Source organism: Felis catus, chromosome C1 (genome assembly GCF_018350175.1).
Source record: "Felis catus isolate Fca126 chromosome C1, F.catus_Fca126_mat1.0, whole genome shotgun sequence".
Lineage (NCBI taxonomy): Eukaryota > Metazoa > Chordata > Mammalia > Carnivora > Felidae > Felis > Felis catus.
This window is the reverse complement of record NC_058375.1, coordinates 167,264,229-167,784,382: the sequence shown is the minus strand read 5'-3', so window position 1 is coordinate 167,784,382 and position 520,154 is coordinate 167,264,229. Positions and strand designations below refer to the sequence as shown.

Sequence of the window (520,154 nt, the reverse complement as noted above, 5' to 3'; positions counted from 1 at the left end):
TAAGAATTTTAAAGGTTTCCATCATTGTAACTCTCACCAATTAATATGTGGCCATATTATTTATTACTTTTGGAATAAAATACTGCCTCTGAAATTTTAGATTTACCTGCATTTAACCCTACTTACCAAATAGACAACTTGTGCTTGTTCACTTTTAAAGTACATAAAATCCATTTTAGTCTGGTTTCAAGAGTAATGGGACCACCGTCTTTAATGTTTGACTTTCAGGCATTTTCTGATTCAAAATGTTTTCTATTTTGTTCAAAAACTGGAGTATAAGCAACAATAAAGTCCATGTAAATAAATAAATATTATCCTCTTCTCCTCCTATCCTGCCCCGCAAAAACAAAACAAAACAAAAAAAGTATTAATTGACTATGGCAGCCTGGAAAAATTCTTTTTAGCACTTTCTCCTCCTGTGGTGGTTAGAAGATGCTGAGTTGTCATTAGAAGGTACTGTCATGGACACCGTGCATTTTACAGAACTATGAAGCTCAGCAAATTGGATTTAAGGAACACATAGCGCTGTGAGCCCTAAAGGAAATAAATGAGGGTTTATTTTTGTAACTGAACCCTAAACTTGGGGGATGGTAAAAAGGAAAAAAAAAATGGACTAAAAATTTTAGCTTTTTTTCTTCACTTTAAGTTTAAAATTTCTAAATGTAAAAATAGGAAACCATTCTTTTAATTGAGTAGTAAGGACCTTGAAGAATTATTAAAGTAGATAATTTTTTAAACATAATATTTATTGGGCTTCTATTATGTGCCCAGCCCTGTTCTAGGAACTAGAAATAAAGCCATGAGGAAAACAAAGTCTCAGTTCTCACTGGGGTTCGGACTCTAGTTGGTAGGGAGAAGAGGTCATGATACTAGCGGATGGTTGGTAATTTTCCATAGGAAAGTCATAGATCTCTGATAGGGTGACTTTGCCCAGGTTGTTAAAGGAAGAAGGTAAGTGTAGATTGCTATGGGGAGGAACGTAAGCAAAAAGAACTGCTTGGGTATAGATGTTTCTTTATAACAAATATTGTCTGGAAATTTATGTTAACATTTCCTATTCAACTAGTTGGATTTTTTTTTTCCTCTTCACTATTTTATTTACTTTTTTTTTTTTTTAATGTTTATTTTTGAGGGGGAGAGTGCGCAAGCAAGGGAGGGACAGAGAGAGAGGGAGACAGGATCTCAGGGCAGGGCCCAATGCAGGGCTTGAACCCATGAACCACAAGATCATAACCTGAGCCAAAGTTGGTCACTTAACTGAGCCACCCAGGCACCCCTATTTTATTTACTTTTAACAAAAGCAGTGAACAGAATACCTAACTATCTTTAAGCAGATATATTTGAGTGTAACTGAGTCCCATCAGGGCACAGTGAATGGGAGTCAAGGGGACAGAACGGTACTGTTGTCTTCACAGTGCATTTCTACAGCATCAAATATGGTATGCTTACATGCAAACTCTGCCATTCACTCTTGTTCTTTTAATATGTGGACAAGAAACATGTTGACTATGTTTGCCATTTCTGACTTTTTACTTCTTAGGATTAGCGCTTTTTTTTTTTTTTTTTTTTTTTTTTTTTTTTAAGGATCGGCTCTGACCTATATATTTTGCATGCATTGCTCACTGTTTTTCTGTTTCTCAACTTGTTGCATCCAGGGTTTCTCTGTCGCTAGTATGTCCCTAACGACCTACGCCCATAGTCATCCCCTTTATGTTACTTCAGAATCCATACCATCTCTCAATCTCTTCTTCAAGCATCACACTTTGACCACTGCCCATCCCGCTCACCTGCTTTACTAGTGCTCTTCTAGGAATCTTTTCATTTCATCAAAACTTCAGATGTATTGACTTTGTGAAAATTTCTCATTGCCCTTCCAGTTTTTCACTTGCTTGTAGGAAAAGATTCAGGTTCATATTGAGTAACTTATTACCATTTCACTTGAAAACTGGCTAACTGCACGTTTCAGTCTCACTAGGCTTTTATCTGACCTATGCCACCTGCTGGCTGTTGACTTTTGTGCAGGTCCTTTGACCCTTGTGTCTCCATTTTCTCATATGTACAACAGTGTAATAGTGCCTCCCTTAAGTAATGAAGATCTCTGTGACATGAACAGGGCATAGACCTAAGTGCTCAGTGTTACTATCTTTATTGTTATTTTTGTCACTAATGCTGACATAGTACCACTAGACCAGGAATTGCCAACTCAACACAAACAAGACCAGTCAGATTGGGGAGTGGAGCCCCTTAAAGGCAGCAACGGTTACCCTGTTCCAGTTGTGCTTTTAAAAAAGAAGTCCAGGGACACCTGGGTGGCTCAGTCAGTTAAGCGTCTGACTTCGGCTCAGGTTGTGATCTCATGGTTTGTGAGTTCGAGCCCCATGTTGGGCTCTGTGCTAACAGCTCAGAGCCTGGAGCCTGCTTCGAATTCTGTGTCTCCCTCTCTCTCTATCCCTCCCTGACTAGTGCTCTGTCTCTCTCTGTCTTTCAAAAATAAATAAATGTAAAAAGAAAAAAAATCTTTTAAAAAGAAGTCCAGGGCGCCTGGGTGGCTCAGTTGGTTAAGCGTTGGACTTCGACTCAGGTCATGATCTCACAGTTGGTGAGTTCAAGCCCCCTGTCGGGCTCTGTGCTGATAGCTCAGCCTTGAGCCAGCTTTGGATTCTGTCTCCTTATCTCTCTGCCCCTCTCCCACTTGCACTGTTTCTGTCTCTGTCTCTGTCTCTCTCTCAAAAATAAACATTAAAAAAAATTTTTTAAGAAGTCCAAAGACTGACAAATCTGCCAGATTCTCAAGAGAATTAAAGAATTAAGATTTTTACATAGCTTCTGATTTTTAAATGTTGAAAATGATTTATTTTTAAGTTTAAAACAGCCCAAAGTTATTTTATTAAAACTCCACACATTATGATCCCTTTGGGTGAATTAGCTTTTGAGTAGCTAGTTTGTAACTCTAGAACCTCAAAAGCTATTATTTAATCTTGAAATGACACTATTTGTTACACCAACCTCATCACTCTTTTACTTTCTGCTCGTAATAGTGGGAGAAGTCTTCTGTCATCTTTCGTGAGAAAACTCATTTACTTTGCTAACCTCAGCAGTCCCATCTTGCTCTAAAACTTTAGCTGAGTTTTAGTTCTGCACTTCATTGGCCTACTCCTCATATTTCATGGATCCAAAATACAATTCATTTTTCCTCAGAGCCACATCTTTTCTCACTTAGCTGCAGTCAATTCCACAGATCTCCCATTTTTGAATTTTCAAAGCTGGTCCCCTCTCCCCAGATCACCAAATTCTATCAGTATTGCTTTTGGAAATCTTTGGCATATGTCACTGTCTTCCCACCCAGAATGCCACCACCACCATAGTTCTGGCCCTTTGTATGTTGTGGCCTGACTTAGTTTATTCATCATCCTACTGTGCTCCAAGTACTGTTCCGAGGAGATAGCAAAGAGCAAACAGGACCTGTTTTCAATTGAGCCTAAGTCCTTGCAGGGGAAAACAAAATAAAGTTTAAAAAGTAAAAACTCACACTTTGAAAAATGTTAGCTATTCAGAAAGGCCAAAAGAATAGTACAGTGACCACCTATGTGCTATCTACCTCAATTCTGAATTCAATAATCTAAAGTATTATTTCCATCCTGTCACTTCTTTGTACTTTGAAGTTCAATGACTCCTCTAGCCTGGAGGATAAATGTAAATTCCCAGCCTGTTACTCTGTCTGGTTTCCTTAAAGTTCAAGTTCAACCTGTCTTTCTTAATGTGTGTTCTAGAAGCTGCCATCCTTTGAGCACTACTTTGGGGCAGGCAGATTAGAATCCCTAAGTTTCACATCAACAACTGTAAGGTAAGAAGATATCCCAGTTTTACAGCTTGCACACTGGTGTCTACCCAGCTAAAGTGTGGCAAGGCCAGGACTCCACCCATCACTTTATCTCACATGACTGGTGAAAGATTTTTTTCTTAAGGCTACCCTACCACACAAACCCTCCAATAGCTGGGCTGCTTACTTACTGTCCTGAAAAGACACTGCTGTTTCTCTCATTTCTGAATTTTTGCCTCCTTCCTACCCTCCACCTGAAATTTATCCTTCTTCTATTCACCTACCCAAGATTGAACACACATCCACCTTGCTATTGATGTGAAAGTTGCTCTGATGTAGAACCCAACAATGGCTTTTCCTTCTATATCCTTTGATGCAATTCAAGGCACATGCAGTAAAGAGCGTGTGATTAGCACCTGTATATTGTACTGCGAGATCACTTTTATTTTTTATCTTACCCCCTTAGGTAGATAATACATTAATCAGCCATGAGTTTTGTGTTAAATATTGCCTTTCTGTCTGCACCTTGTATAGACCAGAGCTTCTTAACCTCACTAGTATTGACATTTGGGGTCACTTAATTATTGTGGGGGCTGTCCTGCACATTGTACAATGTTTACCAGTATCCCTGGCCTTAGCTGCTAGATGCCAGTAACACCAATCTCCCAGTCAATAACAATCAAAAATGTTTCCAGACACTGCCAAAATGCCCTCCAAGGTAATGTCGTCCCTAGCTGACCACCACAGCCATAGACCTAGCACTTAGGAACTACCCTTCAGTGGATCACAATAATAGTGCTTATTCTGGGAACATCACTGTGCCTAGTCATATGAAGCTGTGTCTTACTATTCTGTCCTCTACTTTTTGTAAGGGTAAGATTTGTTTTAAGTGAGTATTTAATACTCATTTAATGGAGTAATGGACAGCAATGTTCCACTTGTTTTTGTTTGAGCCAAATACCATATCATTTTAGGGAAGACATTCTTGTTGACATTTTAAGAGGGAGTTTTTTTTTGCAAATGGATGCATGATTCTTAGCCTGTTAATAAGATTGTCTCCTATAGGTTCTGGTTTCTCACTGTAACTGTTTTTTATAACCAATACATTTTAGGAATGGAAAATAACCAGCTGTGACCATTGCATTATTTTTAATCCTATAATAGAGAATTAGATTATCCAATAACCAAACACCTCAATTTTTGATCAAACACTTCAGTGACCATCAAATGGTTGCTAAAGTGAATTAACTAGTCATTTAATCAGTAATTTCATGCATCATAACACCTAAAAGATTGGGAAAATGGGATTTAATCTCCTACGAGTTAGAGTCCCTCCGGGAAAAGATCCTGAAACAAGTATCTGGTATGAATTAAGAGTCCTTATGAGTCCCATACTTTATATAACACCTTGTTTTGTTTAACCAGAGATTGTCCCTTCCCCGACAGTTTTTATGACGAATACATGTGAAGTCCCTTTGAAGGCTGTACTCAGTGTTTGCAATTTTTGTCTGAGGATCATTCCTTCTCTCTGATCAGATAATTCTGAGAACCTGCCAATAAAAGCACTCCTTTGCCTGGCCATACAGAGGACCCAATCCCCTGAGCAATGTAATGGTTTCAGGAATGAGCATGTGACCTGAGCTGATCTGCCCAGAATCCTTCCCCAGTAGTTCTGCAGTTTGGGGCGTGAAACACAGGGCCATGTCTAAAGGCACACAGAGCAAGAAGGCTGTTTATTGAAGCTGGAGCATCCATGGTCCTGGGGAAACAGCCAATCTGCAGTAGAAAGGAGCAGTGCATCTCAAAAGCAAGCAGCCCCCAGATGGAGGCGGAGACAATTCTGTTTGAGTCCCTAATTAATTGAAATGTGGCTGAAGCTAAACTCTCAGTTTTATGAGCCAATGAATCCTTTTTCTATTTAAGCTACTTGATCTGGATTTATACCACTTGCACTAGAAACATCTGTATTAATTCAGGGTGATTCCTGTTGATGAACAGGATGGAATCATTTGGACGGTAAAGGCAGCTATTCCCACCTCACCATATTTGTGCTTACCTACTTTTACTCGAAGAAAGATAGAAGGAAATAAATATATACCCAATAAAGATGTCCTGTGGAAAAAATACAACAAAGTGCCTTTGGGTGGCTCTTAGTACTTTATAGAAACATCTAAGTGAGCGATTTAAATTAGGTTAATTTTATTACTAGTGATTTTAAATGAGGTTAATTTTAAATGAGGTTAATTTTATTACTGATGAACTATTTTTGTCGATAACAGAACCTCACTTTTCCCATAGCACTCTTTGTGGGCTCTGAAATGTATTGTACAGATGTAACAATTCAATTCACAAACAAAAATTGGTTTCATATTACCAATGAAAAGGACTAACTGCAGCTATTTTGAGAGCTATAATACCTCCTTTAAGCCACAAAGATACTTTACCTTAACAACTAATGTATTCTCCTGATCACTTACAGTATGAAATACTGAACAGTAAGGACACTGCAAACACTTGGAATCCTCTTACATAATATAAAGGCAGTCTGAAAATCCCATTATATACAAATACCTGCAGACTCTTCCTTCAAATACAAAATGCGAAAGTAAATATTGCCACCATTCCTCAAGTTTTGAAAATAATTTTGTTTGTGTCCTTAACAGTATTTTTGTCTAAAAAGGGAGAAAAGGAAATTCTTATGGGTAGTTTTCCGAAGAGAGAAAAGAGAAGAGGATAAATTGTATTTGTGGCTCATGAAAGATCCCGCATTGCTCACCTTGGCTAGCAGCAAGTATTGGAGAAGTGGTAAGAGAGGTGAGAGGCGCCAGGGAGGAGCCGGGAGTTGCCGATAAAAAAGTCCTCTACTGTACATACTTCTCAGAGGTCAGAAGTTCAATTATACATTCCTTTGTAGCCCCAGGTTCAAATCTAAAAATCTCTTGCAGATGCTCAATGATTAACAAACAGGGAAACAGAATATTTTGGTTTATTTGCTAGGCAGAAAAATTTGATAAACTTTAGGATTCCTGCGATTTTGTGAAGTTTTAAATGAAGAATCAACTACTGTTAGCCCAATTGGAGTCCAAACATAACTATTTTAGAGTAGAGCAAGAGAAAGTAGGAGACAAGAACATATTAGCTTAAAACCTAGGACACCAAAATGAAGGTAAAATTTATGCATAACATCAAATTAAAGGAAAAATGCACAGAGGCAAAGGGAGTATAAATGAGTAAAAATTACTTTAGAAAATTGTTTGACAGCATCCGCTAAACTTGAACGTACATGCTTCCTGTCAGCCGGCAATTCCACTACTAGGCATTCAATAGTGCATAGTAGAACACTACCCATTAAATGAGGGGAGGTTGGTAAAAGGGTACAACCTTTCCATTATAAGATGAATGAGGGGAAGATCTAATATATAACATGGTGACTATAGTTGATAACACTGTATTCTATCATTGAAATTTGTAAAAAACAGAACATAAATGTTCTCACACAAAAAAGTGAGAAGTGAGGTGATAGATGGGAGAAAACTCACAATGTATATATACATCAAATCATCATTTTGTGTACTTTAAATATCTTACAATTTTATTTGTCAATTATACTTCAATTAAGCTGGAAAAAAAACACTGCATGTTGGGTACCTACTTACACAAACAGTAAGAACAGTGAACTTTTTAAATCTTTTTTCTTCCCAACAGAAATATATACATATGTGCACCAAAAGATGTGTAAAAGAATCTTCAGAATAGCATTATTCTTAATGCAAAAAATTGGAAACAACTCAAATGTCCAACAGCTGTAGAATGGATGATAAATTAGTAGTTTATTCATGCAATGGGATACTGTACAGAAATGAAAATAAAACCATAGGTATGTCCAATATCATAGATAAAACAAGAGAGCATATACTTTGGGATGTCTGGGAGGCTCAGGTGGTTAAATACCTACTCTTGATCTCAGCTCAGGTCTTGATCTCAGGGTCATGAGTTCAAGCCCCATGTTAAGCTCTGTGCTGAGCATAGAGCCTACTTTAAAAAAAAAAAAAGGCACATATACTGAACAAAATAAGTCAAATTCAAAGGAGCACATGTTGTATGTTCTGGACAGTATGAAGTAGGAAAGCAGGCAAAACAATCTAGTGAGGATAGTGGTTACTCTGGGGGAGGAGAGTGGAGTATGTTGAGAGAAAGGATAAATGGGACTATGGGGATGCTGGTATTGTTCTAATCCCAAACATAGGTGTTAGTTACACAATGTCTTTATTTTGTGCCAGTGCATTCACTGATAAATGCTTAGGATTTGCATACTTTCTTTTCAGTAGCAAAAGCAAGTTAAAAGAAGAAAGATACAGATGTGTAAAATCTCCTATAGTAAACTGTGCTTTTGACCTTTCCAATTCAAATGCAGTTGGAATTATTGCCTCATGTAAACGGTAACCAAAGGTGTGTGATGTGGGAGACTGCACCATGGCCATTTCTCTAATCCCTTTCCTGGTGCCACTTATCATTAAGAGGTATATTCTTATTACTGCACTGTTGAAACCAAATGAGATACCCAACACTGAAGCTGAGTTTTTAATCTGAATCCTAATTCAAATTTTGGCCTGCTCGCAATAGGAATCTATTTTTACACCTCTGTGAGAGGTTTGCATGTGGGTATATGACTTGCTTTGGCCAACAGATCATTAGCACACATGATGCACAGGGAAGCTTGAAGAGTCTTATGCATTGGGGCTTGTCCTCTCTGATGCTAGAAATCTTTCCTTTACCAAGTGCATGAGCCCATGCTAAGCTTGCTGGATCATGAGTGGCTGTGGCCATGCCATTAGCTGACACCGAGCCAATTGCCACATATAAAAAAAAGCACCCGCACCCCTCCAGACCAAACTGGCTGCCAAGCACCAAATGGGAGTGGGCCCATTAAGTCATTGGATTTAGAGTAGTTTGCTACACAACAAAAGCTAACTGATATGCACAGTAATGACCCCTGAACTTTTTGCACAGCAATTAATATAATACCTACCACATAAAACTAATATGCACTTAACAGATGTTCTTAATAATGATGGAGATTTCTTCTCATTCTTCCTTTCCCCCTGAATAGTTTCACAACATAAACGTAATTATTAAATATTTTCAATGTTTGTTACATTATTTTTATCACTGTTGAGTTTGTTTTGTTTTGTTTTCCTAAACCGGCTTCTTTGAAATCTTCAGGAATAACCTTCAGATATGTTAGTTACAGTTTTACTCCCACAAACCATGCTGATTAGTTAACTGTCTATTTGGAAAACAATAGTCAAAACTGTTCTTCAGCACTTCATGATTTTATTTTTTTTGAAGAAATATATTCCTGTCAGAGAAATTGAACAAGTTTACTGTGGAAGGTTGTGGAATCTACTTTGGAAGAAAGATTTCTCTCCTCTTTGGACACATCTAAAGGTAATATTTTGATCCCTACCGATCCAATGATTTCAGCTTCTGCCTCAAATGCAACATAAATTTGCATTGGCATGCACCTTTGCAATGTAGTAGGGCTGCCAGTAATTTTTATGATGTTCTTAACACTAAGAGACTTGGGATTGTGAATTTAGGAGAATAATTTAAGTTTTAGGAGAATGCTATGTAACCAATTAATTCTGTTGGCTGTACCATTATAGGCCATACCCCTATCTCTTGACCTCTGCCCTTCTGAAGTATATTGCCAATCAGAGATGCAGGATGAGGGAGACTCTGGTGAATGATTAACACAACTATGTGGCCACAATAGGAAGTGTTAAAAGAACTCATGGGAAAAAATGAACAATACATGTGAAAAAATGGGGAATATCAGAAAAAAATGGGGCATATATTATATGCAAACTATAAATAAGAGCCACACGGTAGTCCTAGAAATGAGAATTATGATGACCAAGATGAAAAGTTATTAATGGGCTTATATGCCCAGAGGACATACCATAGGAACAAACTAATGAACTTAAGGGTAAGTCAATAGAAATGATCTAAACTTAAACACAAAGAGAAAACTGAGAAAGAAAAAAGTAAAGTGGAACACATATCTGAGATAAGTGGGACAGTATAAAATGGTCAATAATACATGAAATTGGAGTTGTACAAAAAGGGCAGAGAGAAAATGGGGCCAAAAAATCCTAAACTGATGAAAATCATTAATCCGCATATCTGAGAAATTCAGCAAACCCTAAGGAGGATAAATGCAAAGTAAACTACAGGAAGGCACATCATAAGCAAACTGCTAAAAGACTTGAAAGCATCTAGAGAATAAAAAACATGGCATACAGGTGAGCAGCAATAAGAAAGTCGACTAACTCCTCATTAAAGAAAAATGGAGGCTGCAAGAGTATAGAACAATTTCAGGGGCTGAAAGAAAAAACTGCCATCTAATATGCTATATCTAGCAAAAACTGTCTTCAAAATGAAGGTGTAGTGAAGACATCGTACATGAAGAAAAGTGAGGAAAAGATTCTTCTTCATCAGATCTGCAATAAAAGGCATGCTAAGACAATTTCTTAAGACTGAAGGAAAAATATGCCAGATAGAAAAGTTACCAGATATAAAATTATATATTCGAATATATATATTCAAATTTTATTTTAGAAACTACTGATTCCTTAAATTAAAAAAAAACAATATATTGTGTGATTTACAGCATGTGTAAAGTTAGGCATATAAGAATAGCACAATGGGAGGGAAGAGAGGCAAGTCCACTGTTGTAAAGTGCTTACATTATTGGTGAAATAATAGATATTTGGGGGATACATACTATGAAAGTTAATGATGCATATTGTAACCCCCAGAGCAACCACTAAGAAACCACAAAGACTCAGCTAAAAAGTCAACAGAGAAGCTAAAATATAATATTAAAAAATATTTGATTCACCCAAAAGGTGATAAGGGAGAAACAGATAAAAAGAACAAACAGGACAAATAGAAAAAAGAATAAAAAAAAAAAAAAAAACACAAACATGATAGAATTAAACACAGATATATCAAATGCTTCAAAGAGTATTCCTAGGTAAGAGAGAGACATCTCATAATAATACAACAGAAGACAATATGTATACACCTAATAACAAAGCTCCTAAATGCTTGAAGTAATTAGTATGAAATAGACAAAGCTAGTGAGACAAAGCTAGTGAGAGATTTTAGCACCTCAGTAAGTGATAGAGCGAGCAGACAAAAAAAAAAAAAAAAAAAAACTAGTAAAGATATAGAAGACTGGAGAAATTCTATCCACTAACTTGATCTAATTGTCATTTGTAGAACACTATAGCCCAAAATAAGAGCATACAAGTTCTTCTCAATTGCACATAGAAAATTTATCAAGATAGTGCTTACATTGGACCATAAAACAAGTCTCAATAAGGTTGGAATCTTTGGAATATGTTTTCTGACCACAACAGTACTAAGTTAGAAATGAATAACATGAAGATATCTTTAAAAATCTCCAAATATTTGGAAAATAAACAACATATGTCTTTATTTTATTTTTTTTAAAGTTTGTTTATTTTTGAGAGGGAGAGAGAGACAGAGCATGGGGGTGGGGGGCGGGGGGAGGTGTGGCATAGAGAGAAAGAGGCACAGAATTTGAAGCAGGCTCCAGGCTATGAGCTGTCAGCATAGAGTTCAATGCAGGGCTCTAACCCACAAGCCGTGAGATCATGACCTGAGCAGAAGTTGGACGCTTAACTGTCTAAGCCACCCAGGTGCCCCTAAACACATAGTTATAAGTAACTCATGGACCAAAGAAGAAATCACAAGAGAAATTAAAAATATTTAGATGGAATAACAATTGAAAACCAACATTTCAAAATTTTTGGCATGCAGCTAAAAGCTGTGCTTAGAAGTAGGCTTATACTTCAAATATAAATTTCTATATTAGAATGTATATACTCATTATTGTTGAAGGTTATATTATGAGCTTTTATTATTTATTTGTTATCTATATTTTTGTTTTTATTTTTATAAGCTTCAATATATTAGAAAGATGCAGATGAAATGACCCTATGCTTCCAATTTAAGATGCTGGAAAAATTAGAGTAAGTTAAACTCAACATAAGTAAAAGAAACGATCTAATAAGATAGGAGTTGCAATCAGTGAAATAGAAAATTGACAAAAACAGAAAAGTGAACAATATAACAAAAATTGGTTTTTAAAAAAGATTAATAAAATTGATAAGTATAAAACAGGACTGATCAATAGAAGCTAAAGGGAGCCTGGGTGGCTCAGTGGCTTAAGCCTCCGACCCTTGATTTTGGCTTAGGTCACGATCTCACTGCCAGGCTCCTCATTGCTGGGCGTGGAGCCTGCTTAAGATTCTGTCTCCCTCTACCCCTCCCTGCTTGTGCTCTTGTGTGTACGTTCTCTCTCTCTCTCTCTCTCTCTCTCTCTCAAAAATAAATAAATAAATAAATAAATAAATAAATAAATAAATAAATAAATAAATAAGATAAAACACAAATAGCCAATATTAGGAATTTTAGAAGGCAGGGGACATCATTATAAATTCTGCAGATGTTATAGGGCAAAAAAGGATATTATAAACAATTTTATGCCAGGAAGTTAAACAATTTGGATGAAACAGAACAAATTCAAGGTAGACAGCAATTAGAAATTACAAAAACTAACAGGAGGATATACAGACAGCTTTGATAGGTTTATATCTGTCAAAGATCTAAAACCCTTCATGTGAAACACGAATATAAAACTTCCCACAGTTTCAGAAAATACACCAAGAGGAAATAGTGCCCAGTCTGTTTTATGAGGCCAGATTTCCCTGATATCAAGACCAGACAAGAATATTCAAGAAGAGATAATTACACCACACTATACACCCACTAAAATGACTAAAATGAAAACAACTAGCAATAACAATGTTGTCACGGAGTGAATCAATCAAATCTCTCAAACGTTCACGGTGGGAGTGTAAAATGGTACAACCACTTTGGAGAACACTTTGGCAGTTTGTTTTAAAAAACATATTTATTTACTCTATAATTCAGCAATTCCACACCTAAGTATTTAAAACAAATTAAAACATAGTGTTCACTAATGCCTTGTACAAAAACATTCATAGCAGTTTTATTTGTAATTGCTCAAGATTAGAATCAGCCCAGGTGGCCATCAACAGGAAAATGAATAAACAAATCAGGGGATACAGTAAGAAAAACATGAAACAATTTCTAAAACATGCTGCAGGAAAGAAGCCAGACACAGAAGAGTGAATTACTCCATGGTTCTTGAAAACTCAAATGCAATCACTGATAATAAAAATCAGGACACTGGTTGCATGGGATTATGAGTTGTCAGGGTACCAGGGCAAGTTCTGAGGTGATGGCAGTGGTCTTTATAGGTGCTGGGGTTACACACAGGTATATGTACTTGTTAAATTCGATTGAACTCTATGTATAATATATGTACATTTCACTGTCTATGATTATACCTCAATAAATGTGGCTGGAAACCAAAAGAATATTTAAGACAACTTAATTTAGGTCACTTAAAATAAAAATTGCAAGCTAAGCTATACTTTTCTAACGGGGAACAGTATTCACCCTTGAGCATATAACAATATAGCTTATTTTTTTTACGTTAGAAAAACTGAAGCAACTTCCAATGACATTTTAAGAAATTTTTTATCTCATTATTTCCCTTATATGATTTTCCAAACTGTAATTTTATAGTAAGTTGAATTCAGCACTTCAAAACAGTCTTTTTTTTCTTTTCTCTTTAGGATTTGATTATTCAGCTAGTTATTAAAAATGCTTTGAAGCTTAAGCAAATTCTTTGTCTAAAAACCTACCAGAGTCAGTGTGTCTCTTACTAATGCACCTCATTCTAACTCTTTCTTTCTGTAAACACATTATGTCAAAAATTAAATCAGTGTTATCTTTGCCATCGACTCTGTTTGAAACAAGTTTAAATCTCAGTAGTCTTATTATAATTTTACCGATCTCAGATCTCTAATTAATTTGTCACTAAATATAATTAAGAAACTGAAGTAATTCAGTTTAAGGATCTGCATAAGTTCCAAAGAGAAATTTACTCCAAAGAGTTCCTAATTCACTGGAAAACTTGATATTATGTTTTTACTCACCAGAGAAAAAAACAACCCAAAGGAGCTTTCCCTCTTCTGTATGCAGCATTTAAAATTTTATTTATCTGTAAATAAAAGACAAAGTCCTAGGTAATTGGATCACCTGAGTTTGCTATTTTATGCAAAGACATTTATCATGTTGGGAAACCACATGTTTCTTTTTTAAAAAGTGTGTTTATCATATATCTTTATTGTAAATTTAATACAGTTTCATAGAAAAATTTGCAAGTCCCAGAAAATATGGAAAAATAAAAATACCCATAGTCTCATGACTCAAATGCAGATACAATTAACACTATGGAGTATTTCCTCTCAGGCTACTTTGTAAATGTTAAATACAGACAACATAAAAAAGAGTATTTATTATACATTTTAAGAATAAAAATAAAGAGGAACACCTATATACCCACTGCCCATCTTTTTCGTTGTTTGGGTTTTTTTTTGTTTGTTTGTTTATTTGATTGTTGTTTGCCTCTGCTACTGCTGCCCACACACTGGCAGGCCAGGCCACTGCCTCCCCAGTACCCACACCACTGTCCCCGTGGCCAATCTTACAACATAGAATATATTACCAGTGTTTAAAGCCCTATATGCAAACAATCCAATGCTTCACTTGATCCCACAGGTAACTATTGTCCTAAGTGTAATCCTAGTCACCCCCCCATGCTTTTCTTTATGGATTTACCCCACAGGTGTCCCCCTAATCATTCTGTCACATCTCCTAACCCCTTCTACATATTTGCCGCTTCTTTGACACTTTTTGCTGCATCCTGGATACTTTCTTTAGATCTGCCTTCTGATTCTCCTAATGAATGATGCCTTCGGCTGTGTCTAACATTCTGTTTAAATTGTCCACTGTTTTTAATTTCCATTACTTGATTTTTTTTTATTTCTGGAAGTGTTATTTGTTTCCTTCGAGTCTATTTTTTTCTATTTTAATAACTCTCTGGTCTCATATTTGCAGTTCTCTCTTTTATTTGTTTATATTAAACTTGTTTCTAATTTGTGTGCAGCTTAAATATATTAAACTTTTGGAGGTCTGATTTTACTGTCTTGTTTCTTACCATCTTATTTTCTTGGGTGTTATTTTCATTTTTTAATGTGAGCTAATATTTTTCACTTGTGCTAATTTTTGAGGCTGAGTTATAAGCATGTTTCCACAGAAAGGATTTGCATTTGAATCAGCTAGAAGCCTGGGGATTCTACCAACTGGGACCATGTTTGAATTTTGGCTTAAAATATTGTGGGCCACATAAGTAGTGTGAGTTTCAGGTCCTAAAACTTTCATGACATTGAAATTTTCAGGAAAGATATTTTGCCCCCCCTCCCCAGCTAACATCAAGTTTGTTTCTTTGATGATTCCTTCTATGGAATAGGCTTTTTTTTACTTCTCTCTTCTACTGACTATGGAGTTCTTTAGGGTCCCAGTTTCATATGGTCTACAATTAGACCCTCTATCTTTCATAGATGCTAGGATTTGCTTCCTAAACTTTGTGTTCGGAAGTGTGTTGGTAAATGCTTAAAGACTGGCTCTCTTGGGAAAAAAAAATGTCCTGATCTGTACCACTTGCCAGTTTCTGTGTTGTAAATACTCACATGGCCAATTTCAAACTATTAGTTTGAGACATTGAACACGAAGTTGGGATGAAATATGCAAGGTCAGTGCTCCAGACCGGTGGTAGGCAACTCCACACTCCTCTGCTCACACTCCACATGGCTCAAAATGAAAGCTTGATTCACGAGTTTGCCATATCCCTCCGAGTGAAAGACAGTTGAGTTATTCCTTACCTCCTTGGATTTCCTCTTTGATTTTGTTCAAGGCTCTATCTCTACCAGCTTGGCAATATTTTTTAAAAGAGAGAATTTTATATGTTTGTTTTATTTATATTTTAGCCCAGAATTTCTTTTTAGTGAAAGGGCTCTTGAGGGCCCCTAGTCAGCCTTTTGGTCAAAAATAGAAGCTCTCTTTGTTTTCTTCGTCCTTTTTAAAAATGCAGCAGATTGTTTTTATTTTGTAATTATAAAGATATTACATGCTGATTATAGAAAATTTGAGAAATATTCAAACGTATAGAGAAGAATATTAACCGAAGCTCATAACCCGAAGCTAATTACCAATAACTTTTGGTGGGTTTGTTTCCATCTTTATATTAGGTATGTGCATGTGAGTATCTCTGTGTTTTACCTGATTTTCATCATGTTGCATCTACCATTTTGTAATCTGCTTTTTAATTTATTTATAATGTTGAATGAATTTTTCTCATGTCATCAAATATTCCTCTACAGCCTATTTTTATGTCTGCATGATGTTATCTCACATGAGTGAACCATAATGACTGATTGTTTATATTGTTTTTAAGTCATAACCATTACAAATACTGCTGAAATGAACATAAAAGGTGTGTTTCTGGTCAGTTCCCTGGGGCAATGAATTTTTTTCTTTCAGTTTGGAATTGAAACAATCTTCCTCCATGGTGTTAGACCATTTTTCTCTTGTTTCTGCCTTGCTCAGCTGTATCTCATTCTGCAGCAACTCACTTTTTCCTACTGTTTCTTAAATTCTTCATCATTAATAATCCTTTATAGATCTCTATTTTTCCTTTGTCAGCCAAACATATTAACCATTTAAAAAATGGTACCATGAAGGGATATATAGTTAAATGCAGTTTTTTAAAAGGCCAAAGGAAAATCTGCTAAGTCCTTTCTCCAGTTCTGTATTCACTGAAATCAATTTTGCTCCTAGATATTGATGACTCTATTAACTATTGATATGGCCAATTTGTAAACAATCAAAAGTATTGCTTCCCAGCAAATAAAGATATTGCCAGTCCATTGTGGCCATCTTTGGCAAAGCTATAGAGACAGCAGAGCAGAAACACTCAGTAAAGCCAGTATTTGCAACAGAAGTGAGTCATCAGTTTATGAGAAATTACAATGGAGGTCAGTCCTTGCTCAGTGAACACTTCTCATCTGTCCTGCTGCCCTGTGACTTGTTTTGATTGAATCTCTTTTGGGGTGAATCATCTATCAAGAAAGGACAAAGCAAGAGAAGGTGACGGAATGATTCCAGGTTGACCCCGGGGAAAGAATAAAATCTTTAATTTAATACAAGCTTGAGGTAGGAAGAATAGGTGATGTTTCCCTAGAGATTTGTGATCAAAAACAGAACATTTGAGATTGTTATTTTTAATAATGCAATAACAATGGACTATGGAATATCTCTGATGTTAAAGCCAATTCAAATCAAAAAGTCCAGTTGTAGAAATAAAATGAAAGTAACTTCACTTCTCTAATAGAAATGGTTGGCAATTTCCAATGAAATCAGAGGCTTTTTAAATATGAGACTTTTTCTAAAAGGATTATAGATAATATTTTTGACTGAATTCAATTTTCTCTTCTTCGGGTGAGTAGAAGACTCTCTTCTACTCTCCTCCTCCCCTACCCCAAAATATTAAATTACTAGTCAGTCATATCCTTGATAGTCAGTTCCAGGTACTCAGATATATAGTATGTAACTGTGATACATATTTTCTATTTGATGAATTCTTATTCACCCTTTACCCAGAAGCAAAAACAATTTTGTTACTATCACTTGCTCTAGCCAAGTCGTAATATAACAGTGTAGTAGATGATAAGAATATAGATTTTTTTAGATGATTTAAAATTGAATCCCAGACTGCCACTAGTTATCCTTGTGACCTTGGCCAAATTATTTGATATTTCTTCCATTTCTTCATTGTAAAATGGGCATGATGAAGCCTACTTCACAAAAAATAAATGAGGATTAAATAAGGATAATACATGTGAATTACATAGTACACTATTAGGATTATACTAAATGAGCTACATATCTTTTTTTTTAATGTTTACTATTTTGAGAGAGAGAGAGAGAGAGAGAGAGAGAGAGAGAGAGCACGAGTGGGGTAGGGGCAGAGAGAGAAGGAGACACAGAATCCGAAGCAGGCTCCAGGCTCTGAGCTCTCAGCCCAGAGCCTGATGTAAGGATCAAACTCAGTAACGGTGAGATCGTGATCTGAGCTGAAGTCGGATGCTTAACCAACTGAGCCACCCAGGTGCCCCAAATGTGATACATATCTGATTAACCATCAACATCTATTTTACATGGTCACACTCAATTCATCTAGTATTTATTGAGTACTTATATATGAGAAAGTTGGAAGAGTACATGGCACATATTTTTGTATGTATTTATTTTTGGGGGGGGGTCAGTCTCCTTGTTTATTTTATTTTTTTTTATATATGAAATTTATTGACAAATTGGTTTCCATACAACACCCAGTGCTCATCCCAAAAGGTGCCCTCCTCAATACCCATCACCCACCCTCTCCTCCCTCCCACCCCCCATCAACCCTCAGTTTGTATTTATTTTTAATAAAAGTATATATTTAAGGTATACAACATGAGGATTTAATGTATATAACATAGTGAAATGATTACTACAGTTAAGCTAGTTAACATATCTCCTCATATAACTACCTTTTGTGTGTGTGTGAGATGAGAGCACCTGAAATCTACTTAGAAAATTTCCATTATTGGGGCGCCTGGGTGGCTTGGTCGGTTAAGCGTCCGACTTCGGCTCAGGTCATGATCTCACGGTCCGTGGGTTCAAGCCCCGTGTCAGGCTCTGTGCTGACAGCTCAGAGCCTGGAGCCTGTTTCAGATTCTGTGTCTCCCTCTCTCTCTGCCCCTCCCCTGTTCATGCTCTGTCTCTCTCTGTCTCAAAAATAAATAAACGTTAAAAAAAAAATTTAAAAAAAAAAAGAAAATTTCCATTATTTAATACAATATTTTTAATTATAGTCATCATGCTGTACATTAGATCTCTAGATTTACTTATCCTATGTAACTGCAACTTTGTACCCTTGGACCAGCATTTCCCCATTTCCCCCACCTCCCTGCCCCTGGTAACTATTATCTTACTCTCTGCTTCTAAGTATTCAACGTTTTTAGATTCTAAATTTTTTAAAATATTTTCTTCAGGTGGGGAAGAGGCAGAAGGAGAGCATGAGCAGGAATCTCAAGCAGGATCCATCCAGCACAGACCAACAGGGCATTCAGTCTAACCATGAGATCATGACCTGAATGGAAATAAAGAGTCAGAGGCTTAACCAACTGAGTCACACAGGCACCCTGTAGATTCTACATATTAGTGAGTGTCTGGCTTATTTCAATTAGTATGATGTCTTCCAGTTCACTTCAAATGGCAAGATCTCTTCCTTTTTTTAAGGCTGAATGATATTCCATCATATAGATATGAAATGAGTCATATCTATATACGAAATATATGACATGTCATGTATATATGGATATGTGTGTATGTATATGTGAACTGTGTATGTATATATATCATAGTTTCTTCATCCATTCATCCATCAATGGACGCTTAATGTTTCCATATCTTGACTATGCTGCAATGAACATGGGAGTGCAGATATCACTTTAAGGCATTCATTTCAGTTCTTTGGGTATATACTCAGAGGGATTGTTGGATCATATGGCAGTTCTATTTTTAGCTTTTTGAGGAATCATCATACTGTTTTCCTTAATAGCTGTCCCCATTTACATTCCCACCAACAGTGAACAAAACTCTCTTTTCTCCCCATCCTTACCCATACTTTCTATCTTTTATTTTTTTGATAGTAGTATGACACATATTAGACATAAACCTACTGGCTTAATACCACTTGAAGGTTGTGATTATCAGGGTTTATTTGCTATTCCTTATTGAACGTTTTAATAAAATACCAAGGATTTTTCAGGCTAAATTATTAAATTTAAGTAAGTTTCAGAGTCAAAACACATCCATGAATCATTTTAATTCTTTGTAGGGTATACAAATTTTTTAAAACCTTCCATACCATAGTGTTAATTTTAAAATCGATTTATTTCCTAAAGCTCTGTTTCTATTAATAATTTTTACTTTATTCCATTCCCTTTAGATATAATTTCACTTTATATAATTTTGTCTCTTTCTTTCATAAAGTTATATTTATTGCTCTCATAATAACTAACATACAGCTGAAAACAAAACACAAAAGCAATCAACAGTGAAGTTATTAATATACCTTCAAGATAAACATGATTGAATTAGAAGCATTTATATCTGTGATGGATAATCCAGAGGCAAATATGTTGAATAATAAAACTTGCTTTGGTACTCTATTAAATTATTGAAAATCTGAATGGTAAATGTTAATATATTACAAAGCTTCATGTTCATTCTATTCCTTCCACTTTTGTGTATTTCTGTCCTTTGACAAAGTATTATCATCATTTCCATAACACTAAGTATACCAAATATCATAAAGAAGAAGTATTTTTAAGAGTAATTTCATCATCAGAACCTGGGCTGCTTTCTTTTAAAAAAATCAGTTGATTCCTGTTTTAAAAGTTTGGGTAATGTCAGCAATTACTCCCCAAATTAATCTCATAGTTTGAAAACTGAGAAGGAATTAATTAATCACAAGTTCCTAAGTGGTAGTTGAGTAGATGAAAGGAAATTCACCCAGGAGACATAAACCAAGGGGTTGAGATTGAGACCCAGCATGGATAAAGGAAAATGAAGAGAAGCCAGTCACGCACAGGGCTGGAGCTAAGAGCTTTGTATCCTTGAGGGTACAGGTGACTCTTCAGGACCGTGTGCAGAGGACACCATTACAAGCAGGATGCACGACTTTCTACGCAGGCAGAGTCCACACTGGCTACTGAGCAGAGAGCAGCCGGACATTGTAGGTGGTGCTCTGACAGGAATTAGCAGCGGAATGTACCGTTCACTGTGGCAGTTTTTTCTCAGGTAGCCTCGTCACTAATATTGACTTTTAGGCTCTGACTGTTCTCTGACTTAAGATGGGATAGTCACTCCCCTAAAAGGAAATCTTCGATTTTGGGGTAGGTGGAGGGGTCAGAGGGAGTCCTTTTCATCTAAGGAGCCTAGATTCCTATGGACTAGGTACAAATGAATTTCTTCAGCTCATTATCATCCTTCAGGAATTCTCTTTCTCTGAGGCAGGCCCTATCCAGTGAAGCTGTGTCCTTGAGTTTGGCATTGACAATTTTTTCTAAAATCCTGGCTCTAAGACACTCTTTGGTAATCCATTAGACACACAAGGAGAAACATTACTCTTTCAGGTCACTGGGACTACATTTATTGAATTTCTGTTTTAAGGTATTAAATGCTTAGTCAGTCAACCTTTATTGAGCACACATTGAGTATCCAGCACTATATTAGATGCTGTAGGCAGGCATAAAAGATATAATAGATGAGGTTCATGCCCCATTCTAATTTTGACATGGGAAAAATAAAGACAGAAGAGCCCTTGAAATAACAGATAAACATGTAAAAGCTAACATAGCACATTTTGTGTATGTACTAATCTATAACTGATAATGCACAGCATTCATTTAGCAAATATTTGTTGTATACATATGATGTGTAATACCTTAGGTTAGTGCTATGATGTTATAAACTGCCCTTAAATTACTCATGATCTAGAAATAGGTGTGACAAATAGACAAGTAATTATAATATGTGCAATGTGCCAAGTTAACTGGTACAAATATGAGATTGTTATAATAAAGAAAATTATTGTTAGAATAGGTGGTATTTATGTTGTGCCTTAAAATATGAGGAAGCTGTAATGGGAGAACATATACAGAAAGATTCCACACAGGAAATGCAGAAGACAAAGCATAGCCTATCTGTATTAGTCATCTAATGCTGTGTAACAAATTGTCCCTAAACTTACTTACTTAAAATTACAATAATAATTTTTTCTCTCTCATGGTGTCTGTGGGTGAGAATTTGGGATTGGCTTGGCTGGCTGGTTCTGGCTTGAGATCTATTAGGAGGTCATAGTCACATGCTGGCCAGGACTGCACTCATCTAAAGATCTGACTAGGGCTAGAGCATTGGTTTCCAAAGTGGCCATCTAATATGAGTGATAAGTTGATGCTAGCTATGGCCAGGGATCTCAATTCCTCTTCAAGGAAGCTCTTCATAGGCCATTTTAGTGTCCTCACAGTGTGTGGCTGGCTGATGAGCAATCCAAGAGATTGAGGTAGAAGCTATGACACCTTTTAAGTCCTCAGAAGCCATTTCTGCTATATTCTGGTCACACAAGCCTACACTGATTTAATATGGGAAGGGGCTTTATAAGAGGATAAAGATCAGGAGGTGAGGACATTGGAGGTCATCTCAGAGCTTGGATACAACATCATTCAAAGTGAAGGTGATTTAAAAATGATATATGGCATAATTGGTTTTTAAAATATCTGGAGACCTCTGTCAGAGGTTTCTCTGTCTACTCTCCCAACCAGAATGTGAAAATGGTGTGATGGAAGTAAAAATGGTGTAGTTTATCTCTGTTGTTTTCTCAGTGCCCAGAACATTCCTTGGTAAATAATAGATACTTTATACATGTTTCTTGAAGAAGTGAATTAATAAATATATGAATGAGTATGACCCAAGAGGTAAAAAATATCAAAACCACAGGGTGAAATCTTGATTCAGAAGAATGTGAGAAGCTACATAAATGGGCCAAGGTCTGCATGGAATCTAGAAAAGAAGACAAGGTGGATAGAAAGAATTGTAGGTGTTGTCTAGCATAAGCCAAGGCTTCATCTGGCAGGCATGATTATTTCAGTCACTCAAAAAGTCTGTGTTATGGGGTATAGGCAGACTTGCTGGGTGAAATAGTCCTCATAAGAATCAAGGAGTTTATCAAGACAGATCTCTGAATCACATGTGAATCACTCTGAATTAACCATCAAACAAGCCTTGCCTCTAAATGTTGTCACAGGGGTCATTGCACAGAGATGTTTACTGTAACAGATTGCTACTCTTCACCTAAAAATTCCTTTGGTGGAAATGGCAAAGAATTTGGAGTCAGTTATTTGTTGACTTATTTGTTCTTTGCAACCACAATAGACAATGGCCAAGCCAGTAGTACTGAAGTCCTAAGGAAACCCTGTGGCTCAACAAGAAGCAAAGGGGAGCACAGGCCTTAATATAGCTGCAATGCATCAAGAAATCCTAAATCTAGAACCTGGACATTAGGCCCGAGTGATGTAGGCTGCTAGACCCCAGCAGCCCACACCCAACCCATCCCCTTTTATAAGTATAAGTATAAGGCTGTGAGCATACATATGGGATCTTCTGACCTTCTGACCTGGTGGATTCCTCTCTCTGCATGGCCGCAAGACTCTAAATTGTCTTTCATTGCTAACAAAATTGATGAAATCTTCTCATACCAAAGGCTGACATTTGCTTTTGGCAGTATTGTTATCACTTTTTAAAAGAAGAAAGTCCAAACGCAATGCTGGGAGTGCACATATTGCAAGGAGAGTGCATGCCCAAACCTGGGGACAGATTCCCCAAATTTGGGGAATGCTTCCTGAAGAACAAAGGGGCCTGGGAGCCACTTATACCATTGTGTTCCCTTCATCTGGCACATCCTGGTGGCTGGTTCCACACTGAAATAAGGAGAAAGTAGCCCTCACAGGACCTGAGTCAGCACTTGCCCAGCCCTCAAACCTGGACCAGCCTTGGTCTGTTCTTGTTCTACCCCTGAGGACAGAACTAACTAAATTAAACCCCATCTATGTACAAACAGAACTATAAAGTTCCCAGAAACAAAGGCTATGTATCATCCTTCCCCCTGCCCCACCTTCCTTTTCATTTATTTGAAGAAAGTGGTAAGAGTTGTTCTTGATAACTCCATTAAAACAGGAGAGGTGAAATACTTTCCTTCTATGCATGAAATGCTATTGGGAAGCTGACAGGAATGGCATGTGACAGGTGACACCCCGCTTCCCACTCATGTTTCCCTCATGAGGTGTGCTAAGGAGCTATATCCTCTCTCAGATACAGCATAACTGAGCAGAGGCAAGGCCAGAGTGAACATGACTGCAGCTGTTATGCTGGGAAGAAATGGGTCCAGGTTAGAGTAAATATGCACAATAGCTAAAATGAAGATTCTAAATTTTCTTTCATTGTTAACAAAATTGATGAAATCTTTTCATACAAAAGGGTTGACATTTGCTTTTGGCAGTATTGTTATCACTTTTTAAAAGAAGAAAGTCCAAACACAGTGCCGGGAGTGCACATATTGCAAGGAGAGTGCATGCCCAAACCCGGGGACAAGGTCAGAACCAGCTTCCTCTGAAACTGAAGTGAACAGAATCAGCATCTATTCATGTACGCCCCCACCCGGCACCCACGCACCCTTGCTCAACTCTTCCCTGCAACCCACTCTGTGCTGGAAATAGATCGATAGACTGAGCTGTCAGACTTATGCAAGGCTTACAGGCTCCCAGACCTCTCTCAGCCTGATGTTCAGAGTGAGAGTCTACCCACGAGGTTAAGAGTTGAGATGTCACAGGGTTTCTCTGTATGCGAAGAACATCTGTGGAGTTGAGATGGTAACAAAACAAAGCAGACTTGAGACTGTGACAGGTTTTGGGCTCTCCATTTCCTGAGTCACCTGTCTGGTGCCTTCCCCTTCACCCTCCTGCAAGCTCAGTTTTGCCCCCTGGTTGGGACCAGTTTTGCCCTATACAGAGTGCTGAGAAGGAACTCTGATTTAGCATGACGTCCTTCTTTGACTTTGGTGACCCACCCTTGCAGTGACAATGTTCCTGCCACTGACTCTGAGCATCCCAGCTCCAGGCATGAGTCCCTGTGCTGGGTCTCCCAGAGTATCCTCTCTGGTCATTGCCAAGGTGGTCTCTTCCATAATTTGCCTGACCTGCCTTTGCTTCAGACCTTGGGCACTGTTTAATCCCTATTTCTCAATTATGTTGCCTATCAGCATTGCCCAAAAAGGGTTTGTGTGTGTGTGTTCATGTGTGTGTGTGCGTGCGTGCGTGTTTCTCCTAGTTTTATTAAGAAATTATTGATATACATCACTGTGTAAGTTTAAGGTATACAGCATGATGGGTTGATTTATATATGTTGTGAAATAATTACCACAACAGGTGTAGTTAACATCCATTTTTTGTTTTTTTATTTGTGTCAAAATATACATAACATAAAATTTAACATTTAACCACTTCCAAGTGTACAATTCAATGGCATTAAATACATGGTTGTATTTAACCATCACCACTACCTATCTCCAGAACTTTTTCATGTTCTAAAACTAAAATTTTATACCCATTAGAAGCTAACCCTTTTTTCCTTCCCTCTCTTCCTTAGTCCTTGGAAACCACCACTGTTTCTACAAATTTGATTATTGCAGGTGCCTCACGTAAGTAGAATCATACAATATTCATCCTTTTATATCTGGTATTATTTTACTTAGCATTGTGTCTTCAAGGTTCATCCGTGCTGTGGCATGTGTCACAATGTCCTTCCTCTTTGAAGCTGAATAATATTTTATTCTGTGTATATACCATATTTTGTTTATCCACTCATCCAATGATGGACATTAAGGTTGTTTCCACTTTTTGGCTATTGTGAATAATGATTCTATGAGCATGAGTACAGATATCTGTTTGAGTTCTTGCTTTCAGTTCTTTTGGGTATATACTTAGAAATGGGATCACTGGATAATATGGTAATTCTATGTTGTTTTGTTGCTTTAAGAAGTGGCATACTATTTTGCACCAGCAATTCACAAGGGTTCCAATTTTTCCACATCCTTGCCAACACTTGTTACTTTCTGGTTTTTGATAATAGTTATGCCAGTGGGTAGGAGGTGGTGCCTAGGGAGTTTAAAAGATTATCAGTGCCCATGGCTTAGTCCCAGAGTCTCTGATTTAATTATTTGTAGGTGAGGCCTTGTCAACAATATTTTGAAAACCTTCCAGGTGATATTAACACGCAGCCAGTGTTGGTAAACTCTAATATATTCCTGGCTTATGCTATCTGACTATCCTGTATTCCTAGGCTGCCTTCCTGGTCTCACACAAAGAGGCAAAAGCCTAGAAGGACTCGCCAAGTCCACACAGCAGTAACTAACAAGTTCTATCTGACTCCAACCTGTGTTCTCTCTGCCATTCCCCAAATTTGCTCTAAAGGGCTCTTTCCATAGGGTTGCAATGCAGTCTCCTAACACAGAGCACGCTTACACCTTGGATCTGTATTGTGATGTGTGTTATTTTCCTAGGACTGATAAAACAAATCATCATACACTGGATGGCTTCAAACAATAGAAATTTAGTCTTTCACATTTCCAGAGTTGAGATATCGGAAATCAAGGCATTTGCAGGGTTGGTCCCTAATTGGAGGCTCTGAGAATCCCTTCCATGCCTCTCTCGTTGCTTCTGATGGCAGATGCCAAGCAACCCTTGGTGTTCCTTGGCTTGTAGATGCACCATTCCAATCTCTGCCTCCATCTTCACATGGCCTTTCCCACTGTGTCTTTGTGTTTTGTCATTGTCTGTTTCTTATAAGGACACTAGTCATTTAATTTAGGGCCTACCCTGAATCTAAGATGACGTCATCTCGAGATCCTTAAATGTATTATATCTTCAAAGAACTTTTTTTTTCCAAATAAAATCACATTCACAAGTACCTAAGGATAGGACTTGGACGTTCTTGGCAGGAAACACATACAACCCACTGCAGGGAGTTTTCCATTGGTCTTCCAACCTGTAATCAGTTCCATTATGAGTGAAGAGTTCAGCATTTACCAAAGCTTGATTTGTTAGAAGCAAGCCTTCAAACGCACTTGCACTGGAATCAGAATACTAACCAGGCTGCATAAATCTTTGCCTCATCACAGGGAGGCTGTCTGACTTTCTCGCCCTCTTCTAAGGGGCTCTGGAGCAGAGTCTCGTCCCTAAGACAGTTTGAGACTCCCTTGGAGCCAGTGAGGTGGTGCCAAGACCCTAACTCAAGATGCCACAGAAATACCCAGACTAAAGCACATACCCTGCTTTTTCTCCCATCTTAAATGGATCTGCTATAGTACTGGATGTTGAGGCTGCTCCAAGATGGAAGTATCTGCACAAAAAGCTCCAATCATTGGAAGAAAACCCACTAATAGCATTTAATGACTCTCTGGTTGAGCCCTGAGCTGACCATGCTTCCACTTCCACAGTGTCCTCTCTCCCTGTCTCCTTGCTCAAACTCATCCCATGTAGTCTTTGGTATCCACTCGGCCTCCCAATGATTTCAAGTCTTCTTGGAAAGGAAACAACAACAAAATAAACCTTCTTGTGGAAAAGGCTAGGACTGCCTGCCCTGTGGAGAGATGGGAAGGCTCCGACCAGGCTATCTCCCTCCTCAGCTAATTTTACTGTCCTGTTTGGATGACAAAGGCCCATCCCTAATGGGCAGTCTCTCCAGACCCTGTATAATCTGTGGGCAGTTTAGGGGAAAGGAAATTGCATTTTGTCTCATAAATAACTCCACTGTGTGCCAGAATCAGACCAGCCCCACTTTTCCAACTGTGCAGGCATCTGGGATGTTGGGTGTAAAATCCTGAACTAAATTATTTTCAGTTTTAGAATATTTGATAAGTTATCTAAAGTGAGAGCATTTTTTTTTTCTCAGCTTTACAGAGAATTGCACGTGGTCCTCACTCTCATTTTTAAAAAAAATATTTGGAATGATTTTATTACAAACTATGACTCCTTTAGGAGTGAATACATCTGAGAAAACCAAATGCAGTGTCCCAGTGGATTTAGCCATTTGTAAAACCATCAGAGAATCTATAGGCAGAGGTGTTTTTTTTTTTTTCATTTTTTTTCCAACGTTTATTTATTTTTGGGACAGAGAGAGACAGAGCATGAACGGGGGAGGGGCAGAGAGAGAGGGAGACACAGAATCGGAAACAGGCTCCAGGCTCTGAGCCATCAGCCCAGAGCCTGACGCGGGGCTCGAACTCACGGACCGCGAGATCGTGACCTGGCTGAAGTCGGACACTTAACCGACTGCGCCACCCAGGCGCCCCATAGGCAGAGGTTTTAAGAAGTGAGAGAGGCAATTCACCAACTCTTCATGCATATTCTCCTGACTGCCAAGGACATTAAATTTGTTTTCACCTACTGAAACTTCAACACATTTTTATTATATAAACATAATAAGTGTTTAATGCTAACCTGCAGTCAATTTACCTATTATGGTGTAAACTTAGTCCTATGTTTTTTGCTCAAGAAAAATTTTGCCTTAGCATATCCATTGGTGATGTAATTTGTTGGTCTGTATCCTAATGTTTTTGTAAATTTACAACTTTTTATATGGAAATACTGAGCTGGTTATTTTTATATTTTAATTTCTCCTGTTAGTATGCTTAATTAATTATGTGGAAATACTGCAAGTTTAGGGACAGAATCATATTAATCTTTGCCTCCAAAGGCTTAGAGGAGTGCTTGGTTCACAGTAAGCGTCCCATAGCTGTTTATTGAAATGCATATATATGTGAAGTGGGCACATGCCTTATATACAACACAGAAGCTTAATCTCCCCCAACATGTCATTTTGTCCATGTTTAATAGTTCTACATGTGTTCTATGACAAGCCTTCTCAAATATTAATATATACAGAAATTAGTGTATACAACATCATATATAAAAGTTGTAGTGTGAAAGTAGCCAACTGATATATGTAAATATGTTCTATCTGATTAATAATTAAATACATGCAAACTAAAACTGAAAGATAACATCTATCAGTTTGACACAAATGTAAAAGTTTGATAACATTTTGATCATTTTGAGCTGATGGGAGCAATGCTACATATTGTTGCTGAGAAGTGAATAGGTGCATGAGTTCAGGAACGAAAATGTTCATTTTACTTAAGACAGCCATCTCAGTATTAGGAATCTAGCCTACAGAAAGAATTGCACAAGTCTGTAAACACACACATACAAAGGACTTCGTGAAAACAAATCATATGAAACGAGATCAGTGCCATCTCTTGAAGCAGGAATAAAGAAACGGATTCACACAATAGAATGTAACACAACCTTTATACAGAACAAGGTTGATATACATGGCCTAGAAAAATGACCAGGGTATTTTGTTACATGCGTTATGGACATATAGAAGAGAGAGAGAGAGAGAGAGAGAGAGAGAGAGAGAGAACAATTCTGTTTTTCATTAGGAAAAAAGTGAGTGCTTATATATGTGTAAGTGTGTGTATATAGGTATAAATAAGAAAAGTAGTGAAAGATTGGCCTAGTACAACTCCTTTCAAACTTTGTTTTATTAGAAATACTATATTTCCCACCTTTCAATTTCAATGTTAGGGTAATAGAAATAACTCAGAGCACACAGCTAATTAGATAGAGTGATTATTAGTAAATCATATGTTTTCTTATACTTTTAATATGGTTTTAGTCACTTATTCTTTAAATCATATTTATCACTGAGGAGATTCAGGGTATGGAAGTTATGCAGTCATTAAGAAAGGGAAGAAAACTGAATGTTTTAGGAGGAGCTGTACAGATTACGAAGAATGTGGAGAAAATTAGGGCTGAGATGGAGGGGCTGATAATAAATTACAATTCAAAGATGCATTCACTCATTCAGTCAGGAAGCAGTTTTTAAATTCAGTATCTAGTGTTCTTAGAACTGTTCTCCTGGGGCGTAGTGATGACCAGAGCTGGAAGAGTCTGGCTGCTAAGAGCTTTGGAAGAGATAGGTTCCTTTCATTCCTTCTGAGCACCTCCTACTCTTGACCTTGTGTGTGCTGGTGAGAATGGATAAGGCTGCTGCTCCTGGGAAAGTTGGTGGGGGTATCTGATGAGTGAATAAACTCATCATATGAGTTACGAAGAAAATAAAGCAGGGATAATGACAGGAGTGACTGTGGTTAACTGGATTTATGTGACTATTTTTGAAAGAATGATCAGAGAGGACTTTCCAGGAAGGGACGTTTGCCCTGAGATCTGAACATTGAAAAGGTGGTAGCCTTGAGAAGATTGGAGAGAATGATATTCTTGGCAGAAGAAAAACTGGAAAAAAAAAAAAAAGTCCTGAAATGGTTGTGCTCAGATGTTGTGGTCAGTGTGGTCCTCCAAACTCATATATTAAGCCCCTAACTTTCAGTTACTTTCAGTAACTGTATTTGGAGATCAAGCCCATAAGGAGGAAATTAAGTCATAGGGCCCTAATACACTAAGAATAGTGTCCTTATAAAAGCTTTCTCTCCCAGCTATGTGAGAACACAGTGAGAAGGTGGTCTTCTGTAAGCCAGGAAGAGAGCCCTCACCAGAAGTGAAATTGACCAGCACATTGATCTGGGATTTCCCAGCCTCCAGAACTATCAAAAAATAAATTTCTGTCATTTTGCTATTGCAGCCCAAGATGACTAAGACATCAGGTTTAGGGGATATTTAAGTTAGAGCTTATAAGACTTCCTGACAGATTGAAAGTGCAGAGAGGGAAAACAAGATCAAAGGTAAAATTGAGGCTTTTTGCCTGAGTGACCAAAGGAATGGAGATTCATTAAATATGATGGGAAGATGGAGTGGGTGGGGGAGTTCTTGAAGGGGAAGAGACAAAATCAGGAGTTTCATTGTACGCTCATTAATTTTAAGATCTCCACCTGCTAGACATTGTCATGGAGTCAGACATGTAAGTTGGGACCAAGTGGAGTGTCATCAGCATTTAGATTGGATTTAGAGCTCTGGAACTGGATGGGTCACCCTACCAGGATGTGTCAACAGGGAGCCTAGTGGCCATCCAACAGTTTGAGGAGCACTGAAGACAGAGAAACCAGTAAAAATAGAAGAAGCTTGTGACACAGGGAGAGCACCAGAAACCAAGACTGGTCAAGTGTTGCTAAAAGGTTGAGTGGGATGAAAGCAGAGATTGAAAGCGGGGTTTGGCAAGTAGAGATCGTAGGGCATCTGGATGACAGAGTCTCAGTAGAGTAGGGAAAGCCAAAGCCTAACTGAGGACAGTGACAATGGGAGGTGAAGTAGAAATTCACATGTGGAATTGCACTCCAATGGGAAGCAGAGGACTGAGTCTGTACATAAAAAAAGATGCAGGATCAAGAGATGATTTTTAAAAATATTTTTGTGATGGAAAATTTTAAATGTATAAAAAAGTAGATCCCATAGTAAAATAGACTTTGCATACATCAATAGCTTCAAGAATTAAGCAATCTTGTTCATCTGTACTGCTATATGCTTACCTAGTTCTGTATTATTTTTTTAATGTTTATTTATTTTTAAGAGAGAGAAATCGAACAAGTGGGAGAAGGGCATAGAGAGAGGGAGACACAGAATCTGAAGCAGGCTGCAGGCTCTGAGCTGTCAGCACAGAGCCCAATGAGGAGTTTGAACTCACCAACCAAGTGAGCCACCCAGGCCCTCCAGGTTCTGTATTATTTGAAGCAAATCCTGGATACTGTTTTATCTGTAATATTTGAGAGTATATCTCTAAGACAAGGACTCCTTGTGAAGAAATATAATCACAAGACCCATATGACACCTAAAAACAACTGACAATAATCCCTTAATATCCATAGTATTCAAAGTTCTAATTATCTCATAAATGTTGAAGTTTGAATTAGTTTCCAAAAAGGATCTACACATTGCAATTTCTTTTGGTTTGACATTGCTATGTCTTTTTGCATGTGTGTGTGTGTGTGTGTGTGTGTGTGTGTGTGTGTGTGTGTGTTTGTCTTGTTTTTTGTTTTGTTTGGTTTTGCTGTGTCTTTTACATCCCTTCTAGTCTAAATATTCTCTCTCCATCTTTTGTCCCCCTTGCAATTTTTTTTCAAAGAAACCAGTTTGTCTTGTAGAGTTTCCCGCAGTCTGACTATTCCTGATTGAACTTCTGTGATTTTGTTTAACATAGTTTTCTTCTTTTGTATTTCCCCCAAACTGATAGTTGGATCTAAAAGCTTGATTAGAATCAGGTTTAAATTTTTTGGCGAGATTAATTCAGACATGATGGTATGTTTATCCATCAAGGAGAACATGATGTCTGGTTGTCTCTCTTTTCAAGTTGTTAGTAGCCATTGATGCTCCTTCTCTAGTTACATTAATTCATTAGGGATTGCAAAATGGTGACATTCTAATTCTATCCTTGCTTCTTTATTTATCAGCTGGAATACTTCCTCATCAATTTTTAGTTACTGTTATGGTTTTTAGGAAAGACAGAATAAATGTTTGATTCTTTCTCTTTAACAGTTTTCAAAAATAATAAGTAAATTCTACAGTATCTTCAAAAAATGAATGCTTTTAAAAATAATATGAACTCATGGGTTTAAATATACTCAATGTGTTTCAATACATTATAGTTAGTATCCTTATTGATACTCAAATTGCCCCCATTTGTGTGCCGTAGGAGCCTCTTAGATTTGGCCTCAGAATATTTTTGACAAACCCTGATAGTTGTTTATAGATTCATTACTATCTGGTATCCTAGGCTCATCTAGTACAATTTCTATCTTATGTAGGAATCAGCTATCTCTTCAAAGAAAATAATTTTTATTTTAAGTGTGAGATATTAAAGCATATTTGTACATTAATAGAGATAATCCAGATGAGAGGAGATAACTACAAGAGCACAATCCTCAAGTAGGTAAGGGAGGATGGGATAGGTGGAAAAGTTGGCCTTAGATTGGAATGGAGACAGTTAATTCACTGAAGTGGTACACTCACCGAGCAAAGCAAAATGTTCTAGAAATACAGGAGGCATATGAGTAACCAAAAAATATAACTGTCTATATGATTCTGTGTTAAGTTGCTGCATTTCCCACTTACAAATTCTACACTTATGGGTATAAAACTCATCTAGTTAGTTCCTCAATCAGTGATATGTTGAACACTTTTGTTTTTCTATAAATAACTTCCCCAATCAAAAAATCTCAACATAGATGACTAGCAATACACTAAACTTTTGAGATTTTTCATGGATTGTTAAGAATTCTTTCAAACTCAAAATAAAAATACTTTCCAGATTTAAAAATTATTCATTTTAAATGATTTTTCTTTTAATTTCCAAGCTGGGTATTCATTTACTCCTGATATATTTGAAAAAGTGAAATATATTGATCTTTTGGTTTATTTGCTTTTCACCAGCTTGAATCATGACAGTAGGAGGGTCTCAATGTATGTCACAAAGTTCCCAACTAACGAATGTCTCTGACATACCGATGACTATCCCATCTTGTCTGACTTGGCTAAAGAAGTATCCCCACCCCCTTCCTTCATACTCATCGCTGCTGATAGATCCATCCCATTCTTCTCTTTGCAGAGGCTGTAACATCATTTCTTCCCCCCATTTCCTTCTCATGTTTGTTTCTACATTATTAATGCTTTCAAGGAATATCCAGATATGGAAAAAAAAAATGAACTCGCTTCTCTTGCCTTCAGGCCTAATATAGATGTGCTACATGAGATCGGCACTTTCTCTTCTCCCCACCAGAGTCCCTTGTCCCTTGGATTCTTGGACCCAGTTGGATGAAGCGCAATCTGGAAGAGACAGGTTGGGTATAAGACTTCTTGAATCCTGAAATACACCTTTAATGCCATTCAAGAAAGAGACTACAAAAAGATAACTTTAGATCAAGACTCTGAGGATGGAACTAGATAGGGAAGAAAAAGAGAAATGTAAGGAGTAGAAGAATAATGATAAACATTGATAAATGTTATAGTTTTGAAATATTGCCTAGAATCACCCAGCAAAGACTGAGAAAGGAAACTGTTCTCCATTATCTTCTTTCTTCCTGTGACATCAAGACTCCCTGGTCGCAGGATCCTAAAATTGATCTACTGATTTTTTTTAAATTTTTTAATGTTTATTTATTTTTGAGAAAGAGAGAGTATGAGAGGGGGAGGGACAGAGAGAGAGAGGGAGACACAGAATCTGAAGCAGGCTCCAGGCTCTGAGCTGTCAGCATAGAGCGCTATGAGGGGCTTGAAACCACAGATCATGAGATCATGACCTGAGCCGAAGTCTGACACTTAATCAACTGAGCCACGCAATCGCCCCAAAATTGATCTACTTATTAATGGTACTAATGTGCTACAGGTCACCAGCATTAGTTAAAAAGTATCATTTTGGGGAACTTGACTAAAATTATTTGGATGGAAAAATCTTCTTCCAATTTCTCAGTAACCAGTTTTCAAACTATCTTTGGAGCCCAACGTAATCATAAATTGCAAATACATACATGAACTGTTTATGCAAAGTTGAATTTTCAAAGTACAAATTAGAATCTAATCACTCAGCTTGCAGAAGTATTCACCCTAGGATTCTTTTACAACAGGAACTTCTTTAGTGTTTGTTTCCAGACCATTAACTACTTGATAGAGAATCTATGGGTGGGTTAAGCAGCCTAATATATAAAAGTTGGAAATTGTTAGGCAAAGATAGATGGAAAAAAATGAATCTTAAGTGTTATAGGGAGATAGGAAAATAGAATTAATTTATTGATTTATACATCTTACAAATAAATCTATTTGTGAACATGAGGTAGAGCCTTAATTGCTGTTTACCAGGCACATACTGTAATTTTGTTGGGGTTTGTTCCCAGGAGTGAGCAAATATTTTCTTCTTACAACATGAAATATTTACCAACATTTGCTTATTCCATTGTACAGATTTATCTGCATATTATATTACACATTTAACTGAAATGTTTACATATCTACATGCCACTTGTGAGAGGAAGTACAGTGTCACTGCCACATATATCCCAGAGAATTATTAAAATTTAATGAGCATCCGTTAGTAATAAATCCTAGAGTGGTAATTTAAAACAAGATGGTGAAGTAAGGCAGTTATCTAGGTAATTTGGGGAAACACAGAGTTGTGTTGGTTGGCCCTTCTAGATTTTTAAAAATATTCTTCTGGCATTTAATTTAATATTTATACCACTGAGTGACTTGAGTGGGGTAGAATTTTAGCAACCTGTCCAGAGAAAGCCTTTGTTCTAAGCTGGCAATTGAATCACACGTATTGAAGGAAACCTCTCTTATTTTACTTGACTCTCCAGCTAAAGTTTGAAAGTCAATAAACACCTCATAATGCTAATTCAATTCAAGTCAACAATAGTGAGTTCCAATCAACTGAGCTAGATGCTAGGGTTACTGAGTGTGTAGTCTCATGGAGTTTATGATCTAGTAAAGAACACTAAAATAATAACACATTTTCACTTAAGATATGACATGCTCTAAAAGCAATGTCTAAACAAAATTCCTTGGGTATAAAGCAAGCAGACTGATTGGTTTTGAAAAGTCTTTGTGGAAAGTGCATCTTTTAAGGCTGGCCTTCAAGGACAAGGAAGTTTTCAATAGGTCAAGATGGTGGAAGGTACTTTTCTGAAAGAAGAGTACAGAGGCAGGAAAACACAAGTCATCTTTAGAGAACTGTGAAATATCCTGTGGGGCTAAAACTTAGGCTGTGGGCATTTGCTGTGGTATTTGGAAATACAGTTCAAGACCAGAATTACAGATTCCGGTAAACTAAGACCAGAAGACTGCTTTTCTAATTGGCAATAAGTAGCTGGGAAAAGTTTTTGAGCATAGATTATTCTGCTTAGTGAAAGTGAGTTTGCAGGATTGAAAGGGGTAGGAGCTGGAGTGTTGGAGATCAAATAGAAAAATTGGCACTTACCTAATGGGGAATTAGTGTAGGAGCAACAGGAATGGAAAGAGGGGGTGGTTTCTAGGTTTTACTGGGGCAGAGTTGTGATAATCTAGTGACAGACTGGGTAGCATGGGAGTGGGAGTGATGCAGGAGCCCCTATGTTTATGGAGAGGAAGAGAAAGAGAAAAATAGGAAGAAGGCATAAGTTAGGAGAAAGGCTACCCAGGACTTCCAAAACCAAATAACGAGAGGATTACAAGAAGGAGGTCACTAAAAACAAATGATTTAGAGAAATATAGAAAAATGAGGACAAAAAGAAATACATAGATTTAACAAAGAGAAGGTAGCTATTCATTTTTTATAATGTGATGAGATCAGAAGCTAGATTGCAGTGGGTTGAGGAGTAAATGGAAAATGTTACCTTGGAGAAAACAAGAGTAGAGGATTATTTTTGAGAAGTGGTGGTGAAGTGTAAATGAGAGAGGACTGTAATTCTTTGAAGAATAATAAGGTTGGAAGAAGGTTTTATTAGGACAAGGAAAACTGATTCCAAAGAGACAACAAAGATGTGAGGTGGTAGTCTGTTACATTGATGACCCCCGGGGAACTGTGTCTCCCAATATTCATGTCCTTGTGTCTCCTTGAATCTGGGATGGCCAAGTGAACAATAGAATGTGATGTTCTTGGAAAGGCTTCCAAGTTAAGGCATTAAGAAGAGCCAACAGTGTCTGCTTTTGTACTCTGGAGAAGCCAGACACCATACAAGAGCTCTGAACCTGACACCATCCTGCTGTGGGGGAAACCCAAGCTATCCACATGGAAATGCCCCATGGAGTGAGAGATGTCCAACCAGCTAGCTCCCAGAAGCTTTAGGCATCCCAGCTGTGGCACCAGACATGAACGAAGAAACCAGGGTAGGCTGGAAGATGTTACTTGGACCACTGAAGAGCCCTGCTCTGCCCAAATTGCAGACTTGTGAGTGAATAAATGATTGCTGTTGTAAGCTGCTGAAGTTTTTGAAGGCTTGTTATGCAGCAACGGGTGCCTTGAACAGGTGATTAAAAAAGAAAGAAGCAATTTTAGGAAGGTTGGATGGATAGAATAAGGCTCCAAAGAAGATGAGGGCAGATAGAATCAAGTGGAAAAACTGCTCTTGGAAGTGAGGATGCTGCCTTTTTTGAGGTAGATGGGATTGAGAGAAATAGGGATAAAAATTAAAGTTAGTGATGAATGGGAAGGAAAGTAGACCAATTCAAGCTGGACAGTGAAGCACTGTGTTGAGAATGAGGATTGCATAAAGGAGCTGAAAGCTAAAGAGGGAGGAGAAATATGCTCAATTATACATGAAATAGGGGTTCATCCAGGAGGAGTAAGTAAAGGGCAGAGTGGCTGTAAGAACCCCGGTAAGTGTTGTGGCCATGAATTTGTAATGAAGCCAACAGCTCTATGAGTTTTTTGCACCCACCCTTACTGAGATTGGCTTCCTTCAGGGATCAAAACTTGCTGTGTAGATGGGTAAACAGTCATTCTATTTGGTTTAGGAGATTCGGACTCTAAGTATATAAACAAATGGGAAAAAATGTAACCCAACTTGAGTCTTCAAGTGTTTCCAAGTCTTTCTGAGACCTTTCCCACTTTTATAAAGGAATTCATGGACCTGCTGCTTGTCTATTTGTAATACTGGAAATGATTTCCATTAGCAATTGCTGAATCATATACCTGAGATTACAGACAATGCTATTTATACTAAAGAAATTGAGTGCACATCTATTTTAGCTTCCTGTCCTATTTTCATACTTCCATCCATTTGGATATTTGTCCCATATGTTGTCCTCAGCACTCTGTCTTAAACTGCTGTCTAGTTACAGCTCAAAAAAGCTGTTCCAAATGGGACTTTGTTTCAGTAGGGGGCTGTACTTCCTTTCAATCTATTACTTAACTGACAGATACTGTGAAGGTTAATTAGTCAATTTTTAAAAGCTCTCTGTGATGGCAAAAAGAAAAAGTTGGTTTTGTACCCTTGAATGGTATACAATGACTTGACTCTTTTCACAGGTCCTTATATGAAAGATAAACTACTGGAGGGGTTTGGAATATGAATACTTGTGGAAAGCCAAAGCTGAATGATCCAATGACTTTGCGACGCTAAAGGGAGTTTATGACAAACCCATGTTACAACTGAATAAAATCCAGTTGCTTCCACTGGCCCCTCACCTTGTCTTGACTTCTAGGGGCTCCCTGTTCCCTGACCTCTCACTTCTCTGAGCCTCAAATTCATGGTTAGTTTGATAGTTGGCTTTGAACTCCTGATCCTACTTATTTTTGTGCCAGGATCTATCTGTGTTGCTTCTCTCAGTTCTGGCTGCTCAGTCTGACTCACTGCAATCCCACTGCAATCAACGTGCCTGGTGTTTCACACTTTGACATACTTCCCACGAGGATGTGGCCCTACAATAAGGAAAGAATTTGCCCCAACACCCATTGACCCATACCATGCAATGCCTATTGTTGTGGCTGAATACAGAGGTTACCCAATGACATTCAGGTAATTCTAGCAGCTACTATTTAGGTTGATTCACCAGAAAGTTCCAACAGGCCCTTTAAAACATGATAAGATGGCATGGGCTGTTCCAGTTACATAATGTTCCAGTTACATTGGGTGGGAAGATCTAAGTTAGAATTAATTACTGGTTCTTTCAGTCATTAGCTGGGAACCAATTTAAGGCAGCTTTATGCTCATACCTATGTGCTGGAAGTTACATATTAAGACAAGCCTTGACTATCAAGTTAAATAAATATCAGGCTGAAGGAAATTAAGGGTATATATCATGGCATGTACCATGGACAAGTAAACTAAGCATTTTGACTGAAATAAAAACATACTTTTGCTATCCCAGTCAAACTACATGCTAAATAGATTGAGAAGAAGAAAATAGCATCGTACAAATCTATGGCTTGGAAACTGGATTGGCATCAACACAACTAAGGAAATCCAAGCCAGATTCGAGATGTGCTGAAAACCAAATTTCCTAAAGGCCTGGAAGACTTTGGCATGTAGTACTGAGCTGTTAAATTCTAGAGCGATTTCATTTGTGCCAGCTACTTACCATCACCAGCATCAAACTTGCATAACTACACTACTGTTTTACTGCTGAAAATGAACTTTTGTTGGCCTGAATATGTGCAGAGGGTAAATGGCAAGAAGAGATCTGATCCGCTATGGGGAAAGCTAAAGGGAAACATTCGTAGGAGAAGCCTCCAGCATAAAGAACTCCTCAAAGACATTCAGCAGAACGATTTCCGTGTACAAGATAGCCATTACCTGGCCTGAAACAACAGACTTAGCAGACTCACTTCATATGAGGCCCTCTGAAACAACAGTGAGGAACAAAGATCTCCCAAAGATCATAAAGTGAAGAGTGATGATCACAGGCAGCAACATGGGGATAGATAATTGCTGCTCTCTGGTATAAAAACACAACTTTCAATACAATGTTTGCAGTGGATGCTGTTGTGAACCACCCAGATGCCCCTTTCAAGGCTGAGGTGTTCTTTCTCTCAGCTGCCTGGTACTGGGGCTGCTGTCTGCTCACAGCCCATTTCCTAACCCCCTGCTGAAGAGAGCTGCCTTTCCCAAGATCATGCCCCTTCCTGGGACAGCCCACATCCTGGGGCTGTTGATCAGGGGATACAAAGGCCTGTCTCCCTTGTCTCTAAGAAACCCTAAGGGGCCATCCCAAGTAGATAGGTCCCCTGTAGGTGTGTGGGTGGCCTCTATTATATCTGCCTCAGGTTCCCTCTCACTCTGCCCTTTTATCCTGCTCCCCTCCTGCTCCAACAAGGATTGTTCCTGAACAGTCCCCTCAGTAAACCTTTTGCAGGCAAATCTCCATCTCAATCCCTTTCCCCAGGAAACCAACCTAAGACATACCCATCTGATCCTAACACCACATGGTGGAACAAACATGATCAACACATGCTTGTTCCCGCCTTCCTTTCTCCTACTCCTCTAAAGAGGAGTCAGGCTTTGCCTATTCCCTATCTTGGCCTCCGGCCTCCTCCAAGTAGCATCCTGCTTGGCAGAGTCTTGACAGAAGGATAAAGGTGGTGGGGGCAAGGGTTAGTGTTGGCAAAGAGGCGCAGGAGAAGCTGTGGCAAATAAAGAAACTGGGGTTGAATGGGGATTTTAAGAAATACCGTTATGCTCAACCCAACCCTTTCACGGCATTCAAGCAAAAGAAGCACAGAGCTTGGATTGTTGGGAAGTTAATTTTTGTGACTGGACTGCCATTCCACTCTGGGCTTGGGTGACAGTGGTCACAATTTTTAAGCTTTTCCTGTGAATATAGGCAATCTCATCTTTAGATGTCAGTGGCGATGCCAGCAGAACTGTATGTTTCAGGAGTGCTTTAAGATGGGGCATAGTTTTACTGTGTCTAATCCACACTCTTTGAATGCTATGAATTTAAGTCCACAAAAATAGAATTATAGGTTTCAGGGCTTTAAACAAAAATGTTTGTAACAATAGAAAAATAATTAAACTATTGTTTCAGCCTTTATCACAAGAGACATATGAACAACTAACTATTAACACATTCTTCTGAAACATCTACACATGTCAGTCATGTGCATGTGGGAGCTAAGGACAAAGGGCAGCACACCCTAATGGTATAACTGTCTGTCAGAATTTTATGTGCAGAAGACAGTCTGTGACAGGCCTTTTAGATTCTCTAAGTTACGATTTTTGTTCTAATTCCCAATATCACTGGCACACAAGTGGCATCTCTGAGGAGTCTGGCCAGGCTGGAGTACACGCAAGAGCACCTGTGGAAATGACAAGAAGGGGTCCCTCTCATGTTAGGCCTTCTCAGCCCGGGACTACATCCTAACTAGACTCTCTTGTTTGAGTTGCTTGTGAATCACGGCATCCTGAGTTACAGGATGGATTTTCTATTTTCTTTCTTTTTTCTATTGAGAATTGCCAGCAGTTTTTCTTAAGAGTAGAAAATTTCCAAGAACAAGCCTTAAGAATACAAACAAGTATTTTAATGATGCATTTAGGACAAGTTTTCCAAACACAATATTTTCTTCGGGGTATAGTTCCAATAGCTGGTAGTGATCATGAGCTGTTAGCAATCTAGGAATCAGAGGCAGTTATGTTCCAAATCTACCAAGATGCTCCAACCTGTCATCCTTAGACATGTACTTTCAAGGCCTAAGAGACAAGCTTTACTCTTGAGGATCTCTGTTCTTGAGTTCAGTTGTTAAATCCAGGGATAAAAGACTAATTGGGGAAACCCAAAACAAGAAGATTAAGCATCCTTCAGAGGAAAGGCTAGGGTGTGGTGGGTTGCCTATGTCCCTTCTGTGTCCAGCCCAACACAGAGAGCTGTTGGGCTGTCCTGAAGCCAGTGCCATTTCTGTCCTGTGCCAGTGCTCCTGGCAACCTTTGAAGGTGATCATCAGCAATCAATACCTATGAGCTTTGACTTTGTTTAATTTTATAATTTATTTTGTAATCTACATTAAAAAAATTAGGTCAGAACTATTGGCACATCTTTTTTTTATAATGTTATCTGATACATGATATGTGTTTATGTCCCAGAACAGAAATATATAGACATTTAGTACTTTGAATCTTACCTTCAAAAGAAAAACACTTTATACTAAAGTACAACATATATGATGAAAAAAAAAAGACATCTTAGTGGTGTGTAGCTCAATGAATTTTCATAAACAAAACACATCCAAATCAAGAAACAGAACATGACCAGCAGCCAGTAAGTAGTTCTCCCTGTGCTCCCTTCTAGTCCCTGACCCCTCCAAGGGTATTCACTGTCTTGACTTTTTACTATTTGCTTAGTTTTGTCTGTTTTTTGTTTTTTGTTTTTTGTATTGCATGTACTTGGATATAGAAAATATAGACAGTCCCTGACTTAGGATGATTCAACCTCAGATTTTTCATTTTTACGATGGTATATAAGGGATACATATTCAGTAGAACCCATACTCCCAATTGTGAATTTCCATCTTTTCCCTGGCTGGCAATATGCAGTGCGATACTCTCCCATGATGCTGGGCAGTGACAGCCACAGCTCCCAATCAGCCATGCGATCGTAACAGTAGATGACAGACACACAACTATTCTGGTTTTCGCTTTCAGCACAGTATTTGGTAGATTACATGAGATAGTCAGCACTTAATCCTAAAGGAGGCTTTGTGTTAGAGAACTTTTCCCTACTGTAATGGAAGTGTTCTGAATGAGTAGATTGGGTATATTAAATGCAACTTTGATTTATGGTATTTTTAATTCATAAGTCAAGGAAGGTCTATATGTACTTTATCTGACTTCTTTCAATTGCTATTATGTTGGTAAGAGTCATCCTTATTGTTGCAAGTAGTTGTATATCGTTTATTTTTTATTGCATAGGAGTCCTCTGTATGAATAGATCACAGTTTATTTATACCTTCTTCTACACTTATTTATAATTTCTTCTTCTAGAAACATTGCCCCTATGACCAGATGCAAAACCTAACTTTGAACGTTTTGTCTGAGTCTCTGAGGTCAAACAATGCCATCTGGAGGAAGAGGCTACCCTTTCCCACACTTTTAATTTCTTCAGTGTCAGAAAGCCATTCTGGTCCACTTTGATAGCTCAGAGCTGCACTGTTAATCCAGGATAGCTCCTAGCCAGATATGACTACTGAGCATCTAAAATGTGACTAGCATGAGTTAAGATGTGCTGCATGTATAAAATACATATTGGATTTCAAAGACTTGGCATGAAAAAAAAATCATATAAAACAATAGATTCAATTCAATTCAACAATTTATATCGATTACTTATTAAAATAATTATAATTTAGGCTGAATGAAATATATTATTAGAATTAATGTCACCAGTTTTTTTTCTAGAACATTTAAAACTGCACAGGTGACTTTCATTGTATTTTTATAGGATAGTGCTCACCAAGATCACTATCTCATTTATTCTTCTGCTGTAAGTCAGAATGTTAGACCAGATCATCTCCCAAGTTTTTGTTGTTGTTGTTCAAAAGTTTTTCTGAAGGTCCTGGTGCCCATTAAAACCAGTACATGGATGCCCAGATCCCAGAAGCATACAATTGCTCCTTCGGCAGTTTGAGGTCGGTCCAGGTGAGAATCAGTGCGTACCTGCCTCAGGACGTGAGCACTGCACGTGTCCTTCAGGTAGGCAACAGGCTTGGGGAATACATTAAGCCCTGATACCACTTTAATTAAAAATGTGACAAGAGATGTTGATTATGAAAGTCTAGGAGACTTCACATTTCCAGGCTTCGTAGAGAAACCACTTTTCGCTTCACTTAACACTGTTTATAGCTGCTGTTGGTTTATATGGAAAATGTGGCAGCGCAAGTTCTAACGATTTATATAGGGCAATATAATTTATATGAAGTCATTTTGGAGGCCAGATGAATAATAAAGTGTCAATTAATTTTAAGTTTTTGACTATGTGTTTAGGTTTTATCATCCCCAGGCCACATTTTAGATCAATTCCAAACATTCATATTAAGGGGGACCCACAAGTCTCAGAGTCATAAAGAAATGAAGAAGAGCCTAGGGAAATAGGAATATGATATGTAGGAAATTTTTTATCAAAATGGAGACAGGGTTCCAAACAACTATACTAAGTACCATATTATATGTGAGGTTTTATTCTGATTTGCTGCTTTGAACCTGAAAGAATTCAGGACTGTTACACATTTCATCGGGCAGATAGATTTTTAAATCTCTCAGCAAATCTGAGTTTTCGTATCTTCTTACCCATGTCCTCCTCTTTTTCTCCAGTGCTTTACTCCTTGTTGGAAAATACGCTTTCTTTAAAGGAAGTCATAACAGTTGTAAATTATTGAAAACCTCTGGAAATATGGCCTCTCGGTTGTGCATTATATTATATTCCTAATCCCCAGTTGTCCTAATCCCTTAATTAAAACAGGAGCAATTTAAATCATTGCAGTGATGTTTTTGTGATTCTATATTTTAATTTAATTTAAATGATGAATATTTGATGCTGTGTATTTGTCAGACAAATAGGAATAAGCACCCTGATTCCCCCTAAGACAGTTAACTACGATTGAAAGTTAGGGAAGCCTTGATTAAATGAATTAGGAAATTAGACACAACTTGTAAATGTGTCCAAGGGGCAAATTCAAGGACTTCATTCTAAATGCCTTTATGGGAAAAAGAAAAACCATGCTGATTTCAGAAAGGATTAAAAATTGAACAGACCTAGAGTTTTCATCAGGAAATGATCTGGTTTTAGAATCTCCATTATTTTTTAAGCTACTTTGGGGACTATTTTAGAAACAGCTCAGCTTCTGTGGAATGATCCTCTGAGTAAAGTCCTGACTGGAATCTGTTTTTCTATCATTGGATCCTCACATAAAAATCAGCCCATTAAAGCCCTTCTCACACAGTCTTGAGGAGGAATATAAAGCACTTCTTCAAAGCGGGAGCTGTAGGTGAAACATGGACGTCTAGGGGTGCTCCTCTGTGCCTGTTGCCTACAGAGCAGCCTGCCGCACTAGCAAGGTTGGCGCAAGGCCGCTGGAGACAGCAAGCAAAGGCGGCAGCCATTTGGCGGTCTTCTGCAGGCATGAAAATAACTGTCTACACAGAATGCAGAAATGTTAGAGCTGGAAAAGGACCTTGGAGATCATTGGATCCAACTCCCTCTCTTTACGAGGAGGCCGAGGTCCAAAGGGGAGGCGGCGCGTTCATTACTGGCAGAGCATGCTCTGTTTACAAAGTACATTAAGACAAAAGCAGGAAAATGTACACATACTCTCTCACACGTGCATGCGCTCTCTCTCGCTCTCTCCCTGTCTCTCACTCCTTCACATGCGCGTGCTCACGCGCCCCTGGCCTTCTGTCCTCAGTAAATTCTCCCAGGGTGATGTTCTTGTGAGGAAAGGAGGGAGCTCTTTCTCAATAACATTACATTTTCTTTTTCCACTTTTCTTGAAGTATGATTCACAAATAGAAACTGTATATATTTCAGGTGTACATTGGGGTGTTTTGAGATACATATACATTGTGCAGGGATTATTACTATCAAGCTAATTAACATACCCCTCACCTCACAAAGTTACTATTTTGGGCAGCGACACTGCTTACCATGTACTCTCTTCCAGAATTTCAAGTACACAATACACTATTATTAACTATAGTCACTGTGCTACCCATCAGGTCACCAGAACTTCATCTTATAACCAGGTTTGTACTCTTTGACCAACATCTCCCCATTTTCCCCAGCCCCCTAGTAACTACCCTTCGACTCGGTTTCTATGAGTTCAACTTTTTTAGATTCAACCTATAAGTGAGTTCATGCAGTATTTGTCCGTGTCCGGCTTATTTCACTTACTATGATATCCTCAGGTTCATCCACGTTGTCACAAATGGCATGATTTCCTTCTTTTTTTAATGGTGAATAATATTCTATTGTATATATTATATATTCTATAGTGTGCATATATGTATATATGTATGTAGGTATATATATACATACACATGCACACATGTATCACATTGCTGGTGAGGATGTAGAGAAAAGGGAGCCTTTATACACTGTGGGTGAGAATGTAAATGGAGGTTCCTCAAAAAATTGAAAATGGAGCTATCATATAATCCAGTAACACCATTTCTGGCATGTATGCAAATGAAGACATAGTTGCCACTCCTGTGTTCATTGCAGTACTATTCACAGTAGCTTGGCTATGGAAACAACCTAGATGGCTGTCGACAAAGGAGGGAGCTCTTTACATGGACTTGGACTGATCCTTTGAAAAGTCACTCGTGAGAAATACTTCAGAGGAAATTTTTCAGGTCCAGTGCTACAGTCTTCAAGGGCAAAAGACAGCTCATTTATCTTAAGCCCACAGTTGTCGATAATGTGTTGTATGCAAAGAAGAATGTGTAGTCTTTCTTATCAGTGTTGTCAACCCAGGTTTTCTTGGTTTACAACTTACCCACTGCCTCCTTCCAGATGGTCCATGTGTTTGCATTGTGTTGCCCTTCTCTTCATATGCATGCATACACACAGAAAATGAAAGAGTCACTTAGAGAGTAAAGTCATTAACTTCAAGCAGCCATAGAATACTCCAATTTTTACCAGCAGTGTGATAGGTTGTCTGATTCTGAAGTAACATACTCAGTAAAAAAATGCTCCACCTTATTTTGAGGTCTCCAAAGTCTCTGAATTTGGTTGAGGTCAGACCTCTGCCATATAGAGAGCTCTCTGCTGTACTTGTCTCCCACACATTCTGCTTCTCCCATCCCTCAAATCTCCATGCCCTCCTTCCCTTCAGCACAGGATACCTCTTCCTTGACACTATTGACTTGTAGGACCAGATTGGTCTTTGAGGGGAAGGAGAATGGGGCTGTCCTGTTCATTGTAGGATACTCGGCAGGATTTTTGGCCTCTCTACCCAGTAGATGCCAGTAGCACCCATTCTCTCAATCACGACAGTCAAAAATGTCTCCAGATGTTGCCCCTACTTGAGAACTACTGCTCTAGTATGATCATCCATGGGGAGGGGTTGACTGTATAATCCATAATGTCTGCACACCTTTTCCCAGTCCCTAGGGACAGTACCTGTGCTGCAGGGGTCTGCAGCAACTCCAGACTGTCTAGGTGTGCCTAGTAAGGAACTTGGTAAGTTCCCTTTCTGGTCTTTGTGGCTGCTGTGTTTTCCTGTATCATGCTAAGAAGCTCTAATAGAAAAATTGCCCTCATTAAGGACAAGAAGAATCTCAATAAGCTGGACACCATGGAAGGAACTGGATCACTGGCACCTTCCCTAAAGGACCTCCCCTCCCCCACTTCTGCCATTGACAGCACTTCTCAAGCAGGCTGAACCCAGGGTCCCTATCTGAAGTGAGGAAGAGTTCTTGTTGTCTAATTGCCTACTTTCTGATTCTCAGGGGGATGTCCAACCTCCCTGATGGTGATACAATTCCCTCTTAGAAGGCATGGGAGGGGAGGGGAGTGTGGTGGGCAACACATTTATAAAAATACTAAGTGACCCCCTCCTTCAATACCACGAATTGCAAATATGTCACATATCAATAGGTAAGGATTATGGGTATTGGTTTGTGAAAGAAGTGTTGATTTCAACCATCATAAACAAATTACCCTTTCCTTCCTAGCTAACTCCCTTGATAAGAACAACCAGTTCACAAACCCATGAGGCTAGAGAAGGTGTGTGGGAACAGGAAAAGAGTGGGAGAAGCATTTTGCACTTTATTAAAATTAGAGTATCAGCATTCCTTTTTGATAAGGAAAAAAACCCCAAAAAGCAATGCATATATTCATGTTTAAATGCTTCCTTCTTCTGGACTATCTCCCAGCAGTAAGACGTATCATTTTATAGGGGTTGTGTTTCTTTTTTTTTAACCTCAGTGTTTATACTCAGATTCATAGGGCTGTTGGTAGGTTGGCAGGTACACACATGAGGAAAATATCAGCAGGCAGAGTCTTTCTCTTCCTCTCTCCTTAATTTCCTCCTTTACATGATGGAACAGAGCTTGGTCTTGCTTAACAAAGATTTTCTAGAAGCTATTCCAGGTGAGTGCAGTGAAAAAAGTAGTAGCACAGAGGAACACCTACTAATATGAAGAGGGAAGAAAGGTTCTTTCTAAGACAGCTAAATCTGTTTGCATAACTCAGTACTTCTCCTGGGACCAGGGTTCCTAGCAGGCTCTCAGAGATGCCGCCGAAGGGACACAGAGCCAGGGCCCAGAGGGTACTTTTTGCTGCTGTTTGATGATGGCATCTCCAAAGGCAGGTCTGAACTGGATGAACCCTCTGCCTGATACTGAATTCTGTTGCTAGCTCCTTTCCCCAGCTTCAGCCTTGTGTCCATTCCAGTGTTGGGAGCAGGGTTAGATTTTGATTACTGAATTGTAAACTGTAGGGCATTTATAGTAAATGGAGATAGTAGAGCTGTAACTCTGAAGTTTCAGGAGCATATTTATATCTAATGAATCCAAATACAAATAATTTTTAGCTTTTTTGAAGAAGAAAGGACTTTTTTTTTCTAAGCAGATATTTGGAATACCAGTTCAATGGAGCCGTCCATGGATGGGCTTCATGGGGTTTGGAAATCCCTTGAAAATGAATGCTTATGCATTTTCCTGAGATGGATTCCATATCTTTCATCAGACTCTCTGGATCCGTAATTGATGAAAGGTTAAGAATCACTGTCTCAAAGGCAGTTACAAAAGTGCCCTTTTTTTGTCTTGTCTACAATTTTGACTTGTTTTTTTAGTATGTATGTGTGAGTGTGTATTTGGTTTTTAGTGTTTTTTTCTTAAGTTTATTTATATTTGAGAGACACAGAGAGTGCATGCACACACACAAGTGGGGGAGGAGCAGGGTCAGAGGGAGAGAGAGAATCCCAAGCAGGCTCCATGCTGTCAGCATGGAGCCCAATGCGGGGCTCACACCCATGACACATGAGATCATGATCTGAGCTGAAATCAAGAGCTGGATGCTTAACTGATTGAGCCACCCAAGCACCCTGGTTTTCAATTTTTTGAGACCAGATAGTTTCATTAGTGTTTCTCCATAAGATATTTTCCTAGAGAGTGAGCCAATTTGAGGTTGTAAGATCTCTGGAGATTAAATTCTTAGCTACAATTGGTTTAGGTCTTGTAGAAAGTTGTGTCATTGAAGTTCAATGGTGACTTTCTGTGACGATAATGTCAGATTGAGAAAGGACATCGAGGGGAAAAAAGGAGGGGAATATTAGGTAGTGAGGATGCACAATCACTTTTTTACCTTTAATTCAATATGCCTGAGGTAATTAAGTTCCTTCTTGTCTGTTAAGATACTGCTGACATTCATCTTCCCTTGAAGAAGTGTTTATGTCAAATCTTATTCCAAGGGCAAGGAGTGAGGATTGAAGGCTACAGTGATGACTCCAGACCTGGGAAACAGGGCTTTACCCTCCTGTACTGCTGCCCTTACAACATCACTACCTTCTTCTCCAACACCATGTCTTCTCATGAACTCCTGAAGCAGGGTTGGGAAGCTAGTTCATCTCCTTTTAGGTGAGTGTGATAGGGTCCCTGGGTGACTCTGTTGGTTAGGCTTCTATCCCTTGATTTGGGTGAGATCTAGTAGTGCTTTGGGCTCTACACTGGGTGTGGAACTGCTTAAGATTCTTTCTCTCCCTCCGTTCCTTCCCCACTCTCACAAGCTCGCTCTCTTTCTCTCTCAAAAATAAAGAAAGAAATGAAAATTAAAGAAAAAAAAAGGAGAGTGATTTCTCACCAACCCATTCCCTGATCTCACACCACAATAGCCTTCTTACTGTTTTTAGACACAGTAGGCACTTTTCTGCCACAGGGCCTTTTACATCTGCTATTCCGTTGCTCTAGAATGCTTTTCCCCAGATAGCATCACAATTCACTCTATTACATCCTTTGGATCATTATGCAGAAGTCACTGTCTCAGGTGGTTCTTCCCTAGTCACCCTTAATATATTGACCTCCCTCTATATGTCATACCCTTCTTCCCTGCTTTATTTTTTCACTTTAGTACACACCTCTATCTTCCCTATTCTTATATTTTGTTTATTCATGTGTTATCTAATGGAGTTTTGGCTCCCACAGATTGTAAGCTCCATGAAGGCAGGAATGGTTCTCTGTCCCATTCAGTACTAAAATTACAGCACATAGAACAGTGCCTGGTTAATTATAGAAACTCAGTAAATATTCTTTGAATGAATAACCTCAAGAGATTTTAGGATAAAGCTTGCTTATGAGAAAAAATACTATGTGACCTTTCAATCCAGTGATTTTATGATCAAGAAGCAAAGCTAAACAGGCAAACTGATTTAAGTGGCCCAATAGCTTCTATGTTGGCATCTATCAAAGTGTTTGTCATCCCCATTCCATAATCTATAAGTTGACTGTTCTCCTCACCAGGTTAAGTTCTGCAGGGGAATGAAATTTAACTCAGAAATGAAGTGCAGAGCATAGAGACATGTTCAATAAATGTGGAGAAAAATGAGACAGTGAAAGAAAATACAAACACACTAAGACCAGCCCTTGATAGCAATATATGTGTTTAATCACAGAATAAATAATCTCTTTGTGAACACGTGGAGCACATCCTGCTTTGTTTTGCTTTAACAAATCCCCTAGAGAGTCACTAGCAAGATAAAGAAGAAGGTATGATTTCTGAAGAAATCTCTGGAAACAAAATTAGGCAGGGTATGTAAGCCACCTTGGATCAGGCTTAGACTGAAGTGCCCAGGATGTAGAATGGAGGCAGGGGTTGTTATAGAAGTCAGGTGATTTGGTGGGTGTAGACCACCTTGGAGCAAAGTTCTAAATAATAGTCTTAAGAAAAATAGTGGGAGTGACTACAGGTTGGTTGTGTGACAGCTCCAGCCTTCTAGAGTGGCTTCAGCCTTTTAAATAGGGGTTTGGATACTCCATTTTTCTCATCCACAGAGCAGTCTTTCAATGCCACTGGAAACCACTGAGACCCAATAGAGTAGATTCACTCAAACCGATGTGTTCTGTGGCCTCAGCCATCTTCTAATTCAGCCTTATTATAACCAGGTTTCCAAAACTAATTTCATTAAACCAAAATTTCATGGAAATTTTATTATAAAAGTATATCCATGATTAGCACATTTACTCTTCCCTACTCTCTTCAGCATTATTATTTATTTATATCTTTGCAAACGGCATTTTCTGTAGAAAATATGAAGCTGTCTATCACTTTTCTTCTATACTGTTGTCACTTGTGTTTAAAAAGCTCACACCTTTTACCCTGCTATCTTGGGAAAGAAAATTTCCACCAAACAAAAAAAGCCCCTGATCAAGATTTCAAAATCAAAAGGTGGGTATATCAATCAAGAAGTTTCTCACCCAATACAGGAGGGTTTTCTTTTTTCCTTTCATAGTCTTCTTCTAAGCTCTTTTCATTAAATCACAATGCCAGGCAAAGTCAGGGGCATGCTGTGCCTGTCATTGTGGTTTATAGATCAAATGAAAGCCAGTATTAATCATCTTGCTTGATTCTGGAACCTATTAATTTTCCAAGAACAGTACCCCAATGACACGAGTCCTTCATTCTGTGATCTGATGCAGTGTCATTTGCTTTTCCTCCTCTCCGAGTAAACCTCAGAAAATGTTAGTTACATAAAACCATTTAAAAGTAAACCTTTATCTTTTCACTGGCCAAGTAGATGAAAGTTCCATTTAACAAATCTATACTTTGCCTCATTATCCTCGGGATTCTTTAAAATATAGTTAGATTCTGGGTCTAGGCCTATGAACTAGAGATAAACTTGAGTTTCTTTTCCCTTTATTATCAAGGACTTTATGGAGAATGGACAGCTCTCAGATCTGGTATCCTCAATTTTTTTGGTAATGAGTGTTTTTAAAATATTCCAAAGTCTTTGAAGTTTTGGGAAGAAGACAATGCTGAGGATAAAGTCCTCACAATATCAAAGTTCTTAGGAGAAACTCTGTATATAGTAGACCCTACATAAATATTGTTCAATGAATCAGTGGCGTCGAGGGCAGAACATCCTTTCCATCCTCACCTTTATCTCCAGTGAGAAGAGGATGGTAAAGGAGCTGGGGGATGCTACCAGGTAAGGCCACAACATGCCTTCACTGGAACCATTATTTAACTAGATCAAGATTGCGTCCTTTTATTAAAGCTTATTTCTGGGCAGCATGTTGTCAGTGTATTCTCTGGTAAAGCATGTGCACCTTGGATTTGACTCTAAATAATGTCATTAAATTAAATATTGAATGTCATAGCTTCAGAAAATATAAGTCAAACGTTCGTTCATTACGAGGGTAGTAAAGCTCTTAAGTTACAAAAAAGAATGAAGTCAGGACTGGACAAAGAGAGCAGAGGTTTTCAGCGAGGGTTTTTAACCTAAGGGCAATTCTTTATACATACAAGAACATATAAAGTCCAATTTATGGAAAGACGTTTCATTTATCTTCCAGAGTTATCTATGCAAAAAAAATGTATATATATATATATATATATATATATATATATATATATATATATATATATAGCTTTGGCTGTACTGCACCTGTATTGTCTTGTTGAGGTGACCAAGTAGTAGAAGAACAAAGTTAATCTCATATTGCACCTGGTTTTCATTTCAGCTTTTCTCTGCCTCTTCATTTACTGTTATGTTTAATGCCAGGTTCTGTTTTTAGCCTTGAGAGAGGGGAAGAGTGTAGAAAATACTTGTAACATCTGTAGCAATGGACAGAAGAATGGATAATAATAGGAAATGTCTACATACCATCTGGTATAAACACAGATGTGTGTTTTCTTTAAAAATAAAAATCCTGCACTCTAAAAGGGGAAGATTTACAACATTCTAGAGAAAGTCAAGAACCCATTCTTAAGTGGCTCTTAATTGACAAGATGCAATCCTCCCTGTTCATTGCCATTTTATTTATAGAACTCCACTGGTGGGCGCTGCTCATTTTCCCTACAAATTTTGTGTGCAGAGGTCATGGTGCTTTCCAGAATCAGTGGCAATACCGCACACATTCTTTATGTCAAGTGTTACATTTCTTTATCTCTTTATGTACCTGGAATGGTAAACCCAGAATGAGGATATTCTATGTTTCCTCTAAAACCTCACCATGGAGTTTAAAAGCTTAAAGAAAAAGGCGTAAGGTCAAATTGCTAAGGGAGATTCGGCATATTTTATAAAGTTATACAATTTTAATTCTTAACTACTTCATAAGAGAAGTCTATCTGCAAAACAAACCACTCATAGGGAAGATTGTCCTTTCTTCCCCTTTCTTTTTAGCATTTATACATTTAGTAACAATAACAAATTCACCAAACTTACTTAACTTAGTATTAAACTCACATTTTTATTAGGCAACCCACACTTCTCAAATTCAGAGGGGTCTATTATGTATCTTAGAAGAACAAAAGTTTCTGAGGCTATGTCCATTGAGAGATCACCAACAGGTTAAATTACTCCAGAAATAAAAGTGTAGATACCGTTGTAAATATTGGTATGTTGAGGTCATCCCAAGGGCAATCTGGAAGACTTCCATGGGCCGCTGTCTTTGAAAGTCATGGAAATGTCTGGTAAATATGGAAAGCAATAAGAATTATGAAATGCCTTCTGTATGAATGCTCATAAGTTTCACCCACCAAAGGAAAGAACAGGACCAGTCTTGTATGGATAGAATGTATGCTTAGGAAGATGTCTGTCCTTACCCTCTAAAATTTCTCTCAGTGCAATGAATCCATTTGGCCTGGAGAAAATAAATTTAATGTCATTTTAAAAGCCTGGTTTTCACTTCTACCTATGAAAAACAAATTACAAAATTAAAAAGCACATTCTAGTGATTCAGGTTTATTAGCCTATAGTTAAGAACCATATTCCCAGTGCTATTTACTTTTGGCACTCTGCTCACATGGGAGCACATGAAATCTAGTGGTACATCAAATTCTCATTGAAGTCAGGAGATATTTGACCATGGTAAAAATTGGGCCTCAGTCTCTAACCTTTTGGCCTACCATTTTTTGTTGTTTCTGTGTTCTCACTCTTTGATTCTTTTCTAGGTTGTTCGTCATTTGGCAGAGATACCTGCTAACTATGTGCTCATTTGATGTATTCAGTACCGACCTGTAAAACTGACCTTATCTTGGTTCTTGGATTGTCTTGTTTTGCTTTCACTGAAAAAAAAAAAAATACTAAAAAACAAATCAAAACAAAAACAAACACAACCAGTCTCCATAGATAGAATCCATTTATCTTGTTTTCTCAAAGATTTATCTTTCATTGTTTCAAGAACTTTCAACAAATAAGCATTAGAGGAAAAGTGCTGACAATTTCAACTTCATTAGTTCAAATGTTATTTTTTCAATGTCAAAACTTAAAAAGCTTATCTAGAAAAGAAATGATTCAAGGCGGTTGTTACAGAATAATTACAGATTTACTCTTAGAGGAAAGCATAATTGCCTATGTACTACATTAAGTGAATATAAACTCCTTCTACGTCATGTAGTTAAAATAAACCAGACACTTTCTGGAAATTACAGTATGAAATTCACTGATGTCTACCGTCTCGCCCTGGTGTCGCTCTGCTAGACTGGGAATGATGGAACAGGAAGGGGCAGCAGGGTCCCTACATTATTGCTGAGGAGAGTGGCTACAAGTTGAGTAAGCTGAACGTAGATTTGAAAGATGGGACAACTTCTAAATTGATGTCAGGGCTATAAATACCTGGGAAGCTGCCACCAGAATTTCCAGCCCTGCAAGTAGTTACAAGAAATGGGAAAGTTCTTTTAAACAAAGATTACTGCCTGGCTGCAAATCTGGGAAAGACAAGGCAACAAAGTATGAGCCTCTCAAAGAGTGGCTTGGGCCAGACCTTGAGGAGTCATCTCCATGTGTGTACCGGACAGAAAGGGTGCTCTTTCTTGCACTGACCTTTACAGCGGGCTGCACAGACCCTTCTGTTGCTCAGTTTACTATGGTTTGAAGCTTTCACACATGTTGGATGACTCTCCAAATACGGTTTACATAACAGCCCAGCTCATGTCTACACATGGAAAACCATATAAAATAACAAATAAAAGTTTACTAAGCTGACACCTATTTCCTATTTTTAGTATATGCCATGCATGCACTCTGTCTTGTACTTTATAAACTATTCTCTTCTATTTTATATAGATAGTAGATAAATCTATAAGAAATCTATCTAAAAATTTTTTTTAACAGAGAGAGAGCAGGGGAAGGGCAGAGAGAGAGGGGGAGAGAGGAACTGAAGCAGACTCTGCGCTGACAGCAGCAAGCCCGATGCAGGGGCTCGAACTCACAAACCATGAGATCATGGCCTAAGCCAAAGTCGTATGCTTAACCAACTGAGCCACCCAGGCACCCCAGAAATCTATCTATAAATTTTAGATAAAATTGAAGATCTATAATGTAGAGATGTATATCATGTATATACATGTGTACATGTATATCATGTATAGATAAATATAGATAACATATCTTTTCTATTTATATAAATGTGAATCATAACTTGCCAGTGGTCTGAGACCACAGTTTGAAAACAGTCAGTTATAGGGGCACCTGGGTGGCTCAGTCAGTTGAGCAACCGACTCTTGGTTTTGGCTCAGGTCATGATCTCATGTTGATGAGATCAAGCCCACTTTGGGCTCTGTGCTAACAGCACGGAGTATGCACACGGAGTATGCAACTGACTCTTGGTTTTGGCTCAGGTCATGATCTCATGTTGATGAGATCAAGCCCACTTTGGGCTCTGTGCTAACAGCACGGAGTATGCTTGGGATTCTCTCTCTGCCCCTCCCCACACATGCTCCTGCACATGCTCCCTCTCTCTCTCAAAATAAATCAATTAAAAAAAAAAAAAAAGAAGTATAGTAAATCCTTCCACAGTGGAGGAAGCTGTCAAGGAAGCTCCAGTGCTTCTCACCTGCCAAAGGGGAGTCTGCTGTTTTGCCTGGTTTCCCTCAACACCAGTGCACCCAGTTTGCACAGAGTTAATTTACGCTTATTACTCTAAGTGTTCTGATGTATTCTCTTTGGGTCATTTTGTATGTTCAGCTTGAATGAAAAGTAGAACAACAGGGGCCATGGCTGCTTGGCTCCTGTGTCTCCTTTCATAGCTCCTCCCAGGACCTAGCACAGCGCATCCGTGCTGCTGGACGGCGGATAGGTGCTGCTGACTGCTAACACAGTTACGTGACAATGGGAAAACAATATAGTTTGATGGGGTGCATGGAATTGTATATGCAGACATTTTTTCCTAACTGAAGCATTTTAGTCTGTAAAACTGGTTGAACTAAAGGTTCAAATTTAAAAGCATATAGTTTGTCCATGATGCTCTCTACCATTCAATCCTTCACCTGTTTATTCATTCATGCCTCAAATATGTATTGAGTGGCTACTATTTGCCAGAAGTTATTTTAGGTGCTGTGTATACACAGTTCATGCCCTCAAACAATGTGAGATATAAGGTAACAGGTTTTTCTCAAAACTGTGGTTTATTAAAAATTAATAATTGAATTGTCTAATTTTGATTTAGCTGGTACAGATTTCTTGTGTTTACTTTGCTTCCTCAAGGTCATTAATGATATAATCTAAAATAATACCTGATTAAAAAAAAAAACTTACCTTACCAAAAAATGTGCTTGGTAGCATCCCATTTGCTCCCTGCTCATGGCAACCTTTGGATCTCAAAATTGATCATAATCCTGTGTTCGTGAAAACTCTCATATTGGTCCATTCAAGGCCCATTCATCCAACTACTTACCTACCTACCTACCATATATAAACTGATTTATAGATGTCATATGTTCCCAAATATACCAATGTTGTAAAGTTGTTGTAATTAAAGCAGCACTTACAAGTGTCTGTGGTCAGGGTTATTACTTTTTTGTTGCCAGAGGAACAGAACAGAGACCTTGAAACAGACTTGTGCGACTTTTAGTACATGTCTGAGGGGATGTGGTAGATCACTGGGGAAAGGAAAGGCAATTGAATCAACTGAGCTAGGAACACATGTGGGTCGCCAGCATTGCCTAAAGACGGACTAAGAAATTAAGTGTCAGAAGCTAAACTTGAAAGCTTTTAGAAGAAAATATGGGTGAAAAGTCTTTCTGGCCTCAAAATGGAGAAGGATTTCTTAAGACACAGAAGTACTAATCACGAAGGAGATCACTGATAAACTTGACTAAAATTAAGAACTTCTGCTCATCAAGCCATCTTTTAAAAAAGATAGAAGACAAGCTAGAGACTGGGGGATGTGGCACACATAACTGACAAGGATCAGAACCCAAATGACGTGAAGCATTCCATAAATTAAAAATGATATGCATCCTGCTTTCCTTCTCTACTCGCAAACGTATCCTTGCTTCCTCTTGATTCTCCTATTCATCCAACACCAAATTAGATATGGTTTGAGTGAGTTGTTCATTACTATCTTTATGCCATTTCCTCACACTAGAATATGGCCACCACCCGCTGGACTGTTGACACCCCAAACATTTCTGTGGGTAAAATCCATTACTCCAAAGAACCTTCTTTGGAGGACTCCCACCCATCACTGCTTATTCCTTCAAAATTCACAGAGTCCATTCATATTTGAATACTATATTCACATATTTATTTTTGAATTCTGATTTTTTAGATATTGTATCCATCCTGTTACACTTTAACTTTCCCCCCAATTTAAGAACTCTTGCATTCCATTCTATTTTCAAGGTTCCTCTTCTGCCTGGCTTCTCCATAGACAGCTTAGCCTAGTGTTGTCCCTGTGATGGGGACCCCGCAAGTGGCTGACTGACTGCAACCATAAAGATTTTATTCAATTTAATCACGAGCACTTCAAAAAAGTAGAACAAAATTAAGGTGGATTTATCCAAGGAAATAAGAAGAAAAAGACAGCAGTTTGCACAAGTAAATGCCTGACAGAGATCTTAGGCCAGTTATAGAGACATATGGAAGAGATTTAAAAATATCCATTTACAAAGAAATTGTGAAGGAGGAGGAAAGCAATGTAAACAAGCCAAATTAAGGAAAAATTACATATTGGAGCAAGACAATAAGCGGCAAGTTCCAGAAAACATTTCAATGGCAGTAAAAAGTTCAAATAGGGTGGCAACAAATAAAAGTAAATGACTGAACCAATTAGGACTCTAAGCAAGAGATTTCTTAGAAGATAAAAAACCCAGATGTGTTTGTATCTCTTACTTTAGAAAAAGTAGGCAGAGAGCTACCTTCATCAGACAACAATTTTCCTGGGACAACAGATGTAGGCAGTTAAAAGAAAAAAAAAAGTTACCTGCAAGCAAATTAGATGAGGCAGAAATTCTAGATAGTCTATGTTCATGATTTGTGTAAGAAAAAAAGTGATAAAGCATTGATTTAGGCATTTTTAAGATGAGACCAGGATCATAAGGTCTCAGAAGGATGACAATATAACTAGGTAGGAATTAATCTATTGACTAAAGATTGTATAGGTTGAGCTATCAACAGTGACTTTAGTTTAGGCATTTAAGATGCTCCAATTTCTTTGATGACTCAAAAGTACTAGAATGAAGGAAGTTATTTGTAAATCGGAACTTCACTAAAACATTACCTTCTAGTAGTGAAATATACAAGGGGAATCCACCTGCTTTTCAGCCTAGGGCTGCTGGGTTATGTGAGCACCAAAAAATCCTCATTATAAAGCTGGTTCATGTGGAAGGTTCTTCTTTGACAGGAATCCTGAGTATAGGATTTCAGTACAGTGAGGCACCATCTTCCCCCCTGAGGTGCCCGTGGTCGGCACACATTTTGGGTTGAAACCTAGACATCAACAGTTTTGGGGCAGTAATTCCATGCCTAGTGCTGCATGAAATGCTGTCAGATTAGGTCAGAGAAAGACAAATGCTTTCTGACATTCTGCATTCTGTATGCATGCAGTGGATTAATATAGATGCATCCACTCAGTCTTTAGCCAGCCATGGAAGGCACCAGGGGTGAAATGAGAAGCATGGAGGCTCTGGAAACTGAAAATATGAGATCAAGTCCAGGCTCTGTTGCATGCTGGGTGACCTTGAGTAACTCACTCTTCCCGAACCTAATCTGATAAATGGGGGAAGGAGTTTGGGGTTGTGGGGGGTTATCTCCATCCCAGGGTTATTGTGACAATAGCTTTTGAGCATGCATGTGAGAAAACTTTTGTAATCATTAATGTCCTGTAAAATGAGAAAAGTCAAAGAGGATGAGAACTGAGAAGTCTTGACCTTTAGGATCTGATAGATCACTGATTTTATTGGAAGTGGAAATTTGACTGAGGAGATGATAGATCTGATTGAGGAAAGGGTGGGAAAGTGTAAACAGCGAGCAGAGACAGTTTTTTCTAAAAAGTTTGTGCATTTGCCTCCTTAAATAGATTAAGCTTTTAAGTCAGAGATTGTATTTTGTTTTTTATTTTTTTAATTTTTTTAATTTTTTTTTTTAATTTTTTTTTCAATGTTTTTATTTATTTTTGGGACAGAGAGAGACAGAGCATGAACAGGGGAGGGGCAGAGAGAGAGGGAGACACAGACTCGGAAACAGGCTCCAGGCTCCGAGCCATCAGCCCAGAGCCTGATGCGGGGCTCGAACTCATGGACCGCGAGATCGTGACCTGGCTGAAGTCGGACGCTTAACCGACTGCGCCACCCAGGCGCCCCATGTATTTTGTTTTTTAAAAGATATTTCAACGGGAACCTGGCTGGCTCAGTCGGTTAAACATCTGACTTTGGCTCAGGTCATAAGATCTCAAGGTACCCAAGTTGTGGCCCCACACTGGGCTTGCTGCTGTCAGCACAGAGACTGCTTTGATGATCCTCAGTCTCTCTCTCTGTCCCTCCCCCACTCACACATGCTTTCCCTTTCTCAAAAATACATAAACATTAAAAAATATATATATCTCAGGGCACCTGGGTGGCTCAGTCGGTTGAGCGTCTGACTGCGGCTCAGGTCATGATCTCACGGTCCGTGAGTTCGAGCCCCACGTCGGGCTCTGTGCTGACATCTCAGAGCTTGGAGCCTGCTTTAGATTCTGTGTCTCCCTCTCTCTCTGCTCTCTGCCCCTCCCCTGCTCATGCTGTGTCTCTCTCTGTCTCTCAAAAATAAATAAACGTTTAAAAATTTATTATTTTTTTAATGTTTATTTATTTTTGACAGAGAGAGAGAGACAGAGCATGAGCGGGGGAGGAGCAGAGAAAGAGACACACAGAATAAGATGCAGGCTCCAGGCTCTGAGCTGTCAGCACAGAGCCCCACGCGGGGCTCGAACTCACAGACCGTGAGATCATGACCTGAGCCGCAGTCGGATGCTCAACCAACTGAGCTACCCAGGCTCCCCACATTTAAAAAAATTTTAAGAAAATATCAAGTTCCACTACAGAGCTACATATCAGGTTATCATGTACGAATAGTCACTTAAAATTTTGGTTAAACAAGTGTTGATGATACAAGAAAGAATGAAAGAAGACAGTAGCTTTAGGTGAAGCAAAATCAAGGGAGAGTTTCCATTTTGTTTTGAAAATAGTAGACCCCTAAATGTAATTGTAACAGAGCAGACTGTGCAGGTATTATCTGAACTGGTGGAGCCATGCAAGAAGAAATAAGATCAAGAATAAAGAGGGCTGTACTGAAAGAACCATGAGAAATCGGCATCAGGTGTGCAGCTAGGTGGCATCATCTTGGGGATCCTAAAGGTAGAAAAATGCTAAGGTGTTCTTTGTGGTGAAGAAAAAAGTTGACAATGGTAAAGTCAGGTGGTGTTTACCTTCCAGGCATGCAGGAGATTGGTTTTTCCTGTTGGTTAAGAGGGCGGGTTTGGGGATTTGAGATGGTTGAATGTTGCCTAAGAAGTTAATATGAGATAAGAAATGGATAGTTGAAAGGGACCTGGTGTAGGGATATCAGGATATCAGGAGTGATGAAAAGGAAGACTGAGTGTGAATTACAGGTTAGGAATACTGAAGAGGGAGGGCTTAGTGGCTAGATATTTAGTCGTTATCATTGGAGTATACCTGGGGAAAGAAAGGTGTACTTGTGGCTTGCCAAACTTTCATCTCGAATGGCCCAACCTGACAGTTTATTTTTTTCTTTCAATAGAAGAGGATAAGCAGGATGCCTGTTACACAACTTAAGAATTGCTTAGAAGAGGGGGGCCTGGCTGGCTCAGTTGGCTAAGCACCCGACTCTCGGTTTCAGCTCAGGTCATGATCTCACCGTTTGTGGGTTTGAACCCCGTGTTGGGCTCTGCAGCTGGCAGGGTGGAGCCTGCTTGGGATTCTCTCTCTCTCTCCCTCTCTTTCTACCCCTCCCCCATTCATCCTGTCTCTGTGTCTCTCAAAATAAATAAATCAACTTAAAAAAAGAGAATTGCTTAGAAGAAATAAGCTTTTGAATTAGAAATGAGGAAAATTAATAGGCAAATTTGGAAGCACTATGAGGAAGAAATATTGAATAATTGAATCTGCCTAGAGATGGCAGGGTTGTCTTGAGAAGAGTAAACTCCTAGGAATAGGAAAATTCACGTGGGCCAGGGAATATGGTGACCAGTTGGGATTAAAACAAATGAAGTTTAATCTCATGATTCTTGGGGTGAGGTTGAGTGGCATCCCAAGGCTAACCTAGACAGACTATGCCTCTTCCTTCCTTGTCCAAATTGTGCTGAATATTTATTTTTTCATTAAGCAAAATAAATACATAGATTGCAACAAATAAACTCTAGGTTTCAAAAACTCTGATACTTCAGCAGATTGTTGAACTACCTTTTGAATTTGCTAAAACTGAGTGTATATTACTTCATCCTGTGCCCACTGATTTTTGGAAGGCATTTATCACTTTTATTACAACAGTTACTATGTGATTATATCATGCTTATAAAGTGTCTAGTTAACGTAAAATAGAATAATTTATTTTACCATTTTTCTGTTGTTGGGCACTTAGTTTGCTACCCATTTTTCTTCTTATTCAAGCTAAAACCTAATGAATATCTTTGTACCTATTGCTTTGCTTTGATGTGTTTGTATGTCTCCGGGATAATGTGGGCTTGCTGTGTTGAAGGGTATGTACACGAATAAGGTAACTTCCTGAGAGGTTATATCAATTTACAGTCCTATTAATAGTGCATGAGAGCATGCCCAATTGTTTAATAGTCTCATATAACAGATAAGTATGACCTTAGTATGATGAAGAAAATAAAAAGTAAACTCTGTCTTGAGGCTTTTAAATCAGGAACACTTAACATATGTGAAAGAAATAGATGGTATATACCAAAGAATACAATAATGAAGGTATATCCAAGTATATTTTATGTGACTTGTATAGTGTGCTTGAAATGTATCAATCAAAACTTTTGCAAATCAGTTTATATGGATGGGTTTTACATTTCCTTCCATCTGTGCATGCATTGATTTATTTTGCTTGTGATCACACTTTATCAGTTATTTTCTCCTTTCCTCTTTATGTTGCAACCAATCATTTTCCACGTTACTTACTACAAAGTCCTAACAAACATTAAAAATAACTACATAATATTCCTTTAACAAGATGTGTTTAACTATTCTCCTTTAATTGCCTTCAGTTTTCCTTATCATTAGTAAAGCAATGACACTTTCTTTTGGCCCATTTTTTCCCCTCTACATTTAACATTGTTTCCATAAGATATAGCCTTATATTGAAATTACTGAGTCAATAATCATTTTAAGAGTTTGGTAAATATGGCAAAATTTACCAGTAGGAAATTTTGCACCAATGAATAACAAGATCATTTCACCAGACCTTTGCTACAATGTTATATTTATGTAAGTTTTAAAAAGTCTGCTAATTTGATGGTATTGTATGCTGTTTTTTTTTTAATTTTTTTTAACGTTTATTTATTTTTGAGACAGAGAGAGACAGAGCATGAACGGGGGAGGGTCAGAGAGAGGGAGACACAGAATCCAAAACAGGCTCCAGGCTCTGAGCTGTCAGCACAGAGCCTGACGCGGGGCTTGAACCCACGGACCGCGAGATCATGACCTGAGCCAAAGTCAGACGCTTAACCGACTGAGACACCCAGGCGCCCCTTGCATGCTGTTTTAAATAAATGTTTTTGGGGGTGCCTGCATGGCTCAGTTGGTTAAGCATCTGCCTTCAGCTCAGGTCATGATCTCATGGTTCACGGGTTTGAGCCTCAAATTGGGCTCTGTGCTGACAGCAGCCCCTCTTCTGCTTGCTCCCTCTCTGAAAAATAAACATTTTAAATGAATGTTTTTAAATTTTTAGTGAGCATGAACTTTGCATATACTTGTCCTTTGTTTATACAAGATTGTCCTTTAGCCTAATTTCTCAACCTTGGCTACTGTTGGATAATACTTTGTTGTGGGAAGTGTCCTGTGTGTTGCAGATTGATTAGTAGTATCCCAGTTCTCTACATACTAGATGCCTGCAGCACCCCTAACTTGTAATAACCAAAAATGTCTCCAGATATTGCTAATTATCTGCCGGGGGATAAAATCAGACCTTCTGAAGAATCTTATTTTTATTTATTTATTTATTTATTTATTTATTTATTTATTTATTTATTTTTGGGACAGAGAGAGACAGAGCATGAATGGGGGAGGGGCAGAGAGAGAGGGAGACACAGAATCGGAAACAGGCTCCAGGCTCCGAGCCATCAGCCCAGAGCCTGACGCGGGGCTCAAACTCACGGACCGCGAGATCGTGACCTGGCTGAAGTCGGACGCTTAACCTGACTGCGCCACCCAGGCACCCCCTGAAGAATCTTGTTTTTAGCAAATAAATTTTCAATAATATAGTAAACTACTTATTTAGTCATTCTGTTTGGAAAGTTTAGATGCTGTTGGGGTGCCTGGGTGGCTCAGTCAGTTAAGCATCTGATTCCGGGTCAGGTCATGATCTCATGTTCATGAGTTCGAGCCCTGTATCAGGCTTTCTGCTGTCAGTGCAGAGCCCACTTTGGATCCTCTGTCCCCCTCTCTCTGTCCACCTCCCCCACCTCACACATGCGCTCTCTCTCTCTCTCTCTCTCTCTCTCGCTCAAAAAATAAACGCTAAAAAAAAGTTTAGATGTTTATATCTGAAGTAAGAAATATTCATCTGTTAAGTGTGAAATAACAGCAAGTGAGGACAGGCTAAAAAATGAAGCTTTTTGAAGTTTTTTTTCTTTTTAATGTTTACTTATTTGTATTTTTTTTTTTTTTTTTGAGAGAGAGGGTGCGAGCAAGGGAGGGGCAGAGAGAGAGGGGGTGGGGGACAGAGGATCCCAAGCAGGCTCTGGGCTGACAGCAGAGAGTCACATGCAGGGCTCGAACTCAAACCATGAGATCATGACCTGAACCAAAGTTGGACACTCAACCGACTGAGCCACCCAGGCACCCGCTTTTGAGGGTTTTTAAAAACTAACAGAGCCTATTGAGGTCAACTTGTAAAGTTTCGTGATAGTGCTAAAGCTGAACAGATAGGGAAACAGAGGGCAAGGAATTTAATTCAACTGCCCAAGTTCACTTTGCAAGTAGCTGGGACTAGAAATTCAAGTCTCTATGCCCAGGCTTTAGGTCTTTTCATAATCCAACACTATAGCTTAGGCTATTCTGCTCTCCATTATAACACAGCTGGGTCCATCTCCTTTAAAGGAACCTTTTTCAGAAAACCTGCCTAAGCTACAATAATTTTAACCTCTCCACTGGAATATGCCTCTATTAGCATGGAATTCTTCAGCTAATATTTGATGTCACTTGTACATAAGGGTTGATCCCAATAATTTGAAAATTCTTGGAGGGTAGTTAGGTCGAGGGCTCTGACCCTAGAGAGCACTCACAAAACAGTACTAACTAGGGCAGCTTCAACAGCATCTTGAATTATCTTATTAGGATTATGATGTCCACTTAAACTGGCCAAGAGGTGGTAGCCCCTTATAAAAAGGAGATGGGCTTTGGCCGGCAGTAAGGAAGGAAGTAGAAAATGTGGGCCAAAACTATTCTCAAATTGGGTACATGATTAGTAAGTTATCTTTAATAAGATTGAGAGATGGGAAAAGTACTGATAAATTGGAAAATGAGGGACCTGAGAGGCTAACTGAAAATGTTAAGTTACTACAGGGAAAACAACACGCAGTTAGTATTGGAGTAGAAATGGAAACAGCAACCATTGTTTGGTCTATATAAAACCATATCGTTTCTATGGAGTGTAGAACTCTGTGTTTTTCTCCACTGTATCCCCAGTGCCTAACGCAGACTTGTACATCAAACATATAATATTTGGTGAAGAAATGATTGGATGACTGTGTGAACCTCGCTTCCTGAAAATCACTCCCTTTGCTGCAACAGAGTCAGGGTCTGGCCTTACATGAGCTGCATTCAAGCTTGCGTTGAATGCCTACAACTGATTTGGTTCAGTCCAGGCACTGCAGGTGTTGGATGAATGTTAACAAAAAACAAGAACCAGCCTTAGGCTTTAAGAGTCAGAAAATCTTATTGGAAAGATAGGGTATGAGATAGCTACCATCCTAAGGAGTTGTTTAGAGAAGTTCAAAGGTTGTCCAAAACAGAAGGATTGCGAGAGGTCAAAGTCTACAACATATTTGGAATTTGTCAAGATCTGGGGTCTTCCTCTTCGCCCTCACAACTCCTTTCCTGTAACCCTGCCTTAAGGTGACCAAGTGGAGAATGGCTTCAGAAGCTACAGTAGTGGAGTTGCAGCAAGTGAAAAGCAGAAAATTAGGAACAATTTATTATGCGAACAGACACTAAGCTGCTCTTTGTAAGGTACTACATATTAGGTATTATAAGGGACTAAAGAACAAGTAGGATATGATTTCTACTCTCAGTGGAACTTATAGTCCCATCAGTACTTTTGATTAACCTCAAGAAGCAGCATAGAAGGAACTTTTTAAAGATGAGATGAACTTGAGTTGGAATTTTGGCTCTGTCAATTTGTGACTTTGGGCGTATCACAAACTTACTGACTCTCACTCTCCCCATCTGTAAAATGGTATTCATTATTTCTCCCTCATAGGATTCTATGACAATCACATGAGACAATGCACACACAGTATGTGGAACGCAGTGTTCCTTGATAAGGAATAGAGTGTTAGCTGTTGAGACACTGAACTTCTTAAAAATTATTCAACATGCAAAGTTCAACATCAGTAATTTATCTAAAAGTATGACATAGGTTAAAATGAAAAGTTTTCTTTAAAACTATAATTTTACATCAAAAGGTTCTAGTCATTTGGGAGCTTCCCCAGTTACCAGGCAGTTGTGAGTCAAGTGCGCAAGGGAGAGAACTGAAGAACTCAGCCTAAGGAATAAATCAGTGTTTGTGAAAGGAGTATTACCACATCTTTAGATTTACAAAAACCTGAAGGAAATCAAAATTGCAAATGCAGTTCAAAGAAGATTAATTTTTACATCTATCTCAGAGCAAAGAGCCAAACTCCCAAACTCACATAGGGGAGTATGTGCCATCTAATCAGGAAAGGATTTGGGGATATCGTGAAGTTGGTGGAACCTTCATTTTGGGGCCCAAGGCAGTGCTGGATTAAGTTTCAAAGGGACAGATACAGAAGAAGAGGCATGTTATTACTGCCAATCTGAAGTTAGGGTCGAGAAGGAATACTTTTACAATATTGATCACCTGTGGACACAAAAGATATTATTGCCTGGTGTGGGGGGTGGGGATATATTGTATACAAAGCACCAATTCTACTAAATCTCAAAAACATAAATTTTTATGAGGAAAGGGTTTCACCCTTGGTCACACTTGGGAAAAATACTTAAATAATTAACTTTAAAATATCAGGATAAAGCAATCATAATGTGTTTAATGCAAAAAGGAAGACATATTAGTTAGCAAGGAATTTAAATGCATGACCCTTCTCTGCTAAGAGTATTCAAATAAAATAGGAAGATAAAAGGAAACAACTCAATGTCTGGTTAAAAATATAATTGGAGGCCAAGAGGCCAATTCTTTTTCACAGAATATTGGTGATTCCCATAAAAACAATCCCCTAAGACAGGTAGAGAAAGAGACTAGCCCAGCTCCTAAAGTAGGCCTGAGATTTAGCAATGAGTTTTATACCTCCTCTCCCTCCAAATGCAGATACCCCAATTAGACTTAACAGATAATACAATTACATTTAAAATGAGATGAATATAAATCACAAATTGATAACTCAGAAATAACCTTATGATTTCCACTTAAAACAAACTTCTTAACACTTTTTTATATTTATTTATTTTTTTTAGATTTAAATGTCTAGGTCCAGTGGGAAATTTCTATATAAAACCAACTCATTAGATTCAAAATCTATATCTATTCCATTATTTTTTCATCAAACATGGAAAAATATAGTGAAAATCACCTATCAACAAAACCTCAATATTTGTGTTTCAGTTCATTGTTATCATCTTGAGTAGGCAGACATCCTTAAAATAATTATTATCAGTGAATTTGAACAAATACCAATTTTTCGCTGAATCCAACTTGGGGCTTCTAAGAACAAATTTCACTACAACATGGATGGACCTAGAAGGTATTATGCTAAATGAAATAAGCCAGAGAAAGACAAATACCATATGATTTCACTCATATGTGGAATCCAAAAAACAAATGAACAAACAAAAAAGGAGAAACAGATCCATAAGTACAGAAAACAAACTGATGGTTGCCAGAGGGGAGGGGATGGGGGGATTGGTAAATAGGTGAAGGGGAGTGGGTGGTACAGGCTTCCAGTTATGAAATGAATAAGTCACAGGAACAAAAAGTACAGCACAGAGAATATAGTCAATGGTGTTGTAATAGTGTTGTAGAGTGACAGATGGTAGCCACCATTATGATGAGCATAGCATAATGTATAGAGTTGTTCAATCACTATAGTGTACCTAAAACTAATGTAACATTGTTTGTCAACTATACTTCAATAGTAAAAGAAAAAAAAAAACAAGAATAGGGTGAGTGTATTTCTCACAAGTAAGGACACATAATGACATGATGAAATAGAATGAATTTAGAAAAAAGAACAAATGTCAACTAAAACACCTATCCCATTAATTTCTCATACTATGTGGAACATAGTATGTGAAAGAAAAGATTTTCTGGTATGTGTAGAATTCATGCATCCTTGTAAACAAATAAAATTTAGTAGCCTATTAAAACAAGGTTTACTATCTTATCTAGTTCTAAGTTGCTCTGAAAGTCCCAGATACAATTTGTTTTGTATTTCTAAGACACTTTAGACCTTATTGCCCAATGTGGAGATAAAACTCCTATTTATTTCCCAAGTAGTCGTTGACATAAATTACAATGAACATATATCAGATATTGTAGAGTTTGCAAAATATTTTCCTGTTTGCTTTGTCCTCAGGACCAATATTTTCCCATATTATAGATGAGGAAACTGAAGTTTAGAGTGAATGGAGATTATTATTCAATGCAGCTAGTGAGTAAATGCTACCTACGTCAGAGCTCAAGCCCTGCTTGTCCAACACTAGAACCAGTGCTTTCCGAATTATATCATACTGGAGCCATCTGAAAGTAGAGTTTATAAGGAAAGATTCATAGTGGAGATTATTAAAAAGCTAAACAGGAGTTACGAGATATTCCGAGGGGAAGTTTGCAGTGGCAGAAAAGCAAAATATGAGCAAGACATTCATCAGCCAATGGCACCCGCATTCCCATAGTTTCCAAAGTGTTTCGTATACCATTGTCTTTTGAGCATCACAGTAATCTATTGAAACAAGGCTGATATAACTGTCCTGTCTTACAGACGAAGAAACTGAGGTCTCCAGGCTTAAAAGTGACAGCTGAAATTGGAATTCAAGTTTTCTATCCTAGTCAGTTTTCTTCCACTGCAAGAATGGTTTGCAAAATGTGGCCCTCAGCCCCGAGACAGGTGTTGCTCATGGCGGCAAAGCAGTCTAAAATATCTATAGAGCCTTGTTTTATAACATCTTGTGGTAAAAAACTGTTACCCACTTCTTACTGAGTAAAACTAAATGATTTATGAAATCTTTTAAATTTGTTGATGTTGTTCTTATCACCAAGTTCTTAATCCAATGGATACTGTGACTATGTGGACATAGTTTTTCTTGCTGCTGTTTGTTTGTTTTTTGTAATCTCTACACCCAATATGGGGCCTGAACTCATGACCTAAAGATCAAGAGTCACATGCTCTACTGACTTAGCTAGCTAGGTGCCCTATATGTGGACATAGTTAAAGGGAGTTTGTCCGCCTAAGTTCATCAGTATTTCAGAACCAAAGCCCCATACACCTCATAAACACAAATTGTAGGAAAAAGGCTTAAATTAATCCCTTTCTGCTACATTCCTCCTCACTATTGAGGGACCTGTTGTGCTGCACAATCCTTCTGTGTTGCTGCTGTCCTGACAGTCCTCCCAGTGCTCCTCCCCTAGGCTAATAATTCTCTGAGTTGGTTTACACCATCCTTGCCAGGAATGAGTAATAAAGGTTCCAGAAAAATGATGGTCCAAGAGTTTGAGGATAGGAGGACCCCATATGTCAGATGCCACATTTGCAATCAGAAAATCTAGGGAAAAGCTATTGTTTCTATATATTTAAATTCTGTGTTTCTTAGTTTAATGTTTCCATGTTGAAGCATATTTAGAAGGGACACATTGCGATTGTTCAGTGCTCTGGCCTCCAGAGACTTTGATCCCGTCTTGGCTAAGGACATGCAGGCACAGTTCTTAGTTGTGTCATAGGTAAAAAATTGAGAGTTGTCTGCCTCTATTTTATGCTTCTTTCAGCTGTTGTTAGGAAATGTAGCCCTCAAATTAATCTCCACCATAAGTCTCTGCTATAGGTGATTAAAAATAGACAGGGAGGAGAGAAGGATATGGTTGCAGTTTGCAGGACATAAAAAATGCACATGCTGCTAAATTGTGCAAGCCACAGGGAACACTTCTCACAGGTGTTCCACCGGGCAGAGGTTACCTGCCTGCAAGTGCAATCCAAGGTACTGACTTCAGGCTTTAAGGGCCCCTCTCCCTTTCTCTGCGCCTTAGATACCTGGAGATACCAATACTTATCTGAGCTCAGAAGCAACCACACTGCTCCCAGTTCTGAAGTGCAGGGCACTGGGAGCTGGGTGTTTTTCTCAAGGAAGGCTTTTGCCTCTGGAATTTCCTGCCTGTCCCAGTCTGCCAGAACCCCACCTTACTGACCGTAAGGGACTCATGAAAGACTTGTTTTCAGTACAACTTTCACTGATGGGAGGAGACCTTAAGGCCATAATTTTGTGAAAGATAACTTAAGCAATTATCATAACTCGTGATATGTGGGTTATAATAATTAATGTTGGTGCTTACTTCCTGTACATAGCAATTTCAAATAGGGTACAGATTTAAGAATAAACACACCAGCGTCTGTCCTTAGTAATGAGTAAGTGAGAGTACATACCTGGATGTGAAGGTAATTAGAATTCTAAATCTATAAAAGCTATCTGTCAGATTAATGCTCCTTCTCACCCTGGTAGCTCAGGTGTGCTGGTGCCTCAGTAAACCCTAAATTCCAAGGTGGTTAACAAACACAACCTGCTCCTTTAGAAAGCTCTAGGATGGTGTGCGTGGTGTGTTTGTCAAATCTCAGACCCACCCTGGAGACCAGCATTGGCTTTGGCTGGACACTGAGATATTTACTCTGGACGATTATGCCCAGACATTAACAGCTGAGGGCTTAATTATTGATGGAGTTAGTGTCAATCATTTGAGAATATTATTTTAAAATCATTTGGTCAAAAATAATAAAAACAAAAATCTCTGCCGTGTAACACGGGTCTCTTGTCATTTATTACTCTTGAACTTCTCCACCCAAAGAAGTAATCTCAGAAAACTGCTCTTCTAAAATTATTTTTCCTTCCCCCTTAAATATTTTCTTTCCAAGCGCTCTCCCTTTCAGAACCCAGCACCTTGGCTGTCTGCACTGTTTTCAGCAGATGCCCCACATCGGGGTTACCAATGACACGTTTTAGTTTTGAAAACTTAAATAAACACGGAAAGAAACCCAGAGGAGCAGAAGCCCCCCCCCCCCCCCCCCCCAAGCCTTTCCGATCCGCGGCGAGGCTGCGATGCCTTCAGCGCTGCGGGCCTTCCCGGCTCCGCCAAAAAATGCCCAGGCTGCTCAGTGTGGTCTTCAAGCCGAGAGCCGGTCAAAGAGGAAAAACAAATAGTTGGCTTGACGACCTCCAAGAAGAGTTTCACTCTGGCTTGACTAATATTTGAAAGATCCGCCCCACCGCGCCGCTTGGCATCTCGGTGTTGGGACCTCGGCGGTTGCCAAGAATTTTTGCAGGGGCTGGAGCCCCGAGGCCGAGGACCGCGCGGAGCTCGGGTCGGGACGGAGGCTCCTCTCCCTCGCTGTGCGCGCACGCCTGGAAAGGCGGGATTTAAAGGCAGCGATGCTGCGGGAGACTCTGCAGTGGCCACGGGCCCCCGAACGGTCCCGCCTCATTCGCCCTAGTGTGTGTGCCTCGCGAGTCCCTGCCTGGTAAACCGTCCACCAGCTTCGGCGCGCGGCAGTGGTATCGGCGCGTCCAAACCCCCGGGGTCGTGGGCCGCGCCAGAGGGCCGGGCCCGAGCGCAGCCCCGGCCGGGCGCGCCCCGCGGGCTCCAGGCACACGCCCCTCACCTGGGCGAGGCAGGGCGCGCAGGCGCTCAGCGCCGGGGCCGCGGCCGGGAGCCTCAGCCCCGCGCCCGCCAGAGTTGGACAGTTCCGGGGCCGCGCCGGGCCGAGCTGTCGCCGGCGCCGCCGCCACCGCCCCGGCTGCAGCAGATAGCGGGAGAGCGTCTGCGCGGAGCTCCAGCGCAGCCCCGGCGGGACCGCCGCAGCCGCCGGAGCGCGAGCAACAGCTTCCCGGCCGGAGGAGCCACTGCCCCACGCGCCAGCGGCCCGCGCGCCGAGGTAAGCCTCGGGCGCCCAGCCCAGCCCGTTGCCCCTGGGACCCGCGGCGCCTTCCCGCCCCGGCCCGCGCGCCTCCTCTCGGCGAGCGGGCAGCGGGGCGCGCCGCCCGAGGGAATGGCCGGGAGCCTCCCCCCGCCCCCCCCGCCCCCCCTAGAGTTTGCACTTTGTCCGGCGGTCCCACTTGTAGAGGAGGATGCCTAACCGCCGCTTGCCCGGGCTGTGGCGTGAGGCTCCTGTGAGCCCCTGGAGTTAGGAGGAAGGCGTGGAAGCCAAAGGAATCAAGGAGTCCCCAGCGTGGGCTCCAGGGCTCGGATTCCCAAGGACGGAGGGGAGGATGGAGAAGGGTAGAGGACAAGGAGAGTGCCCCTCTGTGGTTAGCCGCAGTGCCTCCGTCACTTGGGCTTGGAAGTTTGGGGCTGGGCGTCTGTCTCTTCATTACAGGGAAATGGGTAGTTTGGGGAGATGTGGGAGGAAGATAGAAGTCCACACTTAGGGTTCTGAGAAAGTTCTGCAGCTGAAAGAAGGTGAAATGGGGGCGGTGAAGCAGAAAGAAGGTCTCCAAAGTTTGCACTTGCTGGGAGCCTGGGGTGGGGGCGGGGGCGCTGGGTGAAGGTGTCAATGCAAGATGGGAGGACACTGTGGGACTGCGGAAGGGACAAGGAGAAGGGGAGGGGGAGGACCATCTGCTTCGCCACTGTTATTTGCGGGGGCCCGTGGGGAAGAAGGGAGAGCTGGCAGGACGATGCTTCCCCCAAATGTTTCCCCAGGCTCTGGAGGACAAACAGTTTTTATGGTGAACCTGGATGGGGGAGTGTTGTAGTCCTTCAAGGAAAATAAATTGCCATCAAGCCCCGGCCCCCATAAGTACAAAATAAACACAGTTTTGGAATGCTCTCAAAAGTTCTTGGATTAGGAAACGTCATCTTCATTTTCATGTAGAGATGTGGTTTGCATTTCTCTTCGGGTTTGCTTTGCTCAGGATCATTACACCAAGGTACATGCAAACTTTGTTAAGATGTAGCAAAAGATGCTCAAATAGAAATAAAACATTTGTGTGATAGGGTCCAGCCTCAAGCTTGGAAACTGGCAGCTTCAGAACAATGCATAAGCTGTAGAAAATACATTTATCAAATTAAAAAGAAGGCTTTTCGTAAAGTCAATAAGCTACATCTTAGACAAAGTTAAAGGTTTTGGCTTGAAAGAGCCCCCTTAAATATTTCAGGACCCTATTTCACCGGTTTTCATATCATACTCCTTTCATCTTATTTTGATGCATATGTGCATTGAGTATGTGCTGCCTCTTCTCTGTAATAGATAAATGCCCTTAGAATGCAAATACTGCATTGCAAGTTCTGTTGTTACTTAAAGCTTTTGAGGTGGAAAAAAATGTTTATTTAGTCAAACTGTTGGTTGTAGTTCAGATTCTGTATTCCCATAAATCAAATATTTGTGGATTTATAATTTACACTGCTACTCATTTCCAAAAATGATTTGAGGAAGCTTGGAATGAAAACCACAAATCAAATAGCTATTCTTGTAGATCTCCTTGACCTCTCATGGATGCGTTTGTAGTAAAATGCTTTTGAGAAGGTGAATTCTCCTAACAAAGGAAAAATTACTGCTCTCCCTGGAATCATCCTAGTGAGATAAATGTTTTGCAGCATAATTCCATTCCTTATGTACTTCATTTGCATTATATTATTTTATGTTACATAAGTAATGATGTCTTTATAGAAGTTTAACGGCTAAGCAGCACCTATATTAAAGAAAACAATGGTGATATTTAATAGCATTTTACCAAATATACAGATTCACTGAGCAAAAAGAGAACAGTGAACTTAATGTATCCTTCTTGAACGGAGGCAGAAAGGGAACCAAGGGAGGTGTCTCCTCTGCAGTCAGATGAGAGAAGGAACTGTCATTAGTACTTGTCACCTAAACATGGCCAATTAGTGAGACCTGTCAGCAGTTAGAAGATAACTTTACCAAGCGTTAACTATCATTAAGGATTATCAAGGTATATCAGGTGTTCTCAGCATTCTTTCTCTCAGGCTAGTGACCTGGCTCAGAGAGAAAAAAAAAAAAAATCCTACAAAACAAACATAACTCTAAAAGGTAAAATGTCTACTCAGCATAATGCTTGTGTGGAGCTCCCACCATGGAAGAGATAAGAATCTTCAATTGCTAGACCACCTCCCCTTACTTTAGATTTTTTCTTCCAGCTGAGTTTGAAGATATCATTGCATGATTTTTTATAGCAATTTATATTAAAAAATACGAGCAATTAGCTTACTTCTCACAGGAGTAATGGTTTCATTTGTGAAAATCTTTGCTCATAGAAGTAAAGAGCAGAATTGGCTTTCTGCTGTTCCTGGAAGATCCTATGTCTTCCAAGATCTAAAGAACAATGAGTGTATTTGTCCCAATTTCCCACTGCGTTATACTTCTGTGTTTTTATTGTGACTCCCCCCACCCGCACTATTTCACTGTCTCTATTCTGCCATGTCCCCTAGTTCTGTCTCCTGTGTCTCAGTATCATCTTCTTATCCTACCTTTTCTTTTTCATTTTTTTTTATTCGGCAGTTCTGATCCTCTTTGCTTTATAGATGATCTCCTTTTTGCTTTTTTGCATGTTACCTTTTATTCTTGGTGTCCCTTTATTAGTGCTGGATTATTTTCCAAAAGTGGGATTCCTAAGTCTACTTTCCTTCCTAAATTTTGTATTGACAATTTGAATTAGCTGTGAGATGCCTCTATATTTCTCTCAAGTGCCTTAAACTAACAGGTCTAAACTCTAATCAACATCTTTCTTGTTACAGGAAAAGAAGTGACTGCCAATTTCTGTATTCCCCCCCGTCACCCAGGACCTTCCCAATATCTTTGCTTTCCAAATACAATTTCACAGATAAGTTCTAAGGACTCCATCTCCATATGATGTCTCATAATGCCTTCTTCTCCACCTTTTATTCCCACAGGGACTTTTGTTCAGACTCTTATCCCTTTCTAGAGACTACACTAATGTCTTCCTGACTAGTTTCCCATATCCAGTCTCTCTCATTCCCAACCCATTTTACACTTGGTTTGCAGAATAAGCTTCTTAAAGCAGAGCCAAGCTCAGACACTGGCTAATGAACTTTTCCCCAGTGGCCTACCAAATACCATATGAACCTCGTCTCTGACATTTTATAGACCCTTTGCAGTCCAGGCCAAAAGTAGCTCCACATTTTTACTTTGATCTCATAGATTCACTCTCTCATTCATTCATTTGTTCATTCACCATTTTATGGATATCTGAGTGTCTGCTGCATGCCAGGCACAGCTGTAGGTAGTACTTTTGGAAATACCTCTTGTATTAGCTTAATGATATGCTTTATGTGTTAATTTTCAATGATGGAATCCACTGTTAAAATATAATCTTATGTGGTTGAAATGGGGCCCCAGCAATCCCATTGACCTCCCATCCCTACCCTTAGTAGGGTCTGAGGCATCGTCAGACTCGTGAGTCTCCCTGAAACTATTGGAAACACTGCTCTAGGCAGAAGGCAGTGTTCCCTCAACACACAGCTGGCTTCTGAGTTCTCTGTCTGGGCTTAGGCTGTTCCCTCTGCCTGGAATAGGCCCTCCCACTTCCCCATTACCATTTCCAGCTGTCAGAAAGTCCATGGAGTTGCTCTGCACGTCTCTGAATTCCAGTTTCTGCTCCTCCAAACCCTGTAACAGTTTGCTTGGCCTCTTCTTGGAGCACAAGTCATTGTATTCCTCCTATATTTGTGCTTTCTGCATTGTCCCCTAAGGGCACCACACCAACTTTGCCTAACCTCAGGCCTTCCTTTCCTGAAATACCCAGCGGGGGGTTGGGGGCTGGCTTCTTGTGGGACATCAACAAGTAATTTAATTAGACTGAATTCTACCTAGTTCTCTAGTCCCAACTTCTGCCTGTAATAGCTCCTTGTTTTAACAACCCAGTGTGGCTCTTACAGTAGAACCAGGGCTCTCAAATTTGAATATGCATCTAAATCACAAGGAGATCTTATTAAAGTGCGGATTCTGGTTTAGCAGGTCTGACTTGGGGCCAGAGGTACTGCATTTCTAAGGGATTCCCAGCCGATGTTGAAACAGCTGATCCTTGAACTTGAGTAAGGTAGTAGATAACTTCACAGTTTGGGGAGTTTCCAGCAGCTCCTGCCTCTAGGTCTGGTGATTTTCCTACAATTAGTGCTTGCTTCCATGTTACTTTCTATGCTGAAAGTATTTGAGGCCTTGACATGCTTCCCAAGCCTGAGTGGAAGCTGTGGTGATGTCTTTGGAGTTTTTCTTCATTTTGCTGAGATAGTGTTGCAGCGGCTAGTTCTCCCTAATTTATTTTTCTCTGGCCAATGATATTTCTTTGTTATATATTCCTTCTTATTTTCTCATTATATTCAGATTGTGGTTGTTCTCCTTTCTCACTCTGCTATGATTCTTTTTCTTTCCTATGCTCTGTCTGGTTCTTAAAATTCTCTTCAGATGCCTTGGCTGACTCCCTGCCCCAACTGTTTTCCTATTGCTTCCAATTTTTTTTTTTTTTTTTTTTTTTTTCTGTGAAAGGAGCCCTGATAGAGGGTGCAGGAGGCTCCAGTTCTTATTCTGCCTTGACTGTGAGCATGAGATGTTGGACAAAACTGTTTCTTTCTGGTATCTTCACTTGCGGATAGAGGTCTACCTCAGCACTAGGATGCATGTGAGATCTTCACATGGGGCAGAGGAGCTGGTTGGGGGAGGAAACAAGGATCATCTGATGATTCTGGTGTTGGTGTGTGCCCTCATCTAATGTTTCTGTTCTAGATAAACAATTTGAACTTTTGTTTTTGTGCTACTCGGAGGAAGACTCATGTATCTTATGGAAAAAAAACCTATACCTTGGCATTCGCAAATCCAGTAGTTAACCCTGGATTAACACTAAAATCAATTCTGGAGCTTAAAAAGTAGTGATGTTTTTAGCTCATCTCAAGGGAATGATTTAATTTATCAGTATTTTTTTAAATCTCCCCAAGTTATTCTAATTCCCAGCATGGGTAGAGAGCTACAGTATCTGATCTGTAAAGGTGGTATGGAGTGATGATTAAGAACTCAGCATTGTGCTTAGCAAAACCCAGACTTTGCTACTCACCAGTTTTGAGCGCTTGGGAAGGTTACTTCACTTCTTGGGTCTTCAATTTCTTCATCTGTGAAATGGGTTGACTTGGTTATTGTGAGGCTACATGGGGCCTTCGGTAGAATCCTGTGCATATTGTGGTTGTTGAAGAAACAGTAGTGGTCGTTTGTCCTGATAATCATACCATTACAATATGTATCCACTGAATTACTTATGGGTCATTTCGTCTCAGATATAACATTCTTCTCACCCCTGTTTAGTTTCAAGATATTCAGCATAGTATAATCACTTTGAGAAGAAATTTATGAGCATATTTTTCAGAAGTCAGTGAAAGAAAACAGAAGGGGGCATATATATTAATAAAAAACAATCACCCTTTTATTTGTGATCCATTTGGTGCCACATCAACTCTATGATTTCATAAATAGCAGAGAAAGATTAAAACACATATAAACGGATACAAAAAGATGACCAGGCTTTCATACCTACTTCATGAAAAATGACTTTGTTCTTTAATAAAGACATTTCTATAATCAACAAATAGAAAGGGTTGAAATTCATGGGTCTAAGAGAGCATTTTGTTTTAGAAATAAACATAAATGTGTTAAGCATTTACATTTCTGAGTTTATAATGGGAAATTGAACTTAAAAATTAAAAAGCACACACAGAGAGATACCCTGTTCTGTGCAGGCTAAAGCTAATAAACTTTTTCTCCTCTTTTTGGCTGAGATTCTAGAATAGCCATTATGCTATAATGCTATCATATTGGCAGAGCAAAGATTGGATAAATGGATATAACCAATGTTAACTAAGGGCCTACATCCCTTGTTTTTCTGTATACATCCGGAAACAAGTGAAAGGATATTCAGTAATTACAGTGGGCCTGGCTTAGGTATTACTTAGGTCATTACTTAGGTACTACTTAGGTCAGTAATCAGGGGTTGTGATGCTGATGGCCTTTGAATGTAAAAGAACAGCAGATGGCCACTGTTACTCACCATTTTCTCTTAGGAGAAAATGTTTCATTTCTGCACTATTTACTTTTTGATCAGGAAAAGGATTTTTCATTTAAACTGATTAAACCTTTCTAAAGTTTATTTTCCATATTTTGATGTGTACTTTTTAAAATAACACAATTAAGAAGATATTATGACATATTAAAAAGAACTTTTGAGCTACACTAAGAAAAGGTTCATTGTGAGAAATGTTTAGCTAATTCTTTTTTTCAATCTTTGCTTTAATATGCTTGTGTTAAAATTGTGTAAAATTCTACAGAGAGCTGTGATTTTTAATGTGTATTGGTTAAAGTGGTCAGTCTGATGGTTAGTCTATTATGTACGGTTTTCAGAGTCTAAAGGCCTGGACTCTTGATCAACTTCTACTAGTTGCAAATCAAGATTCAGATTCTAATTACTCTCAGGCTTAGTAGATTGCTATTTCTGTAAAATATTAGTTAAGGATATAAAAATGACTACTATACAGTCTTTAGGGTTAAAAGGGATCCTTGTGCAATATGCTCATTGATAAATTGGTAAAATAAGACCAGAGAATCTAGAATATTTAAAATTTGAGCCTAAGGAAATTAGGGATTACAAGTAAGGATAGAAAAGCTCTACTGGTACTAACACTAAAATTTAAATTATATAAACCTTTTGATGTCTTTAGAGTTGATACCTTAGAGGTGAGAAAACCATACCTTACAGATTTAGGAAGAGAGGTATTACAATATATTTTACCTAAAATGTTTTTTACCTAAAATATATATTTTACCTAAAATACAATACTGAGAGTAAGAACACAAAGCAAAAAATACCATACTTTTGTATATAAAAAACACACTTGTATGTAAATATCGGCATTTTTATTTTACAGATATGAATATTTTTATTTTAATGAATTGGTCATTGCACAGGGTCTTACATAACATCTAGAAAGGCTGCTGGTTAAGTGTATCCATTACCTGCATATGTTACACAATTGAAGATGGAAAGTAGTATATAGTCTAATGGTTGAATTCAGGCTCTGGAGTCAGAGGTTGTGGATGCAAATTTCAAACTCTTCCCCTTATTAGCTATGTGAGTTTAACCAAGTCACTCAACTTCTCTGTGCCTTAGTTTCCTCAGTTTAAGAGACAATGAGAAGTTTTCATGGGATTGTTGTCAGAAAAAAATGAGCACACGTAATATACTTAGCAAAGTTCTTAGGACTTAGCCAAGTCCAGTACCCATAAAGGTAGCCATTAGTATGCATAATACAGTTAAATAATTAATATCAAATACCTCACAGATACTCTGACATCTTTGCCAAGAGAATTGTGCAACTCTAAGTTTTGCGCCTTCAGTTTGAAACTTACTTTGTATTTTTCAAATATATGTTACTTTCTTCTCTACCTTTCCTTGTTTACTTTAGGAGAACAATGAAATGAAATAATAGAGGTGTGGAACTGTAAGCACTACAAGGACTCTAGAAAATTTATAATCATGTGAAACACAGGCGGATTTTTAATAACAAAATATATAACTCAGGCTGTAGGATTTTTGAAAAGACCAAGTAGCTTAAGATATAGCTTCTGTGAATGTGCTTCGTGAACCTGGGACTCATGTCTAAGCCCGGAAAGTTTGGCAAGTGATCCAAATCAGAGAGTGATCCAGATAGAGGAGCCAGCTCATGTAACCAGGATCTGTGGCCAGGGTGGACTCATTCAAGGACAGACTCTTCTCAGGTATCTGATTATGGTTGCATAGTCACCTGGATCCTCCTGGGTTCACAGGCATTTATTTTAATACCTGCATTGGATTGTCTAAGTTGGAATTTAGACAACAAAATAATTAGCAATAAAGCCCCAAAACAAAACATAATTGGTAAACTATATTCAGGATTACCAAAGAAAGAGTTTAAGTCCATATGTACCTAATTACTACGTCTATGGTTCTTAATGGTCAGTCTCATACCCGTGGGAATAAGACTCAGAATGTGGAAGGTAAAATCTTCATCTTGTTCTGCTTTTGCATAGCCTTCCTCTTGTGTCTCATGCTTGCGGCCCTAGGCTGATCCTAAAAGTGTCTCTAGAACAGTGATTCTTGGACTTTAGTATATAAAAGAATCCCCAGAGAGCTTGCAAAAAAGTGCAGATTTCTGGAATTCACCCTCAAAGTTTCTGACTCACCAGGGCTTGAGGTAGGACTCAGTAATCTGAATATTTTATCAAAATATTTTGTAAGTATCCCAGTTGATTCACAGACCACACTTAGAAATTAGTACTAGTTCCCTAGATTAACACTAGTTCTCAACTCAGGATGCATATCAGAATTACTGTGGTTCTTAGTAAAAGTCCAGTTAAATAGGCCAAGCTCAGTTCCTCTATGATGTATTAACCGCAGGACACTGTTTCCTTAAGCTGCTCTGAGTCACTCATGTGGAGCCTGTCATGTGCAAATTCTAGAGAACAAGCCTGTATTCTATCATTGACTACCGAGTGGCCTTCAGCCACAGGTTTTCATATACCATGGTTCTCCATAGCAATGTGGACCACTGACCACCTGCCTCAGTGTCCCTGTGAGCTCACGTGTGATATTCAGATTCCAGGGCCCAAACCTAACTGTACAAAAAGAAAAAAAAAAGAAAAAGAAAAAAAGAAAGAGAGGAAGAAAGAAAGAAAGAAAGAAAGAAAGAAAGAAAGAAAGAAAGAAAGAGAAGAAAGAAAGAAAAAAGAAAAAGATGGTGGGATGTGAGGTCTTGGAGCCAGGATTTTTCCCGGTTCCCCAGATGATGGTTATGCCTTGATGAAGTTCTCTATTCAGTGTCCTATAGAGCTAGCCTCTGCCTACATGGCTCACAGCTTCAGACAACCCCAGTGCTTGTGGTGACCACACCAACTGCAGTGACCATAAGGCCAGTACAGAGACCACCATGACTACTGAATGTCAGCAGTGTTTCTTCCCTCTCACATCTCCAGGCATCTCCCATCTCTACATCCTGCGAACAGCCATTTCTCCTGTCCTTGTGGTTTTATAATGGGAAATACAGGCTCCTGTCTCTCTGGTCTCTTCCTGTCTTCTCTTTTCCACAGCTGCCAAGTAGAGACCCAAGTGACTGTGCCAAATGTACAGATGTGATGGCGCACATTCAAACTGCTGCTGCCCTGGCAGTGAGACCCCTTTAAGCCTTTTTAAATCCTTGAAGTCTTTCTTGCCTCCCTGTGTATAGCTTACATAAGCAGGGTTTAAATTTGTCGAGAATTTCACAGGTTTTAAGATCTGTTGTCTTCCTCTTAAAGTGCTTTGGAAAAAGGAACAGTGTAATGTGCTCTTGGCTGGCATGGAGGAAAGGCAACCTGATCTTTAGAAATATTTGAATTCTTGAAACCATATTTCTCAATTATCAAGAACTATAGCAAGAAAAATTACTGTGTATGTGTAACAGGTCTGTCTTCAGGGCATGTACTTCAGTAGACCCATTTAAAAATATAAATTAGAAAATGTTCTAGTGTTGCTATATGAAATAACAAACAAAAGTGACATTGAAAATGATTAAATATTATATTACAAACAACTCTGTCATTGATTATTTTAAAATCTGAGCAACAGTTTTCTGTCTTATTAAATACTCCTTTATCTATAAAACTTCATAGATTGATTGAGGGTGAGGTGTTATAAAAGTCAATAGTTTAACATTTCCTCATTGCAAGGTCATGTTTTGATGGAACCTTATGTGTAGCCTGATTCAGTCCTCCTAGATGTCAACCTCTTTCTTCAACAGTAAGGAAGGTTTACTGGTAACTAAAGGGAGCAGGGCTTGGTAAAGTTGGGTGATTGGCAAAAAGGTATACCTACCTGGAAAATGATACCACCCATCAAATTAAATGAGAGAGGGAATTAATGCATATAGGAGATAGGAAAGTCAGGCTTTATGGATCTTCTCAAGAGATAATTACTGGTGACATGGTAAATTTCTTTTTCTAACATTAGGAAAAACATTAGAAAGATGAGATCAGAACCATTCCTCAGGGCTAATAATGATGTGTGTTGGATGGGAGGGTTTTTAGTAGTATCTGGGACCTGTGCTTACTTAGGGAGATTGTACTACTCCAGAGACCTCTCGAACCAACCCACTTCCTTGTTGCTGTCAAGCTCTGTTATGACTGTAAGAAAGTGTGCACTGAGAGCATGATTTCAGCACTGGTTGAAGCCACTCTAAGCAGCCTAGCATCAAGAAAGACAAAGCAGAATTTTTGTAAGTCTCTCCACCCTCGCGCTGCCATTTCTTAACCTTCTTTAATGACAGGACAAGGCACATGCCTCACCATCGGGTGCAAGATAAAAGGGCTTTGAACTGACATGGAAGCTGCCTACAAACACTTGAAGGGGTGACATGTGGACAAAGAAGTAAATTCATTCCTCAAGTTCAAGCAGGTGCAGTTAGATTCAGTGGGTGGAATTGTAGGGAGGCAGATTTCAGTTCAATATGAGAGAGAACTTTCTAATGATACATATACTGTTGAGTAGTGCCCTGAAAGTTTCATACTTGCTCCAGGAGAAAGTAGGTGACAGATGAGAGGATCAGCCACCAGAAAAAACATACAAGGCATTCCAAGATTGAGTGGAAGCTCAGCTTGGCCTATCACTATAATCTATCCCCTTTTTGGCATTATTGATAAAATAATTTGAGGAGTGACTATAGGCAGGGGAGGGGGACATATAAGAAAAGAGGTACGTGAAGAGGTAGGTACTTCTAGACTCCTTAAAAGATGAAAGAATAATTACCTCACCTTTTCCCTCCTGCTTTTTAAGGACATTACACTTAGTGAGCACCTATAATGTGCCAGAGCATCATGTCATTTAACAGCCAAAAAGCACAACTCCCAATGTGTCCTCTCTTAGCCAGAGTTCTGCAGATGCTTTCCTGTATCTTCAGTGACTCACAAAAACTGTCCTATACACTCATCCTCCCCAAGCTAAACTCCTTGATAATCTTGTCATATCACTTCTTCTGTTTTCTTTGTGGTGTTTGTAGTATTAGATTATAATGATCAGGTTTGTATTGATTGTATTGATTTTTATTACTTGGCTGTAAGCTCTTTGAGAACAGACCCCTTTGACTGGTTCATCTAGTTAGTGTCTTTTCAAGCACCTGGCAAATAGTAAAAGCTCATGTTTGTTAAATGAATATTTGATTACTCCTTCCATTATACCTCTTCCTCAGAAGAAATACCTAGGATGACTTTTGTCCTCAAGGTAAGGAAATAAAAGGAAAAATACCAGAATATTCTTTCTCCTCCTGACCCTGCTTTTCCATTCCTAAACACATCCTAATTACCTCTTCCATTCATTCTATTTTAGGGGAAGAGGAAAAGCTAGTGAAAGAGAATGACGTAAGAAAAAAAAAATCCCCAAAATTAAAAAAGGGAAAACCACCTCTTGTGCAACCCAACCAGAGGTGTTACCTTTGGCAGCATTACTGGTAGGATGAGGAGGAAATCCTGCTCCTGCTATTAACTAGCCTTTGTGACCCCAAACTAATTCTGTGACCACCTCATTGTTTCTTCCCAGTAAAATGAGAAGTTTGTCAACACCATTTTCAGGGACTCATTCAGGTCTGAAATACTGCAGTTCCTAACATCTTTTCCTCTCCAAGGTTTCTTGAAGTCCTTTGCCACTGCCTAGTGTTTTCCTGGGTGACCAAGAATCTAGAACGGTGATGAGAAGCAGTGTCAGGAGGTGACATTGGTATGAAACAGTGTTCTTTTTGATTGGACACACTGGCTCGAGTCCCTGCTCTATGGCCTTGGGAAAATTGTAAACTTCTCTAAGGTCAAGATTCCTCTCCTGTAAAATGGCCAGGACATTCCATACCTCTAGCACTACAAGCATTCAATGAGGTAACGTGTATGAAATGCTAATCCTGCCCCAGAAACATAATGAGCACTTCGAAAATGATAATGGTTATTATTTGGAAATAGTCCCCTGTCTCTCTTTTTTCCCCCTCTTTTCTCCAACCCCTGAAAGACACCCACACACAAGTCCTGAAGAAGTTTTCTTGGCATAGTTATATTGTGCTCTTGCACATCATTTCTCCTCCATCGAGAATTAGGAGAGGATAGTCAAGGTCTTTTCCTGCCAAGGCATTCTGCTCTCACACGCACAATGGCCAAAAGAGCAACCCATTTCACAGTGACTGGGGATATATTTATTTTAACATTTACCTAGAAGACATGAATATTACTGAGGAGACACTGGAAGTGGGTGCGGGGTCGTCTGTCTTAATATCATATAATGTATCACACCTAGCCAAGATTCTTTTATTTGAGAAAGCTTTGACTGAGCAACAGTGACACAGCAGCTCCTCAATCTGACAGTAAATAGACACCTTATAAAAATTTATGAAGTTCAGGTTGTAAAGAACAAACTGCACATACCGAGTAGTAACATTTCTTATTAAAATAATTTCATCTTTAAGCCCGTGGTCTCCATATCGCCTATAATAGAAGCCCATGCTCTGGATAGATACCTCAACAGCCTGTAAACTTTTATATGGGCTTTTGAAAAGGGATGATAGTTTTACGAGATACGATTTTCTCATCTCACCAAATTAGATTATTTGAGAGTGTCCCTGGATGTAAAATTTCAATCCTGAGTAAATCTGTACCTCTGAGACTCTGTGCAGCCTGCTAGCTAGTGGAAATGGAGCATAATAAATCTGCCCTGAGCCCATTTCTCTCCACACAACGCCATAATTCATTCTTTGCTTGGTACCCATGACCACTTTCTCGCGGCTAATCAGTCTGCATCCCAGGCTGGTTCCTTTCATGTGCAGTGCCTCCTTCCAGGTCCAGATCTCGCCGCTCATCATGCCCTTTTGCTCACAGGCTTCTTTCTGGAGCTTGTGTGGTATCATGGACCCTCCATCCAAGCTGTTCCTCGTCATATGGCAAGCGGTTACTCTAGTTCTAGGGTGGCCTAGTTGTTGCAGTATACTTTTAAAAAGATGCTCTGTTTAAAATGGATTAAAATAGGTAACAGCATCTCTGAGGATCTGTAAACCCAGTAGGTATTTCAGCTATTCTTTCCTGAATCTCCTCTGTGGGGACAAAGGGGGAATGACCTGCTACAGAAGCTACATGTTTCTTTTTTCCCTGCTTCATTTATGAGGACTACTTCTTTTTTTGTTCCTACCATTTTTTCCTCTGCATCTGGTATAACATTGCTTTGGTCCGATGGCACCACTACCATCGACTGCCACAAAACCAAGAGTGGCTGCGGATGACTTTCAAGGAACTTGAGAAGAAAGAGTTTAGGAAAATGGCCTCCATTGTGGAGCAAAGGTAGACTGAACTGGGAACTAAACACATTGTTTTTGGTCCTATTTCTACCCTTAATTATTTTTGTGGTATCGCACACAGAGTCACCAGCTCTCACTTCTGTCATGTGTAAGGCAAGCAGGTAGCAATAGGTAAATTTTCGTTGAGAAAGTTATATAAACTATAAATTATCACCTGTTCCTCCCTACAATTTCATTCAATAACTTAGTGTCTTGAGACGGTTTTAATGGAACGCAGGACTTTGGAAGATTTTTCCAGAGGATTGTGCTGTTGTGCAGGGTATAGTCCAGGGGGCCACTCAGAAATAACTTTGTGCAGAAGGCCAGGTAATCAGCAGTGGCCTGGCCAGAGGGCAGGCACCTAGACCAGCAGTTTGAAGCAGAAGCAACAGCATCCAGTTTTTTGGTTTCAGGAGAAGAGTTATCTTTATGTCCTTCAATGATTTTAAACGTCTGTTAATTAAGCAGCTCTTTACAGTTTTTTCGTAATGCGTGCACCTAAATTCATTTATCCATTTTTCTCTTCAACTCTCTGAATTTGCTCAGAGCCTCTATTTCTTGTCTGGTAGTATAGGAAAGGAAACGGAAGCCCTGAGAAGCTGGCTAACATGCCCAGAGTGGCACAGTTCAGTGGCAGAGCAGGACTGGGCTCTCACCAAGGAGAGCGGACTCCTTAGTTGCTTAGGGTTCGTCCATGGACAGGCAGCATTGATGTCACTTGGAAGCTTGTTTAAAAATGCAGAATGTTAGGCTCCACCTCGGGCTTATGGAATCCAAATCTCCATTATAAACCTGTCCGTGTTTAGCACATTGAAGTCTGAGGACAGTAATTGGGTGGAGCCTCCTGCTTCCACCGAAAGTTCCTCTCTGCCCCCTGCTTCCAACACAGGGTCAAGCCCTCTGGGTTCACTGAGAGACCACTCTATAAAGGAAAACTATGCCCAAGGTGCCTTGGGGCAGCTTCCTAGATTTTATATGTGAAATAAAACAGAGTTTTTCCTCCCAAGCATTTTGAGGGGTTATATAGAATCACACAAATAGGTAAACAGGCTATGGAATGTGTGTCTCATTTAAAGGCTTTAACAGGTTAGCTCCTGAGCAAACTCCTTCCTAATAGCACTACCTCATATCAGCAAATTCTCACTTAAAAATATGTAAATGTAACAGGACAAGTGGGAAACATATCTCATTAGATGTCTGGGTGATTAGGATCACTTAAATTAAATCTGTACTTCTGGGTCTGAAATAACTTCAAGATCCTAAGGCTGTTGGATCCAACTAAGTTCCACATTTTGAAAATAGACATGCTAGGTTCTTTACAAGAATATGGTTTTAAAATGTAAGCATAAAAGTAACCAAATAACACCAAATTTGGGATATAATCCTGCACTGATTACTGTTTTGATAGCAAGTCATTAACTCCTCCAAGGTGACTTTCCACAACTAAAAGTCACTACCACGTGCAAATATGTCAGTGGGGAGAATATTGTCTAAGAGAATCTTTGAAATGTTCCCTTTGTCTTTCATCATCGTGCAAAAGAACCAGTTGGCTTTGAAAAAGTCCTGCCGGCCACAGGACACAACATGTCACATGTCACAACATGACAACTTTTGACAGTGCCAACAGAGTTGAATAGGACAGAGACGTGTGACTCATTTTGTTCCAAGATATCCAAGACCACCATAAACATACTTTGAATTCTAGGGCACCTGATACCACATTGTAAATATGGAACCATAGATCATTTAGTTCTTGCATTCCTTAGGATGTACCGGGGATCCCCCAAATAGGGAAACTCTTGCCAAGTTCCTAGTGTGGCCCATCTGAAATGGTCATTTGTGCACATGGTGCTTTGCACATGCAAGCCCAGAAAATAGAACAAGAGCTGCAAATCTTCACAAATATGATGTGAAAAATGCGCATGTGATCCATACAGTTCTTTTATATGAGAGGCAGATGTGACATGCCCTTTGTATGATGAGTTTATCTTTGATTCCTGTCCCCATCAATTTTAGTGACACTTGCTTTTACCTTTATAGGCAGAATGACATTTTTGTTCTGGCTGAAGTACCCTGGGTCGACTGCCTTCAATAACGGCAGCCCATCTATTGCTGAGATTTTACATCTCTTGAGGGTGGCATTATATTCTGCCTCATTATACAGAACTGGTTCTTTTATTTATTTATTTTTATCTCTTACCTGTCTTATATTCTATCGCCTTCTTCCATTCATTGCATTGTACCCAATCAGATCATTGACTCAACCAAAGAATTGAACTGGGATAAGGCTACATATTTGACTAAATGTATGGCATAAGTTGCTACCAGGACATACCATCTGTATAGAGAAAAATATTCTATAATAGACATCCTGGACTCTTTTTCTGAGACTCTTAAAACATTACCATCTTTAGGGGAGTTAGAGTAATTTCTGGGTTGAGAGAATCATTTGGATCTGAGATAATCAATTTTATGTGGTGTTGGAGTAGTGAGCCTTATGCTCTTGATGTTTGAAGGAAGGATTTCCCTGGTATATGGATACTGTACATGTCACCAAGACAAGGTTACAAAGAAAGGCAATGGAAAAAGTAAGTCCTCAGTATGGTTCTTCAAGTTGAGTAGTTTATCATATGTTAGAGAGTTGTGATTTTACTAAATGTTATTTGTATTTGGAATACCCTTTGTTATTAGATTTTTACTTATGTTCTGAGAGTGATACAGTTTGAGATAAATAGTGTTACTTTTTTTTAAGGGCACAACTAAACATCCTGTACATTTTTACATTACTGGAGGGTCATACTGATTCATTGTCTACCCTTCTTCTACCTCTTTGCCCTAATGATAAACTAAATGGTTTGATCTTTTTATTCAAAGCATTCCTTTAATTGAACAATTATATTTTCACCTTGGCTTCCTTCTTTCCTTTCCTTCCTTCCTTCCTATTCTTTAATTTCAAATTTTGTTTCATAGAAAGAACAACAATAACAATAGCAACCAGAGGCCACAGGCAACCTTACTGTGTGTGGTAGTGTTTTAAGCACTTAACATGTATTATATCCTTTAATAACAAGATAGACATTATCATCATCCCCATTTTACATATAATGAAACTGATGCCTAAGAAGTTGAGGAACGTTTCTAAGTAATAAGGCTAGTAACAGACAGAACATGATCTTGAACCCAGTTGTCACTGACTCTAGAACTCACCTTCATCACAAAAACCATACTGCAAGAGTAGAAAGGAAACTTAAACATCATCTAGTTCAAACTATTAACTTGACTAGGTCAAGAGAGGTTAAATGCCTTACCCTAGGACACACAACTAGCAAATGAAAGAGCCCATTTCCTTTGGTTCTATTTTTATGGAAGTTATGTGGGAATGTTTCATTCACTCTAAGTGGCCAGCTTGGATCGGCTATCATCTCTGGATCAATCTGCTGTAACAGGGAGTGTGAGCACACTGCACAGAATTGTTCAGAATGGCTGCTACCTCCCTTGACCCTCTTGCTGCAGGTTAAGAGGAATCTTCATGGCTGGGCAAGGAACAGCTGCAAAAGCTGTTCACTGTATGGGGTTGTTATCTCCCAGGCTGGAAGCTCAGTTCTAGCCAGACTCTCACAGAGCCGGGAAGCAAAGTTCCTGTTAAGGAATTTTCCATGTTATTAGGATTCCTCCTCCCCTCAAAGAAGACCAAATCCAGGGTGAAATCAGTCTGCCTTCGTTGTTCTTTGCTCAGTCTACTCTCCAGGCCCTGCCTCTCTTTTGAAGATAGATTGAATTTGACAGATGGAAAACCAGCAGCAGTCCTGAGACTGGCTGCCAAATGGGACAGAGGAGAAGGTGATCTGATGGGTTGTGGCATTGAACTGAAAGGGTATGAACATCAATGCATGAGTGAAGACAATGAATGGTGACCCTCTTGAGGAAATAACATTTTTCATCGCTGAATAAACCATGCTGAAGGTTTGGGAAAGGGAGAAGGCAGCTACTGGCAAGATACTGCTTTCTGTCGTATACCTATATTACAGATTAGCTTGCATAATGGTGCTTCAACATAAATGTGTGTCCTGACTGGACTTTTTTTAGTCATGTATTCTTCTGACCACAAAACTAAACTTATTCATGAAAAATATGAAGAAAGAAGTGGTGATTCATTGAAGATACCCATGCAGGTGGAGTCGTGATTCACTGCGATAGAGTTTGTTTCACTCTACATGGGCACTTCCTTTCCCTTTCCAAGCAGGCAGCCAGGCCTGTGTGCTCCCCTGGCCTCAGGGGAGAGTTGCCTTGCAGAGAAGAAAGCAGAAGTTGCCTATAATAGACTAGAGACTGGCTTTGGTATTCTTGAGGCCCCTGGAGGTGACAGTATTCCAGAAGGGAAGAGCAGCAGGGAACTTTGAGAAGGGTAAGCAGGGAAATATGAAAGGAGAGAGTTGATTTCCTAAAGCTGGTGTATTCAAGGTTAGTCTCCTTCTTTGGAGTAACCCAGTGCTGTGGCAGGACTTTGTGAGGGAATGTGATACATTTAGGGAAGCCATGCATTTTATCATAGGTGTCTCCAGCCTTGGCAAAAAATGCTACAGCACATAAAGCACGGCCCCCAGCACCAAAGGAGAGGCCTCCAGTTCATGAGTTTTCTTTAAAAAATGCAAATCTGAGCATGTTTCTCAGCAAAAGATCCCTTCCTTGACATCACATCTGTAGGAGATAGAGAAAGTTATTTCAAGCCGGTGAACTAGCATGTGCAAAATTATGAAGTTAACAGCACATGTGTTCTCTACCAGTGATTTTCTTCATCTGGATCCTAGAGTTGTGTTTATAAACAGCTGGAAGGATGGGCCAGGACTGCTCATGGGTGGGCTTGACTGCCATCTGGTGGAATCTCTGTGGGCCAATGATTTTCAAATGTTTTGAAGGAGCATATATCACTTTTTCAAATAAAATTTTACACAGAAACACCATAAACTCACATGCTATACCGTCTACCACATAGCTTTGAACACTTGAAGCATCTCTCTGTGACCATGACTGATCAGATACCCATTATCTGATCAAATTTGAGATGTAGAATGATGACTACAATGATGGTAGGAAGATACACAGAGAGTGAAGACAGAGAAGGTTAGACTGGATGCAAAGATACCAACATAGTGAGAAGAAATTTCTAAACACAAATTGGTAATGTAAAAATAACTTCATTTTTTCTAGAAATTTCAGTTTCTGTTGTGAGCCTCATTTGACTTGATGGTAAAAACTTAGTTATACAATTGAGGATTGTACTCTCCTTCTTTGACTTGGATCTCAGTCCACAGAGTGTTTATATACATGTAAAACCACCACTTATTCAAAGCTTAGTTATGTACAGTGCACATACTTTATAAATTTGAACTCATTTAATTACTATAGTACCACTTTAGGGTATATGCTATTATTATCTCCATCTTATAGATAAAGAAACAGGCCCAGAAAGTTGAGTGATTTGCCAAAGTCCAACAGCTCTTAATGACTAGAGCTGGGATTTGAACATAGGCAGCTCACTACCTGCTATGCTCCAGTGTTTCCATTCGTTCCCAGTGCAGCTATGATGTGTCCATGGGGAGTGTACCATTTTGTCCTTGAGAATGATCGGTCTTCTCTGGCATCCATAGCCCTGGATTTGTTTTTTCTCTGTCCCATCTGGTTTTAGCACATCATCCATGCAGGTTGCTTTAGAACCTCCAAAATGTTTTCATTCAACTATTCATAACCTATACTGTGCCAGGAGGAAATGATTGAAGCTGTCTAGGATTCTATCTACCTAGATTAGTGGGTTTTATTTAAAAAAATGTTTATTAATTTATTTTTGAGAGAGAGAGAGAGCACAAGCAGGAGAAGGGCAGAGAAAGAGAGAGAGAGGGAGACATAGAATCTGAAGCAGGCTCCAGGCTCTGAGCTGACAGCCACAAGCTCGATGCAGGCTGAAGTCATGAACTGTGAGATCATGACCTGAGCCACAGTCCAACACTCAACCGACTGAGCCACCCAGGTGCCCTGGTTAGTGGTTTTTTTCTGGGAATTCCCTGCTCCCCCGGGCACATTTGGCAATGTTTAGAAATTTTTTGGTTATCCCAACTGGGGAAGGGGATTAGGTAGATAGAGGCCAGGAATGCTGTTAAACATCCTCTAAAGCACAGGACAGCCCTACAACAAAGATTTTTTTGGGGGACCAAAATGTTAATATTACTGACATTGAGAAACTCCAATAGAGACATGAATATAGTACATTTCACCCATTTATTTACAAAGTCATAACTTATTCTCAGGGCTCCATCTTCCCAAGAAGGCACAGATTCCCTAGCTTCTTAGATACATCAAATCTTCTGGGATTTTTTTTTACCTTTCCTTCCATCTGAGCTCAGTGAAAGGCTGGTGAGTGGGCTGGGACCTGGGCCCCCCTTTTCAGGTATTCACGTAAGTCCAAAATCTCTGCAATTACCCTTTAGCTATTTCTCTTTCTCTCTCTTTTATTTAGTCTAAATGTAGGAAGCTTTGCTCTTCCTCATCATATTCTTCCAAGTCTGTTGCCCATGAGTTCCCCTAATGTTTGAAACTCAAACTACAAGAAATGATTACCTGTTTCCCCCCCCACTTTACACTATGCAATCTCTTTCCTGCGGATAATATATACAGAAAAGTCAGCAGACTGAATGAAGTTTTACTGAACTACAAGAAAAACGTTAGTTTGTCCATGTCAGCATTTTACAATCTATATTCTGAGGTGCACCACCGACCCTGGAGATGTCCTTGGGTTTTCTATGAAAAGGGAGAACTTCTGTATGTGGTTCCCCTCTCTAAGAATTCACAAGTCATATAAGCAAGCTATTTAAATTTGTTTATCTCAGGACTTCCCCACAGTATTTGACAAGAAAACATTTCCTTTTCATGGAATCCTCAAGAACAGTTTGTACATAATTTGAGGGATGCTAGTCTATATGATAAATGCGGCCTTTATCAAGGCATTAGCAGAGATAAGAGGAGCTTCTAGAGATGCTAAAAAGTTAGAGTCAATAGGACTTGAATGATTGGTTCTGGGAAGTCAAGAAGCAAGAGAAATCAATGCAAGGATATAGAAACTTCAAAATTAAAGGAACAAATTTTGTATCATTCCTTATATATCACAGTGTGTTAGGCACCAGAGATTTTTAAAATTATAAACCACAAAATGACCATACTGAATTTGTTTCTCCTGGATTATTGTAATGGATTTTTGAGTGGTCCCCCAGCTTTCGTTCATGTTCTCCTGTCATCTCAATGCCATAATGCCACTGGAGAAATCTTTCTAAACAAAGATGCAATCATAGCATTGCTTGGATTGAAGAACTTCTGTGATTCATTTTCACACATAGACAATCTAAACTCATTTGCATCATGTTTAGAGGACCTTGTCAAAATCTTCCTGAATACGGATTTAACCTGGTGTGGCAAGAAATGAGCAACTCTTTCTTACTCTGCAAGATCTTGCCTTGCACTGCCCGTGCCTATGTGCTTATTTTAAGGATCCTGGGGGACAAGCTGTGCTGGGGACCTTGCATCTGCTCTTATCCCATGTGAATGCCTTGATTCTGTATGTTTTGAAAATATAGCTATAATTTTATCTAATATATGTTTTTAAGTTTATTTATTTTTGAGAGGAAGGGAAAGCACAAGTTGAAAGCACCAGGAGATCATGACCTGAGCCAAAACCAAGAGTCAGACACCCAACCAGCTGAGCTACCCAGGCACCCCTTTAATCGAATCTTAGAAAGGAAGTATTGTGTGGTCTGTCTCTGCCTGTGGATATCTTCCATTTGTCCTCTGGCTCCACTCTAACCTTTGTCCACTCAATTCTCTGCTCTGGGAGGCTCACCTGTATGGACTGAATCTATAGAATCTCTTGCCCTCTGTGTCTTATAGTTGGGTTTGGTTAATGGAAAGTGTTGGCAGGAGATAGGAAGAAGGTAGGAGCATGAGATCAGAGTGTTTATTTCCTGGACCCTATCCTGGAAGGATACCACAGGCTGGCTGTGTCCTGTGCTAGTCATTGCCCCTCACCATATGGCCTCTTAAGGTTTTTTCTGCTCTCTAGATTCAGGTAACTCCTCTGGGGGTTGTAACCCCATCCCCACTCAGACCCCTGGTTCCTGCATATCCTTGTGGTTCCTGTACATCTGACTCTGCACTTGTAAATATAAACTCTCTTCAAATGTTCCCAGTTTGATTGTTGTATTTCTTTCTTATTGGGACCCTAACAGTGACCTGAAACACTTAGATTTTTTTAACATCTGTGAAAGATTTCAATGATAAAGAATTAAGCTAAACAGAGATACTTATCACAAAATGTCCATTTTTGTGTTTTCTTCATATCATTTCAAATGCTACCATAAATTTATCGAATATTACATTTAAAAGTAACTTTAGGGGTGCCTGGGTGGCTCAGTCAGTTGAGTGTCTGACTCTTGATTTTTGCTCAGGTCATTATCCTAGGGTTGTGTGATCAAGCCCTGCATTGGACTCTGTGCTGAGCATGGAGCCTGTTTAAGATCTCTCTCTCTCTTTCTCTTTCTCTCTCTCTCTCTCTCTCTCTCCCCCTCCCTCCCTCCTCCCTCCCTTCCTCTCCCCCCTCCTCTACTTGCATGCTCTTTCTGTCTCTCAAAAAAATAGGCAAGAAACTGTTTAAAAAAATAACTTTAGAATAAGGATAGTATTCATTTTCTGGTCAAGAAAGGCCATATTTTGTGTGATCCATTGACTGGAAAATTTTCTAGTTCATTGACTAATGAAAATTCATGGGAGAAAATTCATGGGAGTTGGTTTGGGTGGTGGGAAAGACTCCATCTGCGCACAGTTCTCTCTGGTAAGGTCCGTGTGGATAGGTGTGTTAGGAAATTAATGGGAGCAACAGACTCAGAAATCATTGGTTGGCTCAGTGGCTACAGTTTTTACAGCTGGTCTTTAATAGGTCTCAAAAGAATTTTCAAGTAGAAGTAAGAGGCTGTTGACCACAGCTAAGCAGTTCTCTTTTAGAGGCAGGTGTTAATCTTCTTCGGGAGAAGAATTCTCCAGAAAGAACGCAGGTAGGAATGCAAATTCTAGGTAGTTTTCCTCCTCCAGATGGTTTATATATCCTGGGTTCTTTGAATTAGGATAGAATATATAGCACTGAAACTGAAAGGACTTTCAAGTGGACCTTTGCTAGGAGCAGCAAAAAGTCTTTTCTTGTTGTTTTTTATAGTAATAACTCATATTTAGCTCTTACTCTATTATTCATATTATTTTTCTTTTAAGCAAAAAATATTTTAAATATAGTTTTATATAAATTAATTTCACCTTCCGTGATTCTGGCCATGAAAACAAACATCAAATTACTAATTCTTCTCTAAAGAGGAGTATATAGTGCTAAGATATGACAGACTAGAGATATCATGAAGCTTCCAGTATTCTTCTTTGCTATTTTTTGCTTGTAGATCCAGCCATATAGATATTTATATAGCTATCTATATATAGCTTTGCATCCCATAGAAGCATGTGCTTTCCTTTTCCTGAGGAAATCTTCTTTTTGGAAATGGCAATGCAGTAAGCATTTCCTTTGGCGTTGTAGAGGGGATGGAAGCCTATGTATTGCAGCAGTGATGTTGGGGTGATATGTAGGCAAGGATATTGGTCACACTTTCCATATGATCAGCAGTGAGGCATTTCATGTGTGTGAAGATTGTGGTATGAGGGGTAAAAAGACAAATCCGTTGTGTAGGCAGGGTTTATTGTGCAGGTTTTCTTGTTTTGTACATCCTGAAGTACCAGGGTTGTTGGGATCAGTTCGTTGGGATGTAAGATTAGGAAAGATCCAAGCAGTCTTTTGAATATGTTGTCCTCGAGCTGTGGTTTGTTGTTGTTATTGCATTTCCTATACTTGATCACAGAGAGAAGTGTGTATCATGTTATTTGGAAAGAGTATTTAAAAACAGGCACGGTCTTGGAACCTTGACCTGTTTAACTCACTAATACCCACCTTTTCCACGTCTGTATTCAAGGAGGGAAACATTTTTTTCTACCCTGGACTTGCACAGAAAATATTGGAGATTTGTATGTTTAAGGAATTGATAAATAGACTGTGAGTATATTTAACACGTAAAATTTTAGTTTCTTTTAGCTCTGATTCTGAAGTAATATTAAGGTTGATAAAAATCTGGTAATTCAAGAACTCTGAAAATGGACCTTATTTTTTAGGTTGTTAAATTATAGTAATGATAGAAAGTTAGTACCTTTCTTTAAAAACCATAACCTAGTATTTAATCTGACTGTGCTGTCTCAGTGTGTTAGGTCTCAAGCTCTATTTTATAACTATAAAGATCTTTAAAAGAAGGAATAGTCTTGATATTTATTAGAGTCTAAGTAAGATAGTTTCTTTCTAATGTGAAAGTTCTTCATCACGAGGAATGCAAATATGAAATGCATAAACTTGTATATCCTCAAAATACCTTTTAGATGAAGCAGTGTATTTGGAGGAGGGAAAACCACCGTGAGTCAGCTGTCTCTTCAGGTTCTGCTCCAGAACAGTTACTGACTTGTTTAGTGACCTTGACCATCTTGGTCTAACTCCATTTTCATTTTCCCTCTTGACAAATGGGATTTCTTTCTACTAACCTGCTTTCTCTGAACATATTTTGGAAGAAAAATGCTATGAAATACCAATTAACAGTATTTCCTATCTCAGGAGTGAACTTCAATATGAAATGAGAACACAATTCACTTGTATTTTCTTGACCTTGTAATCCTTAGCAAAAAAAAAAAAAAAATAAAATATGAGTATATTTTAATGAAGTACTCTAGGATAAATGACTCAAAGTTCATTACCATATAAAAGTTATATTCAACATAGATTCTTTTATATGTGAAAATGTGGCTTAGCAAGTTGGCAGCTTGAAAATCCTTGCTTTATTAGTTAACAAATGATTCTGCGTTTTATCACATTTATTGTCAATCTCGGGTTTTGGGTGCCTAGGAATTCAAAATTATATGCTCAGCTGACCCTTTAATTAGCTCTCATTCTGTCTTACATGATTTATGGCCTGGCGGCTCACATGTAAAAATGATATATGATTTAATGAAGTGGAAAGGCAGAATAGGTTTGCACCTCCAATTGTTTGATCCTGTGCTCTGGCTGGTAACTGGAGTGTTTCGGGCAAACAAAGCAGCAGTTCTATCCCTTCACTCATTAAGGGGTGGGGGGTGCTTGTGGGGAGGTCCAGTTTGCAATGATTTGTGATTGTTTGCAAATATACTTTTGTTTCATTAGAAAACCCAAGAGCATTGATTCAGGTCATCTTGAAATTGTCTTTTAAAAGAAATATGAGAGAGGCTATTGACTTGAATTCTCTTATTTTGCATTTTTATTTTATTGCTCTAAATGCAAATATCACAGGAGAAGCAATATAGCATTTAATCCATAGGGTTGGGGGGGGTTAGCACCTTGGGGTCCATTAAGTCCATAAGCATTTAAAGAGTACATTAGGCACTGATCAAGGCCCTGGGTTACAGGAGTGGCCAAGAGAGACAAGGCCCCTCAAGGGAGAACAATTGACAAACCGATAAATAAATGCATAAAGAAAACGTCTGACTTGTGCCTTGGGGTAAGTGCATGAAGAACAACTCTAAACAAGATGCTCTAAGAGTGTGTGGAAATAAGGGATTACTCTAGAGCTGCTGGTGTCAGGGAAGGGCACCCTGGCTAAGGCGGGGGGACCCCTGGCCAAGACCTACATAATGGGAAGCCTGCGGTGCACAAGGATCTGGAGGCAGAGCTTCCCAAGCAGAGGGCACCGAATATACTAGTCCAAGGTGAAAGGATTTTGATGCTTATGAGGAATAGAAAAAGGAAAGGAATGAGGAGTAACACATAAGTGCAGGACAGGTAGGCGTTGAGAACTGAGGTACACAGATAATTCAGGGCTTTGAAGACCACGGTAAAGAAGGGACAGTGTGTTCCAACAAGTGCCACATTCCAAAGACCTTTGCCGAGGTTCTTCTAGCTCCCAGGCACACCAGCACCCCACGGGCACTGTGGTGTACCTGTTTATATGCACCCCAGTAGGTTTAGACCCCACCTGAATAACACAGACTCTAGAATTCAGGGGCCAAAACACATATGAAAGTGTCCCATTACCTTGAGTGTCCTCACCCTTCCCCAACAATTTTTTATTTTGAAAAATAGTCAATACACAGGAAAGTTGCAAAAACTGTTCATGTGGAGTCACCAGTTGGTAATAATTTGCTACCTTTGCTTTGTCATTTGATGATTTTGCTAATGATATTAGCATCTACAGATGCATCATTTATAAAGTACATGATTAGGACAATTTGGGAAATTTCCATATAGGCTGTATAATAGATAAAAGTATTTCATTGTTAAATTTCCCAGACATGATCAGATAGATGGTGAAGTATTTAAGGAGGAAACGTCATGATGTCTGCAACTAACTTTGAAATGCTTTGGCAAAACAAAACCATCAAATGTCATAAGTGATTATATTTAGGTTAAATGTATTTGGCAAGATGCTCCATTGGTGATGTTGCATCCTTCATAGTACATAGTGTAGGTGTTATATCAGATGTTAATTTGTCCTAATGTTGATATTAAACTTCATCATTTGGTGAAGGTGTATCTGCTAGATTTCTCCCTTGTAAAGGTATCTTTTTCCCTTGGCAATCAATAAATAATCTACGGGGAGATGCCTGGAGACTCTGTGAATATCTTGTTTCCTAATAGACTTTCGCCTAATGATATTAGCATCTACAGATGCATCTTTCCAGAGTCAGTTATGCTGTGGTAGTTGTGAAAATGGTGACTTTCTATTTCTCTTGGTTTTTCTATACTCATTAGTTGGCTTGCTTTTGTAAAGAAAAACTTTCCTCCCCACTGCCCCTTTACAAAGTCAGTATGGACTCAAGGATTTTTTAAAAAATTCATTATGTTTTCATCCATTCCTTTAATTATACATTTTGATGCTATTATTGGCCCAAATTTGACTAGTGAGAGCCCTTTCAGGATGACAGTTTCAATTCAATTTTTGCGTGCTTTTTCTCCAAGATAGAAAGACGTTTCAGGCTTACTTTGTTATTTTCCCTTCTCTAGACTGGAAATCAGTGATTTCTCCAAAATTTCATGGTTTCTTTTAATGGATCATGATATTCAGAAAACAAGGTCTTCCAACTAGATGTATTTATTACTACTAAGGGGTCATTGCTTTCAGAATGAGGGTATCACTGCTTCTAGAACCATTTAGTAGATGCAGCTAGTAAATAAATACACACACACACACACACACACACACACACACACACACACACACACGAGTTCTTACTGACATCTGTAATTCTAATCCAACACCACAGCGTTCTTTTTTCTCCTTCCCCCTTTATGTATCAGAATCTCCCTTACTCCACAGAGAAAAACCTAGGTCTTGACAATATCAATATATTTATATTTACTCATTTGTAGCTAACAATAAGCCTTCCCCAAATTTTAGAATTGTTACACTCATACTAGTAACAGACAAATTAAATTCAGGATATTTCTGCCCTTCCTTTTATCCTTGAAATATATTTCACTGAGGATATAAAAGTCACATGCTATGTTCAAAAATTACCTGTATTTTTTTTTCTTCTGTATAGGTATGTTATCTATTTGATAAGCAATTAGGTTTGTTTCTGTTTGAAATTACTTCTAGTTTCCTCCATCCTTTCTTACTTAAATTTTTAGCTTATTAATATGTAAAACATTAGCATGGTTTAAAAGCCCAAACTGCATAAAAGGTATATTCATTACTTCCAAGTTTAAAAAATACTGTTAGTCATTTTTAACTTTAAGCTCTAATGAAATAGCAATGTGTGTACTAGCCATTGGTAAATAGGGAAACTTTATCAACATGGCTTAATGGGTATCAATACACTTGTAGAACTTTAAAGGACCGTGCAGATAATATTTCTTCTTGTTTTGATTCTAGCATTAATACTTTCCCCTCTTGATTTTTAACTTTGAGAATTTTATCCTGTTTTTTTAGCAGGATACTACATGCGTGCGTGCATGCATGTGTGTTTTCCATCGTGTGTTTTTACTGGTTTCTTTTCAAAAATTTTTTTAATGCTTTTTTATTTTTAAGAGGGAGACGGAGAGAGAGACAGAGTGTGAGTGTGGGAGGGGCAGAGAGAGAGAGGGAGGCCCAGAATCTGAAGCAGGCTCCAGGCTCTGAACTTCCAGCACAGAGCTTGAAGCGGGCTTGAACTCCCAAAATGCGAGATCATGACCTGAGCTGAAGTTGGACGCTCTACTTGCTGAGCCACCCAGGCGCCCCTCACTGGTTTTTTTTAAGTGTGCATCTTCTATAGAGAAGTGTTTCTTAAGGATATTACATGTTACTGTGAGGTCTAGAAATAGTTTCAGAGAAAAACAAAAGATCATTTTATTTATATAATTTTCCTTTGTATTCTCCTGAAATAGTCACAGTAAAGGCACATTTGGGGAAACAGAAGACTAAAAATTGAAAAATGTAGTCAAATATTTGTGTCTATATAAATTAAAATTGCACAAAGCATCTGATTGTTTGTAAAATACACACACACACACACACACACACACACACACACACACACACACAGAAGCTTCAATGTGTCCTGGCAGTATACCTAGAGAAATGTAAAATAATGGGTTGTGCAGACTTTAAAGAAGCCATAAAATGATTTTGAAAGATGTTTTATCTAATGTTGTGTCCTTTTGGACCTAAACCAGAGAAAATCAAAGTGAATAAAATATTTCTTATTGAAGATAACAGCACACTTCTCTTTGCATGGTGCATTTATTCATGCAACAAAAATTAATTGCAGTTATGTCTTGAATATTTTCTCTAAGTATTTCTTACTTTAATTCTTGGATGCTTTGATTATCAGTATGGAATTTTATATACATTACAAAATGTATAGTTGACAATCTAGGCTGATAATTTAAATAGCCTAAAGAGCACACATACCCTGTCATCTTGCAGATAACAATCATTCAGAAGTGGGTTGGTGGGTTGCTTGGTGTCTGGTTTTATTTTTCTGATTTGGTCTGCTAAGGTGGGGTGGGTAATAAAGGCAGGATGTCCTAGAATAGTGCTTTCCTTTCCTAAAAACTAATAAAATTTTTTTAAAGCTCACAAAACTTCCTTTTGCCCAAATTCCTTTTTTTGAGAGTTTTATGTATATTAACATTTTAAAAAATGCAAATATCAACCCTGGAAGGGTTAAGCCCCCATTCAGCCATTTATTTTGTAGTCTGATTCATTTTAATTTGTTTGCTTTCCTTCCAAATCCTAGAGGAGCTACACTAACAGTGCATTTTTTAAAAGAAGAGGTGAATATTTTGTAGCACATAGGAAACTTCAAGGAACATCGTGGGATGGATGCCTAGTGAAGCAGGGACACAAGGTGGTAGGTAGCTGAGGAGGGCATTGGTAGAAAGAGGGACGTTCCTTTGTAAATCTAGCACAAGGCCAGACTTTTCTTATTTTAAGTTTTGCATAGGGCTTTGGTTATCCAAAATCACCTGAGATCCCAAGTGGAACTCATCTTCCTAATACTAACACAGTTTAATTAATCTGACTGTTCAGCTATTCCAAGACCTGTCTGTGGAAAGAGGCTGTGCCACAGACCTTCAGCCCCACCAGTGATGTTATACTAAAGCAGTCTTGCCTCAATTCAAATGAAATTCTATACCCTGTCGTAATTTGTTCCTGCCTTATGACTGAGTTATTTTTCTCTGTCACAAGAATTAATAATCTATAAGGTACCAAATCCATGAATCAGAGAACTGGAAGATACTCAGAGATTTTCTCTGTCACTGTCTTTAAATCCAAGTTCCAAGAGACAGAGGTGGTTGGCACAGGACTGGCAAAGCTGAGATTACAACACTGGTCTTCTGACTCCTGGCCTAGGGCTTGGACCTGCAGCCCGTGTGCCTATTACTTGCTATAACCAAACTGACCTCTCATTTCTCCCTTGGAAGGAGCATTTGAGCAGACTTCTAGGCTATGAAAGCATTGGTATCTGCCTGCAAGGCAGTCTACTTCTAGAAAATAAGAGATTGAACTTTCAGTTCATGAAAGCATAGCCAAGTATTTGTAGGTCACAGATAGTTTTTTTTTTTTTAATACATAAATTAGGGGGTCCTGGGTGGCTCAGTTGGTTACGCCTCTGACTTCAGACTTCAGCTCAGGTCATGATCTCATGGTTCATGGGTTTAAGCCCCAGGTCAGACTGTGTGCTGATAGCTCAGAGCTTGGAGCCTGCTTTGGATTTCTGTGTCACTCTCCCTCTCCCCCCTCCCCCACTCGCAATCTGTCTGTCCCTCTCTCAAAAACAAATAATACACATGAAAAATATTTTTTGAATAAAAAATAGAAATACATAATTTAGATTATAAGCCCATTTTAACCTATTTTTTTCAAGTGACCTAATCTGATAAAGTTGGAATCCTTGGGAGATGTTCATGTAATTTTATTAGATTTTTACTTTGTAGTAAAATGCAATGTAGCACTATGGTTTAAGATGCATAGTGGGGTCAGTCTGTCCCTTACCATTCACTAGTTAAGTGAATGGGGGAAAAATCCTATTTTCTTATTTGAAAATCAAGGGTAACAATTTTTACCTCATAAATTCATGTGATGATTAAATTAGCAAATATATACAATCTGTAGCATAGTGCACTTTGTAAATGCATAGTAACTGTTATCCATCATTATTATTATCATTATTAGGATTACTAATACTGCCTAGAAAAGGAAGTCTGGATGGACCAGGCATCTTAAGTTTAGGATTCAAGTGCAATTTCTCTTGTTTTCCATTTCATGAGTACTATACTAGATTTTCAAAAATGTTAACTGCCTAAAAATAAAAATCAGTTTATTTAATTTTTTTAGTTGGTAGGCTTTAGTTTTCAGAGCAATTTTACGTTTATGGAAAATTTGGAGGAGAAAGTACAGAGTTCCCTATATTCCCTACTTCAGTTTCCCTATTGTTAGCATCTTGCATTGGTGTGGTACATTTTTTACAAGTGACGAGCCAGTATTGACACATTACTATTAACTAAATTCCATAGTTTACATTGGGGTTTGCTCTTTGTGTTGTACTGTTCTATGAGTTTTGCCAAATGCTTATTGTTATCTACCGTTACAGAATCTCACAGAATACTTTCACTGCCCTAAAAATCCCCTGTGTTCCCCTTAATCATCTCTCTTTCACTTCCCTTTCCTTCCCAACCACTGGAAACCACTGATCTTTTTTATTGTCTTCGTAGTTTTGCCTTTTCCAGAATGTCATATGGCTGGAATCATATAGTGTGTGGCCTTCTCAGATTGGCTTCTTTCACTTGGCAATATGCATTTAAGATCCCTCCCGCCTTCCCATGTCTTTCTGTGGCTTCATAACTCATTTCTTTTTATTGCTGAGTAATATTCCTTTGTCTGGATGTAACACCATTCCTTTATCCATTTACCTATTGAAGGATATCTTGGTTGCTTCCAAGTAGGGGAATTATGAATAAAGCTGTTGTAGGGTGGCCTGGCTGGCTCAGTTGATAGATCGTGTGACCCTTGTGGATTTGAGCCCCATGTTGAGTGTAGAGATTACTTAAGAATAAATCTAAAACCAAAAGCTGTTATAATCGTTTGTGTGCAGGTCTTGACAAAGGTTCTCAGCTCATTTGGGTAAATACCTAGGAGTGTGATTGCTGTCTCATATGGTAAGACTATGTTTAGCTCTGTAAGAAATTGCCTGTCTTCCAGTACCATTTTACATTCCTACCAGTAATAAATGAGTGTTCCTGTTGTTCCACATCCTCTGCATTTAATGATGTTAGTGTTTCAGCCATTATAATAGAATTGCAACCATTCTCACAGGTATGTACTAGTATCTCTTTGTGATTTTAATTTGCATTTTCTTGGTGACCTATGGTATTGAGCATCTTTTCATATGCTTGTCATCTGCCTATCTTCTCTGATGAGGTGTCCTTTCATATCTTTTGCCCTTTTTAAATTAGGTTGTTTCTTTTTTTTAGTGTTAGGTTTCGAGAGTTCTTTGTATTTTTTGGACACGTGCTTTATCAGATTTGTGTTTTGCAAATATTTTCTCCCAGCCTGTGGCTTTTCATTCTCTTAACATTGTCTTCACAGAGTAGAAGTTTTTAGTTTCAGTGAAGTTCCACTTATCAAATTTTCTTTTATGGATTATGCTTTTGGTGTTGCAACCAACAAGTTGCAAAAACTCGTTGCCCAATCCAAGGTCTCCAAGATTTTCTCCTATGTTATCTTCTAGAAGTTTTAGTTTTGTGTTTTACATTTATGTCTATAATCCATTTTGAGTTACTTTTTTTAAAAGGTGTAAGATTAGTGTCTAGATTTATTATTTTGCATGGACATTCAGTTATTCATTTAATTTTTCTCTGGTAATTGAATCGACATTCTTGAAGATACTTATGAGAAGATATTTCTTTTTTGTTTTTTTAAAATTGCATCTTGTTAAAATTTTTGAAACTGTTTTTATTGAGAGAGAGAGAGAGAGAGAGAGAGAGAGAGAGAGCGCACAAGGGTGGGGGACAGAGAGAGAGGGAGAGACAGAATCCAAGGCAGGCTGTAGGCTCTGAGCTGTCAGCACAGAGCCCAATGTGGCGCTCGAACCCAACAACCAAGAGATCATGACCTGAACTGAAGTCAGAGGCTTAACTGACTGAGCCACCCAGGCGCCCCTTTTTCTTTCTTTCTTTCTTTGCTTCTTTGTTTCTTTTTTTCTTCTTTCCTTTCCTTTCCTTTCCTTTCCTTTCCTTTCCTTTCCTTTCCTTTCCTTTCCTTTCCTTTCCTTTCCTTTCCTTTCCTTTCCTTTCCTTTCCTTTCCTTTCCTTTCCCTTCCTTTCCTTTCCTCCCTTCTCTCTTTCTCTCTTTCTCACTGTACTTACCTAACAAGCTTTAACATCTGCTGACATTATTGATCCTAGGAATAAAAACATGAGTTGATCTCTGGAAAGATTTCCAGGCATAGAGCCCAGGCAATCCATTAAACCCATATATTTCAAATCATCGAAGTCTTGTGAAATATTTTCAGAAATACACTTGCCAGTGATTTGGTTACATAGGCCTGTTTGAAAGAAAGGTTTTAAAGTTCTTGAAGTCATCTGTATTTTTCAAACTCTCAAACTTCATGGAAACCAGGAACGATTTCTTCTAGAAATGTTTCCTTTTAGATTCTCTTGGTACATTCTTTTTAGCAGTAATGTAGCCACTCACATTTCTTAATGTTGAAGCAAATTACTTGAAAGACAAAATTTAATAAAGGATTTATTCTTTTAAAAGTTTTACTTAATTAAGCTACAAAGCAGAAATGAGTTTATGTTGTACTTTAAATAAAGAGTTGCCTAGGGGTGCTTGGGTGACTCAGTCAGCTGAGCTCCTGACTTCGGCTCAGGTCATGATCTTGCAATTCACCAGTTCAAGCCCCGCAGCAAGCTCTGTGCTGACAGCTCAGAGCCTGGAGCCTGCTTGGGATTCTGTGTCTCCCTCTCTCTCTCTGTCTCTCCCCTGCTTGTTCTCTCTCTCTCTCTCTCTCTCTGTCTCTCTCTCTCCCTCAAATAAACATAAAAAAAAAGCTGCCCAAATAAAAGGCCATTATCCCTAAATGATACGTGATATGGTGGGCTCATGCTGAAAGAATCGATATACAATTTAGTAAATAATGTTTAAATTTGGTCTAGATGTTCTTTGTAGAATGTATTTTTATGTCTTATGTGGTTTCACACATATCTCTGTCTTATATTTGCTCCCTTTTGAAAGTATCAATGTTACAAACAATAAGTAAATAAGGCAAACCCAGCGGTTCCACAAGTGTGTATACCTATGTCCCCAAGGCACAGAATGTTCATAGCAGCATCATTTGTAATAGCCCCAACTGGAAAATACTCAAATATCAATTTGTAGTAGACTGTGGCCTCAGGGAAGCAGCATTTAATAGGTAGCAGTTAGTAATAGGAGGGTAGGAAATGTGGGAAGTTCTGGTTATAAGTAATGGGTTTAGGGTTAGTTTTTTAAAAAAGAATATTTAATATTATTTAAATGATACTATGAATTATTATTCCTCTTTTGCATGTCAAAATTATATATTGCAAATAAATTATTTATATTTACAAAAATATAAAACACTAATTTCCCACTGAGTTGTCATTCCTTAAAATGCTGTTATGAAATCAGCTATTAATTATTTGGAATAGTGGAAGAGAGATACTTCCTTAAACATCTTTAATGACTTACCATTGTCTACAGGATAGAATTTTAATTTTGGAGGGAAGCATGTAAGGACCGCTATGATCTAGACTCTCCTTGAGTCTCTTTTCACCCTTCCCTTCTGATATCTCCTTCAAACCTACAGGTTTTTCCTCTGGTTGTTCCTTGTGCCCTCCTTCTCCCCTACGCTCTCATCATATTTGTGCATTACTGACTCCTATATCCCTGGTACTTAACATGGTATCTGACATATGGTGGTCTGTAGTAAATTGAGGGCATGATGAAGAACTTATCATTCTCTTGTAGTGTACTATATCATTTTATCTCCTTAAATAATTATGTCTATCGGATTTTAACATCCTTAAAGTTAGGATGAGTTTCTAGTTTGCCTTCTGTCTACTGTCATACTTAGAACACGGTAGGGATTTAATAAGTGTTGGTTAGATAAAGGGTTTGAATGTTTTGAATTGATACATAAACCAGAAGTCAGCTAAATTTTTCTCTCATGTATGTCTAATAAAACTTTAGCTTCAAACTTATCTTTCTTATTACATTATTTATAGGTGCAAGAGCAGTTGCTATTTATTTTAAGCACGTATTTTGTGGGTAGGTGCTAGGCACTGAGACAAATCTAGGTAAGAATTTTATCCTGGACAATATATAAGGCAGATGAAAAAAAACCTGACCCATTCATTTTAGATACAGATCCATTGTGTGCATTGTGGAAAAATATTTTGCTACTGACCTCCTACTCCAAGGGAGTGTGCTAAATACCTTAAAGGCACTGCTCAGGAATATTTTTGCTTTTCAGCAGAGCTATCAATAGAGCTCTTTGCTTCATAGAGATGGATGGGGCTGGAGAAAGTGATGCCTGAGTATTTCAACAGGAATGAAATCAGTCATCAAAGTTAGAGCTGAAATGTGTTTTCATTGTGAAGGAGCAACCTCCATCTCAGAAGAAAACTCATGTGCACACCAAAGCCCTTGCTTTTTTGGTTGTTGTTTTATTTGTGTCTTTATAGAGTTGTATTAAGAAACCAACCACTAACATCTTTGTGGAAATACTCTTTTCCTTCCTGATGCACTAGAAAAATTTCTCCCTTATTCATTTTAAAATTGAACTCCATTCCTGTTTGACAATTTCAAACCCCAAACTGATAAGTATGAGGGCGGTAGGTACATTCTGGAATAGCTGTTTGCCATACTTCAGTTACTTCTTTATCTATTTATTCTCTTCTACTTTTAGACTCTCATTTTCAGGTCATGAGAAAATGGTTCACAGAGATGATGTAAAATTTAAAAAGGAGGATTTCCCCAAATTTAGTCTCACTGAAGCCTGCGGAGCTGAGGAAGGAGATGGCATCAGGATACTGACAGTGAATTCTAGAATCCTGAGAGGAAGAGGATGACAGTGAAAGAGAAGAGGGTTGGGGCTGAAAGATGGTGAAAGCCATGAGTTAACGGCCGGGGGGGGGGGGGGGGAGGGGGTGGGGGTGGGCAAGGAGGTGATGCCACATCCTTACTTTAACCCTTCATGTCCTTGAAAATGGTACTGAATCTCTGTTTAATGGCGAAGCAAGATTTGACAATAGCGTAATGAAATAGCAAAAGGCAGAAAGTCCAATCCAGAAAGGTTTGATGAGTCCTCTTGGGGAAACTTTGGCTTTAAAACATTATTTCGGCTTAACTGATAACGTATAGGGGCAGCTAACTAATCTGAGCTTTAAAATAAACTCTGAAGTGATTTAGAGAATGGGAAATTAGATGCTTTTTAAGCTTAGCTTTATTCTTTTAGAATTATGGGGTAGTTTATTTTGTTAATCTCTATAGAAGAAAAAGAACTAAAGAACTGTTTTTGTAATAACATATTTTAGGCTATCAAAACAGTGCTTTAACCACAGCTCAAAACCTCTGAATACTTACTTTTATACTAAATTTAGAGTGAGTGAATTTAAAATTTATTTTAATTTCTGTCACTTAAAAATTAAAAAAAAATGGAAATGAATAGATAGCCATCAGAGACTGGACTGGCTTTGCTTCTGTAAATGAGGGATTAGGATTTGTCTGTTCTATAAAGGACACCCCGCATTTAGATTAGACATAATCTGATTGTATTGCAATACAAAGGCCATTCAAGTCAGCTCAGTGTCCAGGGTCTGTAAACACCATATGACCACTGATTGGTCCAGGGAAGAGTATTAACAGAAAGATAATGATGAGTTTTAATCCATATCCCTAAAGCACAACAGCTGTGGCTTTAAATGAGTTTTCTTTCAGACTTTAGAGGCAATGCTGTATTTCTTACAACATGAAAAATTGAATTATCCTTTTTTCTCATTCAAAGAATATACCTGTTTAACATTATTTTTATTTGATTAGGTAGTTTCTTGTCTCAAAAATTTTTTAGAGAATAAAATAGATGTTTGGTATTTATTTAAAATTAGACTGATCATGTAATTTATTGTACAAAGCAGGACTCTCTTGAGGGTGAAAGTATTAATAGTTACTGGGGATAAAAGGCATAAACTAGGACTCTTCTGGATAAACCAGTATGTATGGCTACCCTATTTAAAAGCCCTATTTTAACTTTTATTTTTTTCCTCCAATAAAATTATAAAATCACAGTTAAAATATTGGAGAACTAAATATCCTTTCCAAGTGTGGTTCAAAATGTGTGGTGCCTTAGGAGTGAAAGAACAATAATTTAAAAAGCATAATATGGGTCTGTGGTCACAATGAGTTTTTTAAATGACAAATTTGTTTAAATCTGATTTCCAAATTTTATTTCCTTTGCAACTTCTGATTCCCAAATGTATCCACTTTGTATAGCAAGCATGTATTCAGCATTTATTCTCCATATGTTTGTGTTCTACTAATATTATTATTCATATTGCACGTGCTATATAGAAAATGTTATGATATTTTGGGACAATTGTAAGGGACATTGTAAGGAATAGAAAGTACAGAAGAATTAAAATATGATAAATGTCAAAGATTTAGTTTTGTAGTCACAATTTGCTGGATTGATTCTCAAGCATCCCTTCTCTTTTCCAAATACAGTGTCCCAAATGTCCTAACCGTGAAGTTTGGGTAACACTGACCTCTCCTGCAGCCCCAAAGGGCCCTGATTGGTGTAAGCAATCCATGTTTCCCATCCCCTCAGCCACAATGATTTTTTTAGTGATGGTCCCGTGGAACGGATGTGTACAACTAGACTGGATACTGGTGTTTTAATTCAGCTACTGGGGAAACAGACTATTACTTTCCTACTGAAAGTAATTGAAGCTGTATCTTTAGGAGATACTACAGATCATCTGAAGATCAACACACATCCTGGGGTGAATACAACATGTAAAGTCAGAGGGTTGCTATAAAGATAGTCTTGGTGGCATTGTTCAGCTGCTGGATCAAGCCAAATCCTGTCATTGGAGTTTTTGGTTGCATGAACCAATAACTTTTATTGCTCAAGCCTTTGTGTTACAGTTTCAGTTACTATAACCAAAGACTTCCTAACTAATACATGATTTACTAATAATTGCGAACCATTTGATTTGCAAATATTTGAGAACCAGTATTTGAGAAGAGGACTGGCATGCTCTTTCTATAATTGGTACAAGAAGGCCTTCAAGTCTGGGTGTTGGATTAGGGAAGTAGAGACGGGATGAACGGTAAAGATGTGAGAAAAACTATTCAAATCAGGATGCTTCTGCACAAAGAGAAACCATGGGAACAAAGAGAAAAGAGTGCTAAAGAAATTGTTTCAGACACACTTGATAGTGAACCAAATTTTGACAAAAAGCTAAGACGTTGTTAAAAAAGAATGCAGCTTTGTGGACTTGGGTGGCCTGGGAGGGAAGGGTGGATATAAAACAAACCTTGCCTAGTTGTAGCAAGCATCTTCGTCTCTTTATCCATAATTAAAATTCACTTGTTTGTGAGACTTACTTGCACTGCAGCTATGTAATTGACCATAGCACTTCTACTCAATATTTTATGGTAACTGAAGAATTTGATGTGTAGGGACAAGATCCAGGCAGAACAGTAGGTCTCACTATTGTTACCTCAACTACTTTATCTCCTGTATAGAATCAAGGTCGGCAAATTGCAATATTTCTTTGGCTAAGACTTCATGACCAGTCTAAAGTCATCTTTTGATTCATTATGAATTCTGAGCTCTTGAACACTAGAAATTTGTATTGTTTTTTTTTAAATATCCTTTCCTGGGGCACCTGGGTGGCTCAGTTGGTTAAGTGTCTGACTTCGGCTCAGGTCATGATCCCATGGTCCGTGAGTTCGAGCTCCACGTCGGACTCTGTGCTGACAGCTCAGAGCCTGGAGCCTACTTCGGATTCTGTCTCCCTCTCTCTCTGACCCTCCCCCGTTCATGCTTTGTCTGTCTCTATCTCAAAAATAAATTAAAAAATAAAAATTAAAAAAATCCTTTCCTGGGGCACCTGGGTGGCTCAGTCGGTTGAGCATCCGATTTCTGCTCAGGTCATGGTCTCGTGGTTTGTGGGTCCAAGCCCCGCGTTGGGCTCTGTGCTGATGGCTTGGAGACTGGAGCCTGCTTCGGATTCTGTGTCTTCTTCTCTCGCTGCCCCTCTCATGCCTATGTTCATGCTCTATCTCTCAGTGTGTTTCAATAAATAATAAACGCTGAAAAAGTAAAATAAAATATCCTTTTCAAATGGAGAGAACCCATCCATAGAGGAAATTTTCCTTACACAGGCTGAAACCTGCTTTTTTCCCTGACAACTCCCAAGTTTTATAATCACTAATAGAACTTTAATATCTTCATAGCCCCTTTTTCAGCAAATTTTTACAAAAGTCCAAGCCTGGTATCATGCCTTATATGTAATTGGTGGTTTATTCCCCACAAGCCTAGAGTTTCTGTTTTCATGTGTTCATTTGTGTGTGTTAGAAAATAATTTTTAGAATGGAAAGGTATTTGAATGACTTAATTTTTTAAGTCTTGATGATCTGGGGTCTTTGGTCTTCCACTTCCGGGGGAGATGTCTAGATTTACTCTGCCCTGTCTTTATGAGTAAATGGTATTCACATGCTAGCCTCAATTACAGATTAAAGTTCATATGTCTAGGGAAGTTAGATTCAGTGTATGGAGATAACATTCAGAACTCAAATGTCCTTTATGGCTTAGGAATGGCACCTTCCATGAAGGCAGGACTCAACCAAACCCTCTTGACAATTAAGGTTTATGTTTCTGCTGCTGCTGATAATTAGGATTATAGTGAGTTGGACAGATTATTAAAGTTTTCATCATTATTACCTTCATGCTATTTTGAGCTTTAAAGTACTTTACTAAAATAAAGTGGTTTTACATGTTAGTCTATTGCCTTTAGTTAGAAGCTAGTTTTGAGTAAACTGATGTACTAAGTTCCATTAGTTTAATAACTATAAACTATGGAATGGCCATACTTGGAAAGTGTATGCTTCATAGGAGTGACAAGAAATCCTCTTTGAAGAAGAGGCGTAAGAAACTTGGAGAAGAACAGAATCCTATTAACTTACTCGTTTCCACTGTCCTTCATACATCACGTGCTCAGTAGACTTTTTTTTTTTAACTTATTACCTCAGTAGAATATATAGTTTAGAAATCTATTGTGTAGATTTTCTTTCATGAATAATCAAGAATTTTAATTACTTAATAAGAATTCTATAGGCTTCTTTGGAGGTGACCACAATGTGTATGTTGCCGTTACTTTTTTTTTTTTTTTTTACAGGAAACCTTGTGTTATTCAGCAGAACATGGTGAATTTCAAGTATTTATCACTAATGAATTATCTCAGTTTTGTCTCCTAGATATGATAGAAGCACTACTTTTTTCCTGCAACCTGTTTTGTGACTCCAGTCAGATTAATAAATTATGAACTATACCATTTCATTACGGTAGTAAGAATTAAGAAAAGATGTTTTCCTTGGGGACTTCTGCTTGGACTATATCTTTAGTTACATTCTGTAAGAACTATAGTCAAGGCTGAACTGGGAATTCTAGTTTATCTGGCACATACCAAGAGGGGAGAACAGTGTCATTGAGTCTGGCTTGGGTAAAATATGTCTGAAAAAAATGGCTAGATAAGGAATGACATCTTAAAATGGCCTCTTATTTTGATCTCTGTCAGAGGTCTGAAGAATCGCATGTGAAACTATGACGTATTCTCATGAAAAGTAGAAATCATTTAATCAGAGTTTGTTTTTTTTCCATCTGTGGTTTTTAAGCTAAGGAGTAAAAAATGTAAGAATAACTGAACTCTGTGTTGGAGGCCTTACTGATTTTCTCAGCAGCTCCTTCCCTGTCCCCAAACTCCCTGAATTTTCCTTTTCTTCCTTTGTTGGAGGAAACCCAAAAGTCTAACAGGACATTTTAAATGATTAACATGAGCATTTCTGATATTAAGTGGTTTTAAAGAATTTAAATCATGAGGATCTTCTTAATTGCCCCCAAATGACTCAGTTTATGATTACTAGTTAAAACGTGGTGTAGCTGGGTGGAAAGAGGAGGAGGGGGTGCCAGCGAGAGAGAGAATGGGCTGTGCTCTGACAGTAGGGAGTGTGCCGCCACTTACCAGCTGCAGAGCCATGCAAGGACTTCCTGAAACGATTAACAGTCTTTCCTTCAATAAGTACGTTGGGTGTAAAAAGGGGAGAAAAAAGAGCTTTGTAGAAAACTTTTGCAAAAAGTTCCTTTGAAATCCTTTATTAGTTTTGATAGGACTGAAAAGGACAAATAGAAAATTTGGCAGTTGTTTCTAGGATTGAAATAGAAAAGGCACAGGGTGATACATTGGGATTTTCAGTAGCCGATGATATTTTCTTAAAGATACTTTTAATTTTAGAGAGAGTGTGCATGTGAGCAGGGGAGAGGGACAGAATGAAAGAGAGAGAGAATCTTAACCCTGGGATCATGACCTGAGCTGAAATTGAGAGTCAGATGCTCAACTGGCTGAGCCACCCAGGCACCTCTCAATAGCTAATAATATTATTAAGCTTTCACAGATCTCTTTTCGAGACTTAGAATATTTACAGGAAAAAGGAAACATTCTTCCCAGGTCAAAGATAACATAAAATACAACTGTAAACCTTTAAGAAAGTAATTAAAGAAGAAAATTGCATATCAAAGTTATGCCTTGCAGCCAAAAGCATATTTATAGATAAATTCATAACCCTAAGATAGCTTATTACTTAAAAATAAAACTTGAAAATAAATGAGTAGAACATTCAACTCTATATATTTGGGAGGAAAAAAAATCCTGAAACAGAATAACAATGAACTGAATTTAAGCAGTAAGGATAGATTAATAATAGGAACAAAACACAGAATTTAATGTTAGAAAATGGAAAAACAATAGAATTGATCAATCTAAGACCAGTTAAAATGAGTGAAATAAACATTTGGTAATTGGAATAAAAAAAGGGAGGGGCGCCTGGGTGGCTCAGTTGGTTAAGCATCTGACTTGGGCTCAGGTCATGATCTCACGGTTTGTGGGTTCGAGCCCTGCATCGGGCTCTGTGCTGATAGTTCAGAGCCTGGAGCCTGCTTCAGATTCTGTGTCTCCCTCTCTCTCTGCCCCCCCCCCCCCATGCTCTGTCTCTCTCTCTCTGTCTCAAAAATAAATAAACATTAAAAAAAATAAGAAAAAAAGGGAGACAAAAACACAAAGAAACACATTTAAGAATGAGAAAAAGACCGTGGCCACAGTCAGAAGAGATTAAAAATTATGCCGTGCCCTGTGTAACTTCATGCAGATGTATTTGAAAATCTTGATGAAATCTGCATGTTAATCCTCATTAGCAAAACTAAAGCCACTTGAAACTAGAAAAGAGATTTCTTCAGTAACTATTATATAAAAGGATCCAGCTTTTATTTATTTTTTTTAAAAAGCTCTTATAGCTCAGGAATACACATCAGTGGGATATTTTAATTGTTACATATAAACATACCTACACACACACACACACACACACACCCAGATACCCTCACACACGTTCACATATGTATACATATATACACACTCCTAGGGCATTTGGAAACTCTGGAAACATTTTCAATAGTATGGCACTTAATTATAAAAATACTCCCAGTACGTTTTTCTTTAACATCTAGACACCTTTTCAGGGGACGTACCTGAGGCAATCTAATTATTAATCTGTAAAAAGTACTATCCATATTCCACAGAGTGTCCAGAAAGTCTGTAAACTCAAGCAAAATGGTATATTAATAGAATGTCAGCACTTGTGGCTGCTGTTGACTGAAGTGTACCTATTCCCCATTTCTCAGGAAGAAGAGGCCAAAATTATTTTTTTAGAGTCTGAGCATCTCACATTTTACTCCTTTCTCTAAGGGTAAAACTAAAACTCTTTGGAGTTTTATTCGCTAGGGGAACATTAAATTGGGCTGCCCAAGAGGAAATGAGGTGTTGAAACTTGAAAGAGGCAGAAGGGTCCACATAAAATTATGGGTTATGAAACAGTAGAGTGGCAGGACCGCCCCCACCCCCCACTCCCAAAGAGGATCTTGGAGGTGGTAGGACCCATGAGAGATAGATGGATGAAATGGGAGAGGAGGAGGTAGGGTCACAAGTGAGACCACTGTGTTCTAGGCACAAAGATTCCAGGGTCTGCCACTGATGGAGAGGGAGAAGTGGGGCCACCTACCTTAAACCTGTCCTTGGGTTTTAGACACCAGCATCTCAGTGGTGACCACAACAGACCAAAAGCCATAGCTCGTCCTCTAGTTTGCTGAATTTCTTGGTGCTCTTGTAAGACCAGGGTAGGAAGGACTGTGAATAACAAATATTGTTAGTCAGAAGCTTTTATTTGATTTAGAAAAATAAAGAAAGGTGACATTAGATGGTGAAGCAAATTTTTATTTGTGTGTGTGTGTATATTTACAAATGTGCATATATTTATGTGCACATGTCTATGAGATGCTGTCAGAAAACACACTGAAATATTAGCCGAGTTCTAAAAAGAAGCCTGTCTTTGTTACTTTCTATCTGATGAAAAGGCTTTTAGAACTGGAACTTTGGGGAACAGCAGATCCCCTGGATGAGTTTGATGTTCTTCCAGGTTTACCTTGGGGTTTCTAAGAATCTGATGAGCGTTATTAAGGCCAGCATTGAAGATGAGAACATTTTTATCCTTTCCACTGACCTGTATGTGGTACATCTCCTCTCAGTCAGCTCTGGAGAGTAAAGCTGAGTGAACTGACCTGAAGTGTGTTATGGGAATCAAAATACAGTTATAATCTAGTATATTATAGCAGTGCTTCATGGTACTTAGTTTTAAAAGTTGAAGCATTTCTGGCAAAGGTGTATTTTATGTTTTATGTATAACACTAACATACTAGCAAATGATTTAATCATGACCATTCAGAAATTATTTGTTAAACCCTAATTTAAAATAAACTGATGTTTAACCAAGAGACATTAATCAATTGTAATACTGATTTAAAGAGTGTTTTATTGAAAGAAAAATTAGTTCATTATGTCAGGTTATTTTAAACTGAAAGAAAATAGCATTCTGCTAACTTATAAAGTGGTAATGTTGAAATTTTTTAACGTTTATTCATATTTGAGAGAGAGACATAGAGCATGAACAGGGAAAGGGGAAAGAGGGGAAACAGAGAATCTGAAGCAGGCTCCAGGCTCTGAACTGTCAGCCCAGAGCCCGACGCGGGGCTTGAACCCACGAACTGTGAGATCATGACCTGAACCGAAGTTGGTTGCTTAACTGACTGAGCCACCCAGGTGCTCCAAAAGTGGTAATCCTTAAATCAGCTGAATTCTACATGCCCTGTAGCTAAATCATGTTAGAATATTTTCACACCTAATTTCTATTGAGTTTAATTAAGACATTTTGAGGTAACTACTCTTATGTAGGAATGGCAAATTTTAGTGAAACTGTCTTTGCTTTCATAATTTTTAAGTAAACATTCCAATTACACCCAGTATGCAGGAAAATGAAAAGACTCTCTAGTTCTTCCTACTGGTTACATGAACACACACACACACATTCACAATCACACTCATTCAGTCTGCCACACACTTAACACAACCCTCTCCTTCATGCCCATAAACATCTCTTTGCTCAAGCACAAATACATACATGCACACACATCCTCTTGCTCTGGTGGACACACAGAGCATTTTACTCAGGTCAGAACATGTACACACACACACACACACACGCGCGCGTGCGAACCCATTTAGGCTAACATACTCACATAGGCCTGTTCAAATTCTCACACTCAAATGCATGTGCGTGCATACACACACACAAACACACACACACAGTAATGCTTACACATACTGTGTGTTAAACTCGCTTTTTCTCCTCACTGTTTTGTAGCTAACTTCTGACTTTTCTGTCTTTGGTTTATACATTTCTCTTGATCTTTGATTTAGAAGTGGGTGACTCTGATCAATTATTTCATATCATTACCTTTGGGATGAGATTGATGATTTTGATACTGGCTCATTTTTATTATTTGCATGTTGTTTAAGAGAGAGAACTTCATAAACTTATTTTGCTTTCATATGCCAAAGCGAGTGTTGAAGAGAAGATTATGTAAGTAGATGAGAAAATTGCCTTTCACACATATTTGTTGAGTCAACAGGGTCAGATGAGAAGTTGGCAAAGGATGTATCATGGAATAAAGAGAAACGACTCTATTTTGTCACATTGCAGATAGATGTTCTTTCTGTGTGACGTGCCATGTTTTATTGCTTTCTTTGATTATGATAATTTACTAATTAAGAAATAACATGTGACAGAATAGTAATAAAACTTAGTGTTTTGATAGAGGACTGAATAAAAAAGGTGGGCAATTGACTTGCCTTTTGAAATTGAGAGCTCTTTGTTTTTGAGTGTATAAGGACAGATATCATTGTTCTGCCTTCCACAGAGTGGGAAATGCCCACCATTCTCCACAGTAAAATCTTCATTTTTGCGTGTTAAAGATTGGAGGCACCATCTGGGACACATTGTATGTTCATGTTTCTTCAAGAGACTCTGGAAATCGTACTTTTGGGATTTGGAAATCCTCTCTGAGAAGGACTTCCTTTTTAGAGGCTGACAGAGATGGACTCCTGAGTAAATCTGGGGAAAGAGTTCTCCAAAAAGAAGGAGGAGCAAGTGCAAATGCCCTGAAGCCGAGAAAGCAGAAAGATGCTTGCATGTTGAATTAAAGGGAGAAACTTGGAGGACTCAAAGTCAGACACTGCGGGGCAGCAGACCATTTGGGCTTTAGGGTCTTCGTAAAGAACTTGGCTTTTACTCTGAGTGAAATGGGAGGTCATGGTAGAGCTATGAGCAGAGGGGTGATGTGATGGGACTTAGGCTTTTTATCGAATCCCTCTGGTTGCTGTGGGGAGAATAGACTGTGGGGAATGAGAGATGAGGGATATGGCCCCTTGGGGGACTAAGATGCTCCAGGCGAGAGATATTGTGGCTTGAACTAGAATGGAAGCGTAGAGAAGTGATCAGATCAGGTGTATTTAAAAAATAGAATAGATAGGATTTGCAGCTCTACTAGGAGAGGGCAAGAAGATGGGGGACCTGTTAGTGATGACTCCTAGGTGTTTAGCCTGAACAACTAGCTGAATGGAGTTTTCATTTAGTTAAATAGGTAAGTAATTTGGGGATGAGGAGTAGTCTGAGTTTTGCTTGTGGACAATTCAATAGACATTTAAGTAGAGTAGGCAGTTGTATATGAGTTTGAAGTTCAGGTGGAAGATTAAGGTGACCGGACTGTAGGGGCACCTGGGTGGGTTAGGTGATTGAGCGTCCAGCTGTTGATTTTGGCTCAGGTCATGATCTCATGGTTTGTGAGTTTGAGTGCCATGTCGGGCTCCTGGCTGACAGCACAGAGCCTGCTTGGGATTCTCTCTCTCCCTCTCTCTGCCCCTCCCTTGAGCATGTACACACTCCCCCACCCCCAAATAAATAAATAAACTTAAAAAAAAAAAGATGGCCAGACCATAGTGTGTGTGTGTGTGTGTGTGTGTGTGTGTGTGTGTGTGTGTATGTGTATAATATACCTGTAAGTTGTCATGTACAAAAGATATTTCAAGCCTGTATGGAATCACCTTGTGAATGAATGAGTATATTGAAGAGGCAGAAAGACTTAGGCTTGGCTCACTTTAACATTTATAGTCACATAAATGAAGGGGTGCCCACCAAGGAGTCTGTGGAAGGTTAACCAGTACAGTAGGAAAAGTGCCAAAGGAGCATAGTGTCCTAGAAGCAAATGAATATAATTTTTAAGAATGAGGAATTCCCAAGTGTCGTAGAATAATAAAGTAAAATTATAATAATAACATGAAAAGTGTGAATTGACTGCTGGATTTGCAAATATGGAGGGCTTTAGTGACCTGGTTAAAGGCTTAATGGTGTCAAATGAATAAAAAAAATCTGAATCAAGTGATTGATCAGGATATGGCAGGGATATGGTAATAAATTGTTCTTTGACAAACAAGATGGTAACTGCACTGTTTCCCAGAATTAAATGATTTCATGGTCTCAATATGTATTCAGGAAAACAGAAATACCAGGACAGTTCTTTTCACTATATTTAATTGGCTCCCTCTCCCATTCCCCTTTCATAAACCTTACTGTTCCTCTCAGATTCCCGATCACCCTCAGCCCATTTCAGTGTCAGCTTGTGAGCTTGTTTCTTGCTTGATTAGATAGTAAGAGGGAACATTTGCGAGCTCCATGAATGTTCTGTCTCCATTCTCTGCTTACAAATCTACCTGTATTTGCCCTTATTGAGTACTTCTTCCTTACAAGTATCAAAGGAAAAATATTCTTCCTAAACAAGTCTCTCCACCTGTTCTTTTGATGCCCCTTCCTCTCAGGATCCTTGTAGTCTCCCCATCCTCCTGTTAAGCCTTTATCCTGCCCCATTATTGCTTCTTACAGCTCATAAATATGTTTGTTCATAGTTTTCCCATCTTAAAAATACTGGCCATTCTTAAATTTATATTCCCATCTGGCTAGATAAAAACAATAGAGACATGTTGTGAAGTATTTTGGAAATAAGGAAATGAAGAAAATAACAATCACTCATAATCTCACTTCTCAGAGATGATCGTTACGTGTATTTACATTCAATTTTTTTCTACGTGCATTCTTACTCATTTGGATCCAACCATGTATAGACTTTCAAAACCTTTCTTTTTATTTGACTAACATTATATTGTAAGATTTTGCACATTCCATTAAACAGTTTTGGAACGGTTGTAAATAGTGTATTTAATGCTGTCATCATGCTACAATTTATCTACTTGTGATTTTATTGGACTTTTACCTAATTTCTATTTTTGATATAAATAAAACTAAGGTGAATATCTTTGTACATAAATCTTTTACTACATTTCAGATTATTTTCTAGGCTAAAGTCTAAAGGAAAATGCTGAATCAAAGGATATGCACTGTTTTATGACTCTTGTTAGATATTGCCAAATTGCTTTTAAAAATGATTCTGTCAATTTATATGCCTACTGGGAAGTAAAGGCATGCCTCTCTCCTCAGATTCTTTTGATGGCTTTTGAAAAATGATTATTTTATAAAACAGTGTTTGCTAATTGGGCAGTTTAGTGTTATCTCATTTTTTTTTTTAAAGTTTATTTATTTTGAGAGAGAGAGTAAGTGGGGGAGGGGCGGAGAGAGACAGGGAGAGAGAGACAGAGAGAGAGGGAGAGAGAGAGAGAGAGAGAGAGAGAGGATAGAGAGGATAGAGAGGATAGAGAGAATGAATCCCAAGCAGGCTCTGCACTTGTGCAGAGACTTGATGTGGGGCTCAAACTCACAAACCATGATCATGACCTGGACCTACGCCAAAGTCAGACACAACCGACTGAGCCACTCAGCCACCTCGTGTTATCTCATTTCTTAAACTAGTATTTGATTACTAGAGAAGTGAAAATCACTTTTTAATGTTTATGTTACTTATTTTTCTTATGAGTTTTCCCTATGTCGTTTGCCCATTTTCCATACCCTTCATTAGATTTTCAGTTTTTTGATGACTTGTATAATTTATCATAGTAATATTATATTTGTCTCTTATATTTGCTGCAATAATTTTTCTACTTTGTTGCCTTTTACTTTTATGCTTTTATTGATTTAAAGTTTAAGATAATAAAATGGCAGTTGATAATTAATTGATGGCAGAATGCTGACTTAAAACAGACCCAAGTAGATATAAGAATTTGGCATATGTTCATGGTATTTAATTCACTAGGGACAAATATCCACATTTTGAGGGAAACAGTGTTAGAATTCTTTCTCATACCTCATATCAAAATAAATTTCAAGCAGATTAAGGATTCAAATATTTAAAAAACAATCAAAACATAAGTGCATGAGAAAGTCTTTAAGTGGATAGTTGGTCTTACTAAACATGGTAACAAAGGTAGAGACCATTGGGGTACACATTGAAAAAAATGACTAATTTGAAACCTTTCATCCAGCAAAAATTAACAAGATCACATACAAATATGGCAAGCAGGGAAAGTGATTTATAACATATATGGAAACTATTAATTTTGTAAATATTATAGATCTCTTAGAAATGAAAAAAAATTTTCCAAGTAGGAACTTGATCAAAGAACATGAAGGGATAACTTAGAGAAGAAGAAATACCAATGACTAATAACTGTTTTAAAAATCCAACCTCACTAGTTTTCAAAGAAAGCAAAACAAATGCATAGACATAATATTTGGAAATATAGTACATGAACAACCCTACTGAGCTAGAGTCACCCTTTAACTTTTTAAACTATTAAAACTAGAAGAAAAAAAATAAAGACTTCCAAAATCAGGTTTTGAGGCCATGTAGTTGAAAGAGAAAAGTTTTTGCTTGTATTTGTTTTTAAATCCAAAATGTTCCTTTTAATGGAGTAAGATATATTGTGGCCATTGACGATGATGATGACCATGTACATCAGTATCTATTGACATAGAAAGATCTGCTTAATATAGAATTGAATGCTTTAAGTTACATAGCAACTGTGCTTCCAGTTATATAATAAAAAAGAAAAGCTCATATATATACATACCAGAAAATAAAGAAATTGCTCTAAAATGTAACAAAACTTTCCCTGGATGGTGAGGAAAATCAACAAACTTTCTTATTTTTTCATGCATTTTAGAATTTCCGAATGTCCCACATATTGTTTTTATAATGATAAAAATAAAGGTATTTACATTTTGAAAAAAATCTTTTTAAATTTAGTCATTTTTCTCTATACTTAAAGTCCTTTCTCCATTAAATAAGTAGGTACTTTTTTAAAAGTTTTTTTTTTTTTAATTCTTCCTGTTGGAACTTTATTTAATAGATGGTTTGAGGTAAGAATATAAATTCTCTTAAATAACCAATATTCCAAGTAGTGACCAAGTGTTGTAGTACAGTTTATTAGATACTTACTTATTGATTGCTGATGGTTTCCTTATCAAAGATCACTAACTTCCATTTCCTATTATCTGTTTAGCAAAAAATTCTCTTCCATTGGTTCACCTGTCTGTTGTGATATCATCTTACTCTATTAATTATTATTTTGTTACACTATGTCTTAGGACAAATTCCCTCATTTTTTTCAGAACATTCTTAAAAATCTGTTTTTCCAGATGAATTTTAGAATCAGAGGCTTAACATTGATCTCTCCATGGTTCTTAATCAATGTATACTGAATAAACATCACATTGTTTTTTCTTAAAAATCCAGGCCATGAACTATGAATGGACTATAAATACTGTAGCATTCTTGTGAGTTCTTCAAGATATGATAGATCAGATGATAAAGCTTGTGCTGTAAGTGGCTTTAGAATTAGGTTTTCCTTAATCTCTGTGACAAATTTTTATTTTTCCCCATATCTTCCTTTAGTTATACATCCAGATGATATGATATAACTATGCCTTTAAGATTTTTTTTTAATGTTTATTCATTTTTTGAGAGAGAGAGAGAGAATGAGTGGGGGGGGGGAAGGGCAAAGGGGGGGGGGAAGGGCAGAGAGAGAGGGAGACACAAAATCAGAAACAGGTTCCAGGCTCTGAGCTATCAGCATAGAGCCCATTGCGAGGCTCGAACTCACGAACCATGAGATTATGAGCTGGCTGAAGTTGTACGTTTAACCAATTGAACCACCCAGGTGCCCCATCTATGCTTTTTAATCAGCTTCCATTTATAGCAGTCTGGGATATCATATGATTACAATTTTAACATTCTAAGTAAGATAAGACTAGATGATTAAACTTGTGCTTTGTGTATTGGTTTCTCTTGGGCCTTTTATGTATATATTCTTATGTTGGCCACATTTCATATGATACAGACTGCCACTTTAGATGACTCTGGTTAAGTGTGATGTTACTATGTCCGCACATGAACAAAAAGACATACAATTTGAATAAACTACAAATGGAGTGGGGATACCTCAATGGCAAGAAATACAATGATAGGAAAGAGAGTTTTTCTGAAATCTTGGGTTCTCTTCCTGAGACAAAGTTTCTGTTATGTGTCTTCCCCATACCTGAGTCTTAGACTTTGTAACTGAATCAGTGCTTATCCTGGAATTTAGATGATGGGAATGCAGAGTAATGGGCCAGTGAACTCATAGACACAGAATGACTTGTTTTTCCACCCTTGAGCTTTTTTACTTTTTTTTTATTAAAAAAATTTTTTTAACATTTATTTTTGAGACAGAGAGACACAGGAGGGGCAGAGAGAGAAGGAGACACAGAATCCTAAGCAGGCTCCAGCCTCTAAGAGGTCAGCATAGAGCCTGACATGGGGCTTGAACCCACCGACCGTGAGATCATGACCTGAGCTGAAGTCAGGCGCTTAGCCGACTGAGCCACCCAGGCACCCCAGAGATTTTTTACCTTTTGATAATTCAAAGGCATTAATCATAACTTGATAATTATTAACCTGATTCAAAATCATCAACCCTGAATGTTTTCTGTATGAAAGCACAACTACCAAAGCTCAATAAAAAGGTGGTGAAAACATATTTTTCATATTTCGCCTGCTGTTATCTGTCCTGTGGCATATTTTGCCAGGTGAGGACAAGTATATGGCTGGTTTTTTCATAAATATTTTGTCACTAATTTTAGTATCCTGTTAATCACAATAGTGTTTTGGGATTCCTCTTACATTGTTGTTCTGTATAAAACCGTAATATTATTGCTGTAGTAGAAAACGTTTATTTTGTTAAATCTCTAAAGGGAGGCAGGACCCATCAAAGTTAAGGACCTAGACTCAGAGCAACAGATGCTCCTCTAAAGCAATGCATTTCTTAAAGAAGGACTTTGATGAAATATATGTAAATCACCTCTTTTGTTATTTATTTTTGAAACATTCTCTGTTATGCCATATTTTATTTGTTTTTATATTTTTATTATGAGATACTTTAAGTGTAGAGACAAGTATACAAACTAGCATAGCACCATGCACCTGTCACCCAGTTTTATTAAATGTCAACATGTTTGCCTTAGCTATGTTTTTTTTTTTTTTTTTTTTTTTTTTAGTTTTAAAGCCAGGACTACATTACAGATACAGTCCTTTGTGTCTTGCCGTATCCCTTTCTCTCTGTGGCAACCATGGAATTTACTGTTTATCATCTGCATTCATGACTATGTACTTTACTCTGTACTCATGTATCATTGAAAAATATGATATTTTTTCATGTTAACTTTATAGAAATGGGAGCCAACTGCATCATTTTTTAACTTATTTTTTTAATATGATGCAATCGTTGAGGATTTATCTTTTATGAAGCTAGCCATTCCAATTTATTCATATCAACTGCTGAATACCATTCCATCTTATGTCTGTTCCAAATTTATATGGTTTTTCACTTATGGACATTTTCATATTATAAAATATACATAGTGTTTACTATTATAAATATGGTTGAAATGAGCCTTTCTCTGCTAATCTCCTCGGCAAATCTTTTCTCTACTGTGTATGTGTAGAAATGAAACTGCCACAGCATAGAGAAGACACATTTTCCATTGAAGTAAATACTAGCAATTGCCCCTGAAAGGATTTGCACCAGCTTATAAGCCCTCTAAACATCATAGATTGCCATGCTCCACATCCTCATAGAGTTCATTGTTGTCACACTTTTAACTCTTTGTCATTCTGTATATCCTATGAAATGGTATGTAGCAAATTTGCATTTCCCTGATTACTAACAACACCGAACGTCTTTTCATATGTCATATGTTTAGAGACAATAATGACATGTGGCTCGGAGCCAGATATGATAATAATGTGTGGATGTTGGAGCCAGATAACTTGGGTTTGATTCCTGAGTCTTCTGGGTGACCTTGGGCTTGTCACCAATTAGTGGCTCATTGGCAAAATGGAGATAATAATCACACCTACCTCATGGGATTGCTCTTGAGTATGTGAGAATCTCCTAGAGCTGTGTCCAGCCTTTACTAAGATGATGATGTTGTCATCAGCAACATATCACCAAAACATGATAAGTGAGTTTCAAAAGATTCAACTACGTACCTTACATTTTTGAAAGGTTAATGGCTCTAATCTGGAAAGGTTGGGATGGAAAAATTCTGAAACTTGGAAGCCCTGGCCTTCTCATCCCCATCTCCCTGATTCGCCCACGTTCTTCTCTTCCTATTCAGAAGATAACACTAGCTCAGGGCCCACGCAGAGGATGAGGATCCAATTACCAAGTATGTAACATCTTTTTTTTTTTTTTAATTAAAGGGTATGTTATTGTGGAGTTTTATTGAATTATGCATTTCACTCACACAAGCTTGTTTATCATTTTGCCCATTTTGTATTGCATTATTTGTTATTTATTATTATTTAGTAGGAGTTTCATATATATTTTGGGCACTAATCCTGACAGAATTCTTTTTTGCAATCTTTGGCTTGTCCTTTAACTTTGTTACAGCATAAGTTTGCACAGAATTTTAAAAATTTAGTGTGGTCAAGTTTAACAACCATTTCCTTAATGGTTTGTCATTTTATATCTGACTTAAGATTCCCGCCCCACCCAAACCAAGCTATTAAAGACACTCTTCTATTTTTTTTCCTTCTAAATGTTACAAAATTTTTGTGATTTATAAGCAAAATTCTCTTTGGAATTTATTTTTGTTTCCAGCATAAGTTGTAGAGCTGGTTGTCAAGCACTATTTACTGTCTAGTTCCAGTGACCACTTTGTCTCTCCATGATCTAAAATGATACTATCATCATTACTGTGCCTTCCTGATAGTAGGAGGAGGGTGGGGGCAGGAAGAGGATAGGGGCAACAGCAGTATCTCGCAGGTCTCCCTGAATGTCAGGCACCATTCTATGTGCTTTACATATATTGACTCACTGGCTCCTGAACCATGCCCTATGCAGTAGGTACTGTCAGTGTCTCCATTTTATCAATAAGGAAACAGGCACAGACAGGTCAAGTACCTGGCTACACAAATGTGTAGAGATGATTCAAACTCAGACTATGAGACTGAATTTAAAACTCAGTTAGCATGGCTCCAGAGTCCACATTTAAAATCCCTCTATTACCCAGCCTCCAAAAAATCTTTCTGCCTAGCAAAACAAGTTCCCTCTTGTCATTGTTCTTCTTAAAAAATAAACTAGCAAAATAATCTTAGCTAACTTTGGCTACTTTCTGTGTTTCATTTGTTTTTATTTTCTCCCTCTGTTATCAGAAGGTGGTATATAAATATACTTCTAGATAGAAATTCTAATATTCAGTTTCTTGTTTTAGGATGATAAAGTCTTACCCCTTCTAGAACTTACTCCAAATCTTCTAAGGGTTAGATATTGCCAAAATGATAGACTGGGGTGACTTTTGAATTGTTCTCATTTGTTATACCTTTGTTCTTTGTAAATTTTGTAACTTTTCTTGGAACTTATTCTGAAAGTTTTTTGCCTTAAGTCCGTATTTACTAGTCTTGAGACTTTCAGTAGAGGAGACAGACCTAAAAAATAAATAATTACAGTACAATTTGTTAAATTACAGAATAGAATTATGAAAGCTTAGCCCAAGAAATGCCTACTCTGTCCAGGAGTTTCATGAGTGATGTCTTGGTATTGCTGTAATAAAACAACCAGAATTATACTGGCTTGAAATCATTTTATTATCATTTCAAGCCACTATACTATTATTTTATTATCTCTTATTTTCTCTGAGCTGACTAAGCTCAGCTGGATACTTGGTGATGCCTAAGGCTGCAGTTATCTAGGGCTTGACTGGGCTGGACCATTCAAGATGGCTCATTGACATGGTTGAGTGTTGGCACTGGCATCAGCTGGGAACTAAGCTAGGACTGTCAACCATTGTGCCTGGTTCCCCTGTATGTAATATCTCAATGTGGCATGGGCTTCTCATAGCATGGTGGCTATGTTCCAAGAGCAGGAAGTAAAGGTCTGGGTTTGAGAGTTCCAGAATGTACTTATACCACTTTCTGTGGTCCAAGCTAGTCCCAAGGTCAGCACAGATTCAATGGGGGGTGGGGGTGGGGGTGGGAGGGGGCCACTGAATTGCTCACCCTTAGTGTGAGGAGTTGCATAAGCATATAGGGCCAGAGGAATTGCTGGAGGCCCCCAACTAGACTATGAACCAGAGAGGGCATCACTCAAGAAAGGAAATTTATGCTGAACTTTGAAGGATGGGGAAACTTTTATTAGAGAAAATTCTGAGAAGAAGATTCAGAAAGAGGGCAATAATAGAAACATGAAAGAGCATAATATACTTGGGTAAAAGTTTTGTGTTAGGGAGTTATAAGGGATAAAATTGATAAGATGTGTGAGAAGTAATAGAAAAATCATAGCTAAAGTTCATCAAATGCTCACTGTGGCCAGTCATATTTTGAGGCTTTTTGAATGAATTATTTATTTTATCCTCATAACAACCCTATGAAGTAGGGACTACATTAGTAGTCTCAAGTTTCTAGACAAAGAAACAGGTGTAAATAGGTTAAATAGCTTGCACGTAGTCATACCTTGTAAACATCAGAGCTAAATTTGAACACAGGTAATGCCTTTAGAGACTACCTTGTCAACCAGTGCACCATCTATCTTCTACAGATTGTAAAAACATGTTATGTCATATTATATGCTGCCTCCCATAAATTGTATATCATGTTAAGGAAAGTGGGCTCTAAGTAAGAAACTGGAGTTACTGCACTGGTATTCAAGTTGCTGTATTTGTAACTAGATTTTTTAGGACCAGTTGAATTGAGTCCTTCAGATATTGAGAGTGACCATGTGGTTTCAGGAGGTCTAGGTCAAGCAAAGAGGTGTTCACTCATTGTAGGTATACCTTCTGGTAATACTAAAGGGAGTCTTGATACGAAAGTTCAGCCTAACAAAGGTGATGGTGACAAACTTGGGCATCAGATACCCTCTCTGGAATTCTTTAAAGGAATACACAGAGAGAAGGAATCCAGTGGTAACAGACAGAGACCGAATGACCATAAAACAGAGATGGCAATAAGCAGAATAGGGACAGGCAGACTCATGTTGGTAACCCAATTGCTAGATCTTCTTTGAATCCCGAATGACCTTCCATCTTGAATTCATTTGTCTCTTCTAGCCTGAGCTGAATGGTTCTTGGGTTTCTATGCGGTCTGTGGAAACACCTATATATATTTTTATTTCTAAATACAGCCTATAGCTAACCCCTATTATGTGCCATAACCTGAGTGTACCTCTGTTCTTATAGTCAGAAGAATGCAACTAACATAGATGTTTAGTTTTTATCAGATGCTCTGTTACTGGTTTATATTTTTAAATATAATAATTATCAAGTTAGCTAACATACAGTGTATACAGTGTGCTCTTGGCTTTGGGAGTAGATTCACATGATTCATCGCTTAACATACAACACCCAGTGCTCATCCCAACATGTAAGTGTCCTCCTCAATGCCCATAACCCGTTCCACCCCCCCCCCACCATGAACCCTCAGTTTGTTCTCTGTATTTAAGAGTCTCTTATGGTTTGCCTCCCTCTCTGTTTGAAACTGTTTTTTCCCCTTCCCTTCTCCAGTGGTCTTCTGTTGAATTTCTCAAATACCACATATGAGTGAAAACATATGGTGTCTGTCTTTCTCTGCCTGACTTATTTCACTTAGCATAATACCCTCCAGTTCCAGCCACATTGTTGGAAATGGCAAAATATCATTCTTTCTTGTTGCTAAGTAGTATTCCTTTTATATATAAACCACATCTTCTTTATCCATTTATCAGTTGATGGACATTTGGGATCTTTCCATAATTTGGCTACTGTTGGTAGTGCTGCTATAAACTTCGGGGTAAATGTGTCACTATGAATCAGCACTCCTGTATCCTTTGGATAAATTCCTAGTGGTGCTATTGCTGGGTTGTAGGGTAATTCTATTTTTAATTTTTTGAGGAACCTCCACACTGTTTTTCCAGAGTGGCTGCACCAGTTTGCATTCCCACCAACAGTGCAAGAAGGTTCCTGTTTCTCCACATCCTTGCCAACATCTGTTGTTTCCTGAATTGTTCATTTTAGCCATTCTGACAGGTGTGAGGTGGTATCTCAACATGGTTTTGATTTGTATTTCCTTGATGATGAGTGACGTTGAACATCTTTTCATGTGTCTTTTGGCGATCTGGATGTCTTCTTTGGAAAAGTGTCTCTTCATGTCTTCTTCCCATTTCATCACTGGATTATTTGGTTTTTGGGTGTTGAGTTTGGTGAGTTCTTTATGGATTTTGGATACTAACACTTTATCTGATATGTCATTTGCAAATATCTTCTCCCATTCTGTCAGTTGCCTTCTAGTTTTGTTGGTTGTTTCCATTGCATTGCAGAAGCTTTTAGTCTTGATGAGGTACCAATAGTTCATTTTTGCTTTTATTTCCCTTGCCTTTAGAGACATGTTGAGTAAAAAGTTACTGAAGCTGATGTCAAAGAGTTTGTTGCTTGTTTTCTCCTCTAGGGTTTTGATGGTTTCCTATCTCACATTTAGGTCTTTCATCCATTTTGAGTTTATTTTTGTGTATGGTGCAAGAAAGTGGTCCAGTTTCATTTGTCTGCATGTTGCTGTCCAGTTTTCCAAGCACCATTTGCTAAAGAGGCTTTTTTCCATTGGATACTCTTTCCTCCTTTGTCAAAGGTTGGTTGGCCATACATTTATGGGTCCAATTCTGGAATCTCTATTCTATTCCATTGGTCTATGTGTCTGTTTTTGTGCCAATATCATACTCTCATGATGATTACAACTTTGTAATGGAGGCTAAAGTCCAGGATTGTGATGCCTTCTTCAACATTACTTTGGCCATTCAGGTCTTTTGTGGTCCATACAAATTTGGGATTGTTTGTTCTAGCTCTGAGAAGAGCTAGAAGGTGCAATTTGGATTGGGATTGCATCAAACGTGTAGATTGCTTTGGGTAGTATTGACATTTTAACAACATTTGTTCTTCCCATCCATGAGCATGGAATGTTTTTCCATTTCTTTGTGTCTTCTTCAATGTATTTCTTAAGTTTTCTATAGTTTTCAGCATACAGATCTTTTACATCTTCGGTTAGGTATTTTTTGCAGATAGATATTGACATTGTTTACATTAGAACTATCCCTCTTTTACAGGATCTAGCCCAGGGCCTTGCACTTAGTAAATGCTAGAAAGTTGATATTTGCTGATCAATTTTTCTATCCATTGGGACTTTGAATATATATAGTGGTTAGGACCCAATGATGATAATATATAAAATATCATGTAGTTCATAAAGCTCATTTTATAAGATTTATGCTTCTACCTCTGAAATCTTCCATTTGTTAGGACAAAGCATTTTCTAAACATTATTTGAGTATAAAATAATTTCATATAAACAGCTGATGTTTACATTAAGATTTTTTTTTTAGATTTAGAGAGGTCTTTATTAAAATATCAGACACATACATGTGCTAGTAAAAATATTCTCTATCAGTTGCCATGGATGGAAAGAACAGACACCTTAAAACCACATTGATACTATGTTGATTATTTTTTCTATTTTTTGTTAAGATGAAACATAATTTTGGAAATGTTCATATTTACTAAATATGTATTACCTTAGCAGATATATTTCCTGTGTCACAAAGATTAATCTTCTGAATCATTCATGGTGTAAGTCTTGATTAATAACACGGACTCTGGAGCCAGATGCCCTGAATTTAAATTCAAGCTAAATCATGCATGACTTTAGGCAAGTTACTCAAAGTCTGTGAGCCTGTTTCTTCACATGTAATGTGTGGATGATGATAAACATCTCCCTTACAGGAGTATCCTAAAAATTGAATGAGTTAATACATGTACTGTATTTACAATAGTACCGATATCAATAGTCAGTACAAAGTAAGGTTTAGCAATTGTGTTGTTGGTATTATCATTTAGTATTGGTTTCTAAGGTTTAAAAGGCATTTTCATTTTAGCTCTATCTTACCAGTAGTTTTATCTTTCAGACCTTTTGGTTAGCAGTAAATGAAAGCAGAATAAAAACCTTCTAATAAGCAGCATAGTACTGTGAACCCTCAAACTGGCCTTTTTCCCTGGGGCCACTTACCTCACCTCCCAGAAACATTTCTCAGATTTGTAAGTTGTAAGCAGGGTTCTTTGAATCAATGTCATTCAGCTTCAAACTGGCTCTACCATTCCAAAGTATCAGAGGGTGACATGATGGCAAAATGCTTGCAGAAATACTTGAGGAATGATTTTGTGAGGTTTAATTTGTGCTAAAAATTCATCAACACATTTCCAGGAAGGCAAATCTTCCCAAGACATATGGAAACTCTTTAAGGTTGGTTTCATGATTCTGATTGAGACTGTTTTCATTTTATCATTAGGCACTTCAGAACAAGGAATGAAATGCAAAGTAAATTATTATCTGTCTGTTAAGGCATAGAAAGCAGAATGCCAATTTGAGAAGGGAAGGATTTTATGTAGTAAATTGAACTAGAGACATAACAGAAGGGGCTTGGGGAGAGGTAAAGTTAAGGAATGTAGAAACAAAATAGATGATTTAATATGATGAATTACATAAAGGATCATTCCCAACAGAATGCATAAGGAAGAGTGTGAAGAGAGCTGCATTATTTAAAGACTGGAATAAACAGTGCATATTTGGAGGGTCTCAGAGTATATAAAGAGATCTGCTTAGCATGGCAGCCAGCTGCTCACCTCTCATGATGGAAAAGAAGAAATGTGCTTAAGCTGAAGTGTAAGGGATTTGGGTTCGACTTTCTCAACAATAAAGATAGTTAAACATTGATCTGAATTGTGTTATCTCAACCTTGGTAATACTGAAAAATGGCTTAACTGCTAATCAGCCTGAGATGTTCCTGTGCAAAGACAGTTATGGATCCATGACCTCTTATTGACAACGATTTGCTTTGCTTTGTGTTTTGGTATTTCAGAGACATTTCTTACTTGAAAGTATAAAATTTTCTCTTGGACTCTTTCCCTAGCCACCTTTTTCCCTTTGTTCCCTTCCTATTCTATAATTTTATGTATCACACTTTTCATGTCTCAGTTCTTCTATAGTGCTGTGATTTTGTTGGGGATGCATTAGAAAAATTCCTTTCAAATAAATGATAAACCTACCACTTAAACATATTCTAGGAGTGGGATGTGTAATTGAGTCATTTTTTTTTTAATTCCACAAATTGTTATATGTTAGGCAGTGTGGTAAGCCCTGGAGATTCAAAGTTGAATAAGGCATAATTTTCTTTTGGAATTTACTGTGTAGTGGGTTAAAGATAGATACGACTGCAATTTATTTATTTTTATTTTTTAAAGTTTATTTATTTATTTTGAGAGAGAGAGAGGAGTGAGCAAGCAAGCAGGGGAGAGGCAGAGAGAGAGAGAGAGAGAGAGAGAGAGAGTCCCAAGCAGTCCCTGAACTGTCAGCAAGGAGCCCGCCTGATGTGGGGCTCAATCCCACAAACCGGGAGATCGTGACCAGAGCCAAAACTAAGGGTTAGACGCTTAACAAACTGAGCCACCCAGACACCCCCATAGGACTACAATTTAAATGCAAGAAGTGATAGAACAGAAATGAATCACAACATCATAGCACAGAGAAGGGGGTTAAGAACTTTGTCTTGGAAGGATATGTCTATGAACAAATATCTCCACAACTTACCTTGCAAGGAGCAGATTCCTAGGTGAGGGGAAGTTACTGGGGGGATCTCTCCCTGGGAAATGCTTTAGACCAACAGTGATCCACCTGGCTTAGATGGTTGCTCCTTGGGAAGGCCTCTGTTGGCAGCTGTTTCGTAGCAAAGCTCCATACCATGAGGGAGAAAACCCAAATTTTGGTAGACAAGTACCTGTGACTGCTATATCACTTCTGATGATATTTTGAGATCAAATTAGGTAATAAAGGCTTAAGTATCTAGCAAGAAATAGGCACTTAAGGAATGTGTATTTAAAAGAAAGGGAGGGTTTCTTATGTCAGTGGCATGGGAGAATATATAGGAGGCACATTTCTGGATTAAAACAGGTTTGGGAGATATAATAAGCAAATGTAATGTGTAGACTGAATTTGGGTCCTAATATGAACATACCAATTCTAAAATGACTATTTCAAAGCAGTTTGGAAATTTTTATTATGAACTGGGTAATAGATGAAATCAAGGAACAATTGGCAATTTTGTTGTGGTAGAAATTACATATTAGTTATGTAAGAAAATGACCATTCTTCTAGAGATGTGGGCTGAAGTGTGCCTGAAGTCCGAGATTTGCTTAACAGTCTTCTCAAAGTAATAAAGGGAAGATGATGTAAATGTGGCAAGTTCTTGATATTGTTAAATCTGGATGATGGATATGTGGAGGCTCAGTGACCTATTCTCAATGTTTTTGCATGTGTTTGATGCCCTCCCTCCCCCAGTGAGCTATTCATGACTGCATTGGTGGCTTAGACTTACAATGGTTGGCGCGTGCAGGGTTTAAGTGCAAAGAAGACAATAACATGCACCTGCAATGTTGAGCTAAAAAATGTACATATGGCATATTTTTTTAATTTTACATATGAATTTAGGTATAACCCTTCAATGTGCATTTCCCAAAGCTAATTTTGTTTTAAAAGCAGAGAACCACGCTCAGAGTTCATTGGCAAGTATGAATACTTTCGGTGAGGTATGCTTTGTGATTGACCAAAAGGTCAATATGATCGTAGTTGATTTTTAATGCAGTGTCATAAGTCTCTTAGTTATTCCTGTTGCTTTATCATTTGCTAAATCACATTCAAAAAGTTATGTAGTATAATATTCTTTCTTTAATGAGGTTTATGTCTAAAAAGTTTTAAGGGAAAAAATGATTAATGTTAGTATTTTATTTTCCCTCAACATAAAATATAGGTCCATTTCCTCTCCAACTTAGATTATATAAAAGCTTTGAAGATGAATTTTCAGAAATGAGTTTCTATCTGAAGATATGTTACTATATTGAATAATCAGAATTGGAATTAAAAGTCACTTGAGATTAACAGGTTGCTTTTTTTTTTTCCAAAATGTTTTATCTACTTTCAGAGTTTTAGCTCTTCGATGTCAGATTAAAATTCTGAAGCATGTTCGATTCACCTCAGAATTGAATGTCAAACCCAAAGACAGATATTTATAACTGAGTTCTGTTCAGGCAAAAAGTCAGTTTCCAGACTGCAGCTTGGATGATTCTAAAGCTCTCATTCACAGTCAAATGTTGCTATCATTTTAAACAAACAAGTTAAAGCTTTAGGATTGGCTTTTTATCAAACCAGCCGTTTTATTCCCTGTTTATTGTGCTTTAAATTTGCAGAGTGCTATGGGGTTTATATGTTGCATTCAAATAATTGTTTCTTTCTCATAGCAACATTCTGGTATTGGTAGTATTATCTGCACTTGACTGATGAGAAAATTGAAGTTCTAAGAGGTAAAATGTTTTACCTAAATTCATCCACCTAGTTAGCAGATCAGCTAAGATTTCTATTCAGTCCTTCTGACTCCAATGTTTTCCATTATAAAATTTCTACATATAAGAAATGGCAAAAAGAAAAAATAACTTGCATGCATTCTAGGGCTTTTTACAAATATTTCAAGATTTTAATCTATAGACTATTTGTTCTTACAAATGCCTAAAGGAGGAGAAGAGAATTAATATACCAATTTTCTCTAGGTATTCATGTAAAGGAGTGCAACACTGACTAACAGAAACAGCCACCTTTTGGGAGAAGTAATTTTATGAGTGTTCCCTTTTAATACTGACACGTCAAATGAGCTTTTTTAAAATTGAGGTATCACTGAAAAATTGACATATAACATATTAGTTTCAGGTTTTCAACATAATGACTCGATATTTGTATATAGTGTAAAATGATCATCACAATAAATCTGGTGTCCATCCATCACAATACATAGTGAATTTGTTTTGTGATTTAAGATTTGGTCTCTTAGAGATTTAAAATACGCAATGCAGTGTTATTAACTTCAGTAACCATGCTATATATTACATCCCTATGACCTATTTATTTTGTAACTGGAAGTTTGTACCTTTTGATGCTGGAAGGTAAGTCACATGGGCAAAGGGAGTCAAAAGGTATGCTTTTAAAACTAATCATTACTGAGTCTTTAAAGATGAGACAGGATGCCTATTTCATTATACTACTGCTGAATCTCACATGTGTGATAGTAATATTTGATAATCATTATATTATCTTAGCCAGCATAAGCAATTGTTCCAATATGATGACTGAGGAAAGTTATATGATGCAGGAACCACTGAGTGAAATAAAGAAGATGGATAAATGTATATACAGGATATTACCATTATTTTATGAGATGGAGATATATTTGGGGTACCTGGGTGGCTCAGTTGATTAAGCAGCTGACTCTTGATCTCAGCTCAGGTCTTGATCTCAGGGTCATGAGTTCAGGCCCCACATTGGGTTCCATGTTGGGCATGAGGCATAGTTAATAAAAGGGGAAAAAAAGGAGATGTATTTACTTATATTAAAAGTAGAATGGATAAACGATTAAATATAAGATATGAGTCTTATAGGGGAAGGTAGGGACAGGTAGATAAGCTAGAATTTCCTGAATATACCTTTTGTGTGTGTGTGTGTGTGTGTGTGTGTGTGTGTGTGTGTGTGGATATGATTTTGGAACAATGTGAATATCCAATGTAATAATTATAAAACAAAATTAAGTGTAAAAAGCAAACCCTAAAAGTCAAAAGCAAAGTGAAACAAGTAACCTGTGTAGCAAATTGGTGGCATAACCCACATAGAAAAGAACTTCTTAAAACTTAAAACCGCAGTAATTTGAGTATACAAACCTAGGGATATATACCCTGAGAACAAAAGAAATGCAAGGAGAATTTAAATTATTTACTCTCTAGTGTATTGTTGGGGGTAGTAATTATATTACAATCCTGAGACTAGTACTGTGAGATAAAACAGATGAGTTATTATGTTGGGGTCCTTGAAAAGTGGAATTTGGACATTGAAGGAAGAAGATGACGATGAAGATCAGTGAAGATGAGTGGGTTAATAGAAACCTTGTACTATTGACTTTGAATGACAATATCAGTAAGAACCTGTGATGCGTGGGTTTTTTTTTTTTTTTTTTTTTTTTTTTAGTATTTACTCCCTCTGTTCACTGAAAAGGCTTTGAAGCAATGATTAATTGCATAACAATGAGCAGCCCAAGCCACCAGACTGTGATACCTAAGTGTCATTTCTTCCTGAAAGGAACTAGGGCCCTTGGAGAAATAGTTGATTCTCCAACCTAAGTCTTGGACAGGAAATAAAAGATTAGGTGGAAAGCAAGAAAGCTATAAAGACTATTAGGTTTTCATCAAAAGGAGTTAGGAGTCAACTTGAATAAGCTCTTATTAAGCAAAAATAGAATAATTTAATCATCATTAGAATAATATCAATAATAGATTGGAACATACCAGATATGTTAAATACACCAGTTTATAATGATACTTTAAAAGAAAAGGCCCCTCAGTGGCTACCTGTGTAGAATGCTAGCAGACAAACTCAGTGTTTTGGAAACAAAGCAAAGAAATGCAGCAATTTTCCTGCCTTTTCAGGAAATCAGGAATTGATAATCAAGGCTTGATGAGAGAGTTTTCTTTTTGTGGGACTCTACTAGCTGATAAATGAAGAATGAATGATAGAACATTTCTACTTTGCAGCAATGGATTCAGGTAATGCCCACCGAGCAGCTGCCGATGTCACAAAAAGTGAGACAAGAAGCATCAGGTGCTTCTTAATGGAGGTCCACAGTATCACCTGTGAATTACTTGTGTCGAAGAGTCGAACTCTATTTGGTCAGGCCTCTACGTAGATGATTCCCAGTTTTCAGAGGAAAAGAAAACCAGGGGTACCTGGGTGGCTTAGTCAGTTGAGCATCTGACCCTTGGTTTCAGCTCAGATTATGATCACATAGTTTCATGAGTTCAAGTCCTGCTTCTGGCTCTGTGCTGGCAACGGGGAGGCTCCGTCAGAGTTTTTCTCCTTGTCTCTCTGCCCCTCCCTGCTCACACTGTCTCTGTCTCTCTACAAAACTAAATAAATACTTTGTAGCAACGTGGATGGAACTGGAGAGTGTGATGCTAAGTGAAATAAGCCATACAGAGAAAGACAGATACCATATGTTTTCACTCTTATGTGGATCCTGAGAAACTTAACAGAAACCCATGGGGGAGGGGAAGGAAAAAAAAAAAAGAGGTTAGAGTGGGAGAGAGCCAAAGCATAAGAGACTCTTAAAAACTGAGAACAAACTGAGGGTTGATGGGGGGTGGGTGATGGGTATTGAGGAGGGCACCTTTTGGGATGAGCACTGGGTGTTGTATGGAAACCAATTTGACAATAAACTTCATATGTTGAAAAAAACCCAAAAACTAAATAAATAAACTTAAAGAAAAGAAAACCAGAAGAATGCATTGAAAGACACAGAGATGCATGAGGACACCTCTAAAGCATAAACAACCTGGTTTTCTCAACAAATCCATTGCAAAAAGAAAAAAAAAAGAAAGGGGAATTATAGACTAAAATAGTCTTTTAAAAAAATGTTTGCTTATTTTGAGAGAGATGGAGAGCATGTGTTTGCAGGACAGGACAGAGAGAGAGGGACAGAGAGAATCCCAAGCAGACTCCATGCTTAGTGTGGAGCCTGGCATGGGGCTTGTTCCAATGACTGTGAGATTATGACCTGAGCTGATGTTAGGAGTCAATGCTCAAATGACTGAGCCACGCAGGCACCCCTAGACTAAAATAGTCTTGAAAGACATATCAACCAATTACAGCGTATGGATCTTATTCAGATCCTAATTCAATAAATTGTTAGGGAAAGGAAAACCATGCATACAACAGTGGAGGAAATTTGAACACTGACTAGATATGTGATGATATTAAGGAATTATTATTAACTCTAAAAGTGTGGTACCAGTATTGTGGTTATGTGGGAATTTTTTGGTCCTCATTTGTGAGAGACATACTGAAATATTTACAGATGAAATGATATTATTTCTGGGATTTGCTTAACTGATCTGAGGCGAAGGAGAAGTAGCAGTGAGTACAGCTGAGACACAAGATGGCAGGTATCAAACCCGGGACGAGCTATATACTATTCTATTTTGTTTATGCTTTAAATGTTTCATAACAAAAAAAGGAACTTTCACTTCAGATCAATCTCAGAGATCATATTATGGAGGAAAGTAGTCATTTATGTGAAACAATTACTATAGTAAGAAAGGCTTCAGGTTAGGTTTTTCACCCATTCCCCAAAGTACATTCCTAATGAGATGCAGTTAACATTTGTTACATATTAAGTTATGTGCCAGACAGTTGTTCTAGTCACTTTACAGGTGTTATCTTCAAATTTGCTAGAATTTTATAAAGAAATTCTACTGTCTTCACTTTTCAGATCATGCTGAGAGATTAAATATCTTAAAGCAAGACAGAGCTAGCAGAGGACAGAGGCAGGCATTCTATTTGGCTTTTATTGCTGGCATGCTCCCGTACTCTCTTCAGTCTGAACAGTTAACAGGAGCAGAGATTTTGAGTGACAGAGTCTGCTGGTATATATATACTTTTCCATTTTCTTGATCAGCATTCTTTGCCCAAATTCAAGCCTTTTGAGGGAGATTATAATTTGCATGTTGACTAAATAGAGACTCCAAAACTCGTCAGCCTGGTCCAAGGCAGTACTAGCCACTCTGAATCTTTAATGAGGCAAGCTGTTCCGCATCCCCACAAGATGGGGGGAGGGGAGCAGTTTTGTTATAATATTCTTCTTAATCAATTGTTCCAAGGAGGTTTTCCTGGGTGTAGTGTATTTGCATGGTGTGCTGCTGGTAGGAAGAGGAAGGATGGTGTCTTCTAAAGTGAGCCAGTCTCCTTATCATGCATATGTACAAAGGAGGGGAGAACTCACGACAGGCAAATAAGAATTGGTGCTTTCGGTACTAAGAAATGAAAACAACCCTTGGATGAACTCTGATGTTCTCCACCCCACACCCTCCCCCCCACACCCAGGAGGATAACATCCTCCTGTAAGATCCAGGGGAGCTTATAAAATCTTTTAGAACATTTGCTTAAGTAATCTTCAGGCAAGTAAATTAAAAACCTCAAGTCAGTAAAATCATTTGTAAATGACCCACTCCGTTTCTTGAAGCAATTATAATTTGTGATAACTGAAGCTTTATTGCTAAAGTAGCAGCCCAGGAGGTTGACTGCAATATGTGCTTCCAGACGTTTGATGACTGACTCTAAACACACAAAACTGTAGGGATTTGGGAAGGCTGATTGAACCAGTCATCTTTTATCTCCCACTTCACTGAAATGGAGGCAACTTGGACACTGTTTATGAAATTAATAATACATATAAAACATAATAAAACAGCCCTTTAAGGAAGGTTAAAAACATTAGAAATGCCAATTCCTAGTTAGCCAGTGATTATTAGATATTGGCTTCAAATTTCCCCAAGATTGGAATGAGTATGTGTTCTTCAAACTTAAAATTAGTTACTTCTCCCCTTTTCCATGGGTGGATTTTCCTATACCCCCAGCAAGAATAACTAATAACTTCATAGTTTCTATCTCATGGAGGAAAGAGAGAAATAAATCAGCATGGTCTATAGCAGTCCAGTTTTTAGTTTAAATCTAAAAATTATTATACCCAGACATGCTTCTTACTATGTAGTTGTTGAACAGCTTCCCAATATATGGAAGGTCATAGAGATTCTCAGTTAAACTAGGGATTACTTTATACTTCAAAATATGGTTACTTTTATCAAGAAGTTGATGTTACCTCTCTGATAAAATTTATAAAATTTGTGTGTCACTGATTAAACTCTGCCAAGCCAAGTCACTAACCACTGTTTTTTTTTAATTTTGAAATATTGTGTAATAACAACACAAATTAGCATTTTTAAAAAAAAAAGTTGACTGACTCAGAGAATATAAAAAATGTGAAAGAATGAAAATGGGGATTTTTCTTCTAGACCTTGCAATACATCTAGACTTTATATTATTTACACTTTATGATCTTGAGGGAGAAGCTGTAGCTATCTCTTTGTATGAAATTTATAGCCACACAATATAAGAATAATTTATATAAGATTTAACACATAGCGTAGTGTCACCATAGATGATGAAGATGGCACTGACACCCTGTGAAACTCACCACCACAGTTAACCACTTCCCCCACTTCCCTTTTGCCTTCAGGAGCTGATCTCACCTCCCACATGGTGAAATTGATGGAAACCAACTGGGGTGGGTTCCCTCTTTGCCTCCCACTTCCCCCAGCAGTTCTCTGGATCCATATCTTCCTTCTAAGGCTTTTTCTTCCCTCTGAAGCTTCCCTGGCCACTATATTCTACACCCTGCCCCTAAATCCTTCTTCTGGGATTCACTGACATTGGAGCCCCTCTCTTACATTGTTGCCTTTTTGTGTTGTATCTTCAAAGTATCTTCTCTCTAGAAAACATTTGCGATTGTCCTAAATATCCTCTTCCTTTGTTAGCCAGACTCTTTGGATGTAAGATTTATAACTATTCTCTTATTCCTTACTCTCTCATTTTCTTTAATGTTTATTTATTTTTGAGAGAAAGAGAGCGAGAAAGTGAGAGTAGGGGAGGGGTAGAGAGAAAGGGAAACATAGAATCTAATGCAGGCTCCAGGCTCTGAGCTGTCAGCACAGACCCCCATGTGGGGCTTGAACTCACAGACTGTGAGATATAACCCAGGCTCAAGTCAGACACTTAATCAACTGATCCACCCAGGCATCCCTCCCCCTTAGTCTCTCATTTTAAACCTCCCTCCACACATAGTCTCCCCATTACATGTCATTATGACCAAGTTCTGTTGGGGCTGATGACACCCCTGCGTGTATCTTCAACTCTCACTTCTCTCTCTGTTTTAGGTCCAGCTTCCTCCCCTTTACAATCGGATTCTGCCCAGAAGTGTTGCCATCTCATCCAAGATGACTCTTGAGGTCCTATTGATCCCTCATTCTGATTGCAGGTTCAGTGCAACTTGGCCTATATCAGGGACATTGGTTTTTATTTCCTCAATAAGATTTTAAATTTCTCAAGACCATATCTTACACTTCTTTCCCCTACCCCTACTCCCAACAAGATCTAGAGAAATTAATAATAATAATTTAATAATTATTGTTAAATATTAGAAGTCTGTACATGTATTTTGGGGGGAGAAAACTCACCTCAATGGTAAGTGAGTGATAGCATTTCAGACCTATTGCCTTACAAAATTGTAACTATTTTATTTTTATTCTCTTCCGTAAGTGCTCACTGACCTTTATCATGGAGCATTTTTCAGATGATAAGAGTTTCAGTATTTAAGTTTTAGGATATTCAGACACCTCCAGAAACTGAAAATCTGTTTACAAATCTAGCAATGACATAGATACATTATTAAGCCAAACAACACAGGATATATAAATAATACGTACACTATACACAGAAGAGTAAACAGAAGTGAAGATTGGGTTGACATCATGGTAAGGTGTCAAATATGGGATAATATGGAGTTAACCAGAGCAATTTCACCAGGGGAGTTGGATTTGAAGTAAGTTCTGGCTTAAAAATATAAAAATGTTAGACTGGCCCAGTAAGAACAGCTTGAGTTCAGGATTAGAGACAGAAGGCACAGAAAGGCAGAATGGGGATAAATCCAGCGATGTAGACTCAAACTAGAAAACGGGCTCAATCCAAGATTTTGTTCTTCCCTCATCAAATTATATTATTGTCATATCTATAAATGTATTATGTCATTTGCTCATATAATAGCTAACATTGACATAATGGTTACACTTCTCATTTTGAATTTTAAACTGCAAAATACAATCATTGCATGTGCAAAACATTACTTTCTTTCCACTTCCTGAATTGTTCTGCCTCACTTCTACTCCATTTCCGTTACCCTTTCCTTTCACCTGTGCACACCACTGACCTTTGTCCCAGCTGCCTGCCATGGCTCATTTAGATTCCTTTCTGTGATCTGGTGTCCCTGATACAAGGTACCACTCACCTAACAGATGCATCCCTTGCCTTTCTCATGCAGGTCATAGAGTACAGTGGAAAAGCCTGAATTTGGAGGTAGATCTGGGTTAAATTTTGATTTTTTCCCACTCGCTCAACGTGTTTGCAATTTTCTTATCATCTTGGACTTTTTCTTCTCATATGTAAAGAAAGGGGCATTAATTCTTACCTTGAAGGTTATTGAAGAGATTATGAGAAAATGTGTTTCAGATACATTCAGATACACCCAGTTTCTGCCAGAATGGGTGCCTCTCATCAGTGTTTCTCAGTGTGTGGTCCCTTGAACACCTGCATCAGAATCACTTAAAATGCAGATTCTCAGAGTTACCCTAGGCCTTATTTAATTCAAATTTATATGGGTCAGCCTGAGAATCTACATTTTAAGCAAATTTCCTGGATGAGTCTATGCACTTTGAGTTTGAAAATCCCTGTGATATGTATTTATCCTCCTCTTTTCTTCTTTTTCTTTCCCTCTTCTCATTCTCTCCCTCTCTCTGTCTCTTTTTCCCCCCTTGATCTCATTTAACAATACAGTGTGCTTGAAGTATGTCCCTTGTCAGGTTATTTTCACTTTTCAGAGTTTCATTTTTCTTTGATGTAAAAAGAAAATTGCCTACTTCTCCAGTCACTGCTTAGAATAAATTATTAAAATGGTATCAATCACTTAGAAAAGACACACACACAAATGGTAGCTGTAATAGAAATCATTAGAGTTATTGTAGGGGTTCCTGTTTATGCAGAACAAGATGCATTAACATTCGTGTGTGGCTTATAACAGAAGGTAATCCAGGGCTGGGACTAATGTGAAGTGAAGAAAGCACTTGCTTTGGGTACAGACTTAAGGCTTTAAAGGGATGCCCCAAATTTAGTAGTTAATATAAATAATATTTTATTTTAATATTTCAAAAAATATCAAAGTCAATTAAATCTACTCTGAACAAAATATCAAAATTTTAAATAAGGATAAGATCAATATTAAAATTTCTTTTTCATTTTGTGTCAGGTTCCACTATGGCCTACCATGGCACTGTTACTGCTCTAAAATATTGCATTAATTTATTCTTTATCTTAATTATTGAGATTTTTGGTGCCCCCTTAAATTACACATCTGTGGCAAATGCCTCACTTGCCTCACCATAGTCCTGGCTCTGGCATATTTCCATGCCTTGAATCATTTCAGTGTTTAATTAGCTAAGACAGAATGGTCCGTTTCCATTCCGTCCTTTTTTTTTTTCCCCCAGAATCGCCACTTAAGCTTTTAAGTGAATTTTTTTAAATACTGTGTTTTTAATATAGATGGGAAATACCCACATCTTGAGAATGTCAGTGTGGATGTCAGTAGTTCAGATGAGTCTCAGAAAGAGATATCATTTTGCAAATGACAGTGTCACCTTAAGATTACATTACATAGAAGAAACAGTCTATAAATCTAGTGTTTGAGGCCCATTTCTGATTGTTTTCAATAGGAACTGGAAAACCAGGAGTCAACAAAAAAGAAAAAAAATGTTCAAGTAGATCAGAATCAGCCTGGCAAGAGAAGTGATCATGGAAGGAGATTTTTGTATAATTAAATGTCAGTTTGCATTTTGAAATATTGCCTGCTGCCTCCCACTCAATCACCAAATGAGATGAGAGGGAATATTCTCTATGCAAACCCGGAACTGACAGCAGCACTTGTTGGGTTCTCCGTGAAGGGTGAACTATAGATCAGAAGGATCAGAGCAGATCATTTTCTCAAGGCAATAAAATTTTGCTGAGAAATGAAGTTAGACATTATAATTTCCCCCTGTAAGAAAAGCAAGTAAATAGCAGACAAAAAGGAAGCCGTATAAACTTCTGGAATTTTAGAGTGGGGAGGAATTTTAGAGGTTACCCAGTTTATTCTCCTCTCTTTTTAGAAGAAGAATTTGATGCACAGGTAGATGGGTGGTTTCTTAAGGTCCCTCAATTATTGAGTGACTGACAGAGGTGCCAGTCTCTTCCACCTGATGCTGGGAGCATTTGTTAGGTTGAGAAACAGGTGAGTGGTACCGTGGGAGTAATACTGGTATCCTGTGCTGTGTAGGCAAATGGCTTAGAAGTCTTTAGAGCTGATGTGGTGGGATTAGGAAGTGGAGATATATCCTTGGATAAATGCTCAGGACCAGCTGAACACATAAGTAGCATTTTAAGAAACGCTTTACTTCCTTCTTTTCCATTCTACCACTTACATAAATGCAAATCTACTGAATCAGTGTCTACAGAGGTACAGCTGGGACATAGGAATTGTGGTAAAAGCACGCTGGGTGTTTTTGATGTGTGTCCTCTGTTAAACACAGCTGCGTTAGAGGTTCATTACTTTCTGACAAAGAGGTCTGTATCAGTCAATAGGAACTTAATGTGAGATAATTCAGAGATAGGTTCAGAACGAAGCATAGGAGACCTACAAAAGCAATTTCTGAGAAAGGAAAAGGGGAATTCTTGCAAAGCAAATCTTGTCTCTTCAGTTTTGTCCAGTTCATGGAAGAATGGGACAAGCTTAGATCCAGAGTTAACAACCTTACACAGGGAATTTTCTTTCCTTCTCTCCTCATAACTGGACTAAGCTCTTGAATGCTCCTCTTGGAGCTACTCGAGAATCTTTTATGAGACTGTTGTCATGGGACATAATACCTCATTATTCATCCTCACAGAGTGATTTCAGAACAAAAATTGTTTTTTAATCTTTTTTTCTAATCTTAAATGTATAGAGTTGAGTTAATTTCTCTCCTCAAGTCCTAGCATGTTAACACTCATCGCTGGTTTGTGAGAGGCTCCTTTCTTGTGTTTATTTATTTCCCTTTATTCCCATTTCTTCCCCTCCACTCCCCAAATAGCCAAGCATTGTTGTGTGTTTGGCATGAGTACTTTTAAAATTACTCTAATATGCTATGAATGTGTTTACTATTTTAGTATACTTTACATTCCTCATCTGGGTCTTTGAGGCGAGAGGAGAGAAAAAGAAGGGAAGAGGTTGATAGATGCTTCAATGCTTGTTTTGAACGGACATTTGTGATAGAAAGGTGCTGTCTTTCAAAATGCTTAAAGTTCTATCTTAATTTTTCTTTGTGGTAGAATACCACATAAATTTTGGTTGTTGATGTAAACATAGTGTTCCAAGAATTCAAACCAACAAATCCAGTCTAGCCCAGGTAGTTGGAACCTATCATACATTGCCCCCTCTTGCCTGTCACTTTCACCACAATCCCTACTTACATAGGGATGGTTGATTGCCAGCTACCTATAATGCAAAAGCACCTTGTACCCACTTATGCATCTGAAAACATGAAATTGGTCTAAAGCCCAATAATGTCACCGGTAGATCAGGATTTGAGTGGCTGAACCCATTGCACACAGGCTGCTCTTTTCCTAAGTCTTTTCTGAGTGTAAATCAGAGTGATTTTAACAACTTCATAATTTTAAAATTAAGAATCTGAGAATAGTTGGAGGAATATACTTTATGAACATTTTATAGAATAAGTCTAGCAATTATGCTTAGCGGAAACAAATACATTTGGTTTTCCTTATTTTTCCAGTTTTCTCCTATAATAGAATTAAGTCAAAGTCAGTCATTTCTTTCAGGGGAAAGTAAGAAAATAAATACTTTAAATATCATTAAATGGAACATCAGAAGCAGCACAGATTTTTGGCAAAGAACAGTTTTCAGGATCAATTTTAAAACGGCAAAGACCATTTAAAAGAAAATCAATATGGAAAGAACAGGTAGTCAGAAGTGGCAATAAATTAAAAATTCAACAAAATCAACATACTTGTCATCAGACTCATAGTCTGCACATCTCTTTTCTGGGTCATCTTTGCCTGCCTTCTCTATTTCACATCAGTTCCAACTAACAGTGGGGTGATGACATAATGAACCTAGTGGTTTTTCTTTCATTTGGAACCTAGCAGGTTGGTATTACCCCCAGGAGCTTCAGGACACTGATTTTCAACAAGGCATTTTATCCTTTTCTCTCTGAGCAGTTTCTGATTTTGACTTACAATCAAAATCTGACAATATCAATTGTCCTGATATTCGAGTCCTCGTGGCCTGTTCTCATCATTGTCTTTTATATACCTGACCTTCTTCTCAGTAATTGGGTCATCTTCTGCCTGTGGTACCTTTGGGATTAATTTCTCCAACAGGGCTTGCAGGGTCATTGCCTGGCAGCCGTATCACACCCACTGAAGCTGTCAGTTTCGAATCTTGACCTGATGTTCTAAATTTTTAAGGGAGCCTTGGGAATTGCTATTTTCTTCTCATATTACTCTTAAGTACATTACACTTGCTGTGTGCTTTGACCCATGAGAATACAATCCCTTATCTAAAGCAGTCTTTGTTCCCTATTAGTGGCAGTACTTTGTAATAGGGCCTAACTACAAGGGTGAGATAAGAACCTGCCTAAGGGCCAGATAAAATTACCCATAGAAGGTACTGACTTTAAAACTACTGATGTCTCCATATTAACTGTTACCTAAGTGCACTGTTATGTGTGTGTCTACATTAGAGCATGGCATCTTCAATTATTCCAGCCTGAGTTTTAAAATATTATAACAGAAATAAAGAATGAAAATCACATTCTCAAAAGCTACACTTTCTGATGTGAAAAAGTAATCATCAGGGCTGGAATCCTTATAGGAAAGTTTATATTCTATTTTTGAATATCCACAGATGTTAAAATTCTGCATGTTCTGCACAACTAATATAACTTCTTTGACTTTTGAAAGAACAAATGATAAATGATACCTAAGCTTGGTTCCAGTGGATTAATTATAGTGCCATTCCTTTATCTGACAGTTGCTCAGGCTTCCACAGCAATTTGGCTTTCAGCTTTCAGAATGGTGATACAGATAAATCTCTAGTATCCTAATTTTGTAGGTGAAGTAAAGAGAGAAGTTGACTGGAGAAGCTGGATTGAGGTTATTTACTGCATGTGTGTTCTCCTCTAGAGTCTGAGCACAAGAAGGAAGCCTGAGCAGAACTGTCCTCCTGCCTCTGATAAGACTTTTTTTTTTTTATACTGGAATGGTCTCCAAGATATAGCCCGTTTTCTTTCAACAAGTTGCAGAGGCGGATGGTTCAGCACCATGGTCTTTAGGACTCTTGCCTTTTAACCTCATGCTAGCAGTTATAAGTGATTAATCTGCTACCTTTAATATATTTTTATTAAAGGGATATATACTTTCATATGTTTTTTGTTACTAATCTGTGCCCCTTCTTTTCAGCTTAAAGAAGTCCTTTTAACAATTCTTTTAAGGCCAGCTAAGTGGTGATGAACTCCTTTAGCTTTTGCTTATCTAGAAAACTCTTTTTCTCTCCTTCAGTTCTGAATAACTTTGCTGGACAGAGTATTCTTGATTAGATTTTTTTTTTTTTTTTTTCTTTCAGCACTTTGAATATATTGTGCTGCTCCCTTCTGGCCTGCAACGTTTCTGCTGAAAAATCTGCTTAGGGTCTTAATGGAGATTTTCTTGTGTGTAACAAGTTGGGTTTTTTCTTGCTACTTTTAAAATTCTCCTCTTGTCTTTAACTTTTGATATTTTAATTATAGTCTGTTTTGGTGTGGTTCTCTTTGGGTTCATCTTATTTGAAACTCTGTGGGCTTCCTGAATCTGGATATCTGCTTCTTTTCCCAGGTTAGGGAAATGTTAAGACATTCTTTCTTCAAATAAGTTTTCTGCTTCTTTCTCTCTCTTCTTCTTGTGGGACTCTTGTAATGCAAATGTTAGTCACCTTGATGATGTCCAAAAAGTCCCTTGACCTATTTTTACTTGTTTTTATTCTTTTTTTTCTTTTTGCTACTCTGATGAGTAAGTTCTTCTGCTCTTTGAGTTCACTGATCCTTTCTTCTGCTTCATCTAGTCTCCTATTGAAACCCTCTAGTATATTTTTCAGTTTAGTTATTGTATCCTTTAATTCCATTTTTTTCTGCTTGGAACTTTCTTATATTTTTTGTCCCTTTGTTGAAGTTCTCACTATGTTTATCTGTTCTTCTGAGTTCAGTGAGCATCTTTATGGCCATTACCTTGAACTCTTAGTCAGGCAAAATATTTATCTTCATTTCGTTATATTTTTTGAGGATTTTTTAATGTTTATTTATTTATTTTTGAGAGAGAACAGAGGAGGGGCAGAGAAGGAGAAAATCTCAAGCAGGCTCTGCACTGTCAGCACGGAGCCCTATGCAGGGCTTGAACCCACAAACCTTGAGATCATGACCTGAGCCGAAATCAAGAGTCAGACACTTAGTTGACTGAGATACCCAGGTGCCTCTCTGAGGTTTTTATCTTGTTCTTTAATTTGGAATATACTCCACTCTTTCTTTCTTTTGCTTGACTCTCAGTTTTGGTTTCTTTTTAAAAAAAATTTTTTTTAAATATTTATTTTTGAGAGAGAGATCGAGCAAGCAGGGGAGGGGCAGAGAGAGAGGAAGACAGAATCCGAAGAAGGCTTCAGGCTCTGAGCTGTCAGCACAGAGCCTGACGTGGGACTCGAACTCACAAACTGTGAGATCATGATCTGAGCTGAAGTTGGGCGGTTAACCAACTGAGCCACCCAGCTGCCCCTCAGTTTTGGTTTCTATGCATTAGCTAAAACAGCCACTTCTTCCTATATTGAAGGGCTGGCTTTGTGTAGATGAACTTTATTGTTCAACTCTGCCCTAGCTCTCAGTTGTCTCTCAAACTTCCATGATTATCCAAACAACCTATTTTTTTATTACTCCCAGTAGTTGAGGGTGTAGACCCCTATTAAAGGTGTCCACAGCACTGTTTCTCTTCTTTAGAACATTTGTTTCAGTTACATTTGATACATACCAGAGGGGGGAAAATTGACTTCTTGTTCATCAAATTTCAGGTAAATATAATCAATTTAAGAGCTCAGTAATTATTTTTTATATATTTGAGCTCTTATCAAAGTACGTATTGTCTAACTAGAATTCTGTGAGAACAATATGTGTATTTAAAAAGACTAGAAATAAACAAATTTGGTGAACTTTGAATGGTGGGAACATGGAGAATTTTCCTTCAATGATTTTTTTTCTCTTTGTATTTCCCAAAATTTCTAGAATAATCCATTACTTTTATAATGAGTAAAAAAAAAAACACAATAAATCTCAAAATGTATCTAGGTGGTATATAAAAAGACTATGACTAGAACAAAACTAGACTGTATAATATGGTCTCTGTAACTACAATTTTCCATGTAGCAAAAGTCAGAAAATGCCATTCTTGTTTGTAAACATTTTAAGATTACCTGAGAACTGAATGAACTGCGAGCATTACTTCCTTGAAGGGCTGATTGAGCTTCTGTGGGGCCATCTACTAAATTGCTCACATTTTCTTCCATGCCTAGAAGATGCAAAGGCCAGGAGAGCTTGTTTCTGCTTCACACAAAGACTTGGTTCTTGACCTGCTGCAGTGGTTCCAGGGTCTGATCAGGACAGTGTTCAAGGTGGCACTCCTGCCCTGGCAAGGCTGTGGGAAGAACAGGGTTGCAACATCTGCCCTTGCCCAGGTCTTCATGATTTGAAGTTTTCTCTGTCTTCAGAGACAGAGCCTTTACTTCACTCTCAGAAGATGAAAATAATTCCTAAATAGTATTTTCTTTTTTTTGTAGAAAGATTCATGTCCTAATGGAATTAAAGAAATAAAAACTAAATATAGTGCCTCAAGGTTATTTGTGTAAAATTAGGAAAGCTAGCACACCACAGAATTCTACAGAGATTAGAATTATAATCTGATTTCTATCTTAATATTATTAAACTGTTTACAAATATTTGTACCTCAAAATAAGCATATGTTTCCTCTGTATTTCTATAGCTAGTGCTAGATTTAGTTGTCAATCAATTTCTCTGTTTAACTGATTGAAAATTTTTAGTAATTGTTTTTTTTATCTAAAATTAACAGCTTTCATAATTAACATTGATTATGGCAACATTTTATTCTTGTAATAACAAACATACATTTTTTGAACCTGGACCACTTTCTTACACCATACACAAAGTCAAAATGGAAGAAAGACCTAAATGTAAGGGAGGAAGCCATCAAAATCCTCGAGGAGAAAGCAGGCAAAAACCTCTTTGACCTTGGCCGCGGCAGCTTCTCACACATCTCCAGAGGCAAGGGAAACAAAAGCAAAAATGAACTATTGGGACCTCATCAAAATAGAAACCTTCTGCACAGCGAAGGAAACAATCAGCAAAACTAAAAGGCAACTGACAGAATGGGAGAAGATATTTGCAAACGACGTATCAAGTAAAGAGTATCCAAAATCTATAAAGAACTGATCAAACTCAACACCCCAAAAAACAAATAATCCAGTGAAGAAATGGGCAAAAGACATGAATAGACACTTCTCCAGAGAAGACATCTAGATGGCCAAATGACACATGAAAAAATGCTCAACATCAATCACCATCAGGGAAATACAAATCAAAACCATGTTGAGATACCACCTCACACCTGTCAGAATGGCTAACATTAACAATTCAGGCAACAACAGATGTTAACGAGAATGTGGAGAAAGAGGATCTCTTTTGCACTGCTGGTGGGAATGCAAACTGGTGCAGCCACTCTGGAAAACAGTGTGCAGGTTCCTCAACAGTGTGCAGGTACCCTATGAGCCAGCAATTGCACTATCAGGTATTTATTCAAGGGATACAGGTATGCTGTTTTGAAGGGGCACATGCACCCCAATGTTTATAGCAGCACTATCACCAATAGCTGAAGTATGGATAGAGCCCAAATGTCCATTGATGGATGAATGGATAAAGAAGATGTGTGTGTGTGTGTGTGTGTGTGTGTGTGTGTGTGTGTGTGTGTATATATACATATACAGATTATAATTCTAATCTCTGTAGAATTCTGTGGTGTGCTAGCTTTCCTAATTTTACACAAATAACCTTGAGGCACTATATTTAGTTTTTATTTCTTTAATTCCATTAGGACATGAATCTTTCTACAAAAAAAAGAAAATACTATTTAGGAATTATTTTCCTAATATATACATATATATATGTATATATACACACACACACACATACACATCCAGACATACACACACACACACGCATATATATATATATATATATATGTATATATATACATATATACATATATATATATATATACATATACACACACACACACACACACACACACACACACACAGTGGAGTATTACTCGGCAATCAAAAAGAATGAAATCTTGCCATTTGCAACTACATGGATGGAACTAGAGAGTATTATGCTAAGTGAAATTAGAGAAATACAAATATGATATGACTTCACTCATATGAGGACTTTAAGATACAAAACAGATGAACATAAGGGAAGGGAAGCAAAAATAATATGAAAAACAGGGAGGGGTCAAAACATAAAAGACTCTTAAATATGAATAACAAACAGAGGGTTGCTGAAGGGGTTGTGGGAGGGGGGTGGGCTAAATGGGTAAGGCGCATTAAGGAATCTACTCCTGAAATCATTGTTGCACTATATGCTAACTAACTTGATATAAATTAAAAAATAAATTAAAATTAAAAAAACACATTTTTTTCTACTGGTAGAACCTCAATGTATTAAGCATATAAGTATATTTTCAATCCTAGTTTTAGCTGAAATGCACATAAATATTTGAAATTGATATTCTGACAGTAAGAACAAACTACATTTCCTGTTATCAATACTGACATTGTTATACTATATGTATATGTGGAAACTTGGACCATTCAGAAGATCAAAGGTACAAGAAAGACATTGATCTACATAGACATTCAACTGTTTGTCCTTCTTAAGGCCAAGACCAAATGAACTAGCAGATTTTGGCTGAAGCTGTACTTCACCTGAATTAATCATAGCAATTATTTTATTTTACCAATATGATGTATCTTCTAAGTGCTAACCATCTAATTGGTTTAGAATCTTATGATAATGGATTAGAATAGAATAACCTTGTTTTATTTACATTTAGGTAACTCAGATGCTCTAGTTTATTTACCTAATTCAAAATAGCTCAAATCTCTACCCTACTCAGTGCAAGAATTTCAATATTCTACCAACTTGCCCTTCTCATATACTTTTTTGAAACCCTAAGATATTCTAGACCAGTAGTTATTCAACATCTTAACTGGCTGCCTAGCTCTGGGCCACTGCATTTTTTTTTGTTGCTATTCATTAATATGCTAATATCCTTCAACCCTGTGCTGCAGTCTACCATGTATGGCTTTACCCCAGGTTGGCATTCCAGACTCTTGCAAAATTCCCACAGTAGTTAAAAGATCAGCTGTGATATTTGTATGATTTCATTAATAGCTTTGGGATTAAAAAAAAAAAAAAAAGAAACACAAGTGGAGAATCACACAGTTGTTATTAGATAGTTCCAGATGAGTTCATAGACCAAAGCTCTCCACAGGCATTCTCTATTTTACAGAGTCTTCTCTGCCCAGTATCAGGCCTACCTATCTGTTTCAGGGGTCAATTTATCTCCTAACAGAGAGAGTGTCTGGAACAAGTCTCTCATACTTGGATCACAGGTCCCTTGTTCCCCAAACCCAGAGACAGTCACAGGCTCATGCCTGTGTGTGTCTATAGTCTGTCCTCATCAATCTTTTGGTAAGAGTGACAATGGAAGAATGTCTTCCTTTTGTGATAATCGTATACCCATCCAGAGAGGTGTGGTTTTTCTTTAACTCCAAAGATAATTCAGAACAACATCAGTACTTTCCAAAGTTGAGTTTATTAATCTGGAATGACTCCAAACATGGGTCTTATACAGGATAGTCCAATTTGAGCTTCACCAATTCCGGTCATTTTTCTTTCTAAGGAAAGATGTGTTCACATCCTTCCTGTGGATTCCAATCTCCACTGATCTCTGGCAGGTATTTGCTTGAACAAGAAAATACATTCATCTCCTAGTATCTAACCAAAACTTTCGGGGACAATACAATTTAAATCCACTTACAGGAAAGAAATATTTTGCGAAAGAAAAGATAATTTGCAGAGATGCAGCCATGCCACAGAGAAGACAACCTTTTATATGATTATGAAAAGCAGATTAAGCTCTTTGGAGCCATATTATTTTCAGAGTCTCCATTATAGAACAGAGTCAATGCTTTACCTATACATCTTCACATAACCAAATGATTAAAAGATCTTCCAAGATGTTTTCTCCAAAACAAATGAGTGGTGTGTCCCCAAAACTGAATTCAAATCTTTTTCACAAGGGAAACAAACTGCAAAAAGCATTAAAATGTCAGTTTTTATTATTCTGTAATTAGTGTCAAAATCTCTTGGGATTCACATTAGACCAGAGCACCCTATTACAATCTATTTCACTAGCACTCAGCAAAGTGCCAGTAGGTGATCAGGAAAAAAAAAAAAATCTGAGACAGATGAACCGTCTAGTGACATCAAATACTAAGAAGTAATTTCAATCCAATGTAATAAAGCTAAAATGCTGTAGAAGTATGCTGAGTACTTTGGGGACTGTTAAACAAAGAATTCTCCATAGTCACTCTCACCAACAATGAGCAGCAGAATGATTGCTTCTTCTAGTTTATTTTAAGCTCTTTATTATATTCATTTATTTTATTCATTTCTTTAGGCACCATAGGAGCCAAAGATAGTGTGTTGTATATGGTCAGTGTCTAATAAATAATTGCCTAGTTGAATTGAACTAATTATAGCCTCCCATATGTGGATCCTATTATGAAATAAATACTGAAATATACCACAAAATGAACATACTCTACTGGCCTCTTAATTTTCCCAGATGCTCTGTATTTGGGGAAAGAGCGTTGTTTGTAGCCTGGTGCCCAAGGACTCAACTGTTTACCCTCTTTTGAAATAGGAGTTTAGGAGTCAGGACGAGACACTGGTAACATAGTGAACTGGTCAACAATCAGTGTCATAGTCCTAACTCTTCCCCATTTGTGTGTTTTTATCTTGTCTGACCTCCAAAGCTGAGAAGAATGATGTGAAAATGACCTTGCCTGTTGACTTTGTCACTGATGAGAATGCCAAGACTGGCCAAGCCACTGTGGCCTCTGGCATACCTGCTGGCTGGCTGGGCTTACATTGTTGTACCTGAGAGCAGCAAGAAGTATACTGAGACAGTTAGTTGCTGGGACTAAGCAGATTGTGTGGAATGGACCTGTGGGTGTATTTGAATGGGAAACTTTTGCCCAAGGAACTAAAGCCCTCATGGATGAGGTGGTGAAAGCCACTTCCAGGAGCCACATCACCATCAGAGGTGGTGGAGACACTGCTACTTGCTGTGTCAAATGGAACACAGAGGATAAAGTCAGCCATGTGAGCACTGGGAGAGGTGCCAGTTTAGAGCTCCTGGAAGGTAAACTCCTTCCTGGCATGAATGGTCTCAGCAGTGTTTAGTACTTTCCTGCCTTTTGATTACTGTGCACAGCCCCTAAGTCAACTTAGCACTTGTTGCATCTCTACTTGGCGTTAGCTAAAATCTTCCCCCATGGCAAGATTCAGCTAGTGGCCAAGAGATGCAGTGTCAGGAACCCTAAAACAGTTGCACAGCATCTAAGCTCCTTTTTACTGCACCCTGGATTTGCCTACATTCTTCAAGATCCCATTTGAATTTCTTAGTGACTAAACCATTGTGCACTTATTTATATGTTGGCTGTTAAAAGAAAATGAGCTGTGTTAGCTTCTCTTTTTGAAGTAGCTTATTCTGATTAGCTTTGCCATGGTTTACCACTCAGCATGGAAATAAGATGAAATTCTAATTGTAGGTAGGGAGACAAAATTGGTGATTTATTAAATAATAAAAGTACCCATTGAAACTTGGGAAAAAAAGAACCAAAATTGTTATTAGGCATCCTGGCTGTCCTTAGACCTCTGGCGAAACCCAAGATTGTTAAAAAGAGGACCAAGAAGTTCATCCAGCACCAGTCAGACCGATACATCAAAATTAAGTGAGGGGCGCCTGGGTGGCTCAGTTGGTTAAGCGGAGGACTTCAGCTCAGGCCATGATCTCATGGTCCGTGAGTTTGAGCCCCGTGTCGGGCTCTGTGCTGACAGCTCAGAGCCTGGAGCCTGTTTCAGATTCTGTATCTCCCTCTCTCTGACCCTCCCCCGTTCATGCTCTGTCTGTCTCTGTCTCAAAAATAAATAAACGCTAAAAAAAAAAAAACAAAACAAAATTAAGTGCAACTGGTGGAAACCCAGAGGCATTGACAATAGGGTGCACAGAAGATTCAAGGTCTAGATCTTGATGCCGACCATTGGTTACAGGAGCAACAAGAGAACAAAGCACATGCTTGCCTGGGGGCTGAAGATTACCCAGTGGCTTCCTCTATACCCAGCACTCCATTCTCTGTAAAAGTTGAGGAGGGAGCAGAGGTCATATCCATGTTGGCACAAATGTGCTCATGTTAGTATGTGACTTACTCCCCAGTAGAATTTGAACTCTTAATTTTGTTTTCAGTTAAGGGATGAAGGAGTTTTCCCTAAGTAATTGCAATTTTAGTTTGCAAATTAGTGGTTGTATTTTTTTCATTTTGGGCATGCATAGGTACTGCTGTTTTTAAAATCTCAAGGTGCAGACAGCTGTGTACTCAGCCCACTTATAAGCTGAAATTATTGGAAAACGACCTGTTATTGTGTTCACAACCCATGCTACACATCACACATGTACAGTCATTTATTCAGCATTCATTTATTCAGCAAATATTTATTAAGTGCCTACTTTGTACTAAACACAGTCTTAGATGCTGAGGATACAAAGACAAAGCACAGTCCTTATCCTCAAGGAACTTGAAATCTAGCAAGGAAGGAAAAGGTAAACTTTTCTGCAGCATTTATCACTCTGTTATAATTTCCTGTTTTCTCCTCTCTATTTCTTATTAGACTACAGGGTCCCTTCAGGCTGGCATCTGATCCACCCTGTTGACTGTTGTTTCCCTAGCATCAAGTGCTCTGCCTAGATAGTCAATAAACTTGAGTGATATTTACTATACAAATATAATAAAACTCTATAAGTAATTAAAATGCTAATATGAGAATTGGGTGCCAGGCTTGCTATACAAAAAAAAAAATGCTTCAGGAGAGTAGAAGAGACCCTTGCAAGAGGAGCATCATGAGGACTTCAAGAAAAATGAGGAGTGAGGAGAGGACCATCTTGGATTTGGCAATCAGGGAGTGTTTGAAGGGGCACATGCACCCCAATGTTTATAGCAACGCTATCAACAATAGCCAAAGTATGGAAAAAGCCCAAATGCCCATTGACTAGTGAATGGATAAAGATGTGTGTGTGTGTGTATGTGTGTGTGTGCGTACACACACACACATATACACACACACACATATTTGTGTATGTATATATATCATGGAATATTACTTAGTGATCAAAAAGAATGAAATCTTGCCATTTACAACAATGTGGATGGAACTAGAGTGTATTATGCAAAATGAGATAAGTCAGTCAGAGAAAGATAAATATATGATTTCATTCATATGTGGAATTTAAGGAACAAAACCTGTGAACATAGGCAAAGGGAAGGAAAAATAAAATAAAAACAGGAGGGAGGCAAACCATAAGACTCTTAAATACAGAGAACAAACTGAGGGTTGCTGGAGGGGAGGTGGCTGGGAGGATGAGCTAAATGGCTAATGGGCATTAAGGAGGGCACTTAATTGGGATGAGCACTGGGTGTTATATGTAAGTGATGAATCACTAAATTCTACCCCTGAAACCATTATTACACCATATGTTAACTAACTTGGATTTAACTTTAAAAAAAAGAAAGAAAATAAAAACTTTTTTCTTGTAGATATTGAGATGCACAGAGATTTCTAAGATAAAAGTGTTGTCTCAAGGGGCACCTGGGTGGCTCAGTTGGTTAAGTGTCCAACTTCAGCTCAGGTCATGATCTCACTGTTCGTGAGTTCGAGACCTGCATCAGGTTCTGTGCTGACAGCTCAGAGCCTGGAGCCTGCTTCTGATTCTGTGTCTCCCATTCTCTCGGCCCCTCCCCTGCTCACACTGTGTCTCTGTCTCTCTTAAAAATAAACAAACATTAAAAAAAAAGTGTCTCTTGCAATGGTCTCTTTCTAAAAAAAAAAAAAACAAATAACCCCAAAACTCCTGAAAAAAAGGAAGTGTTTATAGTGACTTTTCAAAGAGAATTACTAAATTTGGAAAAGGTTATGATCCAGATTGTTATAGGTTAAAGAATGAATGAGAAATGGATAAAACTGATTGACTTGAGTTGGAAAATGAGACAATAAATCCATGGGGTGGGGCAGGGCCTTACATACTTATGTAGAAGTGAGGAAATCTCTTCCCATGTTCTCTGTCTGGTGTGGCAGTTTTGTGTCAAAGAATGTATTTTCCACATGCATAATGGAGATATCTTACCTCTGAATTAGTTTCCTGATTTATCATAATTATTATAAAAAAATTCTATTTATTATAAAAAACAATTGGATAACTACACAGGAAAGTTGGGTATAAACTTTCCTGATGCATCACATCCTGGTCATTTAAAAGTCACTCCTTTAGATAGTCACTGACTATCCTATCAGCTTTTTTTTTTTTTTTTTAAGCAGCTTACTAACATTGCTTTTTTTTTTTTTTTTTTTCCAACGTTTATTTATTTTTGGGACAGAGAGAGACAGAGCATGAACGGGCGAGGGGCAGAGAGAGAGGGAGACAGAATCGGAAACAGGCTCCAGGCTCTGAGTCATCAGCCCAGAGCCCGACGCGGGGCTCGAACTCACGGACCGCGAGATCGTGACCTGGCTGAAGTCGGACGCTTAACGGACTGCGCCACCCAGGCGCCCCCATTGCTTTTTTTTTTTTTTAATGTTTGTTTATTTTTGAGACAGAGAGAGATTGAGCACGAGTGGATAAGGGGCAGATAGAGAGGGAGACATAGAATCTGAAGCAGCTCTAGGCTCTGAGCTGTCAGCACAGAGCCAAAAGCGGGACTCGAACCCATGAACCCTGAGATCATGACTTTAGCCCAAGTTGGAAGCTTAACCTACTTAGCCACTCAGGCACCCCTATCCTATCATATATTTTTCCCAAAAAGCAGCGACTCAAGGACCAAATATCTTATTCCTTGACCTGTTCCAAAATATCTTATTCTTTCATGGATGTTAAATGATTGGCCATCTAATCTGTTAAAATCATACAAAGAGAGCACAGAGTACCTGATCTAGTTCTGGCTTCTCTTACCTGCAGGTAAGTTTGCATGGCATTCCAAAGCAGAATGCTGCCTACTGCTCTACTTCAGAATGGATACCCCTGAAGATCCTTCTTCCCTATGCAAGTGAAACATGAAATTTAAGATAGTCTGATAAAAAAAAAAAAACAAACAAAAACCTTTAAAACATAAAATGAGATTTTTCATTCTTCTTCCACTTAAACTCACTTTTAGCTTCCCCCTAGCCAGAAAATTGACATTATAAATATCAGTGACACACATATTATAAGCCTAGAAATTATATCATCACAGGCCAAAAGTGTACATTGAGACTCTGCTATCTTGCCTCTCTATCATCTCTAGGTCTTTTTCTCAAGACCTCTGGAATGAAAGATATTCTGGTTGAAAGTGGCTCTTAAGAGGAGCTAAACATATTTTCCTCCTTGAGAGGAGGAAATTGTGAAGCCAGAGCCAGGGCTAATAAATTGGGACTTGGTGGACAGAATGTACCCTCTTCTCCCTAGAGTGGCCCATGAATGTGGTGTTGGAGGCTTATGGGATTATCTGTAAGTGAGAGTAACTCTGGGAGGAAGTAAAATAGGGATAAAGATTATGAAGGATGCTGGGATTCTGAAGGGTTTTACAGGAGAATTCTAATGTAGCTATTCATTTCATTTTAAAAGTTTCTTTTTAGTTAGAATATGTATATTTAAATAACTCTGAAGCATAATGTATTTCTAAGACAAATCGCAATCAGAAAATCACAGCTAAGCAGGATTTATCTTTTATAAGATAATACAAAGAAATCACTTTTTAGATTTCAAAACTAAAATGGAACATTTTGATGTATGTCCTTTTTCTGTGAAACATCATATGTTAATTAGCAAAATAGGCAAAGCCAGCCACCTCCAAGTTGAATTAAATTTTCAGATAAAAGTGTCATCGGTCCTCAGCTGAGTCAAGGATTTTGGTTGCTTGAATTGAAATATAGCACTTAGATTTCAGTGATTCAGTGGGTTGGTATCTGACCTATCCTTGCAAGGTTAGAAATGATGTTTGATTGTACTTATGTTTTACAATGGATTAGTTTTCCAGATAGGGCATAATATGTTAATGATGAGCTCATTTTAAAATTATTTATCTCTTTATCAATTAGTTCAGCTAATTCTTATAAATTTTAATATTTTGAGAGAACACAAAGTAGTATATTTGAACATAACTTTTATGTGGCACTGATATTTTCTAAAGTTTTATAAGAAAAATGGTTTTGTGAAACCATAATGCTTTGGATTTAGGGGATAAAAGCAAAAATATTGATGTATTTGCAGTTAAATCCTATTTTAATTATAACAATTATTTTCTGCAACTCACCTATGGAAATTGCTTAAACCTCATTTATGTATAATTTGAATAAATTTTATAATAAATTTTGTGAAATGGGGTTCCTTAAAATGGTGGCATCTGGATAAAATACTTATGGGACACACAGGTTTTACATATTGAAATTAGCAATTTTCTGACAACTCGTTGAAGGTTAGGACTTAGCCTATGGTATAATACATAATGGCACTTTGCAATAGGGTGTATGAGCATAAATAAGGTGTTCTTTTTGGCACACTGTATACATAGAATCAACCTCTATCTTTATGGTCATAGCCTGTGCTATAATTCATTTTCTGAATTTTAAACATTTAATAGGTAAATACTCCAAATACAGAATAGTCTGTAGCTCGTCGTTCCTTTTCATACAGCTCTAAGTCACCATGGATCAACAGAATAGCTTAGAGCCAATGTCATTCCACCATAGACAGAAGTCCCTCATAAACCACAATCCTTTCTTTATTTGAATTCTTCATTCCTCATAGCACAGTACTCTTCACCTCAGCCAATCTGAAGTGTGTGTGGGGTGGGGGGGTTAGGGGCAGTCTTGTGGGACTGAGCCCTTAACCTGTGTGATCTGATGCTCTCTCTGGGTATATAGTGTCAAAATTGAGTTACATTGAAGGACACCCAGCTGGTGTCACAGAGAATTGCTGGGCTTGGGGAAAAACTTCCATATATTTGGTGACCAGAAGTGTCAGAAGTGAGGTGTTCTGTTCAACTAGTAAAGTGACTTTCCTTAGGAAAAAGGAACTGGGAAAAATCCAAGGTTTTCTAATTAAGTATGAAAATGCTTGTAATAGTGGTCTTAAATAAAATGAAAAAATAACGTATGTTAAAGTGGGACTGAGCAAAATAAAAAGCCAAGGCCATCTTTATCACCCAAGGACCTTGAGGTACTGAAAAGTCTCCTTTAAAATCTTCATTTAAGTTATACTCTATCAGTATGCCCTTATCTAACTACACGAAGAAAAAAAATCAGTACTTTAAAATTATATCTTAGTCTACTCTACTCTTTTTCTAATTTTCAATTATTAGCTTACCATTTATTGTATTTATTTTATTTTTTATTTCAGATGTTCTGCATTTCAACCTCATCAAAAATTAAATTGATATTTATGGGCTAATCTGGAAACCTAAATACAATTTGTTTCACTACAACTGTAAGAAAGCATGTTCAAATTCCCATTGGCTGACTTATAAAGGGGCTTTTGGAACACAACCTAATGTAAGTTGCAGACATACTATGTTTTAATCTTTGTTATTCAGCTCCTCCCCTGGTTAGGGTATGTGACTGTTGGCAGGTGCGCATGTATTATATATACTTTTGTGTCTATACATACCCTTTTTCACAGTTCCGGGTTCATAATATTTATTCTTTCCTCCAAAAGGTATTTAAGTGCCTGTTATTTAAACAGTACAGTTCTAGGCCTAGGGGACATCAGAAATGAAGTTACTTCCCTCATAGATCAAATTGCACAACTATGTATGAAATGCATACATATGCTCTGAAGGGCGGTCACTATATGAGCTGAAAACCGGGTCTGATGGGTTGCCTGGAGATGGTATTCTTCCAGCTAAGATTAAGCGGTGGGCAGGAGTTAAAAGGGCAAAGGAATTGAGAGATGGAAGGAGGGTGGGTCAGGAATAAAGTAGGAAGCACTACAGACAGAAAAAAATGTCCAAAGACCATATTTGTTCAATCAGTTAGCTGTGATGACTTTTTCAAAGAGCATCCATTGAGCAGCTGGGAGACTTATAGCTGAAGCCATATCATGAAAATTAATTGTAATCATACTAGAAAATCAGAAAGCATATATTTTGCAAGCACTTGTACTTTTTTTAAATTTCAGGTATGAAGTACTCATTAAGCCCTAACAACTACCCTGAAGATGGTATTATGAATATGGCAACTTTTCTACGGGGCTTTGAAGAAAAGGGGTTAAAGAATGACAGGCCTGAGGACCAGTTGAGTAAAGAGAAAAAGAAAATTCTGTTCTCCTTCTGTGAGGTGTGCAACATCCAGCTGAACTCCGCAGCCCAGGCCCAGGTCCATTACAACGGTAAATCCCACCGCAAACGAGTCAAGCAGCTGAGTGATGGGCAGCCCCCACCACCAGCCCAGGGCTCTGGGCAGCTGCTGGCCAGCCCCAGCACCAACACCAGCGCAGGTAGGTGGAAAGGCCCAGGGGTTCCATGTGCTATTGGGAGAGATGCCGCTGTTCTAGAAAGTGAAGGATTTAGAACAAGACCTCTTTCACCATGAAACTACCACCACAATAACCTGTATTCTTTTCCCCACAGGTAATTCCAAGAGCTGTTTGTTACTTCTCAGTGAGTGTGTGTGTGTGTGTGTGTGTGTGTGTGTGTGTGTGTGTGTGTGTATAAAATTCATATATATTAGATACAAACATTACACACACTCACACACACTTTGTGTATTGGATTGTAGACTTGGTCCTTATTCCCATAGTGTGTGAACATTTCCTAATGTATTTTGAAATGTGTTTAAAATAGATCAGTGATGTCAGTTTTTTGTTCCCCTTCTCTGCAAAATTAGGCTTTCTTGGGTTTCCTTCATCTGCTTTCTGTAGGGTAGCGTACTACTTGATAGTACATAAAAAGCTACAGCTTTATTTATAACATCCCGTGGTGCAGAAAAGGAGCATTAATCTTGAGTGTGAGACATGTTATATTCTTTTAGGGAGCTGGCAGCAACATGCCAGTGGTGTTCTAACAATAGGAACAGGCATTGCCAAAACCAACAAGGCTTACCTCTGAGCTCTGGCCTACTGCAAGCACCTTCTTGCCTCACCTCTTACCTCTCACCCTGTCCTGTAGGTTGGGTAGAGGCAGAAGCTTAGGAATTTTCACATTTCCCGCATCTGTCCTGAATCTGAGAAACGTTCTTTCAAATCCTTTATCTTAGGCAGCCCTTCCTCTTCCACACTGCTGGTCATTGGGTATCTTCACTCGGACACAACTAAAGAAAATGTGAAATTTACTCTTATCCGTGGTGAAGATCTGCACAAAAACGGGGCCTCCTACCCAGGTTTATGAGGGAGGTCAAGATAAGCTTCCTCGTAAGTGGAAGAGCTCCACATTCCATTCCAGCAAACTGTTCGTTCACCCTGCAGTGTTGATGATGCAGAGCAGCCGTTGGGTGGGATTCACTTGGTGCTCTTACATGGTTTCTTACTTTGTGAAGTTATGCTGTGATCCGTATTCAGCTCCACTGAATGTTGTGTGTGTGCTATAAAGACATAATTTTTATGTTTAAAGCTGAACCTAACTACTTCTTTATACTTCTTGAATTTCATTAAATTATTTTCCCCAGTCAATACTTAGTGTGCGGTGAGAGAACTTAAAGGAACTTTGAGGATATGACACACACATTCATGATGATAGTGGAAAATTACTTTTCCATTTTGTCTTTATTTATTATGATGATAATATAAGTATTAGATGCATTAATATATCTGTATTCGCATATTGAAATAGAGTTGGTGTCAGGTTGAAAACCGATTTATTGTCTTATATCTGAGTCAGAGAGCAAATAGCCCTGAGTAAAGATTTGAATCCTGTCTGTTAGAACCCAAACATCTATGCCTAGATTGAGGTAACCTGTGACTTCTAATTAGTGATATTAGTAGCTAACATTAACTGATCATATTTTATGGGACATGTTTTGGTCCTTTATAGGAATTTTCTCCTTTAATCTTTTCATCAACCTTGAAGTAGTTACTACGATTATCCCCAATTTTCAGACTAGGAATGGAGAGGAAATAATTTGGCATGGAAATGGAAGATGGAGAGTTCCAATTGGAGAGTTCCAATTTAATTAATTAGCAGTGAAGCTGTTATTCTTTGTCACTACTTTGCTGCCATTTTCTGCCGTGCAGTAACACTCAGGTTAATGTCAGACCAATGTGTTTGGTCTATTTGTGGTCACAAATGGTTGCTATCATGTGGCATACTATCTCACTTTGATGGGTTTTGAAATTAGGCATGTAAAGCTCCAACTCATGAGTTTCTCCATGCTAATGAAATTAGCTGACATGAATAAATTTAGCTAAGACATACCCAGGATATTATGGATGTATTCTATTAGTAAAACATAGTTCATCATCTAATATAAGACAATATTAGTATATGGGAAGATGGGTAAGAAAATGAGTCAGCTTTTCAAGTTTTACATTAGATATAAAGGGCAATTTTCATATACTGATAATATAGTCAATTATCCATTGTCAGAAGATGGGTTTAGCATATGATGAAGACAAGTCAGTTAATGTCTGGAAGTGGTTAACATTAATCCTCCCATTTGAAAAAATAGTAGGTATAACAATATCTTTCTCTCTTTGAAACAGAAATTAAACATAGATGTGTGTACAAAGATTCTCATGGCACGATTTATAATTCCAAAATATTAGGTGTATCCTGAATGTCCAATAGAAGAAAGGTTACATACGTTATAGTACATTTATAAGATGAATGATAGAAACTATAGGCATTAAAAATTATATTTGGGAGGCACCTGGGTGGCTTGGTCAGTTAAGCATCTGATTTGATTTCAGTTCAGGTCATGATCTAACGGTTTGTGAGTTCGAGCCCCGTGTCGGGCTCCACATTAAGAATGTGGAGCCTTCTTGGGATTTTCTCTCTCCCTCTCTCTCTGCCCCTCCCCTGCTCTCACCCTCACTCTCAAAATAAATAAACATTAAGAAATTATATATATATATATATATATATATATATATATAATTTTTTAAAGAAATTATATTTCTGAAGAATACCTAATGACAAGAGAATCTGTCCACGATCTCATGCTAAGTGAAACAGCAGGCACTAAAGTGGACTGTGCCTTAGTGCTGTGTGTGTGCCTGTACACTTGTCTACTATTTAGAGTCTCAACTCACTGAGGAACAAGCCTGTCATGCTTTTATTTTTTCCAGTCACTTTCTTTAGTTTTGATCTATCAAACATCTGTTTCCTGCTGGATAGCAGTTCCCTTAACACTTTCTCAGCCCATAACTTCTCACTTTTGAATATTCAGAAGTATTCTGACTTGAATGATTCAGCTCTATTTATATAAAAAAAAAATCCATGTCAGAGTTGGATTAAGATTTGGCTAGATAGATCCTGGAGTTTAGAATGGAGCATGGGATACAGTTAGCCTCCAGCCTCCCATGCTTTGGCCTGCCCTTCTCCCTAGGTAGGGATAGATGGGTGGAGGTGGCCTTACCTAACAGCCTTGGCAAGGTTGCAGTGCTGTTCTTGGTAGGGGATTACTATTCTGTTTGTGTCTGTGGGTCACAAGTGCTCCTAATGGCCCCTCTGGATGAAGAACTCCCCCAAAGTATCCCTTAGGCATTGGGAATCCCTGAAATTTAGTTGCATCTCCTGGCTTACCCCCACATTGTAGCAAAAGACTCCATTACTCAATTGTGTGTGCTTTTTTCTCCCACATTGTGGCAGTCCTGGTGAGATTGTGTCCTCTCTTCTTATCTAGGTACTTATCAACTCTTAGGGCTTGAGGGAATGTGCAAAATACATCTGACAACTAACATTCCTCTTCAAAACCTGGAGCTCCTGGGGCACAGGCAGGTAGAAGTGGAGTGGGGTGTGGGGGACTCCACATTTTTCTTGCCTGCTCAGGTAGCACAGGGGAGACTTGGAAGTCCACTGACAAAGAAGACACATAATCAAGGAACAAAGAGTCACTCTCCCTTTTCGTCCATTGCTTGGCTTTGGGGAGTGTTGTGGGCTAAATTTTGTCCCTCTGGAAAAAAAAAAAAAGATATGTTGGAATCCTAATCATCAGCACTTCAGAATTTGTAAGATTGGGACTTTGCAAAGTAAATTAAAATGAAGTTTTTAGGGTTAGGTTGACCCTAATTCAATATGACTGATATCCTTGTAAAAAGGGGAAATTTGGACTTACAGATATACAAAAAGAAATGATGTAAAGAGACACAGGGAGAAGACAGCCGTCTACAAATCAAGGAGAGAGATCTGAAATTAGTCCTTCTCTCAAAGTTTCCGGAAAGAACCAACCCTGCCACACTTTAAACCTGGACTGCCTGAACTGTGAGATGATGTATCTCTATTGTTAGCCCACTCAGTTTGTGGTGCTTTTGTTACAGCAGCCCTAACAGACTGGTACACAGAGGAAAGTGGTAGCTCATCTTCCCCACAAAGGAGAAGGGATGTTATAGTAGAGGTAGCCTTCCCAAGATCTGTCTGTTTCAGAGGTAACTTTGCCTCCTGTCAGTCAGTCTCATTATAGTGTAGGGGTTGGCAGTGGGTGAGCATGGGGTCCACAGTGTGGTGGTTGAGACTTAAGCCATTTCTCTGGGTAAGAAGTGACTAACCCCTAACCACGGACAGTTCTTTCACTAAACTTAGAATTCAAACCATTAAATCTCAGATTCCGGAAGAATAGGAAGACTCTTAGAGTGCAGCTAAAACCATTTGTGTGTGTGTGTGTGTGTGTGTGTGTGTGTGTGTGTGTGTGTGTGAGAATGTACCAATGTAGTTTTTTTTCCTGAGCGAGGAAATCATTATGAGTAGTAGCAAGATCCCTTTCCCAACACTGTCGTTGGTCAAATATTGTAAGAACACTCTGGCTACATAAGGGAGAAACAGGTAATGCGAAGAGAGCTTAGATAACTTAGTCTTCATGGGAAGGATCCTTACTCCTTTCCCCATCTAGTCCCAAGGGGTGGGTGGAAATAACAGAAACCACAGATTAGTCTTGGATCCAGACAAAGTAGTCTGATGCCTCAGAGGGTCCAGAGAGACAGTAAGACAATGGTATTTCTGGCCCCTAGCAAGGGGCAAATAGAACTGAAGCATTCTTCTGATTTCCTATGGGCTTAGTGAGCACACAGGCTCCTGAGTGAACCTGGGAACTACAGAGGGGCATCTGAGAAGAGCAGGGATGCAGTTTTTCCTGCAGCCTGGATGAGACCCAGGAAGAGACAATGTTTAAATCTGAGGACAGGAAAAAATTATGTCCCAGGTCAAAGGCAGTCAGGCAGGAAGAATTCCTTCTTACTCAGGGAGGATCAGCCTTTTGTTCTATTCAGGCCTGCAACTGACTGGATGAGGCCTGCCCACATTAGGGAGAACAATCTGCTTTACTCAGTTTATATATTTAAATGTGAGACCAATCCAAAATTCACAGAAGCACCCAAAATAACATTTGACCAAATATCTGGACACCACATAGCCCAGTCAGGGTTTGACACATAAAATTAATCCTCACACTGTCATTTTCCTAAATTGTATAAATCGTATTTGATGATTAAAACAAAAATTATAACTCATCAAAAATCATACTCAAGACAATGATATTTAAAAGTAGGGAAATGTAAGGGACCCAAATGTAAGTAAGATATCTATATTTCATTTGAAGTATTTAAATGGTAATGCCAAGAGATTGTGATAAGTATGTATATTGTAATATCTACAACAACTATTCTGAAAGCTTTATAAAGATACACAATCAAAAAGAATATAAGTAAATCAAGATGGAGTACTACAAAAACTTTCAAGTAACTCCCAGAACAAGAAAAGATAAACATAGAAATGAGAACCAGAGGAAACAAATAATAAATGGGACACTGAATAACGTATTAACAATTACCTTACGTGTAAATGGTCCAAATATAATAAGCAAAAGACAGAGACTTTCAGAGAAGATTGAAAAAATTACCCAGTTATATGCTGCCAACAAGAAACTCACTGTATAATGATATAGGTAGGTGGAAAGTAAAAATATGGAAAAGAATATGTCATGCAAACAGTAATAAAAATTAAAAAGGCGTGAGTATCTATTAATTTATGGTAAGATAGACTTCAGAACAAGGAATGTTATTAGAGACAAAGAGAGACATTGTATTATGATAAAAGGTTCAGTCCACCAGGAAGACATGATGATTCTAAATGTTCATGTACCAGTTATGGCTGAAGACTACAGCAATTCTCTCTCTATAATAGAATTACTAGACCAAAAAATCATCAAGGATATAGAAAATCTGAACAATATCATAAGGCATCAGGATTTAACTAATTTATTTAGAACTCCACCCCTCAACAGTAGAACATGTATTTTTTTCAAGTGCCCATGGAACATTCACTGTGATACCATATTCAGGCCATAAGACAAACCTTAACACATTTAAAGGAATTATAGTCATACACAGTATGATTACAATATGTCTCTGACCATAATGAAATTAAACTAGAAATTGATAATAGAAAACCAACAGGAAAATAGCATATCTCTTAATCCATGAATCAAAGAGTAAAACTCAAAGGAAATAAAAAAATACATAGAGTAGATGAAAATGGAAAAATGACATATCAAATTATGTGGGAAGTAACTAAAACAGTGCTGAGAAGAAAATTTATACCATTAAATGCTTATATTTGAAATGAGAAAAGGTCTCCCAATAAATAAGTCTCTGCATTAAGAAGCTAGAAGAGAAAAAGTAAACCTAAAACAAGCAGAAGGAAGAAAATAACAGTGCAGAGATATCTGAAGTTGAAAACAGAAAAACAATAGAGAAAAATTAATGAAACAAAAAGCTGTTTCTTTGGGGGAAAAAAAATCAATGAAATTTATAAGCCCCTAGCAATACTGACAAAGATTAAAAAGAAAGAAGACACAAACAATATAGGTGATATTACGATAGAACTTGCATCAATTAAAAAAGTAATAAGAAAATACTACAAACTACATTCAGAAATTTGGTAACTTAGAAGAATGCATTATAAAGCTTCCCCCAAAAGAACTTTCTAGATCCACAGGATTTTACTAGAGAATTGTGCCATGCATTTAAAGAGCACCAATTTTGGGGCACCTGGATGGCTCAGTCGGTTAAGCCTGATTTTGGGTCAGGACATGATCTCATGGTTCATGAATTTGAGCCCCACATTAGGCACTGCTGACAGTGTGGAACCTGCTTGGAATTCTCTCTCCCCCCCCCCCCACCCTTCTGCTCATGCTCTCTCTTTCAAAATAAATAAAACTACAAAAAAAAGGTTTAAAGAACACCAATTTTATCATTTCTTCCAGGAAATAGAAGAGGAGGAAAGACTCTCCAACTAACTTTATGAGGTTATTATTACCCTGATACCAAAATCAGATGAAGACAATATATTAAAAAAAAAAAAAAGCTACAGACTAATCTCTCATGAACTTAGACTCAAATTCTCAATAAAATATAAACAAACCAAACCCAGTAATGTATGAAAAGAATTTTACACCATGACCAAGTTAGATTTAGTCCAGATTTGTAAGACTGGTTCAACAATTTGAGAATCAGTAGTATAAAACATCATATCAACAGCTAAAGAAGAAAAATCATATGATCATATCAATTGACAAAGTAAAAGAATTTGAGAAAACTCAACACTCATTTAAGATAAAAACTCTCAGCAAGTTAGGAATAGAGAGAAATTACCTCAGTTTAATAAAGAGCACTACAAAAAGCCAATAGCTAGCATCATACTTAATGGTGAAAGACTGAATGCTTTACCCTAACTAAGATCAAGAGCAAGATAAGGGTGAACAACCTAGAAGAACTGGATAAATCCCTAGAAACTTACAATCTTCCAAAATCAAATCCGGAAGAAATAAAGTATTTGAACAGGCAAATTACTGGCAGTGAAATTGAATCAGTAATCAAAAAGCTCCCAACAAGCAAAGGTCCAGGACCAGCTGGCTTCACAGGTGAATTCTACCAAACATTTAAAGAACAGTTAATATTTAATCTTCTCAAACTATTACAAAACATTGAAGAGGAAGGAAAACTTTCAAATTCGTCCTATGAGACATGCATTATCCTGATACCAAAACCAGATAAACACACTACAAAAAAAAGAGAGCTACGGCCAATATCTCTGATGAACATAGATGCAAAAATCCTCAACAAAATGTTAGCAAAATGAATCCAACAATATATATTTTAAAAAATCATTCACCATGACCAAGTGGGATTTATTCCTGGGTTGCAAGACTGGTTCAATATTTGCAAATGTAATCAATATGATACATCACATCAAAAAGAGAAAATATTAAAAAATTATGATTATTTCAGTAAATGCAGAAAAAGTATTTGACAATGTACAACATCCATTCATAATAAAAGCCTTCAATAAAATAGGGTTAGAGAGAACATACCTCAACACAATAAAGTCCATATATGAAAAACCCTCAGCTGATATCATACTCAATTGGGAAAAACTGAGAGCTTTCTTCCTAAGATCAGGAACAAGACAAGGATTTGCACTCTTACTACTTTTATTCAACATAGTACTGGAAATCTTAGCCACAGCAAACAAAAGAAAGGAATAAAAGGCATTCAAATAGGTAAGGAAGAAGTAAAATTTTCACTATTTGCACATAAGATGAGAAAACCCTGAAGACTTTACTCAGTTTATATATTTAAATGTATAAAAACTACTAGAGCTGATAGAACTGGTAAATGAATTCAGGAAGGTCACAGAATACAAAAATCAATGTACAGAAATCCCTTGTACTTCTATGCACTAATAATGAAACAACAGAAAGATTAAGAAACAATCCCATTTACTATTACACAAAAATAATAAAATACCTATAAATAAACTTAACCAAGAAGGTAAAAGGCTTATAGTCTGAAAACTGTATAATACTGATGAAAGAAATTCAAGATGACAGAAACAAATGGAAAGATATTCCATGCTCATGAATAGGAAGAACAAATATTGAAATGTCCATATTGCCCAAAGCAATGTATATATTTAATGTAATCCCTATCAAAATACAAACAGCATTTTTCACACAACTAGAACAAATAATAGTAAAATCTGTATGGAACCACAAAAGACCCTGAATAACCAAAACAATTTTGAGGAAGAAAAATGAAACTGGAGGCATCACAATTCCAGATTTCAAATTACATTACAAAGCTGTAGTAATCAAAACAGCATGGTATTGGCACAAAAATAGACACATGGATCAATGGAACAAGATAGAAAGCTCAGGAACAAACCCATGATTATATGTTGAATTAGTCTCCAACAGAAGAAGCAAGGATATACAATGGGAAAAAGAAAATAAGTATCTTTAACAAATGGTGTTGGGAAAATTGAACAACATGCAAAAGAATGAAACTGGACCACTTTCTTACATCACACACAAAAATAAACTCAAAATCAATTAAAGATGTAAATGGGAGACCTGAAACCATAAAAATACTAGAAGAGATTACAGGCAGTAGTGTCTCTGACATCATCCATAGCAACGTTTTTCTAGATATGTCTCCTAAGGCAAGGGAAATAAAAGCAAAAATAAACTATTGGGATTTCATCAAAATAAAAAGCTTCTGCACAGTGGAGAAAACGATCAACAAAACTGAAAGACAACCTACTGAATGGGAGAAGATATTTGCAAATGACATATCTGATAAAGGGTTAGAATCCAAAATATATAAAGAACTTACACAACTCAACACCCCAAAAAACAACCCAATTAAAAACTGCGCAGAAGACATGAACAGAAATTTCTCCAGAAAAAAACCTACAGATGGCCAACAGACACATGGAAAGATGTTCAACATCACTCATTATCATGGAAATGCAAATCAAAACTACAACGAGATATCACTACACACCTGTCAGAATGGCTAAAATAAAAAATACAAGAAACTACAAGTGTTGGTATGGGTATGGAGAAAAAGGAACCCTTTTAACTATTGTGGGGAAGGCAAACTGATGCAGCCACTGTGGAAAACAGTATGGAGATTCTTCAAAAAGTTAAAAGTATAACTACCCTATGATCCAGTAATCATTCTATTAGGTATTTACCCAAACAATACAAAAACACTAATTTGAAAGGATATATGCACCCCCATGTTTATTGCAACATTATTTACAATAGCCAAATTATGGAAACAGCCCAAGTGTCCATTGATAGATGAATGACTAAAGAAGATGTGGTAACATAGAATATTATTCAGCCAAAAAAGAATGAAATCTTGCCATTTGTAATAGCATGGATGGAGTTAGAGAGTATAATGCTAAGTAAAATGAGTCAGAGAATTACAAGTACAACGATTTCACGCAAATGTGGAATTTAAGAAACAAAACGAAGAAAAGAAGAGACAAACCAAGAAACAGATGAACAAACTGATGGTTACAGAGGGGAGGTGGGTAAAGGGATAGGTGAAATAGGTGTTGGGGATTAAAGAGTACACTTACCATGATGAGCACTGAGCAATGTATAGAATTGTTGAATTAGTATATTTTACACCTGAAATTAACATAGCACTGTATGTTAATTATACTGGAATTAAAATTTTGAAACTGACAAAATTAAAAAAGAGCAAGATAAGGGTGTCCATTCTCATCTCATTCAACACAGTACTGGAAATTCTAATCACCATAATAAGGCAAGCATAAATAAATAAAAGGTATACATATTGGAAAGGAAGACATAAGACTGTCTCACTTCAGATGACATTATGGTCTATATATATCAATCCTAAAGAGTCTATGAAAGAATTCCTAAAACTATTAAGTGAGTTTAGCAGGATTTCAGAATAGAGAATCAACATGCAAAAATCAATTTCATCTTTATATACTAAAAATAAACATATGGAAACTGAAATTTAAACACAATATCATAATCACATCTAGTAAAACAAAATACTTAGATTTACAGTTTAAAGATATAAAGGATCTATATGCTGAAAATTACAAAATGTTGAGAAAAGGTGTGAAGACCTAAGTAAATGGAGAAACATGCCATATTCATGGATTGGAAAACTCAGCATAGTTAAGATATTAGCTCCCTAAATTAACCCATACATTTTATGCAATTCCTATCGAAACCCCCGGCAAGGTTTTTTGTAAACATAGACAAGCTTATTCTAAAATTATATGGAAGAACTCAGGTTCTAGAATAGCTAAATCTTGACAAAGAATAATAGAGCAGGAAAAATCTATACCCAATATCAAGGCTTACTGTATGGCTAAAGTAATCAAGACAGTGTTATTTTAAAAGAGGTATAGGTATAGATCAACAGAAAGAGCAACAGAACCCAGAAATGGATCTATACACTTATGCTCAATTGATTTTTGACAGAGGTGCAAGAGCATTAGAATGGAGGAAAGATAGCTTTTTCAACAAATGTTGCTGGAGCAATTGGATATCCATAGATGAAAAAAAAAGAAAGAAATTTCACCTAAATTTATGCCATATACAAAAATTAAACCACAGTGTATCACAGATTTGCATATAAAACATAAAAATATAAAAATTCTAAAGGAAAAAATAGAAGAAAATATCTGGGACCTAAGGCTAGGCAAAAAGTTATGGCTTAGCACCAAGAACATAATCCGTAAGAGAAATATGGATCAACTGGACTTCATACAAAATTAAAAACTTGTGCTTGTTAACTGCCATGTGAAGAGGTTGAAAATATAAGCTACAGATGGTAAAGAATATTTGTAAGCCATATATTCAACATAGGACTAGTATCTAGAATATATAAAAAGTTCTCAAAATTCAACAGTAAAAAAAATCAATTATGAAATAGGCAAAAGATCAGAACAGAAATTTCACTGAAGAGCATATACAGATGAAAAGATGTTCAACCTCATTAGTCATTGGGGAAATGCAATGTGATATCACAATAAGATTTTAATATGTATCTATGAGAATGGCTAAAGCAAGAAATAGTGACAAGACCAATGTTGGCAAGGATGAGGAGAAAACGGATCACTCATATATTGCTAATGGAAGTGTAAAATGATATAGCCACTCTAGAAAATAGTTGGGAAGTTTCTTATAAAACGAAACATATATTTACCATTCAACCCAGCAATTGTACTCTTGGGAATTTATTCCAGGGAACTGAAATATATTCCCACAACAACCTGTATATGAATGTTTAGAGTAGCATTATTTGTAATAGTCATAAACTATAAACAACTCTATTAGTTTCCTGAGGCTTCTGCAACAAATGACCACAAATTTGGTCTAAGACAATAGAATATATTATTTCAAATTTCTGGGGTCTAAAAGTCTGAACTTGGCAGTGCTGCATTAACCTTCAGGGGCACTACAGAGAATCAATTGCCTATATCCTCCACCCTCTAGTGACTGCCTGGGCAATCCTGGGCTTGAGGCTACACCGCTCCAATCTCTGCCTCTGTTTTCACATCATTTTCTCCTCTGTGTATCTGTGTCCTCTCCTCTTTGGTCTATTTACAATCTCCATCTACTTCTCTCTCATAAGGACACTTACAGTTGGATTTAGGAACCACTGAATAATTCAAGATTTTCTCATCTCAAAATCCTTAACTTACATCTGCAAAGCTCCTTTTTTTTCAGATAAGGTAATGTTCGCAGGTTTCCAGGATTGGTGTGGATATCTTTTGAGGGTGAAATGTTAAACTGTAGTACACCCATACTTGGAATACTACTCTATAATAAAAAGGAATGAACTACTGATGTACACAACAACTTGGAAGAAACTCTAGGGAATTATGGAGTGTGAAAAAAGTCAATCCCATAAGGTTACATACTGTATGATTCCATTGTGAAACATTTTTGAAATGACCAAGTTTTAGGAATGGAGAACATATTAGTGGGGTTAGGGATGGGGACAGATTTCAGGAGGTAAGTGGGTGTGATTATGAAAGAGGGATTATGAGAGATCCTGTGGTGGTGGTGATGTGAACCTACACAGGTGATAAACATACTCACAAAGGAATACAAGTAAAACTGGGGAAATCTGAGTAAGATTGGTAGATGGTATCCTTGTTAAGACTGTGATACTTTTCTGTAGGTTTACAAAATGTTACCATCAGTGGAAGGTGGAATGAGTTCAAGGGAACCCCTTGTATTATTTCATACAACTGCATGTGAATCTTTAATCATCTCGATAAAATTTCAGTTAAAAACTCATAATAAAGGTGACTACTAAATTACCCAGTCTTCTAGTAGCATTATTAGAGATGATAATGAACACAAATGTCAGGGTTTTGCTTTTTAAATATTTTCAGGTTGTCCACAGAGATTAATAAAACACAATGTCTTTTTCATAAGTGTCCAGATAGGTATCTAAATAAATGAATGACAATATGATATGCTAAGAATGATTACAGATCTATTTAAGATGCATTGGCACAAAGAAAGGAATGGTTAACTTTCCAGAGGTCAGGGACGGCTTCCCAGAAGAGGTGGTATTTGTGGTGAATATTCAAAGATGAGTTTCAGGTTATTCAAGGAAAAACAACATTCCAAATAGAAATGATGGCAATGTAAATGCACATAGGAACAAGCTAGAAATAGTTTATTATTGGAATGAAGTGTGATTAGATGAAAAGGAGGGAAGATTCCCTCAGGCAAAGTGGAAAGTAGGTAGAACAGTCGAGTCTTCTTTGTCCCACGGGAGCATAGGAAAAACACAGCTGCCCAAACTCATAAAAAATTCAGGGACAACTGCTGGAATTCAGGGTTCTGCTTAGTTCTTCTATACCACTCTGGTTTACAACAACCAGGAGCCCCTCCCCACCCCCCCAATCTAGGCCAGTTACCTCAGCTTGGTGTTGTTTTGTTTCCCTAGGATACCACATGACTGTGCAGAGATTATTTTCCACAACCCATGAACAATTCCCTAAGTCCAGATAAAACTGACCACATTTCTTCTCTATGTAGATGGCTAGTGATGCTCACCTTGCCCTCTGCTGTCAAAGGCTGGGATCTATTCTTTATCATCAGTGCCTATAGCTGTGATATTTCCCCACCATTCCTATGCCATTTACCATTCTAATTCTCTGAGGGGGATTTGAACTTTAAAAATTGAAAGCAATTGATGTGTGAATAACTGATTATCTAATTCAGTGGTTCTCAAATTTTAGCATGCATCAGAATCACCTGAAAGGTGTGTTAGAATGCAGATTGCTGGGCTCCATCCCTAAAGTCTCTGATTCAGTAGGCCTGAGTAGAACCTGAGAACTTGCATTTGTAACAAATTCACAGCAGAAGCTCCTGGTATGAAATCACACTTTGAGAATACCATCTAACCCATTGAGGAGGATTTATACCCAGACAAGGAGTTTCTAAACTTAGATAAATCTATAATTGGAAATTAGGAAAGAGAAGGATGGCCTTATGTTCCTTGTCTTCTCCTGGGACACCCACTGACCCATGGAAATAGACAGTGTCTTAAAAATAGAGTGACTCGTCCCCCCAACCCTTTCAACCAAACCTTACCTCTAACCGGGAGCCTTATAAGCAACTCTGTACATTCTACAGTATCATAAACACAGTGAAGGTAGACCCAAAGGCTATGGTTAAGTGGGTGAATGAGGCTTTACCTTGTGCCACATATTGTGCTAAGGAGATTACCTTATTTAAATTCTCACAACAGATTTGTGAGGAACATGTTATTATTACATATAACGCAAATAAGGAAGGAAGAGGTTAGGTAGTAACCAGAAGAAGCAAGGCCGGGATTTGGAACAAGCTGGCCTATTTCTGTGGCCTGATTCCTTACCACGATGTTATTGCCTTCCATCTATGAATATAAGTTATGTTGGGCAGAACTTGCCTACTTTGTGCTTATAGGTTACTGCTCAGACAGTGTACCTGATGTGAAGTTGAATCAGAAAAGAGAAGCCGTAAGTTCTCTCTCTGAATGTACCAGCATTGCTGCCCAGTAGCTTTCCCCACATATCAGTTAGGGATACGTGATATTCTGATACCCACCCTATCCAATCAGATGTATGTAAATCACCAGACAGAGTAGTAAATGTTAACTTCACATTTTATTTTCCTTGTGTTTTCAAGGAACATTTATGCCTGTCATGGAGAATCAAATTGCTCCCAAGGATTATGGTGGGGAGAATTGATTGTATTCTGAGGTTTTTTGAAACCATATTTCCTCAGCATGGGAAGGGATTCTTTCTTAGGGTGTGACCTCTGATCCTGCAGTTGGCACTCATTTGGCACAAATAATATTTAAAACTATGAAAGGTCAGGCCCAGATTATGAAGGTTGTGCCAAACTATCTTAGGAGAGACACATTTATATGTGATTTGAGGTGCACTGGAGATAGGAATTATCATGGAAAGACTAAAATAATGTTAGTTTTCACAACCCAACACGATAAATATGACTCTCCTCATGTTATAGATAAGAAACTTAGAAAGATATGGAGGCCTTTCCAAAGGCCACACAAGGATTTAAAGTCTAAGATCTTTTTAGCACTCTGTATTACCTCTCATAACTTTTTGCAACAAATCCTTCACGAAGTAAAAATGAAAAGAATTCATGATTACTTTCTTGTTATCTAATGTTTGATTTTCTTGGTTGCTACTAACTGAACTGCCCACTTTCTTTCTCACCTTCAATTAATTCCAAACAAATTTCTTTTTTTTAAATTTTTTTTAAGGTTTATTTATTTTTGAGACAGAGAGAGACAGAACATGAATGGGGGAGGGTCAGAGAGAGAGGGAGACACAGAATCTAAAACAGGCTCCAGGCTCTAAGCTGTCAGCACAGAGCCCAACGCGGGGCTCGAACTCACAGACCACAAGATCATGACCTGAGCCAAAGTCGGACGCCTAACCAACTGAGCCACCCAGGCGCCCCCCAAACAAATTTCTAATCTCATTGAAGGTTAAGTTTTTAAGACTAAACAAGAGTTAGTCAAGCAAAGAGAGTAGAGAAACATTGATTCAAAGGCAGTAAAGGGAATGTTGAAAATCTTAAACCAAGAAACAGTTTGGCATATCCAAAAAGCTGAGATGTGGCTGAAACTGAGTGAGAAAATCAGAAGGAGACACAAGATTTGTGGCATAATAGAAGTCTTTAGATATTTTTTTAAACAATGCTTTATTTTAATCATGATTCTCTGGGGTCAAAGATTAGAACTGGTGGTCCTTGCCCCGGACTCACCAGAGGTCACTCATGCAGCTGCAGTCAACTGGGTTGGATGGTCTGTGATCACCTCACACACACGTGTGGTGCTGGCTGTATACTAGAGCTTTCTTGCCAGGAGACTCTCCTTTTCCAGTTACTTAGACTAGGCTTTGTTACTCTGAGTCACAGAACAGTATTGCAAATACAACAAGAGTAGAAGGTGCAACCACTGTGTTCTTTTGATCAGAGCTAGTCACAAGACCAGTCCAGCCTCAAGTGGTGGAAAAATAGATTCTGCCTCTTAAAGTGAGAAGTGGCATCTTTGATTTGGCTTTAGAAATTCTGTACTGAGTTTGAGTAGATTTTTTAAAAACAGTTTTTAATATTTATTTATTTTTGAGACAGGGAGAGGCAGAGCATGAGTAGGGGAGGGGCAGAGAGAGGGAGACACAGAATCTAAAGTAGGCTCCAGACTCTGAGCTGTCAGCACAGAGCCCAATGCGGGGCTCGAACCCACAAGCCGTGAGATCATGACCTGAGCAGAAGTTGGATGCCCAACCAACTGAGCCATCAAGGTGCCCCAAGTTTGAGTAGATTTTAACTTGAGGACACTTTGGGAGCAGGGAGAGGAAAAGTAAGAATGATATAACCAGGTGATTTTGCAGCAGGAAGTAGAAGTAATTATTTGGAGGTGGAAATGGAGAGCAAGATCAGAAAATGGGTTGTGGGTTGGAGTGTTGTATAATGTATCCTCTTCTTTGCTGCCATATTCTCTGCTTCTCTCTTTGGTGCCTCCAGGATCCTCGGTGATCCTCAGCTGTTTTTCCCCCTCCCTTCTAATCTCTTATTTGCATTCCTATTTTACATATAAGAATCAGCTTCTAGGGTCAAGACATTGTAATAGGTATTATAACTATTAAAATATGTGGGTGGATTTTTAAATTCCTAGGCCAAATTTCTTACGCTGCCTCTCCTATATATTTAAAATGAAAATTTATCCTCAAAAAGTGTTTTTCTCAGACAATTTTGAACTTTAGAAAGTAAACTTGAAATAGTAACACTGTAGAATCACCACAAGATGGTGCCACAAGTATATCGAAAGTAAGATATTTTCCTCATTCCTAACCCCACAATATTTTGCTGGAACTCATTAATGAATATGGAAAGCAAAGAAATACAAAGGGGTGAGCATTTATGCGAACATGCATGTGTGGGCAGGAGCATGCTCGTTTGACAGACTTTTTGAGCATCTTCTATGCATTAGGCAAAATCTATAGGGGAGATATCTCAGGGGTCTGTGTGCCTGCACGTGTGTGCACATGCACTCTCCAGACACCTGACAGAGGGTGGGAGGGAGAGAGAAAAGGTCACGTTCAGAGGAGATTTTTCTTCACTTTTCAGTAATAAAAATTACTGCTTAAATATCATATATTGTTCCCTGTCTGGAAAAAAAAGTTGTAGTTCATTTTAAGAGATATTAGATATGAACATTAATGTTTGATGACGCAAACCTAGGTTTATGTGGTAGATGCAGAGATAGAGTTGGAATTCATCAATATGATAATGTCCTACTTTTGCAGTAGAAACATGGTTTAAGATGCTTGCTTTTCATTTTTGATAAGTCAGTTTGGCATTTATCATTTAACTGAGAAATCTTCTGCAAAATATAGGTACTATGATGAAAGTATAACATATCATTGAGGGAGTATCAGTGAGTTCCTGTGAGTAAGTGCACTAGGTAAGAAACGCATTTCACTAAGGAAGCAGATGGGTTAAATTATTTATAATGCACTTATTTTCCTAGACCTCTTAATTGTAAGTCCATAAAAATCTTTTCATGGAACAATTATTATACAACCCAGTCAGTAGATAGAGTCCATATGACTTCCTATAATTTTTCATAGGAAAACCAGACTTAGAAGGGAAAGGATCTTGGTTGATGTATACCAAATTGAATTCTTAAGAAGAGGACATTTGCTGTCTTTAGCATATATTCCTATTGATAGGGCCCAGGAATTTTCTCTTACTTAGAATAATTTAGACCCAGTGGTGATACAGTAGAAGGAATATTAATATACTTTTTTGACTCTTTGTCTTGGCCGGAATTGATCATTATAAGTTTTCAAGTATTTTACAAAATCCTAGCTTAAATCTATTCTTCAAAACAGGAATAGAGTTAGTGCCACACATGGGTACTCTCCAGGTAAATTCAACTGAGATTTGGGCTTATTGAGGGTCCTTATAATGAGAGTAGAGCAATTCAGAAATAGGATGAAGTCTCAAGTTATAACTCCAGTCTCCCCAATACTTTGAGACAGAACCCCAGCCATTTTGGGTGGTGTCAGAATTCTAGAACATTTTAAGGTAGACCTCAAAAAGTCATTATAGAACAACTCTATATTCTGTGCACGTGGTTAAAAACTATAAACAAGGGGCCCATCATATAAATATAGAACTCTACGGAATTGACATATATAAGAGTTTGAAAGGAACTTTTTAAAATAAAGAATTAAAAGGAGTGGCTGGCCCTTTTAGTGAGGACAGATGATCTTTTGCTTTAAGAATTCTTTGGACTATGAACTTTTAAGAGTTATTTTATATCAAGTCTTGGCATTTAGATTTTAAAAACCAAATACCAACACTTTTCAGTGTGGAATTGAATCTTAGACAATGATGGCAAGTGTTTGGGTGGCTGAGTGATGAGAATTATCAAAGGCCAACTTAAAATCTGTTACCTGGGTATGTGTGTGTGTGTGTGTGTGTGTGTGTGTGTGTGTGTGTGTGTGTGTTACCTATTTTGAACTAATCTGTGGAGAAAGGCTTTTGATAGCTGGCTTAGCAGGAATTTAAAATTAGTAAGTTCAGTTTCACATGGTGAGTTGAATGTGTTGTCATCCTGACTGACCAGATTTCTTCACATGGTTGTTCTGCTTTCAGGCCCTTGACAACATCATAGCCAAGGAGGCTCTTGGACATTGTTCCAAATTAGACATGCCTGTGGAATGTGATAACTGACCATGGGGTTGGTGTTCATCTTTGCACTTATGTTTTTTCTGGAGCTGGTTCTTCGGCCAACTGTGAACAAGTTTGCTCTTCTCCTGTTTACCTGATGAGTTTGGAGGAGCTGGTGGGCTGGTTATTGTGGGGTTTTGTTTTGTTTTGTTTTGTTTTGTTTTGTTTTGTTTATGGCCTGAGTGCAGTGGCATTCATATCATGTTGACCCACTTCATTTCAAGAGTTTGCCCTCTAGTGAGCCTGTCTTGCAATCCAGAGACTCTTGGCCTGTAGACACCAGATGTTTATTCTTATGTGGACATGATGTAAAAGGTGTAAGGAGATACTGATTTTGATTCTGGGGAGTTACCCACTCTGGATAGTTACTTACTTTTAGAAGCTGCAATAACTCCAGCAAACCCCCAGGGCACTATTTTGGTTACTAAAGAAAGAATTCACTAAATTATGTTGTACTGTCAAAATGAATAAATAGTTTCCTTCTTCACATGGAAAATGACTTTGAATATGGTCATATTCTAGATACTAAGATTAGAGCCACACATTCTGTTATACTTTGTACAGTAAATAGGAAGACCAGTGTTCTCATAAACACCTCTGTGACTCCTTTCCACTGCAAGTCTGGGCCCCAAAAGCCACCCAAGAAATGCTCTTCTTTTTAGGCGGTATATGTATACTCTTTTTTGAAAATAAAAATTATATATATTTAAGGTGTACCACATGATTTGATACACATCTACATAGTGAAATGATTGCTGTAGTCAAGCTGATTAATATATCCATCTCCAAATATAATCACTTTGTGTGTGTGTGTGTGTGTGTGTTGAGAATAACTGAAATCTACACTCTTAGCAAAATTCCAGTACTCAATATAGTATTGGTAATTCTAGTCAGCATACTATACCTCAGCTCTCTAGACTTATTCATCCTATATAAGTGTAACTTGGTACTGTTTGACCACCATCTCTTAGAAGATGATGAATATTCTACAGGCCCAAAGTCTCAAGTCCAGGGTCAATGCTATCTTAAAGTTCTTTAATGTACATAATTTAAAAAATGATTTACTTGAGAAATATACTGATAGGACAACTCCAAGTAAATACAACATAATATTCATGTTTTGGGGGAGAGGAATATTCTTTTTAAAAATGGGTTTTAAAGTCAAACAGTTTGAATATTGAAAGTAAAGAATATTACTACATTTTTTTCTATAAGTGATTTTGAAGAACTCTTACACCAAATAGTATATAGCATATAACAATAAAATTAGGGACCTTTACTTCATGAAGTTTATTTTTTGTTTGTGACATTTTCATATGTGATGTTGAACATTATGGGTGTTTTGTTTCAGGGTACACTGACAAGAGAGTGAGATGTTTCATGCCTCATTCTGAAAATATATTCTTCTTTTTAAAATTTTCTTTTGAAAATTATAAAGTACATTGCTAAAACAAATATTTTTGTCAAGTGCCTTTCAGATTACTGGGTATAAAGTAGCTAATCAATGAACATTTGATATAATTATTATTATGTTTTTTTTCTTGACGCAGTAGTTCTGAATGGCTGCTTCTTACTTTCTGCTCCCATGCCCTACTTTTGTCATCTTGCATTACAGCCCCATCTCTGCTCTATTTTGTGTCTCAGTCTTAATAGCACCTTCTCTTGTATTTTTTGCCTGTCCTGTTAAGGCAATGCTAATCACCAAATCTCTTGCTCAAGCAAGAGAACACTTGTTTAGGTACCATTTTCTGGTCCATAACCCTATAATAGTTTAGGTAAACATTTTACAGGTCCACAGTCTCTTAACCTGCAATTCTTGCAATCCAAGAAGCCCTGAAAATGAGAAGATTTTATAATTAATACTGATGGCAAAACCTGACCTGAACTGATACGAGGTTAATTATAGACTTTATTTATCCCATCTAGTATGAATATGCACATGTTTTGCTGCAGAAATGTTGTGTCTGACTACAGAGTGTCGCCCCAGACCCCACTGGAAGCATTATATAATTCATGCTCTATGCAGAGTATTATCTTTCTAAAATCTGAAAGCACTTGAATTCTGAAATGCATCTGGCACTAGGGTTTTAGATTAGGGATTGAGGACTATAATCAAATATTATGGCTTCATTTTTTTATGAAAATTTACCTTATTACTAGGGAGCTGCATGCATGGTAATAATAAAAAGAATTTTAGGCACACAATCTCATGAACAATTTTCTAAGACTAGAAAAGTGCATGTGCCACACACACACACACACACACACACACACACACACACAGAAAACCCTGAGCAATTGATGAATCAGTGAATCATGAGGCACAAATGAATGGAATTCAGGAGTAACTGCAAAAGTAACTGCAAAAGGAGGAGTGCATGTTCCTGTGATGTAGGGGTGTGTGTAAACACACACACACACACAAACATGCTTGTATATATATGTATACATAAAAATGTGCTTGTATACATACACACACAAAAATGTACTTGTATATACACACAAACATACTCGTGTGTATGTCTACTCTGTGTATGTGTATAACTGTCTCCAAGGAAGGAGTTCTGACCAGTGGCCAGTAAACAGTAAAATATATATGTAGAAATATAAGGAGGACACCTATGGGGGTGCCATGTTTAAAGTTGCTCCAAAATGCTGTGATATGTAAATGTACATTAGGAATAGTGCTTATTTTTACACAGACATTTTGGGTCTAGTAGACAGTACTCAATGTGGTACCTAAGAGCTAGTAGTATTTCTAGAATTGACCCCAGTCCTTCACAGAAGGTCCTCAGGTCAGCATTGCCTTTATTGGACCCTGATTTGTTCTGTCATTAGAGTCTCAGTGAGAACCTAAAACCCATCTTTAAAAATCCGAATAGAACCTTGAATGTGTTCTTTGTCAATTCTACTTACGAGGAATTTCTTCCAGTTATCATTGTAATTTTTGGTAAATGTTTTATGTCCTTTTTGCTTTGCTCTTTGCACGTCTCAAAGCTCTATATTTTGTGATCTCAAATCACTATTGCTACTTTTTGGGGTATTCTACCTTGTACCTTTTTAAGAGTATGTCAGCTGGCTCTTGCATCTTCTATTTTAGTATTGAAAGAGAAAAGATGGTAAAAGGTATAGGTGTAAATTTGGGGGTGGATGGGGTGGATTTTATTTATTTAAAGAAATTTTTTTTAAATGTTTATTCTTGAGAGACAGAGAGAGACAGAGCACGAGCAGGGGAGGGACAGAGAGGGAGGCACAGAATCTGAAGCAGGCTCCAGGCTCTGAGCTGTCAGCACAGAGCCCAGTGCGGGACTTGAACTCATGAATCAGGAGATCATGATCTGAGCTGAAGTCGGACGCTTAACTGACTGAGCCACCCAGGCATCCCTGGGGTGGGGATTTTAATGAGCTATAGAGTTTTTAAAAAGTAATAAGCAGACAAAAAATATGGGGTTAAAAATACTCTTTTACTTTATTTTCTTGTTACACAGAGTACATTGAAATCTTTATTGTTTAAGAATTTGTCTTACAGTAAATTGGATAGTATTTTGCCCTGGTGTTAGCATATTCCTGCCCACTTTTACTATCATTATTGTTTTAATTTAGAAACAAGCAGTTAGGGGTTGAAGTATATTTAACTTGCTCTTTAGTGGACATCTATGTGAAATATATGGAAATATTTTTGTTATTGTTGTGATAGCCTCTACTGATTTTATTTGTCTCTAGAAAAGTCCCAGGAACCTACAGCTTTATTGATTTTTGCAGCTTTTACTATAAGTCCTTATAATATATACTACTGATTTCTTCTCTGCATCCTGCTCATTGTTGAAAAGCCAGAGCTATTTTTAACATTTATACAATTTCAGTAGATAATTCTTCATTCCACAAGGTTTGGTGCTAAATCTGTGGAGCCTTTCATAATCATATCCTTTTTGTGGTTTGCTTGAATTTGAGCACAGTGGCTGATTTCATGCATTGATAATGAAGGCTTAGGTTGCCTGTTTCTCGGCATAAATCCACCTCAGACTTGTAGGTTGACAGTGCTTCTGGCTGCAGCACGCGTGGAGATATAGAATTGAAATTGCTCTGCTTTCTTTACAAATGACTCAGAGTGTGCTTGTCCTTCCCTAAAATGTTGCCAGCGTGTAAAGGATTTTCAATGAGCAGTGCAATAAGCCAGCATCTGGGAAGGTTTGGAGCTGCGCTGATATAGCGTGGTACTGTCACACAGATAATCAGGGCTGGAGCCAAGTCTCGGTAGCATTGTGCATCACACTGGTCACATACTGGAAGTTTTGTTTATCCAACTTGGTTGCTCTCAAAGCTGGTGAAAGCCCAGCCAGGATGTGGAGTGGACTTCCTAGCAGAGGTGAGCATTTTTATTCTAAAAACTTGGATCTGGTATCTGGTGTGTCAGTAACAGATTCTTATGCTGTGTTGAATCCTGTGGAGTTATCAATTGTGTTTATCATGTCGTGCTGACAGATTTGAAGGGCGACACTGAGGAGCAAAATATATGATTCTTTAATTTCATTGGGAAGTAACTCCTTAAATGCACGGTGTGATAGCATTCTTTTCTTTCTGTGCTAGCTGTTTGCCGAGGACATCTTAACAGTAGGTGACTTCCTTTGCATTTTAAACATTCAGAACAAGTCAGTGATATTATGCAATTTTGCTGTCATTACTGAAAGTAGGTAATTAGCAGTGCTATGATGTGTTTCATATATATATATATATACACACACACACACACACACACACACACATATATGACTATGAACTAAATGTACTTTGTAGAATCTTTGATGTGAAAAATACATAGGAGGAAGCAAGTGATGTTTACAAGATAACTAAGAAAGTAAATGAAGTGGATTACATACTGGAGTTGATACCTTGTTAAGCTTGACATTAATAATTAAAAGTTATGACCTGTCACACACTGGACAACCTCCAGTAATTGATTTTTAGAGACAGTACACTGAATGAAAGAAGGAGAAAATTAGTAACATTTCTTCCTAAAGCATGTTTTAATTAGATGTGACATTTTAAATGTAGCAGATTTTATGACTTAAATGTAAATAAAGTGCTGACACTCAGCTGGAAAGTTAAATTACTAGATCACCTGCCCAGGAAGGTCAGTTGTGGCATTGGAAGTATAAAGTATTTGCAAGCCAACTAGATAGAGGCAAGCTCGAAGTTAGCCTCCGAGTATATGCAGTCCTATTGCTTAGGCTCTTCGAACTCCAATTCCTTCATGATGAGAAGCTGTTCTAAAGAAGAAAGGACTGAGAGTTATGATGTGTTCACAAAGCAGTATGCTTATTAAGTGTCTGTTTAGTGTGTTAAGTCTGCAGAGAAATCTATTTTTGTTTGATTGGAAGCTAACATGGCACATGAGGTATGTGTTTATATATGTGTGTATGTGTTTTTCCTGCTAAATTTATTTGAGGCAGCTGTTCTATAGCTTTCAACTCTGAAGTTATAGATAAGGGTGTATTCGTTTGACAGAAGATTCGAGAACCCCGTTTACTGCCAGTACATGTAAAGCTTGGCTAAGCAGACGCATCAGGAGCAAACCATTTGTGTTCGCCAATCTGTCTCAGCAAGTCCCAGGGCCACTATCTTGCTAGAAGCCACTGTGTGCTTTTGAAAGCATGAAATTAGTTTTATACTGAGCACATGGTTTCTCATTTAGCAGCTCTTTTTATGGTAATGGTCAATTTATGGTTCACTGCCAGGATTTCGGTGTTCTGTCAAAGCTGATAGTTTCTGCTAAGGTGTCTCTATGAGATAAATTTTTAAAAAGCAGAGGGAGGGAGGCACCTAATTAGACCCTCAAGAAGAGACTCTTACCTTCAACCTAGTCTGTTTTCTGAATGCATTGTCATTTCTCCAAAATTCTTTATGTTTTTAATCCAAAACCTACAGATTTGAAGTTATGAACATTTATCTCTTTGGACTTTACTTGGCGTGTGACATCAAAATAGCTATGTTCTCATATGTATAGTATTTATTCATCTTTTTGTAATACATTTGTAGAAAACCACTCTATCAGTACTGACCATTTTGTGCAGTTCATCATTAGACTTATCTGCTTGTTTGGTAATACATCCCAGAGCAATGCTGGAGAGAGGACAAGGCTTTTATATATTTTATAGTTGATATAAACTACCCATACATTACCCATACTTTATTATACATATGTGTGTTGTGAGAAGGGTTAGTTAAGGAATAAAGCTAAACAGCCCAAAGATGTATTAGCAATGCTGAAAATGTCTTGTTTCATACAACTGCCTCATCTTGAAAAGTAAAAGCTCTCAAATGCTAAAATTATATTAAAAATAGTTTTTATTTGTTTCCACAAAGTGATAATGGATGAAATGTACTTTAAATGTTGTAAGAATGATTTTCTTAGCCTTTTCTTTCTATCAGAAAATAACCCTTGTTGAAAGTTTTGCTAGTCATAGTGCATTTTGAAATAGAGGTGGTCAAAATTAATTACCAAGACATTTAATGAAGTATTTATTCTTGTGTTTTTTCTTTGTATGGTGGTAATTGATATATACAGGTGGATTACGGTACACATTGGAATGGTGCTATTATGCTTTTTTTTTTTTTCAAATGGCCTTGACAATGGAACTGAAAACACTTCTGAAATCTTGAATTTCATGATTTTTTTTCTTGTTAATCCTTGGATCTTTGCCTAGGTTATTAAGTGATTTCACATGATAAAGATCCAAGCTAAAATCGTATTTATTGAAACGTATGCATATAATATGTGCCATTATAATTAGGAGATTTTCTGATTTTCAGTGGAGCCTAATTTCAAACAACTTATTTTTCTTCTGTTCTTTTAGGAATGTCATGTCACAAGTCATCATCAGATTGTCAGGGTGGTTTTGTTTCAGGTTTTGACTACAAATAAATATCTCATATTTCTTGCTTCCCCAAAGCCCATGAGACAAATTGGGTTTTTGTGTTGAGAATTAGAAGATTAGAAGGGCATTGAGATTTTTCTCTTTGAAATTTCTGATGATTTAACATGTTTAGTAAATAAAACCTTTAAAGAAGTTTTAGAATGTCAGAATTCTCCTAGAATAGTAAAACTTGTCATATTACATAGATCATAGAAATTCACTAGAAGTGAGGGATAATTTAGCATATTTGCCTAAAATCTTAGCATCAATTTCTCTTTCACGGGAGTAGGATTTAGAAAGTTATCATGAGGATGTGAGATTCTTGTGAATCTCTGTGAAATTTACCTGTGTCTTTTCACTTTTATGTCAAGAGCTAGCAATCCTGGGTTCCCTTTAGCATTTAAAAATGATTAATTATGACACATAGCAAATACCAAAGTAGGTAGTAAACATACTTTAGTTGAGAAACATGACAAAATCAAAGTACTCTCCAAGTTCAGTGAGCTTTCCTATCGTACACAAGCAATTATTTGTTTGGACTATTTATATAGCTTGTATATAGTTTGTTTTGAGATTTGTTGCTGTGGTGATAAATTCTTTTTTAGTATAAGTATGTCCCAGGCAATATTTGGGACATACTTATACTAAAAATTATTCATTGTTTAGCTGAAATTCACATTTGACTGGGTGTCCTATATTTAACGTGGGAACCCTACCTACTTTCTAAATAAGAAGGTGAATCTCTAATTATTACCAATAAAATTAGGTCTGCCAAAGCCAAAATGGCAGCTTCATATTTTTATAAAAGCAGTTTCTACCTTGGAGTTTATTCCTAGAATCTCCTATGAAAAGAAAGTTTTCATTTGAGAAACTTAAAATGGTGTGTGTGTGTATATATATATATATATATATATATATATATATATATATATATATATATATATATAAAAGGATTGGTAGAGCAGAAATCATGAGGAAGGATATGAAAGCCTCCTATAGTTACAGAAATAAGACAATAAAGGAAGCATATTAAATAACAGTTGCCAGTAACATTTTAAATAAACAATTTCCAATTGTTATCCTTTATCAACTAGAACATTTTCAGGATTTTCCTCCTTTAACAAGTTTGAGATTCTTATAAATTAATTTTATTTTGTTGTAGTTAAGATGCATGATGAGGGGTCCCTCCTTCATGGTCTCCCTCTACTCCTCCGTCTGGACTTCACTCAAATGCTCATCGTCCTTTTGATTTTAGGACTCATGTTCTTGACTGCTACTTCCTAGGTTTCACAGAGACACAGAGTAACTTGCAAACTTGACTTAGAAGATCTATGGGATCCTTTAGTTATTAAGTGCACCATGGCTGAGTAAAAAAGAATAAAGATAATATTTATTGTGTACCCACTATGTGCCTCATACAATATTAAAATATTTATAGGCAGATTTTATTGAATGCTCATCACTTTTTAGTGTATTAATGTAATATTCATCGTACACATGTTAAGCCATGGCTGAGTAAAAAAGAATAGAGATAATATTTATTGTGTACCTACTATGTGCCTCATACAATATTAAAATATTTACAGGCAGATTTTACTGAATGCTAATCACTTTTTAGTGTATTAATGTAATATTCATTGTACACATGTTAAGCTATTTATCAAAAACCCTGTTCCTAGCCCAGAGTTACTCCAATTTTAACCTCACCAGAACAGAGCAAAACATTTCCATCCTGGCTCCAAATGTTACTTTTAAACATCTGGGCAACCTCCCCACAGGGAAATAAAGGAATAAAGGCTCATTTTTTTTTTTTTTTATCTCACCTAAGGCTGTATTTTAAAATCCTCTTTGCTCAGACTTTGCTTTACCTTTCTTGTCTCTTTTCACTTCCTAATATGTCCCTGCCTCCACTATTTTTATAAGTATCCCCAATGAGTGTGACTAGATGTCACCATATAATTTGATTCTCAAGATGAGAAAGAAATATATAGAAGTAAACTACATGTGCTATAACAGAATTTTGTCCTAGGCTACCTTGAAGTTGATTAGTAAATAATGTAGAGGAGATGTTTGGAATAATTTCATTAAGCTAACCTTTTTTGTACCCAGTCTAAAATGCCACCTCAGTTCTCTCTGTCAGTCATGTGACATGTCAAACCAGGAAACCAGTTTTGAGCCCAAATTGATCAGTTGAATGTGAGAGCAATTAACTCAAGTTTTGGAAATAGCCCAATAGAGAACTGTTCAGTAAACCATATCTTCTCTTAGTTAAATGGTACCCCCTCCCACACACAATGATCTAGTTCATTTCTCAATGTCTTTTGTTCTATAGGACAAATTCCAACTTCCTTCCAATTTTTTTCGTGTCTTTTTAACAATATATCACTATTTCAATCTGATTGTTTTGATCCCAAAAGATTTTTTTGCCTTCTCTCATCAATCTGTTTTCTGCTTTTGCCTAGTCATAAGTGTCACTATGTTATGCGTTACTTCTTCTAATTGTTCAGGATTGTATTGGCAGATTTTTCTGGAATTTAAACTATGATCTTTGGGAAAAGATTCTGATTCTTCTTTACCTTAAAGATCACTATTTTAGTCTCCATGTTAGCTCCAATGTCCCCCTGCTTATATCAGTCCTATTTGGCTGGATGGTCTGTTTGTTATGGCAAAATACCAATGTGAATACATAATTTAAATTTTAATACTAAGTATCATCGAAAAACTTTTTTTTAACTTGTCCTCAAATTCTTAGAAGAGGCACTGGTGAGTAAGTTAAAGTTGCTAGTAGTTTAAGGCATTCTGTTTCTTTTAATTTCCTATAAGATGAGATTGCTCAATAGCTATATTTTCTTGGCAAATGGCAATTGAATAATAACTAGCTGCCTCCCACAGGGAATGCCTGTTCTATCAGAGCAAGGAATCTTCTGTCTTCTGATTCCATCCAGGGAGTCTGCAACACCACCAGGCTATTTAGCCAAATATCTTTTTGTTGACATTTCAGATTGGTGTGCGAATTTCACTTGGATATCTATGGTAGTTCTGCTTCTATTTTTTGGCACTCTAATTCACTCTTTGGTAGTGTTGGTTTTTTAGAAGATGATGGAAGTAATGAATTTACATCTAGAAACCCTCTGTTTCTTCCAGCAAGTTAAGGTGGTATTTCTTTACTTGAGTTTTTTCTTGGCACACTGGAAAGGGGAGCTTGAAATTTGAAAATATTCAGGTGTAAGCAGATTCAGAAATTAATCTACAGGGACTTTTTTCTGGCATTTTCCTACATTTTATGTATTTTTATTATTGCACAATGGGTAATACAATACTCATGATAAGTTAGTTAACTCTTGATTAATTGAAGCTTTCAAATTTTGTATAATTTAAGTATACAACAACTTTTATGCAAATTGAGGGGAACAAGCAATGGATGTCAGTCTGTGTACAGAGTAGTTAGAAATTCTTTAATGGGTTGTGAATCATGCTTAATTGGGACAGGGAGAAAATAGGGATGGTTTAGAAATGATCTCTAACAAACTGAGGGTTGATGGGGGGTGGGAGGGAGGGGAGGGTGGGTGATGGGTATTGAGGAGGGCACCTTTTGGGATGAGCACTGGGTGTTGTATGGAAACCAATTTGACAATAAATTTCATATATTGAAAAAAAAAAGAAATGATCTCTAACACTTATTTCTTGCTTCAGCTGCAACTGATTTAACCAGTGTTGGATCTCTATCAGCACATTTTATCACTGTCCGTCTTTAATCAAGTGAATGCACTAAATAGTGCATTAAAGGGCTTCAGAATAACAGCAGTGATAACTAACACTTTCAAAGTAACTATATGCCAGACCCTTTACATACATAAACTCATTTAGTCTTTGTAACAGCCCTATCAGTAAGTACTGTTATACCTACTTTGCAAGTAGGAAAACTGAAATCCAGAGAGGCTAGTTAGGTTACCTGCCCAAAGTCATCCAGGTAACTCATCTGGGATTTGAATCCAGACAGTCAGGCTCCAGAATCCATGCTTTTAACCACTGTCCTAGACTAGCTTTCCTAGACTAGCTTTCTATAGGACATCTAACAAAATGTTTGTTGATATTATTTTGTGAATACAGTAGAAAGCTGTAGACTGAATGATAATGTAAGTTACCGGATTTGTAATTGGTTGAATGCCTACACCCACGTGTACCTCTTCAATATCAAGTTGAAGACTTGCAATGACTTGGACTCTGCAATGACTTGGTGGGAACACTGATGACTTAGCTATTATATTTGTAGATGATATGAAGTGGAGATCATAAATACATAGGAAAATACAATTAATATAAATCTCAATGCCTAGGCCACATCCCATACAAATAAATCAGAATCTCTAGGAGTGCTACACAGGAATAATATTTTTAAAATTCCCAAGGTGATTCCATGTGCAGCCCAAGTTTGAGCCACTGTTTTAGAAAGATGAACAAACTCCAACATGGTCAATTTCAACTACAATAAATGAAAGAGAGAGAGAGAAAAGTTGTAGGAGTATAGAACTATAAACTCTTATATGAGTCAAAAGCATGATATAATTGTCCCCTACAGTCTTGATATTATCTTAGGTGGGACTAGAAAAAATAGGATATCTGTAACAGTGAAGTTTCTTCAACTGGCCAGAGCATGCCTGGAGTTTGGGAGAGATGCAGAGAGCCGTAGGTGCTTTCATTTGGGAGTGACCGCCATGGCCAAGGTACACTGAGTACTTTGTCAAGCAGAAGAGATCATCAGAGGGTTTGTTATAACATTTGAGTTATAGTGGGCTTTTTCCTGCTGTTTGTTTGTATTTTTTTAATATTTATTTTTTGAAGTATAATTAACATACAGTGTTAGTTTCCGATGTACAATGTAATCATTCAATAATTCTAAACATGATTCAGTGTTCATCACCATAAGTACACTCTTTAATCCCCTTTATGTCACCCCCCCCCCCCACCAACCTCCCTTATAGTTTTTCAGTAAAGATTTCAGGTAAAATTAAGATCAGTGGATGGGCTAATCAATAGGAAAGATTTTCATGTGATGTAAAGAACTTCCTAATAGGGCTGTCTGAATATGAGGAGACTCCTTTTTTGAACATAGTACATGTCCCTGATTGGTGATACTGAAGCAAAAGGCAGAATGTGACTTAGACGTGTGATAGAGGAGAATAAGGATTGCATGGATGGTTAACGTAGATGATCTTCCAACTTCAGACTCTATAATTATAGGAGCATGTTAAATTAATAAGGTAATATATCAGTGAGGATTCATTCATTACATTAGTTCTGTGTCTAGGAGAAGCAGCAGAACAGTGCTATGGCGAGTTTCAAGCATTCAAAGGTTCAAAGCCCAGGTCCACCACAGTTTGGCTGTATGACCAGGCAACTTATTGTACTTTCCAAGTCTCGGTTTCCTCAGCTGTAAAACAAGAATAATAATTGATTCCTCTGCATGGATTTGCTACAAAGATTAAGTGAGAATAATGTATATAAATTTCTTTGCATGGCAAACTGAGGGAAAATGGGAGGAATATGATATAATCAGAAGTTACAGTAAAAGCTGTAAAGTTGCCAGTGATGATTTTATGGTTTGGCATGAGTTTAAGTACTCAGTAAATGTAGCCCATTATTATTTACAAACTATCTTTCTTCTGTTATAGCTGACTTCTGGTAAAAATTAGTGTCTGAGAGATAAAACTGAAAGCAGGTAAATTTGGTGGGGGATACAGCAGCATAGGGGACTCCAACAATGGGGCACAGGATGGGCAGCTTTGAGTAAGTGGAGGCCCCATAAAGAACTGGGCCTAGGTAGGGATGGGAGATTTTGAAAGGGGATTGATAATTAGATCCCTAATCACTGATACTCATCACCTATTTCCATCTTTTATTTCATTTGATCCTTACCACAACACTGGGAAGTAGATAAAGTAGTGTTTGCTCATTATACTAATAATAAATCAGCACCTGGGCAGTGACTTGCTGAAGAGCAGACCTGGAAGTCAAACCCAGACCTCTTGAACCTCCACTCCACAGCTTCCACACATCACACCAGCTTCTTCTGCCTACTTCTGTGGGCAGCCCAGCTCAAACATTAAGTAAGGAGGACTTACCAGTTGAGCATAAACAATGCAATGAGGTTTGGAAATGAAGGAAAGATGTGTAAGGGGAGTGTGATCAATGAATCAAATTTAGTTCAGGGATAAAATTTTAAAGCTTTCCTGTTGATTGGAAGACAGCTTATAAAGAAGGTTGGAATGATAATTAAAAGCTCAAGTAGTAACCTTACCAGTCAATGATGTTAACATTATTATCACATTTTATAGGATCTGAATACTTAAAGGGCTTTCTGTGTAATATAATTAACCATCCTTAACACATCTCATACTAAAGGGCAAGCTTCTTTAGTATGGTATAACAAATCCAACAGTTAATAAGAATCACCATATATTAAAAGTTTAATGGTTCACTGAGTTGGGGGAGGAGAAAGGGCAGAAGGCAAAAGTTTGTGCTTTAATTCTGTTAATCAAAAGAACTTCACGACATCTGCAAAACAATGGACAGGCTGTGATTTATTTTTTAGACAAAGTTGCAAGTGCCAGGAATAAATATCAAATAAAGTAGTTTTATAAATGACTGCATACTCTTGTTGCAATAAATATAGAGTATAAATATAGATGAGTCACTTAAGATGATTTTTCATTGGATCAGAATCTTTAATTTTGCTGTTGTTGTCATCATGCTTTTCACTGACCAAGGTATTAAATTTATTTTCCTTATCACATCTGAGTATGTTTATAAAATGTAAAAGTAAATTAGATTAGTAAGGTATATTTAAGGAACAAGCTCTTTACCCAAAGTTAACCGTTTTTATATCCAATACATATTCTATTATTGTACTTATCATGATATATATGAATTACTTTTTAAAATATCTTTCTCTTCTCCTAGACTGCTTGAGAATAGGAACTGTGTCCTAATTCTTTTAAATATGTGAGTCTCAATACAACACTAGGCACATAGTAAATGATATACTTAAAACACTGACTAATGGATAAGACTTGAATACAGGACTTGTGACTAATTGTGCAGAACTCAATAAATTATTTGATAGTGCTGCTCATAAAAATGTTTATTATTTAATTAAAAATACAGTGAGGCATGTTTCTTATCAGATGGGCAAGATCAAGTCTTATTTATGATAATACAGTGAGTTAACAAATGTATGGGCATCGGAGCACTCTAGTTCATTGTTGGACAGAGTGTATTTGCCATGAAATACATGAAATTCATTCATGTATTTGCCAAGGCAAGGTGACAGTAACTCTCAAAACTTAGAATATGCATAGCTTTTGACCCAGCAACTCTAGTATCCCAGATTTAGTCAGCATATATACTTACATATATATACAAAGGTACATAAGGCAATAAATTTTCTTGCATGTGTCTATAAAAAATATAGGATTTTATTGTAACATTATTTTTAGTAGAAAAATATAAAAAAAATATACCCAGCATAGGTGATGGTAATAATCATGGTTCATCCATGCAGTGTGATACTTTCTTAGCCTGTTTGGGCTGCTATGACAAAATACTACAGACTGGGTAGCTTATAAACAACAGAAATTTCTTTCTCATAGCTTTGGAAGCTGGAAGTCAAAGACCAGGGTTCCAGCATGGCCAGATAAGAGCCCTCTTCCAGGTTGCAGACTTTTTGTTGTATCTTCACATGGCAGGAGGGGCATGGGATCTCTGTAAGTTCTCTTTGATAAGAACATAAATCGCATTCATGGAGAATCTACCCTCATGACCTAAGCAACTCCCAAAGGCCCCACATTCTAATGCCATCACATTGGCCATTAGGATTTCAACATATTGGGGCGCCTGGGTGGCTCAGTCGGTTAAGTGTCCGACTTCGGCTCAGGTCATGATCTCACGGTCCGTGAGTTCGAGCCCCGCGTCGCACTCTGTGCTGACAGCTCAGAGCTTGGAGCCTGCTTCAGATTCTGTGTCTCCCTCTCTCTCTGACCCTCCCCTGTTCATGCTCTCTCTCTGTCTCAAAAATAAATAAACATTAAAAAAAAATTTTTTTTAAAAAAGGATTGCAACATATGAATTTCAACATTTGTAACAACTGATATGGGATAATGTACAAGATATAAGTAAAACAAGAAATATGCAGAAAAATATGTATTTCCATAAAAGATATGTTTGTGTATTTATATGTATATATACATATACATGTGGAGAGAGAGAAGGGATGGGGAAGGAGGAGAAAGAGAGAAAGAAGGGGTGAATCATTTCACAGGGGGCCTGGGGACTGAGTTCAAGGTAGAATTGCTTTTGACTTGATTCCTTTTTGTATTGTTTGAAGTAGACTTTTATTTAACTATTATACCCTTTTGTATTTTTGAATTTTTAACATAATTTTGAGAAGTTTACTTTTGAGGATAACAGATATTTTCATATAAACAAATTAAAGACTTAAGAGGCAGAGGGAAAATGGCAGGAATGTGATGTGATTAAAAGTTATCACAGTAAAAGCTTGTAGGGTTGCCAGGTGATGACTTCATGCCTCTAAACCACAGTTAATGGATGAGAAAAGCAGAAGCCATTTACCAGGTAATTGGATGATGATCCAGTTTATTGCCTTTTGTCCTCCCAAGTGTCTGCTCCCTAGAAGTTCAAGGTGAAAAGCTGATGTTTGGTCAACTCCTGAGCAGGTGTTGTATTGACCCTTTATGACCATTCCTGGTGTCCAGCCTTGGCCTACCTGATAGTGTGTGTTTCTCCTTCCAGAACTTGCTAGGAATACACCCCTCAAGTATTCATGATTGAATGCAATCACTTGAGTGTCTCTTGTATAAAATATTTTCACATGTCTTAGTCTTCAGTGTCCATGTAAAACACCAGGGCCTTAGGGGACTTCAGCTTTATGAAATGAAAACTTCCAATGCAGGTCACACTACCATATTGAAAGGAAAGGAAGAAAGACCAAAATTGTGTTAAAATAATAGTAAGGCATGCCTTAAATCCACAAACATGACAGCATTCAATGCTGCCCTGAGCTCACCCTTTTGTGCAGAGGGTTTGTTTTTTAATCTCATACATTTAGTTCTCTGAGAAATACATAACACTGGGTGATCTTACCTCTGGGATTGTAATACAAAGTCACGATTTGACAATGGACGTCTTATCATGAATTCCTTTGCTCCTAGGGGCTTAATGCTGAGTTTGAATGTTAATTTAACTCATTCTTTTTGTTTAATAAGCTCAAAATCCCAGCTGAGCTGAAGTGGGAGTGATTTTATATTATATAAAATGTTAGCTTGCAGAAATGTGGTATGAAGGACTCGGTTAATATTATGATCAGCTAACTATTGATTAGACATTTTCCTTCTGTCTTCTAATTGGTCTAAATTGGCTGTACTGCTGCTTTTTAAAAATATGCTCTCGCTTGCATTTTAAGATGATACTATTGGATTTTCACAGAGCTATATATATACATCCTTCTCTGTTATGATCAGACGCATAATTGCTGACATTTATGCATTGTCTACCCCAGATTAAGGTAGTTTGTGTTTGTGAATCCATACAGAGCCAATTAGACACAAAAGCCACAATATTAGTCTCATTAGCACTGTGCTCTAATTGGCTAAGCTAACTAGATACAATCACTGTTGACCTAATGCTAATATTCTATGAATCTCTATCTTTCTCTGCCTCATAAAAATGGTAGCAGGAATAGATCAGGGAAAGATGTTTTACAAACTTTCCATGTTAGATCATTTTACTTTCAAAGAAGTGTCCAAGAATCAGCACAGGTATTATAATACACAAACTACAAAGGCTGAACATTTGTACAAAAAGGAGATCTTAATCTGAATAAGTTTCTTTCCTTTGATAGGCATTATTTTTTTGTGTAAAGATGAGTGCAAAATGGTGGTCTGTTTGTGGTATGTCTGGAGGGTAGGGTGTCTATGAAGAACTCTCACAAAACGGTGTTTTGGCAAAGCAGATAAGCCAGTTGCAGAGGGCACCTGTATGCAAGTCTCTGGGAGCCTTCCCAGTCCCGGCTGCGCCTCGGAATCAGTTGGGGAACTTTTAAATAGTACTGATGCCCACACTCCACCCTGATCAATTAAATCCGAATTGCTGGCTTGTGTGTTTTTAAAAGCTCTTCAGTTCTAAAACCACCTTTGAGAATCTCTGGTTAAAGGGATTTGTGCTCTACTGTGCAGGTAATGGACAGTCTTTGAATGAAGCACCACAATGAGTTGATTGTGAAAGAGCTGTCCGAGTGAGATTATAGAGCACAGTGGCAAAGAGTTTGAGATTTGGCCACGACTTCAAACCCTGACCCTGACTTTTTACTATGAAGGAAAGTTCTCTAACCTCTCTAAACTCAGTTTTGCATCTGTGAAATGTACCTCATTGGGTAGGAGTGATGATCAAAGTTACACATGCTACAGAACATAGCACAGTACTTAGAAACATAATAATTGTGAACAATTAAAGAAGTACATGTTTCTACATGTGCAGTCTTGTTTACCTCTTTTGTGCAAAATGGGAATAGTATTAGCCAGATCTGAACATTACAGGGTGAAAGCCAATGTACGCATATTTCACTTGACAAAATAAAACACATTTCAGTCTGCTCAGTCTTTATTTCTAAAAACTTAATCCATTTTAACAAGTGATTTCCATGATAAAGTCTGCTTTACATTTTTGCAGTAAAAAGAAAAAGTCCCAGTAGACCAAGTTTATAACCTTTGGTGCCTTAGGACATGCTAGTCATTGTGAAAAACCAGTGGGTGGCAGAAATTCTTTCAGACTTAATTACACTTTTGATTTTATGCTTCTTCTCCTTTATCTTGTCACCATCCTGTCTCTTTCTCTTTGTGGCATAAGAATTTTTCTGTTACTTCGCATTAAACCTCGCATCTGTAAAGTCCATTCCTAATCATTCATTCATTCATTCATTCAGGTGTTTATTCAATACTACTTATTAAGCATAAATTTCATCCTAAATACTTCTTTTATCAGTACAAAAGCTGTACCCAATTTACAAATGAACTGTGTTATGATAATTGTTTTGTAAATTAATTTATGGTTTTGAAACATTTTATTATAGATTTAATATTTTAAATTAGGTCTATGCTTCCAAGCCAACTAAGCATAGTTGGGGGAAGAGGGGTGGAAATGTCAGAACAGTAATGCACAATTTCCATAGGAAGAAGCAAAATTCATACTAGTAATAGAAAGTAGTAAAGAAAAAGGAAAGGAAGTAGAATCTGAAAAGTCAAGATTATATATTGAAATGTTTCCATTATGGTGAAGTCAGCATTAACTTCTTTTCTAGCATTAAGTTTCATGGAAGAAAGTCTTCTTAGGGACTAGAAGAGTAAGGGAAGAGGCCATTTAAAATTTTTTATAGCTGATGGTTGTATAATTTATCATCAAAATGGGACCCTTTTAAGAGTTATTCATGATTAAGCCAGGAAGGCTTAAACTTGGGTTGCATCATACTGGGATGCGTGGTCCCTCTAATTAGGGGTATGGACAATGTTAGATTTTTCCCAATGCAGGTGTTAAATAGATCAAACAAGAATCCAGATATAGTTAGATTTAACGATTTAGAATTAACAATTAAAGCAATTCCAGCCTTGAAACACCATGGTATTCAATCTTTCACCTTCCTGATTGCTAATAGTTCCATGACCCTTGGAATATTTAGGAAATTGGAGAAGGCAAGCATTTCATGTAAACATGATGCAACATGAAAAATAAGAACGGAATTGAGTACAAAGCTGTACTACTTAATTAGACCTCTCTAACTTGAAAATGCAAGGCTTACCCTTTTGATTTTTACGCATTTTTACCCTTGTATTCTTGAAAATGCTGGGAGGTTTACAATGGTTTTCAAATTCTGTTGTCTAAGACCATTTTGTACCTTTTAGATTCTGTTCTCATGGAATCTCGGACAAGATTGGGTCCACCTCCAGCTGTCTCAAATTGAGTTTAATCACCAGGAAAGTTCTGTTGATTCTCAGTGATGTTTACTTGATTAATTCAGCTCTAGCCATGGTGCCTTCTTACCTATGTCTCTCAATGTGTCCTAGAAAATTAAATGTTTCCTTTTGGGATCTTCAGGAAACTTGAACTAAAAGGAAATTTGGTTTCCTCTTTTTTATTTGAATATAAAAGAATATTTTAATTAGTTTTCTTTAATCTAGTTTTTACTCTAGTGTAAATATTTTATATGAACTACATTTTCTTTAAAGTCATGTCTTAACTCCACTATGTTATTAGAATTTAACCTTTTCTCTTCCCAATACTCTAAAGTATAAACCACTTGATTCTTTTTAGAAGACAATACTTTGGGGGTTAGACTTAAGAGAAAGTTAGAAACTATTTGTGCTATCCTTGTTTAATTTTGAATAGTTCCCTGATTTAATCTTTTATCAAGAATTCATCTCTAAATAAATAAACTAAAAATAGGGGGAGTGTCTGGATGGCTCAGTTGGTTAATATCCGATTCTTGGTTTCAGCTCAGGTCATGATCTCACTGTTCGTGAGTTTGAGCCCCATGTTTGGCTCTGTGCTGACAGAGCAAAGCCTGCTTGGGATTCTCTCTCTGTCCCTCTCTCTCTGCCCCTCCCCTGCTCTTGCTCTCTCTCTCTCTCAAAATAAATAAATAAACTAAAACAAGAAAGAATTCATAAATGAGTTTTAAAAGTATAAATACATAAAATAACAATGACAATTTTTGAAGAGCATTTTCACACTGATTTCTATCACTCATGCATTAAACTAGATTTTTTTTTCTATCCCAGAGTCCTCCCAACTGAGAGTTTACAGATGTTGACGTTAGCAATTAAAGACTATAGTTAGCTAACCAACATTAAGAATTTCTGATGACATCAGTCCTTTGGAAAGAAAGTGCAACATATTGAGACCAGATAATAGTAGACTTAAAACTAGGGTTATTTTTAACTCTAGTTATACATACAATAATGCTGCTTTGTTTTGGGCCAATTTGTCTTAACTATGAGAAAGAGAAAAATTTCAAGACCCAAACTTCACAAATGTGGATCTTTCACCCTGATTGCTCTTTCCATATAAAAGAGGTCATGGTGTGGTGGGAAGAACACCAGATGATTTGGTTTTTTGAATTCACATCTTGAGGCTGCTCTCCCTGACTTTGAGACCTTGAGTAAGTCATATTAAGCCTCCGGGCTTCAAATTCCTTATCCCCCAAATGAGAGATTTGGACTACATTTTTAGTACTCTTTATGAACCGCTTAAGCTGAAAAATTCTAGGGATATTTTTCTTATGACTTCATTACATACCAGCTCTTTTAGCATTTGCATAGACTTTGAAGATGGACTGCATTTGTACTTTGAAAAAGGAGAAGAAAATTCACAATGTGTTTTGAGCTTCTCCAGAATTAGCTGCTCTAAGAACATGAAGAATTAAATGAGAGATTATTATTGAGATAAGTATGCTGCAGGAGCATAGTTGTATGCATTTTATTCAGGCAAATTTCTCATTTCTGAGTCAAACCTGACAAAAGGGTAGTTGCTCTCTGAAATTGAGGATGAACTGCTTTTGTTTTAAGATTCAAGGCATTTATTGTGATTGTGGTGCTCTTCAGAAATATCTTGAAGTGCCTATCTTGTTTGTTATCTTCAATATGCATGTATTTTACTACTAAATCCTTTTTATAGACTTTACAAAAATGCCCCAGTGATGTGATTAGTCACCCAATGAAAACCTACTGCCTCCAAGCTAGTCTAGGCATCTGCTCACAAGTAAGATTTCCCCAATGTTCAAAATAAATCTTTTCAGTTATTTTATGGTAGCTTTGATGTGCTCCATATGGCTTAAATATGTAGAATTTAGGTGTGACATGTTGTTTTTCCATGGTGGTTATTCAAAACAGTTTTTATTTGGACATGTTCATTTGTTACATTTTTAATCATTATAATTCCCAATTCATCCTTGTTTATATATAATTCTAAGTTTATAAAAATAAAAGCTTTATTTAAGAAGAAAGATTATATTATAGTCTGCTTAAATGATTATAAATATTTTGGGGTGCTGAACATTATTGCTTTTTCTCATAATTAATCCTTAAAAGGCCGGAAATAGTCATTTATTACTATAGCAATCATATACTTTTCAGATATAATTTTCCCAATTATATAAGACTTCTCCCAAGTGTTTCATTATAAGGTAATTCATGCTGTAGGATCCTCATATTGCTAAGCTAGCACAATTCCCTTTGAAAGTTCTGTGGACCAGAAAATAATTCAGTTGAATTTTATATTGTTTGTAGTGTTATTTTTTGGAAAAATAAAGCTGATGGATATTTTAAGTAGGATAATTTAAGTTAGAGGCCACTTTAATATATTTTGAATTTATAAAAATAATAAAATCATGGAAATTGAAGTGTTATCTGATAAATTATCTTTTTTTTTTTTTTTTTGCTTTACTCAAATAAAAGGCAGCTGTGATCTATTTTTAATGTTGAGTATTTGTTCGTTCATTTGAACTGATCACTTCAGTCCAGGTGTTTCATGAAACACCCACATGAAACTCTATTTGCTCCAAAGGATTAATATTTCAGTATGGAACGCCATGCTGATTTAAATGATAGCAGAGTACTTGGGTTGAAGTGATGTGGCTTCCGGTCTCTATTTTGCATTAAATGCCCCCATGTGCAGTCAGTATCCAATTGGGCTACTTATTCAACCTCTCTGTGGTTTAATTTCCTCATCCTTACAATAAGGAAAATTGTATCTGCTCTACAGAACTTACAACAATACTATGCCTATTGCATGACATGACATCTATGAAAGTTGTTTATAAAGCACAAGGGCAGTATCATTACTAATATTATTTCCTCTTCCCCCACCTCATCATTACAAATCACTTGTTACGGAAACAGAAGTACCCCGTATTTTTCTGTCTCCTTTGTTGCTAATATTGGACTTCAGCCTCATGAAGTAATGTAGAAAGTCTAGAATAGGAGCAGTAAAGAGTGACATAATAAGAATGCTTGTGCCACCACCACCACCACAATTTATTGAGGTGCCAACCACTGTGCTAAGTCCTTTATATATAAAATCACTTTCAACGTTTAAAACTCGCTGGGACCCCAAATAATGGTAACTAATTTATTAGGGCAATGAGTAGACAGATTTTAATGATGGGAAATACCCAGAATACCAAAGGTGACCTTCCACACTTTTCCTTTTTTAAGTTGCTATTTCATGTTTGTTGTAAGAAAATTTTAAAAAGCTGCTATGGAGAGAGGGTTTGAAATGATCACTATCCACAAAAATGCAAAAGTAGGAACTACAGTGTAACTCTAGGGAAATAAGCAAATGCTATGGCTATAAGATTTCCTTCTATACATCTCTTCCTGTAAGGTTGTTAGGTAGTGTGCTATTTGTCTAGATTATCCTACTTTCATTTTGTAAACATTTGTACATATATAAGGATTCTTACATTTGGAAGAATCTGGGATTCTTTGTCTGAAATATCTCATCAAATTGGAGCATAGTAATTGCTATCAAATATTTATTTTCTTAACCTTTCTCAAAAAATGTGCATAATAATTTCCTGTTAAAGTTCTGTGCTTCCAGTTGTTGGTTTTGCACCATTTCTTGTCAATTTCATACCCTATAGCAGTGTAAAACTCACAGAGCTAGAGAAATAGAGAACATTTTAACTACATACCAAAAATACATTGTATAAAAACCCAATGCCTTAATTTATTATATCCAGAGAACATGTCTAAAATAACCTAATGTACTTATAGCTCAAAAGAGAAAATATATATGCATATTTCATATATACATTTCATATATATATTTCATATATATTTCATATATATTTCACATATATTTCATATATATTTCATATATATACACACACATACATACATACACACACATTTACACACATGCAGACATTCATCCATAAGGTGGGTAATTTTAAGGTAATTGAAACTTGTTATTGACTATACAAAATATGTCAAAAAAACCAGTATGTCATTTATGACTAACCTTTTCACTGAAAATTGACAACGCTCCTAGGCTAATTTCACTTGACATTTCTAAATCCTTAGGTGTTTAGAAATTAGATTATTTGATTGAACAGTGTACACCAAACCTTTAATCACAGAAGCCTTTTCATCTACTGAAGTTTTAAAAAATATGTCTGTGTAGTTCTTGATCTAATGGGTGAAATTAAATATTCGTACTATGAATTTAATTAATGTTGCATAGTTTCCCACAGTACTGTTATTAATTCATTGTAATGCTCTTTTGTTTACATGTATTATGAAAATTCCCCCAAATCGTATGTCTATATCCTTACCAACAGTGGTGTAGATTTAGAATTCATTTTCAAAACACCTAGAAGTAATTCTTCTCTACAACTGTGTGTTAATTATTCTTTTGCTTTTCTTTATAGTTTACCACTAAATATGAATGTCTTTAAAATATTTAGTTTTTACCTATTGTTACATAATCTTCACTAACATAATATCTGAGATTCCTATTTTTTATACATAGCTGTAGTTTATTCAATGTTGCTTTATATTCTTTTATATCTCCAATTTATTTATACATTAAACTGATGATACACAGTTTGATTATCACCTTTCTTTCTTAATTTGATTTAGAAGTAGTATTGTTTTGTACATTCACATATGTACAGTTTTCTCTAGGTTATATACTTACCTTCTGTAGGGTCATATCCTTTCCAGAAAGTGGAATTTAGGTCATAAGATATATATATTTCAACTTGAAGTGGTAATTTTATGTTTTGCTCATACTGTAATCCCAGAGTAGTACCAAATGCATTGTAAATAGTCCATTAATATATACTGAATGAATGAACAAATGCCAAACTATTTTCCCAAGGTGAGGTGTCACTTCATACTCTGACCAATAGCAGATGAGCATTCCATTGTGTTACCTCCTTGGCAATGCTTGAGACTGTGTGACTTTTTAAAAATTTTGACAGTCTAGTGGTTGTGAATGCTATCTCACTGGGTATTTAATTTGCAATTCCTGATAACTAATGAGGTGGAGCATCTTTTCATGTTTATTGGCCATTTGTGTTTCCTCTTCTGTGAAATTCCTATTCATATTCAATTACCACTTTTGAGTCATTAGTTTTTTAAAAAAATTATTTATAGACATTTATATAGTATAAGTACTATACTAATCCTTTTCAGTTTCCTAGGTTGCAGGTATATTCTGAGTTTACAGCTTCAGTTTTCACTGGTTTCAGTGTCTCTTATTAAAGTTAATCCTTAACTTTAATATGATCAGTGTTTCTATGCTTTCATGCTTTCTGCTTTTTGTATTCTGTTTAAGACGTTTTTCCTTACTCCAAGGTCATACAGATCCTAAATATATTAATCTTCTACAAGAGCAATAGTTTAGCTTTAAATCTTACATCTACCTGGAATTGTTTTTACACACTGAATTTTATTCCGTTTTCTTTCTTCCATATAAATAGCCAAATAACTAACTCTTGTTCCAGAGTCATGTAGTGACGTATTTTCTTCTCCCCACTGTTTTTCAGTACCCACTGTGTTAAAACTGAAGTGTCTGTGTCTATCCAAATTTGTTTCTGGATTATCTATTTTGTTCCATTGGCTAATTTTTCTGTCATTATACCAAACCTGTTTTGCCCTAACACTGCAGACTTGCCAAAACTCTTTATAATTGGTTCTGCTAAACACTCCTTTTTTTTCCCCCCAGGAATTATATCTATCTCAGCCATTTGCTCTTCTGTACAAATGTTGAGTCTTATCCAACGGCATGGTCTACCATGTTTAATTTATCTCTTACTTGTAAGTCTTTATATAAAGTTTTAGGGGTGCCTGGTGGCTCAGTCAGTTAAGCATCTGACTTAGTTTCAGCTCAGGTCATGATCTCATGGTTCATGAGTTTAAGCCCCATGTGAGGCCCAGTGCTGATAGTGCAAACCCTGCTTGGGATTCTCTCTTATCTTCTGTCTTTGCCCTTCTCATCCTCAGGCTCTCTCTGTCAAAATAAATAAATAAACTTAAAAAAAAAAAAGTCTCTCTATATAAAGTTTTTTACTTTTATTTAAAAATGGCTGGGGGTGCCTGGGTGGCTCAGTGAATTGAGAGTCCGACTTCGACTCAGGTTGTGCTCTCGTGGTTCATGAGTTCAAGCCCCACATCCGGCATGCTGCTATCAATGTAGAGCCCTCTTCAGATCCTCTGTCCCTCTTGCTCTGTCCCTCCCCCACTTGTGGTCTCTCAAAAATAAATAAAACATTTTTAAAAAGGACTATATTAAAAATGGCTAAAACATTTGTTAGACACTTTTTATATAATATCATCTTACAAATAGTATCTGTTTGTTTTATCTTGTCTATTCTTTATATCTTGTACTTTTTTATTTTTTGTCTTATGCTGAGCAGAACTGGTAATTGAAACAAAGTGGTAATTTAAATAGAAATGGTCAGGGGTGCCTGGGTGGCGCAGTCGGTTAAGCGTCCGACTTCAGCCAGGTCACGATCTCGTGGTCCGTGAGTTCGAGCCCCGCGTCGGGCTCTGGGCTGATGGCTCAGAGCCTGGAGCCTGTTTCCGATGCTGTGTCTCCCTCTCTCTCTGCCCCTCCCCCGTTCATGCTCTGTCTCTCTCTGTCCCAAAAATAAATAAAAAACGTTGAAAAAAAAATTTAAAAAAAATAAATAGGAATGGTCAAAGTGTACATTCTTGTTTTTATTCCCTTTTAGTATAAATTTTAATAGTTTTTTTTAAGTTTTATTGAGGTAAAATCGACAAATAAAATTGCAATATATTTAAAGTACACAGTGTGATGACTTGATATACATATACATTGCGAAAGGATTTACATGGTTAAGTTAATTGATACATCAATCACCTCATGTTTATCTTTTTTTTGGGGGGGGGAGAACACTTAAGTTCTACTCTCTTAGAAAAATTCAGTTACAGGGGCGCCTGGGTGGCGCAGTCGGTTAAGCGTCCGACTTCAGCCAGGTCACGATCTCGCGGTTCGTGAGTTCGAGCCCCGCGTCAGGCTCTGGGCTGATGGCTCAGAGCCTGGAGCCTGTTTCCGATTCTGTGTTTCCCTCTCTCTCTGCCCCTCCCCCGTTCATGCTCTGTCTCTCTCTGTCCCCAAAAAAATAAATAAACGTTGAAAAAAAAAAATTAAAAAAAAAAAAAAAGAAAAATTCAGTTACACAATATAGTATTACCAACTATAGTCACCCTGTTGACATTAAATTGTTACTCATGGCTGAACGTTTGTATCCTTTTAGCAATCTGTCCTTATTTCCTCCTACATCAGCCCCTGCCAATCAACATTCTACTCTTGGTTTCTATGAGTTTGTCTTTTATTTATTTGTTTGTTTGTTTGTTTGTTTGTTTGTTTATTTATTTATTTATTTATTTATTTATTTATTTTTAGATTCCACGTATAAGTGATACCATGCAGTATTTATCTTTCTCTGTCCAGCTTTTTTTCCTTAGCATAATTCCCTAATGCCCATTAGGTTCATAGTGTTGTTACATATAGCAGGATTTCCTTCATTTATAAGGCTGGATAATATTCCACACACCTATATCTATATCTACCTCTAGATCTGCCTCTCATTTCTCTAGAAATGAGAGGCAGATCTAGAGGTAGATATAAGTGTCTCAAACCTTTGTGATGTCCAAGCCACTGTCTTTTTTCTTAGTATCTCCCAGTGGTTGAGGGCATGCCAAAACTTGTCGCTGCTTCAGAGGAGAACTGCAGTCAGCACAGAGATGCAGGCCTGTTCATTGTGGGTGTTTTCTCATTTGCCCTGTGTGTAGGAGTCACTCAGCTAGTTTCTGGATTTCCGTCAGAGGATATTGCTCCCTGTATAGCTGTACAGTCAGTGCATCCATGGAAGGGGGAAATTCAGGAGCCTCGCAGGTCACCATTTTGGTCCAGACACCCCATTTTCTGGTAGACATAAAGGGGCAGAAGAAAGCAAATGCTGTAGAAGTGTTTTTGCCTTTATTCCTGATCACACAGGGAATACTTTTAAATTTCATCAAGAAATAAGAGATTTTTTTATATAGATCCTAAAAATGATTATGAAATTTCCATTTTATTACTAGTATGCTAACATACTTTATTATAAATGATATTGTATCTTATTGAATGCTTTTTCTGTGTTTATTAAAATGATCATGACTTTACTTTTATTATATATGTGTATATATATATATAATTAATTAATTTTCTAATTAAATGAACTGTGACTTCTATGCAAATGTGCCTAGCTCATAATATTTAACTTTTAATCCACTGCTGAATTCAGTAAGCTAATACAGTTTATTTTTTTAATGTTTTTATTTCTTTTTGAGAGAGAGAGGGAGAGCACGTGAGCAGAGCAGTGGGGCAGAGAGGGAGAGGGACAGAGCTTGTAAGGTGAGCTCTGTGCTCACAGCAGAGAGCCCATTGTGGGACTCAAACTCACAACCCGTGATACCATGACCTGAGCCAAAGTCGGACACTTAACCGACTGAGCCCTCCAGGCGCCCCTAGTAAGCTAATACTTTTATGATTGTTTAACCTGTCTTCATGAGTGAGACTAGATTACATTTTTTCTTGTGTTATCCTCATATGCTTTTGCTTTAGGATATGCTAGTGTCGTGAGTTGAGGAATGTACACATCTTCCTCAACTTACAATGGGGTTACATCCTGATAAACCATGGTAAGTTGAAAATATCATGTCAAAAATGCATTTAATATGCCTAAGCTATTGAACATCACAGTTTAGCCTAGCCTGCCTTAAATGGATGAAGAAGACTTAAATTAGCCTACAGTTAGGCAAAATCCTCTAACACAAACCCTGTTTTAGTGTTGACTGTCTCATGTAATTGATTGCATACTAAACTGGAAGTGGAAATTGGAGTGGTTGGATGGGTACAGAATGGTTGTAAGTGTATCCGTTGTTTACCGTGACGATCACATGGCTGACTGGGAGCTGTGGCTCTCTGCCTGTGCCCAGCATCACAAGAGAGTATCATGCTACATATCATTAGCCCAGGAAGATATCAAAATTTGAACCCCAGTTCTACTGAATTCATACTGCTTTCACACCATCTTAAAGTTGAAAAGTTGTAAGTCGAACAATTGTCAAGGACAAACTGTATCTTCCTTCTTCTCTCTTTAGAAGAGTTTGTGTGATTGAATTTATCTGTTTTTAAATGATTGGCAGCACCACTCAATAGGTCAACTGGTAGAGCAGAGGACTTTAAATGACTGGCAAAACTTACTTTTAAAACAAGTCTTAAAGAAACCATTCAAGCTTTCTATTTCTTCTTTAGTCAATTTGGCTAAGGTATATTTTTCTAGGAATGTTCTGGTTTCATTTATGTTCCCCAAATTGTGGTATAAATTTATAATTATAGCCCTTAATAAGCAGTTTAAATCTTTGACACATCTCTAATTATGCTGTCCTTTTTTAGTACTATCATTAACATTTTGGTATTCCTTCATAATGTATTGAAACTTTTTTCATCACATACATTTTCATCTCTAGTAATTCTTTTTTGCCTCAAAGTCTATTTTTTTCTGATAATAATATAATTACTAGAGGAGTTTTTTTAGTATTTTCATCTGTCTCCTTTAAGAACCACATAGCTGAAATCCATGTTTTTATGTTTTATCTTTAATCTTTATTTTGAAGTGATCAGGACAGTTTAGTCCATTTATGTTTATAGCAATACCTGGTATGCTTGGGCTTCCCTTCTACCATCTTATAATGTGCTTTCTATTCCTTTTTTGTCTTCTCTCAATTTTTTTAATGCTTTTAGATGGCATGAGCTTTGCCTTCAGTTTTCTACATGTTTTATATTCTCACTTGCTCTTTAAGTGATTACTCCAGATATTTTTAATATGGTACTTAAAGTATAAAATTACTATCTTTACCATTATTCTGAAATATATAGTCGCTCTGAAATTTGTATCATATTTTTAACCAGTATTTTCAGGTTGTTTTCTTCATACAAATTAGGCATTACTGTTATTGTTTTAAATTGTCAGTGTGTTTTTAGAATAACCCTTTGGAGGAGTTGTCAAGTCTAAACCTGTCTTGCATGTGATGATGACCTTGGATTTACCCTCTGCCAACATCGTTTCCTTGGAAACATACTTAGTTAAGATAAATGTGGAATGTCAGCTATGTTCAATACTATTTATTATGGAGAACACTCCTTATTGGGATTAAGAAGATTGTTAGTTGACATATAAATCCAAGGGCCCATGTGATCACAAGCATATGAAAAATCTATCAGAGAAAACATAGCCTCAGCTTGCCTGGGTGGTTACCCCATAACTAAATGTATATCTTGTAGAGACTTGGAAAATATACTCACAGACAGTTACAAGATGTGATTTCCTTCATGGCTGCTTTATGTCTGAGTAGCCTGCATTCACTTGTGGGATCTCATTTCTTACAACTGAACTGAGCATAATATGCTCAGGAAGCAGTGCCTGGACCACCATAAGAGCTTCTGCTGAAGATGTATTTGATGCTATCATGCAGACGTGTTGTTTCTCCTATTGTATCTTTCTAAGTAAACCTGGTGGCAGTTAAACACCTTTTGTACGAAAGTCAGTCTGAACCCAAACCACTGCTGGTCACACAAAGTGAGCATTGCAGCCCTCAGTTTACCAATAGCTTAGTTCATCCTTCTTCTGGAAGCTTAGATGTCAGTAAGCTCGTATTTCATACTGTATTTTGTCTGCCATCATGGCCTCTAGGGAAAATACAATACAACATGCCACCTCAAAGAAAGGGTGTGAAATATTTATAATGGACGTATAATGAAAAGGGAGGTGGAAAGGCTGCCCTTTTCATTTGAGTACAGTGAGGCCTGGAAGAGACAGAAAAAGTTGAGGACTTGAGAGGTTCATGAACATAATTGTTGCCCCTTCTCCATTTTAGCTGACTCATGGAATGGTAGTGGTAGTATTCAACGTGTAAATGGGAAAGCCAAAACAGGAGGCATTTTTCCTTGATCCTGTTTGAAACTTGGGATCAGATTATACGTAGGGAGAGGCAGGGAGAGGAATCCACTAGAGTAAGTTGTCCACAGGCAGCATGTAGAAGCCCAAGTAAGTGGAAGTGGTGGCATGATGTGGTTAAAATCAAGAGATAAGCAGGAGTTCCTGGAAGCTCTTGGTAAGCTTGTTAGTGAGGAAGATCAGATCAGTTAAAAAAAGAAAAACAAGGTCCTTTTTTTTTTTTTTTTTTTAACACATTGAGTTGCAAAGTGTGAGTAAATCTGTAACCTTTTCACATCATTTCCCAGTTCTGTTACAGTGTATGATTGATTACCTTTAAAATGAAAACAGAGATTTGTAAAGAAACAATATACAGAAGCATTCATTTAAAAGCCAGGCATTCATGATCCTCAGTGTTTATTTTGATGACTTAGTGTGTAATGAAATGTAAAAGTACCTTTAAGTATAACTCAAAGTACAGATGTTAGAATCGTTCTATAATGGAAGAAATATACATTTATCTTTTGATTGTAAATTGAGGAAAACACTTTTAAGACCTGTTCAAAACAACGGAAGTTAAAAGGCTCATTATTTTAGAGTTAACATCCTGTGGATAAATAAAATTTGATGATAGATAAATGCATTCTATGTTAAATAACAATACCCTTTGTGTTAGTAAAGGCTGCTCTTTAGATGTGCTTACATTTCGTAATATATTCTATTTAAAATATTGCTAGAATAATGAAGTCTCATTAATTCAGCCTTTACTAATTAAGACATTGTGAATGTCACTGGTTCAGCATAGCATAAACATTAGGTTACCTATCAAGAAACCTATTTGCCAAGTAATTTAATAACAAAAATAAGTCTGCAGATGACAATATTAACCTGTGCAATGAAAAGGTGCTCTCAAGGATTTTGATACATTTATGCAAATAACAACAAGTGATGAATTAGACATTAAAAAAAACAGTAAACCTCTTTTTGGAAGCAGTATTTTAACTAGAAGTTCTGCATATTTGTGAAAGTTATGTGTATTATTTAATATAAACAAAGATTTGGTTGTGCTTGCTTCACTTGGACATTCCCTTAATCTGAATTCATCTTTACCATGGTTTTATATTGAGTACCTGGGGAAAATTTTAATTTTTTGTGTGATTTTTTCCCCATAAACATCATATGTTTTTACACATTAAATAACTCCAATCTCACGGTTAGCTTATTTCTTTTTTGGGTATGTGAACCATTTGAAAATTAATGGAAAATGTAGGTGACTTGAAGTAAATTGGTAAATGAGGTTTCATGAAAATACTTGCCCATATAAAAGACAACATAGTAACTGATTGTGTTTTACTATGTTCTTCTGGGTCAGGTTTCATAATCATAGAGGCCTAGTTCAGTTCATTTGGACAATAGCTATTGAACACCCATGATCTGGTACTGAGATCAGTACTGGGCCTACAGAGATGACACAGGCACCCTTGAGTCACTGACTATGGGGATGGGGGTGGGAGACACATATAGCTAGTGTCCACCTAATATGGAGAGCTAAGAGAAAAATCTATACCAGAGTCCATGACGACACAGATAAAGGACTTAGATGCATTTGATTTAATAAAATACTTAGATCGTAAGTATTTCCATGTTTGATTAGATTAGTTTCTAAAACATAATGTGAGACAACAAGTGACTAATGCCTAAGGTTTCTTGGAAAGTAACAGTGTGGTTAGAATTGGTTCTCACCCTCTAGTATAAATTTTCCTTAGATTATTTTCCTTTAAGGTTTATCATAAGGTTTTAGGCTACGTGAGCATTATTTGCTTTTTCTAATTACAAAAAGAACACAAACTTAATCTTAAAAAATGAAGAACACAGCATAGTAAACAAAAATCACCTGTAGTCCTGCTATCCTGATATAGCCATTGTCAACCTCTTGAAGCATATCATATACTTTTTCTGGTATTGGAGGGGTGGGGAACTCATCCCCTTTATCCTCATTTCTACTAGAGGACTTACTTTTTTTTACCTTATTGATTTACAAGAGTTCTTTATTCTATTAGACATATTTGAAATGTAATTTTCCAGCTTGTCATTTGTATTCTAATTTTATTTTTTTAATTTGTATTTTGGTATGTTAAATTTCTTAAGAACATATAAATCTTTTTTGACATATTGAATTCTATTTCTGGTATTATATTTCACCACTGCATGGCCACATGAATATTTACCCCTATATTGTTCTAGTCTTATTACTTTTTTATATTTGAGCTTTAAGTCTTATGGAACTTAATTTCACTTTGGGTATGAGTTTGATTTCTCTTTTTGTCCTTAAGCACCATTGTTTAAGTAATCTTTAGTTTTCTCATTGATCTTAAATGTTACCCTTATCATATAATTTTATAGGATTGATTATATTGGGGAGCTGCCAATTTTTCTTTGATCTTCTGTCTGCTAGCACACATTTTCAAATTATTATATTTAGTTTCACTTTTTTGGATTAGTTAATACAAATACCATATAAAATGCCTTGGAGTTGAAAATATTTGGATTTTAAGTCTACCAGATCTATTTTAGTCTACATTATCCTTTGTTTTGTCTTAAAAATTATTAACACATAGTTTAACACAATTATTGGTTTTTGTTTGTATGTTTAACTTTTCTTCCTCTCCTGTGTGCATGATATTTCATGTTGGTTGTGTTGCCAGATCTGAGAAATTCTCAAAATAGTGGAGATGTTTATTTATTTATTTATTATTAAAATTTACATTTTCTGTAATCACTACATAATGATTGAAGCAAAACACTCTAACGTAGCAAAGGAAAGACTATTACTCAAATCTGTTTGGGTTGTACATTCTAGAAATTCATCTCATGTAGTTGAAGAAAGAAGGGAAATTACTGTCTGTAACAACAGAAGGAGTTAGAATGCACAGCTGGCTCTAGAGGTTCAAATATTAGCTCCCATGTCACAGTAAGGCTTTTAAATGCTGGCTTTATTCTCAAACAAGGTCTTTCCATAAGGAAAAAGTCAGTCATTAGCAGACCCAGACTCTTTTTTTGTTTAACGTCCCCAGTAAAAAAGATGATTTCCCTCCCTAAACAGCCATATATCAATCCTAAGAAATTCTCATTAGACTTTCTTGGTTACATGACCTAACTGATAAGGACTGGGAATAGGCCAATCTGAGTAGCCAATCTGGATAAGATTGCCCTCTCTGTGGTAATAGACAGGTATCAATGACATATACAAAGATTTGACATGGAATGGAGAACTCCCCTAAGTGACCTGAAAACTCTCCAACAGAGATGGCAACATGTGTAGTCATAAGTAAGGTAGATTTACTATGAGTCCAGTGAAACCTTTGCTTCCGAGACTTTATGTGCATGGGCCCCTTCCAGAACTCTAGGGGAAGCCTTTCAATGTATTCACAAGATCATACATTTTGTGGATATTTTAATCATGTTCAGTAGAGAACACAGTCTTGTTCAGCTCCAACCTCCCCGCCACCACAAGGTCCTGTATGACATGCGGCATTGGAGTGGCCATGGCATGTTTGAAAAGCAGGCAAGGAGAAATTGAGTTGGGAATTCATTTGTTTCAGTTTAGGGAAATTTCTTTATGTGGTTTTTAGTCACTTCCTTGCATAACTAAATTGTTATTAGCTATCCTGGTAAAGCAGTGACTTCAAGAAATATATTGTCCACTGGGCCAAATCACTCTGTTGAACAATATTGCTTGATGATATCTTTTAGCAAGAAACTGTATGTAAAATGGAAGGGAAAGAAAGTTTTTAATAGACAAAGCCAGAAGCTAGTTGGTAGAAAAGTCTTTTGAAGTGCAAAATTTTAAGTGGAGGATTTGGTTCTCTATATGTGTGTATAAATATATACACACATGTATACACATTATTGAGTAATGCAGCATATGTGACTTTAAACATAAACAACTTTTATAAGCTATTAATAGTAAAAAAAACTAGTTTCAATCAATCATGCTAGACAAGGCATCTTTTTTTTATCTATAAAAAATATTTCATAATTGTTGCCACATGAAGGAGTAATCAATCTATAAATACAGTCAAAAAATGTAGTTTAAAAAGTATTAAAATGTGTGTCAGGCATTTAATTAGCACAAATATATTTTTCCTAGATATTGTAGTACTGATAGTATTTGTCAGCTTCTTAAATTGTTTTTTTATTATTGTTGCTATTGTTTCTTTTCCCAATCTAAATAAACATTTACTTTCATAGTTAATTTTGTATTTGTAATTTTAGATTCCTTTTCTTAAAGAGAATCTCCAACTTTCCATAAGCTTCTGTAGCCACAAAAGTTGGATCTGCTCCCAATCGTAGCTACAACACTCCACCATAGTGGGTGTGATTTGAAATGATAAGGACTTGAAATACACGATAGATATACAATGTCCCATGCTCTCCCCTTTACTCACCCTCATGATTATTTTTGTGAGCATAATGAGAGGTAGGAAATTATTTGGCAAAAGTTGAAGCAGACTTTTTCATATCACAGTAGACACAATTCCTTTCTTTTTTTTTTCAATATATGAAATTTATTGTCAAATTGGTTTCCATACAATACCCAGTGCTCATCCCAAAAGGTGCCCTCCTCAATACCCATCACCCACCCTCCCCTCCCTCCCACCCCCCATCAACCCTCAGTTTGTTCTCAGTTTTTAAGAGTCTCTTATGCTTTGGCTCTTTCCCACTCTAACCTCTTTGTTTTTTCCTTCCCCTCCCCCATGGGTTTCTGTTAAGTTTCTCAGGATCCACCTAAGAGTGAAAACATATGGTATCTGTCTTTCTCTGTATGGCTTATTTCACTTAGCATAACACTCTCCTGTTCCCTATGACCCAGCAATAGCACTGCTAGGAATTTACCGAAGGGATACAGGGGTGCTGATGCATAGGGGCACTTGTACCCCAATGTTTATAGCAGCACTCTCAACAATAGCCAAATTATGGAAAGAGCCTAAATGTCCATCAACTGATGAATGGATAAAGAAATTGTGGTTTATATACACAATGGAGCACTACGTGGCAATGAGAAAGAATGAAATATGGCCCTTTGTAGCAACGTGGATGGAACAGACACAATTCCTTTCAAATCTATGTCAGTTACGCCATTTCCCTATCCATTCTCTCTCTCTGTCTCATTCTCTTCACCACCCCCCCCCATTATATCTATTTACCTATGGTAGTAGAACTAGATAGAAATTATGAACTTAGGCAGAGGATAATATTTAAATAAAAATCTAAAGAAAATTGGTGGTTATTTCATCTGAAGTTTAAGCTTCAAACTTTGAAAAAATTCCTTTAACTCCATTCACTTCATGGAAGCTGAAAATGAAAACTTTCTTGCTTTGAGGAAATAGGTAAAAGGGCACCTGGAAATAATATGAACATTTCTACTTTTAGTCTATTTTGAATATTAATTTTGAGAGCCTAAAACTAACAAATCGCCCCAAAACTTGGTAGCTTAATGTGCAGCAGTCATTTAATTATATTTCAGAGTTTCTATGTGTCTGTAATTCAGGAAAAGCTTAGTCAGGCAGCTTGGACTCATGGGCTCGCATGTGGTTGCAGTTAGGCAGTAGATGGAGAGCTAGAACAACTGGAGACTGGCTGGGCATCTCTCTGTCCATCAGTGTAGTCTCAGGGGTTTCCTATGTGGTCTCTCCATGAGAGCTAATTTGGGCTTCCTGACTGTATGGTGGCCTTAGGGGAATCTCACTATTTACATGGTAGCTCAGGGGGTCAACTGTTATTATTTCAGCTTCTATCTCCCCTGCCTCACCTTTTATGACCTAGCCTTGGAAAGATATTCACTGTCACTTCCATCACATTTGGCTGGTTAAAAGAAAGTCACAAACTCACCCAGAATCAAAAGGTAGGAAATAGGCTCTACCTTTTGATGAAGAAATATGAAGCTTCTAGAAAAACATGTGGAAAAGGAGGTAAGAGACATCTTTGGAATATACAACTTGCTACACAATTTTTGAGTAAATTAGTAAATAGTCAATATTTTGATGTAGTGAACATAATCTAACTCAAGAATTTTTGTAATACTCTTGAAGTATTTTCTCAAGGAAATATGGAGACTATCTGGAGTAGCTGGTAATAGAACTTTGACATAAAATGGAAGAGGATCAGGAATACACATAGATTTACAAGCATATGTGATTTATTGAAGACAGATTTTTTTCATAAGTGAGATTTCAAGAATGGAAAAGTATGACCTACTCAATTGTTAAAAGCATCATCCAAGCCAAAATTATGGTTTCAGAATGCCTATATTCACACCTCCAACTTCTTTCTTGGTGTGTTAGCAAAAATAATGGCTGAGGTCTTCAAATGTAACCCCTAAAAAACAAGAAGATAAACATATTCACAAACACAACTCACTGAATGTAACAAAATCATGTGTCTGTTAGGGTTGATACGGTCTTAGGCAAAAATTTCACGGTGGTTTTTGTCATGCCTTGCATTGTGCTCTATAGCTATTATGGGCCATGGAGTTCAGTAATTGTAAAGAGCAAACAAAATACTGGCATGAATTATTTGAATGTACATACTACTGCAACTTTTTTAATTCTTTTTTTTATATTAAATATAATTTATTGTCAAATTGGTTTCCATACAACACCCAGTGCTCATCCCAACAGGTGCCCTCCTCAATGCTCATCACCCACTTTTCCCTCTCCCCTACCCCCCATCAGCCCTCAGTTTGTTCTCAGTATTTAAGAGTCTCTTATGGTTTGCCTCCCTCCCTCTCTGTAACTCACCCCCCCCGCCCCCCCGCTTCACCTTCTGCCTGGTCTTCTGTTAAGTTTCTCAGGATCCACATATGAGTGAAAACATATGGTATCTGTCTTTCTCTGCCTGACTTATTCCACTTAGCATAATACCCTCCAGTTCCATCCATGTTGCTTCAAATGGCCAGGTTTTATTCCTTCTCATTGCCAAGTAGTATTCCATTGTATATATAAACCACATCTTCTTTATCCATTCCTCAGTTGATGGACATTTAGGCTCTTTCCATAATTTGGTGATTGTTGAAAGTGCTGCTATAAACATTGGGGTACAAGTGCCCCTATGCATCAGCACTCCTGTATCCCTTCAGTAAATTCCTAGCAGTGCTATTGCTGGGTCATAGGGTAGATCTATTTTTAATTTTTTGAGGAACCTCCACACTGTTTTCCAGAGCAGCTGCACCAGTTTGCATTCCCACCAACAGTGCAAGAGTGTTCCCGTTTCTCCACATCCTCTCCAGCATCTATAGTCTCCTGATTTGTTCATTTTGGCCACTCTGACTGGCATGAGGTGATATCTCAGTGTGGTTTTGATTTGTATTTCCCTGATGAGGTATGACGTTGAGCATCTTTTCATGTGTCTGTTGGCCATCTGGATGTCTTCTTTAGAAAAGTGTCTATTCATGTCTTCTGCCCATTTTTTCACTGGATTATTTGTTTTTTGGGTGTGGAGTTTGGTGAGTTCTTTTGGATACTAGTCCTTTATCCAATATGTCATTTGCAAATATCTTTTCCCATTCCATCGGTTGCCTTTTAGTTTTGTTGATTGTTTCCTCTGCAGTGCAGAAGCTTTTTATCTTGATGAAGTCCCAATATTTCATTTTTGCTTTTAATTCCCTTACCTTTGGAGATGTGTCGATTAAGAAATTGCTGTGGCTGAGGTCAAAGAGGTTTTTTCCTGCTTTCTCCTCTAGGGTTTTGATGGTTTCCTGTCTCACATTCAGGTCCTTCATCCATTTTGAGTTTATTTTTGTGAATGGTGTAAGAAAGTGGTCTAGTTTAATTCTTCTGCATGTTGTTGTCCAGTTCTCCCAGCACCATTTGTTAAAGCGACTGTCTTTCTTCCTTTGGATGTTCTTTCCTACTTTGTCAAAGATTATTTGGCCGTACATTTGTGGGTCCAATTCTGGAGTCTCTATTCTCTTCCATTGGTCTATGTGTCTGTTTTTGTGCCAATGCCATACTGTTTTGGTGATTACAGCTTTGTAGTAGAGGCTAAAGTCTGGGATTGTGATGCCTCCTGCTTTAGTTTTCTTCTTCAATATTACTTTGGCTACTTGGGGCTTTTTGTGGTTCCATACAAATTGTAGGATTGCTTGTTCTAGCTTCGAGAAGAATGCTGGTGCAATTTGGATTGGGATTGCATTGAATGTGTAGATTGCTTTGGGTAATATTGACATTTTATCAATATTTATTCTTCCAATCCATGAGCATGGAATGTTTTTCCATTTCTTTGTATCTTCTTCAATTACCTTCATAAGCTTTCTATAGTTTTCAGCATAGAGATCTTTTACATCTTTGGTTAGGTTTCTTCCTAGGTATTTTATGATTCTTGATTCAATTGTGAATGGGATCAGTTTCTAAAATTCTTTTTTTTAACTTATTTATTTGTTTTTGTATTTTATTTGTTTTTTTGAGAGACAACACCAACAGGGGAGAGGCAGAGAGACAGGGGGACAGAGGATCCAAAAAGGGCTCTGTGCTGAAAGGCTGACAACAGTGAGCCCAATGCGAAGCTCCAACTCACAAGCCATGAGATCATGACCTGAGCCAAAGTCAGATGCTCAACAGACTGAGCCACTCAGGTGCCCCTTAATTCATTCATTCATTCATTCATTCATTCATTCATTCATTCATCTATTTACTTATTTACTCACTTACTCATTTATTTTAGTAACATCTACACCCAGCGTGGGGCTCAAATTCATGACCCTGAGATCAAGAGTTGCATGTTCTTCTGATTGAGCCAGCCAGGCACCCCACCACTCCAACATTTTTAGTGAAAGCAAGAATAAAGGCAAAACTTAATAGCAATTAACTCATTACCCATCATAAACCAAAAGAGGATTTTGTATATATCAACCTCACTTTAGTACTTTAGCTCACAGGAGGAAAATATTTTGTTCACGTGTTCTAGCTTTTATGATATGTAACTGTAATAAACTCTGAACTAAATCATGTTAGAAAGTTTTAGGCCCTGGGAATAACTTAGTGTATATTCTTAACTCAAGGATCCAGCTATAAATGTATTTTTGATGTCAGTGCTTTCTCAGTAAATCCCTCTGTCTAGAGCTACCTGCACTCTTCATGTAAACACTCTTCTAAATCTTATGATTGTGAAGAACTCTGTGTTTGTGGTTGTTTACTCTGTATATGACATTTTAGATTTAGATAACTAAAGAAGAAGTTGGGTAGAAATCAGAGGTGGGGTAGGGATTCCAGGATTATCAGTGGTTAGAAATGAGATATCAATTTGGAAGTTACCAACTACAATGTGGTATATGGCCAGTCTGGTAGAGGGAATCAATTGGTATACAAGAAGTATGGGGATTTGGTGTAAGGTTATTTGTCTTAATGGTTTGAATGTGTGTACATGTTAATTACGTCAGCAGTGACAACTGAGGATTTGGTTGTGCTTGGTTTGGGGCAGTGGGTATAAGTAGGAAAGTTGTAACAGATGTTGGATATGAAGAAAACTATCAGCATTAAACCATTTCTACATTCACAGAGCTCTCTTTTCTAAGAACAAGAAGCTTTAACATTTGCGGGGACCACAGGTGTTCTACAGTTTAGTTTTTGTAGGGGTGATACTCCTGACTGTTACCTTATCCCTTTCGCAGCAAAGATTTTGGCCCCAACAGCCTTTCCTTGTGTACCACAATACTTACTCTAAATCTCTACCTAACCTACCTCATTTGTTAAAAAGATATCTTTGCATGACTTAAAGTAGGCTTCTAGGTTCAAATCTCAGATCTACCATTTACTTACTGGATATCCTTCAGTAAGTCTTATAAAAGCTCTTTGCCTCAGTTTCCTTAGATGTAAAATGGGAATAACAATAATCCTTACTTTATGAGGTTGTCATGGAATTACCTGAGATAATGTTACTGATGTAACACAAGTAGACACATATGCTCAATGAATACTTTTTAAATTATTTTTTATGTTTATTTTTGAGAGAGCGAGAGCAGGAGAGGGGCAGAGAGAGAGAAGGAGACACAGAATCCAAAGCGGGCTCCAGGCTCTGAGCTGTCAGCACACAGCCTGATGCGGGGCTCAAACCCACCAACTGCAAGATCATAACCTGAGCTGAAGTTGGATGCTCAACCAACTGAGCCACCCAGGCACCCCACTCAATGAATATTAATTGCAGTCGTTATTGTTATTATTTTTATTTGAGCCCCTCAACTTCTCCCTGTGCCCTTTGACCCCTTCTCCTTTGCTTCGGATTTTCTAAATTCAGTCCTCTACAGGCTTGTTCGATTAGCCATGGCTCCCTGCAGGGCAGAGTAAACTAACTTGTCATTTTGCTTGACTTTCCATATTTAATGTGTTCATCACTCTGTAGAAATATGAATGATAAATTCTGACTTCATTTTCTGATGAAGTCTCATATGGAAATGTGGAATGTATTATTGGACATTGGAGAAAATGTGATACTTGTTACAAAGTGGCAAAGAACTTGCCTGGATCATGTTAGTGTTCTAATGTGTTGTGGAAGAGAACTTGTCAGTGATGAAATTGGATATTTAGCTTAGGAATTTCTAAGAAAAGTGCTGAGGAGTAACTTGATTACTACTGACTGCTTAAATTAAAATACAAGAAGAGATAAATAAATTGAAGATGGAACTGTTCAGCAAAAAGGAACCAGAACTTAAAGATTTGGGAAATCCTCAGCCTGTCCATAATGCAAAGAATGAGAAAATGTGTTTGGGAGAAGACACTAAGGGTGTGGCTCACTGATCATTTAATAAAGAGATTAGTGTGGATTTGAAAAATGGATATAATCAGTCATTTCAACAGACCCCAGGAATGAGATGTGATTATACTGGTAAAGACACTGCCAATTTGAACTAAAGGGGGCAGACAAAGCAGGATGAAAAGAAGGAAGGCTGTTTAACTTCTTAGATCCTGCAGAACCAGACCTTAGAGCTGTTTGGCTATGAATGTGCACTATTCTTCAAGAAAATGACCCAAAGTCAAGTCAGAGATCATCAGGGCTCCCTCCTCAGTTTAAAAGGGGAAGCATCACCTCAGTTACAACAGGCCACACAGGGGCCACCTGGCAGAGCCTCCAAGGACAAACAGTTCCTACCCACCAGATCTATAGGGAACCAGGAGTGGAGGAGTACATTTCCCACCCCAGTGGGTCCTGAAAGTGAGACTGCTGCCCCAGTAAATCTTCAAGGGGGAGCATCAAGCCAAAGAGAATTATTCTCAAGCCTTAAGATCTAAGGGTATTTACCTTGTTAGGTTTGGGATTTACCTGGGACCCATTACCCTTTCTTTCTTTTCCATTACTCCCTTTGGAATGGGAACGTCTATTCATGCCTATCCCATCATTATATTTTGGAAGCCTATAATTTGTCTGGTTTCACAGGTTTTTAGCTGGAAAGAAACTTTGTCATGGAGTGAATCATACTTCTAATCATACACATACCTGATTTAGATATTTAAGTGAGACTTCGGACTTTAGACTTTGGAATTGGTGCTGGAATTAGTAAAGTCTTTTGGGGCTGTTGGGATGGGAATGAATATGTTTTGCATGCAAGGACATGAGTTTGAGGAGGTCAGGGCAGAATGTTATGGACTAATTGTTTTCTTCCAAAATTCATATGTTGAAGCCCTAACCTCAGATGTGATAGAATTTGGAGGTGGGACCTTTGGGAAGTATTAAGTGTATTATAGCGTTGTTTTATTTCTGCAAACTGATGTTATCAGTATTTTATCTTTGAAGTGTATTCACACTTGATACATGTAACTGCAGTCACTATATTCTGTGCAGTATTCCACATGAGCATACAACAATTTACATATGTATTCTTTTGTTGATGAACATTTAGGTTATTCCCATTTTCCGTTTGTTCACAATTATAAGAAATGTGGCAATGTGAATTCTTATACATGTCTTCTTTTGCACATAATCAAGTTTTTCTCAGTCAGGACCATTATTGGGCATGAAATCAATTAAATAGGTCTTAGCCAGCATATGGAGTAAATGAAGTATTATAGAATAGATAATATTAGAATATATCACATATAATACTATTTCATGAATCTTTCATTAAATTATATCCCTAATATATCAATGCATCCACATATCAAGATCTTCTTTTTTTCCCCCTGAGAAATCTGAGCACATTAAAATGCTGGTGGAGATGAGCCATTAAAGATAAAAAAAAACAAACAGGTGCATGGGGTTGGGGGTGGGGAGAAGGAAGCAAACCTCTTCTAGTAAGATAGGTGAAAACGAAATAAAGGTTCAGATGATGGTACATTTGTAGGTAGGGGAGCAGAATGTTTAGGGAGTTTCCTTTTGAGATATTCTGTTTTCTCTATGAAGTAAAGTAAGTGATAATATGCTAGGGACTAAGGTGCTAATAGAGTAGCTTTCTTGAGGAAAATGGAAAAGTTTTGAAGTTGCTACTGGAAAGAATAGAAGAGAAACTGATTAAGGGAATGTAAAAGTTTACTACAAAGTGTTGAAGGTTAAGGATTGACCTTCAAGAGTAGGAACTATAGTACTATCAGTGGGAAAAAGAATGATTTTCTCCATCAGCATTTAGCAACCGAAGAGTCAAGAATATAGTTAGTTGGATCAACCTAAGATTTTAGTTTTTCTGGGCAAGATGACCAAAGATAGTGTACCAATGGAGATGTTAATGTCAATGAAGGAATGGTGGAATTGGGCACTAAAGGAGGATTAAGAACTAATCAATAGATAGGGAGAAAACGGAAAGAGAAAAGGAAGAGAATGAAGGTCTGTGTCAGAGGCCAGCAACCTACGACCTGAGGGCCAGGTCCCACTGCTTGCTTTTGTATATAAACCTTCACTGGAACACAGACTCACCCATTTACTCACTATTCATTACTGTTTGCCTTCTGTTGCTGCTTTTGTGCTGCAATGGCAGAGTTGAATAATCGTGAGAGTAGATCTGCAAAACTTAAAATATCTGCTATCTGGTCCTTTATACACAAACTTTGCTAAACCCTAGTCTATTCCACTTTCTTCATTTTTCTCACTGAAGTTGAAGAACAGACATAATGTCAAATGGAAGGGAGGATGGGAAGATGAGGTAAAAGAGGGGAGAGTGACACAGTTTCCAGGGGTTACCAAGCCCAGGGCAATATTGGGGGCGTGGATTAGGTGAGGTGAAGTTGGGTCTCTGACATTTGTCTCAAATAAAGGACTTGAGGCTATCAAATGGGTTGCCCATATGGATGTTGAAATCACATAGGATGATGACAGGTTTGGAGATGAGCAGAAAGATGGTGTGCCAACACCAAAGTCCTGGAAAACAAACAAGCCAATTTTTTCGTAAAGCTTTAGGTGTCAGAAACAAGGAAGGATAAAAGTAAGTATGGCCAGTTCATATGAACTTTCAAGAAAGAGTGGGAGGCCATGGTCTGAAGTTGGAATTGAGGAGCAAGGATGGCAACCCACTCCTAACCCTAAGAGAGTGAGCAGTGATCATTGAGAGTGTTCCCAGGGAGTGATGTCTTGAAGGGAGGAATTTGGGGGCAAGAGGTGGAGGAAGCTTTTAGGACAGTAATTGAGAATAGTAGGAGTTGCTTTTCTTCTTTTTTTTTTCTTTACTCCTTTTTTCCCCCCACTAGGGAATGAGAATTCTGGAATGAAAATAGAACAATAAAATGATTTTAGAGTGAGGTAAACTCTGCGGATTTAGGTCAGAGAAAGGGAACAGAGTAGTACAGCCATGGGAGTAAAGGGAGGAATAGCTGACAGGAGGCTCTCACCTTTGGAAGATGGGCAAGGCCTTAGTGGATACGAAATTTCCGGCTTCCTCAGAGTGCCTGTGGGCCCTGACATCTACTCACTCTCTAGTCATTGACTCTACCACATGGCTGTTTAAGTCAGAAACCTCAGTCATTTCCATTTTTACCTTCTGCATTTCTCTCCATTCCTCCTTCATATTCCTCCTGGATTTGCTGCTGTCCAGTCTAGTAGGTTCTCTCCTCCAGTCTAGTCCTACAGACTTGTTTCCCCCTCCAAAATGGGCAAAAAAAACTAGTTTTTTCTTATTATACAAGCCATATATGCTAGCTATAATGTTAATTCAGATGATACAAAAGGCATAATAAAGAATGTAAAGTTATCTCAAATCCAACAGCCTAGGCATTTCTTCTGTTAACATTTTGCTATATGTCTTCATAGACTTCCTTTTCACAGAGATGCATTTTTTTTCTTCATATTTTTATTTAAATTCTAGTTAACATTTAGTGCAGTGTTGTTTTCAGGAGTAGAAGTTAGTGATCCATCACTTTCATATAACACCCAGTGCTCATCCCAAGTGCCCTCCATAATGCCCATCACCCACTTAGCCTATTCCCCACCCACCTCCCTCCACCAGCCCTCAATTTGCTCACCATCATAAAAAGTGTTTGTTTCCCTCTCTTTATTCCCCCCCCCTTCCCATATGTTCATCTGTTTTGTTTCTTGAAGTCCACATATGGGTGAAGTCATATGGTATTTGTCTTTTTCTGACTGACTCATTTAGCTCAGCATAATACACTCTAGTTCCATTCATGTTGTCAATAGCAAGATTTCATTCCTTTTGATGGCTGAGTGATATTCTATTGTATATATATACCACATCTTTATCCATTCACAGAGGTACATTTTCTTAAAATTTAGTGGGACCATATTTCATGTGCTCTCTTAAAAAATATTATTTTCTAATAAAGTATCATGGAAATTTTTTTAAGTTTATTTTGAGAGAGAGAGATAGAGCATAACTGAGGGAGAGGTAGAGAGAGAGGGAAAGAGAAAGAGAATCCCAAGATTCACTGACAGTGTGAAGCCTGACTCGGGGCTCCATCTCACCAACCTTGAGATCACAAGCTGAGCCGGAATCAAGAGTCAGAAGCTTGACTGACTGAGCCACCCGGGCACCCACGTGGAAATTTTTCTATCAATAAATTCTTATCTAAATCATTTTTTAATCCTTAGCATTCTTTTATATGTATATACTGTGATTTTTTATCCAATTCCCATATTGTTGGATAGGGTTTATATTTATTTGTTACTACATACAACAGTATAATGAACATCCTTGTTGAATGACACTCATAAAACAAAAATCTGATCATTTCCTAATTTCACACTTGAAATTCTTCAGTGGCTCTCTAGTTGATGACCTTCAGGAGTAAATCTATTTGCTTAGCTTGACAAAAGAGGTCATTTGCAATCTGGTTTAGGCCTGTTTCCTCTCCATTCTGATTTCACAGTCAGCCGTGCCCTTGTCACTCTGGTCAGGGGCCCTACCTGGATACCCTCCAAATGCCTCCATCACAGTGTGTTAGCAATGTGTGTTGACCTGTTGATCTTCCTGGCTGTACTGTACACTCCTTGAAGGACGGTACTTGATCTTCTGGGAAGAGTTACATGTAGATACTTAGCACTTGTTTGCATGGAAGACTGAATGATTGCACACATTCTTGTGCATTTGCTCCCTTAGTTCTCGTTCCCCTTCACTATAGATGTTTTAATGGTTATTCTCTTTTCTTTGTCACGGCTTATGTTTTCTGTTGACCTCGAATTCATTCATTCATCTATTCATTTCAGTTCACAAAAGCTAAGTGAATACTATGTGCCAGTTACTGTTATAGGTGCTGAGAAGTACCTATTCACTTATTGTGAATGAGACCTCCTAGACCTTATATTCTAGTGAGGAGACAGATGATAAATAAGGTAAAGAAGTGACATGTATCCTCTATTAGAGAGTGATAAGTGCTAAGAAGACAAAATATGAAGTGGGGAAGGGGGTTTTGAAGGGCCTGTGTGTTGTCAGGGCTGGGGGTGTTGATATTTTAATCAGGATGGGAGGGAGAGCCTGTCTCTTTAAGAAAGGAGGGAGGTAGTCACACAGCATCTGGGGAAGAGCATTCTAGGCTGAGGAAGGAGCCTTTGCAAAGGCCCCAGGCTGGAACGTGCTGAACATGTTTGAGGAAGAGCAGGGAGGCCAGTGTTCCAGTTTCAGGAAGCACTAGAGGGAGACTGGGTGAGGTGAGAGTGGGGATAGCAAACCAGATGGCTGTGGCATGGTCAGAATTTTGGTACTTGCCCTGACTGAAAAGGGAAGCTACTGGAGGAAATGATGGTATACTATGACTTGTTTTAACAGGATCTTCCTGGCTACTCTGTTGAAAAGAAGCTCGAGGTGAACCGGTAGGTGGCTACTGTAATAATTCAGACAGAAATTATGATCCGTGCTGAGATGGTGGCAGTGGGAGAAGTAGTACATGACTGAATTGTGGATTTCTTCTGAAGGTGCTTTGCTCATGGACTAGATATGGAACATGAGAGAAAAGAGCAGAATCACAGATAACACCAACACACTAAATCTCTCAAAACATAGAAAAAATAAAAATTCTATTCTGTTTACCTAACAGTTGCTTAGTTTTGCCCTATTGGCCTTATTTCAGGCTCACACTTAACTCATCCTAGCTACATTTAATTAGAATCATCCCAGAGAGAATTCTCTATATTTGAACATTTTTGTGTTTGTTTACACAGTGTTACTATAAATTATGAAGATTCATTTGTGTATGTGTATGTGTGTGTGTGTAAAGGAGACAGGAATCAGTCTCTTTTAATATGCACATCACGTACAATACCCAAACTCAGTTTTAATATCTGTCATAAAATTTCTTGGACCATAGTGCTCTAGTAATAAAATTTCCCTGTGTTTTGCAAGTGCATTTGCTTAACACCTGGATCACTCTTCAGTAAATAAGTCCAGATGACTCTAAATGGATTAATAAATAAAGCAAGCCTGCCTTTTACTCACAAGTTTTCTAGCGAATACATTAATAGCTATAAATGAATAATAAAGTACTTAGGATAATCTAATTGTTTTCTATTTTGATTAAATTATTCAAAACAGTCATGTAGAGTTACAAATCTCAAAATATAGAACAATATTAATAGAGTTACACTAGCATGAATTTTAAAATAATTTGAGTATGATATATTTTAAAATTAATAAGAATGATTTTTATATGGGAAATGTCACTCTTTTTTAATGAAAATGTAAAAACTCTCTTGAAGCCACAGATTGGCCTCTTTGAGCATTGTTAGGTAACTGGAATTTGCTCCCTTTTGCTTACATTTATGAATCAAAAATTCATCTCTGGAAGGCTGACACTGAAAGTCAGTTTTTATTTCCATGGGATACTGTAATAATAATACATGGAAGAGCAAAAGACAACCATTTTCTAGGTGCGATGAAATGCTTACCTCATTTTTTCCAGGGGATTCTCCAATTTTGGCTTTAACGTTAAAAAGTCATTCAGGCAGGACTCGGACTCCCAACTGTGTAAATTAAGTGACTTTTTGAAGTTCAGCAGTGAATTGCTTATAAAAATGTATGCAAAAAAAAATTGTGGAGATACCAGTTACTGAATTGAAATTCCAAGGTGCCCAGCAAAGGCCATCCTGACATGGCAGCAATCTCAGGCATGACTAGCAAATGCCAGGGCTTTTGGCCAATCTGTACTGCTATTTAGCTTCTTAAAGTCTGTTTATGAACAGGTAAAACTGGAAAGTGAAAAGGAGTTACATGTGGACAAACAATATTCACATTTAAAACTAGTGATTAAGAGTGCAATCTGGCTGTTTGTAGTGAACCTGGGTAAAGGCTAGGTGACCTTGACTAAGTTTCTTAATCTCTCTTTCACTTTCTCTGCACAGTGTATTAAATAGGGATAATGATTGTTACTACCTGATAGGATTGCTGTGAGATTTAAATGAACAATTTAGTCTAAAACTCTTAGGACAGTTCCTAGCATTGTGTACACTCTCAATAATTGTTAGCTGTTCTTATTGTCTCGGTATATAATAGAACTCTTGAGTTTACATATAAATTACATTTTAAAAAGAGATGTGCCTGAGTGGCTCAGTTGATTGAGCATCTGACTTCAGCTCAGTTAATGATCTCCTGGTTTGAGTTTGAGCCCTGCCTCAAGCTCTGTGCTGACAGCTCAGAGCCTGGAGCCTGCTTCAGATTCTGTGTCTCCCTCTCTCTCTGCCCCTCCCCTGCTCACACTCGGTCTCTCTTTCAAAAATAAATGAACATTAAATCTTTAAAAAGAGAGAAAGAGAATGAGACTGCGTTAAGGTGAATAAAGAAAATAATTCTAGGGGAATCCTTACTCTGGCTATTCTTGGTGTACTGTTCTATTTTCATCAATGGATAATATTCCTGCCAGAAGCCAGGTGGGGAGGATTTCTGAACTGCATGTAAGATTTTCAGAGTGTATGAACCATAAGATCGGTCAATATTAATAACTATATTTGAAAGTTAAGGAGGTGCCCAGAATTACCAGCATTTTTAGTTGTGGTTTCTGCTTGCCCAGTCCCACATTCTTCAAATAGAATCCATTCAACATCCCACAAAAACATGAAAACTGATGGTCTTCCTTTGCTATCGTACTCTACAATCTAACATCATCACTGAGGGTTTCTAGGTTTTGAGAGCACAGATACGTCATCTGGAGCTCACATTGGAAAAGAGCAAAATTTGCACAGGGCAGGGAGTCCAAGGCACATGGCATATTGATGTGGTGGTTTGAATTTGAGAGTGAGGATGAAAAGGCTAGGGTGAGTGAATGTGGTACACTCAGGCATTGGAAAGTTTGGGTGGGAAGTGTTCCCTAGCCTGCCACCAACAGAATGTGGATTGGGTGGAACAAGTGTGGTCTGTAAGAATGTAGTCAGCGAAGACTGGTTTATCCCACAAGGCTTAATTTTAAAGTCATGAGCTCCAGAACTTGAAGAGTATATGCAGAGAAGAGTCATTTATGACAGACTTACATATGCTTCCTTCCAGCCAGGTCAGGTCATCTGAATCAGGTGCTTTTTGCAAGTTTCTTTGCTTATGATGGTAACTCTTTTTTGCAAGATCTGGCTTATTTTCTTACTGACATGTAAAAGGCATTCTTTCTCCTCATTTATTTTTTAAATTCATTTCAATGCTAGTTATAGATTTTTCCTGTTTATATGCCATATTATATATTCATCTGCTCACAAATATGTGCCATATTGTGCCCACAAAGGATATGGTATATCAAAGCATAGATGAATCCTTATAAATCCACAGTCATCCTTAGGGAAATTACACAAAACATTTTTCTGTTTGAGTAAATCAGGGTCATTATGTGGCTATCCAAACACAACAACATACTGTTTGATATCCATATCCTCTATATGTATTGAGTCTTTTGTTAAAAGCAGAAATTATTAAATCCTGTTTCAACTTATTATTCTGTAATATTTGCAGTATTCTGTTGATATCTTAATTACATAGCCCAAATCCAAAATATGTGACCATTCTATAATATCAATAAATATGCCTCCAATAGAATGTGTCACTAATGCACAGTCATTGTTTCTAAAGTGCAAAACAGTACATGGAACCCCTTAACTGAGGGTTTCTTCTTAAGACTATAATTCCAACTTACAAATGTATGTTTTTGAAAAGCATATTATTTAAAACTGTGTCCTCCATTGAGACAGAAGAGAGAGTTTAAGTGCTGAGTTTCAGTTTGGGAAGATGAAAAAGTTCTGGAGATGAATGGTAGTGATGGTTGTACAATAGTATGAATGTACTTAATGCTGCTGAACTGTACGGTTTTAAACAGTTAAAATGGTACATTTATGTATATCTTATCACAATAAAATTCTGTTTTAAAGTGCCTCCTCTAAACCTAAAGAGCTTTCTAGCATAATTATGGCATTACTTGGTAATTTTAGTTTCCTTGAAATAACTCGATTTTTTTCAATTTTTCAAAAAATTTTTAATGTTTTTATTTATTTTTGTGAGAGAGAGGGAGAGACAGAGCACGAGTCGGGGAGAGGCAGAGAGGGAGGCACAGAATCCGAAGAAGGCTCCAGGCTCTGAGCTGTCAGCACAGTGCCTGACACGGGGCTAGAATCCACGAACTGTGAGATCGTGACCTGAGCCGAAGTTGAACGCTTAACCGACTGAGCCACGCAGGTGTCCCAAAATAACTCTAAGTCAAATATGAATATGTAAGTAAGGAGCTCAATAACAAAAAATGTTGGTCAAACTCCAATTCACTAAAATATTTAAGTAAACTAGAAGAAAAGCACTAAAGCATCAGCTAGCAGGGATCAGAAGGATGATCTCTTGATTTTATTCCTATCTTGATGACCTTGTAGTTTAATATAATGGTTTTTAGCTTCGCTGAAAAGTTTAGAGATGACTTTTTATTGACTTTAGTCAAAGAAAGAGAAGATTATTCAATAAAGACCATAAACATTAAACTTCTGGTATTTGGAAGTTGTATTAGATTGAATTTCAGGTATTATGTGCAGAATAAAGTGCTTTTATTATGATCACTCCTCTTTCAACTCTATATATTTCCAGCTTAATGGCATAATAATAGTATGACTGGGATTTACCAGCCACAGTTATAAATATGTAACATTCATTTCTAGGTAATATATTACACTGTTCTTTTATGAAGAAGTAGTTGCCCTTGATGTAAAAATGGATATTTGATTTGAATAAATGATTCTGGAATTTATGTGATACTCCCAAGTTATTCTGTCCTCTCATATACTGAAACGCTTTTGTGGGATGTCAGAGTTGGATAAATAATAATTGCCTTCCAGAATCTTCAGTATATATGATGGTTATTTTTAGAACCCAGCTAAAAACCTTTGTGACATAAACTCTTTAATTTTTTCCATACCTATTGCCCTAGCCACGATTTATTGAAAGCTGTGTATCCTAATAGCAAACTGGGCTTCCTTCTTAAAATACTAACCGAAAACTCTCTTCATGTATATAAATGGTGATCCAGTTAGCAAGTTCTTCTTTTTTTTTTAATTTTTTTTTCAACGTTTATTTATTTTTTTGGGACAGAGAGAGACAGAGCATGAACGGGGGAGGGGCAGAGAGAGAGGGAGACACAGAATCGGAAACAGGCTCCAGGCTCTGAGCCATCAGCCCAGAGCCTGACGCAGGGCTCGAACTCCCGGACCGCAAGATCGTGACCTGGCTGAATTCGAACACTTAACCGACTATGCCACCCAGGCGCCCCAGCAAGTTCTTCTTAATGAAATCTGAATGATTTCATTTCTTACAGAGTTCAGCCATACAATTCAAAATTTACAAATATTGTTTCAATTTGCTGAAAAAGGAAAAGAGCACATAAGTTCTTGTGATTAGAATCATCTTAAAACCATAGCACTGGTAGGGATTTTACATTCTAATTTCCAACTGGACTGTAATGAAGCCAAAAGTCTTCACTCACAGTCCTGGCTAAATGGACACAGGTAGTGAGGTGAGTATGAATTTTGCCCCCAGAAAATCAGTTGTGCAAAAAAATGAAATGAAATAAAATAAAATAGCATATATGTTTATTTTCATAAACAAAATTAAATCTTACTTCAAGGTGGGGGAACATTTCATCTCAATTAATCAGGAATTCCCCCACCCTGAGAGCCATTTGAAAGTACTCAGTTCTTACACCAACTGGAACAGTAGGGGATGGGAATGCTGCTTTGGTCTGGTTCTCACAGGTCCTCGCTATGACCCTCCTGTCTGTGCCTATGCTAAGCTTCAACATTGCCCTTTGAATATTTCTGTCCACATTTTCTTCTTCACAGGGCTAGGATTAGGACCTCTAGATGGTCCCAACACTGAGAATATTACAATTCAAAATGAAATTTATGATATTGAGTTCCATTGGATTTCAGGTATTACATGCACAAGATGTATACTAAGATAAAAACAACTTCTTCCTATGGTTTTTTAAATGCAGCCTTCTTGAAAAGTTCATCACAGCCAAACTTATTTGGAAGGAGGGCCCTGATATAGTGAGTGCCCAAAGCACATGCTTCATCTACCTAGTAGATGGTCCACTGCTGCTGATTCAAGCTTATTGAAAAGTAGTCTAGAGGCCCCTGTATATGAGAATACTTCTAAATGAGTCAGCATTTTTTTCATCCAGCCTGAAAATTCTTTCCTAGCCACTTCATCAGGACATATTTTTTGACTTGTGTTTTCAAACAGTGTCAGTATAAGTGTAGAATTGATCAAACTTTCTCAACAGTCCTTGTCTGGAAAGTGAGTTGGTCAGACACCCAGATGAAATGAGAGGTGACAATGCATCAAAATTTTCTCAGGATAGTCCCAGTTTGTATTGTCCCACCATATTTTTTTCTTTTTTTCTCTTTTAATAGATTTAGTAAGATACAATTTATATACCATCATAATTCACCCATGTAAAGTGTTCAATACCATGGTTTTTAGTATATTCACAGGTTTATGCAACCATTACCACAATCAATCTTAGGAAATTTTTATAACCTCAAAAAAAACCCCACCCTACACCCTTTAGCTACCACCTCTGTTCCCCATATGTCTGTCCTCCCCATACCACCTCCAGCCTTAGGAAACACTAATCTATTTACTGCTTCTACATACTTCCCTACTCTGAACTTTAATATAAATGGAATCATACAGTAGTCTTTTGTGTTTGGCTTCTTTCACTTACCATGTTTTCCCGGTTCATGCATGTTGTACCCTGTATGAGCACTTCATTCCTTTTTATGACCAAATATTATTCCATTGTATAGGTCTATCACTTTTGTTTATCCATCCATATATTAATTGACATTTGAGTGCTTCCTTCTATTGGTTATTATGAATAATGCTGCTATAAACATTCATGGACATGTTTCTGTGTAGATCTATGTTTTCACTTCTCTCGGGTATATACCTAAGAGTGGAATTGCTGGGCCATATGGTAACTCTATATTTAATCACTGGAGGAACTGCCAGACTCCTGTCCAAAGTAGCTGCCCCACTTTACAAGTATACCAGCAATATGTGAGTGTTCCAATTCTCCATATCCTTGCCAACACTTAATGTTATTTGGCTTTTTCATTCTGGCCCTACTAGTGGGTGTGAAGATGTATCACTTGGTGGTTTGGATTTGCATTTCTCTGATGAGTAATGATGTCAACATTTTTTTCATGTGCTTGGTAACTATTTGTATATTTTCCTTGGAGAAATGTCTATTCACATCTTTTGCCCATTTTTAAATTGAGATTTTTGTCTTCTTTATTATTGAGTTGTAAGCATTCTTTATATGTTCTAGATACAGGTTCCTTATCAGATACATGATTTGTAAATATTTTCTCTCATTCTGTGGATTATTCTTTTATGTTGTTAATGGTATCTTTTGAAGCACAACTAAAATTTTTTTGATGAAGTCCTGTTTATCAATTTTTTTTCTTTTGTTGTTCATGCTTTTGGTCTCATAACTAAGAATCCTTCACCAAATCCGAGATCATGAAGATTTACCCCTATGTTTTCTTTTAGTAGTTTTTTGGTGTTAACTCTTACATTTAGGTCTTTGGTCCATTTGTGTTAATTTTTACATGTGATGTAAGCTGGCATTATTAATCTTGCCTCCTTTCACTCTCAAAATGCTGGATGATAAATGATATGGTCACTCTAGTTAGAGATGAAATAAATGAAATAGATTAAAGCTCCCTGACCTATGATAATTAACGACGTATAAAAGCAAGAATCATATGGCCCTAAGGAAATATAGAGGAGACAATTTCCAAAAAAAAAAAAAAAAAAAAAGATAGAATGAGTCAAAGGCTAAGAAGATTGAGCAAAGCTCACAGATGTCTCCTTTCAAAAGTCTACAACTGCTGGTCTTTAAAACCCTGAAGTCCAATTCCTTTTCGATTCCTAGAATATTTTATTCGATTCCTCCTTTTTAAAACAATGTGGCCCTATGCCATCATGGTCAGTAATGTGCCTATTAACTTTAAAATATCAACTCATGGGCAATTTTGTATTTTCTCTTAAAAATGTAAATACATATTTTACAAGTGAATTTCAAAACTTGCTGAAATTAGTAACTAATATTTGCACAGCTACTCTGGTGATGTAAATCTAGGGTTTAAAATAAAAAGTAATGCAGCTAAGTTGAGGGCTATTCCAAATTCTCCGTAGTCTGACAACAGACTTGTCATCTCTTTACCTGTCCTAAGGATACCAATTTAATTATCCTAATTGTTTAAATCATTTTAAATAAAGTACAGTAGTGAACGTTAGAATTGATAAAAGATCTATGAGTCAGTTATCAGTTCAACTTAAGTTATGAGTTGACAACACACAGAGTAAACTACTATGTAGAATTTAATAATAATAATGAATTTGGATCTTCAAGAAATATTTTCTCATTTATCTCTCTTAACAACAATTGGATATTTCTTAATCTGTGAATATAGTACTAAAATAGATAAACTTCTGGGACACCTGGGTGGCTTAGTCAGTTGAGTGTCCAGCTCTTGATTTTGGCTCAGGTCCTGATCTCGTCTTTGGTGGGATTAAGCCCCAAGTCAGGCTCTGTGCTGGCAGCAGGGAACCTGCTTGGGATTCTCTCTCTCTCTCTCTCTCTCTCTCTCTCTCTCTCTCTCTCTCTCTCTCTCTCTGCCCCTCCACTGCTCATGCACACACACTCTCTCTTTCTCTCAAAAGATAGGCATGTAAAAACATAAATAACATAAATAAATAAATCATCAGTCATCAGCGACTCAGTCAGTTAGGTGTCTGACTTCAGTTCTGGTCATTGTCTCACGGTTCATGAGTTCAAGCCCTCCATCAGGCTTCATGCTGTCACCACATCCTCTGTCTCCCTCCCCAGCCTGTGCTCTCTTTCTCTCAAAAATTAAACAAACATTAAAAAAATTTTAAAACATAAATAAAATAAAATAGGTAAACTATATTTGAGTGTAAATGAGTCCACTAATCATTGTGTTGATATTTTTAGCCTTCACCTATATTTGGACCACTGGATGCTTTGTTTGACTTTGCTCTTATAAGAAAAAAGACCATGTGTTTTTATTTTTGCCTCCACAAACTTGGGTTATTTGAGGATTCAGTATATAGAATTCTTTTCCTGCCTTTTGGCATCTTATTATCCAAAGATTAATATTCCAGTCAGACAAAAACTGGTTTCTTCATATTTGTTTGGTATTGTCCCTTGGGGCTGAAAGAGATGTAACAACCAAATATCTATTTACCAAGACAGGCAGTTATTGTTTTGTTGGTTCTGTCAATCTTTTTGTACCTGTGATTATTTCATAAAAAGTATTTTGAATGATGTTACATGCCTATCAATTTCAGAAACAGCTCTGTGGAGCAGAACACAAATGGAAAAAACTTAGCCAGTGGAACTCTGGATTGTTTTTGTTAGTTAACAAGCTCTGAGAACTTTGAAATTGTAAAGTGCTTTTAAATTAGTCGTGAATCATCTCTGTATCAGAAGTTATTCATTATTGTATTATTCTATCCATTTTCAAAATGAGTCCATTCATTTGGTCATATCAGACAACCAGTAGGGATGGAAAATCATAGTTCACATTTCCCTGTTGCTCATATACTTAGGGGACAGTGTTACAGATATCAGGACATGGCGGGGATATTCTTTCTCTTCCTCATGCAGTCATTCACTGTCCAAGCTAATGCAAATGAGTGACCTGTAAAAGGAGTATGCAGGGTAGGTGGGATGAGAGTCACTACAGAGGTGAGCCTCCCTTCCCTATGCCAGTTTGTGTCATCCTGTGGGGGTTCCTTGGCAGAAACAAGGTTAGAAACTATTGCTCTTGGAATAGTCCAATAAATATAGACCAAGTAGTACAGATCTCCTGAAAAATATGGAAAACTTGTGCCTGACTAGAGGTGTTCCAAGTCAATGCTTCTCAAACTTAAAAAGGCAAGTTCTGGTTCAGGACTCTCGGGCAGAGTCCAGTACTGCAGAACACTGTGTTTTCTGACAAGCTCACAGAGAATGGGATGCTTCTGGTGCAGGAACCACACTGAGTAACCAGGGCTGTGTGGTTCAGGCTTGCCGTGGGCCCCTCAGGGTACAGGAGTCAGAAGGTGAAAGAACATGGGTGAAGGCAGGTGCTTACTCCTGTGAACAGAAGGGGCAAGGAGGAAACTCCAGTGTGCACAGAGGGAGAGGCACTAAAGATGGAAGACTGATAAACACTGAATCCCTGGAAAATCTTCAAAGATGAGAGCAGACTTGTTTTAATTGAGAGAAGATCTGTTAGAAGGTTTCCAGTGCTCACAGAGGTAGATGAGAAAGATGATTTATGCAGTGGCATGAAAGACAAGTTCAGCAAAACTTTTTGAATGACATGTAGGAAAGAATTTAATGTATCAAATTGCAGTAATGTCATGTATGGAAAAGCACTTTGTGAAACAAAGCTCTACTCAAATATAGGACACTGGCATTAATACTAATAGCCTTAGTCAAGCCAGTAGGCACGGCACTGGGGGTCAGATCAAGGTTATCACCAAGGGTACTGAGGAAAGGAGATTGGAGAAGTGGGGCCAGAGAACGGACCACTGGCTTTCAGGTCATGAATGGAGGAGAGGGAGTGGATGAATGTGATGACATGATCTCTTGCTTAGGGAAGAACTGAAACCAGGGAGTTTAGTGAACCTTAAATTTCCCTTGGACCTGATCCTTCATTTTATGGATGAACAAACTGAGGTCCAGAAAAACTAAATTATGTGCACAAAGTCACTCAGCAAGTAGGGTACAGAGTAGTGTCTTCCTTTAGGACTGCCAGATTTAGCCTATAAGGAGACAGGATGCCCAATTAAATTTGAATTTCAGTTTAAAAATAATTTTTAGTATAAAAATGTCCAATGAATACCTCTAGTCAAGCAAAATATTTGTGACATACTAAAAAACTTATTTATTGTTGATCTGAAATTCACATCTACTGGACATCATATATTGTTTCTGGAAACACTAGATTCATTGGCAATCCAGTACTTTTTGGTAAATAGAGATATACGAAAGATGAAGAAGATACATTGACCTTGTATTTAGAATATAAGATCCATTAGGGCATACATTTCTATGTATTTATTATCTGGAGATTCTCCAGAATCTAGGTCTGTGACTAGCACTCAGTAAATATTTATTGTACGTGTGAATGAAGGCGTGGTAATGCTAAAAATATTGTGCCAAGTAGGATGCCTAACATACAAAAGAACAGAACTAAGATTTAGTATTTGTTCATAAACATATTCTATGTGTCTGATATTTTTTCAGCAGAACATTCTTGAGCAAACTTCTCAAGAATGTTCACTATGGAAAATAAAGTACAAAGAAAAGGTAAGACTTTGAAAATGAATTTTTGAGTCGTATTAGAGCTTGAAAATTCTGTATTGCTAGTTTACTTGAATTTTCAAGAGTGATTCTGAGGATTTTAACTGATTAATAATTCAGGATTGAAGTATGGCATGTAGCACAAATTGATGTGGTTTGGAATATATTTCTGAAAAAATAAACACTCCAGAGCTCATTTTTCATCAAAGGGAAATAGGACAGAGGAGCTGATTGCTGGAACCTGGCCACAGCTTCCCTGCAAGCAGGGTGGGTGCAGGTGGAGTTTATCAGTCCTCTTCATCTAGATCTAAATCGGTGCTGAGGGAACTGATTGCATTCATCCCTATTTAAGCACCTTTGATATGGCCACAATCTTGTTGGATTTCTTAAACTGACACTTGGGGTAGAAAAGGATTTGATGAAGCACAAGAATAACTGTCACTTGTTAAGGATTTACTGTGAGCAAGCATGCATCCAGCCGGAACCCATTTAACCTTGTAAGGAAGGTATTATGATCCCCATTTTTCAGATGAGAAAATTGAGGCATACAAAGATGAAGTAACTTAACACAATAAGTGGTAAAAATGGTTAAAAAAAAAAACAAAAAACAAAAAAACAAAAACCCTTTCCATTGGGCAACAATGCAAATCAGCTTATTCTAAGAATACCAGAATCCTGTAAAATATATTGCCTTATTTTACCAAAATAATCATCATGGAAAATAATTACAAGTAGATCATATTACCATGAATCAAGCTTTGGCTTTGCATGAAGTTAATAAACATCCTCTAACCAAAGTAAGTCATCAGTCCAGTGATTTAGTTCTAGTCTCATATTTTCTCTCACCCTCTGCCTTCATCAGGAGGGCGATGCACCACGTCTGCATTTTCTCATTGTGCAGTTATCATCGTGCTGGGGTCTATCTGTTGGTGTCTGGGCAGGCAGCAGATGGTACATTCAAGCAGGTAATTGAGGAGAGCTTAATGAAGGCGATATTTTCAAAAGTGTGGACAGGGTTAAGAGAACAAATGGGAGAGAGAGAAGAGCCAGGAACTAGCAACAGCTGGAATCAATTACTGTCCCTTGACCCTGAAACAATAAGAGAAGAGAGCCGTTGCCAGAAGCCAGAGACAGGTGCAGCACAGCAGAGGGACAACCAGCAGGCAAGGAGCTGCTATCTTCTAGGAAGGGTGCAGCCAGTTTGTTGCCACCAGAAAGAAGTAAATCCAAACAAAGTCTAGGGTGAAAATGACGTACACAAACGCCTGCCTTCCCTCTCTTCTTGTAGTCTAGTCTCTTACTGGTAGCCAACATGAACTAACTGAACTCAAATGGAAGCCAGAGGACAAGGGAACCACTGATCTAGTCCACAAAGGTCAGTCTCCCCAGGGCACAGAGCAGGGTGGAGAATGGGACCTATATGGCTCTGGAAGGGCAGATGGAAAATATCCATTGCATAGTGCTTTACTGCCATGGTTGCATAGCCTAATAAGCCTACTTTCCCTTCTCTTGCACTCTTCTTTTCCACATTCCTTTTGTCTTCCAAGTTCTCTCTCTGGCAGATGTCTCCTCTTTGCTCTGCATGGAGGGCTGCTAGTCTACTTCTTGAATTTAAGTGATGTTACCCTGGTGCTGGGCCCCATTTTTATGGGGCTCCTAGTGCTTCCCAACTCCATCTCCAGGTCCACTGAGGAACATATACTCTGGGGCAGATCTCCTTGGTCATCTGATTCTTTGGTTCTCTGATTTGACTAGGGAAGCCTCTCTTCCTTGTTACACCATTGGCAATCGGTCTCCAGATACTCCAGAGCGTTGAGTTCTAAAGGCATTTCCTTCAAATGGCTACCTTCCTAGGAAATTAAGTAGCCTCTGTCTTTACACAGTGCCTGATTTCCTATGGCATTTCTGCCTCCTGGAGCAGCCAAGTCCCTAGTATTTATTACCCAGTAGAAACCACAACTCATGTGGCACAGCCTGGAAGCACTGCAACTGAAAGAACATAGTCTAACAACAGGAGAGGGTTTTTTTCTTCTTCCTCTTCTTTTTTGTTTGTTTTTACTTATGTTCCTAGAATATTAAGAAAAAGATACATGAAACAGTATTCAGGAAATTCCCTTTCCCTTCCCTTCATCAGTTTTCTCACTCTCTTTCAGTTCCTTCAGCATCTTTTCTCTGGAGTCTCCCCGGCACCTCCCCCACCTCTAACCCACCTGTCTCCCTTCTTCCTCCTCTTTCCCCTTTCTTTCATTTCTAGACCACGGAAGTCCCAGAGAACTTGCCTGGCAACAGAACCTGACTCTGAGGTAGAGAAGGGAAAGAAACTGAGCTGGTAGAGGTGAGACCCTTCTTGGTAGATAGAAGATGAGAAAGGCTGGGTGCATTTCTGCCTGAATAATGTATCCTTGCCAGTGTGAGGATCATGATGGAGTGAGAACAGCAGCACTGAAAGGTATCAAAAGACTTTTAAACTTTAAACAACTTGATAGTTATGGCATATGAATTACAGTCTCATAACCAAAGTCATTTTCCATCTGTAATTATTACAGTGGCTGCCATTCATTGAGTGCTTGCCCCGTGCCAGGCGTTTTACCAAGGATTTTAATATATTTATCTCTAAAGTTCGAACCAGATCTATAACATATTGGTGCCAGCCTCCCTTTGCAAATGAAGAAATTGAAATGCAGAGCCATGATTTGAACAAATTGTGACTCTAAAGCACATCCCTTTTCATTAACAATAGCACTAGTACAGTAGTTCCCAACAGATGAACAAATACTGTCACCAGTCCTTGTGCTATCATGCATGCAGAATTTTTAATCTTCACATCAACCCAGTGAGGTAGTAGGGTTGTTAGCACCACTCTATGGATGAGAGTCAGAGACATGAAGGCACCCTGTTGGCCACACAGCTAGTACTCTTGAGATTCACACGTGAACCCAGGTCTGTTGGACTCCAGATGCGTTCTCTTAATGACTGACCTGTACTCCAAAGATGCCTGCTTTATAATATCATATACGAGGGATGGAGTGGTGTTATTAATATAGTAGCTTGTTAGTTATTAATTTCTAGGATAACTCTGTGTGGGTGGAGGCAGGTATTTCTAAGAGTTGAGAACCAACGTGACAGGACCTGCTGTGATATGGCTTGCAGCAGGTGCAGGTCAGCTGGTGAATGCTAATGGTGGGGCAACATACTCCATGCCAGCATTTTGAAATAGAGAAATTTGGGGTTCATGAGTGAGTCAAGACAATGACAAACAGCAACTGACCCTGTGAAACAGAAACCAAAGAATAGATTACAATACACAGGTCCCTCCACTTGATGTTTACTAGTTAGCCCATTTCTTGAACAGCAATCCAGTAATAATCATCATGTCTCAGGGGAGTCTCCCCTATAATTCAGGTCATTTCCTTCATGACTGGGTGTATGACTGTGATAGTTTTTTTTTAATATTATTTATTTATTTTTATCTAAATGTTTTTAAAGTCTAGTATAGTTAACATACAGTTTTATATTAGTTTCAGGTGTACAATATAGTGATTCCACAATTCTATATATTCTGTGCTCAAGATAAGTGTACTCTTTATTTTGTGTGTACATATATTTGTGCATATGTGTGTGTATGTGTGTGTGTGTACACACACTTCATCTTCTTTATTCATTTATTTCTTCATGGACACTTGGGATGCTTCCATAATTTGGCTATTGTAAATAATGCTGCAATAAATACAGCGGTGCAAATACCTTTTTGAATCAGTGTTTTCATATTATTTGGCTAAATACCCACTAGTTGACTGTGATAGTTGTATGGAAGACGAGTCCTGAAATTAGTCTATAAATTCTGAAATGAATAAAATATGGAGATGTATTGATAAAACAATACAAGTGTTGGTTTAACTAGTCAGTTGCCTCATGAGAGAATTAGAAAAAACAAAAAGTGGTTCTCAGAAGCCCACTCGTGAACTGTTACATAGACTTCAGGTAATTTTCTAAGGTGTATATTTTTAAATAAAATTTTAGTTCTATTAGATGAAAACCATCAACTTTTAGCAGATTAAGATAATTTTTAATGTTTAAATATAATATTTCTACGATGATTTCATGGAGTGTTTTAGGGGAAGGTAAGTTGAGGGGTCTGTGGTTTTGGGATCAAGGAAAGTTGTCATAAATCATACAGTTAAAATATTGACCTCTCTCCCAGCCTATCATTCACCTTCCTTACCTTCTGTTTCTCCTACTGTCAAATTTTACCCTGAAGAAGTTAAGACTCAGAGACACAAGTGTATAAAAGAGCACTTAATAAGACCCAAATCCTGAGGCCAATTTCTTCCCCCAGGCCAATTTCTAATGTAAATCCTTCCTTTTCCAGGTTTTGGTGTCTTTTTTTTTTTTTTTTAATTTCTATCTCATCTGAGGCATTGTGCCAAGCACTCAGAGTATACAGACCATGAAGTACTCCAGAAGCTCACAGGCAATTTTCTCTTGAAAAGTGGCTCCCAATTCAAACTGGTGCAGCTGCTGTGAACAGTATGGAGGTTCCTCAAAAAGTTAAAAACAGAACTACCCTACAATCCAGCAATCGCACTACTAGGCATTTACCCAGAGAATGCAGAAACACTAATTCAAAGGATTACATGCACCAGAGTGTTTACAGCAGCATTATCTACAATAGCCAAATTATGGAAAGAGCCAAAGTGTCCATCAACTGATGAACAGATAAAGAAGATATGGGAGATAGATAGACATAGATATAGATATAGATATAGATATAGATATAGATATAGATATAGATAGATTATATATATAGATATATGATGGAATATTTTCAGCCATAAAAAGAATGAAATATTGCCATTTGTGATGACATTGGTGGAGCTAGAGAGTATTATGCTAAGCAAAGTAAGTCAAAGACAAATATATGATTTCATTCATATGTGGAATTTAAGAAACAAAACAAATGAGCAAAGGGAAAAAAAGAGAGCTGCAATCCAAAAAACAGACTTTTAACCATAGAGAACAAACTGAGGGTTGCTGGAAGGGAGGTGGGCAGAGGGATGGGTGAAATAGGTGATGGGAATTGAGGAGTGAACTTGTCGTGATGAACACCAGGTGTTGTATGGAAGTGTTGAATCACTACGTCGTATACCTGAAACTAATACTACACTGTATGTCAACTGGAATTTAAATAAAAACTTAAAAGTGGTTCCAACACCATACCTCACTGACACTGTGGCTGCTGGTGAAAAATTCAGATCCTCCTCCTGGAGGAGGCTAGTGGAAACCAGGAGGAGATCCTCCTCCGGGAGGAGGCCTGTGGAAACCAAACCTCAGTACCTGGGCAGATACACAGAGGCCTGTCTTCCTAGAGCCATTGAGGGGAACCCCAACATGAACAGAACTGATGGTAACATGATGAGATGATAGGAGCAGTGGTGCAGAAAGGGAAGGGAATGTGAAGAAAGGCTGGCCTCGACTCCTTTCTGATTATTAGAAGGCTGCAAGGCACAGCCTCCTGCTGGCCTTTGATGCCAACTAAAGTAGAACATTATACATGCTGATTCTGTGTGTGGTTCATCCTAGTTATCTACTTTTGGTGTGGAATCTACTAACGGCTTCTGGGCTGGCTAAGTTGGTAGAGCATCTGACTCTTGATCCCATGGTTTGGAATCTACTAGACCTATTTCTTGCTAAATATAGTTTGCTATTGAAAAACATGTAATGTTTAGCATCAGAGGATGAAATTAAGTGTTAGCTCTATATAGGCTAAGCCTAGCACTTTAAATTGACTCATTTGTAGATAGTATAAAATGGTGCTGTCCATACAGTCAAGATGATTGCAGTTACTACGCTCGCATTATATAGTCCATGAATGCGTACTGACTTCCATTTCTCCTTTTACAAGATTATATAACTATTGCACTTTTAATTAGGAGGGTGATGATGCTGATACCAAGGAATTCAATGCAATGAACTTTTTATTATTAGAGATAAAAATTAATCCTCAATTCCTTTGGCCTTTTAATTGTTTAACTGTGGAATCAGTCAAATGTGGAGGCTGAAGAAGCACCGAGGGATAATGTAATTGCAACTCTTCAAACAATTGTATCTGTCTGGAGAATGAAGATTGATGATCTGGAAAATAGATCTCATTGTTTCAGTAGTAGAATTATGGGTTTTGCCAGTGGCTATTAAGAGAGATTCTCTGGGAAACTTTTTACCAAAAGAAAAAAAAAATGATACTTGTGAGATGAAGGAAATTTAATTCAGACACTTTTCATTAAGAAAGGCCAGAAACTCCAATTCCCAAGTTCATAGTTGACGAGAGGCCCCAGAGCAGTAATTATCCATTTTTCAAGTTTCCTGATAGAAAGTTCTTCAATTAGATATAGACAAGGGGAAAATTATGGTAAAAGGAAGGGTAGTTTGTCCTTTCTAAAGAGCACTAGGAAAATAGAGACTATATAACAATGTTAAGAGATAATTATATTAAATGAGTTAAGCACTTTGAATTATCTTAAAAGATGTTAAATTACTTTCGGTATTGCTATTTCACTTAAAGTGCATAAAATTTTAACTCTGAAAATAAACTTGCATTCAGTATTCATTTATGTTCCCTAAATTCTCAGAAAGGATGGGTTGCCTTGGGCATCCTTGGATATCCCTTGGGGAAATAGGTTATTCTGTGGATGAACTAGGTAGTGTTTTTTGTTCAAAGTGCCAGTGAATATTTGAAATGTTGATTCAGTATATTTGTCATGCTGTTAGAAAGATTGATTAGTTGTCTCACTTGTTGATTCTAATGTTACTTGACCAGCATCATTTGCATGGCCATTTGTGTTTTCTACCTTCCTTATTCATATATGAGGCAGAAATGGGTGTAAATGATTGACTTGATAGGAGGCTATGGGCTATCATGGATTAATATAAGTCAGAGGAAATGCCTCCCTCTTTGTTCAGCCACATAATGGTAGTTCATGAATATTTTATTTTACCATTTTAAAGTGGAGGAAGCTTAGAAGGTGAGTTGAAGTGACCTCAGTCCCTTTCATTTTATTTATAATGTAGTGTTTCTTGTTACTTGCTGCTAAGCAGAGAGTGAAGATGTAACTGTTTACCTCAACAGGGTAAATGGAAGCAGCTCTACAGCCATGGTCCACCACCAAGCTGAACTCTGAGTATGTATCTGTCCAGGAATTACTTCTAATCTGAGCACAGAGATGATACAGAACATATATTTAGAATGAAATAGTCCCTGGCCTTTTGCATGATTTTATTTTATTAATGGAGACTTCTACTAGCAGGCAGTGAATGTAGAAGGGAGGTTTTAGAAACCGAGAACCTGAGAAACACATTATATGTGCTTATTATTATTATTAGGTTGGAAGGGCTGTGTTTTAGAAATGTGAAAAAGTTCTTCTTTCTTATATCTATAACATTTTTTAAAGAAATACTACTTTATTTAAAAAATTTTTTTATTCGCAAACATTTCATTTATATCCCTAAAAGATGAGGGATTTTTAAAATACATAAACACAATACCATGATGCCTGAAAAAGTGAAGAATCTCCTTAACATGTTCCAATATGCAGTCAGTATTCAAATCTCCCATAAGCAAACTTGTACATTTTTTTTCAAATCAGGATCCCATCTATAACATTTCTTATTTTAAAGCTAAAAATAAGACAGTGTTGTATGAGAATAGCACGAAAGGATGATGAAGTTGGGGAAACAAGAGGATTGAAAACAGATAAAAACAAACAAACAAAACTTAGGCCTTGACACGGTTTGTTCAGGATGTTCAAGATAAAGTAGCCACATTTTAAAAAGAGATGAACATTACTGTTCTCTAATGGTAAAGTAGTAAATGTGGTTTCTTTGTAAACCATTTCAAAATTAAAGACATGAAAAGACAAGGAGAAATTAACCCCAACAGCTGCTCCCACCATGCTTCTCTACCAGTCACAGGTAGCCCAACTGGTGCCTCCCATATTAATTGTGTGTGTGGCTGTGGAGGACATTTTTGTAAAGCAAAAATGTGATGCTTTTATACCTACCATCCGGAAGGTACTTTTTGTCCCACTTAATTATTTGTCATTATTTGTTTGCACTGTAAGTCATTAAAAGACATTCAAGGGGTGTAGGTGGCTCAGTTAGTTGAGTGGTTGAGCGCCCGACTTCAGCTCAGGTCATGATCTCCCAGTTCGTGGGTTTGAACGCCACGTTAGGCTCTGTGGTGACACCTCAGAGCCTGGATCCTGCTTCAGATTCTGTGTCTCCCTCTCTCTGTCTCTCTCTCTGCCCCTCCCCTGCTTGCGCTCTGTCTTTCTGTCTCTCAAAAATAAATTAATGCTAAAAAAAATTTTTTTAAAGACAAAAAGAAAGAATGAGAGAGAAGGAAGCTGAGATTCTGTATACAGTCTGCTTTTCCACCAACAAGATGCTCCCCAGTGCAGTGGGGATGACTGCCCTTCCTGATTAGGATCTTTTAGCCTACAGTATAGGAGTATGAATTGTTTTAGCCTACAGCGTAGGAATATGATCTCAGCTATGAACTTCCGGGATCCAAAATATTGATTCTACCTCATTGGGCAGTGGAGTTAATAACAGTAATGATACAAAAAAATAAGTAATAGGATTGGGGACCTCTACCAAATTGGGGGAAGGGTAGTGTTTGCTTCTCGCGTTGAGGAGGAATAAAAATTCAGTGAAATTATCACAAACCCGAGGGTTAAGAAGGTTATATATCTGTGCCATATATCAGTCTAAAGTCTAGTGAATAGATCTGTTCACAGTTAAACCACAGTGAGAAAGCACAAAGCATTCAGGCTTTTAGGAAACTATTCTGAGATTTGGAATCAGAACATAAGGCATCAGAAGTAAGATATCAAAGAGCTCACTTTTTAAAATAAAAGGGGGTTACTTTGTAGTTACAACAAGAACAGTAGGAAATAGAAAGAAACCCAGAGAAGGACACATAGATCCAGCAAATCATGTCAGTTCTGCACATGGAGATGGGAGCCAGGGGGTATCATCAAGTAAAATGGGCAGGAATTCAAAAATTGTGTTCTGAACTTGCTTAAAGGGAGTAGGGTCACAAAAGGGGGAAGAGGGTGGGGAAATGGATACTGTAATAAGTAGAGTCAGGTCCTGCTGATGCAGGAAAAATGTGTCAGAAAGAACTGTTCTGCTGTCATTTATGTATTAAAAGTCACAGGAGCCTTGGCATAATGTCTTCCTTCGTTTGACTCTGTCACATGCATATGTATCCTTTCATAGCATCACAGGTGAAAGGTGACTAGTTGAGGACAGCATTTGAATATTACTGCTTTGTCTGGCCAGATACTGTCTTATAACAATTCATGTACAGTCCTATTTTAATGGCTCCAAAGTGAATATGAATATGCCATGGGTATTTAATATTTTTTTATTATTTGACATTTATACTACAGTAAGGTTTTTGCTAATATAAATTATGCTACATCAAATAACCTCGTAGGCAAGTCTTTGTGTGTCATTAGTTGTTTCCTTTGAGTAATTGCTGTAACTTGGGTACAGAGGCTTAGAAATTGCCCATTTCAGACTGTCGCTACTGCTCGCCGAACTTCCTTCCATAGAGTTTGTACCAGTGCACACAACCATCAACCGTGAAACATCAACCATTTCCCACATTCAAGGATGAGACTCCTAGCACATCATCATTTTATAAACCTCTGAATTGTGTTTTTCTAATAGTGCAGATGATGTCAATTAAGTCATAGGAACTCTTCTTCCTGGTACTCATTGCGATCAAAGGTGTGCAATTTTAAAATACCCTGGTGGAAGTTAAAGCAAAACACAGAATATAGTGATCCGGAGTGCCTGGGTGGCTCAGTTGGTTGAGCATCTGACTTCAGCTCAGGTCATGATCTCATGGTTCATGAATACGAGCCCCATGTCTGGCTCTGTGCTGACAGCTCAGAGCCTGGAGCCTCCTTCAGATTCTGTGTCTCCCTCTCTCTCTCTGCCCCTCCCTGACTCACGCTCTCTTTTTTTCTCTCTCTAAAAAATAAACATTAAATTTAAAAAAAAAGAATATAGTGATCAAAGAATATTTAAGCTATACAGAGTGATCATACTAATTATTTTATTAACCAGGTGTTCTAATCTATTTCTCTAACCACAGTCTAACATATTTCTATCTTTAATCCTTCTAATTGTATAAACACTCAAAAGGAAACTAATAATTCTTCCTTTCTCAAAAACTAGAAAAGTCAAGTAAAGAACGTAAGAATATAAGGTCCCTGAACAACTCAGTAATATTACTATAGTTTTAAAAGAGAATCCAGGGGTGTCTGTGTGGCTCAGTCAGTTAGGCGTCTGACTTCGGCTTAGGTCATGATTTCACAGCTCGTGAGTTCGAGCCCCGTGTCGGGTTCTGTGCTGACAGCTCAGAGCCTGAAGCCTGCTTCTCATTCTGTGTCTCCCTCTCTCTCTGCTCCTCCCCTGCTTGTGCTCTTTCTCTGTCTCTCAAAAATGAATAAATGTAAAAAAAAAATTTTTTTAAAGAGAATCCGAAACAGAATCCACATTTGAAATTTATTGCTATATTTAAGAAGGTATGACACACTGTTTGCACATATTACTTGATATGGAAAAAATATATTAAAAAGTAGAAAATGCTGTCCTCTGTTATTGATCTAAATAAATGCATTATTTTTTTAAGTTTATTTATTTATTGTAAGACAGAGAGACAGAATCTGAAACAGGCTCCCAGCTCTGAGCTGTTAGCACAGAGCCCAATGCGGGGTTCAAACCCACAAACTGAAATCATGACCTGAGCCAAAGTTGGATGCTTAACCAATGAGACACTGAGATGCCCTATAAGTTTTTTAAAATTTCATTTTCTACCTGTTTTATAGACATTGAATTGATATTATTGATTGACTTTTTATTTAGCATTCTTGTTAAATTGACTTTATATGTTTATTTATCTGAAATCCTTGAGGTTTTTATACACACACAAATCTCATCATCAGCTAATAATTACACAGCTTCATTTCTTTCTTCCCTTTCTTAAAATGTTTTTTCTTTTCCTTATTGCATTAGCTAGAAACTTCAATATGGTATCAATTAAAAGTATAAAGTACATTTTTGTCTCACTGTCAATCTCAGAGAGAATTTTTTCAATATTTAATCCTTATGATATCTGCTTTAGGAATTTTGTAAATAACCTTTCTCCCCACCTTTTTTGTGTTATAGAGGTATTTGACAAATAAAAATTATGTATATTTAAGGTATACAATCTAATGGTTTGATATACATACACATTGTGAAGTGAATGACCACAATCAATTTATTAACACATCCATCACTTCACATAGTTACCTTTTTTGTTGTGGTGGTGGTGGTGAGAACACAACAAATTTCAAGGATATAATGCACTATTATTAACTAGACTCACCATGTTGTATATTAGATTCCCAGAACATATTCATCTTGTAACTAAAAGTTTGTAGCCTTTGACCAATACCTTCCTATTTTCCCTATACCAAACCCTCTCAATCATCACTCTATCCTCTGCTTCTATGTGTTCACCCTTTTTAGATACATATAAATTAGGTTGTACTGTATTTGTCTTTCTCTGCCATATTTCACTAGCGTTAATGTTCTCCAGGTGCAACCATGTTGTCCCAGATGGTGGGATTTCCTTCTTTATATAGATGAATAATACCCATTACATATATATATATATGTGTGTGTGTGTGTGTATGTATATGTATATATACATATATGTGTATATGTATATATACATATATGTATATAATGTATATATCATATATATTAATATATAATACACTCCATTATATATATATATAAGATATATGTATGAGATATAGATATATGGATATATATGAGTAAAGAAAATGTGGTGTATATATATATATATGTATATACACACACACACACACACACACAAATACATACATACATACATTGGCAGACACTTAAGATTGTTTTGATAGCTTGGCTATTGTGAATAATGTGGCCATGCACATGAGAGTGCAGATGTCTCTTTGAGATACTGGTTTCATTTCCTTTGGATATATCCCCAGCAGTGGATATATGCTGAATCATATGATAAGTTTTATTTTTAGTATTTTGAGACCCCTCCATATTGTTTTCCATAATCGTTGTAACAATTTACATCTCCACCAACAGTGGTAAGAAAGTGTTCCCTTTTCTCACACCCTTGCCAACACTTTCATCTATTGTCTTTTAATAATAGCCATCCTAACAGGTGTGAGGGGATATTTCATTGTGGTTTTGATATGCATTTCCCTAATAATTAGTGATGAGGAGTTCCATTTCATCTACCTGTTGACTATTTGTATGTTTGCTTTGGAAAAATGTCTTCAGCTTCTTTCATTTTTAAATCAGGTGGTTTCTTTGAGTGAATTCTATGAATTCCTTATATATTTTGGAGAGTAACTGCTTATCAGATATGTCATTGGCAAATATTTTCTCCCATTCTCTAGGTTGCCTTTTCACTGTGTTGGTCATTTCCTTTGCTATGTAGGAGTTTTTTGTTTGATATGGTAACACTTGATCACTTTTGCTTTGGATGTCACCAACCAAGACCAATATCAAGGATCTCTTTCCCTATGTTTTCTTCTAGGAGTTTTACAGTTTCAAATCTTACATTTAAGTCTTTCATCCCTTTTGACTTGATTTTTGTATATGGTGTAAGAAAGATAAAGGATCCTATTTCATTCTTTTGCATGTGGGTTTCCGGTTTTCCCAATACCATTTATTGAAGAGATTACCCTTTTCCGGTTATGTAGTCTTGGCACTTTTGACATAGATTACTTGACTGTATATGTGTGTGTTTATTTCTCAGCTCTCTGTTCTGTTCCATTGGTCTATGTGTCTGTTTGTTTTTACAGGTACTATACTAGTTTGATTAAAGACAACGTTTTTCAAATTTAGGAAGTTTCATCTTATCAATACTTTACTAAGATGTTTTTGTCAATAATGGATGTTTTATTTTTTTTAAGTATTTTTTCCACACTTATTGAGATGGCTGCATGCTTTTTCTCCTTCTGTTATAGTGGTAAAAATTAGATTGATTTTAGAATCCTTAACCAACTTTGCATTCCTAGAATAAGCACCACTTTATTATCAAAAGTAAAAGGAATAGAGGCATCTGGGTGGCTCAGACAGTTGAGCGTCTGACTTCGGCTCAGGTTATGATCTCGCTGTCTGTGAGTTCGAGCCCCATGTTGAGCTCTGTGCTGACAGCTCAGAGCCTGGAGACTGCTTTGGATTCTGTGTCTCTCTCTCTGTTCCTCCCCTACTCATGCTCTGTCTCTCTCTCTCTGTCTCTCTCTCTCTCTCTCTCTCTCTCTCTGTCAAAAAAAAATAAACATTAAAAAAATTTTTAATTAAAACAAATGGAATAAATCTAAAATTGTCCCAAAGTGAAAAGCTTATTTTTAGAAAGGAATGGAAATGAGAATGAAAGTGGAGCCATTTCTTATCAGCCAGGATTAATTGTAGTCAAAATTTGCCTTAAACAAAATTAAGGCAAAATGGAGAAAAAATCAGGAATCAGGGTTAGACTTACAAGGTATCCAAAAGCATGAAAAAGAAACATACACAGTCAAAACTGTCAAGACTTAGAAGTTCAAAATCATTTGGTAAGCCATGATTGAGAAAGCCAGATACATAAGGGAATGTAGGAACAAGAAGTTACTTCTAATCTGGCAAACTCCATAAGAAGACTTGAGTTCTTTATTCTCTGTCAGTAACAGTGAGAAACTGTGTCCTGACTGGCCCTGGCTCATAGACATACCCTTGGATTGGTTTCTTGCTTTTCTTCAGACTCAAGAGACAGTGTCAGATAATCATTCTGAGCTTCTAGCAAAATTTTAAGCCTTCTTCAATTTCATTTCTTATTAGCAGTTGTTGCTGTTGTTAACAATGATTTTAACAAAGAAGAACAACAGAATGGTTTAAGGAGATTATTTTTTTTTAAGTTTTATTTATTTACTTTGAGAGAGAGCATGAGTAGGGGAGGGACAGAGAGAGAGGGAGTCCCAAGTAGGCTCTACACATTTTTTGTGGAGCTAGATGCTGGGCACGAACTCATGAACTGTGAGATCGTGACCTGAGCCGAAATCAAGAGTTGGATGCTTAAAAAACTGAGCCACCCAGGTGCGCCATGGAGATTCTTATCCTCTACACTCCTGAGGAGTTATTGTGTCAGCTTGAGACATCTCCTATCCCCAAAGATTTTCACTCAATAATGCATTCAAAAGTGCTATTCAAGGAATGTTTAATCAATAGGTGTTTAAAGTGATCCTATAACGTTCCAATAATGCCCACAGGTGTAAAAGTGTAAAAGTTTTTATTAAATATATCTGGAGGCAAAAGATGTTGCATGTGGCTTTTAAATTTATTGGACTGTCCTTTTTTTTTGTCTTTGTCTCTCTCTTCCCTTCTCATTTTCTGTCTCTCCCTTCTTTACTCTTTCCCTCATTTCTTTCCTTTACTTCCCTTTCTGTATATTAAATTACTAGCAGGTATATGAACATCTATAAACTCTAGTAAAGTATTAGGAATACAAGGAAGTAGAAAGAACATTTCCCAAACTTAAGGAATTCATCAGCTAGTTGTGTGGGCCTAGAGTAAATTCAAATTAATATATATTGATACACAATATTGTGAAAACTTAAAATTAGGTGGAAATGTATAGATCACAAGTCCTAGTTAAACGTAAAGAAAATTTTCTGTGGAAATTGGCAGCTGGAAGAGTTCCTAAAAAAACATGTGACTTGAAGTCTGTATGTAAATGAGAATCCCAGAGTAAGACAGAGGACACAGCTGATCAGAAATGTACAATGCAAAGACATTATATTCATTGGGATTAAAGCCATCTATAGTGACAGAAGAAAACAAAATAATGGTGACTTAAGAATTTATTTTAAATTCTTGTATTTCTTGTTCACTTAAACATATTTTGTTGACCCTCCATGTTTGGTGTGACATTCTAGTGTCAGGGAACCAGGCTTCTCTCTTTGGCTCTGACATCCACGGGCAGCTTGCCCTCCATGTCCTGTGCTGATGCTTGGGTTTGTCGTTATGTTTAAATTCCTGCCAACAGGAAGAAAGAAGCAAAGTGGCTTCCTCTCCCTTTAAGAAAATATCCAGAAGCTTCACTTGGACTGAATTTTGTCACCTGGCCAGGCCTAGCTGCAAAGAAAACTGGGAGATGTAGTCTTTGTTCTAGGTAGCTATGTACGTAGCTGAAGTTCTATTTATAGTCATAGGCACAGGAGCATAGGCATGAAGAGGGCAGTACACGTGTGAGGGGACAAAGTGACTGAAGCAGATACTTTCTGTATCTCATGTATCTAACACTGGACAAGAACCTGCCCATGAGTGTAGGAGAGTACAGTATATATATTCCTGTAAAAGAAAACACTAACATGAGTTAATTTGACTTTATGAAGCTGCTGATTTTTCTTTCCTTTTTTGTTCATGGCTTCTTGATAGGAAAAAAAAAAAACTATCCTTGCTCTAGGACATTACTTCTGAACTTTTTATAAGTTCGGTCTCCTGGGTTGTATCTGCTTAGATGATTGCAGAATGCAACAGTTGAGAGTACTTTCCTGGAAGGAATACATCTTGAACTAAAATTTCAGAAAATAAAGCAATTTTTTTTTAAAACTCAAACTGCATTTTAGGAGGTCCTATGAACGGAAGTGAAAACATGAATCTCATTGGGTTAGTCCATCTGGTTTTTGTTTGTTTGAATAGAAGAGAGGTTTAACAGATAAATTAAGGTACCAAGCACAGTCTTAATCTTTCCTCATTTTCAGTAATAGGCCTGGCTCAGACCTTCCCCATTTCAGCTTTTATCCAAGTCACATGTAGGCAATTAGTAGATTTTCTGTTCAAATAAAAATGTTTATTTGCTTTTCTAATTTACCATTGTGACACTGAAACTCTGATTGAAAGCATTTTAACTTTTATGGTAAACAGTAAAAAAGCCTCATAAAGCTCTCACAAAACTTCAGGAGTTAAGATATATTCCTTATGAATGCCTACATTGTGATATTTGTGTTGCCAATTATTTTATCTGGAATCATTCACTTAACTACATTTCCTGGTGTTTTTTTTGTTGGTTTTTTTTTTTTGTTGTTTTTTTTTTTTAGAGCACTTCGCGGAGGACATGTTTTTAATAGGCTATAATCATCACATGGGCAACAGGGATCTTGGCAAGTAGCTATTAACAGTATAGACAGAAACTTGGAGTGTGATAGTTTTAGACTTCCTGAGCTTCTTGATGCTATTTTAATGCACTAAGAGTATAAACTAAATTTAGATCCTGCTGACTGTTACCAGAGTGAAGTGCGTGCCTCTTTTGCAGACAATGCTAGATTTAGTCACCATGTATTTCTGTCAAGCTGGGAATGCAGTTTACAGCTCTCATCCTGTGTAAGCATATAGTAACTATACATATGCATTTAATAATTGCTCTGAATTGCACCTGTTTATTTCAATTTTGTTGTCCCTAAAGCAGTTACTGACCTTGTGTTTTTTTTTTTTTTATGGTCATTGTATTTTATCTTGATAAATCTGGCATTATACTTACAGTTAATTTCTAACAGGAAGTCTGTGTTACTCCCTAAGTATCTCTCTAGCCCACTATTTGTCAGCCTGGGTACTGTAGCATTTTGGGTCATACATTTCTTTATTATGCGGGACTATTGTACACATTGCAGGATGTTTGGCAGCATCCCTGGCCTCTATGCATTATTTGCCAAGAGCACATCCCTCTAGACCAGTTGTAACTACCAAAAATGTCTTCAGATATTCAAATGACCTCAGTGAAGCAAAATCACTCTCAACTGAAGACAACTACTCCAGTCTGTCCACTGTTCACCATCTCCTTCACTCCTGCCCCAGTCCACACTACTGTCATCTCTCAGCAAACCATTGTTAAGAATTTTCTGCTGGATCTTCTTGCATATGCCCCAGCTGCTCTCCAGTTCATTCTCCACATTGTGGCCAGAGTGCTTTCCAAAACCCAAATCTCATCATGTTACCCCCTTTTAAAACACCATCACTGCTTTCCAGTGACAGAACTCTTAAAAATAGCCTCCAACATTCATCCTAGTTGGACCTGGAGTACTCCTTGGCTTCATCTCAACCCAATTTCTTTTGCCAGTTCAGGCTTTTCTATGTGTCCTTCCTCCCCCGGCTCTCGCCTTGCTCTTCTCCTCTCTGCCCTTCTGGCCAACTTGCACTCACTCTTCAGTTCTGGCTCCATTCTAGCCTCAGGTTGCCAGGATATTCTTATCTGATGACTAAGGACCAAGTCAGATGGACGTGCTATAGTTAATTCTAGGCCAAATGGGCTAAAGTCAATCATCTAAAAGCCAGTTTACCAAAGGGCCAAATTATTAAACTTAGTCACCAAAATACAGATTTAACAAACCCTTGTTTTTCTTTTCATATTTATAGTTTCCCTACTATTAGTTTTGCATAAGTTGGGTTTAGATTGCTTAAGGGCTGTAAAGAATCAGTATTTGCAGATTTGCGGGTCGGCAGGCTCTCTCCCCATCCCTGTGAGCCCTGTCCTCCAGTTCAGGTTTCCCTGTCTGGGACTAGCAGCTTAGCCCACCTGATGTGCTGGCCTGTGTATCCATCTTTCCTCTAGTAGGCAGGTGTAGTGAGAATCAAATGAAACTTCCTAAAATGCAGTTATGATATCACATTGGAAGTAAAAATCTTAAAAATCTATGAAAGTATCCCATACAATCTACATTGCTTCAAAGTTTTCAAGTAAAGAAACAAAATTTGGTAAAATGTTAAAATTAATAAATTCAGTTATTTGTCATTGGGGATTTAAAAAAAATTTTTTTTACATTTATTTATTTTTGAGAGAGACAGAGCACAAGTGGGGGAGGGGCAGAGAGAGAGGGAGACACAGAATCCGAAGCAGGGCTTCGGCTCTGAGCTCCAGGCTCTGAGCTGTCAACACAGAGCCCAACGCAGGGCTTGAACTCATGAACTTCGAGATCATGACCTGAGCCGAAGTCAGCCACTTAACCAACTGAGCCACCCAGGTGCCCTGTCATTGGGGATTTTAATGAATAGTTCCTAAAATTTCTAAAAATTGGCAAAATTGTTAATAAATTCAAAAAGATTAAATAGCTATAGTATCAATTGAAGATTTCCCATAGGAAATTTGAGTTATATTTATAAGAATGTACCCACAATAAGACCAAAGTAGCTCATTGCCCCTTAACTTTTGACAAGTTAAATATTCTTTAAAAGTGTTTTAAGATCAATGTATTTGTTGACTATAGTCAAAAAGAATAATGTTATAGTTGCCCACTTGTAATTCTACATTTATTTGATGACCACTGCAATAATTATCTGTGCTCGTCTCTTAATCGTAGACTCCATGAGAGCAGGAACTGTGACCATTTTTGCTCATTAATTATTTACAGAGCATATCATAGTATCAGGCACAAAGCAGATGTCCATTTAAATGTTGTTGAATCAATAAATTACTTTAAAAATACATTATTAGCCTCCTAATATGTAATAATGACATTGCCAGTAGTTCTTAGCCTTGAGAAAGCTGTTCATAGTTTTGGACCTAATTCTATAAAAACATTAAAAATATATAACAGACTTTGATAAAGCATTTATTGAAACACTGTGCTTTTTCTAAGACTGAGATATTTTGGATAGTCTTTTGGTAGTTACACTAAACAAAATTTCATTTTTCAGATAGAAGTCTGTGTGGTTTTAAGTTGTATAAAAAGTTTGTGAATTTTCTTTACTATCATATTCAAATGAAATAGCATGGTTCTTTATCACATTTAAGTCATATGCCATAATGAGAGTGTTTTAAAATTAATATTATAAAATAATATCTTCAAATAAAAATAGAACATGAGTATTATCTCTGGATTATCATAGTTGGTTAAGCGTCCAACTCTTGATTTCAGCTCAGGTCACCATCTTACGGTTGTAAGATTGATCCCCATGTCAGGCTCCATGCTGAGTGTGGAGCCGGCTTGAGATTTTGTCTCTCCTTCTCTCTCTCTGCCCCTCCCCTGCTGGTGCTCTCTCCTTAAAAACAATTGAAAAAAAAAAAAAAAAAAGATTTCCAGTTGACTGTTGGCAGTGATGCTTATATGGTTAGGGTTGACCTTAATCTAAGGTTAGTCAGAGTGAACATTCCAGACTTTCCAAAGGGGATGGAGAAGAGAGAAGGCAAGAGAAAGATGTAGAAAGGATGAAGGCAGGAGTTGGGCTTGAGGGAAAATTGCCTTTTCAATTCTCTTCAGGATTTAGTCTGAAAATTTCCATTATTCCAAACACATCTTCCTAAATTCTCTCTATATTTGACCTCCATATAGAGCACAAATACCACTATTTGAATCATTTAATGACCATTATGTGATCCACAATCCACAATTTTTCAAATATTTCAGATACATTTTATATTTATAATTCTAAGAAATCCGTGAAGAGGTTTATACTGTTTTTTCTTTCTCTTGTTCAAGGTGGCTTATTTCTTTTTTATAAATTTTGTTGTTGTTGTTGTTTATTCATGTTTGAAAGACAGAGTCAGAGCACAAGCAGGGGTGGCGCGGAAAGAGAGAGGGGGACACAGAATCTGAAGCATGCTCCAGGCTCTGAGCTGTCATCACAGAGCCTGACACGGGGCTTGAACTCATGAACCGTGAGATCATGACCTGAGCCGTGGCCGGATGCTCAACCAACTGAGCCACCCAGGTGCCCCACGGTGGCTTATTTCTTTGTGTATTTTATAATTTCTGATTGTTAGCTCGTGTTTCACTAGCCTTTCTCTGAAAGAATTCTGCAAGACTTGTGTTGAGGAAGCACACTTCTAGAAAAAAGTATTTTAGGTTCTTCTTGGTGCTGAAGGAGGTAACCAGCCCTGGAACCATATCTGTTATTTTTCTTGTTTTGGGGGTTTTCTGGACCAAACATGTAGAGAATATCTAAATCCTGAGCCATGTAAGGATAGGACTATGGCTATAAATTCTAAGAAAACCATCCTGTCTCCCTAATTTATGGCCCAAACAGACATTTTTTCTTGCTGTCACCTTTGCTGGCGAGCAGGCTTTCTGAAGGTTTGCTCTTCAAAGGACTTGGCTTTGAGTTTTGGGTTTTTTGTTTTTTTTTTTTTTTAGTTTCGTTTTTGACTCTCCACCTTGCAGAGCAGAGCCTTGATTTCTGCTCCCATTCAGTAGTTAGAACCCAAAAAGCCAGGGTACCCATGCTGGCAAATGCCTTCAGGGCAACGATGGGAACAGTACCATCTTACAAAGTAGCTTTCCATTTTTGGCCTTTGAAAATTTTCCTTGGTGTTTTTCTAAATCTCTTATGCATCTAAAAGGATTCTTAAAATAATCTTATCCATTTTGCAAGGGGAGAGTTTATTTTAGAATATATGATCAATTCATTATATTGCTGGAAATAGAATGCAACAATGATTTTATATTTAAAGAGATATTTCTTTTAAAGAAAAGAAACCATTTGCCTTCCCTCCCTCCCTCCTTTCTTTTCTTCCTTCCCCCTTCCCTTACACCTATCTATATGAGATAATTGATCATTTAGATAAAATTGCAGAGCCACTCTTGGAAGGAAAAGGAAGTTTATAGTAATATAGCTTCCTTTATTATACAAACAATACAAGCTAATTGACAGGAAACACCAAAGCTATTTTTTCCTAAACTTCACATTTTTTAAATGATTTAGGAACTAATTAAATGAAATTAAATACAACCAACATTTTTCAATCACCTAGCACATACCTGGAACTGCGCTCTGTAGATACAAATAGGTTGAAATACAGTGACTTTAAGACTACCAGAAGCATAATAGAGGGGAGGAATAGATATCATAGAGACATGGGTGGCCCTTAAATTTAATAATTTTCACTTTAATACAAACTTGACTTGTACAATGCTTAGTACCTACCAGACTTTTCATGCAATGAGCAGGTTTTTTATAACAGTAGTCAAGGAAGATTTGAGCAATCACCTGAGGAAGCTGCTCATGTATATGCAAGTTTTGGTAAAGAGTGTTTAGTTCTTGGGCTGCCAGGGTGGCTTAGTTAGTTAAGCTTCCAACTTCAGCTCAGGTCATGATCTTGCAGTTTGTGAGTTCAAGCCCCGTGTTGGGCTCTGTGCTGACAGCTTGGAGCCTGGAGCCTCCTTCAGATTTTGTGTCTCCCTCTCTCTCTCTCTGCCCCTCCCCCACTCATACTCTGTCTCTCTCTCTCTTTCTCTCTCTCTCTCAAAAATAAACATTAAAAAAAAAAAAAGAAAGAGTGGTTAGTCCTTGAGGAATGAGGATGCCAGGAAACAGATACTATCACACTCCCTCAGGATGTACTTGCCTTTATTCGTCCTTCAAATGTTTGACCTTTGAGAATGTTTTCAGGAACTTATTAACTACATGTTTTTTAAATTATTTTTTAACGTTTATTTTTATTTTTGAGACAGAGAGAGACAGAGCATGAACGGGGGAGGGGCAGAGAGAGAGGAAGACACAGAATCTGAAACAGGCTCTAGGCTCTGAGCGGTCAGCACAGAGCCCGACTTGGGGCGCAAACTCATGGACCGTGAGATCATGACCTGAGCCGAAGTCGGATGCTTAACTGACTGAGCCACCCAGGCACCCCTAAATTATTTTTTTAAATGTTTTTTTAATGTTTATTTATTTTTGAGAGACAGAGAGAGACCGAGCATGAGTGGGGAGGAGTAGAGAAAGAGGGACACACAAAATCCGAAGCAGGCTCCAGGGTCTGAGCTGTCAGCACAGAGTCGAACATGGGGCTCGAACCCATGAGCCATAAGATCATGATCTGAGCTGAAGTCAGACGCTTAACCAACTGAGCCACCCAGGCACCCCACATATTAACTACATATTAAGAATAAGTTAAATATGTTCTTATAAAAAGCTTTTGAATTACCCAGGGTACAAGCCAATCAGAGAAAGTTAAGAGAAATTATATTTTCTAGTGGAACTTAAAAAGACATGGTGAACGTTTGTCATATCAGGTGGACGGGAGATCATGAGCAAAGTCAAAGATATGTTAAATCTCTTGAACTTGAAGTAACTAGCTTTAAGTAGCTATCTCAAATATACACAGTTTACATATTTTTTAAATATTTATTTTGAGAGAGAGAGTGGGTGAGGGGTAGAGAGAGAAGGAGAGAGAAGATTCCAAGCAGGCTCCATACTCAATGCAGAGCCAAGGTGGGGCTTGATCCCACGACCACAAGATCATGACCTGAGCCACTGTCAAGAGTCAGACAGATGCTTAACCAATTGAGCCACTTAAGTGCCCACAGTTTACATATTTGAAGTCACTTTCATATGATGGAGGTAGTTAGCATTCACTGAACTTTTGCAGTGTGTTGGATACTTTGTATATGCTTTACATATAATAACATTTAATTCTGTCAATAGTTCTTTGAGGTGGGTACTATTATCATCTCATTTTATAGATGGTCAAAAATTTAAGTAACTTTCTTAAAGTTATAGGGTTACAGGGGGACAAGGCAGGACTCAAATCCAGGTGTTCTGGCCTTAGAACCCACGCTCTTAACCTTTATGTTCTTTTGCTCACAGTGAAGGCTGATTTATCCTTTTTTTTCTTCCAAGTTTTTATTTAAATTCTAGTTAACATATAGTGTAAAATTGGTTTCAGGAGTAGAATTTAGTGATTCATCACGTACATATAACACCCAGTGCTCATCATAACAAGTGCCCTCCTTAATTCCCATCACCCATTTAGCCCATCCATTCTCCCTCCCTCCATCAACCCTCAGTTTATTCTTTATCGTTAAGAGTCTCTCATGGTTTGCTTCCCTCTTTTTTCCCCCTTCCCTTATGTTCATCTGTTTTGTTTCCTAAATTCCACATATGTGTGAAATCATATGGTATTTGTCTTTCTCTGACTGACTTATGTTGCTCAGCATAATACACTCTACCTCCAACCACGTCATTGCAAATGGCAAATTTTTTTCTTTTTGATGGCTGAGTAATATTCCACTGTATATTTACACCTCATCTTCTTTCTCCATTCATCAGTTGATGGTTTTTTGGGCTCTTTCCATAGTTTGGCTGTTGTTGGTAGTGCTGCTATAAACATCAGGGTGCATGTGCCCTGAAAGCTGATTTATCTTGAAGGACTGGATCAAAAGTTCTCATTCTTGAGATAGCTCAATGAATGAAAAAAGTTTGTTTTCTCCCCTCTAGATCCTATGTGCCATAAAAATTGGCTTGTTCTTATTCAATTGATTTGAATAAATATTCTTTTCTAAGAAAAATACATGACTGAATGGATGCCTTTTCAGTGGTGTATTGGACAGGTTTATAAGAGCTGATTACTAAATTTTCAGGAATTGTGTGAGCCAGTTATTAAATATAGTGTTAAAAATTACATAAATGTAAATTAAATGAATTATATTTAAAACAAAGGTATTAAATATTCAAAACCCATTACTTCCTAATTACTTAACCACATTTTACTATTATCTATGCTCTTGAGGTTTTTTCTCGATTGTATATATATGTGGAAATATAATGGTGTGCTGCTGAGTTCTACATTCAGGATGCTCATCACTTTGGTACCTTGAAATTAGAATCATATTTGTACTATGATTTGGTAAACACGACATATTAGGGTTTTATCCCCAAGGAGCTGGCTGTTCAACAGTTATCACAGCACCCCCTTCATTCCTTCTTTAAAACATTTTGCCTTGGGGCGCCTGGGTGGAGCAGTCGGTTAAGCTCCGACTTCAGCCAGGTCACGATCTCGTGGTCCGTGAGTTCGAGCCCCGCGTCAGGCTCTGGGCTGATGGCTCAGAGCCTGGAGCCTGTTTCCGATTCTGTGTCTCCCTCTCTCTCTGCCCCTCCCCCGTTCATGCTCTGTCTCTCTCTGTCCCAAAAATAAATAAATGTTGAAAACAAACAAACAAACAAAAACATTTTGCCTTGCTCTTTTCTGGCTGGAACCATGGAGGGTGCAGACGAGAAGGAAAAGAAGGTACTTCCTGTGCCAGAAACCCTTAAGAAAAAGTGAAAGAATTTCTCAGAGTTGAAGATCAAGCGTCTGAGAAAGAAGTTTGCCCAAAAGATGCTTTGAGGGGCAAGGAGCTAAACATTACCACAAGGAATACAGACAGGTGTTCAGAACTGAGATTCGAATGGCTAGGATGGCAAGAAAAGCTGGCAACTTCTGCAGACCTGCAGAACCCAAATTGGCATTTGTCATCAGGATCAGAGATATCAATGGTGTGAGCCCAAAGGTTCGAAAGGTGTTGCTGCTTTTTCGCCTTTCCAGATCTTCAGTCACACCTTTGTTAAGCTCAACAAGGCTTCAGTTGATATGTTAGGGATTATGGAACCATATGGAGCATGGCGTTACCCAAACCTGGAGTCAGTGAATGAACTGATCTATGAGCTCACCTTGTTGAGCTTAACAAAGGTGCCACTGAAGATCCGGCAAAGACAAAGAAGCAGCAGCACCTTTCGAACCTTTGGGCTCACACCATTGACATCTCTCTGATCCTGATGACAAATGCCAATTTGGGTTCTGCAGGTCTGCAGACGTTGCCAGCTTTTCTTGCCATCCTAGCCATTCGAATCTCAGTTTTGTGTATCTGAGTAGTTATTACTACTAAGGTCACTCTCTTGGTAGTTCTACCTGTCATCTCCATGCTTGGTAACATAGAGCCATTTATGTACTTGAAGGCCAGATCTTCATATTCTTTTTATTATACTTTTTGTCTTTCCTACTCTTTTCTAGCTTTAATCATATCAATATTTCTATTTTTAACTGTTTCCCAATTTTTTATTTTCCCTGAAGTTGGAAAACCCCAGAATAAAGTGCTTCAGATGGCTCATTACTGTAGCTGAATGATATCTGAATTGTCATTTTAATATATCTTTTGAGTAAAAGTATTTATATTGACTGAGACTGACATTTTCTTTACCTTATAAAGAATAAAGTTTTTTTCTGGTATATGAGGAGGCAACAATAATTTTTGTAGACTCTGTTCCTGGCAGTAGCAAAACAAATACAGAAGAAGGAGAAAAATCTGTGTTTGCTACAGGAACAGTATGCTAGACAAGTAGCAAAAAATATTTGGATCAAATATTTAAAAGCAAAACAAAGGAGAAAATGTTTTCTCACCCATTCAGTTTGAGGAGGATCAATGACTAATTAAATGAAGAATAAAGGAGAAAGCCTTCAGGAACTTTAGGAACAAAATTTATTGGGGAAAAAATAGCCAGAAAGCACTTATAGAGGAGAATATCAGAGCTCTGGTAAGCCAGAAGACTGCTACTTGTTATAATTTCTCTGAGTGCCTGTTTTCCAACACCTTCGATAGAGAACAGGAAAGAGATGAAGTAAGCAGGTAGTATGAGCATCACCAAAAACTATTTGAAAGTTGAAAGTTGGAAAAGATTAATACAGTAACCATTTAGTAACCATCCTATAATTTTATATTTATAAGGTTGTAAAAATTAACTTATTAAATGCCACTGTGTCATTAAATATTAATGATATAGTGTAATAACCAGTGACCAAAATTGACTTATTGGTAGAGTGGTCCTTCAGAGAAGTAAGAGGAATTGCGTACCATCATGTGTGACTGACTTTTGCTCAAACGAGGTATGGGTGCAAGAAAAGCCATTTCTCTTGGCCAGGATTCATATGGTTGCAAGTAAGACTCAATATAGCTTAAGAAAGAGGAAATTTGTAATGAGGATTCAACAGTGAATCTCAGGAAATCCAAAGCCAATAATCGAAGTTGGCCGGGGCTTGTGGAAATAGATGTCAGTGACCTGGAAAGCCACTGGGAACTGTTTTTGTTTTTGTTTTTGTTTTCTCTCAGAAGCGATCTCTACCTCTCACAGTCTCTTGCCTTCTCAGCACTTTATGATGTGTTCTTTCTAGTGACTTGTCCCTCTTCCCCATAAAGTATGGCTTGAACATGAGACCCTGTGAACCTGATCAGAATTTCACAGTCTCTAGTGTTTATGTTCCCAGTTTCTCATCTTCCCTATCCTAAAGGATTAATTGGCATGTTGTTTTGAACCAGGCCACTAGTCACATCTCTGATGATTAGCTGCCCTTAAATCAGTTATCTACACTTGGTCCTGGTCCCATCTGCTGTGGCTGGAATGAGATAGAGTCATACGGTACAGAGAGGGGTCACATTAGGCAAAAGAGGCTGGGGGCTGGCAAGCCCTGGAAACATACTGCGTATTCTGCCTTAATTACAAAATCCAGTTGCCTAAGGCTAAAAGTTGTAGTACATGTGCAGCACATTATTACTAAAGAATATTAGTGAATGTTAAAACCACACGTTAGAATTCTTCCTGATTTACTGCTGCAGTTGTAGACTGTTACAACATCACTTGATATTATATAGATCCTTCTCTAAATCATTCACTCAAATCATAATATGATGACTGCTGGATGTTAGTGGAGATACCTAAGATTAAATTGGGAAAGAAATAGCAAATCATTACTCTGAATCTCAGACTTTTTTCCCCTTCTGTGGGGCATAGAGATAAAAAAAAAATGAGATCTTTCCAATTGTACTATGCCATTATATCCCAAATATGTTACACTGAGATAACAAAAACAATACAGATCTTACTCAAGTTTCTCATTCAAGTACATGTAACATATAGATCTGGGGATTTTCTCTTCAATATGGACAAATGTGATCATTTTCAAGGAAATCATTATAGATGAATCTAGGCAGAAAAACACAACAACAAAAAAACACAGGCATTTTTATCAGATTTGGAGTGTCCTTATAAGTTGTATAGTTTAGCTCTTTTGGTGAGAGGAGTATGTGAGCAAAGAGCCTTATGATAGGAAACATTAGTCTAATGTAAGTTCCATGAAAACAGGGATTCCAGTTGTTTCAGCACTCAGAACAGTGCCTGGCATAGAATGGGACTTAACAAAAATTTAGAGAGTGAATACTGTTCCTATGATATTTCCCTCCAACTGGATGACAATAAGCAAGATAATTTGTCCCTCTGGATCTCAGTTTATTTGTTAATAAAATGAGATAATTTGGGAGTCATTTTTAAGTATTCAGGTTCAATAATTATATGACATGTATTCAAAGTTTAAAAACACTTATTTGTTGAGGCACCTGGGTGGTTCAGCCAGTTGAAACTGCAACTCTTGATTTTGGCTCAGGTCATGATCCCAGGGTTGTGGGATCTGCCACTGAGCATGGAGCCTACTTAAGATTCCCCCTCATCCTCTCACCCCTGCTTTCAACTCTTTCTCAAAAACAAAACTAAACAAAACCCCACAATACACCTATTAGTTAAATGTTTTCTTAAAACTGCATTTTAAACAAGTAAACTCATTTCCTGAGACAAAGACAATATCTTTTATCTTTCTTTTCCTTTCTAATATGATTTAGAGTTTATATATGTGAGTTATTTCAGAAAAGTATATTACTGATAAAAATATTTTTATAGTTAATTTAACCATACAGTTCAGATGCAGGGAAATTGTACCCATATGCTTCTAAAACTATATTTCAACAGTTTTGACTCTAGTGAATTTACCTTTTATATTTTTATTTTAAATGAGTTTTTAATGATTTTCAGTGTTGTTTTTAACGCCCACTGTGTGTAACAAGCTCTTGAATGAAAATGAAGCCTGTTGGTGATTTTTTTAATGGTTCTTTTTTTTATTATTTTTTTTTTATTTTTAAGATTTTTATGCCAGTGGAGAGCAAATCTTAAAATCCCTTTGGATTTCATCTGCCAGAGTTAGATACACCTAAACATTTTTGTTTGCAGAATATCATTGCACTTCAAAATTGTCTAACTTGTCCTGAGTTTTATAGTCTCGTCCATCTCCTTCCAAATATATGCCATAGGCAAACTAGATACAGCACATTCCTCCCAGCTGGCAATCGCTCTCGTGACATAAACAGTTGCAGAGCATTGTGCTGCCCTAAGCAAACTCTGCCTCAGAGGACAAACTGGATTTCCATTAAAATAAGCAAAGTAGAGTGGGTGTCATTTAGGTAGGTAGAGATTTTTTTTTTTAATGAATAGAACAAAAATGATAACATTTCCAATTTAACCCTATTGAAAATCTTGACACATCTGAACATCTATCTTAAGAAAACCTCCGTGGCATTATTGGAACATCTGCTCTCCAGTGTAGGAGGGGACCAGGTGCTCTCTCTGGTGGCATCATTGATGACATAACAATTCTTTTGATGTGTCCAGTTGTGCAGGGATCTGATGTGTCTGAACCATGTTAGTTATATGTCATGATGTTGTAATAGAAATATTCTGATGAGATGGGAATAGTTTTATCTGGGCCATGTTATAACACGTTTCTGGGAGCCATATCTATCCAGGCTACAAACTGTTTCCTTTATATAAGTTAAATACTTGGGTAAAAATGACAGTGCTACAATAATGGTTAAAAGGATTTAATGCCTTGAAGGAAATCATGCAGATAAGCCTATCTGTGGGCTAGATTCCTGCCCTCCCCTTCCTGCCAGTTCTCCAGGCTCATCTATATGGATGCAGACACTACAGGTGAAGAGATTGACTCACTGAGGAATTGTGGGAATTTATGGCTGAAGTTCCATATAAATAGTGTATTACCATTTTCCTCATTCTCTTTTACCTTGTTTATTTCACACCACTTCCTCTACATTTGCCCTGTGACAGGGATCAATGAGAGAGCCTCCTGCGTGTGTTTAGTCTGCATGCTTGCCCAGGTCTGTAACCTTACAGGTTGCATCAGAGGATCATTAGGACCCAAAGGAAACTGGAGAATTTAGCTTATTCTCAAAATATACCTACTATAAGATTTTTAAGTGAGATTACCTAAATTAGCTAGTTCTGCCTCCAGATTTTTATAAATTACATGAATTTTCTTTTAAAGAGCCAAATCTCTCCCACTGCAGTTTTTAAGATGGATTCTCTTTTCGGTTTAGTACCAAAAATAATGTAACAATACAGAAAAAAGAATAAACTAAAATTTTCTATAAACCTGCAGTGTTAACATATTTTGGAGGATTTTTTTTCTAAACATGTTTCTGTAGATGTGTACATATACAAATATTCATATAGATATAGAAATGCTTTTCTTACATATATGACCTTTATTGTATAACCAGCTCTATATAGTTCTCCCCAGTTGTTAGTGAACATTTTCCTATGTCACTAAATATATTTTATAATATTGGCATACCCATTCCTCTGCTATTGAGCATTTAGGATGTTTCTATATGTTTGCATTTAAACATAATGAGCATCTTCACTAATACAATTTTAATTCTTATTATCTCTCTTTTCTGGGTGCATTCTGGATTCTTAAACTCAGAACTCATATAATTCGTTAAATGTTTACTTTATTCAAATAAGTGGCAGCCTAGTTAAGAATAATGATCTCCCATCTACAGAGAGCTGTGTACTTGTAGATAATTTGGAAAGCTGATTAGGCTACAATTTTTTCCTCAGCATAATCTCACCAGAAATAATAGTAATTAATGCCTTCAGGTGGTCTTAAGTAAAAACTCAGCACTAGGTATTAAAAATGAATGTTGCTAAAAATTTGTACATATATTTTAGACACTATGAGAACTCTTGAATTAATACATAAGATGTGTTGGAACCTCATATTTAGCATGATAGGAAAATAATAGTATAATTCAAAGCAAAATGATTCCTCACAGACATTTTCATTTTCCCCTAAAGGAAGAAAAAAAAGGAAAAACTAAAAGTTTCCAATGAAGAAAAAAAAAAAAAAACAAGGATAAACGAAAGGGCCATTTGTTTTTTTTTTTAAATACGTGTGATTTATATTTTCAATTTCCCTTAAAATATGAAATATTTTGCGTTCTCTGGAAATCATTAGGAAAAAACTTGAATTCAACCTGCTGTCTCAATTCACTGGTTTCTGTAAGGAGGGAGCTTGAAAGGAGAACTGGATTGGAAGATTTGCGACCTTGGGCAGTACAGTAACTTTTATGAGAATTTCATGTAAATTACCTAAAAGAGTGCCGGACATATAACCTGCTTTCAATAAATGCTAGCTCCTTTTGCTCATGGTTGGGTTTTTTGTTTGTTTGTTTTGTTTTTTGCTCCTATTTTTAAATGATAATGCAGATTATTTCGAGAGAAAGATTTTTTTAAATAATTTCTTTCCTTGAATGAAAGTGATCAACTAAAACTGTGCTGGTAGGTGAATTATTGCCATTTTGCTATAAAGTTATAAACATATAGACAATTTGAGAGACAATAATATATCAAACAGAAATAAAAATTTAAAACCCCAAAGTTAAGCAATTCTCATGTCCCCAGGCGTGCCCTATTTCTTTATGTAGAGTTAATTAGTCAAAAATAATTAAAGCAATAACTTAAATTTGTATAACAATCCATGGTTTCAAATACTGTCATATTTAGTTGGTTTGATCCTCACACAGGCAACCTCACAGAAGTTCATGGAAGGTGAGTGATTGGCCCAAGACCAAACTAAATTAATACTAAAGACAAAAATAGATACGTTATTTCTGCTGTCAGTTCTATTAACCATTAAGTAAGGAGAGAAAATGAAAATCAACTAAAATGATAGATTATCTGTAAGCTAATGGAAGGAAAAAGTTAGCAAACTGTGTTCTTAAATGGTTTTTAGTGTTAAAAAACAAAAATTGAAAATAAATGAGCCATGTGTGTATCTTAGAAACTAGAAAAAGTGTATCAAAATTAATCAAAGGAAGTTAGGAAGTAGACATTAATAAATATAAAAGCAAGTAGGGAAAAAATCAACAGCTAGTGTTTTTGAGGGGGGAATCTACTAGAAAAGACAGATGCATGACCAACCTGATTAAGGAAAAATTAACGGAAATGCAAAATAAAAATCTGAGTTTAACTAACTTTCCCAAAATAGCTGTTCCTACTGCTTTTCAGACTTCTTAGAAGAACAGAGAATGGTGATCCACTCTCCAATCTTTTTATAAAGTTAGCATGTACTTAATAATATCACGCACCTGGTAAAGACACTGTATTCTTTTGCCAAGGCTGTTGTAACACAAACTGAGGTACTTTGAGGTACCTCACAATACTGAGGTATTGTCTCACAGTTTTGGAAGTTAGAATTCTGAATTCGAGGTGTTGGCAGGTGGGTTCCTTCTGAGGGCTGTGAGGGAAGGATCTGTTCCTGGCCTGTCTTTGGTGTGTAGATGTCTGTCTTCTCCCTGTGTCCCTCCACATCATTTCTCTGTATCTATCTGTATCCAGATTTCTCATTTTTATAAAGACACCAGTCAGTCATATGGGATTAGGGTCCATTCTGATGACCTCATTGTAACTCGTTTACCTCTGTAAAGACCCTACCTCCAAATGAGGTCATATTCTGAAATACTGGGGATTCATATCTTCAACATAAGAAGTTGTGGGGGGACATAATTAAAACCACCACAGATGTTCTTTGTCTTTGATTAGTTTGTCATTTGCTTTCATGAGGTTTTCTTAATAAAACTTTGAAGGAGGCCATACCCTTTTATGAAAGTTTTTAAACAAATTACATAACTTTAGAGCTGAAATGGACTGTAGACATATACTGTAACAATACCTTTATTATATTACAGAGTTAACAGGCTCAGCAATATTAGGTGACTTTCCAGTCAGTTACATCTTGGCTTTCTGGTATTACCTCTTGCAAATTCTTTATACCACTAGAGGGCTACATGGAGACTCCAGTCAGTACTGGCCCAGTGTTGGAGTCTGACTTGGGGATGTGGTGCTCCTCTATGTACTTGTTCTTCCTAGTATCTGCCTTCCTATCAAGCACTACTTGCTTTAGGCTGGGTCAGATGAGCATCTGCCATTGCCTCTGGCTTTTTCTCCTCTGCCTTTACCCAGGTCCATTGGAATATTTATGCAGTTTGGTGTTTGGGTTTGTAAAACTACCCATGGAGAGTTTTGTTCTTACATAGTTTTAATCACCTACGCAATGCCAAAGGTTTATTGTAATTGATTTGGAATCAAAGACTTTTTTTTTCAGAAATATATTATTACCGCTCACATTTAGGAGTCCTCCAGTGGTGCCATTTTTATTAAATTGCTGTGTACTTGAAGGTGAGATGGTTAGTCATCCGCCAACTAAAAATATTGATTCAATAGATCTCTGGTAGTCCCAGATACCTACATTTTTAGCAGAGAATCCTGGTGAATTTTTTTTAGGTAATTTTCACACCACACTTTGAACAATAAAAGAAAAACCTGCTCGAAATCAACACATTGGTAATTCATTTTTAAATAGCTACTACTAGGAATGATTGTTTTATTTTCCAATAATAACATTTTAACAAATCTAAGGATTTTTTATGTAAGTCACATCATTACTTTATGTATCACTAAGAAAGAAAAAAGTATCAATAAACTATAACACAGAGCCTTAAAGAGAGCTGCTCTGGACTTGTGAATTATTCACACCAGCAACTTGTCACTTTGAAATTTCTGTTCAGAGGCATCTGGCAATTTATTTTACCTTCAGTTGCATTACTAAGCCTGTGATAAGCAAAACTTTTACACGTACCACAAATTCTTCCCCTTGAGGTTACCTTTCTTACATCCTCTAATGCAGTAGAATGATACTTTCCAAGAAAGTCTGAAATTGCTATCATTCCTCCAATAATAAACATCTGCTTCACTAATAACAAATACAAATGTCACACCTGTTTATATGCCATTTTGTATGCAATCACTTGTATGTTTAAAGACAAATAAAACTGTGGCTCTCAAAGTGTAGGTTTAAAAAATAATTTTTAAATGATAGTTAAATTCAACACATGATAGCACTGAAAAATTCTATCACTCAACTGAAGAGACCTTATTAACAGCTCTGAACAAGTCCATGCACACTCTGAATTGACCATTACAGTTATAGGTGCTGCCTTGTGTATATTTATCATAAGATGTGATTAATTAGAGACACATCCTGACTCAGAGCTGTGAAAATGTGGTAGGCTGTGGGGGAGATCTCAGAATCCACGTAATATGGTAACACAACAATTTACAGTGGAAACTATCCTCATGTTAGATGCTAGGGTAACATAATGAGCTACAGCGGGGATTCTCCAAGTGTAGTCCTGGGACTAGCAGCATCAGCATCACCTGGGAATTTGTTGTAATTTCTCAGGTTCCACCCTAGAGATACTGAATCAGAAACTCTGGGAATTGGGCTCAGGAGTCTGTTCTAACAAGCCCTCCAGGGAACATGCTCAAGTGTGAGAACCACTAGGTTAGAATAAATGGGAAGTCAAAGGCAGTCAGGAAGGTCTTCTTCCACATTTATAAAGAAATATTTATTAATATAAACACACACACACACACACACACACACACCTACCTCTTATTGAAAGTTAGTTTACCCAATGTAAGAATTTATATGTGCAATCCTTTAGATGACTACATTCAAATTTGGTATATATTTGGTATACCAAAGGCCTACATTTTAAAATGGTCAATAAAAGGGGAAAAAAGGAAAAAAACAATCATTGGTATGTTTTATTAATTATTATCCTTATCCATCTCTCTCCCTTTGTTTGCTTTGCTCCAAACTCTCCTGTCTTCATGGTCCTTCCCCACTTTCCCTGTATCACCTAGATTCAGAAAAATCTGAAATACCAGTATAGTTCACAATTTTCTTTTTTACACTATTCTCAGTGTTCTCCTCTCTTCCTCTCCTTTTCCTGTTTGTATCTTTTTACATTAAAAATAATAGTAGCTAGGGCTATAGAAGTTGAATCCCCAAATTAAGGAATAGGGAAATATTGAAACATGAACAAAAACCCATAAAATTTCACTGTTCAAGTATTTAGATTTGAGGAAGGTATAGTTTAATTGCTGTTGTCTGTCATTACAATGTGTAAATGAAATATGTATTATAGGAACACATGGCTAGAATATGTAACACTGGGATGTGTCATTTAATTTTCTATTCTATTTTTATTTATTTTTTAATGTCAGGAATAGAATTTAGTGATTCATCACTTACATATAATACCCAGTGCTCATCCGAACAAGTGTCCTCCTTAATGCCCCTCACCTCTTTAGCCCTTCCCCACACCCAACACCCAGCCAGCAACCCTCAGTTTGTTTTCTGTATTTAAGGGTCTCTTATGGTTTGTCTCCCTCTCTGTTTTTATATTATGTTTGCTCTTCTTCCCTTATGTTCATCTGTTTTGTATCTTAAATTCCATATATGAGTGAAATCATATGATATTTGTTTTTCTCTGACTTATTTCACAAAGAATAATACACTCTAGTTCCATCCACATTATTGCAAATGGCAAGATTTCATTCTTTTTAGCTGCCCAGTAATATTCCATTGTAGATATAGATATAGACATAGATATAGGTATAGATATAGATATAGATATAGATATAGATATAGATATAGATATAGATACCATATCTTCTTTATCCATTCATCAGTCAATGGACATTTGGGCTCTTTCCATAGTTTTGCTATTGTTGACAGTGCTGCTATAAACATTGGGGTGCTTGTGCCCTTTCAAATCAGCACTCCTGTATCATTTGGATAAATACCTAGTAGGGCAATTGTTGGGTCATAGGGTAGTTCTATTTGTAATTTTTTGAAGAACCTCCATACTGTTCCAGAGTGGCTACACAAATTTGCATTCCCACCAACAGTGCAAAAGTGTTCCTCTTTTTCCACATCTTCACCAGCATCTATTGTAGCCTGAGTTGTTAATTGTATGCATTCTGACAGGTGTGAGGTTTTATCTCATTGTGGTTTTGATTTGTGTTTCCTTGATGATGAGTGATGTTGAGCATCTTTTCATGTGTCTATTAGCCATCTGATATCTTCTTTGGAAAAGTGTCTATTCATGTCCTTTGTCCATTTTTTCACTGGATTATTTGTTTTTTGGATATTGAGTTTGGTAAGTTTCTTTATAGATTTTAGATACTAACCCTTTATCTGATATGTTATTTGCAAATACCCATCCCATTCCACAGTTGCCTTTTAGTTTTGCTGATTGTTTCCTTCACTGTGCAGAAACATTTTATCTTGATGAGGTCCTAGTAGTTCATGTTTGCTTTTGTTTCCCTTGCCTCTGGAGACATGTCAAGTGAGAAGCTGCTGCAACCAAGATCAAAGAGGTTGTTGCCTGTTTTCTCCTCTAGGATTTTGATGACTTCTTATCTTGCATTTAGTCTTTCATCCATTTTGATTTGTGTGTGTGTGTGTGTGTGTGTGTGTGTGTGTGTGTGTGTGTAGTATAAGAAAGTCGTCCAGGTTTATTCTTCTGCATGTCAGTGTACAGTTTTCTGAACACCATTTGCTGAAGAGACTCTTTTCCAATGGATATTCATTCCTGCTTTGTCAAAGATTAGTTGGCCATACATTTATGGGTCTATTTCTGGGTTCTCTATTCTGTTCCACTGACCTATGTGTTTGTTTTATGCCAGTACCATACTGTATTGATGATTACAGCTTTGTAATACAGCTTGAAGTCTGGAATTGTTTTGCCTCAAGCTTTGGCTTCCTTTTTCAGGATTGCCTTGGCTATTCAGGGTCCTTTCTAGTTCCATACATATTACAGGACAGTTTGTTCTAGCTCTGTGAAGAATGTAGGTGTTATTTTGATAGGGATTGCATTGAATATGTAGATTGCTTTGAGTAGTATCAACATTTTAACAATATGGTTTCTTTCAATCCATGAGCATGGAATGTTTTTCCGTGTGTGTGTGTGTGTGTGTGTGTGTGTGTGTGTGTGTGTGTCTTCTTCAATTTCTTTCATAAGGTTTCTATAGTTTTCAGTGTATAGATTTTCCACCTGTTTGGTTAGGTTTATTCCCAGGTATTTTATGGTTTTTGGTGCAGTTGTAAATGGGATTGACTCCTTGATTTCTCTTTATGCTGCTTCATTATTGGTGTATAGAAAAGCAACCGATTTTTGTACATTGATTTATGTCCTGTGACTTTACTGAATTCATGGATCGGTTCTAGCAATTTTTAGTAGGGTATTTTAGGTTTTCCACATAGAGTATCATGTTGTCTGCAATGAGTGAAAGTTTGACTTCATCCTTGCCAATTTGGTGCCTTTTATTTCTTTGCATTGCCTGATTGGTGAGGCTAGGACTTCCAACACTATGTTGAATAACAGTGGTGAGAGTGGACATCCTTGTCTTGTTCCTAACCTTAGGAGGAAAGCTCTCAATTTTTCCTCATTGAGGATGATACTTAGTGGTGGGTCTTTCATATATGGCCTTTCTGATTTTGAGGTATTTTCTTACTTTCCTACTTTCTTGAGGATTTTTATCAAGAAATGATGCTGTATTTTGTCAAATGCTTTTTCTGCATCTATTGAGAGTATCATGTGGTTCTTATCCTTTCTTTTTTTAATGTGATGTCTCACATTGATTTGTGGATACTGAACCAGCCCTGCATCCCAGGAATAAATCCCACTTGATTGTGGTGAATAATTCTTTTGATGCATTGTTGGATCCAGTTTGCTAGTATCTTGTTGAGAATTTTTGCATCCATGTTCATTAGGGAAATCAGTCTGTAGTTTTCCTTTTTAGTGGGGTCCTTGTTTAGTTTTGGAATCAAGGTAATCCTGGCTGTGTAGAGTGAGTTTGGAACTTTTCCTTCTATTTCTACTTTTTGGAACAGCTTCAAAAATTTTTAATGTTTTTATTTATTTTTGAGACAGGGAGAGACAGAGCATGATCAGGGGAGGGACAGTTAGAGGGAGACACAGAATCTGAAGCAGGCTCCAGGCTCTGAGCTGTCAGCACAGAGCCTGACGCGGGGCTCGAACTCACAAACTGTGAGATCATGACCTGAGCTGAAGTCAGACGCTTAACCAACTAAGCCACCCAGGCACCCCAATTTTTTGGAACAGCTTCAAAAGAATAGGTATTAACTCTTCTTTAAATGTTTGGTTGAATATCCCTGGAAAACCATCCATCTCTGGGCTTTTGATTGTTGGGAGATTTTTGATTAGTGACTCAATTTCTTTACTGGTTATGGATCTGTTCAAATTTTCCCTTTTGCCCTGTTTCAGTTTTGGTAGTTCATATGTTTCTAGGAGTTTGTCCATTCCTTCTAGATTGCCCAATTTGTTGGCATATAATTGCTCATTTTATTCTTTTATTATTATTTGTATTCTTTTTTTAATTCTACTTTTTAATTTCCTCTTTAATTTCTTGGTTAACCCATTCATTCTTTAGTAGGATGTTCTTTAATATTCAAGCATTCATGGTCTTTCCAATTTTTTTTCCTTGTGGTTGATTTCAAGTTTCATAGTGTTGTGATCTGAAAATATACAAGGTATGATCTCGATCTTTTTGTACCTGTTGAGGGCTGATTTGTGACTTAGTATGTGATCTCTTCAGGAGACTGTTCCATGTGCACTCAAGAAGAATGTGTATTCTGCTGCTTTTGGATGAAATGTTCTGGACATATCTGTTAAGTCTATCTAGTCCAGTATGTCATTCAAAGCCATTGTTTCCTTGTTGATTTTCTGCTTAGATGATTTGTCCATTGCTGTAAATAGGGTGTTGAAGTCCCCTACTATAATGGTATTAATATCAATGAGTTTCTTTATGTTTGTGATTAATTGATTTATATATTTGGTGTTCCACCTTAGGGGCATAAATATTTATAATTATTAGGTCTTCTTGGTGGATAGACTACTTAAATATGATATAATGCCCTTCTTCATCTCTTGTTACACTTTATTTTGAAATCTCGTTTGTCTGATATAAGTATGACTACTTCAGCTTTCTTCTGATGACCATTAGCATGAGAAATGGTTCTTCTTCCCCTTACTTTCAATCTACAAGTGTCTTTAAGTCTAAAATGAGTCTCTTGCAAGCAGCATATAGATGGGTCTTGTTTTCTTATCCATTCTGATACCCTATGTCTTTTGATTGGAGCATTTAGTCTCTTGACATTTAAGTGAGTACTGAAAGATATTAACTTAATGCCATTGTATTGCCTGTTATATTGGTGTTTCTGGTGATATTCTCTGGTCCTTTCTAGTTTTTGTTGCTTTTCATCTTTTTTTGTTTCGTTTTGTCTTTTCTCCACTCAAATGATCCCCCTTAAAATTTCTTGCAGGGCAGGGCTGGTTTGTGGTCACAAACTCCTTTAGTTTTTGTTTGCCTGGGAAACTCTTTATCTCTATTTTGAATGACAGCCTTGCTGAATAAGGAATTCTTGGCTGCATATTTTTTTGATTTAGCATATTGAATATATCTTGCCACTCCTTTCTGGCCTGCTAAGTTTCTATGGATAGGTCTGCTGTGAACCTGATCTGTCTTCCCTTATATGTTAAGGACTTTTTCCCTTGCTGCTTTCATAATTCTTTCCCTGTCTGTGTATTTTGTGAATTTGACTATGATATGCCTTGGTGGTGGTTGGTTTTTGTTGAATCCAATGGGAGTTCTCTGTGCTTCTTCAATTTTGATGTCTGTGTCTTTGCCCAGATTAGGAAATTTTTCTGGTATAATTTGCTCACATAAACCTTCTGCCACTTTTTCTCTTTCATCTTCTGGAACTCCTATGATTCGGATGTTATTCCTTTTTAATAAGTCACTGAGTTCTCTAAGTCTTGAATCATGATCTTTTGTCTTTGTTTCCCTCTTTTTCTTCATTACTCTCCATAATTTTATCTTCTCGATCTTTGATTTGTTGCTCCTCATTGTCCATCCTTGCCATCGTGGTATTCATTTAAGATTTCATCTTGCTTATAGAATTTCTAATTTCATCCTGACTAGATTTTATTTCTTTTCTCTCTTCATTAAGGAATTCTATGCTGTTTTCAATCCCAGCTAGTATTCTTATTATTGTGGTTCTAAATTCTAGTTCAGACATTTTGCTTATGTCTGTATTGATTAAGTCCCTGGCTGTCATTTCTCTCTGTTCTTTCTTTTGGGATGAATTCCTTCATTTTGTCATTTTGGGGGAAGAAAAAAATAATAAAAATTAAAATTAAAAAAATAAAAAACAAAACAAAATATCAAAAGAAGCTAGATCCTAGGTGTGTTTTTGTCTGCTTGTTGAAAGAAGCCTGATAGAAGAGAAAAAATGAGGGGGTGGGAGAAAAAATAATAATAAGATAAAATAAATAAAATTTTCTGTATCTCAGAATGAGGAAGGAAATAAAAGAAAAAAGGGAATAGGAAAAAAGGAACAAATTAAACAAAAGCAGAAGCAAATAAAATGAACAAATAAATGAACTTGTAAACAGAATGAAACCCAAATGAAGTTATACGCAGTTTCCCCTAGAACTGAAACTGTGGAGCCCTCTATAGTCCATACACTAAGCAGGTGGAGTAACTTGTGCTGGTCTTCTAGGGGATGCTAGGGGATATGCTTGGAGAGTGCAGTTGGGCAGGGCTTGGTGTAATGGCTGTGTTCCCCACTAGGTGGCGCTGCTTAGCTTACTAGGGTGGATCAGTATGGTGTGCATGCACGCACAGGACAGGTGCAAGTGGCTTCACTCAGTTCCCTAGTCTCTGGCACAGGAGTTTCATGCTCTGACAGACCTGCGGTCAAACACCCCTACTTTGTCTCAGGATTCCATCCACTCCTTGTCTCTACCCTGTCCATGTCCAAGCTGTCCACCTGCCAGGCAGCACCTCCCTCCAGAGTTTTACCTCGAGTGGGATTGTGTTTTAAAGCCCCATGCGTCAGAGACCCCTGCAGCTTGGACCCACACCAACTCTCTGGGGGAGGGTCTCACTGAGCAACGGCCAGGTGCTGGCTTGCCCTAGAAAGCATTCATGTGATTGCACAGTGGCAGAGGTTCAGAGAATACGGTAAACCACAACAGACAGCCAGCACCAGGGTTTGCTGCACGCTGGCATCTTTGTCCCAATACCAGCAAACATGGCTGCTCTTCAGGGGTCCTCTGGGACCTTTTGCACTCCAATAAGGGGAACCACCAGGGACCCCTCAAACCCTGCTGCCTCCTCCTGGGAATTTGCCCTACTTCCTCACCAGAGCACCACCAGGCACTGAGCTCCAAAACTTCATACTCTACGTTCCACTGTTTATAGAATCCTGGTGGATTGAAACCCTCCCCTTTCTCCCTGTCAATGATGTTGGGGAACAGATTTCTTGTTCAGTCTACCCTGAAACTGTTTTCACTCTTTCTGTCTCTTTCTCTCCCACTACATTCAGGGAGAGTGCTTTTCTTGCATGATCCCAAGGTGTCACGCTCCTCCCCTTTCCCTTTCTCTGTTCTCTTTCCACAAAAACAACTCCCTACCCTCTGCAGCTTTTCTCTCCTTGAGTTCACCTCTCTGCATTGTGTACTTGCTGTGTGGTTCAAGTTATGCAGATTGTTGTGTTAATCCTCAGCTCAATTTCCTGGGTGTTCAAAATGGCTTGATACTGATCTAGCTGCATTTCAGGGACAAGACAAGCTCAGGGCTTCCATGTTCCTCCACCATCTTAACCACCTTTCACCAATACACACAGTTTTTATCTCATTTCTATTTTAGAAAACAGTCTTAAAAATCACATTCAACTTATTGGCTTTAGTGTTATCTGACATGCTGTGTATTCTTCTGTTGGGCTCAGATATAGATTTTTCTCTTTTTAAATTGTTAATGCACATCTAGTAGAAGAAGAAAAAGAAACAAGATATTCCTTTGTTAAATGTTCATTGCAATATTCTTATTGCTTTAAAACTGTAAGGTTTATTCTCTCAGGAGAAACTGATTTCAGAAATAATTATCTTTGTATTGGAATCAAACAAATAATCCATTGTGGAACTGAAATCACATTGGAGGCCCAAGCTCATAACACCAAGTAATAAGTATATTTGCATTCTATGATCCTTGATTAGTGATATAATTTTAATATTCAGTGCTTCTAAAAACATGCATATTATACAGAGGTTATTTTGTAACACAATTTCTTTTTAGTTTGTAGTGAAATGTATTTTAAATTCTTAGAGAAAAAAAAGAAGGGGAGAAAGAGGACAGTTACATTTTTTAAATATGATCTTATAAGCTTATTTGCATAAGTTTAAATTTTGTTTCTTTGTGAATTCAGTAGAAAATATTACTGGAATTTTAAAGACACAGCATAATCAATTCAGAATTTACATCTCCAACCCCAGTGAAGTAACCTACTTTTCCATAATTTTTTTTGGCTCTGTATGCTGAGGAGGCAACATCTACTGACAGTGACTGTATTGTTTGTTAGTTTCCACCGAGGTGCACAGTGAGTGAGTGGAGTCTGTCCGGTACTCCAGCAGGCATAGGATACAAGGAAGAGTTTGTGAAGGCTCACACTATCTGTAACAAAACGTGTGGCAGGTTAACGTACTTCTCAGCTCTTTATACCTTTGTTACACATAAATTACAGACAGACTGAATTGACTTCTGCTAAGAAACATGCTTCTCGGTAAGTAACATACCTTCCGAATGGTAGATTTGTTCTGAAGTGATAGAAAATATATATAGGGAGGTATACTTGGCTTTGGATGTAATTTTCCACATTTGTACAGATTTCATATAGTGCTGGGCAATGCCATGATTGGTATTATTTGTCCTACTAGGATTTTAGTTGATGAGGTATGGCACCTTAGAATGATCTTGGACATGTATGTATAAATTAAAGAGGGAGCATGACTAGCATAACTATACTTTTTTCCCTTCCATTAAGATGAGCACAACATTTGGGGGTTTAATTAGTAGTTGTTATAGACAACAGAGTCCATGTGATCTAAGTGTTAACATGACTTCTGGTTTAAAAATATGTTGCACTTCCATATGTTGTTAAAATGCTCTGATATGTCCTCTAGAAAGAGCTGGTTCTACATGATCATTTTATTGATATTTAACATATATGGGAATGCCTAGATTGTCAGTTTTAACATTAGTTTCAAGTAGGAGAACATTGAAAAAGTGAAGTGTTAAGCATATTTTTAGTAGTATTCGCAATTATATCTTAAGTGTTATAAAATATTTTTAAATATAGCATTTGCATACATTAGTCTTAATAGAAATCTGGCAAAACCTTTAACAGAGAATCTGACATAGGGAATCTTTCTCACTTTATAGAATATAATTAAATTAGAATTTCGTTGGAAGCTACATAAACATTTTTAAAATGCTTCATACATTAAAAATGCTTCATTTATTGTCAAGTTAATATTGTGAAACACTGGTTGAATTTTATGCCATGGATTATTTATTTTAAAAACATTTTCTTACTAGAACGTGTCAGTAAGTGTACAATGCATTATGGAATTTTCCAGTTAATAAGGGCTAAACAAACATTTGAAATTTCTAGGAAATTAAGTGAAAACATCTTTTATTGCGATGGTTATACTTTGACCAGTTGTACACATTACTTCACATGTGAGAACAATTTTAGCCTTTACTGGAGTTATTCATTATGTCACTATTTAGGGATGTTTGATACCCATTTGGAACATAGTAAATAGAACTAGGTTGGTAGTTTAAAAGATAAATTATATTTGTACTTCATTGTCAGGATGTTTGAATAATTTAAATATTAGTTAAGTCTCCACAGATTAAGCCTAAAATTGATGATGTATTTTAGACGTCAGTTTTTGCTATAATTTCAAGCCTATTTATTATTCTACTTAGTAACAGTATACTGTTATGAAGAAAATACTGGACTAGGAATGAGGTGACACATTTGGTTCCTGACTCCTCAACACTGCTCCTAACCTCCTCTATAAATCTATAAAATTATTTCATAGAGTTTTACTTTATTTTTGCTATTCCACTTCTGCCCTCTTAGTTTTTATTATCCTTTCATGTTGGTGGAACTATATACATGTATAAAAAGAATTGGATGTTTTAAAAAGAGCCTTAATTTAATTTAATTTAATTTTAATTCCAGTATAGTAACATACAGTGTTATATTAGTTTCATGTGTACAACATAGCTATTCAGCATTTCCATACATCACTCATCGCTCATCACAAGTACACTCCTTAATCTCCATCACCTATTTCACCCAACCCCCACCCACCTCTCCTCTGGTAACCATCAGTTTGTTTTCCATATTTAAGAATCTGTTTCTTGGTTTGTCGCTCTCTCTCTTTTTCCTTTGCTTATTTGTTTTGTTTCTTAAATTCCACAGATGAGTGAAATCATATGGTATTTGTCTTTCTCTGACTGACTTATTTTGCTTAGCATTATACTCTCTAGCTCCATCCACGTCACTGCACATGGCCAGATTTCATTCTTTTCTATGACTGAACAATATTCCATTGTAAATATATACCATACGTTCTTTATCCATTCGTCTATCGATGGGCACTTGGGCTGCTTCCATAATTTAGTTACTGTAAATAATGCAACATAAGGGTGCATGTATCCCTTTGAATTAGTGTTTTTGTATTTTTTGGATAAATACCCAGTCGTGCAATTACTAAATCATGGGGTAGTTCTATTTTTAACTTTTTGAGGAAACTTCACACTGTTTTCCACAGTGGCTGCACCAGTTTGCATTACCACCAACAGTACAAGAGAGTTCCTTTTTCTCTGCCTTTCTCACCAACATGTGTTATTCTTGTATTTTTTATTTTAGAAGGGCCATTCTTTTATATGGGGGCTCCCTTCATATTATAAGGTTCAATGCTATTGATGGGGAATGAGTGATGGAAATAATTTACTATAGTTGACCTGGCTTCTGGAAAGTGCACCTAGGCTTGTGTGAGTAGCCACCATTTTATTTAACATTTACCAAGGTCCTGATACATATTTTTCATAAGCTTCAAAGTCAGAAAATCCTTACCAATACACATCTTGAAGGTATTTTTTTTAATCCTTCAATTTAAATTATCTAAACAGTAGCTTCTTATATGCAAAATCTCAAAAGATGTTACACACCGTATCCATTACTTCTCCATTTACCCAAGATTTCTCCATCTGACTGGAAAGTAAAAGTTTACAGACTTGAGCCTTTTCTGTCATTTCACTGAGATAATTTCACTATGGCTGAGGTGGCAAAGCATGAGCTTCAGATGACAGGAGTTTGAATTCCTCTACTCTGCCTCTACTTCTGAAAGGTTTCAGGAAAATTGCCTTTGTAAACTCATTTCCTCTATACAAGTGGATACAACTGTTCATCTCATAGGATTGCTATAAGGATTGAGTAGGTGATATTTATAAATGTAAACTGTGGTACTTGAGCCTTTAAATTGGTGACCAGTAAATTGTAGACAATTACTGTTGTTTTATGAAATTATCAACTCTTGATTTCTATTAGAATTTACCCTTCATTCTAGGATTGCTGCAACTATATGGGTTTTATGAAGTTATTCACTCCAGTGTTCCAATAAGATGACTGAATTATTTTCCTGTGTGAATTTTGAGTCAACTAGAGCTAACTCTAAATTATAGTCATGAGCTATAATTACTTCAATGGTTAAGACCATTTTGGCCTCTGGGAGTGAAAAGTTGTATTTTATAGTGCATGTGAAAGAAGTATTTGTGAATTCAACTCTGTCTTCTATTCATACCTGGGTTAAAATGAGCCACGGTGTCGAGCTGTTTCTTTGGAACATTACATAAACTTACTTGTTCTTGGCCACATAGCAATTGGGAATATACAAACAGACCTGAAAGGAACCAAACAGCAAATCTTCACAGGCAGGAAACCCAGTATTTACACATTAATCAATAGGGTGATGGTCACTAAGGTGGCTTATGACTAAGATTTCTTGTTCATCATGAATGGGAGCTGGCATTTTCAAGTACTTACTTCATGTTAATGTGTTCAACGGGACTAGACTGAAGCACAATTGTGCCACAGGCATTCCGACCCAGAGCCTCTCTGTTCTCCTTCCTCTGCTCCAGTAGGGAGTGCTCTCACATTCTTCTCATTTCCCCCCATCAAACTGGTTTTTCCATCTTCTATTCACACTAAAATGTACATGGGTTTTGGTGCTTCACCAATATTTTCTATGTATTCATATTTTAACATACAGAAAAACTTTAAGCCAGAAGTCTAAGATCCTAACTCCGTGCAATTTGAAGTAATAGCCAGTGGGTTGGAAGGTTTTGGAGCAGCAAAGAAAAACAGATACATCTTTCAGATTATACATCCTCATTACCCTCCAAGGGGCAAAAATGCATTCTAGGGAAAAAAAAAATCTTAACTCTTCTTATGTATAAAGCACAGATCTACATATAGTCTGTATGCACAGATATACATATAGTATGTGGTATATCTGTGGTATTAAATTTTGGTGGGTAGGGTGATTAAGAAAAAAAGTGTCAAGAAGACCCCTTGGGGGTGGGGGAAGATGATGAAAAAAGTTGAGAAATGCTGCTGTAGATGAGAATTTTAAAGGACTCTTAAGCCTGTTGAGTAAGAATTCTACTGAATTTGTGCTGAATATTTTCAGTATGAAGTAACATACTTCCAACTTAATACTTACATTGAAAAACAGTATTTATGTTCTAATAAGTCAAATATGCTCACTTGTACCTTTTACTCTTTAATTATAAGAGTAAATAAAGGAGAAAGACTTAAGAATGAGAGGTACTTAAATTTGAATTCCACCTCCTCTCTTATTTGTTTTGTGACCCTTGGCAGATCACTTACCCTCTTTAGGCCTCATTGTTTTTGGCTTTAGTTTACCTGGGGATCATTGTGTCCACATTTCTATAACGTCAACATTGTGTATCGTAAGTATTAATCAAAATAATGTACATAAAACCTTCTACACCTTGCCTAGTACATTATAAGTGGATGCCAATTACTAGCTATAATTCTTTGTGTTGTACCTTTCTGTCAGTTACTTTCTTAAAATTATCATAGAAAAAAAGATTTAAATTTGGGAGATAAAAGTATTGTTACCCATAAAATACAGAAGTTTCTCTAGGAAATATGTTAATATTGTCCATAAAGAGAAAGATAAATTTCAGGTTTCCTTTAAGCCAGTAACTATACTTATTGACATAAATCAAAACCAGATGAAATCTACGGGGCATCTGGCTGGCTCAGTCAGAAGAGCATGCAACTTTTGATCTCTGGGTGAGCCCCACATTGGGTGTAGAGATTACCAAAAATGAATAAACTTAAGTTAAAAAGACAGATAAAATCTAAATTAAACTCTTTTTGGTCAGAGGCAGTCCTCTGCTAAATTAAACTTTTAACATATCTAGTTGCTAATGTAGCCTGTTAATGTAGAATGATTCATTTTTCTGGCAGTTTTGTTGAAATATGTTTTATTTAAATTCTATTCAGCTGTGAAGTCATTATTTTATTTCCCCTAGTACCATGAGAACTCAGTATCCTTTGGAATTGATGTCTGTTTATGACATCACTTTTGCCAGTAATGTCATCATTTCCTGTCTCTGTATAGATAATATTTGCTTTTAGGTATTCACCAACATGTATTGATTTGTAGGCTAGAAAAGTTAATTGAAAGGAAGTAGTGCGAATCAGCTGGTATTTCAAGTTTGAAAATTCAAGTGAAGTGGAGTGAAATTCGGTATCGATACAACTCTTGAGGATTCATGTGAAATTGGGTGAATTTTAGTATCAATACAACTTTGGGGAAGATTATATTTGGGTTTTTTTTGAAAGAAGTGCCCATAATTCTGTCTCTCCCCACCCCTTCACAAGTGATTGCTCTGCTTTTGTGATAAATATTAAAACTCTAAACTACTGAATATTCCCTGGTTATTGATTTTTTTTAATTTTGTAAGATTAAATACTCTACAGATGAAAATCCAATGGAGAAGGAAGAGTGCTTTCATTGTAAGGATTGTGATGTGGCAAAACAGAATAAATGAGCAACTCTGAAATGCATGACATCCCTCCTTGCCTTTTCAGCTTATCTTCTTTTTAGGTACTTTATCTTATCAACATTGCTTCCCTTTTTCTGATACAAGTCCTTTAATAACAAATAACCATGGAGTAGTGTTCTCCATCCCAGAGTTTGGCTTTGAGAGCAGAAAATAGGAGTTTGAGGAGCAGAATTAAGAGAATGCTATGGATAAACAACATGCTTATCCAGCAGAAATGGCCCACAAGTAGTGGAATTCAGAAAGCAACAAGGATCCAATTATTTAATACTCTTCCAAGCTCTCCAGGGAGCTGAGAGAGTAGAGTTTCACAAGGTAGACAGATGTCACATTTCAAAAGCATATTAGAAATCAAAGAACCTTATTTGAAATAAAATATATTGGCTCAGATTCTGTCTCTATATCCTTCAAAAATCATACTCCAAAAGGATTTGGGGGAGAATTTTTGACTTCATAAAGTCATTGGGCTGCAAAGTTGGATTAAGAATAAGAATACATATCTACTAAATGACACCCTGGAAGTTCTGGTGTATACTAGATATTCTCTCACCCATACAGAATCATCTCATGTCTACTTGCTGCCATTTCACTGGAAGAATCTGAAAGTTTTCAAGATATTAGGAGACAAATGTTTCAGCAGAAATGGTGAGATTTGTAAGATAGCCCCTTTCAGGACTAACCAGTGAAAGCTTTTCCCCAAATCTGGAAATCTAAAAGTGTCACCCCCTAGAGGTTAGAGTAACCTTCACAGACTTGGAACTACATGATGAGAACTAGCATGATGAGAAATTAATATGGTACTTTTCATCATCCCTATTTCACTTAAGACGGACAAAGTGACCTAACCAAAACATGTCATCTAGGAAAATTGGAATTAGAACCCAATTCACTACTTCTTTCTATTCATTCACTGTGCTTCTTTCTCTTTCAGGTAGGTAGACAAGAGACCTGGCCCAGGTGACAGGCCACTATATATGTGGCACACTTGTATATGTGTGTGCTGGAAGGTCATGCAATGCCCCGTACTCCATCCCTTAATTCTGTATGCATCTCTCAGTCACCAAATACAAGGTCTTCCTCTGTAGTATACTTGAAAATTTGTGGAGCCAGACCAATGACTTTTTTCTGTTAAAATTGTTTTTGCCTCCTCTCACCCATGTGCATTTCTCTGTTTCTTTCTACAGAAATATTTCAAAATAATTCAGAGAAGCATCGCCAATTATTTTTCATCCCTTTAGAAAGATTAAAGTGTCCTTGACTGATGTGGGCCAGTCACTAGCCAGTCTGTACTTGCTCACCAGCCTGGGTATTACTGAAACAAGAGCATGTTGCCGCTGCTGGTCACATATTATCCTTGGCTTTTCCTTCTTTACCACTTTCTTGAGGCTTGTAGGTCACTTTCCTGTGGATGGAAGAAATAGAGATGGATTGGTTTGATAAATGACCTGTGCCTGATATGTTGGTTTTAAGTCTCATACAAAGTGAGAAGGACCTGACTATTCTATGGTGGGTCAAACAGTTTGATTGAAAGCATAATCAGCTGGGTTTTTCAAAGAGAGTATAATGAGGGATGTTTGCGGTGGTATGGTAAGTGTGAAGGGAGTCACCGATAGATGTCATCGTTCCTACTGACCCACCACAAACTCTTTCATTCCTGAAGAAGAAAGGAGAGGGAGTTAATGGAGGTGTCTAAATTTGGCGAGAGCTGAAATTGGAGGCTGTAAAGGATAGTACTCAACAAAAGCTGTTATCATAGGCAAGATGTCACTGCCAAATGCAGACAAGGAGGAAGACTGAAAGGAATATTCCAACTTCTCCCTTCTTCCCATACAGAATGGGCAAAGAATCTGGGATGAGCAAGGATCTGGGAGCAAACAGAGAACAACCAGCACGCATGGTCTCCTGAACTTATTTCAAAACATCTTTCCCATCCAGGATTTAATTTGAACAATAACTGATGGAAGTGTTCCTTTAATGCATCATATTCCTCTGTTTTTTTTTTTTAATGTTCTAGACATTTTAAAATTTTAACTCAGAATTCTTAATGCAAATGTTAATTGTTGAACTATGTAGTGGTAATCCATAGAGTCTAGTGAGGGGTTGGGATCTGTTTGCTTCTAAAAGAAATGGTTCCAACTTGGGGTGCCTGGGTGTCTCAGTCAGTTAAGTGTCTGCCTCTTGATTTCAGCTCAGGTCATGACATGATCTCACTGTTCACGAGTTTGAGCCCTGTGTTGGGCTCTACATTGATAACACGGAGCCTGCTTGGGATTCTCTGCCTCTCTCTCTCTCTCTCTCTTTCTCTCAAAAATTAGTAAATAAAAATTTACTTAAAAAAAAAAGAATGGTTCCAACTTGCCATACTTCTGCATTTTTGACCATGCGTTTTTATGGTCTGCTGGTATTCTGTGACATTGACTGGCAGGTGTCGCAGCTGTACATGTCTGTAGCAACTCTAGCACCTAGTTCTGAATTCAACTATTTTCATTTCTCTGTTCATTTAGAAAAGGCATAACCATCACTATAGTCATTTGCCCAACACATTTTTATTGATCATCTATTCTGCGCAGTAAAGGCCCTGAGAAAATTGAGGTAAGCAAAGAGAAAATCCTCCTGCCCTTAAGGAGTTTATGTCTTAAGTTTTTTCTAAGCTAGACTTTGAGACCTCAAGGACTCTCTTAAGGATCTTTAATCTTCTGATGCTTTTCTGAGAGGTGGGGGTGGGGGTGGGCAGAGGCACATTTTCTGGACCTTAGCTGAATTCTGAACTGTCAAGATTACTAAATAAATATATGAGGTATTCATGTTACTCTATTTAGTATCATTGTTGTCAGTCACTCAAAAAATTGTTTCTGAGTATTTATTACATGCTTGTATGTGTAGTGATTGAGAAATTAATAAAATATGTTAGTGTTTGGGGTACTGTTCATCTAGTTGGGAAGCAGATATGCAAATTACAAAGGCTGAGTGTCAAGGTCTATGGGTCCAGCAAATGATTCCATTGTTAGGATGAGAGTGACTATGAGAGTTACAGTAATAACCATAGTGCCCAATTTCCTGGCTGCTCAGGCAAGCAGTTTAAAGCCTCACTGTTAGTAATGTGTTGCTTTTATTTAATAGAAGTTCCATAAGTACTTACTTGTAAAAGTAGTGTTTCCCAGAATCCTACTGGCAGACTGTTCAACTCTCTGAAACACACATGAAACAGTTCCAAGCTCAATGTTAATACTAGGGATAAACCACATGATTCTCAATTAGGGGATTCAGTAGAAATTATGGTTTTAAAGATCATTGAACATGTACCTTATACTAGTAGTATAGACCTGGACTCTGGAAAAATGCTCACTGAAACTATGAAAACTGAAACCACACAATCATGAAAAAGTTGTCCTAATAGTGGTAGGCATTATTTATGTATCTGAGCAGTTGCAACTACGGACTCTACTACTACCTATAAAGTCATAGCCGTTGTTATATATCCAAAGCTATGAGAAATGCTTGGTCTAAGCCAGAGTTGGGTAATCACCTGATATGCTGAAAGGAAGCTCAACAATCCTAGTTTTTTTCGAACTAAGACTAAAACTTTTCTCTGATAGTACATTTTTGGCATGCCCAATGAAGCTCTGTCTTTCTAAACAATAGGAAGAAACACTCCTATGGAATGTATTTTTTATTTCTTCCTGATTTTTTTTCCTTATTTTTTTCTTTTTTTTAAGTTTCATTAATTTATTTTATGAGAGAGAGAAAAAAAAAAGCATGAGTTGGGAAGAGGCAGAGAGAGAGAGAGAGAGAGAGAGAGAGAGAGAGAGAGAATCCCAAGCAGACTCCACACTGTCAGTGCAGAGCCTGACGTGGGGCTTGAACCCACGAACCATGAGATCATGACCTGAGCTGAAGTTGGACACTTAACTGACTGAGCCACCCAGGTGCTCCTCCCTTATTTTTTTTCTACGAAGAGGTGTCCCTGATAAAGAAAAGGGAAACTAATATTAGCCACTTTCCCTGAGGACAATAATCTTCTTTAAGTTTTCCACAATATCCACAGTGATTGGGTTCACACCTTAGCTGCTACTTTAACACCAATCCATACACGTGTTATGATGCTATAGGTTTACCACCAAGGACCTAGGAAGCCTTTACAGAGCAACATTGACATCCTTTACCAAGTTATACATCATATTTGGAGTTCTCACAAAAAACTTAGTCTCAGAGACTGTCTTATTGGAATTTTGCTCATTCATTCATTATAGTAAAAGAGATTGAGTGGCTTATGTACTGTATAATATAGTATGTCCATGAGGCTGGAAAAAATATAAACTTATTTTTATACTGTGTGTTAGCTATATTTTATAATATTTTGTTTGGTGTACTTTTCTTCAGCCTCCAGACACATTTTAGGTGAAGTACTTCTAAATGCAAAGCAATATGTCCAATTATTAATCTAAAAAAGTACAACACATATCTTATTTTACCCATGTTTCTAGACTTTTTGGACACTGTTAGTATATATGTTTAGTAACTGCATTTTTTTCCAGATTAACCACTAAATACATTGCTTTACATTTAGAAATTTTTTTTATCTGAAAACACATTCTGGAACATACTGTTTCAAAATATAATTTACATATTGTTTAAAAATAAGTTTATCCCTACAAATGCCAAATAATCATATTGTACACCTGAAACTAATATAATGTTACGTGTCAATTATATCTCAAAAAAAAATAGCTTACTCTATGTTAGTTACCTAACTTTACAGACAACGTGTTTAATTTGACCCTTTTTTTAAAAGTCACTTTAAAAAAAAAGTTTATTATTTTCTGAGAGAGAGAGAGAATGAGAGAGAGGGAAAGAGAGAATGAGAGAGAGAGAAAGAGAGAGAGAGAGAATCCCAAGCAGGTTCCACACTGTCAGCCCAGAGCCTGACATGGGGCTTGAACTCATAAACCCTGAGATCATGACCTGAGCCAAAATTGAGTCAGACGCTTGACCAACTAAGCCACCCAGGCGCCCCTTAATTTGACCTTTTTGTCAGATTTTCTTCAAATGGTAAAAAAAAAATCTTGGGAGAAAACATGCATCCTGAAGATATTAAAGTGAGAATTATTTAAGCAAGTCAATGTGTTTTTCCTATATTATGCAGTTAAATTAATGTATGTCTTTGTGTTTTCATCCTTGAGTAATGTCAGTGACAAAGGGGAATCAACAATTGGCATTATTTCCAAATGTTTGCCATTTTGATACTGATAACTATTATGCTGCTTTTTGCCTTAATCAATTTTTCCCTTGTATCAGGGTATGACTGTATCAATTGTCTAGTAGATTTAATGCCGCTTAGCTGTCTAATAAGACAGGGAAATGTTTAGCTATCAGTCAGCCAGGTCTTATGCTGTGACACATGGATTCAAAGAAAATTCATAATGTTAGGTAGATAACCACAAAAGACTTTTGTGTCTTGGTTTCTCACCTCCCTACCTTATTGATTTGCTTTTTTCTACTTCTGATAAAGACAGTGAATTATCCATTGTGTATGGAATAAATGTGAGTTACTGATATAGCCAAATGACTGAAAAAGGCAAAGTGCTGCTTTCAAAATGACAGTTCGTTATAGGATTCCTTTTTCAACAATAATCCCACAGCCTGTGCACCAAGCTCAAGCATGAAGGATATCATGTTACCCTTTCAGCACTTACCAATATATTTATTACTTGGGCTTTTATTTATCTTCAAGCATCCCTTATCTTGAATAACGTATGGCACCTTCTCTCACCAATGCTCATTTTTTGTGTTCATCCCTGAATATAGAAACCCTATTTATCAAGCAAAAGTTTTCCATAGACCAATGTTCTAAACATGGATATCACATGGGAATCACAATTTATTTCTCTCTTTCATACTTTAAACATCCTCCCTTCTTCAAAAACATATTACTTAACATACAATCTTTCCAAGTGAAATCTCTCACTCTGCTTTTGTGGTCTTCTAGAATCTTCAGAGAAGAACTTTGTTACATTGAGTATAGACAACATATTACAGACATGACAAGACTCACAGGTCTTCTATGCCTCAAAAAGAAAACAATGATGAAATCATATAGCTGTGAAATGGTTATGTATATGAATTACTGGCTCATGCATTTATTCAATAATATGTAATTATTGCCTCCTTCATACCAGGCTCTGTGCTAAGCACTGGGTCTCCAGGGATGATGTTTCTTTTCTTCTAGCCTGGAAAAGTGGAGAGGAAGGATACTTGTATTGGGAGATGCAAATAGATATCATGATTGGAATTATGTTTTAAAATTTTACTTTGTACTGATTTTATTTTATTAAGTTTAACTTAAAAATGTTTAAACTAAAATATAACATGGGAAAACTTAAGAATATAGAAAGATATGTAATTAAAAGTAAAATTTTTCTTTCCTCTCCCCCAAGTCCTTAATCCTCTTTCCTCCAAACAAACTTTGCTAACAGATTTTATGCTTTGTTGCAGAGTAAAACAAAACAAAAAACTAAAACAAAACACACATAGACACACAAACACACGTACATATATATGTTTGCAGGCACACAAATAGTAGCATATGGTATATTCTGTACTTTCATATTTTCACTTAGTATTTTATCTGGTGTATCTTGTTTATCTGGTATACCTTTCCATAGAAGGACTAAAATTTTTGATAAAATCAAATGTTAGGAAAGATGTAATATTATATCAAGAACATTTATTTTTCTGAGTGAGTTTCCTATTACCTAAGAATATCTTAGTATTTATTTTTTATAAACAAGTCAGTAAACTAGAATACAATCAATATAGTTGGGCAATTAACATAGATGAATTCCTACCTCTTCTCTTTGGACATCATTCAGGTTTTAACAGTTGTCTTAATAGTTAAGAGATCTATTTATAGTAAAGCAATCTGTTTCAAAATCTCTCATTTCATTTAGTTACTATGTCTGGTTAGTTTCCTGTAGTTGGAATAGTTTGCCAGTGGTTTCTCTCTCTCTCTGTTTTTTTTTTTTAATTTTCATGATCTTGACTCTTGAAAATTAATAGGCCAATTTGGATTTATTTCATGTTTCCTCCTGATTAACCTTAGGTTATAAATTGTGGACAGGAATTATATGAAATCGATGCTACATTCCTCTGATTGAATCCTGCAAGGTCTCAGGTGATTTTAATTTCTCTTATTAGTGATGATGTTCACTTTGATTACTTTATAAAGTTGGTGTTTTCCCAGCTTTTCAACCATAGAGTTACTCTTTTATTTCCCCTTACAACTAGTAAGCATTTTGTAGGGAGTTACTTTGAAACCATAAAAATATCCCGTTCCTCATTAGTTTCTCCACTAGTTTATTTCTATCTGCATAGATCATAGTTTTCCATTTTATACACTTTATTTTTTTCAATTTTTAAAAAAGTTTTATTTATTTATTTTAAGAGAGAGAGAGAGAGAGAGAGAGAGAGCAAGAGCAGGGGAGGGGCAGAGAGAGGGAGAGAGAGAATCCCAAGCAGGTTCCATGCTGTCAGTACAGACCCTGATGCAGAGCTCAAACCCACAAACCATGAGATCATGACCTGATCTGAACTTAAGAGTCAGACACTTAACAGACTGAGCTACACGTGCTCCTCCTATTTTGTTTATTGAGTTATAATGCTGTTAGCACTTGTTTGGCTTTTTTATGTAGGTAGTCCTTATGAGATTTATGTACATACTCTGTAGACGTAAACATCCTGTTCTGTTTTCCCCCATCCCTGGGATCTTCTCAGCCACATACCTACTCTTTTTTGTCTTTGGTATAGCTGCTATTGAAGGAAACCTTACTTCAATACCACAGCCATAAAGCAGGAGATTATGGCTTTCTGATCACCTCTTGATGATTTGGAGCTTAGTGATCTGTAAGTCTTAAGACTTAGCTGTATGGAAGAGCCTAAATGTCCATCAACTGATGAATGGATAAAGAAATTGTGGTTTATATACACAATGGAATACTACGTGGCAATGAGAAAGAATGAAATATGGCCTTTTGTAGCAACGTGGATGGAACTGGAGAGTGTGATGCTAAGTGAAATAAGCCATACAGAGAAAGACAGATACCATATGGTTTCACTCTTATGTGGAACCTAAGAAACTTAACAGAAACCCATGGGGGAAGGGAAGGAAAAAAAAAAAAAGAGGTTAGAGTGGGAGAGAGCCAAAACATAAGAGACTGTTAAAAACTGAGAACAAACTGAGGGTTGATGGGGGGTGGGAGGGAGGGGAGGGTGGGTGATGGGTATTGAGGAGGGCACCTTTTGGGATGAGCACTGGGTGTTGTATGGAAACCAATTTGACAATAAATTTCATATATTACAAAAAAAAAAAAAAAAGACTTAGCTGTATGGTATGCAGGTCAGGAGCCAGGGGGCTCTAGACAGGTCTGAGTAGCTCCAGGCTAGAAGCTTCAGGTTGGACATGGCTTGGCTTGGCTTTAAGATTAAAGGGGCTTTAGGGCCCTGTATAGAAATTTCTACAAAGAAGATATACAAAAGGACAACAGGTACATGAAAAGATGCTCAACATCACTAGTCATTAGGGAAATATAAGTTAAAACCATAATGATATGTCACGTCAAACTTTTTTAATTGGCCATCATCAAAAAGACAAGAGGCAAATGCTAGCATGGATGAGAAGAAAAGTGACCCCTTATGCACTGTTGGTGGGACTGTAACTTGATACAACCACTATGGAAAATAGTATGGAGGATCTTCAAAAGACTAAAAAGAATTACCATGTCATCCGAGAATTTCACTTTTGGGAATATATCCGAAGGAAACAAAACATACTCAAAGAGATATCTGCACCCCATCCTCATGTTTATAGAACATCATTTACAAAGAGCCAAGACATAAAACAACTGAAGAGGTCAAAAGTACAAACTTCCACTTATAAGATATATAAAAACTAGGGATATAATGTACATCATGACTACTAGAGCTAACACTGCTGTGTGATATAAGGGAAAGCTGTTAAGAGAGTATCCTATGAGTTCTCATCATAAGAAGAAATTTTTTTTTCCTTTTTTCTTTTTATTGTATCTCTATAAGAAGATAGATGTTAGCTGAACCTACTGTGGTAATCATTTCACAATATATGTAAATCAAACCGTCTTGCTGTATGCCTTAAATTTATACAGTGATGTATGTCAACTATTTTTCCATGAAACTGGGGAAAAATAATGTAACAGCATCCACATATGGAAATCTACTTGACAGTTCTTTAAAATAAATGCATTTTATTGAGAAAAATATATATATAAAGTCATCTGGGAAGAAACCAATAAATATAGATTCTAAGAATTGAGGAAACAAAGATGTCTTCACACATGTAGACGGAAAAAAAAGAAAGGAAAAGAAAAAAGGAAAGAAAGGCATCTTGGGGTTCAGGGAACTTAAGCATTCTAGACTATTTATAGGGACTTCAGCCACATTAGGGTTTCCTAGGCTCTTTTGTGCTAACTAGGAAACCTGATCAGTTTTCTCTGGGGAATATTCCAGACTATAGCAGAAACTCACAGTTGTTAGCATTCTATTCACATATAGATAAAATGTAATATGGGAAATTTGAATTTCTGGAAGCTAGGACAAGTTTGTATCAGCCTTACCTGGAGGGCAAGCAGTCTTCTCCTGTCTAAAAGTCAAAGCCATTGGGGCACCTAGGTGGCTCAGTCAGTTAAGTGTCCGACTTCAGCTCAGGTCATGATCTCACGGCTAATGGGTTCAAGCCCTGCATCAGGCTCTGTGCTGACAGCTCAGAGCCTGGAACCTGCTTTGGATTCTGTGTCTCCCTCTCTCTGCCCCTCCCTCACTCATGCTCTGTTTCTCTCTGTCTCTCTGTCTCTCTCTCAGAAATGAATAAACATTAAAAAAAAGTCAAACCTGTGACATCTGACACTAACAACTAAAAAAAAATGTATGAAATTTTAATTGCTAAAGGTTTTCTGCTTCTAGATTACAGCTTTGCTTTTATCTATAATTATATTAAAATGGTATATTCATTGAAATCTTCTTCTCAAAGGAAGATATTCCTGGCCATTCTAAAAAAAATTCAATAAAAAATATTTTAAAACCATAATAATAATGAACTCAATGCCACTCACCTACTAACCTTATGGTAATCTGTTTATCTGTGACATTTAAACTAGGAATATATTTTGTTAATGTATTTCCTTCACAAATTGGAGATTGTGATGTTGTCTTGGCACAGTAGCCTGTATTTCATTACACTTTTACTACAGTGCCAAGGCCAAAGGTCTTCAGTGTCACAGGGAGCAAGTCAGGTTTATATTGGGGTCCTCAGCTGAAGACTCAGACTGTAAGCAGGAGTTCATTTAGCCATCCATTTCTTCAGTGGATATTTATTGAGCACTACTTGTGCCCAACACACTGTTAAGTGTGTAATGGGACACAGAGTCGAATATAACATCGGATTTGCATGTTTAAAGGATCCCAGTAGCAGCATTGTGCAGGATGGAATATAGGAGCAAGGCAGAGGCAGGAAAGCAGGCTAGAAAACATTGCAGTGTTTTCGCTATCAGGGGCAAGATGCCGATATGTGGTGAAGGCAGTGGAACAGACCAGATGGAACAGATTAGACCTAATGTGGTTCTTAAATAAACCCCAAGGGTTATGATTCCCTTTAATAATCAAATGAAAACCTTTGGTCTCCTCTACAGAGAGAAGATGTACATGGATGTGTATACAAGTACAGTTTCATAAGGCCTACCCTTCTGAGTCCTCTTCCTAAAGGGGCACAGGTCTGGCCCTGCAGGTCTCCAGAGACACCTGTCTGTAGTCCCTGCTCTACTATACTCCAAGAAGGGGAAGTACGCGTCCAGCTGGGCTGATGAGAAGGCTCTGTAGAAGAGGTGGAACCTGAACTAGGACTTATAGGAAGAGGGGGCTTCAACAGGTCAGGATGGAGAAGCCACTTCAGAGGGCATCAGCAGTCTCTAGGCTTTTGGCACTTTGTGGATCCTCATGAACTGTTTGGGGAACCACAAAGCTTGAGTCTCAAAAGTAACTGCTACTCAGGGGCAGGGGAGTGGGTGGCACCTGGGTGGCTCAGTCAGTTGAGCTTCTGACTTTAGCTCAGGTCATGATCTCCCAGGTCATTGGGTTCTGTCTTGACAACTCAGAGCCTGAAGCCTCCTTTGGAGTCTGAGTCACCCTCTCTCTCTGCCCCTCCCCCACTTGTGCTCTCTCTCTCTCAAAAATAAATAAACAAAAAAAAAATTTTTTTAAAGAGTAACTGTAGGGACGCCTGAGTGGCTCAGTCATTTAGGCATCCGACTTCAGCTCAGGTCATGATTTCATGGTTCATGGGTTTGAGCCCTGCGTCGCCCTCTATGCTGACAACTCAGAGCCTGGAGCCTGCTTCGGATTCTGTGTCTCCCTCTCTCTTGCCCCTCCCCAGATTGCGCTCTCTCTCTCTCTCTCTCTCTCTCTCTCTCACACACACACACACACACACACACACACACACACACACACACATAAATAAACATTAAAAAAGGCGGGGGGCGGGGCGGGTAACTGCTTCTCAGGGACTCTCTCAAAACTCTCCCTGTTATGTGATGGTGCATATGAAACCCTTAGCAGTTTGTCTGACACATAGACCTCAGTCAGTATTAGTTCTTATTATTACTAAGTACATCAAATACATAAAAGATAGTGAGATGTGTGCTGATGTTTCCCCAGATTGATAGAAGGTTATTTGACAGTGATGGCTTTCTTGTATCAGCAGTCCAAGAATTAGGAATAAAGACCAGATGAGAATAAGCCCTGAGAACCTCAGCGTTCCTCAACCATTCTGTCAGAGTTTCTCCTTCATAAGCTTGCATGCACACTGCACGCCTCCTAGAAGTTACAGAAGTTGTCCGTATGCTCTGCTGAGCCAGAGTGAAGTCATACGGTTCTCCCATTTGCTTTGTAAGTCTAATAAGGTGGTGATATGGTGTGCGACCATAGTATTTTAATATTTTCCACCAAACTCCTACCATTAAAAATTCTGATGTCTCATTCTCTGACGAATTGCACACAAGACTGACACTGCCTCAAATGAAAGCATCCACTTGCCAATAAATAATAATGAGAAATTAAGTGCAGTTTTTTACACTTTTTTAAAAATTTTACAACAAACTTTTAAAAAAATCACGTGGTCTTTGTAAGATGTAACAGAATTTAAGTCTGTTATATCCTATGTTAAGGTTTCAAACACACTATGATAGGAAAGATGCCAAAAAGGATGATTTGGGGGAAAATAGGAGATCTAGAGTATGATGGAGTCCATGAATCATGAGCAGGTTTGTTTGATTAGATGATGGTCTTAGACTTCATGTTTTATTTTAGTCTAATGTTCCAGTCCTGTTACCCATAATCCAAGAAATGATAGGAATACATAGTTGCCAAAATTATCTTTGAAGAATTTGACATCTTGATTCGAATTTCCACAGTGAGAGTAAATCTTTGATCACAAATTGTTTAAAATAGAAAATTCTTCAAAAGCGAGTTTCAAAAGATTTGTGACTTACAGGATATAGGATAAAAGGAAGTTTTCCTGTTACATCTATTTTTAGTAAACACTGGGCCTTGATAACTTACACGCAGAGCTCGCTTCACACAGTGGCTGCACGCATTCCTTTTGTGGTCTGACTATGAGCTATGTGATCTCAAAATGATATGACCTCACTGGTAGGGTTTTTCTGAGATTCAAATGAGAGAACTGAGTACAGATAGATCTTGGCACAAGGCATGGATATAGCAATCACAAGTTAACGACTATCAGTACCTTCATCAAACTCTGGCAGTACTGACAAATAGAACTTCACGGTATCGCGGACAGTGATGATTGAATGGATTATATTTGCTTTCCTATGGTTAGAAGCAGGACTGGAAGCAAACTTCAGGATTTGAGCTTCCCCTTTATTTTCACAAGACTAGCAGTTCCCAAATGTGACTGAACTTCAGTATCATCAGGGGAAATATTTGAGGGTTTGTTTATCTACAAATGTAGAATCTAATCAAAGAATCAAATTAAGTAAGGGGCTTGAAAATGGCACTCAGGATTTTGAATTCCCTACATGTATGTAGCTAACATTTATTGTGTATCTTCTGTGAGCTAACATTGTGCTGTATGATTTTTTCTTTTAACACAGTAAAATGGGCTGTTTTTATTGTTCTAGGAATTTTCATATATATGTAGATTTATATAAGTACAATCACAATTCAGTTTTGTAACCCTAAAAATTTCCTTTGTGCTGTGCCGTTGTAGTCACACCCTCTTTCTACCCCTAACCCTTGGGAACCAGTGAGCTGTTCTCCATAACTGTAGTTTGCCTTCTCCAAACTTTTATATCAAAGAACCATATATTACTGGCCTCTTTCACTGTCTCAAAGCATAAATTCTTTGAGATGTATTCTTATTGTTACAAGCACTAGTAATTCATTTCTTTTTATTGTTGTGTAGTAGCCCTTTGAATTTGATATTCATTTGAATTTAATAAGTGGTCGTTTTTCAAATAGTAGCAACGTTGGAGTCTGAAACCGTATCAGTGATCTTTTCATACTATAAGAAATGCATTGATCTGTCTATACTTTAAATGGATCTTACAACTCTTCATGATTCCGTAACATACTTCATTAGTCATTTGAAAAATATTGGTTTCCTGGGATAAGAAAATCCTTCAAATACCGACACATTTCCTTATTAATATCGAAAAATCACATTCATTAATATTAAGATTAATATCAGTCTCATCAGAAAAATCTTGCAAGACTGTCAAACTCACAGTGGTGATAATAGTTTTCCAAAATATTAATCTTCCCTTGAAGATTCACTTCTTTTTTTTTTGAAGAAAGTCTGCCAAATTGCCAAGTCTAAAACTACAGTTCGTCTGCCACTCTTTCGAATAAAATGGTGCTCCATGAAAAAAATGGCTATTTCAACTCATAGCTCAATCACACAGAGCCTTTTTTTTTTGAGACAACCATGATACTACTGTGGACAGAAAATGTGCTCTTTTATGTGTACTTTCCATTTTGTCACATAGAATATTCAGCAGATGTTTATTGAAGGGTTGACTTAATGAACTTAGACAGTTTTATTGCATTTTAAAAGCCATTCTTAAGATTAAAAATAAAATTTTTAACTGAGTATTAGTGGTAAAGGCAAGTACTGATGCTATAGCTTGGTGCCACCGCCTTTCCTCCTCTAAGGCATCAGCAAATGTATACACTATTGTTTTTGTACCATCAGTCCGAATGTCAACAAAGTGAAAAAGGCTCACACAAAAAAGTTTTAGGATTATGAAAATAGTTTTGAACTCACAGACCCCCTGAGGTATCTCTCCAGACCTGTAGGGGTCTACAGATCACTCTTGGAGAACTGGCAGATAGATTATGCTGCATATTGATTCAAAGAAGAATAAGATCATTGTGGAACACAGGCCCTATGAGAAGGGGAAAAAAAAATGAGGATAGGGCTGTTAAGGCATGAGAATACATGGGTGAAGGGGAAGAACATTATTGACCATTAGAAGGGATGAAGATGTGCCTTATACCCTAGAGATCTCCAAAAACAGAATCCTATTTACTCTCTCAAAACATTTACTGTTACAAGTGGCTCAAGGTAGAAAACCAGATCAAATAATTTCTCAACATTCCTCCAAGTTCTAATATTATGGTTTTGTGGTCCCAAAGGATGTGTGGCTTATAATATCTCTAAGTATAGTTGTCTTGTTTCAAATGTTTTTTTCAGACTAGGTTTCAATATCTCTGAAAATGCAATTTCATTCTAAAGCAGTCTTCAGTTTTAATATGGTTTCTTACAGCCTTGCAAGATGCTGTTCTCAATAACTTGCAGGCTAGAATTAATCAAATTCTTTGAGGCTGTGCTGCTAAGAGAGCTACATGTTGCTCACACTTGTGCCAAGGATGAATGGGGGCAGATATCCATTGACAGTTAGGTCTTCTTCCCACCTACATTGAAAGCATCTCAGGCCATGAGACCCTCTGATCACTGTGGATTCTGAGATGGAAGGGCTCGACCTTCATTTGGCTCACCAACTCTGAGGGTTGGAAAAGCTTTGCCGTGTTTGGCGAGACTTCTCTATAAGGACGAGCAGGCTATAAAATGATTTTTTGCCTCTCAAACTTTACATATGAGGATTATATTATAAGATTAAAAGTATCAGAAATAGGGGCACCTGGGTGGCTCAGTTGGTTGATCGTCCAACTTCCACTCCGGGCATGATCTCGTGGTTCGTGGGTTCGAGCCCTGCGTCAGGCTCTGTGCTGACAGCTTGGAGCCTGAAGCCTGCTTCAGATTCTGTGTCACCCTCTCTCTGCCATTCCCCCACTCTATCTCTGTCTCTCTCTGTCTCTCTCTCTCTCTCTCTCAAAAAATAAACATTAAAAAAATTTTAAGTATCAGAAATAGATTCTGAATGTTTAGAGACCATAGAAGTTCAATTTTGCTGTGTGCATGTGTAACATAACACTTTTGAGGGATAAAATTTGACTTCTATTTTATATTTATACAGTGGTAATTTCCAAGAGTCCATTTCTACTACAAGAAAAGCCAATTTGTCCCTTGTAGCTTAAACTAAGTTACAGTTAAAAACAAAGGCTATCTTTCATTAAAAAAATAAATAACTGCTGGAAATCAAGGTCTCAGAAATGAAACTGTAAATATTTAGAGAATTATGTTCTCTTCTAGTTGTTTTGCCTCTAGAAAATATAACTAACTCATGGGGAAGATTGAGGAAGGGCAATTAAAAGTGAGTGAGGTGACATTGAAATGGCAATAGCGAAGGCCATTAAAAAGATTAGGGTGCCATTTCTTCAAGCTGGAAACACAAAGGAATATGATTGAAAACTATAAAATGTTATAGCATATGGATAGGACTGAACATACTTGTTCATCAAATCCCTGAAAAGTACCACAAAGGGAAATCTTTGGAGGTCTAAAGAGGCAAATAAAATATAATAAATAAAAAGAATTACTTTCCCATGCAGTAGTCACACTATGGAAATCATTGCCATGGTAGGTAGTACAGACCTCTAACAAAAAATTTTTTAAAAAGATTCAAAGAGGATTTAGGAAATACCATGTGTTTTTTTTTCTTTACAAGATTTTATTTAAATTCAAGTTAGTTAACATTAGTGTAGTATTGGTTTCAGGAGTAGAATTTAGTGACTCATCACTTACATAAAACACCCAGGGCTCATCACAATAAGTGCCCTCCTTAATACCCATTAACCATCCAGTCCACCTCCCACCCACCTCCCTCCATCAACCTTCAGTTTGTTCTCCTCAGTTAAGAGTCTCTTATGGTTTGCCTCCCCCTCTGTTTTTTTTTTCCTTCCCTTCCTCTATGTTCATCTGTTTTATTTCTTAAATTCCACATATGTGTGAAATCATATGGTGTTTGTCTTTCTCTGGGTGACTTAATTCACTTAGCATACATAATACGTCATTACAAATGGTAAGATTCATTCTGTTTTATGGCTGAGTAATATTCTATTGTGTATATACCACATCTTCTTTATCCTTTCATCAGTAGATGGACATTTGGGCTCTTTCCATAATTTGGCTATCGTTGATGGTATTGCTAAAAACATTGGGGATGCATGTGCCCCTTGGAATCAGTATGGAAAATTCACCTTTAATAGAGCTATAATAAAAGTTAAGGCAAAATATATCTTTTGATGGATAAAATGCATTGATAACTTTTGAACTAGAAATTAGAGAATTCAGACTAAATAATCCATGACTTTGACCTCAGGTGGTAGCTGTCATACCTTTGTATTCAAAAAGAAAAAAAAAACTAAAAATTTAAATTCAAGTCAAGCTAACATCCATTATTTTTTTTCCTGTTTCTATTTTTTCTTAGTTTACAAATTATAACACTAAGTAGGACCTCATGAATTTACTTGTTCAGTTCCACTGCTCAGCTGAAGCTGTTTCAGGTAGTTGTCTACTCTTCCATCATCTCCCTAACAATATATTCTCCCACTTGACAATTTGCTGAGATCTTTATTTTCAAAGGGAGCCTAAATATTACAGTTTCATTGTAATATCCCCCAACTTTTATTCTGATCAATCTCAAACCATATCAAATTGCAAAAATAGTACAAGAGAACACCTACATCCTACCCCCTCACCTAAATATTTACTTACTAATAACTTTTCCACACAAGTATTGGCTCTCCTACTCTGTAAAGTATATAGAATATGGATTTTTGCTTCACTTATTTATGTTCATACATTTATATCACTAATATGCATATATACGTATATATATTCTCATGCCAAACCATTTGAGAATTATTATGGACATCTAGACTCTTCATCCCTAAATGCTTCAGTTATGGATATTCTTTTTTTTTTTTTTCAGTTATGGATATTCTAAGAGCAGGACATTCTCTGCAAAATACCTGGGAGTACTGATAGAGCAATACTGATAGGGTACTGTTATGTAATAGTCTACTCATATTTCCCCAGTTGTCCCAATAATATTGTTATAAACAATATTATTTCCTTTCCTTCCTTCTTTTTCACTAAAGGATCCAGTCTGGATTATATACTGTGTTATTTGTCATATTTTCTTAGTCTCCTTTAAATCAAACAGGTCTCCAACTTTTTTATTTTTTCAGGTATCACTGTTCTACATAATGTTGACATTACTGAAAAGATCAGTTTAATTTTGCAGAATGTCCTTCATTTTGGATTTTTTAAAATTGTTTCTTCATGATTAGATTTAGATTAGGTATTTTGACAGGATATGTATATAAGTAATCTTGTGTCCTTCTCAGGAGACGTAGGATATCAGTGTGCTCATTACTGGTGATGTTAAGGTAAAAGTAGTATCTTCATGATTTTTCCATTGTAAAGCAACTTTTTCCCTTTTGTAACACAAATATAATCTTCATAGTGATACTTTGAGACTGTGCGAATATCCAGTTCCCCACTTTTTTTACCCAGTGGTTTTAGTATCCATTGATGACTGTTACCTGATTTGGTTATTGTTATGTGCTTATCAAATTCTGGTTTTCTACTTGTATCATTCCTTTTACATTTATTAGTTGATTTGCTTTGCTTTTTTCTCCTTCTTCCTCTCCCGTTAAGAAAAGATATTTTTAGTATCACTATGTACTTATGAGTATACTTTTCAATTCAATATTATTATAATCTATTCTTCTCAGTATCCATTTACTGCTCAAATTGTACCAAATTTGACCAGTGGGGGTCCTTCAGAGTTGGCTTCTGTTCCTCTTTGATGTGTCCTCATCAGTTTGATCACATTCTCTGTGGCATACCCAGATAATTTCCTTTTAGAATTCGGCCTGGTTCTAAAACTTAGATCTGGACGCAAGGTTTGCCCATTACTACTGGAGCGTCATTGCTTCTAGGCCCTTTCAAAGGATACTAGAACATACATACACACACACGCATATGTGCACACATACATACACCAATATGTATATAGTACTGTTATAGCTCTATATAGTATAGTACTGCTATGCTACTACCATCAATTTTATTCTAGCATTATAGGGTCCTTCCTCCCCTTACCCCATTCTGTACTTCTATTCCCTTTCTCCCAATCCTTGTACCCCCAGTAGCAATATATTTATCTATTTCCTCAGTCCTGCAGTGCACACAAAACAGTTCCATACATGCTACACCAATACTGTGACTACTAACAAACTTACTGGGTCAAGCTCAAGATTTCCTACTTTTTTTTTCTTTTTTTTTTTTTTTAGTGTCATTGACACACGATGCTACATTAGTTTCTGCCACCATTCTTTTTGTCCGCAGAATATATGTCCCTCTAGATATAGTTAGTTATTTAGTTAGTTAAAGTATTTTTAGAAACAGCTTATATATGGATTAATTCTCTTTTTTTCTTATCAACTTAATATGGGTTTACATTTACTTGCTTGAAATATAATTGATCTAAGAATTTATTTTCCAGTAGTGTTGATTTAATCTACTTTTGAATATGCAAAAAGTGCTGTTTTTAAATGCTAAGAAACCTAAACATTAACCAACTGTATGCAAACTTTGGTGCTGTGGTCATCATCATATTCAAGATCTGTTTAGAAACTAACTGAGGGAAAGCATACATATTTTGCTTTCTTGTACTAATAACTTATATTTTTATTACCGTTCCAAATTCAGGATCAAGAGTTTTTTCAAGCATACCAATGCTGTAAAGCGGTACAGAGCAGAAGTTAACAAATTGTTTCTGCAATTAGGTTGCCTGAGAGTAAACCCTGGTCCCTACCCTGACCCACCCCACACTTACAGATTACAACCAGGTCAGGTTTATTATACTTTGACTGTCTTGTCCTCCTCACATGTAAAATCAGGATACTGCAAAGTTTAATATAAAGCATTTTCCTCAGTGCCTAATGAGTAGTAAGTGCAAAATAACTATTACCTGTGATTTTTGGTGGTGCTGCTGGTGATGCTGGTCTTAAATGTGAAACAGTGTGTTCCAGATATCCAGCGTTCCTAACACTATATTTAAAGGCTTATTTTCTTGGCAACTGGATTTGTTTTTTGCGGGGTTTGTTGGTTTTGTTTTTGTATTTTTTCTTTCAGTACTTTCCCTTTGATACACAAGGGAAAGTTATGGCTTCGCTAAAAGTTCTGGCATTGAAAGTGACCTTGTCCTTGTTTTGAAGCATCTAAAAAATAAAAATAAAAATTCCTCCTGCAAAACACCAGTCAGTCGCTGCTGCTGGTCCTGGGGCAGGCTGTCTGTCGAGATGCCGAGCATTACAGCCGCTGTAATCACCAAGGCATCTGCCAGAGATCTCAGGGCTACAAACTAGATAGGAAAGTCTGTATTACATCTAATAATAGCTTTGGAAATTTTCCTGAAATGCTTGCTGGCAACTCCAGGCTTGACAGGCACAGCATACTGTAACTAAAGCAAGTATGTCGTTGCTACTCTTGCTGGTGAGTGTGCTATGGCACTAACCAAAATAATAGCTAGAAATCATTTGCTACCTCTTCTTTCTTTTTACTTGTAGTAGTCTTGGGTTACTGTCACAAGTAGCTAGATATATTTATATAGATGTCCTGTATTTTTTTTAATCCACAAACAGCTTCTTATGACCTATACGTTCATATAAACTTTGATCCCACCAGTGAAGAGTTCAGATAAGAGCAACATTATATCTGACACTATCAGTCTTTTGTCACACATGGGGATTGTTTTCAAGATGCAAGATTATGATACGTTTGCATTCACGTGGAGGGTTTGTGAAGAGTATGTGTTGAACGTGGAAAGCACAGACTTCTCTCTGTGCGCACTAAGTTCACCTGAGGATGGGGCCAAAGAGTCAGAGGATGCTCCATAAATGTTCAAGGAACTGTGAAAAGGTTCTAGACAGAAAGATTCTGTTTTGATTAACCATTGGGAAAGAAAAGACTAAGGAGTGAGGTGATGATTCTCTTAAGACAGAGAATTACTGTGAAGCTTACAGTTCAGGGTCTGTCACTTGTGTGGGCCTCCCAGGACTCCAGGAGGGGCCTGAACTGCATGTTCAGGTGGCCGTATGCTTCTGTAATATTTGCTGAAATGTAGTATTTTAATCACAACTGGTTAGAACCACTGTTTCCTTCCACTAAAACTTCCCGTCCATCTTAGTTTTCCTCATGTTGAGTGGAAGTAGAGGTAGCTGTGTGCATGGAACACGAAGGTTTGGAGATACATTTACTTTGAGTATCATTGACTCTGTATAGGGTCTACAGTTGCTTCTGTGTATAATTAAGTTATTGCCCACAGTCCCAGCAAAGAAATGGCTTCTAGGTCCTGTCACATACTTGGCCAGTTCACCCAGCGGGGCCAGAGTCTATGTTGTGTTATTAAATGTGTTCTACAGTAAGCCATGGAAGTATATATAGGCAGTAGAGGAGAAATAATGATTGAAATGTACAGAACCAAAAGCTAACCTGTGTACAATTTACTTCAGTCACCAGGGATGTAAACTTGTAACTGGATGATTGAGGTCTAATTGATCATTAGTTACAATGCAAGTTCTCTCCTGTCAGAACTCTACTAGATAATATACTGGTGTGTACAATTATAAATGTTATGTATTTTTCCCTTTTTTGATGTGAATTGCTTCAGATAGGATTTATCAAAAATTCCTGAGTCAGGCACAAAGCATAGTAGTGCTACAGATATGAGAATATTTATTTGTTAAGTCACAAGCTTTTGTGCATTCCAACTATGAAGAATTAAAAGAAAATCTGGTCAACCATACTGAAGGAAAGACTGGATTCTCTTTCTGATCCATCTATAGAATGGTACACAAAATCATTATCATATGAAAAGGTGATAAAAAAAGAAAAGGTGATCAAAAGAGTACAAAACCAGAAGTGGGAATAATTTAATAAAATCATGTTATTTTTCATATTTTGTGATTTTTGTGATTTTTTAGCCATTTTACACTTATAATTTGCATTGATTTTTTGTCAAGTAAATATTCACTTTCTTGTTTAATTTTATTTTTGAAATTTTACATTTATTTCTGAAAGAGAGTCCCCTTCCCAATTAGACTTCAGATCCCAGAAAACCTGGATCTGCCCCATTCTCTACTAATATATAAAATGTGTGTAGTCTGGTAGACAGTCACTCATTCATATGCTTGAGGCAATCATAAAGAGTTAGGATATGGTAAAAATTGTATTGTACACATGTAACCCAACAGATCCTGTAATAAGATGTCAACTTTTGCTCTAAGAAATAGTTCAATACTGGCTGCTAGTACTTTGTACTTCATCTGTAGCCTATGAGTGCTCAGAGTGTTCTGGTTAAGAATCTCTCCTGAGTTGAGATAGAATTTGTTTAAGTGGTGGGCAGAACAATTTCCCACCACAAGAAATCAGGCTCCTCAGAAAAAAAAATGTCTACTTCTAAGACTGGGGCAGGAAATGTACAAGAGCTTGGAATGTGCAGAAAGCAAGGAAACTATCAAAAACTACTGGAGTCGTGTCAGAAGGACACAGGAACCAATTTGACAGAATAAAAAAAATTGAAATGTATTGGAACACATCAATATACTAAAACCCATGAGTGCATAATGAATCAAAGAGTAAAAACCAAAAACTTCTTTGAGTCAAGAATATGAGGGCATAAAGTCATTCTAAAAAATGGTTGATAAAGGGAAGAAACAAATATTTATCTTGCCTTTTCTGACAAATTGTAATTCAGGTTAACCAAAGAGTTGGTAAGAAAAATGTCTACTTTGTAAAAGAATTCCAGCCAATATTTACAACAGGCATGAAAAAAACTAAGCCACCATTATTTTGCAGCCCTTTTTGAAATAATCACCTTAGGAAATGATCATCAATGGATGTGCAAACCATTTGGGGGTGAAGGGTTGATGAGGAATCTTTACAAGAGAGAGCTTAGACTGGGAATACCAAAACCCATTAATTACAAAAAAAGAGACAGCAAGTATTATACAAGTAACAATTACACAATCCTATCCATGAAATATACTTGCTAAAAAGTAGAACATAGCCTCTAGGTCTAAGTGTCAATTTCCAAAAAATACAGAAGAAAGAGGGACATTTTATGTGATAACATGGTATCCAGTCAGCAAAATCCAAAAGTTAAGGCATTCTATAGGATAGATGATTCAATTTCTTCTACAAATAAATGATACGAGAAAAAGGAGGGTAAGACTATAAAAAAAATAATAAGCTAATGAACAGATTAAGATAAATTAATATTGAAGAGACATTTTGTCCAAGTGTAATAGGTGGACTTTGGTTGATTTGAACAAAGTAACATCATAAAAGACAGCTTTGAGGAGATCAAGGAAAGTGGAATATAGACAGGGTATTAAGATGTTAAGGAATTACTGATAATTTTAAAGTATGATAATGGTGTTGTTATAACGTTATAAAATGAGCTTATCTTTTAAGAATGCAAACCAATTATTTATAAATAAAGTAATACAATATCTGAGATTTGTTTAAAAGTTATCTGGCTTGAGGTGGGGGCCCTTGGGTGGCTCAGTCGGTTGAGCATCTGACTTTGGTTCAGATCATGATCTCACAGTTCATGGGTTTGAGCCCCTCATCGGGCTCTGTGCTGACAGCTCAGAGCCTGGAGCCTGCATCAGATTCTGTCTCTCCCTCTCTCTCTGGCCCTCCCCTGCTCATACTCTGTCTCTCTGTCTCTCAAAAATAAAAGTTAATTTTTTTAAAAAAAAGTAATAATCCGGCTGGGGAGAAAAAAGTGTTTGGGGAGCATAAATGAAACAAAGTTGGCTCTATTTTGATAATTATTAAGTCTGGATCATGAAGATACGGAGATTTATTATATTGTTGTAACTACTTTTAGATGACTGAAGTTTTTCTTAATTGTAGGTAAAGGTACATGGAAAGTAAATGTGGAAATCACATATAGAAAGATACCATACTTATATTCTCATTATTTGTTTTTGAAAATGAAAAAAAAAAACTGACCAGTAGAAACATCCAATCATGGCATTTGTGAGATACTAAATATGAATGTTATAGGTAGTGGTGTGCTGGTAAATGACTATCTAAAGAAGAATGCCCTGGTTTGTAGTGTTTGCCAGTTTGTATGGTCTAAATACTCCCACTGTGGCTGATTTCAAGATACTGGTGTGACCTCACTGAACGTGGAGTTGGGAAGAGGCATGCACCACCAGCTCTTGTGAGTCTGTGCGGCCAGCTGCAGCCCCCTACTCGGAGAGCAGACAGACAAGCATTAGTTTCTGCAGATTCTCGGTCAGACCCCGACTCTAACATGCACCCTCTGTCCTTGATCACTTACTTAGTTTTCCTGAGCCTTACTTTCCCCTCTGTAAAATGGAGATAGTAATTCCTACTACATCAAGATATAAGGCTTAAATGAGATCACACATGTGATAGAGCTAGTATGGTTCCAGTCACATAGTGAGTGATCCTTCATGCTAATATCCTTTCTTCTCTCCAAGTTAAAATAGAAGAAAGAACTCTCACTTTGGTTGGGATGGTCTCAAAATTTCAAAAGAACAGAATGAAGCTGATCATCTTTTTAGAGGGCTTCCTGCCCAGAATTTCTATAATTACTTAAAATTGCAGGTTTTAGGGACTGTCATAAACCTGCCAGAAGCTCACCAAGCTCTAATTTGGTTGGATATTAATAGGTAGACTGGGAAGTTAATGTGATATGATTGTGGCTAGAATAGAACCATCTGTTAAAAGTAGTGGTTTCTGTCCAATGTGATCTGGGACTGCAAATACACAGTAAGAATTAAGTTAGAATTATCTTAGAGTTGACATGGTGGAAAAAAAAAAAAACTATAACTTACTTATTTTCCCAGGGAATGTTAAGACCCAGCTAAGACGTTTCTGGCATGAATAAGTCTAAGGGTTATGTTGGCAAATTGGAAATATTTCCATTCACAATTTGATTGTTTGAGCAGTTATTAATAATAGTAGCAACGTACTCTCCAGATTCTTTATTTAACTTGGGTTATTAACTACAGTATCAGTTAATGAAAGAAGTGTTCTTTTGCCTTTGTTTCCTGAACAATTTTTTTCTATGTGGAAATCTAAGATTAAGGTCATCACTGATTAGTCAATAATGATGCAGTTCTCAGAATTACTGAATTAAATGCATATATAAAAATATTCTTTGGGGCGCCTGGGTGGTGCAGTCGGTTAAGCGTCCGACTTCAGCCAGGTCACGATCTCACGGTCCGTGAGTTCGAGCCCCGCGTCAGGCTCTGGGCTGATGGCTTGGAGCCTGGAGTCTGTTTCCGATTCTGTGTCTCCCTCTCTCTCTGCCCCTCCCCCGTTCATGCTCTGTCTCTCTCTGTCCCAAAAATAAATAAACGTTGGAAAAAAAAATATTCTTTAATTAAAAGCAAGGCTAGAGAGAGAGGGAATTATAAGTCAAGCCCACATTTAGAATCTGAAGACACTAATACTAAAGGCATTTGAAATGTGATTTGCATGTGTGGGTGGGTTGATGTGTTCCTACTGGGAGTACAACTTGGGGATGTATTTTCTCCTCTCGGGAAGAGTTGCATGACTCAACTCTACATATTTTGGATTTCTGAGCAAATACTTAATGAGATAAGAAGCAGTATGCTATAGCATCCATCTGAAGTTGGCCTAATAGTCTTTGATCTTTAAAAGAATGGTTTTCCTTCAGAAAATTAAAACATTTGCCCCTTGGAAATTTGAACTTCCTATTTTCTTAAAACAGTGTTATTTATGCTAACCTTAATTCACTGGGTCATAATAAGGATGCTTTAGGAAATGAAATGGAACAAAATAAGTTAAAAATAGAGTATGTCACAAATAGAAAGGATCAATAGTGTTTTGTAAAACTCATGTTTTAGTTGTGGGTACATATACATTCAAAACTGAAGTAAAATGTATTTCTCATTGAGTCATGATTTTAAAAAATTGAAAATTTTGAAGTGTTTTAAAATATACAATCAAAAGTCCCTGAAAAATAAAATAACTTTCCCTTTGTGCTACATGTCAAAATGGTATCTAGATTAACAACTCTTGAAATGTTGTTTTGGACAGAAGCATCCTGGATTTCGAGGGAGTCGTGAGTCGGCCTGGACTTCACTAGGGATGGCAGAGGGGGGACACAGTTGTGGAGATGGACCTTTTGTCTGTTTGATTTTCTTCCTTTCTGAAGTAGGACAGACAGTGCTACTTGGCGTGCCTACATTTTCACAAACATCTCAGTTAGATTTCAAGACTCGAGGTCAGAAGTTTTACCTTGTGCTTTCTTACCTTCTCACCCATGAAGTGTCTCCCACACACAATAGAATATGCTTACCATTACAGTTGGTAGTAATCAGAGCTCAAGTTTGCCCTAACATACTATTTGGCCACATTTACTCATATGTTTATATACTTATTCATATACTCTTTCCCACAAAGGATTTAGTGCAGCTTCTGATGTGAATAAATAAGAAAATAATGGTTGAATTATAAATAAAAATTACTATATTACAAGTATACACATTTTAGGGATGCCTAGGTAGCTCAGTCGGTTGAGCATCTGACTCTTGATTTTGGCTCAGGTCATGATCCCTGGGCCGTGGGATCTCTTCTTGGGATTGTCTCTGTCCCTCTCCTTCTGCCTCTCCCCTCCTCAAAATAAATAAGTAAACGTTACAAAAGTATATACACATTTTAAAAATAAACAAATACACACATTCAAGAATATTTTTATACACATATACACATACCCTTATATATCTTAAAGGTAAGTAAGGTCAGAGGAAAAAATGTAAATAGTCAAGCAATAAGTTCCTTCCTAGTTTTTCTCTGAGGCTCATTCTTGTATCTGAACTCCCCAGTAGGCAAAGTAAAATGGAATATATATCAGTTTACTGTTAAAGAAGAGAGACACCTGCAGGAAAAGCAGAGCTTTCCTTATATACACGAGAGACATGACTAAAAGGCATCTCTCACATAAAGTTTCATGTAGGAGACAATCAGTGTCTGAAACTCAAAAATGTCCATACCATCACTCCTGAAGAATTGTGGTAATGGATTTTATTTTTATTATTTGTTACTTCTCCTCCATGGAGTCTGAAGTCTTTCTTTAAAATTTTGTTAATGTTTATTTATTTTTGAGAGAGAGAGAGAGAGAGCGAGCATGGGGGGGGGGAGGGGCAGAGAGAGGGCAGACACAGAATCTGAAGCAGGCTCCAGTCTCTGAGCTGTCAGCACAGAACCCAACATGGGGCTCGAACTCACAAACCATGAGATCATGACCTGAGCCGAAGTCGGACACTTAACCAACTGAGCACCCAGGCACCCTGAGGCTGAAGACTTTCTGACAAAACATAGCAAAAGTAAATCTGTAAAAAGACAGAAAATTATGATCCAGTAAGGTAATCTTTTGCCTATTCTAAAATATCACTCAGAACATGTAGAAGAAATCATTTAAACAGTCATCCCCAAATATCACCTATCTCAACCAGATTTTTAACTAAACTGCTTGACAGGGGGTCTAAGATTACATACACCCTCTGGCTAGGGCCTAGATAGATAGGCATTCAGGATTGTTGGTTGCAAACAAATCCATCTGAAAAAGTTATGATTAGGAGATCAGGTAGATATTCTTTGGTGAAAATTGCCAACTTCACCAGGGTTCCTGCCTGATGAACCATTCCACCTCCACACCAAGATGGGTTATTCTGTGACAAAATGTTTCCAAAGCTTGAATCCAGAGTATCATCCCACAGCAATTTCAAAATGTGTGGGAATAATTTTTGCTGTACTTTGTTTTTTCCCCGTACCACTGCTAATCTCCAGCTTTCGTTCACTCTAGGAGTCCCGCTCATATTCTGTTAGAGGGGTCAGGGGATCTGTACTAGTCTTCAAACAAAAATTGGCAAGTTATTTGGGAGTGAATTGGAAAGACAGAGCACCTAGTGTTTGGGGCACCAAACAATCATTAGAATGCTTGGGCACTTAGGAGTTACCTACTTCATATAGCAGTGGAAGAATCACTTCCCCAATTTGAAACTTCGCAGTGAACATTATCTGAAGGAGAGATGGACCACAGAACTGGGGATATCTAGGGAGCCTCTGGATAGCTCCTGAGAGGAATCACTACAAGATGCCTGTGATTAAACACGGGCAATGGGATTGAGGGGTTGGATGCATGGGGGCCTCAGATTAGGTTGAGGCAGCAAAAGAATGCCAAATACCTAGAAGAGAGGAGTAAAGGAAGGTTTATAGGAATTATCAGATACATTTTACTCCTCATTTACTCTGACAAATGAGAGGTGGGGAGGGCAAGGAAAAGATGATGAAATAGAAGATTCTCGGGCTGGTTCTAGTAAACCTAAGGAGGTTTCATCTTCAGGAAAGCATAAAAATAACTGTCATTCAATTTAAAAAATATGGTTGCATATGAAAGCCCATTTAGAAGGAAACAAGTTGTCTAATTTGGGGGTGTTTAACAAGTGAGCGTTTTTGAGAAATAAACTTTCTGGCCGTAATTCATTTTGTAATAATCAGGGGGTTTTAGTTGCTAGCCACAAAACTAACTGGCTGTTTATAGCAGAAAAGAAATGTGTTGAAAAAGCATTGGGGAGGCCCAGAGAATCACAAGGAAGCCTGTAGAACCACGTTTAGGAAGAACCTAGACACAGAGCCTAGATTCATGCCATGGGATCCATCTAGTAAGAGAAGGGCTGCTGGTGCCAGTAAGCCCTGGGCACCACAGCTGCATCCTTCCAGGAGACATCTTGCTGGCCCCACCTGCTCCTGGAGATTGGTTGTAAAGTGCCGCTCCTGCTTCCCTCTCCAAAATGGCTTCTCCCCATTTCTGCTTCTTGACATCACCAGCTCAAGATTTGGGTGTGGAAGGCACAGGAAGGGGATGAGCTATTTCTAACTGGCTGAGCCTTAGTTATATGTTCTGGCTTAGTCCTTTGGGGCTGTATAACAAGAGTCCATAGACTGGGTAGCTTATAAACAACAGAAACTTCTTTCTCACACTTGTGGAGGCTGGAAGTCTGAGATCAAGGTGCAAGAGTGGTAAGGTTCTGGTGAGAACCCTCTCCTGGGTTGCGGACTGCTGTCTTTGCATGGTATCCTCAAGAGTGGTGACAGGAAGCAAGCTCTCCTGTGACCCTTAAAAGGGTTCTAATCCCGTTCATGAGAACTCTACTCTCATGACCTCATCTAACCCTGATTACTTCCCAAAGGCCTTACCTGCTAACACCATCACTTTGAAGGATAGGGTTTCACCATATGAATTTTGGAGGGACATAAACATTCAGTCCATAACAGGCTTTTTTAGTGACGTGTGGAGTTTACCTCCCCCTGAGACTAGAAAGGTGCAAATTCCTCAGGGAGACCTAAGGCTCAGCTTCTGGGCACCTCTTTCCCACCCCACCCCCCCAAAACAGGCAACTGCCCACTAAACTTTTCTTTCAAACCTTCATATATTCTTGAGTTCTTGGATTGGTTCTTTAAATTTTCAGGGCACTCTAGAAAAGGCTATCTAATGAGTCTTAATTTTCTGTTCCAGTTTCCGTGCTGAAACTCAGAGCCATTGTATTTGGAGACCTAGTTAAGCCCTGTACATCACAACATTTTGCATGTTGAGTGTTAACATTTTAAGTATCAACATCAAATTTATTCTGTTGTTCGTGCTTATTAATTGAAAACAAATCTAAATTTTGAGGACTTTCCCATGTATATGCCCACTGCAGGCTCCTAGAGAAGCCCCGAAAATAATGATGATAGTGCAGAACTGGCCCTTGCAGGCCCCAGCTATGTAAGCACGTCCCTCTCTTCGCCAGGCACTGTGCTCATCTCTGAGTCCTTGCTACCGCTGCTGTTCTTCCAGAGTGCAGGCCAGTCTTCTTTCTGTCTCCTGTTAATTGACAATGCCAGTTATAGAAAATAGTGCCAGACCACACTCCAGTGTGTCAGTTGTACAAGTGGGAAAATAGAAAGATTACCCAGCTAGTTGTGATTTAAAATCCTTATTCCTATATATGTATCTTAAAATGATACAAGGCTCTGAAAACGCAGAACAAGAACATAAATAACTTCTGTAAGGTTCTAAAATGTAGAGTTGGAATCAAAATAACTTTTAGAACCATTCCTGGGAGGATGCTCTCCCAAGACATTCTTTCCCAAATTTAGAAAATCAGGTTTATTTTTAATTTTGGTCCGCTTTTCAGTTATTCCAGGAAGATTTTCTTAAGGATTCTCCAGTGTCATTAGAAGCCACAAAGTATCTGCTGCAAAAAGCTAGATTTCATCTGCCTATCTTCAAAGATAAATCCAGGAAACTCCATGAGCTTAGTGTTTACAACGGCCCAAGTGAGGCTAAAAGATGTAAGGGTGATGGTGCATCTGGTAGTGATGATGCTGAACAAGTTCTGGAGATGGGTTGTTGTGTTACATTTTTATTAATAGCTGCACACCTTGAGATCTGATTCATTCCTATCCATGGGTCTTTGAGACCTTACGAATTTGTCTAAATGCTCAGAACCATGCTAATATTTTTTCATTGTATCTCAGCATATTTTGTATTAAGAGAAAACAAGCACATAGATTTTTGACAAGCAAATACTGGCTCAACAATTGTAACTTGTAGCTACAAAGTTACTGCTTAATATAACAGTGAAGAAGCTAAAAATACTAAGGCAGTGGTTTCAGTCTTTCTCATGTATAATTTTACAGTTTCTTTAAGATTCAGGGAAGCTAAACTCTCATCATTTTGTCAGATTGAGAGTAACATTTATCATGAATCAAATCTTCCTAACATTTTCATCAGTAGCCTAAAAGAAAATGGTAGGTTTCATTTTATTTCCAAAGTGATTCTTGGATTTTCAGGTTGCACTGAAAAGTGAGATGGAGAGGATGAATTGGAGGTGATCCATTATCACCAAAGCACAATCCAAAGGGGAAACTGAGGGGCGCCTGGGTGGCGCAGTCGGTTAAGCGTCCGACTTCAGCCAGGTCACGATCTCGCGGTCCGGGAGTTCGAGCCCCGCGTCAGGCTCTGGGCTGATGGCTCAGAGCCTGGAGCCTGTTTCCGATTCTGTGTCTCCCTCTCTCTCTGCCCCTCCCCCGTTCATGCTCTGTCTCTCTCTGTCCCAAAAATAAATAAATGTTGAAAAAAAATTAAAAAAAAAAAAAAACAAAGGGGAAACTGAGAAGAAAAGCTCTATGTGAAGTTCTATTCCGTTGTTGCCCTTTCCCTAGACCTGCTACACTCCATTCCTCTTCCTTGGAAGGAAGTAAAGGAAGGAAGGTGAGGAGAAAGGGAAGTGGCCATAGTGTGATGGAACCAGCTTTGCTGACTTGAGTCAGCCAGTTTTGTGCATCTCTTCCCAAACTTACATTAAGTAATTTGTTGATACCTTAAAATCAGCCAAATTGGAAATATTTACACCATAGAAATTGATGGGGTATAAATGAGGGGCTCCCTTCCCCCATCCCCCTGTCAGAGTAGGTTGCTAAGATATATTAGCATTCCACTGATAACCTGCTGTTGAAAGGAACATTGTATATCACAGACTTACCATTATTATCACTTCCTGATTATGACCTGTCAGTATAGGTAAAATTTCTAAAGACCTTGACCATAGTCTGCCTTATCCCAACCTTTGTGTAGTAAAGATGAAGAGTTGGAATAATGTGCTCTCTATTTAAGTTACTCATGATGCATTTGTTTCTTGTGCAATTTTACCTTCTTAGACTTCTCAATGCATTGTTTTCTTTTCACGCTCCCCTTTCCTTTTTTTTTAACCCCTTCTCTATTATCCTTTCCTGATTACTTAGTCTTCTCAGTGTGACTCTGACATTTTATGAAGAAGTATTCGTATGCACACTGCCTGATTAGTATGATCCAGGCATCAAAAAGTATTATAGACTCAATTCAGCAAACACTAATTGAATATTTCCTCTGCCTAAGTCATTATGCCAGAGAAAATAAGACACAGTATGTAGTCCCAAGCAACATAAAATCTAGGGAGAAAACCAGACATGTACACAACTAAGACTAATGTAAAGCACAATGTGAAAGTTGTATTAGAAAAAGTAAGGAAGAGGGGCGCCTGGGTGGCGCAGTCAGTTAAGCCTCCGACTTCAGCCAGGTCACAATCTCGCGGTCTGTGAGTTCGAGCCCCAGGTCGGGCTCTGGGCTGATGGCTCAGAGCCTGGAGCCTGTTTCCGATTCTGTGTCTCCCTCTCTCTCTGCCCCTCCCCCGTTCGTGCTCTGTCTCTCTCTGTCCCAAAAAAAAAAAATAAATAAAACGTAGAAAAAAAAAAAAAAAGTAAGGAAGAATGCAAGCTGGACCACAGAGACCAGAGGGTTATTTCTGACTGTAGCAATTAGAAATTAGAGAAGACTTCATGAAAATGGAGCCATCTCAACTAAGTCTTACAGAATTGGTATGCATATGAAAGTTCAACTCTATTTATAGTTTTTATGACTAGATGACTGTAAAGTTCCCATTAAAGTAGTTTGAGCTAATTCATATTGTTTACTAATCTGCCAAAATTAGCTTATCATGATGGGAGTTAGGGTAACTTTGCAAAAATAAGATTTTAGCATCATAAATCTATAGAATTGTTACTAGATTCACAGATGCCAGTGCAGAAGTTGCATTCTGCTCATCTTTGTACAATTTATGGTTTATACTCAGGGCGCTATTTATAAAAGGTCCTTAATGAAAACTTCCAAATAATATGTCAGGCACTTTTGTATATATGATATCGTCAAAGACAAAAACCAGAAAACAAGGAAATCAATTTTATTAAGGCTCTTGCCATAGGGAGAGCACCCCAGATCTGAAGACCAGAGTGTGTCTCTACAGAGTGGTTTCTCTTGTCTTTTATAAGAAGGACTAGACAGGTTACGGGTGGGAGGATTCACAGTTGGGATTTTGCAACCAGGGAAAATCTAACTTGGTTAGGTGAACAAGAAATGTTTATCTCTGTGTCTAGAGAATTTCAAAGGGAAAACAGTTCTTTTTTTAATTTTTTTTTTATTAATGTTTTATTTATTTTTGAGGGAGAGAGAGACAGACCGCCAGCAGGGGAGGGGAAGAGAGAGAGAGGGAGACACAGAATCTGAAGCAGATTCCAGGCTCTGAGCTGTCAGCACAGAGCCTAACACGGGGCTCAACCCACGAACTGTGAGATCATGACCTGAGCCGAAGTCAGACCCTTAACTGACTGTACCACCCAAGTGCCCCCAAAGGGAAAAGCAGTTCTAATTTTTGCTAATCATTCATGAGACACAGAACAGGAAGTTGAGTAGTCAGTATCTAAACCTAACAGTTACCCTGAAATATACTATTAGAATTTTTTTAATTTCTTTTTAAAAAATCAGAAACTGACAATCAGAGAAGTTGAGACACTTGCCAAGGCCACATAGCTAGTAAATAACAGAACTGGAATTTTATCGCATATCTTTCTGGCTCCAGTGTCTTTTTATTACGCCACAATATGTCACATCGTACTGACTGAATACTTAATAATAGTTTTTAAGGTTAATGGAACTTTGATTCATTTTTTATGTGTATATTTCATACACACTACCTAGTTTGGAGAGAATAACCTTCAAAGAACCAGGTCTAATATTTACAATTGGCGGAAATCTATTTACAGGCTGGTTTACAGTGAGCGTATACCTCCTTCTCTATAAATAAATCTATCTCTCAACTGAACGACTAGAGAAAAATTTAGAATTGAATCCTAGTGTCTTAATAGTAATTGTTCTTGCTACAAATCAATGTGGTATCGTCGTTGCTATTTCACCTGTATTCTGTGGGGCTGTAGAGGTTTGCAGGAGATGCTTCCAGATCCTCACAGGCGTTCTTAGCAGAGTCAGGACAGGACAGAAATCAGGCAAAACTTGGTTACCCAACTTCTGCCAGAACTTTTGGGGATACATGTTGAACATCACAGTAGAAAAGGGGTCACTAAAGAAGGTAGTAAAAGAGTGAAAACCATTCACCTAATAGAAGAAATCATTTTGGTAAACCAATGCTGAGTATGTTTTGCTCCTCGAAGCCTGTGAGTCCCTGAGTTTATTGGCTGTTGCCAGCTTTGTGGGGACCCTTGCTGTGCTTTTGATATTCACAGCAATGCAATGCTGAGATGCACCTGAAAAGTTCACCCACACAGCAGGGGGATCTAACCTGGTTGGCCTGAATCATTTGGCATCTCTTCCACACTCAAATTACTGTGGTAATTATAGGTATGAGGTGATAATTTGTGGTTCAGTTTTGTTCCGGGGCCCAGTCATCCAGTTCTTTTTTTTTTTTAATTATGTTTTACTTTTATAATATTGTGTTAGTAAACACCCCAGGCACTCTTTCACAGCAGTTGTGTGATACATTCTCTGAGCTTTGAAGCAAAAATTTAGTGTAAAACAAAACCCTCCACCCTTCTGGCTGGGCTACTTTCCTAAGCATGGTAATTGTGTCTACTCTAAGTGGAAGGGAAGAACAAGCAGGTTACAATTAGCATCTGGGGGCTGCTGAAGGCAAGGTATGTAGGGGTGCTTTGTCATTGCTGGCCCTGGGAGTGTAGACTTTTTATGGGCAAGAAAACCAAGTCCAGTGCTTTCCTGCTTCTCCTTGGTCTCTTATTCAGGAATAACCTGGCTGTGCCTGCCCCCCCCCCCACCACCCCCATGCAATTCCCATGCCCAGAGAAGCTCAGGCAATGAAAGGAGATACTATCAGTTTTTATTCCCTGTATCTCCCGGTTTTAGGAGAAGAGTGCCATGGTCAGAAGAAGATAGCAAAATTAAAAGTAAGAAGACAAATCAGCCAGAAGATACTAGAAAATAATAGCAAATGAATTGAACTGGGGCACCTGGGTGGCTCAGTCAGTTGAGCACCCGATTTCAGCACAGGTCATGATCTCATGGTTTGTGGGTTCGAGCCCTGCATTGGGCTCTATGCTGACAGCTCAGAGCCTGGAGCCTGCATTTGATTCCCTCTCTCTGTGCCCCTCCCCTGCTCATTCTCTCTCTCTCTCTCTCTCTCTCTCTCTCTTTCTTTCTCCCATCTGCCCCTCTCCCCCTCTCAAAAAAACAAAACAAAACACAAAAACCAAAAAAAATCTATCATCATCGGTAAACTGGTGATGAGTCTTTTAAGGCAAGAGTTAAACATTTCTTTGATTCTTCATGATAAGTTTCTCTGAAATTTAGTAAGCATGAGAGTGGTCACTTCCTCAGGCTGGAATTGGCAAATCTGAGTACTATCTGAGTACTCAGTGTGTAGGAGGAAGAAAAGAGAGAGACAGAAAAGTGTGACTGGAGGGTTCCTAGCATAGCTAGTACTAACTCTCCTCCCCTTCTAGGGGGACTGAGTTCTCAAGATTCCTATGAATAGATTCTTTTAAAGAAGTTCTCAGAGTGAATTTTCTGAGCTAGCAGTCAGCATCACCTGGGAACCTGTGATGGGAACCTTAGAAATGGCAATTCTGAGGCCGCATGCTAGGCCTGCTAAACCAGAAACTGAGGTGGAACCAGCAAGCTGTGTTTGAATAAGCCCTTGTCTTACTCCGTTTGGGCTGCTATAAAGGAAATACCACAAACCGGGTGGCTTATAAACAAAAGAAATTTATGTCTCCCAATTTTAGAGGCGGGGAGATTTGGTGTCTGGGGAGGACCCACTTCCTCACAGACTAGCCTCACAAGACAGAAGGGATGAGGGAGCTCTCCGGGGTCTTTTTATCAGGGCACTAATCCCGTTAGTGAGGGCTCCATCCTCATGACCTAATCCCCTCCCCAAAGCCCCACCTCCCAATACCATGACCGTAGGGGCTAGGATTTCAAAATATGGATTCGCTGGGGGGACACAACATTCAATCTATAGCAAACCCCCAAGTGACTCTTGTGCATGGTAAAATCTGAAAAACACTGCTTTAAAGTATTTGTTTCCAATATAAAAGTGCTTCAGAAAGTACAAAGTTGACCAGTTTCTCTCCTAAACTCCTATTGTCAATGTTTTACAATTGTCTGATTAAATCTAGGAGAAAAAAATCCCAGTCAAGTGCTAAGCTTTTGACACATATGAGTCTCTCTTTGAAAAAGAGCAGCATAGCTAGGCTCTGGACCTGACAAACAGCAGCTACGGGCAAGTCCTCGTCAGGCACAGAATCGGTCCCTGCCCTTGATGCACAAACCTGGAAATGATTTTTTTTTTAATGTTTATTTATTTTTGAGACAGAGAGAGACAGAGAACAAGCAGGAGAGGGGCAGAGAGAGAAGGAGACACAGAATCCAAAGCAGGCTCCAGGCTCCAACTGACAGCACAGAGCTCAACACGGGGCTTGAACTCAGGAACCGTGAGATCATGACCTGAGCCTAAGTCAGACGCTCAACTGACTGAGTCACCCAGGCACCCCCAGAAATGATATTTTTTTTTAATTGGTACTTAATCTGAAGCTCAGAAGTGTTCTGTTTAACAGAGTTTCAGAAACCCTAATCACTAATTATGTCCAAGATGAAAAAAAAAAATAGCTGGTGATGTTGAACTTTAATTCTAAGATAATTTAGCAAATATTTGTTAAATGTAGTGATGATCGGCAGTTGCCACCTTTTGGAGTCAAATAAATATGGCAAAGGTAACAGACACCAAACTTAAAGGGGAAAAGTGGAAACATGAAGGCTTTGGGCACTGAATGGAAAAAAATCTAAGATCTGGCTTTTGGTCGAGAGGAAGGAGAGTGAGAGTCATGGCAAGAGACCAGAGTCAGATAAGAAGGTGGAAGCCGGGGGGATGAGGCCGAAGAGTTATTATCCATGAAGTGGGACGTTTTCCACTTAGAGTCATAGCCAGTTTTTTTTTTAAATATGAGATTTATTGTCAAATTGGTTTCCATACAACACCGAGTGCTCATCCCAAAAGGTGCCCTCCTCAATACCCATCACCGACCCTCCCCTCCCGCCCACCCCCCATCAACCCTCAGTTTGTTCTCAGTTTTTAAGAGTCTCTTATGCTTTAGACTGTTGAAAACTGAGAACAAACTGAGGGTTGATGGGGGGTGGGAGGGAGGAGAGGGTGGGTGATGGGTATTGAGGAGGGCACCTTTTGGGATGAGCACTGGGTGTTGTATGGAAACCAATTTGTCAATAAATTTCATATAAAAAAAATAAAGTTAGAAATGGACTGAAAAAAAAAAAGAGTCTCTTATGCTTTGGCTCTCTCCCACTCTAACCTCTTTTTTTTTTTTCCTTCCCCTCCCCTATGGGTTTCTGTTAAGTTTCTCAGGATCCACATAAGAGTGAAACCATATGGTATCTGTCTTTCTCTGTATGGCTTATTTCACTTAGCATCACACTCTCCAGTTCCATCCATGTTGCTACAAAGGGCCATATTTTGTTCTTTCTCATTGCCCTGTAGTACTCCATTGTGTATATAAACCACAATTTCTTTATCCGTTCATCAGTTGGTGGACATTTGGGCTATTTCCATAATTTGGCTATTGTTGGAAGTGCTGCTCATAGCCAGTTTTTTAAAGCATTACAAGATAAATGGATTGATTGATCAGTATGTGGCTCATAGAAAACAGAGCTAAGAATAGCCATAAAACATAGTGCCAGAAATAACCATAAAACATAGATGTCCTCATGCTACTAATAGCTGACATTTTGAATTCTCATTATGTGCTAAGCACTATACCAAGTACTCATATGATTCTCACAAAAACCTCTGTGAAATAGACTCTATTATTACTATCTCTGCTTATGAGATGGGGAAACTGAAACTTTGGGGAGGAAAATTACATGGTTCATAAGAGCCTCTAGGATTTGAACCCAGGAGTCCTATGCAGGAATCTAAGCTTTTCACCATTCTGATATAAATAATGTAAAGAAAATATATCATTCCCTCAAGTTCTCTGGTCTCCAACGTGACTTTATGCTCTTCTGTCTGCTTTTATTCTTTTAAAATAATTGCCTTGTTATTTTCTGATTATAAAAGTAATGTATGACATCGCAACCAACTCAAAAAAATGCCAAAGTGTATAGATTTTGAAGATCATTCTCAATCCCATCACCCAGAGATAACTGATGTTAACATAAGCTATACTTTATTCTATGGTTGTTGTACTTGGTGCCTCAGAACTGTCTGGTGTGCCCTTAAAGAGGCAATTGGCCCTGAGTCAGATGCTGATTCACTAGTTCTGGGTGGGACCAAGGCTTATGTATTTTTAATAAGTACCTCTCCTGTGGTACTATATACAGTCCAAACTCAGTTCTAAAAACTGTTCTATACCTTATATTTTCAAATACCCCTATGTAGAGCATCTTTTATTCAGGTTATCTCCAGGTTGTTGAGTACTTTAATATTCTCATCAATACTACCTTTTATAGACAGGAGGATGTCTAATAAAGATGTGGTTCTCACACTTTAGCATACCTTGTAATCACCTAGAGGACTTGTTAAAACACAGCCTACAGAGTTTCTGATTTAATGGGCCTGGGATGGGACCTCCAGAGAAGCAGAACCAATTGTGTATATAAAGAGAGAGAGACACGAGGAGTTTTATAATAGGAAGTGTCTCACATGGTTATGGAGGCTGAGAAGTACCATGACCTGCTGTCTACAGCTGGAGAAGTAGGGAAGCCAATGATACAGTTCAGTCCAAATCCGGAGGCCCGAGAACTAGAATTCCAATGTCCAAGGGCCAAAGATGGATGTCTCAGCTCAAAGAGAGAGAATTCACCTTTCTTCCATTTTTTCATCTATGTGGGTCCTCAACAGATTAGATTATACCCCCCACATTGGTGAGGGCCGATCTTCTTTACTCAGTCTACTGACTCAAATGCTAATCTCTTCCAGAAACACCCTCAACAGATACACCCAGAAATCACCTTTTGCCAGCTAACTGGGCTGGTGAACCATCACAGGGCACAACAAGTTGCATTTATAATAAGTTAGTGAGTGATGCCAATGCAACTGGTAGAGGGACCATACTTTGAGAAGTACTGCAGTCACCCTCCAAATGAGACTTCCTGGTAGAAACGATTCTTGTTGTCCTTGAACATTCCTTCAAATCCAAGGGCAAGAGCCTGACCTTGATGTAATCATTTAGAAACAAATTCTGTAACAGATAGTAGCATGGTTCATATCCCCCCTCCTTCAGGAACTCCACATGTGAAAACTCTATTCAGCTGTTTCCATGTCTCTATGACAACAGTAAAAGCATACCAAGAAAAGAATGGCTAGTGATGTTGTCAGAAAAAAAAAAAAATCTTTAATGTCCAAATGGTTGTTGGTAGCAATGGAAGGGACAGTGGGGCAAGGTCAGTTACATCCAATAATAGCCATAACACCTATCACAGAAGTCTAATGTGTGACATTTCTTAAGTAGGACAAATACCAGAAGAGGATGTTGATGCTACTGGCAGTTTTTATGAATTATACATGATATACTATTTTAAAATTCAGAGGAAAACTGCCATTTACCCTCCATGGTAAAAGGTATTCTATGAAAAGTGAAGTGCTGGGTGAGTAAACAGAAGATGCTACCAATATAATGGATCTTAAGCACACTTCTCGTTGTTCTGTAGTTCCTGACGGAAGACAATCAGGCTTTTAAAAGGAAGGTTGACCTCTGGAAACATTCCTGAACTTGGTACCTCAGTACTGTCCATCTGTGCTTCCAAATCACAAATCAATTCTCACATTTAACTGGCTTTTGGCTTTACCCCTTGATGCTGGGGTAATATAAGTATATGGCTACATTTTGGTATTCAACATTGTCTTAGTCTCTTCATGCTGCTACAAGAGAATAGCATACACTGAGTGGCTTATAACAGAAATTTATTTCTCACAGTTCTAGAAGCTGGGAAATCCAAGACCAAGGCATCAAAATATTTGGTTTCTGGTGAGGGCCTTGCTTCCTAGATGGCTGTCTTTTTGTATGACCTCACACAGTGGAAGGAGCAAGGGATCTCTCTGGGGTCCTTTTATAAGGGCACTAATTCTGTTCATGAGGGTTCCACCTCCATGACCTAATCAGGTCCCAAAGGCCCCACATCCTAATATCATTACTTTGAGGGTTAGAATATCAGCATGTGCATTCTGGAGAAGGGAGACATAAACTTTCTGTCCATCACAGACATTTATTTGTCAGTCACCAGAAATGTAGAAATCCCACCGCCAGACAATGCAGTTCACACTAGAATTTTGGATGTTAAAATTAGACATTTTGACCATGACTGAAGTCCTGTAGGGGGAATTTATTCATTTATTACTCAGTCAACAAATAGCTATTGTGTACTTTCCTACATTCCAGGCATTATTATAGAATCGGAGGAGAGAACAGTGAAAACTTTCTCTGTAGAAAGACAAGTCTTGACCCTCAAGGAGCTTACACTGTCATGATGATGAGTTTTGTCTTATTTTATATCTTCAGGAACCTTGCTAGGTAAAGGATCAGCAGTATAGATATCACTTGGGAAGTTGTTAGAAATGCAGACTCTCAGGCTCCATCCCGGATCTCCTGACACAGAACGTGTATTTCATTTTACAAAATCCCTGAGTGATTTGTATCCACATTAAATTCTGAGAAGCACTGCTCTAAACAAGAACCAGAGCCTGAGGCAAAGATTACAGTTCTGATTTTATTTGAGAGCGCAAGCCCCAGACAGTCCGAATAAAGGAAAAAGGGTTGGCAGGCAAGGGAAGCTGCAGAGATGAGATCCTGTGCTGGCTCCTATGTCAAAGTGAATCTGGAAGGGGCACAACAGCTCAGCCAGCAAGTGGGTTTGCTGGGCACGTGGGACTACTTCTCCAGATAGCTTGTGGGGAAGGTTCACACCCGGGTCCCTCCTGACTCCTGCTTTCTGCTGACTGAGGTTCACACCAGTGGGAGGTACCACCCCTACGCTTCTGAATTCCAGTATCCAAATCTGAAAGTGGAGGGGTGGGTGCAGACCAAGAGAGAGAAAAAGAAGGGAGAAGTTAAGGGTTTCTGAGAAGACACACAAAGTTGATTCTCGATGTACAGGGAAAATTCCATCCAGATAAGTTAGTAGAAGTGAGTAGAAATGGCGTATCTCTGTCAGTCACCAGAAGCACAACCCCCCTGCCCGACAAGGTAATTCACCCTAGAATTTCAAATGTTAAATTTTGAGGTCATAACGAGGAGTTAGTGAAGTCTTTTTTAACATTCACTTGTCACTTCATCACTCCCTGATTTATGACCTACTGTTCCTTTTACAGCGCTCAGGGTTTCCACACGCCTATGATTCTATTAGCTCCTCCCATCTCTAGACTCCTACACTTTCTTATCCACACTTAATAATACCTGTGGTTCATTTCTCATTACTTTGTGAATCTCACATATCCAGACCCATCGCTCCTCACCCAGTATACTGGCACATACCACGCACATGTCTGCTTTAATGTCCTATGCCCATACCCTCAACCTTGAACAAGCCAGAAACCAAGTTCGGATAGGACCAGACAATCTGGGTTACTAAATCTAGCTAAGCAAATCGTAAGAGGTAGAAACCACAGATCCCAGAGTGAGGCAGGGTCCAAGTGCCAGCAAATACTGTTGCACATTCTCTCCTAGAGTATTCCCTGTATGAGAAATTCTCATTCAGGTCATCCACATTTCACTGTCTGGAATCTATGGAAATTAAGAAAAGGCGACCAACACCTAAAAATCACAAGTAGTTATCCCCAAGTGATGGAAATAGATTTTCATTTTCATTTTTATCATACCCTATGCTTTTCAAAATTTCTATGATGAAGCTATACTGCTTTTATAATGAGAGAGAAACTCAATTATTATTTTTAAAATGCTATGTTTTGTCAAGGAAACTCTGTTAAAAACAGAATGAAGAAAAACCAGAATGACATGGTAGTCATTAAATTTTAACTTATTTGCATATTTTATAGACACTCAGTAAATCTTCCTTAACTCCAGTCTAGAATTTAGAAAACTCTAGATTTCTACAGCTCTCAAAACATAAAGGAGATAATCTTTTTTCAGAGCAAAAGAGAAGAAATATATGAAGAAGCAGAAAGAAGAAACCGTACTTTCTGAAGGCAACACCATACTGCCAAATGTCTAAGAAGGCATTTCGAGAATGTCTGTGATTCCCATGTGCTGGTGAAACACAGCCACTCTGCTGTCCAGCCCTAGTAATGAGAAGGGCCTCTAAAAGTGTCAATGCGTGATACTGGTCAGCCCTAAACTTTAGACACCTTTTAAGGAGGTGCTCAGTGTCACATACACTTACCTTTTTAATTTTTCGATGAATAAGGAGGGTCCTTTTCAAACTCTATTTCAAATTCTAATCTCAATCTATGTGCTCCACAGGTAGCAGAAACATGTTTCCCACTAGTAATCACTTCATCAACTCTGATCAACATGTCAGAGGTAATTTTGTATACATTTTAAAAGACATGGTTTGTTTATTCCTACAAATGTGTTGACTGCCAACTGCTACTTGTACTTCTTAAGCTATTACAAAAAAAAAAATCATCATAATCTCTACTCAGATTTACAAAATAACGGATTCTTATTTTCCGAAGGTGGTTTGTAAATCGGTCCAGAATTCATCGGTACTGGGAAGCCCTCCTCACCTAGATATTAATGTTCTCTTCAGAATATTTCATAGATTTCAGGCCTGTGAAAACCCTCTAAAACCCCTGTGTTAGAAGAAGGAAAGTTGACTTTCTTGGTGTTTGCTATCCTGATTTACTGGGACAGTGGAGGCCTCACGCCCCTAATAGCACTGATGTTTGCTAGGTAGAACCAGTTAATTCATTCAAGAACACTGTACTTAAGGACATGAAATAGTAACAACCATTTGGACTCCCTGTAATTATGAAGTTCATTTGAGAATGTGAAGATAAATGTATCTTAAGGAGTAAGGATCCTTGACCATTCACTCCTCACATTGAACCACATCACTCAGTAAGAATTCATATAGCTCCCACACACGTTTTATAAGTATTGGGATCTGTTGTCACCCTGTTTGTTAAATAATGGTGCATCATATGTACTTTGGTGATGCAGGATGAATGACTGCTTTTAGGTCCCACCTTTGTGACCCATAAATACACTTTAAATCCAAGACCATGTGTTGGTCTCTTTCATAACACAAACAAACAAAAACAAGCATACTGATTATTAACAATTGATTATTCCCATGAAATTTTCAGTTGTTTCATGTTTAGAAAATAACTCCTCAAGTGGTGGATAAGTTGGGTTGGTTTATAAGCCGGAGAATATGACATAGGTGAAATAGCACAGGAAGCCTTGTGCCTTGATGTCCTCTGTTTTAATCAGAAAATGTTTTTAGTCAGGCTAGAATGGTGAGTAGCATGTAGTAGAATTAAAAGATTTATATATTTAAAAAAAACTATTACCTAACATTTTAACATGTCAAAATATATTGCCGTATGCATTTTGAAAAGCATACTGTATATTTAAAACATGCTTCTATTAGGTACTCCAAATCCTTGAAATGTGGAAAGGGCTTCTTATATTAAAGATATAAGATATACTGTTTCAAGAGATATGGAGCCAGAAACAAAGTAACATTATATAAGTACTTCTTGAAATACGCAATGTGGAAAACGAATCACCTCACAATTATGTACCTTGTATAAAAAGAAAATACTATTCCTTTGTGCTACTGAATATAAAATGTTTTGGGATTCAGCTAAAAGGTGTGTGTAGGCACAGTGATGTTTTACAATTTTAAATGTTATAGTCTGGAAATATGATTTGAGAAGTTCCCTCCAGAAACCACTTTGACAAGGATAGTATTTATAAGCAGGCAAGAAAGTTTCCTCAAAAACAAATTTGATGTTTTCCTTTGCAACAAATTAAAATCTGTATAGAATAAGCCCTATAATATAGTTATGAATGTTTACAATACGCAAAAATATTTACTTTGGAAAAGCCTCGCCAAATATTAAGACCTACTGGTTATATTATTTGCATTTGAATTTGTATGATGAGCAGAATTCAATAAAGATTACCAATGCAAATATTTTTAAATATTACAAGGCTGATGGAAGTTCTAAGTTCCAACTACAGTCTCCTCTTGCAAGTTAACTCAGAAGTTCTAGATAATAAGACCATTCTTTTACTGGGATAGAATTATTTTTATTATTTCTTCTTACGTCCATCCCTTCTTGAGATCACTCCTTTTTTTCTAATTATCATTAGCTCTCTCTTAGGAATCCACTTTAAAAAAATTTTTTTTACATCATTTTTTATAGTCTGTCCTATACTTTTTGAGTTTGGGGCTTTTTTTTTTTTTAAACCTTTGACAGTTTTTCCAGTTGGCTTTTAAACATATTGAGGGCAGAGTCTCTATGAGCTCATTGTGATATCTCCCACAGTGCCAGTCCTTAAAGGCAGCTTTCGATGAACATGTTTTAAATGGGGGCACCTGGGTGGCTCAGTTGACTAAGTGTCTGGCTCTTGGTTTTGGCTCAGGTCATGATCTCACAAACAGTGTGTTCGAGCTCCACATTGGGCTCTGCACTGACAGTGCATAGCCTGCTTAGGATCCTCTCTCCCTCTCTCAGCCCCTCCCGCATGCACTCACGTGTTCTCTCTCTCTCTCTCTCTCTCTCTCTCTCTCTCTCTCTCTCTCTCTTTCTCTCTCTCTGTTTCTTGCTTGATGTCCAAATAAACTTTTTTTTTTAATGCTGTAAATGGACCCAGCTTTAAAACTGATCACAAATTACCACAGAGGCAATTTCTGAAGGGAGACTTGCATTCAACTTCTGATAAATATTGGTGTCTACTGTAGCCTTTTTTTTCCTTTCCTGTAAAAAGAGAATTATTATATTTCATGTGGGAAGGGAACATGGAGGAAGTACCAGACTATAGAACTAACTGAACTCTAGTTACAGCTTCATTGGTGACTAACCCTGTGAGCTTTTCTAAGTAACCAAATGCTGTCCACCTGCCTTTATCAAGGTGCAATTGGAGGTACTATTTCCTTGGCCTGCTTCATAGACTTGCTGCTACAGTCACATGAAGTAATGTATGAGATAGCACTCTGAGTTCTATGAAGTACAATAAAAATGCACATATGATTGTGCTGTGCCTTTACCATGATACCTTGAATGTTATAAGAGAATACTCTTGTTCTAAGGTCCTTGGCCATTGCTTTGTTGTTGGGACTGAAAATAATTTCTCTTGAGAAACTGAGATCCTGGAAACCCTATTTTAAAAGATCCAAGCTTTAACAATGCTTATACTCTGAACTAGACCCCAGTATAACCAAACTATTGTTTGGGGCTGCCTTGGAAGACTGTACTAACATGAGCTAACATACATTGAGTGTGTGTACTTTGCTAAAAACTAGGCACATGTCTCATTTGATCCTCGATACCTTCCTATAAAAGGTAGGCAGTGTTATTATCCTCACTTTGCAGGTGAGAAAATTGTGCCTTAAATAGGGTCATGTGTCTAAGGCCCCACAGATCAAAAGGGGCAGAGCTCAACTTGAATCCACATTTCTCTTACTCCAGCACTAATGCCCATGTCTTCTGTTCTGCCCTGACAATACTTAATAACTAAAGCTGAATCATTTTTCTAGCAATCCAAATCCATGAGGAAGAAAATTAAATATAATAATCACACTGTTTAATCCCAAATTGGCTTGAAGATGCATATGGAATCACATTGATCTTTTGAGGTGGTCAAGAAAATTTTAGCATATTTGCACATGAAGAGTTTTTTTTTAAATACTAAATCAATGAAAACCAAATGTCAGAATACATTTAAAAATTTTTTTAATTATTATTTATTTTTTGAGACAGAGAGAAAGAGTGCAAGCAGGGGTGGGGCAGAGGGAGAGGGAGACACAGAATCTGAAGAAGGCTCCAGCCTCTGAGCTGTCAGCACAGAGCCTGATGCGAGGCTTGAACCCATGAATGGTGTGATCATGACCTGAGCTGAAGTCAGATGCCCCACTGACAGTCACCCAGGCGCCCTTCAGAATACATTTTTTAATGAATTATTACTTAAGACATGTTTGTTCGCAATGCATGAATTTTCCAAATATGTAATTTATGTTAAAATGTCAGGATTTTGTCCTCTAATGTAATATTTGAATTATGATAACTTCCATTTAAAAAATAACAACCCTCTAGTTGCAAAATCATTCTGGTTTTTAAAACTTTCATTTGTTGGCAATTATAATTAGATAGGCTAGTAAAGAAACAAATTCTGACATAATATTCAAAAATGCAGTTCCAATTTGGCAGTCTTAGGTGATTTGCTGAGCAGAATGTTTGTAATTATTTTAACATTTTTTTTTTCAAAAAGAAAAGCTTGCATGTTATATTTTGGTTAATAAAATCTGAACCTATAATTTTTCAGTAAAAATTACTGAAAAATTACACGTACTTAAAGGTAAGTGTACAAATATAGTCTGCTCCTAATTGCACAGTTTATTAGTGGGAAGTTTTAAGTATTACATAAATATCTTCTCAGGGTATTTTTCTAATTAAGTCTCAGGCAGTTTACACAATAACTACTTCTAGAATGAGTCTAAGCAATAAGCCAGTGGTCAAGTAATCCTGAAAATCCTGATACACCATACTTGTTATGCTATATTTCTTTTTTCTTTTTTTTGTAAAACCTACTATAGAGAGGCATTCAATTTCATTTGATGCTACATATTTTTTTATACATCTCCCATCAATGTGATGAGAATTGTAGGTTAGTCACTAAGTAGTAAAAGTGCAATCATTTTCATCCTGCCCATGAATCCTCTTTCTGGTTGACTCTTTGGATCTTGTCATAGTAAAAGGTACAGTAAATCATCATTTTAAATGGAGAAATAGATCATACAAAAGCAAATTGTCCTAATGACATGTTTGGGGGAAAAGATGTTTAAAAATGGAAACATTTCCCTTTGATCATGTCATTTTAGTGTAACAATATCACCAGGTCTATTGAGTTTAAGGGACCTTGTAGCTATTGATATCAGGAATATTTGTAACAGGGGTATGATAATTAACACAGAAGTTCAAGTAACTCAGAACCATGCATATCTGTCATAGCTGTGTCCTAATTTCAAGTGGTAAATGTGAGTTTGATAGTAAAAGATTCTCAAATCACTTGGGTACAAAGTAAAATTTGTTTTTTATATCAGGTTCTATTTTTTACATACCAGAGCTTTAAAAAAAATAGAATCAGCAACACAAAACTGCAAAATTGTTATCATACTTAGATTTAGAAACTTTATATACTAGTTACTATTATGTCAAAAGTCAGAAAAATTGTTTATTCCACACCTGTTATCTAGTTTCATAAAGCATAAAATTGATAATCCTAGATTGTAACTAAGAATTTTATACATGAAATGAATATTTTATTATTGCTTTGGGATATTTTCAGAATATGCTCAGTGAACTTCAAAATCTCTTGTCCTTGCTTCACCCAGCCCAAAACACTGACTCCTCCCTTAGCATAAAGCTATCAAATGAGCTGGCAGCATCCCCAAACCTAAATGTAGTTTCTGGATGTTGCTGAAGAACTACACCCAGAGTCTCTAATGCTTTCAAAGGATTGTAAGAATATGCAGTTTCGTCTCGTATATTCAAAGAAAATGGTGCTGCCTGGGATACCCAAATGGGTTATCTGCCTTCATTCATCCAGGAATGAAATGGCCTATGTGTTTATAATACCACTTTAATCTTGTCTTTTTTTTTTCTTTCCACATACATTCACAAAACTTTTGAGAAACTCAGCTGAACTTCATTTCCTTCTCCAGTGGGAGTTTAATGTCGCTATTATGTGGGAAAAGTGGGAGTTGGAAACATTTTTCCAAAATGGAATGGGTCTTTCTGTGAGAGTAATATAATTCTCAGAACTTCTGTTAGGTACTCACCACGTGTTGGTTTCTGTGATGGAGGAAGAAAAATAAATAGTACAGGATTGATTCTTGCCTGTAAGGATCTCACAGTTGAGTGGTCAAGACTGCTGTGTAAACAAGTGGCATGGTACAAAGTAAGAACCGCAAGGCAGTTACTTTAATTCTGTTAAGCAATTTAACTGGTTATGCTCCTCTGTAGAACCAACATAAGGAATTAACGTTATTCTTTCAAATAAAGGAGTATATACCTCCTCAAACATTTGAGAGAGAAAATATTTGATCCAAAAAATACAGAAATGGATACATGATAACATCCCCAGACTTATACATTTAGACAAACGTTTTCTCATTTGAAGTAACCACCTTAGGAAATTATGCAATACTCTTTTTTTTTTATTGTGTAATGTTTGTTTTGGGGTTTTTAAAAATAATATACATCCAAATTAGTTAGCATATAATGCAACGATTTCAGGAGTAGATTCCTTAGTGCCCCTTACCCATTTAGCCCATCCCCCCTCCCACAACCCATCCAGTAACCCTCAGTTTGTTCTCTGTATTTATGAGTCTCTTCTGTTTTGTCCCCCTCCCTGTTTTTATATTATTTTTGCTTCCCTTCCCTTATGTTCATCTGTTTTGTCTCTTAAAGTCCTCATATGAGTGAAGTCATAGGATGTTTGTCTTTCTCTGACTAATTTCACTTAGCATAATACCCTCCAGTTCCATCCACATAGTTGCAAATGGCAAGATTTCATTCTTTTCGATTGCAGAGTAATACTCCATTGTATAGATATGCATTCTTTATCCATTCATCCATCAATGGACATTTGGCCTCTTTCCATACTTTGGCTATTGTTGATAGTGCTGCTATAAACATGGGTGTGCATGTGTCTCTTCAAAACAGCACACCCTGTATCCCTTGGATAAATGCCTAGTAGTGCAATTGCTGGGTCATAGGGTAATTCTTTTTTTAGTTTTTTTGAGGAACCTCCATAGTGTTTTCCAGAGTGGCTGCACCAGCTTGCATTCCCACCAACAATGCAAAAGAGATCCTGTTTCTCCACATCCTTGCCAACATCTGTTGTTGCCTGAGTTGTTAATGTTAGCCATTCTGACAGGTGTAAGGTGGTACCTCATTGTGATTTTGATTTGTATTTCCCTGATGAAGAGTGATGTTGAGCATTTTTTCATGTGTCCATTGGCCATCTGGATGTCTTCTTTGGAGAAGTGTCTATTCATGTCTTTTGCCCATGTCTTCACTGGATTATTTGTTTTTTGGGTGTTGAGTTTGATGAGTTCTTTATAGATTTTGGATACTAACCCTTTATCTGCTATGTCATTTGCAAATATCTTCTCCCATTCTGCCAGTTGCCTTTTAGTTTTGCTGCAATACTCTCTTTTGGTTAGAATATTATTAGATTTCCTCTGGTTGACTTCCTTGCAGAAGTAATTTAATATTGTCAAACTTGTCAGTGTCCAATTTACATTTACAGTTTTTCAGTCAAAATGCTACCTCCCCCCTTTTATTTAATTGCATATTAAAATATTTTAAAGATATGCCATTTTGTTTTTGAGTGGTGTCTTTAGTTCCCAATACACTGGAGTTAGTTGCTTTTATTAGAATTCAGATTGGATTTGGGGCACCTGGGTAGCTCAGTCGGTTAAGTGTCTGACTCTTGATATCAACTCAGATCATGATCTCATGCTTGTAAGATCAAGCCCCATGTCGGGCTCTATGCTGAGTGTGGAGCCTGCTTCAGATTGTCTCTCCCCCTCCATCTCTACCCCTCCTCTACTGGCTCATGCTCTCTCTCCCTCCCTCTCTCAAAATAAATAAAGATTTTAAAAAAATAATTCAGATTGGATTTGTTATTCTATACTTCCTATATTTGTAAACATTAGTGATGATGGTTGGGCCTTACAACAAGGCAGACCTCTAAATCTGGTCTGAACTAAAAGACTGACACAAATGAAGGCTCACATTCCATTTAGGGTCATTTTCATTTAAGTTTACTAATGAGCTAACAAATAGTACAACAAATGTGAGATCAAGGAATAGGTTAGTGTTCACATTTCCTGACACCTTCCTTGTTCCTCAGGCATATTCAAAGTGATCAATGCCATCCATGCATCATGAACAATCCACCTGGAGAGAGCAGCCCAGAACCAGTGTCTTTGTCTCATAGCCCATTAGGCCAGGGGAAGGGTGTTTATCTGTCACGATAGAAATAATTTTGTCCTGAATCACCATTATATACTCTATTTTTATAATATCACCAAGCCTGGCTACCACTAGTCTTCTGAATGGTATTTGAACTTCCAAGAAACTGCTTTCTCTCCCATATCTATTCTACAGAATCCCTTGGCTGATCTAATCACTACTGGTATACTTGTAGTTTAAGAAACGCCTGTGAACTGGTGTTGTCATTTAAAGTATTTGATGGATATTCACTTTGGGAAAAACACTGTACTGACATGTAATGCCACAACATTTAAATAATTAGAATCTCCTTTAATAGAGACATTTTAACAGATGTGAGGTTTGGGGAAAAGAGAGTTCCACATAAAACTGTAAAAAGTATTTTTTGTTTTTAAATTATTTGTTTTAAATTATTTTATCTTATTAAAATAAGATAAAAATAGGGAGGTGAGCCATAAGAGACTCTTAACTATAGAGAACAAACTGAGTATTGCTGGCCGGGTGTTGGGTGGGGTGATGGGCATTAAGGAGGGCACTTGTCATGATGAGCGCTGGGTGTTGTATGTAAGTGATTAATCACTACATTCTACCCATGAAACCAGTACTACAATATATATTTCTAACTTGAATTTAAATAAAATCTTAGGGGCGCCTGGGTGGCGCAGTCGGTTAAGCGTCCGACTTCAGCCAGGTCACAATCTCGCGGTCCGGGAGTTCGAGCCCCGCGTCGGGCTCTGGGCTGATGGCTCAGAGCCTGGAGCCTGTTTCCGATTCTGTGTCTCCCTCTCTCTCTGCCCCTCCCCCGTTCATGCTCTGTCTCTGTCCCAAAAATAAATAAATGTTGAAAAAAAAAATTAAAAAAAAAATAAATAAAATAAATAAATAAATAAAATCTTAGAAGAAAAAATAAATAAACAAGCAAATAAATAAATAAATAAATAAATAAATAAATAAATAAATAAATAAACAAACATAAATAAATTGGGGGAAATATTAAGTAAGGAAATTTGAAGAGAATTTCTCTAAATTTTGCCAATTAATTTAGCTATGACAGAAATTTTGGCAGTTAGTTGAAATGAAACATTTGGCTGTTCTTTCTTTGATATGACAATATGCAATATAAGTTTATCAGATATTCTCACTTTGTGTCTGTTAATTTTCATTGTCATATACTCTCCATCTATACGAGTTTGGCACTAACTTGTTTAAAGGTGTGAGCACCTCGGGGTTTTGAATCAGAAAATCTGGGTGAATCTCAGCTTTGAAACTTAAGCAGCTTAGTTATTTGCAAGTCCCCTAGCCTTCTTGGAATTTCAGTTTCTAAATCCATACCATGGGTATGTTTTGAACCACGAACAAGTGTACCAATAATTAGACCACTCAAGAGATTCTGTAGAAGATAGAAACATACAGCAAGGCAGTCTGTTGGAAAAGTGAAATACCATCTGTTACTCAAAAAAGTCTAAATACTTATTCATCCCTGCAGAGGTGTTCCGTTATCTGTTAACACGCACACATGCACACACACACACACAAAATGTTTACTCATACAATTATCATAATGTTCATTTACTCATTTATTTTTCCACCTTTCACCAAAGAGGACGGCTTCCCTATATATGGATTAAACCGTGATTCCTCACAGATTTTGGAATTCTTTACAGTAAGTGTCTTCAGTTAGGAATCATTTTCTTCTTTACAACATTTATATCTAAAGCATTTAATATAAAAATCCATTGCTTACAGCAAAGTGTCCCACTACTAATTAAAAAGAATGAGTACAGGGGCGCCTGGGTGGCTCAGTCAGTTGAGCATCTGACTTCGGCTCAGGTCATGATCTCATGGTTCTTGAGTCCGAGCCCCATGTCAGGCTCTGTGCTGACAGCTCAGAGCCTGGAGCCTGCTTTGGATTCCGTCTCCCTCTCAGCCCCTCCCCTGCTCACACTCTGTCTGTCTCTCTCTCTCTCAAACATAAATACTTTAAAAATATGAAATAAATGAATAAAAAGAATGAGTACAAAATGCTTCAGGTTTCTGAACCATAAGAATTTAGTAAACTCTTCTTAGAAGGATAAGCAATATTTCTAAGTTTGACTTTTCAAAGTGCAAACAACTAGGTATTAGAAGATGTTAGAATTTGTTGTTATGCGGACAAAGTCTTGATTACAAAGAATTTATGAAGGTAGCTATTACAATTTTATGTTTTTTCCAGAATCCAAACTTAAAACTGTAATAGTGTATATGATTCATGCTTTCGATACATCATGTGCACATTCCCACATACCCCCATACATTTATATTTTGTTTTTTAATAAACACATACTAGAATATTGCAGATTATGTATCATGTAAATGGACTTCATTTTTAACAGCTGCAAATATATCAAATGATTTGTATATCAAAGAAAGGTCTTAACATGTTTTGGACACGTAAAATACCAAAGTGCGTTTGAACCACTCCGTGATGGGAACCACAAGGAAAATTCTGTGGCAAGCTCTATAACATAAGAACAGTTAGCATCATTCCTGGGAAAGCCCAGTCCATGCCCCGCCTAAGGTGGTACCTCTCACTGCAGTAAAGCAGGGTACAGACTACATAGCACACAAGCTAAAGCTGCAGAAACAGCCATGGCAGGAGAAACAGTTGAGTGGCTTCAGGCATATCAAGAAAACAAGGTCATTTTCATGGATTTTAGTTTTGGCTATGTTTTTAAGATATCTTCCTAAAAGCATCTCAAGATGTACTGATATTGTTTTTGAGTTCACAAAACTTTGTATTTATACAATATCTTTCATTCTAAAGAACCTAGGGAATAACCACCTTACTAACTGCAAACTACTTTGCAACAGGGTACACAGCAGTTACCATGGCAACTATGTTAAACATCTTTCTTTCACTAAGTTGGAATTTTTTCAAGATTCTTTCTTTGGACTGACATTTTCAATGCTTGAACTCTAGTGAAGATTATTTTTACTTCTTCATACTCTAAAAAGTTGAATTAATCTTTTCAAAGAGTTTTGTGTGTATTGAATTTTATGTATCAGACACTTCAACTTAGAAGTTGAAGTTCCCACCAAGAAAAAGGCCTATGAAGCAAAAAACAAAAAACAAAAAACACAAACAAACAAACAAAACACAATTATCCACTTTTCCCCTAACTGTAAGACATGAACATCACATATACTTCATATCTATCTCATGAAATATTCCAATGTTCCCAAACTACATTAAAATGAAAAATAAAATGATATTAGGAAGTAACTTCTATCAATAGGACCCATGAGTGATTGACACAAAGATATCTGTGCATTAGCTGTGTGAGAAGCTCAGATGCAGTGACCAAAGGAAAGATGGATGGAAGGAACACAAAAGACTAATGGAAGCTTAATTTCAAGTGTGAATCTATTGACTTTTGGGAGATAACTGTGAAGGACACAGATCAACTTGGTATTTGCAGTCATTGATGTCATATTAAGCTATGTGCATATTCAAGCATAGGTGCTAAGGCAGTGTATCTTATTGTAAAATATAGTCAAAGCAATATATACATCTATATAGTAGATGTTGTCTACTCCTAAATTGTTGTAAAGTGTTGCTGTGCCTTTTAAGATGGTGCACTAAAGCCACTGTAAAAATATAAACACCAGACAAGTGGTTAAAAACATAAGAACTAAGGGGCGCTTGGGTGGCTCAGTCAGTTGAGCCTCTGACTTTGGCTCAGTTCATGATCTTGTGGTTTGTGAGTTCAAGCCCCACATCAGGCTCACTGCTATCAGCCTTTCAGTGCAGAACCTGCTTCAGATCCTCTGTTCCTTTCTCTGTGCCCCTCCCCCACTAATGCTTTCCCAAAACTAAACAAATAGTTTTTACAAAATATAAGAACTAAGGAAGGAATAAGAGGGAAATATGGTCTTTTTAAAACGATAGAGCATCGTTTTAAATGCTCGTTTTAAATGGATGTGGGATGCTGTCATAACAAATAAATAGGTAGGAATAGCTTTGGAGAAGGGAGTAGATAGAGGCTGGAAGACTACTGAGGAGTAGAATAGAAAAATTCTAGATTGCCTTGAATCAACTCTTAGTAGAAATATGGACTTTTAAAGATGCTGTTGGCGGGGGCCTAGTAGTAAGTGAGGAACATGTCACTGGGAAATAGAAGAATGGAGACCTTTGTTACATAGTGGCAAAGTTTACTGGAATCCTGTCTTTCAGTTATGAAAGATGAGTCGGGATATCTGGCTAAAGAGGTTTCCAAGTAAAGTGTTAAAGATGTGACCTGTTTCTTGCCACTTAGAGTAAAATGCAAAAGGAGACAAATAAATTGAGGGAAGAACTGCTAAACAAAAAGGAACCAAGGCATGATAATTTGGAAAATTCTAAGCCCATGCAGATGACAAAAGATGCTAAACCTAAGAGATCTCTGAAAGAAAAGACCCCCCCCCCCTCCAAAAAAAAATCCAAGGTTGGCTATAAAACATTTTGCTAAAACCTTTGAAGGATCAAAACATCAGAGTGTTTGGGCATAAAAAATTTAAGATCATGCCTCATAGCTCTTCTCAATTAAATTAGAGGGCTTCCAGGAATTTGCATTGCCCTCACCCATCAGGAGCCAAAGATAGAGAAGGAATTTATCCCAAAAAGATTTGTGAATATAGCTTCTTTCTAATGGAGAGTACTGTTGTGCCATCCATAAGAGACTCAAAAAATTCTGAAGAAGGTTGTATCAACAGAAACACTACCAGCTTGGACTGAAAGAACAAAAAGAGTACAGAGTGAAAGGAGGCTGTTGGACTCCAAAATCCTATTTACAGGAAGTAGGCTAATAAAACTACTTGACTGCAAACATATGCTACTGTTTGTGAAAAAGGAAGGATGACTCAGGGGGTAGAACCAGGAGTCCAGAGGGCAGAACTGAGATCCTCCGGATAAGAGTCCACGCTGTTCAGCCTGTGAGATCCTGAGGCTTGTAAGATCCTGAGCAGAGATTAGGATCTGCTTAGGATTATGGCCAGTCAAGCCCACTCAGACTTCTAACCTACAGAACCATAAATATTAAATGGATGTCATTCTAAACCAATAAGTTCATTTGGTAATTTGTTATGCAGCAATAGAAATCTAATACAGATACTAATAACTAGAGCCACTAAAAGATCTTAGAGAATTTAGTTTATACAATTTAAAAGAGAATAAAGTGGTTCCATGAGGTTTTTATGTGAATTCACTTATAAACTCTTTACAAATGTTGGGAATGCAAGCTGGTGCAGCCACTCTGGAAAACAGTATGGAGGTTCCTCAAAAAACTAAAAAAAGAATTACCCTATGACCCAGCAATTGCACTACTAGGCATTTATCCAAGGGATAGAGGTGTGCTGTTTCGAAGGGACACATGCACCCCCATGTTTATAGCAGCACTACCAACAACAGCCAAAGTATGGAAAGAGGCCAAATGTCCATTGATGGATGAATGGATAAAGAATGTATATCTATACAATGGAGTATTGCTTGGCAATCAAAAAAGAATGAAATCCTGCCATTTGCAACTATGTGAATGAAACTGGAGGGTATTATGCTAAGTGAAATTAGTCAGTCAGAGAAAGACAAAAATCATATGACTTCACTCATATGAAGACTTTAAGAGACAAAACAGATGAACATAAGGGAAGGGAAACAAAAATAATATAAAAACAGGGAGGGAGACAAAACGGAAGAGAACCTAAGTATGGAAAACAAACGGTTGCTGAAGGGGTTGTGGGGGGGATGGGCTAAATGGGTAAGGGGCATTAAGGAATCTACTCCCGAAATCATTGCTTCACTATATGCTAGTTAACTTGGATATAAGTTTTAAAAAATAAAAAGTAAAGTTAAAAAAATTAAAATAAAAAAAAACTCTTTACAAATGTTTATAAATGCTCTGAAAACAGTTTTCAAATGCTATACTTCCTATATGGTTTCTATTAAGTTACGAATGCATGTATTTCTGACTCCAGGAGCTCACTGCTTATTCCCCACTTTCACACTCATCAATGTGCACCTACAGAAGTAGATTTTAAGTCTCCCCTTCAGAGCCGTAGTTGTACACAGGTCATTATGGAATCTTCTATCCCTCACCTTTCCTGCATACCTGTTAATGTCATTCCTTGAATTGTTTACTCTGTGTAGAAACTTCATATATCAACCTGAACCTGAACTAACACTGCAAAGTAAAAGTCAAGTTGGGAAAATTTTGTTTTCTACTCCACTTTTCATCACACAAGAACATAACTAAGTTTCCAAATGAAGGTAAATGGTGTGGCCTATGTTGGAAGAATGGCCAAATCAGCATTCCAGAACATACCAACTTGAATCATTTTGTTTTCCTGAAGAGCAGTAATAGAAGGTATAGGGAGATAGGAGAGGAAGTTGTACGGCATGCTAAGAATTTGCTAAATTACTGAAGAAAAATAAAAAATAGGCCAAGGTGGGAAGACAAAAACTCTATTTCTTAGGAGAAATTTATGTTCCTGATTTTTTTTTTAATTTTGAGTAAGGAAATTAGTAATTTTATGTTCTCACTTTAAGGGATAATGCATTGGTCAGGGGTGAAGTGCAGAGAACAAATTCGTATTAGGTAATTCAATAAGAAAAGGGGTTTGTTAGAACATATTAAATGACTTCCAGAATATTTGAGATAGCTGAAAAACAAATAACCTTTAGCTTGACTTTCTGGATATGAGTCTAAGCCCTGTCTCAGAACTTGGCTTTGACAAGGGGCTACTGTTGCAGCCACAACTAAGAAGCATCACCACCTTGTACCTCTGCTAAAACCCTTAGCATCACAACCAGATGCCTTAACCCAGAGTCTCTTTCCATGTGAACTAATTTAGCATTCATAATTGGTGAAACCGAAATCATATAGAGCCCTAACAATAAGAGCATACACAAAATGTAGTTTTTAAGCTTTTTTAAGAAGAAATAATAGAAGAAGGTTGGTATAGCTGTTGAACGACCACAGAATCCCCCTTGAGGGCCTAATATTTAAATTAAGAAGGCCTAGGATAGCCATTTCATATAGGAAGACAAATTCTCTGTTTTGGAGGTAGTAATAAAAACGATCAGATACTTAAAGGATAATTTTCTTTTGAATCTTCCTAAGTTCAGGTGTTAGTAAACACTTTAAGTCATAATTTTCATTTTTGTAGTGTAAGGTCTCAGTGATTAATATTAAATTAAATGAACATAAAAATCTGGTTATTATTTTTCACTGGCATTTATTTTAGGCTTATGTGAAATATACATTATCATGTTATCATAGATCTGCACAGTCTGCTAGTCCTTTCTAACTTGTAACAAGGGTTCGCCTACATTACCCGAGACAGTGGCTTTGTTTCATGGTTTGTATAAGGTACTGTTGTCCTGAAATGAGAATCCTACTTAACAAGCTTTTCTTTTTTTTCTTGGCATTATGCCTCCTCTTTATCTGAACTAGCTTCAAAAATACTAGTGTCAAAAATAACATCAGCTTACAATGGGCTTACAGCAGTGATGGTGGTTTTAGTAACTGAGTCAACCCTAGGCCAAGTGCCATAGGCTGGCTCGAGTCATATGTTAGCATGTTATTTTCTGTGACTTACGCTCCCAACATTGGGACTTAGATATAGGCAGACACAAAGAAGACTAGAAACCAGTAGTGGTGAATAATCTCTTCCCTGCTGTAACATACGCAAAAAGTAGGTATTATATAGTGTATATGGATGAGTTAACAATGACTAAATGAGCATAGCTGCCATTTGAAAGCACTGGACCCTTTACAGTGGCTTTGAGTACTGTTCACAAGTGAAACCTGATAGAATTAACCACTGCTTATTCTAATATTTATTTAGGTTTATTCGTATGACTGCCAAATTAAGTTGAAATTAGAGCCGCTTAATAACAATAACAAATTAATTTCAATGAACTACTAACCTATATTAGTAGGCTAAGGGCTCAAAGGAAAGCAAGAAGCAAGTAACTAGGACAGGGGGTTAAATGTTTTTAACTTATGCCCTCCTCTAGTAACTGATCTGGTTTCCTTTTGGTCTTTTCTTTCTTTTTGCCTGCTTTTCCTTTTCAAAGTTGGAAGAAATCTGCCTGGTTGTTTTACTCCCACCCCTCCCTTTGCCATCATTACTTATGGTCCTGGAAGTCGAAATTGTAATTTGGAGAAGGTAACTACTATACATGGGCATTTTTAACTTCATGGCAGCAGAAAGGTGATGAAGGAAGATAGCGCTAATTAAGGTGGCTGTTTATCCCCGTTTGCTTGGGATGGTCCAAGTTTATGCCTATTAATAGTATCTCCTTTCATTCTCAAAACTGTCCTGGTTTTTGGATAATAAGTTATGTGGTCACCCTAGTAACAACTGAGATGGGCTAAAGGATGGTATAGAAAAATGTAGAAACTTAAAAAAAAAATATCCATGGTAGTTGAAATTTGGGCAGAGCCAGTTTAACTTAATGTCATGTTAAAAATAGCAAGGACAAAATTGCCTTTCTTGACACTGGGGTGTCTGTGTACTCTTCAGAGCTATGTTATCTGTTAGGAGTGTTTTCTAATATTTAAGTAATTGTTCTTATTTATATGCATGAACTAGCCAGCTTATAGAATTATAATAAGTGAGAGGGTATTTGCCATTCAATAATCTAAAAAATAGTCCTAACAAAAATTCTTAGGGAATTGTAGTTCAGAAATTTAAATGGAGGTTTAATAAAATGTATTCATGATGGATTTTTAAAAGAAATTTTTTTTCAAGGATACTATTGTTGCTGTTAACTTTGGGTAAAGAAAAACTATTGAAATGGAAAATATTTGAAATGTTCAGCAAACAATAAAATTAATAGAGTGGTGTCTTTTTCAGATAATTTAATATTCCTTTTCATATATAATTTCTGAAGGCGATTTTCTGTTATGTTTCAGTGTTTATTATAGTTTAAAGAAAATGTTTCTTACCCCAAACCAGGTTTTCATTCCCATTGATAGCAAGTAATTCATTTTTAGTATAATTGAAAGCAATATTAATATTTTATAGAAATTTAATTGAATCCCAGACAAGTTATTTCCTTTGTCTTCTCTTCCAAGAATAACTTCTTATGGTGGGTTGAATAAATAAAGCTCACTACAAAGACCTAGGTTTCAGAATCCCCAAGTGGATTGTAATAGACAGTTTTCCCATATGAAAATTTACAATGTTCACTTACTATACTTAATATAAGTTGTATGTATTTTTGAGAAGCCATTAGAACATGCTATCAATAAGGAAAAGACACCAAGGAGTAAAATATCGAATGATGAGTGTTGCCAGAAGCCTTCCAAGTACTTTAGACATACACCTTGCAATTAGAGGTAACACATTTTCAGTTTAATGCTTTGTTACCTTGTTAATAATTAACATAATGCAACAACTCCATCTGGACCATGAAATAATAGAATGTAATTCCAAAGGAGTTCTTATGGTACATTTTTTTTTCTGTAAAAAGCATCGTCCAAAAATCTTATGGTGTACTATTGTTCAGTATTCTTTCTCACAATTACTAAATATTAGCACTTCTACGGGATAAAATTTGCTGTGGGTTTCTGCTACTGTAAAGATAACACAGGGTTAATCCCAATGTCATGCCTTCATCTCCGTTTCTAACAAGGTGTACTTATTGCTGAAGGAAAATGTCCTATGAAAATGGTAGAGTCCATGTTATGATTGTTATGAGTGAATGGTGTGTTTTAACTGTCCAACTTACGGAGACTATTAAATTACAGCGGTCAGTGCTACACTTATGAGTTAATAAAAATGGCAGTTATTTTAAGGAAACAGGTTTTTTCCCCCCAAATAGACATTAGGTTTGCCTGTGTGAATAGAGGAAGAGGCTGCCTTGCTGCTGGGAGATCGATGTTTTCTAGGAGACAACGAAAAAGGGAGAAGAACAGGGAAAGAGATCTGGTAGTCTCAGATTTATCTCCTTTTTAAGGCAATTCATAATCTTATTCTTCATAAATGATGTATATAGAAGTTTCAGTGGTTTAATTTTGGGAAAGATGTTGTTCCTGCCCACCTTGTAATCACAAGACACCTGATCATACTGCTGCTAACACCACTACATTTTCTCATTATGGACTGTGGGGAAGCTTTGGGTCTTGTTTTCCACTAAGGAAAAGAAAATAAGCTGATACTTAGAATCACTGGAGCAGAAGGAGCCGAAGGGTCCAAGTGACCTTATAGAATGGACCCAGCAGGGAGACCTGACATTCAGCACATAGCTCTGACACTTGACAAATCACTGCAAGGCTCTGCCTGTGCCTCAGTTTACCTATTAATGAGGACAGTCCACATATTCCATTATAACCAATTTATGACGACAAGAGAGAGGTAATAGACAATATTTCTCTTGTGAACCCCCAAGGAGAACCTGTTCTTAGCGTTAAGTAGGCAGAGCGAAGTATAAGCCAAAGCAAGAAGAGAAGGGCCACTTCTTTTACTTTTCGCCCTAAAGCCCTACCAGGTGCTGAGGCACCATCTGGGTAGAACAATCTTGAGATGCTTCTGCAATGAGCCCTTTGTAGGGATGATTATTATACAAAGTCTTTTAAGAAAGTACAGAGGCAAAGAAGTATTAGCCGGGCCAACGCCCTCCCTCCCAGTGGGTTCTGACTCTCTGCTTGGGAGACATATTCCCCAAAGCCCTTTAGTATTTTAATAAACATGTAAAATTCTTAGAGGAGAGAGAGGAAGGGAATGTAAAAGGGAGAAATAAAGCTACTATTTATTACACACTACCACATTGTGGATGGCAAAATAATGATGATAAGAATAATAACAACTAACAACACTAGTAACAGCACTAGTCACAGGTGAAATCTGCAAAACAGGTGCAGATTAAGTCTCAGATGCCAGGCTTTGGGCTTAAGCCCTATGCATACATTGTCTCATGTCTCATGTGATCCCAGGAAACAAATTGTAACATTAATCCCTATCTTACAGTGAAAAATAGGTTCGCTCACTTGCCCAAGGTCTACTGAGGTTGTGGAAAATGAATTCAAACCCCAGTAGGCTGTCTCCAGGATCTGCTTTCTCTCTCACTCAATTCTGACAACTCTGTCCAATGGGCACCATCTGCTAATGTAGACGGTAGGGTGAGCGTGAGGTTAGGCAACCGCTCTAGGGTTACACACAGTCTACACAACAGCAAAAATGTTAGTCCTGCCCCCTTTAAACACATACATTCTTCTATGCTATGCTAAATTTTTCTCCTTTATAATTTTTGTCCTGTGGTGACAGTTTAATGAATATTGATTAAATATCTAATTATAATTAGATCTACCTCACAAAAGGAAAATCAGCAGATCAACACTAGGTTTCACATTAACAATAAGTATTCACATCACAGTAACATCCTTTTTTTTTTTTTTTCAGATTGGCCCATTGCATAGTTTTCCATAAGAATCTGTTCCTATTACCAAAGTGGGCTAGTTTCACAATTTTAAATCTGCTTGTATCATTGTAACTAATGATATCATTATAAAATTCTTATTTTTTTATTCATGGAGCTAGTATGGTAAAGTAAAGCTTGGTTAATTATTTCCAAATTCTTGGACCCTCCAGTAAAACACTCTTCATATATCAGGTCCAGTGTCAATGGACATATACAAATAGGTAATAGACATATAATCTGGGCTTTGACTGGGGTGGAAGAGAACTGCCATTTCTCTCCCCTTCTCTGGGAGGCAAGAAATTGCTGTGGATTAAAGAAATGTCAATACAAGTTCCCAATTTTCCTACTTCAGAAATAAATGCGTGTCCTCCCTTTCCCCAACCTTCTTTTGTTCTCTGTTGCTCCCCTTTCCCTACTGAATGTGTGTGCCTGGGCAGCTCTACCTAGTTTGGATTTGATAGGAGAATGGACAGGAAGCTGGATCATTCAGAGTAGAAATCAAGCCAGTTAGTTAGATCAGAGTTAAGCCCCCTATTCATTTTATGTATGCCATTGAGCATCTAGAGGGTAATGGTGATTTTTATTCCCTCCTGGCATTAAGTCTGAGAGGCAAACTGACAAGTAAAAGGAAAATTCAAAATTAAAGTTGACACACCTTCCTTAATTCTTCCCAAGGTTCTTAAGTATGATTATTATTTAATGCCTCTTTTTCCCTGTAAATATATGGGGTACCAGTCACCATATGGAATTGTTCCAGATAATAGAAATCTACCTGAAAACTAAGACCCAAATATGAAAAATACCAGAGAGGCTGGAGATATTGGGTTGGATGAGAACAGGTTTCTGGAAGCCTAAGGTGCAGACTAATGCAGAGCTCTCTCTGCAGTGCAGGGTTTTTCAAGAGTTCCTATCATTTTGTGACATCTTCCTTCCATGTGTAACCCTCAATCTCAGCCCTACTGCATCATCACATTTTGCTTTTCAGACTCACCACCATTGATGGTGGGTCAAGAATATCATCCATGTACATAAAGGACAGTGGCTTATAACATTTTAAGACAGAATAGAAAAAAGTCTTCAGTCACTAGGCAGGCTGACCTCAGGGCTGTCAAGCAAATTATGGCAGCCCAGGATGTCTGCTCAGAGAATCACTGTGGTGTGGGAGGTGATGAATGAGTGGTTTTGATAGCCTCGGGCTCCTTCCCGAGAGAGACAGACTAAGTTGGAAGATGATTTTAGCAACCATGGTAGGTAAGTCTGACAAAACTCAAATACCACCTCCTACCTCTCTGTTTGCATGAGGAATGATGGCAGAACTGGGTCTTGACTTGTGGGACGTTCAGTATAAAGATGAGAAAAATCATCTTCCTCATTCATTCCTCCTCTTTGAAATGAAAGTCTGCCCAAGCAGAAGAGGATTTCTATGTATCGGAAGTTTTGCTGATCCAGAGAAAAGAGCCTGCAAAATGCTCGCCTTTCCAATGGAGGTTAGAAACTGCCATTGACAAAATGGCACTCAGTTTTTCACCTCCACTCAGTATGTCAAGTCTTTTTATATTCAGGCACCATCAACTCCTAAAGGAATATGAAAGACTATCTTTTGAGAGAAACTAAACATAGGGCAAGTTTGTTTTACTTCACATATTTATAAATGGAATTTGTTATTAGAAGAAACTGAAAGTTGAATATTCATTAGCATCCTAGATCCTCTTTTGAGTAGGAGACTTGAAAGAAGCCTGGGTTTGGAGAGAATTTTTTTTTTTTTTTTTTTTATCTTTTCTTCTTCTGTGCTTTTGAGGCTGATGTTAAGTTCTGCCATCTGTAGGACCTGTGCATTTTAAACTTCTTTTACTTATAAGCTTCAGCTCTTTTGGGAAATTGTTTTTGCTTATGTTATCTAAACGGCAGATATCGGCTTCCATCTCACATAGTCTCTGCATTATTAAAATACAGCTTGTTGTGCAGAGTTTTAATGGACTCTTTAGAGCCTTTACATATTCATGTTATATACTAGGAACTATTAAAGCAGTCCAAATAAAACATATTCACCAGTTAAATGTTCTGTTTTATTTGTGAATGAATGAATGAAAAGGACAAGCTAGTTATCTAAATGGTCATTTATGAAAAAAAAATTATAACCTAATACAAACTTATTCACCTCTCTGGCAACTCAATCACATCATTCCAAGGGAGACTAGAATTTGTTACTCTCTTCTCCTTATCTCTAAACACAAAAACAAGTAAACAAAAACAATTTCAACCTACTATTGATTATTTATGTTTGAAATACATATGGTAAATTCTTAATCCAAGATGGTTATTTTCCTTTTGTCAACAAGAAGAATGTGGTATGTACTTATTGATTTTTGAAATTTTTGAAAATACCTCACTAAAGGCTAATTGGTGAAATCAACCAGCTAGAAGGGACAAACAGTAGGGAAAAAGGTGAGAATAAAATCAAATAATCCATCATTTTAAAATTAGCACACTTTTCCGGGGCGCCTGGGTGGCGCAGTCGGTTAAGCGTCCGACTTCAGCCAGGTCACGATCTCGCGGTCCGTGAGTTCGAGCCCCGTGTCAGGCTCTGGGCTGATGGCTCGGAGCCTGGAGCCTGTTTCCGATTCTGTGTCTCCCTCTCTCTCTGCCCCTCCCCCGTTCATGCTCTGTCTCTCTCTGTCCCAAAAATAAACAAACGTTGAAAAAAAAATATTTAAAAAAAAAATTAGCACACTTTTCCTTCTCTCTACCAGAAAACAAAACAAAACAAAACAAAACAAAATTTTCCCATCAAATACTCACTTAAATATTCAGTATTAAAACTTTGTTCAATCAAGTTAGCAAACTACAAGGTTGGGCCCTGGGCATTCCTTTTTCAAACAGATGAAGTAGCACCTGGGACAGTGCTAAGAGCCTAGTTTAAAATTTTTTTTTAATGTCTATTTATTTTTGAGAGAGAGAGAGACAGAGTGTAAATGGGGCAGGGGAAGAGAGAAAGGGAGACACAGAATCTGAAGCAGGCTCCAGGCTCTCAGCTGTCAACACAGAGCCTGATATGGGGCCCAAACCCACAAACCAGGAAATCATGACGTGAGCCAAAGTCGGACGCTTAACCGACTGAGCCACCCAGGCACCCCTTTAAGAGCCCTAGTTTAAAGTCAGGTCCCATTGACAGCTTCTATTCCCCACTCTGCCACTCATTAGATGAGTGACCTTGGGAAAGTCATTTAATTTCTCTGGGCCTTGTTCCCTCATTGGTAGTAATAGAGGCTTGGACTGGATTTGTTCAGTAGATAGACATTTACTGATCTCCTGATAAATACCATGTTTCAATACGACATAAAAAATTTTTAAAAAGCAGCCCCTGTCTTCAAGGAGCTGAGAGTTCAATGGGGGACACACCTGTAAAAACTAATGCATGCAGTAAAGTAGTTTGATAGTACTTTAAGGTATACAAATTTCTTTAAGGTATACAAATATACCTGACATATTGGGTGGCACCACAAGAGGAGTGGTCAGTCCTATGTAGGTTCAGGTGGGAGAAAGAAGACTGACAAGGACTTTAGAGAGAAGATGCTTGAACTGAGTTTGAATGTCATTCTGCAGATGAACAGGGCATAGAGGTGTAAGAACACAGGCCTGTGGGAGGAAGTCAGTATACAGCCTCAGGATCTAACAGATGTCCTGTCTGGCTGTAATGTAAGTATGAGATGAAATATGCAAAGGATGCCTGGAACAAATGGAAAAGGCTTTATATGACATAAGGATTCTGAATCTTGTAAGAAGCCATGCCACAAGTAGTTCTAAGCAGAACTTAAGAGCTGTTCACATTTGTGTTCTAGAAAGATCACTTTAGCAAAGTATGGCAAAGGCCTGGAGGGGGCAAAGATTAGAGGCAAGGAAGCCAGTCAGGAAGCTATCTAGAAGCACACAACAGAGATGATAAAGGTGACAGCAGAAGCTGTCGAGGGGAAGGGAAAGAACTGTAGGACATGAGGAAAGTGATTCCTCTAAAATCACTGAATGGATGAGGGGTAAGGAAGGAGGTGGAGGGACTCTAAACTCCCTTTCAGCTTTTGTCTCCCCTGAGTCAATTATTCTGAGACAGCTGGATCAAAACCTTTCAATTAAAGGAAAGATTCTCATAAACACACCTAATGAAAATATATTTTTAGAGCTTTATAAAATGGCTTATTCTGAATTCTTGCTTTTAGCCTAGTGGAATATTGTGTTTTTCAACAGAACTCTATATGGTTAGTACAGAGAGAGTCAAGTGGTTAAAGTTGATTCTTTGTTCAGAAGATACACCATAGGCAAGTAAATTGATACTGTAAAGTCACCCTGAATCGTGCGGTATGCTGTGAAGAGGCAAAAACAGTCCGGTTGTGCTTACATTCAGAAATTCTATGAGGTAGCTTAATATAAACACCCACGAGACTCTGAGAGCCAGAAATAAGAATAGAGCATATAAGCAATATCCACAGCTAACCTGAAGTCAGAACTCATGCTTAAAACTCCTCTTACCCATCCCCACTCACCTTTTTGACTCGGGGTGTGTTTGTCACTTATTCTACCATAAGCACTGTCTTTACATCATTCTAATGCTTTCTACACTTTTCTTGAAAGTGTCTCTCCTTGATCCCATCCCATCCACTCCAGCCCCCTGTAAGTTGGCTGCCACCTAGAACATACCAGTAAGATGGCTCTTGCAAAGACCACCATGTCTTCCGAATTGCCAGCACCATTGGCCATGTCTCACTCCTCATCTGATCTGACCTTTATGCCGTGTTTATGAAACTCTCGCTGTGACATCACAATCACTTTTGCTCTCCCTCACCTCTGTCCATGCTGCCACTATCAGGCCCATGGGTTCTTCCTTTCAGCTCTACACTCTCCCTGGGGTCATTTCATGCACACATGCAGCTTCATGATACAGATGGTGTTCATTCTCTGGCCGGAGTCATGTCCCTGTGTTCCATAAATGAAAATTTAACTTTCTTTTCTTTTTTTTTAATTTTTTTTAATGTTTATTTATTTTTGAGACAGAGAGAGACAGAGCATGAATGGGGGAGGGTCAGAGAGAGAGGGAGACACAGAATCCAAAGCAGGCTCCAGGCTCTGAGCTGTCAGCACAGAGCCCGATGCGGGGCTCGAACCCACAGACCGCGAGATCATGACCTGAGCTGAAGTCGGACGCCCAACCGACTGAGCCACCCAGGCGCCCCGAAAATTTAACTTTCTATTGGACACCTTCGCCTCCTTGTCCCTCAGGCAACTCAAATTCAACACATCCAACGCTGAATTCCTTCTTCCCCCAAATGTTTGCGTTTTCTGATTACAGTCTCATCTTGTGACAACTAGACCCCTGGATTCCTCTGTGGGCATGTACAACTTTTCATAACTCCCTCTACTGCACACCTCCCCATTCCAAACATGCTCAACTACCTTATTCTGCCCGATGTCTTGTACTCATTATAAACTCTGAGTCTGTGCACATGCTTAGAAGGCCTTCTTGATACATATAAAAACACATACAGTCATTTACTTCATCTGGCTGCATTTTACTGAAATTTCAAGCCACTGTTAAGGATTTACTTTCTCCAGAAAACTTTTCTGGCCCAGACCTCTATTGTAGGTGACCATATTTTGAAGTTTTATGGTGGCTTTTACTCTTTTGTAGTAGTTCTCAATAAGGTGTGGGGTAGGGGAAGACATAGGAGATAGAAAGGTGCTTTGCCCCGCAAAGGACATTTGACAAGTGACATGTGACATGTGAAAGTGTCTGGGGACACTTCTGGTTACAACAAAGGATTGGGGTGCTACCAATATGCAGTAAGTAGAGGCTAGGGATGGTGCTAACTATCCTCCAGTGCATAGATCTCCACAACAAAAAATCATCCCGTACAAAATGTCATTAGTGCTGAACTTGAAAAACTTTATTCTGTTCTAATTCCATATTTCTTTTTCCGTTTCTCTCATTAAATTATAAGCTTTTGGAGAACAATGGACTGTGTCTTATTCAATGCTATATATGTAGGAAGTAACAGGTTGTTCAGTATAGTAGATGCCCTGTATGCGTGCATAAATAGGTGAGTAGATGGATGGATGGTTTGAATGTTTTCCCATTCTAGCCCAGAAAAAAAATCTATAGTTATATGTAGGCTGAGGACAATAAGTTTGATGTGTCACTCCTGAAGTCACCCTGATGCCACTTCTACTCTTTGAGATGTTGATCATGGAGAGAAGTGGGAAGATTCAAACTATGGATGCGTGTTTCTGTTTTGTGGTGTATTTAAGTACATGTCACTTTATTTATTTAAATGTCTTATATTGGTGAGTGAATTAAAACAATATATGTGTTTATACCCATTGCTAGTAATCAACAAACGTCTGGGCACATATGATAAACAAGACATTTTAGCATGCTGTGATGAGAAAACATGGTTTGATTTAAATTCTCGTTTCATTCTGGGGCACCTCGGTGCCTCAGTCAGTTAAGCATCCGGCTTCAGCTCAGGTCATGATCTCACAGTTCGTGGGTTCAAGCCCCGCATCAGGCTCTGTGCTGACAGCTCAGACCTTGGGGCCTGCTGGGGATTCTGTGTCTCCCTCTCTCTCTTCCCCTCCCGCCCCCCTCTCTCAGAAAGAAGTAAACATTAAAAGAAAGTTAAATTCTGGTTTTGTTCTAATACTGAGCTTTGTAAACCTAAACATGAGTTTTATTGTCATTGATCTTTAATTTTTTCAACTTTGTTTTGTTTTGATAATGACATGAACTAAATCGTATAAAGTACATGGTACATAGTGCTCTCAATAAATCTGACATCCCTCTGCCTCTTCTCCAAACTACCTCTATTAAGAATTGCATTCGGGGCACCTGGGTGGCGCAGTCGGTTAAGCGTTCGACTTCAGCCAGGTCACGATCTCGCCGTCCGTGAGTTCGAGCCCCGCGTCGGGCTCTGGGCTGATGGCTCAGAGCCTGGAGCCTGTTTCTGATTCTGTGTCTCCCTCTCTCTCTGCCCCTCCCCCGTTCATGCTCTGTCTCTCTCTGTCCCAAAAATAAATAAACGTTGAAAAAAAAAAATTTAAAAAAAAAAAAAAAAAAAAAAGAATTGCATTCGACTCAGAAACAGAGCCCTGATAATCATTGCTTAAACAGATAGTTTATTTTTTCCCCCAGAAAATAAGTCTGGAGGTCTGCAATCCAGGGTTTGTATGATGTTTAAGGAATCCAGGCTCCTTTTAGCTCAATACTTACCAATGCTAAAGTAGGGCCCTGATATTCAAAATGCATGCTAGAGTACCAGTCACCAATGCTGTGTGCCAAGCAGCAGATTAGAGGACAGAGTGAGGATGGTGATGATCTGTCTCTTTTAAAGAGAAAACAGAATACATTCTTTTATTTTAAGTTTATTTATTTTGAGAAAGAGAGAAAGTGTGAGTGGGGGAGGGGCATAGAGAGGGTGAGTCAGAATTCGAAACAGGTTTTACACTGTCAGCACAGAGCCCAGTGTGGGGCTTGGACTCACAAACCATGAGATCATGACCTGAGCCAAAGTCAGACACTTAACCCACTGAGCCATGCAGGTACCCCCAAAATACATTCTGGTACAGTAAGAGTGCTTATGTGTAAATTGTTTAACACCTAGTATCTTGAATATAAAGGACAGAGGGGCCCCTGGGTGGTTCCGTCAGTTAAGCATCCAACTTTGTCTCAGGTCATGATCTTGATGTTTGTGACTTCAGTCCCCACATCGGGCTCTCTGCTGTCAGTGCAGAGCCCACTTTGGATCCTCTGTCCCCCCCCCTCTCACCCTCCCCCATGCTCTTCCTCTTTCAAAAATAAACATTAAATAAACAAACAAATGACAGAAATGTAGCACTTAAGAATTCATTTTACCTTTCTATACCTAATGTTATTTTATTACCTCGAAGTCATGTGCATGTGTGTATGTTGTGTGTGTATGTGTTCCCAAATAAATTTACTATATTTTAATACAGACTTACAGAAATGGAGCTCATCCTGGTAGCAAAAAGCACACCCAAAATTTTTCCATAAACAAAATCAGGAATCCTTAGATCAGGGTTAACATGACTAGTGATAAGTCATATTGCTATCATTTATCCAATTTATCATTGGTTTGAAGTGATGAAAAGGGCACTTTACCTTTGTGATATTCTTTAAAAAGAAAAAAACCCAAACTCCAATTCAGTTATGAAAAAAAAATTAGACAACCCCAAATTGAGGGACATTCATAAAATACCTCCTCAAACTTGTCAAGGCCATGATAACAAAGGAACAACTGAGAAACTGTCACAGACTAGAGGAGACTAAGGAAGCTTGAGGCATAAATGTAATGTGGTAGTCTGAGATTGGACCCCGGACAGAGGAAGGACATTAGTTTAAACACACACACACATACACAACCAAGAAAAAGCGAACAAACAAAAACTATAAGAGGCACATTAGAGGAAACTGGATGAGGAGTATATGGGAACTCTCTGTATCATCTTTATAATTTTTCCATAAATTTTAAAAGTATTCCAAAACGTGGCACCTTGGTGGCTCAGTCGGTTAAGAGTCTGACTCTTGATTTTGGCTCAGGTCATCATCTTAAGGTTCATGGGATCAAGCCCTGTGTCAGGCTCAGCACTAACAATGCAGAGCCTGCTTGGAATTCTCTCTCCTTCTCTCTCGGTCCCTGCCTAGCTCCCATGCACCCACACTCTGCTCTCCTTCTCTCTTGGTCCCTGCCTAGCTCGCATGCACACACACTCTGTCTCTCCCAAATAAACTTCAAAACAATAAAAAATTTAAAAAATAGGGGCGCCTGGGTGGCTCAGTCGGTTAAGTGTCCAACTTCATTCAGCTCAGGTCATGATCTCACAGTTAGTGAGTTCAAGCTCCAGGCCGGGCTCTGTGCTGACAGCTCAGAGCCTGGAGCCTGCTTCAGATTTTGTGTCTCCCTCTCTCTCTGCCCCTCCCCCAGCGGCACTAGGCACTCTGTGTGTGTGTGTGTGTCTCTCTCTCTCAAAAATAAATAAACATTAAATAAAATAAAGTAAAAAAATAAAACTACTCTAAAAATTTTTATTTTAAAAAATATGAATTACTGGCACACATCGAAAGCCTGTTATGTTCATTTGTGTAGGACATTACCTACAATTGATACATTTGAGAACAATCTCCACACATGCAGAGCTTTGTCTAGTTTGTTTCCTGCTGTTTCCCCAGTGTCTAAAGCAGTACCTGACATAGACTAGGCACTCAGTAAATGTTGTTAAAAGTTGTTAAAAGTTGAATGAATGCACATATGGTTCCTTCTGAGAATGAATTTATGTGTTAACATAAGGGTAACATCAGGAAAGAAAATGCATACCAGAAAAACCTCTGATCTGTTTCTGAGTTATTGTGATTTTTCAGTATATTATTTTGTAAATTATTAGAGCATTCTTACTAGTCCTCTACCTCATAGTCCAGGAGAATCAGCATACTTTTTGTCTATAATTTTTCTAATGGAATATTTTTTGAGGGGTAGGTCCTGGAGGAGTTGGTAACTGTCAGACACTTTATTAGAAATAAAGGGGTTTGTAGCACTGATTCTAATTCAAGGAAACCGAAACCTTTTTATAATCCTATCAGATTAATAGATCAGGGATTCGAAAGCTGCACAACACTAATTTTCTATAAATTAGTAATTTTCTCTCTATTAGTATAAAAAAGAACTAATGGGAAAGGCACTTGATTAAAATCTCAGCCTTACCACTTACCACCTGTGTGATTATAAAAAAGTTCTTCAATCCCTCTAAACCTTAATTCCCTGTTAAAACTGGGATAGTCGTACCTCACAAGATATATGCAGTCCTCTATTAATGAAAATACAGGATAGATTGCTGTAACAACAGCCCAAGGACACAGTGGTTTTCACAAGGCAGATGCTTGTTTCTGCCTCATCTAACAACCCAGAGTTACCATGAGGATTCAAGGTATTATACCGCTTTATAACAACGGTATAAAGGCTTTTGGGGAAGCCTCCATCCTGTTGCTTAGCCGTCTCTGGTCTGCATTCCTTTTATTGCATGCTCAAGTTACCACCACTTCCACATTCCAGGCCACCAGAGGGAGGAAAGCTAGAGGAAACACACCTTTCTTTCTAAGGGAATGACCCGGAAGTTATCACTTCAACTCCTATCTCATTGGCCAGAACTTAGTCATGTGACCCAGCTAGCTGCAAGGGAACCTGGGAAGTGTTTTCTTTATCTGGGAGGCAGTTTGCTAAACTAATACTTCAGGTATCATGGAGAGTAGCAAGAAAACTAGCAGAGCCTTCCTTAAGCACCTGGAATAGTGCCTCACATGGAATGAATGCTCACCAAATGATATTTTCTTTAAATCATCTGGAAGGTGATTAGTGTGAAAGGAGAAGGTAAGTGGAAACATTTTCTCAACTATGCATTACTCAGATTTTAGGATAGATCCTCCTGGGAAGCTGTGTTTACATTTGAAAACTTGCCTATCTTCTTGTAAACTAAAACACAACTCCCAAGAAATGAGGTTTATATCATCCTAAGGAAAATAAGCTGCAGAAGTAATAATTCAATGTGTACTTGTTTTTATATTTAATGGCTTCAGCTCACTACCCTTCTAGCTGAGGAAACTGGTAGATTAATTTAGAAGTAGCTGTGCTCTGGTGAAAAGGGGAAGATGCAAAGTGAACTATGCTAGTTATTTTTAATGTAGAAATTCCTTTGTTTGCTCAGTTGTAATTTTGTTCATCAGAATTTTTCCACTGTTTACTCTTTTCATGGAGTCAGTTTCAAGCTTTTGGCAATAATTTATATTTACAGACATGGGACTGCATCTTTGGAAATTTTTTCATTTTTCTACTGGTTTGGTTTGATTGTTTTCCTGAGTATATTTAGTATAATCTGCTGAATTTGGACAGTTTTATTCTAGGCAAAGAAGTTTATACTGACCCCCATTTATGCTAAGCCTGCCTAGGACATTTTTACATTCCATGGGTCCTAACTGTAGGTTTTCAGCCCCTCATGTGATCTAACAGGTCACACTGCCATCCAGCTGGCAGCTGGACAGGTCTCAGATGGCCCTGCTTTTTGGTGACATTGGTAACATCAGGGGTGAACATGATACTGGTTATACTGGTTAGCTTGGGCTGCCATAGCAAAATATCATAGACCAGGTCCCCTAAACAACAAATATTTATTTCTCTCAGTTCTGGAGACTGGGAAGTCCAATATAAAGGTTCTTGCCAATTCAGTTTCTGGTGAGAACTTTCTTCCTGGTTTGTAGGTCGTTGCCTCCTCTCTGTGTCCTCACATGGCAGAGAGAGAGTACTCTGGTATCTCTTCCCCTTCTTGTAAGGTTATCAGCCCTATTGGATTAGGGCCCCACCCTTATGACCTTATTTAACTATCACTGTAACTATCATGCCCTACCTCCAATCTATATTCACTTTGGAGGTTAGGTCTTCAACATATGAATTTTTGGAGAATAAAAACATTCAGCCCTCAGAACTGACCCCCCCCCTTTCATTTATCATGGTACCCACAAAGGGTGAATGTTTTTTTTCTGATTGCCCTGTGCCACCCTGGGCAACCTACTTAAAAGCTGCTACAGTAAAAAAATTGCTCTGGTGGCTTCCTAAAGTCTCTTTCTCGAGTGAAATATTTGGTTTAATGTCATCGTTTGGCCCCACAAAATGCCTTGGGGATTGTAAAATGTTAAGATATTACAATGTAATAAAGTGTTATTTGTAGAGCACTCTACAGTTTTCTTGCCTACATTATCTCCTGAATCCTCATGGTAACTCTGGAGGGATGGTTGGGATATATTATTGGCTCTATTTTATATATTAGAAAATTGATTGCCACTGAGACTTCGTTCCAGGCCTTCCAATTTCTAATCTATAGCAGACCATATATGAGCTGGAGTTTGGCTCTGGAGTCACTGAAGTTTGGTTTCAATCTAAGTTTTGTCGCTTATTAACAGTAAGTGGGAAAATTACTTAACTCTCTAAAATTTCTCAATCTTCTCTGTGACATGAAAATTAGAGTACACTTCACAGGTTTCTAATGAAAATTAAATTATGTAATGCATAGAAATTATTTAGCATAACACCCACTGCACAGAAAATTGTTCAAAATTGTTGGTTATTATTTTTTAAGCACATATCAAATCCTATTGCATTGAGTTTAACTGTCAAACCAAATTTATACATTTTTTGGACTTGAAGATAAAATATTATTCAAATTATGTAGACTATTGTACACAAGCTTATAAGTGTTATAAAATTCATAATATGAGATATGAGCACCTTAACTGTCACCTGAATATCTATCTCTGTGTGTGTATATTCCTTCTTGCCTGGTCAAGCAACAGATTAACACAGTTAATAATTAGCAGATATTTTAAACTCTACCAGTTACACTTTAAGCAAGCCAATGGGATTTTTTATCTGACTTTGGTTTGAGGTCATTACATGCTCACTAATAAAGTAAACTGAGTTTGGAATTCTTGTTTTTTCATTTCATACCAGTAAGCCAATAACAGTCAACATATGCTAATAATTGTGATTAAAAGAACATTAAAGAAGCAAAGCTTTAGCTGCTTGAAATTTGGTATACAGAAGAGTACAGTTATTTGCAGTTCTCCAAATTATCTAGGAAATAATTTCTACCAAAATACATATTTTCCTATGAATCTGATTCTCAAAGTGTAACATAAGAGGTCATTGTCACATAAGCTATGTCAACCATAACGACTGGGAAGTAGTCTCCCACTACTGTGCCCAGATTTGTCAGGTAATCTAATGTGTATGTGGGGAGGAATTAATAATACATACCTTAATTTGTCTTGCACATTAATCCTGATTCTCAAATGGAATAGTTAATTACAGAATTTCATACATTTCTAGATTTAATATGTACATGTGATTGTGGATATACGAGTGAGTAAGGAATGTTCTTATTCAGATCATTAGTTCTGGTTAAAGTTTCATGCGAGAGGTCAAATAAGCTTTTCTCAGGTAGGAGAAACTGTGCCAAACCTGGAGTTAACATACTTTGGAGCAAAGTGCATTAGCATTGTAAATGTCATTAACTCTGATTTGCTGAACAAACAATGAAAGGCCAATGTGACTTTCAGCCTTCAGGAACACGGTCTAGTGACTTTGAAAGGTAAAAGAACTACTTCCCACTAAGTACATGGGTTAGTAAATTCTGAACTGTCTTGATTGGAAATTAATAATACTAATGACTTGAGTTGACCCTAAATAGTTCTCAGCATCTGGGCAAAGCAACTATGAATATATGGATGAGTAAGGTATCTGGTAGCATAAAATTATTTTCTTTTTATGCCTCATAATGGTCTCAGTGTGACTACTCATATGGACAGACACTGACACGTACCCTCTGATGGTTTTGATTTGAGAAGGGAAGATGACTATACTATGACAGTTTGCTTTGTGTATACCTGTTACAGTTTTAATATATGGTTTAAGTTGTAGTATGTACTCAGAAAGGAGAGTTACACATTACCTTGTATAGAACTCATTCACTACCTTTGTCCCATATGTTCCTTTTGTTTTCCCTAGTAGATTCTGGAGAACAAGGATCATGTCTCACTCAGGATAAACACAGGGCCTGGCTCATGATAGATGCATAAGAAATATTTGAATGAATGCATGAATGTATTTGAAATAACAAGTGAGTCTATGATACTTAAATGTGCAACACATAAATATGAACATGTATGAAGAGTTTTATCCATGTACATATGGACGCATACACAGACACACACATGCACACACGCACACGCACACACACACACATCCCATATTCAGAGTACTGTAACTAGTTAAAGAAAGTAATGTCTAAGGTATCTAGCCAACAACAATACCATATAAACATGTAATTAAATAATGAGTAATTGTCAAAACAGAAAAAAATTAATAATTTATTTTTTAATGTTTTAATGTTTATTCATTTTTGAGAGGAAGAGAGAATGCACAAAGTGGAGCAGGAGCATGGAGAGAGGAAAACACAGAAACCAAAGCAGGCTCCAGGGTCTGAGCTGTCAGCACAGAGCTGGATGCGGGGCTCGAACTCACGAACCACGAGATCATGACCAGAGCCAAAGTTGGACACTTAACCAACTGAACCATCCAGTCGCCCCCCAAAAATTAATAATTTCTTAATAGACATATATCAGTTTAAAAACATTATCAGGGTTACAAAATCAGCCCAAGAAACTCACAGAAGCATACTAAAATCCGTTCACGGCCACCAATTATTTGGTGTGTGTGTGTGTGTGTGTGTGTGTGTGTGTGTGTGTGTGTTGTGTGCACGTGCATGTGTGAGTGCGTGTGCACTTTGTTTGTTTCTTAAACAAAGACAGTCACTACAGCCCAAAAAGCAATTATTTTATTCATTGTTTTATCTTACTGTGGGCAGAAGTAGTATTCATCTTAGTAATTTACTAAAAACACTGAAACATAATGATCCAAACTTTTGTTAAAAAGCAATAATTGTTTTTTTCTACTAAGAAGTTATACAACTTACAAGGTTTTAATAAACCCTTAAATTAACCTGATTTTTTCCCTCAAGATCAGTAGTTATAAAAGAGCACAGGTCTAGTTGCCACATTTTCTATTAGAAATATACTGATATACACAGGCAAAGTTTCTATTTAAAGAAGATACCAGCTCTGCATAATTAAAGAATTATAGTAAATTGTCTTACAGATGGAAAGGATGTACATGTATACTTTTGGCACTTGTTATTAGGGAAACTTTGTTTCAGTATGAGATTTTTTATATCTGATATATAATCAACTTTATATTATCTACTCTAATGAGAACCAGAAGTAGCTTAAAATGGAAAAAAGAAATTATTCCAAGATCTCATCTGAGAAGGCAGCTTTGGCTTACTTCCCCACTAATATTGACCTTAAAAAACAAGATCTCTTCAATCCAACTGGGCCTGCATAGTCTGCTTTTTGTCTCATGGAGTATTCTGAAGGCCTCAAAGAAAGTCTTAGGTTTTACGCTAGTAACCCAATGTTATAGGGCTTCTCCTCCATGTCATTTGTAGGTAATCATTGTAGGTAATGATTACTCTTTACTGCCTCAGTGTATTTTTATATACAGTTTTCTCCTGGATTCTATATTCTCATATGAAGAATGCTTGAAGCCATCTGTTAAGAGCTTTTCCTCAAACCCTCTCCACTAGCAAAAGGACCAGGCTTTATCACAACACACTTAATTATTAATACCTCAATCAGGAAGGCAAACATACTAGTGAGCAGAGATTACTAGAACAAGACAGTCAGTTGAACTTACTCTATATTTGTTGAACTGCCTGAATTTTTAAGCCCATCATGGATATGGAATTAGAACTGGGATCCAAACATCTCCTGCCTCCTGCCCTCTCCCCTGAATTATAACTCAGTGTAATCACAGCATCTCTTTGCCACCAATTTTCTCTAAAATTGTTATACAATATTTGAGTCATTATGTTTGGTAGTTGTTAAATAAATATTTGCCTAGAACTAGACATACCTAAAATAAAGTGTGTGTGTATGTGTGTGTAACTAGACATACCTAAAATAAAGTGTGTGTGTATGTGTGTGTGTGTGTGTGTGTATATATAATATTTAGATATTTAGAATATTTAGAATAAAGTGTATTAGGTATGGTGATATGGAATGTAGATATGATGGGAACACAGTGGAGGAATACTTTACCCAGTCTGAGTTAGTCAAAGAGAGGCTTCCTCTCTTAAAAAAAATGCATAGAAATAGGCAGATGAAGTGGGGGAGGAGAGAAAAGGGTCAGTAGGAGAAAAATCAGAGGTGAGAAATTGCATGACGTATACAGGTAGCTATAAACAGATGTGTGTTGCTAATGCAGTGTTTGAAACAGGGATGGTGAGAAGAGAAACTCACATGGTAGTTAGGGGTCTCATCTTGGAAGGCCATGTTAGCCACATGAGTGTAAGTTTGATGGTGAAGGCAAAGTTCCATGGGCATGGAGACCCTGCTGGTCTTGTTCATTCCATGTTCCCAACATTGTACATTTATCTGACACACAGGTCCTGGTCCTCAGCAGAGGTTTTTTGAGTAGATGAAATGAAATAGAATGAAAAAAAAAAGGATTTAAGTGGAAGATTTGTGTGGATCAGTTTAGATTTTTGGCAATTTGTTCTAGCAGCAGCCTTAGAGGTGGAGCCAAGGAGAGTAAGTGTGGAGTGAAGGAGACCAGTAATGATGGGAAAAGATGAGGATCTGAAGTAGGGCAGTGGTCAGTCACAGGGATGAATCTGAGACATATTGGAAGATTAAATATGTCGGGCCTGGTGTTTGTGTGGCTGTGTGGCTGTGAGAAAGCACAGGAGGCCTGTGTTATGGTAGTTACCATCATTTAATTTAAAGAATACTAGGAGAAGAGTTGTCTAAGGGAAGAATCAATTTCAAGTTTTTCTGAAAACAGATTAGAATTTAAATTTCTTTCACTTTTGCTTTAGAAAATGAACCCATGGATAAATTCTAACAGGTTTTCAACTAAGATCTTCTAGAACTTTAAATTTTTCAAATATCTTATGGGTATTGTATTAGCATTAGGTGAGAACATAATCTAAAAGCATGGGCACCTCTCCTTTAAAAGACTTTTCTGATAACACCAAAACATTTTGGCATAATTAGTTACCGCTTTTTTTAAAAAATTTTTTTAACATTTATTCATTTTTGAGAGACAGAGCACAAGCTGGGCAGGGGTAGAGAGAGAGGGAGACACAGAATCTGAAGCAGGCTCCAGGCTCCGAGGTGTCAGCACAGAGCCCCATGCAGGGTTCGTGGAGCTTCAACTCACAAACCGCGAGATCATGCCCGGAGCTGAAGTGGGACGCTAGACCGACTGAGCCACCCAGGTGCCCCACCACTTTTTCTTTACATACAAATTTTAGTAGAGAGAGAAATATGTTAATTGTTCGTTCTTTCTTCCCTTTTGCTTTCCTTCCCCCACCCCCGTATTCCTCCTCTGAGTTGAGCATTCTGCAGTGAACAGGGGGTGGAATCAGCCCCCACATGGAGCTTCACTCAGAGTGGCCTTTGAAAGCTTCTCCACTTTGCAAGGGAAAAGAGCAATGCTTAGAGGCCAAGGAGAATTCCAAATAAACAGCATTCCTACTTCTGTTTCTCAGTCTGGTTGTAACATTTGGTGAGGGGCGAAAACAAATCCAACAGAACAAAGGGCCACCCTTCATTTGAACCTAAAGTTCAAATAATGTTAAATTTAATTGTACTCAGACGGTTAAAAATATTGTTATAATATGTAATTCTTGTACACTGAAGATTTATAAGAAGTATGGTTAATGTTCTTTCTTTCTCAGTCTTTGGCACTGGCTCTCTTCCTCTTCTAAATATATCTTTTATTATCTCAGGATATTCCTTTAGGATGAGTAACTTCATTCTCTCACATTTCAGAGTAAAATCTTTCAGCCCAAATAAGTTTGGTTCTAGACATGGTTATGGGGCATCCAGCTGGCAACCAGGATATACAAAGCTGAAGCTTGGGGCAGAAGCAGGGCTCTGCGTAGCAGTCCTTTGCAGAGACAATGCCCTGAGAAGCAGGGGTCATCCAGGGAGAGCGTGTAGAGGACCACTGACAGAAAACCAGTGATGAAACCCAAACATCAACATACACAGAAGAGGAAGAGCAGGCCTTACAGGGACAGAGCAACTTGGTCAGAGAGGGCAGAGGAGGACCTGGAGAGATATGTCTCAGGAGGCAGGGCTAACGAGAAGTTCAAGAAGGAAGGAGGCAGACAGCAAGAGAAGCAGCAAGCAAACCCACTTCTTTCTCATTAGCCTTGCCTCCTCAACCTGGTGTCTTCACAGTCCCTCTCACACGACTCTTCTGAACCACGAGGGAAGATGTTAGGTGGTCCACCATTGTTTCTGTACTTATGTTAATGATTTATGCCATGTGAAGAATACAGTTTCCTCTGTGTGCAAGTATGACATTGGATTAGGCTCTTTTAACGTCACTTCCATCTAGTTTGTTTATAGGCTTTGTGGCTTTTAATGGTCTTTTCCTGTAAGGAGCTACAATTAATTTGACTATAATGTGAGTGTTTCAATAGTCATTATTTTTTGTGGTTACCCGGCAGATTTCACCATTGTTTACTCGGGGATATTTTTTAGTCCACTCTGCTCCTCGTTCAGGATGTAACAGATAAACACCTTGCTCAGAGCCAAACAGAAATAGTTTAGATTCCACTTCCATGGACTTTCTACTTTGTTGTTTGCATTAAGAGAACTCCTAACAATTTTGAGAAGGATAAACAGAAAAGTTTATTTTATTGTACAGTGTTCTGAGTAGGACAGTGCTGCCTGTCTGATTCATATCAGTTCTGGTCTGTATTTTATCCACAGAATCATGCAGTTCTGTTGTTCCCTGGATAGATGGTGGTTTAGATATGTTTCCCCCACTGCAAAATGCAGTTCACATGTAGGATTCAAACCCCTTAATCTAGGCATGAGTAGTACTTCTACTGAGGCATTCTCATTGTGTTAAGTTTTACTTGCCCATTCTTCCTAGGGAAAGATTTTGTTATCAGTCTTAAAGATCATCATAGTAAAGAAGTGATTTTAAAAAATCATTCCTTTTGGTTCACAGGTATACGGGTCTGTGTAAAGATAAAGTAAGACGGATCTAATAATACTATACTTTTTATCAAGCAAATGTCAAAACTCGCTATAAGCCTTATTTCCTATGGCATTTTGGTGAATTCTCTTTGATTCTGCTTCTTTTATTTATGAAAAAAACTAAGATATAAAGAAATAAAGAATTTTATCCAAAGCCGCACAGGCATTAGATATGAGTAACCTTGGTAATGCTGATGCAACAACTTGACTTTTTCCTCTAAGCTTGCTTAAAATATTGATAGAGCCCTTGAAAGCTTTATCATCCACTTTTCTTTTCTTCCTCACATAGCATCGATTTCTATTTTTTTAACTTTAAAAATTCACATAGCACAATTGTTAAGAAGTTCAAAAGTAACTTTCTTAAATTTGGCTTTTCACCTAAATTTTATATTATTTTTTTAAAGACCCAACTGTACTGCATATAATACAGCTAATAAATAATGCAGACAGTGTTCATCAATACTGAGCAAAATGACACATTTACTTTTGAAAAGTTTGTTTTCAAAAACTGAACCCATCCTTTAGCGTCTTTTTGTTTGTTTGCTTGTTTGTTTTTGTTTTTACTTTTTCCTGGTTGCTGCTAATTCCATAAAGGATTGATAGCATATCAGTTGATGTATAGTATGGCAAAATAAAAAATAAAAATTACATTATTCCTTTTATCCAAAACTAAGTGCTATTACTTAAAATGTTCCTTCTGGTATTAATAGTGAAATAGTGAAATAGTGATATTCTTAGAGATTCAGAAGAGACTTTAACTCAGATATATGGATAAGGATTGATTTCTGTAATCGATGTACTATGAAATGCGTGTGTAAAGTCTGAGAAGATGGTAGGGAGGGATATGTACTAGCCATTCTCTACATAACTTTCTTCGTCTTTAAAGGATCAACATTTATTAGGTTGACATCAAATAGCTGAGAGCAAATTTTGCCGTAATGACTAAATCTGAACTTTGCTGTAGTATTTGAGATACCCCAAAATCAAAGATAACTGAAAATTCTGACCCATTGTCATTTATTGAACAGTCCTGGTAACTTTTATGATAGCAAAGTGTTTTAAACAAATGATGGTATTTTACAGATGAATGAAAAATGAGAGCCTCATCTAAGGATTCCCCTTTTCATGGCTATTGCTTATCCACCCTTCCTCCTGATGGTAGAAAACAAGCAAGGCACAGTGGGAAGAGGAGGCCCCCAAAGTCTAGCACTTAGGCCCTGGACTCTCAGTCCTAGTGTGTGGCGTAGAAAGATGAAAATCAAAAGCCATTGAGTTGGAGTGGTGCTGAGGTCATCGCTCAGAAACCAAGTTTCCCTTCAAGCTTTCACCTCCATCTGCTTTCCTTCTCTGTGACTGATCCCTCCATCTACCCAGGTTGGGAGCTTTGCTTTATTTAGTGCATTGGATGTTAGCCCATGTCCAAACATTTATTGTGTCCTATTGATTCTACCCCTTTGGCCAATCTTCTCACTGCAGCCTAACCCTCAATTTATGCTAAGATCGTCTCTCACCTAGGTTGCTATAATGCCTCCTACTTGGACTCAGCACCATCAGCCCTGCTCCTCCCTCCCACCCTTTCCCCACCAGCTCCTCTTGCACATACACGTAACCCATGTTTCAACCACTGATGTTCCTAACAAAGAAGTCTCATCATGTCAGGCCCTTGTTTAAAATCTGCCCTTGACTCCCCTTCAACTTTAGGTCAAGTCTGAGCACATTAACATGACTTATAAGACCTGCATTGGTCTTGTTCAAGTTTACCTCTCCAGGAACATTTCTCACCCCAGAGACATACATTGGTCAAGACTGAAATTCTTTCAGTTCAGGGCACCATGCCTGCTCTAGCTGAAGGCCTGGCCTCATGTGTACTTCCCTCTACTTAAAACATACATGGAACCAGCTCCTCCTCTTCTACTTCATTCCTACCTTTTGCCTAGCTGAATCCTACTCCAGGTTTTCAGTTTAGTCCCTTACTTTTTCAAAAAAACCTAACTGGACACCCATGAAAGAGCTCCCTTAGTATAGCCAGTATTACTCCTATCATCACACTTGTCATGCTCTCTTTTAAATGCCTCTATTTTCAAGTGGACCTGTCACAGGCAGTTAGCTCCACAATGGCAGGGACTAACTAAGGGTTTCTCGTCCATTGTTACATGCATAGCACCTAGTACAGTGTGTGGCTTATAATCAGCCATCATTAAATGTCAAATGATGTTTGGATAGATGGATTTCATACCAAGTCATCAGTAAAAGTAGAATGAGGAAAATAGGTACCAAAGCAGATCTGGAGCCATATCAAAGGGATCCAAGGACCAGGAAGGCTGAGAAAGAACAGCACTGGCAAGTAGAAAAGCAGGCAGGTCTGCCCTGTCCTGTCCCATTGTATGCAAGGTCCGAGACAAGGATAAAAATTGATGCCCATGTTTACCTATTATAAACTATTATAAAGTTTAAAAATCAAGGCACTAAGCTGCTAAACAAAGTATATTTCATCCTTTTATCCTGACAAATATATATTCATAAAAACCTGAGAAGGCCAGGTTTTATTTTAGAATTCCCAGACATGTCAGAGTTCTGTGCCAGAACAGGGAAGCACAAAGTGGCTCCTGTCCCACCCTCTTTTTTTTTTTTATCCTGGCCCAGTCCTATACTGTAGGAGTATGGACCCCCAATCCCGGCTGCCAAGCTCTACCTATGGAAAACAGCCATTCTGGTCCCACATAGGTATTATCTGCCTCAAGGGAGAGAGGTCTAGAAGAAACCTATGTAGGTCCTGGAAGTAGTTCCAGGGCCATTTGAGGATGAACATATGGAATTCCAGATACCCAGAATGTGGCTTAGAAGTTGGGGGAGGAGAGGGTAGACACCATGTGGACCAATCCCCTTGGTCTACAGTCTGGGGAGAGGCCTGGTCAGAGAGGGTTGTGTCTAAGGATGATATTGCAAGCAGTTGACCTGGATTTATTCTGGAGCTTATACTCCTGGTGTATTCCAAGTGTGTATCTGTGAGGGTGTAGCATTATCAAGAACTGTCTAATAATGTATTTTTTAAAAACCCATTCAAATACATGAATATACCTTGAAGGTTGTAGATAACATCTTTCCTAACTAACCTCTTGTTTCTACTTCAAGACCAGTCTACTTCAAGACTCTCTGTTCTGTTCTATTCTGGGAAGCAGCTAAAAACACAGTCTTTCCAGCTAAAACAGATTCTGAGTTGTGAATTGGTTCGAGTTCTGAGTTGTCCATTTACTGGCTGTGGAGCCCTGGGCAGAGTTCTTCATCTGATGGGTGGAGGTAATAAAATCTTCCTCTAGGGTTATAGCTGAAATACATGAGGTTAAAGTCTTTAAAAGGCTTAGCTCAAGTAAATGCTCAACAGATCATAGTGCTGTCATCATCATCATAATCACTGTCATTATTTTTACAGCTGTTATTCCTTATTGTCGGTAACTATTGCAATGACCTTGGGCAAGTCATGTAACCTCTGAGAACCTCAATTTCTTCATCCATAAAATGAGGTCTTTGGAGCAGAGGATAACTAAAATTCTGCCCAGTTAAGAGCAGGGACTTTTTGGAGTTCTTTCTTTTTCAGTTTACATTATACCTGAACTTGACCCCAGGCTACATTGTAAATTGTTAGTGGAAGTTCCTGCTATGCATATAATATCACTAGGAGTCCTATTTTAAGCAAACCTTATATTGAAAATCTAAATCTTTCTTAAAAACTGGAAAAGTTTGGATTAAATATGCAGTTTATGAGGCAAGTATTTGCTTTACAGAAAGATTCGTTGTAGACTTCCTTTGCTCACTGGTTCTTCTAGTACATTAAAAATCAAATTTGATTTGCAAAAAGATATTCTTTGCCTGGAACTATTAAGAAACAACTATTAAGATTAAAAATCTCTGTGAATCATAGAATCCTTTGAAAATTGGTTACATCTGATTCCACTTTCCCCAAAAATGAGCATGGTTGCAAATATTTGCATAGAATTCTTGGAGAGGGGGAGTCCATGGATCCTAATTTAAGAACCCAAAACAAAAACATAAAGCAAAAACAAAGCCAACGAAAATGGAATGTGCCGAGGATATTGGAGTCATTTCTAAATGCAGACCTCCAAACACCTGGCCCTTTTCAGTTTTAGAGAAAGAGAGAATTAACATTTATTGAAGGCATAGTCTGTGCCAGACACTGTGCTAAGCATTTTATATGTGTTATGATGTTCTTCTACTTGCAAACATAAAAAAGGTAGGTATTTCTGTTGAGAAAAATGAGGTTCAGATAGTAACTCGCCAAAGTGACATCTTTAGTTAATAAATAGTAGAAGCAAAATTTGAACTGGACTCTGACTCTAAAGCGACTACAACACAAGAAAAAGCCCTAAATTCCTTCACATCTCTTCTCAAGCTCCCAAATCTTTATAAAAGATAATCACAGAACTTCAGAGATTTCTCTTCCTTAGAGAACTTCTTACAGAGGAACGCCCTAAGCCAACTTCATGTTGACCATCACATGATCCCTTGCCCATGGTGTGTGCTGTTTCACTGGAGCTGGGCTGACTTACTTGTAGGGGTGCTAAGCTGCTGTTGGGATGGGATGCGGCAGGCAGAGAGCTGAGGGATGATGGATTCTGTTTGCTGGATGTGATTCAAAAGTTCTGATCCTCTACGTGCCCCAGTAAGGGTTTCAGCTGACATCTGTGTAAAATAGTTGTCAGCTGAGGAGCACAGAAGTGGCCTGTCAGACTCAGAATGTCCCATTTGCCAAGTCTCACATGAGAAAAGTGAAGACAGGTCTCACGGGGAAAAGAAGACCTGCTTTCCAAAAGATTTATTACATAAGGGTCATGTTGCATAACATGTGCTATGCCCAGTAGACACCACTCCTCCTTGATTCATTCATATTTTGCAAGGTAACTAATTAATCTCTTTAAAAAGGAGAGAATAGATGGAGGAGAACAAACAAGGGGCCTTATGTGAATGACAAAACAAGCTGAGTCTTCTTGGAATTCTGTCTTGGTTCTATAAGCTAATATTGAACTTTCTTTGTAAACAGCCTGACCAAATACTGTGCAGAAATCACTGAGGTTTGTACACTTTAAGACCTTATATATCAAGGTGAGGTCTGTATCCCCATGTTCTAACCTGTCAAAACAAGAACATTCTTGGTAAGTTGGAAATAACAATCACAAATCCATTTTTGGTTTCAAGTAATTTTAGGATATGCTATCTTATCACCTCAGACTTCACAGTGTGTCCTAGAAAAGCATGCTGTTTTCACAGTGATATTAAAGGCACAGTGAGATTTGGTATTTGATTTAGATTATCCTCATGATTTCCCACATGATATAGAACTGCTTCATGAAGTCACTTGCTGCTAAGCATTTCAGACCTTTATGTGGCAGTAATGAGAAAAACAACTGCTTGGAAATGTTTAGGAGTAAAACATGCATATTTAGAAGTAGCTGACATTTGATATGTAATTTTTCTTATATGCTATGTATGATGCAAGGCATTCTCTGCCTAGCGTGAAGACAGTGCCTTCTTTTTATATCAGCAAGGCAGCATAGCATAGTGGTCAAAGTAGGGACTCTCGGACCAGACAATACGGGTTTGAACGCCAACTCTGCCACTTACCTGCTTTGTGATCTTGAGCAAGGTACTTAGTCTTTGTGTGCCGTTTTCTCATCTACAAAATGTCAGTAATAGTAAGTTCCTCCCTTGCTGTGTTAATGTGAAGATCGGGTGAATTAATACGTGCATAATGTGCTTAGAAGAGTGTTGGCATATAATAAACGTTATGTTTTAGCCACTGTTACACAAATGTGTGAAGATGACCAAAAAACCCTACAGTGGGTGTTAGAGGGTTCAAAAAAGAAGTTGGTTTGTCCTTCATTCAGAATAAGGCTTTACCTGAGTTTCTTTGTATCTCTGTATTCAGAAAGCGCCAACTAGGATGGCTTCTGTTCTCGTTTTGTCTGCATATCAGTCAGTGATCCCATAACATCTGTAGGCAAAGGATCCTCATGTACCTACAAATGGAAATGTGCACCAAATACTTGGTAGATTGAATAAATACCATGTCTCATATATCATACTCTTGCCAAATGTATGTCAGCCCTGTGATAATGATATACCTTTATTTTAAATGTTCCTGACTTCATATCAGCACTGTATATAATCAGTGAATACTCAGGGGAAAGAAAAGAATAACAATATCTGGGGAGTCCTTCAAATCATTTGATGCATAAAAAGTATCTTCATACTTGTAAAGGCTGGGGAATTATAGTCATTCATTCATTCAAAATCTGTATTGAGTGCCTATCTGCGGCCTAGCACTGTTCCAGAGCCGGGAATAAAACACCTAGAATATAGCTGCTTCTGTCATGGAGATTATATTCTAGTAAGAGGAGACAACGAACAAGTAAACGAATAAAACAAAATAATTTTAGAAACAAATAAGTGGATGGCGTAAATAAAACAGAACCATGTAATAGAGGAAACACCTTGCTGAAGACCTCAGCTGAAACACAACTGAATTTGGGGATGAGAATTCCCAAAACAAGAAAGGGAACAAGAAAGGCAAAAGCCTTGAGATAAGAGTGAATTTGACATGTTCAAGAAAGAGAAAAGAAGCTTGGGTCTTGAAAGGGGGAAGGGTGGGCAAGTGGAGGTGATACAAGGTGGGGTTATGTAAGTAAGCAGAGACTTAATCATGTGGCAAATGTAGGCCATGGTAAGGAAAGATTTTATGCAAAGTGTGGTGGGAAGCCATTATGCACTGGAATAACACAATAAGATTTGTATTTTTAAAGTTTGTTTATCTGCTGTGAGGAGACCAAGTATAAGGGAACATAAATGTTCCCAGAAAGATCCATTCAGAGCCATTAGCTGTGGTCCAGATAGATGCTGATGGCTTGGACTAGGAGGTGGCAGTGACACGGAGAGAACCAGAAAGATTTGTAATATGTGCTGGGAGTACAACCAGGACTTGGTAATAGTCCGGAAATAGGTGGTGAGCCAAAGGAGAAACCAAGGAATCATGTATTTTAAGGTCTTACTTAAGTCCTGCCCTCACAGTGAAACTTCTCCAGCCATTCTAACTCACTTCTCTCTCCTTTTGGTGGAGCAGTTGTTTTTTGAGCTCATAATATGTATAAGGCACAGTTCCTAGTGTTTAGGATACATTAGTGAACAAAAGACATATCCCTGCCCTTGTGAGGCTGTATTCTCTCCTGTACTACTTCTTTCCCTGGGCCTATGATTCACACTAAATTGTAGGTGTCTTTGTATTATTCTCTAAGTGTTTCAGATATATTATTTTTGTTCTGCAATTAATCACCTTCTCAAGGACCAAGGACCCCAGTTCTCAGTTTATCATGATGTCTAGCTCACTACTGGGTGGGGGGGAGGGGAGCAAAAGTAACAGTGAAAATATGTCTTCTTTGTTGATAATAATGTCTTGTTTATAGGCTTGCCTACTTTAAATAAATTTGTGAAAATCCAAAATTGCAATTCAGATAATTGGAAAGGCAATCATTTTTTCATTAAAAAGGGATTATTTACTCACTGAAGAGTTACTTTAAAATAACAGACTCCCCTAATGAATGTAATTAAAAGTTTGTTAACAGGCCATCATGTATTTGTCAGGGGATGTGGGCAAAGGAACTGAAGCTAGAGTATCAGGGGCCACAATCAATTTAAAATTAATCCAAAATGAAGACAAAGAAGCTGAAATTTAGAATTGTAATTAAAGAAGAAAATAATTTCTGATTTCTGAAAATTTAAACATATTGACTTTATAGGAGACTTTCATTTTCTAAATTTACCATTTATAATCGACAGTTATAAATTGATTCTTTAACCAGAGCACATTCATCCTGGCAATGGAAAGTAATCATCTGAATACACACAAAAAAATTGGCTTCTGGTTATAACTTTTGGAGTATGCCTTAAAATATGAAGAAGAAAACAAAATTCATGGTGTTATGTTTTATAAAGGAGTTTGAGCACTTCATAAGCACTCATAGAGTATTGACTCCTTTTCCTGACCCCTTGTAGTAATGTTGGCATTGAGGTGCTCTTGCTAATGTAATGTTCTAGCTACTACACCTGTCTGGTGGGTTAATTAACTTTGGATCACTATTCCAGGAATCCAGTGAATGTTTAGGACTTTATTTATGTGAAAAATGCTTCTAGGTTCTAGAATAACTTTAAACCCAAGGTTAAGAAAACACCCCATTTATAAGGGGCCCTCTAAAACTTGTTTCTGTATATCTCACCATGTTTCCTCTTTGAAGACCATCATAATTACCAAGGGGAAAGAAAACCTTTAATCAGGTAGTATGCAGCAGCACAGTTCATGTAAGAGTGTACATGCCATTCCTCTTACCTCATTCATTCATTCGGTACATTTGTTGAGTGCTTTCTCTTGGCAAGTCCCTAGGCAAAAGCAGCACATCATGTTTGTCCCTAACCCGGAAGAGCTTATAGCTTCTTGGGGGAAAGGATACACAATAGAATGACTTAAATACTGTAAAGGACATATTAGTGAAATGTATCACAGGTTGAAAGGAGAACGAGATACTTTATTCTGATGGAAGTAGAAAGACTTTCTAGAAGAGATGGCATTTAAAATGCCATTTGAGGGGTGCCTGGGTGGCTCCGTCGGTTAAGTGGCCGACTTCAGGTCAGGTCACGATCTCACGGTCCGTGAGTTCAAGCCCCACGTCAGGCTCTGTGCTGACAGCTCAGAGCCTGGATCCTGCTTTGGATTCTGTGTCTACCTCTCTCTCTGCCCCTCCCCTGCTCGTGCTCAGTCTCATTCTATCTCTCTCCCTCTCTCTCTCAAAAATAAATAAAAACATTAAAAAAATTGTTTAAAATGCCACTAGAGGGGTGCCTCGGTTGTTCAGTTGATTAAGCCTGTGACTTAGGCTTAGGTCGTGATCTCACGGCTCCTGAGTTTGAGCCCCGGATCAGGCTGTGTGCTGACAGATCAGAGCCTGGAGCCTGCTTCAGATTCTGTGTCTCCCTCTCTCTCTGCCCCATCCCCACTTGCACTCTGTTCTCTCTCTCAAAATGAATAAATGTTAGAATTTTTTTAATAAAAAATAAAATAAAATAAAATAAAATAAAATAAAATAAAATAAAATAAAATAAAATAAAATAAAATAAAATAAAATAAAATAAAATAAAATAAAATAAAATGCTACTTGAGGGTAGAATGAGAAGGGACAGAAAGGCAAGGGCAACCTGGGAAGCCTAAGCAAAGTGATAGAACTAAGAAAGTATATATATATAAGAGCCAACCAGTGCTTCATGCAGTAGACATTTCTAGAGCAACTACTTAACTAGGTGTAGGGCACCAAAAAGCCAGAGACAGAAAGAAAAACATTTTGTCCTTGCCCTTGAGAAATAGTTCAGTTTAGCATATCTTAGAAAGTTTTCAGTTAAGAACAATGAGGGATGCTGAACTGAGATGTTGTAATTTTATACTCTGGTGATGGTTTTGGTGATGGTGATGGTTATGCCTATCATTTGCTAAATCCTTCAATGTGCTGTATGCGCTACTAAGAATTTACATGCACTAGTTCCTTCAGGTCTCCTCATGAGATATGATTGGTGTTTTTATTCCTACTTGTCAGCTGAGAAAACAGGCTTAACAAGTCAATTAATTCATTTAATGTTGCCCAGCTGGTAAGTAGCAGAGTAGAGATTTGAACAGGTGTACAGTATTGGATTTCAGAGCCTGTAACTCACTAAGGGGAACAATGGAAGACATTTGAATAGGCAAATGATTGATTTGAGCTGCCCTTCCCAAGAATTCACTTAACCACAGGGGGAATACTGTGATTAAAGAATTCTAGTAGTAAGCAGCCAATGAGGATCTAAATGACGGTAATGGTAATAGGTATGAAAGGGGAAGGAGGTGAAAGATGTCCTAAAGATAACTAGCTTGATTTAGGGGCAAGGAAGAGGGTAAAGTTAAATACCATTCTTCAAGTTTTAGAGTCTATATAACCAGAAAACTCATGGTCCAGGGCAGTGAAATAAAGACCACCAGAGGAAGAATGTCCCTTCTGGTGATGGAGGGGAGCTGGTGTGACTAGTTTAATTTTGTACAAGTTGAACTTGAGATGCCAAGGGGATAATACAGGTGCGAGGAGTCCAGCAGGTGTTCAGAAATACAAAAGTTGATCTTGGAAAAGAGGTGTTTAGATATAGGAGCGTATTCTACCAATGGTACACAGAGGTCAAGGAGGACTGATAAAGGACTTCAAAACCATAGTTTTATTAAGATGGGGAAATCAGAAGCCAGATTTATGAAGTGAAAAGGATAGTAAAAAAAAAAAAATGAAGAAGGAAGTAGGCTATGCTAAAAGGAACTGAAGTTAAGGGAAATGAGAGAATGGCTGGTAGACTAAAAGGCTAACAGAAATAAGGGAAGTTTTCTTTGTTTTCTTTAAGAATGAAATGACTTGACTGAAGAACGATGGTAACTTAGAGAGTTAAATTTTGTAATCAGTGGGGCTGCACTAACTCAAGGGCATACGTGATGGGTTAGCCAGGTAAGAGATGCCTGGTGACTCCTTGAGAGTCATTCAGACTCTTGTCACCCCCTTTAGATCACCACTTAAATGCCACCTCTCTGCTAAGGCCTTTAGCTTTCCCATAGAAGCTTAAGTTCTCTATCACGTTCTCCTACCGCTTTTAGTACATATATGCATGCACCATGGACCAGTGGCTCACAATGATCAGTGTGTTTCACATCACCTGGAGGGCTGGTTAAAACACAGATTTCTGAGGGGCATCTGGGTGGCTCAGTCAGTGAAGCATCCTACTCTTGATTTTGGCTCAGGTCATAATCTTGCGGTTCGTGAGATCAAGTCCTGCATTTGACTCCATGCTGTGAGCGAGGAGCCTGCTTGGGATTCTTTCTCTCCTTCTTTCTCTGCCCCCACCTTTTTCCCTTCTCTCAAAATAAATAAATAAGCTTAAAAACAACAACAACAACAACAACAACAACAACAACAACAACACAGATTTCTGAGTCCCAGTCTCAGAGTTTATAATTCTGGGACGGAGCCTGGAAATTTGCTTTGCTTTGCTTCTCAGGTGATGCTGACGCTTCTGGTTTGGGGACCGCACTTTGTATACTACTAAAGTAAACGAAGGACCTATGGGAGGTACACATAAAGGTTTGGGAGTTTGAGTATGGACTAGTATGTCAGACCTAGAAATGTTCTGGAAAATACTCCAGGAATCAGGCATGATTTAAGGGCAAGCAAAAAAAGAATGGAATTATTTGCCTGGCTCCATGAAAGAAAAATACTTCTAAGGAAGTAACAACATAATCCCTACTGAACACAGTTTTCTTAGGAGGGGTCTAGATTTTTTAATTTAGGTGTAGATTTTTAAAAATAAAAAATTAAGGGTGCCTGGGTGGCTCAGTCGATTGAGCGTCCGACTTGGGCTCAGGTCATGACCTTGCAGTTCATGAGTTCGAGCCACACATTGCCTCTGTACCGACAGCTCAGAGCCTGGAGCCTGCTTCCGATTCTGTGTCTCCCTCTCTCACTACCCCTCCCCTACTCTCTCACTCTCTTTCAAAAATAAATAAACATTAAAAAAATTTTTTTTAAATAAATAAAAATTAAAATTAAAAATTAAAGTGAAAACCACAGCAGTGACTATAAGTTTATTTTAATCATGAACAACTAAATATTATGTGAGCAAGAAATGCACAATTGCTATTTGGGGAGAAATAAGTATAGAGCTGGCATACTATGTTCCATTTAGAATGCTATTTTGTTTTATCCATAACAACTGAGATCATGGGGCTTGAAGATATGCACTAATTCTAAGAGCTGGTTTTATAATTATCATTTTGATGGCTGCATCTAATTATTTCCTTAGGTTTACCTGTCCCTGATGGCTACCATGCAAATCTGACATAAGCAGATATATCAGATCTCTGGATTTGAATGGGTGCAGTTTGCTTTGTACGTCACTAAAGTGTTGGCTGTGGTTGGCAAATGTGCTAAGTTGCACAACCAAAGGTGCAAAATCCTTCCTGACATTTAAAAGATCAATCATTTCAAGTTTCTTTCATTCAGTCAAATGTCCACTAAGCGAACTCATCAATATCAATGACAATCAGCCTAGCATAAGCAAAATAACCAGTAAGTCATAGCCATACTGCATAACACGGACGTAACAGAAGCTTATTACGATCACATGGTCAGATGCCACTAGATGAAGAGTGAAATTAGACATATGAGTACATAATGTATCCTTTTAGTTCCAAGCCTATACAACTGCTAATTTCACCATGAAAATTCTCCCACATGATTGAAATTAGGTTTTTGACATTGAAAAGCATAAACATCCCTATTAATGTTATCAACATCAAATTGTTACCTGCTTTAGTCTTTTTTAATTATATGCTGTGAATCTTTATTTAAAACCTAAAAATGTACAGGCAAGGAAAGAAATTATTGAGGCCTAATGGTATGCAGATAAATTATTCTGGACTAACAGAATAAAAATGAAGTTCATATTTTGAGAACGTATTCCTTTTTCAAATAAAAAGCAATTTTAAAAGAAAGATTTAGTTGCCCACCCAGAAAAGAAAAAACAACAACAACAATCCCTTTAAGTCTAAGTGACACCATAAATTTCAAATTGGTATAATAAATAAATATTTTGAGAGAGTTACAGTGCTTTGTTGGGAAGGAGAGGTGAGTGTCAGATGATCTGATTTCATTTTTACTATGGCTGAGTGGTAGTTTCTGAGTAGCCAAGTACCTGGGAGCTACTCAGAAAAATTACGTGAAAGAAAGTAATTGTCAGTCTTTTAGGATATATTTGGTTCAGTGTCGTCAGAAGGTAGTCTGCCCTCTCCCTGGAATCAAGTTGCAAACACTATCCTCAATAGTAATTAGAGCTAAGCGGCAATTACAGGACGTATGATTTGTTCAGACGCACTGCCTGTCGGCTGTTTCCTAGCACCACATTTCACAGAAGCACCAGGTTGAAATGATGGAATTATTTATCTCTCAATGTAATACTTCGTACAGTGCTTGAATGCAGGAGTGAACGTGGACTGTAATCTTAAAAACGAAGGTAAGCATTGCTGGCTGATCAGCATTTACACCTCAGGGAACTTTTTCATGAAGTATGTGACAAAAATGTAAAACAGCTGAAATCAATTTCAGAAAAAGAGAAAAGGATCAGAATTAGAGCAAATAGAATTTGCTAATTTTACAACTCCCCTGTTCAAGATCATCTTGGCTTTCCTGGTTTGTTTTTATTTAAATTGTAATATTGGTTCACTTTGCTATATATAATAAAGATGTGACTGATTTCCCACATCTCCTCTATCCTTTTTCTTTTGAAGTTTGTCTCAGAATAGCTGGTAGGTAAAAATGAAATTCATGTTTAATCCAAGTATTTAGAGCCCTCTCTCACTTTTTCCTTCAGGAAATCTGTTTAAGCTGATGATTGTCCCGATTCAAGAATGCACATTCAAACTGACAGAACAGTGGCTAGTAGCCTGTCACTAAATTAGGTGACGTGGGTGATCTGCACTCTTATCCCCATCTTTATGATAAGCGTGTTTCAAGCTTTTAATGTTTCATCTAGTTCAAATCAAAATTCAGTGACTTCAATGTTTACTTAGACTCTTGGGCATAGAAATCTCTCTGGAAACTAGGTAAGTTTAGCTCCTCAAGAGGGAGTATTGTCTGTTATGAGGATGGATGTGGTTTGTATGTCCATAGTAGATGCTTGTAAAATTCTCATTTCTGTTTTAATGTTATTGCTTTAGTTCCCCCTCCAAAAATCCTTTTTTTTCAATTTTGCCATTTTTTTGAACATGAATAAATATTACTGTTAGTAAAGAGCTTATGAAGTCTTGGCAGCAGGTAGATAGATGTTTTATCTCATAGTCCCCAGTAGTATTTCAGGTGGTTGGAAAATATTGAAAGAGCATCAACTTCTTTCATTCTGTCTCATTGGTGAATTAGAGGTGTAAACACTGAGGGTTCAGTAGACTCTTGAAAAAATGAGTAGATTGAAGCCCATGAGCCTTCATTTTTCCAAGGTCCTAGAGACTCTGTGATGTTAGACTTCTTAGCAGACACTTGCTCAGTGGAGTTATCACAATTAGGCTAGTATCTGATTTTGGAAGAAAATTGTTTTTCTCGCCCTGGGTCCATGATTGGCTTCAATCTGTATATTTGCTTTGTCATGGAATCATTTATCTTTAGCACCATTTTCTTCATCAGAAAAATGTGGGATGATCATAAGCCATGTAACAGATTAGATATCTACTTAGTATATTTTAAAGCACCTTGTGCTCTGTAATGAAAAGTTATAGTATTTGTATAACCCAGGACACTGATGACAAATTTCTATACAAATATACCACTAAAATCTAACTTCTTAACTTGCTCTACGTTGTCATGGTATGGCAGATATTATGTGAGTATATATGAAAACAATCCTCAGTTGTTGGAACTGACATGACTATTTGAGACATAACCAGAGATATGACCTTCATCTAATTGGTTTATCTTGTCACAGGGACAAACTTGTCCTGATACCAGTAAAATGTTGCTATTTGTCTTTTGATTTGTAGAAGCAAATATTGAAAACAAAATGAATGCTGCAAAAGAAGGCAAATGACAAAGTTTGAGTGCTTTCTGGTTCCCAGGCAGTATTATGGTGAAAGAGAGAGAGAGAGACAGAGACAAAGAGACAAGAGACAGACAGGTACATACACATGCAGAGATAGAAAGACATAGAAACAGAGACATGAGAGGGATGAGAGATGAGAGAGGCAGAAAAGACAAACAGGTGAGAGGGAGGGAGAGTAGAGAGACAGGGAAGGATAAGAAGGAGAGAGAAAGAGGGTGTTAGAGAAAAAAAAAAGACAGACACAAGTCAATCAAAGTTTGGAAATAGAAATTGTGCAATTTTGGAACTTTGGGTTCTTTTCTACATTTTCTTTAACTGGAAACATGCTTTGTCAAATTAAATACATTGAGCCCTAGGTCTATTACTTTTCCATTTGCGTCCTTTAAAGCAAAGGGAGCTTAAAAGGCTGTTTGAAGTTCAGAAGAGACCAAGAGTCAAAACAAATGTTCGTCTAAAAAAAAACATTTCCATTCCTTTCTTGCTTTATAAAGCAAATCACTGACAAGGAAAATGATGAGTGCTATGATTAAATTCTCTACTTCCCATGTGGCACTTTATTAAAAAATCATTATGTCTTTGACTTTTGGTGTTCTTTGGGGAAGTGAGAATCATTTGAGAAGCCAAATAGAAATTCCATAGAAGAAAAACTGGCACAAAGTCAGTATAATGGCACAAGAATAAACATGATACACAGGGACAGGGGGCAATCATTTATGATGAATCACTTCCAATGCAGAAAATCCTTGGGCATTCATTGGAGGGCCTTATCTGATGCGGTTTTGCATATCACTACTGCCCCAGAAGCTGCCTGAATGACTGAAGCAAGTAGCATCAATTTCTAGGATGTCAGGACAATGGCAGAGTTCCAAGAAGCCATATCAGGGGTTGGCCATTCCGTTCAATATCCACTAAAGACCCTCTGGAGTGCAAGCTTCCCCTTAGGTCACAGGACTCCATGTTTCTCAGGATAAGGGTGATACCACATTGCCTCCCAGCTGCCCAGCTCCTTTCTTGGAAGGGACTGGATGGCCTGCTTAACTAAGTTGTACCTCCTTATATAGTTTTTGCTCTGTTCTACTTCATTCTCTACAGATTTCTACAAAACAGTCAAAGATAAAAGGGAGGAAAATCATTTTAGGAGTGAGATGTTAGGAAATTCCAAATAAGGAATTGGTGCTAATTCTAGTCTCTGTAACATTAAGCCAAACTTAACCACTCTTCCCTCCCTCCTCAAGTCCCCCTCATGTTTTTCCCTAAGTGAACCTCACTATCTCCCTATTACTTACAGTCTCTGCTTGCTCTATTCCTGGCGTGGCCAGATTAGTCACCCCATACCAGGTTTCCACAGGGATGAAATGGCAGCTTTCACGAGTCCTGGCAGCCACACGGGAGCCATGTCTATGGTTCCTGGATGAAAATGGCTTCTTGGCTGATGGGGGACCAAGAATGGCCTTATCTATGATGGTCACCATGATCATAATCCAATAGAATTTGTCCTGAATTCTCTACAGTGCATTATAATTATGGTGGCCATAGAATATGTATGCAGAAAGGAAAAAGGGTTATAGCACAGTTGTTACTATCCTGTTTATTCCCAAACTGTGCTTCCTAGGAGCCTATTACTTTTTTCTTTTTTCTTTTAACATAGGCAACAGCTTTTGAATAGCTTTGAAATGTTTAGTTAATATTTAAGCTAAGGAAACCTCTTTTCTCTACCAAAGTGGGAGTAGAGAGCACTGGCAGAGCAAATACTAACTCTGTTTCTTTAAATTGAGCAAGCTTCTGGAGAAAAAGTGTCTTTTTAAAGGACCATTAAGTAAATCACTATTCCTTTTCACCCTGTTTGGTTCTTAAATGCAAATAGCCAAGTCACTGAATGCAAGAACTGAAATTTGCTGAAACTAGGGGGCAAAACATTTTGTATCCTGGAGCTAGAATGTATAGCAGCAGCTGGATGGATTGACCTCCTGAGTTGCTGTATGCAGTGCCTTCAGCCTGGCCCTTTAGTGGGCTGCAGAGGAGAGGCATAAAGACAGACCCAGAGAGGCCTCAATGACCCTGCTGTTTTGATCTGCTCTGATGGAAGGTCAGTTGCCATTGCCTGGAAAAATGTGTCTTTTCAGATAGCATTTTTGTTGCAGTACTGATAGTCCTTCAGTATAAAAATCACCAAAAAATGCATGTGTGCCTCCTGGTATGAAGCTATTTGAATTAGTTATATTGATCCAAACAGTACAGCTGAAAGCATAGTTTTGATGGGGTTTGTTGTTCTCTTTTTTATATCATTGGGAATATTTAAAAAATTGTTTAAAATGAGGTGTTGCAATCAATCTTCTGCTGTTCTTAAATGTTGCCTCATGGCCGCACTGACTTTTTTCTTTGATTTAGTTTCTTTCATTATTCATATTAATAAAACATTAAAATTAAAATCTCATTGAAAAATGAATACTCCTAAATTTTAGTCAAAATATAAAAAGAAAACAGACCATCTATTTAAATTTTTAAAGAAGATAAAGACTTCAACATATGATTATTGTACATCTTTGATTGTATTGACTTAAATATTCGAAACAATGTCTCTGGGCAATGGGAACTCTAAATGTGAGTCTACCGTCAGTCAGGTATCATGCTGTATTAAATTCTCTTAATCATTTATCTCATGTAAAATTAAGGGTAGATTCTTTTTTTTTTTAATGTTTATTTATTTTGTGAGAGCGTAAGCGGGTAAGGGCGGGGAGAGAGAGATAGAGAGAGAGAATCCCAAGCAGGCCCTGCACTGCCAGTGTAGAGCCCGACATGGGGTTCAAGCCCACAAACCGTGAGATCATGGCCTGAGCCGAAATCAAGAGTCGGACACTTAACCAACTGAACCACTCAGGTACCCCAAGGGTAGATTCTTATATTATGTTTAGCTCTAAAATGTTATGAGATATAATTCCTCTAGAAGTATTCAACGGTTTGAGAAAAATGGTTATTGGGAATAAGAGAGTCTGTATTTTTTGAAGGTTTCTAAAATAAGTCATAGTTTAAAAAAATAAAAATAAAACAAAACAAAACAAAACAAAATAAAATAAAATAAAATAAAATAAAATAAAATAAAATAAAATAAAATAAAATAAAATAAAAAGTCTTAGTTCCATGAGGCCATTAGGTCCTTCACATGCTGTAAAGAGAGAGTAAAAAGTTCCTCTGTAACAGAAAAAAGCTTCAGACTTCACGAAAGCATCTTGATGCCATAGACAGGAATCATTGGGCAAGTGTAGCACAGGACCATCTCCCTGTCTCTTTTTGCCAGAAAGTTTCGTCAGGCTACAGTGACCTCCCAATCCATGCTCGACCTCAGACAATTTTAGTAAAGCCCTGTCTGGAGATAATTTTGGCTTCTCCAAAGACTTGGTAATTTAGGAACTAAGCTCATGACATTCCCTTTTGATAAGTCAGGTATATTAAAAACTATTTCAAAAAAATGATAAAGCACTTGTCAGAACCCTGTTTTCCCTTCTTTGAGTTTCCTTTCTTGCATGGTCATGCTTAATAATGTCAAGTTACAGGTGGAAAAACTATAACAAAGCAAAAATATTGTCCATTCAGCTTCAAAGAAGACAATTGATCCTCAAGACTTTTTCTGAAAACCAATTATCTTCTTTACTTAAATTCTCAAATTCTCAGATTTTTCAATTCTACCTCAAAAACGGATGACAGCTATTGAGGTATCCACATGTGTAATCATATGATATTTTGGTACTACAGAGTAAAAAAATCTGACCTTTTCTTTCAACATTTAAATATAAGAAAGTCAGTGCATGGGCAAAATATTCAGATATAAATGAATCCCGACGTGGCTGTAAGTATTCTATCGCCACACATTCAAAAGGCCATCCATTGCATCTTAGTAAAAGATTCACCGTTTTGTATAAAAGCTGTCATATTACTACTAAACCCAAAGGGCATTGTGGCTTAAAATCCATCATGATGTGGCTTCACTGCTGTTTTTTGAGGCAGCACTTCATTATTGCCCATAAACTTCAGTGTGATACTCAGAAGGATTTATTTTTAAATGCAACATTCTGCCAGGATGCCGCTGTTGGACTCTCTGGAGGGAACCCTGAGGTGCCCCAGGGGAGATCCAGGAGCAGAACTGCCAATTGTTAAGATTTTATGGACTCAGAGTTCTAGATACACATTTTTCTCTTTGGCATCAGTAGATTCTGTGTCAGTCTCTTCCATCCACTTAAGAAATTCAGCAAGGAAGCATCAGCATTAAAGGGAAATTTTATTTTCCCACAAATCATTTTGAGCAAAATCAAGCTGGCAGGGGGAAAAAAACATCATATTCATCCTAAAAGTATACAAACCTGACAGTGTTTGAAGATGTTCTTATTGGAGAATTTTGCCTGTATTTGCCAAAATAGTTTACTAAAATTATTATCATTGGACACATTGCTTCTAAAAAAGTTTCTGGTGAAGTATAACATACAGAAATGTGCACATAAGTGTACGGTTGAATGAATGTACATAAACATAACATATCTGTGTAACTGGCACCAAGACCAGGTAGAAGACATTTCTAGCACCTTAGAAGCCCGTCTCATGCTCCACCCACCCTTCCTACAAGGATAGCCCTATCCTAACAGTATAGATTAGTTTTGTCTGATTTTGTACTCTGTGTAAATTGGTATTATACAGCATATTGATATGCTTCCTGATTTTAGGGTTTTTTTTTAACATTATGTTTGCGAGGTCTGTTTGTTGTTGCGTGTAATTATAAGTCATTTGTCTTCATTGCTATATTCCATTATGTGAATGTTTTATTGCATGAAGAACCAAAATTACTTATTTCTACTGTTGATGGGTTAGCTGTTGATGAAATTAGCTAATTTCCAGTTTGGGGCATTGTAAATAGTATTGCTATGAGCATTCTAGTGCATATTATTTCTGTTAGGCAAATACCTAAGGCTGGACTTGCTGAGTCATAGGGTATGTATATATTCAGTTTTAGTAGATATTGCTGGTTATCCAAAGTGGTCGTAACCATTGACACCAGAGGGGAGGAGGTTGGGGGGATGGGCTAAATAGGTGATAGGGAATAAGAAGGGCACTTGTTGTGATGAGCACTGGGTAATGTATGGAAGTGGTGAATCACTATATGGTACACCTGAAACTCTATTACTCTGTATGCTAACTGGAATTTAAATGAAAACTGAAAAAAAAAGTTCTAGTTGCTCCATATCCTTGTCAGCACTTGATAATCTCAATATTTCTTCATTGTAGCCATTCTTGTGGGTATGTAGTAATATCTCATTGAAGTTTTAATTTGCATATCCCTAGTGACTAATGAAGTTAAGCACTTTTTCATATTTACTGGCCATTTTAGTATATATTTTTGTGAAGTGTCTATTCTTCTACCCATGTTTTCTGTCATGTTTTCATTTTCTTATTGATCTATAGGAGTTCTTTATTCTAGATTAAAGTCCTTTTCAAAATCTCTATTTTATTATTATCTCCCACTCTGTGGATTACCTTTTCATTTCCTTGATATATCATATTCCCACAGATTTATTCTTCATAGAGTATATTGTCAATTTTTTTCTTTTATGATTAACACCTTTGTTTCCTATTTAAGAAATCTTTGCTTACTCCAAGGTCATAAAGATGTTCTGCTTTTCTCTTTCCTGTTTGATCTTTTAAGCCAGAAATGCTAAGAATATCTTGAATGCTTAAGAAAGTTTTGAATTGTAATACATTTGGTTTTCTCCATGTTTTTTTGCTTATGCAGTTCACTCTACCATTCTACCATATTCACCTCTCAAAATACGCATCATTCCTCGAGTCTTAAGAGATAGCTCATCTATGAAAACATTTATGAACCCAACTCCTAAACAGATGTAATTTCTTTCTTTCTTGAACCCCTTTAGCATTTTGTTGATAATTTGTGATCCCTGACATATCCTGCCTTTTATAACTATTGAACTTAAGTATTTATTCTCCCGGGATATGGTATAACGTGAGACAAGTAGGAATAGTTCATAACTCCAGTAACCAAAGCTTGGTATGTGTCAGGCACAGGATTAAGCATTTTTCTTAGAAAAGTACTACCAGTCCTACGCCGTAGGTACTCTTATTTTCCCCAAGTTATACAAAAGAAAATAGAGATTGTCCACATTTGCACAAGAAATAGTAGACCTGAACTCCTGAACTGGTACATTTCACTTGCGTAGAACAGCATTGCCTGAAGGACATGCCAAGCATTAATGGTTCCAGAATCTCTGTGGGGGTGAGGGTGGGGGGGAAGAATTGGTTCATGCTCAAGAAATTGAGAGTAGAAATTATATCTGCCTCGACATTCACAGTGCCTGTTACTATATTGTAAGCTGCAAGATGTCTTGCAAAAAAGAATCACTTTAAACTTTGTTGAAGCCAGCATTTTTTAAATGTATTTGAGGACAGAATCTTTTTCACTTAACAACTTTACATATAACCCACTTTATGGAATGATGACATGGGCTTTAGAGTCAGTCAAACAAGAACTGAAACTGAGGCCTTACTACCTACCGCATACTAGGTGATCTCAGTCTCTTTAAGCCTCACCCTTCTCATCTGTAAAATGGGATAATAATACAAGCCTCATAGAATTGTATTATAATTTAATAAAATAAGGAACACAAATCACTTAGCCATATATAAAGTAAAATCTCATTAAATGGTAGTAGTGGTTTATCTTCTCCAAAAAGTAAAATAAATTCTGTCTGATTCAGTTTATATAGTCCCTGCAGCTGTTAGCACTATGGCTTTACAGTTGTTCATCCATAGTATTTATGAAAGTAAATAATACTATTACTTAGGGAAGGTTATTTTTAGATAAATATATTCTAGAAGCATTTCCTATAGAGTATTAAAGAAATCTTATATATTTTAGTTACCAGTATCAATCACTACATTAGGATCAAATAAAAGTTTCAACTAACTCCCAGCTTCAAAGAAGATTGAACATTTTAAATATCTTAATTCAATGGTAAAATGCTGTCTGCAGCCGGAGCATGTGCCGATATAACTGAAGTGTTTTCAAGTGTGTAATTTGGTGACCATAGCGCAGTAGTAAAGAACAAAATTCAGTAGTCAAATTTCCTGGATTTTCATATTGCCTTCTCCATGTACAAAATACTTGTGGTTGAGCTTATCTTCTTTGTGACTCAGTTTCTCATCTGTAAAATGGGGCTAGTAATAATACCTTGTTTATTAGGTTATTGTGAACACATATGTATAATTTACACATATACTCTTTTTTTTAAGTCATTTATTTCGAGAGAGCACACCCGTGCAAGAGCATGGGAGGAGCAGAGAGAGAGAGGGCAAGAGAGATTCCCAAACAGACTCTGCAATGTCAGGTCAGAGCCTCAACGAACTGTGAGATCAACATATACTCTTAATATATACAGAAATCAGTATATAATATATAATAATGTATAAAGATGTAAATGATATAAACATATAATTTAATATACCTAAATGAGTATATATGGATATACACATACAGATATGTATATATATTCTTATGTGTGTCTACGTATGTACATACATATGTAATGTGCTTAGAATGGTGCCTGGCACACAGTATGCACTATAAAAATGTTATCTCTCAGTTTTTATGTGGCCTTTTCAGAAACAAACCCTTTTCAGTCACATAGCCTATTCACATAGCCACCTCCTTATGACTACAGTAGATCTCCTGATACCTTGGTTTTCCTCACATGACAGACTGATGAAAGAAAGGAAATGGTGAGAGAGAGACCACAGGAGATGCTGGTTGGTGATTGTTCTGGTAAGAGGGAAGGTTACTCACTGAAGCTGAGAAAGCAATAAAAAGAGAAAACTGAGTTTGGTAGAACTTGAAACGCCACTCATTTTAATTTCTTTAAAGACGTCTTTGGGGGGAAAAAAGATATCTTTGGGAGTTCTATAATTGGCATTGCCTCTACCTAATAGACTTTTATAATATGCTAAGCTTTTTATTTTAGTACTCAATAAAGCAGACATACATAATAATGGCATAAGAAGAAACTACTTCTGCAGGATATAGAATATAGATTTGATCTCATTCTGTAAATGCTTCTTCACACAGTTTTTCTGTGACTTTGGAGTTTTCTCCTTCTAACGCTGAGGTGTTTCGTGTAACGCTGAGGTGCTCGTGTTATGGTACATAGGGAAGAACCACTAGAAAGCCTCACAGCTATCACCTAAACCTTCAAGGTAATATTTCTAAACGTGAAAGATCACAGCAATAATGTCAAGTGTTGCCTAACTCTCAAATGAGGTGTTATTGTGATGAATTACGATATAATCCGTTGACATAATAAAGCACCTATTATGTTACAGAGGCAGTTGGCTGTAATAATAGTTTTATGATCATAGTGGTGTGTTGTCTTTCTCATATTATTGGTTTCATAGTTATAGATGAAAACAACTTGGAATTTACAGTGAAAATGAAATTAGGGGGAGAGGCTTGATTGCATTCATAGGGGGAGTATATGAACATGTGGAATTTCCATGGTGAGAGTGGTGACTGATACATCTTTGGGGTATACATGCTGGTGTGTGTGTGTGTGTGTATTTCATTTTAGGTCAGGGAGTCTGATCAATATATATACAGCAAGTGATATAAAATCTTTATTGTCAAACAAGGTAGAGCCCTATTATGACTTAATTCATTATGATACATACCAGATTATATCCTAGGCTTTGAAATAAAGCTACATATAGGAGGTATCTTACATAATATTGCCAAATCATACAAAAGACAAAAGTTGGTCCTGTCCCCTGGGCAGAGCAATGTGAAGGATTTCTGTGCTGAAATCCATGCTCATCCATTGTATTTCCAACCCTCTTTTTTTTTTTTCTCTCTCTCTCTCTCAGCAAATTGAAGAGAAATTAAGCATTTTCTTGCAGGATGCAATGTATTGTGGCCACATTTCTGCTGTATCTCCCACTAACTTTTGGGCATCCTAGGGTGAGGAGAAATGCTTCCCAGCCTCAGAACAGTAGTAAAATCGGGAATAAGGTGACAAGAGGGATTAAAACCTAACCCAGCCTGTGCAAAAAAGTGCACTTTATCCCCATTCATCTCCCACTTGCAAAAACTTCCTCTGAAGCCGTGGGTCTTGGTGAAGCAGTCTGAAAAAGCAGGTCTTAAAAGTGAAAACAGCAAGGTTGAGGTGAAGGGAATTGATGAAAGCAGTTTGTATTTATTCAGGAGATCTACCAGTGCTTTAAAACAATCTGTGTTTAACATGGCAAATTGTCTGTCATTAAAATGCTAATGAATGGTAAACAGCTGCTAAGTTTGTATGCTAATGAATGGTGGCTGCGAAGTAGTTCTCAAGCCTTGTCTTTATTAGCATAGATATTTGATTGGGTAAAGGGGGATCATTGCGCATTCTGACCTTTGTTGATGGAGCAATCTGTTTGTCAGGTTCTGTGTTGCGTTACATTTGAGTTGAGTTTGTTAGTACAAAGTGACTTTTGCCAGGCCCTCTGATACCGTGTGCTGCTGGTGTTATCATAGTGTTACCATTATGGGCTTAAGGAAAAAACTTTGCTTTTTGGTGAGTGGGGGAGACCCATGATGGCAAAATAATTCATCCGTTCATCAGGCAGCTTGAAGTAGAATAGTTCTGCATACTTTCTAGACTTTAGGCTTTTGACAATTATAATAATTGTGAGTTGTAAAAGGCCATCGTTCTAAAATAAGAAATATCTCTTTTTTTTTCAATTTAGCTACAGTTTTAAAGCAAAGCTTTTAAAATAAATATTTTAATAAGTGCTTCTGCAGCATTTGAAATACTGACATAATATATCATCTTGGATCTATAAGCTCTGAAGTTAGCAGTGACTGTAACGTCACCTAATTAGAAGAAAAAGTGTAATTAAATACAGGGTGGTCATGTGAATGCCAGGCTGAGATCAGAGTATTTACTTTGGCATCTGAAAAACAACATTACTGTTTGATCTATACTTTTGGTTGATTCTATTTTTGCTGAGTCCTACTCTACATTCCCTAATGGATGAGGCTGACCTGAAGACTTGCCATTACAGATAAATGCTTCAGACGCCTTTTTCTTTTTTTCTGCTTTTAGGATCAATGTAAATGAGGCATGATAGTCCATTAAACACTATTACTAATAATGTTCTGGAATGATTTGAAATATAAGGCAGAGTTTATTAAGAAAATCCATTATCCAAAAATATATCATTGAAATAGAAATTTTAATTATTCTGGAACACTGTGTGAGGACGTTGGTAGAAGTTTTAATAGCTGGAGCATTTCCCCATACTGTTTATTTCTCCTTCAAGTCAGTAGGAGATTTTTGGCATATGATTATTTGTGGTCCTATATAGACATGCTGGGAGAAATTGGAACCCTCATACACTGCTTGTGGTACTATAAAATGGCTCAGGCATTTTGGAAAACAGTCTGAACGTTCTCAAAACATTAAACCATATGATTACCATATGACCCAATAATCCCCAATTCTACTCTTGCGTATATAGCAAAGAGAACTAAAAATGCAACTCCACACAAAAACTTACAGACAAATGTTCATAGCAGCACTACTCAGAATATCCAAAAAGTGGAAACAACCCAAATGCCCATCAACTGATGAATGAATAAGAATAAAATGAGTCTATTTCAGTGGAATATTTCACAGCCTTAAAAAGGAATGAAATCTCATACATGCTACAACATGGATGTGCCTTGAAAACATTATGCCAAGTGAAAGAAGCTTGTCACAAAGGAACTCATATTGTATGACTTCATTTAAATGAAATGTCCATAATAGACAAACCTAGAAACAGAATGGAGTAGTGGTTGCCAGGAGCTGGGCGTGTTGAGAGGAAGTGTGGAATGACTGCTAATGGGTATGGAGTTTCTTCTAGGGATTGTGAAAATGTTCTAAAATTGATGGTGGTGATGTGCACCGCTCTGCAGAAATGCTAAAAACCATTGAATTGTATACATTAAGTGGGAGAATTGTCCAGTATATGAATTACATCTCAATAAAGTTATATTTAAAAAAAAAAAAGGCACACCTGAGCCTGTGTCTCAGAGAGCCACCTGCATCAGCAGCTACTCACCTACAGTATGTGGAGGCTTCAGAAGAATGCTTGTTACTGGAGAGTGCTTTAAATCTCCCACACATGGTTTAGCCCAGATTCCTAAAGAGATGACAGCTAATTTAATTGTTTAAAAAAAGGGGGGGGGGATTAGTGGCTACAATAACACAAAGCTCGTTAGAAATAAAAGTTGGAGACAAATACTTGAGTTCCTGTCCCAACTTCTCCCCGTCCCCCAATACCATGCCCCACCCAGGCAGTAATCACTCCTTTTGGGTTCCCTAACTATCCAATGTCTAGACTACTTATTGCCCTCACAGCAAGGGCAAGCTTCACTTTGGTTTTTTTAGAGATAAAATTGTTTGAGTCATAATTTTCTTGGGAGCAGTCACTATGAGTCCGAGGTTTTTTGTTCCCCTTGTAAAAACCCTATAATTATCTTTGATGTGCATAAAGCATGCCTACTAGCTGTTCAATAACCGACTAGTAAAGAGCATCTGCTGCAAGAACCTCATCCCCTCCTCTCTCCTACGTTTTTGACTACTCAGCGACAATGGTTGGACCCACAGGATGATCTCATTCTGCCCCACCTGCCAGCAGAATCTGTGTAGTTTGTATCTCTGAGCAGCCCTTGGCCCCTGCCGTAGGGAAGTATTCTGCATCACTGTCTCACATAATGAACAAGAAGACCCCTTTTAACTGTATTCTCTCCTCCTGTGCCATTTGCTTACTTTCAGCATAACTCTCTTGCTCTGGGGTTGCAGCTCAGCAGTCCTCTTTTTGCATGGTTGGTTGGGGGTAGATGGATAGGAGGAAGATTGAATTCATTTTTGTTTTGTTCTTGGCAGGCAGTACATGCCACACTGCTACACTTCCTGCTCTTGTGCGCACACCTACCCTGATGATGCAGCCTTCACTGGATATCAAACCATTTCCACTGTCTTTTCCAGTGGACAGTAGTTCTGCTGTGGGGCTCTTTCCAAATTTTAACACAGTGAGTAAATGCATTTTTATTTTATTTGTGTCCTCCTCAATCTCTTTCATTCCAGTTGTGAATAGGCAATAGATATAGCCTGTTTCCAAAGTGTGTAATTTTAGACCATATATTGGTTACACTGACCAGCTATGTTGTGCAAGATACTCCTTCTCCCGTAGGGGTTAGTCCAAACAATAGCCAGCATATTTCTTTTACAAATATTCCCACAAGTGACTTTTCACCTGTGGCTTTGAGCAGTTTTGACAGACTTTGGTGGCTTGAGAACCTTATTATTTCTGGGATACTATTCACATGCTCAAGAACACAATTTAGAGATACCAAGCCACATTGATTTTTCCCTACTACTAGAAAGAAAGGAAATGCTTTAACTACCTAGATACATTTTTATTTGAGACATATTTTAGATCTTAACAAACAGAATTTTTATTGGAAAACTACCGTGGATTATGTGAATGTGACTCTATTTTTTAAAAAGTACTTTAAAGCTACGTATTAATTGTCTGCATGATACTTTGACATTCCCTTTAAAACATACAATAAAGATTAGTGAATTACCTACAATTACTAATGTTCTTCATTCAGGTCAGCTGACTGTTTATCTGAATGAAAGACATTTTGTAGGCATGCCAAGTGGAACATGACACCTTTCAACAATAGAATTCAGCATAAAATCAGTCCACAGCCAAATGCTAAACTTGTAGGAAGAGAAAAGGTTAAACAGTTCAGGTGATTGTATGAATTGTTTGTTTAGTCAATAAATGCAGTCATTTGGGACCTGATGGTCTACATGAATTATACAGCATTATAGAAGCTGCCATAATCAAGAAAAAGAATTGCATTATCAACACCACCAGACAGTGAGCATTTGAAGTATTGCCAAGTGTTTCCTTTTGCAAACTTATCTTCTGTATGAAGTGAGACAGAAAGAGGATTTTTCCTCAAGGCTTGTAAATAAATCTGCTGGTGGGCCTTCTGTCATGGCTTAGTGTCGTAAGGTAATTGGGAGGTAGGGGATCAGCCTTCTTTTTAAGGAGCACTGGCTGTGACTTAGCGAATAAACAGTTGAAGTGAATGTTCACGTCTGTTTGGGTTTTTCAAAGACAAGTCAAACAGTTTAAAAAAAAAAGAAGAAGAAGAAGAAGGCGGCATAAACAGGTGAGCATCATTTCTAGCGCAGTGGAGCAGTTCAGTGAGAGAAATCAGGCCTGCCCTGACCACTTTAATCCATCAGGAGTAACCACCCAAAACACCACATCGTGCCATTTCAAACAACTTGAACTCAAGCATGCCTGTTGTATCGTCTACTGAAACATGGGTGATACATTCCAAACATAACTGAATTAAACTATACTTCTTAAAACACTCACTAGGTGTTTTTATTTTGATTAATGTGCATTTAGAAGACAGCATTTGTAGCCACTGCAGAAGTCCAGCCACTGTCAGGCAGCCACTGATCATGTGGGTAGGGTAGGCCTGAATGGTTCCTACTGCAGCTCATTTTTTTTAACACAAATAATACATGGATACTTATTTCAAAGATTCAAATAAAACAGTAACACTCAAAGCAAAATGTGTAAGTCAGCATTCTCTGCCCTGTGTATATGTTTACTCCCTTTGCTAGAGGCAAGCACCCTCATAGGCATCCTTGTCTTCCCCTTCTAGAAGTGTGTTATGTACATACTTAATAGGAATCCAATCACAGTTGTCTTTCTACAACTGTGATGGAATGATCGGCACTATTCTCTAAGTTACTTTTTTTAACTATCAAAATGTCTTACGTATACTTCTGCATTCTTAAGGGCTATAAAAAATGGAAAGAATGTCTTCATAATTTTAAGGTAAAAATACGGTTTCATAATGGTTTACTAATGTTGTGTAGGGCTGATAGACATACTAACTTGCCTTTTTGTTTGTTCCGTATAGCAATTAACATTACGAAATCTTTGAGAAACCCCAAAGCATAATTCTTTTTTTATAAAATTTTTTAATGTTTATTTATTTTTGAGAGAGACAGACAGAATGTGAGTGGGGAGGGGCAGAGAGAGAGGAAGACACAGAATTCAAAGCAGGCTCCAGACTCCGAGCTGTCAGCACAGAGCCTGATACGGGGCCCAAACCCACAAGCCTTGAGATCATGACTTGAACTGAAGTCAGACGCTTAACTGACAGAGCCACCCAGGCACCCCAAGCATAATTCTAATAGGAGCTCACTTTTTTTTTTCTTGAAAGAAAATAAACTAGTAATTTTCAAATGGAAATACTTTTGGTTATGATGAAGAATATAGCAAAGAACTACATGAAATGATCATTTTACTCTCTGTATTATATTACATCCAATGCATTTGGTGGGCAGAGAGTACTTCTGGTAGGATATTAAAAATTAAGTCACTGCAAGTGAGACCCTCTATCATCTGGTAAATAAATTAATTTATAGGATCATTGGACTACCTATGATTTTTCATTGAGTTACAGCTTCAATTACTCTACTCTTTTCCCTATAGACTATTCCATCCCAGTGTCTAACTCACCTCATAAATTTCCTAGGACAGTTTCATAAAAGTCATTGTCCACATTTTCCTAGGAAACATTTTTGTATCACTAATAGTAATTATACTAGATAATTGTATATTTGTGAGGTTTTCTATCCTTCAAAGAACTCAGACCTTAGAACATTTTAGTAGACCATGATTATGATTCAGTTCCTATTGTCTAGAGGAGAGAGAGTTAGTAATGGAAGGACTGAGACTTGAATTAGAATCTCCTAACTTCAAAACTCATATTCCAGCTTGTCCGCGTCTTTGGATCTTTCGGTCCATGTTACCTCCCACATCATTCAGTGTGAACAAAGCTCAATCAGAAATCTTTTGTGCTCTTTTCTGGAAGCATGGTAGCCAATTTTCAGCAGAATCATTACATATAAAGAGGAAAGAATTTTTTGAATGTGTAAAAAACAGAATATATTTTTAAAAGTTGTAATTTCTTGTTAGCAAATTTTAAAAACCTATTCCATTCAGTAGTCCACTTGTTCTTTGAAAGGCAAGGTGAATGCTATTATAATCACTTTCTTTTTAACCAAAGATAGTATTAATAACTATAAGAAATATATTTTAACTCGTAATTATTATCAGAAGAATATAAACACTGTACTCTCATACCATAGCTCAAAGTTTTAGAATTTTGAAGTTCTGCTGTCTTCTTTAAGCAGATTTTTAAAAATGCATGTAAAGTAATGGTTTCTTCCTGCTTTTGTAGGGGAGTATGATAATGTTACATGAGAATTATAGCAAGAATGAAATGGGATTCTGTCATATTCCAAAATGGGATACTTGCCTGTTGTATATTAAATGGTACACAATGAGGGGCGCCTGGGTGGCGCAGTCGGTTAAGCGTCCGACTTCAGCCAGGTCACGATCTCGCGGTCCGTGAGTTTGAGCCCCGCGTCGGGCTCTGGGCTGATGGCTCGGAGCCTGGAGCCTGTTTCCGATTCTGTGTCTCCCTCTCTCTCTGCCTCTCCCCCGTTCATGCTCTGTCTCTCTCTGTCCCAAAAAATAAATAAACGTTGAAAAAAAAATTAAAAAAAAATAAATGGTACACAATGAAGAGACATGCTTCACAGCATTCATTTAGTGGCTGTCTTACCATCTACCCCACAACTGACGAAATCTCTCTCAGTGTTTACATGTGAAGAATAAGCAAATAATTCAAGACACTGTCCAAGCGGAGCTATGAAGAGACATGCTAGGAAAGGCAGAGTGTAGATCACTGATACTTTCTGATGGGCTGCATGTCAAGGATGCATGTCTGGAGAACAATGATGTTAACTGTGCACTTCAGCAGTTTTACTTTACAGGGGGGCTGTTTTGAGTCACTTACAGGTAAAAGGCTCTGCAAACCACAACAGCAATGTTTAAAGATCTCAACCTGTATATCTAAAGCCTAATGGGCTTCTTTGCTACCTATTAATGCTCACTTCCACCACTGCCCCACCTTCAACCATTCGTCGTTCAGGGCCGACTTAGATATCACCTCCCTCACAGGAAGTTTTCTGTGATCTGCGAGCCTGCATTAAGTGCTATCCTCTGTATTTCCAGGGTACCCCCGGATTACCTCCATTATAGCAGTTGTCACACTATAGTCTAATTACCCAATTATCTATATTCACTAGAATGTCAGATCCTTGAGGACAGGGCCTATGGTATGTTCATCGCTGGATGCCTGGTATCTGGCTCGAGAGCTCAGTAAAACTTTTCTGAAGGGAAGGAAAAAAGGAGGGAGGAAAGGGGCCCAGTTTTTTGCTTCTCAATGCACATGCTCCCCTATCCAGCAAAGGAAACACCAACATTTCTGAGCCGTATCTACGCATGAGGTATTAAGCCTAAGTGTTCACTTTCATTTGTATTTCTCTGGGAACTGTCATCCTTTTTTTAACTTGAGGACAATAATTAGTTACAAATTTTTCTGCAGCTCTAGTTCTGGCTTCCTCTGTGTGGATGGTATGGAAGCTTTGCAAGTATCTACTACATTTCTTGTCCTGGGTCCTACTCTTAAGAGCAGTTAGTTTAAAAAGAAAATTATTCATTACTGGGTTTTATTGAAAACATAATATATGCACTAACGAGTACTGGATTTGATGAAGAGGATAAACAAAATAAGTAAAACAAAAATTCCCTAGTGCGCAAGAAACTTCTAAGAAATAGAATAAAAAAGACTAGAAAAGGAAAGATAACAAAACCCAAGAAATATAGGCAAAGTAAAAATAGTTACTGAACTTTACAGTATTATAGAAGGGCTAGAAAGAATGATTTTTTTTTTGTATCCCAGTAGAGCTATTTTCATTATTTTGTTTTTCACTTTGATTAAATTTGTCAAAATGCCTCATGGTCATCCTTTAGGTACTGTACATAATGTTTTGGTAGCTACCGAAATATATTCAATTATTTCTATTAGAATTGGAATTTCTCATTTCCTTTACTGTGGATCCAATTGTTATCTTCATTCAACCCAGATAATACCTGGTATTTAATATCTGGTGTTTAACAAGCAGGTAATACATGATGTTTAATTCTCCATAAGAAGAGGCTGCTTCAGAATTGAAATAAGTTGCATATTTAACGGGATGGATAGTATCAACTTATTATGATAAAGTAAGTCCATTAAGAAGCCAGGTCCACACACATACTGCCATGGACTGAGTGTTTGTGTCCTCCTCCCCAAATACATATTTTGAAGCCCTAACACCTGCAGATGGTATTTAGAGATGGGGTTTTTGAAAGGTGTTTAGGGTTAGATGATCATGAGGGTGAGGCCCTCATAATGGGATTAGTGCACTTACAAGAAGAGACCACAGAGAGCTTTCCCTCTCTCTACCATGTGAAGACATAGTGAGATAGCAGCCATCTGCAGCCAGGAAGAGAGCTCTCACCAGGACCTGAAGATGCTGGTGCCCTGATCTCAGACTTCCAGTCTCCACAATTGTGATAAAATATATTTCTGTTGTTTAAGCCACCCACTCTATGGTATTTTGTTATGGTAGCACAAGCAGTCTACGACATATATGCAACTTATATATTGTATGTGATGATAATAGGTCAAGTTCCTTTTTAACAGCCACATACTGGATACATACACAGATGTATTTGTGTGACTCTCCATAGCTATAGATATAATCACAAGCCACCTCAAGACCACAGTCACCTATCAATTTCTCTGCTGATTGGACAGTATTTTCCATGTCTACTATTTCAGATGTCTTTTTGAGTCCTGCCTTGTTTTTGCAACTGCTCTAGGAAAGCATGAGCACAATTGCATCACAGATGCTTTATTGCAAGAGGCTCAACAATCTTATTTTTGTGAAAAATAATCTGATTTTTCCTACATGCCTTGAAATTATTTTTTCCTGACACATTAACAAATTTGTGGAACAGAATAAAGATGATTTCTAAGCATACAGTCCCAAATCACTGTATGCCTCTGAATCACCCATGCCAATCTGTGAAATGATCTATATATCTACTGTTTGTCATTCTAAACCCTTGAGATTCTAGGCCATCCACAGTTTGGTAATCTCAATGAATATGAATTTTTTTTTCTTGGGACGCGTGGGTGGCTTAGTTGGTTAAGCATCAGACTTTGGCTCAGGTCATGATCTCACAGCTCGTGGGTTAGAGACCCATGTTGGTATGTGCATGGACAGCCCAGAGCCTGGAACCTGATTCAAATTCTATGTCTCCCTCTTTCTCTTCCCCTTCCCTACTTGTGTTTTCTTTCTTTCAAAAATAAATGAACTTTAAAATTAAAAAAAAAAGCTCTAAAATTTTTCTTTCTTGTACCAGAAATAATAATATATTTATCAAGGAGGTACAAAATAAAGAAATTGGGAATCAAAATCACATTTATTTTGCTATTAATTCATGCCATGTTTCTCATGATGTTTTACTGTAAGGAAACCTGAAGTAAGCCAAAACATTTAATTTTTAAATCTATCTTTAATACTTTTACTATCTAATGAAGTCTTGATTTAAACATTTGGATACATACTTTTTTATCTGATTTTTTTTCATTTAATTTAAACAAAATATTTAATCTCTGCTAATGTAACCAACTGTGAGGTGTTTTTTTTTTTTTTTTTTTTTTTTTTTTTTGCCATTTAAGCCTTCTTTTTTACTCTAGTAATGCTTTGCTCTCATTAAAAAGTTATATATTCCCGGGGCGCCTGGGTGGCGCAGTCGGTTAAGCGTCCGACTTCAACCAGGTCACGATCTCGCGGTCCGTGAGTTCGAGCCCCGCGTCGGGCTCTGTGCTGACAGCTCAGAGCCTGGAGCCTGTTTCCGATTCTGTGTCTCCCTCTCTCTCTGCCCCTCCCCCATTCATGCTCTGTCTCTCTCTGTCCCAAAAAATAAATAAATGTTGAAAAAAAAAATTAAAAAAAAAAAAAAGTTATATATTCCCTATTTCCTAAGATGTTAGTATGTCCAGCTACTCGAAATGATACATTTGTCCAAATAAAAAAATAGAATGAAATAGAGATAAAATAAATAAAATAAAATGGATAAGAAAATAAATAAAATAAAAAAGAGAATATGGTTAAATTTTTATTTTCATGATACGCTTAAAATATATTGAAGGATCCTATTCTTCTATATGTTCTAATGAAATGTATATTAGAATATGCCAAGTTGAAATTTTCCATGGTTACTGAAATTTACTTAAAGAGGGGGAGGGTGAAGGCCTGTTGCTGGACTTAGAAAAGTGAATAGCAACACCCTAGATCATTTGAAAAAAAATGTTTATAGGAAATCTTTGAAATGTCGTATAAAACTAACAAAGATTTTGTACAAATATTTAAGCATAAATTCCTGCCTGGAAATTTTTACAACTCTATTCAATATGACAGAGAAAAAATATGTAAACATGACCTGGGAGGAAAAAAACTGCATCGTGACCATCTATCTATACTATTGTCTCCCTCTTCAAACTACAAACATATCTTTTAAAAATTTAAGTCATGTCCTTTGCCCTATTCAAAAGTGTCAAGATTTACCTATTAAAGACTTTGTGTTCAAAGCTCCCTTTACTCACTGTTGAAACCTCTTTAGAATATGTAGATATTATTTATATGGTATGTATACATGTATGTTTATATAATGTATGGTCATATGTCTTCTCTCTCCCTAAATAAATTATTTGTCTGTGGCATCTAGGAAAAGGCATTCATTCACAACCACTCACTAAATGTCTATGCATGCCAGTCATTGTGCTAAGAGTTACAGTGAATAAGACAGAAGCTGCTCACTGTCTGATAGACATTACTTCTTCCTCTTGTAAAATTCACCATAACATAATAGAGGATATTGTTGGTAGTCAATAGTCAATTCAGTTGATTAAGCTGCCAAGAAACATTAGATTAAGACCTTGATGGGCTTTTATGCAGTAAGGGAACACAAGGTTTCAGAAGCCTGTGAAAAGAGGCATCTATAGTCCCACCACGCTATGTCCTCTCACATGTCCCTTTCATTATCCCAGTCTCAACCTCACATGGCTCTGGGACCTCATCTTCAGTGCTAGGGTTTCAAGGATTATGTGTACTTGGAGGGCACATCAGATTTTCTGGCAAGACAGGTCTTCAGTCTTGGCGCCGTCCCAGCACAGCATTTTTCAAGAGTAGAGTCAACTTGGAAAAAGTGTCTATGTCAGGCCATCTTCTTAAAATAATTTATCTTATTCTTAACAAATCTCCAGTTAATTAAAAGGAGAAGAAACCAACAACAACCTTTTTCTTAGCTTTTCTCAGTGACCAAGTCTTTAAGTGCCAATGATAAAGTAGGGGTGCTTAATAAATATAAAAAAGTAACAAAATATCATTGTACCAAACATTCCCTTCAGCCCAAAATGTTATTTCCAAATTGGTTGCTCTATAAACATTAATTGATGGTGGTGTTTTCTGGAAAACTTTTATCAAAAATTTGGGAATCCATCCAATAGCCAACAGACTGGGCTTTTTCTTTTTCTTTTCCTTTTTCCTTCCCCCCCCCCCCCCACCCGCCTTCCATCTAGATTCTTGTATTCAGAATTAGGTCTTAAAACTCTTTGGGGGAAGGAAAAACATGTTTTGGAATATTCCAATCCCTTTACTTTTAGAACTGTCATTGAGGGTGCTAAAGATGAATTGGAGTGCTATTTAGCAATCTGTGAAGTTTCAACATCTTTGCGGAACCAAGTAGGAATCTTGGAAAAATATATTTTTCACAGATTTAGCTGTCAGTTTAGATGTTCTTACCTTCCTTTTTATGTTCTCATGCTTGAAAAAAGATTGGGAAAAACTTATATGAACAACACTTTATTTTCATGGAATTCTAGTATCAGAGGGCTTTAACATATTTTCAAGACATTCTAGGTTAATTCTTCTAACACGCTCACATATAAATTAGGCTATATGTGTCATTGTTGCCCCCTTTTTGCAAAATGGAAGATTGAAGAATATAATCCAGGCTTCACATTTCTTCCAGTAGATAGCTCTGCCACTGAAAAGGGAAAAAAGCTAAATATTAGACAAGCAAGAGCTGGTCTCCACCCTGACATATTTTGAATTTAAATGTGTATCTTTCTAACAAGTTATTCATGTGGGACATATTTAAGTACCCAAAAAATCCTTGTGGCTCCTAAAGTCAGATTTAAAAAACTCTCATTTGATGTGTATTCTATTTATTTTATTTTTTAAGATTTTATTTTTAATCTCTACACTCAACATGGGGCTCGAATCCACAACCCCAAGATCAAGAGTCACATGCTCCACCAACTGAGCCAGCCAGGCACCCCTGCAAGTGTATTCTACTTAGAAGATAGACTTGTCTTGTCAGTCTCATACTTTTTTCTTACTGTGAATAGTTTCTACAGCCAAGTAATGATGTGAGTGTTGTAGTATGACACATATCTGATCTCTTTCACAGGTTTATGGTTTACAATAATTAGAGGTGTACATTAAGTCTCCATTAATTATAAATATGTGTCTGGGTCTAATTTATCTTTTTTTTATGTAGACATCAAACATTCATAGTATGTAAATTGATTCATTTTCATAATAATATAATCAAACCCCAAAAAACCTTCGTTTCCCAAAAATGAGCTGAAGCTATTAGAGGCTAAAATGATTAGTAACACCACTATTACATAGTGTATACTTAATTGTCAATTTTGAAGTACTTACCTTCTAAAGAGGTGGTGGCATTCATTTAGTCAGTCACTCATTCATGTGTTATATCTCACCTCCTCCCCAAAGCCACCTGGAATGTTCTCTCTGATCTCAAAGAAGTAATTCTGCTGCCTTGTTCCAAAGTAAATCTGTAGCTATTCTACCTGGTCTTGATGCTGCTTCATGCCATGTGGGGAAGCAGGAGGCAGAGTGAAGGGCAGTGAGCTACTTCTTTGCACAGGGAAAGAGCATTGGACTGGGAGCCAGAACACTCATTCATATCTGGACTCATTCTCTTTGATCTGGAGAAAGTCACTTAGCTCCACTTTTCCTCATTTTAAAACCAGAGGTGATAGTACCTTCCTAATCTATATCATATCATGAAAATTTAAGTTTAGTATATTTATGGAGAATTGAGGATATGACTGAATATTTAGAAAATTTCTGAAATTTAGTGTGACTCTGTGAAAAAATCATAACTATACAACCTATCACCATATTATTTTTTAAGATTTTATTTTAAAGTAATCTCTACACCCAATGTGGGGCTCAAACTCACAACCCTGAGATCAAGAGTCACATGCTGTAGGGACTAAGCCAGGCGGGCACCCCATTGTATCATCATATTATTTTTAACAATCTAAAATTCCATGAATATCAAATGAGATCATGTTTATGAAAGGACTCTTAAAATGGCAAAGCTCTATTCTTATAAATAATATTAATATTAATATTTCTATCCCTTTGATCTCATCTTCCTAGCCAATTACCTTAAACAAACCAAGCTATATTCATCACTGGGGCTGGCTTTGTGCATTAGAGCAATCCTAATTAAGGTAGATGCTAAGGATCTATACATGGCTAAGACCTGGTTCTTGAGTTTAAAACATTTACACTCAGCTTAAAAGAGTTGTGCTTGGTACTAAGCAAGTACTCAATTTACATTAGCTGAATGAGATAGTACTAGGGCATACTTAAAGATCAGAATCACCTGACTGCCTAAAAGCAATGAAGAGAGGCTATAGCCGAATTTGGAGCAGGGCTAGGGAGAAGGTATAGAGTGGAGGTGGGGAATAACCATACTGGTTTGGTTGCATTCCAGTTTGCCTGTTTACTTTCAATGATATTTAGACTTTAAAGGCTATGGATAAAGGTATTTTGAACCTGAGAGCTGTGCACTTAGGACACATTGTCATTGACTCCTAAGATGTAACAATGTTTTCTATTACATTTTTAAAATACGCTTGACTTCCAAACATAGAACCTTTATTCTCACATTATTCATTAAACGACTAGTAGTTAATGTAACAGTTTAAAAAAGATTTTAAGCCCAGTCATAGAAGCCAACATATTAAATTATCCTTCATCTATTGATAATGGAAATTTATTCTAAAAATTATTTGGACTTCTGACAATTAGAGATCTCCATTGACTCTGTGTCCCCCCTTTTTCCTGAATTTCAATTGCCAATCTATCAGAAGAACCCATTTAACCTGTGTTCTGAGCAGTGGCATCTAACTGTAAGTTTGATGCTTATTCAGAAAAGATTTTGTATTCTATCCCAAAATATTATATAGACATTAAGAGTATGCACATATGTATGAAAAACATTTTTTTCTCAGAATACAACTATCAGCCCAAATAAAAAGTTAAAAATTTTATAAGCCAAGGTAACCATAGCTAATAGCTAATAGGAACAGCAGAGAAATAAATCAATCTTCACACTTGTATGAGGAGAAAAAAGGCTCGAAACAGATACATTTTCAATCTGTTCCTTCATAAAATAATGTTCTAGAAAAACAGCCTATAGCCCATAGCTCATCCCTCCTTGTGCAATCAGACACTCCATTGTCTTCAGAGGGAGACCTGCTGCCTCACAGGCCTGGCCTCTCTTATGGGTGAATAGCTTCTGAAGAAGCATTGTGACATCTGGATGTGGAGTTCTTTGAGGCTGCAGTTCTGGGGAGAACCATCATTTTGTTACAGAGCAAGAGTTCTATCTGAATTTCCTGGGAATCGGTCATCACAGGAAATTATCAGCAATTCATGGACTTTCCTTTTTGCGTTTGCTTCGGCCTCGAGGGTAATCACAAAAGATTATAGTCTCCATTTCAGCTTTCATATCACTGAAATATTCTTCTCTGCCGAGAGCATGATTGATTTCCAGAGGCCAGCTTTTAACCCCGAGCTTCAGGAGGCCGGTTGCACTGCAGTGGTTTGAGAACTGCCAACAATTGTTCTTGTGATACTGTTCTGTTGTGAAGCAGAAATTTGGTGAATCCTGGATAATTATACAAACCCTTTTAAATCAAGTGATATATTCACTTCTTGTGTTGTTAGGTATAGGTATTTGTTCCATTTGAGTAAAGATATTAAAGGCTGGTGGAGACAAAAGGGTGAATAAAAATTTCAGGCGAGTGTTGGGAAGGCTTTGATGTGCCAAGCATCCTGATTGGCTGATTTTCAGAATGGAAAACAAAATAATTTAAAAATAGTTCTGAGAATCTTCATAAGGAGTAGATAGATTATAAACACAAATGGTTTTGGCTCCATAATGTGAAAACTTTTCATGAATGTTACTGAGGGATTCTGTATTTCACGACAACTTGTTATGTGGTGCATGTAGGTTTTTATCCATGGCTTGACTAGGAAATGTGGATGCAATATCCACGGCCAAAATATAAGCAAACTAGACACATTTTTACGTGGTGATTTCATTTTATGTATTCATTTTTCTCTTATATATGTTGCTTTATTCAGAATATATAGAGGCAGAAAAGGCTTTGTGTATATTTGAAACAAATCTAGTGGATAAGATAGCTTTGCCTAGAAGTGACTACATTTCCTTCCAAATTCAGAAGAAAAGGAAGACAGTTCAGTTCAGACTACTTTTAGTTTGAACTGTAGCTTCCTTGCAATACCTAAAAATGATTATAAATCAAATGGATAAATGTCAAATGTCAAGCTGTACCATTAACAGAGCATTATTCAATGAAGCAATTATCATCACAGAGAACAGAGTAGGGCACAATATGGAAGCTCTTTATTTTACTTTACAAGTGTGGTATATTTTGTATAGTATAAATGCAGGGTTGGACCCCAAACCTTTGTTTGCTGAGAAGAGTTAATATGTATACACATCCATACAAAAAGGCAATAGCAAGATGAATATATGACATAAAATATTTTTGATGTCACCTGTCCAGAAAACCACTCCAGGACCACTTTCCTAATAAAAGCCCTAAAATGTTAAGTGTTATAAGAGAAGCTTGCAAGGAAGAGGACCAGTAGAATCCACCTTGATGTAATCATGGAAATCTTGGATGGGAATCAGGAAACAAGAACAGATAAAATATAGGATGCTCAGTTGAAGTAAAATTTCAGCTAAACAACAAATTATTTTTAGTATAAGAATATCCTATGCAATGTTTGGCAATACATATATTCTTAAAAAAATTATTTGTTGGTTTTTTTTAATGTTTTATTTACCTTTGAAAGGCAGGGAAGGGCAGGCAGAGAGCTGGACGGAGGATCTGACACAGGCTCTGTGCTGACAGCAGTGAGCTTGATGTGGGACTTGATCTCACAAATCGTGAGATGATGAGCTGTGCCAAAGTTGGACTCAACAGACTGAGCCACCCAGGCACCCCCAAAAAACGATTTGTTGTTTATCTGAAACTCAACTTTGAGCACCTTATAATTTTATTTGCAAATCTGGCAATTGTAGCAAGAGATCTGGGTTCTGGTCTTGGCTGAAGAGGTTCAAGCAACTCACTAAAATTCTCCAAATCTTTTCTTATTTTCACGTGAGAAAGCTGGACTAAAGTCAGGCTGGTGGGTGTGGGGCCTGGCCTACCGGTTTTACCCAGCACGGTTTTCAGCGTTTGTTGTATTGAATTTCCAGTTAGGATTCTGCTTTGGGAGGGCGGGTGTTCTGGGGCTCAAACTAAAACAAATTAAAAAACAATTTGAAAATGTAGATGCTCTCTGACATTTTACCACTGTGTAAGGAGAGTATGGCAGGGAGAGTAAGAGCCCGAGATGCCCAGGATTGGAGCATTGCAGCTTGGTACCTTGCATGGAGCCTTGTCAGTCTTCAACTGTCAGGTTTCTTCCTGGCGCACGGGTTAGAAACGTGTTGTCCTGCATTTGGGGAAAAAACATTCCATTTCCACTTTGCTTTGCAGAACGAAGAATACATCCCAACACGCCTGGGTTTCTGATTGTGCACTTCTTCCTGCCAAGTGGGGTTTTCTTTTCATCTTCTACCTTTTTAATTTGTGTCACGGACCTGTTTTGCCTCAGCATTGGGATAGATCTGATTAGTTACTGAACAGCTTTTCAAACTTAGCTTTGACAGAATGGTTTTGAGAGGATGTCAGTTAATGTATTTGGCTGCTTGGGAAGCGTATTGATTTTTAAATCAAAAAAGCTCATCACTTCCCTAGTCTCTTAGAAAGCCTTTGTAACATTTTTTTAGCCTGTTTACCAGAACACGGGCAAACATACTCTTACTTACTTATACATGGAGACTTACACTGCTAACTTTTAAAGCTACATTTGTAAGTATCAGCAAGTAGTCTTTAGTTACTTGTATGGCATTTTTTTTTCTCCTAAGATATGAAGAATTTTATTTTCAGATTTACTTTTGGCACTCAATGTTATGTTATAGCAGTTTAATCTGGAAGACAAAGTTTTGGAGGATATTTTCAAGTCACTATTTTAAAAACAAATGGAAAGGTCAAAAACAAAGTGCCTATCTTCTATCTCAGATATATTAGCCTATCCTTCCATACTTCAGGATGGGATGTCTTTTTCCAATGTACTGTAGAATAATCGCTTCTCACGATCTGTCTTCAAATGAATCTCTATCTTTTTGAGTATTTTGCGCATCTATTGAAAAGCTATTCTTGGGGCGCCTGGGTGGCGCAGTCGGTTAAGCGTCCGACTTCAGCCAGGTCACGATCTCGCAGTCCGTGAATTCGAGCCCCGCGTCAGGCTCTGGGCTGATGGCTTGGAGCCTGGAGCCTGTTTCCGATTCTGTGTCTCCCTCTCTCTCTGCCCCTCCCCCGTTCATGCTCTGTCTCTCTCTGTCCCAAAAAAATAAATAAACGTTGAAAAAAAAATTTAAAAAAAAGAAAAGCTATTCTTCAGTCCATAATCCCAAAATATTCTATTTCTTTTTTTTTATTTTTAAAATGTTTTAATTTATTTTTGACAGAGAGAGAAAGAGACAGAGACAGAGCATGAGTGGGGGAGGGGCAGAGAGAGACACAGAATCTGAAGCAGGCTCCAAGCTGTCAGCACAGAGCCCAAAGCGGGGCTCAAACTCACAAACCACAAGATCATGACCTGAGCTGAAGTCAAAAGCTTAACTGACTGAGCCACCCAGGTGCCCCTCTATTTCCTTTTTTATTTTGCCGTGAGAAGAGACAACACTAAATGACACAGGAAACAACTGATCAATTTAGTTTAGATTCTCTTGGTGAATCCAGTTCCTGTTCCCATCACTCCGAATCATGTACTATAACTTTGTTAGTGTTGGGGGGGGGGGGTGGGGAGAGGCAGGTAACATAGTTTATTATCAACTTTGCATATCTTAGGCTTTTTTTTTTAAATTAATTTGTTTTGAGAGAGAGAGAGGAGGTTAGGGAGGGGCAGAGTGAGAGGGAGAGAGAGAATCCCAAGCAGGCTCAACACTCTCAGTGCAGAACCCAGTGTGGGGCTTGAACCCACAAAACATGAGATCATGACCTGAGCCAAAATCAAGAGTTAGATGCTTGGGCGCCTGGGAGGCTCAGTTGGTTGAGCATCTGACTTCAGCTTGGGTCTTGATTTCACAGTTCATGAGTTTGAGCCCCGCATTGCACTCACTGCTGTCAGCAAAGGAACCCACTTTAGATCCTCTGCTCCCCTCTCTCACTGCCCCTCCCCAACTTAAGCTCACTGTCTCTCAAAAATAAATAAACTTAAAAAAAAAGAGTTGGATGCTTTACCGAATGAGCCACCCAAGTGCCCCAAGCTGTTTTTGAAATATGAATATTTATTGAGTTGCTATCGAGAAATAAAGATACTTTGAAGGTAGTAACTTTTTCACAGAAAAAAATATTAATAGCATTTATCATTTTCTTCTTTGCTATTAAAATTCATAGTAGAGCTAAATTCTTATTAATTTCCTAAAAGATTCCAGGTAGTTTTCATTTTTCTTAAAAATTTTCTAAATTTTCTTACATTCTGTCATAAGGGCTTCTAACAATTTCGTAAGAATTTTTTTGTTATTTTATCTTTAACAGGCATTACAGATCTTTCATATCTGTATGCACCTACTGGCCAAAAAATATTTTAGTTACAGGAACATCAACTCTTAAAGATAATACAAAAAACTTTCAAGAACTTTCTTCACATCCTGATGGAAAAACACCTCTGCTAATGGTTTCCAGTCACATCGAAACATTTGCTTATTTAAGAATGGAAACAAACAAAGAAAAGCGCTGGGTTTTCTTAGGAGATGTAATTCAGCTCATTACCTTAATGCTTTTTCCCTGAATTGAAAAGGAGCAGTTACTATTGGAGTTGAGGGTGGTCTAGGCATTACATTAACCAATTAGACATTTCCAAGTGCATTGTTTAACCTGAATATGGGTAATGTGCAATAGAATGTTTTAGTTTACTTATCTATTGTTTGAATAGGAACATCAACACCCAAAACATTGCATATGTGTGTCCATGCAATGAGGTCTGAGCGAACCTTCAGTTAAGTCTCATACCCATTGCAGACATAAATTGAAAGTCTTATTTGTTAAACTGAACTTTTTGAAACGCTCTTTGATGTGGCTTCTTAAATTACTCAGCGGCATAACTACAGCTTTGCTGCATCACCCTTAATCCCTGGCAGCATGGAAAATCACCAGGCATGTGGAGCCGCCAGGAAAATGGAACATTTTACATTTGTACTGACCACATTGGTTTCATACAAGGATGTACTGTCAAAATTAGACGTGCGGCTTCCGTAGGGCACCCAGGTCTAAGCTTGCAGCATCTCCCACTAACAAAATAACTACTGTCTAAAAAAGAACTTAAAATGTATTCCTTCTACTCAGAATAATTTTAAAATTATCTGTCAAAGGTATTAAACTGGTTTTCCACTAAAGAGAGGGAAGTGGTGAAATCACCCATTCATTTGCTTTTAGTCTTTTTGCTTTTACCATTTAGTAACTCCTTAAAGTTCTAAGAGTGTTAAAATGAAAAATATTTGTTATTATTTTAGAGAGGGAGCACATGTGCACAAATGGGGGAAAGAGGCAGAGGGAGAGAGGGGGGGGGAGAGGGAGGGAGGGAGAGGGAGAGAGACAGAGAGAGAGAGAGAGAGAGAGAAAATGAATCTTAAGCAGGCTCCACTCTCAGCATGGAGCTGAACTCAGGGCTCAACCCCATGACCCTGGTATCATGACCTGAACCGAAATCAAGAGTTAGTTGCACAACCGACCGAGCCACCTGGGCTCCTCAAAAAAACATTTTCTTGTAATATCTTCATAAGTGTTAGATCGTGGACCAAATATGTACTTACCTAAAAAACACAAGAAGTAACATACTCATTTTGCTATTCTCTAAGTACCAGGCCAACTGCACTGCACAGAAACCCATTAGGAAGGTTTCCAGGTGAGAGGCCTCTAGCACTTAGCCCTCATCTTTAGAGAGCTTCCAAAATGCAGATCACTGTAGTTTCCCTTTCCCTTGGGAAATGATGATGAGCGTAGTGGCTCTGACAACCAGCTGTTATCTTGGTACTTGGTAGTTAAAGGACATCCTCTGCAGAAATCTCACAGACCACTTTGAAAGCTGAAGAACATGCCCCTTACTTTTACCAGGTGTATGATTCTGAATTCTGTATCAACTTCCCTAAATCATGGAGTAATGTCATTATTTTTACATATTTGGTATGGATTTATATGTAAAAGTATCAATCATAGTTGTATCAAGACAACCAAAATGTTTTTAGGAATTATCTGTGGTATAATATTGTGTTTTTTTTTTTTCCCATTCCCCTATCTGATTTTTTTAAGGTACTTGAAACACTCTGATAATACCTTATTTATCACTTTAGATATATGGGTCTGTTCACCTACAACATTGTATTTTTGAAGACTTGCCTTCATTGTTTGTCCAATTCCTAAAACAGTGCATGATAGCCAAGTAATCAACCTTTGTTAAATCAATGAATTTTCAAGAAAAGATAGTGTTTGTGCAAATTGCAAACCATGCATTTATAAAAGTATGATGTGTTAGAAAAGGAGCAAAAAGTCCCAAGGACTGTCTAGGTTGATATGAAACACTTAACCTCTAAAAATGTTGCCCCTTTTACTATCAGAGTGATCTTGAATTTTATTTAGGAAGAAGTCTTGAAATTTATTAAGGCAGAAACACAAATCTCTTAGCATTCTACATTTGTTTTTATTCATCCAAAAATAAAACTAAGTTGGAATTTCTCCAAAACGCTCCTGGAAAATGCAGTTTAATTTTTCGTTCCAAATAGATCTTCAAAATAGATCACAGGGTACTTTTGCTTACTCAGTCATCCTTACTGTCACTGAAATATACAATCTTGCTTGATGAATCCCAGAGCTTTTCAAAGAGGGTCTGACAATATGGAATTTCAATGAAAGATGTCAAGCTTTCTAAATTAATTTAAACAAAAAAGGGGAGGTGGATGAAATTCTAATCTGTGCTCTACTCTGATTGGTTGCTTCAAATCTCTGGGCCGACTCCACTCATATTTTCTATACAGAATAATACTGGCCACCATTAGGGAGACCCTAGAAAGGGATCCTGGGATTCCATTTCATTTCTGCACAGTCACGTACCTCAAAATACTTAGCAGTCTACAATATTTGATAAAGAAGTAGTAATAGCCATAGTAGGAATAGCTTTATTGAGACTAAGACTAAGATATAATGTGGCCCATAATTTTCTTAGGTGTGTGTTGTGTTACTTTAGACTTTATACCAGTTCTGAATGACAGCTTAACTTTCCAGTAGAGCAATGGTATCCCATTGTAGTGGGGACACAATGGATTTGGTTTGCAAGGCACAGCCAATGTGTGGTTTCAGCAAAAAGCTGGGGATATGTGGGGGAAGCACCTTTCCAGACATACCACTCCTGGTTGAATCAACAGTCTGTGGAGAGAGTGGCACGCCATTTGTCTTCCTTTCAGTGACAATGACGGCATCCACATGGACCCCTCTCAGGGTGCTCTGGATAGGAGAAGCAGTGTCAGTATGGCAAGTCTCTTCACTTACACATTCCAGATGCAAAAATGCAGGTCTCATGGTAGCGTGCAATTCCAGTGCGATGTTCCATGTGGTTTACTTTTATTGAGCTTTCTGATTTGAAATCCCAAACAGTACAAAGCTGCGGTGGTTGTGCGAATGTTGCCAATGATATGCACTTGTTTCTATTTCTTGATCTTTGAGAGAAGAAATGTGTCTTTGTGATTGTTGTGTCCGTTTTGTTTCTATTTAAGTTTTCAAGGATTTTAAAAAAGTAAAACAATAATAGTAAGGCATGTGGTCAGAGTATCCAAATATAAAAGGCAAAACCTTTTCTGAAGGAACTGCAGAGGAGTATTACTCTTCAGTGATGTAGCCATCACTTTTAAATGTGTCACTTCATTATATTTGACATTTTAATGAGCCCCTATTGTCACATTCTTTTCCATAAATCTGAATTTTAAAAAGGAAGGGATGAAAAACTGTCATTCTTTCTGTACTATTGTAATTTGATAATATTGCCCTTAAAAAAATGATGCTTTGCCAACCTTCCAGAAAGTCCTGCATCACAGGGTTTAGTAGTTGAGGTCCTCTGGGCAGTAAATCAAGGGCAAGTGTAAATGATGACCATCCCCTGCTGTATGTAATCTCTGAGTGTTCCCTCTAAGTATTTTTTTCTGGGTGCAAGTCCAATGGTTACAATGGGGAAGGAGGACAGGACACCCCCAATTTTTACATATGGCTCTCCTGAAGTTACAGAAGAAGAAATGGGCTTATTCTAAGAGTGACAAAAATGGATCAGAAACAGGAAAACCCAGACTTCCCTCTTCAGGAAACTTACTTAAGCATCAAGAAGGCCTTCTGTGTAGCTGGAGTAGACAACCGCCTTCCAGGCTGCAGAAGAAACACTCACCCTTCCTTCAAATCTCACACCCATCAGCAGCACCAACCCACACTGCCTGTCATCCCTGCTCCGTGTTCCATTAGCGGGGAGCAGCGTGGGAGAGACTCCTGCCTGAGTTTGAATCCTGGCTTCAGACCTTTGGACTCAGGGGTGACAAGCTATTAAATCTCTCAAAGCCTCAGATTCCTCATTTGTAAAGGAGAATGATAATCATATCTGCCTTGTGCGATGGTGGAGACTGCACAAAATAATCCCTTTGGGTAATTCCTGGCGCGTGGTAAGAGCTCTATAAATCTAAGCTGCTCTTATTATGATGTTTATTGTTGTTATTCCACAGCTAAAAAAGGAAATGAAAGGAAAACACCCCTAGGAGGGTAACGCATTGACATCACTGTTAAAGGGAGGATTCTGGATGCTTAAAATGTGAGGAAATCAGAAAAGGGAGAAAAGAAACCCAAAGTAGGGGTGGAGCAAAGAAAATAGACTTTTATGTACCTTCTCATGCCTCACTATTTTGCTTAACAGTCACTTCTTTTTCCAGTCCCAGTTTATACTGTTGGGTTTTTGTTTTTGTTTTTTTTTCATGTTTTAATTTTTATGATTATAAATATGAGTCCTTATGTTGGACTCATCCTACCCTATCTAGTCTGGAACAATATCTGACGTATTAGGCCTGCAGAAATGTTTGTTGGATGACTGATTTTTATTTTTATTTATTTTTTTATGTTTATTTTTATCTATTTCGAGAGAGAGATAAGGAACAATCAGAGGAGGGGCAGCGAGAGAGGGAGACAGAACCCCAAGCGGGCTCTGTGCTGTCAACATAGAACCCAGTGCTGGGCTCAAACTCACAAGGCATGAGATCATGACCTGAGCCAAAACCAAGAGTCGGTTGCTTAAGTGACGGAGCCACCCAGGTGCCCCTGGATGACTGATTTTTTTATTTTAAAAGTCAGGGATGCCTGACTGACTCAGTCACTGGAGCATCTGACTCTTGATCTCAGGGTCATCAGGTTGAGCCCCACGTTGGGTAGTTGGGTGTGGAGATTACTTTAAAAAATAAAATCTTTAAAATAAATAAAATAAATACATTTTAAAAGTAAAAAAAAAACAGTTTATACTTCCATTTAATAGAAAAACTAGTATTGCCTGTTCTATTGTACAATAAGTGCTTACCAAATGCCTTTCAGAACATTGGTTAAAATAGATGGCTAAGTTTCAGATGAAATTTTTCCATCTTTGAGAATAGTACAGATACCTGGCCACTTAATCACACTGAAGAAAACCTTGTAAAAAAAATAAATAAAAAGAAAAAAGAAAAAAAAGAAAACCTTGTACAATCCTTGAGCAGTCTGTTTTCCTTTTTAATTGGGTGGTGCTCAGTTTATTCTAACACCCAGACCCACTTGATGGCTAGTGCAATCATTTTAAGACTCTTCCAAGAATATAAATCAAATTCCAGGCCTTGTGAAAAATGTTGAGATAGTAGGGAAGTTTGTATTTCTCTGTTCTTTGCCAAAAGTTCCCGCTAGCAAAATTACCTACAATCTAAATATCATTGAGAACGAAGCCATTTGATGATGTAGCCCCTCCATTCAATTCTCTCTCCACCCATAGTGTTCCTCCTGCCTTTAGTGAGGTGCTGCTGTGTTTCTTTTCCCTGAGGCTAAGTTTTATTTGCAGCTGCATATTTTTATGTCATAGCCTACACTGTGAAGACGTGTATTACTTTGTGCTATGCTCAATGAAAATAGTACTTTTTAAAAATTAATAGAGATTTATGGTTCCATAATCCTGGTAAATACATCAAAGATACCTGTTTGCTCTTATTCTGATATTGAAAATATAAAAGATGGTGTGATAAGGCCAGCTTCATTAATTCATTTATAAGTACTGTAATATAATAGTTCATTTGTCCACACATAGCCTCCAATTATCTCCTCAATTCCTGGTAATAGCCACAACCCCATCTTTCATTTTTATTACCTACCAGTTAATTGCACTAATAGGTTTAGCTTTTCGTTTCTACATGATTTTCATTAGGAAAAGTGGCAAGTGTTAACTCTTGCTGCTTTTTAGTTAGTAAGCATTTCAGGCTTTTTAATCAGAGATGAGCAAAGAAAATAAATTTTTAGAATTTCATGAAAATGTGCTTGCTAGCCTCAAAATTCCAGATGACTACTTCTAACTTTTACTTTTTTAGAAAAGAAGAGGCTTATTTGGGACCAATAAATTCTGCCAGGTAAGGAATATTGGAAGCTAGAGCTATGTGGAATTTTTTTCCTTAAAAAAAAAACAAAACCTTCTTTAGCATAGTGTACAAAGAATCACAATTTTCTCAATCCATATACAGCTTTCTTGTACAATATAAATGAACATGACCTAACTTAATATGAATATTTAACAAACTATTTGTTCATTTTAAAGTAATATAAATATTTTAATAGAGATGTTTGAAAACACTTGTTTATTTTGAATAATCAAATGTCTATGAGAAAGCCAATTGATGTTTGAAAGAAAATTCATACTCTCATTTAATTGTAATATCTCCAATAATTTTCCTGAGTATTTTATATATGAGATCATTATGATACATATATATACTTTTGACTATACTAAACTGACCACTTGCATCTATCACATTTTAGGATTTATGAGAATGTTTTATTCACCCTGATGTTTTATTCATCCTGAAAACTGGGAATTGAATAAAAGAATTACCACTAATTTAGTTATCCATATCTCATTGTAATTACAGAGAACTGACATGCATTCGTGGAAGAAAAAAATATGTTAGTATAAATTAACATCATAGTTATTATTTTTATCTAACTTGTAGAGTGTTACAGAAATGCTAAGAAAAGAATTCAGGATTTTATCACTTAATACTTTTAAGAATAGAGGGAAAGATCGGAAAACCTTCTCTCTGTTATTCCATGTCTGAATCCCACTGAAATGACTCCGGTACTTGTAGCTCTTGTGTCTGGTGGCAGATACTCAAAATCAGCAAGATAGTATCTGTTTCAAGGTATCAGCTGAGTTGGCAAGTGAACAATCTTTTTTAGACATTTAAAGTTTTTTTTCAACTGAATTGTGTTCCCCAAAATGACATTTGAATAAGAAATATAGAGGGGTGCCTGGGTGGCTCAGTCAGTTAAGTGGTCAACCCTTGATTTCGGTTCAGGTCATGATCTCACAGTTCGAGAGATGGAGCCCCACGTTAAGCTCAGCACGGGACCTGCTTGGGATTCTCTCTCCCTCTCTCTCTGCCCCTCCCCTGCTCACACACTCTCTCTCATAATGAATAAAAATTAAAAAACAAACAAACAAACAAACAAACATAGAATTCTGTGGTAAACAGCAGAGGAAGACAAAAGAGATTTAGATGGGGGAGGAGGGAAGGGGAGAAAGAGGGAGGAAGGAGAAAGGGGACAAGGGGAGAAGGGGGGAGGGGGAAAAGGGAGTGAAGGGAAGGGGGGAAAGGGTGGGGAGTGAATCTTTTCCCAAAATCTGTGTAAAAAAATATGGAGAATCAAATAGAAAATAGAGAAAATCTGTTCCAAGTGAGAAACATAGGGAATAAAATTTTTACAGGATTAGTGGTAAGTTGTGCAAAGGATAAAAGGCAGCAAGAGTTAAGGACAGGTGGCAAGTAATGGGATAAAAGGGCTGTGTGTTCGTTTAGTTGATTTTATGAAGATGAGTAGGATTATGTGTATAAAGTAGAGAAGTCAATTCTGGTAAGCATTTCTTGAAGGAACCTTCTTAGTTTATTCTTCAGAGAACAGATGGCTGGGAACCTGCCTGCCTTTGTATCTGGGGTGCTCATCCACAATTCACCTTTTAGGATAGATTGCTCCCAGCCTTGGGAACACTAGGGGATATTTTCAGGCTGATGTGTTGCCGATGTGAGATTTAAGTAGAATAAAGTTGTACTAGGAGCTATTTGAAAAGTTATATTGGCAGCTAACAATTTCAAAATTTTAAAATGAATGTTTATATTCAAGGGTCATGTTGGAGCTATCAGCAGGTATCTTGGTTTACTAAAAACTTGGGACTAGGTTATTTTAGATGTGTCTTTTGTCTTTGTTTCTATATGGTGGTATGGGAGCCACAGGAATATATGCATTTATTTTAGATAATGAAAGTTTTCATTTTTAATGTTAATTTTCTTTTTTTAATGTAAGAAAGAATACATTAAAGCTATTATTTCATGAATATTATGGCTATGTTGTCAAAAAGTCAATTTTATTTTGATTTAAAGAAAAAATAAGTAAATAATAATAGCATAATATATGAATATGGCAAGAATAATGAAAGCAACATACAGAAAACAGGTGTTTGGGAAAAATTCATATAGTTTTATCCCATGTAGTTCACACAGAGCCAGTATTTTTCAGACTCTAAGAAGAGATAACATCAATAAATTGCTCTTATTTTTAAACTTTGCAAAACAATGCACTATTTTTCATCCTGCCATTATAGTTAGGCTATTTTATTTTTAAGCCTGTTCAAACTGATTTGCCATCTCTAGTAACAATCAGAAAATATAGTTTCAGGGCACCTGGGTGGCTCAGTCGGTTGAGCATCCAACTTCAGCTCAGGTCATGATCTCATGGTTCATGAGTTCGAGCCCTGCGTTGGGCTCTGTGCTGTCAGTGCAGAACCCACTTTGGATTCTCTGCCCCCCCTGCCCCTCCCCCACTCATGCTCTCTCTCTTTCTCAAAAATGAATAAACATTTATTTTTTAAAAAGTATAGTTTCATGTTTTACAAGGGGATGAATGAGGCTTAAGTGTATGCATTTGTGAATAACCTAAAAAATGAACTACAGTTCTATTTTCTGAACTTCTGAGATTTTCTTTACCTGTGGAAGGTTTTTTTTTTCTCATTAAGTACACTTCATACATCAGTTATGACCTTGAACGAAAGAAATTTCCAGATTTTCCAGTAATGATATTTTACATTTAGTAGTTAATTGTAATACTCTTAACAATTTTTCTTTTTTATGTTTTAAATTATCACACATAAAATCGACTTTTTAGGGTGCATGTAGTTCTATAAATTTTAACACATGTAAACTCGTGTAACCACGACTATAGTCAGGATATAGAATAGTTCTGTCACTCCAGAACATTCCCCTCTTCAAATTTTTGTTCTGTATAGTGGGAATATATTGTCCTGTCATGCCCCTAAAACCCTTAGCAAAAATAGGCTACTTTACTATTCAGTAATTCTGTAATCCACCCTCTTTTCTAATGTACTTAAGTTCTTCTAATTGCTAATTTTGTACTTTGTTGATTTATATTCCTGATCAGGGATGGTATTCATTTCTCCTCTCTACCAAATATCATCAACTAATCCAATCCTAAACTCAAACCTCAGGAGATTTCCTACCTGATGGTGTCAGTGGATCTGTCCTTATTCGCATTACATGGGTTTATAAGTAATGCTTTGTTCATCATCCGCATTGTTTTTTGAACTGCCAGTTGTCTGATGTTAATGCTGGAGATTATCTGGAGTACACAAGAGAATCACCACTCTGTCTCTCTTTTTATAGGCTCTACAAATAGTGTTCTTACCTTTTCCCGGTATTTTCATGGCTTTATGCCATACTTTGTCTATTGTTGAGTACTTTCATCACCATGAGTTTCTTTGAATATGTATGGAACATGCAAACCAAAGGAAGGAAAGTCACAGGTTATAAGTCAAAACTTTACTTGATCAGTAATTAAACAAAGGTTGCATGTTAACCAATCTGCTTTGGGTATTTGAGTGTACAATTGTGACATGCATTTCAAGTAGGATGATGTCAATCTATAGCACATAAAACATATTATTTTAACATAAAGATCAGAATTTTCTATGTTGTAATATGAGCCTGTCATTTACAAAATTTTGCCATAAATCAAAAATTTAGAAATTTAAATATATGCATAGTAATCATCATTGAGGTAATTTCAGACCATCTTATGTATCATCACCTCATATAGGGAAAACATTAACAAGTAAATTTGGACCCTGACCTTTTGATCTTAAATTTTCTTATTTTATGATTCTTTTAAGATTTTTCAAGGTTCCTTATATAGGTATAAGATTTCTTGAGATGTTGTAATTCTCCTGTGACTTGGTTGGGGGCGGGGGAGAGAGGGTTATTATTTCAAACCAGTTTTTTGTTCTTGTTTTTAATTACTGGAAACAGGTACATTACTATTGAGTGAGATTCTTTATTATCCCTGTTTGGGAACTACAAGTTAAAACCCTAAGAAATAATATAAATACTTGTACTTGCTCACACTATTGTCTGTCCTTTGAAGTTGTAAATTGACTATTTTATCATTTGCTCTTCAGATGGATCCTGTGCAAAAAGCAGTCATTAACCATACTTTTGGAGTGTCCATTCCCCCAAAGAAGAAACAAGTTATTTCTTGTAATGTCTGTCAGCTTCGCTTTAACTCAGATGTGAGTATCACCTTTTCATTGCTCTCTGTAGTCTGCCAAGCTGAAAGTCTGATTGTTCTGGATATGTATATCTTTTCATATTTACATGCCCTCGAGCAGCCACTCCCACTGGTGGCCCACTTTCTTTAGTGTGCCACATTTTCTGATTCAGATTCAACATAGAAACCTGAGCAACAGAGTGGTTAATATCAAAAATCAAGAATTTCTCTAATCTCACTCAAATTATGTTTACTTTGCAAAAATACTTAAATAGCAGAAAATATTTTTTAAGGTTTAAAATACAATGAATGCTGAAGAAAACCATTGTTATTTCTCTTTATAACAAGTGTCACATTATATGTGTATGCCAAATCATATTAAATACCTGAGAGAAGAATTTATTATACAATTTATATTTTCCCACAACATGGAAGTATAGGGAAGTCTTTGTAAATTATTTTATCTGGCCAGCATAACCATCCTGCTAAAAAAAGAAAAAGAAAAAGAAAAAGAAAAGGATATAAATCATTTATTAAAAAAATTTTAAAATGTAAAAATAAGATAACATGAAATTAAAATAAATAATATTAGAATGTCTATAATACCCAATTACCAAGTAAAGCCAATGACCAAGACAAATCTGAATCTACAGCTGTATATTACATGTGTTATTTCCTGAGTTACTCCATCCCAGAAGCCATTTTTCAAAGAACATGTTACAGGATTCATGTTTCTTGCAAATACTAAAATAATAAATACTCTTATTTACATATACCATTAAATGATATTTTGATAATTCTATATAGGAAACATAATAAAACTTACAGTCATTGGAAAAGAGTGCTTTTGTCATGCTTAATATGATTTGTAAAGGTATATTTAATGTGATTTCCATTAAAGGTCAAATAAATTTTTATGGCACTTGATAAAATCCTCCTCAACTGCCTATTCAAGAATTAAAGTGTTCCTAAAAAATTGAGAATTATATAGTATCAATTCCTTTGAAGTCTTAATATTATCATCTGTCCCCAGATTCATCTATAGACCCTGCACAATCCCAATTAAAATCCCAGAAAGCATTTTTTGTAGAAAATGCCAAGCTATTTCTTAATTTACATAGAAAAGAAAAGCCCTATAAGAGCTAAAGCTTAAAAAAAAAAAAAAGAACAACAAATTTTGAGGACTTCCACTTCTTGATTTCAATAGCCACCTTAAAACCTACAGTAATCAAGACTGTAATATTGATGAAAGAATAGTAGACACATTGATCAATGGAACAAAACAGAGTCCAGAAATAGACCCATGGCTATATGATCAGTTGATATTCAACAAAGTTGCAGTGACAATTCAATGGAGAAAGTCTAATCTTTGCAATAGATAGTGCAATTGGATATCCACATGTAAATTGTAAAAAAGAACCTTGACAGCTGTCTCATACAAAATTCAAAAATTAACTCAAATGGGTAAGTATAAACTTAAAAGTATAAAACTTCTAGAAGAAAACACAGGAGAAAATCTATGTGACCTTGAATTAGGCAAAGATTTCTTAGGAAACAAAAAGTATGAACTATAAAAATATTGGTATATTAGGCATCATCAAAATTAAAAACTCCTACTCTTCAATGACACTCTTTTACTTTAAGAAAATGAGGGGCGCCTGGGTGGCGCAGTCGGTTAAGTGTCCGACTTCAGCCAGGTCACGATCTCGCGGTCCGTGAGTTCGAGCCCCGAGTCAGGCTCTGGGCTGATGGCTCGGAGCCTGGAGCCTGTTTCCGATTCTGTGTCCCCCTCTCTCTCTGCCCCTCCCCCGTTCATGCTCTGTCTCTCTCTGTCCTAAAAATAAATAAACGTTGAAAAAAAAAATTTAAGAAAATGAGAAGAAGAGCTACAGACTGGAAGACAATAATTTAAAACATGTCTTGTATACAAAATATTTAAATAACTTACAACTCAATTAATAATAAATGGCCAAAAGATTGAAACAAGCACTTTACCAAAGAAGAAAAAGGAATGACAAATAAATATGCAAAACAGTGCTCAACACGATTGGCCATTAAAGAAGTACAAACCACAATCAGATACCACTCCACCTATTAAAATAACGAAAATTAAACAAATTGATAATACCAAGTGGCAAGGATGAGGAGCAACTGGAACTCTCATTCATTGTTGATAGAAATACAAAATGGTGCAGGGACTTTGGGAAATAGTTTAATAGTTATTTATAAGAAATTTTTATGAAGTTATAGATACATTTTCCATACAACCCAGCAATCTGACTTTTAGATATTTATCCAAGAGAAATGAAAACTTATGTTCATACATATGTGTCACCTAGTAGCTTTATGCATAATTGCCCCAAACTGGAATTGACCCAAATGTCTATCAAGTGATCACTGGGTAAATAAACAAAAGTATAGCCATACCATGGAATACTGCTTAGTGATAAAAAGAATGATGTACTGATAACATCCTACAGCATGGGAGAATCTCAAAGGCGGTATGTTAATGAAAGAAATTGGACTCAAAGACTGTATACTATATGATTGCACTTATGTAACTTTCTGCCAAATACAAAACTATGGGGACAGAGATCAGTAGTCAACAGGGACTGAGGATGAGGTTAGGGAATTGACTACAAAGGGTACGAGGGATATGAGGGAGGTTTTTCAAGTGTGAAAATATTCTATATCTTCATTACTGTGGTGGTTACACAAGTTTTTTTTCAAAACTCATAAAACTAAATACCTGAAGAGGAATGTTATTTCATAGAAAGTTTACCTTAGTAAACCTGGCTAGAAAAAAAAAAAATCAAAGTGATAGGAATCATGAAATATTTTGTAAATAGAAGACTAATTAATGATAGAGATATAACTATGAAATATATTGAACTACAATATTACTACTAGATTTAAAGTATAATAGTTAAACGACTTTTGCAAGAAAAGACAGAATAACAAATGTTAAAATAGATCCAAATATATATCACAGTTTTGCATAGTTATTATCCACATTTCTGTGGTCACCTAGGGAAATTAAAGTCTCTGTAACTTTATGAATATAAAATGGCAGTGTTGGGGTGCCTGGGTGACTGAGTCAGTTGAGTGTCCAACTCTTGATTTTGGCTCAGGTCATGATCTCACGGTCGTGGGATCAAGTCCTGTGTCAGGCTCTGCATTGACAGCACCCAGCCTGCTCGTGATTATCTCTCTCTCTCTCCCTCTGCCTCTCTCCCACTTGCTCTCTCCCTCAAAAATAATAAATAGACGTTTAAAATGGAAGTGTTTACTACTTAACTGACCACTTACAAAATGTTATGTCCATCTGAAGACATGATCCATACTTACATCTAGCATTCCCACTGCAACAAGGCTGGATGTCAAAAACGTCTCATAATACAAACAGGTTGCAAAGTGAAATTGCAAAAATTTTGCAAAAAAGGCAGACTTTCATGAAATCTATGAATGTCATGTTAGAGAATTGTTTGATGCAAAGCCACTGACAATGGAGGATCTGCCTGTTAGAAGAGTTAACTTAAGAAGAGAAAAGTAACAAGGTTGATGATAGATCGGCTCTTCAAAAAAAAAAAAAATGTTTTGGGACACCTGGGTGGCTCAGTCAGTTGAGCGTCTGACTTCAGCTCAGGTCAGTGTCACAGCTTGTGGGTTCTAGCCCCGTGTGGGCTCTGCGCTGACAGCTCAGAGCCTAGAGCCTGCTTCGGATTCTGTGTCTCCCTCTCTCTCTCTCTCTGCCCCTCCCATGCTCACTCTGTCTCTCTCTTTCTCTCTCAAAAATAAATAAAAACATTAAAATTTCTATTAAAAAAAGGTTTTGACTATCAAGTGGATAATAGGGACTTTGGGGCAATTATGAATCCCTTGAATTAAAAAAATAACATATTTCCATGGTTCAAAAAGCAAATTAATTTCAAAACACACATTGAAAAATCTTGTTCCATCTCATTCCCCATCCTCCCACCCTCTAGGCCATTCCCTGTCTATCTGTAACCGCTTGAATATTTCTTACATATCTTTCCCGAGTTTGTTTATACAAATATAACCAGGTATAAATATTCTTATTTTCTCCCTTTTCTACATAAAAGTTAGTGTACTATTTATACTTTTCTTCGCCTTGAATTTTATACATAACAATATATCCTAGAGTGTTGTCCTTGTCAGAACATAGAGAGGCTCCCTGTTTTTTTTTTTAGAGATGTGGTAGGCAAATGTGTCCACATCCTAATCTCTGAAACCTTTTACTATGTTACCTTGTACAGCAAAGGGGAATTAAGGTAGTAAATGGAATTAAGGCTGCTAATCAGCTGACCTTAAAATAGATTATTCCGGATTATTTTATGGCCAAAGATCCTTATAAAGTAGAAGTGGGAGACAAAAGAGAAAGTTAGAATGATGTGATGTGAGATCAACTTGACTGGCCATTGTTGGCTTTGAAGGTGAGAGAAGGGGCTACAGACCAAGGAATGTGGGAAGCCTCTAGAAGTTGGAAAATTAATAAGAAAATTTATTTTACCCCAGAGCCTCCAAAAAAAGAACAGTCTTGCCAACATCTTAGTTTTAGCCCAATGATACACAAACTTCTGACCTCCAGAACTGTAAGATAATAAATGTGTTGTTTTAAACCACTAAGTTTGTGGTAATTTGCTGTAATAGCAAGAGAAAACTAAGAGTAGTCTACGTGTGGATGTTCCATAGTTTATTTAAATAGTCCCTTATGGGTGAACACAGGTTGTTTCTGATCTTTTGGAATCACGTAGATTTTCATAGTCAATAAATGATAGCTAGGATGTAAATTCAGGTCTCTTTCCTTGAAAGCCATAGGTCTTCCTAGTATATTATGTTGCCTCACATAACAATCTTACTCATTTACTTAGCATGTATTGGGTTCCTATTTTATGCCTACCATCATCCTCGGCTCTAGAAACCAGCAGCAACTTTTACTCGCAAACAATATGAATGAAAGCATCTAAAGATGAACTTTCTTAGATCCTCTTAGAACATGTTGCAGGTCTTCTGCTGTATGTTTTTATGAGTCCATACTCAGAGAGGCCATGCAGTATAGAACTCTGGATTAAGTTTTTGAATGTGATTTAAATCCTAATTCTGAACTTGATAAATCACTTCACCACTATGGGTCTCAGTTTCCTCTTGTTATATAACCTAAAATAGACTACATGATCTTTTGAGAGGACCATTCCAGCTCTATGATTAAAAATCATTTCCATGGCATTTCTGTTGGAAGGACAGGGTATAAACACCTCCACCTTACAGGTGGAACAGCTAAGACCCCAAAGGAATGACTACAAGTTTTATTTTTCATTTGTGTCATGGGTTGGGTCACAAGGAGGAATGCCAATCTCCTTTCCGTGCCCCAGGATTACTCTGGGAGTAGGTTCAAGTTTGACTTGAGTTTCATTTGATGTCACTAATTTTCTTGATACTTACTAATAGAGACATGGACAAATGTATACAGGTGAGCATGTGACCACCAGCTTCCCTGTCGCCACCCAAAAGTTCTGCTGACAGTGGGGAAAGAAATTAATTTGTGAGTCATGCTAGACTCTGGGCAGTAAAGTCACAAAGTCTAGATGGCAAATTCACAAGAGTGACATATACATGTTCTCCGTGTTTAGTAATGGTGCTATAATCTGCATAACTGAGCTCTGAAACTGAGCATTTTTTATTTGGGGGAGAGTTTATTATTTTATAATTACCCTATTTACATTTTAATGTAAGAATTAAGGAGATGCTCATCCTTATTTTCTTTAATAACATTTCTAAATCAGCCTGAGACCGAATTGGCTTCACTCTTCAGTGTAGAAAATATGTTTATTGAAAAATCTGGAAGGCAGATTTGCACAGTAAACAGACTGCATTCCGCAGTTCTCCATTACCCATGTAAAATGTACCACGGCAGGCTTCATGCATTAAAATTCAATGTGACCTAGTTTAAGTGTCCCGTAGCCCCCTTTGTCCGGCTTTTATCATCTCAGTAGAACTCCACTGTTGGAAAGCAAAAGGGTACAGCTTTATTTACACGATATACTGTTATGCAAATGAGCAAGCATTAATCACAAACATTTCCCAAATGAACCTTTACAAATTAACACCATTAACTTTGCCAGGGGCAGGCACTGCAGTCCAGGAATAATATGTCTTTCCCAACTGAGTCCCAGATATTTGCACAGATTTGTGCAGCACCCAAATCCTTAGTTTCTTCTTGGCCACCTTTTTTTTCTAACATGGTTGAAGCTGAGCACTGAGTGAGTTGTCCTAAGCCTGAATGCCCCTTTCTTCTCCAAAGAATGAGTGTACTGCAACTACAGTGTGGTCATAAACTGATCAGCCTAAATCTGAATCTTTACCCTTTAGCTGGGAAATATATTACTAGAGCTAACCCTTGCCAGGGAAATAGGTCTATACCATCCTGTAGTTGGTTAAAAAAAAAAAAAAAAACTCTCAAAATTATTGGGCATTTGGTTTTCACGTGAAAAGATCAGAAACTAGAGCTAACATAGACTTTTAAAATAATTTTGAGGCTAAATGTTTTCTCATTTTTGGTTAGGTTGACAGCTGGCAGATCCCGAAGATTTTCTGATTTACATATTAATTTCATTTCTTTGGATAATAGTAGCAGAAGGATAAAGGAAACTGATCCTCAAACAGATCTGACACAAAATCAGGGCAACTTGATTTAAAAATAGAGATGATCTCCTTTTATTATTATTATCACCTCAGAACACGGTTAATCATAAACACCCTTAATATACTAGTAGGTCCTTTATGCTTCATAGGCAAGTTGAAAGGAGAGCATAATGATCTTTTTAATCAAGTTTTATATACTCTAATTTAGGAATTGACCCTGAAATTTTGATACTCAGCATTAATACTACAATTGATTAAGCATGAGATGTAGTGTCCCTAATTGCTGACCCCACAGGCTTTCATTACTCATTTGGTGCTACCCCGTTTGATGTTTCAGATTTACAGTATTACCTTTGAATAGTACAATAAGCTTCAAATCACTTATCGTTCTCATTTTCTTTATTTTGCCTTAGTAGTTTCTCTAGATTTTTAATTCTGTTGTGTCGTTCTTTGTTTGGTTTTTGCACTTTGGTTATCCAGTAGCTCGCTCTCTCATTTTAGTTCTTTTTGCTGTGTTCTATTTCCTCATGTCTCGAGGCCTAAACAGATGACCTCATGCCATTTCATTGATTTACGTTGGACTAAGTACAAATGGACGGGAAATGAAGGGTTCGCTTAGAAGTTAAAATGTCAGGTTGACCAACCTTTGTGTGAGCATTTGTGTGGGTGACCTGACTCTCCTATTCTTTACTATAAATCTCTCTGAAATTTCAGAAAGTGCAGTCCTTCCACAATCCCCATCAGTTCCTGTCTGAGCGCAATTGGTGTGTAATCCGTATGTCCTCAGGGCCTTCCCTCAGCATTTTGCATCCTTGCCTTCCTAGCAGTTTTCTTTTGGATCAGGTTAAGTATGCCCTCCTTGTTCTTGCCACCTCTCTCTCTCTTTTTTATTTTGATCTTATGCCCACTTCCTGATTTCTTTAGCAGTTCACAAAATACAATACAAATTCTCCGTCTTGCATAAACAAACTGCCCCCATCCACCATCTGCCATTGAAGAGGCTTTAGTGCCATTTCTGCCAGAGGACCTGGCATCCTCTGTCATCCGGCAGAGATTTTAGCAGTCATGAGATTAGGGAGAAAGCCACAGCTCTTGGGCCCACGTAAGCGCCCTCTCCATGTGCTCTTGGCTGACCTTCCATTCCCTTTGGCCACTGGGCCCGACTCCACCTCTCCACCAGCTGCCATGGGGCAGCAGGTCCCTGCAGCAGCTGCCGGCCCTTCCCTAGGAAGGGCCGAGTGGCCGAGAGGAACCCATTAGACTCTGTGTTCGAAGATGTCCCTCACAGCCAAAGCTGAAGAGGCACTCAGCTGCAAGGGCAGCTACTTTCTTTTTCCGAAGGGTCAAGCTTTTTATTAGTCACCATATGACAGTCCTCCAGGAGATTCCACATTTTGCTATTGGCTGCCTAGTGCTTGCTTTTACCTCCAGAAATTCTAACCATGAGTTATCAGTGTTTCTCTTTCCCTGTCAAAACACGTTCTTTTCTACTGAATGACTACGTTCCTCCTTCCTTTGTTCTCTATCTTCCTTCTCCCCCCACTCCTCACCCTTTTCTCTTTTCCCCTTCTTCCTCTTTCTCTGACACAAAAGTACAACAAATATACTAGTTTCCCTGTCCTTCTTGGACATCTGTAGTGTCGTCATGAAGCTTTTTTGAGGTTTATAACTGGATTTATTGCTTTAAATTCAGAGGTACTTTACTTGGAAAATTCCCTAGAAGGCAAAAAACAAACACTTTGAGTTTATTATTTGAAACTCTAACCGGCATATTATGTAAAAAAAAAAAAAAAAAAAGTTTATCCTGTATTTCCTGAATTCTTAGACATTGCATTTGATAGTGTGTTACCCTAACCGATATGTTAAGGAAAGAAAGCTTCGAACATTCTTTTTTTTTTTTTCAATATTTGACCCTCCCTACATCTCCATGGTCCCATACATCCGAAAAATATCTACCTGTGTTGATTCTGCAGATCAACTGCTAAACGTTCCCTCCTCTCCAAAGTACATGTACAACCATTGCCTGCCACCCATACACATCTGCTCTATTTCTCTTAAAGCCTTCTAGCAGCTTCCTTAGTCTATCCATTTATACTATGTTTATATTCATATAATTGTAAAGAAATTGTCTAATCTCAATTATGTATAATGAGATATATATAATTTGTTATGTATAATGAGATATGTGTATATAATTTGTTATGTGTGTATATATATGTATATGTGTGTGTGTGTGTGTGTGTGTATACATAATTTGTTAAGGTTTTGTTTTAAAGAATTGATGCTGATAAAATATGACGGTTAGAGTTTTAAAAGTACTGGTGCCTACGTGGCTGGGTTTCACCTGTATTAATAGTGGTCTCCCATTCAGCGATGAAATAAGCCATGGAAGTTGGTTCTCACTGAGAAGGGAGTTTATGATGAGGAGGTTTGGAGAAAGCCACACTTAAGCTGAATTCTGCCGCTGGTGATTAAATAAAGAGATACCAATGTAATAATAACCTCATTGCTGGGTTGGGAACTGAAGAGCTTATTGTAAAGTTTACAACTATCAACTGTTAAGCAGTACAAATTATTAGATAAATGAATAATTTTGTAAGTTTGAAAAACCAACTGATTCTGTCAAGAAAAAGCCACTGAAGATAGAAGGAATCAATAGCATCAAATGGAAATCTGGAAAATGATAGCCTGCTTTTGTCAAACATTTTACATTTTTCCCATAAATAAGACTATTTATATTGATTCTTAGGTGTGGAGGGTAGCGAAGCAGATAGGAGGTAATTAAAAGCATAAATCTCAGGAGCTTGGGAAGGTAATTCTGTGCTTTGCAGACAGAGCTGACAAAATGATGAACATTTTTTGCTTCAACTTGACAGAAATATAGCGATGGTTATAGGGAAAAGGAACATGCCGAGCTCAAAGTTTTCTTCAATAACCCTGTTTAACAAAGCTCTTAACAGTGTAGTCAGCTTTTTTGAAGCATATAGTAGTTACTTATTAAATTAAAAAAAAAAAACCTTGCCTCCAAAGTAGGCAAGTAATATTACAAAAATGCCACAGTCTTTCTCAGCACTACCTTATTTTATTTTACTTTATTTTTTTATTTAATTTTCTTTAACATTTATTAATTTTTGAGAGACAGAGAGAGACAGAGTGTGAGTGGGGGAGGGGCAGAGAAAGAGGGAAACACAGAATCCCAAAGCAGGCTCCAGGCTCTGAGCTGTCAGCACGGAGCCTGAAGTGGTGCTCGAACCCACAGACTGTATGATCATGACCTGAGCTGAACTGAGACACTTAACCGACTGAGCCACCCAGTAGCCTCAGCATTACCTTATTTTAAATGTGTATTTGGATAATTTAGAACAGATCTTAAATTCTTCACAAGGAAAGACTAGGATAAAGTGAAATTTTTGAAAAATGGTGAGCATTATGACTTATAAAAACTCATCAGGTCCTATACTTGACTAATGAGGAAATCATGCAACACAAATAATTCAATATTTTTCTGGCTTTTCTCAAGACACATAGATGCCTCACATGACATGCTACTTTAGGTATTTATATGTGTTCAATAATATTCAAAGTTACAATAATTAGCCAATATGATGCTGTGAAGAATAGCAAATATGAATGTTACAAGGAAAGTACCAAAAACCACCCCCATATATCAGAATATATTCTCAACAGAAACTGTTTAGTACTACAATTCACTATCAATACTACAAGCTTTGGTACATTTCCACTAAATACAGGTTTGCTGGGAAAATATGAATGACACCTTTAAAAATTACTATGGGACTTCTTTTTTTTTTTTTTTTTTCCTGAGTAAAATCCCTGTGTTAGCAGCTCTTGTAGGTAAAAGCAAAAGGATCCTGAAAGGATTTTCAAGTCGTTTTGTTGGTGATTTTGGCCATCTAAAATTCGTCTTGCCACTTGGGGTTTGAGGAAGATTATTGAAAGCTTGTGTATTTTCCTTCTTTGGGTGGTATGGATTTCCTTAGTTCAGATTGGTTGTGGAATCCTTAACAAGCAGATTCATGTTTTACTCAATTTTAGTGGTTTGAGATTCTTCAGCTAAAAATTTATTTAACGTATAATTAGAAATCAGGTAGAATTTCGAGGCTGAACACCTGTAGTTTTTCTCAATAATTAGCTACTGCTTTAAAGTTATATTCATGTTTTATTTTTAGGACGTGTTTGTTTCCCATAGTTTGTTTTATATTCTGCATGCCTCCATGGGCAATTGGCTATAATTTTCACAACCTTCACAACCCGAAAAAAAGTAATACTTATGTAAGACAAAAACAAAACAAAAAAAAGCCTGGATGCAACAAAAACTAATTTTGTCCACTCTGTTGCTTTCAAACAAGTGGCTGATTCAATATAGTTCAGAACCTCCTGCAAAAGAGGTAACTTTTAGCTACTTTCATCTCTCAGCATCAGTTTGAGTAAAATGTGACATCATTTGCTGTAGAGACCAGAGAACTTTAGATATGGCGGGTCAGCATAAAGGTCAGTTTTGAGGGAGAAAACCTGACTGACCATAAGAAATTTTATGATACATAGCTCAGGTTGGAGACAGGGGATAATAGCACATGAGGAGGTCTTGCTTTAGCCAATTACTAAAAAGTTCAAGCTAGGAATCTTCGTTGGAAAATAGTGTTGCTAGTTAATATGACTTCTTCAAGAAGAGTAAAGAAGCAGCCAACTTAGCCAGGGACAGAAGAGTCTCAAAATAGTTCTTTCCTAGAAAGGAGGATTCAAGAAATAGAAGACAGTTTCCCCATCCTCACAGACCTAGTTATTTTGCTAGGGAAACAAAGCTAATACACTTAGAAACACTGATTAACTGTATATTGTAAACTGTAAAGTAATATTAATTTAGAAAAGGAGTCAGCACAGAGGCTGGAATACCCACAAACCGAAAGCTAGCATTTGATGGATGCCTGTTCTACCAGGGTCTATAGTAGATACTCTCCACATATATTATCTCTGTATTTGCACAGAGGTTCATGGACGAGGTGAAACTATGAAAGACTTGAGAGATGGTCAGGATGAGGGAGAGAGAATTGAAGGATTATAAATACTAGAGCTAAAACAGAGGGGGCTTCTTAAGGGTGTGTTCTATTTATAGGCTGCAGAGAATCCATGAGCCTTCTAAAATTATGAAAAATTTTGCCTACCTGCATACCTGAAACCACGATCGCTTAAGATAATGATTAAAGTGATTGAATCTTTCATTCTAGCAGAGTGAATGTCCCCAGCTTCCTTTGACAATATGTTCCAGGATTTAATCATTTTTAGTGGCTAGCATTTCATCTTCCCTAATCTTGAAAGAAGGAAAAGGAAGTAGGGAGTTAAGGAAGGATGAAAAGGAAGGAAAGAAGGAAGGAAGGAAGGAAGGAAGGAAGGAAGGAAGGAAGGAAGGAAGGAAGGAAGGAAGGAAGGAAGAGAGGGAGTGAGGGAGGGAGGAAGGAAAGAAAAATGAGATGAAATGAGATGAAATGAAATGAAATAAAACCTTGGTCTTTTTTTCTTCAATTCCATCTGCTAAGGCACATGAAGAGCAAATATTGTATTCAGTACTCAGAAAACAGTTCTGATGCACAAGAACTCCCAAGAATATGTCACTCTTGTTAAGGTTATGACTTTTGGGAGCTGAGAAAATGATTTGACTCTTAATTTGTGTTACCTTCAGTTAGAAGTGTATTTTAACTCTTATAAATAAAACTGTATTACTTTATCAGTGGTATACCTGACACATTTGATACCAGAAACAGATAATTTTAATATCCCCTCTATAGAACAGTCACTTTCAGGAAAAAAAAAATATGAATTTATATGAATAATAATGAAGTCCAGAATAAAACTCAGAAACATTTTTAAAGTTTTAATATATTACTAGACCACTTCATATTACAGTACAAAAAAGGAAAAAAGTGAAGGATTGATTCTTTTTATTTATATTAATGTATTTTAAATTAGAAAAAACTTAAACCTACATATTATTCTTCACAGTAGTGAGTAATATTATAATAACAAATGAGTGAATTATAATAAAATCAAAATTACAAAAAGATACAACCTACATATGTACTAAATTATACCAGTGATAGTTTATTTTGTTCTTCATTGCTTAGTTTTAAAGCACATTAATTTAAAAGAATTTTAAAGATTAGCCAATAAAATCAGTAAAATTTGTCACATATAAGCTAAAATTCATATTTCCCAAACAAGAATAATGCACCTCACAGTTGATACTGTTTCACTCCTAAATTTTAAACACAAACAAAAATTCTAAGCAGTCATGTAAAATGAGAGAATGTCTATTTCTTTGTCTTTGCAATCACTGTACTAGCATTGTTTATTTGAGATCAACTATTGAAATGCTAGGATATGAGCTGCACAGGATTCACAGACTTGAACTACATCTGAAATGAACTTAAATGATTTTTAACCATTAGGAACTTACTTTCAAAATAATAGGTAAGCAGAGTCATTGTCCATTGGAAGTTCAATTATATAATTGCAAGTTCTCTGCATTAACTTCTGTGTAGTTAATTAAAAGAGAAGTAACAAAACTTTGCCGATTTAAGCTTGCATATATATTATTGAAATTCAACTGTAACCACAGCATTTGTTTAGAATGTGGAATGAACAAATTTTATTTTCGGGAAGATTATTTCATAACTATGTTTAGAATTGCCAGCATGTATTGATATTTAGTCAGAAGTAGGAGGTCTTCGTTTGATTGTGGCCACTCTTGATACCTAAATGTTCACTGTATTAGTCATTTAGTTTGATAGCTTTATTATTACTTGTAAATTATTTATAGGCAGGACAACCCCTTATTTCCTGGACCTGAGGTAGACAGCCTCATTTTCAGTATACCACTGACATTTGTTATTCAGTTTATAGGAATTCTGGTTCTGCTTTAAATGCATGTTACATTTAGCATGCAAAATTATGTAGTGCTAACTTATAATCAGCAAATAGTTTTCTTTTTATCTTTGATGATGCCCACTGAGTGTTCTCTGAAATGTAGCTTTCATTCTCTCTGACCTGTGTGAGCTTGAGGTGGTTATCTGGTTTTTGCTCTGGAAAAAAATACCATTCTATGTTATTTGAGAGATACCTATGGAATCCTTTTATGCAAAGATTTATTTGTTTATGTCATGAATCTTTATTGGCTTGTCTTACATCATTCAAGAGGGATGGAAAAGGATAGATTCACTAAGGCAGTAGTTGTTAAAGTTTTGTAATTTAAATTGCTTAAGGCAACAAAATGCCCTATATGCACTTTTAAACTAAAAATACCAACAACCTCTTTTTATGATTTAATTTATACATTTACACAGATGGTCATAGAAGGGGGTATTCATCAACATCTGTAAAGGTTGAGAAAATGATGAATATTTGTAAAATGCCAGAATAGAATTACTGAGTTTGCAGATACAGATAAAAAATACAAAATTTGAATATCTAAAAGATATTCTCTTCAAGCTAGTTTTCTAAAGATCTAAACATTGAGTAATTGTCTTTTGCATAAGTTTCCCTTTTTATAGATGCAGTAAATTCTTACTAATTTGGACTACATTAATTAGGAATTTGTGATAATTCAGGTATAGGGTGAATTATACTTTTGTTTGGTCCAAATCCTTTCTTCAAAGATAATGCAAATGAATGTTGCAAAGGAGATTGAAGCATGGAGATTTAAAATACCAATGGAAACAATTTTTTTAAGCTTACTTAAGCACTTTAAGGATGCTCATTAATATATATGCAATGATATAATTTAAAATAATTATTACATATTTTAACAAATCACCTAAAAATCTCTGGTAGCTAACAGCATTTCTTCAAAAATGTTCTACTTTTTCAACCTTTTTTTTTTACCATTTCATTATACGCCTCATCCAAATTAGTTTATGTTAATGAGGTTTTTCTGAAATTATAACCATTTCTTAATATCTAGTACTATTCTCTTTTTTTAAAGCAAATGAATACATTTATGACTTGGTTAGCATTTCTCTGAAAGTCTTTTGAGTCAAGTGTTTGAACTTAAGTAATATCTAGATTTTATATTTCAGGTGAAAGAGACATTGTTCTGAGGGATGACTTATCCAATTTAGTTATCTGCACTGATCAAATTAACTGAATGATCAATAAATCACTGATTCTGTGTTCTGACCTGGGGCTATCTTGATAGACAAGTGAGGGAAGCACTGTATTTAAGAATTATTTTACCAGTAACTGAGTGACTGGTCTGTTCCGAATTTGTTCATTGCACATTGAGACTGATCAAGTAGCCAGACCCCCAAGATCATGCCAGCTGGTGACCCTTTTTTCAACCCACTACTTTGAATCACAGGCAGAATTCAGTCAGCAATCTGGAAGAAGGAGGGACTCATTTAATTATGGCCACTCCTTACACCAAAATCTTCACTCTGTTAGTTACCTAGAACTCTGAAAATTCAGGGTTCTAACCAGTTATGCACATTTCTGATCTAGTACTTGCCACTTTTCCCTTTGCTCACCATGCTGCAGACACCATGGCTTCTTTTCATTTCCGAAAATCTCCCAAGCTGCTTCTGTCACTCCCACACTTTTGGTCTGGTCCAGAGTCCTCTTTCAGGTGTCACCTCGGAGAAGCTTTTCTAGACTCCCTGGTCTAAACTAGCCCACTCCCAGTAGTAATTTTATAACACCCAGTAATTTTCCTTCATGGAATGAATCACGGTTGGTAAAGATATCTTTATTTACATAACCGTTCATTTAGTATCTGTTTTCAGTGCATGTGCATGCGTGCACACACACAAACAATTGTTGGCTCCATAAGGGCAGGGAGTGAGTATGTTTTGTGTATTGCTGTCTCCCTGGTGCCTAGCATAGTGCACACATATTTCTTGAATTAATAAGTGGTCCTAAAGGGAGACTTTTTTTTAAAGAGTAAGAGTGGGGGAGGGGAAGATAGGGAGAGAGAGAGAGAAAGAAAGGGAGAAAGAGAGAGAATCCCAAACAGGCTCTGCACTGTCAGCATGGAGCTTGAGGAGGGACTCCATCCCAGAACTGTGAGATCATGACCTGAACTGAAGTGAAGAGCTGGATGCTTAACCCACTGAACCACCCAGGCACCCCCTAAAGGGGATTTTTTAATTTATGACACCCAAGGATTGGTTGAGAATTACTGAATCCATTCTCTACAATGAAAACTATATCTCACATGATCTTAAAGGTCCCATCCCCAGACCTTTTTTGCCTCTAGATTATCCTAAGGAAATGAAGGTCATCTTTTATCAGAGTAACTAAGGGAGAGAGTCTATTCTGTTTTAGATCCTCTCCTCTGAAGTCCATTTGGGCCTAGTGGTCTTATCTTTTAATCCTGGGTTTAAATCCAGGGTCTTTTTTCTGGTGGTATAATGTTGGATAATTACTTAACTTTTCAGTCTCTTGGGCTAATGACAGTTGCCTTACATAGTTTCATGAGGATTAAATGAGATGGTGTCAGTAAAGTCTTAGCACAGTGTCTGGTACACAGAAAACAATAAATAGTAACTATCTGTCACTATTTTTATTATTGAAGTCAGAGCAATTTTTGTGACTTGTCCTTGTGTTTGCAGTCTTCTGGCTGCTATATTCTCTCTATGGCTCCCATTCTTCAGTTCTTTGAAGTGATGAGTGAGGCACTATGATTTTCCTCAGGGCAGTAGCTATAAATAGGTTCTTTATTTCACACAAACATGGCTACCACTCTACTTTCTATGCAACATTATCAAATATTCTTCCAGGACACAAAGACCTCATATTATATTATTTTCCAGTTATTTTATGATGTTGTTTTGAAATTATAGAAAAATATTTTAACATTTAAGATGTTATTGTCCTTCAGTAAGACTATAGTTTGTCTTTTATAGTTGTGTGTATGTATTTTTAATTATTTTTCCTTTGTTCCTTTAGTTATCTTTCCTTTTTTGATTTCTGTGTTTTATTACTTCCTTGTATATCCAGCTTTTCTGGTGTCTTTTCTATATCCTGTGCCAACTTTTCTTCCTCATCTTATCTATTAAATAGAGCTGTTTCTCAAAATTCTTTCCTCAGATAGGTTTTTCTCCCCCTTTCTACTTAATTTCTCAGGAATCTCATCCATCCCCAGAGTTTCATCTATCATCTTACCATGTGGCTCCCAAATGGGTGTCTCTAGTCCCAGCCACTTTGTTCAACTACCATTTGCATTTCCAGTTTTTTGTTGAACCTCTGCACTGTGCCCATTAGCAGCCTAACTAGAAGATGCCCAAACTGAGTTTTCATCTTCCTCTGCAAATTTCTCATCCCACCATAACTGCATTTTTTTGTTAATCATTTCATTATTTTCCCAGTCAATTGGGCCTGAAACTTTTAGAGAACTCTAATTACTTTTCTTCTTCTACCCTTACTTTAATTCTGTTGGCAAGTAATTGAGATTCTCCATCCATTCATTCATTCATTCATTGATCCATGTAATCAGTATCTATGAAATAAATGCCTAGAATGTCTCAGGCAGCGTGCTAAGTATAAGAGATACAATGAAGAGGAAAAATCTTATAAGGGAAAGCCTAATGAAGGTTATTGTCTAGTGAGGGAATACAGGCATTAATAAAATTATTATAAAAGTTAATAATTAACTTTTAGTTGTGAGATGTGCTGTGAAGAAAGGAATTCAAAGAGTTAGGATGTGGCCTAGTCTGGGGAATCATGGAAGGCTTCCTAAGGAAGATGTTTGGGCTAGGTTCTGAAGGATGAATAGGAATTAATTAGGAAAAGAGAAAAGGAATAGTATTTTAGGCATGTGCAAAAGGATGGTATACTATCATTATATTCAAGCCACACTCTATTTCAGTCCCTCAGAGAGTGACAGAGAGCTGCTACCAAATGAAACTAGAGGTAGGTAAGAAGTAGACCATACAGATCTTGAATAGGGCTATTTTAAATTTTTTTTTTCAACGTTTATTTATTTTTGGGACAGAGAGAGACAGAGCATGAACGGGGGAGGGGCAGAGAGAGAGGGAGACACAGAATCGGAAACAGGCTCCAGGCTCCGAGCCATCAGCCCAGAGCTTGACGCGGGGCTCGAACTCACGGACCGCGAGATCGTGACCTGGCTGAAGTCGGACGCTTAACCGACTGCACCACCCAGGCGCCCCGAATAGGGCTATTTTAGTTTTTTAACCACAAATAGTGAAAAGGTGCTGAGGATGTTGAGCAGAGGGATGACATGATCAGATTTGTATTTTGAAAATATCACTCTGGCTGCCATGTGGAGATTGCAAGAGAGCAAGAGGGGCCTTTGAGTGATCACTAAAGAGGCTGGTGGAGTAAGATGAGGGCATTTTGGACTAAAGTGGTTGTGACAGGGACATAAATTATTAGCTGGATTAGAGAAATATCTAGAAGCTAAAATCTAGAGAACTTAGTAATTGATTGAATGTGGGTGTGGAGGTAGGATGTGACAGTGAGGACGATCCCTGGATTTGGCTCTTACAACAGATGTAGAGGGTTGACTATTGACAGACAGCAAATGCTGGAAGAGCACTAGGTGGTTTGGGCAACAAAGTATAGACAAGTGATACCACTTGTTTGGTATCACAGGAGTTGGGTTTTGAACTTATATTGAAGTGCTTTGAGGGGCACCTGTGTGGCTCAGTCGGTTAAAGTCCAACTTCACTTCAGGTCATGACTCACAGCTCGTGAGTTCAAGCCCCGCATCGGGTTCTGTGCTGACAGCTCAGAGCCTGGAGACTGCTTCGGATTCTGTGTCTCCCTCTCTCTCTGCCCCTCCCCTGATCATGCTCTGTCTCTCTCTCTCTCTCTCTCTCTCTCTCTCTCTCTCTCTCTCTCTCTCTGTCTCTCTCTCAAAAATAAATAAACATTAAAAAAAATTTTTAAAAAGATAAAGTGCTTGAGTTATCCAAGTGGATATTCTAGGTCTGGAGCTCAAAAGAAAGACGTAGACTGGAGAGGTGGAAACAAGAAAATTCTTGGTGTAGAGGTGGTTAGGGAAGTTGTAGTGTGGGTAAGACTCATCTCTTGATTGGAAGGTTTTGTCTGAGAAGACAAGAAGGCCTAAAACTGAACTTTGGAATATATCAACATTCAATGATTGGGCAGAGGAGGGTGAGCCTGCGCATGGTTCTGAAAGGAAGGTGGGGGGATGCCAACCTAGGAAAGAGCTGAGAAAGAATGCCTTCCAAAGAGGAGGCGAGAGGTCAGCAGGGTCAGGTGCACCGTATTGCTCAAGCAAGATGAGGAATGCAAAACGTTCTTGGCTTTAGCATGTAGGGCATCAGTGTGTTGGTGATATCTATTTCAGAGGATTAATATTGACCAGAATCAAGCAGAGGAGATGAAGATATGCGTACAATTTAACAAATGAATCTGTGAAAAGGAGCAAAGTGACTGGGTACAAAGCTAGGGGTGAAAGTGGATTGAAAGATGGTTCATTTTGAGTTGGGGAGATTAGAACTTGTTTAGACCCTGAGCATAAGGATTTGTTTAGGAGAGGAGGATTGAATATAAATGTAGCAAAGAAAAGGGATAATAGACTCGGGAAAGGCAAAAGAGAACAGCATCTCTGGGTTGAGAGGCTTGCCTTAATTGGAGGAATAGCTCCTTTTCTATAAAAAGTTCTGGCTTTTGGTTTATAATGCCCCTGAAATTTGAAATCTGTGTATTTAGGAAGACCATTACTTCCTGTCTTGCTAGGGTAAGATCTTTCTAATTCTTACTCTCCTGCCTTTTCTTACCTTCTAGTAGGTCTTTGCTGCTATCAGACTGTGCTGAACATAAGCCTTCAGTGGCTTCTCATTATCTACCTTATTAAGTATGCTGTTTGTAAACTACCTTCCCATTGCTTACTACTTAAGGCCTAAATAATGTGGCACTTGCCTTTCTAACCTTCTCTTCCACTTCTACTCTACCCATGCCCACATTTCGCTCAAAGTGATTATTCACATTTCCCTAAACATAAATTCATTTTTCCAGACATATTTTTCTTATCATAGTCTTCTCTTTATTGGGAGCATGATCTATTGCTTTCAAAATCCTTTCCATTATTGAAGGCCCATCTGAAGGCCCTTTCTTTTCTATAATTTTCATACCATTTTTTAAATCTTGGAGCCTGGGTGTTAATTTTGTTACCTGATTACCACAAATATACTTAGGAAAACATATAGCTAGAATATATCCATAATCACAAATTAGGGTATGGAAACTAGGAAAATCTTAAATTTCTCCTTCAATTCAATTTAATACTTAAAAAAAACAAAATCATGTCTAATTGTGAAAGAAGAAAAATAATTATTTGAAGCATCTAATGCCTATTTCAGCATCATGGGCAATAGCACAACTTTGGAAACAACCTAAATATCCATCAAATAAGGTGCTGTTGGAATAAATTATGGTTCATCCAAAAAATGGAATAAACATATCCAACCACTTAAAAAGTTAGAAAAATTTTTAATTACTCATTTAAAGAATCTGTAAAATCTATTGCTAAGAAGAACAGTCAAATGCAAAACAGCATATGTGCTATGTAGTCATTTGTCTAAAAAGGGAAGAATGGAAAATGCACACATATGTGTATGTTTGCTTGATAGGCATGCAAATTATCTCTGGCAGGACACACACAAAGTGACAACTAGTTGCTAGGTCTGAGAGGTAGACTTTTCACTCTGTATACTTCTTTTATATACTTTTCAGGTGTATGGTTGTATTACCTAGACAAAAAATAAGCACAAGTTTTAAAGTAACAAAAGTAATGGTTATTGGACACAAAATTCTATAGAAATCTTGGTTGGTTCAAGTTCAAAGATTATAAATCTGCCCAATATTATAACTGTTAATTAAGAAAATCATTCTTTTGAAATATTTCAGATCCTTCAGTGGAATTTGACTTTGAATCCTTTTTATCTCATGCCTGAATGATTGTAACAGCCTCCTTTTCTACTTTGCCCACCCCCAGCCTCCTCACCATACACACATAGCTTGTACTCCACACAATAACCAGAGTGATTATTTTATAAACAGAACTTAAACAAGGTTACTTGTCTATTCAAAACCCTGCAAGAATTTCCCATCTCCTCAGATTAGTTAAAGTCAAGATCCTTGCAATGGCCATTTGCTGTTCCCTGGATCTGAAATGCTTTTCTCCCATCTACCTGGTTAACTCCCTCACTTCATTTAGGTCTCTCTGCAAATGCCCCCTCAATAGAAAGACTTATCTTGATACCTAAAATGGCACCCCATCCCATTATAGTCTACCGTACTTACCATTCCTGATTGTTTTTATAGCACTGCTTAACTGCTCATAAATGTATCACTTATCACTTAACACTACCCTTAAATATATATAAATTTATATTTTATTATCTATCTCCCATGCTAGAATATAAGTTTTACTAGACCTGTATCCCACAACACTCAGAATGATGCCTAAAACATAACAGGTATTCAATATGCATTTGTTGAATTAAAGGATGAATGGACTGTCGGCATTAAATTCCTGCTTTTAGAAGATTTTTCCTACTCTGTCCCATATATGTATTATATTCAATTCAAAAACATTTTATTGAGTCTGTACCATACAATAAGTACTTCAGAAGACTCAAAGATGAGTAAGACACAGTTCACATTAATTATTATCACACATTATATGAACAACCTTTGTTGTGACTATTATTGGTGAATAGAATTTTTAAATGTTTATTTATTTATTTTGAGAGCACACACACATGCGTGCACACATGACTGGAGGAGGGGCAGAGAGAGAAGGAGAGACGAAGTCTAAAGCAGGCTCCCTGTTGTCAGCACAGAGCCCAACATGGGGCCCCATCCCACCAACCACGAGATGATGACCTGAGCTGAAATCAAGAGTCCGGCATTCAACTTACTGAACCACCCAGGCACCCCAGTGATAGAACTTTTAGACAATATCACACAGATTCAGAAACTAGAAGTCCACCTTGCTGATTATATTGGGTAAATTTATATTTTTTATATTTATGGGTATTTTATATTTTTTTAATTTTTTATGGGTAAATTGAAGTTATAAGCATTTTTATTTTAGTTTTGCCTCCAGTAGACCAATATCTTACATATGAGAACATTGACAAGATTAATCTGGAATGAAAATTTCTAGTTTAATCTTGTACTTTAGTGTAGAGACCACCTTAATATGACTCAGGTTAGCTAAGTGACTACTAAATATGTACAATTGCATCATTTTTACTTAGTTTTATCTGTATGTTTTGAAAGGGTGTGGTATTAGTCTTTACATTTACATATTCACTTAATTTTGAATTATAAAATGTATGCTAGGTTTTAAAAATTGGTTTAGGGCTTGGAGGTATGAGTTTTCCTAAAAACTACTCTGTAAAAGAGATTTTAAAATGAGTAATGATACATAAATAATATATTAAACATATATAACATATTACTAACGCCATTCTTCAACCAGTTTTCTGATCACTGCACTTTCAAAGTTACTTTGCCACTTTTGTCTACTTTACAGATATTATATATCAAATATAAGGAGACACAATGCAAAATCTAATTTTAGATTTATTTTGTATCATTTATGTAAATTTCCTTAATATGGGAATGGAAGTAAATGTAATACCTTCTAGACTGATTAAAAATTAATGTGTGGAAGCCTGGGAGCCTAATTTAAAAGACCATCAGAAGACTTGAATTAGTTAGCTATAGACTCACAGCTTTAATGTGTAGACCTGAATTATACTGCATTACTTATCATTGAGTACCAAAAATCACTCTTATAAAGCACATAATGGCAATCCGTTTCCCCACTGAAAGATAGCAGCACTTTCAAACATATTAGATACTTAGAATGTAACTGTGAAATCACTGTAAATTCTGAATTGCCCTTCTTTATATTTCAAGGTAGCTGAGAATGAGCAACTAAAATTTCCCAGTTTAATATGAGATGTGAAGATAATTTGGGAGAGGTAGATAGTTTCCACTTTTGGGAAAATCATAAAATAAGTGACTCAAGAATATTAAGTAATTATTACCGAATCCTTAATGTTTTGTAGCATACTATAAAAATAAAAGACGGTATCCATGTGTTGCATAAAAACTCTAAGATTTAAAAGTTCTAACACATTAGGCCCCATATGCATAATTCTTAGAGAAAATTAGATATTTTTATAATTTATAAATGTTCTCATTATTTCATAGTCAAGATTATGTTGGTGTACAGAACACTAATTTTCCCATTTGGGGCATAATAACTTAGAGAATCTGGTTTATAAATGCATTCTATGTGGAGTTCATGATTAGCTCCCTTATGATTTGGGGGATAAGTTAAGGGCATATTTTCCTGGGTTTTATTTACTTCATCTTGCCTCAATTGAACTGTAGAGCAAATACTAGGAGTTTACACATACATTTATTATTAAATTGACTCAAATATTGACCCCCAAGCCCAGACAACAAGATAAATATATCTTTCAAAATTGTAATGTAATATGAAATGGAGAGTAAGCAATCTTATTTTCTTAGGGTAAGCATTTCAGATACTTTTTGCTTAATTCTTAACTAAATTCTCATGATGTTAAAGAAATTGTGACATTAAATAAATCTCATTTTCTTATCCATTATTTATGTTGAAAAAAATTCTCATAAACCTTAGGTTGGTGGGGAAAAATATTTTTGAAATACAATCTCTGTAATTTGTGATATTCATGAATAGAATTTGGAAATTAATATTCTGGAACAAACTTCATCTTGACACATATGTATGATTGAGTTGTTTTTGAACTGTGGCCTAATTTGAAAAAAAAAAAGGAAAGAATAAGGAGGAGAGAGCAGAATTCAATGAAATGAAATGATTTGGTTTCATCTTAAAGCATCTGGGGCTCAGATCACAGTTGACATGGTCAAGTTCATATAACTAACTGTCTCTTTAATGCCCTGATTTACTCAACCCTAACTGGAAACGTATGGTATAGGTGAATATTCAGGAGAAGATTCTTAGATTGCTGGAAATCATCTAAAATTAATAATCCACCTATTGGGTGCCTAGGTGGTTCAGTCAATTAAGTGTCTGTCTCTTGATTTTGGCTCAGGTCATGATCTCACAGTCATGAGAAAGAGGCTTGCGTTGGGCTCCACACTTGGCTGGGTATGGAGCCTGCTTGGAATTCTCTCTCTCCCTCTCCCTCTGCCCCTCCCCTGCTTGTGTATGCTCTCTCTAAATTAATTAATTAATTAATTAAATTAATAATTCACCTTCACATAATTGAAATATAAAACTCACTGGAAAAATGATGCAAAATTTTCTTCACTTGGAACTCTGCAAAAAACAATTTTATTTTTTTAAAGCACTTAAAAAAAAGACTTTTTGCTGTATTCTCAATGATTTTAAACTCAAACTGCAGTGTTTTTCTAGTTCATTATGTAAATTCTGTCATAGTTGTTAGGTCCATTTATAGCTTCTCCATGTTTCAATATGTAAAGTAATTCCACCAGTGAATCATGTTCCAGAAACACGAGCTTTGAGACTTTTAGCTGACTAATAGGCTACGTTTGAAAAATTAACTTGATAACTTAAAGCCCACTAAAGAAAGAAATGAGCTAATTTGCCTACATGGGAATGTTTTGATAACGTGCACAAATATATGTGTAAAGCTCATGCTTTCAAATATTGGCATTTTAAAACAGCAGCAACCCAAGAACTCCACTTTTGTCTAATGGTATTTGATAGAATCTAAATTGAGCCCAAAGAGAATTAGCAGTCCAGAATGCACATCATTTCTTCCTAGAGAAACATGTCTTTTCTCTTTAGCAATATAGAAATATTTGGAGTTGATGGTTTGTTTTTTTGTTTTTTTGGTTTTTTTTTACATATGTACTCTAAAGCCATTGAATATGAAACACTATGGCCGGAACTCTGGCCATGCAGGAATCCAGAGCTCACCGTTCACTCATTCCTGGAGTTGCACAGCGTGGCGACTATGCACAGATTGTAGCAACCTGGAGTGTTTCACTTAGCTATAAATTAGAAATTGGCAAGGACATTATGTCTTTGTAAGCTAAAAAGCTCATATTGGTTATAATTTTGTCTGGACTTTGTTTTCAATAGATCCCAATAGATTGAGGATTGAATGAAGTAAATATCAAAGCCAGTAGTATGTCATTACTGATAGTGTAAGCCTTACAATTGCAAATACCAGCAGAAAGATTCACTAGCAATCTTTGGATTAAGTAAGCCTTGCTCTTGGGTGCATTTTATGTTTCATATGCTGTAGCTTTGTCTCTGAAAGTGTGCGATTTTGTCAATGCAACAATATGCAAAAAGCCTTTTAATAGTTAAAAATAGTCTGTGTTAAAGTAAAGATTTAAATAATGATTTAGCTATTTATTAGTCTTTAGTTTGTTTCTTAATATGTTTAGCTGTAGTATTTTAAGTGCCATGCTTTTATCTCAAACAATTATTAAAGCTTCAATATAAATAATTTAGTTGTTGTTTTAATATAGGATTATAGTTTGGAGCAGAGGATAAAATCTGTGATGCAAAAGCATCATCTTACTTTATAACCATTTTCTCTACAAGATGCCTATGAAAAGAACATTTGTTGTTTTAATTGTAGAACACTATTATACATTTCTGCTTTACAGGGGATAATAATTTTCAGAGTAGCACCATGTGACCCTCTTTCCCCGTTGTGCTCCTCCACATTGCCACTTCAGAACCCCACCCCCAGAGCAGGCCCCAGCTGGAATGTCCCTTTGTCATGAAGCTTCCGTGATCGCCTCCAAACCAAAGAGATTTGCCCCTTCTCTAACTCCTGTTCCTCTTTGTTGCTCTTTACACCCCACTTTACAATTCCACTCTCTGCTTTGAGTTGCAGTTATTTGCAAGCCTTTCTTTTCCTTCCAACCACTCTTGTGAGTAGGGGTCTTTATTTTTAATCTTTCTCAATGTCTAGCACGTGGCAGGTACTAAATAGTTTTTTGTGCAACAATAATAATGTTTTCCCATTTTAATGTAGCCCATTTTTATGGTAGTTCATCTGACCTCTTTCTTATTTGGCCTTTTAGCGTATAGAGTTTTTCTGAAAAGTAACTGACCTCTTCTATTTCCCATGTAGCACTGCTTAACACACTGAAATCTAAGGTCTCAGAAAAATAGGCACCAATAGTTTTACTGATGCAATTTATTTAATGAAGGAAAGAGTTCTCATTAGTTTTCAAAAAGCAACCGGATGGGACTTATTGGTAAATAAATAGTTGAGGACTTTGTTCTTCCCCACTTTGTAAGTTTGTCTTTGGACTGTCCTTTCTATACAAAATGAGCACAGTTTAATGTCATGTTTCAAGATCCAAGGCACCTCTCTGAAGTCCAAATTAGGAATAAGGTAAAAACCAGAAATGGGAGTGTAGTGCATTTTAGAAATGTTTAGTGTTATGTTTTTATTTTTGAAGCAATGCATTATCTCTGTCTTTAACTTTTTTGTTTGGACCAGTGGGGTCCACTGGGGAGGAGAGATGTAGAGATTTTGGGAAAGCAAAAGGCTTTAGTAACAAAAATGGAGATAAACAGAAGAGAAAATTCCAGGATGTCATTTCCTGTCGAAGCTATTCCTCTGCCAGTAGATGGTCAGGTTGCTACTGGGGTGACCTGTGAGAGAAAGACCTAGATACTAATGAATTCTTATGTGGAAGTCAGTATGGTGGTTTAGGCGACTTTTGAATTCTGACAATTGTTGGCAAGAGGTTTCTTTGATCATTGCCAGTTAGGGGCATGGTAGCACTTTTGGCAGGGAAGCAGAAAGCAAGCCATTAGAGCTAGACAAATACATGTCTGCTGTTTAGTCACTGAGGTGTAAAGTAAGTCAGTTTGGTCAACCAGGTCTCTTAGAAGTGATACAAGAACCCATTGTTGATTGGGCTTGATTGTGTTGCCTAGTTCATGGGTTTTCTGGCTCTTGTCCTTGTTTCTTTCGTTCCTCAACTAAGGAGAGTCCTAGATAATGAAGTCAGGTTAATCGTGTTACTATTTAACAGTGTCTCAGTTTCACTTGAAGATTTGCCCAGGATTTAGAAGCTGTTGACAGTGCCCCAGACACAGTACTGAGGATAGCAAAGTGCTAGTACCAAGAATACCACACGGGAGTTGGAAAGATGCAAATGTGAGGGAGTGGTGCCTGCCACTATCTTTATTCCACAGTCCTTCCCAAATAACATTCAGTAGAAGCTAAGTTCCCTTGGTGCACTTCTCTCCATGCCCCAAAACTCAAAAGGGAAGTGGATCATGGCTATGGAGAGTTCTTTCCATCTTGGCATCCAGTGAGGCATCACTTAGCTGGATCTTTATCTCAAGTGCTAATTGATGCTGTTAACTTTCTGCAGTGATGCCAGGAAATTGTAATTGAGGAAATGACACTCTGCTTATCTTGTGCTAGGAGGTTTTATTTAGAGAACCGTACGTTTCGTTTCATTAGCCGAAGGGCACTAAAGTAACATCACACTATTTAGTATACTGGAAAGATGAGTTATTAGGTCTCCTGATACCATGTAGAAATTGTTATATACCTAAAAAGTAAGACTTTCTGAGCTCTTCAACAGAAGGATCAGGCCTAAGGTACTATACTAGTATATTTTCCATGAATTAAGTAGTTTTTTCCTACTCATAGAAACTTCTATTAAGACATACTCTTTCACTGAGTCATTAAAAGCAACATGCTTTTTTTGTAACTTTTCCCTTTTAATAAAATTATAATGTTAACTTAGTGTGAGTATGTGTACGTAAATGTATGGGCAAATCATTAAATAGGGGTATCCAATGTAAGCATTCCAGATCTACAGAACGGCTTCTACACCTACCTGTGTGACTTTTGACATGTTATTTAACTTCTCTGTGCCTAGTTTTGTGTTTGTAAAATGCTAATTGATAATGGTACCTACCTCAAAGAGTATTATGAGGATTAAATGAGCCAATACACATAATACATTTAGAACTATGCTTGGCAGTGGTTCAGTAATATTAGTCATTATTATTATTACTTCATGTTATCAATTTTTAAATTTTTATTTGTATATTTTCTTAATTTATATCCAACCATCTATATCAACTAGACTTAACCGTTCTTAGTTCATAATACATAAAGAACTTAGGTTGTACTTTTCTCCTTCCTTGGTATCGTTATTTTTTTCCAGCTTGACAGAGATCAACATGAGAAGTCCTTAAGCAAACCAACTATAGCAAACCAAGTCCTTAAGCAAACCAATATAAGTCAATACAAGGCTATTGACCTTGGGTGATCAGCGTTCAATGCTAAGAAAATCACTTACATATCTTTAGTTGAAATACAGAATTAAAACCTGGCTCCTTCTGTCCATTTTTACTCTCCTCTCCCTGCTTACCCATGTGTGCACATTCACACATACACACCCCATCTGTATTCAGCTTGCTGAGGAAAATGAGTGAAAACACTAGTGCAACCATCTTCAAACACATACATGTATAAGGAAAACTGACATTTTATAAACTTTTTATTTTAGAAATTCTCTAATGAAAAGTCATTTTATGATAAGTTTATCATCTATTTCTCCTTTATAACTAAGCTAATATACCAGATAATATATGTTTTAATTTGTTTTGCTTTTTTGTTTGCTTCTGTCAAATGCATGTTTGTATTTTCAGGTTCTATTCAAAATGAAATTGAAGCAAATATACTTAGATTCTTTTGTTAATATGTTTATTAGTGCTAGATGCCCAAAATATAAAATCTGTGTTCTTTAGGCAAAGAGAGATTTTTCAAATGTCAACAAATTGACCAAATGTTTTCTTGTTTTACTGTAATCTGGTTTTTGATTTTTAAAGATTTTTAGTAGTCACTTGTCTTGATTTCTTCCTTTCGATCTAGTATTGAAGTCACAGTTCCACCTATACTTTGTGTATAAGTGAGTGAAACCCTAACTGCTTTGACTTCAGAATCTCATCTGAGATGAGAAACAAGGATTGTCCCTACCTCCTCTGTGGCTTAAATTATCTGTTCTTGAGGGGCGCCTGGGTGGCTCAGTCAGTTAAGTGACCAGCTTTGCCTCAGGTCATGATCTCATGGTTTGTGGGTTTAAGCCCTACATCAGGCTCTGTGCTGACAGCTCTGAGCCTGGAGCCTGCTTCAGATTCTGTGTCTCCCTCTCTCTCTGCCCCTCCCCCACTAGTGCTTTGTATCTCTCTCTCTCTCTCTCTCTCTCTCTCTCTCAAAAATAAACATTAAAAATTAAAATAAATAAATAATAAATAAATAAAAATAAATTATCTGTTCTTGGAACTGGAATCATCAAAATGATGCATGAAGCACATGTAGATGACTCTAAAATGTAGCACCATTTCCACCCACCAGCAAGTTGCTTTGTCACGTCAGTTGCTCTCAGAGCAGAGCCCAGAAGAAAGTAGATACAGGGCAAACAGGCTTTTAGCTGAAGGGAAACAAAGTGGGATGTTTGTGGAAGGACATACCCAAAGCAGCTTGATGCCAGCTAAATGTTTGAAAAGTAACCCCACAGGGAGTGTTGGGAGGGAGCTGATGACAAAGCTCACCTTCATCACAATTGTGGCCTGGTGCTGTTGTCCACTCACGTAATGTCTGATTTTAAAAGACACAGGTCCTCTGTGCTATAGAGAAGGTTTCAATGTACAAAAACCCCTTAGATACTGGTTGGCCACTTCATGAAATGCCAAAACCGTAGTTGAGTGCTGAGTTGTAAATGTCCGTGGTGCCTATGAATGAATGTATATTTTCCTGCATGATCATCCATTGTGGTGTTTGTAAGTAGCAAAAAAAATGAGCCTGATTTGTTCTCCTTTGTAGAGCCAGGCCGAGGCCCACTACAAAGGAAGTAAACATGCCAAGAAGGTCAAAGCACTAGAGGCAACGAAAAATAAACCCAAAATGGTTTCTTCCAAGGACAGCGCAAAGGCTAATCCCAGCTGCTCCATCACTCCAATCACAGGCAACAGCTCTGACAAATCAGGTCAATGACACTTTTTGTTCTTTACATTCTTTGTGTTTCTCCTGGTCCCCTGCCCCAACCCTACACTCCTCCCCTCGGCAGTTGCATGTTACTCTCCATGATTTGTTTTTATGATATTAATATGTTTCCTTCACAGGAAGGGTTATGTGTTTGCACGGAATCTAGGCATTTGGTATGTTACCATTCCATGTTGTTAAATATATACATTTAAGTATATATATGTGTGTGTGTAAATATATATATATATATATGTATATGTATATATGCATGAAAAGAAGCAGAGGCTACTTGGTCACAATGTGTTTAGACAAAAATCAAGAAATGGATCTAATCTAAAATACTGAGTTTGTTACCTTTTTATTCACTTTATGTTTGGTTTTTGCTATAGCTATTTTCAGTGAAGGAATTCTTAAAGTTGTTTATTAATAGACATTTTTATATTCTTTTACCGCAGTAAAGGGGAGTGGAGGGGCAAAAAGGTGAAGTTTTCTGAGAGTGGCATTATTGAATGAATCTGGAAATGTGTTCAGTAATAAGAGATTTTGATTTTTGAAGATCTATGTCGAGTTCCCCTCACAGTTACATGAACTTGAGGATTTTAAGGGAGCTATTTAAAAGTTATGAATTGACTAACAGAACTTTACATAATTGGAAATGGGCTACTAGGAAATGCCTCCTAAGAAGAGTCTGTATTTCAGGGGTGCCTGAATGGCTCAATCAGTTAAGCGTCTGACTTCGGCTCAGGTCATGATTTTGTGGTTCATGAGTTTGATCCCCACATCGGGCTCTGTGTTGACAGCTCAGAGCCTGGAGCCTGCTTTGGATTCTGTGTCTCCCTCTCTCTCTGCCCCTACCCCGCTTGTGCTCTGTCTCTCTCTTTCTCTCCAAAGTAAATAAACATTAAAAAAAGTAAAAAGAAAAAAAAAAGTTAAAAAAATAAGAGTCTGTATTTCATAGTCCAATGAATCAGCAGTTTTTCTGAGTAGATTCAAACTGAATGACTCAGAAAGAAGAGACAAAAATCACTCTTCTAGCATGTATATCATGAAATTGGATGTTTAAAAGACTTTCACACACAACTGCCCTTCAGGGAGCAAGATGGATAAGTAATCTCGTTTCACTAACTGAGGAACAGTGTCTGTGAAAGGAGACTAACAGATTATATCCCTTTCCCTTATGTTTGACTCTGTCTTCAGGGACCTCTCTGTTGTTGGAAGCGCACGTGCACATGCATGCACACACACAGACACATACACAAACACACTTCTCTTCTGAATCTCTTCTGCTCTTCAAATCCTTGTAAAATTTGAGGGGAAGACTTAACAATGCTTTCCTGTGGCTGCTCAGGGCCTTTGGAGAAGAGCAAATCCACTACTGTAAGAGGAACTTTCAGATAGCCTGGTCAGGCAAAAAGACTATTTAGGAAGAGACAATTATTGATCAGGTCCCAGGAATGCTGGTTCTAAGAGCTGTACAGCCTAGGGTTGAGTTAACCCAAATTTGATAAGAAAACCTTTTTGTTCTTTGTGTGATGGAATCACTAAATCATGTTATCTGATGAACAGATAATACTAGATTATTACATCACACCTGTTCCCTTCTAAAGAATAAAGTCTTTTTATGTATGTTATGTAATTAATCTTTCACCCAGGTCTATCAGATACTAGGATAAAGCATTATCCACAGTTTACGAAATAGCAAACTAAGGCAAAGTCCATATTGCAGCAGTTATTACTGGAGGTTACCCAGTGTTTGGAAGAACAGGATCCATCATCTCCTGACTTCCTGCCTCGTTTCATTTTCTACAAGATATTGTTGCCTCTATGAAACATACCCTGCCAAAGGTTTTATTACCTGAAATATGCTCTTGAAGCAAAGCAGAACTTATACACAAAATGAAAAAACAATGTGAGCCCATTCTTTCAGCTTATTTTGTGTTGCAAGCTAATAGCACAGTTGGTAGGTGTTGTGAATGTTCCAGTATTGCTGTTGTGTATGCTCAGTGCTCCCCTTAGTTATATTATTACTTGGGAATTGGGTTTGTCTAGGGATAGTAGCAAAAGTATTGAGTGGAAAGAAAATGTTAAAAATATAGAAGTATCAACAAAAGTAGAGAAGACAATTAAAAAGAGAAGGAAAGACGTGGAAGAAGAGGAAAGGAAGCACGAAAAAAGAAGTCAAAGACTAAGATACACAGCCAAGGAAAAAGCAATGTGGAAATAGAAAATCCAAATACAGGGGCCTGGGTCACAATACCTACTCAGGGGCCTGAGTACCTTATACCTACAAGGTACCCAATGAACACATGTGAAAATTTAAACAATTCAAGGGACTTATTCCTACTGTCGAATACTAGTGACAGCTTAGTGAAAGAGACTTTCTAAGCACTTGTGTTTGCCTAGTGAGTATTAAGTACACACTAGGATCAAGTAGGAAAGAGAACTGAGGTCTAGAAGAACCGTAGGGGGTGAGAGTAGGGAGAGAGCCACAGAATCTCTTCCTCAGTAGCTATGTGGTGGTCTCTGACCCTGCATCCTCTGCTTCCTCCACCACTTCTCTATCCACTGCAAAGTACTTGTGGTCTAACAGCATTGGCCTCACTCACTGTGTCATTGTCCAGACTTGGACTAGAAGTAATGGTAACCAGTGACATTTTGGAGTTACCTCATTTTCCATGTTTCTGTACTCAAAATATGTGTAAATTATTTGGTAATTCATTGGTCAGCTTATTCAGATTACTTCTTCCTTTCCCTATGTTTTCTATAAATATTAACACTAATGAACTTATTTTATTTGTTCTGTCATATCCACAAAAGCAATACCAAAGTTGTTGAAAGGTGGCACTACTTAAAAATAAAGTGGGTTGTGGGGCACCTGGGTGGCTCAGTCGGTTAAGTGGCTGACTTCGGCTCAGGTCATGATCTCGCGGTCCGTGAGTTCGAGCCCCGCATCAGGCTCTGTGCTGACAGCTCAGAGCCTGGAGCCTGTTTCAGATTCTGTGTCTCCCTCTCTCTGACCCTCCCCCGTTCATGCTCTGTCTCTCTCTGTCTCAAAAATAAATAAACGTTAAAAAAAATTTTTTTTAATAAAAATAAAAAATAAAGTGGGTTGTATTTGCTGAATAGATATATGTTCTTCTGTCGCCTTCAACTGAATATCAGTGTCTAAGCAAGAATTCCCACATGCATTTAGTAGAACTTCCAAGTTAGAAAATTAGAAACTTTGCCCAGCTGAGAAATCTGGTCTAAACAATGTAATGTGTAATCTATTGCTAACTACCTATTTCTGAATTCTTAAAAAGCTCCCACAGCTTTGTCAGAGTCCTAGATTTTTCAGAAACTGGTTTTGATTCCACTTAAAACTCTGTTTTAGAAGAACAGAAGACTTGAAATCCAGTCCTTCATAAATGGTCTACATGGAATGTAGAGAGGAAGAGGAAGGGAAAGGGCAGAGGAATAGCGACTATGACACTTAACTGACCAAAATGTTTTATTTGAGACAATGTTTTATTTGAGACAAATGTTTTATTTGTCTCTAAGAAATCAACCAAAACTTAGAGTAACAGTCACAGTGCAAAGTCATGGTTGACTGCCAATTCTTATGAGACCGAAGTTCCCTAGCATTGGTCTTTCATTTCTGAATGAGGAGTTCCTATCAAGCAGACATGTGCAGTAGCTACAGAGAAAGTTCTTAGATATTTAAATCAAAAGTGAACGTGTTGGTTACTTGATGTCTCAGCCACCAGATTTCAAATATCCAGATGTTCACAGCATCCACGTGACCAGCTAATTCCATTTCCATTCTCATATTTTAGCATCAGTAACTTAGCAATAGAGGACAAATCATGTTCAATTGGCACAAATCTTGAGGGAGAGGAAATAGATATCAAGGAAAGGAACTCCTGGGAGTGGAGCATCCTGGGATTCACCAAACATCAGTCAAGGAAAAGTATTATTTCAGAGTACCTAACAGGGAGCATTGGACCAACAGATAACCTCTGTTGGTTCCTTAAGAGCACAGATTGTTTATTCTTAGAAGCAGCCTAACGATCTTCCAAGAGTTAGAAAAGCTTTATTACTTGCTATTTTGGCACTTGGGACAACCTTTTTTTGTTTATTTTATGATACATTTGGAGATATAATGTGGCTCATATTGTAGCTGGGTCTGTGCAATACAAGTAGATTTACTTTGATGGAGCTATCAGATGTAAAAATTTCAGGGTATCATGGCAAGCTTTCTTTTTTTTCTCTCAGGTCAGTATACAAAATGAGCTTAAGTTATAAGAGTGTGTATTTCACTTACTGTAAGAAGCTCTGACCACATGATTGAAAAAATTAAATATGTTTCGGGGCGCCTGGGTGGCGCAGTCGGTTAAGCATTCGACTTCAGCCAGGTCACGGTCTCGCGGTCCGTGAGTTCGAGCCCCGCGTTGGCTCTGGGCTGATGGCTCAGAGCCTGGAGCCTGTTTCCGATTCTGTGTCTCCCTCTCTCTCTGCGCCTCCCCCGTTCGTGCTCTGTCTCTCTCTGTCCCAAAAATAAAAAATAAAAAGAAAAAATTAAATATGTTTCATTAAAGGCAGTTAAAAATAGTTGTCCCATTCACATGTTAGAAGTTGAGGTAGAGTTAAATGTAAAATTCAAAGAAATGGCTTCCTGGTCTCCCAGGATCTATCCCAACTTTTAACGATGCATCAATGGGAGTTCAAAACATGGTAGGAGGGAGGAGAAATGTGCTTTAGGAGAATTAGGGTCAAAACACAGCAAGCATTAAGCAGCTTCAGGAAGATGACTGGGACGTATTAGCCAGACACTCGACCCAAATATCTCCCTGGAGTTCAAGTGTCATAATGCCATATGACAGTACACTTCCCTGTGCTAATATGCCCTATACATCAAACTGAATGCTCTTTGTGACAGCATTTAACCCCTCATAACAGGTTCAAAGAAAACCAGAGCCTTCAAAAAACCCTATTTCTTGAAAATAATAAAATATTTTTATAATCAACCTAATGATAAAATATTGTGATAGTCAACCCTAATGGTCCATATGTCTAGTCTTTAGCACTAGATTTTTTTAATTAATTAGATATCAAGTGAGGAAAATCCGTTTCTAGTTCAAAGTATATAAAGCTATTTAGAGCTAAACAGCCTTTAATCAGTTGCTATCTGAACAGATGAAAGCAGATGGAATGATTCAAAATGCTATAGATATATTTATAAATGCAATTAAGAGCAAAGATAATGAAACCAGCATGTTCTGGTTGAAATATAACAATAGGAACACCTTAAATTTATTCAGTTTACAAAATCCAGTAACATACATTTTTGTATGACCCTCTCAGTAGCCCTGTGACTGTTAGGGCAGAAATTGGTATCCATCTTTTATTCATTCATGCAACAAACTTCATGTCCATTTATTTATTCAAGAAATATTTACTATCTATACTAAATAATATTGCATATATGTATATCTGGCCAGATACTAGGGTGCAACAATGAACAGAAAGATATTTTCTTGCCCTCAAAGAGCTTCCAACTTACTGTTTTTTTAAATGTGTTAGATATTAGGGCTACAAAGGAAAATAATACGTAGTTACCACCTTCAAGCTGCTCTCCAAAATATAGTAATGATGAGGACCATGGATCTAGGAAACATGAAATAGTTTGTGTGAGGTTGCACCACTCATATCCCAATAGAGTCAGAACAGGAAGTCAGGGCTTCCTGTTCAACGCATATGCCATTATTCCCATTACTTCTAAACTTCTCTTACTTAGGAATAAATACAAGTATCCCAATGGGCCAAGTCGGAAACCACTAAACCACTTTTTTTAAGAATTAGTGAGTAGGACCATACTTTAATTTTTTTTCCCAAGTTTTATTTAAATTCCAACTACTTAACATGCAGCGCAGTATTAGTTTCAGGTGTAGAATCTAGTGATTCATCACCCACACACAATGCCCAGGTCTCATCAAAAGTGCCCTCCATAGGGCTGATGGGGGGTGGGAGGGAGGGGAAGGTGGATGATGGGTATTGAGGAGGTCATCTTTTGGGATGAGCACTGGATGTTGTATGGAAACCAATTTGACAATTTCATATTTAAAAAAAATGCCCTCCTTAGTACCCAACACCTGTTTAACTTATCCTCCTGACTACCTTTATATATTATTTTTAAATTACTTGCTGACTATTGATATTTTTCAGTAAAATATATGGCATTGAAAGAGTCATTAAGGCTTTGTTTTCTTAATAATCCTTAGTTCCTCTGCAGTATGTTGTCTGTAGCATTTAACTGTAATAGAACAAAGCTTTAGAGGCTACAGATCTTTTCCAGGGAAAGTTTGAATGAAAACACTCATTTCGGGTAACTGCCAAATGTTCTCAAAGCTCCAGTTTGACAATTATAGATTTTATGTGTCTAGAGCCAAATATACTCACTGAAATAGAGGTGGACACTGGGTAAGGCATCTCCAATATGGCAGAAACCTTGAACTGCACCCCAAAGGGTCCAGCTGGGTTGTCCTGAACACCGTCCACATTTTCAGTGGCATTCTGAATCATTCCATCTAAAATATTCCCACTAGGAATAGGGAGATGGTTTTGTTTATCCTATACCCATGACCCTACCATGGGAACTGTGAGATGACAGTGTCAGAAAAGACAAAAGAAGGAAGGAAAGAGGACAGAATACCTCAGAACAGCTCATTTTAGTCTTCAGCATATTGTGCTTTTGCATTGGGGCAATTCCTCAAGTATGAACCCAAAGTAGTTATCAACTTACCTGCAAAGTCTGTAGTTTAGCTTTTTATGGTTACCCTATTGCTTTACAAAAGTGTATTTTCAGTTTCGTCGAAGAGTCTTTCTGCCGAGGATACAAACGGAGAGACCCTCGCCTCGTCATTTTTATGGGTTCCCCTGTGTGTTTCATAGTTTTTATGTGTTGTTACAAATGGGGCCAAGTTTTCCAAATGACAACTTCTCATTTCCTCTGACGGTCACAGGACTCCATCGATTAGCCAGCAAGGTCTTTGTAACTGCCTCCTCCCCCCTTTCTGTCTCTAGCAACAGGACCTTGTGCTGTTTAGTAGAAGAAAATGATAGTTTTCAGCTTTGACAGCATCTGTCATTTATAGACAAGTGCCATCATAAATTTGGCATACATCTATCCAAATCCAGGAGGCCGAGATTTAGTATCCCTCATAAAATAATAGATTAACTATATTTATGACAAACATCTTAAGTCTGAAATTCTGGGGTACAATCATGTAGAACATAAATTGAGTCCCATCTGTCTAAAGAGAACAGACCATTATACTAAGGCTCATATTTTCATGAAATGTACATATATCATTAAGACTTTCAAAGTCAATTTAAAAAATGAAACTGCCTCCATCTTTGCCCATGCACCTTGAATTTGACAACAGCATCCTGCCAGGCAAGGCTGCAGATTCTTAGAGAGTTAAGTGTTGTCATACTCTAGAAACTAACTTCTGAAACTTTTGAGCATTTTATATTGCTTCCAAATCATACTGAGCATTTATTGTTAGTTTCTCGACTTCTGAAAACTATTTCCTAACATTGCTCTAAGAAAGTGAAGCAAAAGTTGAGACTCACTTATGATTTACTGAAGCTCTATTAACCTATAATTTACTTGGGACATGTTATAAACAATTCCAAGAAGCAAAACCTCAGATATCTCCTTGTTAAGGCTTATATCACTATCAAAAACTTTTCTCATCTTTAGACATATTTATTTTAACCGGTATTCATCTCTTTTGATTAAACTTATTTACAACCCTTCTGCATTGACAAGATACTGGAACATAAGAGGATTTTGTGTGTACATTGAATAATTTTATAAATGCACCACCATAAATGCCCCTAAGATTTTAATGAAGGTTATTGCATACATTTTATTACATTCCACTTATTTACTTCAGGAAAAATTCTCTTATAGTGAAATATTTTTTTGAGATTGGATGGATGATCAAATAGAATCACTCAATAAATATTTATAGATTCTTTGTTCAGGTCACTGGTACTAGGCGCTTTGGGGGATTCTAGGCCCAGTTCTGATGGTGCCACACTAATTTAGCTTTATAGAATAAAGCTTAAAGTGTTTTGCATAGAAACATTTATAAAGTATTTTCCACTTCCCTGACTTCTTTCTGCAAGAATCAGGTTTACTGTTGTGGAAACTGGCATGGCATCACACATTAATAGCTTGGTGTTCTCATTTTTATAGGCCAGCTCTATCAGAATAAAATATGCTGTGGTGGTAAAAATGGTCTGTAATCTGTGTTGTCCAATATGAGTGCCATGAGCCACATATAGTTATTCAGGACTTGAAATGTGGCTTGTGCTACTGAGAAGCTGAGTATTTAATTTTATTTAATTTTAAGTACTACACATGACTACTGAATTGGACAGCACATCTGTGGACCGTGGTACTCTCTGCTGTTTTAACTAGCCATGACTCCAGAAAAGGCATTCAATTCTCCGAGCCTGTTTTCTCATCTGTAAACTAGGAATAGTGCGCTCCCTGCATCACAGTGGTGTTTTGTGGATCAAATAAAGTGACTTTGAAAGAGCATTGCAAAATGTAAAGCATAATAAAAATGCCCATTGTTGATATTCTTAGTTTTGAGTTGTTGTTTTTTTTAACCTCTTGTGGAGTGGCCCTTTCCTGCTGCCATCAGTGAGAGGTGACAGGTGGCCCTTGTAGTGGTCAGCTATCATCATCTGCCATTATGCTGTACCTAATATAGTTGATTCTAGAGAGCCAGATCCAATCTTATTAGACTTACCTGCAAACATAATTTTAACAGCAGTACTACTAAAATTAATGTGTAACTGAATGATTATTGTGTATCTGATACTTACATGCTAAATGTTTTGTGTATACTATCTTATTTAATGATACGGTCCTCTGATGGATACTAGAAAGTGAGACATAGCAAGGGGAAATGATGGCTCAGAGTCATCCAGAGAGGAAATAGCTTCAAGCCCAGATTCCCACCCAGGCAGCCTCTCAAATTCACTACCATGATATGCCACCTTTGAATAAAGGTCCATGAACTATAACTGCATGTGCTTTCTGAAGGCTATTTGAGATTTTTTTCCACTAAGTGATACTTCTAGAAGTCTGACACTTCAGAAAGGGGTGTTATTTCTATCCCCACCCTGTTTTACAGCTGGTTTTATTTTTGAAAAATCAAGTTTTGAGTGGCTTTGAATAAGGACATATTAACCACAGTATGATTTTTGCGTGCCATTTACATACCTTGCATGTGAGCTTGAACTCACACAGATTAGCTCCACTTCTCACTGACCAGCTAACCTTAACCCAATCATGTTCTCTGACCTGTTTCCCCACCTATAAGATGGGAGGGCTCATACCTACCTCCCAGAGTTTTGGGGATTAATGAACTAATAATGCCTGCTTCAGTGCTTATCATGTAACAGACACTCAATAAATGCTAGCCATAAAAAGCATTGTTCAAAGAACTTTCCCAGCCCTGTCCTTTTGATTCTATGATCATTTCATGCCATGCTGCCTTGCAACAGTGACCTGAACTTACCTTTCTCTTTATGTGCTTATTTTATTATCCCATGGCAATTATTAACACTTGTCTTTTCCTTCCAGATATCAAGGCTTGATGAGCCTGACTCTCCCAGTGGGATATGTAAATATATAGGGAAGGTCCTTCTTGGTCTTCCTCACATTTTTATAAATGGGGAAAATGTCTTTCTACTCCTTCTCCCACAGGTTAACGTAGCTCATCCATCATGGCCACTGTGGCTCCGGGTACTTTGTCCTGCACATGGCAGTCACAGTGTTAGCATATATTAAATTAATACCATTAAAAAGAATTTAATGGGGAAGCTGTAACACCTTCCCTAGACTATGGACAGGGCAAGAAGACCCTGGTTAGCTCTTTTTTCATCTTCAATAAGATGCAGCCCCACCTCCTAGGTCAACAAACTGCTCTATGCACAGTTACAGTGCTACAAGAAAGGACAACCCAACATACCTCCATTTGTTGAGAGAGAAACCTGGGTGCTCCTTGTGGAGAAGCAGCCCTGTCTGGAGACAGGATTGGCTACTGAGGAGGAGAGGGGTGGTGTAATCAGAATAAGAAACACGCTCCTGCCTAACAAGTCCCTTCTGGCATTTATGTCAGTAAATGAGAAACTTGTCAGCTCATACATTTTGTTTCTGGCTTCTTGCAAAACATTTTCTTGGTGTGCAATTTTTTAATAATTTCTGTATGCTATCAACTAGTTAGCCTCTACAAAATATGTGCTTTGTTTTCTTTCAAATATGAAATGACATAAATACTAGAATTTTTTGTCATAATAGAGATTATTTTATTCTTTGCTTTCAAATATTTAAACTTCTGTCAGAATTTTATGATAATTTTTACTCATTTGATTAGCAAAATGGTCATATTTAAGTTAAAACAATTTGCCTTTCCTAGGACAATATCTTTGTTCTTACTTCTCCATTAATAAATATTTTTACTTAATGGGAAATTAGGGTGCCACATTTTGAGCTAAGGAAAAGTTATTTATTTTATTCTTTTCAACAAAAATTTTATCCAGTCTTTTGATTAATCCATAAGAATAATAATTAATAACTAGTAAATTTTTTTAAGTATTTTGAAAATTCATTAGTAGATGTTCTGTTTATGTTACTTATGGCATTTTAAATTGAGAAAACTCTTTTTTTAATTTTTTTAACTGTATTTATTTTGAGAGAGACAGAAATAGTGCGAGCAGGTAAGGGACAGAGGGAGAGGGAGAGAAATCTGAGGCAGGCTCTATGTTGTCAGCTGCAGAGCCCAATCTCAGGGCTCAAACCCACGAACCTTGAGATCATGACCTGAGCCATAACCAAGAGTCGGATGTTCAACCGAGTCACCCAGCACCCCAAATTGAGAAAACTCTTTTGGAAAGCAGCATCATAGAATAAGTCAAAAACCATGAAAACATTTATTCCATTCATTTTACCGTTAATTTCTCTTCCTACAATTTATGCCAAGGAAATAATTCTAAATACAAAGCAAGAAAAATAAAATGTTACATATGAAAATGCCTCCTGTAGCATTATTTGTATTAATGACAGATGGAAGCAAAATGATCAGTAGAGGGAAGTTATTTCAGTAAAGTCCTTATACCCGATAAAATATGCAGCTTTACAGTAAGTAAAAGCAACATAAAAATGCATATAATACACTAAGTCAAAAAGTTAAAAAATATATTAAATCAAAAGTTACAAAATGGCCTATCTATGTATGTGTTAAGCCCCCACTGCATGCTCTGTGTCGTACTAGGCACTGGGTATATGATGGTGGATTAGGCAGACTTGGGCCTTGCCATCATGACAGCATACTGTCTGGAAAGGTGAATACTGAACAAGTGATGATAAGCTTAATGAAAAGAGAGAGATGTTGATCTTGTCTGGGAAGAAAAGGAACACCTCGGCAGGGGATTTAAGCTCTCTCTGCCTGGTGAGAAAGATGTTGGCCCTGCAAACAGGGGCCCAGATCTGGGGATGGAAGAGAAGAGGATTCTCATCAGAGGGACCGGTTCTCCATAGGACTTTAGCTGTGAAAGCCTATCTGGTTTAAATAATTGAACCAATGAAAGGACACTTGGGGACAGAGAAAGGAATTTAGGATGTTGGTTTAAAAAAAAAAAGTGATTGAGACGATAGCTAGAAACAGAAAGAAGGCAGAATGAAGTAATGGGCATAAACACAAAAGTTCTTAATCTCTTTTGGTACCATGGATACCTGTGGCTGACTAGTAGCCTAGTCTCAGAATGATGTTCATATTTGTTTTCGTTTTTTTTTAAGTAATCTCTATGACCAACGTGGGGTTCGAACTTGTGACCCTGAGATCAGAGTCTCTTGCTCCACCCAACTGAGCCAGCCAGGTGCCCTTCAGAATAATGTTTTTAAGTCCATAAAATTAACTTGTACTTTTACAAAGGAAACCAACTACAATAAATACAGTTGTCAAATGTTTGTTATGATATAGTAACATAGCAATAATGTGTTAAATAAGATCTAGCAACAGGTGTAATATCTACCATAATTTTGAAGTAATGATGAGGCACAGTGTTTCAAGCTTTTTATGACAACTGTAATATCTGATGACAAGATCTTATTCCTATTGGTGGGCATAGTCACAGGTACTGCTAAGACTGCTATAGTTTTTTGCCTTTATTTATAATTGAAGAAAACGCTAAATTTTTATCAGAGATAAATGAAAATAAAGGTACATTTTCTTGCCACTCAAGTTCATGGATTCTGTGAATTCATGGGCCCCTTGGATGTCTGTAGACTCCCTAGGTTAAAAACTCCTATTTAGGGGAGACTGGGTGGCTTAGTTGGTTAGGTGTCCAACTTCGGCTCAGGTCATGATCTCATGGTTCATGGATTTGAGCCCCGTGTCGGGCTCTGTGCTGACAGCTCAGAGTCTGGAGCCTGCTTCAGGCTCTGTGTCTCCCTCTCTCTCTGCCCCTCCCCTCTTCACATTCTGTGTCCCTCTCTCTCTCAAAAATGAATATACATTAAAAAAATTATTTAAAAAAATCCTCCTATTTAGTGTGAGAGGCTTATGGGTTTTTTTCCCTCTATTTCTACATACTGTGTTATTTGCACAATAACTTCCAATGATTTGATGAGTTTATATATCTCAGGGCACAGGTCAGATGGGAAAGAAACTTTTAGCCATAAGTCCCCATGTCACAGTATTCCCAAGGGATCTAGATGATGAGAAACTCTAGACAAGCCCCTTTGGGCACTCAGGCCTCTGGAATTAACATCTTTTTAGAGGAGACTTTCTGTGGTCAACAGACTTTCTCCTGCGACCCATAGACCTTAAATATAAAGCTACCTTTGACAATTTCATAATAAAGCAGATTGAATTTAGGCACAAATGCTAGACTCAAAATGTGAAAGTATGATTGGCTTTTAGCACTATATTTTTTAAGAGGATCGGTAGCTTTTTTACACCTGAGAAGTCCAGCTCCTGAATGTCTGCAGTCTCCTTAGGACAGGCAGTACCCAGGTAGGTCCGTGAACAGTGACAGCCTGTACCTATCTCCATGGAGCAGCCTAAGGCGATGAGCTTGTTTGAAGAAAGTAATTTTTTTTTTGTATTTTCTCTATTAAATAAAGATACAATTTTTTAGATGAAGAAAGACTCAGTTTCCTCAGTCCCTCTCAAGCTGACCTTTCCATTGTCAGTGTGCACACCACTCTACCTAGAGTTTCAAAGCTAACACCTAATCTCTGCATCTAGAAGGAAAGACGTGGGAGGAGCAGAATTCAAATGTTTTTCCTTATACCTTGTGAATCGATGTTTCCTCTGTAAAGGGCCATTCATTTAGAAGAAAAAGAACCTGCTCCTCATTCCACCTAGAAAATTAGTTTTTAATCTTATTCCTGGCTTTTGAATCATTATTGGACCTACTCCCTGGGGACTTGATTTGAGTGACAGGAGTTACTTATTCTGTTTTCCATAATAAAGCTGCCTCAGAAATAACTGTTTCACATCTCTCAGTGACAAATCGGAAAAGGGGCAATTTTTCAACGTGGAAAATTTGAAATATGATTTCTCTATTGTACAAGTCAAATGCCTAGAAAACTACACAAAATAGGAGAAAGCTGTTCATTAGATTCAAACTCCAGCAAACCAGCCCTCTTTTGTGCTCCCTTAGGAGAATGACATGTTCACTAATATCAGTGCCAGCTCATTGATACAGAGTGTATGTAGGCTGCCAGCTTTTAACAAGGAGATATTTGGAGGGGCCACTGTTTTATCTGAATGTTAGACTGGTAGCTTCTGCTCCCCAGCCAAGTGGCATGAAGGACAACAGGGCAATTGTCGTGCAGAGCTGGGCAATGACTATCATTTCACTGGGCCACAGACTCACTGAGTGGTATAGCCCAATGACCAGAATCAAACTGACATGGGCTTTCAAACGGGAAGACCAGGATATCCTAACTCAGGATTGTAGTCTGGCAGAAAATTACAGCACAGGACCTATTTTGGACTTACAAAATTGGCCACCTAACTTTCATGGATCCTAAGTTACTTAAAATAAATAAGCTTTTTGTTGTTGTTGTTGTTGTTAACGTAAGGACATACAGATAATGATTCTGTGAAGAGTCACTTTAATTCATAGACAATTTTCCCTGCTTCCAGGATTAGTGTAAAGGCCAAGATTTGTAAATCACACGTAAACATAGTTAATTAGGAATTAGCAAGCTTCACAGTGATCAACTGTGCTTGAAGAGGCAGTGTTTCAGGGATTTAGCTGGAGGCATGGTAATGTAGCATTAGATGTAAAAGGCTCCATCAGGATCAGCTTGACCCAATGTATAATATTTGAGTGCCCTGAGAATTTTAAAAACTAGCTTTAACTTCCATGTCTATTCTTGGTTTTTTGTGTCTCTGAGCTTGTCATATAAGTACTCTATTTTGTTTTCCACATCTGCAAAATGGCATAAGCCATATAAAGAACTCTTTCTGTTTCCAAAGGTGGTTGAGCAGCTCACCCTCAAGTGAGGGATTGAGATCAGACATTTTCCAACAAGAAGTCCTGTGACTAATAAAGCAAGTCAGCTAGCCTAGTAGGTGTTGTGACATAAACCAGCCTATACTGTTCTATGGTGGGCGATGCTTGAGGACACCTGGAATCAGATCAAATCTAAATGAGCAGTCTAGTTGGAAGGAGCTAAATAGGTGACTAGAGGACTCCAAAAGTACTGGGTCAATCTCCAGCCACCTGTCATAAACGTTATGTGCCTTGGGGATCTGGGTTGGCCATGAATGGTATCTTCAGTAAGACACAAAGTCTGCAAAATGACACCTTCAGTAATGGATATCTATTATCTAAAAGGGTGGGGAAAATTAGATAATGGCATAAGTCATAGTACTTGAAATTTCTGAACGAATATTATTGCTTAAATATATCAATCATGTAATTGTTGATAACTCAAATGAATATACTGTGATGTTATTGGTTAATGACTGCTTACCACATTGCCAAAGTGGGTTGTTGAGCTACAACCATCTCATGAGTCTCCCAACATAAGAACCATAGTGTTGCTATGACTGAAACCTTGCCATGGTGACAGGGTATCAGTTTAGTTGCAAAGAGGATGGGCTATACTTTGATGATAATTTGTTTTCACATGTGCTTCATGCTTATTATTTATATGCAGGTTTATGTAGGATTCCTAATAAAGGAGATAATAAAATCTATAGATTTGTTCATTTTATCAAATCAAAAAATTTGACCTGGCACATGTACTTGTTGTTATGACTCTGTCCTAGTACATCTCAAGGATGTATTCTTAAGAGAATTGTTTCAACCTCAAATGACCTTAAATATTGATTGCATATATATATCTTCAGCAACAATGATACAAGTATTTTATATAATCAGTAGTGGAAATATCTGTTCTATCTATGTTTATTTCACTGGTTATGATTTGGCCATTAACAGTGAATTTCTACTGTTTTTATTTGTGAAGCTAAAAGGCACTGCATGAATTTAACATTCCTTATTTCATCATATTATTGCCCACCAATGGCTTTCTGTACACTGGGCACACAGATGAATTAGGGCATTGTTGTAGGACTCAAGAATCTCTCTATCCTGGTAATAATTTTAATTGTGAAGAAATGACAGTTAATGCAAGGTCAACATATAATTATATGAAGAGGATTATGAGAACATACGGAAGGGGAAAAGAGAGGAGATGGGCTGGGGACTAGAGGTAGTATGATCTAGAAAGAAATTTTATAGTAATCCACAGTGAATATTGAGGGCCTAAAATGAAGCAGTGGCACACAGTAGATGCTGAGTCAATGTCTGCTGGATAAGGCTGATAGAAGAAATATTTAGAAGATAATATCAATAAACTTAGGCCATTTATTACACATAGAAGCTAAGAGAAGGAAGAATTCAAGAGTTATTGATGACAGGCCTGACATACAACTAGTAATGTCATTGATTAAAATGGGGACTGCTTGGAAGGGCCCTTATGTGGAACATATCATTCATTCAGTACCAGGCATGTTGAATTTGAAATATGCATGAAACATCTAAAAATAGATGTCCCACAGACTATTAGGGGCAAAACATCTTGAACCTGTGAGGAATGTAGAGATTTCACCTATGGATTTAGGAATCTATGTCAATGTGCTAGAAGGGGTTATTGGAATGAATTAGATCATATAACACCCAAAAGAGGACATGAGTGCAATCTTGAGGCATGCCAACACTTAGGGGCAGGCAAAAGAACAGGAGCTGGTGAAGGGGACCTAGAGTAAGCTTAGAGAACCAGGCAAGGCCAGTGTTTGTGGGCATCAAGGGGGAAAAGCATTTCAGGAAGGGACTTGTACCCAATACACGAGAAGACTGGAGAGACACCATGGGTTTTGCAGGAAGGTAAGGATAAACAGGAAGAAAGGAAATGGAAGAACCACATCCTATGACCACTTAAGTCCTGCACCAGAGGGAAGATAGTGGAACACTCCAGCAATGAACCAAGTTAGGGAATGACTGTTGGAACATGGAGTTTTCAGCATTTTGTAAACAGAAAGAACCCAGTACAAAGAAAGTAGCCAAAACTATAGGAAAGAGAGAAGAAATGTAAAAGATAGACAGATGGAAGTATATAACTCTTCCTCAGAGATGTAAAGAAAATAGGTGCAGACAGAAGAAAATGTAACATCAGGGACAAACTCATTCAGCTTCCCCATTTCTCTACAAAATGGGAGACCAGACATTTGCTAATAAGAGGTTGGTGATATCAGTAGGGAACTTAAGAAGGATACATTTTCCATGGGGAAGCTGACTGACTGTGTTTCTTCCCTTTAATAGAATCACTTTTTTCCCATTTGTCTGATTTATTGACCTGTTCTTCAGGTACATAACTTTTCACTATAGATGTTTCTAATTTAAGCAAATCTAATCCATAAGATCATAGAATTTTAAAATAAGGGTATGGGATTATTGCATTGCCAAAAGAACTCTGTTTCAAAAAAAAAATCTTTTAAATAGTGCATTCAAATAGTTCAAGGTCTTTTTGCACATACATTCCAGGAAAACATCTAATAAAACAAAAGGAGGTAGAGTGACTGCTGTATCTGATTGTTATCTGCAGGGTTGGTCTTTCCTTCGTGCTCTTTTAGTGCAGTCCTGCTATACTACAAATGAATATCCCTTTCTTTGTGCATCCACCAATAGAGTGATGTGCTAGCATCTGTCCATCTTTTATTGCATTCTGTTTAACAAAGAACTCCAAGGTACCAAACTGGCTTGTTCATCTTGTAGTTTGTGTGCTGCTGCCTTTTCTACCCCCTCCCCTCCAGAATCCATTAACTATCTTAATGAACTCCACTTTGAGCTTTAAAATATCTGTCATCAGTTGGTGGCTTCCGTCACTTTTACTGTGTCAAACGTGTAGATAAGGAGAGGACAAATGAAGCAAGGAGTTAGGAAGAATTCTACAGTTACACCAATCAACAAACCTACAGATTTGCAATATTATTTGATTTGGGGTTTTGGGCTTTTTTTGGTCTGATACAGAGCCCTGTTGGCTTTTTAGCCTCATCTCTCTCAAGACTGCATACTAGTAAGAAAGTACGTACTGTGGCTGACACCCATCAATTTCTCATTATTCAGAAAATGGGAAGATAAAACAGAGGAGAACGATTTCAGAATTCCTTATCAAAGTGAGCTAACTTGGTTTAATGAGTGTTAAGCAGTAATGTGGGCATTGCTTTGTTTTTTGCAATAATAATGAGATGCTGGACAAAGTGCTTGTGAATATAGGAAAGCATATGACCCACAGTCCTTTCACTGCATGCCTCTGTTGCTAGTTCCTTCTAGTGAAATATGAAGTATAAAAAGGAAAATGTAATTGTACAAAGAAGTGACAAGCAGTATACTTTGGTGACCTCAGAAAGTACAAAGAATAATTCTGTTAAAGTTGTGTCCTTGGTTTCCTGAGCACTTTTCTCAAGTTGGGGGGGGGGAAATGAGCACAGGATTTGACCAAGCACTTCACCAAAGAAGGTATGTAATCAACCAATAAAAATAGGCAAAGGTGTTCAGTTCCATTAGTCAGTAGGGAAATATGAATGAAAACCTATTCAATAAGACACCACTACACCTCCACCTGAATGGCTACAACCAAAAGGACTAATAATACACAATACTGATACCATGTGTTAGGGATGATGCAGAACAACTGGAATTCTCATGCATTGCTGGTAGGAATATAAATCAGTACAACCATTTGGGAAAACCATTTCAGAATCTATGAAAGCTAGATATATATTGATAGAGATAGGTACCTGATAGATAGATGATAGATAGATAGATAGATAGATAGGCAGATAAATTAGATCTATCCATCTAATGGCCCAGCAATTCTATTCCCATATATATATATATATATATATATATATATATATATATGACATAAATGAGTATTTATGTCTATCAAAAACATATATAAGAATAACCAAAAACTAAAAATATTCCAAATGTTTATCAATACTAAAATAAATAAATGGTGGCACAGTCATACAATGGAATACTCTCCAGCAATTCAAAAAAAACAAACTTCTATGTACAACATGGATGAATCTGATACACATAATGTTGAGTGAAAGAAGCCAAACACAAAAGAATACATATTGTGTGATTACACTCTTACGAAGTTCAAAAATAGGCAAACCTGATCTAAGTCGATAGAAATGAGAATGGTGGTTACCTTTGGAGGGAGTGCAAACACCAACTGATTGGGAGTTCAAGGGAGATTTCTAGGATGGTGGAAACATCTGTATATCTTAGATCAGTATCTTGTATCTTATATTTCCCATACATCTTCTGTTTCAACAAATGTATACATATGAAGAAATTCATTAAATTTTATGTACCTTATAGTATATAAGTGACATAAGTATATAAGCAAAAAAGGAAATTAAATGGTACAGATAGGAACATTATCTACCATGTTAGTATATGTGAAAAATAAATGAGATAATGAATGTAAGTTCTTAATACAGTGCTTGGGCTACAGTGAGTATTGAAATAGTGTCAGCTATTGATTTGGGATTACTATTGTTACTACTACTCTCACTGTCAGATATAACTGCCCGGAGCAATCATTAGGCTAATTTTTTGCTTTACATAAAAGTAAACTTCCCTAAATAGTATTGAGCCTCTGAATTCAGCTTCTAAGAACCATGCTCCAAACAACATTACTAGTTGTGTGTAAGAGAAAGCTTGTTATTATGGTAAAGTTTACTTCTTACTAAGGGTATGGTAAAGTTTACTTCTTACTAAGGGTAAAATTTTTTAACTCTCAAAAATGTATTTAGTTCAAGAGTTTGTTCCCTTTCAGAATTAAGAATTTTTTTAAATTACTTTGAAACACAAATCATTATTAATCTAATGAAAAGATATCCAACCCCCTTATATAAAAAAAAAATGAAAATCAAGTTAACAATGAGGTACTGTATTTTATCTGTCAGATTGGCAAAGGCAGTGGATAATTAGGCTGGTTAAAGGTACAGGGAAGCTGGCACCCTCTTACAGACAGAGAGCTCTAAGAGCATTAGTTTGTGCAACCATTCTGGGGTGCAGTTTGGCAACGTGCATTACAAGTTAAAACATGCTCTTTGTGCCAGTAAGTCCTCTTCAGGGTTTAGGTCCTAAGGAAATTATTGGGCAAGTATGCAGAGATGTCTATACGCAGTACTATTTATAAAACTGATTTACTGAATATATGAATTCAGTGGAGTGCAAATATGATTGCCAGTATACTCTATTGAATATCCCTTTCTCATTCCTCAGAAATATTACCAGATATCAGAAAGTCTCGTCTTATTGAAACTTTAGGCTCTTTATCCAGCTGAACACTTCCTTCTTCCTGGCTCAGGTTGGACCATGGGAAAGGCCATAGTGTGTTCTTCTCTTCTTCCCCAACCTACAATTTCTAGTTCTTGCCCGTTCCAATTGTTAGGGATAGGAGAAGGCATTAGAGAAGATAAATGAAGATAAAAGAAGGGCCAATGTTTTTGTGCTTAACGACAATCATTGATGCCCTCTGCATGGCAGGTGTCCAGATGCCCTGTCTCTCTCTCTCGAGGACCATGTGTAAGGTCTTCGTGTGGGTCTTTCAGTCCTTCCTCAGCTCCTAACACCAGAGCTCCACTCCTCAGCCTCTTAACTGCCAGCATCGTAGTGATCAGCTTTCTTGTGTCAGGTACCAATAACAGAGCTCGAGCCTGACCACCTTTCAAGATGCCCTATCGACCCTAAGAAAACTCATCCAACCTTGACATGCCAAAGTGAGATTACAGGTCCTTCAGCTCCAGCTCGTCTGCCCCAACCTTCCTATCCCCTACTTCACCTGGGAAGAGGGGTGGATCACTAAGGTCAGAAGTTGCTAGACTAGAAAATGAGATGCCAGTGTCTCTTCTTACATGCACTTCTGGCTTTACCACTTTGACTAGATTCAGAAACATCTAACCAGGACAGAAGCTCATGATGCCAGTGAGTCCTCCAATACTTACATAGTCTAGGGAAGTGCATGATAGGATGTTGGTAGCAGGATAAGTTTTACTGCTTCTTATAAATGCTACAAGTATGTGTCTGGGGGTCTCTTGGGGACTTTCTCTAAGATGCTGAGATATTTGATGCGAACTGCTTTCAGTTAGGGTCATGTCCTTCATTCTGAGGCAACCAAACTCCCATTCAGTATCTTTTTAACATTGTAAGAGTGCAAACCAGAAGTAACCCAAATAACAAAAGATTATTTAGATAAATTATAGTACATCCATATAGGTAAATATCATTTGTTATAAATCATGATCCAATTCTACATTTACTGACATGGAAAGATATTCTTGATTTATTGCCATTTGAAAAATGTGAGTTACAGCATGTTTCCACCTATTCACATGTAGTATTGTGTAAATTGTGAAGTAACAGGTATCATTTTAATAATCTAGGTCAAGTGTTGGCAGACTACTACCTGAGAGCTAAATCTAGTGTGCTCGCCTACTTTTGTAAATAAAGTTTTGTTAGATCACAGCCATACTGGTGGCTGCTTTCCTGCTATCATAGCAAAGCTTAGTAGCTGCAATAATATGGCCCACGAAGCTTAATATGTTTACAGAAAACTTTGCTGACTTATTATAGATGATGGAATCATGGGTGATTTTTCTTTTCTTTTTTTTTTTTGTCTGACTTTATTTTCTACATTGAGCATACATTTATTGTGTAAATCATGTATCTATTATTAAACCATTGAAACCTGGTTAGAAAAAACTTATATTAATAATATTAGGCTGAAGATTAAACCTTGTAAGCAGACTCATAAAAATTGGATTATAGCTTCCAAAGTTACATTGCAAAATATATATATATATATTGATCTATAATGTAGTTAGAATACTATTTTGATTGTTTTTAAATTAAGACCTATATATGGACATGAGTCTTCTTGTTACCAACAGGATTAGTTTCTGAAAACTGCTTTTAGATGTTCACATGTACTGAGGCACCTGGGTGACTCAGTCAGTTAAGCATCCAACTCTTGATTTAGGCTTAGGTCATGATATTGCAATTGGTAAGTTACAGCCCCGCAGCAGGCTCTGTGCTGTTAGCTCTGTGCTGTTAGCTCAGGATTCTGTCTCCCTCTCTGTCCCTCCCCTGCTTGCTCTCTCTCTCTCTCTCCAAATAAATAAAAATAAACTTAAAAATAAAGAATTCCCATGTTCTTTTCATCATCTGTGTTAGCTTATTAGTCCCCTGAGCCTGTGTTTCAGGAATATAGTGCTAAGTTTGAGGAATAGGTGGGTTAACCTGAGTAAAGTTTTGTTGTAAAAAATAACTATGATAAATAAATAGTGAAGACTGATTTCCTTCATATGGTTTATCAAGTAGATATGAAAACAGTTCCAAAATGAGAGGTTTTCAAAATGCTTAGAACTTTGGAAAATAAGGGAATCAATGTGGATCGCCACTTTGAAGAATTAAATTCACTTGGATGCATAAATTACAGACATCTGTTACAAAGGGTAATTCTGATGTAGCTAAGCAAATTTTGCTTCCCAGTCCTGTAGGATGAAACCTTAAAAAGGCGTTTAAGTAATCAGAAAATAATGAAGACAGTCAGAAGAACCTGCTAATTAACATTAGGTGAGGGAATACTTGAAAATAGAATTCATATTAACCAGAAGTTCCAGATGACATGCATCTTTATTAAAAGAAACAGAAGTAAACAATACATTAATTAAACTTCCAAATACACAAAATAAGGAGGCTTTAAAAATGCCAATAAGGAAAGAATAATATATAGAATAAATAAAGAATTAATAATATAATGGATTTTGATAAAAATATAAAACAAAATGAGAAATAATAAAATTAGGCTTCAAAGCTTATAAATTTACACATCCAGAAAGAATGCCAGAATTTAAATCTAGTATTGCTTAGTGGTTTTAGGATCTATTTCATTAACTAGCTAGTCTCAATCCAATGGCAGAATTTCCTCAATATGATGGAACCATTTACACATTGTCAAAGCAAAATTGATACCTACTATTCACAAAGATTAAGACTCTGGCCTACCTAGAGGATAAAAACTAAAACATAATTGGGGCGCCTGGGTGGCGCAGTCGGTTAAGCGTTCGACTTCAGCCAGGTCACGATCTCGCGGTCCGGGAGTTCGAGCCCCGTGTCAGGCTCTGGGCTGATGGCTCAGAGCCTGGAGCCTGTTTCCGATTCTGTGTCTCCCTCTCTCTCTGCCCCTCCCCCGTTCATGCTCTGTCTCTCTCTGTCCCAAAAATAAATAAAAAACGTTGAAAAAAAATTTAAAAAAAAACCTAAAACATAATTTATGTAAATGTTAAATATACCATATGTCTTAATATTTTTAAAGGAAAATGGCCTCCCTTGGCATCCATTTTACTAGTTTTAAGATATTCTCTACCTTCTGATTCAATTCACCTTTATAATATCTCTCATTACACCTGTTGCCATCATCTATGCTGAACTAGTAGGTATTCAAGCAAACCCCAAGTTTTCCAACACCTAAGCATTTCCTTATGTTTCCACCTGTAAGCATTCACTTCCTACTCTTTCTCACCTTATTCTATTCTTATCTAAATCTCACCTGCAAAATCTGGCCAAAATATCACTTCCTTTATGAAGAATGTCTCTTTCTTCCTAACCAGAAGAAATCACTTCCTGCTCCAAGCTCTCATAAATTAGAGATCTCTGAATGACTATCTCATTTCCCCTGCTAACCTTTAATTTTCTTAAAGTCTATACCTACTTTATTTACTATTCTCTTCAGTGTCTAGCACATTGTCAGTAATTAGCATTTTGCTAATATTCATTTGTTAATGAATAAATGACCTCTTCTGAAAAGGAGATACAGAAAGGAAATCTGTTTAATTTTTCTTAAAGAAATAGGAATAAAGAGGAAAAAAATAATTTTGTCCATATTCTCAATGTAACCTGACTAATTTGTTGAAGAGGATAGATATTTTCATTTAAGGCAAATATGCCTTAAAACTAAACAAAGCAAGACTTTATCACATCTCCAGTGACCATTATATGCCTTTTATAATGTTAATGCCATATGAAGTCCACCCTCTGTGCAGGAAGATTAATACACTAGCCAGTGAATAGTTAGAGAAAACATCATGCTCATTTATGCCACCTACCAATCTGTGGGACATTATTCAATTTTGATGAGCCTTAGTTTTCTCATCTTTAAGATAGGAATGACTGGGATGCCTGGGTGACTCACTTTGTTAAGTGTCCGTGTCTTGTTTTAGGCTCAGGTTATGATCTCACAGTTTGTGGGATCAAGCTCCTGCTTGAGATTTCTCTCTCTTCCTCTCTCTCTCTCAAAATAAATAAATAAACTTTAAAAAATTAAAAAAACAAGATAGGACTAATTATTTTCAGCCCTACCTATTTCACAAGTTTGTTATGAGAGATAATAAGATAATGTAAGTGATAGCACTTTGTAAGTTGTACCGTTCTATAAAACTGTAAGAACATATGAGGGAGACCAATATAAGGGACAATAAAATAAATATGAATAAGAGAGAGAATGAGTAAATGACTAAAACAGGTCAGATTCCTTAGGTCAAATTTATATGAAAAGATTTTACCATGCAATAATTTAAGTTTCCATCACAAGAAACAGAGTAATTCCATAGGAGCAAATGTTAAGATTACTGAATTATTTCACTGCTTTGTGAATTCTATAAAATTGGAAAATCAATCTAAGGGATCCTTATAGGTGAGGGAATTCTAAGCCAGAAATAATCTTCAATCTAATTTACTTAGTATTACCATTTAGGAAGATTGATTTTAGTCCCTTCTCTCATACTGTGGAGGTCTGTTTAGTAAAAGTCTAAGATCTTTTCCATCATACTTTATGGCATCCTGAAGTCTTAATAAACTTGCTGGAAAGGAATATATAGATTGTGAAACCCAAGGATAAAAAGAGATCTGAGCATTCACTTATTCCAAACACCATCCAGATCTGGAATTCAGCTATAGAATCTGCTAGTCTTGACCCAGATGGATCCAATGCAGGAAAAGGATGGGAATGAACTGTTGATACCTAAATCAAACACATAGAAATATGATCTGCTGGTATTTTTGGTGTATATGTAAGTGCTGGCTTTGCCCCATATGCAGAACAGACACACACTATCAGGTTGCTGTTCCCCTACTCACTCCTTCCCTCTTGGTGATCCAGGCCCATGGTACACAGTTCCAAGTTAGCTAAGGCAATTAACAAGTAAGTGTTAGTTTTCATTTCCTTCTTCTCTTAATACGAGTTTATCAGCGTATCTATAAACATTTTCTAAAAGCACCGGCTCTACTCAGCTTACATGTGTGATGGATTGGGCTGTTGCCGATGAAGTTCCAGTTTCTTTCCCAAAGGGGCCACTGAATAGAACCTGTGTTGAATAGCAAATGAACCCCGACGAGTTAGATTCTGTTAAAGTCACTCTGATCCTTCTTATAGCTTGCACCATGGGCCTTGAGAATTGTAAGCATTTAGTAGCTACATGATCAAAATGCCAAGATGTCTGTAAATGATTTGGCTAATCCTCATTATTGTGCTTCTGGTTAATGTCATTACTTAGAATTTATGACTTAGGGATGGCTGGCTGACTCAGGAGCATGCAACTCTTGATCTCAGGGTCATGAGTTTGAGCCCCACGTTGGGGGTAGAATTTACTTAAAAGAAAAATCTTATAATTTAGACTGGCAGTATTAAGTACAATGAATGAAATCTTTGCATCTTGTATTTTAGATAAATCACTTTGCCATTCGAAGAGCAGCAAAAACTTAACTAATCATAACCAAAATTAACCATATGTCTTCCCTCACCTATACCCCAACACCCCAATGTTAAAATTTTAACTTGGTATAAAAATTGAGTTTTAGCTTTATATTTATGTCCTAATTAAAGCATGAATAGTCAAATGAAACTACCATTGACTAATGACTTATTTCATGTTACCATCATATCATGTAACCGTATTGGAAGGTAGTTGGTTTTCCTGTATATTAAAGACCTCTTTGGAGCATAATTTACAACCGAAGGCTATCAGAAAGTTACCTGCTGCCAGTGGGAGAAAAAAGTCATGTTTCACAAGTCATCATATTCTTGGGGTGAGCTGATATTGGAAATTGATGGCATAGAGCTATTTTTCAATCTGGAGATTAAAACTACACCTAACAATCAAATTTCTAGTTTTAATTCCTTTTTCATTAATTTGTCTGTGTTTATACCATGTACGAAGCTTTAATACGATCTTTCTGTGTCTCTCTTAGAAGATAAAGGGAAGTTAAAAGTCAACAGTTCCAGTCAGCCATCAAGCTCTGAAGGTGGCTCATTTCTCCTCAAATCAGGCACAACACCCCTGCCACCTGGAGCAGCCACTTCTCCCTCAAAGAGCACGAATGGAGCTCCCGGTACCTGTACCGTTCCTGAATCAGAAGAAGAAAAAGCCAAAAAATTACTGTATTGTTCACTATGCAAAGTGGCTGTGAACTCCCTGTCACAGCTAGAGGCACACAACACAGGTTAGCAGCTATCATTTGAATTTAAATAATGTTTGTAACAAAACCAACCTTTCCCTTCAGAATACCGTATCTTTTGTTGTTCAAACGTTGGGTTTGTTCAACGTCTTCTCCGCTTTTTTGATTCAAAAGACTGATTTTAAGAAAAGTATGATATGATAACTTTGGAAACAGCAGGCAAAAGCTTAAAGCAAGTTGAAGATAAAACTTATTCTGTTCTTTATTTTCTCAAAAGCATCTAATATTTCCCAAAACTCATTATGATGAAGTGACAGAGATGAAGATAAATATCTATGCACAATGTTCACTGCAACACACTTAGGGAAAAAAGGGGGAAACAATTTAAAAGTCCCTCAGTAGGGAAATGTCGAATAAACTATAGGAACCCAATATGAGAGTATATATTACTCAGTCATTAAAATGTAATTACTTTATGGGGCGCCTGGATGGCTCAGTCAGTTGAGCGTCCGACTTCGGCTCACGTCATGATCTTGTGGCTTGTAAGTTTGAGCCCTGTGTCAGGCTCTAGCTTGGAGCCTGGAGCCTGCTTCAGATTCTGTGTCTCCCCCTCTCTTTGACCCTCCCATGCTCACGCTCTGTCTCTCTCTGTCTCTCAATAATAAATAAACGTTAAAAAAATTTTTTTAATGTAATTATTTTAAAAAGTATATGATTTGCTATGTGAAATTTTCAGGATATTTAACTAGTATGACCCCAATTTTGAAAAAAATATATACCTTTAATATACAAGCAAAACAAAACCTGAAGAAAAAACTAAACTGAAGGGCACCTGGGTGGCTCAGTCGGTTAAGTGTCCGACTTCAGCTCAGGTCATGATCTCACGGTTAGTGGGTTCAAGACCCGCGTCAGGCTCTGTGCTGACAGCTCAGAGCCTGGAGCCTGCTCAGATTCTGTCTCCCTCTTTCTGTCCCTCCCTCCTGCTTGCACTCTGTCTCTGTCTCTCAAAAATAAGTAAAATGTTAAAAAAATTTTTTTTTAACTAAAATGATAACAGTGGTAATCTCTGAGTGGTGAAAACATAGAATCTTTATTTTCTTTATGCTTCTGTATATTTTCCATATTTTCCTTCTAATGGACTCATGTTTTGCCATTTTTTACAATGAAAATGTGTCCAATAAGCAGCATTATTGTTTATAATAAATAAAAAGTGTTTGTAATCAGCATTAAAATGATTATTTTTTTTAAAAAAGCAATGAGAAATTCATCCTGAAGATAAACTTCTCAAGGGTAAGAAAACAAAGAGCTGTTCATAGATGTATTCTGTTCTTCAATAGCTATTTACCATATGTCTCTTTCTGTTTTAGGATCTAAACACAAGACCATGGTGGAAGCTCGTAATGGGGCTGGTCCAATTAAGTCCTATCCTAGACCTGGATCAAGATTAAAGATGCAGAATGGCAGTAAGGGGTCAGGACTACAAAATAAGACATTTCATTGTGAAATCTGTGATGTTCATGTTAATTCAGAAATTCAACTCAAACAGGTAATGTATCCTGAATTAATTAGTATCCACTGTTGTTTGGGTCACCACTTGATTTTGTATCTAATCTATGTAATGGTTCTCACTATGCTCACAGATAAATTTACTAACCTTTATATGAGGCACACAAGATACAACATGCAGATGCTAGCGAAAGAAAAAGCACCAAATACTTACGTACACACAAAAGTGGGTACTTTTACTGTAAGTCAGATCCAGGATAGGTGTTAGGGACAGATAAGCACAGCAGTCATCTGGAGCTTGTAGTCAAGCAGGAACTTCTGGAAGGCAAGATGTTCAGCCTGTCTTTCAAAGACCCAAAATCTGTTTATGGAGACGGATTCATTAGTCATGGCAGTAACAACAGGCAAAGCAGGGTAAGTACTACAGAGAAAGGAAAGGAATAGAGGCATTACAATTGGGGGGGTGGGGTGCAGGGAGGGCACCTGGGTGGCTCAGTTGGTTAAACGTCCAACTTTGGCTCAGGTCATGATCTCATGATTCTTGAATTTGAGCCCCACATCGGACTGTCTACTGCCAGCACAGAGCCCACAGATCCCCTGTCTCCCTCTCTCTTTGAAACTCCCCTGCTTGTGCTCTCAATCTCTATCAAAAATAAACATTAAAAAAAATTGAGTAGGGAGCAAGTCTTAATTTCAAGAGCACAGTGATCTTATTCAAACCACCTTGGAACTGTGGACTTAGAACCGGGAATGGAGTGACCAGCTATCTCTATCTAGGAGTTATATTTTATGTGGAATAAAGCTCACATTTAGATTCAGCTAATGCATCAAACTTTTTTCAGCACATTTCTAGCCGAAGGCATAAGGATCGAGTTGCAGGGAAGCCACTGAAGCCGAAATACAGCCCTTACAACAAACTCCAGCGGAGCCCGAGCATTTTAGCAGTAAGTTCAACTCACCTGCTCACCTGTTTTGTGGGTTTGCCTTGCTGGCTTGGGCAGGGACTGTGGTTTAGGAGGGTCTAGCGACTAATTGGTCCTGAAAGGTTTTGAATTTAAATAGCCCTCACAGACAGAAGTTTTAGGATGAACTGCTTAGTCCCTGCTGTAAGGCACCTTGAAGGAAGCTTCTTTACAGAAGAGAAACTGAACCTCTTTAGAAGCTAATCCCTTACTCATTACCAGGAACCTTTTCCAAAAGGCTGCCTTCTTTAGCTTATAAAGAAAAATAAAGTCTCAGGAACAAAAACAAGTAATGCCTGAGGAATCCTGGAATGTGCTGTACCTGGGAAGAGGGCTTGCTTTCCTAAAACAAAACTCCATTTAATGCCTTCTCCCTTTCTAGAGGGCTCTCCCTCTTCTCCCTCCTCCATCTCCCCTCTCCACCCCCACGTGCCCCTGCCTCCAGAAATTAAAGTGAGTGTTTATATTACTCTCTTTCCTTGTCTAGCAGGCATGCTGGTATTCAGCCTGTCCTACCTGCTCTCAATATGTGTTGTTTTCACTTTCTTTGCAAAAATACCCAGGGGCGCCAGCAATAGATGTCATATAAATACCCAGATGGACGGCTTTCATAATCTCCCTGGGACTTAGCCCAGTGTGGCATTCCATTTGAGGTTGAAACCGGATTGGCCAGCTGGAGGCGATGCTCCCAGCTTCTGCAAAGTCTCCATCTGATGCTGCAAGCAGGTGTTACCTGCTTTAAACAAATCCAGTGTGCAAAAGAGAGAAATTAAGGATTTCTCCTGATTGCAAAAGAGAGAAATTAAGGATTGATTTCTGACTTTATAGGAAGGTTCCACCTTGGGGTTCCTTTAAATAGAGAACGTTTCTGGTGCACTTACAATCATTTCCAACGACAGAAATTTGAGTCGGTTGCAGTTTTTCAGGGATCACCCTTTAAGTGGCCAGAGAGAGGGGTGTAAACTGACTGTTTTCATGACTTTTAATGAGTCCCTCATGTCTTGAACCCCAGTTAGCTCACCCTGTGCGGCTCTTCAAAGAGAAGTGAAAGGTCACGCATATTCTCAAAAACAAAACAAAACAACCCTCTCAAGGCTGCACTGTGGTTTAGGACAAGTCAGAATTTTAAATTGAGCTCCATTATTTAAGCAGGAAACCTTTTCTGGGTATGTTTGCTTGTTCTTTGTGAGAAGCAGCATAAAATAGCTTTAGTATCTACTCAGAGAGGCCCTCCGGTGTCCTCCGTGTCCTCGGGGCCCAGGGGCAAAGGCCCCCCAAAAAGAGCTGAAATGGAAACAGATCAAAGTAAAGGTACATCCAGAGCCTTTGCAACCAGCTTTGTGAACCTAATTTCTTGACTTCCGAGAGTAAAGATTTTTATAATGTGACTTCTCAACGTCCGTGTCGCTCACCCAACACACTATCCCCACCCCGTCCCTGGTTTTCTCCCTCCGCTAGGCAAAACTTGCATTCCAGAAAGACATGATGAAGCCTTTGGCCCCGGCCTTCCTGTCGTCGCCCCTGGCGGCGGCGGCGGCGGTGTCGTCGGCGCTGTCGCTGCCACCCCGGCCGTCGGCGTCGCTGTTCCAGGCGCCGGCCATACCTCCCGCCCTGCTGCGGCCGGGCCACGGGCCCATCCGCGCCACGCCCGCCTCCATCCTGTTCGCGCCCTACTGACCGCCGCCCGCCCGCCCTGCGGCGCGCCACCCCGGCCCCGACTCCAAAGACTAAGAAATCACTAGGCTCCAGAGTGCTTTTAGGGACCGCTCCCGAAATTAGGGATCTGAGCAGCACAGGCTTTGTCCCCCTGTTCTCCACCCCCTCCACCCCCCCCCCCCCCACCCCTTGCCGACCTCGATTTGTGTATCTGAGATATTTGGTTTCTTGCAAATGTATTGGTCAGAAAAAAATATATATCTATATCTATATACCATCCTCTGACTATTTTCCCATGGGTGTGATCTGGCTTAGAAACGATAAGGAATCTTTTCCTGACAGACTTGAAAACTAGGGTCTTCCTCCCACGTCTGTAAATAACTCTGGAATCCAACTGAGCACATTCTAGTGTGGAACAAAAATAGATGAACACAAGTGCTTGCTTGTGGATCCCATCTCACCAACGGATCACAACGTTTTCCTTCATGGTGTACTATTGTTGACAGGGATTGTGTACTGTTTTAGACCCAAGTACTGTTGTATCCTGTGTAGTACTAGATCTGTATCTCTTGTCTGAATTCAACATTTTTTTAGTCGCTGTGTAAATGTTAGGAAGCAAAGTAGCTTGAATTCTCTCTAAGAGAACAAAAGATAATGTATTTTCTTTATTTCACGTTTCATTTGGTGATATTGAAAAGAACTAGAAAGCCATATAACATAGCTATAATTACTGTTTGCTATTTTTGTTTAACTTATTTTGTAGCTTCCTCACGAGTTTGAGTTGCTAAGCAAATGTATACAACCAGAAAAAGAGCTTCCTCAATTGCACATTCTTGCACCTCTTGTGCATTCTGCAAGGAGACAATGAATCCATGTATTTCTACGTAATTATCTTCTTCATTTTTAACCTGTTTTCATTTGTTAACGATGCTACATAATTTTGTGGCTCCCTAATGCAATAATGTACAGAAGATAAAAAAAATTTATAATTGAACAATTTGTCTTTCTGTTCACTGAATATGTTGCAGGTCTCGCTCCCATGCCCCCCCTTTCTAAACTGATATCAACAAGACTGGAATGTTTGTGGTATCAGGGGCAAGAGGCATCATAAAACAACAAAATAGAGTGAACTCTTTTAGAGCATCTATATCTGCAATCTGTAAATGGTAAAATGTCTGTGTATTTTTTTAAATGTACCTTTTCAATAAAAGTACAAAAAATAAAAATCTGTTTGTGTTTTCAAAGTTCGTTTCTCCTGAGACACCTCCAATTTGAAATCATCTGATGAACGATTTTCAGTAGGTGCAAAGATTGCTCCTTACGTATTTAGCATTTTCAGCTCTTATTCGAAGCATTTTTATTTGTCATGTTTATTCATTACTGTTCACAGCATCTGCATGATGCAAGACTTTACTGCTCTTTTCCCTCTGAATCCCTAAGAAGTCGGGCCAATCATAGTAGTAGCCTGATAAAAATTTGTGACTCTGATTTTTTTTAACCTGCTGTAAAGTCTTCTAAATCCCTAACCCATCTTTCATTTGTGTCCGAGGCATTTGTGATCTCCTTCCGTTCCACTCCAACCCCTTTTCCCATCAGCCCTTTTTTTCTTCCACCTCATTCTAAGTGTAAAGATCAATATGTCACTATTTGTCCTGGTTATCTATCTATTGCTGCTTAATGAACTACTCCAAAACTTAGTGGCTTAAAATAACAACCATCTTATTATATCGTGATTTCAGGGGTCAAGAACTCCAGCCAGGCTTGGCTGGGCTGTTCTATTCCTGGAGGCATCAATATGAAGTCTGTTGGTAATACTCAGTGGGTGGGGGAGGCTGGTCTGGAGGCCCAAGATGGCTTCACTCACATGTGTGCCTTGATGGAGATGACTAGAAGTATGAACTCTATTGGAACAGTTACCAGAGGACCTGCACATGGCCTCTCCAGCTATGTGGTCTCAAGCAATTACATAGTAACTCAGGGCTCCTAGACAGAGAGTACTTCAAGAGGCCTGGGTGAAAGTCAAAAAGCTTCTTATAAAATTGTCTCAGGACACCTGGGTGGCTCAGTTGGTTAAGCGGCTGACTTTGGCTCAGGTCATGATCTCTTGGTTCACAAGTTCGAGTCCCAGGTCAGGCTCTGTGCTGACAGCTCAGAGCCTGGAGCCTGCTTTGAATTCTGTGTCTCCCTCTCTCTCTCTGCCCCTCCCCTGCTCATGCTCTGTCTCTCCCTCTCTCAAAAATAAACATTAAAAAAAAATTTTTTTTTAAGTACAAAATTGTCTCAATACTCCCAGCATGTCACTTATGCTGCATTCTACTGATTGAGCAAGTCACGGAGGCCAATCCAGATTCAAGGAGAAGGAAAGTATTCACTTTTCAATGTGAAAAAGAGCAAAGACTGGCCATTTTTAATCTACCACTCTGTCACAGAATTTTGAGGGGAGTGGTAACAAAGCTATGACAGAGCCCCTTTCCCCCCCACCTTAAGTCCAAACCATACCATTCTTTAAAATGAGAACAATTGGGGTGGAGCGGGACCTCAATTCTCATTTCTAAGAAGTTAAAGCCAGTGGATGACAGTACAGCTGTGATATATGGCGATAGGCTTCCTTAATCAAAGAGTTTATCCAATTGTTTAAAGATTGTTGGCCTTAATATTCTAGGCTTATAATTAAGTTAGTGTTAGAGTCTATTAGAATTCCAGTTTGACATTCAGAACTTGAGTTTCTTTTTTTTCTTTTTTTTTTTTCATATGACTCATTTGAACTCTATACTAGTTACACTAAACCATGGTTGGACCTTCAAACATAGCTTAGAAACATCATGCTCTGAAGAAAATGTGTTTCGGTTTAACACTTAGGAGAATTTTTTTATGGACTCCAACAGCAATTATATTTCATTTTCCTCTATCTCATTAATGTTTACTGCCGTCCTCAAAAAATTTTAAATGTCAATATTTAAATAGACCCAGGAATTTGCTGATTAGATTTATAGTTAAAGATTTTGAAAAATCACCTCGGGGAGGAAGTACAAAAGAAGAGCGATTAATTAAAATGCCTGCCTCCCAAAGAAGCCAGGAGTAGCTTCAAGTAATGATGTATAAAGCACTATCAAACAGATATATCGTATCCACCCTGATTCTGAGGTGGCAGAGTGGGTCAGTCCTGAGGGATGTGCACATTTGAACTCATAGCCCTTCCTACGCCATTTTTAGTGGGGAAAGACTACCACTCTACCCCTCCACTAATTGGGAAACTTAAAAAATGTGCTGCTTACTCTGACCTAGCCCAGTTCTGGTCTCTGTAGAGTATGAAAATTGATCTCAGATAGAATTTCCAGATAAAATACAAGACACCTAGTTAAATTTGAATTTCAGGTCAATGAGGAATAATTTTTAATAGAATATTTTAGTCATTTTAGTAAGCTATTGCACATGGTATAAGTGTGTCTCAGAAATAAAGGATGCAGTATTGGGGATGTACTTATAATAAAGAAAATCTCTGTTGTTTATCTGAAATTCAAATTTAAGCCTGTAGTTTTATTTGCTAAATCTGGCAACCCTGGTCTCAAGAGTACTCCTCTTCATCTCAAGCACCATGATTCTTCAGGAAAGAAGTCACCTCTTGGGTATTCACAACTAAATAACAAGCTTTTAAAGGCCCATTGTGAGATGTACTCACAAATAGGCAGAGGAAGGAACCTGCAGTAAATAAAAGAAAATGATATATGGACACTGGGTAGGACCCAGACACGGGAAAAGGTAGCCACAGGTGCCCCTTTCCGAAAGCCACACCGACCCCTGCTTAGCAGCCCTAAATTATCATAAAAGCAAAAAACAAAGTGTTCATTTGTATTATGCACCAAACACACCACCCCTTGCTTGCTCCTTCTCTGCCCTAAGAGAATTCTTATATTCCGGAGCAGAAATGGTTATGAATTTTTCTCTCAGAAAGTGCTTTAAGGAGAACTACCCCGCAGTTGATATAGCTGGGAAAGGGAACCGTGGGAATTCCCGGTGGGAAAAAAAACAAAGGAGAAAGAGCTGATAGATGATCAGGTGGAAATCCTGTTGTGCTAACATTCCCTTCAGGAATCTGAAGCAACTCACTGAGGAGGTTGAGTTTGGGGGATGTTTTGAGAAACGGGTACCCACTTCCTGGGGTGTCATCAGAGAGAAGGATATGGCAGGAAGGCAGAGATGACCAGGAACTCTTTGACAAAGATTAAGTCAGCATCGAGACGTACATCCTTGATAAGCACAAGCATCCTCGGGTAACAGGCAGAAGGATTACGTTTCTCCTCTGTAGTCTGCTATGTGGAATCTGGCATCTTTTCAGAGCGTTCCTTCCACCAGATCCTGATTTTGTTAATATGATGCCCCTCAATTAATGTCAGAGATGATATGGCCTCTTTGGGAAAAGCTCAGTTTTGATACTTTGGTCGATTGAGGTGGGGCTGTGTAGTGCAAGAGCAAATTCCATGGGGGATGCTCATCTTTGCCTCCTTCCTCTCTCCAAGTAATTAGCTCCATGGGGGAATTCATCAGCGATGTGGTGTAGGCTCTCAGCAGCTATGCAGTGTGGCACATAAGCAGACATAACGGTACCCGAATCACAATGGTTTCTTTGGCGAAAATTTCCAAAACCAGAATTACTATGCAATGTATTCTTCTACTAACTACTCATACTGCATCACACCTTTGGTTGTCAGATCCCTTCTGTAGATACGGTGACCGTATCTTCATGTCATATGTACTTATCTATAGAGGATCACTCAAGCTAGACATTCAGCACCTCCTTTTCATATTTATTATAGTGAAAAATTAAAATTAGGATGGAGGAGAATTAAACAAGAACAATACACAATTTGCATTCAGAAGACCTGAATTCAAATCCTGTCAGGTCATCTATTTCTTAGTTCTGTGATTTTATGTCATAAAATGATTTTATGGTGCGCCTGGGTGGCTCAGTCAGTCGAGTGTCCAATTTTGGCTCAGGTCATGATCTCGCGGTTCATGAGTTCGAGCCCCGCGTGGAGCTCTATGCTGTCAGCTCAGAGCCTGGAGCCTGCTTCAGATTCTGTGTCTCCCTCTTTCTCTGCCCCTCCCCTGCTTGTGCTCTGTCTCTCTCTGTCAAAAATAAACATTAAAAAAATTTTTTTAAGAAAGAAAAGAAAATGATATTGTGTTATTTCCCCAGAGCCTCAGTTTTTCACATATAAGAAGATACAATGGTACCCAAATCACAAGGTGGTTCTGAGACACAAGTCAAACTAAACATGTAAAATGTCACTGCAAATCATAACTTGCTCTATTGATTTTCATATATGGATAAATGAGATCATTTTTTTCACATTTTTAATTTTTAAATTTTAAGTAACATTCTCTCAAATTAGTTAATTTTGAGTCTTTAGCATTAATCTAGACTCAGAGAAAAATACATCTGTAATGGAGAAGAAATAGTAAATTCATTAGTTTTATGTTCCTGTTCACAAGTGTATAAAGTAATACTGAGATAACAGAACCAAAGTAAATGCAAAGTATTTACATAATGTTTGAACTTTCTAAGTCTTATATTCTATATAATAAAAATAGAGTTTCAAGTTATAAAAAAATTACAACTACCATTATAAAAAATTTTTAAAAACTTTCTGATGCAAAAAACTAAAAAAAAAACACTATAAAGGGAATTAAACATAAAAGAAAAACTAAGAAAAATATTTACAATCCATATGAAATATAGAGTTTCATATCCTCATCATACAGAGAACTCACAAAATGGGATGGGGGAATGCTTCCAGAAAAGAAAGACAAACAATCTAATAGAAAAACAGGCAAAAAGCAATTCAGAAAAAAAAAAAAAAGCAAAATATGTACAAATTCTTAATAAACATGAAAAGGCATTTGTTATCACCTAATACAAATGAAATCAACGTATTTTTGATCTAGCATATTGACAAAAAATATATAAATTTTTTAAACCTTGTATCTGTGAGATTAGGGAAATGGGCACATTCATGCACTGCTAGTAGTAATGAAAATTGCTTCAGCTTTTCCAGAAGGATGGTTGGTCATGTGTATCATCATCAATTACCCATGACATTTGACCCAGGAATCCTATGTTCAAGACTTTATCGTAAGATACTAACCTGTACGTTTAAAAAGATTTATGCACAAGTATGTTTCAAAATAGTGAAAAAAAAAAATCATCCATAGAGAATGAGTAAATACATCACGGAACCCATATGCAGTTGGAAACAGCACAACCATTTTAAATGATGACATAATTCTGTAATTACTGACATGAAAAGATGTCCGTGATATGTGTCCAAGAGGGAGAAATAAAAGGTTACAAAACAACATGTTGCGTATGATCACATTCGTATTAAATTTTAAAACTACACGTGTATGTTGGTATACATACATGGAGACATATCTGATAAAAGTGATTATCCAGACCGAGAGAAGTTACTGCTGAGTTGTAGATTTTCATATGGCTCTACATTTTATTTTTAACTTCTGGTATAGTTTGAATTTATGTAATGAACACATGTCGCTGTTTCAGAATCATGTAAATACAATCATAAACAAAACAACTGATCTCCACTACACTATGACACAGAGACAATTTGCGAAGACGACAAGAAATTATAACTGGAAAATAAATGGGCAATAAATATCAAATAAGAATAGTTAATTGAACAACAAAAAGCAAGAAAGAGCTTTAGTTTATTTCATAATTTTTTTCCTGCCTTGAGAAAAACTATTTTCCTGACGTGTTGAAAACTGCAGTTAGGTCTTTGAAAAAGGAAACACCCAACTGCTTAAATAATGTAAATATAATCTTAAGGTTTATGATTCGCAGGGGGCCTTGGTGACTCAGTCAGTTAAGTGTCCACCTCTCGATTTCGGCTCAGGTCATGATCTCATGGTTCCTGAGTTCGAGCCCCGTGTGTGCCTCTGTGCTGACAGCACAGAGCCTGCTTGAGGTTCTTTGTTTCCCTCTCTCTCTGCCCCTCCCCTGCTTGCTCAGCCTCTCATAAATAAACAAACACTAAAAAAAATAGTAAGTTGGGGCGCCTGGGTGGCTCAGTTGGTTAAGCATCCAACTCTTGGTTTCAGCTCAGATCATGATCTCACAGTTCACAGTTGGGCTCCATGCTGACCATGCAGAGTCTGCTTGAGATTCTCTCTCTCTCTCTCTCTCTCTCTCTCTCTCTCTCTCTCTCACACACACACACACACACACATACACACACAAATAAATAAACATTTAAAAAAAGGTTTATGATTCTCAATGCCTCTCACAAGGATTCTTCTCCTCCGTCTCCCATGTTCTGGGCTCTTCTGTTACTCAACTAATTCTGTGCCTTTTATTTTTTTATTTTATTTTTTTTTTAATTTATTCTGTACAACATTATCTCCTTCATCTTTTGCTTTTTTTAATTTTTTTTAACATTTATTTATTTTTGAGACAGAGAGAGACAGAGCATGAACTGGGGAGGGTCAGAGAAAGAGGGAGACACAGAATGGGAAACAAGCTCCAGGCTCTGAGCTGTCAGCACAGAGCCCAACGCGGGGCTCAAACTCACGGACCACGAGATCATGACCTGAGCCGAAGTCAGACCCCCAACCGACTGAGCCACCCAGGCACCCCTCTGTGCCTTTTATTACTAAGCACCAATTCTTTGGGAGTTGTATAACCAGTGCATAGATTCGTATAGCTGCAGTTGTTTTTTGACTGTGAATGACTGTTCCTGTTTATTCAAGGAATGACATTATAAGATCAAAATGCATCTGTGTCTCACTGCTGACTGGAATTGCATTTTCGCTATAGTATAGAGTTTGGTGGATAGGCCACCAACTGAAAGAAGAGGTAGCGTTTTCCCCTCTCTCAGAGGACCGCCGTCCCCGGTATATTTATCTGATGTTTTCTTCTCTGCAGTGTAGGCAGTGGGGAAGAATTGCACATGAAAAAGCACAGATTATATAAGTACTTTGGAAAATTTCCTTGAAGAGCCCCTGACAGCAGTTAACCTATACAAGGCCCCAAAGCTTCAAATGATAAAAGGACAGCGCAAAACATAGGCTCCCTTTCCTGACAAGGAGTCAGAATACTATCCAGACCCTGTCCCTAAGAGAATTCATTATTTGAATGCCAATAACTGTTTCACTTTCCAGTAAATATAAACAGGTGGCACGTGAGACTATGTTAATGTTGAAGCTTGCAGGAGAAATAGGAAAACCCTCTAGTGATGGATCACTCTGCACTTTGATTTCTGGCTCTCAAAGATAAAGATCAGTAGGCTCCTCCTTGTAGCTCCTGGTAACAGGAGGCTCTCCTGAGATGCGGTATCACTACAGATAGCCGGAAGTTCACATCTTTTTTAAAACAAAAGCCTAGCTCTAACTCCCACGCGTACACTTTGCAACGTGGCTGAGACCATTTTAAAATCAATATACTGAACAGTTAAGCACCGAAATTACTTTGAAAGCAGGACACCAAGCGAGAGTGGAAAAGTGCCACTAGTCTCAAACCAGAAAGCAAAGCTTCTTACTACAGGGGTTACTTGGCTTTGTCTACAGGCAAAGAAACTTGAACTAACTGCTGAGCCTTCACCGAGGTACAAAGTACAACCTGGACTACAGATTCTGAAAGGGCAGTGTGTGGGAGAGTCACCTGCAGAGTTTGTTAAAACATATATTACTATGGGGCCCTTGGTGGCTCAGTCTGTTATGCGTTGAGCATCCGACACTTGATTTCGACTCAGGTCATGATCCCAGGGTCATGGTATCAAGCCCTACGTGGGACTCCGTGGTGGGTGTAGAGCCTGCTTAGGATTCTCAGTCTCTCTCTCTCTGTCTCTCTCTCTGCTGCTCCCTTGCTCATGCGTCCATGTGTGTGTGCTGTCTCTCTAAAAAAAAAAAAAAAGTGTATTACTGGGCCCATCACCTAAGACTATTATGCAAGGGGGCAGGAGTGATGCCCAGAAATCTGCATCCTAACAGGCTCGCCTCTCACCCCCGTATTCCCCTCCCAGTGTAACACGGAGAAAACAGACAGCAGTCTGGCTCATAAAATCGAAGAAAGCTTTATTGGCCTCAGGATGCTAATGGACTCCTGGGTTTAGGTAGTGCTGTGTATCAAGTCCACATTAAAGCAATAAGCAGTTCCAAAGACTATATTGAGTGGAGCAACTTCAGGCTAAAACTCCAAGGAACTCCATCTCCAAACAACCCAATACTTTTAGGCAAATAATAAAGATTTTCAAATGCCTTACAAATGAATCCGCATATTTTCCCTCCTTGCAAACAAAATCTTACATACAAGCCTTACTTAAAAACAAAACAAACAAAAACAAAACCAAATAAAAATAGTTTGTAGCATGTGATTCTAATGATTCGAGACAAATAGAGGAATCGGATGACCTCTAATCGAAGAAGAGAAATAAGAGAAAATAGGTTCTGGGTGTTTATGAAAGACTTAGGCTACTTCTTCAGAAGCAATTCTAGAAAAGTAAGGTTACTGAGGAGGCTCTCAGAGGGAGATCTCTAAAATGTATCCGTTATTATTATGGACTAGGCAAGCATGACTGTATACAAACACAGGAGAATACACCAGAATACATTTCAAGGAATCTATCTCATGATTCTTTCCAATAAGCCCACTATGATACTAAAATTTGGCTACTATAATACTTGATTTATAAATCAGCATATCAGGTGTCAACATAAGTTTATTTTTCACATACATGAATCGTAGTCCCTTTAGAACCAAATGTCTGAATAACTTCTAGAAGTTATTACCAATTGTCCTGCCTTCTTAAGCATGATATACTGGCTATAATCTTTTCTTGATGATTCAAATTCATCACTAAAACCATCATTTGTGATACATATGTAGAAGATGCCATATAGTTATGGAAAGAGCAACAGACCAAGAATCAGAATTCCTAAATACCAGTCTCCAGAGCCTACTCTTACTGGGCATGTTTCTTTAACCAAGTTTGAGACACAGTATCCTCATCTCTAAAATAGGAGCGATACTACTTGTCGGGCATATACCAAAATTTACCGTGAGGATCAAGTAAAAAGAATGATAGTAAATGCTCAAAACATTTTTAGCCATCGTATGATTGGCATGACAGACACTGCACGTACCTGAGAAACAGATGAGGAACCGAGACCCACAGAGATCAAGTAACAAACGTATCCCAGACAGACTCCTGCCAACTTCCCCGTTCCACTGTCAGTGCCACAGATTTCATGCCCAAACCCTGCGAACCATTTGTAGAAACACAGAGCTTGTGAGCCACTTATAGAGATTCCTGCTGAGACATGACATCTGAGTAATATAATAGGAGGGAGCTTTCAGTTTAGTCCCGTTTAACAGCAACTTATTGTTGATGTCAGACTCTGGAAAGACAGTAAGTGGATAAGAATGGTCTCTGCCTTCCGGCTAAGAAGTAGGGGGAGGGGGTCAGTGGAGACAACACATATGAACAGTATTTCAATACATAATACAAGCAAAGGAAAGACAACTAGCCCAAGTGGTGGGGGTTGCCCATGAGCAGAGGGAGGAGAGGCTGGGGAAAACTTCTGGAGGACAGGAGAGCTGAAATGGCAAGAAGAAGAAACATTCCTAAAAGAAGGAATGGCATGAGGAAAAGCACAGAAGTATGAAATACGGTGTCTGGAGGGAACCGTGAGCGGTTCATTGGGCTAAAAATGAGAGATGGGAGGGGTAAACATTGGCTGGGAGGAAGATGTGGATCAGTCATGAAGAACCTCCAGTAGATGTCTAGACGAAATCCCGTGGCTTGTGGGAAGGGTCATTTGAGGATTTTAATTGGGAGTAACAGGACCAGATTTGCATTTAGGGAGATCTTTTTGGTGGAAATAAAAGGGACAGATGGGAGAAGGTTGTGTGGAGCAGAGACTGTTATGAGGCCCCAAAAATGACCTGAACTAGAGTCTCGGTAATTTAAAACCATGAAATGGTTTAGGCAGCAAAAACCACCACACAGAAGCTCCACAGAGCAGCACAATGCCAGGACACTCTCAGCAGCTCAAGGACAGGAACGGCAGGACCCCAAGCCCAGGCAGAGGCTCAGTCAGTACTCACTGAGAGAGCCCGCCTCTGTGATCTCCCAGCACCACACGCGGTAACACGCACTAGTGAAGACTGACGTGAATGAATGATGGGCACAAAGCCAGAGCTGCTGGGCACGTAGAACTCTTTGCCCTCATCCTACATATCCCAGGTGATAATATACTCTGAGTTCCACTGTTTTCTTTTTTGATGTGTCATTTTCCTTAGTGTCAAATTGCAAAGCCATCATCTCTCACCCTCTAAGTCTCTGTGAATGGAGAACCAGAGACGCAAGAGTGTTAGAACTCTGTGTAAAATAGGAACAGAGCTCCCAGAGCAGCCCGAGAGATGCTCCCAGGAATAAAATATGCTAGACCCATTCTTAGGCTTCTTGACATCTGTTTTAGCTGCTCAGCGGCGGCATTCTTACACCTTTCTTTCAGGTGTTCCGTACTGTTTTTAAGTTGAGAATGTCATAGAAATGGCTTCTGAACATGTAGTCTCCATCATTATTGAACCATACAAATAAATAATCATATTTTTAAGTTTATTTATTCATTTTGAGAAAGAGAGCAAGTGAGCAGGGGAGGGACAGAGAGAGAAAGAGAGAAAGAATCCCAAGCAGGCTCCGTGCTATCAGCACAGAGCCGTATGCAGGGCTCAATCTCACAAACGGTGAGATTGATGACCTGAGTGGAAATCAAGAGTCAGACGCTGAACCAACTGAGCCACCCAGGCATCCCAATAATCATCTTCTTCATTTATTCTACAGACCATGATGTACCAGACACTGTGTTGAAAATACTAGAACAAATGAGACTCCCATTTGGCCCTGAAAGATATTATTAAGACCTTTAAAGAGAGCAAAGTCTCGGGTACTAGTTAATTTTTACGTGCGTCTGACAGTTTGTTTTAACTGGAATTGACTTACTTATTTTATTTCTGATAATACTGAGGTGAGTTCACTCCAGAGGACTTCATCCTGACCAAGGATCACCTGAAGATGTTTCAAAAACTATCAGAGCCATGGTCTCAGCACCACATCAACTGAATCAGGATCTCAGGTGGTGAGTCCCGGGCATTGACAGGAAAACAAATAAACTATCCAGGTGATCTTAACGAGAGCCAGGCTTCAAATCCACTGATCATTCAGAGCGGGAGAGGGGCCACAAACATGAAGGCAAGAGGAGTTGGGTGCCACTGATCACTATTATTTGAGAGCAAAAAGACATCTTCCAAGCCCAAGGAACAAGACAAACAAACCAGCTTCTGAGGTATATGAGCGGTGGGGGAGGGGAGGGTATCTTAGTTAAATGATATCCTGTTTTTCCTCAGACCGCCGTCTAATCCACCAACGTGTGGAACTATAAACCGCTGGAACAGTCAGCTGGCACTATGTTCATGGACATCTGAGGAGAAAACGTTATCAATTTATTATTAAACTTCTGATTGAAAAGTATAAACTCTGGAAGTAAATATCCTAAAATTACTTATCTAAATAAGAAATCCCTGAAGCGGCACAGAGTAATTATTAGACCATTCATTCTAGAGCAAAAAAAAATTTAATTACACAAATGCCCACAATCTACACAAATAACCGTGTGGTTGACCCAAAAATCACCATAGGAAATTGTCATGTATTAAATACAGGTCAGGATGGTTTTCAGATCAAAAAGCCATATTTGGGTGCCTTGGGTGATGATGAGGGTGGGTGAAAATGAACATACTTGCTTGATAAATAATAACAAATGATGGCTAGCAATACTAATTTTAAGAAGTCATGGATGTTTCTGAACCATGACATATATTGAACACTCTCAAGCAGGTTATAAATGATCTTTAACTGCACAGAGTGTGAATTTTGCCAGACTCCATGTGATAATTTATGTGATTTCTGCTCTGAGACCTCACGGCATTATAATCAGATCCTACAAAGTGAGCCACGGGAGGATCCTCACACAGAGCCACACACACTTGCTTGCTCTGGAGACGACAGCAGGGTGGCAGGCAAGTTTTATACAACAGAGAGAGATCGTAATTTATGAGACAGAGAAGGAGGGGGTGCTTGCCCTACTTTTTCTTTGCTTCCTTTGAATTTGGCCCCATTTCGTTTGCCACATACAAATCCTTCGGCAAAGGGCCTTCTCATTTAGGGGTGCCACTGATGACTAATTACCTTGTCCTCCAACCACAAATATCTCAGAAAAGTAGGGTGACTCCCTTTTCTGCATCTGCTACAACACTCACTAAAGCAAAACTGAAAAGCATGCATTGCAGGCAGGAAAACAATCAATGTCACCAAGGGCTCCAAGTCTTAGGTCTCCCTTTCCGGAGCTCTGCCCAAATTAGCCACTGAAGACAGAACAACAGGTAATGGAAGGCCTCCTGCACGTGTTTGCATTCAGCTGAAGGCTAAGACCCTCCGTGTCGCAGGGCAGACGGAGCTGCAGCTGTGGAGCTTTGTGGGGACTGAGCTCTGCAATCACCTGCAGGCCTTTCCACCCTGTGTCTCATTCCCATGGCCTCGCGCCCACTCTCAGTCTAGAAAAGTAGGTGAAACAGTGCTGGTTACAAGCAAATACAGGTAGTGGAGCTAAGCTCTCAGGCAATGCTGGAACTCGACAGTTTATTTTTTTAGAATGAGTCAGAATTCTTAGGGGCAGGAGGAATCTGGCATTTAGGAAGATCAGAAGTCATTGTGGACAAGTGGGGACACTGCTTTAGTTTAGGTAAATGGGATGGTCTGGAGAAACAGCAAGTGTCCTTGGCTGTACTCACAAGAGCTGCGGGAGCCTCCATCCAACACCTGTTGAATGCCTTGCTTTTCATTTCCTTCTCAGGGGAGCAGATGAGAACCATTACAATAGTCGCCCAAGGAAGAAGACAGCCTGTGGTCTTACTGCCCCCACAAGCAGGTGGGGAGCAGTTTCCTGTGGTCCCCAAAGATACTTTGAAGGAAATGGGATGTTCTAGGAAAAGACATACAGGCCATTTGTTAATTAGGTGAACCGCATTGGAGGAAAAAAAAATAGGAAAAGGATAGAATTAAGTATGAATCGATGTAAAATAAAGAAGTATTGCAGCTCCTATGGAGATAATGCCTCTTCCTAAATTTCCTACTGTCCCCTCACCCCCTCTCACCACCTCCCTATTATGGGTGCCCCCCTCACCCCCCCACCAGTCGAGGACCATTCCCTTGCTTTACCAGTGACCACAATTCCATTGGATTGCTTTCAGAGGGCCCATGGTAGGTGTGCCTCTGAATCCTGGGAACTCTAAATCTCATTAGTATTCTTTGAACTGTGCCTTACACAGTGGTTTCCACAATTTAGTAAATTCCTCCTGACTTGATTGCGGGGATCATGAAGATGAAATGTTACCAATTTATTTGGTTATTTTACCTGTTCTCAGGCGATGCAGATAGGCAGTAAAATTAATTAAATCAACACTCTCCATTACCACTCCTATTTCCCCTGAATAAGTTGTCACTCTAAGAAAGGATTTTTTTTCCCCAAGGCTGTTTTAAAATGGTAACACAACCTCTGCTACAAATGCTGAAGGACTGGCAATAAAATGTGCAAACTTACCTTTTCTAAATTTAATTAAACTCATGTAGCAAGGATGTCTTTTGGAGCCACAGTCTTCTACTGGGTTCAGGCATATTTGAGTATATCTGGAGCTGGGGTGAGGAGGGTGGTAAGAAATGCCTATTTGCAGAGCAAACAGCCTTCTCTCCCTGCCCCAAGTTGGGGGGAGGGGGAGAAGGGTTGCTAAAGAGCCCCTGGTGGGGGAAGAACAGAGCTATGGGGTGAGGAGCTTAGCCTGACAATAACCCCTCGGTGGAGGCAGGGCAGTGCAGAGACACTTCGTGGACCCCTTTGAGGGTCTGCTGAAAGTATTGGACCCTCCCCATGGAAAAGTTTACATATGCACCTACAACACTCAATTTCTTATACAATCCCAAGGGCATTCTCAGACTCCTAAAAAGCCTATGTATCACCGCCTATGGCTCCATGGACTCAGGGAGGCACTGTCTTCTAGAGTTTCTACTTCTTAGAGTTGAGTGAGAACAGCATGACAACCCCTACCCAGTGCCCTGGATATAGGCCTGGTCCTGGCAGAGAGGAGGCGACCATACTCAGTCCTGTAACTCACTGGACACCAAATGGCAATGCTTTGGCATCCTGTATCTGGATTTCATTCTGAGTAAAAGGTAGTCTCACCCCCTCCACCCCAGCCACTTGAAAGACAGCCACCAGCACTGGACGCCTGTGCCCAGCAGAGCACAGATGTCACAGAAGTGCCACATGTGTGGAACTCACAGGAGACCCACTAAGGCCTTGGGAGCTAGGGAATTGACTGAGCAAGAGCACCAGCTCCACGTCAGTAAAATGTGGACGTAAATACTTCAGGTGACCTCATTTCTTCCCACAGGCTGGAGAGACCCAGGGACATTCAAGGTATACCTACTCCTTACATCCTTTAAATCATTATTTGGGATTTGGTACTGGAGTTAATCTAAAATATGGAGGTATTTCTGGGGTAAAGAAGGGAGGCTTTCAAAACATCAGTTTACTGAACTAATTTTTTTAACATCTCTCCATTTAACATTATCATGATGGCTAAAATAAATACTGAAGGCAGTCTTGGAAGTAGACCTCTCCAAACACAACTCTTAGAAAGGAGGTGAGCGAGGTGGGGGTGGGAGGCAGTCTCTCAGTGTGTCGGTGTTCATCCAAGCCCAGTGTCAGGGAGCTACACAGACTAGGTGATCTTAGGACTAAATCTACTCCAAGAAGCAGGCTCAGTAATGGAGAGATTGTTATCTTTTTGCTCCTGTTTATTTATCTTACGCCTTTCTCTGGTTTACCACCATTTTTCTTTCAATGCACCGAACAATTTTATGAGGGCACTGGCAAGAAACAGAATCACAACACAACTGTGACTAGAATGTGTGCTCTCAATATAGTGGGGATACACTGGTGCAGGGATGCCTAAAACACAGCAAATGAGCTCACCTGTGACCTTCAGCAGGTCACAGTTAACCAGGCCTGTTCCCTTAGATGCAAGATGAAGAGTTCTGATAGATTATCCCTAATGTACCTTCTGGTCATAATCATGACCATTATACCTTGATTTTTGTATGGATCTTTGATATTCACAAAGCACTTTGTCTCTTTAATCTAGTTACTGGTTAAGAGCATAGGCTCTGGAATCAGACTTCCAGGATGGGTTCAACTTCTGGCTCTACCTCTTGGTAACTGCGTGACATGGGGCAAAGCATTAATCTCTCTGTGCCTCAGTTTCCTCATCTTCTTCATGTGGTTGTTATGAGAATTTAATAAGTTGTCACATGTAATGAGCTTAGAACCATATTTTGTATAGCATTGACTACTCAGTAATATAAGTATTGTATTTATTTTTTAATTTAATCCATATCTGAGTCAGAACCTTCTTTTAATTTTTCATTTGACTTTTCTCCCTTGCGATTTTCCTATACCTTTTTTTGTTCTATTTTATCTCTTATGGAACCATGTAATATGGTTAATAAGTTTGAGTTTGTGATGGCCAATTTAAATGCATCCTTTAGCTATGAGCTGAGAAATATTGTTTGAAGTTGATACTCTTTCAATGTCATTTGTAAGTGTTCTTTTGTCCCATCTGTACCAATCAAATGTCCATAATTTCTTAACTAGTTTATTTCGTTGCTAATAGAATCCAGGCAATAGGTCCACATGTACATGGAACAGAGCCAGTCCTCCATAATGGTGAAATATGAGCACCTATAACATATCATCTAAGGAGGGCCAAGAGCACACCCTCTGCTGTAAATAGTTCCCTCTGACCCCCTCACCCTTCTGCTAGTGTCAGAATTTCCTTCTTCTGAAATATCCCTGTGACTGTTCTGGTGACCATGGTATAAGGTACTGTTTTGGAGCCAGAGAGAAGGAACTGCTTCTAGAAAGTATAGATGTCACACATGCATTATAAGTTTACTTTTCGAGGCATTTTAAAATAATGTTCTCATGTGTACCTACCAATACACCTGAAAAATCAGGTAATGTTATCACAATTTTATAGATGAGGAAACAGAGAAGTCAAAGGAGTTAGCCAAAGTTATAAACACATTCATCAGTTTGCTGAATAACCAATGAGTGCCCAGCCTAAAATAGAAGACCTAAATTTAAGAGTTAACCATTTAGCTTTGCTTCCTTTGTTCCTATGGAAGTTAGGAATTATGTTTAGAATTTCTAGGGTTTTTTGGATTAATCACCTTGATAAGTAGAGAGAACCAACCACAGAGGATAGGAAACCAAAATCTGGCGAGTTTCAGAGGGAAGGTCAAATGGAGGAGAGTGATTCAAACAACTGAGATCATCCACAGTAAAAGTCATTAATAACCTAGAGCTACAGCAAATGACTAGCAGAGGGAAGATCGACCCTGACTGCAGGGTCAGGTCCCCAACAAGAAAAGTAAAGTTAACAGCAGAGTTAGTCCTGGGAGCAGACCTCACGTAGCCCATGAGGTTATAAAGGCAAGGCTCTGGGGTGCCAGGGTGACACAGTCATTGAGCATCATACTCTTGCTTTTTGGCTCAGGTCATGATCTCTCAGTCCATGAGTTCGAGCCCCAGGTTGGGCTCTGCACTGATAGCATGGAGCCTGCTTGGGATTCTCTCTCCCTCTCTCTCTGCCCTTCATCACCCCCTCTCTCAAAAATAAATAAATAAGCTTTTAAATAAATAAATAACAAACAAACAAATAAATAAGTAAATAAATAAATGCCTGGCTCTAAGTGCTAATTTACACAAAGAAACTGGAACTTTTGCCCCATTCCAACTAGATGATCAGATCAGGGCTTAGTGATCATCAGGAAAGCTTCCCCCTGATATTGTCTGAGTGTAGTGGTTAATTTTATGTGTCAACTTGGCTGAGTCATGGTACCCAAATATTTAGTCAAACATTATTCTGGATGTTTCCATGAATGTGTTTTTTATGAGACCAATATTTATATCAGTAGATATTTTGTAAAGCAAATTACTCTTCATAATGTAGGTGGGCCCCACCCAATCAGTTGAAGACCTTACTAGAACAAAGACTAACTTCCCTTAAGTAAGAAGAAATTCTGCCAAAAGACTGCCTTTGGACTCAGACTGAAACTCTCCCCTGGGTCTCCAGCCTGCCCACCTACCCTGAAGTTTTGGACTTAGGAAAGACTGAAAGCCTCCACAATCATGTAAGCCAATTCATTAAAATCAATCACTCTCTCTCTCTCTATTTATGTATTTATGTATTTATATTTGTGTTCACACATCCTATTGGTTCTGTTTCTCTGGAGAACTCTGATTAATTCACTGATACACAGCTTAGTTTATGTCAGAGCAAAATGCTTACTTTCTCTAGAACCACTAAGCTTCAATATATTTAAAGATACAAGACCTTCCATTATGTGGAGAGGCAATGAGTAAAAACATGGGCTCTGCCTAGTTTGAATCCTGGCTCCAATACTTACTGTAAATTTACAGCAAGTAACTTAACTCCTCTGGTCTTCAGTTGTTCCATTTAATAATGATAGTTTCTACCTCATAGAATTCTTAAAGGTATAAATGAGCTAATACATAATAAGCTTTTAGTACAGCTATTATGTTCCTTGCTCACCATATCTAGTAAATTCATATTAAGTCAGGAACGAACAGGCTGAATGCTCAGAATCTAAAAAATTCTCTCTTAAGCTACTGCACCAACATATTGTGTGATTTCCGTGGTACCTCCATGTCTCTGCTATAAAATGGAGCAAAACAGATGGGTTGTGAGTTAATGAGCATATAAAGCACTGTGAAATCCTTAGATAAAATTGCCCCTGAGCACTGTTATCATATGACAAGCAATTGAGTGTTATTATAGGGCAGGTTTTATATTTTTAATATATTCTAAATGTTTTTTTGGTCAACATGTGAGTGAAGTAAACAAAATGGTATTAGAACAGAAACTCATAAACAGTGGTATAATTACCTCTTGGCTTGCCCTGCCTTATTATATTCAACTCACTGAACAAAGAGTTTGAAAGATAAAAATCCTAGTTTGTCTGGGGTTTACATTTTCTGGAATCTAATTCTGATAAACAAGGTCATGCCAAGTCTACTCCTGTGATTTGGACAAGCTCAAGCATTTATAAGTAAATCATAGAACACCCAGCTATTCATTTTTTAATACGCATCAAACCAGAACCAGCATCCTTTCTCAACTGGGTTGTTTTTAGAGTATTTCAAAATCCCATAATACTTCCAAGGATTCCAAAGTAATCTGAACTATGAATTGCAAAGATGATCTCTTTTTAGTCATTAAAAGGAGTATAATAAAAATAACCATAATTATGCCCAATGTGTAATAGATATTTCCAGAGGTAGCATGGTTTAGAATTGAACATAGATTTTAGTTCTGTTTCTGGCATTAGTTAGTTATGTGACCTTAACAAATTTCTAACCTTTATTTTTTTTAATAAGAGAAAGTAATATATAACTTATAAGCCAATATGTGAAACGTATCTAACCTAATGCCTAGCACATAATAAATATTTCCTCTCCTCGGGCCCTGTAATAAAAGATTCTATAACTTTGGTGTGATCCTCAGTTTTTCAGGTCATTCTCTTGACAGTTAAACTGAGTTCACAGGATATAAGAGAGTTATGTGATTTTTGCTACTGCTCCTCAGGCCTCCTAGCAGAATTAACAGAAACCCCTGAAACAAATTCTACCCAGTCATGCGAACCAATGGAACTGTAAATAGAACCCAGGTAACCTGCTATTCTTAAACCTGCCAGGGCCTGACGCATAGGCTTCTTGCACTCTCTGGAGGCTACCCACACTATACTTCTTCATACAGGGGACTCCAGTCTTGATAGGGCCAGAAAATGGAAATTGGGAGCCTCTCTCTTACATTTACTAAAATATATATACATATGTATTTTTTTAACTTGAGATATGTATATCTCAAGTTTTCACCATCAGACACCAACATCCATTTTGATTTTCTACTATAGATGGATTATCCTTCTTCCTAGGCTCATTAACTTTCTATGTCTTGAGATATCTGATTCCTTTAGAAGAGGTAATAACAAACATTGAAAAGAAGATCATAAAAACCAACATGCCAGGGAAATGCAAATCAAAACCACAATGAGATACCACTTCATATTCTTAAGATTATTAAGAGATTCTACTCTCAAAATAACAAATGTTAGTAAGGATGTGGTAAAATTGGAATTGCATTACTGGTAGGAATGTAAAATGGTGACACCACTATGGAAAATAGTTTGGCTGTTCTTCCAAAAATTAAAAGTAGAACTACCATATGATCCAGGAACTACACTTCTGGATATGTACCCAAAGAATTGAAAGCAAGGACTTCAACAGATATTTGTACACCAGTGTTCATAGCAGCATTATTCACAACACCCAAAGGTGTAAACAACTCAAGTGTCCATCAATAAATGAATGAATAAGCCAAATACGGTATATACACACAATGAAATATTATTGAGCCTTAAAAATGAAGAAGTTCTAACACATGCTATAACTGAAAGACATGATGCTAAGCCAATCACAAAAGGACAAATACTGCATGATTCCATTTGTGTGAGGTACTTAGAATAGTCAAATTCATAGAGACAGAAAGTAGAATGGTGCTCTAGAGGGGCTGGGTAGAGGGCACATGGGGAATTTTTGTAGAATGGGTACATTCTACACATGGGTAGACAATTTTGGTCCTATATTGGTACACAATTTTGCAAGATGAAAAAAGTTCTGGAGATGGAATATGTTGATAGTTGCACAATAATGTGAATGTACTTAATGCCACTGAACTGTACACTTAAAAACGATGACAATGGTAAATTTTGTTATATATTTTACCATAATTTCTAAAAATTAATTAGTTTACAATAATGTTTTAAAAAGCCCAACATACCAAGAACTACTGTAGGTTCTTATGGAAAAAGTATACAGGGTACTCTCTAACAAAATAACAAACTTTAAACTCTAAGGGAAGTGAATATTCTGTCCTTTGTTGGGCAAATGTGTGGGCACATATGAAGTATAACAATATACACTGTCTTTCTATCTATTTTTCTCTTTCTTTTTTTTAATTTTTTAATGTTTATTTCTTTTTGAGAGAGAGAGAGAGACAAAGTGTGAGTGGGGAGGGACAGAGAGAGAGAGAGAGAGAGAGAGAGAGACAGAATCTGAAGCAGGCTCCAGGCTCCAAGCTGTCAACACAGAGCCCAACATGGGGCTTGAACCCACAAACTGTGAGACCATGACCTGAATGGAAGTAGGATGCTCAACCAACTGAACCACCCAGGCACCTCTACTTTTCTTGCATTTTAAAAAAGACAACCAGGGCCAATCCCTTAGCTAAACTGTAGTTAGCAAATGACCATCTTTAGCAGCTCCTTTCACAGCCTTAGATTTCCTCTGCCTCTTTTTTCCACTTAAACAAGCTCCCTGGAAAGATATAAAGCCCATCCACACTCCAGTGAAATAACTCATCACAGCTTAAAGAGATACTGTTCCCCTGGAAATGGAGAGATATATTTTGGCTAGCCTCAAAGCCCTTAGCTAAAGGAATAGCATACTTACATTGCAATTTGAGACTCCAGCCAGATGATGAGAAAGAATGCTAGAGGTTTTATTTCAGAAGGCACTTGAAATCACACCATGTCACCATTCAGTTATGGATGCCAGAATGTTGAGTCATGGAAAATCTATTTTAATGCTGTATCAATTATATACCTTTAGTAAATTGAGATTAGGAACAATGTGGTTGACATACTTTTCTAAAATAGACCACATTAAGTTCATTCACCAATCACATGCCAACTATATACCCAAAATCATACTAGGCCATGGACATTCAAAAATGATGAGACATAGTCACTTGTCCAAAAGAAACAGGAGAGTTAATCAAATACAAAATTATGAAAAACTAACTCTGTGTGACTGATCCCTTTTTCTTCCCCCAGAGCTGGCTTGGGTGACCCTCATAGCATTGTTGTGTATGCTTTTATTATCATATTTATTGAATTATATTTAACTTATACATGTTCATGTCTGTCTTTTCCACTATACCATGGGTGTGAGATGCATCAAAGACAATATATTAGATTTGCGTGTTAGAAAGATCCTTTATGTTTTCTGGCAAGTAGCCATTATCTGTTGTGAAACAAATCACCTTAAAATGCAATGGCTTCAAACAACAATTTGTTATTTCTCATTATCTTACGAGTCAAGAATTCAGCATGGCTCAGCTTGTTCATTCTGTTTCACATGATGTCAGTTAGGGTTACTAATGTACCTTCATTTAGCTGGGAGCTGGGCTGGGGTTGGTATGTCCAAAGATTCCCTCTTATCCCCCAGAGCTTCTCTCCCTGTGGGCACTAAGCATTAATTAGTCTAGCCTATGTTTCCTTACAGCATAGTGCCTGGGCTACAAGGGAAAGAAATTGTCAGAACTCTTAAGATGTTGGCTTAGAAGTCCCAGAATGTTATTCCCACCACATCCTATTGGTAAAACTCAGAAAAAGGGAAAACGGGCACCTGGGTGACTGAGTCAGTCTTGCATTTGACTCTTGATTTTGGCTTAGGTCATAATCTCACGGTTCATGAGACCGAACCCCGCATCAGGCCCTGCACTGACAACGAGGAGCCTGCTTGGGATTTTCTCTATCTCCCTCTCTGTCTGCCCCTCCCCCACTTGCACATTCTCACTCTCAAAATAAATCAATAAACTTAAAAAAAAAAAAGGAGGGAAAACAGATTCAACTTAGTAATGGAAGGAGCAGTGTAATCATGTAAGAATGGGAGAAATTGTTGACTGCTATATTTGGAGGTTATGTACCATAATAACCTTTTCTAAACCTTACTAATTACCATAAACACCAAGAAATACAGAATAAGACATAATAAATATTTATTAAAAAAATTTTTTTTTCGTAACGTTTATTATTGAGAGACAGGGAGAGACAAAGCATGAGCATGGGAGAGGCAGAGAGAGGAGGAGACACAGAATCTGAAGCAGGCTCCAGGCTCTAGGATGTCAGCACAGAGCCAGATGGAGGGCTCAAACCCACAAACCGCGAGGTCATGACCTGCGCCAAAGTCGGACGCTCAACCGACTGAGCCACCCAGGCGCCCCAATAAGTATTTATTTAAATAAAAATCTCTACGTTCAACAAAATATTAAAAAGCCCAGAGGCTGAAAATGAAGAAGGAATTGAAAACTAGTGTAATGATTACACCATAGGGAACAGGGAATAATAAGTCCCAGTAACATGGAACTTGGATCTAATGACAACATGGACATAGCAGAGGATGTTCCATCAAGGTAGGGAGCTGCAAGTGAGATCTCACATACAGTCATGATTCTTGAAGGACTTCAACCTCAGAGGCATAGACCAGAAAACACCAATCCAGGAAGATGCAAAGCAGGTTTACTGTCTCTTCCTAGGCTCCGCGAGGAATAAAATCTCTCCCAAGAATTTGTAACTTTAGGGTAGCCCCAATGTGAGTGTGGAGTCAAATACATACTGTCTGTAATGTCCAGAGACCCCAGATCAGGGAACCAAAGCAGAAAAAAAAAAGGTCCCTTTCAGTGATATCCTGGGGAATCTAGCATAAAAATCATAAAACTCTTATGAAAGCAGAAATAAATAAACCAAGCTATAGAGAATTCCCACAGTTAAGGTTTTGCTGATGTTGAGATCAAGATCCACATTTATAAACAGGAAAACAATGGACTCTGACTGAGATTCAGCAGACAAAACAAATGTAAGGATAAGTAGAAACTTAAAAATAAATACACTTTAAAAAGGTAAATTTTAAAATAGAAAAGGTCAGAGGAAAAGGAGCCAAAACAAGAGAAAGCTCAATAGATGTGTTAAATAAGAACTTAGACACTGTAGAATTTAAAAAAATTCTAGGTGCAGGGCACCTGGGTGGTTCAGTGGGTTAAGCTCCTGACTCTCAATTTTGGCTCAGGTCATGATCTCATGGTTGGTGAGACTGAGCCCCTCGTGGGGTCCTGCACTGGGCATGAAGCCTGCTTGAGATTCTCTCTCTCTCCCTCTCCCTCTCTTCCCCTCCCCTCTCTCAAAAAAAAAAAAAATTAGTAAACTGGAAGACAGGTCTTGGAAAATTTCCTGGAATGCAATATAGAGATATAAGAAGTTGGAAAATGTGAAAAAACATTTATACATGTGGAATAGAATGAAAACTTTTAATATACATCTAGTTGGAGTTCCAAAGGAAAGCTTTGAAAAATGGGAAAGAAGCACTAGTTCAAGAGCTAATGATAGAATATGCAGAATTGATGAAGAGCTTGTTTTCAGATTGAAAAAAGTACAGCAAATTCTAGATAGAATAAAATAAATATAAAACCCACTTAAAACTCCCAGAATGGTTCAATTTTTTAAAAAAAAATTGATAATATCAAATGCTGTCAAGGATGTAGAGCAACTCAGTCTCACACATTGATAGAATGTAAAATGGTATGACATTTTGGAAAAAAGTCTGGAAATATCATTAGAAATTAAACATGTCTATTCTATGACCCAGCAATCCCACTCCAGGGTACTTAATGAAGAGAAATAGAAGCACATACCCACAGAAAGATCTTCACAGGGATGTTTATAGAAATTTTATTTATTAGAATCAGAAACGGTAAAAGCTCAGGTTCATCACTAGGACAATAAACAAATTATGGCATATCCATACAATAGGGCTGCATTCAGAAAGAGAGAGAATCCCAAGCAGGCTCCATGCTCAGCACAGATCTTGATACAGGACTTGATCCCACGACCCTGGGATCATGATGTGAGCCAAAATCAAGAGTTGGACGCTCAACCAACTGGGCCACCCTGGTGCCCCAATATGATCCTATTTTCATGAAGTTCCAGAATCAGTGAAACTAATCTATGCTGATAAAAATGTCAGGGCAGTGATTGTCTTTGCAAGTTAGTGTCAGAATTGATTGGGAAGGGACACAACAGAACGTTCTGGGGTGATGGTAATGTTTTACATTTTGATAAAGATTTGGGTTACAAGATTTACACATCTGTCAAAACTCAGAGGTGATTTTTTTTTTCATTTCACTGTGTATAACTTGTACCTGAAAAATAAAAACAAATATCAAACTCTAGTTAATGATATACACACTGAAGTACAGACAATCATGGTCACTAGGGCTGTTCCCAACTCTCCTGATTTACTTCTCCATTCATTTGAGATTCGTTACGGCTAGGTGACTGCTTCAACCAATAAGTTATGAGAAAAAGTTAGAGATGTCATTTCCAGGTAGAATTTTAGGAACCTGTGTTCAACTCTTACCACCATAATAGTGGCAGAGGATGTTGAGATGGAGCCTTTGTCTCTGAATGACTAAAATGAGCAGAGCTCCCCTCCAACTTCTGTTGAATATGATGTGATCAAGAAAGGAAGCTTTAGGGGACACCTGGGTGGCTCAGTTGGTTAAGCATTCGATTCTTGGTTTCAGTTCAGCTCATGGTCTCATGGTTTACGAGATAAAGCCCTGCATCAGGCCCTTCCTCAACAAGGTGGAGCCTGCTTGGGATTCTCTCTCTCCCTCTCTCTCCACTCCTCCCTTGCTCATGCTTTCTCAAAATAAATAAATAAACTTAAAAAAAATCTTTGTTATTTTAAGTCTATACGGGAATTACTTCACCATAACCTTGCCTACTCCAACTGATCCATGAGCCTTCACAGGTGTACTTCAGGAAAAAACACAAAGAATCCGAAAGAAAAGAATAAGATACAAAAAGGAGTAGTTTCTTTTTTGGAGGAGTGGAGGTTAGATTAGCCAAAGGAATTCTATAGAATATTGAATTATAAGGGACACCTAAATCTAAATCTCTCCCCACACTCTCCAAAAATCAACAAGAAAAGCAAAGAAAACCACCCATAAACCATGCCTACAGCATAACTATGAATAAGAATATCACAAGCATTAATACATATGTAATTAGGAACTAAACATCCAAACCTACCAAAGCCAGCTGCAGAGCCCAGATCATGACAGAGAACCAGACAAAGACTGCAGAGGAAAGAAACATGGAGGAGGCAGAACACAAATAATATTTTCACCAGAAAGACTCTGACACTTCATGGGGAAATAGAGCCCCATGTGCCATCCAGGTGGCCCAGAACTGGATATTTTGAATTTGAGGTACCAATGAAATATTCCAATGGAGAGTCATGTGGGTGGGTGGAATTGTGGTTTGAAGTTCAAAGGAAAGGTCCCTGTGCTAGAGATGCAGAATTAGAAGTCATCATAAAAGTCATAGTTGAGGGGCGCCTGGGTGGCTCAGTCAGTTGGGCATCTAACTTCGGTTCAGGCCATGATCTCGCAGTTGATGGAGTTCAAGCCCCGCGTCAGGCCATCTGCTGAAAGCTCGGAGCCTGGAGCCTGCTTTGGATTCTGTGTCTCCCTCTCTCTCCGCCCCTCCCCTGCTCATGCTCTGTCTCTCTCTGTCTCAAAAACAAATAAACTTAAAAAAAAAAGTCATAGTTGAGGCCATGGAAGTTTCAGACCTTTGGTAAGACTTGTATGACATACAAAAAGGAGTAGTTTCTTTTTTGGACGAGTGGGGGTTAGATTAGCCAAAGGAATTCTATAGAATATTGATTGGAAAGTGATTTGGTTGTTCCTGTACAGTTGTAGGTCATGCTTCTCTTCACAATTGAGACAAACTTGAGACTGTTTCTGTGCAGCCTGATTAATGAGTCTATTCAACCCAGACAAGAGTTTTAAAGATGACCAGTAAAGAGTTGTGATGAAATTTATGGTCCCACGTAACAGTCTGCTCCTGATCAGAACTGACCCTCTCACATGTGGCCCCAGATCAAGTGGAGAGGAATACCAGCCTTACTTGAACTCCAGGGTGGCACTGTTGCTGGGATCCCAATTCAACTTTTCAGCGCTAGCATTTAGGAACTTGAGAACTCCAAGCATCACACTATTGCCCCCTGGTGGATGACACAATGTAACAGCTTTATTATGCTCAACACCTAGGTAGAGTATTTCTCCAAGCTTGGTTATTAATATATGAATATATTGAATCCTAGTAACTGACCACTCTAACATGCCTTTTCTAGAGCAGTTAAGCATTTTGCCATAAACTGGGAAGTTTAGATTTTCATTTAGTTGACAGTATTTTTCAATCATCATCATTTTCCACCACTATTTTGTTTATTGACATTTCTATTGTCCACTGAAAGTTCATTTCTCTAGTTCCTGGCATGTAGTTTCTTGCAAAGAAATTCTGGGTAGCAATTATTCAGCCACAAAACACCTAGGAGATGTAGTCTCTATCAGGGGAGCAGACCAGAAACTTCAAAGTATAAGAGCAGTTCAGTCACTGACCTCCTTTGCCTTCCCTGGAATGACACCTATTTCTAAGAACTGAGTGAGGTGTTTGGGTTAAAAAAAAAAAAAAAGAAAGGAAAAAAAAGGAATGTTCAGGCATTTTGGCCAAAATCTTCCCCTATAACACCCCCTTCCCCTGGCTACAATTCAACCAGATACTACAAAATTCCTGTAAAAAAAAATTGTACATCCTTATCTGATAAAGGGTATCTAGCAAAAACTATTGCAGTATTATTTTTAGTGGAGAAATTTTAGAAATTTTTCACTTAGAAATAACTATTGAGGGGAGACTGGGTGGCTGAGTCAGTTAAGCATGTGACTATTTCAGCTCAGGTCATGATTTCATGGTTCATGAGTTCAAGCCCCACATCAGGCTCTGCTGACAGTGCAGAGCCTGCTTGGGATTCTCCCTCTCCTTCTCTCTTCTTTGTGCCTCTCCTACTTGTGTTCTCTCTCTCTCTCTCTCTGTAAAAATAAATAATAAACTTAAAAACATAAGTATTGAAAAAAGTACTATAACCACTTATATTCAACATGGTACTTCTGTTCTTGCCTATTGGGACACCCCATTCTAACCCACCTATATTTTCCTGTCCTAGTCAGCACATAAAGGGAACAAAATAAATTTTCAAAGATGTAAGGATTAGGGGTGCCTGGGTGGCTCAGTTGGCTGAGCATCTGATTCTTGATTTCAGCACAGGTAAAGATCCCAGGGTCATGGAATCAAGCCCCATGTCAGCCTCTGCTCTGGGCATGGATCCTGCCTAAGATTCTCTCTCTCTCTGCCCCTCTCCCCTGCTTGAGCTCTATCCCCCTCTCTCTAAAACAAACATTTTTAAAAAAGATATTAGGCCTGGAAAGGAGGATACCAAATTCTATTTATTCTTAGATATTAAGATACCAAGATTTTTTTAATTATTCAAATTAATAAGAGAATATAGCAAAGTGACTAGATATAAAATCAATATTCGAAATTCAATTGTAATTCTGTATAGCAGCAAAAAACAAAAAGCTAGAAAGCATAATTTTTAAGAAGAGTCCAATTTCCGTAGCAACAAAACATTAAGTACCTGGGAATTAAGCTAATAAAATATGTTTAAAACTTTTATGGAGAAAATTGTAAAACTTTATGGCAAGCCATTAAAGAACATCTAAATAAATAAAAACGATACCTTAGTAGATAGGAAAACTCAAATCTTAAAAGTCCCAACTCTTTCTAAATTAGTGTGTAGACTGTCTGCATTTACACTCAAATTTCCCTAAAGGTTTTTCTAGAAATTATACAAATGTTAAAATTCCTATGGAAAGGTTAAAGCCAAAGATTGCTAAGATGTTCCAAGGGAGGGGGGACGAGGAGAGAGAGAGGAAGTAGAAGACTTGTTCTATTAAGATTTATTACGCAGCCAAAGGATGATTGGCAAATTGGCAATGGAACAGAAAAGAGAGCTCAGAAACAGACCTATAACATATTTGAAAATGATGTATTGGCTTAGTATTGCAGGCAGTTGGTAAAATAATAAACCACTCAGTAAATGGTGCTGGAATGATGAGATATTCATTTTCAAATAAAAGAAATTTTCTCTCTACTTCACAGTACACACCAAAATGCATTAAAATGAATTAAAGGCTTGAATGTGAAAGGTAATTAAATTAGACATGGTGAAATATTATTCTTGGTTTGGGACTAGATGATGACTTTAATCCAAAGGACAACTCTAAGTCCAAAATCTCAGATGAGAACTTTTAAACTGTAGTACAAATAAATCAAGAAGCCCAATGAAGAGCAGCCATATTACAATGTCTCATTCAAATAACTAGTCAGCAAATAAATAGTAATTAAATATAGTAAATCTTCATTAAGTCTGCAAAAATTATTCCAAAGTGGAGAGGTAGTCTTATAAGGCATCTTATAACTTCTTAGCATCATTCTTCTGTCATTAAAGAATAACCCTCATTAGTAGAGCTTATGCATTCTCACCACACACACACACAAATGGTAACGATGTGAGGTGATAGTGTTAATCGGGTCGCGGGCTCTGAGCCTTCAACCCAGCCTGTCCAAATGATGTCACCGGAGGCTTTTGGTCTCACCAAAAGAAGGATTTAAGGACAGACACAACACAGTCGATGAGTTTTTTAAAGCGAAAGTGAAATATGAGAGCATGCGAACTCAGGGGAGAGCTGGGCCCACTGGGATTTGGGTGTCTATCTTTTATTGACAGTTGTTAACAAAGGAGTGGAATATTCATTTCTTGAGGTGGGGATGTCTTGGAAGCAGGTGATCTCTTCCAGGAATGTGGGTGACGTGCTTTTCTTCTTTATCTGGTCAGGGGTTTCCTGTCACCACACCCTCAGGATGGAGATTTTACTATGTTATTGTAGTACAAGGAAGGAGTAACGTGAACCTCAGCCTACTCTGTCAGCCATCTTGGGCCTGTCTGGTTTGATCCGGTTTCTTGTGGTTTCGTTTTGGAGTGCTGCCAAGGCGGTCCTATGACTTCCTTGTAACTGGCGTGACTTCCTTGTTGCTGGACTTCTTGAATCTTGTTACAGCCTAACCAACTGCTGACGCTAACAATAAATGAGTTAATTAATTTGATTCTGGTGATCATTTCACAATGCATACATATATTAAATATCACAGTGTACACCTTAAAGAAAATTACATTGTGCAACCGTGTCAATTAAGTAAATACATAAATAAAATTGTTTTTCAGGGAGCCTGGGTGACTCAGTTGGTTAAGCCTCAGACTTCAGCTCAGGTCATGATCTCACGGAGAGTGAGTTTGCACCCTGCATTGATGGGCTCTGTGCTGACAGCTCAGAGCCTAGAGAGCCTGCTTTGGATTCTGTGTCTCCCCATCTCTCTGTCCTTTCCCCACTCGTGCTCTGTCTCTCTCTCTCTTTCTCAAAAAATAAACATTAAAAAAAAAGAATAAATAGAATTGTTTTTTGAAAACTGAATAACCCTGTTTGTCCTAGCAAAGCCATTTGTCTTAAAATCTACTTAGTGTGATATCAACATTTCTACTGTCTTGTCATTGAAATTTGATATAGCTTTTCTGTTTACTTTCAACTTCAATGTTTTACTTTATAAGAGCACATAGCTAAAATTTTAAACTAAGTAAGGAGCTCTAATTGTTAAAGGTATGTTCTACATTTGTTGCTTTAACAGATGCACTTAAACTTATTTCTGTCATCTTATTTTTTTCTGTCAATCACATGTTTTCTTTGCATCTTTTTACTGAACTGATGGAGTTTTATTTCTATTTTTTACTTTACTGGCTTGGAAGGAACACATTTTATATCTATGTTTTTCATTTTTGTTTTGTTTTTTTTGTTTTGTTTTGTTGACTAACAAGTTCAAAGTTAATCAAAACCTGTCTTTCTTCCAGCCAATAAAAAGACCTTGGACACTGTCACACTGACACCTTCTCCTCTATTTTCTTGTTGTCTAGTATTTTAATCCAAATTATTCATTTTTATTATTTATTTTTAGTTGAAGATCCACTTACCACTGTAATTGCTAAATACTGCTCCTTTATTTCGTTGCTTCCTTTTGGGTTTAATTTCTTTCTTCCTGGAACATATTTTCTAAGCATTTATTTATCTTCATTGATAGTTTAGCTGAGTATACAGTTCTAGGCTGACTGAAAATTTTCCTAAAAACTTTGAAAATATCGTTCCATCTCTGGCATCTTTTGATGAGAAGACTTCTGCCTGTCAAGTTTTTTCCCTTTATATATAATCTTTGTTTTCTCTCAAGTTAATTTTCTCTTTGTAGTCTATAGTTTCACCATGTGTCTGCATCACAACTTGGGTTTCTTCAACTGTGAATTCATGTTTTTTTATCACTTCAGGAAAATTTTTGCTATTCAATGTGTTGTACTTTTTAAATTCTATTCTCCATTTTTCTTTCCATTTAACATTTTTCTTCCATTGCACTACATTTGAATGATTTCCTTGTTTTTCATCTCCATCTTTTCACTTGTGTCTAATCTTTATCTTGAATTTTTCATTTGTGTGAATATATTTTTAATCTCTAGGTGTCCTTCATTCTTTTAAAAAAAAATCAATCTTTTCTTTTTTATGGTATCTGTTTTCATAATAATTCCAATTCCTTTTTAAAAAATATCTTTTCAAAGAATTTGAATAATCCTAATTTTTTGATTACTATCTTCAATTCTCAGGATAATAATTATTTTGTTTATTGCATTTGTTCATGTTCACTCAACTAATTTTGTTTTGTGTGTGTGTGATGTGTCTTTTTTATTGCAAGCTCGTAATAGAGTATATTATTATTATTATTATTATCATTGAGTTTCTTTTGTCGTGAAAGTGTCTCAGCTTGTGAATTCCTGAACCATGTAGTATACAAATCTATATCCCATATCTGGATGCAAGTTTAGAATCATAATTCCTAATGTATGCCTTTTCTTTTCAATACAAGGCACAGGACAAATAAAAACATTTTCACTATTTCTCCTCAGTCAATGGGCAGGATTAACAAAAGGGGCAGTTCATCCAAGGTCCAGCCTTTATCCAGTGATTTCAGTTCCATTTTCTATATCTTCTTAGGACTTAGGCCACTTTCCCTATTCTAGTGGAGCATTAGATCTCAGCTGACAGCTCAGTTTGACTTTAGCCTTTGCTCATTGCTTTAGCTTTGATTTTTCTCTTCATGTCTGGCACCTGAAGATTTCTCTTTCTTTATTTTGAGCTTGATGACATATTCACTTTTTTTTGAGAGAGAGAATGTGTTTACACATACACACATACACACACACACACACACACAAGTGAGCGGAGGAAGGGCAAGGGAGGGAAGGAGAGATGATCTTAAGCAGGCTCCATGTGGCTGGACTGTGGGGCTCAATCTCATGACTGTGAGATCATGACCTGAGGCAAAATCAAAACTCAGATGCTTAACGGACTGAGCCACCCAGGCACCCCTATATTCACAATTTCTTAAGTGGACTTTATACTTAATGCTTTTATGAGTTATAATATGGAGTCTATGTAGACTTAGTCCACAATGTTGGTAGAAGTTTCACCAGTAATTTTTTTATGTTTATTTTTAAGAGAGGGAGGGAGCAGGCATGAACACATGTGTGGATGCACGTGAGTGGGGGAGGGGCAGACAGAAGGGGACAGAGTATCCTAAGGAGGCTCTGTCCTGAGAGCAGAGAGCCTGATGTAGGACCAGAACTCATGAACTGTGAGATCATGACCTGAGCTAAAGTTGGATGCTTAACTGACTGAGCCACCCAGACACCACTCATCAATAAATTATTATTTTTTTGCATTTTAATTATCATTCAGTCTAATGGGTACTGCAATTTTTTATAATTAATGCATAAAGGAACGAAGACTAATTCAGCAAACACAAATATATGCACTACTCATCTTAAGAAACAAGAACTTAGCAACCACCTCAGGCAAGGACAAAAAAAAGCTAAAATAAATTAAACTACATCAAACTGGGAAGTTTTTGCACAGTGAAGGAAACCATCAACAAAATAAAACAGCATCTTACTAACTGGCAAAAGATATTTTCAAATCACACATCCAAATATCAAATCAAAAAATACATCCAAATATAATAACAGAAAAACAAATAACTGGATTCAAAAATGGGCTGAGGACTTGTATTTTTCCAAACAAGATATACAGCTGACCAAGAGGCACATGAAAAGATGCTCAATATCACTAATCATCAGGGAAGCGCAAATCAAAACCACAATAAGGTATCACCTCACGCTCATCAAATTGACTGTTATCAAAAAGACAAAAAAAAAAATAACAAGGGTTGTTGAGGATATGGAGAAAAAGGAGCCCTCATACGCTGTTGTTGGGAATGTAAATTGTTGCAGCCACTATGGGGAACAGTATGGAGCGTCCTCAAAAGTTCCATACAATCCAGCAAGTTAATTAGGTATTTATCTGAAGAAAGTGAAATACCAATCCGAAGAGATATATGCACCCCTGTGTTCACTGCAGGATTATTGACAATAGCAAAAATATGGAAACAACCTAAGTGTCCATCAACAAATGAATGGTTAAAGAATATGTGGTATATATAAAACAAAATATTACTCAGCCATAGAAGAGAATGAAATCTTGCCATTTGCAATAACATGGATGGACCTACAGGGTATTATGCTAAGTAAAATAAGTCAGACAGAGAAAGATAAATACCATATGATTTCAATTATATGTGGAATCTAGAAAGCAAAACAAGTGAACAAACAAAACAGGAACAGACTCATAGGTACAGGGCAAAAACTGATGGTTACCAGAAAAGAAGGACTGGAGGAGGGGATCACAAAATAGGTAAAGGGAATTTCAAGGTACAAACTTCCAGTTATAAAATAAAAAAGTCATGGGTTTGTAATGTATAGCATAGGGAATATAATCAATAATATTGTAATAACTTTGCATAGTGGCAGTAACTAGATTTATCATAGGGATCACTTATAATATATAAAAATACCAAATCACTATGATATATACCTGAAACCAATAACATATTGTGTGTCATTTACACTTCAAGAAAGAATAGTAAGGTATATACACTATGTGTGTAAAGATATGTGTATTTCACTGGGGGAAAGGTCTTTGATGTCCATCAGATTCTCAAAGAAGTCCATGGCCCTATCATAATGTATAATCAACATGTTACTTATGGAATGAGTTTGAGGTATATATGATTGAGGTCAGACCCACTGGAACCTGATGAGTAGAAAGGGCATGTGTCCCTCACTGCAGACAGCTTTTTTGCATGGTCTGGCTCTTCCGGAAAACAACTATAGACTAGATTACAATTGAATTCTCTTTCTGGTCTCTAATTTTTAAATGTAAATTATAAATCAGTAACCTTCTATGCCTCCGTAAGTCTCCAAGTTAAAACCACAGATACAAAAACATCTAATGGACACTTCTGTATATTTGTACCAGTCAACCGAGATGACAGTAGAGGGTGAAATATTAACTGTTTTAAATATAATATGTTAGAGATTCTTAAAAATTTATTTAATATATATATTTATGGAACTTCAAAAAATTTGTTGTTCATTATTATAAAAAATAATAAAGAATATTTTTTCTTCAGCTGATTGTTAGGGATATGCCCTTCTTAATTTACCACAGAGAATGCATTTATGAAGGTCAAGCTAATATATTCATGGAATATGAGGCATGTAGTTACCCAAATTCACGGCTAAATCTCTCAATTGGTAGAATAAATTGCTGACAACAGAAACGTTTGTATTGGCCAAGCACTGTGGTTTGATTAAGTTTGCTCATTTATTTTATAAATCTGTTGTAAAGCCATTAGAAGAGTTTTATTACTCAAATTACAAGGCTGAGTTAGAGTGGCCTTTTAAATCTATAAATTAATCAAAACTCTATTTCCAGAGCACTGAAAATATTCACCCCTTTCTTTCGATGAATTTATTTTCCCTCTCTATTACAAATAAATTGCGATTTAGTTCACAATTTCCGCAGTTGGCCATTATTCATAGGCATGCTTCTTGGATAGATCAGTAAATGTATAAATTTCCTTCAATATCCATTTCTGGGTAGATGAGAGAAGCATCTCATAGAAGAAATTAACCTCAATCAAAACACTGTCTACATTCAATATATGATCTAAACACATGTCCAAGAAAGGATGGCCAATCTTTATTACACAAAATTCATTTTGCTTTCTTTACAACTTCAACAAAGGAGTTGCCTCAGCTCAGCATTTCTGCTTTCCTTTATATATTTATTTATTTTGCCATTACTTTGTTGATTCTACTACTTTATCATTACTTTCTTGATATCCTTTGTAAAAGGCCATTCACTGGTTTTCCTTGAGTTTTTTCCATATCTAATCCTCTTATGCCAGATTTGACTTGTACTTTTTTGTAACTCCATTCAAAATCCTATGTGACTGTGTCCCCGTGGTTAGGGAAAGGCTGACTCCACCACCACCCCTCATCTGGGTCACAGCATTTGGTTCAGAGATAGGTGTAAGATCCACGCTGAGTCAACCTGGGAAGAGTTCTCTTTCTCTCAGGGCTTTCTAGGCTGCTAGGATTTAAGATTAGAGCTGATAGAATTTTAACACTACACAGGAAGAATTGCCTGAGGACTATGCAGCCACAGAGGAGAGCAGGGCAAAGAGAGTGAGAGAGACAGATTCTAAAGAAATTTTTTTAAACACCCAGGTCCAGTCATGCTTGATTAATCTCTTAGCTTTCTATTCTATGAAAGTAATTATTTGCTTAGACCAGTGTGAGAAATGTTTGTTTTGTATAAAAATAAAAGTTTCAATGCCTTATTTTGTTTTAAAATATTTTATTTCCATTTAGAAAAAGGCAAGCTATTACTACCAAAATCCTACATACACCCGATAGAATTACAATGCATTTGTTGGGACACATTTGATTACAAAGAATAGATACCAATTTCAATCTTGTCTAAGTTAGAGGAGACTTTCTCATTATGTTCATCTCTGTAAAGTTTCTTTTTTTTTTTTAAATTTTTTTTTCAATGTTTTTTATTTATTTTTGGGACAGAGAGAGACAGAGCATGAACGGGGGAGGGGCAGAGAGAGAGGGAGACACAGAATCGGAAACAGGCTCCAGGCTCTGAGCCATCAGCCCAGAGCCCGACGCGGGGCTCGAACTCACGGACCGCGAGATCGTGACCTGGCTGAAGTCGGACGCTTAACCGACTGCGCCACCCAGGCGCCCCTCATCTCTGTAAAGTTTCAAAGGTGAGGCAAACCTAGGCATGACTGGATCTCAGAACGCAAATATTATTTTTACCATTCTCATTCTCCATTAATCCCTTGTTTCAGTTTGACACCATTTCCTCTTGCCTCAGACAGTTTTTCTACATGTGGAGATAATGTTACCACTGTAAGTTCCAGAACTTCATCCAGATCAAGTTTCTGTAATCTTTAGAAGAAAGGCTGTTTTTCTTCCAGCTCCAAGTCATCTGATTATCCCTTCCTGTGTCATTTACTTTTTAATGTTTATTTATTTATCTTTGAGAGAGAGAGAGAGAGAGAGAGAGAGCAAGAAAACAGAGGAGGAACAGAGAAAAAGGGAGAGAGAGAATCCCAAGCAGGCTCTGCACTGAGTGCACACTGATGTGGGGCTCAAACTCATGAACTGTGAGATCATGACCTGAGCTGAAATCAAGAGTTGGATGCTTAACACACTGAGCCACCCATGCACCCCTCCTGTGTAATTTCTATGCCTGAAAAAAAATCACACAGCAAATGTTTAGAATCAATAACTCACCACTCCCAAGTTACCTGCTCACCTCTATGATCAGAAGGAAGCTTTTTAGGATTGGTAATCCCAATAAAACCACCTAAAATTAGGGCAGATGGAAAGAGTGCAGAAGCAAATTTCCAAATGGAAAACAAGAGGTGTAAAATTTCATTTAAAGACACAGGGTTTACCACCCATGTTTATCTCTTCTTTCTACCAAGACCTCATTAAGATGAGAAAATAAACCAATCAAAGTCATAAGAATGAGAGAAGTGATATTAGTGGATGACGGAGCTCAATACAATTTTGAAAGGCAAAAACAAATGAATAAATGAACACCGATGATCTAGTTGGGAAAAGTCACAGTCTAAATAGTGGACAGGAAGTAATATGTGGAAGCATTTGAAATCAGCTGACATGAATGAGGGTAGAGATAAGGTGAGGAATTATAAACGAAGATATGGGTTGAAGTCAATACATGCAGTGGTCAATACCCCCTCACTGCTCACAGGCAGAATTCCAGAACTCTTTCATCTTCATACAGCCACTCCTAACAAGACTCAGTCTGGAGCCTAGAGGTTCCTTCTCTACAGAATTTGGATGAGACGCACTTAGGTCTGGCAGACACCAGGAATGGCAAAGTCAGGGATGAAATATCAAGTTCATAACAGGGAATTAATTGGCAGGCTGTATATGGATTTCCCAACTCCCCTTCCCATTACATCTTGGTACAGAACACTGATAATTTAAACACCTGGTCCCAAGAAGGAGATGGAAAATTTCTATGAGAGACCATATACATGGACCCAGAGAACTGGCAATTTGAGGTCCCCCAGTAAGAGGGCTGGATCCTTATTCAAGCCCACATTTTTAGAATGTTTTAATCAGATTTTGTAATGTCTCACTCTTAAATATAAATGGACACTAAGATATCACCAGTTAAGACATCTCCAAAATTTAAAAAATATATATTTAAAAGTAAACATTTTTAAAAAGTGTATAAGGAAAACAGAGTGTGCAGGGAATGAAAGTGAACTTTTAAAAAGAAAACAAACCTGTTATTAGAATCCTCAAAAAGATAAGAAAATAATAGATGCATAAATAAGAAAAAAATTATATAAAAAAGAAAGCCAAAGAATATTGGAAATTAAAAATATTCAAATTCAAGTATCAAAATTCAAAGCAGCGGAAGACAGTGTTAAAACTCTTAGAGAGTTAGACAAAGAAATAAAAAGGTAGAGGGGCACCTGGCTGGCTCAGCTGGTGGAGCATGTGACTCTTGATCTTGGGGTTGTGAGTTCGAGTCCCATGTTGGGTGTAGAGATCACTTAACAATAAAAAATCTTATTAAAAAAAAAAGAGAAAATGGTAGAAAACATAAGAAAAAACAAGCCATAGAGGTTCAAGGAAGGAAGCCCTATATCAAACAAAGATGAATTCCAGAAAGAGAGATCAGAGGAAATTGTGGAAGAGAAATAGTCAAAGAAATAATATGAGAGTATTTCCTACAATGAAAGGGTATGAGTCTCTAGCTTGAAAGAGGCACCAAATGCACAGCACGTTCAATGTAAAAAGACCCACAACAATGCATCAGGAATAGAAAAAATACTAAAAATTTCCAACGTAAAAACTTTAGGTCGCATAAGAAAGATTAAGGCTGAGAATGGCACTGACTTCTCAAGAAATAACATTGGAAGTCCAAAGACAGTGGAGCAACGCCTTCAAACTGATGAAGTAAAATAATTTTCAATCTGAAGTCATCATTCAAAGACAAGCACAGAATAATGACGTAGTCTGATTCACAGAGAACAACGTATATTACCTCCCATAAAGTCTTTCAAAAGGAGCCTCTGAAGAGCAGGCTCAAGCAAAATCAGGGAGTAAAATGAAAAAGAAGAAAATATAAAATGTAAGGGAAAATGGAATCAACCCGAGAAAGAGGCAAGGAGGACTCCCAACAATAGGGCCATGCAGCTCGTGTTGGAGTGAGAGAACAGACAGACCTCAATCGTGTTCTCTGGAGAAACTATTCAGTAGTTCTGTTTATATTTATGGAGCATTTTGGCTGCAGGCGGCTTGGGGGGGGGGGGGGCGGGGCGGGGTGTATGGACAGCAAGTGCTACAAGCGAAACCAATGACAAGAAAAACGGCTACAGAAAGGGAAAATACATCGCAGCATATGCTTTAGCTCTACAGTAAACAGTATTTACAAGCTTATCATGATCTTGCACTATGTGTTGACTTAATTAAAGTAGTAGCATGTAATAAGAGATGGGTAGGAGGTGGGGTAAGGTAGGCCAACATCTGTCATAACAAGTTGTCTAAAACCAATAACTTGAAGAAAGAGTAGGACAAGTTTGTTATTTCTAAATACAGACTTAGAAGAAACAGGAGCGCCTGGGTGGCTCAGTTGGAAGAGTGTATGAATTTTGATTTTGGGGTTGTGAGTTGGAGCCCCCCACATTGGGGGTAGAGATTATTTAAATAAATAAACTTATTTAAAAAAAAATAGAAGAAACAGCTTTAAAAAGTCAAAGATTTGAGTAGTCATAAATGAAGATTGGCCAGAGACTTACTTTTAATGTTAAGCTTATTGGTACATTCTGATTTTCACCATATATTATCGATATTTGACTTCCTAAGTAAATACTTTAAAAGCAACAAAATTTAAAAATGAAATAATATCCAAACTTTTTGATACCTACCTCACTAATCTAGGTTTTATTTATTTATGAGAGCTTTGAAGATAAGCCATGTTGGCAGACTCCTTTGGTGTGTGTCTACACAGACAGAATTCTAAATATTTAAAGACAAATACTTTTGTTGATTCCATCAGTGTAATCTATTTGAGTATGGATAGATGATTTCTCACTTAATTTCACCTGGTCCTCTGTTGTGTTCCTATGATGGGATTCTAATGTGAGATTTGTACAGCTGCTTGCTCTGTTAGCAAAGCACTTGGACACTCCACAGTTAAGGGGCTCCTGAGAATTTGTTAGCTCCTTGAAGTATTGTGGGTTTTTAGACACACAAATACTAAATTTAAGAAATTGTCAAAGTAATCTCCAATAGACCAAGAATTTAGGTCAGAAAATACACCAAGTCCGTCAGACAGAAAAAGCTATAAATCCTTCAGGTTTCTTCAGAGAGTCTGAAGAGAAATGATGTGTTTAAATCTGTGAATTACATGGCAAAATTAGATTAGCTTGGCAAATTCCTACCATGATGCTATACTCCTAAGGAGAGCAAGTTCCCACGTGCCCCATTATGTCCCTAGGAAGACATAAAATTTCAGATTCCTCTCCACTACCCTGGTCTCTTCTACCTCCCAATCCCCAGAAACCTCTGCAGAAATATTCAGTAGCCCTCTGAATAGAATGACCGTACCAAAAGGATTTGGCCAAAAAAGTTTTGAAATCAAAACTTTTCATCTTTGGGGGCTCCTGGGTGGCTCAGTTGGTTAAGTGTCCGACTTTGGCTCAGGTCATGATCTCATGTTTGTGAGTTTGAGCCCCCACGTCAAGCTCTCTGCTGTCTTCAGATCCTCAGTCTCCCCTTTGCTCTGCCCCTCCCTCACGCGCACACATTCAGGGACTCTCACTCTCTCAAAAATAAACATTAAAAAAAGTTTTATCTTTTTATCTTCAATTCGGCAATTCTTTATAGTTATACTAACCCAATTGCTCTCAAAAAGGAATTTTTATTCAACATTGATTTTATTTATTTTTTATCTAAATGATTGACTTTTCTTCCATTCAACTTAATTGACTTCTTATTTGATTAAGGCAAATAAATCAACTAATTGATTTGGTTCCATGCTTACCTAATCTCTGTAATACACAAATAAGACCTTAATGTAATCATCTATTTTATAAGCTTCACTAGAGCCAAAGTTTTGCCTAAGCATTCTATAATAACTGCATTTAATAATTAGACCACTGGATTCTACTGAGTTTCCAAGTCATGTTTGCAAATAAATGATTAGTTTTGAATATTCCAGTTAAATGATTTAAATTTCCCCATTTTAAGATATGTAGAATATAGTTTTTAAAATTTATGTAATTTGTGTATATGAACTTACCTTGGCATGAAATAACTAGTATTAAACTGGCAATACCAAGAACATACATCTCTACTTTCATCTGCTCAAGAACTTGAAGTAGGTGGATTGTTGAAGAAAAGAGATACTTTTTTTTTTTTTAATTTTTTTTTTTCTTTTTCAACGTTTATTTATTTTTGGGACAGAGAGAGACAGAGCATGAACGGGGGAGGGGCAGAGAGAGAGGGAGACACAGAATCACAAACAGGCTCCAGGCTCTGAGCCATCAGCCCAGAGCCTGACGCGGGGCTCGAACTCACAGACCGCAAGATCGTGACCTGGCTGAAGTCGGACGCTTAACCGACTGCGCCACCCAGGCGCCCCAAAGAGATACTTTTAATACATAATACATTTAATACATAATAATCTCTCTCAGAATCTTCAAACGTTTTTCCATGTTGTTCATCCTGACCAATGAGATTCCAAGGCACTATCCTGGAGGAAAATAATTCAGGCTCTGACAAATAGCCAACATGGATATCAAGAATCTATATTTTCTGCCTAGATATCTATCTAGGAAATTTTATTTATCCTTCAAGTCTCAGTTCAAATGCTTCCTTTATTCTGAAACCTCTAGTACCTGGTAAATTTCATGGGTTTCAAGGGACAGAAATGGATTGTGGCTAAGATATGGGAACAAAAGATTTATTGGAAGGATGTAGGATGCCTTCCAGAAATCTCAGGAGGACCTGAATAACTCAGCCTTGGGGAGAACAAAAAGCAAAATAGCTCCAAGGACCTCTGCAGCAAGAGCTTTTGGATCTTCTCTCCAGAGGATTACCCCACAATGACTTATGACCAATAGTGTTCTATCCATATTCTCATTTCAAATTCCAGGCAGAAATTACATGACTAAGATAGCAGATAGATCAAGCTCAGCCACTACGGGAACCTGGAACCGTTAGGTCACCCCAGTTTGTGTCTTCTATCATCTTTGACTTGGTTGCAGCTTCTCCTATATTCCATATGCACTTTGTACCTACTCTGTGAGGCCAATAATACTATTTTTGTTGTTGTTGTTTTAAAGTTTAGTTATTTAGTTATTTTGAGACAGAGAGAGAGAGAGAGATCACACATACTTGCTCATACACGCACACACAAGCTGGGGAGGGGCAGAGAGAGAGGGAGAGACAGAATCTCAAGCAGGCTCAGCACTGTCAGCACTGAGCCTAACGTGGGGGTCAAATTCATGAATTGCGAGAACATGACCTGAGCTGAAATCAAGGGTCAGATACTTAACTGACTGAGACACCCAGATGCCCTGACAGTGTTGCTATTGAAACACCATAAGGTAGACTTTTCCATATTTGAATCCTTAGTATCGTTCACAGTGACTAAGTGCTAAAAAAATTGTTGTATGATTTAAATTATATTTTAATTTATCTCTTCTGATAGAAATCATCACATGCCATAGAGAGAGACTTCTGTATTTTGTATAAGAGCCACTAGAGACCCCCTCATGAGAGTGACCAGATGACCTGTTGGTGTTGTCTCTGAAGCTCAAAAGCAAGAAAAGTCCTTAGCACATGGTAAACAGAAAATCAATACAGAGGGACCACTGGTCAATGTGGCATAGTGGCACCTGTCATCTCCTCATTCATACTTTGTTGTGCCACAGTGTATTCTTTGATCATGTTCCTCAACATGAGACCAAGACTGTACATCTCTGGGGAACTTGACAGTCTGTTTAACCAATTGTCTAACAGACTTAAAACATGCCACTTTCCAATCACCCCTTGGAGCCCCCAAGATTATGTCACCTATCCTTTCATACCCTGGAATACAACATACTTATTTAGTGGGGCTCCTGGGTGGTTCAGTCAATAGAGCATCTGACTCTTGATTTCGGCTCAGGTCATGATTTCACGGTTTGTTAGTTTGCGCCTCGTGTGGCACAGACAGTGTGGAGCCTGCTTAGGATTCTCCTTCTCTCCCTCTCTCACTTCCCCTCCCCTGCTCATGTCCTCTCTCTGACTGTCAAGATAAAACTTAAAAAAAATACTTATTTAGTCCCTTTCTCCAACAATTGTGTGTCAGGACAGGTCCATATCTTACCATATCTTAGAAACATAACCCCCTACTTAACTGGGCAAGAGCATACCTTGCCATCTGTTTCCCACCCTTCGATGTGCCCATTCCTCCGGCCCCAAGATCAAAGGGACCTTCTTGTTAAAGCAGAATAAAAAAGACACACTTTATCTAGTCAGTGGATTACTCCCACTAAATCTTCAGCATAACACCCAGTTATGAAGCAGATAAGCCAAATGTTTATAGGAAGTCAGGGTTGGTTGGTGAGAATTGAAGTGTTTTGGGGTTTTGATCTGGTTGTTTTTCTTCTCCCTATCTGTTTCAATTGTTTTACATCCTGTTTACAATGAATATGTATTATTTTAAAAATATAACTAAGCTTTCTGCCAGTCAGAGTGGCCAAAATGAACAAATCAGGGGACTATAGATGCTGGAGAGGATGTGGAGAAACAGGAACACTCTTGCACTGCTGGTGGGAATGCAAATTGGTGCAGCCACTCTGGAAAACAGTGTGGAGGTTCCTCAGAAAATTAAAAATAGACCTACCCTATGACCCAGCAATAGCACTGCTAGGAATTTACCCAAGGGATACAGGAGTACTGATGCATAGGGGCACTTGTACCCCAATGTTTATAGCAGCACTCTCAACAATAGCCAAATTATGGAAAGAGCCTAAATGTCCATCAACTGATGAATGGATAAAGAAATTGTGGTTTATATACACAATGGAGTACTACGTGGCAATGAGAAAGAATGAAATATGGCCCTTTGTAGCAACGTGGATGGAACTGGAGAGTGTTATGCTAAGTGAAATAAGCCATACAGAGAAAGACAGATACCATATGTTTTCACTCTTATGTGGATCCTGAGAAACTTAACAGGAACCCACAGGGGAGGGAAAGGAAAAAAAAGAGAGAGGTTAGAGTGGGAGAGAGCCAAAGCATAAGAGACTCTTAAAAACTGAGAACAAACTGAGGGCAGATGGGGGGGTGGGAGGGAGGGGAGGGTGGGTGATGGGTATTGAGGAGGGCATCTTTTGGGATGAGCACTGGGTGTTTTATGGAAACCAATTTGACAAAAAATTTCATATATTTAAAAAAAATGAAAAAAATATATAACTTAACCTTCTAAAATATTAAAGAAGAGAGGGAAGTAGCAAATGGTAACCTTAGATTCAGGTGACCTAGCTCTAATAATGCTAAAACAATATTTTTACTTAATAAGAAAGGTATCAAAATATAGTGGCTATCATCTAGAACACAAATTTTAGTCCCTAGTGCCATTCTCCATTAGAAGGAACATTTCTTGAAGAAATGGCTGATTCCAGGGCTGGGCAGGGTAGGTTTAAGATGAGTCTGGAACATATTGCCAGAAAGTAAAACATGATGAGGTGCATCACACAGACACAGGTGCCAAATTGAGGAGTCAATCCAGGGTTGGG

The 520,154-nt window shown here is 37.6% G+C and overlaps 1 protein-coding gene and 2 long non-coding RNA genes across 12 annotated transcripts; all 3 read left to right on the top strand.

The window, feature by feature from the left end:
• The first annotated feature begins 6,174 nt into the window (after positions 1–6,174).
• On the top strand, positions 6,175–40,938 carry LOC123379191. Its single transcript, XR_006583368.1, has 5 exons — positions 6,175–9,268; positions 18,943–19,111; positions 25,157–25,208; positions 33,296–33,355; positions 37,517–40,938. It is a non-coding gene; the product is annotated as an uncharacterized LOC123379191 (long non-coding RNA).
• Positions 40,939–70,875: 29,937 nt separating this feature from the next.
• On the top strand, positions 70,876–477,021 carry ZNF385B (zinc finger protein 385B). 10 transcript variants are annotated; one of them, XM_023259514.2, is made up of 11 exons: positions 70,876–70,967; positions 158,930–159,081; positions 159,707–160,024; positions 389,398–389,543; positions 411,608–411,646; positions 415,756–415,866; positions 445,382–445,544; positions 471,461–471,712; positions 473,035–473,213; positions 474,016–474,117; positions 475,594–477,021. In XM_023259514.2, exons 3-11 carry the CDS (start codon positions 159,709–159,711, stop codon positions 475,810–475,812), a joined length of 1,527 nt encoding a protein of 508 aa, XP_023115282.1. In that variant the 5' UTR covers positions 70,876–70,967; positions 158,930–159,081; positions 159,707–159,708; the 3' UTR covers positions 475,813–477,021. The 10 variants fall into 10 exon arrangements, with proteins under 10 accessions (XP_023115282.1, XP_044890014.1, XP_044890016.1 ...); XM_045034079.1 differs by lacking the exon at positions 70,876–70,967 and adding an exon at positions 139,150–139,250; XM_045034081.1 differs by lacking the exon at positions 70,876–70,967 and having other exon boundaries at positions 476,820–477,021.
• A 10,899-nt stretch (positions 477,022–487,920) lies between these two features.
• LOC123379400 lies at positions 487,921–505,911 on the top strand. Its single transcript, XR_006583782.1, has 3 exons — positions 487,921–488,154; positions 493,937–494,117; positions 505,648–505,911. It is a non-coding gene; the product is annotated as an uncharacterized LOC123379400 (long non-coding RNA).
• Positions 505,912–520,154: the final 14,243 nt, after the last annotated feature.

Coding starts and splice junctions, on each gene's coding strand:
- ZNF385B (XM_023259514.2), top strand. CDS start 159,709: ATGAAGTACTCATTAAGCCCTAACAACTACCCTGAAGATGGTATTATG. Junction 389,544..411,607: donor TCTTTCCAAATTTTAACACA/GTGAGTAAATGC, acceptor TTACTTTTTTAG/AAAAGAAGAGGCTTATTTGG. Junction 415,867..445,381: donor AGCTTCGCTTTAACTCAGAT/GTGAGTATCACC, acceptor TCTCCTTTGTAG/AGCCAGGCCGAGGCCCACTA.